The sequence below is a fragment of the Schistocerca americana genome, chromosome 1, assembly GCF_021461395.2.
Source record: "Schistocerca americana isolate TAMUIC-IGC-003095 chromosome 1, iqSchAmer2.1, whole genome shotgun sequence".
Classification (NCBI taxonomy): domain Eukaryota; kingdom Metazoa; phylum Arthropoda; class Insecta; order Orthoptera; family Acrididae; genus Schistocerca; species Schistocerca americana.
Genome location: NC_060119.1, coordinates 190,903,893 through 191,347,974, shown reverse-complemented (window position 1 = coordinate 191,347,974; position 444,082 = coordinate 190,903,893). Strand labels below are relative to the sequence as shown.

Here is a 444,082-nt window from a genome sequence, read left to right as displayed (position 1 = left end):
TAGTGGATGATGCTGGTGCTGACACTTTGGCTGGTTTGCAGGCTTTCAGTGCTTTTGGTTTTTCTATTGTGGATGCAGTGCGCGTCTTTTCTGACCAGGTCCCTTACCAGCAGTTGGCTTATCTGTATCAGCAGCTGCATTATATGTGTTTGGATTTCTCATCTCTTTCTTTAAATGGGTTAAGTTGTGCCACTAACTTCATGGCCCACATTACTCTGAAATCTATGATGTGGCCACGTTTCTTCTATGCTTGCCCCACGTTTCTTCTGTGAGTGCCCTATTCCAGTGGCCTTGTATGATCAAGTGAAATCTTTGTTGGACAGACAGACGTCGTTGGGGGTCAGCCAGTCAGCCTATTACATCAAATGAGTGGTCTACCGCCCTTGTGATTGTGTCAGTAAACAAGTGTAACAATGTACAATATTATATTATGTTTGTCCCATGTATGCGCAGAAGTAAGACATATTCCTGTCTGCATTACCAGTGATGTACTACAATGTAAAATGAAGCTGGAAGCTTAAGGTACATGCTTGAAAATGAGCCAAGGTTGAAATTGTCTGGTTGCACAGATAGCAAAAAGAAGACAGCCTACATGGGCCATGTTTTAATTCTCAAAACACATCAAAGCTGTGGACCATCCCAAAAATAAAAATTTTAGTCTGTTAAAAAACTGACTGGTCAGATTTGCCTCTACGGAGATTGTCAAATTTCAATTAACATTCAGTCTATCATTGACACTTACCCTTAGCCATGTCAGGACGAGTTATTGGGGGCCAGTTTTTTTTTCTAAAATTGATTTATCTGAAGCCTATTTACAGGCTGTGGATGCAGATTTAAAACAGCTCCTTATGATTAACACACCCTTCTGGTTGTACCAGTATCAGTGCCTCCCATATCAGTACCACCCCAGCAATTTTTCAGCACTTTTTATTGGAACAATTGACGATGTCCATTCCAGGGTGCATCAACTAACTATCTTGATGACATTGCTGTGATAGGTGCATACACAGACAAGCACTTACACAACTTATACTCATTGTTCATGGTCTTACATTCTGCTGGGTTGAAGTGCAACTTGGCAGAGCCCCACATTATTCAGCCATCCATTATGTATTTGCAGTCTGAGGGTTCTTGAGATGCTGTAAAGTCTTTGCATCATCATGTTGTAGCTGTCATGACTCTGCTTGGCCCTACTAATGTCAAAGAACTCTAAGCATTTTTTGTTATTGCCTAATATCATAAATTCATTCCACCCTGTCCACAAATTGCTCCACAAGGACGTTCCTGTTCAATGGAAGCCAGACTGCAAACCTGTGTTTACACTTTAAAAATCTAAATTGGAACTTACTTCTTGTTTGGCTACCTTCCCTCCTGTCCACCACCTGGTCTTGGCTACAGACTGCCTCCCAGTAGGGCCAAAGGGTCATTCTTGCATATTGCTGTGAGGATGGTTCTGAACATCCTATTGCTTATGCATCAAAAATGCTCAGCTCTTCTTAGCAACACTACTCCCAAATTAAAAAGGAAGCACTTGCTATTGTCTGTGGCCTCAAAAAGTTTCATGCATTCTTGTAGTGGTCTCAGTTCCACTTCGGTACAGACCATAAGCACTTGGTTTCATTGTTTAATTCTTTTGATTCGTTGCAAAATAAAGGAACACATTGCCTCCAGCATTCAACCTTGTTTCTGTAGCGTTACAGCTAAGAAATAAGTTTTGCTGCTGGTCCAGTTTTATGTCAAGTTGTTCACTTCATTCAGCATGGTTGGCCGAACAGACCTCTGGGCAGGTCTTCTGATCCTTTGCGTACTTATTTTGCCCGCCATCACCACCTTTTGATGTTTTATGGCCATGACTGCCTTTATATATTTGATGGTGGTGTTCTCTTGGCTATTGATGGGCTGTCGCCCAGATTTTCTGCCCTCTGGTGGCATGTTTTTCAGCTCGTACGTCAGGGACATTGGAGGGGTCCTTGTGTACCAAGTCACTGGTCTGTTGGCACGCGTTTCTTCCCAGCATTGACGGTGACATTATGTGTCTTCTTGTGGCTTGCTCTCTGTGTGCTACACAGCAGATGACACCATGGGTGTTGCTCTCTCCCTGGCCTGCACAGTAGCGTCTGTGTGAGCGTGTCCATGTTGAATATGCGGGACCCCTTCCTCACTTTTTATTGGTTGTTGATGCCTTCTCTGAATTTTCATACATTGTCCATTGTTTTTCAAGGTAAGCCATGGCTACGGTTCAGGCCATTCCCATAATTATTTTTACTGGAGGATTGCTGTATACACTTATGGATAACAGTCCACAGTTTGCGTCTCAGACCTTCCATGAGATCTGCATCCATCACAGCATTCACCATGTGACTGTTTCTCCTCTCCACCCCCAATATAGTGGCAAGACAGAACATGTCATCTTCACATTCAAGGTTCAAGTGAAGAAGTGTGTCACGGGCTATTCCACGGATGATGCTTGACTCGCTTCTTGAGTTCCTGCAGATTTATACTGGTGGGGGATCGGAGTTCGATTGAAATGCTCTGTGGTCACCAAATACGCACCCTCATCTGCCTCCTTGTGCTGCCCCTCCAATGTCTGTTGATGAAGCCTTCATCATGGTTCCCTCCTGGCTCTGCACTGTAGGCACAGCAGTGTGGCCACCAATCAAAATGGATTCTGGCCACGCACCAAGGATGCTGTGGCTACTGCCTCTGTATGCTGTGCACCAGTGATGGGCTGGTGACACGCCATCACGATCAGCTGCATCTTCACACCACAGTGGGAGCCATGCATCTGCTGCCACTGCTTCCGCTTCCTCTCTCAGGCCCTGTCCAGGTCTTGCAGTGGAATATGCCACCTTCTGCCTCTCCTCTCAGTTGTGGAGCCCCAATACCTATTGCTAACCCTTCCTGCGAGGCTGCACTGCTGTCTACGCCAGCACTGTTAAGTCCCTTGACACAGGCATCCCTGTAGCCCCCCCCCCCCCCCCCTCTGTAAGCACAGTTCTGCTACACTGAGGTTACAGACGTTGAGGCTTCTTGCATCTGCATCCTCATCACCTGACCTCTCTTCTGGTACTTCGCAGGGGGAGTCTGCCGCCCTTGTCCACGGCTGCACCATTTCTGCCCTTACTTACCAGTTCTGGCCCAGAGTCTCCTTCTGAGGCTGCTGTCATCACCTGTGGCACCTACCAAAGATGCCATAGATGTGTCAATGGTTGTCCTGACATCCTTTTTGGAGGATTGCCCTTTCCCCAAGGAGAGAGGGGTGCTTTAGCCTTGTACATCATACTTGGATCTGTGCCATAGGCATGACCACCTGCGCAATACATTTGAAACTCTGCCATTGTCATCTGTGATGCCCTGCCACCAGAAGCCACCCCTAACTTCTGCACACAGCTCAGCACAGCACCCACTGTGTCATCTACCATAGCTCTTCTGTATATCAGGACAGCACAGCAGGCGCGCTTCTTCAGATGTGTTCTACTGCTCATTGTATTGTTTTTGTGCTTGTGTATACTTGAATGTGGATCAATAAACTCGTGTTCCTTGTGGGTGCACTATTACTGGTTTCTCACATTATGACAACTATAAGTTTAAAACTTTTTGTCGATTTGAAACATCATATGAAAAATATTTATGCTGTAAGTACTATGTAAGTGAAGAAACGATTTTTGATTTCTCGACATGTCAAGGAAGTAGGCTTACTAGTAAAGATATTAGTAGCTATACTAAATTTAAATTTTATGGTAATGAATGTGGAATACAGGCAAATATTTGAAAGAAGCTTTCAGCTATAATAAGCTTTATAAATAAAATGTCAGCTTTGACAGTAGTATAGCTTTGGAAAGTAAAACTACAAGTGGAGATACTTGAGCATGTAGTAGTTTTAAGTTTTATGACACCAAGTATAAGATAATGAATGATTGTATAGATGGATTGATTTAGGGTATAATACATGTTGCATAAAGTAATAGGCCACTTACTCTTTATTGAGAGAGTAAGGTTTATTGATGGACAACTAAGTGTTATATCACATATCCTATGTTATGTAGCCATACTGCATCCAGCAGTGAGAATTTATTGTTTGACACAGCACAAGGAGGTTAAGATTTAAGATACATTTGCTGTCCACACACTGGTCGTGGGTATGCGACTTTCTATTGAGTGCACATAGACTTATTGCAGATGCAGTGTTACTCGCATAATCCGTGTTAGAATGGAAACGAATTTTCTTAAGGCAAATACCAGAAATAGTCCCTTTGAAAGGGCATCGCCGCTTTCCTTCTCCATCCTTCCTTAATCTTAGCTTGTGCTCGTTCTCAATGGGATGTTAAACACTAATCTTCTCTTCTCCCCCAAAAAGAATTTTGTTAATTGATTTAAGAAATCTATGCATTTTTGTTACTATAATTAATTACTAAACATGGTTTGACCTTAAATTTTAATTCTTTGTTTATTGATCACAATTGAGAAGAATTTTAGCTGAAAAAATGTTATATATTTTCTTAACTTAAAGACTGTCAGTGGGTTTTCATTTATTTGTGTCTGCTGTAGCATAAAGTTTAGTGTTAAATTTTATCACCAGTTCAGCAATGAAGCATGAGCTGGATGTTGCAGAAATTTTATCACAGACGTTAAGGTGTCGCTGCGCATTAAATTGATATTCACTATAATGCCGTTAAATATTAAATGAATACTAGAAGTGCTAAAAATTTATTTTTGTTAGGTATGAGGTGCTCTTTACATGGGTTTTCAGCATCACTAGAAATAGAAATGTTAAAGAGATTTGACACTGAACGACATTTATTTCAGTAAAGGGAGGCAAAAGGACCTCATGTAAGCATTTAATTTTTGTTTGGTCAAGTGAATAAACCCTCAGCAGAATCTGCTACCTAACAGATTAGTTGGAGCGACAACTACGAAATTCCTACCTAGTTAATTGCCTTATTACTTTACATTTAGCTTTTCATGGAGCAATTTCTTCCTCCTCAACTATTCTATTGTCTGCAATTTATATCAATCTCTCAATGTCCTATCTTACATCATAAAAGTAACAGGGAAAAACCTGTTATTTGGACATGAAGATTATACATTATTAAATAGCAATTGTAAGGTCTATTTGAGTTTATGAAAAAGTAATGTTCCATGTTTTCTGTGAGGGATTTTCTCTCTTTTCTGTTACTTTTATGAACAGTGGTTCGGTTTTACATATATTTTATAAGGGAGGTTAGGTACCGTAAGATCTTAAATATATACTGTCATGAAATAAAGATGTACTTTGATGCATCAAATATATAAATACATTTCATAGTGAAGTTAAACAATTATTGATGATGTAATGATCTCGAGTTGATATTAGTGTTGTCACAAAAAGAGGAAGGAGTTAAGGAAGGTGGCTAATAAGTGTCCTGGAAGGAGGTAGTGAAATGGTAACAATAATTTAATGAGCCATTAAATAAAGATTATATATATATATATATATATATATATATATATATATATATATATATATATATATATAGTAACTATAAAAAGAATATAAAACAGAGATTAACAGCAAATGTAGAAGTTTTCTCAGTGGAAACTGAGAAGCTACCTGATTTTATGTATGGTGGTGGTCTAAAGAAGTGAAGAAGAGATTACATTCCAAGGCCACTACGTTTTTTTAGCTATTGTTTTCTACTTAGGTTCCATCAGAGCATAATATGAGCACTTCGATGATACAAGAATATAAACATAAGGATCTACGAAAAATAAATAAACCAGGGGTGAATAGCCTTTGATAATGTGTTTAATAATATTATGAGGGTATAACATGAACATCAACAAAAGCAAAACGAGGGTAATGGAATGTAGTCGAATTAAGTTGGGTGATGCTGAGGGAATTAGATTAGGAAATGAGCCACTTAAAGTAGTAAAGGAATTTTGCTATTTGGGGAGCAAAATAACTGATGATGGTCAAAGTAGAGAGGATATAAAATGTAGGCTGGCAATGGCAAGGAAAGCATTTCTGAAGAAGAGAAATTTGTTAACATCGATTATAGATTTAAGTGTCAGGAAGTCATTTCTGAAAGCATTTGTATGGAGTGTAGCCATGTATGGAAGTGAAACATGGACGATAAATAGTTTGGACAAGAAGAGAATAGAAGCTTTTGAAATGTGGTGCTACAGAAGAATGCTGAAGATTAGATGGGTAGATCACATAACTAACGAGGAAGTATTGAATAGGATTGGGGAGAAGAGAAGTTTGTGGCACAACTTGACTAGAAGAAGGGATTGGTTGGTAGGACATGTGATGAGGCATCAAGGGATCACCAATTTAGTACTGGAGGGCAGCATGGAGGGTAAAAATTGCAGAGGGAGACCAAGAGATGAATACACTAAGCAGATTCAGAAGGATATAGGTTGCAGTAGGTACTGGGAGATGAAGAAGTTTGCACAGGATAGAGTAGCATGGAGAGCTGCATCAAACCAGTCTCAGGACTGAAGACCACAACAACAACATTATGAAGGAACTAGGAAATGTCATTTGAAATAGCTGGGTGAAAGACACTAGGCTACAGAGAAACTTCTATGTTGGAAGTTGTAGAAGTAAGTGTCATAAGCTGTGCATACAGTTTCAGATTTTAAGATGGAGTGCGCATAATTTTAGTTATAGGACAGAGGGATGGTCTAGCCCTTGGTCAGGTGAATCCATGGAAGGAATGACCTGTACCATATTATGGATTTATTGGAGAGTGAAGGGTAGGCAGAACCTTAGGAGAAATGGCCACACCTAGGTTATGTGGGTCCATAGAAGGAATGACCTGCACCACTTTTTCATGTGATGTAGTAAGGAGAGGAGAGCAACATCACAAAAACGACAATGTATGTTCACAAGATCTGTCTAAAGAATAAGGTGTAAGCATAGTTCTTACAAAGTTTGGAAACTGTAATATGATTGTTTACCACACGCAAATAGATTTACATGGGTAATGACTGATTTTTTGATTCTTCATTTCCACACATGCTGACTCAACACAAATCTGTGATTTGGATTCGTGTAAGGTAGTGTAGTGTAGAATGTCATAGCTTCTTATAGTAAATAAAGACAAAACCTTGTCTATCTCAAAAAATTTGAGAATTGGCTATATAATATACGATTATTGAAAAACAACCTAAAGTTAATTGCCTTTGAGCAAAAGTAATGATCTAACTTGGTCAAACAGTATGAATCTCGTATGGGTTTGCCTTCTGCTATAAAAAGCTAACAGTGTAATTGCAAAGTAGTTGATTGGCAATAGCAGCTTAAGAAGTGAGAGAGAGGATAGAGAAACGAACTTGGAAAAAAGACATTTTATCCTTTAAGTAAGCAAGTATAAGTACATTATCCAAAAATGAAAAAAATAAGCAATGATACTTACTCTTGGTAAATCAAGTAATTAAGATGTATGATAATACATGATCTGCTGTATGTATAAAGAACACCAAATTTGGTCTGACAAGACATTAATTTTAGTTACAATAATAATTTATTAAAAGATGAAAATTAATAAAGAGATCAGAATTAGTTAAATACTTTATTTTACGTGACATGATTCATCTTAGTGGAAGGATCTGTGACATAACAGGTTGTTCCACCTCTTCTGCCCAATCATATGCAAGATGTTCATCTAAAAATATTGTTTAGCTAGTTAGCATGTAGAGAATCTCTGGTGTGAGCACTTCAATTTTGGTTTGTGCTTAGGTGATGTGAGAAGCTTGAGCAGCGGACATTGGCAAGGCATGATGCTGTCAAGACTGTCTATCTGCTCTAGGGATGATATTTATACTTTGCCATCATGGCTTGGCAGTGATTTGGAAGACACAAATGAAGCACCTCTGCTGACAATGTAAATACCTGCAACAGTTGATAGAAACTGTGGAGAAATGTTGTGCTCTCAGGTGCTGTTCTGAGATTCACTTCAGCTATGTTATGAGTAATGGGAGATTTGTGACCACACACAGTAAATATTGAATACGAGAATAACCAAATGCAGAAGAGTTTTCATTTATGTCGTTTTGTAGTGAGTTGGTGTAGATGTGAGCTATCTTATGATTCTTGATGCCTCTGCAGATGGAAACAAAGCTCACAGTACAATTAGTGGCAGTGCATAGCAGGTCTACTGCATCAAGAAAAAACATGACAAGGCGACTGTAAATCTTCAGTAAGACAATAGTGCTCATGAACAACATAAAGTGAGAACTTATGCACGTGCTGATGGATTTTCTGTGTGAAACCCATTTATTGAATACTTCAAAAGCTGTGCAAGTGTGGGGGTAACATTTTGGGAAAGTAATCACATTAACAGTACTAAATAGGCTTCAGACTTGCTAATGTTACTGTTTTCTTAAACATTCATATAAGTTCAGATTTTGACATTCGTTCTTTGTAATTATTATTATTACTATTATTGTAAACAAACAATAAATGCTAAAAATAAACTTATATTTGTTTATTGTAATATGCATTATTTGCCTTAAAATAAACAATATGAACAAACTGAAAATATATAGCACATACCTCTTCTCTCCACAAATTCTGCTGTTTTTTCCCCACGCATTATCCTTCAGTTTGGCCCTAGTGTTGGGAGGATACATCATAAATGCATGGAAATTTTGAAATCATTTCCACCAGTTTCTCATCTTCTACTGCTACAAATAGTACTTTTTGCTCAGATATGTTCACTTGATCTCCTTTATGGTAGTGTCTATACTGCCCTCCAACCAGCTGCTGCAGCCACTCAATGCCCTAGCATCAGAGCACGTAGCAGAACTGCAAACAGTTTTGTGTGTGGGTTTGTGGTTATATGTATTCTTTTGTCTATTATTGCTATTGTTGTTGGACCTGCAGTGACTCCATACATGTTATATTTTAGGTCCTGCTCACTCATGACCATTCATGCATAAAACCATGCATGGCATGTTTCTGGTAAAGTGCAGTAGTAGATGCTTTATATTTTGACTTCCATTTAATTCCTGTGAGTTATGTTTGTAGGTGCACATGCTCAAAACTTGTTTTTAGTGTTAAATAAAACGTTTGTATCAAATTACACCACTGCAGATGCTAAACCACGACATCTAGACCAGGGCTGAATACATAAAATTTAGACAATAATTCCAGTATTTTCAAAAATTCTTCAATTGAAAGAGAAGAAATATGTGCTATAAACCCAGGACCAGGATAGCACAAAACCAGTATAGCACACTGGGTTTAACAGTGGACAAACAATAGAGAATCCAGTATATGAACTGTGTTAGCATTCTATGCTTATTCAAAAAGGATATCATTATTGAATTTTACTTTCATCCCAATTGGTATACTTTTTATCTTTCTCTCACAATTTAGATCTCATACTTGATGTATCATCTCATTAATACATAAAAGCCAACTTAGGAATTTTCCCTTGTGTGGGGGCACTTGTGCAAGATTGTGTGTCGATTTATAGTTCTAGATTCACATACCTTACTGTTCACGTCACTTCTTCTGCATAATCTTTCATTGACTGTATCAATATCTGTTTGCATTGTGATATATCATGAAATTTCCAACATTCATAAATGCCGTAAAAAACTAGTACCATTATGTGAATTGTAAGTGTAAACTAAATTGTGCCCAATTAAACTTTTTGAGGGAAGTAGGACTAATGTTGTTCAAATAATCTTTTTCTAATTTCATTGTACAATTACATGAGAAATAGGTTAGTTTCAGAATTTTCAGGTGTTTGTAAAACTATATTTTCGTAAGTTTGCGGTACGAGTGTTTTCGATACATAATTTTATTCATAGTAAGTCAGGATTTGTGGTTCACAGTTCAGCCAAAGCATACATTGTCCTTGAATTTCACTGTATATCAATGCAAATAAATGTGCATTTTTGAGAATTTTTGGAAGCTACCACTCACCTTTGCATAATCTGTGAGCAATTTGTAACAAACCGGCATCTGTGTTCTAGTTACTGTAGCAGATTTTCTAATTGACATATTTTGTTACACCTAGTTTTCCCTTAAAGAGTAGTGCCTCTGTATGTTATCTGCATTTATTGTAAATTTAACTCTGTTTTCCAATTTGCTAACAACTAAAATTGACATCAAAACGTTTTAGGGAAATAGTAATTTTTACAACAGGTTTTTATGTTGCTTTAATGGAAATCTCGTCTTGTGTACCTGCTTCAATTATTATAGTGAATTAGCAACTTTTTAGCTCAGCAGATTAAAAGATAACCAGCAGGTTTAATTTAAAGCTATTTGTTCACTTCCTTGCGATACATTGCACCAGCTGAAATGCAGCCCCACTGTGAATGCTGTTCTCAAATATGCAATGAATTGTTTGATGTTCCTAAGCAGCTGGAAATGGCCCTGACTATTGTCAAATGATTGGCAGCTGCTGCAAACCAATGTTTGGGAAGAGTTCCTGAGAGTCGTGTACCTGTGATGCCTGTACCAGAGGTATCTCAAGTACTATATCCTGTTGTGGATCCTGCCTCTTCTGCAGAAAGTACAGGATCTGTCATTACTCATCCACGTGACTGAAAATCGCATGTCAATGGTAGATCTAAGCATCCTGCACAGGGTGAACAGGGGTGAGGGAGGACTCAGGGTGTTGTACCACTCCCCCTAACCAACAACTTTGAGGTGCTATCTTTCACCGAAACTGAGCCAGTGAAACACACTTCACCTGTTTTGGGGAAACATGTTTTGTCTGGTGCCAAGAGGAGGCAAAAACAAAAGGGTAAGGGTCTATTAATTACAAGCAGTCAAACTTATCGTGAATGGTGGTACTCCTTAGGGGAATGGCAGCAAGGAACAGGAAATGACTACAGGTGTCCTCAGTGTGTATGCCTCGGGGCCTCATTCAATGTGTTGAAGAGGCTATTCTGGCAGCCACTGAGGAAACAAGAGTGCAACCAACTGTAGATTGTGGCACACATTGGAACAAACGATACCCGTCGTCTAGGCTCTGAGGTCATCCTTGGATCATTTGAGCAAGTGGCAGAGAAGGTTGAGAAGACCGAGCTCACAATTTGCAGCATTATCGCCAGAACTGATTGTGAACCTCTGGTCATGAGTCGAGTGGAAGGACTGAACCAGAGACTTTGAAGGTTCTGTGACAAGCTGGGCTACGATTTCCTGGACTTATGCCATAGGATTGATAACAGTAGGGTCCTCCTAAACACCCCGGTGCCCACTATACATCACAGGCTGCTATTCAGGTAGCTGACTGTGTGTGGGGTGTACAAAAGCGTTTTTTAGATCAGGTGACTCTCCATCCAGTCCAGATAACGATAGCTGTAGGAAACACAGAAGGGTCAGTGTAAGATCGAAAGAAATGCTGCCCACAGGTGAGAGTATTAAAATCCTAGTGGTAAACTGTCAAAGCATTCGCAACAAAGTGCCAGAGTTTGAAGGACTCATTAAAAGCAGTGAAGCTCTCATAATACTAGGTACAGAAAGCTGATTGAAACCTAAAATTGATAGCAGTGAGGTTTTTGGGCAAAATTTAAGTGTATATCAAAAGGATAGGCAAATGGGAAATGGTGGTGGTGTATTTGTCACAGTAGACAAGAAACTCAAATCCACCAATACATAGACTGAAGCTGCATGAGAGATTGTTTGGGCAAGACTTCGTATTAGGGGTGGGCTTAAATTGATAATTGGATCCTTCTATTGCCCACCAGACTCATCTCCCAATATAAGAGAAAATTTCAGAGGAAACCTCAGTTCAATTGTACACATGTTCCACAATCATACTGTAATCATTGGTGGAGACTTTAACCATCCAGCAATTAATGGGGAAAATTAAAGTTTTGTTAGTGGTGCATGTGATATTACACCCAGTGAAACTTTGCTAAATGCCTTCTCTGAAAACTGTCTATAACAGATAATTAGGAACCCCACTCATGATGGAAATGTATTGGATCTAATGAAAAAAAATAGACCTGGCCTCTTTGACAATGTGCACATTGAAACTGGTATAAGTCATCATGGCACGATTATGGCAACATTGATTACCAAAGTATGAAGACAACTAAAGCTAGCAGAAAGATATATATATGTTCAATAAAGTCAGTTGCGTCGTATCTCAATGAGGAACTAGAAACTTACAGAACAGGTCAGAAGCATGTAGAGGAACTGTGGCTAAAATGTAAAAAATAGTTGACCATGCACTGGATAGATATGTACCCAGTAGAAAAGTTCATAATGGTAGGGAAACTCCATGGTATACAGTCACTGTAAAGAAACTTCTAAAGAAACAGAGATTACTGCATAATAGGTGTAAAGCAAAATATAGGGCTATCTCTAGAGAGATGCTGAATGAAATGCATTTGGCTGTGAAGAGAATAATGTGCTATGCCTTAAATGACTACCCTTGCAGAATATTGTCAAATGACATTTCACAAAATTCAAAGAAATTCTGGTTATATGTAAAGGCTGTTCTTGGCACCAAAGTTAGTGCCCAGTTGCTAGCTAATGAGAGAGGAACTGAAATTGAGGATAGCAGAGCAAATGCTGAAAAGCTCAACTCCATTTTCAAATGTTCCTTTACAAAAGAAAACCCAGAAGAATTGCCCCAATTTAATCCTCATACCACTGAAAAGATTAATAAAATCAGTATTAGTGTGAGTGGTGTTGAGAAACAGCTGAAATCATTAAAATTGAACAAAGCTCCAGACCCTGGTGGAATCCCTGTCAGATTCTGTACTGAATTTGTGGCTGAGTTAGCCCCTCTTCTAACGATAATCTATCATAGATCCCTCGAACAAAAAACCGTGCTCAATTCCAGCAAAAAGGCACAGGTCACATGTGTCTACAAGAAGGGTAGTAGAAGTGATCCACAAAACTACCGTCCAATATCCTTGACATAGATTTGTTGTAGAATCTTAGAACATATTCTGAGCTCAAATATAATCAGGTATCTTGAACAGAATGACATTCTCAATACCAACCAGCATGGGTTCTGAAAACATCAATCATGTGAAACCCAACTTGTACTTTTCTCACATGACGTATTGGAGGGTTTGAATCAAGGCAACCCAGTAGATGCATTATTTATTGATTTCCGAAAAGCATTTTATTCAATACTGCACCTACACTTGTATAATCATATGGGGTATCACGTGAAATTTGTGAGTGCACTGAGAACTTTTTGGTAGGGAGGACATAGCATGTTATCTTAGATGGAGAGTCATTGTCCGATGTAGAAGTAACTTCAGGTGTACCCCAGGGAAGTGTGTTGGGATCATTTCTGTTCATGTTGTACATTAATGACCTTGCAGATAGTATTAACAATAAAATCAAGCTTTCTGCAGGTGATGAAGCTATCTATAATGAACTACTATCTGAGAGAAGCTGTGTAATATTCAGTCAGATCTTGATAAGATTTCAATATGGCGCAGAGATTGGCAACATTCTCTAAATGTTCAGAAATGTAAGATTTTGCACTTCACAAAATGAAGAAATGTAGTATCCTATGAATATGATATCAATAAGTGACTGTTGGAATTGCCCAACTCATACAAATACCTGGGTGTAACATTTTGTGGGGATATGAAATGGAATGATCACATAGGTTCAGTCTTGGATAAAGCAGGTGGTAGACTTCAGTTTATTGGTAGAATACTGGGGAAGTGCAATCAGTCACAAATTGCTTACAAATCACTCTTGTGACTGGTTCTAGAATATTGCTCAAGTGTGTAGGATCCTTACCAGATATGACTAACAGGGGATGTTGAACATATACAGAGAAGGGCAGCATGAATGGTCACAGGTTTGGTTAATACTTAGGAGAGTGCCACAGGGATACTGAAGGAACTAATTAGTAGACTCCCTGAAGACAGACATAAACTATTTTGAGTAAGTCTATTAACAAAGTTTCAAGTACAGGCTTTAAATGATTACTCTAGGAATATACTACAACCCCGTATGTATTGCTCCCATAGGAATCCTGAGGATGAGGTTAGAATAATTACTGCATGCACAGAGGCAATCAGACTATGATTTCTCCTGTGGTCCATACGTGAATGGAAAAGGAAGAAGCCCTAATAGGTGGTACCCTCTGCCATGCACCTCATGGTGGTTTGCAGAGTATTAATGTACATGTAGACAAGTGTACTGCTGAGCTGGATGGTAGATAGGTTAGGGGCACCAGGACTGTACCAACGGTCTGGTGAGATAGACCCCTGTTAATGTCTCAGACACACAGAGGATGCAAGGACTGACTGGAGGAAGAAGAAGAAGAAGAAGACGAAGAAGAAGAAGCCAGAGGAAGAGGAGGAGGAGGAGGAGGAAAGGCTTACACTAAGGATTAACCAGGAGAAGTACAAGAGTTTTCATGCCTCTTATATTCCAATTTTCAGCCAAAGAGACAAATGCATGCAACTGTCCCAGTGTCATTTCATTCTAGTAGCATCATAAAGAAGTGACTGTTACTGAACAGACATCTATTGCTAATGCGTTTTATGTGGCAACAGCACTTGGTTCACACAGATCCATTTACACAACTTGTACATGTGCAGAAATACTTTTTTGCTACGGTATTGTAGGACATCAAAGATAAATGAGTAGGTGCTGAAGCAGCTATGCTGTTTGACCTAAGGCTTCAGATTTTAGGAGATTTCTACTGACTGAGGACTGGAATGAGATACAATGGTGGAGGAAGCAAGTAAAAAAGGTGGGGCGATATTTGATTTACTTGCCAGTCCAGCCAATACTTTTGTTGTTCCTGGTTTAAGTTGGTATGACTTGTAATGTAAATAAAAAAGAATTCAAGACTAAGCCTTTTGTGGCTGATTAATTATATTATGAAGTTGTTAGTGACTGTGCCTATAGATAGGCATACTCTGGTAGTCTGAACTGAACCCTCATATACACACACATTGTCTTCCACTGGTTGTCAGCTGCTTTGCTCGAGGGTCTGTTAACTTAAAACCATTGGAAATAGGCTTTACATATGTATTAGGCATTTTGTTCTTGCTCCAGCTCATATGAAATTCTGACGAACACTAAAGCATCAAAAGTGTTAAGTTGCTTTGCTAATCACTGAGCTAAACATTTAACCCATTTTGTTGACTTCATCATAATTCATCAGGTAAATGGAAAAAAATACTGCAAAAGTTAAGCAGTGGTGGGTTTGACATTCAGAAATGCCATGGTCAGGGCTTCAATAACCACACAAACACTGACAGGAAAATACGAAGAGGTCCAAGTATGTATGTGCAAAATAATGACCTTATTAAATTTGTGCTTTGTTCAGCGCACAGTCTAACTCTTGTTGGTGCACATGTTGCAGAACTGTCTGATATAATGATCACTTTTTTGGAAAAGTGAAGCAGTTCTTCAACAACTTCAGCAGCTCTTCTTTGAGATAGGAGACTTTACATGATTTTCTTAAAACAACTCTGAAGAGACATTGTGATACAGGATGGTTTTCTAGGAATGAAACTGTGAAAGCTCTTCAGAGGAACTTAGAACCTCTACAGAAAGTGTTACAGGATATGACCAATAGATAGATACATGGACTATTAAAAGAGTGACAGGTGCTATGACCCTTTTCAAGGAAATCAATTGCAAATTTGTGTCCCTTTTAGAGATGTGGTCTAATGTATTAATAAAACTGGACTGTGCTAACAAATTGCTGCAAGAAAGATAAAGTATCAGATTTGGCAAAAAAATATTTTGATAAGCTGTGCTGCATGAAGTGGGGGATAGCAGTTAGTGTCACTGGCTGGCGGGCTGTGGGTCACTCGTTCAAACCTGCCCAACCACATTGTCATTTAGTTTTTATCATTTCTGGAAGTTTCTTGAATTTTCATATTTTTGTATATTCTGAAATATTTGATGTTGTATGACTAGCCGCATTCTCCTTGAAATGTCCAGTTCTGTTCTGACTGTACACTGGTGTTAATAATAAATGTGCTTTCAGTGCTAATTGTTGTACTTCACTGATGACCCTGCTTTTGGATGTGTAGTTTCTTCTGCTTATGACATGACATTGTTTGGTGGAGACACCAGGTACTTCACATTGTCTACATCACCGTGGCTCCAATTAGACAACATAAGAGCTGTCACCTACATTGACAAGTACAAGCAGTACATCACTCACATGGTCTGTATATTCAGGAGACCAAAGGATTCCAACAGAACAGTAAGTCAGCTGCACATTAGGCATCTGCCAGTGTTTTCCAGGGACGCTAGTCAGGGCCTGACTAGATGGCTGAAAGGACTCAATCGAGTCATCAAGTACAAGAGACGGGATGACATGATGTATTTAACAAATGTGAACTTGGTCAGTGCGGCTCAGCAGTGATTCAAGAGCAATGAAAATAAGCTCATTAGCTGTGATAAATTCCACTCCGAACTGAAGAAAACATGTGGTGACAATCAGCAATAAGTCTTCTTTTTGAAGAACAGGGCCCAATGTTATGGAGAAATGATGTAGTCCTGTGGCTCTATGCCACATTGTGAATTTGAATATGACAGAAGCTGATAAAATGTCATACTTCATGAAAGATGTTGCTGAAGACAAAGTACCAAGCTGTTCTGGTAAATGATGCCACAACAGCCGAGGAATTCATCGATTGGTGCAAGCTAGCAATAAGAAAGGGTCAGATGATACAGGTATGACTGACTCCTGAATATGGTCTCTATCACAATTGTGGGAGACCATCACGACCTCAACTATCTTGTATGCCAGCTTTTTATGGTAGCCAGAACAGTTGGACCGAGTAAGCAAGAGAGAACAGCCATGAATGGTGACTTCATACACCAGCAGATAATAAAGAATGTTGAAGAAAGAGTGTATCGATCTTGAGCACCAACCTCCACTACCAGTTGAATGCGTCAGGAAGAATGGACATGGCCGCTGATATATGCCACAGCTGTCAAACAACAACCCAGCATCCGACCAATGCAGGTACGGCCAACTCGTCCACCAAGTATAATGCCATGCAGAAAAACAGATATTTGGAGGACATAGGCCAACACACCAGTATATTTCCACTGCGGATGTCCTGGGCATGATGTATGCTACTACAGCGAAATAAGAAGAGTTTTCAATGACTACTACACAGCCAGATGTCAACTTTCAAACCAATCTTCTTCACAACAGTCAACTGCAGATGATTATAGTTGACCTGTGGGATGAAGCCTATTGACTAACTCTGGATGAAATCACTCCCAAAGATCCTGTAGCCTTTCCCCCTCACCTTACAAAGGTACCAGCCACTCACCTAGTTGCTGAATTCAATCATCTATGGAGGTGATACTGCCACAGATGAAAATCCTCAGTGGACCAGTTACCAAGAAGTCATGAAATCATTGCTGGCCAACCTGTCCAGACAGTAGTGGTCTCAGGGACCCCCTTTTCTGTAATGTTGAATGCTTATCATAGCAAGCTAAAGAAGGCTGAGGTGTGATACAAGTGAGGTGGTGCAGTTGTCTGTGACTGTCGAAGATCAGAGCTCTAGGCTGTCATCAGCTATTTCAGGAAACAAAAATAAAAGAGATTTTTCTGGGGTGGGGAGAGTTGTTTGCTGTAGAAGATATCAGTCTGCCATTATCAACGAGATGAGTTCCAGCCACCAATGTAGACGTTCAGTTAAGCTGTGAAGCTTTTGTCTATTGCAAAAAGGCACACAAGTTCACAAAAGAAATGCACATGGTAGTACAATTAAAACCATTGTGGGTAGTCAAGGAGAACTTTGAATCACCAACTGTCACATGCATGCACATGGTAGTACAATTAAAGCCATTGTGGGTAGTCAAGGAGAACTTTGAATCACCAACTGTCACATGCAATCATGACTCACCCCTAAAGGAATGTGTGTAGGGACACCCATACAGTCCAGAAAGAGCACCTTTATACCATCAACAAAAACTCATGCTCTGCTACCACTCTGCATGGGAGAAAGCTACTACTGAACTGCCAATAGGATCTGGCATGACTGAGAAACAATGTCGATGAGTCTCAGTCGTTGTACCCAATTTGCAAATGCTTTCAGGTCGGGAGTGGACAAATGATGGACTAAGTGATCCATGGTAAAATACCATATCAACACTGGGGATCATCCAACAATTATCCTCATATAGTGTGTCACCAGGTTAATGATTGATAAACTGGGAGGAAGTGGAGAAGACACTGCAAAATGACATCATAGAACCTTCAGAGAGTCCTTAGTCCTCTCCTGTGGTCCATGTGAAGGAGGAAGCTAGCACATGACTATGTAATGCACCGGCAACCTTCAAACGTATGATGGATAACTTACTTTGACAGCTCAAATGGACAATGTGTCTTTTTCTGTTTAGACAACATTGAGTTAATCTGGACACATTTACAATGTATCGTGCACTATTTCATAGCCCTATAAATTATAGCCTATTGTTATGGTGACACACTGCAGATTGCAAGAATGTATTAACGCTACAAAAGAAATCAATCAGAATCACATGACCAAGCACAAGACAGGAGCACTGCAAGACTATATTCACCTGGTTAGGAATCATGACAATCTTAAGCCAGCATGTGTTTTCATGTCTCATCAGTGTAAAAGAAAATGAAGGGGTTTTCATCATGAGGCAAGACATACCTTATTATGACAACCACAACAATAGGAACACTGATATACAAAGATGTTGACTCTCTGGAACCCAAGATAGTTTTCCAATGCTTGCTTTGAAAATGTTCAATTCATTGCCTCGAGAAGTACAGTCCCTGCTACAAGGACCATTCAGAAGGAAACACTGAACAAAGTGAATGGACGAAATAATACTGTTAATGAATGTTTTTTCTTTATATATACATGAAAAATTGTAAATAACTCATATGTATATAATCTTGACAAAGTCTGATGCAGATCTAGTAATATAGCCCGATTAAAATTACTTTGTAACTGACAATTGAGTGAGTCTAGTGGTAGGGATTACCTACCACCCAACTGCAGTTCTTTCTTGCGTGCCATGTGCTCACTGTGTTGTCTGTTTTGTAGGTAGGTGCCATACTTTATGAAGCATGGCTTGCTGCAAACTAGCAACACTGCACGCCATAACTGCAATCTGTCAATCATAAAGTAATTGTAATTTATGCATTTATACCACTGTATGATGAAAACGCTGAGACTTCACACAGATATTGGTAATTATGGGTAGATGCACTTCTAATGCAAATCCAAAAAAATGCTGAAAAGGTGATGGGGTATGCTTCTCAAGTACTCTCCAAGTCCAAGAGGAATATGATGAAGAAAGCATGGCTTGCTTAAAGCAAGGATATGCAAATTAAAATCATAATAAAGAAACGGCTTATTTTTCTCAACTTTAATTCTAACACTTATTTCTTAATAACAACTTGCGCACTATTAATAATTTGAGGGACTGGTAAAATTTATTCTTTATTATCTATACCTTTATATATTGGGCAGAAGAAGCTGAATAGCACAGTCACCGTGGTGTGGTGGTTATGATACTAGATTGTTGCATGGAGGGTTGTGAGTTCAAAACTCACCTGCACTGTAAAATTTTAATTTCAATCCACAGTTCAAGTACATTCTAGAAATATCCAACAAATATCAAGAATCATTGTACTGGAATGTTCTGTAACTGTATATATATCGTATGTGTTCTGGCCAGAGGCAGTTCGCTCTGCGCTCTTGTATGTGCAAGTGCTGAATAAACCTATGTTAAGTGAAGTTAGTGTTCGTCATTCATCTAATTACACCTTCTTCTATGTGACATTATTCTGGTGGGGGTGCTGGGTATTGGAACATGTGATAGCACACATTATCAACAGCACAGTGGCTCCTATCAGGCCATGACAGAGCCACCATTCAGGTGGCGAGAAACCAGAGTTCGAGATATATTCAACGGATCGCAATCTATCGGAGGCAGAAGAAGAAGAGGACTATACAATGACAGCAATTGTGTGCCACCACATGAGACATCCTTCTGGGTTCTTTGGTAATGATGGCCAAGATCCAAATAAGTGGCTGAAGGTATATGAGAATATAGCGAAATTTAGCAAATGGGATGACACCGTGTGTTTGGCTAACATATTTTTCTACTTGGAGGACACTGCCAAGCAATGGTATGAGAACAACGAGAAGAAATTCACAGGGTGGGAAGTATTTCAGGCAGAACTGCGCAAGTATTTCAGCGACACACGACGACAGAAGTGCAAGGCTGAAGATAAATTAAAGTGCAGTACACAGCGTCCAGGCGAAACTACAGCATCCTACATTCAAGATGTCGTGGAGCTGTGTAAAATAGTGGATCCTAGAATGAAGGAGGAAGATAAGGTTGCACATCTCATGAACGGTGTTGTTGAGGACATGTATCAAGCCCTACTCCTGAAGGAGATTTCGACAGCAGACGACTTCATAAAATAGTGCCAGTATATTGAGACAATGCATCAAAAAAGAATCACTTGCAAGAAGTTTGAATGGCTTCCAAACGTTGTATCAATGTCTGTGATGGAAGAAGAAAGTGATTTTACAAGTGTTCTTCGTCAGATAATGAGAGAGGAATTTCAGAAGGCACTTGGATTGCACAGTGAGCAGAAAACTGAGACACTTCAAGAGGTCATAAGCGAGGAAGTAGAACAGACATTGAACATAATCTCTCGTCCTTCATTTCCCTTTAAAATGGTGAAAAAGTAAAGACCCAGGTAAAGATACGTTCCTACAATGCCGCAAGAAGATCCCGTTTGGGCACCAAGGAAGACTGACATCTGGAGGACCCAGGATAACCAACCAGTATGTTTCCACTGCGGATGTCCGGGACATGTAGTGCACTGTTGTCGAGAAAGGCGGTGGATATTTGATGATACCTGCACCAGAAGACAGCAGACTGATCTTAGCCGACGTCAACTCCGGGACGACGAAGATGTGCATGCAGGATGACGTAGGTCACCATTGCTGCAACCGAGCTGCTGGAGAGGACACTTCCCAACACGCCGATCAAGGTCTCCATCGCCGTTTAGAAGCTCCAGCCGATCACCTAGCTGCTGCAACCTGGTAAACTAAAAGGTGCGACCTTCCTTGGAGGTGCGGCCACCGAAGAGAAAAATTCTCCGCCGTCGATCACTACAAAAATTGATAGGAAACTATGTCGATATCCTCATGGATGGTCTACCAGCCCAAGCTGTTGTGGACTCTGGAGCATCAAATTCAGTCATTTCGGAGGACCATCACCAGTTGCAGAAACTGTATTCGTCAACAACAAAACATCTCTGCTGAAGGTTGCTAATGGGAAATACGTAAAACCTACAGGACGATGCACCATTCGTGTGGGTATAAGTGGCCATACACAGCCCTTAGAATTCATTGTCTTACAAGAGTATAGTTATGATGTCATTCTCGGATGGGACTCTTTGAAAGCTTCTCAGGCAATTACAGATTGTGGCTGTTCAAAGATTATGCTAGATGAAATGAGCTACTGTGGACAGGAAGATGCACATCCGAGTGTGTGGAGACTGTGTGCTGGATGAAGTGATCATTCTTGCAGTCAGCGCTAGGAAGGTAACTGTCATGTGTCATGCCATGCATCAACCCATGGCTCTTATAGTGGAATGTAAGAGAAGCATACAACTGAAGAATTACTTGGTCATCCCAGCCTCTGTTGTCTCATTTAAGAATGGATTCGGTGAATTGTGGATAGTTAACCGCAGATCCTTCCAAGATGCATGTGCATAGCAAATGATGAGCTGTTAATTGTAGAACAGCTGAGCATAATAGAAACCTCCCATGCCGAGACTGTGGCCAAAATTAGTGCTACCACCATGAGACAAGATCTTATAACTCAACTATCACCAGATCTCACTAAGCAACAACAGAAAAAGCTACTTGCCATTCTTCAAGAGTTCTCTGAATGCTTCAATCCACAGGTTAAGAGCAAATTAGACGAATCGATGGTAAAGCACCGGATTAGCACTGGAGACCATCAACCAATAAGCCAGAAAGCATACTGTGTGTCAGCAACATAACGTCAAATAATTCACGAAAAGGTAGAGAAAATGATGAAGAATGACATCATTCAGCCTTCGCAGAGCCCATGATCGTCACCACTGGTTCTCGTCAAGAAGAGGGATGGCAGTTGGCACTTTTGTGTTGATTACAGGAAGCTTAAGAAGGTAACTAAAAAGGACATTTATCCTCTTCCATGAATTGACGAAACACTACAGTCTTTGAAGGGGGCTAAGTTTTTCTCAACCATGGGCATGTACTCAGGATACTGGAAAATCGAAGTAGATGAAGCTGACCGTGGGAAAACTGTGTTCATCGCCCCTGAGGGCCTTTATAACTTTAAGGTAACACTGGTTTGTGTAATGCACCAGCAACTTTTGAACGGTTGATAAATAATCTTCTAAGTCACCTGAAGTGGACGATGTGTGTGTGTTATGTAGATGACATTATAGTGTTCTCAGAGACATTTGATGAACATATAAAAAGACTGAGGGCAGTTCTTAACTCTCTCCAACAAAGCAGACTGTAACTTAATCCAAGAAAGTGTCTCTTTGGAGCAAAATAAATCAAAATACTTGAACACCTTGTGTCAAACGAAGGTGTGTGGCCAGACCCAGAGAAGGTGAGGCCTATAACAGAATTTCCTGTTCCTAAAAGTATTACAGATGTGAGAAGATTCCTCGGATTATGTTCTTATTACAATTGTTTTATCAAAGACAGGTCACTCCAAGAGTTGTTAAAAGCCGATGCTAAATTTATCTGGGACAGTGCTCAACAAGATTCTTTCGATGTGCAGCGAAAAGCTCTGACAACTTTCCCTGTACTTAGTCTGTATGATGAGAGACCACGTACAGAACTACACACAGGTGCCAGTGGGTATGGGATCGGTGCTGTTCTGGTGCAAACTACAGATGGAAAAGAGAAGGTTATAGCCTGTCTTCTACGACACTTACATGGAAAAGAGAAGGTTATAGCCTGTCTTCTATGACACTTACAAAAGCTGAGAGAAACTACTCAACTACAGAAAGAGAATGTCTTGCAGTGATCTGGGCCATGTGCAAATTTTGACAGTATCTCTATGGAAGGCCATTCACAGTTGTTACAGTCCATCATTCACTTTGTTGCCTGACAGGTCTTAAGGATGCAACAGGACGACTCGTAAGGTGGGCACTACATCTTCAAGAGTATGACATTACCATAGTGTACAAAAGTGGAAGAAAACACCAAGATGCCGACTGTCTCTCTAGAAACCCTGTGCAAAACCATCAAGACTTTGATGAAGATCGTGACTGTCTCACTGCACTCCAGGATCTCTCTTCTGAGCAGGAGGAGGACGCCAAGATATCTCCCATTATGCTTGCCTTAAATTGGCCAGAGGATGTGAAAGGACAATTTAAGGTAGTTAATGGATCACTTTGCAAGAAAAACTTTGATCACTTTGGAAAGAGGTGGCTACCAGTGATTCCTAAAAACATGTGCTTAGATGTTGTACAGAAATTCCATTACGCACCTGAGGCCGCATGTTTAGGATCTATTAAGACATACGATAGGATCTGCAAGAGTATTTTCTGGCCCATTTTATTTAAGAGTGTTCGTCACTATGTGTAGCACTGTCAAGAGTGCCAGAGGAGAAAGGCAGCTCCTCAGAAATCACCTGGCAGATTCATACCAATTCCACCAGCTGAAACGTCTTTCCAGCGTGTTGGGATTGATCTCCTCACACGATTTCTAACATCTGCTAGCGGCAATAGATGGATTATTGTTTGCACTGATTATCTGACACGCTATGCCATTACAAAAGCTGTGAAAACAGACGAAGCATTCGAGGTAGCCACATTCATCGTGGTAGGCATTTTATTAATACACCATGCCCCAATGTCATTAATTACAAATCGAGGGAAAGTTTTTCAATCAAATCTTGTGACAGAGATAAACCATCAGTCCAACATTACTCATCATAGGACGACTGCCTACCATCTGCAAACTAACAGGCTTACTGAATGCCTTAATAAGACCTTGGCCTACATGCTATCAATGTTCGTCAGTGTTGGGCAGACAAACTGGGATGAGGTGCTACCTCTTGTGACATTTGCCTACAACACTGCCAAACAAGACACCACAGGATTTACGCCATTTATCCTGGTGCATGGGCGTGAGGCGACTATGACAATGGACACTGTTTTTCTGTTACATCCTGATGATGTGGACGATGACATCGGCCAGGTGTTAACCAGAGCAGAGGAAGCTCAGCAGTTAGCTCAACTCAGCACACTGCAGGCTCAAGAAAACGATCGCTGAAGGTACGACGCGAGCTACTGCCCTGCTGTCTACCAGCCCGGTGACCTCGTCTGCATCTTCACTCCTGTTTGGAAGGTTGGTATCTCTGAGAAGCTCTTCAGACGCTACTTTGTACCCTATAAGATTGTAAGATAGTTGTCTGATGTTACGGATGAAGTTGAAGATTTCAACCTGACACAAGACCACGAAAGATCAGAGATACGGTCCACGTTCTTCGAATGAAGCCCTATAAGGATCCTGCAACCCAAGGTAAATTCGAAGCATCAGCAACAGGCAACAAGTGGAAAGGTGACGAAGAGCGTAGCGGCAAAGGAAGTTCTAAGAAGATCACTGCTGGGGTGAACATCAGGCATTGGGAGTATGAAGGACCGATGACTTGTTCCCGGACTAGTAGGACGTAACACTGAGACGCTGTTCTCTTCAGGAGGGAGCAATGTCGCAGATGAAGGTGAGTACAGTCATCATGGTGTAGTGGTTATGATACTAGACTGTTGCATGGAGGGTTGTGAGTTCAAAACGCACCTGAACTGAATTTTAATTTCTATACATGGTTCGATACATTCTAGAAGTATCCACAAGTGTCAAGAATCATTGTACTGGAATATCCTGTAACTGCATATAGACACTGTATGTGTTCTGGCTGGAGGCAGTTCGCTCTGCGCTCTTGTATGTGCAAGTGCTGAATAAACCTTCATTAAGTGAAGTTAGTGTTCGTCATTCATATAATTACACCTTCTTCTATGTGACAATATCGAAGTACAGTAGTTTCATTAAATATTGAGATATACAGTTTGTTTTACTTTCAAGCTTTTATCAATTTTATATGATTTGTTATTTATTTACCACAATGTTTCATTTGTTGTGTACACTATTTTTCATCTATACAGCTTAGGTAATATTTTCAATAATGCTTAATTTTTATTACACCCTGACACAAAATTATAAAATTTACTAACTCTGTGCAGAAAATGCAGGAAGGTAGTTTTGGGAAAATGGAGGGGGAAGGGGAAGCAGGATAATCTCATTACGGTTGTGTAAGGCACTGACATACCCATATACCCCCTGACGGCTTTCTGTAGTCTGTGGCACTGCTCATATGTGGTTTAAATTGTACTTATCTGGTAGATACCAGAAAGTGGAAATAGTCCATGATGGTAAATCCTTCTTTTCTGGAGTACCCCAAGGATCAATGTTGGGATCCCTGTTGTTCTTGATATTCATAAATGACTACAGAAGTTATTTAACACAAGCTGATGCTGTACTGTTTACTGACGATTCTAGTCTTTTTGTTAAAGCTCAGAATATGGGTGACTGACTGACTGACTTACACAAAAAATAGAAATAGCAAATGAAGAAGTAGTTAAATGATTTAGAGAAAACAGTCAGTTTGTTAATGAGAAGAAAACATTATGGATGAATTACAGGCATACTTCAAATAAAGTAATCCCCAACATAATTGTGAAGTTAGGCAAGCAGGAAAGACTAAAATCTTCAAATATTAAATTTTTAGGAATTTGGTTAGATGAGCATCTTGAATGGGATAAATATATAGAATGGCTCAATAAAAAACTAAGTAAATATTGTTACGTATTAAGAATGCTCAAAATTCCTGCAGTGAAGAAACACTGATGAGTGCCTATTATGCATTCATACATAGTCTACTGCAATATGGTGTCATATTTTGGGGTTTTTCAAGTCTAGCGAAACACTCCTTTATTATTCAGAAATGAGCAATAAGAATTATAAAAGGGATTGCACCCAGGGACTCCTGTAGGGAAATATTCAAAGAACTGAAAGTTATGACTCTTCTATCTATTTATCCCTACAAAAGTATATACTTTTTTAAATCCCATCCCCAGCTCTTTTTATTGAACAGTGACTACTACGATTATGAAACTAGACACACAACTGACTTCCACAGAGAAGCACATAAGAAAGCCTGTATCAAAAAAGTGTAATGTGGTGGTGGTGTGGTCTTCAGTCCAGAAGCTACCCATTCTTCTTCTACTGTATTTCTTTCCCCCGTTTGTGTCAGTTGCTCCCTAATCCTCTCTCTGAAACACTCTACAACCTCTACACACATACACACACGCACACACAGACACTCACACAAACACAACTTGCATGCACGTCTGCAGTCTCAGCGAGCTGAAACTGCACTGCTAGTTTCAGCTCTCTGAGACTGCAGACGTGCATGCAAGTTGTGTTTGTGTGAGTGTGTCTACTTCTGACAAAGGCCTTAATGGCCGAAAGCTAAGAGTGTGTGAATCTTTTTATTGCACCTATCGCGACTCAGCATCTCCACTATATTGTGAGTAGCAACTTTCCTTCTCTGGTATTGTTATATGCAATATCATTCATTACAGGATGTTTTTCATTAAGACAAAATACTACTGTTTGGAACAATTTGAAAAAATCAATTGTGCCATTATTTCTCTGCTTTGTAGACTTGTCAACTTGCTGTATACATTATTTGGCAACTTGGGTTTCAAACATATAACACAATATCCAAGAATAACACAGTATAACTATGAAGAGAAATGATAAAAAAAGACAGGAATGTTGTTGCAAGTATAAGGATGGGGTGAGAAGTGAGAACAATAAGCAATTTGTCACAAGACCACACGGGAGTTTGAGACATAGACCTGAAAATTTAGTATTAAGTAGCACTTTCATATGTTATAATATTCACGTAACATGGAGAGGAAGACATACTGTTCTTGAAAGTAGGGTAACAAGAAAATGTTATAACTACCCACAGTTTATTTTTTATTGTGTTTTCTGTTAGGACTGGGTTCATTTTCACAGGAAGTGTGCTGGCTTTAAGGTTGATGTGCGTGGATTTAACAATAACTCATTATATCTGGTGACAGGGTGTGCATTTCACAAAAGAACATGTTGAACAGATTTATATTTCAGACGATAATAATTTGTGAACTAATACATGATGAAGATTGACTACATCTGTAAAATATAATCAAGTATTAAAGACCATATGAAAGACTTACAAGCTCTTCTTGACTAGACAATGGAAACAAGATTGTGGTGCCATAACTGACGACACATTTCTACATTTACATTTTGTAAGCTAACAAACAGTGAGCAGTTGCAAGTATGATGGGTACCACTACCATTTTTCCATTTCTTGTTCCATAAATCAATGAAGTGTGAGAAGAATAACTGTAAGTAATCCATGAATTCTTCGAAAGTACACATACTGAATTTTAACAATAAACCTTTCTGTGATGCTCAACGCCTCTTTTGTTGTGCCTGCTGCTGAAATTTGATGAGCATCTCCACAATGCTCTTGCAATAATCCCATCTGATAAGTGTTCCGCACTGAATCAAAAATCAACTGAATGAGAGTTATGTAAGCCTTCAATTTCTTGGGTGAAGTACATTTGTCTAGGATTCTTCCAAAAGTAATTCACTATATGAAATCTGCTTTTCCTACAATGAGTTTTATATGGTCATTCCACTTTAAGTTGTTCTGAATGAATACCCATCCCAGCAATTATGTAATTAAACAATAACAGTTCTTCCTGCATTTTGTTACAGTTTTTTGGTGCTGTGGCTTCCCTGACTTTCTCGACTATGTTTATTTATTTCTGCAGAGGAGATTTTTCATTTCCAAAATGAGCCAACTGAACTGTATGGGAAGCAAGGACATTGTCAGGAAACTCTACATATTGTTGTATAGTCACCAGAATCATGTGTTGTTGTGGTCTTCAGTCCGAAGACTGGTTTGATGTATCTTTCCATGCTACTCTATTCTGTGGAAGCCTCTTCATCTGCAAATAACTACCACAACCTTCATCCTTCTGCATCTGCTTAATGTATTCATCTCTTGGTCTCCCTCTACGACTTTTACTCCACACACTTCCCTACAATAGTAAATTGGTGATCCCTTGATGATGTCTCAGAATGTGTCCTATCAATAGATCACTTCTTATAATCAGATTGTGCCACAAATTTCTTTTCTCCTATTTTTAGAAAACTTAAATCTATATACAATGTTAACAAATTTCTTTCCTTCAGAAATGCTTTACTTGCCACTGCCAGTCTACATTGTAAATCCTCTCCACTTCGGCCACCATCAGTTATTTTACTGCCCAAATAGCAGAACTCATCTATGCTTTTAAGTGTCTCATTTCCCAATCTAATTCCCTCAGCATCACCTGATCTGATTTGACAACATTCCATCATTCTTGTTTTGCTTCTGTTGATGACCATCTTATACTCACTTTCCAAGACACTGTGAATTCCATTCAACTGCTCTTTCAAGCCATAGGCAGACCTCAAAATTTTTATATCCTCTCTTTCAACTTTAATTCCTTCTCTAAATTTTTCTTTGGTTTCCTTTACTGACTGCTCAGTGTTCCAATTGAATAATGTCAGGGATAGGCTACAACCCTATGTCACTCCCTTCTCAATCACTGCTTGCTTTTCATGCCCCTCGACTTTTAAAACTGCCATCTGATTTCTGCACAAGTTGTAAGTAGCCTTTTGCTCCCTGCATTTTACCCCTGCTAGCTTCAGAATTTCAAAGAGAGTATACCAGTCAAAAACTTTCTTTAAGTCTACAAACACTATAAAAGTAGGTTTGCCTTTCCTTAACCTATCTTCTAAGACAAGTTGAATGGTTAGTATTGCTTCACTTGTGCCCATATTTCTCCAGAATCCAAACTGATCTTCTCCGAGGTCAGCTTCTACCAATTTTTTATTCTTCTGTAAAGAACTCAATGTTAGTATTTCGCAACCATGAATTATTAAACTAATAGTTCGATAATATTCACACTGGTCATTACCTGCTTTCTTTGGAATTGGAATTACTACTTTCTTCTTGAAGTCTGAGAGTATTTAGTCTTTTTCATATATCTTGCACACCAGATGGAAGATTTTTGACATTGTTGGTTATTCCAAGGCTATCAGTAGGTCTGCGGAATTTCATCTATTCCCAGGGCCTTCTTTTGACTTAGACCCTTCCTTGCTCTGTCAAATGCTTCTCACAGTATCATGTCTCCCATCTCACCTTCATCTACGTCCCCTCCCATTGCTCCCACTGTCTGTGCATTCATCTCACTTGTATAAACTCTCTACATACTCCTTCAACACTTCCTTCTTTGCTTAGGACTCGTTTTCCATCCGACCTCTTGATATTCATATTGCTGCTTCTCTTTTCTCCACAGGCCTCTTTAATTTTCCTGCAGGTGGTTTCTATCTTTCCTCTAGTGATATATGCTTCTACAACCTTGCATTTGTCCTACAGCCATTCTTGTTTTAGACATTTTGCACTTACTGTCAATATCATTTTTTATACGTCTGTATTCTCTTTTGCCTACTTCATTCGCTACATTTTTATATTTTCTCCTTTCATCAATTAAATTCAATATCTCCTATGTTATCCAAGGATTCCTCATAGCCCTTGTCTTTTCACCTATTTGATTCTCTGCTGCCTTCACTATTTCATTTTTTTAAACTACCCGTTCATTTTCTACTGTATTCTTTTCCCTCTGCTAGGCAGTCATTGCCCAATGCTCCCTCTGAAACTCTCAACAACTTCTGGTTCTTTTGACTTATCCAAGCCCCATCTCCTTAATTTCCTACCTCTTTTGCAATTTCTTCAGTTTTAATCTACACTTCATAACCAATAAATTGTGGTCAAAGTGTACATCTGCCCCTGGAAGTATCTCACAGTTTAAAATCTGGTTCTGAAATCTCTGTCTTACCATGACATAATCAACCTGAAGCCTTAGGTGTCTCCAGGTCTCTTTCATGTATATAACCTTCTTTCATTATTCTTAAACCACATGTCGGCAATGATTAAATTATTCTATCAGGTGGTTTCCTCTTTCATTCCTTTCTCCCAGTCCATATTCAGAATGACATACCAAATATTAAAGTAGTGTAACAGACAAAAACAAGCTTATAATAATGAAATGAGATTTATTATGCCAAAACAACATCAGTGTATGTGGAGCTGAACTGCCACCTGTATGGATATTAATATCCAAAGCTGAATTTCCTTGCATCATCAAAACACTGAGTTGAAAATAAATTTGTAAAACTTCCATAACTGTAAAACATATAGGAAAATACTGTCAAGAGGTCAGAGCTGATCCTGGGACCCATGTGTTTAATCTGTACAATTTTACTAGTGGTAATATTTGGGAATGCTCATTTCCAAATTGCTAGTTGTTGGAAGCAAATAAAGAAATAATGTTGCGCATGCAAACATGAACATTATTTTTGAGGGTCTATTATTAGCTCACTCCATAATCAGTAAGAAATAATGATAATGACCTAGACTTGGTACAGCAGTGAGATAATGACAGTTCTCATCTTGGAGAAATATGAAAATATATACCATTACTGATACATGAACAGAATACATAATGTGCTTCTCTTAGGACTATATTTTCATTTATCCTTACTGATTGCAAATGAGATCAAATTGAAAACCACATATCATTTATTTTCTTCATCGCCACTGCTTCCACTTTCAGCACTGTATTCACTTGCAGAATTGCTGTTCTCAGACTTGCTTAAGTTTTCACTCTTTGGACGTTTTTGGGCCTTCTGTTTTTTCTTCAGTCTTTTTGCTCTTTTCTTTGCAGTCCTTTCTTCAGCAGCACGACGATGCTCTTCTAATTTCTGATGATAGGCTGCATCCATCAGATCCTGTATGAGCAGTAAGCCAAATTAGATACACTGAAATACAAACCAAATAGTAAGAAACAGAAAAGTAAGAATAAAAAAGTGGGAAATAGTGAACAACCACCAGAAGAAAAATACAGGAACCACACACACTATATGGCGTCCCAAAAGGAATGGTTAATATCCAGGGAGATGGGCTCTGAAATACATACCTTAAGAGTCGTGAGCATTTCTTCATTTTTGATACTGTCAAACAAATCTTTTCTACAGCAAGCTCTTCGCTTTCCATATTTTGAGAAGTAGCAGTATGGACTAAGTGCCCACAGCTCTTAAGGTATGCATTTCGGAGCCCATGTTTACTGGACAATTTTTTCTTGTTTGAGTCCATACTACCTCCTTCTAAAATATGGAAAGCTAAGAGTTTGCAGTAGGAGAGATTTGGTTCACAGTATTGGAGATGAAGAAATGCTCGCAGCACTTAAGATACGCATTTCAAAGCTCATGTTTACTATACTTTTTTGCTTCAAATGATCGTTCCTATCATATTCTTCAATACTGAATATTTGTGTGAATGGAGGGTTGTCCCTTACTTTGAAACATTATCAGTTTCATGTTTGGTACAGATCACTGCCTACCCCTTGAGGTACTGCCTCTGTTAAAAGTAATGAGTCACGAGTTCTCGAGGCGGACAGATGTGTTGTTGAGTAAAGGATCTATGTGTATTGTGAGGTCATGTAGGGACTGCATGGCTGAAATGGTGCACTATGAAGTGTTCCTCGAGTAATGTGTCATTTATTTCAGAAAATATGTCTTTAAAACTTCATACAGTGTCAGTCCTTTGTCCACTGACTAAAAAAGAGGGGTGAATTATAACTGCATGAATGGTGTGAATTTATGAACAGTAATCATGTAAATGACAAGTGAGAAAACTGAGGTTAGACAATTGCTGTTAGCAAGTGAATGAGGGAATGGTAATTAGTCCACAGCAGAGATCCACACAATGTCACAACCTGTGTGCATTCATTAAGAAATATCACAATGAACAGGTCCATGGAGGGTTGGCCACATTAATTCATCCTTATATTATACATGATACAAGTTCTTAACAGCATAAACGCTACCATCAAGAAATAGAACATCCTGCAGAAACATCTTTGTGGAAAGCTTCATATTTTGATTACTGTTTTACAATTTAAATACACAATGTCCTTCACAAATTAAAATATCTCAGAGAATAACATGATTATTGCTGTATCTGGCAATACCGTCTACCAGCAACATGAAACATGAGAATGACTGGTAGGTTGCTGATGGTCTGGCTCTGCTGGTGACGCAACCTTAGCAGGACTGTACGTCAACATTACAGCTGATCACAACAGGCAGATTTGTTTTCAAGTGGAACCCCAGGAGATGCCACAGAAACAGGTGGCACATTACTACTTGCCTCTGTTGATCACCTGCCCACACATATACCAAGCAAATATCATTCGGCCAAAACTGTCCTTGAGTGGCTGTCCAGTCACAGAGTAGCAGTTCTAAACTCAGCACCAGCCACAGAGATTCACTGTAGCATACTGCTGCAAGCAGACAGCAGTTGCAACTGGACCCCTTGCCTCTACTGATCTCAGTCTCACTTGTACTCAGTGTTCCTGGGACATTGTGCCCCTCGGATGGCAGCCACCAGTTGACTTAGGTATTCTGATCTTGCTGTGTTACTGACCTCTGCCAACAAACTGATTAAGTCAGAGAGTATCATTCCATATCTAAAATTAAATCACGATGATTATTACATGTATCAATGAAAATAACCAGTTATTGAAAACATAATGTATCTCATTCCCATCCAGTAAGTCTCCCCTGACCCAGGGTTCTAGGTGACTTTTCCAAACTCTATACCTTTTCCTAAACCTCACCAGACCTTTCCCTTCCAACCTTCTGCCAGAAGAAGGAGCAACTGGCTCCAAAAGCTTGTATATGTAATACCTTTTTTTAAATGTGTGTTCCCCTGCCACCAGTTAGTGAGTACATTTTTTATCTATCCAATTACATTACGACAATATTGTGAAAAGGGTGGCTGCTGAGTCCGGATGTATACGCGGACAAGGAAAAAAATTCCCGGATTTTTCCCAGATCTCCCAGTTAAAAATACATTTTCTCTCAGGTGAAAATACACTTTTTCCGTAGTAAGTGACAGTATACTTTCCGTCGGAACTGTAAAACTTATCAATCCTTTGATTGGATATGGTTTTACACAGCTGCATAGAATTTCTCAGTACTTTAGAAAAACAAAACTTGGGGGGAAAAAACACGTTTTGGAAAGATCTTTGATGTGCAGCAGCATGTATGCTCTTTATTTTCGTATTACAAAAGTATAAATTCGAATTCCACCAACTGGAAAAGTTAATGGTTTAAGTTAATATATATAGTGATGCTACAAGAAAAGCAAAGCTTTTGCATATAATATTTGTCTTGAAGATTAATAAGCTACAAGAGAAGCTAAGCTTTCACACATAATGTTGATCTGTTTAGCACATGTTACACTTTAAGATATATCACACAAATACACCAGTAAAATTTTTAATGCCGACATAAATCTCTGATCTTCTGGGCTCGAAATTCTTCTAAATGGCTCGTCATTAAAGAGTTGATTTTTAAATGAGATCAAACGCTCTACGATTTAAGAAATTCTTTGCACATTCTCGCACATAGTTCATCTTGCGTAAAAGGAAATTTACTTTGAAAGTAACGCTTTTCGAACCACAATTCGCAATATTTTCCTGTGACCTGTTAGAAGAAAAAGACTCATTTCAGCAGTTGCCAGAGAGAGCCAGATAAGAGGCGTCACCGCGCTTGCGCAGCTACGGTGACGTAGGAAGCCAGTATGTTCGTACATGTAAAACATTAAAAGATCTTACTTACATTATGTCATTAAAAAAAAACAAGACATCAGAGGATACTCCAAAAGCATTGGAATTTCGTGAACCATACTAAAATGCATAATTCGCCTTAAAGCGCAGGTTCATATGTCCAGATTCCCAATGAAGTAGGCCTCGACCTGATATTAAGCTTTTCGGTGTAGTTTTCGGGACATAAATTTTCTTGGAGCACCAGTTCTGTATTACCTCATGTTTGGTCCTTTTTATGGCATAACGCCATATTGCTATAAGATGAAAACATGCACCTGAAATGCAGTGAACAGATGAAACTAGACAATAGTGTGGAATTAAACACTTTGTTTCAAATAAATTAACTGCTTCAGCAGGAAAGCTTAATAAAGGCCAAATTTATTTAGCAAACCGACAAAAAACACTTCATTATTCTGCAAGGTGATTAATGCTTGACTGTCAGAAAGATGGAAATAAAATAAAATCTGAAAACTAGTAACATATTTAAGCCTTCCTTAATTATGTGAATGTATTTTAATTCACTTGATAGCTCCCTGCCACAGACATCTGTCTTGTTTTCATTTGACGTGAGAGCAGTAACCAAAGAGGAAACAGAAAAATCACGAAATGTAAACACATGTCATGTGGAGACTAACCCCCGCTCCACTATAACTCAGACTGCTCTGCGCAAAAAAAAAAAAGGGGGGGGGGGGGGACTTTTCAAAAATAAGCTCATTTTGTAGTGCACATCTTTCTGAAGAGTCTGATACACAAAACACAAATCTTCGAGGAAATGTAAGACATGTTATTTGGTCTTAAGTGTGCTGAAGTGCAGTGCTACGCCTCTTCAAACAACATTCTTACACCACATGTCACTGTATTTTGCTCTGTGGAACTCAAATGTGTATATTTTGTAACGGATGCCATCAAACTATTTCAGGGCAGTGAAAATTAAAATGTCATGTAGCATGTAGTGCCTCTCTTGCTCCCAGTCGGCCAGTTTGACATCCTCCCCCCCCCCCCCCCCTCCCCCCTTTAAAAAAAATAAATAAAAGATTGCAATTAATACTGGATGGGATTATTTGTAACCGGGAGAACAAGAATGCTTCAGAAAAACTGAACTCTTTATTGCCTATTAGCTAATAACCGGCTTTCTGTGTGACACAAAATTAAATATAGGATACCAAAAACTAGTAAAGCCAAGAGACATGCAAGACAGTACACATTTCTTGAATCCTTAGGTCCTAGCGATTTCTCTCTCTAATCTTGCTATAGCTTTACATGGCGCACTTTCCTTTCTGTGAAAGAACTATCACTTCATCAAAGTTTGTCAAACGTTTTGCTACATGAAAAATCGAAATGTCGTTGTCTAATATTGAAAAAGCTGTTAACACAAATAGTACCCAGACTGGTGTGGTTTCTCGATCTGATTATGTCAATTTTGTCACTGTGTGCTGGGTAAAAGAAAATAGGCCTTTCTAATATTGCAACAATTGCAAAAGTGTTACACACACCAAATAAGCGAGACTGTTTTGGCAATAATGATCACTTTTATAGTACGACAATATAATTCATAAAGTACCAATACGAAATACCTATCTGCCTACAACAATCAATAAGCTTTATGTTAGGAAATAATTTCACATTTCATTCATACACTTCAGTTTCTCATGCATGAGACGGAAAAGTGGTAGAATGAAATTTTTGTATAAATTTGGAATAGTCATATTCATCTATAATTTGTGCGATGTCCCCGTTTCTTCTCCTTCCTCGTTCTAACACACAATCTTGTCATCACTAATTTTGTAACTATTCCTATCACTGTCAAAACTCATTCTACAATTACCTTTACTAACCCTGCCACAACCACCGGTTTAGTTATGCAGGATTATTCTCTGGTTAGATGTTATTATGTGTTCGTACAATGGGTTTTCTGCGTTACTCACAGAATGGAACTTACGGGGCTGCTAGCCAGGGACTACAAGTGGCCCTGTCTAGTGTAGCGATCTGGCCAAAAATTTTCTGTTAAAATTTCACTTTCTTGGATACACCAAGAAGATCATACATAATCTTTCTTACCTGTTATTCCTGTCAGTAATTTATTTCCACTTTGGTAGTCTGAATCTATGGATTTCACTAGTAATTATGACAACACTGTACATTTGCAAACCAAATCAACCACATGAACAAGTAGCCGTTGACATTCACCGGTTTGGCTTTATTCCGCTCAGTTCGTATAACCCCGTCCCGTTTTGTCTGCAGGAAAGTTCACTTCTAGATGTGACGAGGATTCCCCTGGCAGTGACATCACATACACTATGCACACATTCAAAAATTAACTTATAATTCATTCAGAAATAAACTTAGAATGTGTTAAAAAATGTCCAAAAACCGGCAGGGGTGCGTTTCAAAATCATATGAATAATCGATAGACCGACATGTGCTGGATGCTAGGTGCTTTGTGAATCAAGGTTTTTTTCCCTCAAGAATATGAATTTTCCCCCTCCCCCCAAAATTGCCGCCCGGCTCAGATACCATGGTTTGCCGCCCGCCCCTCTAGATCTTATTAAATGCATGCACGTACAGCCTTGGGGTGTGTTTTACAACTAAGTTCAGGATCAAAAGGTTGATTTATCTTTCACAAATGTCCCATGAGACCACTATTGACTGTATAACAAACTTATATGAAACTACTGTCCCTGCTGTTGCTATGCAGCATTGCATCCAAAACTAATTTAAGGGGAGGCACGTAAATGGAGTTTCTCACAAATGCCAGCAAAAACAAATTACATGCCATGAGATCAGGTGTGCCAATGTGAGATCTGTTCACCCCTTATGGTTTACCCATTGTTGAGACAGCTCATAGTTATCGAAATGCTGTTACAAGCAGGTATCAATGTGGGGGTGCTACATCTTCACGAAAAATGAAATTTCAGAATCTTATCACAATTGTGGGAAAGCCAGATCTGCAACATATACCTGGATATGATTACCGTAACTGTCTGTGAACGAGCTAGTTAGCTGCACCAGGGAGACCACTACCAGCAGGCACACGAACCAGCAACTTGCAACTAGCAGCAAGGTAAACTTCTAGTCCTGATATAAAAGTTTAAATTCACCCCAAGTTTCTATTTTCATTCATGTACAAGATACAGTCTTATGAAACCAGATGAGTCATTCTAAACATAATATATATTGTTTCATATCTGTAAGACATTCTATTGTACCGCATTTAAATAAAATGTACACCTTTGACTTCTTTTCACATTAAAGAGACTCAGCGACATGTGCATCACAACAATTCACGTAATGTAATTATTGCACTGTGTGTTAAAACACTTCGTTGGCTTTTTCTACACAATAAGATTCCAAGTAAAGAGAGTAGGATGCAGTATAACAGTTACTGCCAAAGTATTTAGTGATTAAGATTTAAAGAAAATAACAATAATAAATGGCTTGTTATGATTACAGCCCACAACTAATAATGATGAAATATCGCTTTCGGAGACCTAGCAGAAAATACTCATCACTTATGATTGTTTTAAGTCATACATCAAAACATTTCTGGACTTTGCAAGAAGAAGTAGATGAACCAAATGGTGCGGACAAGCTTTACCACAAAATGAGGAAGATTAACACGAGGGATAAAAATGTTATAAACAAGGAAAAGAGAAAACTATTCAATGCAAAGGAGTAAAACTGCACTATTATAATGCATTGGCAACATACAAGGGGTTCAAGAAAAAACATCTAATGAAAAGTGTTTCTACAATGTAAGTGACTATGTTAACTTACAGAAATACTTGAACCTTGTTTATTGTATAAAATAATACACCTGTATTTATAACATGTACATTATTTTTGCTGTGTATGTCTTCACAAGAATGTTTCTGCTGTTTCTTTCCTGTTTTCTCTGTTTCAGATGCAGTTGCAATGCATCACTTCATGGGCGGAAATCAGTTACATGAATAGTTTTCAAGGAAGGAGTGTTAGCAGTTGTTTATGTATTCTCATAGTATAGATGGCAGTGCACTGCACTGGTCCGCCTTTAGCTTGGTTCGGTTCTTACTACCATCACATGTCAAATTTTTGTATCACTCTCTCTTTTGTTTTTAGGAAATGAAACAAAGCACACATTTGGAGACACCACCTCTGGCGGGCATCTTGAATTTGGACACGCAATGGCTTGAATGGCAACTCCGATGCTGATTATCTTGGAAACAATGCAACATATAGAATTTTTTTCTTAACAATTATTTCTCAGCACAGCCTACCTTGTAATGCTCTTATAGGATTTGCAGACTGTTTCTGACCAACCTGCATAGCTAAGTTTCATGATTTAGCAATGTTACTGTCCATACTTCTTGTGCACAATTTAAGCTAATTGTAGACTACAGATACGTTTGCTTTCATTGATAGTTTTTTTTATATACACTCCTGGAAATGGAAAAAAGAACACATTGACACCGGTGTGTCAGACCCACCATACTTGCTCCGGACACTGCGAGAGGGCTGTACAAGCAATGATCACACGCACGGCACAGCGAACACACCAGGAACCGCGGTGTTGGCCGTCGAATGGCGCTAGCTGCGCAGCATTTGTGCACCGCCGCCGTCAGTGTCAGCCAGTTTGCCGTGGCATACGGAGCTCCATCGCAGTCTTTAACACTGGTCGCATGCCGCGACAGCGTGGACGTGAACCGTATGTGCAGTTGACGGACTTTGAGCGAGGGCGTATAGTGGGCACGCGGGAGGCCGGGTGGACGTACCGCCGAATTGCTCAACACGTGGGGCGTGAGGTCTCCACAGTACATCGATGTTGTCGCCAGTGGTCGGCGGAAGGTGCACGTGCCCGTCGACCTGGGACCGGACCGCAGCGACGCACGGATGCACGCCAAGACCGTAGGATCCTACGCAGTGCCGTAGGGGACCGCACCGCCACTTCCCAGCAAATTAGGGACACTGTTGCTCCTGGGGTATCGGCGAGGACCATTCGCAACTGTCTCCATGAAGCTGGGCTACGGTCCCGCACACCGTTAGGCCATTTTCCGCTCACGCCCCAACATCGTGCAGCCCGCCTCCAGTGGTGTCGCGACAGGCATGAATGGAGGAACGAATGGAGACGTGTCGTCTTCAGCTTCTGCCTTGGTGCCAATGATGGTCGTATGCGTGTTTGGCGCTGTGCAGGTGAGCGCCACAATCAGGACTGCATACGACCGAGGCACACAGGGCCAACACCCGGCATCATGGTGTGGGGAGCGATCTCCTACACTGGCCGTACACCACTGGTGATCGTCAAGGGGACACTGAATAGTGCACGGTACATCCAAACCGTCATCGAACCCATCGTTCTACCATTCCTAGACCGGCAAGGGAACTTGCTGTTCCAACAGGACAATGCACGTCCGCATGTATCCCGTGCCACCCAACGTGCTCTAGAAGGTGTAAGTCAACTACCCTGGCCAGCAAGATCTCCGGATCTGTCCCCCATTGAGCATGTTTGGGACTGGATGAAGCGTCGTCTCACGCGGTCTGCACGTCCAGCACGAACGCTGGTCCAACTGAGGCGCCAGGTGGAAATGGCATGGCAAGCCGTTCCACAGGACTACATCCAGCATCTCTACGATCGTCTCCATGGGAGAATAGCAGCCTGCATTGCTGCGAAAGGTGGATATACACTGTACTAGTGCCGACATTGTGCATGCTCTGTTGCCTGTGTCTATGTGCCTCTGGTTCTGTCAGTGTGATCATGTGATGTATCTGACTCCAGGAATGTGTCAATAAAGTTTCCCCTTCCTGGGACAATGAATTCACGGTGTTCTTATTTCAATTTCCAGGAGTGTATATATATAATTAGTATACCAAGCAAGGCAGCATAGTATTAAGGTAATGGATTTGCACTTGATAAGAGAGGGATTTGAACCTGTACCTGGCCATCCTGACTTGGGCTTTCCATAGTTTCTCCAAGTTGCTGGGGTGAATGCAGGGTTTGTTCCACTGTAAAGGCCATGGCTGACTTCTGCCTCATCCTTGCCTAATCTGATTCAAGTCTGTATATGTGTAAGTTATATCTGTAATATATCTGATTTGTCCGGTACAGTTGCATAGAATGGTCAAAGAGTGAATAAATAAATAGATCTGCCCTATTCAGGAAGCAATAAGCTAAAAGTAATTGCTCATGGCAATTTTGGGAAATACTGGTAATTTTTGCAATGAGTGTTGCAGTAAGTAGGCAGGCAGCTGTAGGCAGGGGAGTGGAAATTTTGACTGTCCTTTGTCTTATGGGGCACAACCAAATGTCAAGTTTTCTTCTAAATTTTAATACTGTATAAGCAAAAACACTTAGCAGGTAAAAACACACACACACACACACAGGACAGTATGGATAACTTGCTAAAGTACACCTAACAATTGCTGAAGGACATTAGAGATTCATCTGATTATAAGGAACAGCATACATCAGATTACCAAAGTTTCTCTGCCACTGAACACATTAAAACATCTGATATTATAAATCTGAAACAGACTGTATATACAAAAGTACCGGGTGATCAAAACGTCAGTATAAATTTGAAAAGTGAATAAATCACGGAATAATGTAGATAGAGAGGTACGAATTGACACACATGCTTGGAATGACATGGGTTTTTATTAGAACAAAAAAAATACAAAAGTTCAAAAAATGTCCGACAGATGGCGCTTCATCTGATCAGAATAGCAATAATTAGCATAACAAAGTAAGACAAAGTAAAGATGATGTTCTTTACAGGAAATGCTCAATATGTCCACCATCATTCCTCGACAATAGCTGTAGTCGAGGAATAATGTTGTGAACAGCACTGTAAAGCATGTCCGGAGTTATGGTGAGGCATTGGCGTCTGATGATGTCTTTCAGCATCCCTAGAGATGTCGGTCGATCACGATACACTTGCAACTTCAGGTAACCCCAAAGCCAATAATCACACGGACTGAGGTCTGGGAGGCCAAGCATGACAAAAGTGGTGGCTGAGCACACCATCATCACCAAACGACACGCGCAGGAGATCTTTCATGCGTCTAGCGATATGGGGTGGAGCGCCATCCTGCATAAATATTGTATGTTCCAGCAGGTGTTTTATCAGCCGGGATTGGGATGATGCGATTCTGTAACATATCGGCGTACCTCTCACCCGTCACGGTAGCAGTTACAAAACCAGAATCACGCATTTCCTCGAAGAAAAAAGGCCAGACAACGGTAGATGTGGTAAATCCAACCCATACCGTGACTTTCTCGTCATGTAAATGGAGTTTTCACGACAGTTCTAGGATTTTCGGTAGCCCAAATTCTGCAGTTGTGGGTGTTGACAGACCCTCGGAGCGTAAAATGAGCTTTGTCGGTCCACAACACGTTACTCAACCAATCGTCATCTTCCACCATCTTTTGAAATGCTCACAGTGCAAATGCCCTCCGCTTCACTAAATCGCCAGGTAACAGTTCATGATACCGATGGATTTTGTATGGATAGCATCGGAGGGTACGCCTAAGTGCCAACCAAACAGTAGTGTATGGAATGCCGGTGCGACTGCACGAGCGCTGACTTCCCCGTGCATGGACGAACCCGCTACAGTCTCCATTTCTTCCTGAACTGTCTCAGCAGCATTACGCCTTGTGCTTGGTCGGCCACTATGGGGTCTATCGTCTAAACAACCCGTGGCTTCGAACTTCGAAATCATTCTCGCCACAGCTGCATTTGTCAACGGACCTTTACCCGTTCGAATCCCCTTCCTATGGCGATAGGATCGTAACGCTGAACTAGCACATTCCCCATTCTGATAATACAGCTTCACTAAAAGTGCCATTTCAGGTAACGTCAACATGCTGCGACTGCTGGTGCATCTGATTCTCTCTCATTTTACAGCTCCTTTTATACACGATTGTCATGTGCAGTCACTGACGTTTTGCTGTCCAGCGCCATCTGTCGGACATTTTGTGAACTTTGTTTTTTTTTTTTTTTTTTTTTGTTGTTCTAATAAAACCCCCATGTCATTCAAAGCATGTGTGTCAATTTTTACCTCTCTATCTACATTATTCCGTGGTTTATTAAGTTTTCAAATTTATACTGACTTTTTGATCACCCAGTATATTCTTTAATACACTACAGTAAACACTCAGTGGGTTGGGGGTTGGGTTGTTTGGGGAAGGAGACCAGACAGCGAGGTCATCGGTCACATCGAATCAGGGAAGGAAGTCGGCCGTGCCCTTTCAAAGGAACCATCCCGACATTTGCCTGGAGCGATTTAGGGAAATCATGGAAAACCTAAATCAGGATGGCCGGACGCGGGATTGAACCGTCACCCACCTGAATGCGAAGCACTCAGTGATCAAAAACAAATACAGAACGTAAGTGCCCATGTGAAAGACAAGAAGCCATCTTCCACTTGAAACACACACTATGAGAAATGACATTAAAATATTTTAAGTGTGTATTTGTGTGCCACAGTGACGGTAAATATGACTACCGTCATAATGCGACAATAAAAATAATCAATTTTTGATAATACAATATAATTGGATAGATAAAAAAATTTAATCATCAGGCAGTGGCAGAACAGGCACATAAAAGAATGTTATACTTAAGCAAGCTTTCAGAACCAGTGGCTCCTCCTTCCGGCATCAGGTGGGGGAAGAGGGGTGAAGGAAAAGGACTGGAGAGGTTTAGGAAAAGGGGTAGATTTTGGAAAAGTCACCCAGAACTGTGGGTCAGGGGGGACTTACTGGATGGGATGAGAAGGAAAGACACTCCTCATCCCGTCAGGTAAATCTCCCTTGTCCCAAGATTCTGAGTGACTTTTCCAAAATCTACTCCTCTCCCTAAACCTCACTAGTCCTTTTTCTTCACCCCTCTTTCTTCCGCTTATGTCTGAAGAAGGAGCCACTGGCTCTGAAAGCTTGTGTTAAGTATAACCCCCTTTACGTGTGTGTTCTGCCGCCGCTTAGTGAGCAGATTTTTTCTCTCTCCAATTACATTATACTTTAATAAGGTGTAAGAGAAATACCTTCTCAGCTCTTTCTTGGATGAATTTCTGCCTAGCATACTCCTTCCTGCGTAGATGTCTGTAGACATGAAACTCTCCACTCCCTGCACCTGCACTGGAGCCCATAACATTCCGCACAAAATCGGGCACATGGGGCATGCTCTTGTCCTTTGGCCTTTCAGGAATTGTGACAGGCTTGTCCTGCAATTTAAGAGACATCAGTATAAATGTGGCTAACAATGAGAAGTACACAACCTAAATTCTGCAGAAAATACTCTGGAAATAATATGTTTGTATTATTATTAATTTGTCTGCAAGGATAGAGAAGGGGCAGTGGGGAGGGAGGGAGGGAGGGAGGGAGGGAGGGAGGGAGGGAGGGAGGGAGGAAGGAAGGGGGGGTTTATCAAATAGACATGAAACTATGGCAGCATTAAAAGAGAATACCATTGCATCACCAAAACATGCCGATGAAATAGACTGCAATTGCATGTCAAGAACAATTTCCAAAGTGGCACAAGAAGTGGATTAACTGAAGCATTCAGTATCCCTTAATTTACTTAAAGCTAAACTGTAAACTTTCAACATTAACTGGTCCTTGGACTACAATATAGATTAACATGTTACTCCATGGGTCAACCGAAACATGTATTGTTGAATATAGGCTTTGACCAGTAATGTGACAGTGTTGTGTCATATGGGTGGTGGAGCATTTTGAAATGGATTGTGTTTGATGAGGGCTTGTTGGAGTATGTGGTGGTGCTCTGTAGCATTGAAAGTAGTTGTTTTGATATTATTTTAGAGTTATGTTAGTGAGTCACTGGACTGCTTGACTGACGTTTGCTAGGAATTGTATTGCAAGTGTGTGGGGTAGTGTCTTTTGTTTGTGCACTATTTTAAAGTCAGCTGGCTATAGATTTGTTTTTAGCTTTGGATTTATTGTTTCAGTGCATTATTTAGGCTTGGAGATTTAATTTAATTTTTTTTATTTGTTATTAGTTATGGAAATGACTATGAAGTTTACCAACATGTCATTCTACACTGCAAAGTGTGCTCATACAAAGACTACTGTTAAATTCAAGACACAAAGGAATTTACACTTAGCAGCTATTGGGCATTGATTTACATCAACTTATCTGCATACTAATGATGTGCTACCCCTGCCATTATTCTTTTTACTTGTGGCATTTTGCTGTTTCCTGTAAGAGTTTGAGCATGGTGTGCATCTGCACTGAAAGCGTCATTGGCTAGCCTCGCCATAAGTATATACAAGGTCCGGCAGAAAAACCTCCCCTTTAAGGAAAGCTAATAAAAACAAAACCAAATAAGGTATAACAATTTTATTTATACTAAATAAAAGTACATATTATGCCATTTTAGAAAATACTCTTACGGTCTTACTTTTTAAATAAAACATCCCTTAAATGGCTTCCTGCACTGTCGACACACTGTTTGAGTCTTTCCCTGAAGTTATTCATTACTCTTTGAGTCATTTCAGGTGGAATAGCTTCAACCTCTTGTGTAATTGCTTCTTTCAGGGCTCGTAAAGATTGTGGACGTTGTTCATAAACTTTTGCTTTTAAATAGCCCTAAAGAAAGAAATCACAGGGCGTTAAGTCCGGCGATCGTGGGGGCCAGCCAATGTCTCCACGCAACGAGATCACATGTCCAGGAAACATTTCCTTCACCAATGCCAGTGACTGTCGCGCTGTGTGGGCTGTAGCACCATCTTGCTTGAACCACACGTTCTCTATTTCACCAAAAAGCTCCCTTAGTTGCGGTTGGAGAAAGTCGCGGAGCATGGCACAATAGCGTTCACTGTTGACGGTTAAATTCCTGTCATTTTCTTCTAAAAAGTAAGGACCGATCACTCCGGAATTGTAAACAGCACACCATACTGTTACTTTAGGGCTATGAAGTGGTCGTTGATGAAGTTCTTGGGGATTGTGTTCACACCAGTACCTGCAATTTTGGCTGTTCACTGTTCCGGCAAGGTGAAAGTGTGCTTCATCAGAAAAAATCACAATATCGTTGGGACGAATGTTCCGAAGAAGGTCTTGGCACAAACTTACACGGACACCACAGTCTCGTTCACTCAGTTCCTGCGTAGTTACAATTTTGTAAGGATGCATTTTAAGATCTTGATGCAAGATTCTTCTCACACTTCGATCAGATATCCGTAATGCTGCCGCGGATCGTCGAGGAGATTGTTGAACTGAAGCTCTAACTGCAACAACATTTCCGGGGCCTGTTGCAGTCCGTGGTCGTCCAGGTTGTTTCCTTTCTAATGCGGAACCTGTCTCACGAAAGTTAGCAACCCAAGAATAAATTGTTTTCTTATCGGGAACAGGGTCCCGTCGTCCGAGCGCAAAGCGAACGCGAAAAGCACGTTGAGTATTAATAGGCGATTCGCCATTTTGAATAAAATCTTCCACTACGAAGGCACGATGTTCACCAGACCACGCCCTGGCGTACACTGAAAACGGCACGTAGGCAGCTACTTAACGACGCGCCCCCCACCACTCTGCTCCTTCTACTGTCCGCTGCACGTTACTTTGTAATCGGGGAGTTTTTTATGCCGGACCCTCTATGTGGTGTCTTTCCTTTTGGACATGTCTGAAAGAACAGACACCACCTACATAAATTTTTGCAGTTGTTTGGTTTCACTGTCAAATATGCAGTGCATCACATTTGTAATGATTTTAACGAATTCGGTATCAAAGCAAGTTTAGATTTACAGCAGGAGGAGGTTGAGTGGGTAGTACAACACACACAATGTATTAGTTCATTTTATATTATTCTTTAATACAGAATACTTAACTTAGATGCATTCCATGTCAACTTCAATGACAATCTATATTCATTACTGTCTTTGAGTACAAGAAGAACTGTACATTTGATTAGTATTGAAGGACAGTCACAGACCAATCTACATTTAACTTAAAAGCTTTGGTACACAGTTCTGAGTAATAACACTATTGGTGCCATATCTGAATTATGTTGATGCTGCTGTCTTGTAAGCAGACATCCAGAAGGAGCAGCGTATGGAATTTCTTGAGGGAATGTCTTCGTAGATGCCTCTCATTCGTGGCAACGATTGTCTCTAGCTTGTGATGCCGTCGTGAGGTAGCAACTGTAACCTGGGTGCTCATTCTTTGGATGAAACCAGAACCAAAGTTCCAGAGTCTCAGACAAGGGACAAGTATTGTTGGCGGGAAAATGTTCGGCATTCGTTTAGAGAGGGCTGCATGGTTTCAGGAGTCTAGGCTGGCCATGCAAGATAGAGTTGCTAACATATTATTTTTGCTATTGCTCGTCAATTCAGTTTTGTGCTCATGAGATGGGTTTTTGTGATTGTCTTATGTTAGATTGGCTTTCTTTTTGTACAGATGTTTATTCAGAGTTTATTAAGGAGGGGGGAGGGGGAGAGGTTGAGAAGGGTGGAAATTGATGAGCCTGCTTGTGAGAAGGTGAAGTGAGGGGCAGGTAGTGGTTTTGTGGGAACATTGGTGTGAGAGGGTTGTTGTTTCAGTGGCTCAGTGTTCTGAGTTAGTTTTTAGGGCGATGGTTTGACGGACAAAACTGATATTAGTTCTATTAATTGAGGAATACATTGAGGAGGGGTCCATATTGTTTCTGGTTTCAAGACTTAGTTTAGTGTGGAGTTTCTGAAGACTGTATGTTGAACGTATGGCAGGGAGGCGGGCAGTATTTAATTTAGGATTGGTATATTGATAAAGTTAATTTTGAGTTTGAGTGTAGTGGATCTATGATCATACCATCTCTGTGAGGAAAGTTGGTAGGGAGGTGTGGGTTTATGATTGTGTAAGGTATGAATGACTATGTAATTTTTGTTAACAATATTTTTATTTGGGTATTGTATTTAGGTAGGGCGGGGAGGGGGGGGGGTTTGGATGGAGTGTGCACCAGGTTAGACTTATCTACCAGCTGACTTGTTGGTAAGCATGTTTTATGGTTTTATTTGCTCTTTATCACAGTATGTATGGTATTTACATTCATCTGCATAGTTGTGAAATTGATGAAAATGTAATTTTTATCAGTTTTTGGGTTTGTTAGTTGAAGGTAATTTTGTTTGATTGTGATTGTTGGGTTTTGTCCCTCCTGCATTTGAAAGGTTTGGTTTTCGATAATAGCTACATGAGCGAGTTTTGGTTTCTTACTATTGGAGACTTCATGTAGTTAAATTGGACAAGTGAAGGTTTTGATACGGGACTGGGGGAGCAGTGGGTAGTTTTGCGAACTTAGTTCTAGCTACACAGGTTAAGTGAAATTTATGATACCAGTTTTTGGAGATTCATTTGTGGTTGCTGTAATATGAATTAATTTTCTCTTTTTGCACTTATTGAGGTACTGTTTGTTGCTTAGGATTTTGAGTGCTTGATTTTTGCTAAAGTTTTTGTTTTGGTATGTCTTAATTAGAAATCAGATATATTTTGTTAGTCCTCTGCCGAACCCCCTGATTTCCGGAGCTGTCCCTTTAGTTTAATTTTACTTTTCCAATTAAATATATTTGATATTATTTTGTTTGTACATGTCTTTAATGTGTGATTTTATGCTGCTATATAGTATAGGGCCAAAATGTGGTGGTGCTCACCTTCTTGATGATGACAGGGGCCAAAGCATTACAGTACATCCTACCATCTGAGATTTCATAGATGCATTTGTTGACATTGACAACTGGAAGGCCACATTCCAATCTACCTACACTTTGGGCTATGCTGTTTGTACTTTCACTGCAAAATATAGACATGAAAACAGATATAGACAGTGTTCTCTCCCCTCTTTCTGTTTGCTTACATATGAATGACACAATCATCACATTACTTGACGAAGCTAGCATCATCTATCTGTAGATTCAGCTGGTCTATAACTTTTAAGATGATTTTGATCTTAATGGATATATCTTAGTTCAAGTCTACGAATATAGTTGACACGAACGAAGCTGGTAAATTACAAGAATGCAAGAGAAAAATCAGCTGAATTTGCATCAAACTATGAATGAAATTTCAAGTTCACAAGGAATTTGAACAGTGGGCCACACAACTGCTTACATAACGATGTGTGACTTTCACACACAATAAATATTGTTTTTGACTCGCACTCTATGTGAGGGCGAAGGTATTGTCTTACATGAATTTTTGTTGTGAAGCTGCTCAAGTATGATGCAGAGGATGTCTTTCATGGATACGAGAAGCTACAACAGGTTGATGTTTTTCTTGGTTCAATTGGAAAAGTAGTGTATATGAAAGCAAGGATTCTGTTTCGAGTCACAGCTCTGCACCACGATTATTCATATATTTATATCTGCACTCTGAGGAAGTGTCGGCGCATTAAATAGGGTGGGGTGGGGCGGGGGAGTGTGCGCGTACATAAAAATGAGACATCCATGAAATTCAGAACTAAGTACTAAACAAAAAGTAATGTTTCATTCCACTTGCACTGCACTAAGCCGTCTTCACTAGAATATCTTATGTATCATTTTTCCCACGGTATGACTATCATAATCAATACAAGACAAAAATGAATGTCATAATCGGTAAGCTTTAAGCTTTTGTACAATATTAGAATATTCAGTTCTCTAAGAAGTAACCTCTTTACATACCGGATTTTTCATCAATTTTTCTAACTTCAATCTTTGAATTTCTAAGGGTGTCTTAGCTATGAAAATTTTATCGTCTTCATCCTTTTGTTTGTTATCGCTCTCCATGTCTTCTGTTCGCTATAAGTCAAAACTAAAACACAATGTTCTGTGCTCACTCTCCCCAATCCCCACGTATAGACTAGTACTATAAAGTATAAACAACACAGTAAACTTCTCCAAAGCTGTTACAAACAAAGATGGAACTAAAGGTAGGATTTGCGTTACGAGACAGCGCATCCCGTGCTATTTGGCTCCACGCTTTACTAAATCTTTGACACTATAAGGAAACCAAGGAGGTTTACTGCATGTCTGAACCTTTGTTTTTCAAAGATATTTGTGTGTCATGGAGGCGCTGAAATTTGAACAAACAATGCCGTTGGCATGTCATCGCGATGACAGTTACGTGTTTTAGCTCTTAATATTTTGCGAGTTTGTAGAACATTTTTACAGAAATCTTTTATGAGATATTGATCGTGATTTTTATCTAGTGGTTTTTTGTGTAAATGGAGAGTCCATGTGCCATAAACGGTTTGGAAAGTGCTTCGTTTGGAAATGACACCTTAGCGGCATTATGTCAACTTGAAAGCGACTTGCAACCATGTAGCAGCAAAGGCGTGAATAATAATGCCAGTGACCAGTCGTCGCAAACATTGACGAATGTTTCAGAACATCAAGATGTAAATGCGTCGAAGTATACATCCCCTCACAATAAGACTACCCAGAGCAACATAACATTTCTCAGTACCCAAGAAAAACAGGATCTGAAGTCTTGGGGCCTCCCGGAAGCTGTATTGAAGGTGGATAGTAATTACAGTACTTTAATACTATTTCTGTGGGAAAATATGGGGCGTTCATATGACATATGCTATTTCACTTAATCCTCTGTTATGCTCCCATATTCAAAACGAGTGTTGTTACGTTTTCTGTAGCCCGAGGATTACAGCGATATTGGATTCCTCCCGAATGTGAGGTCAACGTCTTAACGACTGCAATGTCACAGACGGCTGGTCCCATGTGTACACTGCCCAGTAACCACCGTTTTACTCTTCTCGGGGTACACATCAAGGACACCCAGTTGTGACCCAGGAACCAAGAACTTGCTATTACGCACCTTTTCCCTGCGGAAAACTGACGCTAGTCCCTGAACATGTTGACTGCCAAGGGACGGGTGGCGGCGCAGCAGAGCTAACTTGTTAAACACGTCACCATTCCCCACCCACGTCTTCCCCTCAGACTGTCTAAAAAACTGAGTCAGCGCTCCCACCTGATAACAGAGATGTTGAACTCAGGAGAATGACAAGATATTAGTATCATGTACTGTAAATATCAGCACTATTTTCTTATAAAAACATTGCAGTATTGTAAAGTGACAAGGCGTTGTAGTTATCTCCTTTCATTGTTAACAACTTCCGTGAGCCCTCTAAGTAATCTTTAGTTGTATAGATACATTACTCACGAAGGATGTTTTTGATGCCTTTTTAGACATGTATTTTAGTAATCCTCATCACCTTGAGCGATTTAATATACAATTCTAATCTCTGATGGAAAATTTTTTGTTTGTTTTCCTTTGATATTTTTTAAGTCAAATCTGGCGCTTGTTCCGTGATTATGTATAGAACTATCATTGAAATACTTAGTAATGATTTTCCTGATATGTGCAGCAGATTGGTAGACGTACTCAGTTGGTGCAGTAGGGATACTCAGGTTTTTAAACAATTCTTTACCTACAGTGTGCCCAACTACTACTTCTAGATATTACCCTTATAGATCTTTTCTACACTTTTTTTATGCATTTGATCCCCAAAAAAGTGGCCCATAGCTAAGAACAGCGTGCACATAGGAATAGTGTATAACCACAAAAGATTGGCTATTATGAACTGATAAATGAACCCTAAGAGAATAACGTATCAATGGCTTACTTCCTGCAGTATCTGTGTGTGTTCATTCAGTGTTAATCGTTACACAATTCTATAGCGAGGTCATCAGTGTTTAATGCAACAGAGTTGTAGTCCCTCTGTATGCTGAAGTGCATACTGTTTGTTTTCTTTCTGTTCTGTATGTAGTACATATTGCCCCCTTTGTAAATGTCCTTGAGAGTTTCATATGCCTTCTGTAATAGCAATTCTGGTGTTTTATCAGTAACTATGATGATGCTGTCATCAGCAATGTGAACTTTATCCCATGTCTTATACAATCTGGTTTGTCACTAATACATATAAAGAACAACCAGACCCAATACACTATCCCGAGGAACACCTGTGTTTGTATATTTCTGCACAACTGTTTTACTAAAAACATGTGAACTCTCTCTGCCTTCTGCAACCTGTTTTCCAACTAAAACTGAAACATTTTTTTTACTTTATGTCTTACAGCCAGTGCTTTTAGCTTTTTTAGTAATATTTTGTGGTCAGCTGTGTCAAAAGCTTTGGCAAGTATAAGAATGTCTTTAACACACTCATCCTTGTCAGGAGCTTCTAGCACCACTTTTGTGTGGTCTGTAAATGCCAATATTGTATTTCTTACACTTTAAAAACAGAACTTTTGTTAAACATTTGTGTTTATTCATGTAACACAGTAGTGTATCTTTTATGATTTTTTGAGAATGTTGGCAGTGGTGAAATTGTCTTGTAGTTTTACTTTTCTTTAATAAGGGCATAAACTTGTGGGTGCTGTAGTTGCTATGGAAAAATACTTCAATTAAAGGATGCATTTGTTGTGTGTTGTATGTGCTCTGTTCACGCATTGAAAAAAAGAGAGAGGAACCTCATCTACACCAACTGACCCTGATTTCAAACTCTGTTGTGATAAGCATCATTGTTGTGCTTGCTGTGAAAGTCATTCTGGGTGCTAGATGTGTTTTAGGAACATTTTGCTCCATCTTATGTGCAGTACCAGCGAAACTTGCCAATTCTTGAGGATTTTCTGTTTTTCTATCCCCATCTTTAATTTATATGTTATTAAACTTGTGTCTGCTTTTCCAGTTTCTTGTTTTAGGACATTCCACATTAGTTTGCTCCATTATATAGGTTGTTAGTGATGTAAGTGCAGATATTTTTATTGATGACAGGAAAATGTCACATAAGTATTTACTTACTTTACCAAGTAATAATTATATCTATTATGAGTAACATTTTTTATGTTGGTTATGATCTCCAAGTACACATGGCATAAACAAGCCATTAATGTTTATTTTTCCCTGGGCGGTGGATCAAGTTTTGAAGTGTGGACATGTGGCCACAAAATGATAGTCCATTCCGACAGGTGCAGTCTACTTTGTGGTGCATTTAGGACTGCAGAAATCATTAGCTAGTAAATTATATAATGTGTTTGTTGAGAGATTTAGACAGAGAAAAACATCTAAAACACTGAAGTGATTACATAGTAATTTACCAATTATCACAATTTCTGCACCTATACCCCTAATATTGTGTATGTTATTTTGTCATTGAATGATTTTTTTTTTTTTTTGCAATAAGCAGAACACTCCTGTACTGATTTATATTTTTTTGTACCTCTGATAGTAATGTAGGAACTGTCTTCTAGTGTAGTGCTTTTGTAAAGAAGTGAGAAATTTAAGTGCCAAGGACCACATCACAATACACACTTCATCCTTCCACTATCCTTGGTTACTGCTGTGGAAGTGCCTACTTTGGGAAATGTATCCTCAAAAATTAATTTAAACAGTGTGGAGAATTTAGAGAAATTAATAGGTACATTATTGTCCATATGAACTTCATTCCAGCTTTGATTTGTCAATGTTGCAGGAAAAGAATGTATTTTACTTTCCAAGGAAATCCTTTCGTAAGTTTGCAGTTGTGTAGGTCTTACCAGTTCTGTCCTTAGCTTTATTATCTGACAGTAATGATCAAAAAGGCCAAGATCTCATCTAAATATTTTACAAATTTCCCTGTCGAAAATTATAAGTACTTGGTCTAAGATAATTTTGAAGTTTTTGATACCTGAGTACCAGTGTGTACCATTTATGTCACACCAAAAGTGCTCAACATGTTGAAGTTGTTACTGATTTCACCCTAAACTTCTATTGTGCTAGTTTTGGGGGCTGAAACTCTTTCCACGATTTCATTTAATTTGTGTTGAAGACAGTGGCAGGGATGCTCATGAGGGTGATTGTCCTCCTCCATCCCCTCATTGCACCAACTGTATGGGCAACCACATTGCTTCCACTAGAGATTGCCCTATTTTTAAAGATGAACAAGTTATTCAGGAAATCTGAGAGAAGGAAAAGGCGTCTATCTTTGATGCTTGTAAGTTATTTGCCAGTAGGAAGCCCACTGTGCTCCTAGCGGGCAAATGTAGCACTGTCCTCGCCTCTCCTTGACCAGCTGAGGAGGTGGCCATGTAGGCTTGTGATCTCACCTTTATTGACACGGTTGTGAGATCGACCATCCCAAAGATTGCCCGTTCAACCTCCCCACTATCACCCACTCACTCTAAGGCTCAACCTTCATTGGCTCCTGCTAAATCACAGGCCCCAAAATCGGAAGCCCAGACTTCCAAAAAAGAGCCTAGTCATGAAGATTTTTTATGTACCCAGACCTCATAACTATCAACACCTCCTTCATCTCAACACCCTGCATCGAAGAAGGCTCTTAAGAAACAAAGTTCTTCTTCATCTCCGCCACGGCATGTCTGTTCTACAGCACCACCCAGCAGTAACTACCCTTGGCCGTCTTCCGTGTCGCATGATAAATCCCTGGTGGCTAATCAACCAGCCAATCACTGGTGCCAGGAGCGCCCCCTCCCCCATCTTCCCCAAACAACCTTTGGATCAGGATCTTCTGCCTCTGACTGAATGCCATTCCACGCCATTGGCCACCAGCTTCCAGCAGTCACTGAGTTGATGGCAACCGTGGTGAGTTTTTTTCCATTTTTCGGCCACCCTATGTCAATTATCCATTGTAATATCCATGGAATCTGCTCCAATCGGGATGAACTGTAGATCGTCTTACGATCCTACTCCCTGGTCCTTAGGAAACAAAACTACATGCCCATAATTGCTTTGTCTTCCCCCATTTCCAATCAGTCTGGTTTGATCTCCCGTCTGCTGCTGGCGTTCTGGTGCACGGGGGACTTATGATTCTTTTCCATGATACTATCCATTATCACCCAATCCACTTACACATTTCCTTCCAAGCTGTCACTGTACACCTTTCCCTTTCTGGATTCACAATCTCTCTTTGTACCATATACTTTCCATCATCCACACCAATGGCAAGAGCCAATCCCCTTCATCTCCTTGGATAGCTCTCATCCCCCTATTTGCCACTTGGGGACTTCAACGCCCACCACCTGCTTTAGGGACCTCCGCATCCTTGTCTGAGAGGCTCCCTGTTGATTGACCTCTTCCATCACGTGAATCTTGTTTGCCTCAACACTGGGGAATATACAATTTTGTTTGCCTCCACGTCAACCTATTCTCATTTGGACCTTCCGTTAACTATACGTGGTTAACATTATGATGACAATTAATAACATTAGTGAAATACAACTTTGTTTGCGGAAAACATAATTATGTCCGAAGTCGCCAGTTTTTCCACGACAAACGACTTTCAACAGCTTATTATATGCATAATTGTTGCAACTGATTGCCGGGAATTTTATATATATATATATGTGTTTGAATTACAAAAAACAAATACAAAAAAAAAATAAAAGGTCGCATGGCGCTAGATTCTATCCGGCGACCTTCGGATTACGAACCCGAGCGCTTACCGCTGCGCCACGACGCTGTAGAAAATTATTAATGGTAGAGAGTATTTCACGTCAACGGTTTCTTTCAACTGTCGATTTTCTCGACAACGACTGAGAAGTGCATCTTGGTGCTTTGCCACATTACACCTCTGGCCATGAGCTTTCATTATGCGCAGTATGAATCGAATCTGAATTTCACAATTGGCGGCCTCCCCTTGTAAGTGTTGCACTGTTTGCTACCATCATAAATCCAGTTATGGATTGTCCCCTTCCTGATGTCTCGGGCTCCCTCTTTATCAACGATTTTACAATCTACACACATCAAAAAAAGTTTTGCATCATCCCGGTTCCCAGAACTCCTGGAGCTAGACGTTGACTGTGGATATTGTATCACAGACACAGTCCCTTTGACTATTCAGAGATGTCACTAAACCGGTCGAAAGATGTAAACAACCATGCAGGAGCAGCACCTATTAGACGGAGGGGGTTGGACAGCCGATCAGTTCGAGTCATTCCACCAGGAAGGATGTACGTGGCTCATGTTATCTGTAGTTCAACCATGCCTAGACGATCAATACCACGGTTCGATCATGTCTGCATTGTTACTTTGTGCCAGGAAGAGCCCTCAACAACTGAAGTTTCCAGACATCTCGGAGTGAACCTAAGCGATGTTCGGACACAGAGGAGGTACAGAGAGACAAGAACTGTCATTGACATGCCTCGCTCCGCCCAACGGTTACTACTGCAGTGGATGACCGCTACCTATGGATTATGGCTCGAAGAAACCCTGGCAGCAACGCCACCATGTTGAATAATGCTTTTTGTACAGCCACAGGACATCGTACTATGACTCAAGCTGTGCACAATAGGCTGCATGATGCACGACTTCACTTCCGACATCCATGGTGAGGTCCTTCTTTGCAACCATGACACCATGCAGCACAGTACAGATGGGCCCAAGAACATGCTGAATGGGCCGCTCAGGATTGGCATCACGTTCTCTTCACCGATGAGTGTCACATATGCCTCCAACCAGACAATTGTCGGAGGCATGTTTGTAGGCAACCCGGTCAGGCTGAACGCCTTAGACACACTGTCCAACAATTGCAGCAAGGTGGATATTCCCTGCTGTTTTGGGGTGGCATTATATGGGGCTGTCGTACGCTGCTGCTGTTCATGGAAGACTCCGTAATGGCAGTACGATACGTGAATGCCATCCTCCAGCTGATACTGCAGTCATATCGGCAGCATATTGGCATGACATTTGTCTTCGTGGACGACAATTCACGGCCCCATCGTGCACATCTTGTGAATGACTTCCTTCAGGATAACGGCATCGCCCAACTAGAGTGGCCAGCATGTTCTACAGACATGAACCGTATTGAACATGCCTGGGATGTATTGAGAAGGGCTGTTTATGGATGATGTGACCCACCAACCATTCTGAGGGATCTATGCCGAATCACTGTTGAGGAGTGGGACAATCTGGACCAACAATGCCTTGATGAACTTGTGGAAGGTGTGCCACGACAAATACAGGCATGAATCAGTGCAAGAGGTACTAGTGTGTACAGCAATCTGGACCACCACCTCTGAAGGTCTTGCTGTATGGTGGTACAATATGCAATGTGTGGTTTTCATGGGCAATGAAAAGGACACAAATGATATTTGTGTTGATCTCTATTCCAATTTTCTGTACAGGTTCCGGAACTCTCGGAACCGAGGTGATGCAAACTTTTTTTATGTGTGTACTACAGCTGTCAACGTACCAGCCTTCTTGAGCGGCGTCTTCAAGGATGTCTCAATCGCCTCCACTCATCGAGCATCGAACCCAGCTTCCGATTTTCTCCCAGTAAGACAGTCTGTGTAAATTTTGGCATCATACGGAGTTTTATCCACCTTCTATACATCTAGGCCCTATTGACCTTCCCTTTGCTGACATTGCCAAATTCTTGGGACTTACGTTTGACAGAAAACTGTGCTGGTTTTCCCATGCTTCATATCTCTCGGCTCGCTGTCTGTGATTCCACAACACCCTCCGTGTTCTGAGCGTTACCTCCTGGGGAATGGACTGAGTGGTCCTCCTCCATCTATATTGTGCGTTAGTGCACTCAAAATTGGACTATGGAAGTATAGTTTACTCCTCTGCATACCATCTATTCTTTGGTGTCTAGATTCTGACCACCGCCATGGATTGCATTTAGCGTCTGGAGCTTTTTACACTAGCCCCGTGGAGAGCCTTTACCTCGAGACTGCTGAAGTCCGCTATCCATTTGGCGAACTGTTCTTCTGAGTCGTCGTGCTAGTCATCTGTCTTCCATGCCTGCTCATCTGACCTATGCCCTTTCTTTTGATACCTCCTTGGATTTAGGATATGCAGGCAGCCCTTCCTCTCTACTACCACCGGGGGTCCGCTTCTGTCAACTGCTACATTCATTTTCTTCCAATTTCCTAATACTTCCTTAACAAATGGGGGTACGATGCCACCTTGGCTTTGCCCCCGGACCTGCCTTCTCCATGACCTTTGTCAGCTTCCCAAGGATAGTATGCCCCACTATGGTTTATCATCATGCATTTGCTGCTCTCTGTGCACAAATGAAGGATGTCACGTTTATCTACACTGACGGTTCCGAGACCATCTTTGATGTCGGCAGTCCCTGTATTATTGACAACACCCCTATTACGTTTCGGCTTCCCTGCCAGATTTTGCTTTTTACTGCAGAGCTTTACGCTGTTCTCCAGACTGTCCAATACATCCGTCACTCAGCTCTCTTCGCAAAACCTCCAAACTCTTTATCCCGTCTACCCTCTGATCTACCAGATTCGGAACTGATTCCACATGCTCCACTTCGGAGAATCTCTGGCATTCCCCTGGATCCCAAGGCATGTTGGTATACACAGAAATGAGGCAGCCGATATAGCGCCAAAGGCTGCTGTCTCTCTTCCTCGGCCTGCTGTTCACATGGTTCGCTTTGCCGATCTACAGAGTGTTTTATGTCGACGTGTTGCTCCTTTAGGATGCACACACACTGGTCTGCACTTCAGGATAATAAATTGCGGGACATAAAACCTCTTCCCTGTATTTGGACCTCTTCCTCCCGGCCTCATCGTCGGGAGGAGGTAATTTTAGCTAGGCTCCGGTTGGGCACTGTCTTTTTAGCCATCAACATCTTTTAAGTGCCGATCCTCCCCCGCTTTCTCCCTACTGCTTCCAGTCATTTGAGATGCCTTTTTCTTCAGTGCCCCTATTTTAATCTTCTATGCGCTCGTTTACATCCGTCGCCTGATATATCTTCACTTTTAGCTGATGACGCGTGCTCAGTCGATCACGTCCTTGAGTTTATAAGTGCTAATGAGACGATATTGGTCATTTGAAGCTCATTTCAGGGAAAACATTCCTCCTTCAATAGCACTTTTCTAAGATATCCCTCTGTTTTTAGTTTCCCTCTTTCTTGAATTTAACTCCCATTGCTGCTGATTTAAATTCCTATTTTTACCCTTCAGTAAACTACAGAATGTGCGCTTTTGACTGTAGCAGTTTTGTGCCCTAAAACCTCAATAATAATAAAAAAAATTAAGAAATAGGTCGAATGGCATAGAGTCATGTCAAATGGTCTAAATCGGCCTTGATAGAGTCGCACAACGCGACATGCACCTATTGTGCCAAAAGAAAAAGAAGAAGAAGAAGAAGAAGAACAATAGAGAAAAAGAGGGTGGGTGGACTCTTTCATAGTAATATGGGGCCTGAAAACATGTAGCACAACCTAGCCCAGGGGAAAACAGAGATGAAAACTCTGAGCAGGACGACACCAGTTGCTGATACGGAACTTGAGTGACACTGATTGTACCTAATTGGCAGTGTAGATACTGAAAGCATTAAATCCATCTAACCTGGAAATGATTGACAACAAGGAAGGTGAAAGGGTGAATAACATATTTGTAGGAGGGAGAAGCGGAAAAGTGACGTAGGATAAGACTGTGCTGTTTATTGCAACTAACCAACTTCCGTGAAATCCACGTGAGGAGAGGGGAGCCCAAGGCCATGTACGTTTGCAAGTTTACTAAAGCCACTGCTGCTCCTGTTTACAATTGCATTTTTATCAGTTTATTAAACAGACATAAGTCAATAAATAATTTGTTCAGGGAGACAGTAATTGTAGAGATAGAGTTTATGTCCACTGGTTCTACTATGTCTGCCACGTTTGAAGAGGAGTTACACACTGAAGCAATGTGGCCTTTCTTTTGACACTTGTTGCAAACCACCCAACACTTAAGGCACACAGAACACTCGTGTTGGACGAAGCAGTACGGGCAAGACGGAATGAGGAGTGGGGCTTTCAGTTACTGCTGTGACATGGCCTGTTGCTGCTGTGGCCGTAATTGATGCTGCCCCATGTGACACTCAGTTCGAGGTTGTACTGCTGCAACAGTTTGCCTATCATCCTGAACACTTGCGGTGTGCTTAAGAGGGGTTGACTGGACAATTTCCTATCCCTCCCCCCATGCAGCAGTCTGATTGCCTGCGGCCAGTGACACTTCAAAGGACTGTGCTATATTGAGCACATCCATATGCATCAGATTTTCACACTGAAGTGCTTTTTCGGAGACTTCTCTACCTGCGGCTGGACGAATAATATCATCACACACCACATGATCAGTGTACAATTCATAATGGGTACTAGTGACAGTAGCTCAACCCATGTAATTTTGCAGCCCAGAATTTGTCAGGTAATTCTGGGCAGTTCTGACAACAGTAAAATTCTACATGCACCACAATGGCATGTGTTCTGTCACAGGAATAGATTGTCACAATCTTGCACATTTCATCAAATGATGAGCTGGCTGGTTCTTGCGAAGGCGCAAATTGGCACAACAACTGATACATGCGCAGCAAAAGCCAGGAAAGAAAGAAAGCCCTACACAGGTTTGCATCGCCCACGGAAATGTTGGTGCAACTGTGTCTCATAGGAGTCTAATCTTCAGCTGATTCATCATATGCAGGAAAGGGCGACAGTTGCACTGATGGGGGAGTAACATGCTGCGAACACTCGGACACCATTTGATTGAGAGCGATTATGGGAGCCTGACGTTGTTCCGTGAAAGCTTGCTGCTGGGCTATGAGACATTGGAGTATTTTTTGATTGAGACATTTGTCAGGGGACTTACATCTGACACTGACATGGTGAAGGAAATGTAACCATCACTCGTTGCCAAATTTGTTGTAACAAGAGCAAGCATGATTTATGGAACATAGTACTTTGTAGAGCAACACGTAAGATACAGGTTGTGCATAGCATTGAACACATTGACTGGACAACAGTAACACGCGTAAAGAAAAGGCTGAGCGCTAGTTTGTGATTGCTTAAATATTTCTGTTTCTTTGGTGGCTCACCAGAGCATGCCAGGGGGCCGACACAAGTGCCTCTATAAGCGGACCTGGGAACTGTATCAACGCATGTTCTCTGAAATAACGTGCGTCATTAGTGAAGGTACATCAAACATAGTGACTGGAATCATTGCAGTTTGAACCTTATTTTTGTTCTATAACAATTTGAGTAGTTGCATACATAAATTAGAAATAGCCACATGACTGAAAATGGTAAAGGTAGAGATGCTTGTGGCCCTTGGGTTGTGGAAAATTGAGCCATAGCTCAATTGTCCCTAAGCTAAAATTACATTTGTGGGTAAGTTTTGTAGACAAGACATTTTTTTCATAAACAGTTTTATAATACTTTTATTACAAAAGCATGTTTGTAAAATAATTTAGGCAATTACAAAATAATTTAATAACATAATTTGTTGGTAGGTGAGGCTTTTCCATCAGCTTTCACAAACATGAATATTTGAAAAGGCTTTCAAGTTAGTGGTCTTCCTGTACTAAATGAAAATATTTTCACTGATGATGAATTTCTGAGTTCATATGCCACTGACAGGACACTGACAAGCACATGTCCCTGTGGAAAGTAGTGGGGCTTCTTCAAATAATCATAAAGATCCTGAGAAATTGAAACTGGTGTGGATGGGCTGACACCAACTGTCACCTTAGGTCCTACACTGATCGTCTGGCCAGAGTTCTCAACAAGTGGAAGCCATTGTTTTGCCAAAAACTTAGACCGTACTCTAAAGCCTTGCCTCGTTTGTTGAAAGGCAGTAGGAAAAGAGCTAAATCATGTATAACTTCTGCTTCATAAAAGCTACAAATTCAGAAGTCTCTTTCGGTAAGAGCAGAAAAAAACTTTGGTCTATATAGAAAAAAGTCAAAGCACAGCGTCTCCAAAATGAAGAGTTCATCAGAATCATCTGCTATAGAATCTGAAAAAAAAGCACAAGTACATCCGTTGCACAGAGTAATCAGAGTGACAGCGAAGATGTAATTCTAGACAGGAACTAGAAAGCGAAGCATCAATGACCGATTAGTGGCAATATTAGGGACGAAATATGTGTTAGGTGATTTGCTGGAAAAGGTATTAATATAGGAGAGGAAGGACTGAAATTCAAATTTGCAGAAAGAAGTGCAGACTAAGTTTAAATGGCCTCCAATTGAAAATACAACTGTTACTGATGAAGATCAAATAGAAATGATTCATCAACCTTTCATCATCAATATAGTAAATGGTGTGTGACTAGTTTCACTTTTGTAACTCTTTTTGTAGGACTTTGTGCTTCCTAGAGTTTTAACATTATCATGTTATTGATATGGGATTTTAAGCGCGAAACAAAAATGTTTTGATTACCAAATGTTGGCTTAAGTGTGTTGTTTTCCTGCTCAAGTATCCCCACTACCTGGATCAAGTATCCCCACCATGGGGATCATTGAGCCATAGTGTAAAGCATTTTTGTAACAATTGCTTTGTGGTTACATGTTTCCCAATTCATGTTTTTAAACTCATAATTTAATGGCAAAAATTTGAGGTTTCTCATGACAGTTTGCTTTGTTTAAGCAAGTAGCAGGAAAATGAAAACAATTAAAAACAAAATTTAGGCTCAATTAGCCTCATTCTCTGATGTATATATGGAGAGTGAAGCAACAAATGAGAAACTTGTACCAAAGCTGGAATTTGAATCTAGGTCTCCTGTTCACTAGGCAGATCTGCCAACTCTTACTTCACCATGGTACACTGGCTTTAAACAATTGCACAGGCTACACTATTACACCTCCCTCCACAATCCAAATTCCCATTCATGCCTCAGCCCCTAACTGATAGCATTGCAGAGGATCTCCAGCTGTATTGGAATACCACCTTAGCATCAAATGAAACCCAGGCATAGGTGCTTTAATCAAATGAATACCCAGTGGGCTGAGGTTCGAATGGGAATTTGGATTGGGGAGGGAGGTGTTTTACGGTAATCAGTGCAATTGTGCAAAGTCTTTGTGCCGATGTGGTGTAGTCGTTCATGCCTCTGCCTAGTGCCTAGTGAGTAGGAGACTCAGGTTCGAATGCTGGCCTCTGTATAGATTTTCATTCATCACTTAAGTATGCAAATATACATCATAGATGTCTGAGGTGTGTGTGTGTGTGTGTGTGTGTGTGTGTGTGTGTGTGTGTGTGTGTGTGTGTGTTTGGATATGATATTTCAGTAGTAATCAGAATGAGAAAATGACTATATGTTGCTAACCTTATGGCATGTAGTGGCAAAAGCATTTCTCACTTGCTTCCAGTATCTAGTTCATTTCCCTGATAAACTTTTATGGAAGTCTAGTGCACCCACACCAAACATTTTCAGAATCGCATAAAACTCCATGCACTGGTGCAAGGTGTACATGGATGCACAGCTGGTTCCAGTTGGCAGGAACATATGGTCAAAGACGGAGCAAACCAAGCTGGTGAATGTAGCATTTACTATGCTGCACTATCATGTACTATCCTCCATGATTGATAGGCCTTGCCATTGATGACATGCCTTGCGGAACTCGGCAATACATATAGCCTCACCACATGGGTGACCACAGCCGAGGGATATCTATTGAGGGTCCAGACGAATGTGTGGTTCCTGAAGAGGGCCAGCAGCCTTTGCAGTAGTTGCAGGAGCAGTGATCCGGGCTATTCTGACTAAACTGACCTTGTAACATCAACCAAAACAGCCTTGCTGTGCTGGTACTGTGAACAGCTGAAAGCAAGGGAAAATTACAGTTGTAAGTTTTCCCAAGTGTATGCAGCTCTACTACATGATTAAATGATGATAGCATCCACTTGGGTAAAATATTCTGGAGGTAAAATAGTCCCCATTCGGATCTCTGGCTGGAGACTATTCAGAAGAATGTCATCATCAGGAGAAACAAAACTGGCGTTCTACAGACCGTTGCATTTGAATGGTGGATCCCTTAATTGCGCAGGTTGGTTAGTAAATTTAAAAAGGGAAAGGGATAGATTGAAGTTAGATATAGTGGGAATTAATGGAGTTTGGTGGCAGGAGAACAGGACTTCTGGTCAGGTGAATACTGTTTTATAAATACAAAATCAAATAGGGGTAATGCAGGAGTAGGTTTAATAATGAATAAGAAAATAGGAATGTAAGGAACTTACTATGGATAGCGTAGTGAATGCATTACTGCAGCCAAGATAAACAATGAGTCAACACCCCCTACAGTAGTACAAGTTTATATGCCAACTAGCTCCGCAGATGATGAAGAGATTGAAGAAATGTGTGATGAGATAAAATGAATTATTCATGTAGTCAAAGAAAATGAAAGTTTAATTTTGTACATTCTGGAGTTTGATAGCAGGTAAAGGAAGAGGAGGAAAAATAATAGGTGGATATGGACTGGGGGAAAGGAAGAAAGAGGAAGCCGTGTGTTAGAATTTTGCACAGAGAAGAATTTAATCATCGCAAGCATTTGGTTTAAGAATCATGAAAGAAGGTTGTGCATGTGGAAGAGACCTGGAGACACTGGAAGGTTTCAGATTGATTATATTATGGTAAGACAGAGGTCTTTCAGATTTTAAATTGTAAGGCATTTCCAGGGGCAGACGTAGACTCTGACCACAATTCATTAATTATGAGCTGTAGATTAAAACTGAAGAAATTGCAGAAAGATAGGAAAATAAGGAGATGGGACCTAGATGCATTGAAAGAACCAGGGGTTGTTGAGAGTTTCGAGCATTGAGCAACAATTGATTAGAACAGGGCAAAGATATATGGAAGATGACTATGGTTAGCTTTGAGAGATGAGATAGTGAAGGCAGCAGAGGATCAAATAGGTAAAACGACAAGGCCTAGCAGAAATCCTTGGATAACACAGGAGGTATTGAATTTGACTGATGAAAAGAGAACACATAAAAATGCTACAAATGGGGCAGGTGAAAGGGAATACAAACATCTAAAAAATGAAACTGACATGAAGTGCAAAATGACCAAGCAGGGAGTGGACAAATGTAAGGATTTAGAAGCATAATTCACTAGGAGAAAGGTAGATAAGACCATCAGGAAAATTAAAGAGCCTTTGGAGAAAAGGGAAGCAGTTGTATGGATATTAAAAGCTCAAGTAGAAAACCAAGTGCAAGCAAAGAAGGGAGAGGTGGAAGGATTATATAGAGGGTCTATACAAGATGAACTTGCATGCAGGTTTATACAAATGAGAGAGGATGTAGATGAAGAGGAGATGGGAGACATGATGTTCAAGATGTATGAGAGAGGTGAAATACCCTCAAATTTAGAAGAGAACAGGTGCAAATATTACCAAACTATTAGGGTAATAAGTCGTGGTTGCAAAATACGAACAGAAATTCCTTACAGAAGAATGAAAAAACTAGTAGAAGGCAACCTCAGGAAAGATCAGAGAAACGGGAATGTGAGGCAATACTGACCTTACGACTTAACGTAGAAGATAGGTTAAAGAAAGCCAAACATACATTTACAGCTTTTGTAGGCATAGAGAAAGCTTATGACAGTGTTGACAGGAATACTCTCTCTGAAATTCTGAAGGTAGCATGGGTAAAATACAGGGAGCGAAAGGTTATTTACAGCTTGTACAGAGTGTACGAGTTGAGGGGCATGAAAGTGATGGAGAGGGGAGTGAGACATGTTATGCAAGCAGTAAAGGAAACAAAAGAAATATTGGGAATAGGAATTATAGTTCAGTGAATAAAAACTTTGGGGTTTGCCAATGATATTGTAATTCTGTCAGACACACCAGAGGACATGGAGAGCAGTTGAGCAGGCTCCTGAAAGGAGGATATAAGATGAACTTCAACAAAAGCAAAACGGAAAGGGTCATTCAAAGTAGTTGATAAGTTTTGTTGTTTGGGCAGCAAAATAACAGATGATGGCTGAACTAGAAATGATATAAAATGTAGCTTGGCAATGGCAAGAAAAGTGATTCTGAAGAAATGAAATTTGTTAACATCAAATACAGAGTTAGGTGTTAGGAAGTCTGTTCTGAAAATATTTGCATGGAGCTGTAGTCACATACGGAAGTGAAACATGGACAATAAACAATTTAGACAAGAAGAGAATATAAGCTTTTGAAATGTGGTGCTATAGAAGGAAGCTGGAGGTTAGGTGGGTACATCACATACCTAATGAGGTGGTGCTGAATATAATTGGGGAGAAAAGAAATTTGTGGCACAAGCTAACTACCAGAAGAGATCAATTAATAGGACATATTTTGAGACATCAAGGAATAACCAGTTTAGTAAGGAGGGAAGTGTGTGGGCTAAAATTGTAGAGGGAGACTGAGATGAATATAGTAAGCAGATTCCATAGAATGTAAGTTGCAGCAGTTATTTGGAAATGAAAAGGCTTGTATAGAGTGATTTGGGATGGAGATATGCACCAAACCGATCTTCAGACTGAAGACCAAAATAACTACTGCTATCGTGTAAAACAGAAAAGGAGAAATTGTTGATAATGGGTAAACACAGTATTAAGAAGTAGGGAAATGCAAGGAAAAATTGATACCTCACCTATAACCAGTGCAACTCTTCTTGTTGGTTTCTAACACCCTGTAATGTTATTTTTCAACTCAAACCTGATTGACATGTTTTTGTCAATGATTGAGTCAAAAGCTGCATTCTTGTTTCCATTTATGTAATATGTACGGTGTTTTTGTTTGAGATCCATACCAGATGATGGTTTGTAACTGAAACTGGTAGCGTAATAAAATAACTAAATGCAGTTTTGTGTTATGAATTTTGTGAAACATATTTGCTCTGTTGACAACTGCTGAAGAAAATGTTTGCAAAATTAAGCTTTTCAGTTAATATCTTGAGGACAATAATGGATAGTTCGAAAAATTTTTATGTGATGTCATTTGAGGACATTGGACACCTTTTGACAATGATTGAATCTGCATTATGGAGGGACAAAAATATAGGAATGCTGTATCTTGCAAGCAGAGGTTCTGAACATCCAAGTAGAGTATATTGGTGAGTTTGCATGGTTCTCACAGATGTGCCCAAATATTTTGTGAAAGTATTACTCTTCATGTTCTTGTATAAAAGTATTCTGTGCAAGAATTGCAATTGTTTTAAATTGTTGAGGTTAGTGGATAAAGATATTATTATTGGTTATGTTCCATCATGAATTCGAAAAGACATAAGGGGCAATCGAAAAGTTTCCATTTGAAGGCCTTACAGTCCAGAATTGGTATGCCAATCAGGCAAAATCACTATGAGCATTGGGGCAATCATCCCATTGACATGCCAGGTTGAAGATACCCATTTTGCAAAACACTGTGTCCTGCTGCATGAAGTAGTCCATAACTGCCTGCTGCACATCCTCATTAAACAGGAATCACTGACCCTTCAAGACATTGTTTAAGGGACCAAAGACATGATAATTGCATGAGGAGAGATCAGGACTGTAGGGAGAGTGCTGAAGTGTCTTCCACTTGAGTTGGTGTCCTCCCAGATCGCCCAGCCATTTTTTATACAGTCTCAAGCAGCTCGGACCTTGGCACACCATTCCAAAACAGTGTTTTTCGACAGAAGGGCTGCCCCATAACATTCTTGTTTCCCCATTGGATATTTACTGGTATTTGTCCTTTGGCAGCCAAGGAGGGGGGGGGGGGGGGGGGAGGGGGGAAACAGCATTTTGGTCCTGTTTGAATGCATTTGGTAATGAAGTCGTCATAGTTCATGTTTCTGCATTTACTGGACAAATGTCAGAAAGACATGAATGCTACAATAATGCCTTGTCTACATGTTGGTGCTTATTTACCCACATCGGAGTCTTGTTACACTGCATATACACTGCAGCAATACACTCAAATGGGAACTTCTTGATCGTCCATTATATAAAATATCCACCAAGCAGTGGTAGGAGAACACACATATGAAAAAAGGTTCTATGCTGGCCTCCGTGGCCGAGTGGCTCTAGGCGCTTTAGTCCGGAACTGCGCGACTGCTGCAGTTGCAGGTTCGAATCCTGCCTTGGGCATGGATGTGTGTGATGTCCTTAGATTAGTTAGGTTTAAGTAGTTCTAAGTTCTAGGGGACTGATGACCTCAGCTGTTAAGTCCCATAGTGCTCAGAGCCATTTGAACCAAAGGTTTTATGTATGCAAGCTTTCAGAGTCAGTGGCTGCTCCTTCTGGCAGAGGGGTTGAAGGGGAAGGAGGAACAGTGGAGGAAAAGGACCAGAGTGGTTTAGGAAAAGGGGCAGAGTTTGGAAAGGTCATGCAGAACACCAAGTCATGGGAGAGCTACCAGACGGAATGAGAATAATGAGAATGAAAGACTGATTGTTAGGGACTGCACTGGACAAGATTTGAAAACATGAGAGCATAAAGTGGAAGAAAGGGTGATATGCAAGACAAATTGCTCCTAAAACATCGTGCACAGATTAATAAAAGTGAAAAGCTTAGTAAACAAGTAAAGTACAGCTAAGTAAAAGAAGTGAAAAGCTATGCCATAGATGTGGGAGGGGCACGGCGAAAAATAGGTAGGTCAAAAAATGAAAGATGTAGAACACTGAAACAGAGTGAAGAAAGGAGGCTGGCTTATTAAAATTCCTGGAATATCTATTTACATTCTCCCAATTAAATCTCACATGGTCGTATTCCAAATCCCATCCACTTTCCTTGATGTTGATCTTATCCTCACCACTTCTGTCCACATTAAACTCACTAATAAACAACCATACTTATATTGTGACAGTTGTCATTCTGTCCATGTCAAATGTTTCCTCCCTTACGGTCTTGGCATTTGAGGTAAACATATTTGTTCGGAAGCAGACTCTTTACGGCAGTATACTACCAGTCTCACCTCTACCCTGACTGGATGTAACTACCCCACCAGCCTAGTTCAAAAGCATATTTACTGGGCCATCACATCCAATCTTGGTATTGCTGATCCCTCCAAAAAACAGCTATGGAGTACATCATATGTCACTCAGTGTTATCCTGGTCTTGAATGTATTAATCAGCTACTTTGACAAGGCTATGACTTCCTAAAATCATGCCCTGAAATGAGGTCCATTCTATCTGAGACTTTGCCCACCACACCTAGAATAGTGTTTCTGTGCCCCCCCCCCCCCCCTCCAATCTCCACAATATATTGGTCAGATCCTATGCTCCTTCTGCACCCATCTCCCTACCCTATGGCTACAAGCCCTGTGACTGCCTGTGCTGCAAGACTTGCCCTGTGCACCCTCCTACCACCACCGACACCAGGCCTGTTACTGGTAAAACATATACTGTCCAAGGGAGAGCCACCTGTGAAACAACACGTCATATACCAGCTGTTATGAAAACCTTGTTTGGCCTTTTACATCAGCATGACTTCCACCAAGTTATCAATTAGGATGAATGGGCATAGGCAGAGGATATATACCAGCAACACACAATATGCTGTTGCATAGCAAGCTCTACAAGAAGCCACTTATGACCTCGGTGCCTGCTTCACCACAAGTGCCATCTAAATTCTTCCCCCGACACCAATTTTTCACAACTCTGCAGGTGGGAACTACTGCAACAACATGTCCTCGATTCTCGCTACCCACGTGGCTGTAATTTACATAAATTTGTTCTGTCTCAGTCCGCAGCTAGTGGTCGTGCAGTAGCGTTCTCGCTTCCCGCGCCCGGGTTCCCGGGTTCGATTCCCGGTGGGGTCAGGGGTTTTCTCTGCCTTGTGATGACTGGGTGTTGCGTGATGTCCTTAGGTTAGTTAGGTTTAAGTAGTTCTAAATTCTAGGGGACTGATGACCATAGACGTTAAGTCCCATAGTGCTCAGAGCCATTTGAACCATTTTTGTTCTGTCTCAGCATTTCTTCACAGTAACTACTTCTTTCATCACTTTGTTTTAGTTTTGTACATCTTTAATTTTCTGACGTGTCTATTTTTTGCCGTCCCCTATTACATACAATTCACGTAGCTTTTCACTCTTATTAACTGATGCATGATGCTTTACCAGTAATCACTGTCTTACATATTACACTGTCTTCCACCTTTAAACTCTCAGATTTTCAAATCTCATCCTCTGCAGTCCCCAACAATCAATCTTTTCTTCTCATCCCATCTGATAAGTCTCCCTTGACCCGGGTTTCCGGATGACATTTCCAAACTCTACCCATTTTCCTAAACCTCATCAGTCCTTTTCTTTTACCCCTCTTCCTTCCCTTTCAATACTTCTGCCTGAAGAAGGCACCTCTGTCTTCGAAAGCTTGCATATGTAAAATCTTTTTTATGTGTGTTCTCCTGCTGCCACTTGCTGAGTAGATTTTTATCTATCCTATTACATTATATTGTCAAAAATTCATTATTTTTGTTGTTGTGTATCAATATAGTGTAATTGCTAGGTTAATTCTTGCTTTACAGGATATTTTTCTGTTGCAGGAGTACCATTCAGCTGGAGTAAAATCAATGTTCTCCTGGCAAGTAGAGTGCTTATGCAGTCCAAATGTTCTGGATGGAGGGAATCTTGTCTATTCAGCTCCAACATCAGCTGGTGAGAGATTGACAGTTAAATAACAAATTATTATAAATTAGCTGTATATCACAAGCTGTTTATATTCAAACTTATGTGTTGAATCGAATAGGATTTAAATAGTATCAGTTAATCACTACAATGAACAGCACACATATAAGATTCTGAGAGACACCTTCATGCAACAAGTTTAAATTTGGCCAGCATTAAAAGTCAAACATTAGGTGAAGCAGTAAAAGAAAACATGGTACAAGAATGTTGTGGTGGTTGTTATTTGAATATGATAATATATGAGTACTCTTTTTATAACCACAGTATGCTAAGGTCGGTGGAAATCTGTAAGAGGATGGCTACTGTTTTCCCAATGAATTACAATATGCTGTTTAGCTTGGCCAGTTGTGTGTCCCCTTCAGAGCTGAAAAGACCAATAAGTGGATGCTGTATGTATGATGATCTATAATGAAAATAAAATCACTATAAATTGTATTCATACATTTGTTCTGGCAGAGAAAAGTCATAGAGTAGGAAGAAACTATAATGCTCAGTTTTGCCTTTGAGCCAGAAATTATTTTATCACTTAAAACTGAACTGAATTTAATTTATACATTTCTTGTAGAATTACATCAGATAAAATGGAATAAAACATTTCTTATGATTTTAATGTGTCATTAGGGCATCAGCTGGTGGTCTTGGTGTGAAACCACTACAGAAGTACCAGCTTCACTACCCTGCATGTAAAAACTGCCACTCTCTTATTTATCATGAATGAACATTTTTCGTTTAGTCCTCACAAGCAAAAGCACTGCTTATGCTCATCATACATAATCCAACTTTGCATATGGAACCCATCCATCTTGTTTGTTTGGGATTTTGCTTGCTGCTGCAGCAGGCACAATGTACTGCCTTATCAGTATGTAATGCCTTTGAGACATAGGCACTGAAATGATTTTTGGGACTATCTGGCTTCATCCTTGCGGCGGTGTGCCTGCGCAGTCCGCCACCACAGCATTTGTATGTGGCACCAGTGGTGACTGGGGGAAATAAGTGCGCTACCATTGCCTGCAGTCAGCACCCAGGCTGGCAAATATGAAAATGATGGGCCAGTGCCTGTGGGGCCTTGTCCACGTCCATCTTTGCAGCAGTACGCAAATGTTCTCTAGTCAGACCAGCTCTGTGCCATTGTGCATTGAGTTATCAGTAATATGACTCAGTACTTACACATTTAATAGTTTTGTTAATATGCTTTTAGATTTTTATCTATCCTATTACATTATATTGTCAAAAATTCATTATTTTTGTTGTTGTGTATCAATATAGTGTAATTGCTAGGTTAATTCTTGCTTTACAGGATATTTTTCTGTTGCAGGAGTATCATTATATTATTATTATTATTTTCGATTATTCCCATTTAAGAGAGCGTTTGAACTTGAATTCCTTTATGATGATTGTTTGTGTTTTTTCTGAGCCCAAATTTTCTTCATGTGTTCACTGTGTTGTTTCTTTCGCTCCGCTGTCCATTTGCATCCTGGTCTCTTCTGTGTTGTGGTGTCAAATTTATGTTTTTTGATGATGTTCCTGAATTCAGTTCTGTTTTCTGCATCGTTTACTGTTATTTGTGCTTGTCTGAGGTCCTCTTCAACTTCTTTTATCCATTTTGTTTTTCCCCTGCCTGAGTTGATGACTTTAAGAATTCGCTTTGAAATTCTGTTTTCATTCATCCTGTGGATGTGTCCGTAGAACTGCATTCTTCTTTTCCTTACTGTATCTGTAATCTTGTCTGTGTATTTATATAATTCTGATGTTGGTCTCTTCTTCCAGATTCCTTGCTCTTGTATCGGGCCAAAAATTTTCCTGAGAATTTTCCTTTCTTGTTTCTCTATTTCTTTGATTTTAGTTTGCCCACCTATTTGTGTTGTTTCAGATGCATACAGTGCCTCCGGAAGTACGACAGTGTTGTAGTGCCTCAATTTTGCGTTAGTGGATATGGACTTTTTGTTATAATAGTTCCACGTGAGTTTATATGCTTTCTGTAATTTTTTTATTCTTTCCTCATTGGCCTTTAGGTTGATCCCTGATGGCTGAATGATTTCTCCCAGGTATTTAAAATGTGGTACTTGTATGATTTTCCCATGGGTTGTCACAATAGGCAATTTGTCTTGTGGCACTCTTTCTATGTACTGGGTTTTCTCATATGAGATTTGCAGGCCAGTTCTTTGTGCAATTTCGTGTAACTTCTCTATGGCGTTAGTGGCTTCTTTTCTATTATTTGTGAGGATTGCAAGGTCATCTGCAAAAGCTAAACACTTCACATTGAATCTATTATCTTTTCTAATGCCAATTTGGATTCCTTTGACTTCTTTTTCCCATGTCCTGATGATTTTTTCAAGAATGATATTAAAGAGTAATGGTGAAAGTCCGTCACCCTGTCGCACTCCAGTTTGGATTACAAATGGTTCCGAGATATCCCCCATAAATTTAACCTTGGAGACTGTGTCAGTTAATGTTTCCTGAATGATTGCTCTTGTCTTTCTGTCAATGCTGAATTCTTCCAGCGTCTTGCAGAGCACTACTCTGTCTATTGAGTCGTAGGCCTTTTTAAAATCTACAAAAGTAACCACTGTGTTTCGGGTGTTTCTCATCTGGAGAATCATTTTCAGATTCCAGATCTGCTCTATGCATGATCGTCCCTTGCGAAAACCAGCCTGGTATTCTCCTATTTGTGGGTCAGCTTGTTCTTCTAATCTATTCATGAGAACTTTTGATAGGATTTTATATGTGACCGGTACGAGTGAGATACCCCTGTAATTATTTGGTTCAGTTTTGTCCCCTTTTTTGTGGAGTGGATGGATGAGTGCGCATTTCCATTCAGAAGGGATCTGTTCTGTTTCCCAAATGTTTAATATGATTTTGTGAATTTTTCCTGTTAATCTTTCATCATTTAGTTTCCATAGTTCTGCAATAATTCCATCTTCTCCTGGGGCTCTATTGTTTTTCAGTTTCTTGATAATTTCTACAATTTCGTTGATGGTTGGCAGTTTAGCGTCAGGATTTGGTGTAGACGTCTCGTAGTGAATGTCCTCTGTAGGTCTTTCACAGTTGAGAAGTTTGTTGAAATAGTCTGCGAGGATTTGGCAGTTATTCTTCGTGTTAGTTTCTAGTGAACCATCCAGTTTCTTGAAGCAAAGATTGGGTGGCTGGTATCCTGCAATATGTTCTTTAAACGTCTTATAACAATTCCTGGTGTTGTTCTTCTTAAAGTCTTGTTCTATCTCATCTAGTCGCCGTTTGTCATAATTTCTTTTTTCCCTCCGAATAGTTTTCGATGTTTGTTTTCGGATTACTAGAAATTGTTGCCATTTTTCTGATGTTTTGTGACTATTGAAGTTTTTCCAGGCATTGGTCCTTTCTTCTATTGCTTGGTCACATATTATATTCCACCACCTGTGTTTTCTCCTTCTCGGGGGTTGACCCAATTTCATTGTGGATTTGAGGACGTCCACAAGTTCTGTCCAGTTTGTGGTGTTTGTCTGACTAATTTCCTGTAAGATGTTTTCCTTGTTGAGTTTTATGTATTCGGGGTCTGGTCTCAGCACTTTGTTTAGTTTTGGTATTTTTCTATTGGGTTGTAATCTGGTCTTTATCTGTAGAAGATGGTGGTCTGAGTCAAAAAATCCTCTTCTCGTTTTCACATTCAGAATTTCTGCTGTGTTACTCTTGGAGATGGCCACATGGTCTATCTGGAATTCACCCAACATTGTGTTGGGCGACTTCCAAGTATACAGTTTCTTGTTGGGTTTTTTGAATTGTGTTGACATAATTACGAGGCCGAAATTTTCGCAAAAGCTTATCAATCTTTCCCCATTCTTGTTAGTTCTCTTGTGAGCTGTATGGATTCCGGTGATTTTCCTGTATTTTTTCTCTTTACCTAATTGTGCGTTAAAGTCGCCTAACAAGATTATTACATGGTGTTTGGCAATTTTGTTTGTCGTCTCTTCAAGGTCATTCCAGAAGTCATCCACTTTCTGGCAGTTCTTCTTGTTATAGTTATTTGTGGGTGCGTGTGCGTTGATCAAGGTATATGCTTTGTTGGCCGATTTGACGGAGAGCGTTGATATACGTTCTGAGGCAGACTGGAAGTCAATGACAGAGTCACTGATAGATTTGTGGACTGCAAATGCTGTGCCAAACTGTTTGAGTCCTTTCTCATTAGTTTTAACTGCTGGTTTTCCTTTGTAGATCCTGTAGTTGTCTGTATCAAAATGGGTTTCGTCCGTAAATCGTGTTTCCTGGATTGCAAGGATTTTGATCTGGAATTTTTGCAGCACGTCTGTAAGTTGTTTGATCTTGCCCAGTTTGAAAAGAGTATTAGTATTTAGTGTACCGATGAAGTGTCTTTGTTTTGTGTGTAATAATTTGGACGTCGTCTGGTTCTCAACCTTAGGCGTAACATGATGCTCCTGGTCCCCCGGAATCCGATGACCAGGTAAAGCCAGCCTTGCGACTGGTGCCCGGGGTAGTGGATTCATTCCTTGTGTTATCATCATGTTTGGTTTTCAAGTTGAAAACTAACTTGGTGGTGGTCCTTCCGAGGAAAGATCACGAGGAATACGACTTGATTGTTGAGATCAAGAAGGTTGCTGCAGCCGCACCATCTAGGCGAACAGACGCTGACCCCTAACCGCTGGATACCAGGCAGACGTTAGTGGATTTCGGTTGATAGTTTTGGTCCACCCCGGGTATTTTATTTCCCCGGTACCCTCCATACCTGGAGAGCATTCCCCTATCCGCCACCTGGGGAGGCGCCCGATGGGAGACTATCAACTCCACTCATTATATTATTATTTATTATTATATTATTTATTATTATATTATTTATTATTACTTGGCTTGCAGTTATCATCTGAAGTAAGTTTTGTGTATGTAGTAGTTGTCAATAAAAAGTGTAGATACAGCAGTTTGACAAGGAGATAGTTTGTTCTGCACATCTTTTGCGAGTGAATGGATCTGCTATGTGGTGCTATAAATGCCAGCATTTTGGCCATGCTACCATGAGTTGTGGAGGTAAAGTGACCTGTGGGAAATGTGGATAAGCAGCTCTTGACACTAGGCCTGACTGCCTGTCTACAGTGACCTGCATCAAATGTTGTGGAACCACTCAGTCTGGAGCTGAGAGTGACCTTTTTTTTTTTTTTTTTTTTTTTTTTTTTTCGAGGAATGTAAAATACAGGAAACAGAAATGATGAAGTGGATCCTCTATACCAAATCCAAAAAAGAATATAAGGTGACGAAACCCACTGTGTTTGCCACTGTACATTTGGACATTTTGATGCAGACGATGTGCCACTATTCACCACAAGAGCCTGTACTTGCACATGTACATGCCAAGGTAAAACGATTAAGGACAAAACTATTGAAGCAGTTGCAACAGGAAAGACCGATAACAGTTCCGCAATGAGCATCTAGAAGGCACACGAAAGGCAGAGTGCGTCTCAGCTCCTCAACGGGACAGAGTGCAGGGAAAGGATCCCAGTGTTCAGGTCAAAAGCTGTCCTGGGCACCGTCAGAAGTCATTCTAGTGTGTCTGACTGATGAGGAGGACATCATGGAGTTAGAGGCCTCGGATACAGACAGATCCTCCACTCCCCCTTGTTCTACAAGTACTTCACCTCCCTGGTGCAAAGATAGGGGTAAATTAAAACCACACCAGTGACATGGCTCCTATACTAGAGTGGAACTTGACTGGATTCAGGACTCATGTGAAGAAACTCAAACTCCTAGCACCTTGTACTTGTACTTTATGAGAAACATATTTTAAAGGTACAAACGTCCCTGTACACTATACCACAAGGTTGACCAATCAGCGAAAGAGACAAGGGAGGGCTTTTATTTGTCACCAACGCACACCACTCTTCTGCTCTTGCTCTGGGTACTGACCTGCAAGCAGCTGCAGTTGAAATTCACGTGTGTCAGAGGTTCACTGTTTGCTCACTGCATTTACCTCCGCGAGATGCAATAGACTCGGAGGCTCTTGCAGATCTTGCAGAACAACTCCCACGACCATTCCTCCTGGGGGACTTCAGTGCCTATTATGTCTTGTGGGGCTTAACTTCTACTTGCCCTCGGGGTAGAGGTTTGGAGAGCCTCATGATGTCTCATGAGCTGTCACCCTCATTTCTGTGCTACTGGGGCATTCTCAGCTGTCGACCTCTCATTCTGCTCTCCCACCCTCACAGACTCTATTCAATGGGAGGTCATTGACAGTCTTCATTACAGTGGCCACTTCCCACTCTGTATTCATGTACCATGTGGAGCAATACCTGAAGAGAAGCCACCAAAATGGATGTTCACCAGGGCTATTGGGATGCTCTTCACCCAACTGGCTGCGTTCAGACACTGCGACAGCATTCAAGGATAGGTGGACCACATCACACGAGTGGTCTGCCATGCTGCTGACTTATCCATCCGAAAGTCCTCAGGTTGTCTTAGGAGTCAACTTGTACATAGGTGGACAGATGAGTGCTGATCAGCAATCCAGGACAGGTGTGTGACTCTTTGACATTTTAAATGTCGACTGACAGCAGACAAGTTCAGGGCCGTTTGAGTTGCAAGGGCCAAGGCTCAGTGCATCATTAGGGAGCATAAGAAAAGGTCATGGCAAGCGTTCCTGGACTCCATCGATCGTTCCACCTCTTCTACAAAAATATGGGAAGCCATCTGGAGGATTTCCGTTAAACCACTTGTTTACCGATAGCAGCGGTGCTGAAACAGGTGTGTCTCCAAACAACACCCAGAGACATTGCTCAGACACTAGCAAAGCACTTTCCAAAAACTACTGCCAAAGCAAGCCAGGATCCGATGTTTCATTAGTACCATGCAACTGTAGAAAGGTGGACTTCAGATTCAACAGTTTTGAGGTCTACAACTCACTTTTCTTCATGTGGGAGCTCAAATCGGCATTGACTGAGGCTCGTGACATTGCACTAGGTCACAACCAAATCCGATAGTTTATGTTTCGACATTTTCCAGCAGAATCAAAGAACATCTTCCTCAAATGTTTTAATCTTGTATGCAGACAGGCAAATTCTGCATCTCATGGAAGGAAGCAATTCTGATACCTCTCCTCAAACCAGGAAATGACCACACATGTCCCAGTAGTTATTGGAGTATCACCTTAACAAGCTGTTTAGGAAAGACTGTGGAGCGAATGTTTAACTGTTGTCTGGTCTGGTTGTTAGAGACCAGGCAACTTCTTAGCCACTTTCAGTGCTGTCAACAACAGCAGGCTTTCCTATGTAAGCATCACTCTATCAATATATTCTTCGATATCAGTAAGGTGTACAATACTATTTTCAGACATTATATGTTCACACAACCACATCAATGAGGTTATTATGGCCAGATTTCCATCTTCGTATTATCTTTCCTGTCTCAGCAGCTTTTAGGACCTGACTTGGTGACAAGCTGTCAGATCAATTTGAGCAGAAGAATGGTGTCCCTTAGGGCAATGTTTTAAGTGTTACCCTCTTTACCATAGCCATAAATAGTATTACGTGGTAAGGAGTTCTGTACAGTGCTCCTTTTTTGTGGACGATTTTGCTGTTTTCTGTTCCTCCTCTAGTGTTGCAAGAGTGATCCATCAGTTGCATCTTACATTGCACAAGTTAGAGGAGGGTGCCGTAAAGACAAGGTTAAGTTTGTTGCAGATAAGTTTGTGTGTGTGTGTGTGTGTGTGTGTGTGTGTGTGTGGGCGCGCACACTTTAACCACTCTCGTCATCAGATTTTTAATTTACCCGTCGTGCATAAGAGGGACATTGTCCTACATTCTAGGGACTTAGTGAGGTTTGTGGACTTCATTTTGACTCCAGATTGTCATGGTTGCCACACCTGAGATACCTAAAAGCCAGAACCCTGAAGTCATTGAACAACATCAAGTGCCATAGCCACAGGTCTTCGGGAGCAGAGCGGGTGCATCTGCTCCAGTTTTATAGGGCTTTTGTGCATTCATGGCTGGACTATGGGTGCATGGTGTATGGAAGATCATAGACACTGTCCACCCTGAGGGGATTCAGCTGGCTACAGGTGCTTATAGGACCAGTCTCATACCCAGCCTCTGTGCTGAGGCCAGGGAACTGCCTCTCACCATCTGGGAGCAGCTTCTCATGGTGCATTAGACATTTAAGTTCCTTGCACCTCTGACTTCACCGTCATACCATACTGTTGCTCATCTGCCTTCAGAATGCACTTTCTCCAACCATCCATGAGCCACAATGCCATTTAGGATTCGTGTGCAGTGTGTGCTGGAGTCAGTCCAAGCACAAGAAGTGGAAACCCAGTCCAGGGTTTTAACCATCTGCCGCCCTGGGTTCTGCGTCTGTTTTTAAGACGATATTTTCTAACATATTATATGAACACCACAACTATGTAGTTGTCTTTATGAACGGGTCTAAGTGGGGGTTCTGTGTTGGTTGCTCTGTTGATTTCCCAGATCATGTCTGCAAGATCTGACTGCCCGAAGAATTTTCTGTGTTCGAGGGAGAATTATATGTGATCTTGCAGGCACTGGAGCAGGTGAGACATTCTTTCAGTGCTAAATATTTTGCTGGTTCAGATTCTCTAAGCGTCCTTTACTCTCTCCAGTATTTGTGCCCAGCAGATAAATTCATCCAGAATATCCAGAATGCCCTCCTCCAACTACGACGACTGGGGAAGGAGGTGACTTTCTGCTGGGTGCCATGGCACATGGGTATTGCGGGGAACAAAAGGGCAGTTCTAGCAGCCAAGGAGGCATGTCGCAATCCTCAGCGCTTTCAGTGTGCCATCCCCCTGCGCACTATGTATGACCTCACTGTTGAGATACAAAGTCATGCATCAGTGGGAAGATGAGTGGCTGGAAGTGACTGACAATAAGCTCCGTGTAGTAAAGCCTACAACTTGGCCATGTCGTACTTCTTTCCAGCCACATAGGAAGTACAAAGTCCTTCTTACCTATCTTCACATAGGCCACAGCCTTATGATACAAGACTTCTTACCCCGGCGAGAGGACCATCCAATGTGTGGTGCTTCTGGCGTACAGATAACTGTGTGCCACATTTTTTGGACTGTGCATTATTTTCTGACCTGTGGGCCACGGCAGATTTGTTGAAGGACCTGCCCACTATTTTAAGCGATGTTCAAACAAATGTGGTTTGATTTTTAAAGTTTTGTAAATTGTCCAAGATTTTTGGGAGATATTTTTAATGTATTAAAAGGGTGCCTGGCTCACCCATTTTTTTTATAAGTGGTCAGCCAGTCACATTTCCTTGTGCTTTTCTTTTAGTTCTTCTGTCTTTTTATTCTTTGTGTTTTAATTTCGTGTATAGCTACTTTCCCTCTTTCTGATTTGCTTTAGCGGATGTGAGACTGAGTGGCCATGTGGTCATTTCGAGTGCATGAATGTGCAAAAATTTTTGTGTTTAATTCCACATTTGTTTGTTTTGATAAGTGTAAGGGTGTTGATGACCTCGTTGTTGAGGGCACAGAAGACCCAAATCCACACATATAACTCATCATGAGAATGATCGTGTTTTTGTCAGTAGACAGTGCAATGTTGGAGAACATTTTTGGTCTTGATGCGTTCATGGTCTTTGGGTTTCAAATTCAAGGAGTTTGGTCCCCTGTTTTTGCCAGGTTTTGGATGACCATTCCTAAATTGTGTCATACTTGGTCCCTCTCATTCACCCTCATGTCAGAGTCAAGGAGGAACTTGATAGGTAGCAGGGCCTGTGTGTCATCGAACCAGACACCTATATCCCATGGACTATGCCATTGGTTGTCATTCGCAAAGTTTCAGGGGCATTTCATTTGTGTGGAGATTTAAAATCCACTATATATTCTTGATCGGTAGTGGATTCTTATCTGATTCAGCAGACTGATGAAATCCTTGTGTAACTGGCTGGTGGTAAATGTTTTTCAAAAATTGATTTGGTGGAGACATGTCTACAGATTCATCTGGATTCTGTTTCCCAACAGACTATGGTTATCAACACCCTTTTCGGATTATACTGTTACATGCGCTTTGGTGTGGCACTGCGAGTGACTCCACTGTTTTTTGGCAGTCCATTGAACGGTTAATACACGACATCCCCTGTTGTGCAAACTATCTGTATAACATTATCATCACATGGTCCTCATGACAGGAACATCTTGACAACCTTTGGACTATTTCCACTAGACTGCAAGAGGCAGGCCTTAAGTGCAACTTGCAGAAGTCAAAGTTTTTCAGGCAGAAGTCGAATACGTGGGCCATCTTCTTTCGAAGGATGGCACCCATTCTACGAAGCATCACTTAGTGGCTATTGCCAACCTTCCTAAACTGCGAAACCTGAAAGAACTCTAAGCATTTTTGGGAAAGCCAGTTACTATACAAAATTTATCCTCAATGTGGCAGATGTCATTCATGTCCTAAACAACTTTCAGAAGAAAGGTGTTCCTTTCCTTTTGTCAGTGGACTGCAACAAGGCTTTCATCCCCATCAAGTCGTTGCTAATGTCTTTCCAATGTCTTGGTACTTTGACGTGGGTAAACAGCTGGTTCTTGCTGTAGATGGATCCCAGTACGCACGTGGGGTGATTTTGTCTCACAGGAAAGCTGATGGATCTGAATAACTTCTGGCATATGCCTCAAGGACATTGACATCTGCTCAAGGCAATTATTTGCAAATAGAAAAGGAAGAATTGGAAATCATCTATGTGGGCTGTAAGTTCTGCATTTTCCTTTATGGAAACAAATTCCATCTCATCACCGACCATAATCTAATTGTGGTGCTTTTCGGTATCCATTCACAGCTTTGTGTCAGAACCACAAAAGACTTCAGCGGTGGACCTCACTTTTGAGGGCATATCAGTATGAGATTCATTATCATCCCACTGTTCATCTTGCCAGTGCAGACATGTTGTTGTGCTTGCTTACCCATTGGTACTGACCCCGAACTTGACAAAACGGAAGTTGTGTGTTTCCAAGTCAATGATTGTGTACAGCAGGTGTTGGATAGTTTCCCAATCACAGAAAAGTACATAAAGAAAGCCACTTGGCAGGATCCAGTATTCTGTCAGGGGTCTCATTTTGTGTCATAAGGTTGGCCCACATAGCTGCCCACTAAGGAGTCGGGCCTGCTCTGCAAGTTTTTCTTTCTGGCAATGGCAGTAGGAATATTCCTCCTCAGTACGAATTCAGACAAAGTCCGCATTGTCATCCTGCCAGTCCTGTGATCCTGGATTCTTGTGCTTCTCCACTATGGCCACTGGGGCTAAACCCACTTGAAAATGGTAGCGAGGCATTCTGTCTACTAGAGATGGGCAAAACTGTTCTTTTCAGAGATCGGATCAGAACTGTTCACTCCCTGAAATGAATTAGCTCTTTTTCATGACTCACCACTCATTTACAATAGAAAATAAATGGAAGGCACATTGCCCTTTAAACTTGGTTTATTCCACTACTATACCTGTATTTTGATCTTATTTGATCCTATTTTGAAGTAACACAGATAATGAGTAAGAATTTTGTATTGTTTATTGAAATTTCCATGATATGACAAAGTTTTTGATTATTGATTTATTTTGCACTATCGTGGTTTTTTGGGTGATCGGAAAATGTTGTAACTTCAGATTTACATTAACAATATATTTGGCTACAATGTATTAAAATTTCATTAACCTCATACAAATACATCGCAAACCATATATTTTTAAAGTGAACGTTTCCTTCCGAAGACGCCTAAAATCGCAAAATCCGTACCAGAATAAGAAAAAAACTATAAATTTGACTGTAAAACGAAAGTGCTGCATATAGCCTTACGCAGAATAAAACAAGGAAAATATTGGTGTATCACATTTTGCGATATGTTTATCGGTTCGCTCGTAATTAAAGCGTAAATTCGAGTGTCCATAATAAAAATCCTATAGTAAGAGGAGTCGTCAGGAACCTAATCTAATCAGTTTAAACAAATAAAAATAAAATAAAAACAAATGATGTATACATAACATAATAATGTAATATGCGTAGCGGTATTACTACGAAGAACAATATCCAGTAGAGACGAACTCCGATGCAGAGCCGCTGAGTCGAGCAGGTCGAGCCGCGAGCTGTATTACTGCGTGAGCCGAGACCGCAGAGAGCAGAGTGACACCTGAGTCGCTTTGCTCAATGCTCTGGCTAGAGTCGAGACGGTGGGGTGAGCGTTGAGCGGGCGAGTTCCGAGGGTGGGGGGAGCGGTGAACTCACCCGCTCCGAGACAAATCGTCTGTTCTCTTGCGAGCAGGTTGTTACAAGTAGTTCCTATGTTATCCGCTAGGTGGCTCTCTGTCCTGTTGCTCGCATCAACTGCCCAGAGGGCAGGACGTGCGACTGAAACGATCGCCGACAGAGTGCGATGCGAAGTCAAGCTGCGCCAGACACTGCGCGCGGCCGACGACGCACAGAGACGGCATGGCATATGTGAAACACAAAATCCAATGGGGCACTGCACAATGCAGGCAGCCAAGGTAGAAGCAGGGCAGAGGCCGGCGCTGGCTGTGTTGTGTGGCGTGCACTGTGCTGTGACCAGCAGAGGCGCCGCTGATATGCTCCGTCTCTCTCTCTCTCTCTCTCTCTCTCTTTCTCTCTCTCTCTGCCGTCGGAAACGTTTGGAGCTACCGTTCTTTTTTTCTGAATCACTGATTGTTCACTCCTTTGAAAGATTCAACTCTATGAATTAGTTCAAGAGTGCATCCCCCGTCTCTACTGTCTACTGGCCTGGCACTGGATCAGCAATTGAGAAGCTTTTCCGCAGGTGCACACAGTGTCCCAAGCACCAGGTACTCTCCTGTGCTCTTTTTGCCCCATGGCCGACTCCTGATCATCTGGGGACCACATCTACTTTGATTTTGTGCATCCTTTCTGTCATTCCATGTAGTTAGTAGTGGTGGATGCACTGTCAAATTACCCATCTCTCATGTGAATGTGTTCCACATCAGTAGAAGCTGGCTCTAACACTGACTTTTGTGATCAAACGATTGCCACATACGATCTTCTCCAATAATGATCCACATTTGCCTCAGTGGTGTTTCCATGATTTTTGCATCTGAAATGGTAGTATTAATCTCAGGTTCACACCATTTCAACCACAATTGAATGAAACATATGGTGTGTACATTTAAGACACAACTGGCAAAGTGTGCTTACGACCTTAGATGTTTTGCGCCCTAAAATCCCACACGACAATTAGCAAAGTTCCTGGTGGACTTGCCTGCTGATATGGTGTTTCCTCTGGTCCTCGGCACCTACAGGATCAGCTCACTGAGCAGCCTCAGCCTAGTGGAGGCTCTACACGGCTGACAATCCCAGCCCCTGCTACACTTGCTCTGTCCTGTACCACAGCCTGTGGTATGGCCATGCCCTTCGTGAAAAGCTAAGGGTGATCCATTCTGGGCACGCAGCTTTGGTCGGCGGCCGTGATGGGTGCTGGCGATGTTTGGGAGATGCACAACTGGTTAACGTTCACCGTAGACACCTGTGGGATGTCACTCTCCCACCATCAGAATAAACTATGCCTTAGGTGGGGCAACGACCTGCTACAGCTACAGTGAACACAGTCAGAGGGCTCTCCTGGCAGCCACCCCTCACTTTTCACAAGGGCCGAGTGGCATGAAGGCTCCTTCCCTGGATGTGCCAGTTGGCAGTGATGATGTCGAGATAAAGCCACTGCCCGCCCTGGACCTTCGATCAGTGTCTGACAGCAACTACCCGGGCACCACCTGGTCGTCAGAGCAATGGGCAGACATTCCCGCTTGTCGCTGCCTCTGTCCCTTGCCACTGCTTGGTCTACAGAGGACCCCCCCCCCTCCCCCCCCCCCCCCCCCCCCCCCCTACCATGCAGAGTCATCAAAGCAGCCAGCCCACTGACAGGGCTATTTCTGCCCTTAAAACCCACCAGGTTGGAACAGCTGACGGCCAATCCCTGGGTGGGCGACACCTCTTCGGATGCTGATGAGCCAATGGAAACCTATGCCATTGGCATTCAGATGCCTTTCTGCATTGCCACCACTGCTGCCATCATTGTTGGGTCACCTGGGCAATCTGGCTGACGTGGTCGTCTTTTTTTTTACCAAAGCCTGTGCTGCCGGCTATGCAAAAGAAGGGAAGGATGTCATGATGCGCCCATGTAATCTGCCACTGCTGCATTTGTATCCAATGCTAGCAGTCGCCTGGCGAAGCAAGCGCATCATTGGCAACTTTTTAGGAAGTTTATATAAAATGTAACTGTCCACAACATTGACCTCAATGAGGTGCCAGAATATTCTGTGCCAACATTTTGTACCTTTACTGTCTATGGCATACGTTGCCTTCAACCTGCCTGCTTTGTCAACGGATCCCATGTTTTTATTATAGTGCTTGACAATTTTTGGACAGCTGATTCTAGTTATGCTCCCATCTTTTTCTTTTCAGCACACTGCCGCTTTTATCTGTATTTATTGATTTCATGGATTAAACATCACAGTAATTTAAAAAAAAAGCAAATTGTGTCTAAGAATATTTCCCAGTAACATCAACAATTTATAAAATTATTCAATAATGTGCTCTGCTTGCAAAGATACTATGTTCACCTTAGGAAACCTTATGTGTACTGAATATTATCTCCTTCGTTAAGAATAAAAACATGATTCTTGCAGAAAACAAACAAATTGGAACACTATAAACTTTTCCTTAATTTCCATTTGTTTCAAGTAGCACTGCATCTGTCTAGAGCATGTTATTCCTGTTTTGCCCCAAAATGCTGCTCAGATCAATGACACCATTGTGGATCCAGTGAGAGACCACCTTTTCAGCAGGCAGAAAGTGAAAATATTACTGTGGATTCTCTAGGAATCCACTTACGATGAAAGGGTGACAGGCTTTCTTGTTCTTTGATGAAATGGTGTTGGGGAAAAAAATATGATAAGATTCATTCTTGTTTGGCCACAGTATATTTGTAATTGAGCAGTATATAAAACTGTTTCAACAAATACTGTAGATGTCATTTTTTATGTTAAACTGCTTTTTTCACATTTTGAGTATGCTATGTTCTTATAGGTTTACGTAGCTATCTGTTTTAAGAAGTTCGAAACTATTTTAAGGCTAAAACAGATTTAGCTCAGGAGGAACTTAAATGAGATGTAGTCTCATTAGTTGCTGTTTTTTATAAGTGGCAAATTATTTGAATTTAGTTACAGTTGTTCCTGGATTTTCAATTGGGAGGATTAATCACAGGTCTGAATTTTTGATTAAGAGGAGTGGAGCCACAGATTGGGAGGGGGGGAGGGGGATGAGGGACTGAGTCGAGACAGGAAATGAACCAAGGAGGGGAGAGACAGTAACAGTAAATTCGTTTTGTGGGGAGGTCCAGTTTGATGTAAGCTTCTCAAGTGGGGTAATCTAGCTAAAGTACGGAACATGCTTTGTAATATTTTTTACAAACAGTGGGTAAATAGTATTTTTTATTATTTCAGGTAAAACATTAGTTGCTGAAATTTTAGCAATAAAAACTGTGCTAGAGAGAAAGAAGAAAGTCATCATCATTCTCCCATTTGTTTCTGTCGTCAGAGAGAAAATGTTTTACTTTCAGGTAAATTTTCACAAATTTGTTGTCATACTTTAAATAAATTAACTAAATTTGTGTGCTGTGCCTAGTTTTTTTTTAAGTAACATTCTAGAATTAAAACTAACTTTAGCAGTTTTTAATGCGCAACTTAAAATGTGTTGTTATTGTATTCACTCACTAGGTGCTCAAAATTACAAGTGGTGATAAGTGACTATGTATAAGTGAAAAGCTCATATTGCATATTTAAATCATCACTGGATGTAACTTCTATTTGGATTTCTTTTCTTTACTGAAAGATATCAATGAAATTTCCTTATTAATATATCGTTTTTCCAAGTTTTATTGTCATAGTAATTTCAGACCTATAGTTATACTGTACTATTTTGGTTATGTGGAGATGGACATTTGTCACAAAGTAAAAAATTATAAGCAACAGGGAATCAACCAGGCAGTGCATTAGCATCTGTATAAGTACATGTTTCCTGTCTAGATCATATGGATGGTATTAATTGATAATATATGAGGGTCATCTACAAAGTAAGTTCTGTTTCTATTTCTATCTGTGGTAGTGCTACAATTGCAGTTCCGAGCATACATGGCAGTTACTCTGACTCAAGGAGAAGACATGTACGCCATTTTCAGATTGCTGGTGCCAACGTGTGCTTTGTAGTGCTTCTTTATAATGTCACCCGTAATTGAAAATGCTGCCACGTGTGAAATCAGATCTGTGATTCATTTTCTAAATGCAAAGAAAGTTAAACCAAAGGAAATTCATTGGAAAATCTGCTAGGTTTATGGACAAAATGCTATGAGTGATTCAGTGGTTAGAAGATGGGTCAGACTGTTCAATAAAGGACGTGCTCAAGGGCGTAATGAAGAACGAAGTGGACGCCCATCTGTGGTTACTGATGAACTGGTTCACACAGTTGAAGAGAAGATCAATCACAACAGTAGGTTTACACTTAGTGCCCTTGCTAGGGAGGTTCCGCAAATCTCATGATCACTAATTCATCAAATTATTACTGAAAACCTGAAATTTTGAAAACTTTGCTCACATTGCGTACCTAAAATTCTTACTGAACAACACAAAAAACAATGGGTGGGCAGTGCACTTCAGTTTCTGACACGCTACAGTGAAGAAGGCGATGGTTTTCTTACACCTAAAATTTGTCCTTGGTGGTCAAAACTTTGACGATGATGACGAACTGAAAGAACATGTTACCACATGGTTGAATACACAAGTGGCAACCTTCTATGAAGAAGGCATACAAAAACTTGTGCCATGCTATGACAAGTGCCTACAAAATTTCGGAAGCTATGTAGAAAAGTAGTTTAACAGTTGTAGATTTTTGTACAATAAATATTTTTTCTTTATCTGTACACATTTGTTTTATATAGCCAAATGGAACTTAATTCGTGGAAATACCTTATATTTTAGCACAGCTGCATTCAAATACTCATTTTCCATCTTACTTGACATTATTGTGCTAATAAAGGAAGCCATTTCCAAGTAAGAGTCTGACCATACTGCATCTAATGTGCTCTAGAAGAAAAACTTTAAGTGCAGTAAGGGAGCAAGTTTATAGCTAATATCTGTTTCCTTAATTAACATAATTTGTTCTACTGCACATGCCTTGTAGTCCTAGTTGAAGGTTCAACTGTGACTAGTTTCTCTCCATGCCTTCCTAATGTTAATCTCAGCACATATTAGGGTGAAGAGTAAAACTGTCATCTCACATAGGTCTTTGTGTAGTGTTGGCAGAAGAGCCAACACTGTTTTTCTAGAGGAGGCCGAAATGCACGCGTTTAATTACACGCTGACTGGCGTGAGGTCTGGAATAGGTCAGAGAAATAAGACTAGCAAAACAGGAGGTAACTGGTAGAATACTTAACTTTAATCCACAATTGTAGAACATCTCTCGTTACGGTACATGCTTCATAATATTAATTATCAATTGAATACGGCGCCTTGCTAGGTCGTAGCAAATGTAGCTGAAGGCTATGCTAACTATCGTCTCGGCAAATGAGAGCGTATTTGTCAGTGAACCATTGCTATGAACGTCGGCTGTACAACTGGGGCGAGTGCCAGTATGTCTCTCTAGACCTGCCGTGTGGTGGCGCTCGGTCTGCGATCACTGACAGTGGCGACACGCGGGTCCGAAGTATACTAATGGACCGCAGCCGATTTAAAGGCTACCACCTAGCAAGTGTGGTGTCTGGGAGTGACACCACATTCCTCCCCTGCAAATCGGTTGTGTTATAATGCTTCCGCCCGCTGTGGGGAGGACCCCATGTTGACGTATGCGACGAGGTGGGGAGCCTAACAACAGGCTGTGCCACCCGCACCCGCCCATTCGGTCCGAGTGGAGCTAGGAAACGCCTGAAAACCTAGTCCAGGGTGCACGTCAACATGCGGTGTATGCGCCCGTAGAGAGACAGGAGGGGCCGAAGGGTCGACCTTCATTGCGTCGGGGTACCCGACGGGCGAAGACGACATCTGGTCCGGAGCGGGCAAGAGTTCCATGTCGGAGGACAGCTGGTCACGGGAAGCGATCGGCAGCGCGTGACCCAGGGAGGCGCCTGGCGGTTGCAGCGAAGCATCCACTGCGGGCGTCGCCGGCGGGAGAACAGGCGGCAGAGGCGGCGGCGGCAGCGGCGGCGGGGGTGCGTCGCCATGGGGCAAAATGGAAGGCAGCGTCGGTAACACCTGGGGATGAGGCGAGCCAGTAGATGGGTCCCCAGGGCGCTGTCCGGACGGCACCGTCGCTGAAAGCAGACGGGGAGCGGCAGAACCCGTGCGACGACAGAGGCGCAGCTGATTGAGATGCCGATGCACCTCACCAGTGGCCCCCAAAACCAGATACATAGCGCGGCAGAGACAGCGAAGAATGCGCCCTGCGAGCCAACGCCGTGAACCTCGATAGTTGCGATAGTATACAACGTCGCCAGGAGCAAAAGCAGGTGGCGGCCGCTGCACAGGAACCTGATGCGGCGGATGTAGCAAAGACATCAAGGTTCGATGAGGACGACCATGGAGCAACTCAGCCGGCGAGTGACCATCTCGGGGCTGAGAGCGATACGAAGACAGGAAGAGCAATAACGCGTCCTCCCGAGAATGCAACTCTTTCAACTTCAACATCCGTAACTTGAAAGTCCGGACCAATCGTTCAGCGGCACCGTTTGACTGAGGCGAAAACGGCGCGGATGTCAGATGTTGAATACCATTGGCCTTGCAGAATGACTGAAATTCTGCGGACATGAATTGTGGGCCATTGTCGGAAACAATAGTCTGTGGGAGACCATCAATGCAAAAGATAGTGGATAACACTTGGATGGTGGCTGAAGACGTTGTGGAAGACATGCTGACAACAAAAGGAAAATTGCTGAAGGAATCGACAACAACCAACCATCGAGCATTCCAGAATGAACCAGCAAAATCGATGTGTAAGTGTTGCCAAGGGGAAGTGGCTTTCGGCCATGCAAAGAATTTCCGCGGCGGTGCGGATTGTTGTTCGGCACACGCCATGCAAGAAGAGCACATATTCGTAATCGCAGCATCGATTCCGAACCAAGTACAGTGCTGACGAGCAAGTTGTTTCGTTCGCACTATACCCCAATGTCCTTGCTGGAGAAGCCGTAAAACAGAGGACTGTAACGAACGTGGGACCACGACCCGGGACTAATCATTATCAGAACGCAACAGCAAAACACCACGGCGAACAAAAAGTCTCTCCTTGTGAGCAAAAAATCGGCGAACCAACGGATCCTCGATCCGTGTTTTCGACAAGGGCCATTGCGTAGCAACAAAACACAAAACGGTAGCAAGGACAGGGTCAGCAGCTGTGGCTGTAGCTACACAACGAAAATCAATCGGAAACGATTCGACCACGTCATCGGTTTCCTCATCAATGAACATGCAAGCAAGTTCGGAAGAATCGAATGCTCTATCCTCAGCAACAGGCAAACGGGACAACGCATCGGCGTTTCCGTGCTTAGCAGTGGACCGATACAAGATATCGTAGCGGTACTGCGAGAGGAAAATAGACCAGCGAATGAATTTATGCGCTGTACGTGGAGGTACAGGCTTGTTCGGATGAAAAAGCGATGTCAAAGGTTTGTGGTCTGTCATGGTGATAAAGTGACGACCATACAAGAAATCGTGAAACTTAGTAACACCAAATACGAGAGCCAAGGCTTCTTTCTCGATCTGTGAATAATTTCTTTACGCAGATGAGAGCAATTTGGACGCAAAGGCAATAGGGCGATCATGCGAGCCATCTTCGTGCGCAAGCACAGCACCGATCCCGAAATCCGATGCATCTACCATCAACAAAAGGGGTTTCCGGGGATCGAATGGCGTAAGGCAAGTATTTGAAAGCAACTGGCGAAAGGCGCGTTCGCATTCCGTCGTCCAGACGAACGGAACACCTTTACGGCGTAAGCGATGAAGCGGAGCTGAAATGGAAGAGGCTTTGCGCACATATGGATTATAGTAATTTATTTTACCCAGCACACTCCGTAGCTGCTTCAAATTCTGCGGCGAAGGCAAGTCTTGTATGGCACGGAGGTACTCGGGACTGGGATGTATGCCTTGGGCATTTATTACATGTCCCAGATATGGTAAATCATGAGCAAAAAACACACATTTGTCCTTCCGCAAGTGAAGACCATTTTGTCGCAACACCTGGAATAGTGTTCTGAGATTGGCTAAATGTTCTTCTTCCGTCTTTCCAGAGATCACAATATCGTCCAGATAGTTTGCTGCAGTAGGGACCGACGCACAAACAGTTTGCAGATATTGCAGAAACAAGGCAGGGGCGGATGCACACCCGAATGGCAGTCTTTTGAATCGATACAAACGAAGATGCGTGTTAACCACCAAGACGCGCTGGGATTCGTCGTTCACTGGTATTTGCAAGTACGCATCTGCGAGGTCCAATTTCGAAAAATATTTACCCGGGCACAGTTTGTCAAAAAGATCTTCCAACCGGGGTAAAGGAAAAGTTGCAATCACTAGTTGTGGATTCACCGTTGCCTTGAAGTCCACACAAAGTCTCAATTTTCCGGAAAGTGTTGGCAAAATTACTAAGGGTGATGCCCAGAGAGAAGCCTGCACACGTTCAATCACACCTTGTGATTCCAAATCGTGTAAGGTTCTTGCGACCTCATCACGCAATGCGTGAGGAACATTGCGCACTCTGAAAAATTTCGGTTGCGGGTTTACTTTCAGTTCCAACTGTGCTTTATAGTTCTTAGCGCAACCTAGGCCCGGTGCAAAAATGTCTGCAAATTCTTCACATAGACGAGAAACACTGGCTGAAGGCACAGTCTGGTTCACTATAGGACCTGATTGACTATAGACAAGTTAAACAACTGAAATAAATCTAAACCAAACAAGTTCACTGCAGAAGAAGAACGAAGGACGTAAAATGACTTAAGTTTTGTTTGTCCCTTGTGTGTGGCAAGAAGGCTGCACTGTCCTAACACAGGGATATTCTGACCTGAATAACTATTTAACGTAACATTTGTGGCACGCAACGGAGGTGGGCCCAGTTGTTTGCACGTGTCGTGATTGATTAGTGAAACTGCAGCTCCGGTATTGAGCTGGAATGGGATCACGTTGCCATGAATGTCCAAATCTACAAAAAGTTTGTTGTCCTGCTGACGACAAGAGCGACTGTCTCGTGCAACGTGAACAGACACTGGTACAGAAGCACTTGCGACGTGACGCGATTTCCGGCGACGTCGACGCACACAATTTGTGGGACAAACACAGTCACTGTTAAAGAGAGCGGCACTGGGTGGAGTGGAATTAGCTACATGAATTTCCATGGGCGAATGTTCGTGAGCCTGAGTATGCTTGGTTCGATTCCGGTGCGAAGCAAAGGGCCTGGAATGGTTGTTAGTGTCCGATCTGATCTTTTTCTGGCAAACACTCTGAACATGTCCTTTTTTATTACAGAAGAAGCAAATAGCTTGGCGTGACGGGCAATGTTCACGCGAATGTTGAGTAGCACACCGCGGGCATGATTTTAGCACTGCATTTGCCTGCTGCCGCGAGACACGTGGTTGAGATCGTGGCGGCAGCTGAGCAGACGGGCGCGAGGGCTGTTTACAGTTCCGTGCAGCTCGCCCGGCGGGCCGGTCAATGTGACACACGGCTGGCGAAGGTGCAAATGATTCCTGAGCAAAGGCAAGTGTGTCTTGCCTATCCATTATTTCTTTCACTTGTTGAAGGGAGGGATTGACTAGTTTCAAAATCTGCTCCCGGATACGAACATCAGAAACGTTCTGTGCAATTGCATCACGTACCATAGTATCTGAATAAGGGAGGCCACATTCACACGCAAAAGCACAATCCCTAGTAAGGCCTTGCAAAGTTGCAACCCACTCCCGATTAGTTTGACCGGCCGTACGTTTTGTACGAAAGAACGTATACCGTTTTGCAACTACATTGACTGATTTTTTGAAATATGCATCTAATGCAGACAAAATTATTTCGTAGGACAGAGTTGCTACGTCGTGTCGGGGAAACAATTTCACTATCACACGGTACGTCTGGACGCCGACACATGATAATAAGTGAGGCTGCCGCTCATTACTTTGAATTCTGTAGGCGGCGAGATGGAATCCAAATTGGCGTGACCACTCCGTCCAGCTTTCCAGTGCCGCATCGAAATGACGAAAAGGTGGTGCAACTGCGTGTTGTGGCTGCGGTAGCGGTGGAGCGGTGGCTGCCGCATCGTTTTGCATTGCACGTTGACCCTGGACAAGCTGTCCAAGGGCATCCAATAACGCCTGCATCTGCTGATTCTGCAAGCGATAAAATTCGGACAGTACATCTGGAGATTGTGGCGAAGCCATGACACAAGTAAATTAGTTATATATAAAGGAGACCGTTTGTATCCGAGTCGCCAAATTTGTAGTGTTGGCAAAAGAGCCAACACTGTTTTTCTAGAGGAGGCCGAAATGCACGCGTTTAATTACACGCTGACTGGCGTGAGGTCTGGAACAGGTCAGAGAAATAAGACTAGCAAAACAGGAGGTAACTGGTAGAATACTTAACTTTAATCCACAATTGTAGAACATCTCTCGTTACGGTACATGCTTCATAATATTAATTATCAATTGAATACGGCGCCTTGCTAGGTCGTAGCAAATGTAGCTGAAGGCTATGCTAACTATCGACTCGGCAAATGAGAGCGTATTTGTCAGTGAACCATTGCTATGAACATCGGCTGTACAGCTGGAGCGAGTGCCAGTACGTCTCTCTAGACCTGCCGTGTGGTGGCGCTCGGTCTGCGATCACTGACAGTGGCGACACGCGGGTCCGACGTATACTAATGGACCGCGGCCGATTTAAAGGCTACGACCTAGCAAGTGTGGTGTCTGGCGGTGACACCACACTTTGAAGCAGTAACTATGTAATTTGGTAACTGGGTTGACGTATAATTATGTGGAAATGTACTGAATGTAGTATTAGTGTTTGATGCACAGGGTGTCCCGTTCAAACATCCCTGATTTCAAAGACATAGGGAAAAAAACAACACAGTGGTTACGACAATGAAAAATGTGCCACATTGTAGAGCATCTCAAAGAATTTATTTATTTATCATCAATACACCTCTACATGTGAACCATTTGTAGCACAAAGAATATCGAGTCTTTATTCAATTTCCTGCCAAGTTCTTTGTAACATTTCCTCTGTTATTGTTGCAATCGCATTAGTGCTACGATGTCGCAATGTAGGAATATCGTCCATTTTGGTCGCATACACGCGGTCCTTCATGAATCCCCACATGAAGAAATCGAACAGCATAATGTAGGGTGAACGTGGGGGCCAGGTAATGGGTCCTCCACGTCCTATCCAATGACTGGGAAATTTCCTATCCAGGAACTTGCGAACAGCTGTGACCAATGCAGGTGGAGCTCCATCTTGTTGAAAAATAATGTTGGGTTGCAAGTCTTATATCTGAGGGTACACAAACTGCTCCAACATGTCCAGATACACTGACCCATTCACTGTTTGTTCCACAATGAAGAACGGTCCTACAATTCTGTCGTGCATTAGCCTGCACCAGACGTTTAGTTTAGCGCTGTCATGAACATGTTCAATGACAGTGTGTGGATTTTGCGAACCCCAAATCCGAACATTATGCCTATGAACCCTTCCTGACATGTGAAAGGTTGCCTCATCTGAAAATAAACATCTTTTCAGGAAGCTGGCATCCATATCAATACACTGCAGCATATCAGCAGCAAATTGTTGTTGGCATGGTTTGTTGTTCGGCGTCAGATGTTGAAGAATTTGCACTTTATAAGCACAAATTTGGAGATGCTGGTAAAGTACACGATGCAATGTTGATCGAGGTACGTCAAGTTACGTAGATGCTTAGCGAATTCACTTATGTGGGACTCAGAAACGTTTGTCCAATGTCCTCCACTGTCTTTTCTGAAACTCCGTAACGTGCATGACCAGAATGTTTCAGAACACTTCCTATTGCCAGAAACTACCTGTACCATTCCTTAACTGTTTTCACATCAAGTGGATCACATTCATACACACGGCAATAATTTATTTGCACAGTAATCGGTGATTTTGTTTCTGCAAACCACACCACTGCTTGCATGTGCTGCTGTGGAGTCGCTATTTTCACTTCATGCGACCATGCTCCACTCTGGCGACCACACTTGGCACTCCTGACATGTTTGTTTAAATGGCTTTGCCATCATCTCAAAACCCAAACCTGGGTGGAAACTGACAGTCCAAAATGATCAGTCTCAAAGCTATCAGACTGTGTGACCATGGTTGTCTGATGGATGTGTAGTGACTGAGGTTGAGTGGGGCCAGTATGGTGTAAAGGTGGTGGAGTGGCAGGTTGTGGAGGCGATGGTGCTGGATGAGGATTGCAAGGAAAACTTCACTGCAATGTAAACCATATTTTATTTAGTCTCAGGCTACAATGTTGAAGTGCTATGATGCTCTGGATATGCCCTCTGTAGGCATATGGTCTACCAGCAGTGTGATTGACATTAGAAGGTCACAGTTGCAGGATGGCGTTTGATGTCCACATCCTGCTTTGCCAACACCCCACTCAGCAGCGTGTTCCTGAGTGAGCACTATGTGGCCCTGAGTGAGCAGTGCCAGCATCGCAAACTTCCACTGAACTCTCGTAGGATTCGACCCTTGCTGGGTTAGAAGTTCACCCTTGAGTGGATGGATGACAGCACTATAACCCTGGCTGCGAGCCACTGCCCTCCGAGCCAGGAGTTCAGTTTCTACTGTGGAGCCCGGAGGTGGTACATTTATTATGTTGATTTAAATCCACAGGCATGGACTTATAACAGTGAGCTAGTTTGGTAGAGATGGCTGCCCAGACCGGCATTGGGTGCTGTCTGACCCATAATTTGATGGAGACTTGCATGAACTCGACATTGCAGGTGCTGCCAGACTGTGCGCAACTGTGCTAGAATCAGAGGGTATTTATAGTGATTAATAACACACTTGTTGGGCTGATACATTGATTTCAGATGCATACAGATCAATACCTGTGTGTCTCAGTGGTGTGGAAATACTCTGCAGGCCAGAATATAGTTGCGTGGCCTTTCTGCAGTGTTATGACAATTGTGCAGCTCAGCCTGTGCACCCTGTAGTGCACAAACAGACTCATTTGTGAAATTACATATCAGTCCCTCCTTGCCTGCCTGCTTGCCTCATATATGGGTGCAATGGATCTGCTTCCATTCCTGTGATAACCAAAATTAATGACGACATAAGATACCTCCCCTCTTTGGGAAGACCCGAACTCTGGGTCTAAATCCGTGACCAGTCTTGAACAGAAGACTTAACTTACATGCAGTGATTGGTGGAAATGAGTATAAAAGCAGGTCTCGTACAAAAGTGATGATACAATGTCTGAAGCCTACCATATCGTATTTATCATGAAAGTAGAAGGTACATATAAGATGTAAACAGTCATAAAGAAATAACATGGTTTCTTTCATAACAGAAGTAACGAAGTAAGGTATCTGCATTTCCTGGGTGGAAATGGGTATAGAGGCACCCATTGTCCTTTTGTATTATTGCATTTTTAGTATGTTGTCCAACCTCCATTCTTCTCAATTACCCCAAAAATTCTCTTAGGCATTCATTCTCTTTGGGCTTCTAGTTCTTGCAGTGAAATTGTCACCTGCTCTTCTTGTCTCACTCTTTTCAGTTCACATACGGCCTGAAGCTGCCTTCCATTCTGATAAACGTGCCTTGCAAGTATTTTCCAAAGGTTTTCTATGGGATTCACTTTTGTTTGTAACGGAAACATGCACAGATGCATTTTCTTGTGAACATTGGACTTTCATCCCTTTGATCCCCACACATTCTAATCAATACTGTCTCTTGCATCTCAGTGTACATGTGAGAGTTTATTCTAGTGTTCAGCCAAGCAATGTGTGATTTAGCTTTAGAACAGAAGGCTGCCAAAATCATAACTCTTCCACCATCAAAATTTCTACTCATTCTTACCTGCTGCTCTGTTCTCAGATCATGTCAATATACTGAAATCCATTTGGCCCATTTAAATTAAACTTCTTCTAAACACTGAAGACTACTTTATCCCATTCTGAAGTCCAAGACATATGTTCTTCAGCAAATCCAGCCTGTTTATGTTTGGGTGTTAGAGCAGCTTTCTGCAGTCTCATATCTTTAATTCTACATTTTTTCCTGCCCCAAAATTTGTCATACATGTCTGACAGTTACTGGCAACTGCAAATCGACAACAAATTGAGAATAATAGTGGTTTCTGGCCCTTTCTTTAGCAAAAGTAGCTGTTTCAATAAGTTCAGATAATTTTATATGTTGCCCATATTTGCCAGCCCTGTAAAATCCTGCTCTTTTTTTTTACGCAATGGCACTTTGCTTTTGGAGACTACTTCTGATTCTCACAACAACAACTGTTTGCTGCTTCACTCTTCATGGCTATCCTGTTCGTGTTGAGGCCCATAGAACTCTGAATTATTCCCATGGTGTTATTTACACTAAGCTGCTCAATGTTCTGACCGAGGCAGAAATCCAAATGTACCTCTCTACTCAGGGTGTCATTGTCGTCCATTGGGCGATGAAAAAGATAGATTCATTCTTAGGACTGGTTTTCGACATCTGATTGATGTGGCTTCCTCATCTTTGTCAGCTGAAGCAGAAGTGTTGGCAGCACTTCAATGCCCTCCGCTGCCAGAGCAACACCAACTGGGGTCCAGATCGCTCTACGCTGCTGCAGCTCTTCAGAGCCCTTGTTCAATCCCACCTTGACTAGGGGAGTCTGGTTTATGGTTCGTCGGTGCCCTCAGCGTAGAATTTACTCGACCAAGTGCACCACTGTTGCATTTGACTGGAAACTGGAGCTTTTAGGATCAGTCTGGTGATCAGTGTCCTGGTGGAGGCCTGAGTCCCTCCATTGAAGGTTAGGCATGCACAACTGCTCGCCAGTCACGTCGCGCACATTCGTAGTTCTCCTGAGCGTTCAAATTACCGTCTCCTTTTCCCATCCATGGCAGTTCATCTCCCACATTGGAGTCAGAGATAAGGGCTTACGATTGCGGTTCACGTCCCATCTCTTCTGTCTGAAGTGGAGTCCTTGCCTTTACCACATTTACTGGAGGTCCATTCATGTGCACATCCATGGTGTACACCTTGGCCGAAGCTTTGTCTGGACCTTTGACATGGTCCTAAGGACTCAGTTAACGCCGTGACTCTCTGCTGTTAACTCCTCTCGATTCTTGACATGTATGAGGACCATGAAGTGGTTTACACTGACTGCTCGATGGCTGATGGTCACGTTGGCTTTGCATATGTTCATGGAGGACATTTTGATCAGCACTCCTTGCCAGATGGCTGCAGTATTTTCACTGCCGAGCTGGCAGCCATTTCTCATGCTCTTGAGTGCATCCGCTCATGCCCTGGCGAGTCGTTCCTTCTCTGTACTGACTCCTTGAGCATACTACAGGTTGTCGACCAGTGCTACCCCTGCCATCCTTTGGTAGCGACCATCCAGGAGTCCATCTATGGCCTGGAATGGTCTAGTCATTCTGTGGTGTTTGTGTGGACCCCCAGGCCGCATTGGAATCCCAGGAAATGAACTTGCTGACAGACTGGCCAAACGGGCTATGCGGAAACCACTTCTGTGGAGATCGGCATCCCTGTAACTGACCTGTGACCATTATTGTGCCACTAGGTTTTTCAGCTTTGGGAGACGAAATGGCATAATCTGAGTACGCACAACACTCTGTGTACCATTAAGGAGACTATGAATGTGTGGAAGACCTCCATACAGGCCTCTTGCAGGGACTCTGTGGTTCTTTGCCGGCTCTGCATTGGCCTTACGTGGCTAACACATGGCTACCTTCTCCATTGCGAGGACCCACCTCAGCGGCACTGTGGCTCCCATATGCCTGTCGTCCACATCTTGCTGCACTGCCCACTTTTAGCTGCCCTGCGGTGGACTTTTAATCTTCCCAGCGCCCTCCTTTCAGTGTTGGGCGACATTGCCTCAACAGCTTAGTTTTACATTTTATTCGCGAGTTTTTTTTTTATCATACCATCTAAGGGCGGGTCTTTAGCCTTCTCTCAGAGGCTACCACCTTCCCTCCATTTTATCTCTGTCACACTTTCTTGGCATTTGTTTGTCTTGGTGGTCATCTTTTCTCTACATGTGTTCATCTTGCCTTGTCTCTTTGGGGTGGACATTTTAATGTGTTGCAGAGTGGCTGGCTCATCCCAGCCCAGACCATCTGCTCTATGATTTTAATACCTTCTACATTTCCTTGTGATGTGTGTTTTCCTGGTTTTTTTGTTCGTTCCATTCATTTTTTTTTTTAGATGTGGTTCCTCATTCCTTTTTGCTCTTCTACTTTCTCAAACATACTTTGGGTTTAAACATACTTTGGGTTTAAACATACATTGGGTTTAAACATACTTTGGGTTTAAACATACGTTGGGTTTTTTGTATCTTGAGCCTAGCTTGCGTCAGGAAAAAAGAGACTGATGACACTATAGTTTGGTCCCTTTATACCCCAAACCAACCACAAAAACTAATAGACTGCTCACTCACCCCACTGTTTGATGGAACCGTGTGCTGTGGTTGCAAAGCTGTGGTTGTAAAGCTGTACTGTGTGGTGGTGGACTGCGCTGGCACCACTGCCAGCCGTGTCCACTGATACCAAAATACTTCTGACACCACTCTATAGTGACCCTGGATGAGTGAGGCTGACGTGGTGTGTAGGTGATGGAATGAAAGGTGGTGGAGGCAATGATGTTGGCCAGGGGTAATGAGGAAAACTCGGCTGCAAGATATAACATCTTTTATTTAGTCTCGAGCTACAATGTTGGAGCGTTGTAACACTCTGGACACGCACTTTGCAGGTGTGTGGTCTACTGGTGGCAATGTTGTTGGAAGGACTGTGGCAGCAGTATAACCGTTTGACATCCCCATCCTGCTTTGCTGGCACTGTTCGCGCTACTCAGCAGGGTGTGCCTGAGTTAGCACTATGTGGCTCTGAGTGAGCAGTGCCAGTGATATGATTGTCCACTGAACTATCTAAGGTGTCCATCACTACTGAGTTACAAGCTCACCCTGGTGTGGAAGAATGGTGGCAGTACCACCCTGGTTTTATACCACTGCCCTCTGAGGTAGGAGTTCGGCTGTTACCATGGAGCTTGGGGACGGCTCTTTGGTTGTGTCATTCTAAGTCTACAGGTAGAGTCTCAGAACCATGAACTGGTCAGGTGGTGAGGTCTGTGCAGGCTGTCATTGGCTGCTGGCCGAGCCCGATGTTGCACAGGGTCCTGGCAGACTGTGAATAACTGTGCTAAACTCGGAGGATATTTATAGTGGTCAATAGCACACTTTTTGTGCTTAGATACCAGATGAAGAGGCTGCCTGTGATCTGTTTACTCACTTCACCAACACCTTCGCATCTTGTGGTTATTTTAACCCGCAAAAAGTGCATGGGCCTATTCAACCACCTTTCCCAAGGGTAGAGCGGTTCAGAGCCCTCTCAAATTCTCATGTGTGAGTTTGTTGAACACGGGGTGGAGCATGCACGTCTGCTCTGCAATGGGGTCATTCACTGCTATCAATGTCTCGGTATCATCTCCAGTTCTTGCACAGACTGCTCGACGGGAAGTGATCGATGGCTTAAGTGATCATTTTCCTATCTGGATTCACCTGCCAGTCGGAATGGTGCCCAAAAGAAATTTGTCACAATGAGTGCTCATTATTGCAGACTGGACATTTTACAGCCAACTTGCTATTTTTGAACACCATGATAACATTCAGGAATGGGTGGATCTTATTATCAAAGCGAATGGAAGCATCCATTCCACAATCTTTAGACCAGCTGAAAAGGCACCCTGTTCCTTGGTGGAATGACGAATGCTGTCCTGTAATCATGACAAGGTGGGCTTGGCTCTGCAAAGGTTCAAGTGCCGGCCAGCGACAGGGAACCTCACAATCTTTAATCTTTTTGCGACTAGGGCAAAATGTTGCTGAACTATCAGAGAAAGCATGTAGAGATTGGGGCAACAGTTCCTGACCACCATAAATCACTCCACAAAGTGGAGAGTCATTTGGGAAATCATCGGGGGAGATTTTGAGGAAAGAAGGAAGGCACCCCGTGGAAGTCTCTAGACCAACACGTGATGTTTCTCTGACTATGGTGGCATATATTGCCACAGTTACCATCACTGCCAGCTAGAATTCATCTTCCCAGCATTACAGAGAACATGCTGAGATGGCTGTTCAGGACTTCAGTTCCATCACTGATGAAGAATACAACTGCTGCTTCTCCGTGTGGGAGCTGGATCTGCATTATCTTTGCCATTGTTGTTAATAGTATCACATTGTTAGTTAAATGTCATGTCCAGTGTTCTTCGTTTGTTAATGACTTCTTTTATTTTGTTTCTCCTCACATCTTGCACAATAACTCATGAGTTGCAACTACTCTACTGTGTCCCAAGGCTACCACCCTGTGAGACAGCCACAAACCATACAGTTGTGCTGTGGTCATAGAAGCTCCTGCCCACTAGTGACGCTACTTTTGGAGACAGCAATGAAACAGTACGACAACCACACAAACATGCCAGGTTTTTTTCAGCTGAATATCCAGCAGCCTTCATAGTAACATGTGGCAACAGCCTCGTGGCCAGAGGTGTACGCATTACTACAAACAGTGCTGCCACCACAGCACTACCTCGCTTCTGTGAGTAAAGTGGTCTCAGAATGTCTAATGTTACCTAGTTCACACTTGGAGCTAATGTTGACCACGTCTAGCAGCTCGTAAGTTGGAGTTCACATCATCGAGCATGAGGAGCATTTCACTGTAGCGTCAAGCCTTGAGTACCCTACCATCCATCGCCACCCACAGCCTCATGGACTTCGTCCATCCTCGAACTCCCTATTGCTCACCACTAACCACGGCCCATGGACTTTGTTCATCCTCAAGGACATCATCATTGTAAGAACATTCCAGTGCGATCATCAGTGACTGTCTTTTCAGCCTGAAACAAGTAGTGCGACTTACATCCCAAGAAGCTGTGTTAGTGAATAGGGGTTTTAAATACTCAATTGAGAAGTCTGTGTATGCTCTTTTTAACTTTTCATGTTCTGTTTTGAACTTTCAGGAGTTGGGAGTAGAGGACACTGTTCTTAACTTTTAAGATGCTGTGAAATTACTAGGTCTCACATTTCTCTGTGAACTTATGTGGTTGCCACACCTTGAATGTATTTGTTCCTGATTTGCAGGGCTTTGTGATCTTGGCTTGATTATGCGTGCTGTATGGGTTTACCTGACCCTTTTATTGAAAAATATTGGATGTGGTGCATCAAGAAGGAATTCAATCAGTCCCTGAAGCCTTTTGAACCAGTTCCATCCAAAGTCTTTGTGCTGAGGCTAATGAGCCACCTCTTCACACCAGTCGACGTTTCCTTATGGTGCAACAGGGCTTATGAAACACTGTCCGTGTCTTACACTCCTGCATACCACATTTTTGCTCAGTCACCATGGAAAGACTCTTTCACACTCAACACCAACTGACTAAGACCTGTGGGATTCGTGTGAATGACTGTGACTGCTTTTTAACAGTTTACACCAAGGTTGGAGCAGATCTCCACTTTGGCTCCTGCAGATGCCCTGTATTATTTTAGACTTGATGAATTTTAAGAAATATTGTGATCTAAATTTTACATTTATGTCTCAGTTTTTTTGTAACATTTTAGACTCACATCGCAGGTTTAAAGTTGTGTACACTGATGGCTCCAAACAAGGGGACTCTCTTGGCTACTAAGTAATATTCCCTGACTGTGTCTTCAGAATTTGTGTTCCCCATGTCTATACTGCATTTTCTGCAGAGCCCCACATAATCCTGAAGGCACTGGGGCAAATGAGGCATCTTCAGGACAAACAGTTTCTCACTTTCTCCAGTTCCTTCTTAGCACTCTAAAATTGTTGCAGCACATGTACCCACAATAGAAAATGGTCCAGTTAAAATACGATCAGCTGTAGATTCTGCAGTGGCAAGGGGAAACAGGTGTTATTCTGTTGGGTACCAGAACACGTTGCAATCTGGAGAAATGAACATGCAGACAAGTCTGGCCTACAAGGAACATAATGTTACACAATGTGTCATTCTGGCATTTCAGTCGTGAGTGAGAGGTCCATGCAATTGTGGGAGGTGGAGTGATTGATAGTGATTTATAATAGGTTGCAGTTGGTGACACCAATTATCCAGCTGTGATGTTCCTTGGACTGGTTACATGTATGGTATGATGTGGTCTTGACCCACTTACAAATTGTGCACTGCCGCTTACACATGGCTTTTTACTCCAGGAAGAGGACACTCCAGACTGATGCGTATGGCATGCAAATTGCTAAATGCCACATTTACTTGAGTGCCTTTTATATTTTGATCAGGGGGCAGAAGCAAGTTTTGGTGAGGATGTGCTCTCTGATGACAAGGGCGAGTGCAGTGAAGTTTCCAGAGTTTTGTGAACTGTCTGGAATCCAGCCTAAGCATTTAGGCTGAAAGTTTTAATGTTTCGCAGAGTGGATGGCTCATCCTTTTTGTTACAGAAATCGACCAGCCACAGTTTTTAGCTATGCTGTTTTAATTCTTTCCACCACTATTTTTTTATATGGTTGGAGATATGACACATTAATAATTTTTGTATTTTTCTGTATGTGTATTAATGTTTTGCTGTGTTTTTATTACTTTTCAATTGCATTTGAAGATTTGTAATTTTGTGAGTTCTATTTTATCACCACTCATCTCATAACATTTTTGTCTGGGTTGTAAAGAGTTTGCTGTTGTGTGCCCACATTACCGTACCATATCACATAATCATCATCATTGCTGGATGTCAAACAACAGTCATAATTCATTCCAGTGTGCATCACAATCTACTCCTGGTTGCACCTTATGATGGAACATCCTCCTCAGCACACTGAACAAGGCCTCCAGGCATTCACTGTGTGTCGTAGTGATAAGCATTGACTCATAGAAAGTTGTGATACTTTGCCATACGCATTCCCACACTGAGGAGCATACCATCTGTTGTTCTGTGCTTCCTGTTTCAGGTCTAGGCTGTTGCGTATGATTTGCATATCGTCTAAATTAATCATCAATCTGGGAATTACTACAAACATTTCCTGTACTCCAAACAACATGAAATTTTACAGAGCCTTCAAAATAAAAGTACTTAACTACTTTACAGGTTTATAATTTCCTCTTACATCCAGTATTCAGACACTTTAATATGTTTCTGTAAGTACATCAGATGATGACATGAACTCAGTACTTAGTCATGAAAATAGTTACTTAAACAATATTTTGTTTAACAGTAAAAATTTGTGTAATGTTATCAGCTTACAAAAAGTACTTATTTTTTCGATGTGTATGGTATTATTATTTTCTTACAGAAGGTAATTATTTTTTCAGTGTGTCTGATATTATTTTCGTCCATTATGCTGCCTGCCTGAAAGAAAGTGATTGAAAGAGGTAATGAGTAATGAATCCTCAAAAGTGCCTCTGTGTGTGCTGTAACTAATCTAATCTAATCTTGTCCTCCCAATCCCCATATGAACGATAAGTAGCGGGTTACAGATTATTCATAGATTAATCATTTAAAACTGATTCTTAACACTTTGTAAGTAGGCTTACTCAAGATAGTTTGCATCAGTCTTAAAGCATCTGCAAGTTCAGTTTCTTCATCATCTCTGTGACAGTCGTTCACAAGTCAAAGAAACCTGTGACCTTCTGTGTATACGTTCAGGATCCTTGTTAATCATATACGATACGGCCCTCACACACTTGAGCAATATTGTAGGATAGGTCATATGAGTGACTTGGAAACAATTTCCATTGCAGACTGGTTGCAGTTCCTGTGTATTCTTCCTTTAAACTTAAGTCTGCCACCTGCTTTAAGATCGTACTATGTCATATACGTACTAAGTGTTACACCCAGTTATATCTATGAGGACTTGAATTTTAATAGTGGCAACTATTTATTTACAGCTTATACAAAATAGATACATGTTTCAAAGTTTTACTGTTCTTCACAGTAGTCACCAGCATTATGTATAATCCATTACCAGCAATATGGAAATCATAGGGAGTCCTGAGCAGTGCCAGTGGTTTTGCTAGTTCCAGTGGAGTGGTCTATTGCTCAACAATTCTCTGTAGCAGTACTAAGGCGAATGCTGTGAAGTGCTTCCTTCAATTTAGGACTGAATTTGAAGTCACAAGAACTTAAGTCCTCGGAGTATGGTGGGTGGTACAGCACTTCCAAGGCCCATCAGAACTTACATGGTATGTGTCTGAGGATTGTCCTGCAAAATAATGGGTGGGCTCCCAAGCTGATTGCGTGCTGTGTTTTAAAAATGAACAGCTCAGAGAAAGAAGTGGCAACACTTTTTCAGGAGCCCCTATCATTTTGCACAGCAATGCTTGAGCACTTGGGGCACAAATTGTGACTGATTTGTTTAATCGATAAGGTTGTGAAGTGCTGTACCACCTGCCGTACTCCTGGATGTAAGCTCTTGTGGCTTCAACTTAATTCCTTAACTGAACAAAGAATTTCATGCCATTTGCTTCAGAACTGTTAGAAATTTGTTGGACTCTAAATTACTTCACTTGAACTGTCTACACAACTGTCGATGCTACTTTTTCTGCTGGCAACAAGTTATACACAATGTCGGAGACTGCTCTGAAGTACAGTAAAATTGCATATTGTTTGGCATGGAGGAAGTAACTCTGTTCGACTTACCTCATTACATTTGAGTTCCTTAGCACTATTGTCTTTAATATCTGTCATTCATCTTTGCAGTAGTGTGAGAATTAAATTAGGGCAATACTCGGGGATTTTCTTGTGGGAGTCACATACATGGAGAAAAATCATTACTGTAAAACAACCAGTTTTTGGTATTGCAGAAATAGGAAACTTACTTCTGTCCTTGACATGGTTAAAATGGGATTAATTTGTTTTTATTTGATTTTTGGGTATGTGTTATTATGGAAATTCATCTTAACTGATTTTGGGACGGCATTGGTACAAAGGGGGAGAGCACTAGGTTAGGTGACCTGACATATGAAGCTGATTGGCTGTTGAATTTTTCAGCCAATGAGAGAAGTGATCTTTTGCATGCTTTGGTACTGAGAGAAGAATTTCCTGCATGTGTTGAGAGGAGTTTGTCACCACCTCACTTGATGAGAGGACATATGGCCTGGACCTATGTATTTTAATTGAAACTGAGTAATTGTGATTCTTTGGAGAAATATGATTTTTGATGAAAATTGATGTTCTTCCAGAAGGTATGGTGTGCTGTATAGAGGGCATGGTGTGCTGTACAGAGATAACCATGAACTTTCAGAGTCCAGTGGTGATGACCTGCATAGTATTTGAGCTAGCATTCAAAACTATTAAGCACAGTGTATTTTTGACAAACTCTTTGATCGTGTGGACTTGGTAACAGTTGTGTGTATACAAAGTGACAATACAGGACACACGTTTTAATGGTAATATTTTTCTTCGTTTAGAAGCTGTAACCAGGCCTGATACAATTAACTAACTTTCACAGTATAACACAGTTAAATATATCTATGCACTCTGTTGACGTGTGTTGTCCAGCTTATTTTTTTTTACACTGAGGAACACTATATGTTGCTTCAGTGCAGGCCATGTTTCTGCTGTACCCACTAAGTCGAGCACTTTTTATGTTAGTAGGAAGGTATAAAAATAAACTACACTGCCACATCACTGGGTGCACGAGGTGATTTTTCCCCTCTCTTGCTGCCATTTTCCTAAGGGATACCACTGTTCACCATATGTTTTAACTACCAATGATTAATAGATCCCTACACTGTTTCAGCGGAAGAGAGCAGTTGACATTTGGTTGTTAAAGAGCTGGGTGCATATTCTCCCTGGTCCCTGCCTCCCCTCTCCGGGGTCCTTAGGCTTACAATTGATATGCCATTCTCATTCAAGTGGATAATTGGTAATAGATCCTCAAGTTCTTGCAGGGGAAATAGTATCCATTGAAGATAATATACTTTGAGGTACATTTGATATCTGTGTCACATGGCTATTGATGTTTCATTTGTAGCGGCTTCCAATCACTTGACAGCACTCAGTGGTTTCCAACTGCTCACAACAGCAACAGCAACTAAATCATCTCATATCGTAGAAAAGCATTCACAGTGGGTCCATGTTATAACTGCTGCACTGTTTATCAGAACACTAAACAATTAATTTTAAATAAGCCTTGGTGATATAGTTTTATTTCAATATCTGTAACCAATACACTACAGGAATTGCAAATTTCCATTAAGATATGAAGTAAAATACCCCAGAAAGTGGGTGTTTTAAATAATGAAAGAAAAAAAAACAGGTAAAAGGTACAGATTGGTTGAAAATAACTTTGTCTCTTGAACTTTTGTTGAGTTTATGCTTGTTAACAGACTCGTGTAATAATATCAAAGTAAAAACTGAATGTATGACAAATCTGGGCAGTATACACTGTTATTGAAGGGTGATCACAAATGGAACATGAAATGACAGCTATAATACATACAAAACACAATTTACAGCATTGCAGTTTAATTCACAAGTGCTAATTATACATCATGATCATATGATTATAAGCTCTGCCTTCAAACAAACAGATCAGTGAGCAAAAAAATCATAAATTATATACTAATCATGTAAGTACCTACACTGCAATGATAGGGAAACATTTTTCAGAATAGACATAGCTGTCAAAGTTTACAGAATACACGACTATAGTGGACAGTTTTCTATAAAATGAGTTACATGTAATATGTGTAAGTCCCTAAAAGTCAAAAAAATGTACCTTATATTACATAAACACACAATGAAATTAGTGAATGATTGGTTTTGAATGACAATACCATTACTAAAAATTTATGAGAACTAAAAGTTGGTTTTTCTATTGATGATGTAGTACACTTAAAATCCTGGTCCACGTTGGAATACCCATGCCACAGTACTGTAGTGCGCCAATAGTGGAGCTACAACAAAATGGGTCAGTTCATCAATAAAATGGAGATGGGTTGCATATTTTTTGTGGCTTCTCTAGTGCACACTATAACACTGTAAAACAGGAATTTTAGTCTATACCATGACTGATAGATATGTACTTGCAAACAAACAACAACATTAATTACATAAGTTTTTTTTTTAGGTGGTGATTAAAACTTTATATCTATCTCTTGTAAGCTCAGTCGTAATAGAAGAAAGTGGCAGACTTTGGCTTATTGACAGAATACTGTAAAAATGCAGTCATTGTACAAAGGAGATGCTTACAATACACTTGTGCAATCCATCCTAGAATATTTCTCAAGTATTTGGGACCTGTATCAGATACGACCAACAGTGGTTATTGAACCTAAATAAAGAAGGACAGCACTAATGATCACGGATTTGTTTGCCACATGGGATAGTGTCACAGAAGTGTTGAAAAAATATAGATTTTGAAAAGGAAAGTTGGCTATTCACTATATACTGGAGATGCTGAGTCGCAAGTAGGCACAACAAAAAACTGTCACAATATAAGCTTTCGGCCAACAAGGCCTTTTTCACACACACACACACACACACACACACACACACATACATGCAAATGCACCTCATACACACGACTGCAGCTTCTAGCAGCTGAAGCCACACTGCAATCAATAGCAGCATTGCATGATGGGAACGGCAACTGGGTGGGGGTGAGGAGGAGGCTGGGGTGGGGAGGAAGAGGGATAGCAGGGTAGGTGTGGGGAGACAGCAAAGTGCTGCTGGGAAGCGCGCAAGGACGAGGTGGATAGGGGGTAGGGCAGCTAGATGCAGTCTGGAGGTTAGGACAGTGGGCAGGGGAGAGGGGTGTGTGTGGTTGGGGGGAGGGGGGATAGCAGAAAAGGGGAGAAGTAAAAAGACGGGGTGTGTTGGTGGAATGAGGGCTGTGTAGTGCTGAGATGATAACAGGGAAGGGGTTGAGGGGTTGGACGGGTGGGGAAAATTAGGCCAAGAGGGTTATGGAAACCCAGAACATATTGCAGGGAGAGTTCCCACACCCGCTCAGTTCATAAAAGCTGGTGTTGGTGGGAAGGATCCATATGGCACAGGCTGTGAAGCAGTCATTGAAATGAAGGATGTCGTGTTGGGCAGCATGTCCATCCTTCTTTTCAGTGACATGCTTCAAGCATGTGTCATATGGATCCTTCCCACCATCACCAGCTTTTCTGAATTGCGCAGGTGGGAACTCTCCCTGCAGCATATCCTACATTTCCATAACCCTCCTGGCCTCAACCTTCGTTAGTCATTTTTCTCATCCATCCAACCCCTTCCCAGTTCCCATTCCAGCACTACACAGCCAACATTCCACCATCACACTCAGTCTCTTTACTTATCTACTTTGCTATCCCACCCACCTCTCCCCTGACCTCCATCTAACATCCTGACTGCACATAGCTGCCCTACCCTCTCTTCACCTTGTCCCTGCGCACTCTCCAGCAGCACTTCGCCGTCTCCTAGCCCTACCCTGCTATCCCTCCCTCACCGCGCCCCAGCCTCCTTGTCCCCACCCAGTTGCCTCTCCCATCACTCACTGCTGCTGTTGCTCGCAGTGTGGCTTCAGCTGCCAGAGGCCGCAAGCTTATATTGTAATAGTCTTTTTATTGTGCCTATCTGCGACTCAGCATCTCTGCTATATGGTGACTAGCAACTTTCCTTTTCATAATATTGTTACATTCCATCCTGGATTTTCCATTATTTGAAAAATATAGATTAGTGACAGATGAAGATAGATGTTAACTATCTCGCAAAAGTCTGCTTACAAAGTTCCAAGAACCATTATTAAGTGAGGAGTCTAGAAATGTACAGCACCTCTCTATGTATTGCTCCTGTAGGAACCCCAAAAACAGGATTAAAGTAATTATAGTACACATAGTGAAATTTAAGCAGTCATTCTTGCACACTTCTTAAGTTACTGTAACAGGAAGAAACTCTAATATGTAGTTCAGTGGGGAATACCTTGCACAATGCACTTCACTGCATTCTACTGAGTATTTATGTAGTTGTAGATGTGATCATTCTTGTGACAGTTTATAAATTTCTGAGTTTAGAATTAAAATCTTGTACAGTGTTAACAGAAATCAGTTTTTATTTCTGTACTCTATAGTGAACAGAATTTGATTCAAGAACATGCAGCCACATAAAAATATGCACTATTTTGTCATATAATTAGCTTACTGTCTACACAACTACTTCTTAATATACTCTTGGTCATATTTTTTAGTTAAATATGACATCAACTATGTAGGCCTATTCATTCCATAATTTTATGGAAGGCTTAAGTAATGCCTGACAGGACAATAAATCTGAAGGATTGCCGAAGCTGCTGTTTCAGCCAAAAGTACACTGACTTATGTGTTGTAAAACATTACTAGCAGACAATTTATGTGGTGCGTAAGAGTGTAATAAATGTCAAATATGTAGGGCACATACAATGTTGACTCCTACAGCTGTGACGGAGGTATTCCATAGAGCAATGAAGATTTGGATTTTCATTTTCATAGATCAATAGGGTTAATAATGCCTCCAAGATGTAACTTGGAGACAAACATATTGTGAAACAATGTCAATCCCATATACAATCTGTGTAACAATGAAATCTCAGCAGTGTTTGAAAGTGCCTCCCCAAAAAGAGTTTGCAGGAACTCAATGAAACCAAAAAAGCCTTGGGTCACAAAGTAGATAAGTATATCCTTCTAACAAAAATGTGAATTCTGTGTTGCATAAAAGTTCATGTAGCCCTGCTCAAATAAACCATTATAAAAGTACTACATAATATTAAGCAAAGTAATCAAACTATGAAAAGTTCATATTTTATCTCCAAAATTGACCAATAAAATCAAAATAGTCTGGAACATATTGAGAAATGAGACAGGTACAAACAATACCAGTAAAACCAAAACATTGTTTTAATCATTGATGATAAACATATAAGAAACCAAGAGATAATTGCAAAAATCCTCAGTGACCATTTTTAAAGAGCTTCTGAGAAAATAGGCTGCAGTGGATCCATGGAAATTGCCATGGAAATATTAAAACACAATTTCCCTAACCCTGTAAGTGCCATAAGTGAATCCTCCATAACTAGAAATGAAGTAAAGGAAACCTTTACCTCTTTAAAAATCAAAAGATCATCAGGTGCAGGTAATATTCCATGTAAACTTCTAGGAGCCTGCTCAGATCAATAATGCAAAGTTGTGGCTCACATATTTAATTCTTCTGTGAATGTGGGTGTTTTCCAGACACAATTAACTGTGCTACAGTGAAGTCTCTTTACAAAAAGGGATACACAGCACAAATCACAAATTATTGTGCCACTTTCTATTGATCAGATTTGCGAAAGTCCTTGAGAAAATACTTTATGGCATTATTGTGAGGCACCTTGAAAACTTTGTTATCATCAGTGAAACAAAGTTTGATGTTCGAAATGGCATGTTCACAACTAAAGCTGTATTCCAAATTCTTGGGCCTTCACTTAGATAGCATGGTTAACTGGGAACACCACGTCCTCCAGACCATAAAAAGGCTGCCCACAGCTAATTTTGCCATGAGTGTCACGAAATGCACTTACTTTGGGTTTTTTCACACTCTTATGTTCCATGGATTTGTTTTTTGAAGGAAAATCAACCAACATTAAGGAAAATTCTGTTTCTACAGGAAGAGGTTGTCCAAATTATGTGCAGAGATTATGTTTGGATGTGGAATATAGTATTGTGTATGTGGCTGTTTGTTTTCTGAAAATGTTAAATGTATGTTTGCCATTTACTTTTATTATTGTTATGGCAAGATAATACAATTAAACATTCCGCATCTAATCATCCCCACAACCAGAAGCTTGCAGTACTAAGACATATGTTATATAGAGTAAACAGGATCCCACACAACAAGAGAAACTGTGAAGCAGAAATGAGTACAATCATACAAATAGCTAGAAACATTGGGTATGGCACACATGTACTACACAGACTCAGTCAAAAAATAAAAACACAGACACAACACTTCCAGAATTCAAGATAAGTCACAGGCTGCAAACTCACAAACACACTCAACAAACACACACAATGACATCATCACACAGAAAAGAAGTAGATGGTACACTATGACTTACACACACAAATTAAATCACAGAGTGGCAAACATACTGAAGAGACAGGGCTTCTAAATAGCATATAAGACTGGACAAACCCTCCAATTGCACCTAAGCCAACGAGCTACCAAGATAGATAAAGTCCAGGCATCGGGATTATATAAACTTGAATGTCAAAGTTGTGATGCGATATATATAGGCATGATGTGCAGGAATTTTAAAACATCGTTCGAAGAACATATCAGGTACTGGAAGTATGAAACAAACCATTCCACATTTGCAGAACATTTAAAACACCGTAACCACCATCCTACAAACATGGAACAAGAAATCGAAATAATGAGAATAAACAACCATGACGCCTTATACAAGTGCAAGAAAACTTCCACAGCCAGAAAGCCATTGCTGAAAACGAACATGATAAATGAGCAAACACACATCAGAACAGACTTCCTACTACACTTAATGAAAGAAATGGTAAGCTAAAAACAATCCCTTTTGCTCAAGCAGGAATAGCCCCCCTCTCCCCCTCTCCCCCTCTCCCCCTCTCCCCCTCTCCCCCACTCCCCTCTCCCCCTCTCCCCCCTCTCCCCCCTCTCCCCCCTCTCCCCCCTCTCCCCCCTCTCCCCCCTCTCCCCCCTCTCCCCCCTCTCCCCCCTCTCCCCCCTCTCCCCCTCTCCCCCCTCTCCCCCCTCTCCCCCCTCTCCCCCCTCTCCCCCTCTCCCCCCTCTCCCCCCTCTCCCCCCTCTCCCCCCCTCTCGCCCCCTCTCGCCCCCTCTCGCCCCCTCTCGCCCCCTCTCCCCTCTCGCCCCCTCTCCCCCCCCCAACTTTCGTTGGGCCTCCATATTTACTTTACATACACAACCTATTTCAAATTTGTGGAGTTGATGTACTTGTTGGAATGAGAGCACAGAGTTCAATAGCGACTGTATTATATACTTCTTCATTGTTAGATTCCAAACCAAATCTCACATTCTTTACATACAAGCATTTATTGTATTTTGGGACTGTTGAAGTTGATTGTAAAACCTCATATAAATTATACATGATGTATTTGCTAGTAGACACATTTCTTCTAACAGTAGGAGCTTTCAAAAATATAATGTAATTGGATAGATAAAAAAATCTACTCACAAAGCAGCAGCTGGAGAACACACTTATAAAGGTATACAAATTTGCAAGAAGTCCCCAGAATTGAATATTGAACTTGTGATGGTTCTGTAACCAAAGATTGTGGGATTTCTATGCCTTAATAGATGTAGCTGGCTTTTGGTTGGAGGTATACAGTATAGACAAATGTAATTACAGTATCACTAACAGCTTTTATTTTGTAAAAGTAGTATCTTTCTTGTATGGCAGAAACCTTTATGACATTAGACTGTCAAATTATACACACTGCTTGTAATTATGCCACAAATTGATACCAGCTCTTGTGAATGGGTATCAGTATAACATATCTCAAGAAACCTAATATAGAATTGAATGCTCTATGCCACATTAGCTTCCTTAGGTTCTTGAAGAATTTTTATCTTATGTGTAAACACATTTGTGTGTGTTTGTAAACATATTTAAGTCCTCTTTCAACATTCTGGCCATTAATGAAAGGCTCAGATATTTCAAATGAAAAGCTGTGAGAAGATTATTTTGATTTCTGTGGATTGTCACACTAGTTGTTACCATGACCTCCTATTTCATGACAAGTAATTAGTCATGTGGATGGTCTATTAACATTCTTTTACCACAATACAACAGCTTTTCACTGGATGGCCCTGTATTGAAGTGTATGCTGTCTCTAGTAATCATGGTATACCAATTGTGTTCTCTTTTGTCCACTATAGATTATGAATGGTGGGCTTCTCTCTCATGATTTTTTTCTGATTCGTCCAGGATTTTCCATTCTTGCATTAATTTGGTTAAATTATTTATTGTGTTCTGCTACCAGTGTTGGTGTATATTTTTAATTCATTCATAAGTAAAATGTGTATAAATTTCTAAGGGACCAAACTGCTGAGGTCATTGGTCCCTAGACTTACACACTACTTAAACTAACTTATCCTAACAACAGCACACACCCATGTCCGAGGGAGGACTCAAACCTCTGGCAGGAGGGGCCGCGCAATCTGTGATAGGGTGCCTCAGACCGCGCAGCCACTCCGCGCAGTCATAAGTAAAACCTTTGATTTGTAGAGAGTAGATTAAATAATTACCACAACATACTAACTGATCCCAAAATGTCATGTGCTCAACACAGCCTATCAGCAAGCTGTAGCTCAACACCACAACAACAACAACAACAGACATAACTTTCTCGCCCTTTTCCCCACAAGAAGTGATTGTGTCAAGATTATGTTAGACATAGGTTGCAAGTTGTTTTAGAGTTAGATTATTTCAGTAACGTTTGGTTTCATGTGCACACAATAAAAACACCTGATAATGAGGAAAAATGCTGAAAATGGCTAGTAATATATTAAATTAAGAAAAAAATGAATAATGTGACTTTTAATATTAGTCCAGTCAAATAGTAGATATACCTTGCAAAAGGTGGGGTAGAAGAGTTTATTTTTTCAACTCGTTCATATGGTTGGAAAGATTAGAAAACCGTGTTTTGCCAATAAAATTTCACTTGGGAAAACTTTCTGCAGTCAAAAAACTTCGAAAATTTCAGACTTTTTTCAGTTTTTTCAAAATATCTCAGTTTCATTTGCTCTTATCGCTTTAACGTCTATTTTCTTTTTTAAAGAGCACAAAATTCTCTACAAATTTGATTCTTTCCATTTTTTTCTACTCCCAATATCTAAGGCGCTACAGTGCCTCAAAAAATAACAAGTTTTCAAATTTTGAGCATAGTGGCAAGATACCAAATTTTTGAACACTATTTTTTCAGTTTCTGTTTGTGTAGTATAAATACATTATACATCATGTTATACGTTGGAATTTACCACCTCACTTTCAGGTTTCTCTGTATGCAACATGAGGATTGCTGGGCACCCAACTATTGTGATTCTTGAATCACTACCTGAACACACACACACACACACACACACACACACACACACACACACACACACAAAATAAATTGTCTCAGGAAACTGAACTATTATTAGCTGCAGTAGGCAACCTGATTAGGTAGGTAATTATTCTTGTGTATAAAAGCCACACAGTTGACATTAAAAATAAGTAGCTTTATTACAATTAAAATGCATTGTCAGTTACTAAAAAATGTTGACAGTTCTGGGTGTGTAATACTTGTAATATTGCACTTAAGCGCACTTGAGACAGATATGAGCATCACTTCCAACGTTTTGATTGGCCAGGTTCCTCAGTGTCACCAGAAATACCTTGAGTTACGGATTCAGGGTCTGTACATAGAGTTGATCCCAGATTGACCTCTTCTTTAAACAGCGAGTCAGCCTCAGCAAGTTTGTTGATTTCGTCAGCGGTTTCCTCAACATCCTCCATAACATCGTCTTCACTGTCTTCATACAAAAATTTTGGCACGTTTTCACAGTTGACCCCAATACATTTCTTGCAAATTGAAGAACATTTCAAACCCACTTTTCTGCAGGAGCACGCTCCGCCACAGTTCAGCTTGCATGAGCATGAAACAATGTGAAGAAGTGCTTCAGGTGCTGGATTCTGGCTCATTATAACGGGTATTGGACCGTGGTCACTGTGATTCCAGCCCCATTTCTCAGAAGGTTCCCAGTTTCCCATCCAACTTTGGACTTGTTGGTGAGTCCGCAACGAATGATGTTGTGCAGCATCTTGTGTAGGTGCCAACCGTGCAAGATTCAGTTTGCTTTTTGTGGCAGACTTGGCGAATGGCTGGTACCGCAAATGGTCTAGTGTGTGGGAACTGCTGACACCTCCACTTTACAATGTGATAGTAACCTGTTCTCCTGCAGTTATTATTTCTTCACGGGTAGCATGTGGTTTATTGAACGTGCGAAGCGCTGAGGTTAGGTGTCTGTTTTTCGCAACAATATTGCAGCACTTAATTTTTCCTTGACCAAAAAAAGCCGATGTTGTATCACATCCGCTAAAGCGTGAGTGAACAGAATATATTCACTGTCAAAATTGTAAGATGCAGTGGAAAACCACTTGTCTTCTGCATTTCCTCTCCCTGGCTTTAAGAAAAATAAGTTTTCAGTGCCTTGCCCCAAAACCGGTCATGAGCACAAGCAGGTCAACATCTTCTCTTACAATGACAACACTTCCAAAATCTTTGGTTCTTGAAATGGCAGATGTTACAATTATAACGTTAGCATCTTCTTGCGCCTGGTGCACTTCAATGCTACACTCCAGAAATTCCATTTTAAGAAGTGTGATCAAACGAATCTTGTTTCGTTGATTGTACAAGAACTTGTCCTGAGGGACTTGGTTCACCATCTCTGATTCAACCACAACGTCAACTGAAGAATGTTGTTTGGACCTACGAATCCTCTCAGCACTCTTTGTGCTACATTTGTCTCCCTCACATGGATACCCATCAAATATAATAGCAAATTGAGATCCAAAATGACGCTGCAGGTAAGGAACATAGCTTTGGGCTATTGACTTGAAGCAAACATTTCGAGTCCAAGTCACTTTGTGGATAAGGTACCCTCCATCAATGACAAAAAATTTACTCGATCCACCTGACCTCACATCTTCCACTGGAACGAAGGCATTGTAGAATGAAGATTTTGTTCCTTTTTGCATGCCTTTTTCTGAGAATAGAGACATTGGGTAAGGAACAAGTTCATATTTCAGAAAGGCTTTTAGCTCTTCTTCACTTTGTTTCATTAAACAAATCCTTTGGAAAAGAGTTAAAGGATCAACAAGAGTAATTTTAGTGATCCCAGCTTTCACAGAATTGAACGCAGAAAGGAGAGTCACAACTTTATCTTTTCTACGGAACTTTACATCGTGGAAATTGTCACCAACTATTCTTTGCTCGAAATTTGAAAAATTAGTATTTTTTGACGCGCTGTAGCGCCTTAGATACTGGGAGTAGAAAAAAATGGTAAGAATCAAATTTGTAGAGAATTTTGTGCTCTTTAAAAAAGAAAATAGATGTCAAAGCGATAGGAGCAAATGAAACTGAGATATTTTGAAAAAAAACTGAAAAAAGTCCGAAATTTTCGAAGTTTTTTGACTGCAGAAAGTTTTCCCAAGGGAAATTTTGTTGGCAAAACTTGGTTTTCTAACCTTTCCAACAATATGAACGAGTTAAAAAAAATAAAATCTTCTACCCCACCTTTTGCAAGGTACAGGCTTTTTTTCTGACAGTTTCACTGGACTATATAACAAAAGAAATAATTTATTCGTAAGAGTCATGGTACCAACAGTTACCCACTATGGCACAGTCAATTAATCTTGGTTACTTTACAACATACGGATTGTTTGAATTAGTTGATTTTTTGGTAGCTGTTCATTCCACTATGTCCACATCTTGAGCAGATATGGATGTACTATTATATACTGACACATAAATTCTTAATGTATTAATGTAAGAGTCAAAAATCATTTATTAATACTTTATTGAATACACTAAAACACAAAATAAATGACACTTGGTTCATAATCACTACTAATTCTGTCAGTTGTACAGTACTACAAATAAAAAGAATTGGCAGTAGCTCAACTTGAAGTAAAATGGGAGGAACAGCTCTTAGGTGAGCCAGAAATTAATCACTTAGCCAAATGGTATTAGAATCCACTAAAGTAGAAGTTGATAGTGGTAGATAGACATCACTATACTAATTCCACCAGCTGACTAAGAAGTATGTTGTTGTTCATTTTAACGTTAAGAATATGTTTAGCCTCTATAGTTAACTTCGAAACTGGCTATTTTTTAATAGCACTGAAGCATTTGTCTCTAAGGAGCATTTTCTGTCACTACAGATCAGATGTGAAGTTGAAAGTATACATGATCAGGCAATGCAATTACTTAGTGGAGAGGACATAATTTTGTCTCCTATTTTTTCAAAGAACGAGGCTAAAATTTACCAACTTATAAATTTTATAGTGAGTGCACAGATGTTTTATACTCTTTGTTGAGCTATCCAGTTTTTCACTGAGTCCAAGGCACCCTAATAGTCAATGTACACGCCCAGCTGATATGTATGTTACTTCAGCTGTTATATCTAAACAAACATTGGTTTTATGCACGTAGTGTATTGTGTAAGACTTTCATTATTTTGCAGGACTTACTGGGCAGCTCTGGTGTGAGAGTGGAAGGACTCATGGGCTCACATCGAATTTTTGGAGGCTTTAAAAAAATACAGATTGCCATCTGCACCATAGAAAAGGCAAATAGCTTGATTAACAGGTCAGTACTTTTTTAATATCTTGTGAAAAGTTTACAGATAGTTATTTTTTTCATTAGTTGATCTAAATCTTAAAAAATACATAAATTAATTTTATCAAGAACAACTCATTCATCCTATGACTGGTTGTGTCAGTAATTAAAATTCTGGTAATTGTTTGGAGAAAGGAGTTATTTGTTTATTTATTAATTTACTTGTGTATTCATCCATGGATCATCTCATGATGATACAGAATCTGGCATGTAATACAAAGAAAATAAACAACTCAAAACATGTGATTTAGGTATTTAACAAGGAAGAAAACGTTGAAGGTGTAGCTGTTAAGTTGGGAACACATGGTTCAGGTAATGTCTAACACTTGCACTCACAGTTTGCTAAGGCAACAGCAGGAGATTGCACTGTAGGAATATGGAATGTTTGCAGTGTGACTATGTGGTTACATTCATGAAAGATTTACATCTCACTAATCTCACTTGACTTGTAGATCTGCTGTTTCTTTATTTTTTCTGAAATATCATCAATTACTAATTTCAAGTTTTAGTTTTTGTTGTTATCTATATATCCAAATTCGTAATGTATTAAATATTATGTTTTTGTAGTCCCCAATGTATGATTCAAAAATCATTTATTAATACACTAAAACACAAAATAAATGACACTTGGTTCATAAGCACTACTAATCCTGTCAGTTATGCAGTACTGCAAATGAAAAGAATTGGCAGTAGCTCAACTTGAAGTAAAATAGGAGGAATAACTCTTAGGTGATGCAGAAATTAATCATTTAGCCAAATGGTATGAGAATCCACTAAAGTAGAAGTTGATAGCGGTAGGTAGACATCACTGTACTAATTGTTACATGAAACAGGCCAGAGAATAACCATAGTAGTGCTGGGTGTTAATACCTCAGTCAGCTATTGAATAAAGGGAGAGTAGTCTTGGGCTGCTTGGCCTTAAATTGGCTGGCTGACTGGCCCACATGATGTTCTGTTCTGAGATTCTGTGCTGATTGCTATTTGCTGTGACACATGTGTCACGAGGAGTATCAATACTGTGGGCTTCGTCCATCAATACGTCTGACAGGATTGCATGAACCCTCCCCCCTTGAATTAGCATGTAGCACGAAAACGGCTTGGGTGATTCAGAGGAGGATTATGTGAGAGCAGTCTGATGATGCCAGGTGAGGTTCTAACTTTCGCCTCCGGAGCACAATGCTCTGGTGTGTGTGTGTGTGTGTGTGTGTGTGTGTGTGTGTGTGTGTGTGTGTGTGATCATCAGATGAGGTTCTAACTTTCGCCTCCGGAGCACAATGCTCTGGTGTGTGTGTGTGTGTGTGTGTGTGTGTGTGTGTGTGTGTGTGTGTGTGTGTGTGTGTGTGTGTGTAGTGGCAGGAGAGCGAGATTGAACTCAATGGGGACCTGCAATGGCGGCCACAAAAGAGATGGAAGACCAAATGCCCACTGTCCCTGATGAGATGCTGGTAATACTGGCATGAAGGTGGCTGCTGTTACACTAGCCTCTTAGATGGCAGAGACATCTATCTGGGATATCACAACCAGAGCTAATTTCAATATGTCTCTGCACTCTCCACTAGAACTAATTGATGGCCTTGTTGTGCCGAAATTGAGTCCAAAGGTATGCATCCAGATAGGAGCACTTGCACAAGAAAATATTGCTTCTTCTATGACCCAAGCAGGCACTGGTAGCAAAAGGCAGTGCGATGTTTGGTGGCGATGCACATGCAGCAAATCCGACAGATTGTGCCCATTGACTGGTGTCATTCTGAAAGAGGCTAGGAAGGCATTGAGAGTTGATTCAGTTATGGATGACCTGGTAGCCTTTGAAATTTTGGTCTTAAAAGTGCAGACAAAACATTCTGTCAAACTGTTGGAAGTTTGACAGAAGGCACCACTCACTTTCCTGGAAAATGTGTTGCCCAAATAGATGATTTAAATCTATGGGATGGCTCTATTACATTTTTTTTTCATTTAGTGCATCTGGGAGGGGACTTACATGTAGTTACATTTCTCATATTTATCAGTGAAGTATATAACAGAAAATAAAAAATGGCCAGTTTTTGCACAAAGTACAATGTTTTTAGTCAACCAGATTTTTCAGCAGAAGAGTGATGTTGACTCTCATATAACAGAATCAATGAACTTCCAGGCAAAATCGTACAATAATTTTGGAGTCTTAATCCTATCCTTTTGGTATATGTTATGTTATAATACCATAAATTGGTAAAACGCAATACCATTGTAAGTATCCCCATTTATTAAAAACCTTTGTTAACAGAATTTGTATTATATTTTCAAAAGCTATACAAATCAAATTTGTGTACTTGGTATGATATGACATGTTTCTTCTAGGGAGGTATTTGTCAATGGTCAAGTCATTTAAAAAAAAAAAAAAAAAAAAAAAAAAAAAAAAAAAAAAAAAAAAAAAAAAAAAAAAAAAAAACACTTCGAATAATATAAATCAGAGAAACAAAACAATTTGATTCTGTAATTACTTTTAAGCTTATGATAAGTACTCTGTAAGTATATAGATTGTATTGTTTCAGTGCAACAACAGTAAGATGGCAACCTCTAAATAAAGTAAAAAGGTTCTATCTTAAAGAAATTTGTCGCTGTGGAGTTAAATATCTCCAGATTCTAAGTAACAAACTAATTAAGGCTACAGAATAGATATTGCTTATGCACAACAGAAAAGCTCACTCGCAACAGGAAGACAACAAGGGAGGAGTGCCAGTCGGAAACAGTAAGGAGGAGGGAAGCACAATGTTTCAATAATTTTGGCTGGGAAAGACAGTAAATTGGCACTGCCAGGCAGGTTCAGCATAAACTCCTTCGGCAAAAGAAGGAAGAAAGAAAGAAAGAAAGAAAGAAAGAAAGAAAGAAAGGATAGTGTCAATGACACAGCAAGAATCAGACATCGATGGGCAAAATGAACTGGATGGCCACCGACAGCGATCACCTACTGATATAAATTCACAATGCAGATTGGCAGAACAGATGACTGCAGTCTGGCCCTCTCAACAGGAAGAAGACAGTGCCACTGAAAAATTGTCTGGCTCGTCTCGCTTGCCATAAGAGAGGCAAAAACAGCAGTTGACATTTAGTTTAATGGATTTAGGTAAAGTTGATCAAAAGGTCTGAGAAATGAGAGAACATAGAGCAGGCTCCAGTGTAAACATCAGTGCATCTGGCATAAACAAATATGAAATCATGATGTGGTTAAACTGAGGTGAATTTTAAATGTTAATAATCTAATACTAAATTCTTAATAAAATGGAGATTCTCAGTAAAAATGCACTAGCATTGTAGATAAGTTGTGTACATTGTTAACATTCCAGTTCACATAGCATTAACATTAAATAAACAGTTCCATAAAAATGTGAAAAAGAAATAGATAATTAATCCATCCTCTCATAGTACTCACCTAACGGAATTAAGGTCCTTTGTGGTCAGCTCTTACGAAAACCATTACATTAACATCAGTAAAAATGAGGATGATAGAAAATAATAAAATTATTGTAGAAAGACATCACCATTTGATAAAGTAAATAGGAGGAAACATGTAGCTTAAGTGTCCTCAAAGAACCGTGAGCATACATCTTTAAAGTAAATGCAGTAAACATTATCATACGAAGACTCGTATACGAAATCTTAAGTCACATGATAAGATTCTACTAAAAAAAGACACTGAATTTCCTCCTGGGGTAGCTACATACTCAAATTAATAGCCTTTATTGAGAGTTCAGGGGTTGCACAAATACTAGTGGGTAATCACAAAAATTTATTATAACTTATCTGGCACCTTGCCTTACCTGATTTCATCGTTAGAAGAAAGCCAAAATAGGCAAATATTAAAGAAAATTTCAGGGCCTCAAGTTGTAATGCTGATTATAAATCAGCCCATCAAGAAACTGGGGATGACAAGTTTAGCAAAAGTTTGTTGCCCATTTTAAGAGATAACCTCAACTGGCAATTCGATATATGAAGAGATAAAAAATGAAGTAGTAAATCATTAATCTAAAAAGTATCACAGGCATTATGGCAGAGGTAATTGCCATGTAGGATGTTTTTCGTCTCAAAAAATTCTTTTTTAATGTGGATTGCTCTAGACAAATAGGAGAATATAAGACACGTATCCAAAAACAAAGATGATGTGACTTACCAAACAAAAGCGCTGGCAGGTCGATAGACACACAAACAAACACAAACATACACACAAAATTCAAGCTTTCGCAACAAACTGTTGCCTCATCAGGAAAGAGGGAAGGAGAGGGATAGACGAAAGGATGTGGGTTTTAAGGGAGAGGGTAAGGAGTCATTCCAATCCCGGGAGCGGAAAGACTTACCTTAGGGGGAAAAAAGGACGGGTATACACTCGCACACACACACATATCCATCCACACATATACAGACACAAGCAGACATATTTAATTATATACATATATCTCCTTCCCTCTTTCCTGATGAGGCAACAGTTTGTTGCGAAAGCTTGAATTTTGTGTGTATGTTTGAGTGTCTATCGACCTTCCAGCGCTTTTGTTTGGTAAGTCACATCATCTTTGTTTTTGGATATATTTTTCCCACGTGGAATGTTTCCCTCTATTATAAGAATATAAGAAACCTTAGCTTGAATTCTTGGAATCCTTAGCCTGCGTCTTACCATCCCTTAGTTTAATGAAAGTTTAAGACAGTGCAGTCCCATCTCCAAATAATTCTACAACTAACACCAAAACAGTAAAAGTATATGTAAATGACTCTGAGATCATAAAAGCAACACAAAATGTTAATTGTAAAAGGCCCTCAATAGGGCACAATCAAAGTGAAGCAGTTACATGTTCATTGCTCTTGCGATCTTCGTCTTCGTGCTGGTGCTTGTTGATAGGCGGGAACATACCCAAATGAAATTCAAGTTTATTGTTCAAAATACTCACTAGGAAAATTTGGAAATGCAAGTCAACTACCACAAATATTTCCTAAAATTCTAACTGGAGCTGAAGGAAAAGAAAGAATGCACTGAGCATAAGAACAAAATGTCCTGAATATGGCTTGGCATGGTGCGGGCACACGTGTGTCTTGAAAACAAACGTCAAATTGACAAGTGCGGTAGGGAAGGAGAGATAAACGAAAGAATAATGGTCGCTACTAGAGACTATACGGATGTGAAACTTGGACAATTGGAAGAGAAGACGGCTAGAAGCCCTAGAGATGCGGTGCTATAGAAGGATGATGAAGATCAGCTGGAGAGACAAAGTAACAAATGAAGAGGTGCTTAGAAGAGTACAGGAAACCAGATCTCTTTGGAGGCACATCCAAACAAGAAGAGAGAAACTTGTAGGGCACATCCTACGACACAACAACATCATAGGAACAATAGGGAAGGAGCTATTGAGGGAAGGAATCGGTGGGGGCGACCAAGGATATCATAGATGCAACAGATCATGAATGACGTTGGATGTAACACATATGTGGAAGGCAGACAGAAGAGAGGAATGGTGCTCTGCTGCAAACCAACCTCAGGGTTGAACACTAAAAGAAGACTAGAGAAGTGGTGTGTGTGTGTGTGTGTGTGTGTGTGTGTGTGTGTGTGTGTGTGTGTGTGTGTGTGTGTGTGTGTGTGTGTGGGGTGGGGGGGGGGGGGGTGCTACTTCATCATCTTTTAACAGTTCCAGTTTCCTGGATACTGGTAATAAGCCTCTTCCACTTCATCTTGTCCAAATACACCTGTTCACGGAGAACATCATCCACTGTCCATCCTCTGGTCGCTAGATCACCCTTAACCAAGTCCATCCATCGGGTTCAAGGACTTCCTTGAGGCCTTTTCCCATCCACCTTTCTTTCCAAATTTATTTTGGCTGTTCTAGTTGGCTCCATTCTCATCACATGCTCGTACCATCGAAGTCTAGATGCACCAATTCAGTCTAATAGGGATGTCTTTATTCCTCATTCCTTAACTTGTCCATCTTGGTCTGCTGTATAGTGGATCTAAGAAATTTCATCTCTGATACTTGCAGCTTTGATGATTCTCTTTTTGTGAGGGTACATGTTTCATTACCATAGGTCAATATTGGTATGAAATAGCTATTAAACATAATCAGTTTGGCCTGTTTTGGAATCAAGTTATCCCATAACAGTGATCTTACTTGTTGATAGAATTCAGATACTTTTTGCACTCTGTTGGTGATTTCACTGGAGATTACACTTCCAAGGTAAGGAAAACTGTCCACTCACTCTAGTCAGTGGTCTCCTAGTTTAACACTTGCTGGTTGTCCATCCATGTTGACTGCCATCACCATTGGCTTCATCTTGCTGATGTTGAGGTTATATTTCTGGAACTGAGATTTCCATTCATCGAATCTGATCTGTACTTCCTCTTCAGTTTCACCTCATATCATGATGTCATCAGTAAAGGCAAATGCATTCAGTTCACCTGACTTTTCCTTGGCGCTCTTCATTATAGTATCCATAACAGTGATGAATAGTAGTGGGGACAGTGCACTTCCTTGTTGAGCCTCACTCTTGGTCTCAAACCATAATGATCATTCCTCCCCAATTTATACACAGCTAGTACAGTCTTTGTACATTATCTGAATTTTTCTTATTAGTCCTTCAGACACATTCTTTTTCCTCAGGCATTCCCAGATCTTATCTCTTATATAACTATCATAAGGTATTTTCTAGATCTGGGAATACAGTGACCAGGTTCTTGCCTTTCTCCCAATACTTTTCCATCAACATGTGGGTGCTAAAAATTAGACCTATTGTTGATCTGTTACTTGTGAAGCCAGTTGTTCCTCCTCCAGCTGTGGCTGTATGATAGTTCTCTGTCTCTTTTCTATGATCTTCTCAAGTATATTCAGCCCATGAGACAATAGGGTTATTCCTCTATAGTTGGTGGGTTTCCGCCTGCTACCTTTCTTAAACAGGGGAATTATTACACCATTGCTCCAACCCGCAGGTATTTTGTTATCTGCCCATATGGCACTTAGTACTCAGTGCAACCATTTAATGCCTTGGATAGCTGCTGCCTTTATCATGTCTGCGTTCACTTCATCTGCACCTGAAGATTTTCCTTTAGGTATAGATTTTAAGGCTGCCTCTGTTTCTGTCCAGGTGATGGGAGTTTCCTCATTGTAAGTGTGGATTTCCTGTTCTGTATTTGGTTCATCAATTGATCTATTTAATAGGTTGTCAAAATGGTTTTTTAGAACTTCTCTCATATCACTTTCTGTCCTAACCAGATTTCCATTTTCATCTTCAAGTGCTTTTATGGTATTCATTGGTTTGCTTTTACCTCTGATAACCCTATACAACAGTTTCTTATTGCCTCTACTGTCCTCCTCCAATTTCTGAGTGAGTATCTTCCATGCCTTGGTCTTTTCTTCTGCAACTGTTCTTTTAACTTCCATTTTCTTGATTCGGTATATTTGTTCGAGGTTTCTGATCTTTGCCTCATCTCCAATAAGTTCCGGTTTATTTTTCTCCTGATCCCTCTCTTTCTTGAATAGATTTCTTTCCCTGACAACTGATCTTGCATTTTAATTCCACCAAGGTGGAATTAAAGGTGGAATTGTCTTTCCACAAACTTTGGTGGCTTCCTTTACCAATGTGTACCTTAGTCTGGTCTGTTCTGCCTCTCCATTTTTCCTTTCATCTCTTGGTAACAGGGATTTTATCCAGTTCTGATATTGAGCTCTCTTCTCTGTTTTCTGGAGTTCCCACACTTCGATTTTTTGCATTTTCTTGTTCTGTTCTTATGGTACATGGAAGTTTCTCAGGTCCACTACTAGTAGACGGTGACCACTGTCAAGGCTTTCGCTAGGGATTACTCTGACATCAATTACCATTCTACTCCTCTCTTCATCTGTGATGACATAATCAATTACAGTCTTTGGAAGGAAGAAGGAAGAGATTAGTGTTTAACGTCCCATCGACAACGAGGTCATTAGAGACGGAGCGCAAGCTCGGGTGAGGGAAGGATGGGGAAGGAAATCGGCCGTGCCCTTTCAAAGGAACCATCCCGGCATTTGCCTGAAGCGATTTAGGGAAATCACTACAGTCTTTGGTAATCCATCCCAAGTGTATCATGTTGTCTTAGGGCCCTGTCTCTTCTCAAACCAACTGTTTTCCACCACCAACCCATTCCTCATACAGGAGTCAAGGAGATGCTCACCTTCTATATTTCTTCCACCATATCCATGGGGTCCCATTACATTCTCATATCCTGGTCTATCTGTCCCAGTCTGTGCATTTAGCTCTCCTATAATGATCGCTCTCTCTTTGCTAATGACTTTTTTCCAAATCTTCAGGAAACTGTTTCTTATCCTCTTGACAACATCCAGTTTGAGATGCATACACCTGTACTAAAGTTAGTTTTCCTTTCCCTAAATGTACAGTCATCTTATTATTCTCTCACTAATGTACTGAATGTCAGTGACTCCTTCTAGATCTTTATTCAGGATGAAACCGATGCTGTTCTTCATCTCTTTGTTATTTTCTTGCCAATACAGTGTGTACTGTTTCCCTAATTTCTTCATGCCTTTCCATTTCCATTTTGTTTCACTCATACCCTGTATCATTAATTTTCTCCTTTCCATAAGGTGCACCGGTTCTTCAAATTTTCCTGTGAGGCTAAGTAAGTTGATGGTCCCAATACGTGTAAGTCTTCTCTGGGATTTTTGCAAGACCCTGTCTATCATCATGCCGTAAAACATCATCCCTGACATGAGTGTGCTCATGCTGGTATCTTAATCGAGTTTCAAGGCTCTTATGTGTCTTGAAAGCAACTACAAATAAGCTCTTTTACTGCCTTGCTAGGCCTAACATAATTGAGGATTTTCTTTCAGAGTTAACTCCCTCAGCCTTTGATAAGCGAGTATCATACTACAAGGCAGTAGCTGCTGGTTTTGGTCCACCCCGGGTATTTTATTTCCCTGGTACCCACCATATCTGGTGAGCATTGCTCTATCCACCATCTGGGGAGGCACTTGATGGGAGACCAGCAAATTCCACACGGAGCTACTTGGTTTGATGTAAAACACAGGTCCTGCTTGAAGGGAACACGGAATTGAAGGGTATGAGGAGTAGGCATTGCTAAGTGCAAGGTTGGGGGAGAAAGTGGGAAGACATGATAATACAGGGCAAAATGGGGAGGAGAGAGGAATGGTGTGCTGTTACTAGAGGTGTTAAAAAGGCAGAAAGGGAGGTGCGAGAGTGCAAGGTGGAGAGAGAGGAACAGGTGACATGTCCAGTACTAATAACACAACTGCTTTTGCTAAAGCAAGCTTGAAGAAAGCATATGTTTTTAAATGCACTGCTAGTAGCAAGTACTAGCGGCATGATGCTAAATATGTGTAAAGCAGAGTAAGAAAATGTTATTTAACAGAAGGTCGTACATGAGCTATAATCAGCAGTAAAGATACCTTCAAACAAAAATACAATAACTGATTAACATGCAAATTTAACTCTGTACAGTGTAATTGTTTATTTATAATTTCCTGCTGTGAGTGTCCCTGCTCATTGTAGATATTCTCCACTGAACAATTGACTACAGTGCTTTAGTACATAGCAACACTTAAAGCAAGAGGAAGAGACAGCCAGGCATTGACGCCAGGACCCTCAGTAGAGCAGGTGAGATGCTGCGATAAATGGGTGGCAGGTGGGCTGCTTTCATAAATGGGTGGAAGATGAGCTGCTTCGATAAATTGGTTGCAGGTGGGCCATATGGCCACAGATGGAAGTGAAACAGTACTGTCCAGGAAAGGACGGCACAACACAAGTCATCAAGGGGGACGCGGCGTGACCAGAGGCTAATAGCATGGCCCCATAGCATGCACAGCGGCCAGCAGGCCTGGATAAGGCACAATGTAGCCCCGGCAATGCTCTCAGACAGATCCTGCATGCATTGTAGTGGCAAGGCAGTGTGGCCAACCATGGGGCATTCATTGGATGGTTGACAAGGCAGGCAGGTTTGCACATAGGCACTGTTTAAAGCCATACTCAGAGTGTGTTTGTAAAGACTCAGCTGGAGTCTACAAAAGAAAAGAAAATCAAACTAAACCCCAAAAAATTTCCAAACTACCAAGGGCACCTTGCACATTGATGTAAAATAAAATATGGAATTTATGCACTCCCAAAATGACAATCACCCTACCTTCTCTGTTGATGAATAATATTTTTGAGCCTTATTTAAGATTTTGGAAACAAATGCTGCAGGCTTTTTGGTACTATCCATGAACTTCTGAGCAAGATGGTCCTTATGCCATGAGAAAAGGCACCCATTGCCATAATCATGGATAATTTACGGAGATACTTCATTGAACAAAGGACTGACAGTAGGCAAGTTTTGAAAGTTTGAAATGACTGGTTGCAAGATTTGGACCATTGAAGAGGAGTACCCATCTGCACAACTGATTCAAATGGTTAAACAGTGGAAGTTGCCTGAGGAAAAAACTGGACATTGACAAGTGATCTTGCCGAGAAACACCTGGAGGTGTGCTGCCGGTTTTTAACTGGAATATTTTTGATGACCTTACCATTGTCCTGTGTCACTTGTTACTCGTCTTCACTAAGGACATGTCATAGGTAAGTGACGGAGAGTTAAAAAAATTTCCTCTTAAGATCTATTTCAATCAGAGCCACAAAAACATAACGCAGATTGTTCCTCACTTGTACAACACATAACCAGGATGTCATCAAGATAGTTGATGAATTGGAGAATAGATGCTATCAACTATGCTAAAAACATTTGGAAAACAGCAGATGCACTTGTGACCTCAAACTGACTCGCAACTTATATTTGTAAAGGCAAAAAGGCATATTCAAAGAGGGAACAACTGCAGAACACTTCCGTCCAATATCTCTACTTAGCTGTCCTTACAAGCTATTGGAAAAGGATGATTCTAAACCGAATCCAAGATCAAATTAATGCTATGATACCACCTGAACAAGCTGTATTCAGACCTTATAGAAGCTGCTGTGAACAAGTGTTCTCCTTGACTACTCACATAGACTCTGGATACCAAAAGAAACTTAAAACTAGAGTAGTGTTCATTGACCTGTCAGCAGCTTATGACACAGTGTGGCGTGAGGGCCTATTATTGAAATTTTGGAGAGCAATACCTTGCAAAACTCTAGACAATCTCTTGAGTAACATGTTAAGCAATAGGTGGTTTAAAGTACATCAAGGGGAAGAGAAAAGCAGGTGGCATGTACTCATTGACGGATTACCTCAGGGTTCTGTTCTTGCTCCAGTGTTATTCAACCTCTACACGGCTGACCTACCGAATTTGACCTGCCAAATATTTCAATATGTAGATGACCTGGCAATTTCATACCAGAGTGAAGACCTTTCTGAATGTGAAGAGCACCTAACGGACAGCCTTACTAAATTTTATGAGTATTTTGAGACATGGTGACTGAGACCAAATGTTTCTAAAACCGAAGTAAGCCTGTTCCACCTTTCTAATTGTCTTTCATCAGCAAAGATCAGTCCACAGTTCAGCCCTCTTGGCACAGTCAGATACAATGAAAGCCCAAAATACCTGGGAGTCACTGTGGACAGAACTTTAACATACAGAAAACACCTTTCCAACTTGGCCAAGAAGATACAAACATGAGTGAATCTTGTGAGGAAGCTGGCAGGCAGTACACGGCGAGCAACCACATCAGTCCTCCGAGGAGCATCCCTTGCACTGATATACTCTGCAGCAGAATACTGTGCACCAGTTTGGCTCCGAAGCCCCCACATAGTGAAAGTAGACATCCAACTGAACTCAGTTATGAGAGTAATTAGTGGTACAGTCCGGTCTACACCTACTTGCTGGCTTCCAGTGCTTTCAAACATCTGTCCACAAGACCTCTGTCGAAAGGCTGCTCTTTACAACCTCTGTCAGCAAGTTTCTGAAAACAACTCAATCCTTCTTCATGACTACTTGCTATCACTGCCCAGGAAACGCCTCAAATCTAGAAGACCAGCATATGAAATGGGAGTCCAAATGTTATCTACAGGATTCAACCAGGACACAGAGTGGAAACGTGAGTGGCAAGCTTCAAGAACCGGAAACCACAAACTTGTGGACAGTCCAACAGTTCCAGTTCCAGTTCCAGGCTTCCACCAACCAAGGGAGGCGTGGGTACAGTTAAACAGATATCGGACTGAAGAGGGTAGGTGCAAATACAACATGCACAAGTGGGGCTTTTCAAGTGACAGTGTGTGTGACTGTGGTGACACCCAAACAAGGAGCCACATTGTGAATGTATGTCCAATCACACGCTTCCCTGGTGGCATTGAGAAGTTCCATCAAGCATCCCACAAGGCACTCAGCTGGATTGAGTCCATCAACATCCGAGTGTAGTCTGAGCCATTTTAAAACTTGTGTACTGTATATAATTTCACATAGTCATTTTTATATATATTTCTTTGCTTTGCTAAATGTGTATTACTGTAATTGATGCATACGATAATAAATAAATAATGCCATGTTTTTCTCAACTCATCAACCAATGGGAGCTGCAAATAAGCTTCTGTGAGATAAATTTTTGAAAAGAACTGACCACCAGCTAATTTTGAAAGAGACTTTGTCAGGCTGGGTTAAGGGGTAGAAATCGATTACCATTATGGAATTGACAGTCAGTTTGAAATTGTTGCGCTGCATTGGGTAGCACCACCAGAAGGGAGAGGTTCATTGGCTAAAAGAAATAGACAAAAGCACTTGGTGTTGTTCCAACCAGATTAATTCCAATTTCATTTATTCCTGCAGGGCCAACAGAATTTGCCTGGCTTTAAAAAAATCTATGAGTGCCAAAGGTTTTAAAACAATGGGTGCCTGAATATTCTTTGCTGTTCCTAGTCCACTTTCAAGTAAAAGCACAAACTGGGAATATAATGTGTCACTTTCTTCATGCAGCACTGAAATCAGTGAATTGTATTAATAGATTACTGAATAGAAAAAACAAAAACTGATTAGGCATCAAGTCCAAAAATATTTTTCACAGACTTTTTGGCAACCACAAGTAAAGGCAGTGTTCTGGTCCTTGTTTATGTTTCACCGACAGCTTTGTTTACTCTAACAACAGAAATTCATAATGTCTGTAAGCCCACAATTTGGAATGCCCACAGTCCAAGGGCTGGCTGAGTGCCAGTACTATTCAGTATATCGATTGATTTATTGTAGACACAGGTGCAAATGTATCAAATAAGAATGCTGATGAAAGGCATTTTTATTTGTGTATATAATGATGAGGCTGCTTGGTTTTTATACTTTTTAATTTACTGGACTGGTATTGTGCACATGCTCATCATCTGTGGTCCTAAAGAAATACATAGAATTAATACATAATAAATGCTATGCTTCATTTGTAATCATATGAGAGAGTGGTATAAAGTACAAAAATTAGTAGAACATCTGAAAAATTCTATGAAGACTTAAAAGTGAAATATAAATAAGTACTAAATAGTTCAACACAAAGTACACATAATTGTAAACACACTCAACTCCCATAACATACAACCCATAGTATTTATTATGACTTATTTTTATATATCTTCTGTAGGATCACTGATGATGAACATGAGCTCGATACCAGTAAGTAAATATAAATATAAAAACTCAGCAGCAGTGTCATTATTTATGTACATAATTTCATCAGCTTAATGTTATTTTTCATGAAGCTACTGTATGATCACATCCTATAATGTTGTTAATCCATATTGTAAAAATACATAGCTGGACACCCGTTCTACACTGATGTACTTTAGCTATGTGTCCCTTATGAAGTGAAGTGCTGTTGGCACTCGGCAATATAATGAGGTCACTCAAGAAGTGGATGTAATGTGTAACAGTCAGGACAGCCAGGCAATAATCAAAAATGTCACATCCAATGCAACTGAACCACACTAGGTGGAGTAGAACAGCACTGACAAGTTGCCAATGGGTAACAGTGTAACAATGGGCAACACATGTTTATCATTTAAGGATCAGCAGGAAAGTTCCATTGCACTTTGTCGGTCTTTACTGAGGCCATTGTGGATACAAATGAATTTACATTTCCTACTTGATCCTTGAATACCCGTGATCCACGAAACATAGCATTCCCAGTCTGCTTTACTGTGTTGCAAAAATTCTGGTCAAGCTGCTACCACATGAATTTTAGTAAAAAAATGTTTTTCAATAATGCATAAATTTCCCGATGAGGTAACTATGAGGATTATGACAAAAGGGACCAATTTCTGCATGAGGTAATGCAATTGGGGGCTGGTGGATAGCAAAAAAGCACGCTATCATTGCTGAATGTCATTTGCTTGGAAATGTAGTGGTGACCAGATCTCGTAAACATCCCAGTCCTCCTGGGCATCATTAAGTGTCTGGAAAGCCAGAATAGCTGACAGTGCTTGTGGCTGCTATCGAGACCAGCTGGTTAAATGTTCCACTAACTCCTGATGTTGACTAAGCTGCCATTGGCATAATTCCAAAAGTTTTGCATCCATGATAGCCTGTTCTAGCATCACCATCAGATTGTTATAAGAAACGATAACTATTACCTGAAATTATAAAAAATTAAGCTCATGAGTTTTAGGTGGTTTTATCTGAACAAACAGCATGCAAATTAATAACCTGACAACTATACAGTTCACTCCCATTAATGTGACCATTGACACTGTTTGACGTCAATGTGCAATAACCGCTCACAGACAAGAAGTGGCAGCACTAGCAGTGTCGGATATATAAAGTGTGTCAGAGGGCGGCAGACACAGTGCAGTCATCATTGTAATATGGAAATGGAGTGATTTATCTGATGTCCAACAGGGCCTGATCATTGCACTTCAGGCCAAGTGTGGAAGAATTTCCAGAATGCCTTCATAGTTAAAGTATACTGTGCATGGCAAAATGGCAGTATCCAAAACTGGCACTGAGGCAACTGTGGTGCTCCACAGGCTGTATGTGACAGGGGTGAACGATAACTTCGGAGATGTGAATGGGCAAATAGATGTGCAACTGCTGAGCAACTGATCACACAGATGAACCAAGGGCTATCGACACTGTCTCCTCAATGACTGTTCATTGAGCATTGCTGCCTATTGGCCTTCACAAATGGCACCTGGTTCGTGCAACCCTGCCGACTGCTGGTCATCGACAACGGAGGCTGTAATTTACACACCGTACCACAGCTGGAGGTCCACTGAGTGGTGACAGGTAACCTTTTCAGGTGATCCATGTTTTATGCTCCATCAGACACATGGCTGTTGCCGTGTATAGCATGAAACTTCTGAAAACAAACACCGTGCAACAATCAATGGAAGGGTCCAGGCCAGAGGGCATACCCTGGGTAATCTCGTTATTCTGGAAGGTACAATGGATCAGCACAGGTACACATCTATTCTTGGAGCCCATGTCCACCCCTACATGCTGTTTATTTTTCTTCAGCATGATAGCATCTTCCAGCATTATAGTGCAACATGTCGCACAGCTCACAGTGTGTGTGCACGTGGTTCGGAGAGCACCAGGATGAGTTGACTGTACTCCCATGGTCACCAAACTCCTCAAATTAAAACCAAATCAAGAATCTGTGGGACCACCTTGATCGAGCTGTTTACACTGTTTACATCTACGTGGACATCTACATACATATACTTATATGGATATGGAGTCTGTTCTTTCGGACATGTTGGGGTGGGACACTACGAATGTAGTGTGTGGACATACAAGGTGAGAATGTGGGTCTTGTGAGAGGCATGTACGAGATATTCTCTGCAGTCGCACTATCCTCTGTGCCCTCGGTGGCTCAGAGGGATAGAGCGTCTGCTATGTAAACAGGAGATGCTGGTTTCGAGTCCCAGTCGGGGCTCACCTTTTCACCTGTTCTCGTTGATGTATATCAACGCCCGTCAGCAGCTAAAGATAATAAAAATTAATTCTATTTTCAATCTACATATGTAGTCTGCAAGCCACCATATGGTGCGTGGCAGAGAGTACTCTGTACCAGTACTAGTCATTTTCTTTGCTGTTCCACTCACAAATAGAGCGAGGGAAAAGTGATTGTCTATATGCCTCCATATAAGCCCAAATTTCTCATATCTCATCTTTGTATGCTGTATGCAAAAGGTATGTTGGCAGCAGTAGAATAGTTCTGCAGTCGGCTACAATTGCTGGTTTTGTAAATTTTCTCAGTATTGTTTCTGGAAAAGAATGTCACATTTCCTGCAGGGATTCCCATTTGAGTTCCTGAAACATCTCTGTGATAGTTGCATGTTGTTCAGACCTACTGTAACAAATCTAGTAGGTCGCTTTTGAATTACTTCAGTGCCTTCCTTTTATCCGACCTGGTATGGATCCGAACTACTCAAGCAATATTCAAGAATAGGTTGCACTAGTGTACTGTATGCGGTCTCCTTTACAGATGAATCATATGTTTCCAAAATTCTCCCAGTAAACTGAAATTGGCCATTCACCTTCCCTACCAGAATCCTCACATGCTCGTTCCATTTCATATCAGTTTGCAATGTTACGCCCAGATATTTAAAGAACATGACTGTGTCAAGCATGACACTACTAATGCCGTATTTTAACATTACAGATTTGTTTTCCTACTCACCTGCCTCAACTTACATTTTCCTGCACTTAGAGTTAGTTGCCATTCATCACACCTACCAGAAGTTTTGTCTGAGGTATCATGTGTTATCCTACATTCACTGTGTGACAACACCATCCCATATGCCACAGCATCATCACCAAACTACTGCAGATTTGTACTCATCCGGTCCGCCAGATCATTTATGTATACATAAAATAATAGTGGTCCTATCACACTTTTGGGGCACATGTGATGATACCCTTGTATCTAATGACCACTCTCCATCAACAACAACATACTGGGTTCTATTACTTAAGAAGTCTTCAAGCCATTTACATATCTGAGAACCTGTTCCAAATGCTTGTGGCTTTGTTAAGAGTCTGCACTGTGTCAAATGCTTTCCGAAAATCTGGAAATATGGTATCTGCCTGTTGCCCTCCATCTATAGCTGGCAGTATATTGTTGGAAAAGGGCAAGCTGAGTCTTGCATGAATGATGCTTTCTAAAACCATGCTGATTCGTGGATGTAAGCTTCTCGGTTTCAAGAAAATTTATTGTATTTGAACTGAGAATATGTTTAAGGATTCAACAGCAAACTAATATTAGTGATATTTATCTGCAGTTTTGCGGGTCCATTCTTTAGAATTTTGCTTTGGGTGAGAGATTCTTGAAAAATGTAAACTCAAATTAAGTAAGGGGTCAATGCTGTAGAGTACTCTTTGTAAAACCGAACTGGGATTCCATTTGGACCTGGTGATTTATTTGTTTTCATCTCATTCAATTGTTTCTATACACCAGGGATGCTTATTACTGTGTCGTCTATACGGGGTCAGTTCAGTAGTCGAACAATGATATGTTTCTATGATTCTCCTGTGCGAATGATTTATTAAATATGGAATTTAAAATATTGGCTTGTGTATTGCTATCTTCAACTGTCACACCAGACTGGTCAACAAGTGCTTGACTGGTAGCCTTATACCCGCGTAGCAATTTTACATTGGACAAGATGTTTTGCTAAGGTAAGATGGTGCTGGTTGTTGTATGCTTCACTCATAGATCTTTCCACAGATATGCGTAACGCTACTAACCTTTGCCTGGTGTCATTTGTGCATACTCTTTTGAACCAAGAATGCAACAGCCTGTGCTTCCTCAGCATTTTCCAAATTTCATTGTTAAGCCAAGTGGGTCTTTTCCATTCTTAATCCTACTTGGCACCTAGTTCTACACCCTGTGCTTCATAATCTGTTAAAACTTTGATCATAATTTCTGTACATTCATCTTATTGGAACTAAGCGATGTCAAATCACTGTCTGTGTAAGGTGCTAACAACTGCTTATCTGCTCCTTCTAGCAGAAACACTCTCCTAGTTTTCTTGAATGATTTATTTACTTTTGTAACAATAGTTGCTACAGTGACATCATGATCACTGCTCCCTGTCCCCATAGTGATGCTATTGATAAGGTCCAGTCTGTCTGAAGCTACGAGATCTAAGGTATTTCCATTGTGTGTGGTCTGTCGAAGTAGGTGCTCAAGGCATTTTTCAGATAACATGTACTTTACAAGACTGTCTCTCTGTAACCCCACAATGAATCTATTAGACATCCCAGTCTATACTCTGTAGGTTGAAGTTGTTTCCAATTAGTATTGCATGAACTGGGTATTTGTGTGCTGGTGAATGTAGACGTTCTTTGAATGACTCTAGAAGTGTCACAGCAGAATCATCTGGCCAATAAAAATCCAGCAATTAACTTGGTTTCACCTAGACGTGTTACGTGCGACCAGATAACTTCAGTGTCGCCCTCAACTTTGACCTCAATAGAGACAATAATTTTGTCAACTGCAATGAACTCTCCCTCTGGTAGGCATGTAATCTGTCTTGACAATATACATTCATGACTCGCTAAATATCTGAGAGTTTTCTACTTTGGGTTTCAGCCAGCTCTTGCTCCCAAGAATAACTTGAGCATGAGAACTTACCTGGAGGGCAGTAAATTCAAAAACTTTGTTACGAATACTCGACAATTTAGTGTTAAAATTCTGATAGTTTAAGTGTCTTTACTCTGAACACAGTCTGACTTGCTTTTCTGTGTATCAGCTGGCCAGTACCTCAAATTACTGCACAGTACCTCAAACTACGGCGTAGCCCAAAAAAACCTCTTGTAGAATCCCCAAGTACTCTGCTACCAGAGTAGCTGTTTTCTTTGTATCATGAATCCCTGACCTCTCAAGGGCAGTCCTACAAATCTGTACCTGATAACGCGAGTCTGGATATCCACAGCCTAGACTCTCACAGATTTGACGAAGCCTTTAGTTGAGACTCCACTCGGCTCCAACCCAAGGGAACCTGATCAAGTCTCAGAACAAAGCTCTGCTTACACCTGACACAAGGTCAGCAGCCTTCACCACCTCCTCGAGCTGTCTGTATGAACTGAGGGTGGCCTCAGAACCCATGTGATAGGCATTGTAGGTGCTGAGAAGTGAGCCACAACTGTCAGATGACTTCACCCTGCACACTTGATAGCCACAGGCAAGGCCACCTCCACATCTTGGATGAGGCCTTGTGGCAGACATACCTAGTGCACACTGGGTTTCTTTCCAGCCCTTAACTCTGTCTTACTAAGGAGCTCCATTACGTGCCTAAAATTGGAGCTTCCAATAACTAGCAGACCCCCGTCCTCGTGTGCCTGCTTGGATGCTACTGAATGAGTGGCCACCTGTTCTCTCACAGAGGGAATAGGCGAGGCCATTTGGCCAGCCTCCACATTGGTCCTCCACCTCAAGCAATGCAAACGGATTACCATCAGTCACTCATCCCGCTGTGAGGTGGATCCACTGCATTGGGTATACTAGAAAATACCTCAGCATCTGATCCTGTAGGTGAAACATACGACACATGGAGTGGTCCATGTGATGCACCAGATTCTCCGCCACCGCTACACCCTGAGGCAGCACCCCGAGGCAACTAAGAGTAGCCAAAACCACATTCATCTGTTCACGAACTGCGGCCAGCTCCACCTGTGTCTGCACACATGGACGCATCCTTCCCATGATAGCAAGACTAACTGAAGAAGTACACTATAAAAGCAGACAGAAACCTAGACACACAACTTTCTACTTTTCTGATGTGTCACTGATGGATGCTGATACCTTAATGAGCTGTGTAGTTGGCCGTTCAGAAGAAATGAAAACTGCACAAAAGACTGCCTGAATTTACATTTACAAATTGCAAGATTAAATGTCTTAAATAGAAAAACATGCACAAAATTTAAGAAATATTCTGCTTCTAAACATCGGATTCCCTACCAAGAAATCTCATACAACTGGTCTAAGCACTGGACTCTGTATGGCTCCACATTCCTGTCTGTACCTTCCAGAACTTCATTGACACACTTCCGATATGTCTTGCATAGGTTCATACTGAAAAAGTCGGTTATTCAGGCTTTTGAATTCAGAGCATACTTGAATTTTCTTTTCTTTTCATTTTTTCCATTTGCAACTATTAAAATTACACTTTTGTATAGATCTTGTTTCACTATCAAATTCTTTCTGATTAACAAGTTCTGTGTGCCAAGTATTAAAAAGTGTAGACCTGCCACAACTCAGAGCTGAATTACTGGGTGGGCACAGTCAGCATTGTATAAGTAGAGACATGACAATGCAAATTTACAAATCAGTTACTGAAATGTTTACATAGTTAAAACTTATAATTAGAAGTTGCAGGTTTACAGATATTGGGGTGCAACATTATGTCTCGTAAATAGAAATAAAATGTTTGACATAAATCCAGTGGTGACAAAAGTTGGTTTTCTTTATAAAGTTTTACATGACATAATGTGTAAACAGTTATTTCCATAAATCCTTAATTTTTGTTATAATTACTTAATTATTTTAATAACTAACATTTGTACAATGTCTTGTACAGAAGTTGGTATGGTTTAGTTCAGTTGACTGTGCAATACATTATTGAACACAACTAAAATTACTATATCATATTGCAAGAATTTACAAGAGATTAATTTTCCATAAAAATAGCTGCATTGTAAAAATCCAAATAATAAACTTTTAATTAATTATGAACTCATATTAAATAAAGCAATATGTAAAATGAGGGAAAGGCAAACACTGACCTATAGCAGAGTACAGGAACAGGTAAAAGAAAGTAGCATTTACGCTAACTGTATTTCTAGCAAAAGTACACACATTCACACAGTTCTTGAAAGCTGATGTGAATGCTTTTTTACGTTAACACATTTCTGTGTTCCACACATCAATATTCTATGGGTAAGTGGTCGCCTTTATCTTATTTTACATGTTGCTCCATCCAGGTATTCCCATTGTTGTTAAAAATGAAATAAAGAATTGTAAACTGTAGATGTAATTCATTGCAGTTCTCACAGTTTTTGGTTAGCTCCTCTTTTAAACATGAGAATTGACTGCTACACTAGTGTTTCATTACACTGTGCTATCTGATTCGACTGTAACCTCCTCATTGCCAGTTTTGTAATCCACAGTTTTGATCACTTTGTTGAATACATTGAAACACAAAATAAATGGTGTGTAATTCATAAGAATTCTGATCGTGTGACTCTGTCATGACAACAGATGAATCAGTTGCCAGTAGCACAACTTGAATTACAGTTGTGGAAAACACTCGTAGGCGTGGCTTAAATTAGTCACTTGCTGAATGGTATCTTTGTTCGCTGAAGTAGAAGTAGATAGACAGTGCTGCACTTAGATCCCAAAGAGTCTCAGTCGTAACACTGACAGTCCTATGAATAATCTGCGTAGCCTTGAGTCATCATCAGTACTTCAGTTAATTGTGGTGATGGGTGCATGTATTTGCTGACAGAACTGGGACTGCACATGTGGCCACTTGGCTGTAAATCAGCCAGTGGATGGGCTCACTCGACCTGCCACTTGGAGATTCTGTGTTATTCCCCGCTGACAGTGACCTCGCTGGACACAGTTGTAGAACAGAGTATTGATAATAGGGCATTATCCATCGATACATCCAGTGGGATTAGAAGAATGTTATCGATTGCAATTGCTTGAATGATAAACTCATTGAAAGGTACAGTAGAGTCCCGTTAATCTGATCTAATTGGAACAGGACCTTGTTCAGATTACCGATTTGTTTGGATTAACTGGATTTATGGTGACGAGTTTCTAGAATGAAGTATACCAAGCAGATAAGGAGGTACACCATGGTAACAGATGGGAACAAGTGTGGGAACAGTGGCTCACCCTCACTCCCTACCCATGTTGTTGTGCATTGTTGAGACCTTTGTAGCATCTGAGGTAAGTGCACTGCCAGTTGGCTTGCAAAGCACTTGGTTATGTTAGTTATCGATCGCTGGCACATGTAACAGTTGTATCATATTCATTCAGGTGTAGTGGTGTACATATTTTCGTCATGAGTAAACAGAAACATACAACATTAACTGTCAAAGAAAAACTGAAAGCTTTGAAGCACACAGACAATGGTGAGAATGTATCTAAACTGGCAACTGAACTGGGTATTGGTAAAGCAACCATTTGTGATTGGAAGAAGAACCGAGTGCAGCTTGAACAGTCCTGTGCAACTTCTTCAGGAAAAACACTTGAAATTCTGCAGACTTTGAAACAGTCCCAGTAGGATAAAGTGGATGAAACTCTTTTCCTTTGGTTTAGGCAGGAAAGAGAAAGGGGAACTCCTTTGAGTGAAGCACTGGTTCAGGAGAAGACTATTTACCTGAACAAGTTAATGAATTTTGGTGAGTCTTTTAGTGCAAGCACGGGTTGGTTGGACAGATTCAGAAAATGTCATGGAATCTGTCAGCTAAAAATTACTGGAGAGAAGCTTTCTTCTGGCCGTGATGCAGTGAAAGAATACTTGAGTGAGTTTGAAAAAATGATAAGAGAGGGAAAGTATTCTCCCCAACAAATTTATAATGCTGACGAGACTGGCCTTAATTTGAGGGCATTGCCAACAAAAAGCCTGGCATCAAAAGCAGAAGACCATGCTCCTGCTTTTAAAATGTGCAAAGATCATGTGACTTTATTAGTGTGCAGCAACACTGCTGGTAATCATAAGGCGCCTTTAATGCTGATCGGCAAATCTGCTAGGCCCAGAGCTTTTAAAAACTGCAACATGAAGTCCCTGCCCATATATCATCGCAACCAGAAAAAAGCATGGATGCATGGTAAGCTGTTCAAAGAATGCTTTCACGACCGGTTTTCCCCTCTGTTTGATGGTTTTCTAAGCAAAATCACTTGTCTCCCCGTGCAATCCTTTTGATTGATAACATGCCATCTCATCCCAGCACTGAGGAATTATGTGATGGAGAAACTGTGGTGAAGTTTTTGCCTCTGAATGTTACACCACTTCTACAGCTGATGGACCAGGGCATACTGCAAACATTAAAACTGATTTACAGAAAACAATTTTTAAGAATGCTGATACAAGATGATAGCATTCCTTTAGTGGACAAAATAAAAAAAGACCAATGTGAAGGATGTTGCTTATTGGGCCACTGAGACATGGCAGAATATTTCAGAAAATATTCTGAGAAAATCGTCGAGAAAACTGTGGCCATCTGCTACAAATGATACAGGCAATCCCTGGATGTGAAGAAGCTACTGAAGGAGACGTAGGTGAGTGGATAGCAGCGGATGGGGCATGTGTGGAGAAATTTGCTGATTTAGATGCTGCTGTGACTCAAGACCAGGAAGAAGTGGACTGCTGTGACGGAAGTGACAATGAGCCTGAAAGCGACAACGGAGAGCTGGTGACAAACAGTGACGCAGCAGAAGCCCTTGACCTCGCACTACATTATTTGGAGCAACAGCCCACTGCTACACCTGCTGATTTGATGTTTATGAGATAATGGCACAACTATGCGTCATATAACAGACTGTTTTTGTTACGCCAAAAAACAATGACTGTGTTTTTGTCATTCAAAAAGTAGGGATAAAATGTCCTCTGTATTTTAGTAAGGTTGACAGCTTTTCTTTCATTGTTATGCATTGTTTAAACCTAATATTTTCTTGCAAATTTTTCTAATACATGTTTACTGTACTGTGTAAATTAAAATAGTGTGGATGTACAGCAGTTTACCGCACAGTTTTCCATACTTAGGCTAACATTTTTCATGTTTGGATTAACTGAATTTTCGGATTACCGGGGTTTGGATTAGCGAGACTCTGCTGTACTTTGTAAGTACGGGAATCACATTTTTAGTGTATGAATTTCCCTATATTCTTTGACTGCCATTCAGGATTATCTGATTTCGCATGTAAATGTAATGTAAGCAAAAAGAGGTTAGCGAGACAGAAAGAAAATTGACAAGAATGAGCAAAGTATAACTTGAGAATGATAGTGTGAAAATTGGACACTGAAGCTAAACTATGGCTATCAAAGCACATGAGGAAAGAATAAAATGTATAACAGAAATTCTTATGTGAAAGAAACTATGATTCAAGAGTGACTGATATATCCCTTTAATTTTTCAACCTTGTTTGATACATATATGCATGATTTGTGGGCTGCTATTTCTCTATCTGAATCATCTTTCATCTTGACTGAACAGGTACTGCTGTTTCATAGTGTGCAACGGGCACAATATCTGGTGATTACACATGTTACCATTGTTAGATGTGTTGACAAACTGAGTTCCAGGAGCGCTTGGGCGAGTCATACACATTCCCTGCCCCCCATCTCCCCGCAAGCCCATCCCTCTGTGGTCTGCTCCCAAGACTGCTTTGCCTTGGTACAAGGGAGGTGAGAGGGTACACTTGAGCTGCTGGAATCTTGAGAACAATTCCCAGGAATTTTTTAAAGTACATTTGCAACTGGCCAGTCATTTTAACTTCAGGACCTGTGATTGTATTGGTGGTGTTACCTGGGTAGCAGCCAATTTCACCCCTAGGAAGGCTACATGTTGTCAAACATTAAAATTTTTGTGTCTCATTGACAAACCATCACTGGAGGCTTCTTGCAATACTGTCTCAAGGATGATGACACTTACAGGAAGATCAATGCTGACCCCACTAAGAATGTGGAGAAGATGATGATCACACTTCTCAAGGACTTGGGGTTACCAGAAGGGGTCATCAAGAAATTGTTACCAAAAGAGACTGTACTGCCAAGACCTTACAGGCCACCCAAGGTCCACAAAGATGGGGTGCTGTTATGCCACATTGTCAGCAACATTAGGACTCCAACATATTTGCTGGCAAAATACGTGACAGAAATACTAAGCCCTTATGTGGGTAAATCACATACACAATTCTGTGGATTTAGTGAAACACTGCAACAACTTCAGACTGAAGGACTTGGATATCGTGGCAAGCTTTGATGGTTTTTCATTCACCAGAGTGCCTTTGTGAGAATTACTAGAACTTATTGGTCAGAAATTTAATGTGAAGACTACTAACCTTTTGAGGCATGTCCTAAACTCCAAATATTTTCTGTTTAGTGGAAAGTACTATGAACAAACTGAGGGAGTCACAATGGGCAACTCGCTGTATGTGGACCACTTCGGCGCAGAAGCCCTGACATCATCCAAACAGAAAGCAACTTGCTTTTTCTATTACTTGGATGACATGGTCATCATCTGGCCCCATGGAAGGGACAAACTTCTTGACTTGCTTGTACATATGAACCAGATACATCCCAACATCAAATTTACTATGGAGACTGAAGAAGAATGAAGACTGCCAGTCCTGTTCTGAACTTCATGATCAACAGAAGAGCTGATTGCAGCAAGTGTGTATCAGAAGAAAATACACACTGACCTAAATTTGCACGCAGACAGCTGCCACCACCCTATCCAGAGGGATGCAAAACACTAATACCCAGATGCAGACTGTCTGTACAAGGAACGGGAACACATCAGAATGGTTTTCTAAAAATTGGTTATTCAGAATGGCAGATTAAGTGTGCTCTTCATCCCACCACTACGCTACAACCTGTGGAGATGGGAGAAATTATGGATGAACAGGTAGCTACAGACTTTATCGCTCTTTGGAAATGCCGGACATATATTGAAAAAAGTAAGAACTGTCTTTTGCCCACCCGGTAAAACATATGCATTATGGAGGAGCAACAAAGATAAACTCAGTTTACAGGAGGCTCAGGTATATCAGATCCCATCCCAATGTGGAATGACATATGTCGGACAACCACTGCATACTATTGAATATCAATTCAGAGAACACCAGCAGTGCTTTCGACTAATGGATCTCAAGTCAGCGGTCCAAGACCACTGTTTGTCAAAGAATCATGCAATGGAATATGAATTTACCAGGATTTTACCACAGACTTGAGATTAATGGGACAGTCTCGTTAGAGAAGCCATTGTGATTCACACCAAGGACAATCGCATCAACTGAGACTGTGACTATAATCTGAGCAAGGCTTGGGAACCAGCGCAGGGTTTAATTAAGATGACACTTAGCAAATACAGTGATCTGGCAGTCAGGGCAGACAAAGTAACTATGACGACACTACCTCAGATGCTGACACAACGCCTCCACTGCTGTTGATGTGCGCCCTTGAGTGCGTACTGCAGAGGGAGCAGCTCACAAGGGGAGGGTTCCTAAGTTGGCTGTTTGCCCCCAGAATCTCAGTTCGTCAGCGCACCTGCTGATGGCATCATGTCTGATCACCGATATATTGTGCCTGCTGGACACTGTGAACCAGCAGGGCACACACGGTCTGTTCGGTCAATAAACACAATTGGAGAAACTGAAGCATAATGTCTTTCATCTTTTTATAATCTTTCCTCTTCCATTATTCTTTGTTCCTGTACTAACTGAAAAACATATAAAAAGGCTCAAGATTCAACTGTGAGTCTATCAGTGTTTCAGTTTGGAAACAGTTCTATCCTAGTTTCTTGTTCGTGCAAAATTATTATTCTTTTGTGTCTGATTGTTTTCAGTTGCACTCACTTGCAAATTTTAAGTGCCAATTCAGTATTAATGTTAACTCTTCAGTATTTTGTCATTAAATAATACACTATGGTGAAAGTAGTTAATTTTTGTCTATAATGTTATAGGCTTCTGGAGGATGGTCAGATCAAAGACCTAGGTGCAGTTGTGGTAGATGAGCTGCATTTAGTAGGGGATCCTTTTCGTGGTTATTTACTAGAATTGCTGCTCACAAAAATCCAGTATATGAATACTCGGTATGTATTTCTGCTTGCACTTGTGGTTTCATTTGTTAATGACATTGTCAAAGCATTTTTAATTAGAAAATATTATGCAGTTTTTGAGGTTATTTGTGTTCCTTGTGAAACTATGGTAATGTATCAACAATTCATGGACTACAGCAAAGTGACAAAGGCCTTGTCTACATTGGATCATAAACATGTATAGAATTAGGGACTTGTTTGTTGTCTACTATCTAATCAAATAACTTTATAACAAACTTTTGTTGTTGAAATAACAACTAGAATGAGTTATGGATTATATTAAAGTATTCTATTATTTGATCAACATGTTGAAACTCAAAAAATAATTAAGAAACAAAAATTTTTTAAATTAGGAGGCAAAATTGCTGGGCTGTACTTACATGGACACATTAAAAGTAAAAAGAAAACAAAAGCCATACTGAGATTTAGAAACTGTTAGTTCTTTCCTCTGGGAGAAAAGAGTGATATTTTAAGAAATGTGGGAAAGACAATGCAAGTCATCTATTTTTTTAAATGTGAATTTTGGCAGTACTTGGAATTTAATCATCTGCGCAGTCATTCTGTCTGTTTGTTATTTTAGAGTTTTCTCAACTGAATTTTTTGTTTAAAGCACCGAAATTTGTACAGGTATACAGAAGGTGCAGTTGTTAAACTACTGTTTGTGGTGGTATTAATGGTGGTTATTTACCCTACTGATCATTTTATGCTTTACTTGTATTATCAGAGCACTGAATACAGTTTTGTCAGTATGGAACAGTTTTTATACCACAACAATGCAATTTCAAATAAATAGCTAATTTTTTATTTATTTTTTTAATTCTACTTCTGCCAAACAGTGAAAAGGGTGTATCTATTCAGATTGTTGGAATGTCAGCTACCTTGCCAAACCTTGACCTCTTAGCTAAATGGCTTAAAGCAGGTCTGTACAGAACAGATTTTCGACCTGTCCCTTTGCAGGAGTTTCTCAAAGTGGAATCACTTATATATGATAAAACTCTGAAGGTTCATAGAGTGCTGCAGCCTGAAGTGATAATACAGGTAAATAACATATGAAATACAATATCGGTCTCCTAAAAGTTTTTCACATTTTTACATTTGTATTTTATTTTTTGAATAGGATGACAGTGATCATGTCATCTACCTCTGCCTAGAAACTTTATTTGCAGGGCATTCTGTCCTAATATTTTGCCCAACTAAAAACTGGTGTGAAAGTCTGGCTCAACATATCGCAAAGGAATTCCAGACTCTTGGTATGTAAGCCTATGTTACACATTATTTACTATTTAATAACTTGAGCTAGGCTAGTAATCATTATTCACTATGTTTTCTGTGAAACATTCTATTGGAAAGCTATGTTTACACTGTAACCTTTGGCCATCTTCACCCTATGAGTTGTTTGATTGAGGTTTGTTTGTAATTAGGAAACTATAGAGCAAAGTGCAGAATTGATGTTACGGGTTTGAAAGTTACATCTCTTCTAAATCAGTACTGCATATAATTTGTAAATGTGTTCTTGTTAAAAAGGCTATTATGAACACTGTAACTTTCATTGTTTTGTCATCATAATTATCCTAATATTGTCATTAATTATCAGATCATCATTTTAATAACAACAACAGTTATTATTATTATTATTATTATTATTATTATTATTATTATTAACTTTATTTGTAATGAAACTCTAATTTTGACCACAAAATATTTATTTTATTTCTTTCTTTTGCATTTCACCATTGTCAAAGGAAGTGAATGTAAAAGTAGAAGCACACAATGAGACATTTATCTGCACCACAAACTGAGTACGGCAGAACCTGCACTTACCAGAGCACTGTGAATACAAAGTATCATGTCCAGTTTACGATTACTAAGCTTAAGTACAAACTGGTTCATATGGGGCCATATAATGATAAAGAAAACAGGCACCGCCAGAGGGCACTGAGAGATATATGATATTGTTGTGAAAGGAATACATGTTTTTCATATTTACAAAAAATTACAAGTGTATATTTTACAATCATATGTAAGCACACTTATGTATATCCCATTCACTTTATTGGCCCCATTGGACCACGAGTCATTACATGTTCAGTTTTACTTTGAATGTTGTACTGTTCAGTTCTTGTGATCCACCCAATGCTGTTTCATTCTTTCCGATCATAATTCTCTTAACTTCTCTGAGATCTCCATAGTCCTTCTATGTGTCATTTCAGCTGAAAATTTGTGGTTCATAAGAAGAGATTAACTTCAACTTTCTTCTGTGCATCTGTTATCTGGACTCTGACTGCTTTACGATATTTCTGAATTTCTTGGATCCATTGTCATCCTATCTTCTTTCTAAGAACTACAGCCTGCGAGAGAGAGACTGGAATCCTATTTACAGTGAAACAGACTTAAATAAAAATAAAAAAGTGTAATACATTTTTAAATGAATTAAAGCTTTTCCGAAAAATAATTAGAAACAGCCATGTAACAACTGTCAAGAAGACATGGCTCATTGCATGAATAGAAACATCCTGCAGAACAAAGAGGATGCTATCTAATTCCCTCAAAACTTGTAATGATCCAAAGAAACAGCAGCACTACAAACTTTATTGTAGCATTCTAAAGAACGTAATATATCAATCTAAGAGCTTGTGCATAAAAACTGAAATTGATAGATCAGAAAACAAAATAAAAACAATTTGCAATGTGATAAAGTGGGAAACTGGCAGAAAAATAGGAAATATGACACAGTATTGTAGAATTTTAGAACATGTTTTTTGCTCGCGTATCATGTCATTTCTGGAAACCCAGAATCTACTATGTAGGAATCAACATGGATTCCGGAAACAGCGATCGTGTGAGACCCAGCTCGCCTTATTTGTTCATGAGACCCAGAAAATATTAGATACAGGCTCCCAGGTAGATGCTATCTTTCTTGACTTCCGGAAGGCGTTCGATACAGTTCCGCACTGTTGCCTGATAAACAAAGTAAGAGCCTACGGAATATCAGACCAGCTGTGTGGCTGGATTGAAGAGTTTTTAGCAAACAGAACACAGCATGTTGTTATCAATGGAGAGACGTCTACAGACGTTAAAGTAACCTCTGGTGTTCCACAGGGGAGTGTTATGGGACCATTGCTTTTCACAATATATATAAATGACTTAGTAGATAGTGTCGGAAGTTTCATGCGGCTTTTCGCGGATGATGCTGTAGTATACAGAGAAGTTGCAGCATTAGAAAATTGTAGCGAAATGCAGGAAGATCTGCAGCGGATAGGCACTTGGTGCAGGGAGTGGCAACTGACCCTTAACATAGACAAATGTAATGTATTGCGAATACATAGGAAGAAGGATCCTTTATTGTATGATTATATGATTGCGGAACAAACACTGGTAGCAGTTACTTCTGTAAAATATCTGGGAGTATGCGTGCGGAACGATTTGAAGTGGAATGATCATATAAAATTAATTGTTGGTAAGGCGGGTACCAGATTGAGATTCATTGGGAGAGTCCTTAGAAAATGTAGTCCATCAACAAAGGAGGTGGCTTACAAAGCACTAGTTCGGCCTATACTTGAGTATTGCTCATCAGTGTGGGATCCGTACCAGATCGGGTTGACGGAGGAGATGGAAAAGATCCAAAGAAGAGCGGCGTGTTTCGTCACAGGGTTATTTGGTAACTGTGATAGCGTTACGGAGATGTTTAACAAACTCAAGTGGCAGACTCTGCAAGAGAGGCGCTCTGCATCGCGGTGTAGCTTGCTCGCCAGGTTTCGAGAGGGTGCGTTTCTGGCTGAGGTATCGAATATATTGCTTCCCCCTACTTATACCTCCCGAGGAGATCACGAATGTAAAATTAGAGAGATTAGAGCGCGCACAGAGGCTTTCAGACAGTCGTTCTTCCCGCAAACCATACGCGACTGGAACAGGAAAGGGAGGTAACGACAGTGGCACGTAAAGTGCCCTCCGCCACACACCGTTGGGTGGCTTGCGGAGTATCAATGTAGATGTAGATGTAGATAGAAATTGAACAAGGTGACAACATTATAAAGAAACCTGAAATAGTTGCAGAAATATTGAACAAACATTTTTTGATAGCATTAGAGAAGGCTGGCAGTAGGCAGTAAAGGATATATGTACAAGTTACAGAAATATTGGACAAACATTTTTGATGGGATTAGAGAAGGCTGGCAGTAAAGGATCTGTGGACAAAGCAATGGCTCTTTGACAGCAAGCTATCAGCAACAGAACCCCAGAGATATCCTTACGTAAATGACTGACTAAGTCATTAAAAGTAAAAAGTCTGTTGACATGGTCAGTATTTCTAGCAAAATATTGAAGTATTGTTATTAGTGTATAAGTCCCTTCTTATGCAACATTGTCAATACATATCTGCAAGAAGGAATTGACCCTGACAGAATAAAACTTGCTGAAGTGATACCTGTCTTTAAAAAAAGGTGGTAAAAATAATGTCACAAACTGCTGCTCAATCTCCATTTTAACTATTTTTTCAAAAATTCTATGTCATGCACAGATTGATTGTTGATTGTCTCACCTGCCAGAATATCCTCAACTGTAGTCAATTTGGATTTTGTGATGGTTTTTGTACTGAACTAGCAATATCCTCTTTTAACAATCAATTTCAGAAGCCATTAAAAAAAAAAAAAGACGCACTCTCCACTAGGTATTTCTTTTGTTCTCTTGAAAGCATATGATTGTGTAAACCATCAAATTCAGTTGCTAAAGACCGAATTTTGTGGTTTAGGTGGTACTGTTGGTTTGTGGCCTCAGTCATATCTGAAGGATGGAAAGCAGCAGACTGTAATGCTAAATGGCTCATCCAGAGAATCTACTTCATCTGAGTGGGGCATCCTAAATTGCAGTGTGCCACAAGGCTCTGTTTTGGGTCCACTATTATTTCTTATTTTCATTAATGACCCCACTGTCTATTCTGATACAAAGAGTAAATTTATCCTGTTTTGCATACCATACCACAGCTCTCATTTATGAACTGCCCGGAAACAATCTTGAACAAACTTCGAACTAAGAAAATTTTAAACTCATTTTCTTCAAATGCAGATAAAACCCATTATATGACATTCCATACACCTTAAAGAAATATTGAAGAAATTAACATAAAGTGTAGAGATCAACTAGTAGAAAAAAGTTGCGGATTCAAAACTCCTGGGTGCATATATACACAGCAGATGTTATTGGTCAGCCTACAGTCTTCATCTTTTGAAAAGACTTAGCTCAGCAAAATTAGCACTGCAGATTATTACTTCTATGGCTGAAATAGATACCACTACGGATTACTGCTTTCATTCATTAATGCTGTGTGTTGTTATATTCTGGAGGAATCAACATCTTGGGGAGGGGGGGGGGGGGGGGAGAGAGAATCACTGTTGATCTTTGTCTGTAATAATTTTTCTCTGTACAAAGACAACAACAGATATCATGACTACAACACAATCATCAAAAACAGTTTGCATATTGAATTGAAAAGTTTAAATCTAGTCCAAAAAGGAGTTTATTACTCCAGCATTAACCTGATTAATGCACTCCCATTGCATATCAAATGCTTTCATAAGCAACTGCCAAAATTAAAACAAATTCTGAAAGAGTACCTAACAGAGAAATCTTTTTATACGGTCAATGAATTTTTGAGAGAAGATGACCACCACCACTAAACTTACGATTGTTATACAAATAATTATTTTGAGCACTATCATAGACATTCAAAAACCTGGCTTTTTGCATTCATGTATTTATTTATTTATTTATTTATTGTAATACTTAGCTTAACTTTGATTCCTGTATATATTACTGATTGTTTCTTAGTGTAACACAATTTACTCTTAATTGGGTGTATGTTTTAACTTGATATTTTATTTACATTGTATCTCTTATTGTATGTATGTAAGTTGCACATAAACTATGTACAATTTGACTCATTCCATATCCTTGTGATTTGTTTGCTACTTGGGTGTGCAGAACATGAAATAAATAAAAATAAAATAAATAAGATTTCTCATTACAAGTTATTGTAAATTTCTGTTTCCTTGCAGTCACAAGATGTGAAAGAAACAAGAGATTATGTTCTCCTTTACTGTGCTGGTGATTGGGTCAGTGTCTCAATACACAGTTTCGTTGGACAGGTTTCTCCAGGCTCCTGCAAAATGGATTTTTTTGTTTATGCAGGTCTTAATGATTATTTTCCAGTTTTCAGGAGCTTTCATTTTTATTTGGAAACAAGATTTTGCAAGAATAAGTGGCTTCCAGGAGAGTTAAAGTTTTTATATTGTTGGATTGTAGCAGTAATAATAAACAAATACAACAGCATCAACGTCCATCAATTTTCCAAATATTTTTAGGGGCTAGTAAAGCAGGAACTGTTATTTTCTCGAATGAGATTTTCACTCTGCAGCGAAGTGTGCACTGATATGAAACTTCCTGGCAGATTAAAACTGTGTGCCGGACGGAGACTCGAACTCGGGACCTTTGCCTTTCGTGGGCAAGTGCTCTACCAACTGAGCTACCCAAGCACGACTCACGCCCCGTCCTCACAGCTTTACTTCTGCCAGTACCTCGTCTCCTACGTTCCAAACTCCCATTATTTTATGTTTCCCATGTGGAGTTCTGGTTTCTGAATAATTTCAAGTGTTACCAACACTATTACACATAGCCTTCATCCTCCTCAAACATTTTTGTGCATTTATTTTGTAAGTCTTCACTCCTCCAGCTTCTTTGTAGAGGTCAATCATGTTTTGCATCCATGTGTGTGTGTGTGTGTGTGTGTGTGTGTGTGTGTGTGTGTGTGTGTGTGTGTGTGTGTGTGTGTGTTGTCATATGTCTCCTGTGGTATTAAGTATAACTTTCCTTAATATCTTCATTCTTTCCCATATTATTTCAGTCAAAGATTGGTTTTATGTATCCCATTTCTACTCTAAAATTTGTTCTGATTACTCACTACTATTGCAGCACTTAATTTTGACTGGCATCTCATTTTAAAATGTGTCCTGCTTCGTGGATATAGAGTGAGCTTTCTTTCTGACAAGAAGAGTAATGAATTTTTACATGTTCACCGTAATAATAGAGCCCAGCTCATAAGCCTCACATATGCTTGCTCACTGAATATGGCAGTCTTGGTATTAGCTCTCTGTGTTGAATTTTTTCATGTTAGATTTGTGCATAATTTGGAAAATTTATGTTGTGGAACGATGTAGGAGTTTAGTTTGATTGACCGCTGCAATTGAAGATATTTTGCGAGTGTACAAACTGTCAGCAACCCATGTAAGTAGGTTTACAATCAATCGAGACATAATGTTATGAAAAGGATAGATTGCTGTTCACTACATAGAGGAGGCATTGTGTCACAGACAGGCACAATGAAAAGGTTACTAAACATTTAAGCTTTTGGGAAAAAGCCCATCTTTGGAAATAGAAAGTACACAAGCATTCTCACAAGCACAACTCACACATGAATGACCACTGTGTCCAGCTGTTGTGGCCTTACTGCAGACAGGAACTGTGTCTGATGGGGGCAACAGTCCAGGGTGCGTCCTAGTCTTCTACCTACCTTCCATCTTTATTGCTCCCACTCCAGCAATATACATGTCTTCCTTCCACCAACACACCCAAGACACTTTGCTCCTTCCCCCTCCCTCCTGCTCCTGTACTCGTGTACCCCCCCCCCCCCCCCCACCCCCCTCACAGCACAGCATCTTGACTTTGCACTTAGGAGCCCTAACCTGTCCCAAACATGTCTGTGCATGCTTTCACAGGCAGCACAACAACTTCCCCCACTCCTACCCCACTATTCCTTCTCTGCCCTGCTCCTTAACTCCCTCCACACACCACTGAATGATGATCACATCAGTTGGTGTTCCAGTCAGCAGTCAGGCCACAGTGGTCGGAGACAGTGACTCTCTCTGTGTGTGTGTGTGTGTGTGTGTGTGTGTGTGTGTGTGTGTGTGTTTTTCTATTTTCATAGGAGGCCCATTGGCCGACAAAAGATTGAATGTTTTGTAGTCTTTCCATTGTGTGTATGCTACTCATTGTCTCCTCTATGTGGTAAGTAGCAGTCTATCCTTTTCACAATATCGTTGTTATTCCATCCTGGACTTTCAAATGTTCATATGTGTGTGAATTTCTAAGGGACCAAACTGCTGAGTTCATCGGTCCCTAGGCTTAACACACTATTTAAATTAACTTATGCAGAGAGCAAAAAAGCAAAAAAAAAAAAAAAAAAAAAAAAAAAACACACGCACACACACACACACACACACACACACACACACACACACACACACACACATATACACACACCGAACCTCTGGCGGAAGGGGCCGCGCAGTCTGTGATATTGCGCCTCAAACCGCTCGGCCACTCCGTGCAGCCCTGGACTTTCCACAGTTAAATCTAGATATAATTTATACTGACATGTGTCCATCAAGAAATACAAAGTATAACTGATGTTTATTTACTCTACTCCATATTCTGGACATTATATGAAAACAAACTACCATTGAATCTTTCATCAGTTCAGATATGTGGCATTTCTTAGTAACATTAATAATTTTACTCTTCATGGAGTTTATATTGAGCCAGATCTATACATGAAACACAAAGCCACTTATGTTTAGTCACAAAATGGAAGTTAATGGTTTTACAAACGTGTCATCTTAAAATAGATATTCATGTTCTTTCATTCCTTATATATGTGTTAAGTGCCTGGCCTTATCTTACCAAGCAAAGTGGTCTCATAGTTGAAAGTGGGCTTGCATTCCAGAGGACAGTGATTTAAATCCTCTTCCAACCAAACATTTTCTGTGGCTCTCTATATTTCTTAAGATAAATACCGAGATGGTCGATCCTAATTTGAGACCTCTTCAACGCAATGCAAATAATTAATTCCCACAGTATAAGGGTCATTTCAAAACTCCTGAACATTGTGCATGTGTGGCCATTATGGTGGCATGATAAAAGTTGAAATACATGTCAGCAAGACTCTAGGCAGGTTAGTCATTTATATGTTTGCTGGTTTGCGTGGCTGTCATGAGTAATTCACTTTTAAAATGGAAGGCGACCAACATCCCTTCATCAAAATCGAATCCCTACTTGGAAAGAACCTGTCATAAATTTACAACCATTTGAAACAGGTGGGTCAGAATAGTATAGTGGATCACAGCACAAAATAATGGCGGCTTGCTCATTTCCTTGAACGCCGGGTAATTGTGGAGGATAACCCAAGAAGTGGAAGGCTGTCAACAGCAGGTTATTGTTAATGACATTTTGAGAGAGGATTGAAAAAAAAAGTTTCTTTTGAGACCACAATGTCCATCAATTCAGTTTTCAGAATTATAAGTGCAAAGCTAAAGATGAAAAAATTCGCTACACGATGGGTTCCACATGATCTGACTGAAAAGCAGAAAACAGATCGCAAAAGAATCACAGGAGAATTGCTTCAGCATTATCAAATAGAAAGAGAACATATCCTGAAAAGTATTATTGCACTTGTTGAAACCTGGATATGAGATTTTGAGCCAGAAATGAAGTCTCAGTCATCACAATGGAAAAGTTCTCTGTCTCCATGCCCAAATAAATTCTGTCGCCAACAGTCAAAGGTGAAACTGTTCGTGATCTTTGCGTATGACATGTGTGCAATCATAGCGACAGATAGAGCCACAGGGGACATCTGTAACTGGTGTGTAATACAAGCTGTTTCTGTGAAGTGTTTTGCACCCGAAAATTTGTCAAAGAAGGTGTAGCACGGTAGCAGCTGGTGTCCTTATTCTGCCCTGTCAGTGAGAGAAATGCTAGACAGATATAGATGAGAAATACTTCCCCATCCACCATACAGTCCTAATATGAGGTCACCAGAATTTCTTTTGTTTCCCAAATTGAAGGAACAACTACATGGAAAATGTTTCAATACAATTGATGACCTGAGTAATCGGACAGCTCAACAATGAAGGTGTCCTGTATGGAATACAGAAGTTGTCAAAACAATGGGAAGCTGTCATAAGCAAAAACAGTGTGCAGAACCTCTGAAATGACCCTCATATGAAACTACCAAAATATTATCTTTATTAATCTACGAAAATGTTTGTATTAATGAGCTCTCCATTGTGGTGATGAACTTTAATCAATTCTTGAATATTATTGCCTCAGACAGACTTTTTGTCATTTTGAGTTCATCTTTTAATCTCTGGAGTAGTACATATTTCTCATGTTTAGTTTTGAATGTCACTAAATTTACAAGCCTTTCTCTGATAAACATTCTGCTTCTATTGAACAATAAATTTCTCTGTGTGTCATTTTTAAAGCTTGGGTGGTGTGTCCCATTTTAAGTATTTAATTTAATTTTATCCATTGCTATCAGTGTGCTTCCATGACTGTATTACTTTCATAAAATAAAAAGCAATCTGCCTTCAGTCACAAACCGTGATTGTGAAATAAAATCACGATTTATGACTGAATGTCTTTTTTTTTTTTATTTTGAATTTTTAAGCCTTCGGAAAGGTAAACTGTACCTCAAAAACAAACAGCAAAGCCTCTGGCCAACTACAATTTTTGTACTACATAGTATCACATAACTACTGTACAGTTCCAAGATATGAAAATTCTCAGTTTCACATCAACAGCTATCTCAATGCTAAACATACTACCTTTCAATCTTTCAAATGCAAAAGTTTCTTGAGTAACATACAACATCTTTACTGTTTGAATCTCTCTCTATGCCTATCTCCGCAGAGATTACATAGCTCCGGCTCCCTTGAGAATTCACCTCTGTGATGTGGGGAAGTTGGGAGAGCAAGTGCATGTATCAGATGCACTTATGTATTACAATGGATCCCTGGCTGAATGCACATTTCTCTGCCTGAAGTCTGTGCTCCTGAAATGCTCACTCTCACATAACTTTTTTTATTCTAGGTGATCCTTCGATACTTCTTTTCTAAAGTAAAAATTTTGTTCACTTGTGTTCCACTTAGAATTTTTGGCACCTGTGTAGTAGCCGTCCTATCAAAAACGTGGAAAATAAAATATTCCAAGGTATACTCTATATTTTTACTGCATTTTTCATATGATTTATAATGCTCATATGCCAATAGAAAATTCTTATTATATTTTTTTTATTTATTGTCTACTCATTTGGTCATGTACATTTCAGTGTACTTTATGTATCGGGCATCTTGAACCTAAGAGTATACTATGTTTGTTTACGTGTGAACATTCTGTTTCATTGGTTTAAAGAAATTCATTTATGCAGTTATATAAAATGCTAGTTTCAGATTTAAGTTACAAATTATAATGTATTGTGACTAATCAATATTACAAAATGTTTTACAGATCTAGGATCTACCTAAGGAAGTTAATATTAGACCCCCTCTGAACATTGTATACGTTTTGGTACTAAGCATCATAATCATCATCGTCGTCATTATCATTTTGAGCAATTTCCAGCCCTAGGCTGGGTCTGTCTGTTTAGAACATAAGCCTATCCATCTGATCCTGTTTGCCCACCATCTTTCTGTGTTCATTCTTGTCCAGTTATCACAACTTTTTTTTCAATACTCCCTTCCATGCCTTTTAGCCTTCTATTCCGTGGTCTTCGTCTTGGTCATTAGCTTCACATCTGCATTTCATATATCTACTTGGGACTCCTCTTGCTTTCATTCTCTGTAAGTGCACATACCATCTTAGCTGTAATGTTTCTATCCTGCTCTGCAAGGGTTCCTCTTTTGCTGTTTCCCTTATCCTTATCATCCTTTCTCCACTTGTTACTCCTATTCTACATTTGAGGAATTTAATTTCACATACATGTAATCTGTTTACATCTCTTTTCTTCATTTCCCATGTTTCAGATTCATAGGTCAATATTGGGATGTAATAACTTCTGTATATTACTTCTTTGCTTTTTTTTTAATGTATTGTTTTCGAAACCAGGCTCTTAACACTTCATGGGAATGTTTCTGTCTGTCTGCCATGTTCACTGATCTCTTTCTCATTTCTTCCATTACTTGACACTTTCCAGCTTCCTCAATTGTTCACCTCCAATCCTTATTCTTTCTGGTTATACAAGGAGAAATAAACTCCACAAAAAGAAATGATTTACATTAATTTTTATCTTCACTTCCTTTTTGCTTAATTACCTGAAGTTGCAAGGTCATGCCACTAGGAATTCTTACTAGGTCTGTGTTGTTCTTTGATATCAGATCCTTAACTACAGAGGGCTGTGTCTCCTAAAAGAATCCTTCTTGGTACTATGTTCCAAATGATCTTTAACTAATCTATCAGTGGGTTAGTTGCCGCTCCATTTGTAGTGCACCCAGCATTGCTGTTATTCTGGCCTTTTCATTGGTAGAACTTCTTATAGGAACATTGTTAATGCCCTTCATGGGTCAGCAGTAACATTTGATTACATATCAAAATAACCAAGCATCTAATCAGTGTTGCCCATATGGCCTAGCAAATAGTCATGCTGTTGTCTTAGACTAACTATATGACTCTGTTACGTAACTGATTTTTTTGCCAAACATTATGGGAAGTTGCTAAGCTAGTGTTATTCTACACTGTAATATAAGCCCCACCCTCTTCATCGTCCTCATGCACCAGCCACCAGATGCTTTGAATTCCATGATGCAAGCAGTTAGAAAATTCTTCATCACCTTCAATGCCCTCCGTCAGTCAATTTCTTGAGTAACTGGAAAGCTTTCATTGTGTTTCTCTCATTCATACCGAACAACCTGCTTCTCCAGTCCATGGAACCTTCTCCACTTTCTGTGCCCTGAAAGTTTTTTTTAATGTAGTACTGGTGTTCTTTAATTTATTCATCTGATGCACATGCAAACATTCACTTCTTTGACATCAAATTTTCATCTTGTTCCACAGGTGTTTCTACCTTCTGCTTCATGAATCATCGATAACTTAAAATTAGCACTGTATTGACTGTGTGAACCAATTGTGAACCATGAACTCTTGATCCACATTTCTCAACATAGTCATAGCTGTCATTTGCATCCATTATAGATTTATACAATTTACAGTACTTACAGCAATGGCAATATAACCAAATTCAATGACAACATTATGTTGTCATCTCTGGCTTCTTACAGCTAAATCGACAGAAATCATACTTTGCATTAACACCGTTGTGAACCTTGAAAATCAACAGTGCTGTAGAACAGTAGCAGCTTAGCACCATTGTTGGAGTTCATGTTTCAGTAGTGTCAAGTTTTAAGCGCTCTATGTGAACATATTTTTGTTAGCATTAACTTGTCTCCTGTAAAAACATACATTATTCTTGAGTATTTGTCCAATTTTAAAGTCACTTCAATTCTGGTTACAGTTGGATGTAGGTGAAATGCAGTTTAAGCACAGTAGATGTTCATTAAAAGCCAAGGTATACAGTATACATTCCCGGGGTTGTCAGCAAAGTGAAATTTGATGCCCACTTGCCACTCCCCTCATCACATTTGTCTTAGTACTCAGCCAACTGGAGCACTGTTTCCCCTCCTACCTTTCCAAAGTCTGTGCACTACCTCAATTGCGAAAGCTTGATCTGTAAATGTAACATGATCTCTATATTTAGCTACTATACAACATAAAATTGTTGCCCTCAGGAACAGTAGTTTAATCTATGAATGTAAGATGACCTTGTATTTTTTGAATGAGAAATTTGGGAGAAACTCACCTTATAGTCGAGAAAGTATGGTATATTACTCTTACATGTTATCAAAATATTCTCTTACTGTATAGATGTGGTGGTCCTGTAGATGTGTTAATACTTGTGTTTCAAACTTCTTTGCATCTGTAGTAGATTGTATAGTATTAGGTTTGTTGACAGATTTACCCTGATACAATATGTTCCTTTTTGACACTTATTGATTATTCTGCTGTATTGTGCAGGTGACTGTCAATATCTAAAATTTGTTCATACTTTCCTTATTACTTTTACATCTATTGATGAACAGTGATGTTCCCATGATGTAATTATTGTCTGTTTCTTTACTCATTTTTGCCAATCTGCAGTACTGGGACAACGTACTTTTTGTGTGTGTGTGTGTGTGTGTGTGTGTGTGTGTGTGTGTGTGTAAGACTCGGCTCTGTGATGAAGAATTTACTCCCCCACTTTTCATAAATAATCAAAGATATTCCAAACTGTCTAATTTCAGTGCTTTGTGTAAGTAAATAATTCTTCTTTAATGATGACAGGTAATTCAAAACATGACATGGGATGCAAGCTCCGTAGCCAGCTTAATACGTCTGCTATAGTAGAAGCACTGGAGCAGCTGAAGAGGTGTCCTGTTGGCTTAGATACTGTGTTGCGGAAGACTGTATCGTTTGGTGTGGCTTTCCATCATGCAGGTTTGCTTCATACATGTATTGTGTCACTGAGAATTTATTGTAAATATGACTTAGTTACTGTTTCTAATTAATGTCCTGATTTTCAGGTTTGACCTTAGATGAAAGGGATATAATTGAAGGTTTATTTCGTGGAGGAGTTATACGTGTTCTTGTTGCTACGTCTACTCTCTCATCAGGTGTCAACTTACCTGCCAGGCGAGTTATCATTAGGTCTCCATTATTTTGTGGTGAAGCCATAGGAATTCAAACATATCGTCAAATGATTGGAAGAGCTGGGAGACTGGGAAAGGACACGGAAGGTAGTAATTATAGAGCACTCTTACCGTTTAGGAACTGCATGTTACTGCATGTATTTTCACTACCTTTTGCTAATGCTGTTCTAATGGTAACTAGTTTTAATGAATTTTTCTGAGCATCTTTGTCTTCATTATTGAAAATTTTTGCCTGCTAATTTATTCAGTGATTGCTTTTAATAATTTTATGGCTCCAAGCATTAACATCATAAATCCAAAAATGGGCAAATTGATCTACGGTGTTTGCCAGAATTGTTACTTCACTATTTTTCTCCTGTATAAAATTGTCTCTGTAACACTGATACTTAAGCAGCAATAGCAATCTTCAGAATATCATAGGTCATCTGAGGAACTCAATTACTGATGAAAAGAGTTACAAGTTATGTTATGCTTTTTGTCCTGGAATAATGGTACCACAATTACATCCATAATTGTTGTTACTATGTTTGTACAGTTATCATCCTCACTATTAAGTTGGGAGCCTTGTCATCTAAGTCACTTGTAGCTGATAATAGTACTGCTCATTGTAGACATGGTCATCAGTCTGAATGTAACCAATTATTTTGCATAGAATAATAGTTGATAAAGAGCTGTATGAACAGGTTTTTTGAGTTCTCTACTTTTATAATTGGTATAAGCAATTGAGTTCTTGACCGATTATATACTCAAGTCGAAAATTAAAGGTAATGATCATGGTTAATGTTCAAGTAATAAAAGAACAACATGCAAAAGGAGTAGGAACCCATTATTGTGGCTAAAAAATAGTACAAAGGAATCTCCAAACAGAGGTTTGGCACATAAAGGCTGAAAGAGTGCTGAGATCCAAACTAGATTAATGAAGCCTGAATGCAATCCCTAGTTATTATGACTTTAATGTCATCATAAGTTAACCCAACGAAACAGGCAGTCTAATTTTTAGCCGTTTTGGCAGATGGGAGATCACACGAGGGTCACTCCAAAAGAAATGCACACTATTTTTGTAAAAATATAGTTTTCTCTCTGCATGTGTGAAAGTTTTACAGTGTGTAGATACATCCTTCCCGCTTGTTTTCAAACTTAGTTCAACCTGTTCCCGTGAGTGACGCCATCACAGCATGTCTTCAAGATGGCTGCTACACTTGACATTCGTCAGAAGCAACGTGCTGTCATAGAATTCCTGTGCTATGGAAACGAGACAGTGGGAAACATCCACAAGAGGTTGAAAAAGGTGTATGGAGATGCTGCTGTTGATCGCAGTACAGTTACTTGGTGGGCAAGCAGGTTACATGATGAAAGTGGGCACGGTAATATTGAGGATTGTCCTCGCAGTGGCAGGCCTCGTACTGCACACACACCAGAAATGTGCAGAGTGTTAACGAATTGGTGACTGCTGACAGACGCATCACAGTGAACGAATTTTCACGCTACGTTGGGATAGGGGAAGGAAGTGTTTGCAGAATACTGAAAGTGTTGGCATTAAAAAAGGTTTGTGCCTGGTGGGTTCTCAGAGAGAACTTTTGGAACAGTATGAGAATGGTGGAGATGAATTTCTTGGAAGAATTGTGACAGGTGATGAAACATGGCTCCATCATTTTTCACCAGACGAAGAGGCAATCAATGGAGTGGCATCATGCAAATTCACCCAAGGAAAAAAAATTTCACAACCACACCTTCTGCTGGAAAAGTTATGGCTACGGTGTTTTTTGATTCCGAAGGACTCTTGCTTGTGAACATCATGCCAAGTGGAACCACCATAAATTCTGATGCATATGTGATGACACTGAAGAAACTTCAAGCTCGACTGAGTTGTGTTCGACCACATCGGCAAAAGCAGGATGTTTTGCTGTTGCACGACAATGCACGGCCACATGTCAGTCAAAAAACCATGGAAGCGATCACAAAACTCGGATAGACAACACTGAAACACCTGCCTTACAGTCCTGACCTGGCTCCATGTGACTATCATCTCTTTGTGAAGCTGAAAGACTCTCTTCGTGGAACAAGGTTTGAAGATGATGACTCCCTTGTCCGCGCTGCCAAACAGTGGCTCCAACAAGTTGGTCCAGAATTTTACCATGCGGATACACAGGCGCTGGTTCGAAGGTGGTGTAAGACAGTTGAGAGGGATGGAAATTATGTGGAGAAATGAAAATATTGTTCCTAAAGGATGTGTCTACACACTGTAAAACTTTCAAACATGTAGAATAAAAGATCGATTTAAAAAAAAAAAATAATGTGCATTTCTTTCAGAGTGACCCTCGTAGCAGACAGGGAGAATTCATCTGTTGATATATGGAAAATTTTAGCAGAAAACAGATCTGAAATTTTCTGTAACATTTAATGGGAATAACATTAAGATGTGTCAGAAAGTGTTTCTTCATGCCACCTCTATTAAAGATGTATGGGTGGGGACCACCACGAAAAAACTGAGATCAGATGGAATTTTGTCACCTGACTTTCAAAAGGAGGAATATGATACAACCTGCAGGGTGTATACGACCTGGGACAACTTGGATGTCTGGGAAAAACTCGGGAATTTTTGTATCTGGGAGAAAATCAGGAAAAACCTGGGAATTTTTTAGAATTCCGAAAATTTTTCATTGTTTTAGTTTTCAGTTAAATTTTTGTAATTTTGACTGGCAAGAACCAATACTCTAACAAAAGATATTACTGTATCCTGCTATTGTAGAATAGTATTGCAGCAATAAAATGTGAACCAGAGAAAAAAATGAAAATAAAACTTACGTTGCAAAGGAAATGTGCCATATACAGCAACAAATCACAGCGCACGTACAGGTGTCTGCCAACAGCAAAATGCTTCAAAGGCCTTAAGAAGACTATGCAATGCTTCATAACAACAAATTGCTTTCGATGAACGTGACGTCACAACTGTTTACATTAGATTTGTTTGAGCAGTTGCGAGGGGGCTTTGCGCATGTGCAGTTGAGTCACATGTGAGTAGTATCTTCTCCAGCTTCTGGCTACAGAAGTGCAGCTGTTAGCTGTATAAGCAGTGGCAGCAAACAGCCAAATGCTACCCGGAAAAATTTTACTGGTGCACACAAGCTGCCAGATTCATGCATGCATGACAGGCCTGGATCTAGGTGGCAGGGGGCAAACCGTGGTATCTGCCCTGGGTGGCAACTTCAGGGGGGAGGGGCAAATACATATTCTTGACAAAAAAAACCTTGTTTCACAAAGCGCCTAGCATCCAGCACACGTTGGTCTATCAGTTATTCATATGATTTTTTTAAATGCATCCCTGTTGGTTTTTGAACATTTTTGAACACATTGTAAGTTGATTTCTGAATGAATCATAAGTTGATTTTTGAATGTGTGCATATTGTACATGATGTCTCTGCCAAGGGAATCCCCCTCACATCTAGAAATAAACTTTCCTGCAGATAAAAGGGGACGGGGATATACGACTGAGCGGAATAAATGGTGAATGCCAATTGCTGTTTGTTTATGTGATTGACAGGGTTTGCGAATGTTCAGCGTTCTTATAATTACTAGCGAAATCCATAGATTCAAACTACCAGAGTGGAAATAAATGGCTAACAGGAATAACAGCTAAGGAAGATTATGTATTATCTTCTCAGTGTATCCAAGAAAATGAAATTTTGACAGAAAATTCTTGGCCAGACTTCTACACTAGTAAGGACCAGTTGTACACTCTGCAGCTAGCTGTCACCTAAGTTCTATTCTGGGAGTAGCACAGAAAATGTGTTGTACAAACACGTAATAACACTTAACTGGAGAATAAATGTAGGATTACTAAACCAGTGACTGTGGCAGGGTTAGTGAAGTTAAGCAGAGAATAAGTTTTGACACTGGCAAGAGTAGTTACAGAATTAGTGATGACAAGATTGATTGTTAGAATGAGGAAGGAGAAGAAATGGGGACATCACACAAATTTGACAATTCCAAATTTATATAAAAATTTCGTAGTACTACTTTTCAATCTCATGCTTGAGAAGCTGAAGCGTATGAATGAAATGTGAAACTACCTCCTAACGTAAAGCTTTTTGCTTGTAGTAGGCCTAATAGGCATTTGATACTGATACTTCTTGAATTATATTCTGTCTTATTATAAAAATGACCATTTGTGGGACAACAGTGTAATTTATTTGGTGTGTTTTATGCTTGCTGCATTATTAGACAGGCCTATTTCATTTAATTTAGCGGACAGCGATAAAATACATGTAATCAGATAAAAAAACCACCCCTACCAGCTTATTCAATATTAGACAACGGCATTCTGTTTTTTCATGTAACAAAACGTTTGACGAACTGTGGTGAGGTAATAGATTCTTTCACAGAAAGGAAAGCACGCCACATAAAGCTGTTGCAAGGTTAGAGAGAAAAAAATGCTACAACTTAAGGATTGAAGAAATCTGTACTGTCTTGCTTGTCTGCCGTCTTTACTGGTTTTAGTATATCTTTAATTTTATGTCACACAAAACAGCAAGTTATTAGCTAATAGGCAATAAAGAGTGCAAATTTTATGAAGATTTCTTGTTCTCTCAGTTACAACTGATCCCATCGAGTATTAATTGCAAGGTGTGTGTGTGTGTGTGTTTTTAAATAGGGGCAGGAAGTCAAACCGGACATCTTAATTTCCGCTGTCCTGAATATAGTTTGATGGCAGCCATTATAAAATATTACATGTTTGTATCCCACAGAACGAAATACAGTGACGTGCGACAGAAGAATGCTGTGTGAAGAGGCATGTCACTGCACTTTGGCACACTTAAGACCAAATAACATATCTTACATTTCCTTGAACACATATGTTTTGTGTATCAGACTCTTCCGAAAGATATATGCTACAAAATTAACATATTTTTGAAAAATCGATTTTTAAAATTTTTTGCATCCTACCTCAAATGCTTGAGGGGTGGGGGGGGCACTATATAGTATTGCCCCATTTCGGAAATATTGTTGATCCGGGGCTGATGCACAGACCTGTTCTGAGATGAAGTGGGGAGGTGGGTAGTCTCCACCTGTCCCGTGTTTACGTTTTAGTGATTTTGCTGTTTCCTCTTCGTTTATTGTTCTCACATCAAATGAAAACGAAACATGTTTTTGCAGCCGGTAGCTATCAAGTGAATTAAAATACATTCACATAATTACGGAAGGCTAAAATATGTTATTAGTTTCAGGTTTTATTTTATTTCCGCTTCTCTAACAGTCAAGTACTAATCGTCTTGCAGAACAGTGAAGTTTTTTTTGTCGGTTTGCGAAAGAAATTTGGATTTTATTAATCTTTTACACTGAGGTAGTCAATTTATTTGAAACGAATTGTTTAATTCCACAATATTGGCTAGTTTCAACTGTTCACTGCATTTCAAGTGCACATTTTCATCTTTTAGCTCGTATAACATAATGCCATAACAAAAAACCAAACATGAGATAATACAGTACTGGTATTTCAAGAAAATTTACAACCAAGTCTGGGTATACTGTAAGTCAAATTATGCATTTTAGTATGGTTCACGAAGTTTTGATTCTCTTGGAGTATCCTCTGATATTTTGTTTCTTTTCTGACATAATGTAAGATCTTTTAATGCTTTACAAGTACAAACATATGGGCTTCGTGCACCATTGTAGCTGCGCAAGCATGGTGACGCCTGTTATCTGGCGTTCTCAGGCAACTGCTGAAACAAACCCATTTCAAAGGTCGCAGGAAAATATACTGAATGGTTGTTTGAAAAGTGTTACTTTCAAAGTAAATTTCCATTTACACAAGATGAACTATGTGCGAGAATGTACAATGAACTTTTTAAATTGCAGAGCGTTTGACTCTCATTTAAAAATAAACTCTTTGAGGATGACCATTTAGAGGAATTTTGAGTCCAGAAGACCAGACATTGATGTCGTCATTAAAAATTTTACTGGCACATTTGTGTGATGTATCCCCCCTGTGGGTCCGGGGATTAGAATAGGCCCGATGTGTTGCTGCCTGTCGTCAGAGGCGACTAAAAGGAGTCTCACACGTTTCGGCATTTATGTGATGGTCTCCTGTTGGGTTTGGACTCAATTTTTCAAAATTTTCCCGAAGGGTTAGCCAGTTGGGGAAGTTCGCCCTACATGGTGCATTGTGTCCATCATGCCTTGAGATCTTTAGCCCAGTTTCTTGTTGTCGCACTGCAGTCCAGCTCATTCTCCATCTCTTGGGCGAGGATGCCTTCCTGGGTGCATTTTCCACCATGCACTATGCACTGTTGCTTTTTGTGCCGACGGTGACCATGGACTTCTTTGCACCTCATATCCAGCACAGTAGCCAATCCGTTGTGGTGGGGCCACCATGTACCCTGTTGGTTGTAGCCTCCTGACAACACAGGGATCGCTCTGCTGATGCCTGCTCTATTAACTCCCCACGTATGCCAAGGTGTAGATGCCCATCCCCCTGGGGCTTCGGGACTCCTGACAATGGCCCTCCTGTCAAGTGGCCTTTGCTCTGGCTGGGTGGCGCCCGTGGGAAGGGCCCCTGGTCGGAGTGGGCGGCATCAGGGCAGATGACTTGCAATGAAGTGTACCACGTCATCACTTGCTGGTGATCAAACAACAGCAGTCTCTAAGCTTTCCAAGTCTCAGTACAATGCAAGAAAGTACGACCCTAAATCATTACCCTCCCTGGCCACACCATGGGAGGAACGCCAGGCTAAGGGTGGCAGCAAACCTTATTCACCCCGGAACCTCGCATGTACGAGAACTGATGGGGACTCCTTTTTTTTCCGATGGAGCCACAGTTTTCTGTAGAGCATTTAGAGGACAAGTTTGGGGAGGTGAGGGCTTGTCCAAAATGTGATCTGAATCAGTCTTGATAAAAACAGCATCCTCTGCCCAGTCATGGACTTTACTCGCTTGTAACAAGTTGGGGGATGTTTCTGTTACCATAATGCCACATAAGAGCTTAAATATGGTCCAGGGTATCATCTTCCACAGGGACCTTCTTTTGCAGTCTGACAATGAGCTGTGCACCAATTTAGAGCGGCGAAGTGTTCATTTCGGCGGCGCATATATTGGGGACCAAGGGATAAACAGGTTGCCACTGGTGCCTTCATCTTGACTGCCGAGGGTGACACCTTACCCGAAAAGGACAAAGTGACGGTCTACCACTGTGATGTCAAGCCACATATCAGTCCCCCAATGCAGTGCTTCAAGTGCTGGAAGTTCAGCCATATGTATTCCCACTGTACTTTCTGCCTCACATGTCAAGATTGTGGACGTCCATCGCATCCCAATTATGCATGTGCCCCACCTACCATCTTTGTCAACCTCCGGAGAGCATCATTCACCTTGCTCGCCAGTCTGCAGGAATTTACAGAAAGATAGGAAAATCACGGAATACAAGACCGTGGACCGACTCACCTACACTGAGGCTAAGAGAAAATATGAGCACCTACATACTTTGGCTATGACCACCTCATACGCCGCCTCAATGAGAACAGTTGTAACCCATCAGTTCCGCAAATTCCAGTCGGCTCTCAGAGCCAGAAGGCTACACCCACCCCCTTGATGGTGGGGGCACTTCCTCCCCCCCTCCCCCTCCCCCTCCCCTGTTGCTCCCACATCACCTACCTTGGGAGCACTGCCCCCAACCATCGGGGACACCAGTTACCACTTCTCAGCTGGAGAAGCGTAAGTCTCCTTCGGCTTCTCTCGCCAGGAAGGGGTCCCGTGGGTCACTCCCTTCCCAGGTTTCTACTAATGAGAAAGATGACACCCACCAGTGGCTGAAATGCCCAAAAGCAGCTGATTGTAGGGCGTCACAATCATCCTCAGTCCCGGAGATTGAATCAGTGAATCTCTCCCAGTCAGAGAAACCCAAGGCAGCGAGAATAAACCAAAAAGAAGACCCCTAAGGCCAAGGAAATTGTGGTGGCACCCACACCGCTGCCACCTACAAGCTCTGCGTCTGAGGATAAGGTAAACATTCTGGCATCCAATGAGGACCTAGATCTCGCCTGACCCTCAGAGACAATGGATATAGATTGCTGTGGCAATAAGCCAGTGGCAGCAGGTGACCCTGATGCGTAAACTGCTTCACTGAATGTTCCATGCCTTCCCAGTCTCATGATGACGTCATTCTCCAGTGGAACTGCGACAGTTTTTTCCACTGCCAGGCTGAGCTACAGCAACTGTTAAGCTTTATACCTGCTTTCTGCATTGTCCTCCACGAAACCTGGTTCCCGTCAATGTGGACCCCTGCCCTCCATGGCTATAAGGGATATTACAGGAACCATGGCGACTATAGTCGAGTGTAAGGTGGAGTTTGCGTCTGTGTGTTAAATTCAGTCTGTAGTGAAATTGTGCCCCTTCAAATCCCTCTTGAAGCTACTTCTGTCAGAATAAGGACGACGCAGGAAATAACTGTCTGCAATGTATATCTTCCTGCAGATGGTGCAGTACCCCGGACTATGATAGCTGCAGTGACTGATCAACTCCCCAAACCTTTCCTACTTTTGGGAGATTTTAATGCCCGTAACGCCTTGTGGGGAGACACCGTGCTTACTGGCTGAGGCAGAGATGTCAAAACTGTACTGTCTCAGTTTGACCTCTGCCTCTTAAATACTGGGGCCGCCACACATTTCAGTGTCGCTCGTGGTAGTTACTCAGCCAATGATTTATCCATTTGCAGCCCAGGACTTCTCCCATCTATCCACTGGAGAGCACATGACGACCTGTGTGGTAGTGACCACTTCCCCATCTTCCTGTCACTGCCGCAGCATCAGGCCCACGGACGCCTATTCAGATGGGCTTTAAACAAGGCAGACTTGGAAACTTTCACCTCCGCTTTCACCGTTGACTCTCCCCCACACAGTAACATCGATGTGATGGTTGAGCAGGTGATTACAACAATCGTTACTGAGGCAGAAAACACGAACCCTCAATCTTTGGGGTGCCCCAGCGAAAGCCAGTCCCTTGGTGATTACCGGAAGTCACTGAAGCAGTTAAGGAGCCTCGACAAGCTCTGCAGCAGCAAAAGCGGCACCCTTTCCCTGGAGCACCTCATAGCCTTTAAGCGGCTCTGTGCTCACATTCGCCAGCGTATCAAAAGGCGGAAGCAGGAGTGTTGGAAGAGATACGTCTCAACTGTTGGCTCCCATACGTCACCTTCCCAAGTCTCGGGGCGAAGATTTTTGGGTACCAGACCCCAACAGATATCCCTGGCATTAACATCAATGGCGTGTTATCTACTGACGCAAATGTGATTGCTGAGCACTTTGCTCGAGCCTCTGTGTCGGAGAACTCCCCTCCCGCCTTTCACACCCTCAAGCAGTGGATGGAAAGGAAAGTCCTCTCGTTCACTACATGCCACAGTGAACCCTATAATGCCTCATTCACAGAGTGGGAGCTCCTCAGTGCCCTTGCACATTGCCCCAACACAGCTCCTCGGCCAGATCGGATCCACGGTCAGATGATTAAACATCTCTCACCTGACTACAAGTGACATCTCCTCATCATCTTCAACCGGGTCTGGTGGGATGGTGTGTTTCCTTCACAATGGCGGGAGAGCACCATCATTCTGGTGCTTAAACCCGGTAAAAACCCACTTGATGTGGATAGCTATCGGCCCATCAGCCTTACCTTTGTAAGCTGCTGGAATGTATGGTGTGTCGGCGGTTGAGTTGGGTCCTGGAGTCACATGGCCTACTGGCTCCTCGTCAGGGCGGCTTCCGCCAGGGTCGCTGTACCACTGATAATGTTGTGTTCCTTGAGTCTGCCATCTGAACGGCCTTTTCCAGATGCCAACACCTGGTTGCCGTCGGTTTGATTTACGAAAAGCGTATGACACGACCTGACGACAACATATCCTTGCCACATCATATGAGTGGGGTCTCCGAGGCTCGCTCCCGATTTTTATCCACAATTTCCTGTCACTTCTTACTTTCCGAGTCCAAGTTGGTGCCTCCCTTAGTTCCCACCATATCCAGGAGAATGGGGTCCCGCAGGGCTCCATATTGAGTGTATCTCTACAGGGTTATTACAAATGATTGAAGCGATTTCACAGCTCTACAATAACTTTATTATTTGAGATATTTTCACAATGCTTTGCACACACATACAAAAACCCAAAAAGTTTTTTATGCATTCACAAATGTTCGAAATGTGCCCCTTTAGTGATTCGGCAGACATCAAGCCGATTATCAAGTTCCTCCCACACTTGGCGCAGCATGTCTCCATCAATGAGTTCGAAAGCATCGTTGATGCGAGCTCGCAGTTCTGGCACGTTTCGTGGTAGAGGAGGTTTAAACACTGAATCTTTCACATAACCCCACAGAAAGAAATCGCATGGGGTTAAGTCGGGAGAGCGTGGAGGCCATGACATGAATTGCTGATCATGATCTCCACCATGACCGATCCATCGGTTTTCCAATCTCCTGTTTAAGAAATGCCAAACATCACGATGGAAGTGCGGTGGAGCACCATCCTGTTGAAAGATGAAGTCGGCGCTGTCGGTCTCCAGTTGTGGCATGAGCCAATTTTCCAGCATGTCCAGATACACGTCTCCTGTAACGTTTTTTTCGCAGAAGAAAAATGGGCTGTAAACTTTAAACCGTGAGATTGCACAAAACACGTTAACTTTTGGTGAATTGCGAATTTGCTGCACGAATGCATGAGGATTCTGTACCACCCAGATTCGCACATTGTGTCTGTTCACTTCACCATTAAGAAAAAATGTTGCTTCATCACTGAAAACAAGTTTTGCACTGAACGCATCCTCTTCCATGAGCTGTTGCAACCGCGCCGAAAATTCAAAGCGTTTGACTTTGTCATCGGGTGTCAGGGCTTGTAGCAATTGTAAATGGTAAGGCTTCTGCTTTAGCCTTTTCCGTAAGATTTTCCAAACCATCGGCTGTGGTACGTTTAGCTCCCTGCTTGCTTTATTCGTCGACTTCCGCGGGCTATGCGTGAAACTTGCCCGCACACGTTCAACCGTTTCTTCGCTAACTGCTGGCCGACCCGTTGATTTCCCCTTACAGAGGCATCCAGGCGCTTTAAACTGCGCATACCATCGCCGAATGGAGTTAGATGTTGGTGGATCTTTGTTGAACTTCGTTCTGAAGTGTCGTTGTACTGTTACGACTGACTGATGTGAGTGCATTTCAAGCACGACATACGCTTTCTCGGCTCCTGTCGCCATTTTGTCTCACTGTGCTCTCGAGCGCTCTGGCGGCAGAAACCTGAAGTGCGGCTTCAGCCGAACAAAATTTTGAGTCTTTCTACGTATCTGTAGTGTGTCATGACCATATGTCAGTGAATGGAGCTACAGTGAATTTATGAAATCGCTTCAATCATTTGTAATAGCCCTGTATTTTTAGTGGCCATTAATGGTCTAGCAGCAGTGATAGGGCTGTCCATCTCACCTTCTCTGTATGCAGACAACTTCTGCATTTTGTACTGTTTCACCAGTACCGTTGTTGCTGAGCGTCACCTACCGGGAGCCATCCACAATGTGCATTCATGGGCTCTAGCCCACGGTTTCCAGTTTTCGGCCACGAAGTCGTGTGCTACGCACTTCTGTCAGCGTCGTACCATTCATCTGGAACAAGAACTTTACCTTGATGACGATCCACTCACTGTAGTGGAGACATGTTGATTCTTAGGACTGGTTTTCGAATCCCGATTGACTTGGCTTCCTCACCTCCGTCAGCTTAAGCAGAAGTTCTGGCAGCACCTCAATGCCCTCCGCTGCCTGAGCAACGCCAACTGGGGTGCAGATCGCTCTATGCTGCTGCAGCTCTACAGAGCTCTTGTTCAATCCTGCATTGACTATGGGAGTGTAGTTTATAGTTCAGCGGCACCCTCAGCATTGCATTTATTCAACCCAGTGCACCACTGTGGCGTTTGCCTAATGACAGGAGCTTTTAGGACGAGTCCTGTGTCCAACATCCTGGTGTGGCGTTCGCTGTGTTATTCAGTGGTTTGGTATTTAATTAATTTTTAAATGGAAATGATAATATTATTTTATTACATTGAGTAATTACTTAATAATTTTTCTCCCGGCTAAATATTTGATCAAGTTGCTAAAGAACTCAAAGTTAACGTCGTGTTAAAGTGTTGTCTGTAAGTTGTGTAAGTGTCACTAAATCACAGTTCATACAACGGATTCTATACAACTATGGATTATGATGGAAACAGTTATCTTCAGCAAAATGATCATTAAAACCACCGAATATCAGCCACGCACAACACTGACGTATGTTACCTGAAACAATATTCTTCGCAACTCGTGCATAATAAATTTCGGCTCCATACATCAGCTAGAAAAGTTTTGTTATAACGATCGCGCTATGAGCACTGTTTTTAAAGAACGAATCTGATTCGAATTATTTTCATTCAAATGTGTTCGGGACCACCGGTGCACATTTATTTTTACACATTTGTATTACGTTCGGCATTTATGTCTGCAGAGTTGCGTAATTTGAATTTGCCGCTGAGACAATTGTTAAGATGGCGACAGACAATTGATAGAGACTTTCTATTGTTAGAACAAATAAGTATTCTAAATGTTTATTAAACTTTACAGAAACTCTACTTTCGTATTGTGCACTATTTAGACTTCATCAAGCAAACATTTGATTTGTTTCTAAGGAAAACACAGACAAACACGCGATACAAATCGCTATCATCAATGGCTGCGCTCGTTGCAGTGGAAAGAAATAATTAACACAGATAATGCTTACTGAGAGAGGAATTAGAGTTACAAATAATTAATCACTCATATTTATAATAATAATGAACTCTATTTTCAAGTAATAATTAACAAATAATTACAATTTCTTAACAGACCTCAGTTTGATATGCGTCTTGCGTGCTGAACCTACAAAAGCCATCCAACAAAAGGTAAAAACAAAGGAAGACAAACGCAGATCATAAAAGCACTTTACAGTTATCATTGTCTTTGTATGACACACATCGATATGTCCAATTATATCATAGAATATTATATAAATAATTAATTCACTATTTTTTCATATGTCGAATAGATAATGTTTATAACTGCCAGAGGCACAATTTCCTCTCGTCGCACTGTAGCCAAAAATTTATCTCGTGGATGTTACAATGCCCCTTGGGCTGAGAAAAAAATTAGTTTATCTATTATCAGTCCACGTAATCCACGTAGATTTGCTACTCTCAAGATGCAAATGTTTAGTTTCAATGTCGTTTTAGACATGATAAAATTATAGTTGAATCGAGTACTTTAAATGACTTCAGTGACTGTATTATCTCAGAAATTGCTGCGGATACTTCCCGGATTAACTTATCCCCACCCATCTGGGTTCACTGGACTCAGAAAACCGGGAATAAAACTGTCCAAGGGGCTTCAAGAAAATACAGACACCTACTTTTAACAGTCAGGCTTGACATGAATGTAATAAAATATGCTGGAAAATGCAAATTTATGACTCTGTTGTAAGCATCTGGGATAATGAATGTTTTCTCATGGTGGGGTATCATAAAATCTCCGAAGTCACTCATTTATTGAATGTCATAACAATTTGCTGCTGACATAAGACCGTCCTTGTGTCGAGCCGTTGGACCGCAGACAGGTAGTGGCTGCTGCTGGACTGACCCCGGCCGAGTCGGTGGGGCGTCGGCTGCCGTCAGCTGCATCATGGTTTGGATCTGCTGCTGGTTAGAAGTCGCGCTGCAGCAGGTCTTGTTTCTCCTTTCCCACGTCACTCAGTTTAAGACGGGTACACGAAATGCGAAAATATAAGCATCAGTGGCAAGATAATTACTATTCTCATCCTGTGGAAAAGTTTATTAATGTCCATTTCACTCGCATTCACACGGATGGAATTAGACTGTTTTTGGAGTATGTTCTGTATTTTGACACTGTTCAACACAATGTAGTGATTCACACTTAAGTTTATCACAATATGCACATTTTGAACACTGCACCGTTAATCATACAAGTGTCCGTAGTGTGCTTTGTTTACTTAAGCAGAATGTAAATATTTTCGCGACGCGCTGCGTAGCCAACGTTGCATTATTGTTTTGCCGCGCGGCTGGCTGTACAGTCTGTCACATTAAATTTGGCACGCGGAGACGCTTCATATCAAACTACTACAGGTCATCAGTTCAAGTTAATTATTAATTCAGTCAATAGTACTCAACATTCATAGCACTGCTGCTAACTTTGACACTCAAAGAGCGTTCATAAGGGTGCGTGATCACAGTTTTTATCACTGTTCATCATTATTCACAATATAAATCACAGTTCTTCACGCGTCCACAAGTTCCTGCGAAACACGTTTCACTGTTCTGATTGCTGTCAGTAGTTTTCCACAGTACTTAACAGACAATCTATATGCAAATGACACTTTTCAAGTAATGAGGTCTGGTACACTTGCACATAAGTTCATATTACCATGACTGAATAACAAAATTTAAAATTTTACACTGTCACATAAACATGAGACAATATAAAACTTTCAGAATCTGCTACGTTATCTTGACCATGAGATCATTACTGAACTGTCCAGGTAACAGTACATTTTCATTTTTATTACAGATACATATATTTATATTTTTTTGTTGGGATTGTTATTTACCATGTTTTTGGGACAGTTCATAAGAGCATTTTAAGTGACTTTGTAATGAAACCATGTACGTAAATCAGTACAAATTCAGATTTCGCTTCACTAGTGAAAGCAGTTTATTTTATTTTTTATTTATTTATTTATTTTTTATTTTCAGTCACACAGCTCACTCACCACCAACACTCAGTACGTGTGTGGGACTACATGACTCAATCTTATGAAAATATTTTTGTTATATCCATTCTTACACACAAACAAACATATTATTTAAGCATTTTAAGCATTTCTATGCTACGTATAGATAGGTAAAATTCTTCACATTTAATGTAATATTATTCAAGTGTTTATCAAGTTATTTATCCCTTTTAAAGTAAAAATACATTTATTATGGGGATTCTCTACTCCTTGTTCAAATAATTCAAGAACATTACAGTGTAATACTTGACATAAAAGCTTATAAACTAATACCTACATAATATTATAAAATTATTACTGCTAATTATTTTACCATAAACATTATATTTACAGTTATGGCGTGGTGCACTTGCGCTTCTGATTGGTCCTTTGTGTATTCACTTCGTTTTTCTTAGTCCAGGGGACCGAGTAAGATGCTCTGCAATAGGTCTTGTGCGGATATACTTTCATATTATACTGGTAATCTTTTATGATTCCAGAGCGTTCAGTGAATACTTCGAGGTATCCGGATAATAATTCTGTTATTTGTCTAGCCTCTGAAGCATTAATGCAAGTTGCCTCCTGTACTTTCTCTTCTATTGTTGTGACGATGTCACTCACGCTGCTGGGTGCATCGTTATTTCGATTTTTGTGACACATCTGTGGGTGCTTATGATCCAACACTAACATCTTCTGTTTGCTGACAGAAAGATTCATTTTTCTCATCAGCGGAAGGTTCGCACCGAACTCCCGATTCAATATTAATGTTGTGGGTCGCTGTTGGTACTTAAGTGCACATGTCCCACGGGCGAGATCAATTACCGCTTCCCTTTCCCGAAGGTACTCAAGACCCAGAAGCACCGGTACTGACAAGTTACCCATTGGTAGGAACGTGCATAACAAGCAATCATTTCCCAAGGAAACTTCCACCTGTGTTCGGTATTTTATACTCTGTGCCTTTTTTCCCAATGCCCCTATAACCTTACAATTTGCAACCGGCAAAATCGGCAATCTCCTTATCTCCGATACCTCCTTGAAAAACTGCGTGTTCATAACTGATACGTTTGCACCTGCGTCAAGCAGAATAGTAGTTGTTACACCATTTACAGCTCCGGTGACACTTGCTTGGATATTTTCCTTTTGTGGCTTATCAGAGACAGCAGGTTCCTGATATAGCTCATCTTCGATCCTTTTGCCATCCTGATACCGTATCATGTTTATTTTTTGTTCCGTCGACCTATTGCCTTCATTGTTGGCCTCGGTCACCTGGCGAAGGCCTACAGGAACTGAAATTAGTTTGTTGGCTTCTGAGTGTTTTGTTTTGTTTCCGAAGGTACCTCCACTATTCTAACATTTTGTGAGTTTTCAGTCGGAGGAGGCCTGCTTGGATCCCACCACGGTGGATATTGATTGCTTGGTATAGGTATAGCCTGTACATAATTTATTGGCTGACCTGAATTGATAGAATTTTGCTGCGGCTGCCAATGACTTGGCCTTGGCTGTCGCCAATATTCACTGTCACCCCGCATATTTTTAGGCTTGTCTTTATATGAACTGTCTGACCTGTTGTCATTTCATCTCTTTCGGTTGCTATTGTTATTGTTTGGGTTTTCATTGTGGTACGGCCTCTGATTACCATTCGGTTTTTGGTGTTCTTCGCCCTTTTGATAATTACTGTTATTATTATTAGGATAACCAAAATTTTGGTTGTAGGGATTCTTACTACTATTATTATTATTGTATTTTCCATTACTATAAGCTTTACTTTTATTTTTCTTTGGACTACCTTCGCCCCTATTTCATTATTTCCATTCCATGAATTTTTTCTATTAGGACTATTATTATTGCTGATCACGTCAGAATTTTTTCTGGCGTCTTCTTGCACTAGATCCAGAGAATCAATTGCAGACAGAAATTCTTTCAGATCGGTGTCTGTAACATTAAATAATTTTTCTCTAATATGTATGGGTAATCTAGCTTTTAACACTCGCAATAAGTCTCTGGTGGTTACTGGCTCATCCCAGTACCGGGTCAAGTTAATATATTTTTCAAAGTACTTTCTTAAGGAACCTGACTTCGGATTGTACATTTCTGCATTGTAAACAATTTTACGGAGTCGCTCTTGAGTAGACGCTGACCAGAATTGATCAAGGAACGCCTTCTCAAAGTCGTGGAAAGTCTTGCAAGTTTCTGCTGCATTTAATGCCCAGAGCGACGCATCACCAGAAATATGTGAAACCACAAACTGTATTTTCTGTTCTTCCAACCATGATTTTGGAAGAACACTTTTGAAGTTTCGAATGAAAACTACTGGATGTATGTTTTTCTTGCTTTCTTCGTTAAATATTTGAAACTGTCTATGCTTAATTAGGCTTTCTTCATGCATCAAAGTAGTTAAGTGCATGGAATTGCTATCATTCGCAGGTGGTGTGGTTACTTTATAACAAGTACACTCTATTCCACTATTATTGTTCCTTGGTGTCACATATTGATCTGGTAATATCGGTTGATTACCAAAATTTGGTCTTCCTTGTGGTGCATTAATATTCGCCGTCAGATTATCTGCGATCTTTTGCCTGTCAGTACCAGTGTTGTTATTACTGCATACTGTCGGATTTTCAAAGTTTTGATTTTCAGAGCTCAGTGCCCTGGCTACTTCTGTATGGGCTTGCTTTCGGATTTCCAAGGGAAAATTCCTCCTGCATAGTTTCCACAGCGGTAGCCAAGGCTTTGAATTGGTTCTCTAGTCCATCTACTTCAGTTTGAAGACTATTGACCTGAACTGGAATGTTTGTTAAGGGTTCGATAGTGGTTTTTACTGCATCGATCTCCTTCTTAAAATGGGTAGTAATAACATTGTCATGCTCGACCAACACTTGATTTATCCTACGGACAATTTCTTTATCTCTTTTCAGAAAAATATTGTTTATATTTCCCATAAATTTCTTTTCCTTTTCCTGGTCCCTGAGCTCCAGTTGCTGTTTTTCTATAAGTTTTTCCTGTCTACGTTTTTCCTTTTCCTGCTGACGTTGTCTTTCACGCTCCTGCTCTTTAAGCTCACGTTGTTTTTCACGCTCCTGCTCTTTAAGCTCGCGTTGTTTTTCACGCTCCTGTTCTTTAAGCTCGCGTTGTTTTTCATGCTCCTGTTCTTTAATAGTAAACTTTTCAAATAATGCTGTTAGCATATCCTGTATGGACATAGCTTGAGGATTGCTAACTGCTGCCCCTTGCCCAGAAGAAATATTGTCATTAATTCCTAACTGGTTGAATGCAGGAGTGTCAGTTTGTTTTGGCAACTCCTCGGTTTTACTATCACTCGGGACATCAGTTTCTAAATTATTATTCATAATTAAATTTTCTAATAATTCGACAGAAATACGGGTAGATTGTTCTACCTGAGACTCTGATGTCATCTCTGCATCAGTATGCTCATTCGGTTTATTTTTCTTTTGTTTAACCATTCTATCACCAATATAGCACAACAAATATATAAATCACTGACAAGCACCAGTTGACACAAAATGATTTATAACTCACACATATACACAAATAACACTCAAAAATATTATTCTCGCAGCCAGAATATTCAATTATTACTACTTATGGCTGCAGGTACTGATTTTAATTTAAAAATTGCACGCGCAGTAAATGTTGTTAGTGTGCTGCTGTGTAATTACAGAACATGAACATCTGTTCCTACCTGAATTGATTGACAGTCGTGGACTGCACTGCTTAAGTGAAGTTACTCGTGTGTCTGGCACCAGTGCAGATACAGATTCGTACAGCAGTTCGGTAGGAAGATGTCAATGCTCATGAAACAAATAAATAAACAATGATTAATAGTTTGTTTTGGTACTTCGTACCTGTAATAGATCACAATTTCAATTATTAAAATGAATAAATGTGCATTGGTGGCCCCACGTTGGGCGCCAGTGTGGCGTTCACTGTGTTATTCAATGGTTTGGTATTTAACTAATTTGTAAATGGAAATGATAATCTTGTTTTATTACATTGAGTAATTACTAAATAATTTTTCTCCCGGCTAAAGATTTGATCAAGTTGCTAAAGAACTCCAAGTTAACATCGTGTTAAAGTGTTGTCTGTAAGTTGTGTAAGTGTCACTAAATCACAGTTCATACAACGGATTCTATACAACTAAGGATTATGATGGAAACAGTTATCTTCAGCAAAATGATCATTAAAACCACCGAATATCAGCCGCGCACAACACTGACGTATGTTACCTGAAACAATATTCTTCGCAACTCGTGCATAATAAATTTCGGCTCCATACATCAGCTAGAAAAGTTTTGTTATAACGATCGTGCTATGAGCACTGTTTTTAAAGAACCAATCTGATTCGAATTATTTTCATTCAAATAAGTTCGGAAACCACCGGTGCACATTTATTTTTACACATTTGTATTACGTTCGGCATTTATGTCTGCAGAGTTGCGTAATTTGAATTTGCCGCTGAGACAATTGTTAAGATGGCGACAGACAATTGATAGAGACTTTCTATTGTTAGAACAAATAAGTATTCTAAATGCTTATTAAACTTTACAGAAACTCTACTTTCGTATTGTGCACTATTTAGACTTCATCAAGCAAACATTTGATTTGTTTCTAAGGAAAACACAGACAAACACGCGATACAAATCGCTATCATCAATGGCTGCGCTCGTTGCAGTGGAAAGAAATAATTAACACAGATAATGCTTACTGAGAGAGGAATTAGAGTTACAAATAATTAATCACTCATATTTATAATAATAATGAACTCTATTTTCAAGTAATAATTAACAAATAATTACAATTTCTTAACAGACCTCAGTTTGATATGCGTCTTGCGTGCTGAACCTACAAAAGCCATCCAACAAAAGGTAAAAACAAAGGAAGACAAACGCAGATCATAAAAGCACTTTACAATTATCATTGTCTTTGTATGACACACATCGATATGTCCAATTATATCATAGAATATTATATAAATAATTAATTTTTTCATATGTCGAATAGATAATGTTTATAACTGCCAGAGGCGCAATTTCCTCTTGTCGCACTGTAGCCAAAAATTTATCTCGTGGATGTTACACTGGTGGAGGCCGGAGTCCCTCCATTGGTGGTTAGGCATACGCAGTTGCTCTCCAGTTACGTTGCACATTTTTGTAGTTCTCCTGCGCATTCAAATTACCATCTCCTTTTCCTGCCACTGCGGTTCATCTCCCTCATTGGTGGCCCAGGTCAGGGCTTGCAATTGCAGTTCATGTGCGATCCCTTCTCTCCGAACTGGAACCCTTGCGTTAACCACCTATACTTGAGGTTCATTCACAAACACCTCCATGGTGTACACCTAGGCCGCGGCTTCGCCTGGACCATTCTCATGGCCCTAAGGTCTCAGTTAACCCTGCTATTCTCCACTGTCACTTCGTCTCATTTCTTGACATGTACCGGGACCCTGAAGTGGTTTACACCGATGGCTCGATGGCTGATGGTCACGTTGGCTTTGCCTATTTTCATGGAGGACATATAGAGCAGCACTCCTTACCAGACGGCTGCAGTGTTTTCACCGCAGAGCTGGCGGCCATATCTCATGCTCTTGAGCACATCCTCTCGTGCCCACGCGAGTCATTTCTCATGTGTACTGACTCCTTGAGCAGCCTCCAAGCTATCGACCAGTGCTACCCTCGTCATCCTTTGGTAGTGACAATCCAGGAGTCCATCTATGCCCTGGACTGGTCCAATTGTTCAGTGGTGTTTGTCTGGACCCCATGTCATGTCGGAATCCCAGGCAACGAACTTGCTGACAGGCTGGCCAAACAAGCTTTGCGGAAACTGCTTATTGAGATCAGCTTCTCTGAAACTGACCTGTATTCAGTATTTTGCTGCAAGATTTTGCAGCTTTAGGAGATGGAATGGCATAACCTCAGTACGCACAATAAGCTGCTTGCCATTAAGGAAACTGCGAATGTGTGGAAGACCTCTGTTCGCGCCTCTTGCAGGGACTTTGTGGTTCTTTGTCAGCTCCGCATTGGCCATACGTGGCTGACGCATGGTTACCTCCTCCATCACGAGCACCCATCTCGGTGTCGCTGTGGCTCACGAAAGAAAGTCGCCCATCTCTTGCTGGACTGCCCACTTTTAGCTGCTCTGCGACGGATTTTTAACTTTCCCAGCACCCTACCTTTGGTGTTGGGTGACAATGCCTCAACAGCAGCTAAGTTTTACGTTTTATTCTTGAGGGTGAGTTTTATCATTTGCTCTAAGTTTTAGCACATGTCCTTTGTCCTTGGTTGTCTTCCACCCTAGTGCTTTCAGGGTGGAGGTTTTAATGTGTTGGAGAGTGGCTGGCTTTTCCTTTTTATCCTCATGGTCAGCCAGCCATGATAACCTGCATTCTTGTTTTAACCTCTTCTACCTCTTTCTTGCGTCTTTGCGGTTTTCTTTTCCCCTTTTGTCCATTTCATGTTTATTGCCCTTTAGTCGTTGTTGTGGTTTATCCTTTCATTCTGTTTTGTGTTGTAAGTCTCATTGTCTTATTCTTACCCTTGTGGCATTGTTTCTTTCGGAACAAGGGACCGATGACCTCGTAGTTTGGTGCCTTCCCCCCTCTTTTAAACCAACCAACCAATCAACTTTGTGTGATGTATCTTAAAGTGTAACAAGCGCAAAAAGGTCAACATTATACGTGAAAGCTTAGCTTCTCTTGCAGCTTATTCATCATCAATACCAATATTATATGTCAAAGCTTTGCTTTTCTTGTATCAACACCATGTATACTAATTTAAACCATAAACGTTTCCTATTTGTGAGTTCGCACTACTTAACAGTAATATTGCTATTGTCTGACTACACCATGTGTCCTATGCTCTGAATATTCGCTGTCATGGGCTGGCGAGATCACGTTACATGAGCTGTGACTGGATTACAAAAGCGCATCACAATCTCGATTTCAATGCTTCGGAAAGTAACATACAGTGTTTGGTGGAATTTGAATTGCTTTCATAATACAAAAATATGCAGCGTACATGTTGCTGCACATCAAAGATCTTTCTAAAACGTGGTTTTTTTCCCCTGAGTTAGTTTTCTGAAGTGCCGGGGTATTCTATGGTGGTGTATAAAACCGTAACCATTCAAACGGTTGATAAGTTTTACAGTTCCGAGAAAATGTGTACTGTCACTTAACGTGAAAAAAGTGTGTTTTCACCTGGGAGAAAGTGTGTTTTTAACCCGGGAAAATCCGGGAATTTTTTTTTTTCCTTTTCTGCGTGTACACCCTGACCTGGAATAAAGAAGTTGGTCTGAGAGCATATAAACAGCTTTTCTTGCATAGTCATCTTACACAAGGAAAGAAACAAGCAGAAAATACCTTGATGCTAAACTGAGCATTGTAATGTTGGAAAGATTGTGCCAGGAATGGATCAAGGGAAGTAAATATGTCTGATTGAACCCTTTCACATAAAGACAATATGCCAATATATTTAACCATTGTTATGCTGTTGGCCTGAAAAGGATAATTGTGAACTATGCTAACTTTAATCCGTGTCTCCCGTAGGGGAGAAAGCAAAGTTGTCAGACAAATACAGTTCTCACTTAGCAAATAAAGCTATTGTCAACTCAAAGAAAAATACAGAATCACTTGAATCTAAGAGAAGATTATCATCACTGCATGTTTTGATGTGCAGAAAGTGTGGTCTACTTTTCAGTCTGATATGAGCCTTTATTACTACAAACAGAATATCAGTCACATACCACTTTCTAGAATGGAGGCACTCCCAGAATGAATGTGACTCATTGCAAACTGATTGAAAGAAGAACTAGTCTGAGTATGTAGCAGATCAGTCAGTCACCTTAAGTAGAATGAGTAACGTCACTGAAAATTCTACACAGTTAAGTAAATGAACCAGGATTTAATATACAACTTCAAGTAAGTGGTGCAGATGCAACAGTGGATGTATGACACTAATAAATATAAGGTGATATGAAGTAAAGTACAGGAAATTGCTATCTTAGAAGAACGTACCAGGAAGAAGCAAAGTGTATCCGGAAGTGATCCAGAGTGGGGGCAGCTATCATCCTGTGACATCTTCAGGCATATCACAGATTCCTGCTGATCAGTAAACACAAGATGGAGGACCTCTTGTCCTTACACAACAGCAAGTGCATCCCAAGTGCTTATCAACAGTTTTATCAAAGCCTGGTTTTAACACAAAATGGTACACCATGACATTCTAATGGTGACATATCAAGTGCTGATGAGTGAGGATCTCCCCTGAAAAGTGCCGAGAACATCATAATACTTTACTTTGTCAGTTTTCTTCATCATAAATCTGTTGTAATGCAAGTTATGAAAGAAATATGCCCCAGATTTTTACAAAGAAAAACATCATAAGTCTATTTTTGAAAAGAGGTAGAGCATATTAGTACAGAATGTTTAAATCCCTTCATTTGTAACTGTTTTATCTGTGAAGCTTCAATAAAATTGAAATAAATTAAAATTCTGTGATTATGCCTTTTCTGCTTTTTTATTGTGTGGTAATAAGGAGAAAATGAGATTTGAAAAGTTAGGTCAGTAAAATTTAATACTGCAGGTGTGTTATAAAGATTCTAATACTATATAAACAATATTATGAAAAGGATAGATTACTACTCATCATAAAGATGACATGCAGAGTTGCAGACAAGCATGACAAAAAGACTGTTACCCAATTAAGTTTTTGGCCAACACCTTCTCAGAAACTAAAACACACACACATTCACACAAGCAAGCACACCTCACGCACTCATGCCCGGTATCTCTAACAACTCAGGCCAGAGTGCAACTGTATTGTGTCGCAACGAACCACCAGTCCGAGTGGGTGGGAAGGAGGAGGGAATCAGGGTATGGGTGGAGAGAGAGAAGTCAGCTCTACCTGGTAGGGCGTGCAGGTACTAGATGATGGTAGGACAAGGCTTCCAGGCACAGTGCGGAGAGCAGAAAAGTAGAAGAGTGGGAAAGGTAAAAAGACCGGTGATTGTGTTGGCAGATAGTGATGCACAGTGAGGGTGAGGGGATGTGAATTGGTAGGAGGTGATAGGACAGAGGTGGCGAAAACTGTACGTGGATGGGGTGTGGGGGGGGCAGACAATAGATTACCATAGGTTGAGGCCAGAGTGATTTTGGGAGCAGAGAATTTGTTGTAAGAACTTTCTATTCCAGTCCTGCCACAGGCTTAGCCTACTCCATCAGAGCCTGTCCACCTTTGAAAGCAGCCATGTCATTTACCAGCTCTGCTGCAGTCATTGCACAGCTTTTTATATTGGTATGACTATCAACCAGCTTCGCACCAGGATGACTGGCCACTGCCAAAGTGTGGCCAAGAGCCACCCTGTGGCACAACATGGAGCTGAACATAACATTCTTCATCTTAATGGCTACTCCACAACCTGGGTCATCTGAATTGTTCTCTCCAATCCTGCTTTTGTGAACTGTGCAGATGGGAGTTGTCCTTACAACACATTCTCTACTCCCGAAATCACTCTTGCCTCAACTTAGGGAAGACTGCTGCCGCCACACCCTTCACCCAACAGTTGCTGGCCCCTCTGTCCTATCACAACTTCTCAGTGCATATCCCCTCACCATAATTATGACCTGCTCTCTGCCAATGCACCCACAAGTTCCCCTTCTCAGCTCTTCTATTGACCCCCACCCCTTACCTGCCTCACAGCCCCCCCCCCCCCCAATACTTCTCCTGAAAGCCTGGTCCTGCCACCATCTAGTCTCTGCACATTGTGTGAAGTGTGCTGGCTTGTGTGAAATGTGTGTGTTTCCCTTTCTGAAAAAGGCTTTTTGTTGTGCCTGTTTGCAGCTCAACATGTCATCTTTAAGGTGCAGTAAAAGCTGTGGAGAGATACCAAGGCTTGATTGTAGGGAACAGGTTCAAGGAGATGTGATTTGAATAGTTATGTGGAGGTAAAGAGACTTACATTTTTTAGGATAGCATGGATAATTGCATGAAGATTGGTACATTTCAGTGACGTGAAAGAAGATGAACAGAAGTAAGCAGCAGCTATTAACTCTAAGTATTTTGTAGATCATGTTTGGGGTTCTAAACTTTGACAGGCAGAAACAGTGTATATACCATGTTTGGCCTTTTGATGAGTGACAAAGCGCCATTTAATCTGTGATTTCAGTTTGTCAGCAGCAGGAAGTTATATACACACACCAAAAAAAGTTTTCCATCACCTCGGTTCTGAGAGTTTTGGAACCCGTCCAGAAAATTGAAATAGAGATCAACATAAACATCATTTCCGCCCTTTTTATTGCTCATGTAAACCACACATTGCATGTTGCACCACCATGCAGCGAGACCTTCAGAGGTGGTGGTTCAAATTGCCGTACACACGGGTACCTCTAATACCCAGTAGCACGTCCTCTTGCATTGATGCATGCCTGTATTTGTCGTGGCATACTATCCACAAGTTCATCAAGGCACTATTGGTCCAGACTGTCCCACTCCTCAATGGTGATTCGTCGTAGATCCCTCAGAATGGTTGGTGGGTCACTTTGTCCATAAAAAGCCCTTTTCAATCTATCCCAGGTGTGTTCGATAGGGTTCATGTCTGGAGAACATGTTGTCCACTCTAGTTGAGCGATGTCATTATCCTGAAGGCAGTCATTGACAAACTGTGCAAGATGGGGCATCAATTGTGGTCCATGAAGGCAAATGCCTCGCAAATATGCTGCCACTGTGGTTGCACTATCGGTCGGAGGATGGCATTCACATACCGTAGAGCCGTTACGGCACCTTCCCTGACCACCAGCGGTGTAAGTCTGCCCCACATAATGCCACCCCAAAACAACAGGGAATATCCTCCTTCCTGCCCTCATTGGACTGTGTGTCTAAGGCTTTCAGCCTGACCGGGTTGCCTCCATACACGTCTCAGAAAATTGTCTGGTTGAAGGCATATGCGACACTCATCGGTGAAGAGAACATGATGCCAGTCTTGAGTGGTGCATTAGGCATGTTGTTCAGCCCATCTGTACCACACGGCATGGTATCGTGGTTGCAAAGATGGAACTCGCCATCAATGTCGGGAGTGAAGTTGCGCATCATGCAGCCTGTTGTGCACAGTTTGAGTTGTAACATGACATCCTGTAGCTTCAAGAAAAGCATTACTCACCATGGTGGCGTTGCTGTCAGGTTCCTCCGAGCCATTATCCCTAGGTAGCGGTAATTCACTGCAGTAGTAGCCCTTGGGCAGGCTGAGCGACGCATGTCATCGACAATTCCTGTCTCTTTGTATTTTCTCCATGTCCAAACAACATTGATTTGGTTCACTCTTAGATGCCTGGACACTTCCCTTGTTGAGAGTGCTTCCTGGTACAAAGTAACAATGCAGACGTGATGGAACTATGGTATTGGGACATGGTTGAACTACAGACAACACAAGTCGCGTACCTCCTTCCTGGTGGAATGACTGGAACTGATCGACTGTTAGACCCCATCCGTCTAATAGGCACTGCTCATGCATGGTTGTTTACATCTTGGGGTGGGTTTAGTGACTTCTCTGAGCAGTCAAAGGAACTGTGTGTGTGATACAATATCCACAGTCAACGTCTGTATTCAGGAATTCATGGAACCATGGTGATGCGAAACTTTTTTTGTGTGTGTAATACAAAATGATTAGCATCCATTGAAAAGTTAAAGTATATGGAGATGTAGCTCAGCAATGTATAAATGTTCAAGGCTCTCTAGAAAATTATGTGAATGATAGTATTATATTAACTGATTTAGACTTACTACAATCACATGGAAGGATGTATTGTTGCTCACCACATAGATGAGGCATTGAGTTGAAACAGACACAGTGAAAAAGAATGCTAGAAATGTTTAAGGTTTCAGACAAAATCCTTCCTCACAAGTAGCTCTCTCTCACATTCACAACAACAACTTGCACACTTCCTGATGCCCGGACCTTAGAACATGGGGGCAGTAATGATGTATGTGTTAGTTGTTTATTGGGTGAATGTGTAAGGGTTTTACTTCTGAGGAAGTATAAGGGTGGTTCAATTAAAAACCTTAAAAGTTCCAGAAAATTTCGAAAAGCCGTGTTATGGAGTTGGTAAGTGGCAGTAGTGTTCCTTGAGGTTCAGAAAGTGACCAAAAGGTGCCAGAGTGATGCTACAATGCAGGAAAGGTAGGCAGCAGTGGCCACAACAAGGTGGCCGTCCCAATCTAAATATAAACTGCAGCTGAGCAGTGATCTGTAATGGGTTTTTTGTGTAGTGAAGATGTCAAACCGATCGAAATTCATCGCAGAATGGCTGTGCAGTAGGTGTTTTGTGTTTGTCATTATAGCATGTGTACGAGTGGTGTACGAAGTTCAAAAGCAATGTAACTTCTATGGAGGATGTCCCAAGACGAGGGCAGGCTCACCAAGTAGTGACGGACGAGAACATCGCATTAGTGGAGGAACTTGTAAAGGAGAACAGATGTGTAATGCTGAACAAAATTGCCACAAGTTTAGAGATTTGCACCGGTTCAGTGCATAATATTGTTGATAATGTGCTGCACTGGAATAAGGCATCTGCAAGATGGGTGCTATATCAGTTGACTGCTGATTTGAAAGAACGTCATGTCAGTGCCTGTTAAGAACTTTTGCACCATTTCCACATTGAAGGGCATGCATTTCTGGGAAAAATTATTACAGATGATTGGACATGGGTCCACTATCACCAACCAGAAATAAAAAGTTCAAGCAAAGAATGGTGTCACAACTCATCACCGAAACCAAAAAAATTTCGCACTCAACTGTCTACTGGAAAAGTCATACTCATTCACTTCTGGAATGCAAATGGACTAATTTTGGAGCTTTACATGGATAGAGGAGTGACAATAACCGGCACTTCTTATTCAAACATGCTGAAAAATCAACTTCTCATTGCAGTCAGAAGTAAATGACGAGGACTTCTGATTTAAGGAGCATTACAATGCCTGGCTGCATACAGGTCATAAGATATTTGAGACTACTCAGGGGTATATCCTCTTTATTCATCAGACCATGCTTCTGAAAACTTCTGTCTGTTTGGTGCACTCAGAAAACCATCAGGAGTCAGGCATTTCAGAAGTGATGAAGAGGTGAAATCTGTGGTGTGAAAATGGCAATGTTCACAACCAAAAGTATTCTTTCATCGTGGTATCTTTGCACTTCTGAAGTAATGAAATATGTTAATTCAATGTCAGGGACACTACAGCGAAACATGACATGTCAATTCTTTGTTCATCATTACAATTTTAAAATATTATAGCAGTTTCATTAATCACTCTCATACTTTGTCTGAAAACTAAAATAATTCTAGTACTTTTTTTCATTGTGCCTGTCTGTGACTCAATGTCTTGTCTATGTTATGACTAGATATCTGTTTTCCCCATATTATTGTTATTACCTGCTGGATTTCCCCATTGCTTTATGGTACTTACAATACATTGGACTTACATTCAGGAAGACTGGAATTAAAATCACCATCTGGCAGTCCAGTGTGAGATCATCCTCGACTGTCGTAAATCACTTAAGGGGAGTATGAATGGCCTATCTTGCTAATGTTAAATTTGCTAACTCCATGACCCATTTTCTCAGGAACTACTTCATGCTACATTATGAAACTTTTGTGGGTTGCTTATACGTGTTTTGAGTACTTACTCCTCTAGTTTGATTGAAATATATATTACATAAGTTAAGATAGAAATTTTTCTCTGTTGTATATTTTTATATTACAATTTTCTATACGTTTTTGTGCATTTTGTCAGTAATGTGCAAGTTATCTCTAACATTCCAGAGGTATAGCACAATAAGGGTATTACAAATTAACTGTAAAATACGAAGAGTCTATCTTTTACAGTTACTGAGAAAACAGGTCATTTGTCTTAGAAAAATTTATTTTTCAGAAATTGCAATTGAAAATTATTTTTAAAAGAAACACACTTTTAAATAGAATCAACAGCTAAAATGCACCACCACTGTAGTCTTTATCTTAATCTACATTGGCAGAATGCATCCTCTTCCTTCTGTTCAAAGATCTTGCCCCCCTTGGACACTTTGTGGACTAGTAGCTCAGCATTCTTGACTCGCTGCTTGTCCAGTTCCTCTAGTATGTCTTGCGTATTCCAACCAGTCTTCACTCCCAATTCCTCTAAAACTTTTAGTCTACCAGCATTACCATCACTAAATGTGATAACAGCATCATACACACCAAGCTCCAATGTGTGGTACTCCACAAGTACATTTTTAGGTACTCTTGTCCACACTACATTGTTGAATGACTCATTCACATTTCATGTTTGCCCTATTAGACATTTCTTCAATAGATCTGGATTTGCCAAATCTCTATAAACTGGCTTTATAGCCAACATGATAGCCTCATGTAAAGAGTTCTTGTGGGTAAACTTATCTAAAGTACCAGCTGCTTCAGCTTTTTTATATTTACACCACTCGCCTGAACAAAGGTTGTGGATCAGATTGTCATCCTTTGATATTTGATAGAAAAAGGTTACCCACACAGCCTTTTTTATACCATCTAGGTTATTTTAGTTGCTTCTTATGGCTTGACCATAGTACTCCGATAGCTGATTGATGGTTTTGCCTAGTAGACGACCCTGAATAGTCTTGCCATCAGCAACTCCTGTTACCTCCATGAAGTCGTGTGCCCATTCTTTTCTGTATGTGGTTGACACATTCCAACTTTTCTGGTATCTTGTTACCATAAGATCTGCTATCAACAGCAGATTTGAATAAGCTACACTCACAACTCCAATGAACTGCACATAGCGAACCCCCTCGATTTTGTTCAGAGTGATGAAAAATGTTTACAGCTGAGGTACTCTCCATTCCTCCACCAGAGCCTGAATAATTCTTGATGCACTTTCCTTTGTGCTGCCTGTTTTTGTCTACATTTGACTTAGCAATATTGCATCCATGGCAATGTTTGCATAAAATTTCTACATCTAGGACCTTACCTGTGTCAATACTTGTGACAGCTGCACACGAGTTTAGAGACTGGTGGCCGCATCAAATGTAATTGTTATGTCTGTAGATGCCTCACTGTCTCTATTTTCCTCATCTGCCTTCTGTGTTGCGGTTTTCATTGATTCCTCTGCTACTTTTTCCACTTTGTCTAGTAAAATGTTTTTGTGTTTTGATATGCTTGTAGTGGGGCGTGGCAGATTCATTAGACCGCATAATACTTTCCCAGCAATAGGCCCATTTCCATTGCACCTCAGTCCGTAAAAATTCCTTATGTTTGTCTCAAATAATTTGTTATATTTGCACTTTTCTGAAGTAAAAAAGTGCTTCTGAAATTTACAATTTTCAGATGAATCTGTCAAACTACAAACTATCCCATATTGCTTTGAGGCATCTTCAGAGACGTTTATTTTTCCTCCACATAAACTACAACTTGTAAATTCACTGAACTGAGAATACTGAAATCTATAATGATGTTGATGTCTTTATCATTCACATTTCTCTTATTTAAATACATTCCACAAGTTTATTTTTGGAAGAGGAACTTGAGGGTGTAGAAGTGGGTGGAGCTGTACCTGTATTGACTGAACTGACATTCCTAACCTCACTTGTAACCTCTGGTACACGAGAATAAGTTCTGTAGTACCAATTTCCTCGGTTTTCTACTTTCTTGAAAGCTCCTTTTGCTCTTGTCATTGTCAGATGTTCTCGTAATAATTAGCTCACAGCATCAAGAGTACACTAGCACAACAGTAAAAAGAATGAAGCACTCACAAACGTTACACCAGCAATATTGCATGCACAATGCAAACAAGACTCACAACTGTCATGCAAGTCCTACCAACTTGTGGAGCTAAGTTTCAACTACAAATTAAACCAAACCACAGTCTTCTAGACCTTATGGTTCTTGAGACATAAGGTTATAGCTGACCAGTTGTTTACGAAATCCTAAAAACGTCCTCTGCAACCAATTAGATTAAATTCTATTAAAAATACTTCTAGTCAAACAAATTTAATAAATTGCACACCAAATTAATCAGCCAATTCCAAATAATATTTCTGCGTAAAAAACAAAAAATTGAAAATTTTCGACGAGATGGCCTTTTACACTCCCCTTAAGACAAATGCCGGGACAGATCCTTTGAAAAGAACGTGGCCAATTTTCTTGGCAGTCACTCCCTAATCCAAGCCTATGCCATGTCTCTAATGACTTAGTCATTGATAAGCTTTTAAAATGAGTCTACCTTTTGTTATTGTTTTGTGACAACTTTTTAACATCTAAAATTTTGTAACAGGTGAAAGTTTTCTTGTTTGCACAAAATCTGAGAAAAGAATTGGCGAAAAATTGATTCGATCAGATTTACAGCCAATAGAAAGTTGCCTAGGATTTGGAGAACTTTCAGCTAGTTTGAAGAGAGCAGTTTTGGAGGTATGATGATAATTGTTTGTCATCTTTGAGGTACTGTTTAATGAAAATGTCTTGATGATGCATATTCTAGTTAGTTATAATGTCATAAAACTTAGTAACTTTAATATTTTTTTTAGATAATAGCAAGTGGTGTAGCTACAACACCAGAACAGATAGATATTTATATGAACTGCACATTACTGGCTGCATCCAACTCGGTGTCGGAAAATCCCATTAAAGCATGCATAAAATTTTTGAAAGAAAATGAGTTGATCAGACTTCAGAACAAGGATGATAAAACACAATATGTGCCCACACCACTTGGTGCAGCCTGTTTGGCTGCATCCATTCCTCCTGATGATGGCCTAGAACTCTTCAGAGAGCTTCAGCGGGCAAGACAATGTTTTGTTTTGGAGAATGATTTACATCTAGTGTACCAGGTATGTAATCTCTGCAGTATGCCTAAATCTCTCTAGTACAATAATTTCAGTTACAGTGAGCAGTAATATCCTCATCTCCTCAGACAGGCAATGAATGTTTTGACATTTTCATCAAATTTGCATTTGAAGTCTTTGCTTGGTATTTTCAGTGTAAATGAGCAGAAAGCCAGCTGAAAGCGACTGTCTGAAAACTTGTATCACTGTGATTAGTCATCAATTTATCTTTTTCGTTAACACCTTTCTTCTTTTACTGAATATCTACACAAAATTTTGTAGCCACCTAGAACTGATTAAATGAACTCACTATAAAATTCTTAACATTTATACAGAACTGATTTCTCTCCAAAATTTATCTTTTTAGTTTCAAAGAACTCATTGCAAATTTATTTGTTTAATAAAGGAAAGGCAAGTGCCCATCTATAACTGACTGCTGTGTGATGCATAGAAACACTCAAAATAAAACAGTAATTACACTATCTTTAGACCTCTTGCTCTTTCTATGTTCTCTGGAAAAAGCATGCGGATGTGCGCACCTCCCTCCCTAACCCCCCCCCCCCCCCCCCCCCCGCCCGCCCACACACACACAAAAGAAACCACACACATACACAACACAACACAATACTGATGTCTTTTGTGTGTTTTTGTGCACCACACATCAGTCAGCTACAGGTGACTGGTTGCCTTTCCTTTATCTTACATATTATTCCATCCAGGAATTTCTATTGTTGATACGACTGAAAACTTATTTGCTTTCATTTAGTCACTGATTGTGATTGACACATTGTTATAGAAATACATCAACCAAACCTTAGCATGAATTTACTAGCATTCAGAATGTGACAGTTTTTTGCCTACACTTTTCCTTCATTTTTTTTTTTTTCTATTTAGACATTTAGGTAATTTTCATCGTTGAAATGATACTGTTTGCATCAAAAGGAGATTTTACTTGTGAAAACTATAAAATTACAAGGCAGATTGACTGGCCGCATTTAACTTCAGAAAGCAAAATACCATGAAGTACAGACAGACACAGCTTCTTAATTATCAATCTTCAAATTGATTGCCAACAATTCTTCTTGTCCATTCCTTTCTCTTCCCAATTAGTCTTTTCATTTACTCAAATGAACCTGCTGCTACATCTTGCACGTCTGCGTGTTCCTCTCTTGCCTTGAAGCATTTCTTCCGATGCATCAACTAGAAAACTGCAGTATTGGCATAAATGGCCAGTTAATCATTCTCTTCTTTCCCACACTGTTGGTGGTAGAAATTTTACTCTCTTATTCTTCTGATAGACTTTTCCCTTGTGCGCTTTCCTGTTCTATTCCACCTCCTCCTGAATTACATTTCAAACAGCTTCAAATGTCTCTTGTTGCATACAAAAATTCTCAATATTTATGTTCCTTGTTGTTAGCTGCTCATTTTCTTTGTAATAGGCTATCTTTCTGTGTGCAGTCTTGCTCTTTGTGTCAGACAAACTTTTGCCATCTGAGGTGATTTTACGTATCGTTTTTAGAATTTCTCTTCATTCTTCTCAGTGACAGTTACATTTCAGCAACTCTCATTTTTATTTCTATGCCATTAAACAGTATCACTTACATATACTCTGTACATTCTTCAATGTCTTTCTAAATATAAGTGTTGAACAACATTGGTGACAATTTACACTCTTGATGATTCCTTTCTGCACTTGCCTGTATGATGTGTATTTTGTTTTTATACTGTTCATACACAGTTTTTGCACCTCTGAAATCTAGTCTAGTAGTCGTTAACATTGCTCTGTTCACATTATCATAGGCTTTTTGTAGATCTATAAATGCAATAAATAATGATTCTTTTATGTCCAGCATTTTGTATATAACCTTTTGTAACATTAAGATAGCTTGCCATGTACCTCTATTAACTCTAAATCCAAGCTAGTCTTTAGCTTAATTCGGTTAATATTTTACTGCTTATTCGATTACGTAGCATTCTTGTCACTATTTTTGACATTTGTGACAATATACTTTGAGGGCATTGTTGTTCCAATTTAAATACAGGGTGCATACCTGGACAAGAAAAAAAAAATTCCCGGATTTTTCCCAGCTCTCCCGGTTAAAAATACATTTTCTCCCGGGTGAAAATTCACTTTTTCCATGTTAAGTGTCGGTATACTTTCCGTCGGAACTGTAAAACTTATCAATCCTTTGAATAGATATGGTTTTATACAGCAGCGTAGAATTTCTCGGCACTTTAGAAAATAAAACACAGGGGGGGAAAAAAAACACGTTTTGGAAAGATCTTTGATAAGCAGCAACATGTACGCTGCAAAGTTTTGTATTACGGAAGTATGAATTCGAATTCCACCAACAGGAAAAGTTAATGGTTTAAGTTACTATACATAGTGTTGCTACAAGAAAAGCAAAGCTTTCGCATATAATATTTGTCTCTAAGATTAATAAGCTACAAGAGAAGCTAAGCTTTCACATATAATGTTGATCTGTTTAGCGCATGTTATACTTTAAGGTACATCATACAAATATGCCAGCAAAATTTTTAATACCGACATAAATCTCTGATCTTCTGGGCTCAAAAATCTTCTACATGGCTCGTCAACAAAGAGTTGATTTTTAAATGAGAGCACGCGCTCAGTGATCTAAGATTCATCGTACATCCTCGCACATCTTGCGTAAAAGAAAATCTACTTTGAAAGTAACGCTTTTCAAACCACAATTCGCAATATTTTCCCGCGACCTGTTAGAAATAGATTCATTTCAGCAGTTGCCAGAGAGCGCCAGATAAGAGGCGTCACCGCGCTTGCGCAGCTACGGTGACGTAGGAAGCCAGTATGTTCGTACATGTAAAACATTAAAAGATCTTACTTACATTATGTCATTTAAAAAATACAAGACATCAGAGGATACTCCAAGAGTGTTGGAATTTCGTGAACCATACTAAAATGCATAGTTCGCCTTAAAGTGCACATTCGTATGTCCAGATTCCCAATGACGTAGGCCTCGACCTGATATTAAGCTTTTCGGTATGGTTTTCGGGATGTAAATTTTCTTGGAGTACCAGTACTGTATTATCTCATGTTTGGTTCTTTATTATGGCATAATGTCATGTGTGCTAGAAGATGAAAACGTGTACTTGAAATGCAGCGAACAGTTAAAACTAGCCAATAGTGAGGAATTAAACACTTCGTTTCAAATAAATTTACTGCCTCAGAGGAAATCTTAGTAAAGGCCAAATTTCTTTAGCAAACCGGCAAAAATAACTTTATTTTTCTGCAAGGCGACTAATGCTTGACTGTCAGAAAGGTGGAAATAAAATAAAATCTGAAACTAGTAACATATTTAAGCCTTCCGTAATTATGTGAATGTATTTTAATTCACTTAATAGCTCCCAGCCACATAGATCCGTCTTGTTTTCATTTGACGTGAGAGCAGTAAACAAAGAGGAAACAGAAAAATCACTAAATGTAAACACAGGTTTTTCCCGGTTTTTTCTCGGATGAAAAAATTCCCGGGTTTTTCCCGGATCTCCCGGTTGTCCTGGGTCGTATACACCCTGTAATGGTTCCAGATTTTTTACATGTTGGGATTATGAGATACTTTTTAAAAGCTTCTAAAATTTCATATATTCCTATGATCAGTCTAAAAATAGTCACGTGTTTCAGCGTACAATCCCTGTATCATTACTCCAGGCAGTTCATTACACCCCGATGTTTCATTAGTTTCCAATTCTTTTACTGCTTTAAGATACTCTTCCTTCATATTGCATATAGATCTTAACTCATATACCTAATCTTTTACTTGGAACTATCTCTACACCTGCATAAATTCCTTTTGCTCTAGTGCAAGGCTTCACAGCCAACATACTTCGTGACTAGATACACTATGTGATAAAAAGTATCTAGACACCCCCAAAAACATACATTTTTCATATTAGGTGCATTGTGGTGCCACCTACTGCCAGGTACTCCATATTAGCGACCTCAGTAGTCATTAGACATCGCGGGAAAGTAGAATGTGGTGCTCCACAGAACTCACGGACTTCAAATGTGGTGAAGTGATTGGGTGTCATTTGTATCATATGTCTGTACGCAAGACTTCCACACACCTAAACATCTATAGGTCCACTGTTTCCGATGTGATAGTGAAGTGGAAATGTGAAGGGACACGTGCAATACAGAAGTGTACAGGCCGACCTCGTCTATTGACTGACAGAGACCACCGACACTAGAAGAGGGTCGTAATGTGTAATAGGCAGGCATCTATCCAGACCATCCACTACATCACGATCCACTGCAAATACTGTGACAGTTAGGTGGGAGGTGAGAAAACTTGAATTTCATTGTCAAGCGTCTGCTCGTAAGCCACACATCACGCTGGTAAATGCCAAATGGCGCCTCGCTTCGTGTAAGGAGCGTAAACATTAGATGATTGAACAGTGGAAAGACACTGTGTGGAGTGACGAATCATGATGTGGTGGTCCAGTGGCAGGGTGTGGGTATGGCGAATGCCCGGTAAACTTCATCTACCAGCATGTGTAGTGCCAACAGTAAAATTTGGAGGCGGTGGTGCTATGGTGTGGTTGTGTTTTTCATGGAGGGGGCCTGCACCCCTTGTTTTTTTGTGTGGCACTATCACAGCACAGGCCTACATTGATGTTTTAAGCAACTTCTTCCTTCCCACTGTTGAAGAGCAATTCAGGGATGGCGATTGCATCTTTTAAAACCATCAACACCTGTTCATAATGCACGGCTGTGTAATGGACTGGCCTGCACAGAGTCCTGACCTGAACCCTATAGAACACCTTTGGGATGTTTTGGAATGCTGAATTCATGCCACGGCTCACCGACTGACATCAGTAGCTCTCCTCAGTGCAGCACTCCATGAAGAATGGGCTGCTATTCCCCAAGAAACCTACCAGCACCTGATTGAACGTATGCCTGTGAGAGTGGACGCTGTCATCAAGGCTAAGGGTGGGCGAACACAGTATAGAATTCCAGCATTTCTGATGGAGGGCGCCACGAACTTGTAAGTCATTTTTAGCCATGTGCATGAATACTTTTGATCACATAGTGTAACTACAGAAGGCTTGAGAGCAGTGGTGCCATTGTCATAGCACTGAGCAAGGAGGTAAGGAGCCATGTGGGGACTTGATATGGGATGATGCAGATGTAATGTATTAATTAATAGGTTAATTAATTTTGCAGTGATAAGTTTGTAACCCACAATAAACGAGGTTATATTGCTAAACATTAAGATAATAAACTATGGGAAAATGTGATATTACCATATAATTTTATTTTTAAATAGGTAGATATTTATCATGCTTGCTGATCACATATAACATGTGTAATAATTTGTAATCAGCTCTCATTCTCCTTCCAATTCTTCTGTTCCACAAGAACATTAGTGTGCATTGCAGATGTAGCTGCAGCGCTGGTGGATAGTGTTCAAAATCCATGTTAATACCACAGTCCTTCAGTGAAGATAATTTGGAAAATGAACTACGTTTGCTTTTATCAAACTGATTCTCAGGCATCAGTAGTTAGCTGAGTCACAAGCAGCAGCAGGGAAGTAACCGATTTTGGGACTTCTTTGGGACTGGGAGTTCCTAACTAAGAGCAAATTTTATAATATCATCTATGGGCTTTAATACTTTAGTTTCTTGAGTTTCTGCATGTTTATTTAGTATCTAATATCCACAGTTCTCGTGTTTTTGTTTGCGTTGGAAAGTAAACTGATTTTGTGACATATTACAAGTTCCTAACCAGGGGCTAATTATTTAGTTTCACCTGAGTGTTTCGGTAGCTAGGTTTTTGGATCTCAGCGTATTAATCTAATTTATTAGACACAGCTCCTGTGTTTTCATCAGTGTCTACAGTAGAGTTACGCAGAACATGCCGATAGTCCGTTTGTCTGCATAGTTTAGTTTTCCACGGTTTTTAGTATGGACAGGGACTGCGTTTGTTGTGTGTGGATGCAAGCCGAGTTGTTGACACTTCGCTCTCAGCTCGAGGTTGTGACGGCTTGGGTTACACAGCTTGGGGCTGCAGTGGAAAGGCACCACTGTTGTGGGCCAGCCGTGGGGATCCATTGGACATCCAGCACATCTGAGTCCTCCGATTGGTCCTCACCGGTGGCCAGACCATTTACTACTGGCACCGCAGTTGACCCATCACCTGTGGTCAAATGGGGGGTCGCCCCGGGGTGTAGCAGGTGGCGAAAGACTTCCCAGGCAGCCACACATAAGACCTCCTTGGTTTGTCTGACAAAGAGGTTCCAGGTGCTGTCTGTGGCTGACACTCTTGCTGAGCCAGATACTGTCACCTGTCCTGTTTCATAGGAAACCTCCCAGACTGCAAGATCTGGACAATCATAGAGGGTGGGATTATTGATAGATGGGAGCTCCACTGTTAGGTGCATTCTGGGGTTGCTTAGGGACATGGCTGCCAAGAAGGGAAAGAAAACCAATCTGCAATCTGTGTGCATACCAGATGGACTCATTCCAGATGTGGAATGGGTCTTCCCGGATGCCATGAAGAGCACAGGGTGCAACGAACTGCAGGTGGTGGCTCACGTCAGTACCAATGATGTGTGTCACTTTAGATCAGAAGAGATATCTCTGGTTTCGAGTGGCTAACAGAAGTGGTAAAGGCTGCCAGTCTTGCTTGCAAGATGAAAGGAGAGCTGACCATTTGCAGCATAATTGACAGGAGCGACTGTGGACCTCTTGTACAGAGTCGAGTGGAGGGTCTGAATCAGAGGCTAAGATAGTTCTGTGCCGTGTAGGCTGCAGATTCCTTGACTTGTGTCAAAGAGTGGTTGGATTTCGGGTTCCGCTGAATAGATCTGGTGTCCACTATACACAGGAGACAGCTACCCGGGTAGCAGGGGCTGTGAGGCGTGGACTGGGTGGCATTTTTAGGTTAGAGGGTCTCAGGAAAACACAAGAAGGGGCTTCAATCACAAAGGATGCAGGCCGAACACATGAAGAATGTACATACAGGAAGCATCGGTATAACAGCTGTAAATTGTCGTAGCTGTGTTGGGGAAGTACCAGAGCTCCAAGTGCTCAAGCGCTAATAGAAAGCACTGATGCTCAAATCGTTATAGGCACTGAAAGCTGGCTAAGCCAGAGAAAAGCGCAGCGGAAATTTTTGTGAAGAAGCTAACAGTTTGAATGTTGGGCTCCATAAGGTTCCATTTTGAAACGGTGTTCAGAAAGGATAGGCTAAACACGGTTGGCAGTGGCGTGTTTGTTGCTGTCAGGAGTAGTTTATTGTGTCGCAAAATTGAAGTAGAAGGTTCCTGTGAGTTAGTATGGGCAGAGGTCATTGTTGGAAACCGGAATAAAATAATAACTGGGCCCTTTTACCGAACTCCCAATTCAGATGATACAGTTGCTGAAAAGTTCCAAGGAAACTTGGGTTTGATTTCAAACATGTACCCAACTCATACGATTATAGTTGGTGGTGACTTTAATTTCCCCTTGGTATGTTGGCAAAAACACAGGTTTAATTCCAGAGGTACACTTAAAACATCATCCAAAATTGTGCTAAAGTCATTCTCTGAAAATTATTTTGAGCAGTTAGTTTACGAGCCCATGTAAATAGTAAATGGTTGTGAAAACACACTTGACTCCTTAGTAACAAATATTCCTGAGTTAATAGCGAGCATCAAAATGGATGGGGGACTGATGACCTTCGCTGTTTAGTCCCCCTTAAACATCCCAACAACCACCACCATCAAAATGGATACAGGGAGTAGTGAACACAGGGTTGTCAGAGCGAGATTGAATATTGTAACCCTCAAATCCTCCAAAAATAAACGAAAAATGTACCTATTCAAAAGAGCTGATAAAAACTCACCTGACTCCTTGCTGAGAGACAAATTAATAAGTGTAGACCAGATGTGGCTTGAATTCAAAGAAATGGTATCAGCAGCAATTGAGAGATTTATACCAAATAAATTGACAAACGATGAAACTGATCCTCCATGGTACACAGAATGGGTCAGAACACTGTTGCAGAAACAACGAAACAAACATGCTAAATTTAAACAGACGCAAAATCCCCAAGACTGGCCATCTTTTACAGAAACTCAAAATTTAGCGCGGTCTTCAATGCGAGATGCTTATAATCATTTCCACAACGAAACTTTGTCTCGAAAGCTGGCAGAAAATACAAAGAGATTCTGGTCTTATGTGGAGTGTGTTAGCAGCAAGAAACAATCAATGCCTTCTCTGTGTAATTGCAATGGAGATACTATCGAAGACAGTACTGCCAAAGCAGAGTTACGAAACACAGCTTTCCGAAATGCCTGCACAAAAGAAGACAAAGCAAATATTCCAGAATTTGAATCAAGAACAGCTGCAAACATGAGTAACGTAGAAGTAAATATCCTCAAAGTAGTGAAGCAACTTAAATCTCTTAATAAAAGTGACTTGTCTGGTCCAGATTGTATACCAATTAGATTCCTTTCAGAGTATGCTGATGCATTTACTCCATACTTAACAAACATGTACAACCGTTCGGTCAACGAAAGATCCGTACCCAAAGACTGGAAAGATGCACAGGTCACATCAATATTCAAGAAAGGTAGGAGTAATTCACTAAATTACAAGCCCATATCATTAACATCGACCTGCAGCAGGGTTTTGGAACATATATTGTGTTCAAACGTTATGAATCACCCCCAAGAAAACGTTGCATTGACACACAGTCAACATGGATTTAGAAAACATCATCCTTGTGAAACACAACTAGCTCTTTATTCGCATGAAGTGTTGAGTGCTATTGACAAGGAATTTCTGATCGATTCCGTACTTTTGTATTTACGGAAGGCTTTTGACACTGTACCACACAAGCGGCTTGTAGTGAAACTGCATGCATATGGAATATCTCCACAGTTACGTGACTGGATTTGTGATTTACCGTTAGAGAGGTCACACAGTTCGTAGTAATTGACGGAAAGTCATAGAGTAAAACAAAAGTGATTTCTGACATTCCCTAAGGTAGTGTTATAGGCCCTTTGCTGTTCCTTATCTATATAAACGATCTGGGAGACAATCTGAGCAGCCATCTAGGGTTGTTTGCAGATGACACTGTCATTTATCGACTAATAAAGTCATCAGAAGATCAAAACAAATTGCAAAACGATTCAGAAATGGATGGTGCGAGAATTGGCAGTTGACGCTAAATAACAAAAAGTTTGAGGTTGTCCACATGAGTGCTTAAAGGAATTTGTTAAACTTCGGCTTACATGATAAATGAGTCAAATCTAAAGGCTGTAAATTCAGCTAAATACCTAGGAATTACAATTATGAACAACACATAGAAAATGTTGTGGGGAAGACTAACCAAAGACTTCGTATTATTGGCATGACATATAGAAGATGTAACAGATCTATTAAGGAGACTGCCTACACTACACTCGTCTGCCCACTTCTGGAATACTGTTGCGCACGGTGTGGGATCCGTACCAGATAGGACTGACGAAGTACATCAAAGAAGTTCAAAGAAGGGCAGCACGTTTTGTATTATCGCGAAATATGGGAGGGAGTGTCACTGAAATGATACAGGATTTGGGCTGGACATCATTAAAAGAAAGGCGTTTTTCATTGCAATAGAATCTTCTCACGAAATTCAAATCACCAATTTTCTCTTCCGAATGCGAAAATATTTTGTTGACACTGACCTACATAGGGAAAACGATCACTACAATAAGAGAAGGGAACTCAGAGCTTGTACGGAGAGATATAGCTGTTTGTTCTTTCCGAGCACTATATGTGATTGGAATAACAGAGAATTATGAAGGTGGTTCGATGAACCCTCTGCCAGGCACTTAAATGTGATTTGCAGAGTATTCATGTAGATGTTGGTGTTGAAGCACAGTTTCATTCACAATGGTTGTATGTGGCCAATGAAAATTGTTATCAGTTGGTAAGTGTTCAAGTTGTTCAGATGGCCGGTTGTATCGGTAGGGAATGCTAGATCACTTTTCCATAAAGGCTGTTTCAGTTCAGCAACCATAGCACATCACTGTATTACTTTGCTACCTTTCAGTATCTTCAGGGAAGTTATTAAATGGACAGTTCTGAAGTTCTTGCTCTCACACATTATAAATTATATGAAGGCTTAGCACTCATTAAATTTTTCAGATTGATATTCCTTGCACTTGGTGAGTCACGCAGTGAGGATCTCTGATTTTGATGAATTACTAGAAGTTTTTTCATTTTCTCATTGAGTTGTGCTGTGAATCATGATTTATTTCCAGCATGGCTGGCACTCTTAACTGTGGACACAGAAACCAATAAATTCCATGATAAACTTATATTTTTTACATTTTCTTCTATGCTACTAAGAATGTCCTTGCTACTCAGTCCGAGTATGTATGTGTTAAGGCTTGGCCATCTCCTCTTTTACATTCTCCAGCTTTCCTCTGGTGTTGAGGGATCTTACATTCCAAGTTCCTATCATAACATAAAATTTACTATTTGTGTACTTTGTCCCTGACCCTGCCTGGAAAACCAAATTGATCTCTCTTTTAATTCTGGACTGCTTTGTTACTAAGCTTTGCTGTGAGCAAGGGATACCCAGTGGATCTGTGATGGGGTGGTTTCCCTTTGACCTCCACCATTCTGTGGTGTTGAGAATGCCGGTTCATCTGCCTGTAGGATCAGTTTCCTACTGTAAGGACAAAATGGTGCCCTGCCTTGTACCACTTCTTTTGCCCTCCTAGAACATCTTTGGCACTTGGTAAGGTGTGTCCTCTTACATTTGGCATCATTCACTTCTGACATTCATTTGCATTTGCTGTATAAAAGTTTGCCCCCACCCCCTTCCCCATAGAGAGGTGGATATTAGGATTTTCTTTCTGTTGACTTTTACACCGTAATGGGACTTCCTAGCATTGACAGTACTTTTAGATTGTTCTGAAACTGAGGACAGTTTTTATACCTTTATATGTTCTTAAAACAATACTGTTTCAGTGGTATAGTGAAACAACCACATTTTCTGTTCTTCTGCCAGTACATTGTTGTGATGAGTAGATTCTACTGGCCAATTTCTTCTCAAGTTATATCTTTCCTTGGGTCAACAAAACATTCATTACATTGCTTTTAATTCATTGTATTGTTAAAGAATGAATGGTCTGTTAGTCTTATCCGAAACCACTGCCCTGATACACCCACACAAATTATGTTTAATTTACCTGTTTAACAACACTATGAAAATAATAGATTTCTACTCATCTCATAGAGTTGGTGCTGACTTCGTAGATTTAGCTTTAGTTTGCTTTCATAAAGAAATGTTTCATAAAACATTTCATCCCCTATTTTACCTCTTTAGTGGTTAACTGCCCAAAAAACAATTAAACACATGTTTTTTTATTTGTAACCAAGAAGTCATATATCAGTTTTCATAGATGTAGCTTTAAAAATATGTAAGTAGCTCTTTAATAATTATATATGTTGAAGAAATTGCCGTCTTCTATTTCGCCCCATAGGGGTTTCATTTCCAAAACTGCTAAAACACGGATTTCTTTATTTCTGACAGAGAAATCAAATACCAATTTTTTGTAGGTCTACCTTCAAAATTTCTTTAGTAGCAATATATTTTCAAGAAACCTCTCATCCGTTATTTGACCTCCTTATGTGTGGAATGTTAAAAAATTCAGTCTTAAACGATGCCTGCAGAGTAAGATCAATACCCTCTTCCAATTTCAATTTTCTTTACTCAGCGGTTTGTACTCGGCGATGGTGAGTGAGTGAGTGAGTGAGTGAGTGAGTCAGTCAGTCAGTCAGTCAGTCAGTCAGTCAGTCAGTTCGGACAATGTCTTTTATATGTAGAGACATAGACAGACGATATAGATGCCTGTAGCTTTGTCCATGTATGCATTTAACGCATGTATTGAACACACCTTCTCCCTCCCCTCGCCCTGCCATCTCTTACTCCCTCTGTCTGTCCACCTCATCTCCTCCCACATCTATCCACCTACCTCCACCTTCCCATTCTGTGTCTTTGTCACATCCTCCCTCTCTCTTAGTCCACCTCCTTTCTCAGAGTATCTTTCTCTCCCTCCCTCTGACCACATCCTTTGTTTCTCTCTCTTTCCATTCTGCCTCCCCATCTTCCATTTCCACCTGCCCATTATCCCTCTCGACATACCTTCTGCCTCATGCATCTTCTTGACCTCTTCTCTTTCTATCCATTTCCATCCCCACTTCACTCTGTCCATCCCCTTCTATCCATCTCAACCTGCCCTATTCATTGTCACATGTAGCTCCTGAAATACAGTTCAATAAAGCAGTCCAATACTATTCCTTCAACACACTTGTCATGCAGGGCAGCCTACACACCAGGGTCAAGGAAAACCATTTCTTTCCCCTGATTTGTTGGCTGCTTTGCAATGCATGTTCATTTGTTAGGCCTGCTCCCACACAACCTGCATGTCGGGAAGCACAGCCTATATGGTAGGGACTGGGAAAACCACATTTTTGTGAGCATCTCCACTCATATCAGAGCTATGAGACTATGAACACTGCAGTGCTGCTATTTGTAAGGCCTGTGTTTTTCTGTGCCAAAGTTAGCTGTAATTGATCTAGGACTTTCGAAGGAGATCCTGAAAAAATGCTCACACATTCTGCTTTATATGAATTACTAGAATCCCCCCCCCCTCCCCCAATTGGCATTCTCCACACAAATGTTAATCAAATATATTGCACATACCTCCAACCAATCTCTTGTTCAATCTTCTGCCCCCCCCCCTCCCCCTCCTCCCCACCATTACCTCCTCATCTTTCTGTTCCACCTCTCTGTCTAAACCCTTCTTCTGTTCCTGCCATCAGTAGCATGCCCCCTTGGTTTTTTCATCTTCTTCTTCCCCCTCTCTGCCCAACTCCTCCTCCTTGTCCCTCTCTGCTTGTCTCCTCCTTGGCCCTCTCTGCGTGTCTCTCCTCCTTGGCCCTCTCTGCCCATCTCTCCTCCTTGGCCCTCTCTGCCCACCTCCTCCTCCTCCTCCTCGCCCCTCTCTACCCATCTCCTCCTCCTCCGACAACAGTGGAAAGTCTTGGTTGTAATAATACTTAAAATAAAGCTGTAGCTGACTGACATGTGGTGCATAAAATCATGCAATAGAAAACTGTTTATGCTAGCTTCTGAGCTCATTCTCTAGTAGAAACGCACCCATTCATGCACACAACCCCTCTTACACCCAAATGCACACTTGCACAGCCACACATCATCCAGATATAAGTGAGTGGTTGCCCTTCCTTTACATTATGTAGGAAACACACAAATTGTTCTGTGATATCTGACTCATTCCTGAAAACAGTTTTCCATTAATTAATGTGCCTCATCTGATTCAATCACTTACTTTTTCAAGTACTTACTTTTCTGTAGATGATCTACGTAGTTTGTGTCATGCATTCATTACTCTCACTTTCTTTTCAATTTCTGTTCTAGGTAACTCCGCTGAACATAGCCGCACAATGGGGGAATTTAGACTGGTTTCAGGTACTGCACAGGTTTTTCATTGGTTGTGTTTTGTCTTGTAATGTGATAAATGCTTTATAAATATGATTGTACAGGTAATGACACTCTGGGAGCAGCTCCCAACGAGCATGCGGCGTGTAGGGGAACTAGTAGGCATTGAAGAAGTTTTCATGGTTAAAGCACTCAGAGGGACTGTAAACCTCCAGAGCAAGAAAGAGATTGGCAGAATAAATGTATGTATAATAATTTTCTGGAAAAGATTGATATTTGATATGAGATTTAATATGTTATATGGCTCTAAGTGTCATTGCACATAGATTAAAATTTTTGTAAATATTGGTCTGGGTTACAGAGATCACTGTTGCATTACATAGGCTACACTGCAGTTTGATATTGGGTATCATAGGAATGTAATGTGTGACTATGTTGTTTATTCTTACCGATATTTATGAAATATCAGAATAAATCTTTCACTTTGCAGCATAAAGTTTGCTATTGAGAAACGTCTTAGCAAATTAAAACAATGTGCTGACAGGACTTGAATTTGACCTGTTTTCATTTTCTGAGCGGTGCTCTTTGCACTGGTATATGAGATGCTCTTTTGTATTATAGTTGCTATGCTTGGTGTTTAGTGGTACGTTATTGGCCATGCTTGTCAGGAGCACTCAACTATGCTCTCCAGTCTTTTCGTCCTAATGGAGATTTTTCGTGATCTACTTGTATAATTCTATGTGCAAATGCTATGATGGGTGATTCTTTTTCTAACCATTACCAAAATGAGCCTATACTCCACTTCTAATGATCCTCTTATCAGTGGGCATTAAACTCCAAACCAGCTCTGTCTCTGTTAAGATTGACTTCATCAAAAACCTTAGTAACAAGGTTATTTGTAAATGTGACTCATTTTTCAGTATTACTTGAAGGGGAAAAAAAACATAAACAGACAAACAAAAAATTGTCTTCAAAAAGGGATATATCGAAACAGAATATATTTACTTGATACTTCATCGAGTTTGTAAATAGTGTATAGTTGACTCTTGCTATTTCAAACTTCGATAAATCAATCAGCTGCCCAGCCCATCGTAATCTCATTTCACCTTTACATTACCAAAAATTAAGTATTTTCACAGAATTAATTTTACAGGTGATTTTTCTTGGCAAGATAACCCAATACAAATCACCATGCGCCAGCAATGATGGACTTTATTAGAACAATAATGAAAATATGCACATATTGTGCTTCAATGTACGGTTAACTGGGTCAGGGTTTTTATCACGTAGTGAAAACCTGATACTCCTTTCTCATAGTTTCTCTTTTTTTTTCCAGGCACAAGACAGCCACAAATATCTTTAGTCACTGACACTGTCTCACATATCAGCTTGAGCAAATTCCAGTCTTAAATGTGTCATGTTAATACAATATTAAGTTTATCTGTGGTCCAGGGGTAGCATCTTTGATTAGTAATCAAAATGTCCTCGGTCCTGGGTTGGAATCCAGCCACTGCTTAAATTTTGATTAATAATCAGCATTGGCGACTGAAGACTTCTGGCATAAGAAGTCACCCTCATTCTGCCAACGGCCTTGTCAAAAAGGGCAGAGGAGTGGACAGAGGTTCAGGGCACTCTCTTGTCCTAGGGGTGGGAAACTGTCCTTAAAGGCGGAAGAATCAGCAGTGATCAACGGCATGCGGATGCAGAAGGCAGTGGAAACAACTCCATTAAAGACACGTAACGTGTATCCACAGGACATGGGGCCTCTAATTGAAAAGTGTCATGATGATCTCTCCATTGGCAAAATATTACAGAATAGTCCCCCATTCGGATCTCCGGTAGGGGAATGCCAAGGGGGAGGTGACCATGAGAAAAAGATTGAATAAGCTACTAAAGGATAACGTTCTACGAATCGGGGTGTGGAATGTGAAAAGCTTGAACATAGTAGGGAAACTAGAAAATCTGAAAAGGGAATTGCAGAGGCTCAATCTAGATCTAGTAGGGGTCAGTGAAATGGAAAGATGATGAGGATTTCTGACCAGTTTAGTATAGGGTAATATCAACAGCAGCAGAAAAAGGAAAAACGGGAGTAGGATTCTTTATGAATAGGAAGGTAGGGCAGAGAGTGTGTTGCTGTGAACAGTTCAGCAATAGGGTTGTTCTTATGAGAATCGACAGCAAACCAACACTGACAACAATAGTTCAGGTATATATGCTGACGTCGCAAGCTGAAGACGAAGAGATAAAGTATATGAGAATATTGAAGCAGTGATACAGTTCATAAAGGGAGGTGAAAATCTAATAGTCTTGCGAGACTGGAGTGCAGTTGTAGGTGAAGGAGTAGAAGAAAAGGTTACAGGAGAAAATGGACTTGGGGCAAGGAATGAGAGATGAGAAAGACTCAAGCACAGGAAGTATACTTGGAAAAGGCTGGGTGATATGGGAAGTTTTCAGTTAGATTACATCATGGTCAGACAGATACTCTGAAATCAGATACTGGATTGTAAGGTGTACCCAGCACCAGATATAGACTCGGATCACAATGTAGTGGTGATGAAGAGTAGGCTGAAGTTTAAGACATTAGTCAGGAAGAATCAGTATGCAACGAAGTGGGATACGGAAGTACTAAGGAATGACAAGATATGTTTGAAGTTCTCTAAGGCTATAGCAATAAGGAATAGCTCAGTATGCAGTACAGTTGACTCTTCAACATCTCTAAAAATGGCCATCACAGAAGCTGGAAAGAAAAACATAGGTACAAAGAAGGTAACTGTGAAGAAACCATGGGTAACAGAAGATATACTTCATTTGATCGATGAAAGGAGGAAGTACATAAATGTTCCGGGAAACTCAGGAATACAGAAATACAAGTCGCTAAAGGAATGAAATAAATAGGAAATGCTGGGAAGCTAAGATGAAATGGCTGCATGAAAAATGTGAAGAAATAAAAAAAAATGCTTGTCAAAAGGATAGACTCAGGATACAGGAAAGTCAAAACAACCTTTGGTGGCATTAAAAGCAAGTGTGGTAACATTAAGAGTGCAACAGGAATTCCACTGCTAAATGCAGAGGAGAGAATGGATAGGTGGAAACAATACATTGAAAGCCTCTATGAGGGGGAAGATTTGTATAATGTGATAGAATAGTAAACAGGAGTCGATTTAGAAGAGATTTGGGACCCAGTATTAGGATCAGACTTTAAAAGAGCTTTGGAGGACTTAAAATCAAATAAGGCAGAAGGGACAGATAATATTCCATCAGAATTTCTAAAATCATTGGGGGAAGTGGCAACAAAACGACTATTCATGTTGGTGTGTAGAATGTACGAGTCTGGTGACATACCATCTGACTTTCGAAAAATTATCATCCATACAATTCCAAAGACTGCAGGAGCTGAGAAGTGTGAGAATTATCGCACAATCAGCTTAAAAAGTTGCTGACAAGAATAATATACAGAAGAATGGAACAGAAAATTGAGGATGTGCTTGATGATGATCAGTGTGGGTTTAGAAAAGGTAAAGGCATGAGAGAGCCAATTCTGACATTGGGGTTGCTAATGGAAGTAAGACTAAAGAAAAATCAAGACATGTTCATAGAATTTGTCGACCTGGAAAAAGCATTCAACAATGTAAAATGGTGCAAGATGTTCGAAATTCTGAGAAAGAAAGGGGGTAAGCTATATGGACAGACAGATAATAAACAAGATGTACAAGAGCCAAGAGGGAATAATAATAGTGGACGATCAAGGACATAGTGCTCAGATTAAAAGGGTTAAGACAGGGATGTAGTCTTTCCCCCCTACTGTTCCAACTGTACATTGAAGAAGAAACAATGGCAATGAAAGGTTCAGGAGTGGAATTAAAATTCAAGGTGAAAGGATATTAATGATACAATTTGATGCAGCAGAAATGAGAATAGCAAGAAATTTAACATCAGGATTGATGGTCTTGCAGTAGATGAAGGTAAGGGATTCTGATACCCAGGCAGTAAAACAACCAGTGATGGACGGAGGAAGGAGAGAACATCAAAACCAGCCTAGCAGTGGCAAAAAGGGCATTCCTGGCCAAGAGAAGTCTACTAGTATCAAACATAGGCCTTAATTTGAGGAAGAAATTTCTAAGAACATATGTCTGGAGTACAGCATTGTATGGCAGTGAAACATGAACTGTGAGAAAACTGGAACAGAAGAGAATCGAAGCATTTGAAATGTGATGCTACAGATGAATGTTGAAAATTAGGTGGACTGATAAGGTGAGGAATGAGGAGGTTCTGCGCAGAATCAAAGTGGAAAGGCATATGTGGAAAACACTGATAAGGAGAAGGGACAGGATGATAGGATATCTGTTAAGACATGAGGGAATGAATTCCATGGTACTAGAAGAAACTGTAGGGGGCAAAAAATGTAGAAGAAGACAGAGATTGGAATACAAACACCAAATAATTGAAGATGTAGGTTACCAGTGCTACTCTGGAGAGGAATTTGTGGTGGGCCGCACCAAACCAGTCAGAAGACTGATGACAAAAAAAAGTAGTTCATCAAATACTGGCTCTCAAATGCTACCCTCACAGTTACATGTAGATTAACTATTTATAAAATTTTTAATAACACAGAGGTATATGTTACTGTTAACAAGTTCAAATGCAGTTGAAACTATTAATTTACAAAGAATTATTAACTTTACATAGTGTTTTTGAGTGTCTGAATCTTAATCTTAATGTTTGAAAGTACATTAGTTTGTAAATATAAAAAAATAATCAATATATAAACAAAAATAATCCATTTTTGAAAACATAATATAATTGGATATGTAAAAATCTAAAACCAAGTGGCAGCAGGAGATATGTTAAAGAAATGTGCAAGCTTTCAGAGCCATTGGCTCCATCTTCTGACAGAAAGGTTGAAGGGAAAGGAAGAGCGGCTAAAGAAAAGGACTGGTAAGTTTTAGGAAATAGGGAGAGTTAGGCAAAGTAACCCAAAACCCCAGATCATTGGAGACTTACTGGATGAGATGATAAGGGAAAGGGGATTGCATGGGATGAGATTTGAAAACCTAAGGGCCTAAAGGTGGAAGATAGGGTAATAAACAAGACTAAAAGAAATAAAAGGGCATAAAGAAAGGATCAGTCACTGAGAAAAAATGATGAGACCGAGGAGATACTGGCACTGTAACATGTCCTTGGTTATTGTCACTCACCTGGCCTTATTTTATGTTTATTATTGTCTTTAACTTCCTCAGTCTCAATATTTCTTCTCAGTAGCTAATCCTATCTTCATTGCCTTTTAGTTTTCTATATCTTTTATTTTCTGACCTGTACATTCCTCTTCATCTCCCCCCCCCCCCCCCCCCTTTTCAACCCTCCAACTTCCACCCACCTCTGCTACACACTATGCAAGTAGCTTTTTGCTTTTTTAAACTCTTGCACAATGTCTTGTCAGTAATTTCTGTCTTATTTATTACCCTATCATCCACCTTTAAGCTCTCAGATTTTCAAATCCATCTGGTGCAGTCCTCAACAATCAGTCTTAAGTCCTACCCAGTAAGTCTCTCCTGAGACTGTGTTCCTGATGGTTTTTCTTGATTTTCCCCATATCCTAAACCTCACTAGTCCTTTTGCTTCATCCCTCTTCCTTTCCCTTCAACCCTTCTGGCAGAAGAAGGAAACAATGGCTCCAGAAGCATACACATTTATTTAACTTTTAAATGTGCTTTTTCCTGCCACCACTAGGTGAGTAGATGTTTTACATATACAAAAAATAACTAATGAAATACACATTGATTTGTTGCTTGTAAAATCATTGCTGATTATTAATAATTTGTCATGTCAGTTCATTACAAAATTATTATTAATATTGACAGAAGGATTTTATGTTATTCTTTATACTTCCGTGTAAATAATTTCTTAAATAACCTCTTTATTATTCCTAACAATATTGTGAGAAGGAAAGTTGCTACTCACCGTATAGGGAAGATGCTGAGTCGCAGATAGGCACAACAAAAAGACTTTCGCAGTTATGGTTTTTGGCCATTAAGGCCTTCATCAACCATAAACAAACATATGCTCTCTCTCTCTCTCTCTCTCTCTCTCTCTCTCTCTCTCTCACACACACACACACACACACACACACACACACACACACACACACACACACACACACACACACCCCTCACTCACACTATTGCAGTCTCAGGCAACTGAAACCAAATTTGCAGCTTAGCTTGTAGACCACATGACTGGTTTCACAGGTAGCACTGCCTTTGAAGGGATAGGTGACGTTAGTGACCAAACTGGAGTAGGTGTTGGTGGGAGAATCATGGGACAGGTGTTGCATCTAGGCCTATTACAGGGTATGAGCCATGAGGTAAGGGATTGGGAGCAGGGTTTGTGTAAGGATGGGTGAGGATATTATGTAGGTTTGGTAGGCGGCGGAATACCACTGTGGGAAGGGTGGCAAGGATATTGTGCAGGACATTTCTCATTTCAGGCCATGACGAGAGGTAATTAAAACTCTGGTGGAGAATGTAATTCAGTTGTTCCTGTCCTGGGTGGTACTGAGTTATGATGGAAATGCTCATCTGTGCCCATCCGGGGGGACTTTGGGAGGTGGTGGGAGACTGGAAAGATAAGGCACGGGAGATTTGTTTTTGTACAAGGTTGTGAGGATAATTATGGTCAGTGAAGGTTTAAGTGAGACCACTGGTATATTTCACGAGGGACTACTTGTCACTGCAGATGTGACAACCGTGGGTGGTTAGGCTATATGGAAGGGACTTCTTGGTAGGAAATGGGTGGCAGCTGTCGAAGTGCTGTCTGGATCAAAGGTAAGGACACCCTATCCACATTCCTCCAGAATCTCAACAATTCCCCCCCCCCCTCCCCCCCATCCCCACTTGGTTCACCTTGTCCTACTCAACCCAACAAGCAACCTTCCTAGACATTGACCTCCACCTCAAAGATGGCTACATCAGTACCTCCGTCCGTATCAAACCTACTAACCACCAGCAATACCTCCACTTAAAGGCTGCCGCCCATTCCATACCAAGATGTGTAGCCTAGCCACCTGTGGTCATCACTTGTTAAATGGGTAATTAAATGTGGAGAACAAAATATATCTGTCTGAGCTTATATGCTTAAGTAAAAGGCTAAGTCATACATGGTTATTCTGGAATTGTAGGCTTTACTGTTAGTGAGGGATGGCTCACTAATTTTTAAAGAAGACGTAACACTATTTTAATAAAGTGTGAGTATTGATGATGAAGTTTCTTTGGCTTGGAGTAGGAAGACTGGTGGCAAATTAAGATCCATGAGACATGTTCAACAATTTTAAAGTGAGATCATTTTTCCAAGTGATTTCCCTACTGAACATTGACTTTTAAAAGTAAGAAAACTCTTGCGTGGGGGGTGGGGATGTAGCAAAGGAAGATTATCACAGTTTTTGGGCTTGAACATGGACAGGCCTCAGAAAAGAAAACCCTTTTGATAGCATAAAGGGTAAACTGTGGATATTTTAAGGTTCTCAGAGCATTTCCCATGCCTTACTACTTCAACAAAAAGACATTGTGTGTAACTGTTGAGTGTGGACAGAAACATGAAGGAACAAAATTTTAAAAAAAATTGCTCTCTCTGGATGTTGCACAGTTTATAACATTCATTAATACTGGATAATGTAAGGCTTCATTTTCCCCTGCCAATGTCACTTCAAAATTACAACTGTTTCACCCCATGAGTAGTTCAGAATCTTAAAACTTTCTTTGCCAAAGATGATGTGACAATTATGCTGGAAAATCTGAAGATACTGAGAGACCCAACCTAACATTTTTGGCAGCAATGACTTTGGCTAATAAAACATGGAAGAATACCTCAATTGAGGTATTGCCTCAAGAAATGTGGGTTCATGAAAGAGGCACAGAATCGCCTGCAACGGTAGGAGGGTGGAGAAATGGACTCAGATTTTCATGATACATGGGACCTTCTTCATTTTCGAGGAAGTGTGACATTTTATGATTTTGCACATTTTGACAATCAAGGAGTCTGCAGTGTTCTGACTAACATTAAAATTTTGACTTTTCTGGGAAATTTGTATTTGCCTTAAAATTGAATGATGAGGTGACTTACCGAACAAAAGCGCTGGCAGGTCGATAGATACACAAACAAACATAAACATACACACAAAATTCAAGCTTTCGCAACAAACTGTTGCCTCATCAGGAAAGAGGGAAGGAGAGGGGAAGACGAAAGGAAGTGGGTTTTAAGGGAGAGGGTAAGGAGTCACTCCAATCCCGGGAGCGGAAAGACTTACCTTAGGGGGAAAAAAGGACAGGTATACACTAGCACATACGCACATATCCATCCACACATACAGACACAAGCAGACATATTTAAAGACCACGTGGAATGTTTCCTTCCATTATATATATATATATATATATATATATATATATATATATATATATATATATATATATAAAAAGAAAGATGATGAAACTTACCAAACAAAAGCGCTGGCAGGTCGATAGACACACAAACAAACACCAACATACACACAAAATTCTAGCTTTCGCAACCAATGGTTGCCTCGTCAGGAAAGAGGGAAGGAGAAGGAAAGACAAAAGGATATGGGTTTTAAGGGAGAGGGTAAGGAGTCATTCCAATTCCGGGAGCGGAAAGACTTACCTTAGGGGGAGAAAAGGACAGGTATACACTCGCACACACACACATATCCATCCACACATACACAGACACAAGCAGACATGGCCTTTACAAATGTCTGCTTGTGTCTGTGTATGTGTGGATGGATATGTGTGTGTGTGCGAGTGTATACCTGTCCTTTTTTCCCCCTAAGGTAAGTCTTTCCGCTCCCGGGATTGGAATGACTCCTTACCCTCTCCCTTAAAACCCATATCCTTTTGTCTTTCCTTCTCCTTCCCTCTTTCCTGACGAGGCAACCATTGGTTGTGAAAGCTAGAATTTTGTGTGTATGTTGGTGTTTGTTTGTGTGTCTATCGACCTGCCAGCGCTTTTGTTTGGTAAGTTTCATCATCTTTCTTTTTAGATATATTTTTCCCACGTGGAATGTTTCCCTCTATATATATATATATATATAAAAAAACTGTAGTTGTTTTGACTTTTTCTTGATTCAGTCAGACATGCATTAAAGCAGTTGTTCTGAATTTCTCTGAAGAGCCTTGAACTTTCAATTATTGACAGTCAACTGTAATACAGATGAAGGTGCCTTGTGGCTGCTTACTGTCTAATGTGAATTATTTGACTTCTACTGTCAGGAACAATATTGAAAAAAACTTTCCAGCAAGGAACTTACTGTCCAGTTTTTGTTTAGTGTCTGCTGTACACAACTTTGCCTAAGGAATCCATTGTCCCAAATTATTGATTCATATGTGTGGTTAATGATCTTTTCCCGTCTTTTATGTCCATAAATAACTTTGGGAGTTTGTAGTAGGTGAATTAGAATTTTAACACAAAATTAAATTCTTGGAGTTCTTGTTACATTAAGCTGCATAATTAAATTATAACAACAACTCACTTAAGATTTGTGCTGAGAATAGGGTTGTTCCTTTTTTAAAATTATGTATTTCATCCTTAAGTCACACCAGGGATATTGTCACCAGTTTCAACTTAAAAAATGGTTCAAATGGCTCTGAGCACTATGGGACTTAACATCTATGGTCATCAGTCCCCTAGAACTCATAACTACTTAAACCGAACTAACCTAAGGACATCACACACATCCATTCCCGAGGCAGGATTCGAACCTGCGGCCGTAGCGGTCACGCGGGTCCAGACTGAAGTGCCTAGAACCGCACGGCCACACCGGCCGGCCAGTTTCAACTTATTATCAAGCCATTGTTACATGATTTGTTTAAAAGGAAAGGAACAGGTGTTGTTCACAGCAAACTAAGTTGCAGGTCAGCTTCTTCACACAGCCATACATACTGGTACTCGTCAGTTGGAGAGTCCCAGTGAGGCACTCACAATATACGCACATCTGCAGTCTGATTGTTGGAACTGAAAGCTTCAGCTGACTATGTTTATTTGTTTATCATATGACCCTACAGAGATAATCAGTTTCTTACATTGAGATATAAATCATTTATTTACTGCAAATATACAGCATTGACAAAAAAAACCATATATTATAAATTATTATGAATCTGATTCAGTGTTTAACAATTAATTATAATCTAGTTTTTGTAGCACTTCATTTTTCTGTGTGTCTCCTACAGTGTGGTTTCCAATGAGTTCAGCCATTCAGTTGTCTCACTTGTTGCTAGGAGACTGCTCCAAGTCACTTGGAATTTCCTTTGTGGGCACTGTGTCACTATGTGCTATACTGTTCTGGAGCATCATAGTCATACTGAGAATTTTCAGCCATTTTACTCTTAAAAACCATAGCTTTCATTGTAGCATGCACTATTCTGATTTTGCTCAGGTGGCTGCATTTTGTCTCAGGCAAATTCATTCCTAGAAAACGTTTCTTTGGATCTGTGTAGGATGTGTCATTGTGGTTCTGAAAGGATGCTCATTAGGATCTCCATTGTTCTTTCAAGTCATAGTTGAATGGAATGTGGTTCCAGGTAGGTTTCCTAGATTTGAACCTGTTGTGGGGTAAGGAGCTCAATGTATTATTTATGGGCACATCCACTCTCCTCAGTAGTTGTTGCTTAAAGAGCAGAGGGACAATATTAAAGAAAACGGATAGCTGTGGAAGAGGGTTGGTTTTCTACATCTACATGTACATTGATACTCTGCAATCTGCCTCACAGCACGTGGCAGATAGTATGCTGTACCACTGCTGGTCATTTCCTCTCCTGTTCCACTCACAAATAGAGGAGTATACACAGACTTGTCTGTATGCCTCTGTATGAGCCCTAATTTCCCATATCTTATATTCGTCATCCTTGCGTGCAAATTATGTTGGAGGCAACAGAATTTGTCCTGCAGTCAGCTTCAAATGATGGGTTGCTAAACTTTCTCAGTAGTGTTCCTCGAAAAGAATGCCAGCTTCCCTCCAGGGATTCACGTTTGAGTTCTTGAAGCACGTCCATAACACTTACATGTTGATCGAACCTACTAGCAACAAGTCTAGCAGCCCACTTCAGAATTGCTTTGATGTATTCCTTCAATCAAACCTGGTATGGATCTCAAACATTCAAGCAGTACTCAAGAGTATGTCGCACTAGCATCCGTTATGTTGTATCGTTTACAGATGAACCACACTATTGTAGAATTCTCTCAATATATCGAAGTCGATCATTCACCTTTCCTATTACAATCGCCACATGCTTGTTCCATTTCATATCACTTTGTAATATGATACCCATATATTTAAATAATGTGACTGTGTCAAGCAGGACACTACTAATGCTGTATCTGAACATCATGGGTTTGTTTTACCTACTTATCTGCATTAACTTACATTTGAGTGTCCAGACATTAGCCTCATTGTTTAAGTAAGGTGTGCATCTATCTTTTCAACATAATAGCTTCTACTTCATGCAGGAAAGAAATAATCAGCAACAGAGTAAACCAGTACTCGTGCTGCTATGCACTTTGTCTTTGCATATGCTCCCCAGTTTGTTCCAGCAATTTTTCCAATGAAGATGTATCGGGTTTTCAGTTTTCGTTGTGCGGTTTCGAAGTGCTTTTTAAAGGTGTGGGAGTGATCTGTGTATACTCAAAGATATTTTGTGAAGTGATTGTGTTTTACCTTTTACCACATAAGAGTACATTTAGTTTTCTACTTACTGTTTGGTTGCTCAGATGGAAACAGGCATACTTCAGTTTTATAACATTGTCAACCTTTTCTATCTAAAAAGGTGGCAGTAAATAATGATTATAAAATAACGGTGCTACATCATCTTATCGATACATTCAAGAAGAAATGCGAAGAAGATATAATGAGTGATAAGATTGTCACTATACCATATTTTGGCAAAATTTCACAGAAACTGGTGAACATTTTTCAGTCATACAGTATTCGGATGGTGTTCGCAGCAAAAAACTTAATGAGATATAGTTTGAAGTAGGGAGTTGGCTACAGGATAGGTAAATTTGAAGAGACAGTTGTTTATAAAATACAATGTGCACTGTGTGAAGTGAAACATCTAGCGCAAAGTGTGCATTGTGTGAAGTGAAATATGTAGGGCAAACAGGTAGGAAATTTTCGACAAGATACAGGGTCTATGTAGGTGCTTCTAGACTGGGCAACTACAGCAGACTGGCTTCCAAATATAAATATGAGACCAGTCATCCACTGAAAGGCATAGAAGAAGATTTAGAGGTGATAAATATAGATAAGAAAAGAAAGAAAATCGACCTTTCTGAGGAACCTGAAATAGCAATCCATCGAGTTGGTTTATTTTAAAAAATTGATGATTTTGTTAATTTATTAATCCACTGGGTTAAGTTTAATAAAGTCCTAGTATACAAACTGACAATAATAGTAATTTCTTCTTCAATAATTTTTTGGATCTTTTTAAGTTTGGTGCTAGTACAATAATGTGAACAATTTTGCACAGGTAATTGTTGGTATGGTGTCTCTCTCCATGACCTTTGTAACATCTTTAGAATGTTATGGAGCGGCTGATGGTCCAGTGCAGTCTGTCAGAGCCATACATATGTTTATGAACTAGCGGTGCATGTAGAGGCAGCTGATATGATCAGTGTTTAGTGCTTTGCAGATGGAATGCTTTGGTGGATGGGTAATAACATGGATAAGCAGAGCAGAGAATACGGTGTTACCATTTTTTATATTTTGAATGTGTGTTCTTTTGAAGTCCTTTACTATGCAGGATTAGCTTAACCAGATGATGAAAGCTTGACATCCAAAATACATCATTGAGGATTATGTTCATAACATTAGTGATTGTATGCTAAAATATTTATAACAATACTTAAGTTTTCTGAGGATTCGTGCATAACCTCCACACCTCATGATATTTACACATGGTATCTAGATCCTTATTAAGGATTCACTTGCCCCACTCATAGTTGTATTGTGTCAGTGTGGTTGTTGTTATGTTATTAATGTGACAGAATTTTTGCAATTTGTATCTGGGACTTTAGTTGTATGGGAGTGGGACCAGTACTGATTGCAGCAGTAATCCATTCTTGATGTTGAAGGATTAACTCGTGACATCTTTGACTGTGATTTTAAAGTAGCAGTTTTCGGTATATTCTCCACCAAATTTGTCATTTTGAGACTTGGTACAAATTCCTTCAGTTTGAAAATTAGACCATCTAGCCAGTGTCATAGATTTCTGAGGATTCATGCGTAACCTCCACTCCTCATGATATCTACATATGGTATCTAGATCCTTATTAAGGGTTCACTCACCTTCTGGAAGCTGGCTTCAGTACGTAAGATTAGGGCCAGAATTTGTTCACAGCTACGAGAATTTGCTCACAGCTACACCTTATATGGAAACCGGCTGGAAGGAAAGGACAGCCCCATCAGTATGTTGGTTTTGTAGGGTCACTATCTATCTTTTAGAGATATTAATAAGAAGTTACAAAAAAGCCATCATCAAGTATAGCAGTAGCAACTGGGGACAAGAGAAGCTGTGCAAAACCAGATTGCAAACTTCACACATCTCTTACTACAGTTGACATACTTGAAACGTTTAGCCAATTCTCTTCTCTGGATATGCGGCTGTGTCAATCTCCATAACTTCTTCTCCGAAGAAATAATGCTGGTTAGAGGAACCAAAAAAATTACTATCTCTCTCACTTGAAATAACTCGGTACTCTCGTTCTTTCATTTCCACAAGTTTCATATAATCATACAAACTCTTGCAAGTCAAATACACTGATACACATTAGATGCAATTAAACATAACCACAATGCCTGGTTTTAACAGCCAAATAATTTATAGACATCCCATGCATCTCGCTTTGTTCAGAGCTAAGACATGAAGTAAGTTAAAAGTCTGTAGTCAATTTGTTTTTCAAAAATCACATTCACTAACACAGTGAAGAATAGCATTTAATTACTCCATGTCCTTTCACACAGTGTCTGTGGCTCTTGCGGCAAACACTTGTCGGAGTCGTTCGACTGGCCCGCTTATTGTCTTCTCATTACAAACTTCCAACCTGCACTTGGAAATCGGTGGCGCAGTAGATACATTTACGCTCTCTTCCTTACTTTTAAAATATTGTGTGTTCGAGACGGTGGAAGGCCAAGTGTCCCTAGAATTTACACCGAAATTCTCGAGGCACTACACAGTATGTGCAGCATAGTGAAATGTGGGCTAGAATAACACATATGCTAAAGGACTGCGGTAAAGGCTACCTGTACACAGCGAAAACTTGTGTTGCGTGGCCTCTCCCACCAGAGGTTCGCGTTGTCCCTTGGGCATGGGTGTACGTGTTGTTCTTAGCATCAGTTAATTTAAGCAGGGGCCGATGACCTCAGCAGTTTGGTCCCTTAGGAATTCACACACATCTAAACATTTGAAAACTTGCACCGCATATTGGTGATAACTGAAGCGGGCAAGGCAATGTTGCCAGTTGTTGTGAGCTATGTGATCAGAGCCTGGATAGTAATGCAACAGAGTGCCTCTGAGCCTATAAATAGGTATGAATTTTGAGGCAGATTTATTCAGAGTCCAGCACCACCACCACGGGGTCCGTGCCAGACGATGAGAGCACTGAGTATCACCGTCTTGAGCCATGGGTTTGAGACTGGGCCGGACCAGCTGCTGCTTGCTTGCACTGAGTCTCCTCACATGACTTGAAGCCACAGTGCTGGTGACGTGCCATTTTTGCCAGATTCCTGCCAGATGGCAGTGGGTCTTGTCCTATGCACAATCTCCACTGCCTCCGCTTTGAACATGTAGGGGTCTGTTTGCCAAGTGCGGCCATTCAGCAAAGAAATGCAGTCACAGCAGAAGAAGGAAATCACTGCTGACTTCCAAACTGACAAACTGCCAGCCACTGCCCAGCTTGATGTCAACATTGCAGGGTGCCTAAACTTACAACTCTTTACCAGGGAGGAAGCAGCCACTGTGAACTGATGTCGGCCAGCATCACTGGAGTGAGGCGTGTTAGCCTCACATTACTAACGAAGTGATATGCACTTGAAGTTGAATGAAGGATTTCTCTCTGTCAGCAATGTGTCTCTAGGTTGTCTGGCCTGACACCAACACAACACCACACCACACCACACCACCACTCACCTTGCCGAATAATATCTGCACCCCAAAGAGTGGTGTTAGGCGTGGGACTTTCGAGCCCATCACCGTACTCTCTGTTGACAGTCAAAATGCCTACAACTAGCATCTAAAGATGAAGAAAATGTCTTGATTTCTGAAGGCATACAGTTCTGTTGACACATTGTGCAGTGAGTCCAGTCTTTTTGTTATGTTTTTGTTTAACTGTGAGATCATGGCAAGTCTGTCGGTTTTGGCAGGGATTGGGTTGTGCAAGTAAGTTCAGTATGTGACAGCTGAATGCAGAGGGTATTTTGAGGTGACGTAGATATAAATGTTAGTTCCCACTTGGTTGATGTGGGCAATATGGGTGTCATGAGCGAAGGGTATGACTCATTGTCTAGTAGTATGTAAGCTATTAACCATGAGTAGTGGTTCTGGAGATGAAACTAAGTTTAGTTGTTTCTGTGTGCATTTATTGTGAGCAGCCACTCAGACAAGAGTTATTAAGTTATAGTAATAAGTAATAAGACAGGATTACGGTTGAGTGTTCTCATAATTTAAGTTTGTTTCGTGCAGAGCAAGGAATATGGGTTGGTATTTAGGCATGTAATGTAGTGAGAAGTGTTACAATAGTGGTATGTTCGAGATTTGTTTGCTCTTTCATGTTTGTTTTTGTAGGTAATCATATCATGGTCAGAACCACAGGGAGCAGGGTTTTTAATACTCCAAGAGGCTACCACAGATGTGGTATTGACAATTTTAAGAGACGAAATAGATAAGGTGGGAGCAGACAATGCAAAGCAGACAGAGAGTAGAAGCACTCGATGCTGAGAAGATGGAAACACCTTATCACAAATATCCAGACTATAGGAGAAGTTGCTGATAGAGTGCAATGAATGGATGACTGAAAACAATTGGGAGTGCAGGAATGTGTGGCTTATGGAAAGAAGTGAAAGAGAGAAAGCAGAGAGGAGGGGAGATGAGGAAGCTGAAAGGGGAAGGAGCAAACTTTGGGGTATTTACCTGTTCCTGCAGGTCATCTGACTACAGTTGATGTAGTTGAAATTGTCAGTCCAGTGAAAAATAGGAAGAATATCATGGCGGGGTGGTCACCTTACGCCTACTTGTGGAAGTACAAGCCCCTTACAGTCGTTCACAGACAATGTGGGGGTGATGCAGCCTAAGCTGTACTTGCAGAAAGCAAGGTTACATTGGGTATACTAGGTGTACGATGAAATAATAATGGTTGAGAGTTGTTGTAAACCAGAGAAACTTTAGGGAACAACACACTTGGATTCAAGAGGCATTGGGTTGTTAATTAATGGAACCATGTGTGATATTATGGAACCCACATTTCATTTACCTGCTACAATGATGACTGGTTACTCTTGCACACTGAGGTGACAAAAGTTGTGCGTGGCAATATATACATAAACAGATGGCGGTGATATCGCGTACACAAGGTGTAAAAGAGCACTGCATTGACAGAGTCGTCATTTGTACTCAGGTGATTCATGTGAAAAGTTTCCAACCTGATTATGCCTGCACGATGGGAATTGACAGGCTTTGATTGCGGAATGGTAGGTGGAACTAGATTCGTGGTATATTTTATTTCAGAAATCATTAGGGAATTCAATATTCTGAGATCCACAGTATCGAGAGTGCACCAAGAATGCCAAATTTCAGGCATTACCTGTCACTGAGGTCAACGCAGAGGTTGATGACCTTCACTTAACGACCGTAAGCAGCTGCGTTTGCATAGCATTTTCAGTGCTAACAGACAAGCAACACTGCATGAAACAATCCCAGAAATCAATGTGGAAAATGTGAGGAATGTATCCGTTAGGACAGTGCAGCAAAATTTGGCATTAATGAGCTATGGCAGCAGATGATTGACATGAGTGCCTTTGCTAACAGCAAGACATTGCCTGCAGTGCCCCTCTCCTAGGCTCGTGACCATATCAGTTGTTGGACCTTGGATGGCAGAAAAACCATGGCCTGGTCAGATAAGTCCTGATTTCAGTTGGTAAGAGCTGATGGTAGGTCATGAGTATGGTGCAGACCCCACGAATCCATGAACCATAGTTGTCAACAATGCAGTGTGCAAGGTTGTGGTGGCTCCATAATGTAGTTGTCTGTGCTTACGTGGAATGGATTTGGTCCTCTGGTCCAACTGGTCCTTTCGTTGACTGGAAATAGTTATGTTTGGTTACTTGCAGATCTCTTACTGCCAAGCAGCAGTGGAATTTTTCATGTTACAGGGCCACAATTGTTTGCGATGCGATTGGTTTTAAGAGCATTCTGGACAATTCGAGTGAATGACATGGCCACCAACATTGCCTGAAATGAATCCCATTCAACATTTGTGGGACATAGTCAATATGTCAGCTTGTGCACAAAAGCCTGCACTGGAAACACTCTCTCGCAATTATGGATAGCTGTAGAGGCAGCATGGCTAAGTATTTCTGCACAGGTCTTTCAACAACTTGTTAAGTCCATGCTACATTAAGTTTGCTGCACTGCACTGGGCAAAGGAAGGTCCAACGTGATATTAGGAGGTATCCCATGACTTTCATCACCTCAGTGTAAATATAACACAACCACAACTATATTGGCAGGATAAGCCCATAGAGATGTTGCCTAAACAAAACCCTACCTTCTGAAACGGTACCAGGGAACCAAGCTTAGCCCATTCACCAAATCAGATGATAGCCGCACAGGAGAGCAGATCACTGCAGAGCAACTGATACAGCACTTGGAACTGAATCGGGATGGTAGACCACTGGTAACTGACCTAGAGTGTTGCAAGTCTTAGTGCCATAGTGAGTCTGATTTTGCTGTGTATAGCTTTTATTTACAGTGTGTACATAAAGTCCACGAACACTTTCAATTATTTATTGCACAAGAACTAAACATTGTACAGATGTCATACATATTACATTTTCAAGAGAAACTCTGAAAGTTTTATTATTTTTTTTTATTTTTACAAACATTTGATATGCAAACCATGAGCGACCCGGCAGATGTCAATACAGTAAGCGAATTCTTGCCATATCCGTCCCAGCATGGTATCGTCGACTGTGGCAGTTGCTTCCCGCATTCTTTTCCGGAGCTCTCGCTACATCACTTGGTAGAGGCGCTACACACACCATATCTTTAATGTGTCCCCACAGAAAAAAGTCACATGGAGTGAGATCTGGTGATCGGGGAGGCCATTTCATGAAACAGCTGTCCCCTTCTGTAGCACGGCCGATCCATCGATGCAGCACCTCTGTGTTCAGGTACCCACGAACTTGATGATGAAAATGGGGTGGAACCCCATCGTGCTGAAAGATGAACGGAGAGTCTGACTGCATTTGAGACATCAGCCATTGCTGCAACATGTCCAAGTAGGAATGTCCAGTGACAGTGCTCTTGGCGAAGAAGAATGACCCGTACAGTTTGGGACATCCGCTTCTCTTTGCCGGACACAAGCAACCCATCATAATGAATTTGTTGTGCCAGTGTTAAATGGCCTTCCTTGTTGGTGGCTTCTTACCATACTTGGTTCTAAACATCTGCTGAACAGCTGTAGCATACTTGTTTTTGTTGAACTCCAACTCACAGAAAGCTCGCTCTGCACCTAAAGTCACCATGTTTGTGACTAGCCCTGATTATCGGCAAATTACCAAACTATGCTGTGGCGGTATACATGGAAAAAAAAAAAATTATATCTGTACAATGTTCTCTTCTTGTGCAATAAATGATTAAAAGTGTTCCTGGACTTTATGTACACCCTGTATTTAAGATGATGAGCCATTCAGAAATCTCTAATGTGCATAGTCCATGTTCCAGTGGACTGGATTCTCTGAACGAGAGATGGACACTGAATTTGTGGAGTTTGAGAAAGATAGAAAGCAGCCCTGAAGTATAGTGTAGTAAATGTATAGTGTTTAAGAATTGGCAGTCTAGTGGTGTGTACTTGTTTTATGGTCAAAGATGGAAATAGTCATGGTGGAGGAACTGGATCTTCCCAGTGCAAGCAGGCAGTGTAGTGTCACTACCCAGTTTTTAGTGAGATTAGTAAGAATTTATACAAAAGTCACTGTGAAATTTTGCAGTGCAAAACTGGGCCAATAGGTATTGTTCACCAATATGTGGGTTAGAATAACGCATTCACAAGAAGATTGCGAGATGGGCTAGTTGTACTCAGTGGAAACATGCACCGCACAGCAGCAATAGCTGAAGTGGGCAGTGCAGTGTCACCATATGAGGGCAAGACCCTAGTGGTGAGCTAGGCACTCTGCATTAGATGAGTGGGCAGTATATTACATGTAGTAACTACCTCTGTCAGCATATATTAGTTGTGCTGTGCAGTTGCTGCAGAGTATAGAGTTTTGGGTTAGCAATGAGGAGATTGATGGTTTGATCCTGGGTTGAGGCATATGTTTTTTATTTGGTAAATGTACTTCAGGTGGTATGGAATCTGGCATCTTAATCAACAGCGATTGCAGCGGGTCCTCTAGAAAACATTTGCACTTACATACTACAATCTTAGAAATGGAAGATTGGTCAGCTTTGAAAGAAGACCTTTCTATGTCATGGGTGTGAATTTATTCGCACCACTTCATCTATGAAATGCAAAACCTGTTTTCTTTGCACCCACGTCCAATGGTCCCATGGATTAGTATCAACTATTATTCTTGCCTCATTCAGGTCCATTACATTTCGTTAGGGCCTTACGTTACCGATAGGACTAGCAATGTGCAATGCGAATAATGTCCAAACTCATTTACTATTTGTGTTATCATCATGGTCCCACTATTTATGCCTTTTGACATTGAGTCTGGTAACTGCATGCTGTTTAGTACGTATTTCAATGCATTGTTATTATTATTATTATTATTATTATTATTATTATTATTCTATCGATGGGATTGTGGAAACATCAAGTCTATTTTCGTTAGGGGAAACACTTTAATTCAAAACTGAAGATTTCATAATTAGCGGTGTCGGGATGAATCATGCAGAACCATATCTGTCTGAGGGGTAATGCGGATTACATGGATCAGCACACAGGACTGATGGTGTGTTTATACTGTATGCACTGTCCGCCAGACAGGGACTAGTTACAAGTGGAGTAATGTGCCCGTAAGAGACTCCAATCTACATGCGTACAAATATCGAATTTTCTCATTGTAAACCTCTAAACCAGTGTGGCAGAAATATGGTATACACAAATGATGAATATGTGGATATGCTTCTGGTCCTTGGTGCATCTGATAACCAGGCTGGTTACCACTCGTGAATACGCTGCTAGAAATCCTCGTTGACGCCATCCAGATAAAAATGTGTTTCGTAGTCTGGAGCTATGCCTTCGGGAGTCAGATTCTCTCCTTCCACCGTCGCGTGATAGGTGTCATCTATGGACTCGCCATACTCCAGCTACTGAGGAGTCTGTTCTGGAGTACATACACCAAGAATCTCAACGAAGTACACGTAGTGTAGCAAGGCAGCTGTGTGTCTCACAATGCACAGTCATTAATGTGCTGCACAAGCATCGGCTGCACCCCTATCATTATGCTTTCATGCAACATCTGCATCCTGCAGATCGCCATCAGCAGGTGCAATTCTGTGAATGGTTCTAATGACAACAGGAAGCCAATGGTGACTTCATGAACACCATAATATGGTCAGATGAAGCAGCATTCACTCGTGAGGGTCTCTACAAAATATGCACGATGCCCACCATTGGTGTGAGGTTAACCCACATGTCACCCGAAACCGTGGATATGAAGTTCGCTTTGGTATCAACGTCTGGACCGGAGTATTAGGTGACAGGTGTTTGGACCCCTACATGTTGCCTGACCAGTTGACTGCATGAAGATATCATGCATTCCTCTCAAAGTATCTGCCTGATGCACTGGAAGATGTTCCACTACATGGTCAGCAGAGGATATGGTTCCAATATGATGGTGTACCTCCACACTCTGGAAGTAATGTGCAACAGTATTTGTACAGAACATTTCCAGGGAAATGGCTCGGGCATGGAGGTCCAGTTTTATTGCCACCGCATTCACCTGACCTAAATCCCCTGGATTTCTTCCTTTTGGAACACCTGAAGGAGCATGTATAGTCTACTCTGCTCATGAATGTGGAAGAATTTTTACGCAGCTTTGCTGTGAAGGGTCCAGAGCTGTATGATCTGGAGTGTTGTGCAATGTTTGGACATGCATGGAGGTTGCTTTGAGCATCTGTGTTTCTGAGGACCCGTATTTTGTTGTGAATATCATGCAGTCATTAATGTGTACTTTATTATTGTCACTGGTTGCTAATGTGCGACAGCTGAGCAAATGTTGTACAAATAAGAAGTAGATATTGTGTTACTGTACTGTGCTGTCATCTTTAGCATCTCAAAATTGATATTGTTTTTGTAGTTATTCTGTCGAATGGCAGGTCACTTGTTTCAACTGTCTATTTCTTATTTGTCCAACCCTGTATTTGTTATGTTCAGTGTTACAAAATGTTGTAAATTTAGGATCTGTGTGAGCTAAGAAACGTTGTATATTACAGTACAAAATGTAAGAATGAAATTAGCAAATAAAAAGAATGCGCCCCATCACAGGATCGAACAATTGACCTCTTGCTTGCTAACCCAAAACTCTATCCACTGCACCACCTGTATAGCACGACTAATATGTGCTGACAGAGGTAGTTACCATACATTGGTTACAGTGTTGCCAAATCGCCACTCTTTAACGTCCTTTTTTTTGCTCGATGTACTCGCTGGACAAAATTTTGTGAGAGAAATTTTTTTATCACCGGCATGTAAAGATTCAAACTGCAAAGCCTGAGTGTGTGAAATTCATTACGCGCGCACGTCGCGCACGCACACACACACACACACACACACACACACACACACACACACACACCTCTTAAAAAATGTAGCCTATGTCTGTCCAGACGTTCATTAGAGTTTCGTACAAAAATTTCCAGTAAATCAGTTAAGACCTTTTCAAGATTCACGGTAACAGTGTTGCACCTTTATATATTAGATAAATATTTATATATTTCTTATAAAAATATATAGCATATGTCCATCAGAATGTTCTATAGTGTACCAAGATGACTGGGCCGCTATGGTGTAGAGATTGTGGAGTGATGGACGTGGAGACGGCGGTGGCGGTCAGAGATGGCTAAGAAAGCTGCGTGATAGAATGTATTTTATTTTGTCTTTAGTTACTACATAAGACTGCTGTGGTGCCCCTGAGTATGCCCCCTGCAGACATGTAATCCATCAGTGGTGCCGTTGACGTCAGAAGGTCGCAGCGATGGGACGACTGTTTGACATTTGCATTCTGCTTTGCTTACACTGTTTGCCCCACTCAGCAGTGTGTGTGCCTGTGTTAGCAGTATGTGGTCCTGAGTGAACAGTACCAGCGACACATTTGACCACTGAATTCTTGTAGGCGTCCGCTGTTACTGAGTTAGAAGCTCGCCTGATACAGAAGGTTGGCAGCAGTATTGCTGTGGCTGTGATGTGCTGCCCTCCGAGGCAGAAGTTCGGTGCTGCCGTGGAGGCTGGGGTGGCTGATCCTTTGTGTCGTTCTAAGCTCATGAGTGCTAACTTAGAAACATGAGGTTGTCTGGTGCAACTGCTGCCCTGAATTGAGTCAGCTGCTGCCCTGAATTGAGTCAGCTGCTGCCTAGCCCATGGCATGATAGAGACTTGCTCGGACCAATTGTCGTGGAAGGTACTGCCAGGCTGTACTTAACTGTGTAAGAATCCAAGGGTACTTACAGTGGTTAATAGCACACTTTTTATGCCAGTACATTGCTTGCAGGCACTTTCAAATCGACAGCGCTGTGTCAATGTGATGTGGAAATAGTTTGTAGACCAGCTTGTAGTTGCACAGACTTTCTACACTCTCACCACAATTGCACGGCTTGGCCCAGTCACCCTGCGGTGTAGAAACAGGCTCGCTTTTAAAATTACGGCCCCTCTCTATCTGCTTAGAGCCACAATGAAGCTACTTTCAATCCAGGAACACCAAAAATTTTGTGGCAGCATTACATACCTCCCCTCTTTGGGAAGGATATGTAGCCATAACCAGTCTGCAACAGAAGACTTTACCTACAAAATTATGGCATAGATTATGTACAACTTCCCTCTCACATAAGGCAACAAAAACTCAGAAGATGGAGAACATTCTCTGTACAATTCTTAGCTCTCAGCTCATCCATCCATCCTTACGCAACTACATAAAACCTCCATTCTCATTTGGGCTACCTTTTGATCAGCAACTCTTCCTAAACATTAAACACTATTTACGTCCCCTCATCGTACCCTTACGGCGTCTCGTACTGTAAAAAACAATGCTCATTTCAACAACACTCAAGGTTCCTTGTCTTGCAAATCACAATTAATTATATTCTACAATCTAACTCACTTATTACTTCTTGCAACACTCATACCTTCTCTTATATGAACAGTTCACCAGTCTAACAGTATCCCATGCACTGGAAGATAACATTGATGAATGGCCCTCTGCCTAAGGTAGATGAAGGCTGCCCAAATCAGAGTCAATACTAACGTGGTGCCTGTGGCTGCGATGCTTATGGTCTTCTTCACGTGGTGGTGAGCCTCCCAGTATTGCTCTATATGTAAAAACATATGCTCTACTGAAACATGCCCCTCTTACATGCCTGTTAGCCAATTTAAGGATAGGATTAGGTTAGGATCCAACATTCCATTCAGGTATACCAGATATCTAACTGGAGGGACTGCCGGTGGATTTTGCAGCCAGTACATCTGCAGTTGTGTAATGCTCAAGTTGGTTTCCCCTGCAATAGAGACTAACAGTTGAGGATCTGCCCTGTTATGTTCCAGTCCATCTCATTATAATTATTCCACCCCCAAGCAATTCCAAACGTTTTGCTCACTACTTAATTTCTTCAGCACATGTTTTCCTTCCATCTCCCTCTGTAAATACATTTTCCAGATGTCTCACCCATTACACATTTTCCAAGCTTTCAGAATCTGCTTCAGTACCCAGTGATGGCTTGTGAGTACTATGTCCTCTTACCTCACAAAAAGTACCTTGGTCTCCAACGGTAGTATCTGCAGTGCCTCCATTCTATTCCTGATTAAGAGGTGCATTTCACACTAATGTAGAATATTGAAATTTTGGGAATACATATTCTAGATCATACATTTAAGTGATTAACACTGGAAGATCACAGTTAATGTAAGTACAAGATAAGCTGTTGCAAATATGAAATGCTGATACCATGCATTGTGTTGTTCAGGTGCCGGATCTCAGTTTGTGTGGTGGAATTCCATGCATGTTGCACTTGGTTGGTCAATACAGGGATGGTTAATGCTGTCTGTGGATGGCACTGGAGTTGTCGTCTGATGATGTCCCCATATGTGCTCAATTGGAGACAAATCTGGTGATCGAGCAGGTCAGGGCAACATGTCGACACTCTGTAGTGCGTGTTGGGTTACAACAGTGGTAAGTGGGCAAGTGTTATCCTTTTGGAAAACCTCCCTGGACTGCTGTTCATGAATAGCAGCATAACAGGTCGAATCACCAGATCGATATATAAATTTGCAGTCAGGGTGCACGGAGTGTCCAAGAAAGTGCTCCTCCTGTTATATGAAATCGCACTTCAGACCACAACTCCAGGTTAGATTCATTGTGTCTCGCATGCAGACAGGTTGGTTGCAGGCCCTCAACTGGTCTCCTTCTAACCAACATAAGGCCCTCAGTGTCACCGAGGCAGAAGCAGCTTTCATCAGAAAACGCAACAGACCTCCACCCTGCCCTCCATGCTTTTCATTGATACCACTGAAGATGCAAATGGTAGTGGTCTAAGGCCAGTGGGATGTGTGGTCTGGGATGTCTGGCTCAGGGCTGTTCTTGATTTGTAACAGTTCATTGTGTCACTGTGGTGCCAACTGCTGCTCAAACTGCTGTTATAGATGCAGTGCAATGCACCAGAACCATACACCGAACACAACAGTCTTCCCTCTCAGTAGTATCATGTGGCTGTCAGCACAGTGTTCTTGCATCTGTATGTTCTCGCGACCACCATTGCCAACAGTCGTGTACATAGGCTACATTCCTGCCAGGTCTTTCTGCAGTGTCACAGAACAGACATTCAAATTCTCATAGCCCTGTTACATGACCTTGTTCAAACTCACTGAGGTGTTGATAATGGTGTCTTTGTTGCCTTAAAGGCATTCTTGACTAGTGTCAACTCACCACATCCCATCTCAAAGGTAGCTAATGCTTACAACCATTAGAGTATGTGGTTAAAACAAACCTGATTTGCATCCTCTTAGTGGCACCACTAATATGTGACTGTTGCAAAATTTGAGTAGACATCATCTTTCAGCTGTAGAAACGCACTTACTAACTTTTGTTTATCTCACACAACTCCTTCTTGGTATTGCAAATCCCCCCCCCCCCCCCCCCCCCAATCAGTTTATAACACGACATATAACATCAACACACCTTCCTTCTATCCTCATCTTCAGCTGATGCAGTAATCAAATGTACATTCAAATAAAAACTACTCTCTTTTACTTCCTTGGTCTTAAGTACAGGTCATGCTAGGTTTCTGCACTTCCTGTTCTTCCAACTACCCGCAGCTTTACCCTCAACAGTTAACACTTCTGTAACTGCATTTGGATCCCCTTGGAATGGCTTCAGATGCCCAACATGAACAATAGTTGCAAGAGCCTTTAACTAAAGCTAGATGTTTACCGACAAAGTTGTTTCAACTACCTGATATGGCCCCTGATAACGAGTTATGGACTTCTTGGTCTTATCTTTTGGAATGCACGGTTTTGAGAAGATTACCCATTGACTGATTTGATCTAACATTACCACTTGACTGACTGTATACTGTGGTAATCTGCCCACACAATTTCCCAGTGGTCTTGGCATGCAAGGGCTCTGGAATTTCCTCCCTGAACGCACTTCTGAATTTTTCATACTGTTTTAGCAAAATCCATGATGGACTCCTCATCCTTGCCAACTCTTGGTGATGGCATGAGCCTCCTGTAAACTACCTCATATGATGATAATCCTGTCTCAGCATAGCCTTTTGAATTATATGTGCTTATGGCTTGCGTGCTTCATCAATACTTATAGCCGTATTGTAGGTGCAACCACAACGGACGGTTATCTTTCGAGAGACCAGACAAACATGTGGTTCCTGAAGAGCGGCAGCAGCCTTTTTGGTAGTTGCGGAAGCAACAGCCTGGATGATTAACTAATCTGGCCTTGTAATATCAACTAAAATGGTCTGTCTGTGCTGGTACTGCAAATGGCAGAAAGCAAGGGGAAACTACAACTGTAAATTGGTGGCATTCTCTTAGGTAAAATATTCCAAAGGTAAAATAGTCCCTCATTTGGATCTCTTGGTGGGGACTACTCAGGAGGACGTCATTATCAGGAGAAACAAAACTGGTGTTCTATGAATCGGAGCATGGAATGTCAAATCCCATTATTGGTCAGGTAGGTTAGAAAATTTAAAAAGGCAAATGGATAGGTTAAAGATATAGTGGGAATTAGTGAAGTTTGGTGGCAGGAGGAACAAGACTTGTGGTCAGGTGAATAGAGTGTTATAAATACAAAGTCAAATAGGGTAATGTAGGAGAAGATTTAATACACATGTGGCCTGTAATTGAAGTGTCATGATGATCTCTCCATTGGCAAAAGATTCCGGAATAGTCCCCCATTCGGATCTCTGGGAGGGGACTGCCAAGGGGGAGGTTACCATGAGAAAAAGATTGAATAATCAACGAAAGGATAACGTTCTACGAGTCGGGGCGTGGAATGTCAGAAGCTTGAACGTGGTAGGGAAACTAGAAAATCTGAAAAGGGAAATGCAAAGGCTCAATCTAGATATAGTAGGTGTCAGTGAAGTGAAGTGGAAGGAAGACAAGGATTTCTGGTCAGATGAGTATCGGGTAATATCAACAGCAGCAGAAAATGGTATAACAGGTGTAGGATTCGTTATGAATAGAAAGGTAGGGCAGAGGTGTGTTACTGTGAACAGTTCAGTGACCGGGTTATTCTAATCAGAATCGACAGCAGACCATCACCGACAACGATAGTTCAGGTATACATGCCGACGTCGCAAGCTGAAGATGAACAGATAGAGAAAGTGTATGAGGATATTGAAAGGGTAATGCAGTATGTAAAGGGGGACGAAAATCTAATAGTCATTGGCGACTGGAATGCAGTTGTAGGGGAAGGAGTAGAAGAAAAGATTACAGGAGAATATGGGCTTGGGACAAGGAATGAAAGAGGAGAAAGACTAATTGAGTTCTGTAACAAGTTTCAGCTAGTAATAGCGAATACCCTGTTCAAGAATCACAAGAGGAGGAGGTATACTTGGAAAAGGCCGGGAGATACGGGAAGATTTCAATTAGATTACATCATGGTCAGACAGAGATTCCGAAATCAGATACTGGATTGTAAGGCATACCCAGGAGCGGATATAGACTCAGATCACAATATAGTAGTGATGAAGAGTAGGCTGAAGTTCAAGACATTAGTCAGGAAGAATCAATACGCAAAGAAGTGGGATACGGAAGTACTAAGGAATGACGAGATACGTTTGAAGTTCTCTAACGCTATAGATACAGCAATAAGGAATAGCGCAGTAGGCAGTACAGTTGAAGAGGAATGGACATCTCTAAGAAGGGCCATCACAGAAGTTGGGAAGGAAAACATAGGTACAAAGAAGGTAGCTGCGAAGAAACCCTGGGTAACAGAAGAAATACTTCAGTTGATTGATGAAAGGAGGAGGTACAAACATGTTCCGGGAAAATCAGAAATACAAAAATACAAGTCGCTGAGGAATGAAATAAATAGGAAGTGCAGGGAAGCTAAGACGCAATGGCTGCAGGAAAAATGTGAAGACATCGAAAAAGATATGATTGTCGGAAGGACAGACTCAGCATACAGGAAAGTCAAAACACCCTTTGGTGACATTAAAAGCAATGGTGGTAAAATTAAGAGTGCAATGGGAATTCCACTGTTAAATGCAGAGGAGAGAGCAGATAGGTTGAAAAAATACATTGAAAGCCTCTATGAGGGTGAAGATTTGTCTGATGTGATAGAAGAAGAAACAGGAGTCGATTTAGAAGAGATAGGGGATCCAGTATTAGAATCGGAACTTCAAAGAGCTTTGGAGGACTTACGGTCAAATAAGGCAGATGGGATTGATAACATTCCATCAGAATTGCTAAAATCATTGGGGGAAGTGGCAGCAAAACGACTATTATGTTGGTGTGTAGAATATATGAGTCTGGCGATATACCATCTGACTTTCGGAAAAGCATCATCCACACAATTCCGAAGACGGCAAGAGCTGACAAGTGCGAGAATTATCGCACAATCAGCTTAACAGCTCATGCATCGAAGCTGCTTACAAGAGTAATATACAGATGAATGGAAAAGAAAATTGAGAATGCGCTAGGTGACGATCAGTTTGGCTTTAGGAAAAGTAAAGGGACGAGAGAGGCAATTCTGACGTTACGGCTAATAATGGAAGCAAGGCTAAAGAAAAATCAAGACACTTTCATAGGATTTGTCGACCTGGAAAAAGTGTTCGACAATATAAAATGGTGCAAGCTGTTCGAGATTCTGAAAAAAGTAGGGGTAAGCTATAGGGAGAGACGGGTCATATACAATATGTACAACAACCATGAGGGAATAATAAGAGTGGACGATCAAGAACGAAGTGCTCGTATTAAGAAGGGTGTAAGACAAGGCTGTAGCCTTTCGCCCCTACTCTTCAATCTGTACATCGAGGAAGCAATGATGGAAATAAAAGAAAGGTTCAGGAGTGGAATTAAAATACAAGGTGAAAAGATATCAATGATATGATTCGCTGATGACATTGCTATCCTGAGTGAAAGTGAAGAAGAATTAAATGATCTGCTGAACGGAATGAACAGTCTAATGAGTACACAGTATGGTTTGAGAGTAAATCGGAGAAAGACGAAGGTAATGATAAGTAGTAGAAATGAGAACAGCGAGAAACTTAACATCAGGATTGATGGTCACGAAGTCCATGAAGTTAAGGGATTCTGCTACCTAGGCAGTAAAATAACCAATGACGGGCAGAGCAAGGAGGACATCAAAAGCAGACTCGCTATGGCAAAAAAGGCATTTCTGGCCAAGAGAAGTCTACTAAAATCAAATACCAGCCTTAATTTGAGGAAGAAATTTCTGAGGATGTACGTCTGGAGTACAGCATTGTATGGTAGTGAAACATGGACTGTGGGAAAACCGGAACAGAAGAGAATCGAAGCATTTGAGATGTGGTGCTATAGACAAATGTTGAAAATTAGGTGGACTGATAAGGTAAGGAATGAGGAGGTTCTACGCAGAATCGGAGAGGAAAGGAACATGTGGAAAACACTGATAAGGAGAAGGGACAGGATGATAGGACATCTGCTAAGACATGAGGGAATGACTTCCATGGTACTAGAGGGAGCTGTAGAGGGCAAAAACTGTAGAGGAAGACAGAGATTGGAATACGTCAAGCAAATAATTGTGGACATAGGTTGCAAGTGCTACTCTGAGATGAAGAGGTTAGCACAGGAAAGGAATTCGTGGCGGGCCGCATCAAACCAGTCAGTAGACTGATCTTTTAAAAAAAAAAAAAAAAAAAAAATAGGAACGCAGATTAGCTACTATGAACAGCATAGGAATGCATGATTGTAGCCAAGATACACACAAAGCCCACTCCCACCACAACAGTACAAATTCATATGTCAGCTGCCTCCTCAGAAGAGGAGGAGATTGAGGAAATGTATGATGAGATAAAAGATGTTCAGATAGTTGAGAGAGATGAAAATTTGTCATGGGGGACTGGAATTTTATAGTAGGAAAAGGAAGAGGGGGAAAGGTAATAGGTGAATATTGACTGGGGGAAAAAATGAAAGAGGAAGCTGTCTCGTAGAATTTTGAACAGAGTATAATTTAATCATAGCTAACACTTCGTTTAAGAATCATGAGAGAAGGTTGTATACATGGAAGAGTCCTAGACACACAAGGAGGTTTCAGATTGATCATTATACAGAGATTTAGGAACCAGATTTTAAATTGTAAGACATTTCCAGGGGCAGATGTGTGCTCTGACCACAATATATTGGTTGTTGTTGTTGTGGTCTTCAGTCCTGAGACTGGTTTGATTCAGCTCTCCATGTTACTCTATCCTGTGCAAGCTTCTTCATCTCCCAGTATCTACTGCAGCCTACATCCTTCTGAATCTGCTTAGTGTATTCATCTCTTGGTCTCCCTCTACGGTTTATACCCTACACGCTGCCCTCCAATACTAAATTGGTGCTCCCTCGATGTCTCAGAACATGTCCTACCAACCGATCCCTTCTTCTAGTCAACTTGTGCCACAAGCTCCTCTTCTCCCCAATTCTATTCAGTACCTACTCAATAGTTATGTGATCTACCCATCTAATCTTCAGCATTCTTCTGTAGCACCACATTTCGAAAGCTTCTATTCTCTTCTTGTCTAAATTATTTATCTTCCGCGTTTCACTTCCATACATGGCTACACTCCATACAAATACTTTCAGAAACGACTTCCTGACATTTAAATCTATACTCGATGTTAACAAATTTTTCTCCTTCAGAAACGCTTTCCTTGCCATTGCCAGCCTACATTTTATATCCTCTCTACTTCGACCATCGTCAGTTATTTTGCTCCCCAAATAGCAAAACTCTTTTACTACTTTAAGTGTCTCATTCCCTCAGCATCAGCCGACTTAATTCGACTACATTCCATTATCCTCGTTTTGCTTTTGCCTTTATGAACTGCAAATTAAAACTGAAGAAGCTGCAAAAAGATAGGAATTTAAGGAAATGGGACCTGGATAAACTGAAAGAACCGGAAGTTGTAGCAAGTTTCGGAGAGCATTAGGGAACAATTGATAGATTAGATTAGTTTTTCGTTCCATAGATCCGTGCTGAGGAGATTCTCGTGGATGTGGAACATGTCAATTTTTTTTTTTTTTTTTTTTTTTTAAGCTAAAATAACAATACTAATAGTATGAATATATACAATACATCATATGTTTCTATTAAAAAATTCGTCAATGGAGTAGAAGGAGTTGGCCACTGGTAAGTCTTTCAGGCTCCTTTTAAACTGATCTTTATTTGTAACTAAATTTTTTATGTTTACTGGCAAATTATTGAAGATGTGTGTTCCTGAGTAGTGGACCCCTTTTTGAACTAAAGTAAGTGCTTTTAAGTCCTTGTGCAGATCATTTTTGTCCCTAGTATTGTATGTATGAACTGAGCTGTTTGTTGGAAAAAGAGATATATTATTTAGGACAAATTTCGTTAATGAGTAAATATACTGAGAGGCAGTAGTTAGTATATCCAGTTCTTTGAAGAGGTTTCTACAGGACATCCGTGAATTTACTCCACAAATAATACATATTACACGCTTTTGGACTTTGAAAACTTTTGTTTGATTTGAAGAGTTACCCCAAAATATTATACCATATGACATTATGGAATGAAAGCAGGCAAAGTATGCAAGCTTTTTCATTTTTATGTCGCCTATGTCTGCTAATGCTCGAATTGCAGATACAGATTTGTTAAGGCGTTTCTGCAGTTCTGTGGTGTGCTCTTCCCAATTGAATTTATTATCAAGTTGTAATCCCAGGAATTTAAGACTGTCAACCTCTTCTATCTGCTCTTCTTCGTATTTTATGCATATGCTGGGTGGAAACCTCTTGCAGGTTCTGAATTGCATATAGTGAGTCTTTTCAAAGTTTAATGTCAATGAGTTGGCCTTAAACCATTTATTAATATCCATGAAAATATCATTAGCAGATCTTTCTAGAACTACACTTGACATACTATTTATTGCAATACTTGTGTCATCTGCAAACAAAACGAACTCTGCTTCTGGCAGTGTAACTGATGAGAGATCATTAATGTACACAAGAAAAAGCAATGGCCCTAAGATGGATCCTTGTGGGACACCACATGTAATTTCTTTCCATTCTGGTGATGACTGATGACTTAATTCACTAGTCCCTTGCACTGACACCTTTGGTTTCCTGTTAGTGAGGTATGACTTGAACCATTTTGCAGCACTGCCTGTGACACCATAGAATTCTAATTTACTTAAAAGGATGTTGTGGTTCACATAATCAAATGCCTTTGACAAATCACAGAAAATACCCGCTGCTTGTAATTTGTTATTTAATGAATTAAGTACATTTTCACTGTAGGTGTAAATAGCCTTCTTGATATCAGAACCCTTCAGAAATCCAAACTGTGTTCTTGATAATATGTTATTTGTGGTCGGGTGGTTGAGCAGCTGTCTGTACATTACTTTTTCTAAGATTTTTGAGAATACTGGCAAAAGTGAAATCGGTCTGTAGTTTGATGGTATCTCTTTATCCCCTTTCTTGAATAGAGGCTTAATATCTGCATATTTTAGCCAGTCAGGAAATGTCCCAGTTATAATTGACTGGTTACACAAGTAACTTAGAATTGTACTAAACTCACAAGAACATGCCTTAATTAACTTTGTTGATGTTTCATTGTACCCACTAGAATTCTTTGTTTTTAAAGATTTTATTATGGAAGTTATTTCTTTTGGTGAAGTGAGTGATATATTCATGTACTTGAAGCTATTTGTGAAGGCTAGTTTCAGATATTCAAGGGCATTATTTACTGATCCTGAAAGTCCCATTCTATCAGTAACGGATATAAAGTACTTGTTAAATAGATTTGGCACGCTATGCCCATCAATTACTAATGTGTCATCTACCCTCAGTGCTATTTGCTCCTGTTCCTTTCTGGTTCTACCAGCCTGCTCTTTCACTATATCCCGTATTATTTTTATTTTTTTCCCTGACATTGCTATCTTCTTCTCGTAGTGCATTTGTTTAGACGTCTGAATTACTTTTTTTAATGTTTTACAGTATTCCTTGTATTTAGCTAAATCATCAGCATTGGAGCTGTTCTTGGTCGACAGATGCATTTTCTTTTTTGTCTTACAGGAAATCTTTATTCCTTGTGTAATCCATGGTTTTATTATAGACTTCTGTTTAATTTGAGTAACTTTTAGAGGAAAACAGTTTTCAAACATGGTACTGACATTGTTCATGAATGTGTTATATTTTTCATTCATGTCATGAGCACTATAAAAATCTTTCCAGTTCATATCTTTGAGCAGTTTTCTAAAACACTCAATTTTTGGTTGATTGACTACTCTCCTGTATTCAGATTTAGCAGTCTTGATAATCTGCTTAGAATTTACATCTAAAACAAGGAGCTGCATGTCATGATCTGATAGTCCATTTATAACAGGTTTTATGATAAGCACAGGGCAAAGGAATACAAAGGAAGAAGAATGGTTAGTTTTGAGAGATGAAATAGTGAATGCAACAGAGGGTGAAATGGGTAAAATGATGAGGGCTAGTAGAAATCCTTGAGTAACACAAGAGATATTGAGTTTAATTGAGGAAAGGAGATAATATAAAAGTGCAATAAATGAACCAATCGAATGGGAACACAAACATCTAAAAAATGACTTTGACAGGAAGTGTAAAATGGCTAAGCAGGAATGGCTAGAGGACAAATGTGAGAATGCAGAAGCATATATCACTAGGAGTAAGATAGATACTGCCTATGGGAAAATTAAAGAGACATTTGGAGGAAAGAGAACCACTGTACGAATATCAAGGGCTCTGATGGAAAACCAGTCCTAAGCAAAGAATAAAATTTTGAGTAGGAATTAAAGTCCAGGGAGAAGAAATAAAAATCTTGAGGTTTGCCGAAGACATTGTAATTATGACAGAGACAGCAAAGGATTTGGAAGAGCAGTTGAATGAAATGGACAGTACCTTGAAAGTTGGATGTAAGGCGAACATCAACAAAAGCAAAACGAGGGTCATGGAATGTAGTGGAATTAAATCAGGTGATGCTGAAAGGACTGGATCGTTAAATAAGACACTTAAAGTAGTAAATCAGTTTTGCTGTTTGGGAAGCAAAAAACTGATGATGGTCAAAGTAGAGAGAGTATTAAATGTAGACTGACAATGGCAAGAAAGGCATTTCTGAAGAAGAGAAAGTTGTTAACATTGAGTATAGATTTAAGTATTTGGAAGTCCTTTATGGAAGCATTTGTATGGAGTGTAGCCCTGTGTGGAAGTGAAACATGGACAATAAAGAGTTTAGACAAGAAGAGAATAGAAAGTTTTTGAATGTGCAAGAGAAGAATACTGAAGATTAGATGGGTATATCACACAACTAATGAGGAGGTACTGAATAAAATTGGGGAGAAGAGAATTTTGTGGTACAATCTGACTAAAAGAAGGGATCAGTTGGTAGGACAGATTCTGAGGCATCAGGGAATCGTGAATTTAGTACTGGAGGGAAGAGTGGGGGAGGGGGATAATAATTGTAGAGGGAGACCAAGAGATGAATACAGTAAGCATATTCAGAGGGATGGAGGGTGCAGTAGTTACTCGGAGATGAAGAGACTTCCACAGGATAGAGTTGCGTGGAGAAGTGCATCAAACCTGTCTTTGGACTGAAGACAACAACAACAACAACACAGGATAAATATATGTCCCGTTGATTATGATGTGCATTCATATAATGATCAAATCTCTACTGACTGCATGATGTACCCTCATGCTTTTACTATTAATGTGAGGGTGCAGTGCTCTTGACCTTAACTTTCTAATTGTTAGCAAACCACACAGCTACTTTAACAAAGCCAAGATAAAGATTTGCCCTGGACCTGTAATTATAGTTTCTGGCACTCCAAATTTGAGCACTCAGCTACTGACCAATGCTTGAGCTTCTGTTCTTGCTTGTTAGTTAGGTATCACAATCATCTCCATGTATAAAGAGAAATGATCAGTAATAGCTAACACAAAACAATTCCCAACTGGAGTCCTGCTTAATGGCCCGGAGGCATCCATACCAATCATTTTAAAATATCATGTTGCTTCTGGTAAATTTTACAAAGGTATTAACTTACAACTCACTTTTGCCCGTACACAACCCCGTATATTATGATCCACATCTTCTTTCCTAGATTCCTACCAGTAGTGTTCTGATGCTTTAGATTAGATTAGATTAGATTGATACTTGTTCCATAGATCATGAATACGACAATTCGTAATGATGTGTAACATGTCAGGTTAATAAAAGATGTCTGTACAAGATATTACATTACACAAAATATTGCATGACACTAATGTTTAAGTTTTTTTTCCCTTAATTTATATCTAAAAATTCAGCCAATGAGTAGAAGGAGTTGTCATCTAGAAATTCTTTTAATTTATTTTTAAATGTTAGTTGGTTATCTGTCAGGCTTTTGATGCTGTTTGGTAGGTGACCAAAGACTTTTGTGGCAGCTTAATTTACCCCTTTCTGTGCCAAGGTCAGATTTAACCCTGCATAGTGAAGATCATCCTTTCTCCTGGTGTTATAGCTATGTACACTGCTATTACTTTTGAACTGGGTTGGATTATTAACAACAAATTTCATCTGTGAATATATATACTGTGAGGTTACTGTGAGGATCCCTAGATCCTTAAATAGATGTCTGCAGGATGACCGTGGGTGGAAAACAGCAATTATTCTGATTACACGTTTTTGAGCAATGAATACTTTTCTACTCAATGATGAATTACCCCAGAATATGATGCCATACGAAAGCAGTGAATGAAAGTAGGCATAGTAAGCTAATTTACTGAGATTCTTATCACCAAATTTTGCAATAACCCTAATAGCATACGTAGCTGAACTCAGACGTTTCAGCAGACCATCAATGTGTTGTTTCCAGTTTAACCTCTCATCAATGGACACACCTAAAAATTTTGAAAATTCTACCCTAGCTACAGACTTCTGTTCAAAGTCTATATTTATTACTGAAGGTGTGCCATTTACTGTACGGAACTGTATATACTGTGTTTTATCAAAATTTAAAGAGAGTCCTTTTGCTGAGAACCACTTAATAATTTTGTGAAAAACATCATTTACAATTACATCACTTAGTTTTTGGTTTTTGGATGTTATTAATATACTTGTATCAGCAGCAAAAAGAACTAACTTTGCATCTTCATCAATGTGGAATGGTAAGTCATTAATGTATATCAAGAACAGTAAAGGACCTAAGACCGAACCCTGTGGGACCCTGTACTTGATAGCCCCCCAGTTTGAGGAATCAGCTGTTGTTTTAACATTACATGAACCATTTATTTCAACTTTCTACATTCTTCCAGTTAAGTATGAATTAAACCATTTGTGCACAGCCCCATTCAAACCATAATGATTTAGCTTATCTAAAAGAACTCCATGATTTACACAATCAAAGGTCTTTGAGAGATCACAAAAAATACCAATGGGTGATGTCCGGTTATTCAGAGCATTTAATATTTGATCAGTGAAAGCGTATATAGCATTTTCTGTTGAAAAGCCTTTCTGAAAACCAAACTGACATTTTGTTAGTACTTTATTGTTACAAATATGGGAGGCTACTCTTGAATACATTACTTTCTCAAAAATTTTTAATAGAGCTGTCAGAAGAGAGATTGGGCGGTAGTTGTTGACATCCGACGTATCCTCCTTTTTATGCAATGGTTTTACAGTGGCATATTTCAGTCTATCGGGGAAAACACCCTGCTCCAAAGAGCTATTACATACGTGGCTGAGAATCCTACTTATCTGTGGGGAACAAGCTTAAAGTACCTTGCTGGAAATGCCATCAATTTCGTAAGAGCTTTTACTTTTCAGTGAGTTTATTATTTTACTGATTTCAGAGGGAGAGGTTGGTGGAATTACAGTTGTTTCAAACTGCACAGGTATGGGCTCTTCTATTAGTAGCCTTGCCTCTTCTAGTGAAGATCTAGATGCTATTTTCTCTACAACATTTATAAAATGATTATTGAAAATTGATTGTTTGTTAGTACACTTGTCATTCAGTTTTATGGCACTAAAGTCTTCCTGTGCTCTTGGTTGCCCTGTTTCCCTTTCAATAATATTCCAAATTGCTTTAATTTTATTATCAGAGTTACTGATCTCGGACATGATACACATGCTTCTGGACTTTTTAATAACTTTTCTTAGTACCGCACAATAGTTTTTATAATATTGAACAATTTCAGGGTCAGTACCCCCTCTTGCTGTTAGATACAGTTCCCTTTTACGGTTGCAAGATATTCTTATTCCTTTAGTTAGCCAAGGTTTTTTTATGTGTTTTTTTGGAATTATGTTTAACTATTTTCTTGGGAAAACAATTTTCAAATACCCTTAAAAATGTATCATGAAATATGTTATATTTCAAGTTTGTATCGGATTCCTTATACACTTCATCCCAGTCTAGCTGCTGTAGGCTTTCCCTAAAGTTTATATTGTTAATTGAACGCATTGCTTTGAAAGTCTGGTTTGATATACTGCATGGAGCTATGTCATGTACTGTAACTAGCTGTGCACCATGATCTGAAAGACCATTTTCAACAGGATAAGCATTTATGTCCTTAAACTTATCTTGGTCTATAAAAAAGTTATCTATCAATGTACTGCTGTTCTTTGTTATCCAAGTAGGAAAAAAATGACGGAGCTCAAATTGAAAGAACTGAGTAATACTACAAGGTCATTCTTCCTATTACACTCTTTCAGGGAATCAACATTGAAATCCCCACAAATGATAATTTGCTTCCCCCTGTCTGACAGATAGCACAACAAAGCATCCAAGTTTTCTAGAAATAGCTGGAAATTCCCTGAGGGGGACATATACACTGTTACAATTATGAAAGTGCCACCATTGTTCTACTAGCCCATCTCGTGACAATATGTGGTCATGCACTTCTTACAGTGCTTCCTCTTTTAGATTCGCAGGAACTACAACCTCCACATCAGTTTAACGTGCTGCTTTCCATTGTTCAAGGTCATGACCCAATGTCTGTATCTCTACTACTTTTTGACTTAAACTATCCATGATTGTATGTTTCTTTCCAGCCTCGTGGATGACTTTATACTCTATCTCACTCAGTCTCAATGCCCAGCTTGTCAGACTACTGGAAGTGTCCTTAAGCCCCAAAAGCCATGTATGAGCTCATGGTCAGTGACCACTATAAATTTCTTCCCATATAAACATCAAAAATATGTGGCACTATATAGCATACAAATCATTTTCTTTCTGTTATGGAGTAGTTGTTCTCTGCTCTTTTCAACTGCCCAGAGGCATACACTGCAAGGTGCTTCTGTAACTTGATTAGAGGCATCAGTTGACAAGATAAACTCTTTCTCATAGTCCAGAAAAATTATTACTGGACTCAATGTCAACACACTTTTCAACTCTTTGAACACATCTAGGCATTTCTTTGTCCATTTCAACTTTACCCCCTTTTCATGTAAGTGGTCCTGCTGCATCTGCAAACCTTGCTATGAATTTTCTGTAACAATTCCCTAACCCTAAGAAAGATTTAAACTCCTCAGTATTATCAGAAACTGAAAATTCCCCCACTGCTTTTATCAAACTCATATTCACCTCGACCTCGTCACTACTAATAATGAGCCATCAGTAAATAACTTCTTCCATTGCAAAGTGACATTTTTCCATGCTTAATGTTAATTTCACTGCTCATAATCTTCTAAAAACGTCTCACAAATGTTGTGTATGCTTGCTGTATGTTTTGTGAAAATAGTTATATAATTGGGTTGGCACCCACTCCTCATATCTAAGAGAGAGAAGTACTTGCACTGCCACAAATTTTCATTAGTTTCAGTGCTATTTGGGGCTGGATATGCATCGATCACAGTTATGCTGTTAAGATGTCTTTAGTCACAACATAATCTACTGTATATCTTTTGGTCCCACAGGGTGGCTTTTGGTGCGACTGCCACTGCTGCACTTTGTGGACGAATGCTGTTTTCTGTTACCCCATCCGATAGTTGCTAATACTGATTGCAAATATTGCAGTATGTGATAAGATCTACAATATGCTGATAACTCTGTCTTTAGGGGTATGATGCTGTGTTATAGGTGTTGCTGATAAAGGACCTCCAAGAAAAAACAAATCCTCAAATTCAAGCAATAATTTCACCATCTCCAATCTGTTCCTATCTCAAAGAGGCTCCAACTTCCTATGCAGTTCAGTTTTATTGGCAGTTTACACATTATCCTGGGTGCACACTGATTGAGTCACTACCCACATCATTCAGGACTTCTGAATTAGCTAACAACATTCCTTTGGTGACCTATATTCCGCCTGTGCCAAAGTCATCTAAATTCACAGGCGCTTTTTTCCTGCTCAGTTCCTCCTGTATTTGTACTATGCTTCTCCTCACAAAGCTATGTCATATGTGTAATACATCATTTATTGCCATTGGTTCTACCAAGCACAATGCGCTAACAATCCATTCCAGTCCCACATTTACACAGACCGACTTCCTGGTACCTCGCAGCACAGTAACATGTGAATTAATCCTTAGTGGTGTTGACTGCAGTTCAAACAGTTCACCACTTAAGATAGATACACCTTGCATCCCTACTTCCCTGGAAACTCTCTCTCCTGCCTGGAATGTCATCCATCAACTATACATCACCTAAGATCAGTTTTGGCACACTGCATTATCAGAAAGTCTAATACTAAGATTGTGCAGTATCCATTATTTATTCGGAACACAATTACTAATCATTGCTTAAAATGGTGCATCTCCACCTTAAAATCTGTCATTGCTGGACCCAAAGACCCCACATCAGTTTCTCCAACTCCATCACAAGGTCCATACTTGCCACCGATACGCGCTCCTGTGTCCAGTAAAAACTTGGCCTTTTTACACTTCACTGTTTCCACTATACTACATTCTGTCTCTTCTTCTGTATTGCTTGCATCAAAATTTATTAGGAACTCCATGCGGTGGAGTTTGCTTTCGTTTTTGCGTTTAACACCTTGTCCCCTGTTTCCCATTACTGTTTCTACAGTCATATTGATGGTGTCCACCACTCCACATCTACTACGCTGAGGTTGACGACATTGCCTCTGCACATGTCTCATTTCCCTATATGTATAACAACTCAAGTAAATGAAGAATACTCCTCCCTTATCCCCCATTCCTGTTACTGCATCAATTTCTTAATTCTGTGACTAATCTGAATGCACTACATGAATTCTTCTTGGTACTCATTGTCACTCTTCTTGACATATTGGACAGCCCATTAAAAATGCATCTAATGCCCTCTGTTTCATATCATTGAGTATGACTTTATTGGTCTTGTTATTTTCTCCTAATTCATATGTCAGCACATTCACTTTCCATATTCTATCCACAAAATTTCTACCAGCTCATTATGCTTCTTTGACAGACATTTCACTATGTTCCTTCTTGTGCTGTGTAGCAGGGCTTTACTCAGTTTATCAGATGTCTGTGCCTCATAGTATCTCTGTAAATCCGACATAAGTTTTGGCTTCCCCTATTAACCGTAAGCTTGTCACCTGCAGTAACTGACCCCTTGACAGTCATCCCCAGTACTAGCTGATAACTGCATGTCATCCAGAAAAGCCATTACATTGTGAATTGACTTTACAGAGAGAGGGATGATACAAATGACTGCTTTTGGATCTAATAAAGGAGTTAGTTGCTCGGCTAATTCTAGCTCTTTCTCCCTAACTGAAAACCTATTATGTAAGTCTGCATTATCTGATTTCAATTGTGACATTTCATTAAACAATGCTATAACTGTCTCCCAACTAGTGACACCCTGCGTTTGAGAAATTGCCAGTGGTGAACCTTTATCTCTAATACACTCTTAAGGAATGCAAAATACACTCACAATATGCCTTATGACACAACACACACTTACATGTTATGTTGTATCATTGTCTGTGCTGACTCTGTGCACAGATTAGCCATATGCCCGTACTGATGACTGTTAACATAAATTACTGGTACTGACTCTGTACAGGAAGCAGAATGCACTGTCAAGTTCCACTAACCACATCTCATAGGTCATAAATGATGCTCCTTTGTATTACCATGGAACTGTGAAAGATCAGCTAGTTCCCCTGCCTACACAAATGTAACCCTCAAATCCCTGTGCGTCAATCACTTAAACTCCATGCTGTTTACACATAAAACAGGAAAAACAATCAAAAATCAATAGTCTGCTCGCTCACCCCACTGTTTGATGAAACTGTGCTGTGATTGTATAGCTGTCCTAAGTGGATGTCAAAGGTGGTGGCACAAGCTGCCGGATGAAGTCCCCAAGTACTTCTGACACCACTCTGTAGCAAAACAGTGTGAGTGCGGCCACTATGGTGTAGAGCTGGTAGAGTGGCAGGTTGTGAAGGCAGTAGTGTTGCCATGGGTGGCTAGGAAAACTCCACTGCAAGATACAACATATTTTTATTTCGTCTTGATTTGCAGCTTTGAAGTGCTGCCGTGCTCCTGGATAAGCCTTCTGCAGGCATGTAGTCCACCGGCAGTGCCAATGGCATCTGAAGGTCCCAGCGGAGGGATGGCCGTTAATGTCTTCATCCCACTTTGCTGACACTGTTTACCACACTCAAAGCCATGTGCCAGAGTTAGCACTGTAGCAATGTATATGTCTGCAGAATTCTTGTAAGTGTCCACTGCTACCAAATTAGAAGTTCACCCTGATGCAGAAGGATGACAGCAGTATTGCCCTGTCTGCAAACCATTGCTCTCCATGGGAAAAGTTCATTGCTACCATAGAGGCTGGGGGTGGCTTATCTGTTGTCATTCTAACTGCATGGATATGGACTTTGGACCGTGAACTGGGCTGCTAGAGCTGGCTGTCCATACTGGCATCAACTGCTGGCTGGCTCAGAGCGTGATAGAGACTAGCCTGGAACTGATGTCGTGGAAGGTGCTGCCATACTGTGCATAACTTTGCTAGAATCAGATAGTATTTTTAGCAATTAGTAGCACACTTCTTGTGCAAATACATTCTTTCCAGGCATGTTTAAAGCAACACCCCTAGTTCACCATCGTGTGGAAATACTCCGCCGGCTGAGTTGTAGTTGTATGGCCTTTCTGCAATGTCATTACAATTGGCCAGCTTGCCAGGCTGCCTTGTAGTATAGAAACATGTTTGCTTATGAAATTACATATCGACACTTCTGTGCTTGCCTGCTTGCTTCACACATGGCTGCAATGGAGCTGATTTTAATTCAGTAACACCCAAAATTTAGTGACTGTGTTGTAGTTCATTACAGAATTGTGGAAAAATTTGAAGTTATTACCTCAACTACTTTTCAAGGTTTTTGGTAGTGACGACTTGTGTTTATATAGTAGCATGGACGGTCAACTGCAGCCTACAGTACCAACTATCAGAGTGCAGATGTGTGTACATTGTGAGTGACGGTGGAATTCTAGTTGGTGAGCTACCTTAAAAGTATTTGCAATTGTCCATAGAATATAATTTGAGTTGTTATTTGGTTTCTTACTATTTTACCATCCACCTTTTATTTCTCTTTAAATAGAACATCTGATGATGAACAGGTAACAAATTAAAACCAGTAATGGTACCACCTGCATGACCTGAGGCTGACATATACAGTGAAAAAATACAAGATTATCACTTTGTTTTCCATCATTAGATCAGATCTCCCATTACTGTATGCCCTGAATGTAGAATGTTAACTTTTGTGAGCTTATGTTTTGATAAATATTTCATAGTTAATCTGATTTTAAATAATGATCTCTGATCTCTTTGCCAGCTGTTGTCTGACGTCTTCTGTTGTACTAGATATTGTGGCTCACAGATCATAAATGTAAATGCAGATGTGGAACCTAAGAAGATTAGATTTCATACATTATATGTTCCCCCAAACCTTTATCTGTATGTACGACCTATGAGAAAGAGACTAGTCATAGGTGATGATGATTCCTTAACCCGCAAGTCACATCCATCTCATCTATGATAGTGGCTGTACTATACAATAGTGAACCTAGGATTTGGTGACACTGTAGGATATAATCCAAATTTTCCAGCTCAACTTTGTAATTTAAAAAATTATTAAAAAATCACACTTTAAATTTAAATTCATAAGTTGTTAAACTGAATAAAACTACTAAGCGAAAGGATTGTTTGTTTGTAGATTCTGATCAGTACAAACACAATGACATCTTTAACTTGTAAGTACAGCTGCAGAGATGCGTATGCATGCAAGCCTCTGACCTTCTCAACTTTTGCATAACACATTTATGAGGAGAAATAGTAGATAAGCAAATAACTTCTGAAACTACTGGGATTGTGCATCCATAGTTAGCATGGGCATTTGAAGTGAACAAATATCAGAAATGATTTTTGCAGTTGTCTTTAGCTGACGGTTAGGTTGTCCGTAGAAGCAACTGAATAACAATATTGTCAATTACATTGTGTCTAAAATGGCACTATTCCAGACCGAGCGAGGTGGCGCAGTGGTTAGCACACTGGACTCGCATTTGGGAGGACGACGGTTCAATCCCGTCTCCGGCCATCCTGATTTAGGTTTTCCGTTATTTCCCTAAATCGTTTCAGGCGAATGCCGAGATGGTTCCTTTGAAAGGGCACGGCCGATTTCCTTCCCAATCCTTCCCTAACCCGAGCTTGCACTCCGTCTCCAATGACCTCGTTGTCGATGGGACGTTAAACACTAACCACCACCACCACCACCACCACTACTATTCCAGATCGAATAGTTCAGCAGTCACGTAACTGAAATTTTGTCAGAGCTGCAGAGGTAGTATTGGTCATTGTTGAGGACACTCAGTGTCGGCACATTTCCGAGGGTGTGCTGACAAGTAATGCCTCTGAATTTTTTTATGTAAAATCTCTTAGAGCTTTTTAAATAAAACAAACATTATCAATATTCTAAAGCGTTATTCCTTACGTCTACATATTTGCAGCCAGTGTCTGCTAGAAGGCTCTGAATTGTGGCATGTAACATGGTGGTGTGTAACAAAACTATGTCAGTGCCTGAGAAACAGCATACAGTAAACAAATTTCAGATTTGAAGAGTTTGTCTACACAGCAATGTCAGACCATAAACAAATGCTGCGACATCTGCAACAATCTGACGCCTTTGGTTCAGTGTTGTCAATCATCCTCCATACAGTCCTAACTTGACCCCATCTGATATTCATCTGTTTCCAAAACTTAAAGAACACCTTCAAGGACTTCTGTGTGAGAGGGATGAAGCAGTGCAAGAAGAGGTAAGGTTGTGGCTATGTCAACAAAGTCAAAAATTCTTCAGTAATGATATCAACAAACTGGTCTCCTGTCGGCAGAAATGTGTTTGTTGTCAGGCTGATTAAGGCTCGTTTTATTAAAAGAGCTTGTAGTTTTCGTGGAAGTTTTGTCGTTCACTGAGGGAAGTGCATGGTGTGGTATAAAGAGCATAGTAATGAAGGGTAAGGAAAGATGCAGGGAGAGACAGCATTGTTGGCACCTTCACCCATCATACTGATCTAGTCCTATAATATACCCAGGCTGCTCAAAGCTCGTGCTTAACAGATGATGATAGATAGCATTTCGTCGACTAGAGTTGTGATAAAACAGCTTAAAGTAGGAATAAATGGTTGTAGCTCTGTCATAAGTTGCTTTGAGAAACGTATCTTTTTTATTTCTTGATAAAAAGTCAGGTTGTGGCCCTATTTTTCAACTGTGGCATGCTGCAAGTTCATAACAACAGCTTAAATTACACGATACGTGAGAGCTTTCCATTACCATTGAAAAATTACAGTTTGGTTAATATGACCTATATTTACAACTTGCTATAGTTAGCCATTTTTGGCAGAAGATATGCACTAATATTGATGCCATTTTATAAGCACCAGAAGTTTTAGTTCTGTTTTTATTCGTTAATGCAATGCAAGCACTTCTGTACAAACCACAGACCAAAGCATGTTGTTTATTTACTCAGAAGACAGCAACACAGTAATAATAATGCTATGAGCAGCTGATTTTGCGATGCTGTATTAATTTTGGTTCAGGCGGTGATGGGGTTCGCACTCGCTTCTCACTTGTTACTCTGTTATACAAACTTGAAATGCACCTCTCAAGTGTAAACCTTGTGCGGCCCATTATAAAGGTGCGCGACAGTAACAATAGTTCGAGAAAGCTCATTACAGAGGCATTTACATTCAAATGTGTTGCTTACTTGTAGTAATGAATAAGAAAATAAGTCTAGCCCGTTGAAATATCGTGTGGCTAGGGCCTCCCGTCGGGTGGACCGGTCGCCTGGTGCAAGTCTTTTGAGTTGATGCCACTTCGGTGACTTGCCTGTCAAAGGGGATGAAATGATGATGATGACGACGATGATGATGATGATGATGATGACAATGACGACGACAGCAACACAACACCCAGTCCCTGAGTGGAGAAAATCTCCGACCCAGCCAAGAATCAAACCAGGGCCACTTTTCATGGCATTCCGTCGCACTGACCACTCAGCTGTTGGGGTGGACGGAAACTCAATTATTCAATGATTTGTCAAGGTTGGTAGTGTCTGTAAATAGCACACAAATGACATGACATTGTATAGTATTTCTGCTGTTTAAAAGAAAAAGAAAATAATAGTATAAAACTTTTCAATCAATTCTGCTGGTGGCAAAGTTTCTGAAATGGTAAAATGGTGCATTGAAAATTCATTATTGCGCAAGTAAAAATGTTCTTTCTGCCATCCAGCATCCGATTCACATCAGACCGATGAGATCGTTGACCGACTGCATTATTTAGAGGTCACTGACTGATCTCAAAATTATGCATTTTGCGTAATTATCTTTCCCTGATACTGATAGAATTGATCAATAGATGAAATCTCCGGGATACTTAAATAAAAGTTTGATAAAGTAAATGCCGATTGAACACCAGTAGCATACGACTGTGGCCACCAATCAATTCGTCGGTAACTGTCCTTTGCTGCGGCCCGAAAAAGATTCTAAAACCCAACATAATAAGTTGAGATGTGGCATTAATGGAAAAGGAAAATAGGTTCTTAATTCAAATGTGGCTTTTATAACAATATTAATGTAATTATAAAGTTACCGATATGAGAGTGACACTTACATTTTATGAAACAGCCATCGAAAATAAACGAGAAAGAGAGAGAGAGAGAGAGAGTGAGTTCACAGCTCTCACTGTTATATAGTCCAAAACAAATTATGGCGACTGCCTTTCAACTTTTTTACAGAGCAATATATAGACATTTTTCTGGAACATTCTTTAACGGAACAGCACAAAAATACATTCCCTACATTAAATCATGACCTTTTCTCCTTACTTTATGCACTTACTTACACAGAGAAAATTTATTCTTAATGTATTTTAGGCTTAATTAAACATTTGGGTCATATCCCGTTCAGAAAGCAACATTTCAGACCCCCCCCCACCTCTTACAACTAGCTCACTAGTTGATCCCTCACACTTCAGTTCTATCCATGGTTTTCTCTCTCTCTCTCTCTCTCTCTCTCTCTCTCTCTCTCTCTCTCTCCTTTTTTTTTTTAAGTGGTCTCTTAAATTAGTTGTAATCGATAAATGTTTATCATCTTACTGCTGATGGTACACTTCACAAACTATTATGTCCCACATTCTTGAAAAAATTCCAGGCAGATGATTGATTTTTACAATTCATTTTCAAAACAATAACGAAAAACTCTCTTTATGCACTTCTCACACAAACAAAGCAGTCTTGGAAGTGCGGGATTTCTGCAGCCAACAGAGACTATTGGTGCCACATGATATTGATCATTTCATGTCGGCTCCATTCGGAACACTTTGTGGTGACTGTGCTCTTTGTCTCACGGCTGCCAATGACAATGATTCAACCATTGTGGCACAATAGTTCTGTGACGAAGAATAATCCTGTAGTTGTGTGGCCTTTAAATAATGAAATGAATGACAAAGAAACGATTTTCAATACATTGAAGTCACCTCCTACAATACCTCGAAGAGCTAGAAGCTTTAGGGGTAGCATTCTTCCTCTTGACTCTCAAAAAATTATTAATCAGTTCTTAGAATGCTGTAAACTCAAAAAATAAGAAAAATAAAAATAATGGTGAGCTAATTCACCTTCTTCACAAGTTCCAAATAAGGGGTTTAACCATTAATGGGTAAGAGCGTAAGAAATATATACAGGATTAGGAGTTTTGTGTTTTCGAATCACCTTATACATGTACAACTGAAAGCACTTGTCGGTACAATGTGGACTAAGAAACAGAAGAGGACAGTTGCAGGTGTGTTTAATTAATAATGATAATAATCATATTTATTTTGAAATGCATTATGCAGTACAATCACAAACACTTAACAAATCTTTAAAATGTCATTTTTTCCCTCTAATAACTGTGATGTATTACAGGAGTCTTATTTACATTTGTATTCCTTGCTAAAAGCAAGTATGCTCACACATTTGAAGATGACCATCTGTATAATGTGCATTCATGAATCCATGTTATTTACATGTATAATTTCTAAAATAAGCGCCTGATCGGTACGAAAGCACATGACTGGGAGTTGTCGTCACTGGAGGACAAACTAGAAAATTCCCTCTCACATGTTCCCTCCCCCACAGTGACCAGTCTATTAACAACAAACGTTTATAAACAGCATAGACTGGCTAAGGTGCCAGAATATTTGATGTTGACTAAATACCACCATGCAGTCTACTTTCCCTCTGCACTCCACACACCACAGAGGTGATAGGATAGAATCCAACAATTTTTGCGCATCTATTAAAGAAAAATTACATTATAAATGGTATAACTATCAATTGTTAAACTAGACTCCTGATAGTGATGATAGTGCTTACACTATCGATTAATCAGTGGTTTATTGTTGTTTAAGTAACACTATGCCACACACTCCTGATACAGTGGCCTTGCCCATTAGCCTCATTACTTGTGGCATCTTGCCAATTCCCCTAAGAGTTTGAACTTGGTGTGCATCTACTCTAAAGGAACCGTTAGCCATCATCTGTTCTTGCAGATATGTCCCAACATAACACTGTGTCCAGATGGTGTAGTGGGCAGAACACCTGCCTAGTAAGCAACATATCCAGATTTGAATCTGCCCCAGCACAAACTTTCAACTTGACCCATTCATATAAATCGATATCCACTGGCAGCTAATGTGTTTGTCTTGATTAATAGGAGCTGAAAGATTAGTATGGTGTCTGCTTTTTCAAACATGTCTGAAAGGATAGACACCACCATTTTACACGGTACAATTCGGAGCCCTCTTTCAGCCATTGGCTGCAAATATGTAGACATGAAGAATAAAGCTTTAGAATATTTATAATGTTTCCTTTATTGAAAAAGCTTTAATAGTTGTCACATAAAGAATTCAGACGCATTCCTTTTCAGCACGCCTTTGTAAATGCGCTGACACTGAGTGTCCTGCCCACTCTGTAGATCTGGCAAAATTTCATTTACACGACTGCTGCAGGGACAAATGCCAAACATTCTCTCTCTCTCTCTCTCTCTCTCTCTCTCTCTCTCTCTCTCTCTCTCTCTCTTTTTCTGACAAAAGAATCTGGTCCAGCACAAACTTTCAGCTTTCCCCATTGATGTAAATCAATGCCCACTGACAGCTAATATCTTTAATTGCTTTGTGTCTTTATTCATAGTGGCCGCAGGATCAAAATGGTTGGCGAGATGACGCGAGTAATGAGGCTAATGGGCATGGCCACTACATCAGTAGTGTGTGGTATAAGTTGATAATTTGAGCCTGACGGGAGGCGTGCTAGGGTAGCCTATGCAGTTGCGGTGACTGCTGCATCTGGGATGAGGTAGTGGTAAGTTCATCTGCTTAGTAAGCAGGTGACTTGGTTCGGATCCTGCTCTGGCACAAATTTTTAGCTTGTCCCATTGAAATAAATTGATGCTCACTGGCAAATATTGTCTTCAATTCCTTTGTGTCTTGAACTTTGAGAGTTTTCACATAAAAAATTCAGAGGCATTACTTTTCAGCACGTCCTCGTAACTATGGCTGGTTTCTGGTTGTCCAAAGTGTGAAGTGTACCATCTCCCAGGTTGTTCAGTCATTGGGCTTTCCATGTAGCACCATGTCAAGTGTGTACATAGAATAGCATATTGTTTGCCATTTCAGTTAGTAGCCACACTATGTACAACTGCCTCCTTGCTGTGAAGTACAGTAAGCACTGCCCCAATATTTACTTGTAATCACTGTATATCAAAGGGTAAAGAGCTAAGCAGGGATATAGGAATACCACCATTGAGTGCTCGAACTATAGCAAAAGGTCAGTTGGTCTGATGACTGATGGTACAGGTTAGTACACACATGGTACAATGCATACGCGTTCCCAAAAGGTTTCTTTTAAAGCTTTATGTAAAAATTGTTTAAGTGAACAATACTTACTTTTGTGTTTCAAGTTGATACATATATGAAAGTTACTGAAATCACCTTTGAAACATAAATAATATTGGGCACTTCCAAATGACTGTACTTAAAGAGCCTAGGCTTAATTCACTAATATTTATAGAATAGTGTACTCATTGTTTGAATGGTAATCTATGCATCTTTTCCATCGCCAACCTTTGCGAAATTCATCCTTGCATCATCTATGTTGAGATCAAGTTTTTCAAACTATTTTTCCTGTGTTTCTTATTTTGACGGCCATCTCTTCTGTGGTACACTCGTAGTGATTCAGATGAAGCCACTAAGTTCACTTGATTTGTCTTTTCTGGTCTGACAAATTGCAGTTCAACACACAAAGACCACAGTTGACAGTATTCATACATATTACAGTCTTCAGAATGAGATTTTCACTCTGCAGCGGAGTGTGCGCTGATATAAAACTTCCTGGCAGATTAAAACTGTGTGCCCGACCGAGACCCGAACTCGGGACCTTTGCCTTTCGCGGGCAAGTGCTCTACCATCTGAGCTACCGAAGCATGACTCACGCCCGGTCCTCACAGCTTTACTTCTGCCAGTACCTCGTCTCCTACCTCCCAAACTTTACAGAAGCTCTCCTGCGAACCTTGCAGAACTAGCACTCCTGAAAGAAAGGATACTGCGGAGACATGGCTTAGCCACAGCCTGGGGGATGTTTCCATAATTTTTACCCTCCACGCTGCCCTCCAATGCTAAATTTGTGATCCCTTGATGCCTCAGAACATGTCCTACTAACCGGTCCCTCCTTTTTGTCAAGTTGTGCCACATACTCCTCTTCTCCCCAATTCTATTCAATACTTCATCATTAGTTATGTGATCTACCCATCTAATCTTCAGCATTCTTCTGTAGCATCACATTTCGAAAGCTTCTATTCTCTTCTTGTCCAAACTATTTATCGTCCATGTTTCACTTCCATACATGGCTACACTCCATACAAATACTTTCAGAAACGACTTCTTGACACTTAAATCTATACTCGATGTTAACAAATTTCTCTTCTTCAGAAACGCTTTCCTTGCCAGTGCCAGTGTACATTTTATATCCTCTCTACTTCGACCATCATCAGTTATTTTGCTCCCCAAATAGCAAAACTCCTTTACTACTTTAAGTGTCTCATTTCCTAATCTAATTCCCTCAGCATTGCCTGACTTAATTTGACCACATTCCATTATCCTCGTTTTGCTTTTGTTGATGTTCACCTTATATCCTCCTTTCAAGACACTGTCCATTCCGTTCAACTGCTCTTCCAAGTCCTTTGCTGTCTCTGACAGAATTACAATGTCATTGGCGAACCTCAAAGTTTTTATTTCTTCTCCATGGATTTTAATACCTACTCCGAATTTTTCTTTTGTTTCCTTTACTGCTTGCTCAATATACAGATTGAATAACATCGGGGAGAGGCTACAACCCTGTCTCACTCCCTTCCCAACCACTTCTTCCCTTTCATGCCCCTCGACTCTTATAACTGCCATCTGGTTTCTGTACAAATTGTAAATAGCCTTTCGCTCCCTGTATTTTACTCCTGCCACCTTTAGAATTTGACTTCCTACTCATCTGCATTAACTTACGGTTTTCCACATTTAGGGCTAGCTGCCATTCATCATAGCAACTGGCTATTTTGTCTAAGTCGTCTCGTATCTTCCTACAGTCACTCAACTTTGACACCTTACTTTACACCACAGCATTATCAATCATTGTAGTTCTTTACACAGAAGGTTTTATTTTTCATCATTCTTTTGACAGCTTTTCTCAATTGTTATTTAGTTCCCTTTGAGATATGTGATAAATATATTCAAACTCTGATTTCCCATGGTGTTGTGTCCCAGAGATCTTTAAAATTCTTATATTTCTTTTTCAGTGTAAGTAAAATTCAGCAATTTAATTTTCTTTGACTATGAATTTTAATCATGGTTAGGTAGTTCACCGTGTAGATATACAGATAACTTTAAAGATTAGTCACATGTATATTAACATATTGGGTTACATCATGCTTAAGGTGAACAAATGTTTCAATTAACTTTATATGCAACACATATTTCTTTAGCGTTATTGTATGTCAACACAAGTGTGCTCCCTGCCGCCGTTGGATAAGAAGCTGCAGCACCAAGTCGTATACTCCTAGCTCACTCATTTGTTACATAGTTTAATTCTTAATTTCTTTGCGTGTTTTTGGTACTTGCATTGTTTAATTCATAAATTTCGGGCGTAGCATCGCGTTTTAGTACCTGAATAGTGTAATTTCGCTTAGTCTCCTTCCGCCGCCGAGCAGTGTCAGCAGTTCCCAAGTAGCAGCATTACTGCATTTACTAGGCAATCTTGCATTTTAATAACCGTTTAAATTTTGTCGATTTGTTTGCGCTCTCTGTAGATTAGTTCAGACGTTCTTTGCAAAACAGTTTTTGGCATGGATAGGGACTGCAACTGCTGTGTTCGGATGCAGGCTGAGTTGGCATCCCTTCACTCCCAGCTTCAGGCAGTGTTGGCTTCGGTCACACAGCTTGGGGCTGTTGCCAATGGGCATCACTGTGGGGGTCCGGATGGGGGTTTGTTGGGGACGGCCAGCTCGTCCCACGCATCCCCTGATCGGACTACGACTGTGGTTGCCCGGGATACTGCCCGCATTGAGGCTGATCCCTCACCTGTGGTAGAGTGGGGGGTCGTCTCAAGGTGTGGCAGGGGGCGAAAGACATTCCGGAGGGCTGAACGGAAGGCCTCTCCAGTTTGTCTGACGAACCGGTTTCAGGCTCTGTCTCAGGCTGATACTGATCTTCGGCCTGACATGGCTGCTTGTCCTGTTCCAGAGGTTGCCCCTCAGTCTGCAAGATCCGGGCAGTTGCAGAGGGTGGGCTTACTGGTAGTTGGGAGCTCCAACGTCAGGCGCGTAATGGGGCCCCTTAGGGAAATGGCAGCAAGAGAGGGGAAGAAAACCAATGTGCACTCCGTGTGCATACCGGGGGGAGTCATTCCAGATGTGGAAAGGGTCCTTCCGGATGCCATGAAGGGTACAAGGTGCACACATCTGCAGGTGGTCGCTCATGTCGGCACCAATGATGTGTGTCGCTATGGATCGGAGGAAATCCTCTCTGGCTTCCGGCGGCTATCTGATTTGGTGAAGACTGCCAGTCTCGCTAGCGGGATGAAAGCAGAGCTCACCATCTGCAGCATCGTTGACAGGACTGACTGCGGACCTTTGGTACAGAGCCGAGTGGAGGGTCTGAATCAGAGGCTGAGACGGTTCTGCGACCGTGTGGGCTGCAGATTCCTCGACTTGCGCCATAGGGTGGTTCGGTTTCGGGTTCCGCTGGATAGGTCAGGAGTCCACTACACGCAACAAGCGGCTACACGGGTAGCAGGGGTTGTGTGGCGTGGGCTGGGCGGTTTTTTAGGTTACATGGCCTTGGGCAAGTACAGAAAGGGCAACAGCCTCAACGGGTGCGGGGCAAAGTCAGGACATGCGGGGACCAAGCAGCAATCGGTATTGTAATTGTCAACTGTCGAAGCTGCGTTGGTAAAGTACCGGAACTTCAAGCGCTGATAGAAAGCACCGAAGCTGAAATCGTTATAGGTACAGAAAGCTGGCTTAAGCCAGAGATAAATTCTGCCGAAATTTTTACAAAGGTACAGACGGTGTTTAGAAAGGATAGATTGCATGCAACCAGTGGTGGAGTGTTCGTCACTGTTAGTAGTAGTTTATCCTGTAGTGAAGTAGAAGTGGATAGTTCCTGTGAATTATTATGGGTGGAGGTTACAGTAAACAACCGAACTAGGTTAATAATTGGCTCCTTTTACCGACCTCCCGACTCAGCAGCATTAGTGGCAGAACAACTGAGAGAAAATTTGGAATACATTTCACATAAATTTTCTCAGCATGTTATAGTCTTAGGTGGAGATTTCAATTTACCAGATATAGACTGGGACACTCAGATGTTTAGGACGGGTGGTAGGGACAGAGCATCGAGTGACATTATACTGAGTGCACTATCCAAAAATTACCTCGAGCAATTAAACAGAGAACTGACTCGTGGAGATAACATCTTGTACCTGCTGATAACAAACAGACCTGAACTTTTTGACTCTGTATGTACAGAACAGGGAATCAGTGATCATAAGGCCGTTGCAGCATCCCTGAATATGGAAGTTAGTAGGAATATAAAAAAAGGGAGGAAGGTTTATCTGTTTAGCAAGAGTAATAGAAGGCAGATTTCAGACTACCTAACAGATCAAAACGAAAATTTCTGTTCCGACACTTACAATGTTGAGTGTTTATGGAAAAAGTTCAAGGCAATCGTAAAATGCGTTTTAGACAGGTACGTGCCGAGTAAAACTGTGAGGGACAGGAAAAACCCACCGTGGTACAACAGCAATGTTAGGAAACTACTGCGAAAGCAAAGAGAGCTTCACTGCAAGTTTAAACGCAGCCAAAACCCCTCAGACAAACAGAAGCTAAACGATGTCAAAGTTAGCGTAAGGAGGGCTATGCGTGAAGCGTTCAGTGAATTCGAAAGTAAAATTCTATGTACCGACTTGACAGAAAATCCTAGGAAGTTCTGGTCTTACGTTAAATCAGTAAGTGGCTCGAAACAGCATATCCAGACACTACGGGATGATGATGGCATTGAAACAGAGGATGACACGCGTAAAGCTGAAATACTAAACACCTTTTTCCAAAGCTGTTTCACAGAGGAAGACCGCACTGCAGTTCCTTCTCTAAATCCTCGCACAAACGAAAAAATGGCTGACATCGAAATAAGTGTCCAAGGAATAGAAAAGCAACTGGAATCACTCAATAGAGGAAAGTCCACTGGACCTGATGGGATACCAATTCGATTCTACACAGAGTACGCGAAAGAACTGGCCCCCCTTCTAACAGCCGTGTATCGCAAGTCTCTAGAGGAACGGAGGGTTCCAAATGATTGGAAAAGAGCACAGATAGTCCCAGTCTTCAAGAAGGGTCGTCGAGCAGATGCACAAAACTATAGACCTATATCTCTGACGTCGATCTGTTGTAGAATTTTAGAACATGTTTTTTGCTCGCGTATCATGTCATTTCTGGAAACCCAGAATCTACTATGTAGGAATCAACATGGATTCCGGAAACAGCGATCGTGTGAGACCCAACTCGCTTTATTTGTTCATGAGACCCAGAAAATATTAGATACAGGCTCCCAGGTAGATGCTATTTTTCTTGACTTCCGGAAGGCGTTCGATACAGTTCCGCACTGTCGCCTGATAAACAAAGTAAGAGCCTACGGAATATCAGACCAGCTGTGTGGCTGGATTGAAAAGTTTCTAGCAAACAGAACACAGCATGTTGTTATCACTGGAGAGACGTCTACAGACGTTAAAGTAACCTCTGGCGTGCCACAGGGGAGTGTTATGGGACCATTGCTTTTCACAATATATATAAATGACCTAGTAGATAGTGTCGGAAGTTCCATGCGGCTTTTCGCGGATGATGCTGTAGTATACAGAGAAGTTGCAGCATTAGAAAATTGTAGCGAAATGCAGGGAGATCTGCAGCGGATAGGCACTTGGTGCAGGGAGTGGCAACTGACCCTTAACATAGACAAATGTAATGTATTGCGAATACATAGAAAGAAGGATCCTTTATTGTATGATTATATGATAGCGGAACAAACACTGGTAGCAGTTACTTCTGTAAAATATCTGGGAATATGCGTGTGGAACGATTTGAAGTGGAATGATCATATAAAATTAATTGTTGGTAAGGCGGGTACCAGGTTGAGATTCATTGGGAGAGTGCTTAGAAAATGTAGTCCATCAACAAAGGAGGTGGCTTACAAAACACTCGTTCGACCTATACTTGAGTATTGCTCATCAGTGTGGGATCCGTACCAGATCGGTCTGACGGAGGAGATAGAGAAGATCCAAAGAAGAGCAGCGCGTTTCGTCACAGGGTTATTTGGTAACCGTGATAGCGTTACGGAGATGTTTAATAAACTCAAGTGGCAGACTCTGCAAGAGAGGTGCTCTGCATCGCGGTGTAGCTTGCTCGCCAAGTTTCGAGAGGGTGCGTTTCTGGATGAGGTATCGAATATATTGCTTCCCCCTACTTATACCTCCCGAGGAGATCACGAATGTAAAATTAGAGAGATTAGAGCGCGCACGGAGGCTTTCAGACAGTCGTTCTTCCCGCGAACCATACGCGACTGGAACAGGAAAGGGAGGTAATGACAGTGGCACGTAAAGTGCCCTCCGCCACACACCGTTGGGTGGCTTGCGGAGTATCAATGTAGATGTAGATGAAGTTCAATTGCTGGTTTACACAGAAAATCCCTTGCATGTTCAAAATGGTTATTCTGAGGAATGCAGATGGTGTGGCCATTAATGGCAAGCACTGTCTGACATTGATGTCATTGTGCATTGCTGTGAAAACATTAGACATGTGAACTAAGTAAATAAATTATTCTTATATGTGATGTTGCAATGCTTCAAATCTTTTGACCCCCCACACCACCACCACCACCACCACCACCACCACCACCACCACCACCTCCAGCACCTTCTGCCTCTCTGTTGATCATTTTCTCAATTTCTCCACCCAGAAACACTTCTCTCATACCATTATCATTTATTCAGCATGATGAAGGAAAACTTGAATGGCTCATCATTTGCCAATAATGACCTATTGAAAGCAGCAGTTTTCCAAAGGACCCTTGCTGCCTGTTGCCATACTTGTGAAAATTTATTCATATATTTACAAAGAATGATGAGTGTTTCAGAAAATGTATTTTATAGGAGTGTTTCTCACGCTAACACGACAGTGATTTTTTTCTTGAATTTGGCATATATGTATATTTTTTTATGCATTAAAACTACTAGGGGCAATGAAAAAGTTTCTGTTCAAATGCCATACAGTCCAGAATCGGTATGCCAATCATGCAAAATTGCCGTGAGCATTGAGGCAATCATACAACCAATGCACCAGGTTGAAGGTACCGATTTGCTAAAATACCACATCCTACTATGTGAAGAAGCCCGTAACTGTGTGTTGTGCATCCTCATACAGCATGATTCGTCTATCCTTCAAGACCTTTTTTAAGGGACTGAAGGTGTGATAATCAGATTTGGACAGAGCAGGACTGCAGGGCAAGTGCTGGAGTGTCTCCTACTCCAATTGGTGTAACTTCTGCGTTATGACACTTGTGATATGGGAACATGCATTGTCTTGAAGCAGCAGTAGCTTTTGTATTTTTCTTGAACCATTACACAGTGGTGGTTTTCAGCAGAAGTGCTGCCCCCTACACATTCTTCATTTTATGATGGATGTCTGTTGTTATTTGTTCTTCAGGAGCCAAGAAAAGAATAGCAATATCTTGGTCCTGTTTGGATGCGTTTGGTAATAATGTCGTCATAGTTCACATTTCTGCACTTAACTTATGCACGTTGGAAAGACACGAATGCAACTCTAATCCCTTGCTTTCATGTCGGTACTTACATACCCACATCAGAGACACGCTATTTTGCATATATAGTGCAGGAACGCCCTCAAATGGAACCTTTTTGATTGCCCCTTGTATTTAGACAGTATTTTTTCTTATGTATAGTGATCATCTTGGGTCTGTCTTCATTAATGCAAAATTATGATTTTATGAAAAATGCAGCTGAGAAAAATGGCCATACACCGTCGGTTTTATACAGCATTGGCTCTTCAGGACCTTATTAATGAAGTTCCTCTCACAGAAGTGGCCAACAAATTTAAATGTAGCAAAGGAATGTTGCAGTCCCTTCAGCAGTCTGCCTCTACTTATGCAGGTACTGTCTATTCTAATTCTGATAAGTGCATATTAATCATACTCTTTAGTATAATGTCTGAAAGACATAGGACACAAATCAAAGGCTTTGCTTTACTACACAATTCTATGTGCTTATTAGTAGTTGCATTCAGGAGCTTGTAACACTGTGGTAAGTGTTTATAAAGTCAAAATAAGAGAAGCTACAAACTAAATTAAAAGGAAAGCGTTTTTGTTGTCTTTGGACTTGGTGGTAGTGATATTATTATTTGAGTGCTCTTGCTTACGGTGTAGAAGGTGGGGGGGGGGGGGGGATGTTGGGCAAACCCCCCCCCACTTAGAGACAGTTAACAATTAAACTGTAAACTTTGATCCTGTTTGCCTTCAAAGAAGGAATTGTACTAATGTACATTAGAGATATATGCTGAAGTCATAAAACCATATTCAGTGTTGAAGACAACATATATTCCCACAAACTCAATTATAACAATATTGTGAGAAGGAAAGTTGCTACTCACCATATAGCGGAGATGCTGAGTCGCAGATAGGCACAACAAAAAGATTTTCACACTTAAAGCTTTTGGCCAATGACCTTTGTCAACAATAGACAAACATACGTACACACACAAACTCACGCAAAAACAACTCACACACACAACTCAATTACCTTGATTTGGTGCCTTTATTGAATGTCAGTGACATTAAAAAATAACAAGAGAGGAAAAGTTGTAGATACTGGGTACATAAGTATTTCATTTGCCAACCTCATATCACAGGCCCCCTTCAACTCTTCTGCGAGAAGAAAGAGCTACTGGCTCCGAAAGCTCGCAAAAGTTAAATTCTTTTGTGTGTTTGTGTGTGTGTGTGTGTGTGTGTGTGTGTGTGTGTGTGTGTGTGTGTGTAATAATTGATTATTTTTGTTGTTATAAAGTACTATATTGTAGTATGTTATTGTATTTTAATTCAAAATGAACAATAAGGTGGATTTATTTGTAATAAATGTTAAAGGTTAGCAAGAAATGGGAAAAAATGAATTGGAACAAATTTACTAACAAAACTTTTAACTTTCATCATTGCATGTATCGACTTTAGAAATAGCTTGGAAACTCAGTCATACCATTCTGAAATTAACAATGAAAATTTTAGAAAGTCAAACACACAATCGGAATTGTACCTACAGAGGCTGTGTAAATGTTAAATTATCACATTTTTGTGATTATGTTTAATTATCTCATTTACGTAATTAGTATTTCAGTATAATATCTAAAAAGTGTTTCCTTAAAAATTTCCTTTTTTAGCGTTTATCAATTTTTGAAAAAACACTCCTCAACTGTTCTTGTAAATTATAATTCGGTGTTACAATAGGGCTGTCTCGGCCTCTCTTAATAATCTGTCCTCTCTTTAAGAGTGAAAAGACCAGAGTGAACTATAAATTCATCATTTTGAAGTAGAAGCCATGTGGTAACTGAAGGGTGATAGTGGTTCAGAGTCATACATTTAGCGCCGGCCCGAGTGGCCGTGCGGTTCTAGGCGCTACAGTCTGGAGCCAAGCGACCGCTACAGTCGCAGGTTCAAATCCTGCCTCAGGCATGGATGTGTGTGATGTCCTTAGGTTAGTTAGGTTTAATTAGTTCTAAGTTCTAGGCAACTGATGACCTCAGAGGTTAAGTCGTATAGTGCTCGGAGTCATTATACATTTAGCACCTCTCACCAATACTGTCTACGCAGTAGCTACACTGACATGCGCATGGGGGTTGAGATATTACAATAGATATCTAGGTTCAGGTCCAGTCATACAGACAGCTTTAATTTGTGTCAAATGTTCATTTCTACCTGGAGTTTGTAAATTTGTGTGTCTGTCAATGATTTTATTTACTGCAAAATTCAGCAACTTTACAAGAAATTCCAAATTGCTAACCAGCAAAAAGGAGGAAGAGTATGTATTAATGAAATACACAGAACAACATTTGTTTTGCTGATGACATTTTACTGATTATGCACTAGAGGCAAATGTGAGCAACCAGTGAAAAAATGTAGTAGAGCAAATTTGAAAGTAGGGCTGGAAATGAACTACACCAGACTCCTGATTATCCTGGTTAATGTGGACCCGAGACTGCATGGATAACTGAAAACCATGGATAATCCAAACTTCATACATTATTACCAGAAACAACTATTTATTGCCTTGTAAATAATGGATTTCAGCTATCAGTCGTCCTTTTGAAATTCTATTGGCAGATCTAGATTTCAGTTACAAACTAGCCATTCTCAATGCGCTATCATTTTTGATCAACGCATGTAATGCCTGTTGGTCGGGCTTCATCTGACCAACAGGTGTTACATGCATTGATCAAAAATGATAGTGCATTGAGAATGGCTAGTTTCTAGCAGAAATCTATTATTTACAAGTCGATATAACAGTCGCTGCGTGCAACAGCCTTTGGAATGGAAGGTACCCTGAACTATTTACTGTGTTTACAAAACATGTTACTGAGTTACGTACTTTTCACTCACCAGAAACTGACAGCTAGTTTAAAAATTACAATGAAAACACAATGTATTTTATTTTAGTTCATCTTCGGGAAAAAATCATCCAGTTTTTCCTGTTCCTGTTTTTCATTCACCCTTTCCTGATGATAGTTTTGCACTGGTCAAAACATAGTTATAGTCAAACAAATTTAGTCTGGCATACTGTAATGACAGATCAGCACTTCCTTTTGTGCCTTCACAAGCACAACAACAGGTTCCTTGATCGCTTCTTTTTAGCAACCTCTTCCTCTACTGAAAAAACTTTGTTCATTATATCTGCATAACACAGCTGCTCAAATCCTATTTCACAGCCATCACTGTTTAATTATTCACAGATGTTTTTAACACGTAAACACAATCGTAAATTTGTTGTACAAGATTGGTCAGATGAGTATCACATTCCTCCTGACCTCAACTTTCAAAGTTCTCCGTAGAGGTTTCTAATGCAACAGAATAGGGCAAAATTTAATGGAACATATGATTCTAAACATATCGAGGAATATGATACCACCGAGCAAAGTTTATGCGAAGTTATGTAAATGCAAGAGCTTGAATTGTAACTTTGTTGGATTACTTTATTGATGAGAATAGATCAACTTAAGATTAACTGTGATCGTTTAATATGTATTGTAATTAATTTATAAGAATAAATTGAAACTAAGTCGAAAATGGTGTAAACAAGAGCCCAATTTATGATTCATGGAATTCATACATAGAAAAGTGATAGTAATTACATTGGAGGCAACTGCAAACACACAGGAGTTATGTTACGACTAAAATCACATGGTATTTGTAAAGCATTTAACAAAAATAATTAAGAGATCATCATAGATGCAAATTTTACATAATTGTGATATGAGTATTGTAATGTTTCAACACAATAACTGTTTCCGAAATATTGTAAAACCAGTTTTCATGACCAGTTTCGTAAAAGCATTCAAATCTTAACTGTAATTTCAATCAAGTTTGATCAAAACAGTGTCTACTGTAATTTGCTATTGTTGGTATTTGCATTAGAAGCAGTGGCAGTGGCCACAGTCAGTCAGCAGTACATCATGTTTTAGACGCAAAACCTGTGTCAGTTTTATCTGTGTTGTGATGCAGTAAAACATATTTAAGAAATATTTTATCTGTTTTGGCTATGTTATTCTTTTGTTTGCGCAGTCAGAATTACAATGTTACTTGTAATCCGTCTTGATTGCAAAATGTTTATTCGTATGACCGGTTTCGATTTATCTAGAACCATCTTCAGATCTGATATTTCGTTTACAGGAGTAACCCTTCCAAATCCAGCAACTTTCACATGCTGCATCACATAAAAGAATTGTCCATTGTCAACAAGTTAAGTAATTGAAATGTAGCCGTGAAAGCTGGTTATGTTTTAGGCTGTTGCAATCTTTTTCCATGAGCAAGCATTTGTTGTTCTCTTCACATTGTCCCAAAACTTATTAACGCCATGCACTGCATTGTACACATTTGCAAATTTACAGAAAATGAGGTTTTTTATCCAAGTTGTTTCATGAAATTTGACTAGCGATGATGTTTCTCAGCTGCGATTGTGCCTTGGTCCATTGCCTGTTTGAGTACTGTAACAAAAGACAGAAGGTGACTCATAAGTCATTCTGCCATCCAAAACAAGCATATACGAGGTGCGGCTAGAAAAAAACCGGACTATTACTGGTGAAACAATAAAACGAATGCAATAAGGCTGAAAGTCGCGTGGCCTGTCACGTGACTCTCGCTCCGCCTACTGCTCGAGTTTCATCTGCCTCCTGCACTCAGTCTGCCCGTGCCGTCTGTTTTAAGTAGTTGACGTTTTGTCTGTGCGTCGGAAAATGTTGAGTGTACAGAAAGAACAGCGTGTTAACATCAAATTTTGTTTCAAACTAGGAAAATCTGCAAGTGAAATGTTTGTAATGTTACAACAAGTGTACGGCGATGATTGTTTATCGCGAACACAAGTGTTTGAGTGGTTTAAACGATTTAAAGATGGCCGCGAAGACACCAGTGATGACACTCGCACTGGCAGACCATTGTCAGCAAAAACTGATGCAAACATTGAAAAAATCGGTAAACTTGTTCGACAAGATTGCCGTTTAACAATCAGAGCAGTGTCTGAGTTAACAGGAGTTGACAAGGAAAGTGTTAGGCAGATTCTTCATGAAAGTTTCAACATGAACAAAGTGTGTTCAAAAATGGTTCCAAAGTGTCTCACAATTGAACAGAAGGAACGCCGAAGAATGATTTGTTCTGACATCCTGGAAAACATTGAAAGTGATCCCACCTTCTTACAAAATGTTATTACTTGCGATGAATAGTGGTTTTTTACTTACGATCCCGAAACTAAACGCCAATCGATGCATTGGAAAACTCCTGGTTCTCCACGACAAAAAAATGCACGAATGTCAAAATCGAAATTCAAGGCAATGATGATTGTTTTTTTTGACATCAAAGGGATTGTGCACATTGATTGGGTACCAGAGGGACAAACAGTGAATCAGCATTACTACATTAGCATCCTGGCTACCCTATGTGAGCGAGTACGGAGAAAACGGAACGATTTGTGGAGAAAAAAGTCATGGATCCTTCACCAAGACAATGCCCCAGCCCACAGTGCGTTGTCAGTGAAGACGTTTTTGGCAAAACACAACATTCCCATCTTAGATCATCCACCCTACTCACCTGATTTGGCCCCCTGTGACTTTTTTCTTTTCCCTAAAGTCAATTCAGCTTTGAAAGGAACTAGATTTGAGACTGTTGAAGCAGTAAAAGAAAAAGCGACGGAAGTAATGTATGGACTTACCGAAAATGATCTGCAGCATTGCTATGAACAGTGGAAAATTCGTATGGAGCGGTGTAGAGACCGAGGAGGAGAGTACATTACACCGCACCTCGTATTATACAGGACGACAAGGTGTGCTGTCTAGTAAAAGAACATCTCTTTCAGATAAATCTCTCCCATCCATGTACACACTCTCAGCAGGAACAAAGACAGAATTGAACCATTCTCTGAAGATATTACTGTCCATCCAGGCTCCCTTCTGATGTCTGCAGCAAAGTATTGATGTATGTAATAAAGTGATAAGTTCAATATTTCCTCATATGTGTGCAGTTTGTTGATTTGCAAATAATGAGTGACTTCAGTTGTGTTCATATATTGAATTTGTGCAGAAGAAAAACAGTTAACCTTTATTTATTAGGCTTTCTTCTGGTGCCGTAAGTTCCACTCCAAGAGGCTAAAGTTCCTGTGGGAATGCCCTCCCAGTACAGTCTAGTTTAATCAGTGTTGTACATCTGTCCAGGGAGAAAACTGTTCTGTTTGATGTAACTGAAAAATTCACTGCAAAATTCATCTGTTGCGACTTTGTCACACAAGTTTCTCGCCCTGAACAGCAGTTTCTTGAATCACAAACCAGTGTTTAAACTGAATCAGTCACATTAAATTTTCCTTCACTCTTTGGAACTTCATGGAAGGCTACTGACATCAGACCTGGTATGGGAATTACAACTGCTTCCTTTATGCTGGAACCACAATACCAGTGACTCATTTAGTTTTGTGCAAGTTGAACTTTTCACACACTTACGCTGTGGTTATTAACTTTGATTAAAAAAAATTAACAGTTGGTCTTCATTTTTCTATCCCGTAATGCACATCAGATCAGATACATCCAACATCTTGGCTGTACCTTTGAATCACACTACATCTTTCTCCATCTTCTTTCCACTTCAGCCATACAACTGTGAAACAGACTACCCAGTAATCTGCATCTCATTCAAAACCATTCTTCCTTCGAGACGAGATTAAAGCATTACCTGTTATCATTGGCATAGCTTCCCTCTTGGCATAAACCAGCTGTTTTCCTTCTGTCCATCTTTAGAACCATTATCTATGCCACATTGTAAACTACTCAAGCTTTTCTCATCCCTTTCTTTCTCTCTCTGTCTTTTTTTCCCTCATATCATTTGCAACTGTTACCCTCCTATTTCTTGCTCTTCCTTTGGACAGTCCGTTTCTTTTCCACATTGATTCCTTCTGTCCTGCTGCCATATTTATCCTATTTGACATGACCACAATGAGGAAGTTGCGTAACCAATGCTAGTATGACACCCATTTCTTAAATTCCATATACCCATACAAATTACAAAAATGTATCTTTGTAAGTATTTATGTCTGTGTAAATGTACATTCCACACCTCCTCCTAAAACACTGGACCGATTTACATATCATTTACTGTCTGGATAGAATCATTGCAGGGGTAAGAACCACCCATCTGTCAATGGGGTGGGGTGAGAATGAAGAGCAGTGTAGCCTACGACATGAGAGTACTCGTAGTTTAGTTATCCAGTATTTGTGAATGAGAATACTTAGAGACTTGCAACAAACTTTAGACATAATTTAAAACTTTACAAAACTTTTTCTCACTGATGGCGCCCACAGGATTATGAAAAATGTTTATCACTTACTACATTTTCACAGTTCATGCAGTAAAACTGCCATGTGAAGCATGATGTTTTAATCTATTATTTCTTTACTACTAACTACGTTTGTTACACACTTTGAATGTACCAGAAAAATTGTGTCTGTGTACGATATTAAGTTCAGGAGATACTATGTTATGAACAATGAATACATGAAAAATTACAGTGTCTTTCAAGACATTTAAATTTATTACTTCATTGCTTCTTACTCTATTCACAACATTTTGTACAGACTTTATCCACATTTGCCACTGAATGTACCTGCAAAAATATATCATTGTACGACACATAGTTCAGTACATATAACGTCATAGACACTGACTGTGTGAGAAATTGTTGCATCATCCATGACGTTTTAATTTATTATTCCTTTACTACTAACTCTGCTCTCAATACATTTCACAAGCAGTAGGCGTATATACCACCATATTTACCTGTGACATTATATGCTTCTACAGCGCATAGTTCAGGAGATAGAATGTCATAAACATTAAGCTGAGTGAAAGTGAAACTTTAGGACAAAATTCGCTACACACACAGATGAAATAAGTGTATAAGTACACATGAAATACATTAAATATGCATGAAATATATTTGACATGTGCATATGTGAGCAAAGCAATGGGTAAGAAACTCGTCCTAACTAAAAACAACCATGCTCCTATTGGGGTGTGTGTGATAATGGGGAGAGAGAAGGGAGGATGAGTTGATGGACAGACATGAGGGGGAAGGAGGAGACAGGCACAGATAGTAGGAGGAGGTGTACAGAGATAGGGGAGGGGGAGATAGATGGAGAAAGGCAAGAGGCGGAGTGAAACACAGAAAGGAAAAGGTGGAGAAAAACAGGGAGAGGGGGAGGAGGAAATTAAGAAAGAGAGGGGGAGGTACAGATGGAGAGAGAGAGCGAGGGGTGGAGGTAATGGATAGGGACGGGGGGAGGGATAGAGAGAGGTGGGAGGAGAGTTGGACAAGGAGAGATGGGATGGGCAGAGAGAGAGAAGGCAGGAGGAGCTAAATAGAGAGAAGAGAAAGGAGGAGATGGGCAGAGAGAGGAAGCAGGAGATGGGCAGAGTGAGGGGAAAGGAGGAGAGGGACTAAAGAAGACTGGAATAAATAAATACCCGAGCAGCACTAGGTTTCTCATATAGTTCACCACTACATGTTATTATTATGGTATTGGCTCACCCTTCTTAACATGACTCTGATATAAAAATGGTGCAGGTCTTCTGAAGGAAATTGTCCCAGAAGAACCTTGAATCATTTTCTTTTACTTTCAGCTTTAATTGAATTGGAAATTATTGACCTATAGCTTGTAGGGAAACATATAGAAAAGAAATCAGCCACAGACAACTTACAAGGATAGAGTCTTTGTTTTTACCTGAAGATAAAATTGGAAACAATGGAAAAATATTTCAGGGATGTCCGATAGTTAACTAAATTGGTAAACACCGCATATCAATGAAGTGCCCTCCTCATTTTACGTTCCGTGTATCTTCACTTTGTTTGTGGGTGAGAGCGGATTTCTTTCTAAATCATATTTCCCTTTAGAGCAAGCAAATTTCGTATGGTTAGCAAACAGTATTAATAGGCTGACATGATCTGATGGGAAAATATGAGTTGTATGCATAATAGAGTATTCTAAATGAGAATATCTAATTTAATTGTAAGGAATGGCTCAGGCTTCTGTTTTCAATTTTTTTCCTTATTTGTTAAACTATGAACTGCTAATCTTCAAACATAATACATTACATCCTGATAACTGAAAGCGTCATCACCATACTGAAAAATAATATTAACAATGAAGTTTCTGTGAAGTGAGTGACATCATCAGTGATGATAGCACATAATGTGTGTGTTTTAGGTGGACTTTCTAGTTGTATTATGTGGGAAATTCATTAAGTTTTGCACACCATTGCAGACAAGTCGAGTTACAACTTCTACCACTGCTCCTTCTGTCATTAATTTTAGAGAACTTTTCTGTGTGTATTGCTAAAAACCTTAGGGCTCCACAGCAGACTAAGACTCAGCATCACCAGTTACAGTGACTCTGTGTTACCTGAATTTTGGTCATTCATATTTATAGACTGTACTGCTACTTACGTCAGTAGATAACAGTTGGTGCAGTCATTTCTAATAGATTCAGTTGGTAGATTTTTGTGTTAAGAGCAGCCAAAAGCAGTGATTGCATTGGTTGGAAAAGAGATGAATGGAAGATAAAAATGTCCTCAACTGCTTTTGGTTGATTGAATAGAGTTTTTAAAACTAAGCTTCCTATTCATCTGAAAGAAAAAGTTGCTCACTGTGTTTTTTATGAGCTAAGACTCATAGGTGTGAAAAATGAACTGTTAATACCTGAAGCACTCTGATACTGAGGATTGTTCAGAGAGCATTAGAGAGATACATGGCGGCAATAAAAAACTAATAAATTGGGGAACAAACTAGTGTGGGAGATGTAATGATTACTGTAGTGAAAGTGAAATTTAATTTAGTGAGTCATGTAGCCAGATTAATAGCAGCTAGATTGACAAAACAAGTTCTAAAATGGATTCTAGTAGACAAGGAAACTGAGATGTTGACCTAAAGGAAATAGAGTAGATGAAATAAGCCATCACGTAGTAACAGCATGGGTACAGCAATATAGACTAGTGTGTAGAGGGAATAACAGAGAGAGACAAGTACTTTTGAGACACTTTAACCAGGATCTATGCAGTGTAACAGTGGAAAATAATTCAGTATGTTTCATGACCTCAGTAACAAATATTGAGAAGAGAATCATAATTTGTTAAGAAACATTTTGTTTGTGAGGCATACACTTGAGATATCCTCTAAAAGCTCCAGTGCTATTTAAGATTTAGTGATCCTTTTCAGTATAATCACAATCTGAGATTAGATTCCTCACTCATTTCTAACTAGACAATGTAACATATGTTTGTTTGAGTATTATATGGTCAGAACTTCAGTGACTTTCATTCAAGATAGTTAATATGTTAGAATTCTTTTGATGATTTATGAGAAAGGCTTATTAGTAGACCTTTTAGAAATACACAAATGTCATTTAAGAGCATTTGTACCTACAATTAGATTATGTCAACTGTTCAATAAACAACAAATATCAACATTTTGATAACAGTGTTTTTATTTTCCAGTCATGTATATTTCATAAACTGGTGATACCAACAGTTTCATGTTCCAGGTATGGTAACAGCATTTTGCAAGAGATTGGGATGGGACAATATGGAATTATTATTTTCTCAGTTTCAAGACAGATTACAATTTGGCATTCATCGGGAGTTGTGTGATCTAATGAGACTTGATCTGCTTAATGGGCTACGAGCGAGAGCTTTGTTTAATGCTGGTATCACGTCACTTGCTTCTCTTGCTGCAGCTGATGTATGTGAAGTGGAAAATGCTCTACATGCTGCAATCCCATTTCAGAGGTTTGTGTTGTATTGAGATCTGTCTAAAAATGTAATATGAGAACAAAAGCTCTGAAATATTCAAAGTGTTTTGAATAAGCATGTTTTAAATTTAATCTAAAATCATTTCTACTGGATAACTCCTCCTATTCTGTAGATAACTTTCTTTTTAAAAACTGTTAGCCTGTAAAAAAAAAAAAAAGAAATTTAAGAGTAGTTGCATAATTAGGACTAAAAAATAGTGAGTTCCTATCCTGTAACTGACTTGTTCCAAATTTTGATAGAAGAATTCAGATGATTTGTGGAACATGTAACTAACTAAGCCATCTATCTTTGTCAGTAAGTGTATTTTGTTTTTGTTATTTGTATTAATTCTTTATTTTACAGTGGAAGATGAACTGTAAACTTTGTTCATGATTCTATAATATTGTGAAAAGGATAGATTGCTATTCGCTGTAAAGATGACTCACTGAGTTGCAGACAGAAACAATGAAATGAATGTTACGTATTGAGCTTTCAGCCAAAGTCTTCTTCAGGAATGAAAACACAAACACGTTCACACAAGCAAGCACACCTCACACACACGGTTTCTATCTCACGCCTCTCTGTGTGGGAATATGGCACAGTAAATCTGTTGGTGGACTAGGTCTGGGAGACAGTGACAGTGACAGTCTGTAAAGTCCTTTAAGAGATCTTCAGCATACTGGGCAAGGAAGTTCACACATAAGAGAGTTAGCTTCATCAAGGGTTGGGGAGGTGAAATTGTGCTTAGCATATCTACCACCATGTGAATCTGTGCATAACTAGACTCTCAAGACATTGAACAAGTCTCACAACTATTTCTGTTCTTGGACTGGTTGGTTTACATCACATGTGTGATCCCACCAGGCCACTGGTGCATTCACGTCACAGTCTTCTCAGCAGCTCAAAGGGGTGGAATGATAGTTGTCATTAAGCAATCATAAACAGGTGGGTGACACAAGGAAGATTTGAGAACAGATCAGTTAGGTTGTGATGGCAAAAGCATGAGGAGTTGTTGAGAGGAGGTGGCAAATGTCATTTCCAGAGATCTTGAACTTAAAAGAGTGTATGACAAGTTTTATTAAACTTGAGAAACTATCAAGATAATTTCCAAGGTACCAATATCTGCCTGGAGACATTTTCACGACAGAGACAGAACATTACACCACCATTACTGCTACAACTGGCATGAATGACACAAGAGGCTTGCAGAGCTATGGTTATTATCTAAGTCATAGAAATTAAGATAATGCAACTACAATTTCTTTGTGTTGGCGCTGAATGCATCTTTATGCAGGGCTAATGTAAGACACTGCTCCTCTAATGACAAGATTCAGTCCAGCATATTGCAGCACTTTAATAACCAGCACAGAAAATTCTCCTAACTCAGTTTAATTAAATTTGGCAAACAGGACAATTTTCTCTTTGTTGGAGAAAGACAGTTCTAATTCTTTACCCAAAACTGTGAAAGAGTGATGTTTGCTCAAATAGTTACCCAAGTGTCATGTTTTTTACTGTACAGGTAGGGCACAGTGACTAATGTAGAATGTGGTTTATTCGTCTCATAACATACAATTACAAATCAAAGATTTTTGTACTGGAGACAGGTCAAATTACTTTAAAAAATGAGGTTATAATAATTAACATATTTAAGTATGTACTTCAGAACTCTTAGATATGAACAATTTAACAAGAATGTATATAACACTTATGGTCATTTTGCAGCGTGCAATGCAATTTATACAATATATTAACATTTATTATACAATATATAATCTGTATAGCTTCTTTTCTTTTCAAATTGCCGAACTGTCCTGCATGAATTCTTTAATTGAATAATGACATTTTCCCACTAATGTATTAAATAACAATCTTTTCAGTGGGTCAAACTCCATATTTAATAGATTAGTGTTTTTAAATTATTGTAAATTTTGAATCCCTTGTACAATGGTGTTTGAGTGTAAAGTATTAAATTATGAGAAGTATTGTGTCTGTAATTGTGGTTGAAATGAAAATTGTCAAGTGAGTTTTAATTTTCGTATATAAAAATAAAAATTTCATAGATGTACAGAGAAGGAATGGTTAGTATTTTTAATTTTTTAAATAATGGGTGACATGATGATCTTTTTTGGACTAAACATGTGTTTCTTATGATTCTCTTTTGAAGTGTAAGTAATCTCAGGCTGTTCATAGAGTTTCCCCTGAAAATTATTCTGCATCGAATTATAGTTTCAAAGTAGGTGTGATAGATTATCTTCCTCATGTCCTGAAGGGTGGAACCAGATAAGACATTTATCACATAAACTAGGCTGTTCAGTTTGTTTGCCAAGAAGTCTACACGTGCCTCCAAATATAAATTTTTGGCAAGATTTAGACCTAGAAATTTTACATAACTTGCTTCAGTCGTTTCCTGATTGCCGTGTACTATTTTTGTGGGAGATGTTGATGATGATTGAGCACTGAACTTCACTAGTTGCGTTTTTGTGACATTGAGTTTTAATACATTTTGCCGAAACCGTAATTCTAGGTTTCCCATTATATTTTCCACAGTCTAGAGAATTTGTTCTAAATTGTTATTTTCAATTAAAACTGAGGTGTCATCTGCAAATAAATTGGAGTGAACATCAATGCTTAAAGGTAAATCGTTTATGTACAGCAAAAAAAGAAAAAAAAAAGAAAAAAAGGCCCTAAAATTGAGCCCTGAGGGACCTCTGTGCAAATCTTTTTCCAGTACGAGAATGATTTCTTTCCATTTGAATCTAGACGAACTCTCTGTATTCTTTCAGACAAATGAGATTTGAACCACTGTTATGCCCTGTCCACGATCCCATATGTCTCTACCTTGTGTAGAAGTAGTAAGTGATTGACCGAGTCAAAAGATTTTGTCAAACCTTTTTACTCTTGTCTAAAGCAGTGCTTATCTTTTCAGTGAATTCTCTGGTAGCATTTATTGTATTTTTCCCATTTTGAAATCCAAATTGATTTTCAACTATAATATCATTTTCTATAAGAAAGTTTGCAAAATGTTTTGCAACAATCCTTTCTATTACCTTAGCAAAAACTGACAGCAGGGAAGTAGGGCGGTAATTTCTCATGTCATCTGGTGAGCCTTTCTTTAACAATGGTCTGTTTCCGCATATTTTAACACATCTGGGAAGTATGCCTCCTCAAATGACTGATTAATAATTTTAGCCAGTGGATGAGAAATGATGTTATAAAATGCCTTGACTGCAGTGGTTGCAATTTCATCCCACCCAGCTGTTTTTAAAAAAAGACACTATAGCATCTTCCACATCTTTTGGGGTAATTCTTTTGGATGTTTTAAAGCTTGCATTTGGTTTTGTGTTTACAAAATTGACATCTGCCTTGCCTTGGTGGGCTGTGATATGTACGTCTGATTTTGCCACATTTATGAAAAAAGCATTGAAACAGTTTGACATTTGAAAAGGATCTATAATTATATGAATTTTTATTTGGACAGGTTCTTGGCACTGGTTCTTTACTCCCAATTCAAATTTGACGACACCCCAAACTACCCTTGATTTACTTTCATTTTTACTGTTATACGAGTATATGTTATTAGCCAATTTCTTTGCTTCACCCACAAAGTCAGCAATTTTGTTGTTTTAACTCATTGTGAAGCAGTCTTTTCCTGGCATGAGAAATTTTTATTCCTGCTGTAATCCAATTTGTTTTATTGGCCACACTCTGTTGCCAGGCTTGAAGGGGAAGTGTTTCGTTGAAAGCATGTAGGAAACAGTTTAGGAATGTTTTGAAATTATTTCAGTTGACACACTGTTATCTAGATGCCAATTTATACTTCTTAGTTTGTTAGAAAATATATTTACATTCTCTTTGCTAAAGTTCCTTTTAAAACATGTTTTTATAATTTTTGGATTCCATATTTTTGGAAGCTCTATGAGAAGTTTTGAATGATTTGACATCCCTACATCTAAACAGAATTTACTTCCATCCTCAAACTGATAATTTGTCAGAATATTGTCAATACATGTTTCAGAATAGCTATTTCTTCTAGTACATTTAGTGAAATTTAAATTAAAAGCATATTTCAGAATTAAGCCACAAAGATTTACTTGAGCTTCAGAAACCAAGAAACTCCTCTTGCATCCTATGTGGATGTAAAAGATGTAAGTTCGCTCTTAATAACCCAGTATTACGGCTGCTATATGGGCAACATTTCATAGACATTTTCTTTGACAGAGATAGGGCCTGCAATATAATGTGGTATTGCCATATCTTGGAAAAACTTTCCATATTCATACAGTCATTCCTGTTTTAATGGTTATTCAGACACTGCTTGACAATAACATTTATGTTCTTTATTAGTAGCAGAATGACACCCTTCAAGGGATCAATTTTTTAAATGTTTCTCTGCTTGCAGTAACACTTAATGGAATATTGTCTAAGTGAGGAACATTATGCTATCTATTCATAAATAATTTTAATGTTGTGTGCTCTACCTCCAATCTAGTTGCAGATCTGAGACTTTAACTGTAGCTTGAGTGTGATATAAAAGTTATTGAAAGGAGGTGTTGGATGGGGGTGGAGGCAGAAGCAGTGTTACTATCTGGGATACAACGTGCCACATGCTTACGTGTTTGAAAGTTGTGCCAAGACCGTAGAGAAAACAAACGACTGTTGTCATTGTCTTGTTAGTGGTGGTATGACTCCCTTGCACACAGTCATGTCATAAGTGATTGTCTGAATATGATTACCAGTCACTTGGCGAGTTTTCATGCATATCCTGTAAATGTCACCAAGTAGCAAATTAATACAAGACAACTTTATCAGATAAATAAATGTTAAGAGGTTCCTAGCCTAGTGCAGACTTTTCGATTTGATATTGGCTTTCCTGTTAGATTTTATGCTTGTTTTCTTACATTGATTCTCCACACCTTCCCAGCACCAAAAAATCTGTGGTGAGATGTGCACTGCATTGGTGATCAGAGTTGTTTACCCATTAGTCAAAAGTCAGCCACAGGGTGCCGAAGTACATACGAGCACAATGTGTGGGCCATATGTGGGCTGAGGCTATGCATGTCTCGGCTTTGCTTGGTACTTCTCGTAGGTACTCGGTAAAGTGTGACATTTTTTTTAGCAGGATGTTGTGGAAATTTATAGTAGGCTTGATTTTCTTCAGTTTGGTAGAATCATGGTGTTGGCCTCATTTGTTCGTGGTACAATAACTGGCAGGTTCAATAGTAATTTGCACAAAAAGGGCCAGTCTAGTGATACATTGTCACAAATCTTTAAAAATGAATGGTAATGTCAGAAGAGGATAATTCTTATTAGTATTTATTATGCAAAATACAGTTGCATGATCAGTAGGTACCGAAAATTTGCTATGGAACCACATTACAACACCATTCAGAAAAAATTTAAAGTTTTAATTGATTAATGAATTATAATGATCGACTGGTGGGTCATTGTTCTGCAGATAAAGAAGCACTTTATGCTCAATTTGCATACAAGTAGCACACAATGAAATTGATGGTACGAATAGTAGATTTTCTGAAGTTGCAGTTACAACAGTTTTTGATAGAATGGAGCAAAAAATATGGAGACTTTATATATTACTGCAAAGTTCATTGGTTTAGTCAAGGGGCACACCTGTCACAGTTTTCTGATTTAAAACCCACTGTGGATGAATTTATAGAGAAAAAAGAAGAGCAAGAACGAAAATTGGAACATTCAGAACTGACTGCAGACCATGCATTTTAAGTGGACTAGACTGCACATTGCCCACAATAAGACATAATTTGAGAAACCGCAAATTTCTGATTTATGTGTATGAATGTAAAAAGAAAATTGCACTGTGGAAGGGACAAATTCTGGCAAAAAATATGCTTCTCTAAGCCCATTGGCTTTAAAGAAAACGTGAAGTTTGAAGACTTTATTGTATCCTTGAGATAATTGCAAGGATGGTTTTCTAATCATTTTGAGGCCATTGCCAAACTTACATCTGTTTTCAAGACTGTTTGCCATTTCAGTTGAAAGTGCTCCTGTGCATGTACAGATAGGACTGATGGACTTGCAGTGTAATTCCCATCTAAAAAATAAATTCTTCTTGTGAAAACTGTCTATGTTGTTTTCCTGGGGAAGAGTTTCCACATCTCCATAATGAGGTTGCAAATGTGATAAAATAATCGATCAACATATGTGTGTGAAAGGCCTTTTCTGATTATGAAACTATGTGGCAACATGAGTGAAAAATCTGTGAAATTGTCTGTCTCTGTCCTTATGCTGACAGGTACATCAAATAAAAATTATGTCTTCAGTCAACCAAAAATAATTTAACAATACTAAAAATTAGTTTTGCTTGCGATCTGTGTTGTTGAGAAATGTAAAATCAAGTGGTGTGAAGTGCCAACTGCATTGCCATTTAAATGTGGTGCTTTTGCAATTTCCCCCTCCTTGTGCTCAGACAGTGTGACCCGTGAGAGGGGGGGGGGGGGGGAGTGTGTAGCCAGGCAAGGGAGCAATGGCATGCAAGCACAAGCGCTGTTCATGTGTCGAATTTTTTCTGTCCGTGCAGTAGTCCATGAGTTAGCCTAAGACTTAAACACAACAGATTTTGATTAAAATCAGGTTAAACTGCTATTGCAAGCATGCCATCTGTTTCAAACTATAAATAACTTATCTGCAGGATAATTAGAATTATTACAGAATTGAATGAAATATGTAGTTGATGTTGTTTTAAACTAATCATTGATTTGGACATACTTTCATTATGACTCCGCTGAAGTGTTTCACAATATTACACCTTTCTCTTGATAAAATTTTATTTATTGTGTCTTTTGTTAGACATTAAACTTTGGGTAATATATGTTTTTAACTTTTCTCACAACACACTAACTCATATAAGCTCTACAATAATATGGAAAATGATAATGAGATGGCGACAGCCTCAGAGTCTATACTTTGTAGCCAGTTTGTCAACACCATATTAGGGCAAATTATCCCAAAAATTTGTCCTCTTTTATCATCTGACATTGAAATATTTTTCCAATTCAGATGTGTGATAGTTTTCTGTGTGATTTTTTTTTTTAAAAAAAGAAACTCCTTCCATTTTACTTCCACCCCACTAAATTTTTGTACTTGAGAACTGAACTTTACATTATATTCCTCAGTGATAGTTGGCTCCCCATTTCTTTTAATGAAGCATTTGGTTTGCTTGTACTGACTGCTTCTTTCTGGAGGTATGTAGGTAATTTTTGTCTTAAGTATATCTTCCTGAAAAATACCAACATTTGTGAAATGCTTCCCCTAGCATCTCCTCTTCTTTGGTTAAGTTTTTCCTGTTCTATTTCGTACCCTTCATATATTTTCTTTATTATTCTCTCACTTTTCTTTTGCAAAAAATTAACATGTCAACAGTTCTGGTTATCACCTTCCTGAAAGGCAGCGGTAATCCATTGTTTTGATTATTACTTGTCGAAAAATTGTTGTAGTGTTCCTGAGTCTTCCTACACAGCATAAGCCCTGTTCCCATATGTACATACGAGATTAGTTGATAAGTCTGGAAAGTTTTCACGGAAGGGTGGAAGTGTGCAGTTCATTGTTGACTGCCATCTGAATTGATCAGTGTGTCAACTGCAATTGGTGTTTCATGGTGGTGTTATACATTGTCATTTGAAGGGTCATACTGCCACACAAATCAAAACAGAATTGGATGAAATTCACGTAGATTCTGCACTGCTATTGAAGGCCATTTACTTTTGGATTAATGAATTTAAATGTGGTCAGACAAGCACTTAAGACGAAGCGCACTCTGGCTGTCCAGATGAGGTCATCAGAAAGGAAACCATTGACAAAATCAATGATACAATAAGGCAAGACTGCCGAATAACAATTTGTGAGATTGTTGAGATTGTAGGCATCTCAATTGAGCGAGTGCATAATATTCTGCATGGCAAATTGGCTATGAAGAATCTGTGTGCAAGGTGCATGCCACAGTTGGTCACAGTCGACTAAAAGCACATCTGGCCCAACATTTCCATACAATGTCTGGCGATGTTTATTTGCAGTCTGTAAGATGTGTTGCACCAATTTTTTGCTGTTGATGAAACCTGTATCTGTCACTAACCACCAGACTCAAAATGGCAGTCAAAACAATGGACAAAGAATGCTGAAAGTACAGCGAACAAGACAAAGACCATTTTGTTAATTCGCAAGGTGATGGCCACTATTTTGTGGGATTCCCTGGGAGAAATCCTTGTAGATTACTGCTGAAAAGGCAGAACTATAAATGGGCTGGTTTATGTTGGATTGTTTGAAACTTGTGTTGGCTGAAATAAGACCAATAGTGGCACGCAAAAATGTGCTCTTTCACCAGGATAATCAACCATCCCACACATCAGTGATAACAATGATGAGAGTGCATGAATTGGGCTTCGAATTGATCCCTCATCCACCCTTTCCACCAATATTAGCCTCAAGTGGCTTCTTCCTATTCTCTAACTTGAAACTTTGGCTTGCTAGAAGAAATTTTCATTAAATAAGAAAGTGATAGTTGCAGACAATGAGTATTTTGCAGAGTTTATTTATTTATTTATTTATTTACATGTCAAGTTCCATAGGACCAAATTGAGGAGCAAATCTCCAAGGTCATGGGACGTGTCAATACATGAAATTACAACATAAAAGTAATAACAGATAAAAATAAATATTCATGAACCTGAAAAAAGTCAGTCCATAAGTTTAAGTAAACGTTATCAGCAATACCATAAGAATCAGCTTAATTTTTCAAGGAACTCCTCGACAGAATAGAAGGAGTGACCCATGAGGAAACTCTTCAGTTTCGATTTGAAAGTGCATGGATTACTGCTAAGATTTTAGAATTCGAGTGGCAGCTTATTGAAAATGGATGCAGCAGTATACTGCACACCTTTTTGCACTAGAGTTAAGGAAGTCCGATCCAAATGCAGGTTTGATTTCTGCCAAGTATTAACCGAGTGACAGCTGCTTATTCTTGGGAATAAACTAATATTGGTAACAAGAAACGACAATAAGGAATATTCATATTGAGAGGCCAATGTCAAAATTCCCAGACTCGTGAACAGAGGTCGACAAGAGGTTTGTGAACTCACACCACTTATTGCCCGAACCGCCCGTTTCTGAGCCAAAAATATCTTTGTAGAATGGGAAGAGTTATCCCGAAATATAATACCGTACGACATAAGCAAATGAAAATAAGCAAAGTAGACTAATTTTCGTGTTGAAGTATCACTCACTTCTGATACTGTTCGAATAGTAAAAATGGCAGTATTAAGTCTTTGAACAAGATCCTGAACGTGGGCTTTCCACGACAGCTTACTATCTATTAGAACACCTAGAAATTTTAACTCTTCAGTTTCACTAATCATATGCCCATTCTGTGAAATTAAATTGTCAGGTTTTGTTGAATTGTGCGTTAGAAACTGTAAAAACTTAGTCTTACTGTGATTTAACGTTAGTTTATTTTCTGCAAGCCATGAACTGAGGTCATGTACTGCACTATTTGAAACCGAGCCAATGTTGCACACAACATCCTTTACTACCAAGCTAGGGTCATCAGTAAACAGAAATATTTTAGAGTTACACGTAATACTAGAGGGTATATCATTTATATAAATAAGGAACAGTAGTGGCCCCAACACTGATCCCTGGGGGCAACCTCCCACTTGACAGTACCCCACTCAGATCCCACATTGCAGCTGCTATCAACATTGTGAATAATGACCTTTAGCTGCCTGTTGCTAAAGTAATAGGTGACCAATTGTGAGCTACTCCCAGTATTCCATAATGGTCCAACTTCTGGGGCAATATTTTGTGATCAACACAATCAAATGCCTTAGTTAAATCAAAAATTACGCCAAGCGCTTGAAAATTTTTGTTTAGCCCATCCAGTACCTCACCGAGAAAAGAGAATATAGCATTTTCAGTTGTTAAATGACTTCTAAGGCCGAACTGTACATTTGATAGCAAATTGTATGATTTAAAATGATCAATTATCCTTACATACACAGCCTTTTCAATAACTTTTGCAAACATTGATGGCATATAAATAGGTCAAAAATTAACTACATTATCCCTTTCTCCCTTTTTATAAAGCGGCTTTACTACTGAGGACTTCAATCGCTCAGGAATCTGACCATTCCTATAGGAAAAATTACAATTATGGCTAAATACAGGGCTAACATGTGCAGCACAGTACTTTAATATTCTGCTAGACACTCCATCATAACCATGAGAGTCCTTAGTTTTCAGTGATTTAATTATTGACTCAATCTCCCTCTTGTATGTATCACAGAGGGGTATTTCAGACATCAATCTTGGAAAGGCTTTTGTCAAGAATGTTGTATGATTTCCTGTAGAAACTAAATTTTTATTTAATTCGCCAGCAATGTTCAGAAAATGATTGTTAAATACTGTACATATATCTGATTTATCAGTAACGGAAATATTTTTACTGCAAACTGACTTTATATCGTCGGCCTTGTGCTGCTGACTAGACACTTGCTTCACAACTAACCATATGGTTTTAATTTTTTCCTGTGAATTAGCTATTCTATTTGCATACCACTTACTCTTTCCCTTCCTATTAACATTTTTAAGCACCTTACAATACTGTTTGTAATGGGCTACTGTAGCTTGATTGTGACTACTTCTAACATTTTGATATAATTTCCACTTTGTTCTACATTATATCCTTATCCCACTAGTCAGCCACCCGGGCTGCCCATTACTGCTAGTACCCCATTTAGAATGTTCTAATGGAAAGCAACTATCAAAGAGCATGAGAAATGTGTTGAGGAAACCATTGTATTTATCATCTATGTTATCAGCACTATAAACATCCTGCCACTCTTGTTCCATGACAAGTTTTAAAAAACTCTCTTTTGCTGTTGGATTAACTTTCCTACATAGTCTGTAGTTAAATATGACATTGGTTTGAGTACAAAAGCCTTTTAGTGTTAAAATTTGTGCATCATGGTCTGAAAGGCCATTCATGCATTTACTAACAGAATGCCCATCTAGTAATGAAGAATGAATAAAAATATTTGTCTATGGCTGTGCTACTGTTCCCCTGCACCCTAGTTGTAAAAAACAGTTTTCATCAGTTCATATGAATTTAGGAGATCTACCAACATCCTTTTTCTTGCACAATCATATACAAAATTAATATTGAAGTCACCACATATAACTAATTTCTGGTACTTCCTTGAAAGTGAATTAAGAACCCTCTCTAGCTTGAGCATAAATGCTCTGAAGTCGGAGTTAGGGGACCTATAAACAACAACAATTAGAAGTTTAGTTTCACTAAATTCAACTAACGCTACACAACATTCAAATATCTGTTCAGTGCAGTGTCGTGATATGTCTATGGACTCAAATGGAATACTGTTTTTTATGTACAGAGCCACTCCTCCACCCCACAAGGAACTCCTTGAGAAACAGCCAGCTAATCTGTAGCCTGGTAAAGCTAATCTGTAGCCTGGTAAAGGAAACCTCTGATTTGTCAAATTATTTAAGTGGTGCTCTGATATACCAATAATTTCAGAGTCGACATCTATAAGCAGTCCACTAACTTTAATGCCTCTTATATTTTGATTAAATATGCTAATTCCTTCTCTACTTGGAAACATTACATCCTCTGAAAGTGAGCCCTTAGTTAGAGGGACTTCCTTTAAGCAGGTATACCTATCAGCTGACTTCAATCTAAAAAAGGTGCAGCTCTAACACCAACTACTACAGGAATTTTTCCATGAGTGACACCACCACCACCACCACCACCACCCACCACCCACTGCACTGTCACCTATAACCTTAGCCAGCCTCCTCTTCCCATACCTATTGAGGTGCAGGCCATGCCTAGTGAAACCTGATATACTGATAGACCCAGCTGGCACCACTGAGATGTGACCCATGCCCTCTGCCATCAGTGCCCTCCCCAGCCCCACGTTAATGCGCCTATCAGCCGCATTAAGGTGAGGCCGATCATGACACTGAAACACTTGCACAAAATGCACATTAGTGCCACCAGTTTGAGTAGCTATCTTAACCAAGTCACCACCTACATCATACTCCCTGTCCTTATCGAGACTGTGACCTGCTCCACCCACTGTCACTATCTGATCCTCCTTCGTAAAATTCTTACATAACTCCCCTATGCTTTCAGTCACCTGAGCCAACCCTGCATCAAGCTTCACAATGCGGGTGACCTAGTACTCGCTCCCCAACACTTCCTGCACCTGCTGGCCCACACCTCTACCATGGGAACTACCTAACAGCAGAACCTTCTTTCTGCTAGACTTTGCAACTAACCTAGGCCTCCTAATTGCTGAGGACTGCTGCAAGTTCCCTACATCTACAGCTACACGAGGCTCTCTCCACTGAACTCTGACAGTTGGTCAGATCTATTGCATGTATGCAAAGTAAAACTGTCTGAATACCTCCTCCTTCCTATCTGCCTTCTTGCCAACTGCCAGTTCCCATTCCCCACCACCCTTCACCCTCCTCAACCTACCTAGTTCCTCCTTTATGCATTGTAACTGCACCTGAAGGGCACAAATCTCATGCTCCTGCTCCTCTATCAACTTATTTCTACTACAGATTCTGCATTCCCAGGAGAAGACTCACTAAAATGACCACTGCATTCCCCCCCAATGAAAATACTTTGAACAAATCCAACACTGTAACCCACTACTCACAGACCTACAACAGAGCCCACACTTCTCACTCATGTTAAAATTTTACAGTTACTGAAAAAAACTATACGTCTATGTTACCAAAGATCAGTTACACCAGAAGAAATATTTAAGAACTAACAATAATGGTCTCGAAATTCTCTGCCTACTAAGAAAGCAACTACTTGTATTAATACTACTACACCGCAGGTAATATCAATACCAACAAAACTTCACAGAATTATTAGCCAAAACCAAAACATTCAAATGGCCACAGTAACACTAAGCGAGGTTAAAAACTGAATGAAAATTTTACTGAAATATTTCACTAGAAACAGTAATAAACGCCAGTTGGAAACTATAGCATGAAATTTATTAAACGACTTCAGCGCACAGAAACTCTAAAAAACACAGAGAGCGAATGATTACAAAAGTTATTATTTCACCACAGATGGCACGCAACACCGCTGAAATCTATTAAATTTAATAATTGTATTACAGAGCACAAATAAGTTTGTCAGTACTTATCTTTATAACCGCTACAGCTGCAGTGCAAGCTGCAAAATGTCTGTCTGATGCATGATGCTTGCTTTCCGCAAAGCCTTGACAGGCATCCTTAACTTGAATATGGCACCTATATCTCTTATGAAGGACACCTACGACCATTTGCATGAGCAAATATCACTACAAAATTTCTGTTTATTGGTTAACTTTAAGTTGAAAGTTTGAATAACCTAACTAGAATGGTAATGGAAAGAAGACGTTGCTGTGAGAAAAAAATTTTATATAACAACAACATGTTATTTAATAAAATAATGAAAATAACTCCTTGATCGTTCACTTTACTTAATGGTATTGTTATATGAAATGCTGGCCCGTCATCAGTGATACCAGAAAAATAGCAATTTTATGCAATCTGACTATATGTCCTAACTTAGGTGACTATAGGAGCCATCACGCAGAGTGTCTATGCTCACCAGAGTCTCAGCAGGGAGTGCCTAACCGTCTCCCCCAGTCCGGGGTCCACACACGGTGGCTGGAAGGGCTCAGAGAGTCTGCACAGCGGCTATTTGCCAAACTGATGGGGCGTGCTAAAGCGCGGGGAACCTATGTCTCTCTGGTCAAGTGCAGTCGCACTCTACTTGATACAATGGTTGGCTAAACTGCATCTCCACATTCAGAGAACCCACAGCAGACAGCCCACTCATACACTAGCAGAGGACCTGCATTCACATTTGCACACTATACTAAGAGTGATAATATAACATAATTCTGGATTAAAATTCCCTGAATTCGGAAGGGCAGCCAGGATTGTTTTGAGCATGTGACTCTTGTAACAAGCCGTGTAGCGGCTCACATGGAGCCGTTACATAACCTTCCCCTTCTGTGAAAAAAAGAGCAGTAAGTGTCCTTGCTTTGGAAGGGCATTTTTTTAATCACAGTGGCAAGAGCTGCATCATGTAAATATATGGTTGACCACTAATTTTAAGTACACATAGTTCTAATCATCTAATATATACAACATAATCTATGGAAATTATTAACTATTAACAAATTATTCTCCTTCAGTGAATATCGACACAACCCTGACGCATTAACATATAGGCCCATGCCCTTCTGAAACATCATTGCGCAAAACATACATGATTTGACTTAGCATTTAAGCTGAATGCACATCATGTCATCTGTTCCCTAGGCCAAGCATTCCGTTTTAACGGTTATGTAAGTGAGTGCAGTTTTGAAATTGTTAACAAAGACATGATCATTTTCTACATTTTAAACATTCGAAATCTCAAGAATCTTTCACATGTTCATGTACAAATACATACTTCTAATAACACATGTATAGAAATCAATAATCATCTTTTGGGCACTAAAATTATTAGTATCTTTTTGTAAGTGTGTCCTCCTTTGAAATAATCTGAAAAACAGAGGAAAACACACAAAATCTTTAAACTTGAAAAATTTAAGCAAATTAGTGGAGAAACTTAAGCAAGTTCAGTTAATACAACATTCCCCCACTTATTTTCGCACTTCATAAATATTTTCCCTTTTTTTCAGATTGTCAAACAAATATGATTGAAATTTCTGATATTATCATATAAAGTCGTTAAAATACTTTTAAGGTTCATTACTGAACTTCGGATTAGTGTGGTAAAGTCCTTTCTTTAATAATGGTCCATATTTTCTTTAGTTAGAAAACAAAAGATCAGTTTGAAAGTAGAATTTCCTTCTCGCTACAACAATCACGGATTTTAACAAATCAGTCTCTATCATTAACATATGAACATTTTTGAAAAATTGCTTAAGGGTAATAAGAGTATAAAATCAGGTCCGCTTTAAAAAACACACGCTCTAGCTTTGTTAAATATGTGGCACTTTTGAGCACTTGTATTCACTTCACTATTGGGCATGGGGCATTTGGAGGACATCCTTGTTGGGCTACTTGGTGGGTGGAGGGAGGAAACTTGTTTTGCAGGTAAGGACTGTAGACTGTCCCTCTGTCACGCAGATCTACTCCTTGCCTCTGGCCTCTTCCTCACAATTTAGCAGCAGCTCAACAGGACCTGAGGTGCCCCATGTTTAAGCTGCAACAGGACACAGCTGCACGTGTTTCCATGTCAGGTGAGTGTTGACCTCCAGGGCAGGATGAACTCTCACCAGCTGTCAACGCCTCTTGCTGTGTCGCGAGTGCCTGGACCCGCCTGGCTGACATCTTATAGTAGTGTGGCCTTATCAGCAAGTGGTGTGCTGACAGCAACAACTCATGACATCACCCCTCGGTAGCGTCATTCCCCTTTCTTCCTTCTGCAGTCCTGCCATGCCCGACTCTGGTGGTGAGTCTGGCATGTCTCTTAATTCGGTACTGCAGACAGTGTGTGTGGTGGTGTTGCTAACACGTCACCACTGGTGCCACTCCCCTTGCCTGCACCCGTCCCTCTTCGCTCATCCATCCTGCCGCATCGCAACGCCTGACCTAGAGTAGCCAAGCTCACCTCTTCCGGTTGCTGCAGTCTTCAATTTTGCATTTGCCAATGGTAATTTACTTCTCTGGCTTCCTTATTTTTGTTTTTCATTTCCGTGCCCCTGGCACGCTTCATGTGTGTCTTGCTTCCTTCCTCTTCGCACTGTTGAAGACTTATTTACTGCAACATAAATTCTCCCCACAAAATGTATTATCTTTCCTTCTACAATTAAGTCTTCCTGGTAAATCTTGTTACTGCCATTTTGACTCTAGTGTAGACGACTTGCATTGCCTTGTTGACATTATAAAATATAATACTAGGGACACAACATCTATGAGTGATATTTAATATACAAAATAACACTCTTGACCTGTATTACATAAATTGTATATTGATACCCTTTTTGCTATTCTATGAGGGGCTTTATGTTGGATATGTGATGCAGCCCTCTCGATTTCTTTGTCCGTAGGGTCTGGACTTCGATAGCATTGGGGTGAGGGATACGGCACACTTGGTAAGGTCCACTGTAAAGGCTAAGGGATTTTTTGCAGATCCTTTGCCCCTTGTTTGATAGCTTGTGTAAACAAACCCACACCTTTTGTCCAATATAGAAGTAGATTTTCCATACTTTGTTTTGGTATGTTTTCTGCCTTATTTCGGCAGCACGCTTTATGTTCTTCAAAGCTATGTCTGTGATGTGATCTCCTTGTGTCGGAGTTGTCTTTCCTTCGGCCATGCTACCAGTTCTTTGATTTGGTTCGGAGGCTCCATATTTCTCAGTTCTAATACCGGTGGCAACATCGTTGTCGCATTCAGCAACTCGTTCAGAATTTCTTGGAATGCCTTTATATGCACATCCCACGTATTGTGCTTGCAATAACAGTATAGCCTACACAGCTGCCGTAACTCTTTCATGACGTGCGCTGCAGGGTTAGACGATGGGTGGAACAACGAGATAAAGTTCACCTTCATTTTTCTCCCCTTTAACATCTGCAGCCAGTGTTGAGACCGGAATTGCAGCCCGTTGTCCGAGATTACCAGTCTGACCTCTTACAAATGCCGCTGCTACCGTTTTTGTCATGGCTTTCCTCAGTGAAATAAAGCAGACAAATTTTGATGTTAGTTCCACAGCTACAAGAACATACGCGTAGCCAGAATTCGTCCGAGTTATTGGCCCAAACAGGTCCACCACAGCAACATCTCGCAACCTGTTTAGAATTATCAGGTACATTGGAGCAGCGAAAGATGTGGTGGGTGGCTTGGTCCTTTGTCACGGATTACAAACTCTGATCACCTGCTGTATTCGTTTTAGCATATTATTAAAATATCACGCCTCGTGTAGCTTCTGAAAGCTCTTCCATGCTCCAAAGTGTCCATAGCTTAGGTGGGTGTACCACACTAGTTTATTGATCACTTCCTCAGGTATTACCACTAGCCATCGCGGGCCTTCTATGCTCCATTTCCGGAAAAGAATCCCGTTTTCTACCCTATAATATCGCTGAATTGCAGCTTGATTTCTGTCCCTCCACTTTTCCTTCCCTTCTTTGAGTATGGGATCCTTGTCTTGTTAGCGGCCGACATTCTTTAGTGACATTGTTTTTTAAGGTGACTTTTTTCAGGTACAAAATGTTGAAATTGTTTTTGCCTGGTTCACCGTCTACTCCATTTCTTAGGCCTACCGGAGCCCGAGAGAGAGCGTCTGCAATCAGGTTCTTTTCCCCTGGTATATACTCGATTGTAAAGTTGTATTCTTGTAGGTAAAGCGCTCAGTGGGATATCCTGCGGTAAGCCAACTTTGCCGACATCAGAAATTGTAGTGTCCGACGGTCAGTAAATACCTTCGTGTTCCTTCCATATAAGAAGTATCCAAATTTACTGAACGCCCAGACAACTGCCAGCCCCTCGAGTTATGTGACCGAGTAGTTTCTTTCTGCTTGCGAAAGAAACGGTATTCCAGGTCGACGAATGATCAGCGTCTTCTCCTTGAAACAGAACCGCACCAGTGCCGTTCGCCGAACTGTCCGTCATGAGGTAGAAATCGCGACTCAAGTCTGGGTGTGCGAGAATAGGTGCATTTACTAATGCCTCCTTCAATCTTTCGAATTTGTCCTGTACTTGGGTGTCCCAATACCAAATCGTATGCTTTCCTGTTAGCGCGCAGAGACTCCTAAGAATTCTCTTAGTTGCCTCTTCATTGTTGGCCTTGGAAATTCAGCAGTTGCTTTAATTCTCTCGGGATCGGGTTGTATCTTGTCCACCGAAACTATGTGACCTAGAAACTTTATTCTCTTACGCCCAAACTGAGATTTATCTAGGTTCACTGTTATACCAGCTCGTTCAAAAGCGTCTAATAAACGGTTCAACACCTCATTGTGTTCTTCCCAGGCTTTTTTTTGCTATCAGAACATCATCAATGTGTAATGTAATTCTCTCACTTAGGACCTCAGGAAGGATGCTGTTCAGGCCTCATATGAACGCTGCCGCAGAAACGTGGTCCAAATGGAAGCCGTTTAAATTGGTAACAGTTCCCATAACACAAAAATGCGGTATACTGCCTATACTCTGGATGCAACACGATTTGCCAGTAACTGGCTCTCTTATCAATGGAGGTTAATACCTTCGCTCCATGGAAATGTTGCAATAATTCTTCTATGTCCTCTGATTCTGCTTTAATAACGATGTTGATTTGCTGAGAATCCAGCACCAATCTCACCTATTCATCCTTTTTCGGTACCACTGAAAGCGGTGAGTTGTACGACCTCATGGCGCGTTCAGTTACATCCTGATTGAGCATCTTCACGACCTCTGCCTTCACTTTTTCTTTATGTGCTAACGGAATGGGGTATGGCCTCATGGAAAAACTTTTTGTGTTCCCATACTTGGAACTTGTATTCAAAGCCTTTTATCGCACCTGGTGCATCCGAAAATATTCTCTCGTGATTCCTTAAAAACTCTAGCAATCTTAAATGGGCGTCCTCTGGCATGTCTCCTACACTGTGCATGCTTTCTTCAATTATTTTTCTGAAAACCCCATCCCATCGGTGTGCGGATAGCGGTAGGCTTACTCCGCTAATACAGTTTACGAGAATCTTGGGTTCCTGGTACACTCCCGGGTAAATGAGAATTTGTAGGCAGCTGGCTTCAGACTCATCCCTTATGACCCAATTATTGAACTTCAATTCAACGGGGTTACCCTCTCTGTTTAGACACACGATACCTCCACCCAAGTCTACAATAGCCTGGTGAGCGTTCATGAAGTCCACCCCTAAAATTACTTCAGTGTTCATTAAGGGCACATTGAAGAAGTTTTCTTCGAACTCCTTGCCCTGGCATTTGAACATGATCCTAGTCTGCCACTTGACTTCTACACTTCTACTGTAGATTGCCCCTTTCACCTTCGTCCTTCGCAACGGCAATGTCGGCCGAGCTTCCACCTCCCCACATTTTCGGAATGCAGCCTCACTGACAATCGAGATCAGACTTCCCGTGTTGATTACGCAGTTCAGTGATACCACTTTCACTGAGATGGCAATCACCGGACTAACAGCTGAAATCCTGTTATCCATTTTTTCCTAAAGTAATGTTTCCCTAATATCTTCATGACCTATGCAACGTACTTTGCAACTTTCCATCATCGGGTGTGGGCTCTGATTTCCACATCATCGGGAATAGTGTCCCTTTTCTTATCCACCGGGGCCTGCCCGTATTTTTCACTGCCATTTCGTGATGAGCTCGGCCAGTTACTGTTATTGTATTTTCCTCTGTTGTGGTAATTGCGTGCGTCATGATTGCCATTACGCCATTTGTTAGTATATTTGTCATACTTGTTTTTGTTCATTTATGATACTTGTTTTTGTTCACCCAGTTACCTTTGTACCCAGTCTTGTGCTGCCTCGAACCAATAGGTCGGGAGGAACTCGCACTGAAACTTGCTACCATCGTGCACGTGTGCGCTACAGCTCTGATTCGCACAGAGGGTTCGGCTTTGAGATGCCCACACATAAATTCTATTTTATATTCATCCAGCAAGTTGGGTGGTAGACAAACTGGTATTGTTCAAGCCAAGCACGTGGGTGTATCCCTTCGCCGAGTTGTGGAAGACTTCGAATTTTCGCACAGAGAGAAAGTGTATGTAGTCAAACCCTTTTGCTTCCCTCCTGTACGAACCTGTGCATGGATTTTTGTGTGCTTCCCGACATTTCCCTATATCCCTACGCTTTCTAGTTTCTTCGTAGCCCTCCTCATGTCTGCAATCGCGTCCCTCGCTACTGTCTTGTGTGCCTTTGCGCAAGTGGTTCCCTTTTTCGGTTCCGCACGCGAGAAGGTTCTCCATGTAAGCCACGCGTTCGCATACCTCGTTTGTAGCATCGTGTTGTTGGCTGTTGACCTCACAGTGACCTGCCTGAAACCTCCTTAATAATAATTTGATTTCTTCATTATCTATTGCATTCAGCAACGAAGCGTTCTCACTACTTTCTGATACTTTAATATCTGCAACCTTTTCCGTGAGTTTTTCTAACTCTTCTCTCACCTTCTTTATTTCCTCCCTCTTTTGCACTTTTACAGCTTCTACTTTTCCCACAAGTTCCACGATTGCCCTAGTGTTTGTATCTAGCTTTTCTTGAGTTGCTTTGGCTGCTTTTATCCATTTTATCACCTTTTTACTTTTGCTATTACACCTTTCTGTTAATGTTTGGAGTCCCTTTTCTAATTTTTCCCCCCGTTTTCTCATTTCGACCTGAACTCTTTTTCTGTTCTGTTTCGACAGCACTTAATCTACTACCTTCTACTTCAAATTTTTCATTGACATTGTTTACAACGTCCTTTCGAACCTCTTGAAGTAGCGCCTTATTCTCTTCAAATTTCACATTTACTCCTGTCATGATGCCCTCAAGTTTTGAGTTTAATTCTGTATCTACTTCATGCATAAAGCCCTCCAGTTTTGAGTTTAATTTCGTATTATTTTCATCCTGTTTCGCCATACTTCCTTTCATCATCCTACCCAACTCTGCCACCCATATGTTATTCGGGTTTGTGTTAGCCGACGTACTTTGTCTACTCGCTATTGTCTCGGTTTCATCAGCGCTCGCGCTTGGATCCGAAGTCACGCTACCAGTCGGGCAGATAACCTGCACATTTTCTAAGTTCAGCATTGCCGCAGTGCAATTGAAATTGAGGATAATCCCGTTGCTTGTCTCACCCGCGCCTGTCTCCTCTCTCTCCACGGCTACCTGATTAGTGACAACTTCCTCTGCGCCTGACCTATTTATCCTCGCACTGCTCCTTGATTGACCACGTGTTTCCATTTCAGATACTGGGATCATACTTTCGCCTAAAGTACATAGTTAATAGAGCTTCACTCATGGAAAACAAATTCCCTATCTTGACAATGCGAATCACGATGAATTATTTTTCATAGCCTAGCGCAAGTTATAATTATATGCAACCTAGCACAGTCATCACACGCAGCCTAACACTTTTATTGTCACACACAATGTAATTTAAAATTCCCCAAAATATATGAATATAAGACACAAAGACAATTGCCCCCAAAATCACACAAATAAAATCACAAAGCAACGCGGTATATGCAACGCAGTATTTGCAACACTGATTATTCAAAAATTGGAATTGTGACACCTGTGAATATTTAATCATTTATTAGTACATCCTAGCAACCTCACAGCATCACAAAAGAGTTCGTAATTTGAACGAGATCCTAGGCTAAAAGGTCACCATTATGAATGATAACTTGCTTTCCACAAAGCCTTGACAGGCATGCTCAACTTAAAAATGGCACCTGTATCTTTTATGAAAGATGCCTACAACCATTTGCATGAGCAAATATCACTACAAAATTTCTGATTATTGGTTAAATTTAAGTTGAAAATTTGAATAATTTAACTGGAATGGTAACGGAAATAAGATGTTGCTGTGAGACAAAGAATTTTCTTCTTCTTCTTCTTCTTCTTCTTCGTTTCACCCAACTTTGGGGTACGTTGAATCAATCACTTCTGTGTGTTCTGTGCCTTTCTTTTCGCCCAGTACTGCTTCATTCTTTCTGATCTTGCTTTTCTTTCCTCATCAGAGATGACAATCGTTCTTTTCTTTCTATTTTGGAGCTGGAATCCCTCTTTTCTGTCTTTGCTTATCATTTTTGCGGTCCTGTCTGTGAGAATTTTATATAACAACATTTTATTTAATAAAATCATGAAAATAACTCCATGATCATTCACTTTACTTAATGGTACGGTTTCATAAAATGCTGGCCCATCATCAGTGATACCAGAAAAATAGCAATTTTATGCAACCTGACACTATGTCCTAAGTAAGATGACTATAGGAGCCATCACACAGAGCGTCTGTACTCACCAGTCTCACCAGGGAATGCCTAACCATCTCCCCTAGTAGGGGGTCCACACACGGTGGCTGGAAGGGCTCAGAGAGTCTGCACAGCGGCTATTTGCCAACCTGACAGGGTCTGCTAATGCGCGGGGGAACCTATGTCTCTCTGGTCCAGTGCAGTTGCACTCTACTTGATATAATGGTTGGCTAAACTGCACCTCCACATTCAGAGAACCCACAGCAGACAGCCCATGCATACGTCAGCAGAGGACCCGCATTCACATTTGCAGACTATACTAAGAGTGATAATATAACATAATTCTGGATTAAAATTCCTTGAGTGTCGGAACGGCACCCAGGTGTGTTTTGAGCATGTGACTCTTGAAACAAGCCATGTAGCAGCTCACATGGAGCCGTTACACTGACAATGTATTTTTCCAAAGGGATGAAAAAGTGGGGAATTGCTGGACCAATTTTATATTCCTCAAAGGAGACTATGTCAAGAAATAAGGTGAGTCGTTCACAAACCAACATTTTTTCCTGCTTTTTATGAGACTTACCAAACCACCCTCATACATACATACACACATACATACCGCAAACAATATCAATATGTTTCTTGGATAGCCTTTTCTTTGATAGCTTTTTCCTCTTGTTTCTGATGTACTGAAGACACAAAACAAATAAATATAGAATCCTCACACAAGTTAAAGTACAGGACTGCACCATCTATCAAATTGTAAACCTGGTTACAACAACCAGTGCCCCCCCCCCCCCTCTCTCTTCTCTCTCTCTCTCTCTCTCTCTCTCTCTCTCTCTCTCTCTCTCTCTCTCTGTGCCTCTGCATTTAATGTGTCACAGGACAACTGCCTTTCCCCCAAGTTCTTGGCTCTGTCTGTCCAACATCCAACACCTCTAGCATGCACACACCCCTACAAAAATGGCAACACACTGAGTATGTGAAGTCCAAGAAAGCACTGTGACTTCCACTATGCATATATCACTGAAATGTCAATCATAAAGTTATTTTATTCACAATGTAAGAAGCTGCAGTTTTAAGATCTCATTTTAGAACACAGTTTGTAGTTCATTGATCATGCTCTTCACATTTTTAATCTACTTGAATTCCAAATGAGTGACACCATTGTGAATTTTATAAATGTGTTGACCTCAAGTTATATCATAGAGTAACATTGTTGACTCCATACGTAGAATATGAAAGCAATAAGCAATCTGTGTGTTCCTTATTTTATCAGTGCCCACTTTACTGTTCAGCAAGTCCCCATACTTTAAAATCGTAGGTGCTGTTAACCATGAAACACTCAGTCTGGTGACAGCTGGCTTTAAGACGAACTTTATATCTAGCCTTTATTCATAGGATTGGAATCCTACTGCTTGTCATAGACAGCTTTTTATCATATGCCGAGTATACAAATTTAATGCCATGCTTTTGAGTAATCAGCCAAAGAAAATGGAATAAACACCTTGGCTGAACACCTGAAAGCACACCATTTATCAGAGAGGCTGATAAAACCTGGAAAATCACAAATATATAATCTATTGGCTATCCGACAGTCACTGGTATATCATAGTAGCACTGCTATTTGCTCTAACTTGCTATAGAATTTGGTAATTTGAAATCATTTGCCTGTGAGTCAGTTTGCAGCCCAAACAGCTTTTCTTATAATTTACGCAGAAAATATTTTCTATCTCATACAAAGTAAGTACTGATTATGTATTCTTTTAAAGTTACATCACTACAGTATTTAATTAATTATTTTACAGTTCAAAAGAATTGGATGGGGAATCATCTTTTGAGACTGCTAAAAGAAATGAAATGAAAAGTGTGTGGATAACTGGTAGACGTGGTCTGACAGAGAGAGAAGCTGCAACATTGCTCATTAAAGAAGCAAGGTTTATGCTCCAGGTAACACAAATAGATAATGGTTAAAAATTAAATATGTGCTGTATTTAATGTACTGATGTGTGTGTTTCCTTTTTGCAGAAAGAACTTGGACTGACTGATGCAAAATGGGAGATGGTCGGAGAAGCCTCGGATTCTTCGGGTTACACTAGCTCTTCTAGTACAAGTTCACATGAATCCTCTGCTGAACATAGCCATATTTTGGACGAAATTGTGGAATGCCATGCAACGACGCAAATGACATCTGATGAGAGTGTAAAGATATGTGCAAATGAAAAAAACAAAAACTCTAGTCATCTTTGTGATCCTGCCTCTTTGAGCTCAAATGAAACCAAAAAACAAATTATAAACATCTCAGGGAACTCTTTACTAACAGAGAGAAAAGAAATTAGTGATTCGCCTTGTGTTTCCAAATGTGATACTTCAGCTCCTGGACCATTTGAAATACATTATAAAACACATCAAGATGATCTGAATGACAGCTTACATCAGGGTACTCCAGATAAATGCGTTATAAAAGAGACAGAAAATGCTTCAGAACTTTGTGACATGGCTCAGCCCATACCTAAAATGGCTCATGGTTTAGATCTTTCTACGTCTGAAAGGTCCGCATTCGAACAAGTTGATGATGCCATTGTTAAAGACCACTCGAAAACTGTAATAGATTCTTCAATTGAAGATCTGTCGCATGAGAGACCAACTTCAAGTAGAAACAGCTCTGATTTCTTTGCATCACCTTCTTCTGAAAATAATTACAGGAGTCCCAGCCTGTTTGGGGACAGCTTTTCCATAAATACACAGCTTGAAGATGTTCTAGATTGTAACATCTCACCTGTGAATACCACAAAGGTAGCTGCACATGTCTATAACCTACGGAAAAGAGAATCTGAGAAAACAAATATACCTTTCTCACCTAAACAAGATTCTGCTGACAACTTTTCAATAAATACACAACTTGCAGATGTCCTAGATTGCAAGATCTCACCCTTGAATGGTGCAAAGACACCACTACCCCTCTTTAACTTGAAAGAAAGAGGAGACTGCATGAAGACAAATATGCATTCGTCTCCTAAACAAGATTGTACAAGCAGCCTTATAGTAAACACGCCTCTCGGAAATGTCCTGGATTGTAACATTTCATCTGCTACAGAGACACCTCGGCAAGTATGTAACAGTCAGAGAAGTGGAGAACGTGGGAAAACAACTTTACTTTTGTCTCCAAAACAAAATTTTCCATTGTCAGTGGAACAACATGATGATAAACAGGCTGCTCTATTAACAGAACACACAAACACAAAATCAAAAACCATAGGATTTGCTGATGATTCAGTTATAACAGATTCTTTTCTTGAAAATGCTTTCAGGACATATCTCCCATTGAATTCAGAAGTAGTGTCACCATCAGATTCTGAAAAAAGTGAAAGCACCTCTAGAAAGAAATCAAAGTTCTCTACAGTGGGATTGAAGACACCAAATGCAAAACCAACCAAAGATGGAAAGTTAACACTCTCCAAGAAGAAGCGAAAGAATCATGAGAATGCAACTGATGTGGAGTTGATGAAAAGCTTGGTGAGCCCATCAAAAAAAATAAGACTTTGCACAGGTATAAACAGTGAAAAATCACCTCAGGTATTGCTCGCAACTCACAATAAGATTCCAGCAAGATTGAGTAATGTATCTTTTGACACTCCAGCTGACCATGTCTCTAAAAACCTCAAGGCGAGAAAACTAAGGTTTAGCAAAGTTACAGTGTTTCACAGCAGCTCAGAAGAGGAAGGAGAAGAAGACGAAGAAAATAATGAGACTAACGTCCTTGCAAGATCATCACAAAAGAGCACAGTACAGTCCTTCTCTTTGCGTAGCAAAATGGCACCAGTTAGTATGAAATTTAATACACCACGCAAAAGCAGTGCCCAGAATGCTGGTGAGATCAGTGAACCGGGAAGGAAACTGGATGTTGAAAGTGGGAGTGAGAAGCAACTCACCTCTGCTATCAGTGAGGAGAAAGATGGAAAGCAACGGATGGTACAACTTACTCCACCTGTGAACTGTAATTTATCAGGGTGAGGAAGCTTGTTTGTTAGTTTGTATGTATGTCATATGATCAGTAAGTTTCTTTATACTTTGTATAATTTTCTTTTTAATAGATAAAAATGTACCAAGTACAGATCACATTACAGTTGAGACCTTTATGATCAAATTAAATGGCTAAATGTTGAAATTGTATGTGTATGCAGACTTACGTGAAAATAATGTGATTCAGTTAATTCTGTGAGATCTGCTACTGCAGAATGGAAAAGCCTGTTGACATTGTATGTATGGATCAAGTTAATTGGTGTACTTTGGAATCCTCACAAATAAATTAATTAATGACATCAACTGCAGCTACACCAGGACTACTTTGGTTACACTATGTTAAAGTCAACAAAGTTTTTGGCATGACTCTGTTATAGACAACTGTTGTCCTAGAATTCATAAAAATGCAGGTTGCTCTAGTGTTACATATGGATCTTGGTGGATGGGGCCTCTCTATCTTATATACATATAGTCTTAAAGAGTCAAAATACCATTTTCAGTGCTCATGACCTTTTAAGTAGAATATTGCTTGCTCAACTGCACATTTAACTCTATTTGGTGCCATAGCCAATTAGTGAGTAAGTAGTGCTGGCACATAACCAATGGATTTGTATTATCAGTCCATTTTGTGAACACTCACAGCTTGTTAGCCTTAGTGTATTCAGCTTCATGGCATGCTTCTCCACAGAGGAGGGAGGAGGGGAGAGGAGGATTCTCCAAAGATGTTCGAATATACACTGAAGCTGCAAAGAAACTGCTATAGGCATGTGTTTTCAAATAAAGAGATATGTAAACAGGTGGAATATGGCACTGTGGTCGGCAATGCCTATATAAGACAACAAGTGTCTGGTGCAGTTGGTAGATTGGCTACTGTTGCTACAATGGCAGGCTATCAAGATTTAAGTGAATTTGGACATGATGTTATATTCGGCACATGAGAGCAATGGGACACAGCATCTCCGAGGTAGCAATGAAATGGGAATTTTCACTTACAATCATTTCACCAGTGTACCGTGAATATCAGGAATCCAGTGACATATCAAATCTCCGAAATTACTGTGGTCAGAAAAAGATCGTGCAAGAATGGGACCAGCAATGACTGAAGAGAATCATTCAATGTGACAGAAGTGCAACCTTTCGACTAATTGCTGCAGATTTCAATACTGGGCTATTGACAAGTGTCAGCATGCAAACATTCAATGTAACATCATCAGTATGGGTTTTCAGAGCCGAAGGCCCACTCGTGTACCCTTGATGTTTGCTCGACTCAAAGCTTTACACTTCGCCTGTGCCCATCAACACCGACATTGGATGGAGAAAACCTCATGAATCCATGGACGCTGCATGTTAGCAGGGGACTGTTCAAGCTGGTGGAGGCCCTGTAAGGGTATGGGGCATGTGCAGTTAGAGTGATATTGGACCCCTGATAATCTAGATATGACTCTGACAGGTGACACGTACGTAAGCAATCATCCTGTCTGATCACATGCATCTATTCATGTCCATTGTTCATGCTACACCCCACACGTTCAGAATTGCTAAAGAGTGGCTCCAGGAACACTTTTCTGAATTTAACACTTTCTCTGGCCACCAAACTCCCCAGACTTGAACATTACTGAGCATATGTGGGATGCCTTGCAACATGCTGTTCAGAAAGATCTCCACCCCTCATACTTTTATGGGTTTATGGACATCCCTGCAGGATTCATGGTGACACTACTTCAGACACTAGTCGAGTCCATGCCATGTCATGTTGCAGCGTTTCTGTGCTTGCAGAGGGCCCTACACAAAATTAGGCAGATGTACCAGTTTGTTTGGCTCCTCAGTACACTGACTGTAATTAACTTTGGCAGATTAATGATTTGTAAATATACACCAGGTTTCAGTAGAGTCAAGTTTTGTTTTATGCTCACATACATAGTGTTCATAAGACCCAAGTCATGTGTGGGTATCTCAGTTAGTAGAGCACTTATCTATGAAATGCAAAGGTCCTGAGTTCATGTCCAAGTCCAGCAAACAATTTTAATCTGCGTGGAAGCTTCATATCAGCACATCCTCCCCTGCAGAGTGAAACATTCATTCTGGATAATGTGTATCATTTCTTGTTGTTATCTATTGGACGTGTGAGGTAAATTCACAGAAGTGAAAAATGTAGGTTATTTCACATATCTGTAATAATCTTGAACAATATTGGGAAAAGGATAAATCACCACAAAGCTGACCCGTTGAGCTGAAGACAGGCACAGCAAAATGACTGATACACAGTATAGCTTTCAGCCAAAGCCTTCTTTAGTGAAAACACAAACACACACACACACGCACACGCACGCACGTGCGCGCACCATGCAGACATACATGAGTGCTACCACCAGCAGCTCCAACCAGAATTGGAGCTGCTGGTTGTGGTGGTTATGTTCTCATGGAGTGTGCTTGCTTGTGTTAATATATCCGTGTGTGTGTGTGTGTGTGTGTGTGTGTGTGTGTGTGTGTGTGTGTGTTTTCTCTGCTAAAGAAGACTTTGGCCAAAAGATATAATGTGCAAGAGGTTTTCTTTGTGCCTGTCTCCAAATCAGTGGGTCCTCTTTACATTGAGTAATGATATATCCTTTTTCCAAATATTGTTGATATTCCAACTTGGAGTTCCCATTGGATAATAATTTTTAGGTTACTTATATTAAGGAATATTGCAGTGCCCTGTCAGGATGTGATCATAGTAATAATCATATGGGTAATACTTTCTCCAGAGGCTTTAGGTGTAAACTGTTGTTATTAGAAATTCTGCTACTGCTCAAGTGTGTATCAGAGCTAGATTTATTCAGAAGCAATATGTGAGAACAGTTTGATGTACTTATAATATTTTAATAATTGAAAGAGTAAAGTTGACTACACATCATGCAGTTGAGGTACTGAGCACACAAGCTCTTATTCATTTGTCTATCAAACACTCAACATTTCAACTACGTGGTGAGCGTTTACCCACACTCAAATTATTTCTAACTGTTTAGCACTTTTCAGGATTCTATGATCTATTAGTATTGTTTGGTCCTAATGCATTTGCCAGTGGTCAATTTGTGGTACAATATCATTTTTGTTATTTATTGATTCACTATTTTAGGTATGGTTTTGATAATGATAATAGTTTAAAGAACAAATTATGAATATGTTAATAATTTTCTCCAAGAACTCTATGAACTGTTCTTCAGGAGTTCAGCACAACTGCCTTCTGTAATTGGTGACAGAGCAATGACTGCAGTTCTAGGTACTGTGAACACTTTCACAGTTTGTTTTGGGATAACACTAGTGTCCAATATTACTGTTGGTATAATGTGCACTGATTTCGGTTTTCTCATGGCCTCTACCACATTTGACAAATCGCTGTACTGTATTTAGACACTTCTCATTGCAGGAGGCTTGTGAATTATGGGGGCTGAGTATAGTGATGTCCTTGAGGAAGGTGACTTGCTTTGTATTGTTAGTGAGACATTTTATCTTTCATGGTGTATAACCTGAATGAATATGCTGTTCATGTTAAGGCATTATCTTCCCACAAACTGATTTCACTGCTGCTGTAGCTGCTATGTAGATGACTATCTATACTTGGTACAGAATTTCACAGGTTTTGCACCATCTACTGTGCCTAAGCTGTGGTATTTCTAATATTCTTTGGTAGTTATTGTTTGTTATTCATAATGGACTTTTATGTTATTCAAAGTGCAGCAGCCTTCCTGGTATTATTAGTGATGTGACTGTTTTGTATAATTTGAGCAATGTCTTCTCGGATTTTATTCAGTGTCGGTTTTGGTGTAAGGGTGCTTATTACAGTAATGTGTCACTTGTAACTCTCCTGTTGTTCTATTTGGTACCATAGCTGATTAGTGACTAAGTAGTGCTGGCACATAATGAATGCATTTGTGTTATCAGTCCATTTTGTGAACACTTACAGCTTTTCAGCTTTTAGTGTATGCCACTGAATTACAATTGACTGTGATTCAGCCAAACAGTTGCAGTTTGTGACTGAGGATGAATTGGAGATGCTGAGGACACTTCCCTTGTGATGGTAGTGGATTAATGTGATCAAATGGGAGGCCATCAGGAATCCTTTCCATCAGTGCCACCTCATCTGCTGTCATCCTCAGTGGCAGTTCCAGAGTTGCCCTGACAATCCACAGCAGTATTCTTTTTGGTCTTTTTATACTTTCTCCAATTTAGTAGTTATTTATTTTATGCACTCTACCTGCTGCAATGTCTTCATTGTTCATCCATTACCCTAGGACCCATTGTTTTGCAGAAGATCATGCACTCAAGCTTCTTGGCTTCTCTGCCATCATTTCCTGTCATTCTCAGACATTCATTTGTATACAGACATTTGGGTTTGAGCACTGTGTTACAGTGCTTGAATTCAATTTTTCTTGAGATTCCATTTTCTTGTATAGGACATGTGTCCCACAAAAAATGTTGCCACCTTCTCCAACCTGCTGCCACTAGCTTCTTTTTTGCAAGTTCTTGTCTGCACTATCTCACCAAGGTATCTGAAATTTTCCACTTTTTCTATTTTACAGATTGTGTCATTAGGTGACAAGGTGCTGTTTACATGTTGGTTATGTACTCTGTTTTCTCAACAGAAGTTTGAAGGTCAGCTTTTTCTGCCTGTTCCTTCAGCATGTTTAACTGTTTCACATCTGTAGACTCTAATAACATTCTTTGATTTTCCGATGTGAACTTTGTTCACTTGCCCTTTCTTAGCTAACTCCTTTTCCCCTTCTCTAACATGCAGCTGAAGAGAACTTGGGTCAGTGCATCACCCTGTTGGACTTAAGTTATGATTAAAAACTTTTTGGAAAATTCTCCCTTAGATTTTATTTTTGAACATGTCTGTGTTAGAGTTTGCTTGATAATTTCCACTGTTGTAGAGTCAACTCCAAACACTATCAACCTGTCAAACTATATTTTCTCATTGACTGAATCATAATCTTTCTTAAAGTTGGCAAAAACCACTATCAGATCGTTAGAGACATAGTTTTCTAATACTCTTTTCAGGCTCAAATCTGCGGAATTATGATGCCCCTTTCCCAAATCCATTTTCATATTTGCCAAGTTAATGATCTACTCATTGAACCAGTCTAGCCTGCAGTGCTTTGGAGAGTACCTTGTATGTTTGTGGTACAATAGAAATGTCCTGATATCTGATGTCAGTTCTTTCACCCTTTTTATATAGAGAGTGAATCAGTGCTGTGTTTTGTGTTCTCCAGTTATTATTCCAGTTTTCTAGATCATTTCTGTCTCTTGATTTAGAATGTTAATGGTGATTTCTCCTCCACTTTTTAACATTTCTGCTGTGATTGAGTCTTCCCCAGAGGCTTTGTTGTTGATCTGTTCTGTGACAACCTTCTAAAATTTGAAAGGAATAGGATGTGTTGAATTGTTGTTTCTTTGCACTGGAGATATTCTCAGCCACCTGTCTCTGGGCTCTTCACCATTAATCAGTGTCATGAAGTACTTGGCTTGGATCTCACAGTTTTCTTTATTGTACAGTTCCAGATTACCATTGTTTCTGTCGAAGTTCAAATTAGGTGGCTGATAGCCACTTGCATTCTGCTTTAAGGCCCTTTAAAAATCCCTGCTGTTGTTTCTTTTAAATTCTGACTCAATGGTCTCTGTTTCTTATATGAATTAGGCTATTTTTGCTTTACAGAGACTTTTGCAGCCTACTTTCATAATTTTTATGCTCTGAGTGTTTATCTTTTGTTTTGTCAGTGTATCATGATTCATAGGTTATTGCTCTTTGGTTGAATGCCTTGTCACAGTCTTCAGTCCACCTCAAATGTTTATGCCCACTTTGTAAGGATGCCACATCTTTTTGCAGTATGTGCCATATTTTTACAGATATCCTGCTAGTTTTCTATTTTTCCTTCCTGTAACAGCTCTTGAAAATTGATTTGTTTTGCTTTAGCTTTTCAGGATCAGTACTTATGATTTTACCCTGATGAAGTTTTTTCTTATTTCATGCAAGAAATCTGATCTTTACTTGCGTCTGAGTCAAAATTGGCTATTTTCCTTACTTCTACATGTATATCTTTTGTAATAATTACATTCTTCTTCCTATTATTATTATTATTATTATTTTTATTTATATTCCATGAGTGATTTTCTAGATATTTTGCTCCTGAATATAATTAAGCTACTGAAGATGTCGCTTTGATACTGCAGTTCTCAACAATAATGACTTATGTTGTAAGTAAATTAGCATTCTGAACTGATAGAACGAATACAATACAGATAATCATTTCAAGTATAATAATTATTCCTGTCACGTGATATGAAGATCTAAGGAAACTGGGCATGTGAGTAAAACTTTGGAGCTGGTTGCAGAAAGCTGTGGTCCTTCCAACAGCAATAGCAGTGATGAAGTCAGTGCAGCCCATGGATCAGAAGTGAAAATATTGTGTCCCTGTTCCCAGTATATTGTCCATTACTTTATGTTATCATTTGCTATGTGAAGTAATAATAATAATAATAATAAAGAATAAAATAAAAGTCAATATTATTATTATTATTAATAGTAATAATAATAATAGCATGCTGTTGCTTTGTTGTCATTGTTGATGTGGCCTTCAGTTTGAAGACGGATTTGTTGCAGCTCTCCACACTAGTATATCCTTTACAAATCCCTCCATCTCTTTATAAGTGCTGTGACATACATTCATTGCTTACTGTAGTCAAGTGTTGGTCCCCCTCTACAGATTTTATGCCCCCCCCCTCTCTCTCTCTCTCTCTCTCTCTCTCTCTCTCTCTCTCTCTCTCTCGCTCTCTCTCACACACACACACACACACACACACACACACACACACACACACACACACACACACACACGGACTTCCCACCTTTACCAAATTAACTTTTCCTTGAAACTTCCTGGCAGATTAAAATTGTGTGCCAGACCTGGAACATTTGCCTTTCATGGGAAAGTTCTCTACTGACTTAGTTACCTAATGTGATTTGTGACCTATCCTCAAAGCTATATTTCCAATAGAATCTCTCTGCTACCTTCTAAACTTAACAGAAATTTTTACCTAACAGCTTTCATAGCCAATTGTTTCCAGAATGAATTTTCTTTCTGCAGTGGAGTGTGTGCTGATCTGAAACTTCCTCAGAGATTTGAATGATGTGCCGGACTGGGAATATAACCTGGGAGCTTTTCATGTTCCTAGCAAAAGTTCTATTGACTGAGGTAGCCATACATCATCCTCACAGTTCTACTTCTGCAGGTACATCGTGCATATGTTCCAAACTTTACAGAAGTTCTACTGTGTATCTTGCAGGACTAACACACATGGAAGAAAGAATACAGCAAGAAATTGTGTAGCTGTAGAAGACTAGGGAATTTTTTCCAGAACGGATGGGAGAAGTAGAGCTGTGAGACCAGGTTGTGAGAGCTGTTTGGATAACTCAGCTGTAGAGCACTTTCCTGCAAAAGGCAAAGGCCTCATGTTTGAGTCTCGGTGTGGCACACAATTTTATTCAGATTTCAAATCTGGTCACACTCTGCTGCAGAGTGAAAATTCAATCTGCAAACTTTCCTTGATGTTTCAGAATGTGTCCAATCAACCTGTCCCTTCTTTTAGTCAAATTGTGCAATAAATTTCTTTACTTCCCACTTTGATTCATACCTCTTCATTATGTATCCAATCTATGTATCTAATCTTCAGCAGTCTTCCGTAGAAGCACATATCCAAAAATTCTGTTCTCTTCTTATCCAATGATGATGATGTATAAAAAAAATGAGAAACATGGAAATATCCTGGAAATAATTAACACTATGAATTATTCAAGCTACAAAGAAAAGAAAAACAACAAGCATAATAAGGAATGTTAAAAGTTGTTTTTTTGTAAAAATGCTAAAAATGGATATTCAAGATGATGTCATTAAAAAAAACATGAAATTCCTAACAGGCCTTCAAGAACTGCATTAAGGGCTATCACAAGCCCAGTGTTGACTTCAAAGATGTAAAATTGGACTTAACAATACACAGAAGTGTGAAATACCTAAGTCAGTGGGGAAGACTCCAGAACCGGTGAACTTTAAAATGTTCTAAATCAAAAACCAATCAATATTTGCAAGTAATCTTTAAAGAAATCTGAAAAGCAGAAAAGATCCCAGGAGGATGTAGTATGACCCAAATGCACCCTTTGTGCAGGAAGGTTCACAAGCAAGATGTTGACATCTACAGAGCTATATCTCTCTTATCAGAGGCTTCTAAAATATTCTCAACAATATCCATAACAGGATGTGATCTATATGTGTCAATCAACTGGGTGTATATCGAGGTTGGTCCAGAGACAGAAAAGCCTGCTGTAACAGACTTTCAGTCTGAAGCTTATAATTAATAACAGATTAATGAACTCTAGTGACATAGTCTTAATATTTTTTTTTTTTTTTTTTTTTTTTTTTTTTTTTTTTTTTTTTTTTTTTTTTTTTAATTGACTCTGTTAGCGGAGAAACCTTAGATAAAGTCATCCATGTATTTGGAGTTAAATCTAAACTGACAAACTTAGTCCATGAAACCATCAAAGAGACAATCTCTAACGTAAAATCCTGACCTTTTAAAATAAATGCAAGCATGCAGAAAAGTTGATGGTTTACTTCCATGCCTTTTCAGCTGTATCTTGGGAATAAATCTCTGAATTTGGAAATAAAAGGAAGACAAAATATTGCCACTCGTGTAGACAAGAAAGAATAAAACAATTGCAGTAAATAGCTTGTCTTTTGCAGATGATTTGGCATATTTTCTGAAAGCCTCAGAAATACAGCAATGCTAGTCAGTCTCATGGAGAAGATGGCCGACATGTCAGGATTAAGAATCTTCCTTAAATAAAACAACATGTAACAAATAAACTACTGGAAAAAAATGCGACATCCTCACGACTGTGTTCAGTGGCACTAGCGTAAAATATGTGCAAACTGATCGGTCATAGTGTTAGTGATTCCATTTGTCACAGTTATTGGCTATCAGATGTTACTCACAAGGCCTTTTTGTGCACATTCTGTTTCAATTTTGCAAGCAGTAACTCTGCTGAGTTTAGAGGTGAACAGTGTTTGAAACATTATTCTATGGTACAAGTGTGCCCCACCATTGAGTATGTACTCCTGTTGAACACCTTCAGGCTTTTCAATGGGGCTCACATTGTGGGCCTGCAGGAAACTGAATGGTCTGAACATCCGCATGGTACTGATGCATGCCAAGACTGAAGTATTGTGCAAACAGCGGTGCCCGACTGAGCATTAACCAGGAAGGAAATCTGAGCACTTGTTGCACCTGCTGTATCATGAGAGACCACTGGGAATTGTCTGCTTGCGGCAGGCATAAGATCACGCATGCCTCTGGCTAGGCTACCACTGACATCACAACACTGCCTAGCATGGCTACTCTGATGTCGTGAAACAGTTGACTGGGGATTGGAATGGCATTCTGTTGTCTTCAGTGATAGAGCAGGTTTTCTCTGTATGGGAGTGATGGACATACGTACACATGTATGGCATATATATGGTGAGTGTCACTTCCAGAGTGCATTCATCTGTAACATATATGTCCCATCCCATGATTCATAATGTTGGTGCCCTCATTTACAATTCAGTCACATTCGTTCTTTCTACATGATAAAGTAACCAGTGTATGCTGTATTACAAAGACTGTTACTCCCATACTTTTTCAGCATGACAATGCATGTCCACATATGGCTGCTGTGATGCAATATGCCCTTCATGGTGCACAACATGTGCCGTGCCCAGCAGGAGCACCCGATCTCTCATCAATGAACACATACGGGAGATGATGAAATAAGAACTTACTTATTCTCCAGGACTAGCAAGCACCATTGCCGAAATGCAATGAAAGGCCCAGGTTGCTTAGGACAGTCTATTGCAGGATGCCTTTCGGCACCTTTTCGATGATTTGCATGAAAGGATACACACCTTTGTTGCTGCCAGAGGCGACTATTTAGGCACCTTTTACTATGATAGGAGTGTTTTATTTGGTCTGAATTTGTTACAATATAATCCTACAACAGTGAACTACCTCTCGCCTCACTTGTCAGTAAAAAGACCTTGTCCTTGAGGGAGATGCATTTGTTTTCTGACGATATATAGAAAGGGGCACCAAACTCTTTTAAGAAAATATGTTAGTTCATTGGAAAAAGTAAAGAAATAAATATTTGATGAAAACAAATACAATCAAGGAAAATGGTTTAGAATAAACTTCTGTAGAGGATAAGATGCTTGAAATATAAGCAACTTACAGTGTAATTAGGAATACCTTCAACTGCAGAATTTTTGGAACTTAAGGACCAACAACGAAATACATCAGAATGTAGGAAACAAATCAGAAACAACAATAGATTTTTATTCTTTGGATATATTTACAGAATCGATGACAATAGATTGACCAAAAGGATCTTCAAATATGAGTTAAAACAGCCATCAAAATTCAAGAGTTCAAGTAAGACTTGTAAAGAAATAGCATAAGGAAAGAAATAATGTAAAGCAAAACATTTAGAAGGAAACTTTTAAAAATAGAAGATTTGCAGGGGTAAAAGGAAAAGGAAATAAGGCACAAAGTGGTAAGAAGAAAGGAAGAAAGAAGCGCATTGGAACAGTGTAAGAATTCTGGAAGAAATAATGAAAGATGGACAGACTGGAACATGGTTGCAAGAAGACCTTAGTGCAGAAAACAGAATGATAGCATACAAGAGATTAATATCCAGTTTAAAATTAATGTATAAACCAAACTAACAAAAATATTTGTACTATAAGTATAATAAAACCATTGTGATCACTGAAAAAATGATTCTGCCATTAAAAATGAAAAACACATGACTCTCTCCTTAAGAATCTGGAATAATGTTTCATCCATCAAATTTCTCTTCATTTTTCATGCTTGATCTTCTTTCCTATTTTGTTCAAGTTTACTATCTTTAATAAAACAATTCTGACTGGCTCTTCATTGAATGTTATTCATAGTTTGTTAACTGATGTTTCACTGATTATGTAACTGCCATACATTTCACTTATTTATCCATGATTTTCAGTCAGTTGAAGTTTAGGGATGTTGATTTTGTTGCTCATATGAAAGGCATGGAAATACTCATCTCTACGTGCACTGTCATATAAGAGGGATCAAGTTGAGCTAATAAGGTGGGCAGTTGAATAATGTGGAGATGGGAAGGTGGGCATGTGGGGGGGGCAATAAGTACAAGAATTTCTCTCATATTCAAGCACATTTTATTTTTTGGATTGCCTTTACATCTGATGTAAATAAAAATTAATTTCTTTCCTTCCAGAGATACAACTGATTGCATTGATATCATAAATGTATCTGGACATGCAGATATCTTTTCCACTTTCAAGAGTGAACTTCAGCATGTGAAACATTTTTCCATCTCATTAGCCTGTGATAAATATGAAACCGAAAAGCAAACTGCAATAGGCAACAAAATATTGGGTAGGAAAAGAAAGAAGGTAGAAGGGGACAAAAGTTCACAGTTTGTGCATGGTGAGCGACGTGCTGTTGGCATTGCCATATGCTGTGGTGGTTATAATGTTTATTACATCTCTCTGCTGGATGAAGGTAAGTTCATATTGAAATAATATTACAAAACAGTTTTTTGATGGCTGAAATTTTGTCAGTGTTAATATGATTTTAGGTACATTAGTAACTCATGTTTCATTTAGAAAGACAGACTGATTATCACTCCTTTATCAACTATAATTCTATGGAGTTCTTAGTCACCTATTGTCAAGCTTTACATCATCTTGTGTTATAGCTCTACAGTTACATTACTGTGTTCATGTTTTCACACTACTATAAGATTTGCTTGTAATCTTGAGCAGGTTCTTGTCTCTCTCTCTCTCTCTCTCTCTCTCTCTCTCTCTCTCTCTCTCTCTCTCACTTCAGAAGCATGTCTTTACCAAGCCACCAGACAGTTTTTTTTATATAAAGGATGGGGCCCCTCCACGCCCACACCAACGTGGTGACCAAACCAAAAGTTCTACTGTCACCTCCGTAAACATGTTAGTTTTTGAATCAGGCGTCACAGGATGCGGGCTGTGATGTTATCCATGCGTCTGGGTAAGGCTACTCATTAACATGGTCCATCAGGAGATAGAAGTGGTCAAAAATGATGGAAGGGTAGCGGTTTTAAGGGCAGAGGAAAAAAAGTACCAAGGCCAGCGCCAAGCGAAAAAAACCTCTGCGACAGTAGGACGGTTAGTAAGGGCAGTAGCGGCTTGCTAGCTGCGACAGAGCATGCAAGGTGAGGTAAGGTTAGCGTGAGGTATTGTGCATCGTTACCTATGTGCGGCATGTTCGTTAGCTGGGTCAGTCCGGGTGCTGCAGCTGGGCTTGCTTGTAGTCTCCCGGGCCGGCCGCAGTGGCTTCCTCCCTGTAACATAAGAGCTCGGCGCAGCAACTCATGCATTGCTTGTAGGCCCTCTGCTGCGCCTTGTCGTCGGTGACTTGGTGCAGCTTCATCAGGCTGGTGCAGAACGGCAGCGATCGGCTACCATTCAGCGTCCACCTCTACTGCACGCCGCAGCCCTTCCGTAATGTAGCTTCCATGTTCGGAGAACTGCGCCATTTCAGCATCGGAGGAAGTGTTACCGTTCGCTCGTGCTTGTGCGATGAAGGCTGCCCTTTTGGCTTCTCGATCCCTTGCGGGGCCCGGTCCCGCAGCAGTCAGCGTTGCCACCGGTTCAGCTGGGGCGGCGGTTTTCTTCTTTGCACCTGTCACCTGCGGTGCTGCTGGGGAAACCGCTGGGACAGGCGCGCGAACGTCCTTCTGCGAGGTCGCAGGAGTGTTCGCAGGCACTACTGCGCTGGGGCCTTGGGCGAAGACTGCACGCAGTTGCCTCAAGGCCTCTTCCTTCTCTGCAGCCATGGCGGCTGCGAAGGCAGCCCTCTCTGCCGCAATGACGGCTTTGAGGGCTGCAGTGGCCTGCTTCACGGCGGTGCCGAGTTCGAGGTCGCGTATCTTCTTGGGAGCGCGGGCTGCGTCCTGGCTGCCCATTTCTGAGCGGTCGTCCCTGCCCCTGGCAGGTGGAGCTGCTGCTGCGCTGTCCCTCTGCTGCGCCGGGCTGTTCTGCACCCTACGCCGTTTCCTACGTCGTCTTCACTTCTGCCGCTGCGTCGGTGCGGGCGCGGCCACCTCACCGCCCCTGGCACGGCTGCGGCTTGAGAAAGGTGCACAACCACGCCAACTGGCGACGTGCGGGCCGCCACACCGGACACAGGTCGGCAGAATGTTGCTGCCGCGGTCGCACGCGCGGCTGTCGTGCTCCCCTGAGCACTTGACGCACCGCGCCGCGTTGCGGCAATACTTCGCAACATGGCCCTCGCCCTGGCACCTAAAGCACTGGGGCAAGGGGTCCATGGCGGTCGGGAGAGCCTCTGTCGTCACCGGGAAGCCCAGCAGCTTCCGCAAGTCGAAGATGTCGCTCCCGCCGTCGACCGTTTGCACGGTCACGGCATAGAGCGGCGCCCTCTTCCTGTTGGTCCGGTTGTGCAACCTTGCGGTTGCATTACCAAACCCGGCTTGCAGCAGCCCTTCCCGGACCGCTGCCTCATCACAGCACCAAGGTAGCCCCCTGAGGAGTGCCTTGGTCGTCTTCATCCTTCCAACGGAAGGTGCCTTATCACGCGCTGACGGTGCGTCGACGATGTGATCGGCTACTGCGACCTTGATCGCCCTGTGGTCGGCCACGTTTGCAGGCCGAACGCAGATCAGCGAGTCTGTATCGACAGACTCGTAGACCACCTCGTTCCGAGCGCAATTGGTCATGGTGTCGAACAGCGCCGCCCACCTGCCTTTGCACTTGATGTACAAAGGGGGGACAGGCCGCGACTCGTCTTCTCGGGAGTTCCTTGCATGGTCGGCAGACTCAGTGAGTTGCACAACCGAAGGACCCTTCGTAGCGGCAGGTTTCCTCTGCGCACCCTTCTTTCCCAGGCTGCGGGGCGCGGAACATGACAATCTGCACGCATTGTGAGAACAACGCACGACAATTTGCTCTCCGCGGCGCCCTCAGCACAGAAACCTCTTCACGAGCTCTCAACGGCCGAGTTAGCGTAGCGCGCAACGGCAGCGATGCGCTCGCCTCGCCAGCTCAGGCCGCTCTGGTGCGCAGGTGCCACCAGACAGTGTGATAAATTCCACATAACTTAAAAATTGTTTGCAACATCCTGTGATAAATTCCACATCACTTAAAAATTGTTTGCAACATCCACCTGCTCTTCTTTTAGAGTTCATTTGGAAGCTGAAAGTAAATAAAAAAGAACCCCAGATGACTTTTGACAATATAATAATCTGCAAATGCCACACACACACACACACACACACACACACACACACACACACACACACACACACACACACACACACACACAAAATCAGTGCTCTTGACATTTGATAGATTTATATATAAATGTAACTGTGTTTGTATTCTACTTGCAGCATTTCCATTCCAAATACCACTACAGTGTTACAAGTTCAGAAATAAACCCCCCGTTTTTTGTTTTTTAATTATTCACTCTAAATGTGCCACATCAATCATGTGGTTTGTTTTTCAGAGAAAAAATGTCAAGTGGTCAACAATTTACCTTCTTGTAGTTTTTCGTTGATTTCAGAAGAGCCTGGTAAATTTCTGGAATTATGATAGAAATTGACACAGTACATACCTTGGACTAGAAAATCAAACTGGAGTGATTATTCTCAGTAGCATTAAATCAGAATGTCTGAGCTAAACTTGTTACCAATAAGTCTTTCTTGTTTTTCAATTTTTTTTTCTGTCTAGCCACACAGTCTTGAGGTGTCTTGCCAAGGTGTGTGCGACTCCCCCCTCCCCCGTCAGAGGTTTGAGTCCTCCCTCAGGCACAGGTGTGTGTGTTGTCCTTAGCATAAGATAGTTTAAGTTAGATTAAATAGTGTGTAAGCTTAGGGATGATGACCTCAGCAGTTTGGTCCCATAAGACCTTACCACAAACTTCCAATTTCTTTGCTATCAAAGTGGTCCACCAAGAAGTGGTATTACTTCAAAATCAGTCATTGACGTACAAGTAAAGTTTTTGGACAGCTTACTACTTTCCATCTTTACCTCTTCCATCGCGCGCTTGTACACACACACACACACACACAACACACACACACACACACACACACACACACACAAAATTGTTATGACTCAAAAGATAATCATTAATCCAGTACTTGAACTTCTTTTTACAATTTCGTCTTTTTTCTAAAAATAATAAGAGCTGCTGCTAGCAAAACGGCCATTTTGATGACTCGAATAGTGTGTGCTCCTATCTAGATGTGTATGGAATTATGTGTGTCCTCTTGTTGAGGAAAAAAGCATACAACTACACAAATGCCTTTTTTGTCATGTGAAGTAAGTGCAGGCATACAGCAACTATGTTCGAAGCACACAGGTCTTAGTGCACCTTTAAGATCCCATAAAACACTGGATCCATTGGGGAACCATCATTATCTGTGAATAAAGTACTATGTTTTGGAGCAGCATCAGTGGTTTAAAATACTCACGCTTTTGATAACATTCACCATCATCATGTTTAGGAGTGAAAACTGTTGACTACTAGTAATGTAAAGTTGTTCTAGTAATAAACATGAAACAGCAGAGCCTAGGATCTTTAGAGTCGGACTGAATCTACACATGCATAGGAAGGCTACACAAGCAGTGGCCGGCATGGCAGGCCTGCATTAGTGATGGGGGCCTGCACTACCATCAAAACTGCCACCTCCATGTTCCTATTATCATCAACCATTATTTTTTATTTTTCTTCAGTGTCCAAAGACTGCCCTAAAGCCCTTATAGTGCTTACCCTTGATCTCTATTGAATGTTTAGTGCCCTTGTCAAATATTGACTGTCTTTCTTATAACTGACTCCCAGTACATTGTTGCATAGATCAAGCTACTTGTTCTTACAACAGTGATGTGTTATTTCTCAGGACAGTGTTCTGCTGCAGTCAACTTGTCTAGCTCTGTTCATTTTTATGGATTGCCTTTTTAGCACAGCACTCTGCAGTACTGAATGAATGGTTTGCTCCATGGAAATAATACCAAATTTACACTGAATACACATATCATACATGCAGTTAAGGCCTAAATAACATATCTCAAGTCTTCAGAGTGAGATAGAAAACTGATCTCAATCGATACTTCTGGAGGAAATGGTCTACCTTTCTAGTTGTGCCACAGAATGGAAAGAATACTGCCACTGTGATGTCTTCCACATAGGTCCCAAAGTAATTTTCACCAATTGCACTTGAAAGTATAATTGGTATCATTCTTCGATAGTTATTGTACTTGAACGTATGTCTTATATGCTTCATTTCAGATTGGAGATATATCATGTCACTTTCTATAGAAAGAGAATTGCGAATTATTTAGGAAAAAAGTAAACAACTTACTGAAAAGCACAAGTGCTGTGTTATCGATTGTTATGCAGACAAAAGGTACAAAGCTTTGGTACCTTTCGGAATGAACTTTCTTTTTCAAGCTTGTAGTAAAAACAAACAAACACACACACACACACACACACACACACACACACACACACACACACACACTCTCTCTCTCTCTCTCTCTCTCTCTCTCTCTCTCTCTCTCTCTCTCTCTTAGCCATATACACACATACACTTGTCTCCCTATGTTATGCTCAGTCAACCACCAGCTCTATTCCTGGCCCATGTTGGGTGTACTGGGGTGAGGTGGGTGTGTGCAGTGGAATGGAGAGAGGCGGAAGACAGGGAGCGAGTTGGTTGGTAGATGGCTGGGCACATGATTCACAGACTGGGGCATGAGATAGCAGCACACAACTAGCTGACACAAATGGGAGGTGATACTGTCCCATACAGACACATCGGCAGTTATGAGAACTCCCCCGCTCAATATGCTGAAGGTCTTACTCACAAACAGATCTCCTGTCCCATATCCCCCCACACACACCTAATCCTCACATCCATCCCAAGGACCAACCACAAAGAATCACCCCTTGTCACCAAAGACCAACCAGGACTGGAACGACTGAACCATATCCTTCGTCAGGGCTTTGATTATCTATCATCATGTCCCAAAATGAGGGACATCCTACCCAAGGTACTTCCATCCTCTCTCAAAGTGATGTTCCTGTACACACCCAATCTCCACAATGTCCTAGTGCATCCCTATGCCACTCCCACCCCCAATTCCTTGCTACAGGGATCATACCCTTGTGGAAGATCCAGATGCAAGACCTGCCTGATCCACCAACCCAGCACCACATACTCCAGTCCAGTCACAAGCTTATCCTATCCCATCAGAGGCCAGACCACCTGTTAAAGCAGCCACGTTATATACCAGATCTGCTGCTCAGTGGTTTACATTGGCATGACAACCAACCAGCTGTCAACTAGAATGAATGGCCACTGCCAAACTGCTGAAGAACAAGGGAAAAAAAAGGTGGCAGTATTACTTCCATTGAATGATTATATGTCTAACAGCAAAATAGTAACCTTCATTCAGAATTATGGGTTGGCTAGTTTTCTGTCCCAGTCCAAACACCCTATCATTAATTTCAGAGTGCTAGATGTGCTGGTATTCCCTAAGAATTGGGCCATATTTATGTTGCACAATCCATTCACACAGTGGTTGAATATGTGCTCCATATAAAATAGAGGGAGTTACGCAAGTCAGCTGTGGCACAACATCACTGAGAGAATGGCCTCAAAACACTGTTGTAAAAGATGAAAATCATAACCCATGCAAAAACTTTTTGGGATTCAGTTATAAAGGAGTCAGCCAAGGTTTAATTACAGCTTATTAATTTCACTAGAGATAAGTGGTACACACTTGGTATGATATGAACACTCTGGACACCAAGCTAAAACAAAGGACAATCCTTGAAGGCTGTAGAGAGAAGATAATGGCTGTTCCAAGATTTGTACTGACCCCTCACACTTCATATTGTCATGTGGCCTCATGGTGTGGTGGATCTGCCACATGCAGCTTGGAACTTAGCAGGCACTGTGGTGAATTGTGCATGGTATTAATCAGTCTCACCTGATTATCTTAGTAACTGGAAGAATGCTATTTAATTTTCAAAATCTAAACATAAATATGTTTTAATCTTAATAGTTTGATGCCAGTGACCAGTTTATTGATTGCATAGGTAACACATTCTTCATTAACCAGGGTGGACCAGATGCCAATGGCCATCTCACATTTGTAAGATGCCGCAAGTGCCACAAACAATGATGTTTCACAGTCTCGTTGAAAAGTCCTCATGGATATCTCTGATTATCCACTCTCGTTGGTACACACTGTAATTATTTGTATCATAGTTAAACTGAGATGGCCTGGGAAGTAGCATTGGTTAGCCATGAACAGAACTGCGACAAGCCTTCAGATTTAACTAAGAGGCCCATTATCCTATTATAAACAGTAGTTACACAGGTACCTATTGTTTTAGACGACAGCACATGAAAGACAACAGTATCAGGCGAGCGTCTTCACCTACATGCATTTTAGAATACCTCCATCAGCCATGTTAAATATAATTCTTCTCATGAATCAAGTGCTCAATATGAAGATAAACTTTACTCACATTAGCCATTTCTAGAACTCCACAAATCTACCTCAAGCATTTTGTAATTTATAAAAAGCACAACATGGAAAAATAATATTTAATTAGTTTTGCATGTCTTTTGCTTATGATTCTAAAACACACTATCACTCGTCTGTGCATAATAAACTGAATAAAGGATCAGGATACAGCACTTCCATCACGCAAACAGTCGGCTGACTTCATAGTTAAACTTTGAAGACACAATATCAGAAATCTTGCAGGCACAAAGCCACACACTGACATCATTTACCCGTCATGTTGAGAATGCATAATGACTCAAGAATGCAGTCCTATTGTCATTCTAATAATTGTCACAGTTGAAAATTATTCTTGTACTCTCATTCAAAATCACTTCTTACTTTTAGACAATACTGTATGTACTATTTGCGAAATAACCTGTTCCTACTGAGATGGTATTGCGGACACTCGGAGCAGCATTTGAAAAGTGATAGTACACAAAAAGTACTATATTAAATCAGAGATGAATATTTTTGTGGAGCTGTGTGAACTGCCTCTGTGGCAACTCTCTAGCAACTTATTGTTCAAGTGTGCCAACACCTTAACTGGTGCCCCTCTTCCACTGAAAATTGCTTCCATGCTCATGAGTCACATTATTGGTACTCACTTATTACTATCAAAATAATTAGTTCTTAACCAGAAGGTTCAGATCTCGTGAGACTATTTAATATCTTTTGTGATGTCTAGATCTATAGAGTAGCAGACTATTTCTTCTTTGACACAGTCATTCGATGCTCTTTTAAGCTCCCGAAGAGGTCTACCTATGCAATGGTTGTTCTAGAATATTTAAGATGTTTTCTGTATTCCTGTGCAAATGCCACGCCCAAATAACTTCCAGTAGCACTACTCTCACACCTTTCTACTCTTGGCAACTAACCACCTTCCCTATGTAATGTTCAAGCATCCACCTGCCTAGTGTCATTTCAAGTTCTCCCTGTTATGTTCATTGGAGTACAAAATAAATAGCTTCTTCATATTGCTGAATGGATGCATGTAATTCTCTTCAAATTTAGGTGAAGCTTTTAAGTTATTACTATTATTATCAAATGCAAGTAAAAAGAAAAATAGCAGAGGACACATTTATACATTACCGTGTAACTAGTTGCTACATTAGAAACTTCCAATGTTTTTGTAAATTGTACCACCTCTAGAAGATTCTACACGTAACTACTTTGGCATTTCTAGCAGTTAGTTCTAGGTACTGAAAATGATGTCTACAGCTGTTTAAAGCTTCAGAATTATAATTCAGTTGATGTGACTTCAAAGTCGAGAGGATAATATTCTGCCAAGCCATGACTGCTTGCCCACCATCCATAATTCATGTAGACAGATCAGAACTGAGTCCATAGTGCGCACATCACAGCACTGATATCTTAGATGAACTCAATAGATTTTAGGTTAGCTAACTTAAGGGTGGCATGTAAACATCCTCATGTGTGTGGAGTGTTCCTCAAACTATTCTGACACAATTTGCAAGCTAATTGGTACTTCTGAAGGTAGAGATTACCTTCAGCTTATGGCGCACATGAAGTGCTTGCCATGGCAAATGAGGGACCAATGCCGATTAATTGTAAATAATGCCATAGATGATCATATATGGCCAATTTTTGACCACTTTTTCAGAATATGGGGACCCTTTAGCTCACCAGTAACTGGTATCACGGGAACGTTCTATATTATTTTATGCTGTTTTACAACTGACATCCGCTACATAGCAAAAACTTGCTGACTATGAACACCAGGTCAGCCTATTCTCTTTTGATCAGAACATGGCTTGTAAATAGTTTTCAAGGGTTTGCCAATGGGTGACATGCAAATTCCACAATATTTCCTCAGAGCAACTGTCTGACATCTTTAGGTGGTTGAACCTTGCTGGCGCTCAGTCGTACCTAGCCACCAGCAAGGTTCAACCACCTGAAATGTCGGACAGTTGCTCCCAGGAAATAATGTGGAATTTACACCATGCCATCTGGTGGAAAACCCATGAAGACTATTTACAATACATCTGCCAGGAAAGCTTGAAGAGTTACAGAACATGACTTGATTTTGTTGCACCTGATAATGCAGCTATAATGCTGCAAAACTGGTTCTTGCTTGTAAATAAAGTTCTTACAGCTGAAGCAGTTTTATCTTCAAAATGCTATCACCAGTAATTCCTACAGGTAGCGATTATGGTCCTTACATGCTGTTGAACAAATACCTACATTTATTGCATTGAAAGAAGAGGTGTTATAAAACGTCAGAATTGATGGGATGCTCTACATGTAGTCATTTGTGTGCAGCAGAAGCTTATTGGAAAGTGAAGGGATAACTGAAGTGTTACACAAAGCAGCTAGAAAATACTTGCTAATAAAATCATACCGAACTTTTTAGCTTGTTGAAAATGGGATTTCAATGCTTACATTTTCACCTATGAATTAATTATATTTGATCAGTGTTTACAGAACTACAGTTGCTGGAATCTCTGTTGAATTAGCTCCACATGTAATTTGTTGTACAACTGCTGACAAGGAGTTATTGAGAACCCGTGAATAAATATATTTTGGTTATATTTTAGTCCAAATCATCTGATTAAGCTACAAAAGATGTACTTACCACTTAATTTCATTTTATCTGACAAGGTTTTTGAGAAATGATTGGGATTCATTTCACTGTATCTACCAAGTTTGTGTAAAATCTGATATTTGAGCTCCTGATATTCATGTGGTTGCTTCTCTTCAAAAGTTTCCCTGATTTTCCTACAGGTGTTATCTATCTTTTCCCTAGTCGTGCATCTGTCCTCTAGCCATTTTGCACTTTCCATCAGTCAAATCCTTAGATGTTTTATATTTGCTTCTTTCAGGGATTATATTAAAGTATTATCCAAAGATTTCTACTAGACCTTTTGTTTTTACCTTCTGCTGCCTTCTCTATTTAATCTCTGAAAGCTACCCATTCACTTCTGTTTTATTCCTTTCTCCTGTTTCAGTCAGTTCGTACCTAATGCTCACTCTGAAACTCTCGATAAACTATGATTCCTTCAATTTATCCAGGTACTATCTTGGCTAGGACAGAGTATTTGCTATGCTGTTCACAGTAACTTACTCACATTCCTATTTTCTTATTTGTTGCCATGCCTATACCTGCATTACTCCTATTTGATTTTGTATTTATAACCATTTAATCAGAAATCCTGTTCTTCCTGTCCTTCATACTTTACTAATTCCCACTATAGCTAACTTCACTTTATAAATTCTGTAACCTTCCTACCTGTTTAAGGGAACTACCATTCTCTCCTCTGACCCATAGACTGTCAGTTTTGTTTTTCCTTAGTAGTCTCTGCTTGGAGATCCAAATGGGGAACTATTTAACCTCTGGAATACCTTACCTGGGAGGATTCCATCATCATTAAGACACGTAGTAGCACTGCATTCTCTTGGAGAAGAGAACAGCTGTAGTTACACGTTGTTTTTGTTTTTTTCCCCAGACGTTCACATCAGTCAGTCATCCATGCTGGGGGTCCTCCTAGATTTGTCTCACCTGTCCACATGTACCCGTCTATTGTGGTCGCACCTACTATACAAGTATTAGCATCACTGAGTCTCACAATTCATCAAACTCGGCAAGGTTAATAGGGGACCAGGGTGGGGTAGTACTATTAATTTCAGAAGTGTCTCTTTGCCGTTATTCATCTTTTATGCCTTTATTTGATAGTATGTTTCTCTTTATAGGTTTTGAAGTTAATTCACTTCCACTGGCAGATTTTTGTTTTCATCATCTGCTGAAAGATGAAAACAAAAGTAATCAGTGGCAATTTTCACACTTGTCCTTTTTGCTACAGGTATTTGTTTAAAGATATTTTCCAAATATAAGATAATAACTAAGGGACCTGTAAATTTGATTTTTCGATAAAATAATTTACAAATGAGAATTAGCCTGTGGTATTTGCGGTGTACGGAGGTGACGCAAGCCAACAATGGGATTTGTCATCACATCCTGTAGTGTCTCAACAGAAATGGATTCTGATGCCACAGATAGCCGATTCGAGCTTGTCCAGTGTAGTGGGATGTTTCTGTTAGACAGTGTCGATCTTTCTGGAAGACTGTGTATTTCGAGACGCCCCACAAAAAGTATAGTCACAAGCAGTCAGATTAGGAGAGTATAGAGGACAGTCTATCTCTGCAGCTGTAAATTTGTAATAATCCAGTGCAGTGACTCTATTCCTGAATTATTCATCAAGAAAGCAAAACACCTGTTCAGTGCAATGTGGTTGGCCCCATCGTGCATGAACCATTTGGTGCCTGGTTGATCCTCCAAAACTAGCTGTGTGGCAAGAAATTATTCCAAAATTACAACATAATGTTCACTAGTGAAAAAGGGCCAATAATGCCTCTGCTGCATGCTGCAGCCCAAACACCTACTTTGGAATGATACAATTATTTTGCTTCACACAAATAGGGATTTTTGAGAACCCCAAAATTGTTAATTTTTCAATTCATAACTCCATTCATGTCGAAGTCAGCTTCATCTGTGAACCAGATCCAGCCAGCATCAACTTCTCCATTATCAATCATTTTGAGCATCTGATTCACAAAGTCAGCCTTCCGTCACATAACTTGCACAGGTATGACGTGGTGACTTTAAATTTTGAATGGAAACGTGTAGGCTCTGTCTCAATATTTCTGCACGATAGAAAGCTTCAGAACAGTCTCTGTTGCAATCCTTCATATAGAATTCTGTGGATTTTGCTGTGATGACGTTATCAGGTGTAGCTACATTTTGTCTGAGGCTATCATTGCCTGCTAGATCATCAGCCACATTGGCTATCCACTGGAATTTAGTGAAGAGCTTGTGAATGGTTTCTGCATTGGGTCCTTCCAGGACATTAAACCATGTTTGAATAGTGTGCCTTGTTGTTGTGTGAATGTGTTTAAATTGGTGGTATTCCAGCACCAGAAAAACACTTCGTACAATGGGATACATGATTTCAACACTTTCCTTCAGTACACTGACCGCCTTTAATGTTTCAGTGGTGGAACTGATTACTCTCAGCTGCAGTGCACTATTTGTGATTACAGTGCCATCTGTTAGCAGATTTTTGAACTATTTCATAACTTTTGTGCAACTCCTGTTTAAAATTCTTACAGCTTTCACAGTAAACAATCTGTTTGTTGCACCTGTCTATCAATCTTAGCTTTTGAGATAATTAATTTTGAAGTCAGGAACAACTTTTCAGGACACCCTGAAGGAGGACTGTTTATAGTGTAGCCAGGTTGTGTTTACAAGCTAACTATTGTCTGCACCTGAACACTCTTGTAAAATTTGTTGAGGTACCCAGATAAACCTATTATTTTGAGTGGGAGACATGAGTAATTCATGAACGAACTGTACAGGTGCAAAAGGGGCCCTGGTGAGAATAGGCATAGTGTGGGCATCCTTTGTAGGCCATTTAATTATAAGGCGTAGATTTTCATGAGCAAAAAGGAAGTTTATTTGTTCTTGTTCAAAGTATAAATGGTCTCACTCACGTCAGTTTGTGAAATCACAGTGCTCATAAGATGATGATGAAAACAACCTAGAAAAAAGAAGCAGGAAAAGAATCATGTCATTGTTAGCTGAAAGTGGAGGCAGAGAGTGCTTGTACCCAGAGCTGACATGTTTCGGCATTGGCCAGCAGTCAACACATTATTTCTCTTGCACTCTTCCTTCTGGCTATTCAAAACAGGTCCATAGTGGGCATGTTGTCAGAAGACCATGTACCACAGGAACAAACTAATTCTTTGTAAGTGACAATCCTGCTGAACTTTCCAGGAGCATAGTAAAATGAAAAATTATAAGTGAAATGAAAAGTTTTTAATACCAATCAGACTAGCTATTTGATGTGCACAGGAGCAGTTCATACAGGTTGGATTGAAAGATGAATAGACTCGGATAGAAAATGAGGACGTTGTGTTATCTACTTATGGGCTGTCTCTGCAGAATGTAAATACACCATTAAAAATATAACGCAAATGGACAGATAAGATATCCACGCACCATCAGCAGCAGGAGTATAGACATATAAAAGATATTAAGGTTTGAAAGCTTTCAGACCCAGCGGCTCTTCCTTCTGGCAGAAGGCTTGAAAAAAAAGGAGGAGGGGTGAAGAAAAAGAATTGGTGAGGTTTAGGAAAGGGGGTAGAATTTGGAAAAGTCATCCAGAGACTACTGCCAAAATATGATGCTTGAGTTAATAAGAACAAAAAGCTAAGTGCATTATAGGTGATGGTTGGGAGGGAGCAGCATAAAATAGTCAGGTCAGAAAATGAAAGATGCAGAGAACTAAAAGGGAGTGAAGAAAGGAATAGTTACTGTAAACAAATGCTAAGAACAAAGAAATTGTCTCAAATTAAGGCCAGGTGGGTGGCAAAACAAAGGACATGTTGCAGCACCATTTCTCACCTGTAGTGCTCTGAGTATCTGGTGCCTGGGGGAAAAATCCAGGTAGCAAGTGTTGTGAGACAGGCACCAATGTCATAACTGTCATGTTTTAGAGAATGCTCAGCAACAAAATATTGACAGAATGGACCTCATTTTAGGATATCATAGCCTTGTTGATGCAGCTGATTAATACACTAAAGACCAGAATAATACTGAGTGACAAGTGGCGTACTCGTAAGTTGTTTTTTGGAGGGATTAGCAGTATCAGGATTGGATGTGATATCCTGGGAAATATGCCTTTGACCTAGGCTGGTGGGGTAATTATGCATAGTGAGGGTTGGCTTGAGAATGGTGGTGTATTGCTGTTAGAAAATGCGTCTGAACAAGTATATTTGCCTCAAATGCCAAGGCTGTATGAGAGGGAAAGTTTGACATGGGAAGGATGGCAACTGTCAAAATGTAAGTACTGTTGTTTGTTAGTAAGTTTAATGTGAACAGAAGTGTGTAATAGAACATTGGTGAAGATGAGATTAATGTCAAGGAAAGTGGCAGAACCACAGACCTTCACTTATATGTACTCCCTTTGTACAAATTACACAGCGTCTGCTGGGAGGATAATGATGGAGTCATCAGCCTTTAGGGAATGATGAGCCTGAAGTTGAGCAGAGGACAGGTTAGGGTCATGTTGTTTGTGACATGATGAAAGGTTGTGAAGCAATGCTGGATGCGAGGAATTCTTGGAAGGTTTTTAAGGGCTGTTTTTGAGGCAGTGGTAATGAGTCAAATTGAGATTGTGGTTGGAACTATTCAAGGCAGTGTCCAATGTTAAGTCTTCTGATGGAATGGTTTTGAGATTGGGCTGTGAAGTGATATTCCCAGTTGACGTTACATGTGAAGGAAAGTAAACCCTTGACCAAAGGTGCATGATTAAATACAGTTGTCATGTCCGAAAGAATAGACACCATATCCATATAAGTATGTAGTTCTGGCAACACTGGCCATGACCATCTTCTGTGCGGATGCACACATATTGCCCAAACTCTTACAGGACTTGGTAAGAATGTCTTCCTTGAGCAATGAGTGTGTTGGGATGGGACACTACAAATGTAGTGTGTGGACATACAAGGTGAGAATGTGGGTCTCGCGGGAGGCATGCACGAGATAGTCCCTGCAGTCGTGCTATCATCTGTGCCCTTGGTGGCTCAGATGGATAGAGCATCTGCCATGTAAGCAGGAAATCCAGGGTTCGAGTCCCAGTCAGGGCACACATTTTCATCTGTCCCCATTGATATATATCAACTCTCATTAGCAGCTGAAGGTATTAATATAATTCTAATTTCGTTCTAGACTGCTGCAGGTCATCAATGGTGTCTGTTCTTTTGGACATGTCGAAAAGAACAGACGCCATTTCCATATAAGTGTATACTCTCCAAACCAATCCGTGAGACATTGCCCAGACAATGGTGGCCTATTTTGTCACAATTACTGCAACCGCCAGTCAGTGTCTGTGTTTCCAGCAACTTAGAGCGGTTGCTCAGAGGAGCTGTTTGGACTTCTGGTCCACCTCTGATGCAGATTACAAATGCCCGTTTTCCATGTGGGAGCTGGATTCTGCATTTTCTGAAGCTCATGACACATCCCCTAGTCACAAGAGAATCCATTACAGTACGCTGCAGCACCTCACAAGACGAAACAAAGATATCCTTCTCACACTTTTTAATCCCAATTGGGCATCAGGTCACTTTCCCGACTCATGGCGTGAGGCCATTTTGATTCCTCTTTTAAAACCTGGGAAAGGCCAGACGTGAGTTATCATTATGTTGCCCTCACTAGCTGCATGGGAAAGACCTTGGAGTGGATGGTCAACCGTCGCCTTGTCTGGATCTTAGATCCAGGCAACTCCTTAGTCACTTTCAGTTTAGGTTCAGGAGGTATCGCTCCACCTTCGACAACCTGGCCCTCCTGGAGGCAGCTATACCACAGGGTTTCCCGCACTGGCATCACCTTTAGGTATACTTTTCGACATCGAGAAAGCCTATGATACTACTTGGAGGCATGGTTTTCGTCCTGTCTGATTGGTTTGAGAAGGAGAATAATGTCCCTCAAGGTAGTGTCTTAAGCGTGACTGTCTTTGATATAGCTATTAATAGCATTACGCTAGTAGTGCAAAGCCCTGTCCAGTGTACTTTGTTTGTGGGTGACTTCTCTGTGTTTTGCTCTTCTTCCAGCCTTGCAATGACAACACGTCAGTTGCAACTAACTCTTTAATGTTGGGATGGATGGATGGATGGATGGAGAACAGTTGTTTTAAGTTTTCAACCAATAAGTCTGTGTGTGTTCTTCTTAACTGTTCTTGTTCCATTCTAAACTGCCCCGAGTGGGGATGAGAGACTCTGTTCTTAATTTTAAAGACACAATGAGGTTTCTGGCCCTCATAACTACCTGTAAATTTACATGGTTGCCACATCTTAAGTACCTGGAGAAACGATCACTTAAGGCTCTCAGTATTTCAAAATGTCGTAAGCACAGTACATGGGGAGCCAGCAGGACTTGTCTGCTCTGGTTTTACAGGGTATTTGTGCAATCTTGGCTCGATTATGAGTGCATGGTGTATGGGTCTGCAAGACCTTTCCTATTTAAAGATGTTGGACGTGGTGCACCATGAAGGGATTTGGTTGCCACTGGGGCATTCAGAACAAGCCCTGTACCAAGTCGTCACACAGAAGCTGGTGATTCATGTCAGGTGATGGCTACTTAAGGCGTACAAGGTATATAAAACACTGTCCACACCATACACACCTGCATACCATAATGTTGCTCAGCTACCACTGGCATGACTTTTTTTGTAACTGGAAAAGAACAATGAGGCCCTACAGAATTCGCGCACAGGGTTACCTTTTAGAGATGGGTGTGGTTGGTCTTAATGTTTTACGTCACGGTTGGAGCAGATTTCCACCTTGGCTCCTCCAGAGACCCAAACTTACTTTAGATTTGACTAATTTTAAGAAAGGTAGTACACTGGATTTTACATTCCAATCTCTGTTTTTTAACATTTTAGATATGCATCACAGTTTCACAGTAGTTTATACTGATGGCTCGAAACAAGGGAATTCCCTTGGCTACTCAGTACTGTTCCCTGACCATGTCGTCAAGATTCACCTTCCTGAGGAGTATAAGTTTCCGCTGCGGAGCTTCATGCAATCCTGAAGGCATTGGAGCAGAAGCGTCGTATTCGGGGCAACCAGTTTCTCATCTGCTCCAATTCCCATAGTGCATTACAATCGTTCTACAACCTGCATCCCACTGAGGAGTTGGCCCAGCTGACATGTGACCAACTGTACTTGCTCCAACGGCGGGGTAAGCAGGCATCGTTGTGCTGGGTGCCAGGTTATGTAGGGATGCAGGGAAATGAACAGGCTAGTTGGGCTGCCAAGGAGACCTGCAAAGGATAGGGTGTAGCAGTGTGTCCTATTCCCTTTGCAGGCTGTCACTTCTGCACTACATAGGAAGTATATGCAGTTGTCGGATGAGATATGGCTGGTGGTGATGGCCAATAAGCTGTGGTTGTTGAAGTCAAGAACCCAGCTGTGACATTCCTCCTGTCAGTTGCTCAGGAGGGATGAAATGACCCTCCCGTCTTAGAAATGGGCACTGCCCACTCACACATAGCTTTTCAGTCTGGTGAGAGGATCCCCCATTTTGTGATGCTTTTGGTTTGCCATCTCTATCCCCCTTATTTTAACAGAGTGCATTTTATACTGTGATGCAAGGGCAGAAGCAAATATTGGTGGGGATCTACCCTCTATTTTAGCTGATGATGAGACAAGTGTGACAAAACTTTTAAAGTTTTGTGATGTGTCTGGACACTGGCCTAAACTTTTAGGCTGGGGGTTTTAGTGTGTTGCAGTGTGGCTGGCTCCTACTTTTTTTATCTTGTAGTCAGCCAGCCACATCCATCTGCCATATTGTTTTAGCTCCTTATACCACTTTCTTTCTGTGTATTTAATGTTTTACTAGTGACACAATACTTCATTCCGTGCTTCTGTGTAGATACGCTCATAGTTTTCTAACTTTCGTTACCTGTGTTGTATGTGCTGTTTTGTCTTCCTGTTTTTTGTATTTTTTGACACTCATCTAAAACCTCCATCCATCCACCCATTCAACTCATCCCTCATTGGGCATAATTACCTCACCAGCCTAGTTCAAAAGCAAATTTCCCAGGCAATCATATCCAATCCTGATACTGCCAATCCCTAGAAAAAACAACTTAGGAGTAAAACACTTGTAACTCAGTATTATTCTGGCCTTGAGCTACTTCAATACAGCTATGATATCCTAAAATGAGATCCATTCTGTCCAAAATTTTCTCCACCACATATAGAATAACTTTTTGTCACCTTCCCAATCTCCACAATGTCCTTGTCATACCCTATGCTCCTTCTGCACCCATTTCCGTACCCTATTTATGGTTCTTACCGTGATGGTCCCCACTGTAAGACTTGCCCTATGCACCCTCCTACCACCACCTATATCAGCTCTGTAACTGACAAAACGTGTACTAGCAAAGGCAGACCCAACTGCAAAATGAAACTTGTTGTATACCAACTGTTATGTAAACACTGTTTGGCTTTCTGCATGGGCATGATTACTAACAAAGTATTAGTTAGGATGCATGAGCATAGGGAGAAGGTGTATACTGGCAACACACTTTATACTGTTGCTGAGCATTCTCTAAAACATGACAGTTGTGACCTTAGTGTCTGTTTCACCACGCATGCTACCTGGATTTTTCTCCTGGGCACCATTTAAAATGAGCACCATAGGGGGGAATCGATGCTGCAACATATCCTTTGTTTTGCCACCCACCTGGCCTTAATTTACGTTAATTTCTTTGTTCTCAGCATTTGTCCACAGTCACTATTCCTTTCTTCACTCCCTTTCAGTTCTCTGCATCTTTCATTTCCTGACCTGTCATTTTTTTTTGCCACTCCCTCCCACCCATCACATAAAATGCATTAGCTTTTCGCTCTTATTAACTAGTGCACAATATTTCGGCAGTAACTCCTGTCTTGCATGTTACCCTATCTTCCACCTTTAAGCTCTCAGGTTGCCAAATCTTGTCTGGTGCAGTCTCCAACAATCAGTCTTTCCTTCTCATCCCATCATGTTAGTCTCCCGTCTCCCAGGGTTCTGCACAACTTTTCTGAGTTCTACTCCCTTTCCTAAACCTCACCAGTTCTTGTCATTCACCCCTTTTAATTCTCTTCAACCCTTCTGCACTGAGCAAGGTGGCACAGTGGTTAGCACACTGGAGTCGCATTCGGGAGGACGATGGTTCAATCTTGCTTCCGGCCATCCTAATTTAGGTTTTCCGTGATTTCCCTAAATCGCTCCAGGCAAATGCCGAGATGGTTCCTTTGACAAGACCTGACCGACTTCCTTCCCCGTCCTTCCCTAATCCGATGAGACCAGTGACCTCCTAAATCAACCCAACTCAACCCTTCTGCCAGGAGGAGGAGCCACTGGCTCTGAAAGCTTGCAGACTTTAATATCTTTTATATGTGTGAGTAGATTTCTTATCCATCCAATTACATTATGTTTTCACAAATTGATTATTTTTGTTTATAAATACACAGTACAGTTCAATATTGTGAATAAGTTTTTTGTATTATAGGAATGAACCTGCACTTAGTAAGGCATGATACTCCTCTTAAAATGTCACATGAATGTATTTTGTATTGAGTGTGCTATCATAAATGTGATAGCTGCCATAGAGAAACAGGAAAATTTGTAATTGATATTGTTAACCATATAGCAGTAGGAGAAGTGGTAGAAAGGCATAAAACTGTGTAATAGGAACAGATATTTAGTCAACATGGGAGTGCAGAGCTTGCAGTTGCCGTAAATATGTTTTATTGATACTTTTACACTTTGATAGCAGCACAAAGAGACAGGTTCAGCTTTGATTAAAAAGCCTTGTATGCTGTCATGAAAGTATCCTTGACATTCACTGCCTTTTATTTCGGCTCAAATGTTGAAGCATTCAAAATATATTTCATCAGCTTGACTTTCATCTGAACAAACCCCAGACTTAATGACTATGTTCTGCACCTGCAAATTTGTGAACAGTTGTTCACTGCAGTCAGTAAAGGTACAAACTTCTTTCAAAAACAATCAATGTCGTCTGATGAACCCCATTGTCATTGAGGTGGTTCTGTGAATAAGTGGAACTTTCATTTCTGGGCTCAAGGTAACCCTGCTCAGTTTCACAAGCATTTATTACAAAGTATTTCTATGGATTGCACTGGCATATTGTGGGATGATGGGCTCTTACTTCTTTGGTGATGACTGAGGTGCCACTGTCGTTGTGACATCTAAACATTATCTGAACATGTCAGAGATGTTTTCAGCTTGAAGATCCCTACATTTCTAAATACTGACATTCAAGATGAATGGTTTCAATGGGATCAAGGCACCTTTCACATCACCAGTCTACGCCAATAGTACAGTGTTTGTTTGGGGTTGCTAACACTGTTGCCTTGGTCTTTAGGCCTCTTTGTCTGTGCCTTCCTTTTATGAAGGTATCTGAAGGGCGCAGTGGACTGGACTAAGCCAAGGGCCCTAGCTCAGATCAAGACAAATACTGAAGAAGAAATACCAACATTCCACGTGAAACTTTTCTCCCACTGTTTGAAACCTACAGTAATGACACACTGAATGCATGCAGCAAAATTCACAGCATTTGACCATTATGATTTTTTAAAAGTGATGTTTAGTGCCTTTGCAATCCTGCTCAAAACATTTTAAACTTGAAATAAAGTTTTAAATGTTGCTTTATTTTTTCTAACTATTCCCTTTTATCAACAACACCATGTACTTGTAGATAGTATGAAATGTTAGGTACACAATACAGTCTCCATGTAATGAAAATAAGTCAAATGAAACAATATAATTGAACACAAAAGACATTTATCTCCTTTATATCCTTTCTCCAGTAATATCATGACCCTGCAATTACAAATTAATCTTAGTACTTTTTAGTTGTGGTTAATCACCAATCCTCTTGAAATATATTCCACCTCTTAGGTAACAGCTCTGATGCCATTCCTGTACAAGAAAGAATTCTGCTGCTTAAAGAAATGCTCACAAATTCCACTTGCCAGAAATCAGTAAGTGTGTTTGATGGAAAAGAAATGTACAAAGCTTTGTATAACTGCCTTGGTATGCGGCTTCGTGGTCTGACTTGTGATCCAAAGATTGCTGACTGGCTGCTTAATCCAGAAGGAAGAGAAAAAAATTTGCAAGCAATGGTAAGATTTGAGTGGCATTTCAGAACACCCTGTTAATTTTATTTCTTACTCATTTTCTAAGATACTTTAATTAAACTGACACAGATATTTGACCTGCAGTTATGTTCTACTGTCATATACACACATCGAAAAACGTTTTGCGTCACCCCAGTTCCAAGTTCATCAAGGAAGTGTTGGTCCAGATTGTCCCACTCCTCAATGGCGATACAACATAGATCTCTCAGAGTGGAGGGTGGGTCATGTTGTCTGTAAACAATCCTTTTCAATCCATCCCAGGCATGTTTGATAGGGTTCATGTCTGGAGAACATTCTGGAAACTCTAGTCGAACAATGTCATTATCCTCAAGGACATCATTCACAAGATGTGCACAAGGGGAAGGGGAGTGCGAATTGTTGTCCATGAAGACAAATGCCTCGCCAATATGCTGCCGAATTAGTTGCACTACCGATCCGCTGTTACGGCGCCTTCCATGACCACCAGTGGCATACGTCTGCCTCACAAAATGCCACCCCAAAACAGCAGGGAACCTCCACCTAGCTGCACTTGCTGGACAGTGTGTCTAAGGCATTCAGCCTGACTGGGTTGCTTCCAAATACGTTTCCAACAATTGTCTGGTTGAAGGCATATGCGACACTCATCGGTAAAGAGAACGTGATGCCAATCCTGAGCAGTCCATTTGGCATGTTGTTTGGCCCATCTGTACCACGCTCCATGGTGTCGTGGATGCAAAGGTGGGCCTTGCCATAGACGTCGGGAGTGAAGTTGCGCATCACGCAACCTATTGCGCACAGTTTGAGTTGTAACACGACGTCCTGTGGCTGCACGAAAAGCATTATTCAACATGGTGGTGTTGCTGTCAGGGTTCCTCTGAGCCGTAATCCGTAGGTAGCAGTCATCCACTGCAGTAGTAGCCTTTGGGTGGTCTGAGCAAGGGGTGTCATCAACAGTTCCTGTCTCTCTGTATCTCCTCCATGTCCGAACAACATCACTTTGGTTCACTCCGAGATGCCTGGACACTTCCCTTGTTGAGAGCCCTTCCTGGATGCGATTGAATCACAGTATTGACTGCCTAGACTTGGTTAAACTACAGACAACATGAGCCGTGTATTTCCTTCTTGGTGGAATGACTGGAACTGATCAGCTGTTGGACCCTCTCTGTCTAATAGGCACTGCCCGTGTATGGTTGTTTACAGCTTTGGATGGGTTTAGTGACATCTCTGAACAGTCAAAGGGACTGTGTCTGTGATACAATATCCACAGTCAATGCCTATCTTCAGGATTTCTGGGAACGGGGGTAATGCAAAACTTTTTTGAAGTTTGTAGAATAGTGTATTTGTACTATATTTTCTTGTCCATGTTGTTGGTTAGAAGCTGTTTACTGCATCAATTTTATGAGATGTTTAATTGTAGGTATGATTTATTTGTGAAAATAGTGCAATGATGGAGAACCAATTAGGCATAATCTTCCCTGGCTTTTTGCCTGTTGTAGATAGTGACAAAGACATAGATTATCAAATTATGTACGCGGATAGTAAGAACTTTTTAAGGAGTGTATTTTGACTGCTTTTAATTGTCATTTATTCATCTTCTTGTGTTGTGGAGTTAAGTTTGAATGGACTCATGTGAAAACCTTGATTACTGTATTTTTTGGTGTTACATCTTTCCTCTTTTCCTTCATATTCTGAAAAACTAACAATGTACTTTAAGCAGCTGTCAGATGTAAGAGATAAAAATAAACTGCAGGGTGCAGAGAGATGATTAAGCTAAAGAACGGCAGCACAATGAAAAATAAAATGTGGGCAAGAGGTAAGGAAAATGAACACGAAGTAAAAGGAACAATGATTATTCAATATAAACAATAACTAAAAGAACCAACTGATCCATTCTCTTCATTAGAGCAAAGTGGTGAGTGAAATATAGTAGCTTCTCCTCATCATCCTACTTTTTCTGAGCAGAAAATTAATGAATACAAATGCACTGAGTTGGGAAAGAAAGGCAGAGCAGGATAACAATGAGGAATACAGGGGCAGACAATTAGCTAACTAGGTGACTGAAGACAGGTACAGTCTTACATACAGTAAAATCAAGAGGACAGACTGAAGCAACCAGTTAAAAAAAAATGAGTGCATGAGAGGTAGAGGGAAACACATGAAGAAAATGAAACTAATGAACATAAAATAATAATGAAAGATAACTATATCTAATTAATAAAGTGAGTGCATAGAAGATCAGAAAGCTATGAATCCAAGAGGGAGGAATGGAAATACACTGACAAGAAATGGAATTGTTCTTTTGCAGGCTATAGAGAAAAAAGGGGGTGGAATTATGACTAAGGTAGGATCTAGTGAAGAATCGGGGAAAGAGAGTTTTGGGATGTGCTGGAAGTGCAACTGCATCAGCTCAGTTTATAGGACCTGTTTTTGAGGGGGACGGAGTAGATGATCTATAATACAGAGCAACACATGAGGCATTGATATCAGCTGCGTTCTGCTGAACAGCATGCACTGCAGCTAAGTAGCTGAGCTTACCTTACAGTAACAAGCTAAAAGTTACATTTGGAATACCACAAGGTTGGTGTCAAACATGAACTGCACAGAGGGTTAAACCAGAATTAGCTATTCACAGGTTTAGTTTGCCTTTTTTTCCTCAGCTATGGTCTGGTGAATACTGTCAGTGCCATGACAACAGGACAGGATGTTTCTACTGAAAGTTCCTTGGCTTCACCATTTTGGGGTTTAGCAAATTAAAGCTTTTGTAAGAAATCCTTCTGTCTTAAAGAGAGTGACATGCTGAATATATTAATAACAGTTGATGTGAACCACTGATTTAGCACCTGTCACTTGTCCTGCATTAAAAACCCAAAAGTCTTCATTATAATAAGAGTGGTGCTACATGCCAAGGTATTATTGATATTAATCTTTAGAAACTACAGGTGTGTGGGGAATATGTGGTGATACTGAAGTGAAGAGCATCATGACAGAAAATAATGTATTATAGGAGAACATAGCTGCCTTTTGCTAGTGTTAAAAGATTTATTGAGTAGCCTAAAACCAGATTTATTTGTTTAAAAGTAGTAACGTGTATACTATATGCAATCAGGTATTTCAGTTGTTAAAGGTATTGCTATGTTAAAGCTGTGTGCTGGGACCGATATAACTATAACTGGCATTGTAGGGCTGAATAAGACCAGAAAAATGTGTCCATAATAGCTTGATTGATGACTTTATCCAATCCGGATTGGGAGAATCACAGATTAACTTATAAGGTGAATCTTGCACACACATCCAAGTAAAAATTCAAAATAGAATGAAAGAAGTTGCTACAAGAGAAGGGGAACAATAGTGAAAAAATAATTCAATTGTTTGTAGAAGAGAAAGGATGACATTATGTGGAGTTACGTTATTGAAATGCTCATATCTTATAATTTCTTTGTAATTTATCGTGGGTAATAGTGTCTTTAACAAAGCTATTAATTTCTCTCTAGAGAATGGTTATTCATTAGTTGTTAAATAGAAATAACTTTTTTTTTTTTCATTGCAAGTGTAAAAGAAGAATTTTGTCCGTAAGTTTTGCCAGTTCTTATTGCTGCCCTGTTTTATCATGTAACGTTCTATCCTTTTTATTTCTAAGGCAATACAGTATTGCCCAGAGGTGAGCCAGGTTGCAGTCCTAGTTGGTCCCATCCGTGGTGTTGGCAGCCCAGCCCTAAATGTCAGTAGCTCCGTTTCAGCACAGCTGCGTTCTTCTGCTGAGGCCTTAGTTACATGGCACACTGTGAACGCTCAGTTCAAACTGTTGTCTGAAAACAAGTTGCTTCAAGTATTTGAAGGTGAGTTGCTAAAACTAAGGAGAACAGCTAGTTTTTAATATAATTATGAACCTATTGCAACACTCTGTAAGAAGACAGACTGAAGATGAACTGTAAAAATATTATCTTGATATTTATAAAGTAACCTATCAGACTTGTACAAAAGCAAAAGCATGTAGGTAGAGGCTTGGGAGAATGATAGGCGATATTACCAGCATTGTTAGTGCACTTTTAAATGATAAACATTGGCAGCACTAAAATGGATCATGTGTGAATTGACACTGTAAAAGAAAATATGATATCAGAGGGGCAATAATAGAGGAAATTGAAACAAAGTGTCTGCTTTTGTACAGGGCCCTTTGAGAGGATGAATAAAACTATGAGGGTGTGCTGAAAAGTAATGCCTCACAAATATTTTATGTGAGAACTCTTAAAACTTTTCAAATAAAACAAATGTTATTAACATTCTACATCTTAATTCTTCATGTCTACATATTTTCAGTCCTCTGCCACTAGAAGGCTCCAAATTGTTATGTGTGACATGGTGGTCTGTAAATGGAACTATGTCAGTGCATGAGAAACAGTGTGCTGTGATAGAGTTTCGAATTCAAAGGGTTCGTCCACACTAGGGAGGACTCCCTGTTCTGCGCTCGTAGGTAGCACACCGCGCCTAGTACACGTCCACTGTGGCACTCGGGGGCCACAGCACCAAGTTATGACATCTGAAGTATGACATATAAGAGCCTGAAACCAATCATTAAACAATAAAAGAATTTTACAAGTGAAGCAATATTTTCAACCTCTGGTATAATGCTCAGTTGTGAATGTTCTTCCAGCAGGATAGTTTGTAGATACAATCATAACATATTAAAATTTATTTTCAGTTTTAATTTTTATTGTATCTTTAGCCAATCTTATTTTAATGTTTTCATTAGACATGTCAAAACTCTTATTTTACATTTTTGTTTACGTATTCTGAAAGTTTAATTTTTGAAGCCCATGCTGCAACAGAGGGCGTGTTCAGAGTTAGTCCATTGCTCCATTATTGCGGAGTAACTACTATATGCCTCTTGCAAGGCCACACTCACACATTCTGAGCATACCTTGTTAACCCTCTCATTACCAAGCGGGGTATTCTGACTACCCCAGGTTGATTTTTTTCCCTATAATAATGTTGTCTGAAGGGCCACATGCCTGTGGTTTCATGGCTTTGTACTAAAATGATTGACGTTGAATACACACTCACAACTGTCTAATTTTTGTGGCTTTATCATTGTTATTCAAGTCATTTATTGGTGGGATTGTGAGACTACCCCACTTAGTATGAAACGTCTTATTTGTAGAAAAAGAAGATTTTGGGAAATATATCTGTCATTCATCTTCTTTGTTGAGTTTTGCCATAGACCCAATGTTTGTTATTGTTGATGGTTACTATTGTTGATTTGAATTTGACGTTCACTGTTGAGCTGACATTACACGAGTCAGTATTTCATTTGCAAGTAAGGATGTCCAAAGGACTTTCTAGCGAAGAGATCATGGAAATTCTATACAATTCTGATGTCAGTGATGATGAAAATGAATGGGACATTGACAATAAACTGAATGAATATATGGAAACTCTTGACATAGCATCAGATGAAGCTGATGATGAAATATCAGAAGACACTACACATTCACGTGAACAAGAAGAAGAAGAAGAAGAAGAAGAAGAAGAGAATGATGAAGAAGAAGAAGAAAAAGACAAAGACACTGGAGATTTGTTTGTTCCTAGAAGTGGACTACAATTTTCTAGTGAACCACCAAAAGGCAGGCGGCGTCGACGTCGCAACATTTTGAATGTAACACCTGGCACAGTGAATGATGGAAAAACAATCAAAACAATAACAGAGACATTTTTATTATTTATCTCACCAGAAATCGTGAGCATCATTGTAGAAGAAACGAACTGGGAAGCCAAACGAGTAATTTCTTTGTGGAATGCAGCTCATTCTTTGAACAAAACGACATGGAGAGAGATAGCCGGCCGGAGTGGCCGAGCGGTTCTAGGTGCTGTAGTCTGGAACTGCACGATTGCTACGGTCGCAGGTTCGAATCCTGCCTCGGGCATGGATGTGTGTGATGTCCTTAGGTTAGTTAGGTTTAACTAGTTCTACGGTCTAGGGGACTGATGACCTTAGACGTTAAGTCCCATAGTGCTCAGAGCCATTTGAGAGAGATAAATGCAACTTAAGTGTACGCTGTATTAGCAATTCTAATAGGAGCTGCTTGAACTCGTGGACATCACGCAAGTGCTTCCAATCTGTGGGGAGGTAATGTTCCCTTTTGGCAACCATTCTTTTCTGCTGCCATGTCAAGAGACCGATTTTTGTCTATACTGAAATTCTTGCAATTTGACAACAGAGACACAAGAGCATAGAGAATTTATGAAACCAAGGACATCAGAGTAGTGTTCAACAAATTTCAATCTAACTTGTGCAAGAACTTCTATCCTCATGAATATGTGACTATTGATGAACGATTAGCAACATACCGAGGAAACTGCCCTTTTAGGGTTTATATGAAGAGCAAGTCTGGCAAGTATGGCATTAAAATTTGGGTTTGTGCTGATGTGAAGACATCTTACTTATTACGGATCCAAATTTACACAGGAATGGTGGACAATACTCAGGAAGTGAATCAAGGACAGAGAGTTGTTTTGAATCTGATGGAACCACTTCCGAATAACGGTCATGGTGTAACAACTGATAATTTTTTCACCAGTTTTCCATTGGCTGCTGAACTACTAAAACAAAACACGACATTGGTTGGTACCTTGTGTTTCAATAAGAAAGAGATTCCGAAGGAATTCTTGCCAGACAGAAAGAGAAAAGTTCACTCTTCAATGTTTGGTTTCACAAATGACTTGACACTGATTGGGAAAGGCAGTAATGCTACTCTCTACTCAGGGTAATGAGAGACAAGTGAGTGGGGAAGAAAGTGAACACAAACTTGAAATCATACTGCACTACAACAAAACCAAAGGTGCTGTGGATAATGGGGACAAAATTACAAGAGAATACAGTTGTGTTAGAGGAACGAGGCGGTGGCCACTAAGAATCTTCATGAAAATGATAGATATTGCAGCACTGAATGCATATATTCTCTACACTCAAAGATATCCTGAATGGCAGAAGAATAACCAAAGCCGATGTAAACTCTTCACGACTGAATTGGCATTTGGACTCAGCAAAGGCAACATGGAAGAAAGAGCCAAAAATATCAATGGTTTTCATAAACATGTACAAGATGCACTGGAAACTTGTGGTATTGCAATTCCTACAGTATTGATCCAGACCCAGTGTTCCAACTTACCAACACCACAACGAAAACAAGATTCTGTTGTGTAACGAGCAAGAAACTTGTTTGTAATATACACAGAGAAGAAACTGTTACTGTGAAGTGCATGCAGTGCAAAAATGTACTTGTCTGAAAAGTTGAAAAAAGTCTTGTGTTATTTTACTGCAGTGACTGTTGAGATACATGGGATACATAGATTATTAATTATCTGTTCATTGAGTACTGAATTTAGTGAATGATATTAAAATTTTTTTGTAATTTGCATCTGTGATCTGATTAAATACTTCTAATAACCTGAAAATCTGTTTTTCAATACTAAATAAACTCATTCAATGGAAATAATGAAATCTGAGAACAAATATTACAATAAAATACAAAACTCTTTTGGGGTAGTCCAAATACACCGCTTGGTAAAATAGAGGTGTGAAAAAGCTTGGTAACGGGAGGGTTAAGTCCGTTGGTGCAACATGGCTGGGCAGTACAGTCTGTTTTCACAGAACGATAAATTTCATATTATCAAAATGTTCATAGGATAGTGTGAACGGGCGAGTGCGTGATTGAGAGTTTCCGATGCTGCAAGGAAAAGGCCTGTCATTTCTGACCTGTGATACTGGAACCGTGACGTACGTCACATATTTCAGTGACCAAGGACAGCCTGTACATTCAGCATCACTATAAGATCTCACAAAATTTCAGATAAATCCATAAATGTTTTCACCTTATGTGGTTCCTTGTAGCAAAGTCTAGCATTCCTCGCTGCTACAAATGAACCAAAAATGTTTGACTCATTGTAAGCACCCACACCTTCATTCGCTATAACACATGTAAATGTAATCTTTTTACAGAACACGCCAAGAGTTTGATAGTTGAGTAGTTCCTCTTGATGTCCGTTTCGTCAAAACATATATAGTTTTACATAACTTATACAAAATAAGCACTACAGTTCACCATCATTTGATTTAATGTAAGCATACATAATCTTATATGTATGTGTAGCTGATATGTTGGGTTCATATACGGTACAATTTATGTATATTCACATCAAGATTCATTATAACATTTATAACTTGTGCACATGTACCACTGTAAATTCTTTAAGATTTTACTTTTGCCGTTAGGATGGGTCTAACATCATCTTGTGATGTTTTCAGTACACAGTACTTGATATTTTCTCTGATCGTTCAAACGCTGCTTATCTCTTACAGGTAACTCTCTTAGTCAGGTTGGAGACCCGAGGAACCTTCATCATCAGTTACTCATATTTGCCTGCATTTTAGATGATGACAACATGTATGGATGTTATTAAAACAATAACAGAATTGTTTCAGAAACTTAACATCATGTGGGGAAAGTTCATTAGTTTCCATACATATGACACCTCAGCTGTGTTAGGATAGTGACGTTAATAGAACATTAGAATCATTCAGCATTAACAACACATTGTATTATGTTGGTGCAAAAGTTTGTAGTGTTTTTGTTTAGCGTGTTGGTATTCCAGTTGCTATGGGTTTATTTAGTGACTGTCATTTTTTATTTATTGCTGTTTGAGTTTACATATTATCATTTGGAGATAGTGAGTGCACCTGTGGATGCTAAAAAATGGATTGCCAAGTGGAGAAATGGGAACTCTTCTGAAACATTCTTTTGTCTGAATTCACTAGAGAGGTAACAGCAGTGGAATCAGACAGAAGCATTTGCACAATGTATGAGGATAGTGTCATTGCACAGACCATGGAAGCAAAGTGGTTTTATCATTTTAAGGAAGATAATTTTGATATTAGTGATTCCACATTCAGGAAGACCTTTGAGGTTTGATGAAGATCATTTAAATGTATTAACCCACAGTGATCCACATCACTGTACTCAAGAACTGGCAGATGTAATAAACTGTGGTCATTCCACCACTGTGTGACATTTGCATGCAATGGGGAAGGTTCAAGAGTCGGGTGTACTAGTGCCATATGCTCTAAGCCAAAATAATGAAAATCAGCAGGTGGCCATATCCACAAAAGATAATATTCTGCATCTGGTGGAATGGTGAGATGTACTACAAATTGCACCTCCGATGTTTAACCATCACTGCTGACATTTGCGGTCAACAGCTGAGGGGTCTTGGAGATTCAATCCAAGTACAGCATCCAGGAAGACTGTGTGAAGTGATGTTACTCCACTGTAATGCCTGCCCTCATTCTGCTAGACTGACTAAAAAAAATTATATACAGGAGTTGAGTTGGGAAGTCATTCTACACCCATCTTATTCACCCAATCTTGCCCTCTCAGATTTTCACCTTTCCATCTTCTATCTAACAATATTCAAGGAACTTCCTTTCCAGGTGAAAATGCACTCCAAACATGGCTCAATGTGTTCTTCACCTCAAAAGCAAGTGATCTGTACAGTTTCATAATTGGAAAGTTACCGCAGCATTGACAGTTGTTGTTGTTGTGGTCTTCACTCCTGAGACTGGTATGATGCAGCTCTCCATGCTACCCTATCCTATGCAAGCTTCTTCATCTCCCAGTACCTACTGCAGCTTACATCCTTCTTAATCTGCTTAGTGTATTCATCTCTTGGTCTCCCTCTACGATTTTTACCCTCCACGCTGCCCTCCAATACTAAATTAGTGATCCCTCGATGTCTCAGAACATGTCCTACCAACCGATCCCTTCTTCTAGTCAAGTTGTGCCACAAACTCCTCTTCTCCCCAATTCTATTCAATACCTCCGCATTAGTTATGTGATCTACCCATGTAATCTTCAGCATTCTTCTGTAGCACCACATTTCGAAAGCTTCTATTCTCTTCTTGTCTAAACTATTTATCGTCCACGTTTCACTTCCACACTCCATACAAATACTTTCACAAACGACTTCCTGACATTTAAATCTATACTCGATGTTAACAAAATTTTCTTCTTCAGAAGCACTTTCCGTGCCATTGCCAGTCTACATTTTATATCCTCTCTACTTCAACCATCATTAGTTATTTTGCTCTCCAAATAGCAAAACTCCTTTACTACTTTAAGTGTCTCATTTCCTAATCTAATTCCCTCAGCATCACCCGATTTAATTCGACTACATTCAATTATCCTCGTTTTCCTTTTGTTGATGTTCATCTTATACCCTCCTTTCAAGACACTGTCCATTCCGTTCAACTGGTCTTCCAAGTCCTTTGCTGTCTCTGACAGAATTACAATGTCATCGGCAAACCTCAAAGTTTTTATTCCTTCTCCATGGATTTTAATACCTACTCCGAACTTTTCTTTTGTTTCCTGTATTGCTTGCTCAATATACAGATTGAAGAGCATCGGGGATAGGCTACAACCCTGTCTCACTCCCTTCCCAACCACTGCTTCCCTTTCATACCCCTCGACTCTTATAACTGCCATCTGGTTTCTGTACAAATTGTAAATAGCCTTTCGCTCCCTGTATTTTACCCCTGCCACCTTCAGAATTTGAAAGAGAGTATTCCAATCAACATTATCAAAAGCTTTCTCTAAGTTTGCAAGTGCTAGAAATGTAGGTTTGCCTTTCCTTAATCTTTCTTCTAAGATAAGTCGTAGGGTCAGTAATGCCTCACGTGTTCCAACATTTCTACGGAATCCAAACTGATCTTCCCCGAGGTCGGCTTCTATCAGTTTTTCCATTCGTCTGTAAAGAATTCGCATTAGTATTTTGCATCCGTGACTTATTAAACTGATTGTTCGGTAATTTTCACATCTGTCAACACCTGCTTTCTTTGGGATTGGAATTATTATATTTTTCTTGAAGTCTGAGGCTATTTCGCCTGTCTCATACATCTAGCTCACCAGATGGCAGAGTTTTGTCAGGACTGGCTCTCCCAAGGCCGTCAGTAGTTCTAATTGAATGTTGTCTACTCCCGGGGCCTTGTTTCGACTCAGGTCTTTCATTGCTCTGTCATACTCTTCACATAGTATCATATCTCCCATTTCATCTTCATCTACATCCTCTTCCATTTCCGTAATATTGTCCTCAAGTACATCGCCCTTGTATAGAACCTCTATATACTCCTTCCACCTTTCTGCTTCCCTTCTTTGCTTAAAACTGGGTTTCCATCATAGCTCTTGATATTCATGCAAGTGGTTCTCCTTTCTCCAAAGGTTTCTTTAATTTTCCTATAGGCAGTATCTATCTTACCTCTCATGAGATAAGCCTCTACATCCTTACATTTGTCCTCTAGCCACCCCTGCTTAGCCATTTTGTACTTCCTGTCAATCTCATTTTTGAGACGTTTGTATTCCTTTTTGCCTGCTTCATTTACTGCATTTTTATATTTTCTCCTTTCATCAATTAAATTCAATATTTCTTCTGTTACCCAAGGGTTTTTACTAGCCCTCATCTTTTTACCTATTTGATCCTCTGCTGCCTTCACTATTTCATCTCTCAAAGCTACCCATTCTTCTTCTGCTGTATTTCTTTCCCCCATTCCTGTCAATTGTTCCCGTATGCTCTCCCTGAAACTCTGTACAACCTCTGGTTCTTTCAGCTTATCCAGGTCCCCACCTTTTTGCAGTTTCTTCAGTTTTAATCTACAGTTCATAACCAATAGATTGTGGTCAGAGTCCACATCTGCCCCTGGAAATGTCTTACAATTTAAAACCTGGTTCCTAAATCTCTGTCTTACCATTATATAATCTATCTGATACCTTTTAGTATCTCCAGGGTTCTTCCATGTATACAACCTTCTTTCATGATTCTTGAACCAAGTGTTAGCTATGATTAAGTTATGCTCTGTGCAAAATTCTACCAGACAGCTTCCTCTTTCATTTCTTAGCCCCAATCCATATTCACCTACTATGTTTCCTTCTCTCCCTTTTCCTACTGTCGAATTCCAGTCACCCATGACTATTAAATTTTCGTCTCCCTTCACTACCTGAATAATTTCTTTTATCTCATCATACATTTCATCAATCTCTTCGTCATCTGAAGAGCTAGTTGGCATATAAACTTGTACTACTGTAGTAGGCGTCGGCTTCGTGTCTATCTTGGCCACAATAATGCATTCACTATGCTGTTTGTAGTAGCTTACCCGTACTACTATTTTTTTTATTCATTATTAAACCTACTCCTGCATTACCCCTATTTGATTTTGTATTTATAACCCTGTATTCACCTGACCAATAGTCTTGTTCCTCCTGCCACCGAACTTCACTAATTCCCACTATATCTAACTTTAACCTATCCATTTCCCTTTTTAAATTTTCTAACCTACCTGCCCGATTAAGGGATCTGACATTCCATGCTCCGATCCGTAGAACACCAGTTTTCTTTCTCCTGATAACGATGTCCTCTTGAGTAATCCCCGCCCGGAGATCCGAATGGGGGACTATTTTACCTCCGGAATATTTTACCCAAGAGGACGCCATCATCATTTAATCATACAGTAAGGCCTGCGGAAAAGTTACGGCTGTAGTTTCCCCTTGCTTTCAGCCGTTCGCAGTACCAGAACAGCAAGGCCATTTTGGTTAGTGTTACAAGGTCAGAACAGTCAATCATCCAGACTGTTGCCCCTGCCTACTGAAAAGGCTGCTGCTCCTCTTCAGGAACCACACGTTTGTCTGGCCTCTCAACAGATACCCCTCCGTTGTGGTTGCACCTACGGCACGGCTATCTGTATCGTTGAGGCACGCAAGGCTCCCCACCAATGGCAAGGTCCATGGTTGACATAACCACTGGGATGAAAATGTACGTCATGCAACCACAGAAATTTTAAGAAGTCTTCATTGTCTCTAATTTCAGTCCACAGTTCAACAGATGGAGTCATTTGCTTTTCATAATCTTTTTCGTTTAACTGTTGCACAACCTTTATCTTGTATAATTGCAACTTTAAATCATTTTATAAAATTCTGTGCACACTACAACTGGACATTCCCACTACTACTGCAGCTTATCTCACAGAACGCTTTGGAATGTTGATTATGTTTTGAACCTTCTCTATTTGTTCCTGTGATTGACAATTTCTGAGCCTTACTGGCAATTTCATCGTAAGTACACTTCTTGTTGGTTCTAAGTTTGTCATCCGTAACTGACTGCATGTGCTCATGGTACAGGATCATTCCATCTAAGACTGAAATGTTAATGGTATTCCCATCTAGCAGCAACAACACAGTCACAATTTTTGTAAAAGGCATTCACAGCCACAGTGCATTCATGTCCACTGCAGCGCTCCATCTCAGCAAACGGCGTACCCACCTGAAACATATTACAAACATTTCAGTGTTACCAATATACCATTCTACTTCCAGAGGCTAATTAAAATAGCCCATTTCTCTCCCACACTGTGTTTTTATCTTTGAAGATAAACTTCGTGCTTTTATTTGCAAATTTCAATTATCCATAGGTAAAACTGGAAAAAACAATTATTCTGCATTTGTGATGTTAAAAGCACTTGTTCATGAGAAAAACTGTGACGCAATTAGGGCAAACATATAAGAAAATGTAAAGGGTCGTCTTCAAATGTTTGCTGATGAATTAAATCGTTACTTCCCAGAACATAATATAACAGAAGCAAAAGTTTGCCAAAAACTGATTCGCACCCCTTTTAGCCCTAATACTGGAAAAGTTGCAAAAGAAATCCAGAATGACAGGAGCTGTAAGAACATGTTTGAATCTGATTTTCATGAGCAGTTTTGGTGTAAAAAAAAATTGCAAAAACTAAAATTTGAGATATCACTTTATGGTATCTTGTGCTTTTCTCCACAACTTATTTATGTGAACAAGGGTTTTCTGCTTTGCTGGTAATTAAGAAAACAAGCCCAGGAATCATTTGAAAGTAAGTGCTGATATGCATGTACCTTTGAGCAATAATATTAGCCCCAGGATTACCGAACTTGTACACAAGATGCAAGCTCAAAAATGACATTGAAACAAATAGAATTATATTTTCTCAGGTTACCTTCCATTCAGAAGGCTGTTGCACGCAGCGACTGTTATATTGACTTGTAAATAATAGAATTCAACTATCAGTCATCCTTTTTAAATTTTATTGGCAGATATAGTTTCTAGCTGAAATCTAGATCTGTCAATAAAATTTAAAAAGGACGACTGATAGCTGAAATCTATTATTTACAAATTAAATTTTCTATTAAAAATTCAGTGTTTTCTATTATAACACTACTTTTGTTTTACTAAGATGTTAAAAGTTTTGATTAAAGTTTATCTTTAGATTGACACAGTTTGTTTTTCTTGTACATTGTGGTCCCTTCTAAGAATGAAGAAATCAAAGTGATCCCTGGTCAAAACAGTTGGGGACAGTTGGTCTAGCGAAAGGACAGTCAGAGAGATGGTATCACACCCATGACAGAGAGAACTAGTTTTGATGTATTCTGGGCACCTAGCTCATTTCTTTCTGCTAACAAAGAGGTATGACCCCAGTTGTCCATTCTGCCAATCTGCATCATGAATTAATAATGGGTCGCTGCTGTCAGTTGTTACTTGGTTTATTTATGTCTGCCCCTATCTATTTCTTATTGTACTGCTAAGCTACCTATGCTATCCTTTGTTTCTTCTTCTTCTTCTTCTGATGGAGAGTAGTCCGTGGTTAAATATTCCCAGCAATACCAGTTCACTATCTTGCTTTTTCCAGCCAAGATCACTGATAATGAGACATTGTGTCTCCCTTCCTGCTGTGTTGACTGCCCTCTCCCTTCAAAATTCTATTGTGAGGATGAACCTTTTCCAAATGTGCCTGTCCAATATACAGCTGATGCTTAAATCACTTCTCTCCCAGCACTGTATAACTGTGGCTGCCTCATTTCAAATGCCTGTATACCTCCACAACAGTGTCCATGAAAAATGAATATCCTGGCACTTGTTTCACCACACACATTTGTGTCATCATTATGAATTTATGTACTATCAGTCTCTGCACTTGATCCTAGAAAAAGTATTTAAGACGTCTGCTGTTGTTTCTGATTTTCAGTGCAAAATCTTTAATACTTTACCAAGTATTCACCTATAGAATATCAGAACCAAATTAAAGAAGCGGCCAGTCTCATAATCTTATCTTACCCTTTCCCTGTAACCTATGTTTCCAGACCAGTACCATTATAGGAACCTAATGAAGAGCACAAGACAAAGATTGACTGATGCTGTGGTTTGGATAGAAAATCACCAATCCTCAACCTGTTCGAAACTCATTCCTTCCAAATACGATCGTAATCCTCCACAAATCATCTCTTAACCTGACCCTGCCCTGTGCTTAGTGACAAATTGGTTGTTGTAATTTTCAGTCAGATATATGGTAGATGTGATTTTGTATTTCACTTCATTCTACACCAGCTAGTAATATGGGAAATTGAATCCTACCTTGTAAGAATCCTGGTTTATAAATGCCAATGACCCTAGTCTAAAATAGCCATACCCTGGTATCTTTGGCCAGTAGTGGTTCTGTTTTCTAGCTCCCAATGTGATATTACCACTTCCACCTACAATGTATCTGTTAATCTGGAATACCATTTTAACATTATATGCTTGTCTGCATGGCCATCTTTTGCAGCAGCTATTTAAATCAGTTACTATTGGTTATCCATGGTTTGTAGTCTATTTTTATGCCTAGTTTTTTTTAAATACACAAAATAAAAGGTGGTACATAATGACATACAACCACAAATACACACACAGCATATCCAATATTTTAAAAAGAAAAAGAAGAAGAAGAAACATAAGGCATAAAAGTAGTCCACCAAGCCAAAAACTCAATTCAGAATTACTTCCCAAGAACAATAGAAAAAACTTATCTATATCAGAAGTTGGGAGTATACCACTGAAAAGCAATACATGTGATGGAATACATAGGTCAAACCAGGAGGATATTTGACACCAGATACAAAGAACAAATAAGAGCACAGAAGTTCTGTTTTTGCAGAACAGTTCCACCAACACCAACATAAAGTTACCTACAGACACACAGACATGGAAATCTTAACAACAAAAAGCATCTACTCACCTTACAAGGAAACTACTCAGAAAACCATAATTGGAAAGAAGCAACTAATTAATGATCAGATCAACTTGGTAAACCAGACCCTCTTTCACTTGATTGACCACTTAATATACCATTAAATGTACATACATATCCACAGGCTCCATTTATCACTACCATCTACTCCCAAATTCTGTCCTATAATCACCATCCAGGCCTATCCCCCCCCCCCCCCCAAGAGAAATTGCTTGCAATCAACCTCACCTCCCCACCCCCATCTCCACTCACACCTGAACCTAACACACAAGACAATTTCACAAATTTACTCTCTCTCTCTCTCTCTCTCTCTCTCTCTCTCTCTCTCTCTCTCTCTCTCTCTCTCTCTCTCTCTTTCACTCACACACACACACACACACACACACACACACACACACACACACACACACAGTCTCACAAGTTGGCAACACACTCGAACGTGAACAAAACCAACGAACATACATAAACACTGTTACTGTGCAGAATGAGAAGCACACACAACTCCAGTTCAGTTTACAAAAGTGAAGTATAATAATTCAGCACAAGAAATACTGCAGAATGGCAAAAACTGCCAAGTGCATATGTGAATTGAAGTCTTTCAATGTCAGCAGCTGCTAGTAAGGAGGAAATAAGCAGAATACGTAAAGAAACACCATAAGTAACTCGCACACCAACTTTATGAACAAAACCTGTTTTTAACCTTAAACAACCAAAAATGTACAAACGTAGGTATCCAATTTACAGAATAACCACCTAATATGCTTTATAAATAAAAGCAAAACACACATGGTGTAATTCTCTTTAATTAAACTGGAATAAGTTCAAGATGGATAACCACTTTAACATTAGTTTGAAACCGTTTCTGTTGTATCTATCCAACTTACTTCTGAAGGTGCAATCCTGCAACAGTTGGTCCCAGGAGCTTAACTTTAATTAAGATTATTTATGACAATCCTTGGATAAACTCATAACCCGGGAAAAAGGGGAAATTGGTGTGAATTGTGCTATCATGCACATTAAGGATTGGCACCAGCAGAAATTTATGAAGCATCTCCAGAAGGTAGGTACCGTTTTGGAGTAAAAACTGCTGAACACCATTATTTGTATCATATTCTGTTTATTGATTCCCTCCACAGAAGTAAAACAGTCAGTGCAGTACAGTACTGTGAAACAATGAGAAAACTACAGTGCACAGTTCAAAACAAAGGGTGTGGAATATTCAGTCAAGGCTTTGTGTTGCTTCATGACAATGCATGATCCTATTCTACTGGTGCCACTCAAAAACTTATTCATCAGTTCGGTTGGAAGCAGTTTGATCACCCACTCTAAAGTCCCTATCTTGCACCTTCTGACGACGACTTGTTCTTGAACTTGAAACGTAATTTTGTAGGAAGGTGCTTTGACAGCACTGTCAAGGCAAAAAACAGTGTTCAGCAGTGGCTGTCTATGAAGAGGGCATTAAAAGTTGGTTTCCTGCTATGGCAGCTGTCTGAACAATGGTGGCAACTATGTATAAAAATAGTTTAAAAACTGCTCCTTCTTGCAAAAAGGAATTTTGGTTCGTGAAAAAGAATGTTTTATGAGGTTTTTTTTCCAGAACAGTACTTACTTTCCAAATATGCCTCATATGTTAACTGTGACATGGTGTAGCAACATTTCCACTCCTCTCACATCAGTTCTGCTTGGCATTATTATATGGTTCTTGTACAGAAGAGAGTATTAGAAATGCTTACACAAACCATGTCATACAGTTGTACCTGAGTGCTAGCCACCAGGCAACTATAATAACTGGTGAAGCATGCCCCACACCCTGTAGATAACTATAAGATTCTAGACCAAAATTAGTTTCAACTATCAATAGCAAGGAAAAAGTCTGGTTTAGAGCCTACTTATTACTAGCACTGTTCCATCGCTTGTGGAAGTGATGTAATCTAAAGGAAAGAACCCCTATTGCATGTAACCCTTTTCATTGTGTAAATGCTCCTCCTGGGCCTCCCGCTAATACCTGCCGGGCAGAATGATACAGTTTTAGGGGCCTATCATGAGATGACATCATCCTTGCACACACGATTGGCCACCAGGCCTCCATATCCTGGCTAAGCCCTGCAGCCAAGTGCAGAGGCTTACCTCGTACTACTGACTGCTAAAGCTGTGCAGCCTTCATCTCCCACACAATGCCCTCCCCATTGCCACTGTGCACTTCTCCTTTTGCCGTCGACCAGATCACTCATCTGTACCTGTAATGCAAGACTCAGTGAGGCCATAATTTTTTCATCATCAATACTTTGTACAGAAAAAAAGAAGAGAGACTCAAAAGAAAAACTTTTTAACCACATTGTAAAAAATTGTAAGTAACACTCTGTCAAATTTTGCAATGAAATACATTAAGTAGGGTCCGAGAAGGCGGAAGGGGAAGGGGATTACTAGTTATCAGGAGCTCCAGTGTTACGTGCATTATGGAGCCCCCCAGGCAAACACCATTCAGGGCTGGTCAGAAAGTCAATGTGCATACAGCCGAGAGGCCTCATCAGAAATGTGGAGGCGACCATGCATGCAACTATCAGATGTGCAGGGTGCAGCCATCCGCATGTTGTGGCCCACTTAGGCACCAATGACACCTGTCGCATGGGTTCTGAGGCCATCCTCAGTTCATACAGGTGGCTGGCAGAATTGGTGAAGGCTGCTGGCCTCGTGTGGCGTGCAAGCAGAGCTCACAATTTGCAGCATTATTGTTCCCAGAGTTGATTGGGGTCCTTTGGAGCCAAGTGGAGGGTTTCAATCAAGTGATTTGTCAACTTTGTGACAGTCTTGGCTGCAGATTTCTAGACCTACATTATCAGTTGGGAATTTTTAGGAGTCCCCTTGAATCACTGAATTGTCAAATTATTTGTTACAAAGTTCCTGAATTTACTACCCTCCAGGAAAGTTTTTGCGCTCAAATTCTTCTCAGGACTGAGAGCTGGCTGAAAAGTGAAAAACTCAGATATTTAGCAAGTTATGGAATGTATATCAGAAAGGCAGATTAGAGGCCACGGGAGGGCGAGCGTCGATCGCAGTTGACAAAAATATTGTATCTATTGAGATCGATGTTGAGCGTGACAGTGAAGTTATCTGCTCACATGTAACAGGTCTAGGTGAAACCAAGCTGATAGTTAGATTTTTTTTATCAGCCACATGATTCTACTGTGACAGTTCCAGTGTCAGTCAAAGAATATCTATGGTCATTAGTGGATAAATAGCCAGATCGTGCATTACTAATTGGAGGTGACTTTAACCTACCGAGTATACTAGGTCTACAACTTTGCTTCCGCCATTTTTTCTCGAAGTATGTGGCTTTATTGTGAAAAACTTATAAAAAAATTGTGATTCATAGTGTTGCTCATTACTCTCCACTACATTCTCCCATCTTTCGGATAGCATGGTGGAAGAACTGGGCGTCTTTTGTGGGGATCCATGAATCGATTCAATTTTGCACTTGTTCATATGATCGGAAGTGCTGGTCAGCCAGCTGGTAGTCAGTGAGAGCAACGTATGGAGAATATGACGGGAGGGATAGGACTTCTCATTTCGATGTTTCCATGTATATTTTGACGGGTTTTGCGACATGGGATCAAGCACTGACCTGCTGCAAAATTACGTTCATGTGTCTATCGATGTATTGTGGCCGTTTGTGTTTCAGTGCTGGGCTCGAATGCATCAATTGCTTTAGATAATGATGTTCTGTGACTGTGAAAACATTCTGTCTTCCACCGTCATGCCGGTCTTCGACATCAAAATCACCATTCTTAAGGCGTTGAAAACAATCTCTGCACATTCTTCCACTAATAGTTACCTCACGGTTGATCTTACCCAGCATTTTAAGAGGCACAGCTGCAGATTTCTTCATGTTAAAGCAGAAAATTATAACTTCCTACAAATTGTGAGAAATGAGTACATAACTTGACGTACTTAATTGAGAATGACCTTACGATGCAATCACAAATCGACTAATATTTTTATGGCATTAAGTTTACAGAGGCCTAAGCTTATTGTATTACACCTATGACCAACTACCCGAACCCAACTTGCCGCTACTGTCGTCTATTGTAAAACAGCTAAAGCAAAGTTGTAGACCTAACAGATTGGGATGTCTATGGATTCACTGCAGGGGATACAGACAGACAGACATGCGATGTATTTTTCAACACATTTGCTGAAAACTGTCTTGAGCATCTAGTTCGGCAGCCCATACGCAATGGGCCTTAGACCTTATGGCTACAAATAGGCTGGACGTTATTGACAATGTCAGTATAGAAACAGAGATCAGCGATCACAATGTCATTATAGCAACTATGGTTACGAAAGTTAATAAATCAGTTAAGAAGGTTAGGAGAGTGTTTCTGCTAGAAAGAGCAGATAAACAGTTGTTAGCATCTTACTTAGACAGTGAATTGACATCTTTTAGTTCCAGTAAGATGGGCACAGAATGATGCGCCTAGTAAGCGGATTAAGGATGGAAATGACCCATCATGGTTTAATAACAAGATTTGAAAAATGCTGAGGAAGAAGAGGTTGTTGCACTCTCTGTTCAAAAGAGAACACACAAAAGACGACAAGCAAAGGCTAGTAGAGATTTGTGCATGTGCGAAAAGATCAATGAGTGAAGCATACAGGTGCTATGATCTGTAAAGGAGACAGCGTACAGGATGCTAGTGCGTCGTATTCTTGAGCACTGTTCGAGTATTTGGGATCCATTCCAGGTTGAATTAAAGGAAGACTCTGAAACAATTCAGAGGCGGGCTGCTAGATTTGTTATTGGTGGATTTGAACAACATACAAGTGCTAAGCAGATGCTTTGGGAAATCATATGTGAATCCCTGGAGGAAAGAATACATTCTTTTTGAGTAACACTATTGGGAAAATTTAGGCTGCAGAATGATTCTGTTGCCTACCAACATAAATTGAGCATAAGGACCACAAAGATAAGATACAAGAAATTAGGGTTCACATGGTAGCATATAGACACTCATTTTTCCCTCATTCTGTTTGCGAGTGGAACAGGTTAGGAAATGACTAGTAGTGATACAGGGTACCCTTCGCCACACACTGTAAGGTGGATTGTAGAATATTGATGCAGATATAAGATATAAAGTGTTCCCCTATGTGACTGAAATGAGATAATAATCACCCCCCCTCAAAATAAATTTTATATGGAAATGCTTCAGTGCTTCCTTATTACATGTAAAACAAACTGCCTTACTATCAGGTTGGCAACGAAACCGTGCCACCCTGGTGGTTGCCCAATCACTGTAAGAATGCTGGATATTGTGTACCATGTCATCTTAAAAAAATGACCTCAATCTGATGAGAAGGCCATTCAAAGTCGTACAGGCCCTATTCCATTACAGATCACACCCCGTCCATTACCTCCTCTAATAATGCTAGAAGTCAATCATTCACTTCCTTTATTAATCAAAAAGCCTGTAAATATATGTCACTTTTCGTTCTCATACAAGTGTTTCAGCTGCTTTTACTCATTAAAACTGTCTCTGAAATCAGCTTTGGCTAACTTTGTAATGCCACTGCCATCAGTCTCGTGTCACCAACTGTTGTTGCTGCACCGTTATTTAACAATTACACTCACAGTCGAGGACTTGAATTGTTAATTGAAATAAAAATATTGTTACCACTAGACTTAGGGCATCATTGAGATGGTCCAATTCACCCTTGGTAAATTCTTTTGGGGAAAGCGGAGTAGATGTACAAGTTGCACCCAGGCCATGAATGTGAGTAATTTTTGTTATTTAAATTTTACATAGTGGCCACCTTTTCATCTGTCACCTTTCCACTGATACGGCAACAGTCATCTGGATCATGCCAATCACATCATGCCACAGGACCACCTGGCTTGTGAGACTGATGGAGCCACTGACGAAAAACCTCTCTCTCTTCTGTTCTGAGCCACTGCCTAGAACAGATGCTAAATGGCTTAACCTTGGCATTTGCCTTCACCTTTGAGATGATTGGGGGCTACTAGAGTTATCTTCTCTTAGCCCCCTGGGAATCCTCACCATGTAATCCCCTTGAGCAGGTAAACAAATATGGTTTCTTTCTTCTATACTGTAATAATGTATATTTTAGTTACAAGCCCACACCAGATTCCAATTCTGCCTACATCATTAAGTGGGTGTACGATTTTGACGAAGTTTTCTGCTATCTTACTACTTGGTTTTCTATTCGACTCAGCAAGTTTATTATTTAATTTTGATACCTGTTAGTCTGCTCCATTTAGCTCACTGTTTACCTGTGAAATTTTGTTATTTGTTCTGTTTTTTGATTGGATTATCAAGTTTTTCCCTTCCCTCAGCAATTTCTCTGACACTGAAATCTCTCCTAAGAGTGAACTTCCTCTGATAGGGATTCCATCAGGGCCTGGAGCTTTGTTCAATTTTAACGATTTCAGCTGTTTGTCAATGCCACTGACACTAATACTTATTTCTTTCATCTTTTCATTAAAATGAGGATTAAATTGGGGCAATTTTCCTCGGTTTTCCTTTCCAAAGGAACATTTGAAAATGGAGTTAAGGATTTCAGCTTTTGCTTTGCTACCCTCAATTTTGGTTCCTGTCTCATTCTCTAGGGTCTGGACACTAACTTTGGGTCACTAACAGCTTTTACTTACGTCCAGAATTTCTTTGGGTTCTGCAAAAGGTCACTTGATATTATTCTATTATGGTAGTCATTGAAGACTTCATACATTGATGTCTTGACAGCCAAATGCGTTTCATTCAGTATATCTATATCTGTAGACCTACGTTTTATTTTCCACTTATTGTGCAGCAATCACTGTTTCCTTAGAAGATTCATTACAGTGACTGTATAGCATGGAAGGTCTTCTACCATTGTGAACTGATAAAGAAAATATTAGTTTTGAAATCTATGTTCTGCATCCCTGTTAGCCCCTACTGTTATATGTGTCTGTCGGCAGTAATACACACTTCGTCTCCTGAAGGAAAGTATTGGACTGTCGTTCTGTCCCATGATTTATCAGTTTGATATGTACAAAATAAATGTTTTAAATATCTGATCCCATTGTCAAGCTTCCCTACAATTCAGCTCAGAATTAATTAATAAAATTAATATAATTTTTTTAATTACAGAAGTAGAAATGCCAACACTTTTATGCCTTGCTCGGATGGAACTAAGTGGAATTGGTTTTAGTATTAAGGAAGCTGAAAGACTAAGAAATGTTCTTCTCAGTCAGATGTCGTCATTTGAAAATAAAGCCTATAAGCTTGCTGGCCACACATTTTCTCTGACATCCCCAGCTGATGTTTCAAAGGTATTTGGTAGTATATTAATCTAGATATTTTTTCCATTATCATTTTGCCATTAATTGTAAGATATTGCCCCTGTGGCAGCTTTCTGTGTGGTTACAAGACAATAGCAATTGCTCTGTGAATATCTATAATTTTGCATTGCCACCACCACCACCACCACCACCACCACAATGCCTGTCATAAATTAACTAACCATTCAAAATATTATTATGCAATAAGATAATAAAATCTCTTGTGTATGGATTACATTTAACTGAATAAACAATATTGATTCACAATTTAATGATTAGAATAATATAACTATGTAACATTTTGTTGGATTTTTTTATGAATCCAGTTGCCATACACACAGCTAACGGGGAAAGCTGTACAATGTCCCTGCATACTACTTATACTGTCTTGAACCTGCCTGACTGTAAGCTATATCCTTTGGGTTTGATAGCACTTTATAACACTTATGGTATTTGTGGTGAGGTGGAAAATGCAGTTAGGTATGATTTACTTCTAAATATTTTCTCATATATCAATTTTTGTGTTAATATCCTATCTACTTCTGCTCTATGTTACTGGCAGCTAAGAGGAATAACAACAATACGGAAATGATAGGTTATGCTACTAAACACATAGAGGTGGTGCTCAGTCGCAGACAGGCACAACAAAAAAGAATATTACAAATATTTAAGCTTTCGATCAAAAGAAGTAGAACTCTCTCACATTTACACACCAACAATTCACACATACATGACCACTGCCTCTGGACACTAATACCCATATGCCAGGCTGTCCAAAAGGTTAAATATTTCTAGTATTCTTTATCGTCGTGCCTGTGTGTTACTCAGTGATATGAACATCTATCCTTTCCATATTGTTGTTATTCTATCTTGAAGTTTAGACTGTTTTTTTCCAAGCATATATGGTATAAATTACAGAGTGTTCTCAGGTCATCATGGCAGATATGTGCAGTATTTTGAAAACTCTTGTTAGTTGTTGAAATATTCTTCTCATCTGCCACAAAACATCAAGCTGTACATATGTGGACTCTTCATAATTCTTCCTTCAGTTAGAAAAATGAAAGTGTTAGTACACCATCACTACAGCGGTTATATAAATGTACACACAATTTAAGCTACTGTACAGGAGATAAGGTTGTTACCCTTGATATTTATTTCCTTTATATATGCAGGAAGCATACTTTCAACTGCAGATCACAGATAGTGTCAAAGAAATTTTCTTTTATCCATCAAAGTTTTGGTATTTAGATAATTTCATTTCACTTGTTGCATAACTGCATCATTGCATTTACAACTTTTTGCTATTTCAGGTATTGTTCAAAGAGTTAGGACTGAATCCTGGTAAGACTCCATATGGTCAAAAGCCAAGCACCAACAAAGATGCACTCCTTCCTCTGAAGCAATACCACCCATTACCTGAAGTTATTTTGCAATGGAGGAAAATTAATACCATATTAACAAAGGTTAACATTTTAAATAAGTTTACAAAATGATGATCTATAATGTCTGATTAAAAGCTGAGGTATTTATTAATTTTTGTTTTCTTGACTGGCTAATTAAGCTGTTCCTTGCTATAATGCTGTGGTTCTTTTCTTCTTGTTAGTTCTATGTCTGCACAGAAACTTCGTTTAGTTATTTGTTTTGGTACTTTTGTATTTTGTAATTTATCAGTACCAACTCCTAGTTATGTCCTCGGGTACATATGATTAGAGATGCTTATTACTGGTGGGAACTCAAAGAAGTACATGCAAAAATCAATAATTACCATTCAAGTGTTGCTTGAGTATCTAAAAAATTGTAATACAATATTGTCTTTTACTCTCACAACTTAAGTTATTCATTGTGAGTAAATTGAAAGTTGAACAAACAGTATGTATTATTATTTCAGAACAAATTCCAGATTCATTGTATCATAATTTAGTACAGAATCTTTCCTGAGTACAGTTCTCTGTAACAGCCAGAAAGAGGCTATGAAGTCCTTTGCAATGGTGTGAGGGTTCCGCAGGATAAAATTAGATGTCTTCTGGTCTTGCAGAAGTCTCGTCCACCTTTTTCTTCGGAACATAAATGAACTTGTATTACTCAAGCCTACGTCAATGATTAGTCAAGCATTTGAGTGTAACAAATTGATATTTAAATATAATAGCCCTTTTCAATGCATGGATCTCAAACAACTGAATCTATCTAATATCCAGTTGACATTCCTTTTTACACAACAGTGTTAACATTTTTCCAAGGAAGACCTCTGCTTGAAATACTCTGTGGAGCAACATACGGTGTTGAGGTCTCTCTGACACACCAGTGCTTTGTCAGCGAGTAGAAGTTTTGAAAATGTTTAAAATTAAGTGTAAAGTATATTGGAAGTTGCTAAGAGCTCTCATTCTCAAATACTGGATGATTGTAGTCTGAGTAATTTGCGGGTCATAGGTTCCACTGGCATACGACCCATACACAGTTTCTAACTTTACTAACGGACTTACTGTTATTAAACCTTTAATGTAAAACTATAGTTCTTAATATGCAAATTATGACAGCATTTTAATTGTTTTAAATTTGATCCGTAATTATACGAAATATTGAAAATCTTATTTTTGTTACCCCTAGAAGGTCGAAGATAGGCAACCTGCAACGGGAATTATATGGATAAGGGATTTTGTTCAGGATGAATAGCGCTGAGGTGGGAGGTCATGAAGAATAAGTAGGTGATAAGTATTAATTGTCATCATGCAGTTAATTGTGCATGTCTTTATTCTTAACACAGTACATAAATACACACATGCAGTCAATCTATGGACTTAAGCCCACCATGTAAATCACTGGGAGTAATGATAGCAAAACCAACAGCTTTTATTCCTCGTAGACAGCTTTCATTCACTACCAGCATGTCACGTGGAGTCAGCTGACGCAGCAATCTACATACTGAGCACTGCAAGGTGAATGCTCACGTACCCTTCTTCCACTGCTCTTACTCCACCTTTTGTAATTAAAATTAACTATCAGAGTGGCTCATTTAAAAACAAGAACTCTATTTTACTTATTCTAATAACATAGCAAAGGAATGGTGCACTCACACATGACTTTTTACGCTTTATTCGCAACAGATGACAAATCGACGACGACATCACCAGCAGCAATTGATTTAAGTCTTGCTAATACTGTTCAATACTTTTAAAATCATGAACTAAATTCAGATTGTTAGCACTAGTGCTTTTCATTTGTACTATATGTTCCACTTAAGCTGAAAATGGTTTAACTCATTGGCTGCTTAATAGGTATTTTTGTAGAATATGTTACAGATGGGAGTCAAGAATAATTTGCTTTCTGCATAAAAAGCGCCTAGCGATATTTGAGGTATGTGGGAAAGGTAACTTGACAGTTCCCATACATCTGTGACTGTGTACAGAATACTATAATAATGGATAGTTCAGAATGGGCACAGCTAATAAAAATGAAGAAGATAACCACTCACCTGTGGCAGATTGATGTGAAGTGTTTAAGCACATATAGCAGCACAGAGATTTAACTCACTTTCAAGCTAATTCACTATTTATTAATGTCAGCACATGCAGTATGTTCAAGATACAAACAGCCCAACAGCACTAATATACATATTCAGTCACAGAAAAACATCTTCCATTTAAAATTATAAAAAATTTTCAAAATGACAACACACTGTTAATGTTTCTTATTAATGCCCAGGGAAACAACACTAGAAGTACAATGTGGGTCATTTTTTACCCATAAAGGTTTTTCAAGGCAACCCCCCCCCCCCCCCCCCAAGTCCACAATCATCACAGAACCAAATGCTCCTGTGACTTTTCATCATTTGCAGGGTTTTGCAACACATGAGAATTTCACCTCCCTAGCCCACCTAGAATTATGAAAAATGTACCTGTTATACCAGTAGTACCATGTGGGTAATTTTTGACCGATATCCATTTTAACACAATTTGATATAAGTAACTGCAGTTTTCAAACACTAAACAGTTGCTGGGCATGCCTTGATGTTATTCACAGATATTGGAGTATACTATGACACTTTGGGCCAAAAAGAACGTGAAATGCGACGAATTCGGAGGTCAGGCAATACTTCATATCAGCGTGGCTTTCCATTTTCTACAGACCGGTGACATGCAGACCTACGAAGTGATGCTTGGAAGCCACAGGGTAACACATTGTACAATGGGGAAGCACCCCGTCCCCCGTCCTACATCGCTGTCTGGGGCACTGCTAATAGTTCTCTTATACAACAGCAGAAATCAGATGCATGAACCTTACAGAAGTTTCTTGTCAGTACATCTTTGTCTGTTCAAGCAGAGTGGGCTGAGGCAGTCCTGAAACCAGCAATATGAGCTTGCTGTTTATTTTCGTGAGTTTGCGTTGTTGAAGATACGATTTCAAAATGACATGGTTTTACAGAGGCCAAGATTCTCTACTATCTGGAGAATGTTTCATGAATGAGTGGACACAGATTGAGCCAGGTGACATAGCAGATAGACGCAGTGTCCAGAAGGTGGTGTGGTAGATACCCAGGCTGACAGGACATGCCAATTGACATGTTGTAGATGACTAGCCACTCTCTGCATTGTGGCTATATGTCATCGACCCATTCCCAAAACTGGTGAAAAAGTACATTGAATCAAAGGCTCACAGCACACTTGGTGATAATGAGTGGTCCCAAAACCTGGAAGAACAAGATGCTTTCATTGGATTACTCTATGCTCATTAAGCATATGGTGCTCGGGGTATTTCGTACAAAGCACTATTTAAAGGAACAGATTTGCAGGAATATGCGGTCATCAAGAAGATAACATAAGGAAACTTATAAATTTTGCCTGCTTCAGAAATATGGAATCAGTTTTCTGAAAACTGCATTGCCTGCTAGAAGCCAGACCAGAACATGACAGTCAATGAGCAACTGTATCCTTGCAAGTGCAGCTGTCCATTCATACAGTACACACCGGGTATACCTGGTAAGTACGTGATAAAATACTGGCTTTTGTGTGATGCTGACAAGCACTACATCCTGAATGGAGTCCCTTATGGTGGCAAACATGAAACTTGTAATCCAAGCAAGGGTGTTGGTCACCTCATTATGAAGCTGGCTCAGCCATTCCTCACTGTGGTCATAACACCACAACTGACAACTTCTTCACCTCCATGTAACTGGTGGATGAGATGAAACTAAAAGGAATAGGTTTAGTTGGCAGTCTTCAGAGATCACTCAGAGAGGTCCCTCCTGTGGCACGAAGTGGAGACGACACATCGCATGCAAGACACGTGTACAAGTCAGGCAACAGTCTTCTCACAGTTAGCCAAGGGAAAAAGAAAAAAAAAAAAAAACCTTATTCTGAGTAACATGCATGTTGGATGTGAGGTGAATGAGAATACTGAGAATTTTTATAATGAAACTAAGGATGGTGTCAATATATTTGACCAAATGGCTAGATACTGCAGTGTCCAAGCTGGCACCCACTAATGGCCTTTGCATCTCTTTTACAGTAATCTTGACCTTGCCATGATCAATGCTCACACAATTTTTAAGTTAGATACCTCTAAGAAGATTTCACATCGAGACTTTATCCTCAGAGTAGAAGATGAGCTTGTTGCCCCCTAAAAACTGCAGAGAGAGACAATCTCCTCTTCCAAGCATTTGATACTGGCCCTGGCCAATATTGAAATAGAAAGCTTTCTCAAATTCGGGTTTCCTGCAAAACATCAAATGAATGCTTCAAGTGCAACAAGTATGTCTGCAAAAGCTGCCAAGCAAAAACTCATGTCGGATGTCTGAAGTGTGAGCCCATCCCAGTTTAGACAGTTCTGTCAACTCATTGTTCGCAAATATTTCCAATTATTTATAATTATAGACTTAAGTTGTTTATTCTTATGTTTTAGTTCCTTGATTCCCATAAGAAAGAAAACATGCGGAGCATTTTAGTCACCTGATGCATGTTAGAATCTTTCACATATACTCAATACTTACCTTAGTTGTCTGTAAAAGTAAAAATGCTATTAGTACTTACATAAACAGTATATTTTGACTCTGTTTCAGTCTTTTTATAAAGAAAAACATTGTAATAATGTTTTGCTTATTAGTTTTAACAATGAACCACATGGTACTACTAGTGGCACGGCAGTGTCTGATACTTCTGGTGTTAAGGGTAATCTCAAACTTTTGCAAATGATGAAATAGTGTGTAATGGAATACTATCTTAAAAAATCTGCACAAATATGTAGCCAGTTCATGATAAGATTTTGAAGGAGTGAGAAGGATAGCAACTTTCTGTAAATGTCCAGAAATGTAAATTTGTGTGCACCACAATGTGTCAGAATTGGAATCAGTCAGCTCATACAAATATAGGGACATGCAGTGGAATGATCACATAGCCTCAGTCACAGGTAAAACAGCTGGCAGACCTCTATTCATTACTGGCAAAAATGCTGTCAGTCTGTGAAAGAGACTGCTTATAAAACAAGTGTTTCCCATCCTAGAATATTGCTCAAGTGTGTGGGATTTATATCAAATAACTGAGGGCATTGAAAGTACACAAAGAAGCAAAGAACAAATGGTCACAGGTTTATTAAACTCACAGAATATGTCACAATGATGCTGAAAAATGAGAACTGGCAGACACCTAAAGAATGATGCAAACTCTCCCTTGAAAGCCTACTTACAAAGTTTTAAGAATCAACATTAATTGTAGAATCTAGGAATACACTACAGCTTCTTGTGTATCAGTCCTGTAGGGTCATCAAAGAAAAGCTTAGAATAATTATAGCATACTCAGAGGTGTCTAAGCAATTATTCTTCCTGCACTCCATAATTAAACAGAATGTGATGAAATACCAGTAAGTGTTAAAAGGGAAATACCCTTTACAATGCTTTTCACAGTGGATTGCAGATTATACACGTAGAATACAAGAGATCAATGTAGACACGGGGTATGTAGTTCCAACTTGCTGTGTAAAATAGTACTGTCTTTCGTGTTCCTTTAATTGAGAGTAGAACTTCTTAAAATTTGAACACGAATGGCTCTATTGACGCTAGTTTATAAGAACATGAGGCTGATAATTTGACTGCTATAAACTGCACATCAAACTCTATTTCTCTTTCTTGTGACAAATTTGATACACAGTGTGAAGATTTTTGAGGGAGCAGTAGAGATTCTCAATTCACATGGCCAGAAAGGTAAAACCAAGCTTCATCACTCACAAAATACGGTGTCAGATCATGTTCACCATTCACAATCTTTTTGAGTAAGCAATCGCAAACTCTTAATGCTCTGTTCTTAATTTTGTGTTCAAGAAATCGTTCACCCAGGAGAACCATACGAACATATTGTCATTTGACCATCGGCTAGACACAGTAATAAGCATCCCTGGTGTAGAGAAACAACTGGAAACTTTGAAAGCAAATAAGTCACCAGGTCCAGATTGAATCCCAATTTGGTCTCGCAAAGAGTGCTTTAAGGCATTGGCTCCTTACCTAGCTTGCATTTATCATAAATATCTCAAGCAGCACAAAGTCCCAAGTGATTGGGAAAAGCCCATGTGACTCCTGTATATAAGAAGGGTAGGAGAATGGTTCTGCAAAATTACAGACTAATATCCCGAACTTTGGTTTTCTGCAGAATCCTTGAACATATTCTCAGTTCAAATACAATAAATTTTATTGAGACAGAGAAGCTTATGTCCACGAATCAGCATGGTTTTAGAAAGTGTAGCTCATTCGAAGCTCAGCTTGCCCTTCTCTCACAAGATATAATGTGAATTATGGATGAAGGGCAACAGATAGATTCCATATTTCTAGATTTCTGGAAAGCATTTGACTTGGTGCCCAATTGCAGGCTGTTAAATAATATACAAGCACATGGAATAAGTTCACAGATATGTGTGTGGCTCAAAGACTTCTTAAGCAATAGAAATGACTATGTTGTTCTTGATGGCGAGTTCATCAGAGACAAGGGTATCATCAGTAGTGCACTGGGGAAGTATGAAAGGACCACTGTTGTTTTCTGTGTACATAAATGATTTGACGGACAGAATGGGCAACAATTTGCAGTTGTTTGCTGATGATGCTGTGGTGTATGGTAAGGTGTCGAAGTTGAGTGACTGTGGAGGATACATGATGACTTAGACAAAGTTTCTAGTTGGTGTGATGAATGGCAGCTAAATGTGGGAATATGTAAGTTAATGCAGATGAGTAGGAAAAACAAACCTGAAATGTCCGGATACAGCATTAAAGTGTATTATTTGACACAGTCACATTGTTTAAATATCTATGCGCAACATTGCAAAACGATACGAAATGGAACAAGCATGTGAGGATTGTGGTTCATCTGTAAAGGAGACCACATATAGGACACTGGTGCAACCTATTCTTGAATACTGCTCAAATATTTGATATCCATACCAAGATGAATTGAAGGAGGACATTGAAGCAATTTAGAGGCAGGCTACTAGATTTGTTACTAGTAGGTTGAAACAACACTTAAGTGTTACGGAAATGCTTTGAGAACTCAAATGGGAATCCCTGGAGGGAAGGTGATGTTCTCTTCAAGGAGCACTATTGAGAAAATTTAGAGAATCAGCATTTGAACATGACTGGGGAATGATTCTACTGCTGCCAGCATACAGTTTGCTTAAGGGTGACAAAGACAAGATACAAGAAATTAGGGGTCATATGGAGATAAGGAACCATGTAGAGTTTTGTTTTTCCTTTGCTCTATTTGGGAGTGGAACAGGAAAGTAATTGACTAGTAGTGGTACAGGGTACCCTCCGCCAAGCACTGTACAGTGGCTTTGCAGTGGTGCACACAGATATTTAAACAATGTGACTGTGTGAAGCAGTACACTTCAATGCTGTATCTGGACATTACAGGTTTGTTTTTCCTACTCATCTGCATTAACTTACTAATTCTCACATTTACAGCTAGCTGCCGTTTATCACACCAGGTCACTGTATGGTGTATCATCTAGAAGTAATGCCTGGACACATGATGCACGGTAAGGTCTCAGGTGTAAAGACGTAAGTACAGAATAACTGTTGCAAAAGTCACCTGCCTTCTTTACTTGATTGTAGTAAGTTTCTGCAAATTTAGAATTGGAGGCATCACCACTAGATCGCTGTTTTGTTAAATACTGTAGATTACTTTCTACATGCTAACCGGAGTTCAGGAATTGTACGTTCATAGAATGTACCATAGTGTGTCATACATTACTTAAATAATTCAGAGAATGACAAAAAGAAATAGTCAGCACTTTCAAGCAACAACTGAAGCTATGACACACACGTCAAAGTGCAGAAAGACTGAGCAAGCAGGAAACTGGAAAAATCTCACAATGTTACTTACGGAGTGGAGCCTTTCTTTTTTTTCTGCTCAGAATTTCATGGAACAATCTATATGAGAGTTTTAAACCTATTTTGATGTGTAATTAATCTAAGTGAAGTAGAAGAGCTATTCCAGTTTTTACATGAACTCATTAATGTTACTGAATCAATTCCTGTCAATCTTATGATATGGGACCTAAAATTTCATGGTACTTTAGTGAATTACAGCTAAAACATAACTTGAAATAGTATTTGTGGGCTGTAATGAGGAAATCTGTTGCTTTTTAGATCTTTTACCACATAGCAGTCTTATTAGACATAAACAGGGCTGATTTGATTTTGGTGTTAATATACGAGTACTTAGAACTGTCTTTGGAACCTTAACTAACAAGTACTTACTTCATGTAAGTGACCAAGAAATGTAGTATGCCCTAGTAGTATAAAATCTTTGGAACATTTATTGACATTACACAATGTGCAACAGACAATTACCACAATTATCAATAATTCCACATTCATTAGTAAGTTTGTAAAGCTATTTATCATACATTTCATTGGTAAGTACAACTGGAGAACAATGAACCAGCAGCAATTTCATAAAGAAATCAATATCTAGAATGCACTTGTAGAACTAAATACCCTACTCTTTAGAATTATTGTTAATCATTTGTCAAATGAACAAATGGATGCTTGTAACTTGAGATATGCTGTTGAAACTAGTTCAAGTAATTGTTTCAGTAGTCTTTTGTTACATCCGAAAAGAATTTATAAAATTGCTGTTAGTTCTAGAAAAGAAACTAACCGTTCCCATGACTATGCTCTTAGCTGTTGATATGCAAAATTTGCATGCATACGACAAACTGACTGACTGTTATTGGTATCATGATGAACAATAAAAAATGAATTAACTTCATTACCATTCACTTAGCTGACTCCAATCATCACTTTGAAGTTTACTGGATGTGCGCTTATATACTATTTGCGGTGCCATCCCATGTCTTTATTCAGTGTCATCTAAAACTACAAAAATGTAACTCCTCAACCTTTGCCACTTGTATCAGTCTTCTGATGAATGTAGAATGACAGCAATCGCCTGAAGCAGGGAAGAGTCTCTTCGAGAGACTGGGGACTATTTTTCCTTTTAGCGAAGAAAAAAATTCATATTAAGAATTATAATTTTTTATGACACTTGAAACTGTACAATTTCAAACAGTTTCCTTTGTGTTGTCTCCATTCTAATTGGCAGCAATATTTTACTATGGTAGTCATAACCACTTGGACTTCATAATATGAAAACTTTCAAGAATAACTTTGGACACATTGTACCAGAAATAGACTTTGTATTATCACGATATTTATTGGTATCTGAAGTCACACCATAATTTTATGAACACAAAAAGTTTTTGATGTTACAGTAATAATTTAATTTTTCAGACACTTTATCCACTCCTAAATTCAGACTCAGCCGAACGCATATTTGGTTGTTACATAACTCGCACTGCCACAGGAAGAATCTCTATGCATGAACCAAATATGCAAAATATACCACGAGACTTTGATGTTTCTGGCTGTGGTGGAGAAAATTTGTCAATAAGCATGAGGCTAGCTTTTATTCCAAAGCCTGGTGAGTTGTTGTTGTTATTGTTTCTTTCTTTCTTCTTTTCAGATATTTTAGTGAACAATTATATTTTTATTGACAATTTTAAAATTTTTGTTGTTGTGTAACATCTGTAATTAAAATTGCGTGTTACACTGGTTGCAGCCACCATAGGTTGTCTGAATGACATTTTACCATTCTGACTGTCATTGTATGTAGAAAAAAGTCTTAGTGTAAACTTCCTCCTGTGATGGCATTTTAAAGTGTTTGCCTGGAACATACATCATTCTAAAATATGGGTAGTTAGGTTTATATTGTTGAAGTAAATTTACAAAAGAGTGCTGCACTTTAAGTACATTCCATCAGAATAGCCATACTTGGGTAAGAGTCCAGGAAATAATCAAATCACACATGTGACACTATAACTGTAGGAAGTGGGCTTAATATCCAAATAAGTGATCCCAAGTTAAGTACAAACAAAAATGGCGGGCAAAAAATAAAAGTACTACATCATACAATGAATCCCCTTACGTTGTTATTGTACTTGGCAATGAAAGGCTTGACACCAAGTCTGTCTAGTACAGTAGCTGTGCAGAATACAATTTAGGACAAAATGGATGTGGTTAGACACTGGACTCGCCTTCGGGAGGACGACGGTTCAATCCCACGTCCGGCTATCCTGATTTAGGTTTTCCGTGATTCCCCTAAATCACTCCAGGCAAATGCCGGGATGGTTCCTCTGAAAGGGCACGGCCGGCTTCCTTCCCCATACTTCCCTAATTCGATGAGACCGATGACCACGCTGTCTGGTCTCCTTCGCCAAACCAACCAACCAACCAACCAACCAACAAAATGGATGTTGTATACTACATACGGTGATACTTCATGGCCAACTGGTCAGTGAGAAATCTGAATGATAATACATATTTTATTCAGAAAGTGTTTTTGAGATAATCTTACTGTAAACTTCTATTAATATACAGAAAATAACAGATAGTATTGCAGTTGTGAGTTGTTACAGTAATAATTAAAAAGTGATAAAATTTTATTCTATGTGCATGTATTTGTAGATATATTACTCAAATGTGTTAGAAGTTTTATTAATTTCAGTACATAATAAAATACAAAACATGACCAACGAAAATTTTCCTGTCTTCTTCTCCATCTTCTTCCTCAAAACTGCTAAAAATATGGGAGCCTAAACACTAACACAAATCAGTGACTGCAGTCATAAATACAGTATGCCAAAACTAGATAGGGCAGGGGAATAAGATAACATGAAAACATAGTTTTGTTGGCAAGACTAAGAGTGAATTGTCCAAACTAATTACGTTTTCATGTTTGAGGAATGCAACCAAAATAGCACACAAAATATAAACACTCATGTACCAGGAATAATAATATTTTATTAATGTAAACAGATCTCGCGATGAGATATTCTGTTAACGCTTGAGACTAGGTTTTTGCGATAGATTAGAAGGTAGTTGAGATCTATCTCTATTTCAAGGAAGTAGTAACACATTGTTGCTTTCATGGACTGACACAAGGAACACACAGAAAACATCAACTGCCAATGCTGAACAATAGCATCGCTGTTGGGTGGTGCATGAACTCCGTGACAGCTCTGACAAGCACAGGAGGTGACAATCTCGACCGCTACATCAGTTCCCTTGGTGGAAGCGGGGCATCATCCAAAAATCTTGCAGGAAAGTGCACTGAATGTGCAAGCATGTTCTTCGTTCAGATAGTGAGTCTGCTTTGGATGACAGAACTTGTGCTTGAGGCTGGTTGCACAATGTGAATGTGGGCATCACTTCTGGGAAAATGTATGCATGTTTCATTGTGTCAGCTGACATCATAGTAGTCTTACCATTTAATAATATGTCCAAAATTTGTGCTCCTCTTTTGATAACTTGATATGGGCCTGTGTATAGGAGTTGTAGTGATGCTTCAACACCATCTGTTCATAATATGACATGCATGTATGTCTGCTTATCTTGATCCAGCTATGAAGGTGTCATTCCATGTTTTGATGCCTGAAGCTTGACAATGGCAAATGTGTTTCATGTGTTCCCTTAAGTGACAAATGATGCCTGGTATGGAACTCGGGTCAATGAACTTACCAGACAGTTGAAGTGCTTCACCTTACATATGCTCTGCTGGTGATGAATCGAAGTCTGATTTGTATGTGGTGTGAAGACCAAGCAAAACTGCAGGTTAGGCAATTGAGCTAGTGTCATGAAACATCAGTATGGTCTCTAAAGAATGTTGCCATGTTTGATCAAGTCATTGCTCTGTCGGTGGCAGCTGCCTGTCCTTTGATGAAGAGTGCCGCACAATTTACTAAGTGGAGTACATAACTCCAATTCAAACTGACAGCCACAGTCCGTTATGATGTGCAGTGGACATGTGATATGCAAAAATCAATTTAATGTAAAGGTTATGGTTTCTGCTGATATGCTGTTGACTAGCATAGCTTCTGGCCAATGAGTGAAATGATCAGTTGCAGTTAATACATAGCGCTGACCATTTGCTGCAGGAAGTGTACGATGTGCATGTGTACAAAGTGTGTTTCTTTTACATTGAAAATTAATAACTGGTGCATGCACATGTCAGGATATCTTATTGTGCTGACACTGAAGGAATGCACGGGTCCACTCACAACAATACTTTTTCATACCAGGCCAGAAAAAAGTTTTGAAATCACGTGACTCACTCTAATGCCAGGATGGCACAGGCTGTGAAAGCTGTCAGAAGCATGTCTGCAGAATGCGACCGGCAGGAAAGGACAAGTCCTTTCCACTTGAAGTGACACAATATAGCTTAATGTCTGAAGCAAGAATTTCTACCAGCTGTAACAGAAGGAAGGATAAGGCACCATTCAGTAGTTTCTGGAGTTCTTGAGTAGAGTCTTGTTCCTTGGCAAGTTGGACAAAATCAATAACATCCATTACACTGTTAACTAGAGATGGACAGTTGGCAACTGTGCTTCAGTTTTATTAGGTCTGTCCACATTCGTTCCTTTTAATGTGTGTCAGGGCGCTGATGACCTCAACATTGAGATCCCATAAGCCCCAACACACACACGCGCGCGCGCGCGCACGCACACACACACACACACACACACACACACACACACACACACACACAGAGTTGGCAACCATGTGGTCAGTCCCTGAAATATGGCAGATGTTGGCACTGAACTGGCCAATGAACTCCGGATGATTATACTGTTGTGGTGAACACTATACTATCATGGTGAACACTTACTGGTATTCTGTCTGAAGGTTTAAACAAGCCGCTTGTGATGGTGTAAACTCTCTGGCTTCCAACTGGTGGTGAAAGTTCTTGGTTGATTCATATACAGCAAGAAGCTCATGATTGCAAGTGCTCCAGTTTTGTTGCAAAGATGAGAGCTTGTGTGAGAAGGAGGCCAGTGTTTGCCAAGCACCATCGACTTTCTATCTAAGTGCCGCACTGATAGCAGTCTGGCTGGAATTAACCATCAACGTAAGTGGTGCATCCAACGTGGAGTAGGTCAGGAGTGCAGTATTTGTTATGCTTTGCTTGTCTGCATCAAAAGCAGACTCATTGCATCTGTCCATTGATCAGTGAATTCCCCTTAGTTTTAGGTCAAGAAAGTGTTGCCACCAGCTGTTCTTGCAACTTGGCTGAAGGGGCAGATGACACTGCAAAAAATTTCAACATTCCCAAGAAATGGCGTAATTATTTCTGGCCATGAGATCTTCACAATGGCTTCTACTTTCTTGGGTAGTGGCAGTGACCCTCATAACAAAATTACATGACCTAAGAAGGTAATCTGTGGTTTATAAGAAACACCTTTGGCAGTATTTAACACCATTCCTAGCTGTTCTTAGCATTTTAAAACATCTACCAACGGTTATTGGTGTTGTTCTGCAGCTGCTAAAAGGTTTGGATGTCATATAGTTATGCAAAACAGAATGGAAAATTGTGCAACACAGAGTAAATTAACTTTTTTCAAGACTGAGCAGCACTGCAAGAAACAAAATATCATAAACTGATTCTTGAACAAGCTGAAGAGTGTGATTATAGCTGATTTTGGAATATCTTCATCTACCACACCGCCATAGCTGGTCCCAAGCCCGGTTGAGAAAGGAGGAGTGGGAGGAGTAACATCTCGTTAAAAAACCTTGTTTCACCTGGCCCAGGTGTTAGTACCTTGTAAGGGCCCCTTGCCAGGGATACATTGAAGACCTCAACGGCAGCAGAGGTGGAGAAGATGGACTTCAGTACGGCGGAGCTGGTGGAAGAGGCACCTTTTCTCTTTGGGTTCAAAAAGAGTACAAGTAGTGACTGAACCCCAGAGGGCCGGCTACAGACAGTGTCTGACTCATGGTGAGCGGCAGACTTAAGGCTGGGCATCCTACTGCCTATGTGGAAAGTAACGGGAAACTACCACATTACATTCCCAAGCAGTACATTGTATGTCTCCACGTGAAAGATTCCGGAGTTAAAACTTCCCTCATTCGGATCTCCGGGAGGGGAACACACTGAAAGTAGACACATTTGAAAGGAAGAAAGGGACAGTAAAGGGAGGAAAGATAAGGATTAGAACATGGAATGTGAGGACACTACTGCAAGAAGGAAAGCTAGAGAATGCAAAACAGGAGATGAAAAGGAACACATTAGATGCCCCCAGTTTGTGTGAAATGAGATGGGGTGAGAATGGGGAGATAGAAAGTGGAGATTATAAGCTCTTGAGTGGTGAAAATGGAGTAGGAATATTGATAGGGCATAAGTTGAAAAATAAGGTAATGAAGGTACAATTTATGGATGGAAGATTGATGGTGATATGACTGAAGGGTAGTTCAAAAGATTTGGTATTAATACAGGGATATATGCCAACCAGCCAGCATAGAGATGAGGAAACGAAAGAATATTATGAGAAAATACAAGAACTCATCAAGAAAGAAAATAGAAATGCCTACATTATCATCATGGGGGACTGGAATGCAGCGGTGGATGAAGGAAGAGATGAAGATGCATTACGAAAATTTGGATTAGGAATAAGAAATGAGAGCGGGGAATGACTAATTAGTTTCTGTAAAGAAAGTCATTAGCAGTGGGTAACACATTATTTGAACACCACAAAAGGAGACGTTACACATGGATATCAAATTTGAATAGGGAAAGATATCAGTTGGACTACATCCTGATACAAAAAAGGTTTAGGAACTGTTTGAATAATGCTAAATCTTATCCAGGAGCGGATATAAATTCAGACCACAACCTAGTAATGGGAAAAATACAAGTGAAGTTGAAAAAGTCTGGAGAGGTACAGCAAAGGAAATACTAAACACAGAAAGACTCAAAGGGTTAGGAAAGGCATCACATTTGGAGAACAGATTCATGGAAAAATGGCAAAGAGGTAGTGTTGATGAAAGTGTTAATGACAAATGGATAAAAATGAGGGAAGGACTCATGGACTCTGCCAAAGAAGTACTAGGAATTAGAGTATCCCAAAGCACCAGGAAAGAATGGATAACAGAAAACATGTTGAGAAAGATGGAAGAGTGGAAAAAGTGGAAAAGTGTAGAAACTGAAGAAGGCAAAAAGAGGTACAGGAAACTGAATAATGAATTAAGAAGAGAAGCTGAAGAAGCAAGAGGAAAATGGATGAAACAGAAATGCTACGAAATAGAGAAAATGGAGAAAGAGGGAAAGTATGAAATGGTGTATAGACTGGCTAGTGAGATAGTTTTTGAACATAAAAGAAAGAGGAATAACATGGAAACAGAAAGAGCGGATGGTATTCTAGCAGAAGAACCACAGGAGGTTTTGAACAGATGGCAAGAATATATTGCTCCTGTGTCCACTTGTGTTGTAGTGTTTTATTAAACACACACACACACACACGCATGAATAAACAATTTGTTCAGGGAGAGAGTCATTGCAGTGGTAGAGTTTATGTCCATCGACACCATTGTGTTCGCCATGTTTGAAGAGCAGTTACACACTGATGCAATGTGACCTTTCTTTCAAAACTTGTTGCAAACAGCCCAATGCTTAGGGCATATTGGATGAAGGAGTATGGGCAAGATGGAAGGAGGGCATGCAGCCGCTGTTGTGAAGCGGCCTGTTGCTGCTGTGGCTGTAACCAATGCTGCCCCATGCGATGCTGAGACAAAGGTTGTACTGCTGCAACAACTACTCCATCATCCTGAATACTTGCAGCATGCCTATCAGAGGCTGACTGAGCAACTTCTGATACCTCCCCCCATGCAGCTATCTGATCACCAGCACACCTCAATGGACTATGCTATATTGAGCACATCCTTAAGCATCCGATTCTCATATTGAAGTGCTCTCTCTCTCTGTTTTCTCTATCTGGGGCCAGACAAATAACATCATGCACCATATGATCAGTGTAGGATTCATGATGGGTACTAGTGTAAAATTAGAATGATGGCTCAACCTGTATAATTCTGCAGCCCAGCCTTTGTAATACTGGTAGGGGTGTTTCTTACAATGGTAAAATTGTACACGCTTCGCAATAAAATGCATCTCTCACAGAAATAGGTTGAGAGAAGTTTGCACATTTCATCAGATGGTAAGCTGGCAGGGTCGTGCAAAGGTGCAAGTTGGCACAATTGATAAATGTGCAGCAGAAGCTACACTGGTTGGCATCGACCAAGCAAAAAACCTGGAAATGTTCACATAGAAGTCCCAATCTTCAGCTGTTTCACCATACACTGGAGAGAGAGAGTAACCTGTCATGAACATGCAGATGCCACTTGATTGAAGGTGGTGGGGAGAGCCCTCTGTTGATCTGCAAAAGCTTGCTGCTGAGCAATGATATGATGGCGTATTTCTTCCATCTAGATGTTTGTTGTGTGACTGAGCTCTGACACTAACTTGCAGAGAAAACATAACCCTCACTTGTCGCCAAGTGTACTATAGCAAAAACAAGAACGATTTATGGAACATAGTATTTTATAGAGCAACGTGTAAGATACAATGAAGCACAGGTTGTGCATAGCACTGAATACAGTGGCTGGACAACAGTGATACAGGTTGCAGAATAGGTTCAGCACTCGTTTGTGATCACTAAATAATACTTTTTCTTCGGCGGCTCACCAGTGTGTGTCAGAGGACTAACCCAGGTGGCCTCTGTAAGTGTGACTGTGAACTGTATGGACACATGACCTGTGTAACTCCATGCGTCATGAGTGAAGTACATCACATATATTCATGAATAACTTCACATAGTGTCATAATAATGCAATAGTGGCCCTTTAAATGAGAAATAAATCTTGGTACTTGACCCAGCATCATACATACAAACTGATGAGGCATAGCATAATGACCACCTGCTTAAAATTGTGTCAGTCCACCTTTGGAATGCAGTACAACAGCAATTCTGTATGGCATGAATTTGATGAGTTCTTAGTATGTTTTCTGAAGTATGTGGTAGGTACTCGTTGTCTATGGATAGACACACATTTCTGTAAATAATGGGCCATTGGTTTGTGGGGGCATCTGGTGTCCCTTCGTATTCTAGATGTATCCCATCAGGTTCAGTTCAGGCGACTTTACAGTGGTCAAGATACAACATGAGTTCACACTCATGCTCTTCAAAATACTGTAGCATAATTTTGATCTTGTGACATGGACAGTTATCCTGCTGGAAAATGTTATCACCTTTGACGAAGCCCTCAAGTATGGTTATGGAAACTCGTTCTTATTACTAATTTACTATTATTTATGGCATACCTTTATATCAGAAGCCTTCTTGACTATTAGAGTTTATAGAAATACTGCCACCCTTAGCTGAGAGAAGTATGGAAACAAAAAATTCTGGACTTTTTTTATTATGTTATAATTTTTGAATGGTAGAACTATAAATGTGTTATTAATATTCCCAAATTTGTGATACAGGGGCACCCTAATATTTGTAACTGGACATTTTAAATCTAAAAACTGCATTTCTCAACAGGCAATGTATTCTTATCAGCAGACTACTCTCAGCTTGAGCTCCGTATTTTGGCACACTTATCAGGTGATCATATACTCCTAGATATACTCAATTCAGACAAGGACGTATTCCGTGGGATTGCTTCTATATGGAACAAAATTCCAGAATCTGAGGTAAGCCATATGTCAGTGGAATGAAACTTGTGGCCCCTCTGTGATGGAAGTTGTCACATTTTATTTTTGTGCCAGGTAACTGACAAACTTCGTCAACATGCCAAACAAGTATGCTATGGTATGATATATGGCATAGGATCAAAGGCCCTGGGAGAACAACTTGAAGTCAATGAAACTCAAGCAGCAGAATTCATGGAAACATTCAAAAGAGCTTATCCTGGTAATACTTATTTGTTTAATGAAATATTTGTTGACTGTAATTCTGAACCAATACATATCAGTGTACTGTTTCATTGATGATAGAATGTAGTTGACAACATTTTTAGGTGTCAGAAAATATGTCGAAGACACTATTAAGAAGTGCAGAGCAAAAGGCTATATTGAAACACTGCATGGGAGAAAACGTTTCTTGCCAGCAATAAACAGCCCAAACCAAATTATAAGAGGTAAACACCTACAAATCATTTAAATATCTTGTTGATAATTTTCCATAATATTTAATATAAGTAATAATGATATATAAATGTAATAATTACCTTTATTTGTATTACTTTGTTAAGAAATAAAATTTTGCTTCATAGGCAGGTTATTATTTCTGTAACTAATGCACTCCCCCACATACTTTATTTAGGAACCATCTGCCATTTACACTGCAATACTTAGGTGCACATCCATGTCATGATAGTTTGTGATACATCATGTTGCTATTATCGGATACTTGAAAAAACGATATTGTATGGCAGTACCAATTACTTTGCCCTGAAATGCTTCCACAACTGCTCTGAAGGCCACAACTTGTCTGTCTGGTTATGATATGAAACCAAGAGGTCATGAAGATGTTTAGACAGTTATCTTATATTTGTTTAGACGAGGGCTCAAATCCCTATACAGTTGATTCAGATGTTCTGTGGTTCCCAGTTTCACTGAAGGAAGATGTGAGAATCCTTCTTTAAAAAGACTGTGGCTGCTTCTTTCTCTCACCGTCTTCCAACTGAGCAAGTGCTCCATCTCTAATGATTTTCATCTTAACAGAAGAAATTATATCAATCTTAGTAAAGGCCAGTTCCCTGTTATTGATTGGTCTATTGGTGAAGAATGCTGCTGAACTACTTCACACCCCTCTTTCAATTCCTAATAGCTCCAAGAATTTTTTTTTTCTCTATGCAGATGTGCCTTGTTATACTGTGTCCCTGCAGCTATAAGTTTCTGCCCTCCAGAGTCTCTTTAAAGCCAGAAAATAAATAATATGCAGTGATGCTAGATCTGATAGTATTTCCGTTCTTGGCGTACACCCATGTCCTAAGATTGTAGCAGAGTCTTCCCAGTGCTCCAGCTTTCCACACCACTGTGCTATTCTGAGCAGGTGTGCAAGTGAGATGGCTGTATGCTGAAGGCTGTACCCTTCGTAAACTTAGGAAGGCACTTTTGCAACACAGTGGGATTACATCTGACGGGTGAATACTGCAGCATACTTTTATAAGCAAGGTTCTATCATAAGCATTTATTTTCAACTTTTTATTTTTCTGCCACCACAGTTACTTTATTACTTAAGTAAATAAGTACTTTAAGTAGTACTAATACAGTGAACAGAACTCCACACTCTTTTTATTAAACAAAATGTGTACACACAAGCATTTAATATTAACTTGTGATGTTCATAAACTTATACACATTTCAGATTTAGATTATGTACTTTCTCTGGAACTATGGTTCATGATACAATTAAACACATGGAGTTACACAGGTTAAAATCAAGTACTTATAAACATCGTTAGGGCTTGACCACTTTCATAACATAAAAAAATATATTTGTGTGTGTGTGTGTGTGTGTGTGTGTGTGTGTGTGTGTGTGTGTGTGCAAACACACCACGTACAATTGCTACTGTTAACCAGCCATTACCATGTGCAAATGTGTCATTCAAATCAATGCTGAAATTTAGTCTGCAACCACAAAAGACAGACGGTCCATCCAGCAATGAGTGTGCTGCGACAGATTTAATTGTATTCTTCTTCTTGTCGGCGGCGGCTGTTGACATTTCGACATCTTCTATAGTCTTATATACTGTCTATTGTCTTATATACAATCAAATCTGTTGCCGCACACGCATTGCTAGATGGACCATCTGTGTTTTGTGGTTGCAGACTGAATTTCAGCATTGATTTGAATGACACGTTTTCACATGGTAATGGCTGGTTAACAGTAGCAATTGTACGTGGTGGTACAGGTGTGTCAAACGTGTCTGGACTGGAAAGCTTTGTCGACAGAGACATCATAGCCTACAAAACATATCATGTTACTGAAAATGCTAATAAAGACTTCGGTAAATCAGCATATATGTCCCCATCACCCTTTGTCCTGTATACTCGTAAGAGGTGTAAAATTAATGTAAATGAAAGTGTATTTATTTGGTGTAAAGGAAAAGGAGTTTGTGAATACATTAAATTTGTTGGTGCAAACACACACACACACACCATGATCAACTAAATATTGAAATAATTCAGCTTGCGAAGTCAAGGATATTCGTATTGGGTAACCATTTTATAAAAGTTTTGTAGTGTTGGATTGAGCAGACAGGTCACTGAGCCAGGTGCTGCACTTTACATTTATCAGATTAAGTCGGTAGGAATGAGATATGAGGGCATGCTCTAAAAGTAGTGCCTCCAAGTTTGTTATTCTGTTCTCAATATTGGTCGTGGAGATATTTCATGTCATGCATATTACTCAGTTGACTTTCCCATTTCACTGATGCAAGTTGCAACCCTGTGCTGCTAGAGAACTCAAAATTGTAGCACGAACATGATGGTGTGTAATGTAACTATGTTGATGCGTGCAGAACAATGTGCTGTAATCGAACTTCTAACCTTTTAAAACTTGCCTCCAATTGAAAAGCTGTGTATGGTGATGATTGTAATGACATTTTAACGTGTGATAGTGGGTTGTTCATGCTTGTAATGAAGGAAATTGTGATGCTAGTGACCAAATATGGCAACCAACAAGACTCATTAGACTCTGTTTGATGCACTCATCAGAGAAAATCATCAGATAACACACTCCTCTCTGGAAAGAGTGGCATATCACGTGAGCATGTACAGACCATCATTGAAGAACTACAGTAGAGAAAACTGGTGACTGCCTCAAATGCTAACTCCTGGCTTTAAACAGAGGAGATTGGACATCTGTCAATAATTTCTTTTGTGCTCTGAGTGTCATCAACATTGTGATAGATGATGGAAGCTGGGTTCACAATTTTGACACCAAAACGTAGTTCCGCCACAAGGGATCACTGACACCAAAACAGTTCAAGACTCTGTCCTCAGCAGGCAAAGTCATGCTCACAGTGTTCTGGGATGTTCAAGGTGTGGTGCATTTTTTGTGGAATGTCGAAAGACCCATGCCATCTGGCCATCGTGATTTAGGTTTTCTGTGATTTCCCTAAATCACTTCAGGCAACTGCCGGGATGGTTCCTTTGAAAGGGCTGACTTCCTTCACCATCCTTCCCTTGATCCGAGAGACCGATGACCTTGCTGTTTGGTCTCTTCACCAAAATCAACCAACCAACAAAGAGTACCTGCAGAGAACTGACCGTTGGTGCTGGGACTGGCAGGTGACGTTCAACATAAACATATGTAACATGTTGCAAAATAGACATAAATAGCCATTACTGAACAATTATATGATTGTTAAACAATCAGTGTAAATATCTACATCCATTACATGCCTAGGAGCATGCATATGGAATGATTTAAAATGTAACAACTACATACAGTTAATTGTAGATACAAAACTGATATTCACCGACAGAATCTTCAGGACATGTGATCCACAATGTAGAAGGTAGCTCACAAATCACTCATTTGACCTATACTTTAGAACTGCTGGTCAGTCTGGGTACCTTACCAGATAGGATTAATTGAAGAAATGGAGAACATTCAAAGAAGAGCAGCAGGTTTTGTCGCAGATTTGTTTAGTAAGATTGAAAGTGTCATATAGATGCTTATCTAGCTTCAGTGACAGACACTAGAAGAGACACATGCATCATGCTGTGGTTTATTGCTAAAATTCAAAAAGTATATGTTGTTAGACCCTTACTGCTAGGTACATCTCATGAAAAAACTGGAGATGACACAGAGATTTACAAACAGTTGTTCTTCCTGTGCACCATTTGTGTCTGGAGCAGTAAAGGTGGGAAGTGACAGTTGACAGTTGTAAGCAAAGTGTGGATATAGATACATATAATGCTCATAAGTACCCAAAATTTCTCCCATTGTCTTTTGTGCAATAGTAGCGAGTGGTTTGATAGTTGAGAAGAGTGGACTCCAAACCAGCTATCTACCAGCATCTTATGGATTTTTTTTTATGATTCCCAAAGTACCTGGGAGTAAATATGAGGGTGCTTCAATCAGGAAAATTATCGCTTGTTCTTTGGGTGTCTTTGTCAGCTAAACAACCAAACTTCAGAGATGTCAATGATGACCAAAACTAACTTGTAAGCTCCAACTGCTAACCCTTCGTCCTACCCTCCACCCACTCCCATTACCCCTCACTCCTACTCTCACTCCCTCCATTCCTCTCTCTCTCTCTCCCTCCCTCCCTCCCCCCCCCCCCCACTCTCCCCCTCTCCCCCTGTCCCCCTGTCCCTCTCCCCTACCCCTCAGCAGCTGACGGCCAGAGTGGCCAAGCAGTTCTAGGCGCTGCAATCTGGAACCGCCCAACAGGTTCAAATCCTGCCTTGAGCATGGATGTGTGTGATGTCCTTAGTTCAGTCAGGTTTAAGTAGTTCTAACTTCTAGGGAACTGATGACCTCAGAAGTTAAGTCCCGTAGTGCTCGGAGCCATTTGAACCTCAGCAGCTTAAGAACAAAACTCCCAACCATGTTGTATCAAACATTTTAAACAATGAATGTATTACTCTTGTGTCATTTTCTCATGGTCACCTGTTATATTGGAATATTAATGAACAGTCATATCACTACAAAATTATTTGTATAGTAAAGATAATTTAAATTTTTCTTCAGTTTTGAAGTGATAAATTAATTGCTACACAAGAGATGAATGAGTAACAATTTTTAAATATATTGAATTTTGCTTTCAGCTCATGCAGAACGACAAGCTGTTAATTCTACCATTCAAGGATCAGCTGCTGATGTTGCAAAGAAAGGGATGGTGCTTGTGGAGTCAAGATTAGCTGCATCACTTTCACATAATCCATCTGTGGTGACTAGGGCACAAGATCAGAGAACCAATAAACTAAGTGTTACAGCACCTAAAGCAGAGTTAATTTTGCACTTGCATGATGAACTCTTATATGAGGTAATAAACACTCAATTAAAAGTGGATCTCATTAACTGTTTAAGTGTTCTTAGTACTCCAAGAAAGGGAGACAGAAAGAATGGAGAAAAAGATGAAAAGCAACAATTAAATCTATTTTTAACTTTTAACTGCTGTATTTACTAGTGCAGTACAATAGCATATATGCAGATTCTGAAAGATATTTCCATATATCTTCATATTTTCTCAAAATTTTGAGTTTCTCTCTTTCATTGTTAACCTATTTTTATTTCCTGATATTCCTTCAAGAACACACACATCACAATTGTTGATCCTTACATGGTATGTAGAAAAAACACCAACATTGCCCAATTTATGTGGAAGACTAAATTGCTTATTTTTCAAGAGGGAACACATGCGCCGAAATGTGTAGTTAAAGCCCATTGGGTCACCCAAGTTTCTTCACATTGTATTAGGTATCCTAATTGATTGTGGAAATGATTAGCTGTCAGTGTGAGATGTATGCATGAACTGTATATGTTTAAGAATTATTGTACTGAACTGAATGGTAAACTTAATTTTTTCAAGAAGAAATCAATGTATATGAATTCATAGTTTGAGCACTGTGTGATGTCAAAGTTTGAAAAACACTCAGATATGATGATGAGTGTGTATTTCGTGTCTAATTTAAAAACCTAATAACAGCATCACATCGTGCTGAGACTGATGCACATGAAGAAATAAGTGCAACTTTGAACTAGGTATTTCAGTCACAGTATGGATTCATGCCACAAGGCTCCCTTCCAATGTTTCAGTAGCAGCTCACATCATAGTAGCCTACAAATAATAGTCAAGAGTGGTAAGATCTAGCGACCACAAGGGCCAAGAAACAGGTCTCCCTGTACTCTGAATGTGTTATCCTGAAGGTGCGGCACATTTGTATCGAAGTGGAGTGCCATCACTGTCCAGCCATATTACGTGATGAACCTGTAGTGGCACATCTTTGAATAGGATAGGAAGAACATCTCCCAGTTAAATGAGGTACATTGGCCCTGTTAATCTGGTTGAGATTATATACGGCCAAATTATCTGTACACGCAGTCTCTCTGAATCCTATGTTGGTTTTTTCTAACTACTTATTGCACAGAATTTTGTCCACCCAAATATGAGTGTTGTGTGAGTTCATGCCATCCTGAATCAGCATACCTTCATTGGTGAATAGCACCAAAGTTGGATAGTGACATTACAATATGCAATGCTGTAAATACCATTGCACAGACTGTAAATTTCATTGGTAGTTCCCCACTACTATTGCCTAGACTTTCTACAGATGGTGTGGATGTGGTAGTAGTTTGCAGACAACACTCCAAGTCTTGGCATGACATATCCCAACAGTTCAGCCATTCAGTGAGTGATGGTGGATGGTTCCTTTTCAAAGTACCTAAAAATGACCACCTCAGTGGCAGTTACCAAGCATGATGGAAGGTCCACTTCAGCCTTTTACCTCTAATACTAGACAGGACTTCAGAATAATTGACACAGTATACAGAAGGTCTTCCATGCACACACTATTCTTGATGGAAAACTTTTTCACATACATCCTCACAACAGCTCTACTATTGCCATTGACATTCATAAGTCTGCCTCCAGTCACCTGCCCAATGCAGAAAGAAAAGTGATATTCATAACACCTTCAGAATAGTGGGAAATTGACAGTGCTTCACAGGCATGTTTTTACCATTACCAGTATTTCTTCTTTCTTGTAAAGTAGTTCAAAGCATGAATCTAATACTAGGCCAAAGAAAGACTCTAAAGGTTTAACATTAGTGCAGTGGGGTGTTAAGTGCATGACTACGCATGTATTCAGCAGCCTGCCAGAGTATATTAATTGTCTTTTGGGTAATGTAATAGGGTCAATGATTGATTTTGTGAACTTTTTATTGGGCAGCTACTTCAACTCCATTGAAGGATATCTTCACAGAAACTGTTAAAATTAATGAAGTAGGTAATGATATAATTAATATTAGCACTGTAACATGACAATCTTTTATAAAGTTAAGTCATTTGATTGCATTGCACTCAAAAACAAAATGTACAGTTGACAAAACAAAACTTTTCACATGTCTTCATACGTTAAGGTACCTTCAGTTGTATACAGCTTGAACCAGTGGGAACATAACTCATATTGGCAACAGCAGTGGCACCATGTGTAGTGCACTGTTAGCAATGTGTTTTTTCCCTTTTTATCATAATGATTTTACTTATAGAACTTTTTTATTTTCGGTAATTGCAAATAATTACCACATGTTGTTTTATGTATACACTGTAACACTTACTTTTATCTGTTTGAAACACAAAGATCTTTCTGGCCCGACTATACAAATAAGATCACCACTATGTAGTTACTTGATATCCATGTGACTGCATTCGAGGATCTGGATTTCCACAGAAGAAAGGTTCATGTTCCCTTGATACCATATTTTTTACATTTATTGGTGTACTGCAAGTGTAACATGAATATATTCAACGTATGCTGAACATGATAACTCACTGTGTTACAGGTGAGTATATAACAGACATCATTTACTGCCAGGATGTCTCGGGATATGCAGGCCATGAGAGATAGCTTCCTGACACTCGTCCAGTATAATGTTTTCAGTACGGCTTCCCAATGAAGTGATCCAGTTGCAGCAGGACCATTCACCAGTTTACATGAGTTGAATTATTCAGCCATGGTTTTCACAACAAGCTGATGTCAACCTGATTAATTGGCATGTTTGAGCGCCAGATGTGAACCCCATTGAAAATTCGTGGGCTAAAATGATGCCTCACATGAACCTGATGTTAGCCAACACCAGTCCCCAGACCTGGTGTCGTACACATGGGAGAGTCTCGCAGACAATGGAATGTATTTCCAGAGACAGTTCAAACAAGTTAATTTGTATAGAACTAGAAATGACATTCTAATATGAGACAGTCAGAAAAAACACTTAATGTTGACCAATATCAGAACAGGTAAACCCTAAAAAAATAATCTCCTCTTCCTTACTGCCTCTCCAACATTTTCTGCATTTACTGTGCCAAAGAAGTGCAGTCAGGACATACAAAAGCTCTTTTCCATTTAGGATTATTACATGTTATTGACTTCTTCAGACTGCACATACAACGCATTGTCCTGAATTAAATTTGTGTCAGACTGAATTTTTTTGTCTTTTTATTTTTCAAGAACAGATTTTGTCTCTTTTGACTCTGCTACAACTTTCATATCTTTGAATTGTTTCAAACATTCCCTATATGATGACAATGTTATCCACTTAACAGATTCAGAACATGCTAATTTTATTAGATCAGGTTGCCTTTGATGTGGCTTCCTGATTAGGACACCAGTTTCATCTTGGAAATACAACACCAGGTGTACTGCAAAGTCATCGTCTCTAAGTATATGCTGTCCCATCTTCCAGAGGTCATTCATAGAATTTTCCATTGTTAGTGCTGTCAAATTGGCTGCTCCAAATAACCTCATAATCAAAAAAGAGGGTGCTACTTGGTCTGGGTTACTTGCCCACCAGGTTTCTATTTCTCAGGGATAATGTGTTTTAAATGGCCCCATGAATTCTGGACAAGAAGTGTGTATCATATGGGGAATACGGTGATATAGAGATGATGTGTTCACTGTCTTCTTTAGCTTTGTCTATCACACAAATGTAATATAATATCCATCAAGTATTAGCACAACAGAATCCTCACCAGGTGGCTTCACAGTGTTCACAAAATTGTCAGACAAATTAGCAAACATATGAGTCTAAATCCAGCTACTATGGTGCAAGATGAAGTTACCCTAATATGAGATACTTTGTCTTAATGTGTGGTATAACTCCACAATGGGATAGCCATCGTAGTACATATTAGGAATAATCCATCTTACATTAGAAACCTAGACTCATACTGCTCGATTTGAAGGCCAGTTCATTACAGACTCGGTGAAGAATATAGTTATATGAATATTGTTGCAATAGCTACTCAAAAGCTCCTGCAAGCACATACACCCAAAAAGCTTGAAAGTGAACTCTTCTAGAATCAAGGATTCTTGACAGTATCCAGCTCTGTAACAGTCTGCTCTCCACCTCAGGTGCAATGAGACCTAAGTTCTGATACCTCCCAACAGAGCTGAGCACTTTCTTCAGTTAGTATCTAACTTCTCCCGTTAGTGAACTGTCGTGTAATAATCACCTTTCCTTTATGTTCAAAATCATTTTCAGTAATAATAGTATCTTTTGGGTAAATTATAAACAATGTCAAATCAAAACATAAATAGTCATTTTCTCAAAGTAAATTCTAATAGCAGTAAGGCAAATAGTGGTGCATTCCATCATCTGGCTTCAGAAGTTTCATACCTGAAGACCAATAACATCATTGAGTTCTATTTCCCTTGAAAATTATGGAGAAACAAACTGTACTTTTCCATTGGAAAACCATGTTCTAAGCTTACACTGTCAGTCAGCAGGGTGTACAATTTCGTAGCTGCATATCTCTTTCGGATCATTGTATACATTTAACCAAATTTTAATAAATATTGTCTGACAGAATTTAAACATCTTCTCTGTTTCTCAATTTCATCTTAATAATTTTCTCTGCTGTATCTACTGTCCCCTTCTGTCTGATACTTCTGTGAATAGTTTTATGCATACAGACAAAGCTTTCTCTTTGGCAAAGTAATATGGACCTGATTGTTTTCAAAATGAAAAGTCATAGTGAATTTTGGAATTCCCAAATGAAAGGACAAAAAGATTGTTGTTCAGCCTGACACATTTGAGTGTGTAAGATGATAATAAGTATGTAATTTCCAGTTTCATTCATGCCATAGAGTTGAGTAATTATTCAATTAATTGCTCTCTGCTACATTTGAAATACAAGTTTCGTAAAAGATAAAACCAGAAGTATAACCCATCTAAAGTCACGTACTGCTCAACACAACAATATTCTCTCATCCCTATAAAACAAAGGCCCTCAAAATAATTTGGATAAATTTGATTTAAAATTTTATGAGTTTTTTGATAAAGTTTTTTAGCTCATTTAAAGACTAAAAATAATATGCACCATCATTGTACTCATCAAGACAAAGAAGCTACCACAGAAAGGCCATTGGCACCTACCTTAGTGGGGACATAAAAAAATATTGGTCGGATGGTGAAACACAAACTGTGGCTCAACAAGTAATAAAAAAGCAATTTGATCATGACCTACTTGCACAGTGATGTAATACCTCCTTCGGACCGCATCTGGTACTGCTGGTCAAATCACAACATATTTCATTATCACTGTTGATATCCTATGCATCCGTGTATAATATTTAATTTGTATTAATTTCAAATGTTGTATATAGCACATCTCACCGGTATAATAATATGTTGTCACAATAACGTAACAGGGGCATTAAAGTTTTGCCAAAAACTGTGTGTAGCTGTACTCACGGAGATTGCCCAATGTGGGACTTCGCCATTCTCCATGCAAACAGTTTTCTTTTGTTGACTATACTTCAAGGACTTCATTCAAAATTCCAGATTTTATATAGAATCTGTAGAATACAGTTCATGTACTCTAAAAAGAAAATATAATTACATATTATATTCTACCCTAGTCATTTTAAGAGTTCTTAAGTTTCGTAGACATGAATGTGCCTACTGCAAAATTTGTGTTTTGTGGGCAGGTTCCAGGTTTTGACTCAAATTTAGTTTTATTACTGTCAACAAACATGGTCCCTCAATTGGCAGTCATACAGAAATTAATATTCAAAATAATTAAAGCCAGTTTTAGCATAGCAGTGTAAGCAAACAATTAATTCCTACACAGATAATGTTTTATTTGAACAGTGGCATGGTCCAGTACTCTAACTTGCTAATGTTGATTAATTCCCCACATTTATCTAGTTTACACAGTCTGTTGAATAACAGTCTCTCTTATAAAGAAAAGTACAACTGTTCATGCTAACTCTCAATGAATAAAATGCATCTCCACAACTGCAAACTATTTTTACTGAAAATGAATAAGTACAAACTGCCTACCACATTATCACAAGTTCACCAGTGACTCTTAGCTGCACAGTTCTTACCCCAACTAAGGACACCAACAAGAGACTGTTCAATCTGCCCTGCTCTCTTCCTCCTCATCTTGACCATGTGACCAACCAAGGACACCAACAAGAGACTGTTCAACCTGCCCTGCTCTCTTCCTCCTCAACTTGATCATATGACCACTATTTGAGTCAAGTTAGCTCCTAGACCACCAATCGAAATTATTTACAGTTTTTGAACATATGTCACATCAAACAAAAAGAAGATATATTTTGCAGTACATCTGCATTCCAATATTATACAGATTTTCTATATAGCTGAAATTATGTCTTTTGGATAAGTATTTTACACTATGAACAGAAACTGCTGGACCTTAGTCAAGTTCACACCTTATTTCTCCATGCCCTGTGTGACTGATTTAGTGAAATGACACACTCACAACATTTCTTATTAATACATATAAGTAAAAGACAATAATATGAACTATTTATGCAGAGGCTAATCTTTTTATGTAATTGTAGTGAATTGTTTTGGTATGCAACCATTGTAGTATGATGTTTTTGTTTATAACAAATTTCTCTTTTGGTTTAACAGTATGTCACATAGACCCATTGTACGGCTGTCTTTATTCTCTGTATATGGCCCGTCATGTGTATAATCATAAAATTTTCTTTTGATAAGCAATATGCAAACTTTAATAACATTATTCATATTAGTATTAATTGTTTGGTAAATACTTTATTGGACTTGTCATTTTATTGTGATTTTTTATAGTATTCTTTCATCAGTATATAATTTACTGTTGGATGCACTCAGAACTTTGCCATGTGAGCTGCTGCCTTTTAGCACTTGGCCAAGAAGTGTACTTAATGATGCAAGATTTCTTGAAAGTGGTTGCACAACCATCTGTGGCTCAGTTGTTCCAACCTTCCTACCAGCATACATCTTACTTAGTTTATACAGCCACCTCATTCATCAGTTATGTGTAGCTCAATCCAGCCTTCATTCTCCCTGTTCAATTTATACATATAAAACCTTTGGCCTGTAGCGTCACAAGCTCTGGCTAAAGGATAGCAGCAATAGCATTTTCAGTTTCCTTCTGTAGCTCTTCCAGAGTGTGAGGATTATTTGAGCACACCTGAGGCTTCAATTTTCTCCATAGGTAAAAATAACAGGGAGAGTGAGTAAGTGATCAATGTGGCCAGGAGACTGAACTTCCTATGCTGATTGTCCTCTCATCACGCAACACGTCATATGCTTGTGACAGGTTTGTCAGGGTGATGTGTGTGTGATTTCTCCATCTTCCTGAAAATACCATACTGTCATTTGTTTACTGTGAGTTGATCCACATATGGATTAAGCACCATACTGTCATTTGTTTACTGTGAGTTGATCCGCATATGGATTAAGCAGATTCCAGACATAGCAGTTAGTGTTAACACTCACTTTTATGGCTCAGGTATCGTTTTGTTGATATGTCTCTCTTCACTTGTGTCTGGCTTCCAACTCCGTCCATCAACACCTTGCTGCCACTTCAAGAAACAACTTAATGCTGCTATTGCATTTGAGGGCAAGGTAAAAAGGAGGAAGAGGGATACTGGAGGAGAGGGTGTGAGTACACAGGGATGAGTGAAGTTAGGATCATGAGGCAGAGGTGGAGGTTGGTGTGGGGCAGATGCTAGCTGTGATTTGGGCAAGGAGGATTATAGTATCAAAGCATATGTTGCAAGGTTAACTGTAATTCAGAGAAGCTTTTGTTTGGCAGAAGGACCCAAGTGGCACAGGCTGTGAAGCAGCTATGGAAATCAAGCATGTTGCACTCAGTGTAGTGTCCTTTCATTGGGTAGTCAGCTCTGCTATTGGCCACAGTTTAGAAGTGGCCACTCATTCAGCTGGACATAAGATGCTATACAGAAAATACAACAGAGCTGGTATATGAAATGACTGCCTTGAAGGTGATGCTACTGCTGATAGGATAGTATAGTATAGGATAGAATAGGAGAGGATAAGATAATCCTGTGTTGAGACTGGAATAGGATGTACTTTGGATGGAAGGGCTGGGGTAGTATCAGACAATTCTAGATTGTTGGTCTTCTGCAGGGGTAAGTGTAATGATGGATTAGGATACTACATAGATTTAGTGGATGACAAAATACCACTTTTGGATGACTGGGGAGGATGTTGGGTGGGATGTTCCTCATTTACACACACAGTGGTAAGTAGTCAAAGTCCTGGTCATGGATGTGGTTCAGTTGTTCCAGTCTCCGATGATACTGAATGATGAGGGGAGTGCTAATTTGCATCTTGGTTCCTGGGGATGACCACAGGCTTAGGGCATTTGTGCATATGTCTCTTGAAATTATCTATGGACTCTGTGTGGTGGCGCCTGTCTGTGGAGTCTTCGTAGACCTTAGGATCATGTGCAATAGATTGCGCGTCACTGCAAATGTGCCATCCAAGGCTGGTCATACTGTATGGGACTGACTTATTTGATGGCTTGACATGGACTGAGGTGTGGATGGAACAATTAGAGGGATGGAGTCACTGCTCAGAAATGTGGCACATACGAGCTGAGGCTCTCTTGGTATTCTGGCATGTCTAGTACAAAATTTTATTGAGCATAGAGTCTTATTAATATGTCACTGTTCTTGCTGAAGTCATATCGTAAAGTCACTGTTCTTGCTGAAGTCATATCGTAAAATGTGACTTGTAATTATTCTATGCCCAAGCTTTTAGTTGCACTAATAAAATACGTTTTAGTCCTTCAAATGAAAATAAGCTGTCAAACACATAATATGTGGATCAGCTGCAGACCATAATTGGTTTTCTTTAGTCCATACAGCTATCTCATAGTGCTCAGTAAACCAGATTGTTTCTGATATTAATTTGAGTGAATCTGTTAATTCTTAAATTTTTAATTTTTGTAATTGTTATCAACATTCTTAGTTACTGTGAATCCTTTCTTGCAGGTATCAAAAGGGGAACTACAGAAGGTAGCTCAGATTGTTAAATCTGGAATGGAATCAGCAGCAATCCTTTCAGTGAAGTTGCCAGTAAAGATAAAAACAGGCAATTCTTGGGGATCCCTGAAGGATATGGAAATATAGATATCTTCTGTTCAAAATGTTGAATTAAAGCAAATAATAATATTTCTGCAGTCACTAACTGATATGACCCCACCTTAAAAAAAAAGAAACTATCATTTATTGTATACAAAATCATGAAAACATTCAATTATTTTATTATTAGAGTTAAAAATAACGTGTAAAAGATTGTTGCAAGCATGTTGTTCCGAGAATTTTTTTTTCCATTTATGCCATGTTCATATTTTGTAAGTTTTTTGAACATACTGTTTTATTCTTTAACTGCACTTTTTTATATCCTTGAAAATAAGGAAAAACCGTTTTCTGTTATTTAATGAAAGATTTTTTTCAAATTATATTGGATGACTATGGTTTTGGTAACTGTATAGTTATTTTAAGTGTCTACAGATGTACAGTTTAACTTTGTAAGTTTGCAGTTACACTTTTAAATTTAAAAAAAATCTAGTCATCTGTACTTCTCTTGACTGTTTCTTGAATATGTGTATGTAGCTTACTTTAATTTATTGGAATGAAAATAAACACATTTCCGTAATTTTTTAGATAAAACATCTAAATCTCTAGTGATCGAATAGAAATATATACATGCACTATGCTTTAATTTTTTTTTCATTGGAACACCTGATTATTAGTATCACCTGATTGTTGTTTTCCTTCATATGTGCTTATATTTTTTTAAATACTGTTTGACATGTAGTAGCTTTTTGTTTTGTGTGAGTAGCAGCCTGATAATAGCAGCTGAAATCTGTAGTAAACATATTTTTATTTGTTTCTCCCTCATAACTGTTTTCTTTATCTCCCCTTGGTTAACAGTTTATCATCCTGCTGTTCAAGAATGAACGTAGAGCCTATGCAATCTACTTGAGTTGCAGACTTAGTAGCTGTGACTGTAAATATTATTCAGAAACAGGATGCTGAAATACATCAGCATGAAGCTGAAAAATAATGAAATTAGATTATGTATATTAACTTTTTTCTTAAATTGTCAGCACAATTATGATGGGATCTAATGGACCATTAGAAGAGTAGATAACAAATGTTTGTATTTATGATTCATGAAACCTAACAGAGTTGATAAAATGTTGAGAACAATGAGCAGTGTTGCAAAGCAGAAACATGCTCAGGTCTGTTGCGGTAACACTCACATTTATCACATGCACTTTGTAGGCATGTGAGGCTCTCATTCAATATTTTTGTTGCAACATAAGTAATTTCTTTGTTATCCAAAATATATATTGGTAAAGAGTAATGAAGGTGACAGTTGAACCTGATATTAAAGTGAAAGTGGTCACCATTCCAAATTCACATTAGACCTAGTTGTATTGGAAGTATTATGCCATTATCTTTCTGGGATATGCGAAACCAGATCACCTAGCCCGTTTTAAAAGGACCTGCAGTTTGATGTATCTTCCAGGCAATGCAATAATTAAGAGTTTTTCTCATACCCACTGTATTTACATAAGTTTGAGTAATATTTCATTCCAGGAAAAGACCTAGAAAATAAGCAAAATGGTTTCACTTAAGATATGAAATAAAAGTGAAAAATCCTGAGTGGAACATGGACACTCACATTAAACCAGAGCAGTTAGGCTGTGATTTTTCAGGAGACTACAATGGATAAATAAATGAAATCCGAGAGGAATACAAGTGATTTAATTGATTTGGTGCATTTAGAAAAATTGTTGTAAAAATGATAACATGGTCTGTGGAGTTCAAAGGCATGTCAAGAAAAGGCAGCAATATTGAAAAAGGTAGGCACAAGTTTGAATTGGGCAGACTGTAATTATTCAAATATTTATAAATGGGTGAATACTTGCACATTATGTACTTACCCAGGAATAATATTGTGTAAAATACAGTTACAATGGTACAAATGTAACAAAAATATTAAACAAACAGTGCTACAGTTGAGTGTTAATACAGTTTCTTTTTACTAATATTATTAACAAAATTTATAACACATTTTTCTTGTTCTGACATAGCATTTGGTCGCCAAGCTTATTGTTCTTGTTCTCACATAGCATTTGGTTGCCAAGCTTTTCCTGTTATTCTAATGTTTTGTACCTCAGTGCCTTGAAGGAAAGCAATGTAGACAACATATGCTTTGGCAACAAGACAGGCAGTTCTACATTGCAAATCTATAGGTCATCATGCCCTGCACAAATCAGGTGTTGAAATTTATTGCAGTCTTCTTCATTGGTACCAACTTTCCTTGATTCCTAGAAGCAAGTGTAAACAGAATCAGTAGTTTGTACTCTTTAGAATTACTGCTCACATCTACTGCATGGCAATTGACATTTTCTGAAGAAGCATTAGGGAACATGTTGAACACTGAACTCTGCCTATCTGTGTCTCATTATGTCTGTCTCAACACCCTGTTGATACAGGAACAAATATAACATTGAGGACTATAAAATAGCAGCCCATTTCTCTGTGGAAAATCCATAGAAATGAAATGATGTCATGTGTGTAGAACATAAAATCAAGATTGAATCTATTGATGGCAGTCGTTCCTGCCTAGATGAAGAACTGCAGAAGCCCATGCTTGTGTACTCCTGCTGCTGGAAAAGTCATTTATAATTCTCACAGTACTTAGATCCTAACTGGGAAACTTTCACACATTCTCACAAATATTTGAATCATCATGGCCCCATGTAGCAGAAAAAGAAAGCAAATGTTAGTCTCATGACATTTTAATATTCTGAATGAATCAGATAAAAGGAACAATAGGTACTGAAATTGAGAGAATCTATTGGTGGCAAAACTCTAAAATTTCATGATATAGGCTTCTTAAAATTTCACTGACTAATCAGTCTTTTTATGTTAACATTTTTTAAATGATTTTCAACGATTTCATATGACCACGAGAATTTATTACAGATCCAACTACAGGCATCAGTTTTTGAGTGGATATAAAATTCACACTTAGTCCAGAATATATCAACATTATTCATTATCATGAATTTTTATTGGTAACTTATGGTATAATATTCTGAGGTACTCCTACGCAGTCTGTGCAGTGTCGGTAGCTCCATGCAGCATCTGCTGTGACGTAGGGCATCTGTTGACGAACTCCAAATATGACACATAGTTCAATAGTTTTACATAACATTTTCGTTCAAATAATTCCCCTCATTTTAACCCTAAACCACACATTAACAATTGTCATCACTGGAAACCAACTGAGTTTGTAATGCGCTAGTTTAATATCTTCTATCTTACAAAATTTCACAGCCACTCATATTTGTCTCTGTACCTAATGACGGCACAACAGCTGAAACTCAGTTTGCAAAATAATAAATATTGTAGAATATTACACCAGCATTGTGTGTTTTCATTCATAATTATACAAATCCATTCACAATGCCATTCACAGGGTGTATACGGGGACAAGAGAAAAAAATCTCGGTTTCTTCCCGGTTGAAAGTACACTTTCTCCCGGATGGATCAATATACACATTTTCCCCGTTTAAGTGACAGTTTTTATTCTTTCTTCTATGTTCCTTGGTGACAGTAAACTTTCTCTCGGAACCGTAAAACTTATCAGTCTTTGAAGGTTTAGGTTTTACAGACCGGCGAGGAACTTCCGGGCACTTTAGAAAACGAACACACACCACAAAAAAAAAACACCTGTGCGTGTTGTAAAAGCTTCCATGTGCAGCAAAATGTATGCTGCCTATTTTCGTATTACGAAAGCAAATATTCAAGTTCCACCAATCACAGCACTGTAGTGTAATCGAGATTGCAATCATTTTGTAAGCCCGTCATAGTTCGTATCACGTGATCTCGCCAGCCGATGTCAGCAGATCAGAGGACAGGGTACGTGATGTAGTCAGCCACTAGCAGGATCACTGTTATGAAGCGTTAACACACAAATAGGAAAAATTAATGGTTTAAATTAATGTACATAGTGTAGCTACAAGAAAAGCTAAACTTTCACGTATAGTATTTGTCTTCTTTGCGTGTTTTACACTTTAAGATGCATCACGCAAATGTGCCAGTAAAATTTTAAATGATGACGTAAATGTCTGGTCTTCAAAGTGTCAGGCTTTAAACGAGAGTCAAACGCTCTGTGGTTTAAGAAATTCAAATGACATTTCTCGTACGTAACATAATTCACCTTGCATAAAATTAAATTTACTTTGAAAGTAATACTTTAGAATGTTTCAAGAAATTATCAGACAACACTAGAAAACAGGTGTTACTGCCCATGCGCAACTACGATGACGTAGGAAGCCCGTATGTTCGTATGTATATAGCATTTACAGATCTTGAATAGCATTAGCAGATCTTACATTAAGTCATAAACGAAACAGGACATCACATGATACATTGGAATTTCGTAAATAAATACATAATTCGGCTTAAAGTGTGTCCAGATTCACAAAGATGTAGGCCCCGACCTGACATAAAGTTTTCGGGATGAAAATTTTCTTGTAGTACCGTTACTGTATTATCCCATGTTTGTTTCTTCATTATGGCGAAATTGCTTACGTGCTGGCATATGGAAACGTGCATTTGAAATTTCGCAAATAGTTGAAACTAGCCAATGGTGTGGAATGAAACACTTCGTTTCAAATAAATTTACTGCCTCTGAGAAAAAGACTAATAAAGGGCAAATTTCTTTAGCAGATGGACAAAAATAACTTCTTTGTTCTGCAAGGCGATTAATGCTTGACTGCCAAAAACATGGAAGTAAAATCAAATCAGAAAACTGAAACTAATAACATATTTTAGCCTTCCGTTATTATGTTAATTATTTTAATTGACTTGATAGCTCCCGGCCACAGAATTATATTTTGTTTTCATTTAACATGAGAGCTGTAAATAAAGAGTAAATAGCAAAGTCACTAACAGTGGAGACTATTCCCCCTCCCCACTACAACTCAGGCTCTTCTGCCCATATGCGAATCTAAATTATAGCAGCTTGGGTTCGCCAGAAAAATTTTCCCGGGTAGCATCTGGCTGCTTGTTGGTACCGCTGATGTAGCTAACAGTTAGAGGTCGGGACACACATGTCCGGACCGTGTCCGTGCCGAGACACGTCCGAGTATCGGCCGTCACCCGGACAACGAAATACATCATTAAAACAAATGTAGCGGGCCCCACTTGACCGGGCCGTGCACGGGGAACGTCAGCGGGCCGGGGCCGGTCCAGGCCGGATTCGCCTTGTTAAATTTTTCACGCGACGGTCACGGCCTGACGGTAGAATTGTCTTATGAGCAACTCTACAAGACTAATAGAAGAAGTTCGTAAGTTTCCTGTTCTTTACGATCAGGGAAGTGAAAACTATAGGAATATCGAGTACAATGACAGAGTTTGGAAGACAATTGCAACAGATCTACAAGCCAAAGGTCAGATAAAAACTATACAAGTTTTAATACCTGAAAGATATTTATTTACTTTTTATTTTACAAACAGATATTTGGTTTATGTCATCGTTATGTCGGCAAGGCGACATGTTCTTGCCATTCCACAGTCCCTTGTGGAGAATTCAGGAATTTTTTGAGTTGTTCTTGTGCAGCAAATACAGCATCTGTTGATCTCCCACGAATTCGAGGTAGGTTTCGAAGATTTGATGGTCTTCCGGATCCCTCAGCAGTTTCCTTTTGATCCATCCTCTGTTCGGGCACCCTATAACCTTCCATTTTTCTAATAAAGTTGTACACTACACACGCAGCCGACACAATCATTGTAAGGTTATTAGGATCTCCCTGAAGGATTCTTCTAAATATTCGAAATTTCTGTTGCAATATACCGAATGCATTTTCGGATATTCTTCTTGCCCGACTCAAACGATAATTAAATATAGCCTTGTCATTTGTTAAGTTCCTGCCAGGATATGGTCGCATCAAGTATGTTTTGAGAGGAAAAGCTTCATCGCCTACAATTACCATTGGAAGTTCAACATCAGTTCCGCATAAAGTTTTACTCTTTGGGTCACTAAGCGTATTGTTTTCCAATGACTTTTCAAGGTTTGAATTTACTAGAATGCCTCCATCAAATTTTTTTCTGTATGATCCCACGTCTATTGCAATAAAATTATAACATGGGTCAACCAGAGCAAGAAGCACAATGGAATATGTTTTTTTGTAATTCATATAGAGACTTCCTGAGTTGTTTGGAGCCTGTATTGTTACGTGCTTTCGATCTAAAGATCCAATACAGTTTGGAAACTGCCATTTTGTCCAAAACTCCTCAGCTATAGCATTCTATTTTTCATCATTCGGCACAGGCATCACCTCTTCTAACAATAAATCGATAACAGCTCTGGATGTGTCATGGGCGATAGCTCCAACTGTGGATTTTCCCAACCTGTAGCTGAAGGAAATAGTTTTAAAGGAATCTCCTGTAGCAAAGAACCTGAAAAAAATTGAACTGTACAAGATGAGAAATACTGTATAATCTATAAAATATTTGCAGCATTTTAAACCTTGTAATATAAATACGCAATTTCAATTATTTTTGCTACAGGTGGAATAGAGGAATGCAAAAAAAATGGGCATCTGTTCGTGACCAACTAACGAAGACCCTGCAGAAAAGGAAAACTGTTTCAGGACAAGCTGCTGTTCATCAACATAAATATAAGTATGAAGATCTCTTAAAGTTCCTGCTACCTTACATGGTAGAACGAAAAACATTTTCCAATGTTCCTTACACGCAATACAATAATGAGCATAAACAAGAATCAAATACAGATTGCCAAGAGGAGCACTCTATTGTTGAAAACGAAAAAGAGTCTACACAAGAAGACTTTGCAGATGAAGAATGGATCATTAAAACCCAGGGTAGTGAAACAGAGAATTTGATGGAGCGCACTTGGCATTCCCAGACGTCCTCAGTTCATTCGTCCGTCACTTCAAATAAGAACACGTTTATGAAACCACAACTGAAACCAAAATTTCAGCATGAGGTTAAACCACAAGAATCTGCATCAAGCCAGCTCATGGCTTACATTTTGGCGGAAAAAACCTGAAAAACAAAGAGAAATACAGAACTCAGTTGATGCTTTTTTGGCTGGTATAGCACCAGCCCTAAAATCTTTGCATCCACTACTTTTTCATCAAGCTAGAAGTAGGATTTTTTCAATTGTACAAGACTTTGAACTGAAGCAACTCATGAATGACGTATCAGTCCATCAATTCACTCCATCATCCTCCAATTCCTATCTGTTTCAACACCATATCCTTCACCTGTGGAAAACGAGTGAATAGAACCTACACAGCAGCTTTTGGATCTGTAAAGGGATTCCTACAATTTTTATACAAATAACCAAAGCCATCATCCTCCTCCAAGTTCCCCTGCATCCTCATCAGTTTCAGAAATTAATTCACTGAATAGTCCTCATTTGTTTTTGTTATGGTAGTAGAAATTTAGCTGTATTATTTACTAACTTATGTATTTATCTTTCAATTACTAAAGTAATAAAATAAAAATGCTGTCCTTAAAACGTCTTATTTATTTGCGTTCTGTATACTTTGCTTTAACCTACCTTAAAAAAACAGCCACTCGTTCTTTGGGTGAAACTGATACTCTCCAGAAAGTGTCGTATTTTCTCAGTCTTGGTTCTAGTTTCTTTAAAAGTTCACAGAAGGTGTACAGCGTCATCCTAAAATATTCATAAAACTTAGTCTCATCATCTATGAGGTGAGAAAATAATGTTCGAAACTCTCCCTGTACTGGTCTTGTTTTCCAGGCACTGTGGATCCATAATTTTCTTCTCCTTGTTTGCCTTCATTCTTTTTCCTCTTCGACTAAAGCAAGTGCTATAAGTTCTAATTCACTATTACGAAAATTAGTGAACTTGTTTTACAGCTTTCACAAACAGAAACACAGATCACCGCGTTCGAGTCACTACAAGGAACAACAAATCACGGACGTGCCCCAATCATGTGTGGCCGCTGCAGGAATGGTCCGGAGCACGGCCGTCACTCGTCCGACGCTCGGCCCTGACACGGCCCAGACGTGTGTGCCGCCTTAACAGTCACACTTCAAGTAGACAGTAGCGGTAGAAGGTACTGCTCATACTCGAGTCAACAGCGCTCTCGCAAGAGCCCGCTAGCAATTCTTCAAACGAATCTGATGTGAACAGTTGTGACATCACGGTCATCGGAAGCAGTTTATTGTTATGAAGAATTGCAGTCTTCGTCCTATAGCCTTTGACACATTTCGCTGTTGGCAGTCGCTTGTGTGTGCACTGTGTTTCGTTGCTGTAAATGGCGTATTTCTTTGCAAGTTGAGTTTTATTTTAATTTTTTTGTCTCGTTCATGTTTTATGGCAGTAGTATCGTTCTGCATTGGCGAGATACAGCAAAATTCTTTGTCAGAGAATCAGTTCTTACCAGTCAAAATTACGAAAATTTAACTGAAAACTAAAACAATGAAAAATTCCCAGAATCCTAACAAATTCCCAGGTTTTCTCCGGTTTTCTCCCGGATGAAAAAATTCCCGTGTTTTTCCCAGTTGTCCCGTGGCGTATACACCCTGATTCAATAAATTCAAAATAGTACAAATTTGCCTTACACAAAACCATACCAATTAATATTACATGATTCCCTTAGGAAAAACATACAAAACCACATTATCATTTAATAGATTAAACCTGCAAAATCACTTAAAGAAAAGGAACATTAAATTTCGGTAATTTTAATGAAAAACTTGTTATTGTATTGTCACAATCGTTGGTTTAGAACAGTAATATTGTTGGAGCAGGGACACCCTCATTTAATTAGGGAACCTTTCTCATAGCAGAAGATTCATCGAGGATGCTATTCTTCCTGTAGCATTACAAATACTAATATTACCATTTCTGATGGACTCTGATATTTGGGAAAATTTCCAACCAGATTTTGATACTTCCCAGTAGCAAGAAAAACATATTGCTTTCCTGCACAGAGAACATATGCTTTTGACATCACAGTAATTATTACCAATATGCAGATACATCCCTGTAATTACGCAAGAAAAGTTATTCCCTAGCACAGATGATGAAGGGTATGAAAACCACTATAAATACTGGTAGTCTCTCCATGAGTACCCACCTCTTCACATTATTTCACTATGCCCCACAAAGATGCCCATCTCTTAAAGGGTAAAAGAAAATGGTTCAACAGCTACCATATTAATTAATGTTACAACTCTTCATGAGTCTTTGCATTATATAATCTATTATAATACATTAGGATTGGTTCCATCCCCTAGCAACAACACAAAGGATCCTTAGACCAGAACATACTTATATTCATACATAGCAGTATACATATATAAAAAGAAGAGAAAACAAGCGAACTTCCATTTCCATTTCTGCTCATGATTAGAAATTTTGTGATGCCTTTCTTTCCCCTAGCAGTCCCCTCTGTTAATGGATAAAATAAATGTTATCCTCGAAACTTTCTTATATCTTTTTAACCATAACTTCGCCAAATGTTTATTCTCCCCAAATGATCAACCTTAGTTTGACCATTGAAATACTTCAATACCTAAAATTTTAAAATTGAGCACATAGTTCACTTGGAAAACATTTCTTAATAATCGTCACATTCTGTAAAATGAGGGTGTATACGGGGACAAGGAAAAAAAATTCCCGGATTTCTCCTGGATATCCCGTTTCAAAAATATGCTTTTTCCAGGGCGAAAATACACTTTTTCTGTGCTAAGTGACAGTAGGTTTTCCGTAGATTTTCCCTCAGAACTTATCAATCCTTTGAATGGTTAACGTTTTATACAATCGCATAGAACTTCCCAGAAAAAAATGAAAAGACAGGGCAAAGAAGTTTTGGAGAGACTTTTAACAAAAAAAAGAGAAGTTTTGGAAAGACCTTTGATTTGCAGCAATATATACGCTACATATTTTCGTATTACGAAAGTATAAATTCGAATTGCACCAAACACAGCACGTTAGTTTACGGAGCGTTGAAACCGAGGTTGCGATGTTCTTTTGCAAGCAAGTGATATCTCAAGCCACAAGATCTCGTCAGCCGATGACAGCAGCTATTCAGAGCATAGGACACGTGTTATAGTCAGCCAATAGCAAGATCACTGGTTACATAGCACGAACAGCAAGAGCAAAAGTTAACATTTTAAATTAATGTATACAGTATCGTACATCTACAAGAAAGGCTAAGCTTTCACATATAATGTTAGTCGCTAAGATTGACACGCTACAACAGAAGCTAAGCTTTCACATGTAATATTGATCTTTTCTGCGTGTGTTATACTTTAAGACACATCACACAAATGTGGCAGTAAATTTAAAATTATGACATAAATGTCTCTGCTCGAAATTCTTGTAAGTAGCTGGTCCTCAAACTGTTCAGTTTCGAACGCTCTGTGATTTAGATATCCACCCCACTTTCTCACACATAACATAATTCATCTTGCGTAAAAAGAAATTTACTTTGAAAGTACCGCTTTTCTAACTACCGTTCGCAATACTATCCGGAGACTATTACAAATAGGTTCGATTTACCATTTGCCAGAGAGCGCCAGAAAACAGGCATTATTGTGCGTGTGCAACTGCAGTGGTGTAGGAAGCCCATATGATCGTGTGTATAAAGCACTAAGAGAGCTTACATTACACCATAAAAGAAACAGTGCATCAGAGGATACTCCAAAGAGCACCGGAATTTCGTAAACCATACTAAAATGGCTGCAGAATGAGATTTTCACTCTGCAGCGGAGTGTGCGCTGATATGAAACTTCCTGGCAGGTTAAAACTGTGTGCCCGACCGAGACTCGAACTCGGGACCATTGCCTTTCGTGGGCAAGTGCTCTACCAGCTGAGCTACCGAAGCACGACTCACGCCTGCTCCTCACAGCTTTACTTCTGCCAGGATCTCGTCTCCTACCTTCCAAACTTTACAGAAGCTCTCCTGCGAACCTTGCAGAGCTAGCACTCCTGAAAGAAAGGATACTGCAGAGACATGGCTTAGCCACATCCCCAAGGCTGCTGAAACGAAACTATTTTGCGAATGGTGATATGAAAATCGTTGCTTTCAAAGTACATTTCCTCTTACGCGAGATGAATTATGTTACATGCGATAGATTTCTTAAATCACAGAGATTTACTCTCATTTAAAAATTAATAATTTGAGAACGAACCATTTAGAAGAATTTCGACCCCATAAGATCATACATTTATGTCATCATTTAAAATTTTATTGGCACTGATGTGTGCTGTATCTTAAAATGTAACAAACTCAAAAAAAGACCAATATTGTATGCTAAAGCTTAGCTTCTCTTGCAGTTTATTAATCTTCGAGACCAATATTATAGGCGAAAGTTTTGCTTTTCTTGTAAGTACACTATGTATACTAAATTTAAACGAGTAACTTATCTTACTTGTGTGTTCGAGCTACTTAACAGTGATGCTATTGGCTGACCTGGGGCGCCGAAAAATATTGGGGAGGCATCATACTGAGAGTCTTGCCCCGGGAAATTTTCTAAATTTTAAATGAAAAATAGTGAGTTTTATAGTTTTTAAAGCAGTTTAGAGTCATATGATCAACATTAGAACCCCAAAAACTGGACTCTCGATAACTCAACACTCGGGGAAACTTGACAAGCCTCACACATTTTTTGGCTTTGAAAAGAGAAACGAAACATAAACATGCATGGTGTTTTCGTAAAAAGCTAATTTAATTTACAGTAATAATCATGCTTACAGACTATTACATAGCAGTGAATACATAGCTCTAAAAAGACTGAAATTATATTTAAATAAATCCTAAACTATCACTAAAAGAATAAAACACAAAATATTGCTGTTGCATAGTAATGGCGCCTTAATTAATAAGTGAAGTAGCTAATTTAAGGTTACTTTGAATAAGGCTCAGGGTGAATCAAATAAAAACAATATCTCAAAGCTAATGCTTTAATACAGTTAATAAAGTTAATGCAAATGCATAATACTTTCAGTCAAAAAGTACGCAAATAGCGGGTTGCAATTGGGTCTTACACCCTAAAAATATTTAAGTATTTGAAAATAACTAATACAATACTATAGTAATACATTACTAAAGTAGTACTGATATTTCGAAGCAAAATTTAGCATTATATATGTATTTAATTCTCTATTTTACATATGTTTTTAATATTGCTCTAAATGCTACTATTAGGTCTAGAATGTCCTTAGAAAGGTGCAAATGTCGACCGTCTGACAGGATTACTGTATATGAAGTCGTTGATGACTGGTTGGATATCCAATTCATCCAAATCATCTTGGTGGGCATGAAAAAAAGCTGTTCAATCGCATCTGTCCCATTGTAGACTGGAGATATGACTTCAGATGTCTAAGGGCGCTAAACGACCGTTCTGCTGTTGCTGTTGTGACTGGAACTACCTGGAGAAACTTAATGCACTTCACTACTACACATAGCATTTCTCCAACTGCAGTCTCTTGTGTAATGTAGTTTCTTACACAACGCATGTTTTTTAAGGCCAGTTGTTTTTTTATTAGTGATTTCGGCTAACATATTCAAGTGTAAGTGCAGTCTCTCAATGTCTAGGTCATTACTAAAAAACTCAGTTGATTTTTCCAAATTTGTTTACCTTCTGTTTACTAATAGCAAGCACTCTTGTTCAACTGCAATGACCTGTGTGAATCCAGTTGAAGCAAACCGCTCAGTAATGCAAGACTGCACCATTTCACAAACTTCAATGTAAACAGCTTTGTAGTATTCCTTTGGGGTTTTGAAAGTGTGCAGTGAGCTGGCTTCGGTATACTTCAGTTCTGAGGAAGTGAAGGATCATCAGCTTGTGAAGGTTTTTCTTTTAAACACAATTCCCAAAAGTGTTCAAAGCTATCACGCCTCCCATTCAATATACAAATTTTTTCCAGGTCAGCAACACTTAAATGAGGGCATTGAATTTTTTCATTGACATCATCTATGGGTTCATTGCACGGCAATAAAGACATAAAAAGAAATAAGTCTTGAATTGTAACATTGACTCAAGGTAGCCTGCACTTTTGTAACCTGCCTCTGTTTTGTCCTCTGCAGGAAATGTTTAAAAAACTCTAGAAGTTCTTCAAAGTTTTCAATATTCACAAGATACTAGAAGCTCGCATAGTCCATCGACTTGGGCGAAGGGGTCGTAGAGCAGCTTGATCGTTGGCACTCTCACAGTGTATGCTTCTGAAAAGTCCCATCCTTTTGTTGGATTCCCTTCCAGTGTTTATTAAGTCCTTGGCTAAAACCATAATATCCCTCATAGACGTAAGATGGTGGAGACTGTCTACAACTGCCAAGTCTAAACTGTGAGTGGTGCAGTGCACATAACATGCTTTTGGTTGTATATACAAAACTAACTTTTTTAATCCTTTGAACTTACCTCTAATATTCGAGACACCATCATACCACTGTCCTCTTAAGTTATCCATTAACAAATCAAGACAAGCAAAAACATCTTTTAAAATACTAAACAGAGTTTGTGATTCAGTATTGGGGGTCTCAGATAAGCTAATAAAGTCTTCGTTGATGATTAAGGAATCATTGACAGTACAAATACAAAATGACACTTGTTCTTGAATCGAAGAATCACTTGTTTCGTCAACTGAAGCCAACACAGACTTTACCAGTAGATCAATGATCTCGTTTTGAATAACGTTGGATATCCACTTATACCCCAAACGCCATAACCAAGTTTTAAACTCAGGTATGTCATTCTTGTGGAGTACCAACAATTGAAGAAAAATTGAGTTTACATCTTCGTGCCCTCTAATTGCTAGTCCTAGTTGGCATAGAAATTGCACAGTAGTAAAAATTGTCTCAAGAGCTAAACGTACTTTCTTAATATCACTATCTAACTGTTCATTCAATTGGGAGGCCATACTTCGGGTAGTGATAGAATTTAGTTTCAGAACACCTTCTGTATGCGTAAACGTATTTTCATGGAGACAGAATTTTTCCAAAGCCATTTTCCAGATAGAAAACCCTGTGGAAGTAAATGCATCATCTTTTGTTGAAGAAAATTGTAATAGATTTGTAGGATGTGCCTCTTTACAGGTTTTGCAAAAACCTTTTTTGGTAGATGATTCATATTCTAGCCTTGTATATTTGATCAACCAAGACTTCTAAAATGATCTTCCCATACTGGATTGTTCAAGTTTCAGCTGTGAACAGTTCCCACCTGAAGACAACAAAGCAATTGACAACACAATAATTGTTGGAGATTGACTTTCAGTATTATCAGCTTACAAGTGCGCCTTTTGGTAACAAATTTATTCATTGCAAACTTAATTCACAATACCGATCGAGGTGGCGCAGTGGTTAGCACACTGGACTCGCATTCGGGAGGACGACGGTTCAATCCCGCATCCGGCCATCCTGATTTAGGTTCTCCGTGATTTCCCTAGATCATTTCAGACAATTTCCGGGATGGTTCCTTTAAAAGGGCACGGCCGATTTCCTTCCCCATCCTTTCCTAATCCGAGCTTGTGCTCCATCTCTAATGACCCCGTTGTGGATGGGACGTTAAACACTAATCTCCTCCTCCTATTCACAATACACTAAGAGACTAAAGTAAACAAATAAAATACAGTGACATAAAATAGTCTACTAGACACTGAAATTGGAAGACTAAACACGTCTGCAGCATGCACTGAACGAAACTATCCGCACTGAATGACTGTGACAGCAGGGTGGGCTTTATATAGCCGCAGCATCGTAATATCTCGAAGCATCTAGGCGACGGGAGGTGCAGTGTTCCAGGCACTTCTGCTCCAGTCCTTTTGATGTCGCCACGCCCACAGCACTGACACGCCGGCGCCAGTCTTTACCCGAAGGTTCGTGCACCGGGACAAATTCTAAGTGTGCCCGCAGCACCGTAACACTATCATGATTTACACCACTCGTTTTCAGTTAACCTGCTTACTGCCGTAATAATTATTTGTTTTAACTCATTACTGAATATGTTTTAAAAGAAAACTGTCATCAAACAAGAATATAAAAAATTCTAACATAATTTTATGATTTTACAAAGAGTAATATAACTAATAATTTTCTTAAATCATTGGACCCCATGGAGTCGGCGCCTGTGTGTCTGACTACATCACGTGTCTTATGCCCTGAATACCTGCTATCATTGGTTGGCGAGATCATGTGACATGAGCTATGGCTGGCCTACAAAAGCGCATCGCATTCTCAATTTCAATGTTTCAGAAACTATTAGAATTTACACTTTCGTAATATGAAAATATGCAGTGTGCATGTTGCTGCTCATCAAAGATCTTTGAAAAACGTGTTTTTCTTTTTTTTGCTGAGTTTCGTTTTCTTTCCGGGAAGTTCTATGCCAGCGGTGTGTAGAACCATAACCATTCATAGGATTGATGAATTTTACAGTTCCAAGATAAAGTCAGCTCTGGCTCTACAATATTTCCGAACCGGGTCAAATACTTGGTAGTGGCGCCTCTCCTTCCACCCCCCCCCCCCCAGTCGTTTGATATAGGACGTTAAAAATTTAAACAACAAATTTCAAAATTATGTCCATTTTGTAGAGCACATCTTTATGAAGAGTTTGATATACAAAACAAATATGTTCAAGGAATGTAAGGCACGTCATCTGGTATTAAGTGTGCCAAAGTGCAGCACCACACTTCACACAGCATTCTTCTAGTGCACGTCACTGAATTTCACTCTGTGGAATGACATGTATATTTTGTAATGGAAGCCATCAAATCTGTATTCGGGGCAGTAGAAATTAAAATATCCTATGGCACCTCCCCTGCTCCCAGTCGGCCCGTTTGACGTCCTACCACACCACCCCCACCTTAAAAAAGCTCATGATTAATATTGGGTGCGATTAGTTGTGACCCGGAGAATAAGAACTCTTCAAAAAAAATTGCACTCTTTATTGCGTATCAGCTAATAACTTCCTCCTTTGAGTAATCAAATATAGGAAACATAAAAACAATAAAGACACAATATAAGCAAGACAGTATACATTTCTTCAATCCTTAGATATCACCATTATTTTTCTCTCTAATCTTATTACAGCTTCACATGGTGTGCATTCCTTTCTGCGAAAAAATCTATTACCTCATACCTTACGACATAAGCAAGACAGTACATATTTTTTCAGTCCTTAGGTACCAGCATTTTTTCTCTCTAATCTTGCTACAGCTCTACATGACATTCTTTCCCTGCTGCAAAAGAATCTATTAACTCATCAAAGTTCGTCAAATGTTTTGCTACATGAAAAATCGAATGTCTTTGTCTAATGCTGAAAAAGCTGTTAATACGAATAGTACCCAAGACTGGTGTGGTTCCTCAATTTGATTACATCTATTTTGGCACTGTCTGTTAGATAAAATGAAATAGTGCCGTCTAATATTGCAGTAGTTGTAACATACACCAAATAAGCAAGACTGGTTTGCCACAAATGGTCATTTTTATCTACCTCATTTACATAAATAACATGACAAAATATAATTCACAAGAGTACCAGTATCAAATGCCTATTAGGCCTACTAAAGCAAAACGTTTTATGTTGGGAAATAGAGTTGCATGTCATTCATGTGCTCCAATTTCTTAGGCATGAGATCGAAAAATAGTAGTAGTACGCAATCAGCCAATGACTTCAGCAGTTTGGTCCCATAAGATCTTACCACAATTTGTTTTCTTACAATCTTGTCATTACTATTTCTGTAACTTTTCCTGCCATTGACAAAATTTATTCTCTGGTTAACTTCGCTAACCCCATCGGAATCACCGGTTCAGTTATTCCGCCTGTACTGTCCAGTTAGGCGTTATTACGCTTTCGTACAATGCGTTTTCCGCGCTATTCCGAGAATAGAACTTACGTGGCTGCTAACCAGGGACTGTACAACTGGCCATCAGTAGTTTAGTGATCTGGCAGATGATCAGCAGAGCCAACTGGACACTGTTCAGCCAACTGGCCATGTTCGAACACCATGACAGCACCCAGGAGTGGGTGGACCACATCACAAAAGTGACCCACCATGCCACTGTTGTCTCCGTCCATTCCAAAGTCCTCTGGCCATCTTCAGAGTGCTATTCTGTGATCCAGGTCAGGCGTGCAGTTCTGCTCTAGTTTAAGTGCCAACCTGTGGTGGCAAACGACGCAGCCTTTCGATTGGAGAGGGCCAAGGCTCAACACATCATCAAGGAAAGCAATAATAGGTCATGGCAAGCGTTCATGGACTCTGTCAACCATTCCACTTGTTCTACAATAGTATGGGAAGTCAACAGGAGGAATTTTGGTAAAGGCAGTTGGTTAGCTATAGTGATGTCACAGAAACAGGAAGTATCCATACAATCCCTGGAGACAATACACAGGCAATGGAAGAGCATTTTACACTGACTACTGCCATTGGCATCCACGATTCAGTGTTCCATCATTACCATCCGACCATGGAGAAGGTCAAGATAGATTTCTGATCCATCATTTCGGAGTCCTACAACTGTCCATCTCCACGAGGGAGCTGGATATGGTACTGTATGTCGCTCGTGATGCACCTGGTTATGACTAAATCCAGTACATTATGCTGCAGCACTTGCAGACGGTGTCAAAGGAAATTGTGTTACAATGTTTAAATTCGATATGGCTAACAGGGTCCTCGTGGTCTCACGGTAGCGTTCTCGCTTCCCGAGAAAAGGTATCCTGGGTTCTATTCCTGGTGGGTCAGGGATTTTCTCCTGCCCCGAGATGACTCTGTGTTGTTGTGTCGTCTTTATCATCATCATTCATCCCCAATACAGTCAGAGGAAGGCAACAGCAAACCACCTCAATCAGGAGTTTGACTAGTTCGTCGGTGCGAGTCTCCCGCATTGTTCCCCTTTGCTCTGTGAAGAAGCATGGGATTTCATTTCCATTCCATTCCATGGCTAACAGGCCTGAGGTAATTTTGATACCTCTCAAAATGTGAAAGGACTGAATGTGTCCCAGCAGTTATCAGAGTGTCGCCTTAACGAACTGTGTAGGGTAGACCCTAGTGCACGTGGTCAACTGTTGTCTTGTCTCGATATTAGAGACCAGGCAGTTACTTACCTGATCTCATTGTGGATCCAGGAGATGTCAGTCAACTGTCAACAACCTGATTCTGCTAGAGGCGGAAATCCAGCTGGCTTTCCTACGTAAAAAGTATTGTCTAGGGGTATTTTTTGACTTCAGTAAGGCATATAATTCTACTCTTCCTCCAATATTACAACAGCGAGTCATTAATTGCAACTTACAGTGAAGAAGTTGGGAGTGGGGGCTGCAAAGACAGATTTTATATTTTCTGCAAAGAAGTATGTGTGTGTTCATTTTAATAGCACTCACTGCATTTTTAATTTATCTCATTAGCGTGTGTGGACACCATTCTCCATTTTAAAGACTCAAGGACCTGAAGGCAAGGGCCCAGAAGGTGCTTAACATCTTGGAGTGTATTAGCCACAAGATCTGTGGATTGGACAGGGCTTTTCTGCTCCAGTTGTATAGGGCCTTCGTGCGATGACTGCTGGATTATGAGTGCTCAGTGTGTGGATCAATGAGGTATTCTTACTTGAAGATCACTGACACTATACACCATGAGGGGATCAGGCTGGCCACAGTTGCTTACAGGACCAGTCCGATACCCAGTCTCTGTGCCAAGGTTGGTGCACCGCCACTTACTATCCAGTGGCAACTCCTCATTATGCATCAGGTGTTTAAGTTCCTCACTACTCCCACATCCCCAGCATACCATACCATTGCTCATTCAGCTATGGAATGCCCCTGTGCCAATTGTCTACAGGCAACAAGACCATTTAGGATCCATGAGAAGTGTGTCGGGCATCACTTAGTGAGGTGCATGTATATGCCAAATCTGGAATTTTAACCAACATTCAACCTTGTTACAGCAGAGGTCCAGTGTGGTTTCAAAATTAGTGCAATACAGGAGAGATTGCACATCTGTTTCTGCTTTTAAAAAAGAAGCTGCTCAAACATGCAGCTGCATTCACTGATGGGTCTAAACAGGGAGATTTCGTTGGCTGGTCTCTTGTTTTCTCTGATCATGTCCTCGAGATCTGGTTGCCACCAGACTTCATTGTCTTCAATACTGAGTTATCCATGACTCGGAGGGCGCTGAAGCAGATGATGTACCATTCCTGCTCATCTGTTCTGACTCCATGAGGCCCTCCAGTCTCCACAATTCTTAAATCCAGCCAGTAAAGTGCTCCAGGATATCCAAGATGCCTTTCTCCATGTACAATGGCTAGGGAAAGAGGTATCTTTCTGCTGTGTACTAGGACGTGTAGGAATTCCATAGAACAAAAGGACAGATGTAGCACCCACAGAGGCATATCATAATCCTCAGTCAGTTCAGTGTGCCGCCACCCTGCACGCTCTCATCTCAATGTTGAGGTAGTCTTATACTGATGGGACGAAGAGTGGCTGGAAACGACAGACAATAAGCTGCATCTAGTGGACATTGTGGCTGTGGCGTACCTCCTTCCAGCACACAGGCCAGATGAGGTCCTCCTTACTCATCTTTGCATAGGCCACAGCTCTATGAGACATGATTTCTTGCTCCAGTGAGAGAACTGTCCAATGTTCTGTGCTTGTGGCATACAGATCACTTTGCACAACATTTTACTAGACCGTATTTTAATTTCAGACCAGAGAGCAGCAGCAAATTTCTTGACAGATCTGCCTTCTATTGTAAGTGACATTCAAATGAATGTGGTTAGAGCCTTAAGGTTTTGTGATACATCCACCACGTTTGCTAATAATTTAGGGAGGTGTTCTTAATGTCATAATGGGGTTGCCAGTTCTCCCATGTTTTTTTGTTGTTGGTCAGCCAGCCACATTTCCTTCTGTTATTTTGCTCCTCTGTAATTTTCTTTACGCTTTAATCCCACGTACAGCACCTTTCACCCTTTGTTCATTGTCTTATGGCATGTGAGGTAGAGCCAATGCGAGTGAAGTGGGAATGAGTCAGTGAGTGCCATTTTTTAGGTTTACTCCTCATGGTGTTAAAACATTTTTAGCCATTTTAACAACATTTATTGAAAGGTGGCTACACTGTACCACTGCGCCAGAGATTGCGCCAAAGAGTACTATTAAGCCGCCTCCACAGTGCTTGTTGAGAGTTCGTAGCAGTCAGTGCTTGTTGAGAGTTCGTGAAAGTCAGTGCTAGTAGAGAGCTCGTAGAGGACAGTGTGTGTTAAGAGTTCGTGCCGAGATGTGCTAGTGGGCACTGCTTGTCGTGAAGTCGGAGTAAGATGTTGTAGTAAAGGGTGTTGTTCCATGTTTTATGCAGTTATTTGATGGGAGAGATAGCAGATGTTATTGTAATGAGTGCCTTTCGTCAATATATATGAAGGTAAAAACTACAATGTTCTTTTATTAATTGTGTGTCTGAAATAATGCGTCACTACAGGTTCAGTCAACAAAGCATCTGGCTTGTGTTCGTGGATTAGAGTGTAATTGTGATTCTCTTGAGTAATTACGGTATTTTTACTTTCTTTAATTAATTCAGTATAAATGTTAATTAAAAATTCTTGTGTTATTGAAGAAGAACCGTGCCAGATGCGTACGTTGAGTCACACTCCCACATACAGAACAGTTACATTTGTGCTTGGATTTTGTAGGTTTTATAGTTGCTGGGGACTTAATTAATTAATTGTGTTTACGAAAATCTACTTACATTGTTTGTTGCAGTCAGATAGCGTAATAATACTAGTCAGGGCCAACCGTTTACGAGACACAGCGTAATCGGACAAACAGCTACAAAAATTAAAAAATATTTTCAATCAAATATTTAATTAAGCCCCCATGCACGTGGCGACCGCTGCTTCGGATCGTCCCTTGGAATTTTTCTGATTGTGAAAATTGTAGACTGTAGTATTGTTGTAGTAATTTGTAGTTTAGTAATTGTAGGTTATATTGCATGTGTAGATTTGGTAATTGGCATTCTTCTAATGATATTTTTTTTTCAAAATTTATTTTTTATTGCCTTGTATACGCGTTTGACGATTTAGTGCAATTATTTCAAGTGTTCGATTGATCGTGTTTGAGGGAGTCATTGCATTTGAATAGTATTGTTGGAGATAAGGAGTCATTGTGTGTGATTTTCGAACAGTGACGAATTTTTTTTTATGTTGTGTAAATGATTACGCGGTCAATGAAACAGGCAAAAATGATGAATAGTCAGAATAACGAAATTGTTAACATGGCGAACTCGCCAACAGAGGTAAACAGTGTCATGAATAATGTAGTGGAAAACAATTTAATAAGCAAGGAAAATAGTCCGGTAACAGTTCAAAATGTTTCTCAATCAGAAAATTCACAGAATACGAGATTAACGACAGAAGAGATAGAGCAGTTGATGGGTGCTATATTAAATTTGGGATCACGAATGGAAAAACAGTTTGAATCACTACTAGGAACAATTAAAACAGAGATAAAAACATTTAGAACTGAGATGAAAGCAATGACAACACGTTCATGCTCAAAAATAGGAACAATTGAAACAGAAATAGGAACAACTAAAACCGAGATGAAAGCAGTGGGATCACAGTTACGATCTGAATTAGAAACTGATAGGGGAACAATGGAAACTCAGTTAGGCTCACGAACAGGGACATTTTTTAAATACATGAATGACGAATCAAATAAAGAAATTAGAGAAGAAGTACAACCTATTTTGAAGGCTCACAATAATAGTTTAATTTCAACAGAAATCAGACAAGAGGAACAGGACAGAGAACGGGAAGAGAAAGATCGCGTGATAGTACAGAAATTTTCAGAGTTAAATTTACAATGTGCACAAGACAAGGAAGAAATAATTGAAAGAATCGAGGAATCCGTACCAAATGACAGAATAAATAACTTAACGCAACAGTGTGAACACTTAACTATTAAAAGTGACAACACCGAAACCCGAGTCGCGACATTTACAGAAGACGTAAATAAAGTGAAAGAACAATTAAGTGACTCATCGGAAAGAGTCGAGGAGATCTCAGATAAATTGACAAGTGTTAGTTTAGCAGAAGGGTATGAAGAAAGTAATTTATTTCATTTACGAGAAGCAACAAGAGAGCGCCAGGCGCGTGAGTTTAACAATAGTCGTCATTGTGACTGGGACAGACGCGGTAGGTCTTTGTCGCCACGAGGCGAAAATATTGACTGTAAACACTTCTTAACTGTTCGGACATTTAAGATCTTTCGTAATTCTAAGGATGACATACATCCATGTGCATGGTTAGATCAATTTACGTACGCACTTCCGCCAGATGTGCCACTAAGTCACAAACTAGAAATTATGTGCAGCTATTAGTGTCCTCAGGGGATTCACTACTCTAAGTGAATATGTGCCGTAGCGAGCATAGGGCCCCGAGCTGTAGTGGTGCTGTTTCTCTTTTAGTTTTCTGTACCGCTGCCTACTCTTCTACTATTCTTTACATCTGTCAAACCAACTCTTCGACTATCAATCTATCTAGTGAGTAAGAACAATAACCGGATATGACTGTTTTACCCAAAAGTGACTTTGGAAATTACCGATTGGACTTACTGGACCTACTGCAGCATTCATTCGTAGTTTAAATGAAATTTTACCTGTTTATCTTCGTGACAACATTACTTCTTATGTTGACGACATTCTTATTGTTAAACGTTCTTGGAGTGAGCACAACAAAATTTTGGATTCATTATTACGTATTTTTGCACGAGTTGGCATGACAGTGAACTTGGAAAAATCAGAATTTGGTCGTTCTCAGGTGAAATTTCTCGGTCACATTATTTCTACAGAAGGTATTCTTCCTGATCCAGAGAAATTAGACGCTATTCGTAATTATGCTGTTCCCACCACAAAACGTGATGTTCGTAGTTTTCTTGGTGTCTGTAATTTTCTTCGACGCTTTGTTAGATTGGACGATTTGGCCACACCTCGTTTTTGCGATCTATCTGGAAAGTTCTTTTTAAACGAAAATCGGTCGACAACTCCGTTTGGTTAGTTTGTATTCCTGATGAGTGGGTCAATAAATTGATTTGGTATACGCATTTCAGTTATGCACACTTTGGTCCCAGAAAATGCTTTCATAAATTGCGAGAAAATTGCTACTTCAGTAATATGGAAAAACGTATTCGATCTGTTCTTGCCAAATGCAAATTATGTCAAATGGCTAAGCCTCCAACGATTTCTCACAGAGCACCGTTGTTTCCCATCATTCCAGCGAAATTAAAGGAGATGGCTGCAGTCGATTTGTTCGGTCCAGTGGTTCGTTCTACTAATGGTTTTGCGTACATTTTCGTAGCAGTGGAACTGACATCAAAATATGTGTGTTTTACACCTTTACGCAAAGCAACAGCTCGTTCAGTATCTAACGCTTTTATCAAACATTTTCTTAAAGAAGTTGGTCACGTTGATAAGGTTATATCAGATAATGGATCACAGTTTCGTTCTAAAATTTGGCTTCGTACTCTACAGCGTCGTAAAATTAAACCAATTTTCATTTCACTTTTTCACCCTCAATCTAACGCTTCAGAGAGATGGATGAAGGAAATCAATAAATTGTGCCGTCTTTATTGTCATCAGAATCACAGAACTTGGGATCAGTATCTTCATATTTTTCAAAACATTCTGAACGAACTCCCTAATGATTCAACTTCTTTACCGCCTCTAATGATATTAAAAAACAAAGCACCGACAAATCGCATATCTGAAATCGTTCCTTTTCCGCCTTCACGGAAACTGCGGCAATCTGAAGTTGTCAACCTGGCTTTACAAAATATTGCATCTGCGGCTGCTAGAAGAGAGAAATCAGCTAAACGTCCTGGTCGTTTAAAAACTTTTTCAGTTGGTCAAAAGGTATTAATTAAGTCCCACCGTTTGTCTCATAAAGGAAAAGGCTTGTGTCGCAAATTTTTTCTGCTTTATAACGGTCCATATAGAATTCGCAAAATTATTCATGATAACACTGTTGAAGTAGAAACTCTTAAATCTCGACGCTCTAAAGGAATACATCATATATCTAACGTAAAAATTTTTGTGGAATGACATACTTTGGAGAACTAACAGCTACATGTAAACATGCAGAGAGTACAAGGATACCGCGCTGTGTTTTGGCGGCGGCACATACTCAAAGCAACAGTCAAGTCTGCGCGCCGCACAAGGCAGTCGTTGACCGCGAACAATAGCTTCCTACGTCACGCGCCTACACCTGATCGAGCGCTCAGTGCGAATGCACTGACAGACATAAACAAATACACAGTCTAATTTCTCCGACTAAATTCTGTATAAAGCTATAAGGATTTGTTGAATTGTGTTATTAACATTCAGTATTTTGCAGGATACGGTGTATAAAGTATTTAAGACCTTCAGGTAAATTCTGTGCGTGTCCGACGTTAAGATGACCTGCTATCGAGAAATTTTCAGGAAGAATGTAATTTCGAAGAAGAAACTAATTAAATATAAAAAAAAGGTAACTATTAATTGAGTTTATTTTCAGGTAACAAATTTCCACTTAGGTACGTACTTTAGACGTAATTTGCTGCTCGCGATTACGTGATTCATACTTTGTGCTAAATTTCATGTTCTATGAAATTACTTGTGAAGCGACGTGCTTGCGTACGTTAACTGATTTTGACAATGATTATTAATTAACTGGGTTGTAACTTGTGTATATTATGCATCGCTTGGCTGTACTGCTTTTTCACTAATGTCATTTTTTTATTATGTGCCTGCTGTGCTTATTTATTTAAATTATAATTGTAACCTGATTTATTGTGCTGATGTGGTTAGGTACGTAAGTTATACTTTGTGATTTATCTGCTTGCGCCTTCATGTTTACTTATTAAGATGACATATGAACATTTATTTGCTTAGGATGATATGATGCTAATGACTTGTTTATTACGTAAGATATATGTTTACTGCTATGCGTATGGATTACATATTTACACATTTCTGTTTTGTTGCCATAACTGCTCTTTAATTTGGTGTATAGAAATGCTGATATACTGTGTATAAACATAGAGTTTAGGTCACACTATTGGATTAATTATAGATTGTTCGCTTGGGAGAGCCTCGTTGTAGGAATTGTGCTGCATCCACTTGTTGACATTCTGTTCTCTACTGGTATATTTACGCACTATTGCATGTTTTGCTTACGCTCAGTGCCTTACATTTTTAAGATAAGAAAATTAACTGCTATAATTCGACGAACGATATTGGTACAAAGAACTTCATAGAAGTCACATGAGCTGAGGTTTTATGGAAGCTGTATAAATTTATGCTAATAGGAAGGAAGCTAACGACATGACAGACCAACACTAGGTTTAGACCATTGACAATTATTACACTGCATTTTTCGTGAGCAATTGAAATAGGAAGTGACACTTGACACAAAAATACTCCACATGTTTGCTTCTGTCTGCCATAATTCTTGAAGTAGTGTACACACTGTGAAACATTATGATTATTCACACTCCATAATCTTACTTAATTACTGAGAGTTATTCGAACTAAGTCTGTTAGAGGTCAGGTATGCATTTCTTTTATTTAATGATGGACAAGGAACCAAAATGTATCTTATAATTTATAATGAGTAGAAAATTTGGGTCAGATGGATTACACAGAGGTTGTGTGTGGACACTGTGTCTTCGGATTGTATGGGATGCTGAATTGAAGTTGCATTAGGATTTTATCTGTACTTGTTCGAGGAGACTGACTAGAGGAAAGAGTTGTTATGGAAGTGAAATGATATTGGTGCTGAGGTTTATATTTATCGACGTATTATTGAGGTATAGAGAGTATATGAAGTTGATGATTATTGGAGTTTTTGTGGACAAGAGGTAAGGTAAATGATATTGATGATAAGACGTATTGAAGAGGTATTATTGAGGTATTATTGAGATTGTGTGAAGCTGATGATTATTGGAGTTTTGGTGTATAAGAGGTAAAGTAAGTGAGGAGCATATTTTTTTTTTTGTTGGTCTTATGGAACAAGGAGGATGAAGATGGCAGTCTAGAACACTCAAATAGAAGGAAGATTGTCTATACACACTTTGTTAAATCACTAAGCAGTATATACTTTTTTTTTGAAGAGAGGAAGTAATTGCATATCGTGGCTCACTGACAGATGTTCAACAACAGTACATTTGATCTGGCTTGGCAAACATTGGTCTTGACATGATGACTATGACGTTGACTTAACTATTATTGACTGTTATACATTGCTGCCAGTACTACTTGATACACATGATGAACATCAGATTTTGACAGAATTACATTTACACAATTAACACTATTCAGTTACACAGTAGCACTAATGTGGATGAAAGATGAGTGAGTGTGTTTTGTGTGTTTTCCTTTACTAATCCTACCCACCTATCTCTTAAATATTATTTTATTTGTTGGTAGTGGCTTGCACTGACACCCATGAATATCATAGGTCTACTGGTATTTGTGTATTGTAATAGTTAATAGGACAATTATCTGATATCATTTATGTGTTTGTTATGATTTGTATGTTTAGTGTAAAAGCACTGTATGTGCATTCAAACTATTGTTCATGCCTGAACTGTCTGATTAGAGAAGATAAATATTCTGAACTGTTACCTGCACTTTTCAATATGATGTGTGACATTTGGTCGTGTTTAATTTCTGCTGATGAACAGTGTGATCAGTGCTAGTGAATTTTATCGAACTGCTTCTGCTGAGAGATGTGACTTGTTGGTGTCTGCACCTGCTCTCAACATTGCTGGGTGCAACTGATGGACTGCTTCTACTGAAAAGATGTCCCCTGTTGCTGTGTGCACCTGATCAACATTGCTGATGCCACTAATGGACTGCTTCTACTGAAATGATGTCACTTGTTGCTGTCTGCACCTGCTCTCAACATTGCTAGGTGCAACTGATGAACTGTTTCTACAGAAATGAAGTCACTTGTTGCTGTCTGCACCAACTCAACATTGCTGGGTGCCACTGATGAACTGCTTCTACTGAACTAATGTGACTTGTTGCTGTGTGTACCTCTGCAACTTTACTGGGTGCCACAGGTGGACTGCTTCTACTGAAATGATGTCACTTGTTGGTGTCTGCACCTGCTCAACATTGCTGGGTGCAACTGATGGACTGCTTCTACTGAAATAATGTCACTTGTTGCTGTCTGCACCTGCTCTCAACATTGCTGGGTGCAACTGATGGACTGTTTCTACTGAAATGAAGTCACTTGTTGCTGTCTGCACCTACTCAACATTGCTGGGTACCTCTGATGGACTGGTTCTACTGAACTAATGTGACTTGTTGCTGGGTGTACCTGCTAAACTTTACTGGGTGCAACTGATGGACTGCTTCTACTGAAAAGATGTCACCTGTTAGTATCTTTTTTTGTATAAACTAATCATTGAAAGCATTTTATGTGAACATTTGTATAAACTGATTTTTTGTATATTGTGTAAACTATTATGTAAAGTCACATGTATGAAAAGAAGTTGTATTGCTTACTGTATTTCATATATTAGGTTAGTAAAAGGTCAGTGCAAAGCCAAAATTTTTAACTAATTATGTGATATTTAGGTATTAATATTATCTTTTATTTTTGTCTGTATTTTTGTGGACGAATTTGGTGGTATTTTCACCACCAATGCTGGCAAAAATACCATCAAATTCTGGCCTGTGGAGGAGGGGCATATGAAAGGTGGCTACACTGTACCACTGCGCCAGAGATTGCGCCAAAGAGTACTATTAAGCCGCCTCCACAGTGCTTGTTGAGAGTTCGTAGCAGTCAGTGCTTGTTGAGAGTTCGTGAAAGTCAGTGCTAGTAGAGAGCTCGTAGAGGACAGTGTGTGTTAAGAGTTCGTGCCGAGATGTGCTAGTGGGCACTGCTTGTCGTGAAGTCGGAGTAAGATGTTGTAGTAAAGGGTGTTGTTCCATATTTTATGCAGTTATTTGATGGGAGAGATAGCAGATGTTATTGTAATGAGTGCCTTTCGTCAATATATATGAAGGTAAAAACTACAATGTTCTTTTATTAATTGTGTGTCTGAAATAATGCGTCACTACAGGTTCAGTCAACAAAGCATCTGGCTTGTGTTCGTGGATTAGAGTGTAATTGTGATTCTCTTGAGTAATTACGGTATTTTTACTTTCTTTAATTAATTCAGTATAAATGTTAATTAAAAATTCTTGTGTTATTGAAGAAGAACCGTGCCAGATGCGTACGTTGAGTCACACTCCCACATACAGATCAGTTACATTTGTGCTTGGATTTTGTAGGTTTTATAGTTGCTGGGGACTTAATTAATTAATTGTGTTTACGAAAATCTACTTACATTGTTTGTTGCAGTCAGATAGCGTAATAATACTAGTCAGGGCCAACCGTTTACGAGACACAGCGTAATCGGACAAACAGCTACAAAAATTAAAAAATATTTTCAATCATATATTTAATTAAGCCCCCATGCATTATTTCTTATAATATTTGGATGGGCAGTACAGTTGTGTAAAACTAGAAAATGAAAATATAGTCGTAGTTAGTCTGTATAGATCTCCAGATGGAGATGTAAACTTGTTTATTTAAAAATGTGCGTTAATAGTTTAAAAAATCTTGATGAATAAGTCAAGAATTGCTATATGTGGTGATTTTAATGCAGAAATGGCAAAGATTTTTCTGAATATGCTAAGATCATTGAAGCTATATTGTACAAAAAGCTGTACTATGCCTAAGAATGCCTGCATACACAATATTATAGTGAATCTCCATAGGGAAGACTTCACAGTCATACCTACTTGCAGGAGATCCTTTACTCCTGACACTATATGAGAGGCAACCAACTAAAACTGAAGAACCTAAAGTGGTACTATTAACAGGGCAAAAGGAAAAGCCATATTTTTATTGAGATAACAGAGACTGCAAACTGGGACTTTGTACATAATTGTCAATCGGGAAATACGGAGCTGAAATGGCCTTTGATAACTGTTTTAAGAGATATGTAGATTTATGCTATTCTTGTCCTCCAGATCTTCAATTGCACCTAAAAACAAAAGGCTTGGCTGGTTTTCTGTTGAACTTGCAGAAATCAGAGAAAACATGCTCATACTGTACCAGGTGCAAAAAAGCATGCCTGTACCCAAAGGACAGAACAGAGAGAGAGAGCATTTAAATTTTAAAAACAAAGAAAGTCTACAAAGCTAAACTGCTAGGAGCGAAAATACAGGCAGTGGAAAACTACAAAGAAAATTCCAGGCAGCTTGGCAAACACTAGAACATGGTGGCACACCAAAATGCACACAAACAGATTGGCTAGATCTGGAGGAATTAAATCACTGCTTTTTAAACTCGGTTAAAGAGATAGGAAACAATACGAAAAAGACAACTTCATCAGCAATGGACCTGATTGGTGTCATACTACCAGGTGACCATGTATTTTAACAGAGTGTTATCATATCTGCTGAAATAAAATCTGTTTCCAAATTTTTAAATTCTAAAAATATGGGCTGCAATTGGTTGTTGAATTACGTCATTAAAAAGATAATACACCCAGTCTCTACAACATTAAGTTGTATTTTTAATAAATGTGTAGAATTTGGAGTATTTATGGAATCACTCAAGGTATCAAAAGTTATCCCATTGTAAGATAATACTAATAGTGGGGTGCAAACCGATGTCCGACCTACGCATGAGCTCATGTCATGGTGCTACGTCCATCTACGTCATACTGACACTTGTTTGCAAGTAGCTGCGTTTCCAATACCTTTAATCTCAAAACTTTTATTCACATTTATTTATGTAACAAATCCTAATACGAACAACACGGTTTCATTAACCTTAAACGGATCGGTGCCTTAAAGGGCTTGCTCTCATTGCACACAAGCTGTAACACGGAAATAACTAAATACATAAATTCTTTAACCACCAATATGACGATTCCCATCATTTTATCACAACAAATCATACTAATAACGATTCGTTCTCGAGACATTCAACGTGTTAGTGCTCACCATATATTCATGAGGTGTAATGTATAACAAAACCTATCGGATATACTGAGCACGTCGTCTTGCTTAGCAGAAAATGACGGCACAAAATTCGTAGAGCGCCGCATCAACGTTAGCTAACTCGTCTCGTGTGCCAACGGCTTTACGCTGTACGGTTTGAAGTCAGAGTGGGCAGGGCCCGTTGCCATCTTAAGTAGCCCAGAAGATTGGCAGACAACTGTTTAAGATTGCTTTTGTTCATTATTTCGTCATATGCATGCAACAGCTATTTTAAATACTGTAAGTTACATGCTTACATGAATATCATAGTGTCCGGAAGCCAATTTCGAATGTTTTTCTGTTCGTGAATGTGTATTTGCTCTGGCAATAGGCAAACTTGGCCTAATTAATGTAACTTGTTTTCTGCTGCTATATATCAGATAGCCAGAGATGGAAGGAAGTGATGTGAAAACTTGCCTTCGTAATCCATTTAATTACACTTTTACCGTATTTGTATCGATAGCAGATGAAGCTGGAACTTCTAAACCAATGCCTGTTTGCTTACTGGTGTTGGTCTGCTTCTTGCTCATTACATGTTCAGCTTTTAACTGGCATGCACAACATTTTTACTGTTCACGTTTGCAAAAAAAAAACCTATGTGTTCTTTGCCAGCCCATACACGTGTGCACCAAAGGAAGCAAGGCATGCTATCGATTTTTTTGCATGCCAACAAAATGACTGATTATTGAAATGTGAAAGAAACAGAATTGCACAGAGGTATATCTCCATGCAGAATATAGTTCTTGTTTTAATAGATTGTCAGTGCAGTATTCTCACTGTAGTTTACCAATCTTCTCCCTCTGAAATCTTACCTATGTTGCGTCATTCAGTGTGTGGACAATAATAGCAACTTATAGGGTGAAAAAAACGATATAATTTTTTAAACCTCTTCCAGAACTGTGGAATGCTATAAATGTGATTAAGAGAATGGTCTCAAACGCATAAGGCCCCTTGAAATGGATATTTTGCTTTAACATGTATGTGAGTAAATTTTTAGTAATGATAGGCAAACCTGCGTAAGCTGTAGGCCTACCTCTTCAACAGTATCCTATTTGCTTCTTCTCCCGGAATAATCCTCGCCAGTAACTCTGTTAGTTCTTTAGGAATAACCAAACATAGCACAGTTGTAAGGTACATCTCCTTTGACCATTTTCTTGATTTTACTTTTTGATTTCATTTTGAGGTTTTCAAACTATCTAAGTCTGTACCATGCTTTATGATATACCAATAGTTATTTTCATGTTCTATGTATCATTTGTATGATAAATCGTAAGTATATAGAATGGGTCATTATATGTTAACACAAACTTTTTTGTAAATATTCCTCTATGCTGGTCATTTATTAGTTTTTACATTTTTAATTACAGATAGACAGATGTTAGATTTTAGACTTCATACTAATACATAATATTCAGTGGAATAGTATGAGGTTTAGCCGCCTATGGCTGTATGGATCACATCTGCAACCCTACAGCCACAGCCAACAGTGCATTCAGCAGAGGATGTGCCAACAATGCCACATCTGCTATCGCTTGGTTTGTTCCCAAAAAGGCCGCGATCATGTCGTCCGTCCAGGTAATTGTCGAATTGCCTTTAGCATTTGGGCGTGCCAGAGCGGCTGTCAGCGGCTTTTGAACTTCAGCTGCATGCGGCAGATGCCACCAATAAAATTTCAGCATACGTTGGTAGCGCTTTAATGCTTGCATTTTGCTGGCAGGGGCAGCTCACAGATAGCCTCCATTTTGTCCAGCAATGTTAGTGAGCCTGAAGGAGTAATGCAGTGTCCTAAGAAGTAAACTTGTGACTTTCCGAAGATACACTTCGCCACGTTAAGCTCAATTCCGTACTCACTTAGTCGTTGAAAAACCTCGATGAGATGCCGGCGCATTCTGAGGTTAAAATCATAAATTTGCTTTCAAATAAGCCAAATGGCGTAATAATGGCTGTCTTTGGTATGTCTTCGTCGGCCACTGGAATCTGTGTGTAGGCCTTGGCGCAATGTAGTACAATATACACACAAGCGACGCTCAACGCGTAGTTGAAGTCGTGGAACAGAGGTATCGGATATCTGACAGGTATAGTGCGAGCGTTCAGTGCTCTGTAATCCCCACAAGGCCGCCGGGCACCACCCTTTTTGGGGACGAGGTGTAACAGTGAAGGCCAGGGCTATCAGATGGATGCACGGTGCCCTCTATGATCATGTTATCAAACTCGGCCTTGGCTATCTTCAAATGGTCTAGCGCCAGTCGTCGTGATCGGGAGGATATAGGTGGGCCTTCAGTTGTATTGATATAATGCACAGTGTTGGGCCTGACTTCCTTTGGTATGCAAAGTGGCTTTGTTAACGCTGGAAAGCCCTTCGATGGAGCAGTGTACTCTTCGTCTGTGGCGGTAATCAGCCGGGCACATAGGGTGCATGTCTGGCGTCAGAAATCCGTGACCGTCAGCCCATTGGTCTGGTCTACAAGGCGTCTGTTGGTCATACCTGGCAAAAGGTTACAGTGCGCCAAGAAATCCGCTCTTATTATTGGCTCTGTCACATTAGCCACTGTGAAACTCCAAAGAAATGGGCGCAGAGGCCAAGAACATTTGAAACGCGTCTTGGAGATAAACAAAATGTTGACTGGTAACAGTAAACTTGTTGTTTCATTTAGTCCAGCTCTATTCTGTGCAAGCTGTATGTTGCAATAGGCGAGTTATTAAAGGCCGCTAGGCAGAACAATGTACACAGTCGGCGCTGATATACCATCGTACATAGGTAATACATAAGTTGGACTCAGTATCAAACAAGTACTTACAGCCAGTGTGTTGATTGCTGATGAATAGGCACTGTGATGTCTGGCAATCGGACGAAGTGCCTAGGTTCAATTGCCACTGGCGTTTGGGGGCATGCATACCTGACACATAGACCAATGTGCACTGGTACTACCGGCGTTTTGGGGAATGTGTACAACGCTGCACCAAACCGTGCACTGTGCTGATGGTCACGGGTTCCTGGGGCCAGACATCCACCCAATCCGCCCAGCTGATTACCGCCGCTGTCAACGAGTACACTGCTCTATTGACGGACTTTCCAGCGTTAATGAAGCCACTGGGCACACCAAAAGGCATCGGGCACAACACTGTGCACTATATCAATACAACCGAGGAGCCATCTATCTCCTGCCGATGACGACGACTGACGCCAGACCGTTTGATGACAGCCAAGGCCGAGTTCGATAACATGATCATAGAGGGCATCGTGCATCTGCCTGACAGCCCCTGGTCTTCATCGTTACATCTCGTCCTCAAAATGGGTGGTGCATGGCAGCCTTGTGGGGATTACAGAGTAGTGAACACCTGCACTATAGCTGACAGATACCCTATACCTCTGTTCCATGACTTCAGCTACAGCTACACGTTAAGTGTCGCTTGCGTGTAAAGTGTACTAGCTTGCGTCGAGGCCTACACGCAGATTCCGGTGGCCGACGAAGATATACCAAAGACAGCCATTATTACGCCATTTGGCTTATTTGGAAGCAAATTTATGACTTTAAGCTCAGAATGCGGCGCAAACGTGGCGAACGTTCGTCGCTTTGATGCTGCGAGGCCTATCATTCTGTTTTGCTTACCTCGACGACGTTTGGGTCTTCTCAGCTTCGCCAGAAGAACATCGCCGGCATCTCGTCGAGGTTTTTCAACGACTAAGTGAATACGGAATTGTGCTGAACGTGGCAAGTGCATCTTCAGACAGTCGCAAGTTTACTTCCCAGGCCACTGCATCACTTCTTCAGTCTCACTACCATTACCGGACAAAATGAAGGCTATCTGCCAGCTGCCCTGGCCGGCCACATGTGTGGATTAAGATGGTATCTAGGTATGCTGAAATTATATTGGTGGCATCTGCTGCATGCTCCTGAAGTTCAAAAGCCGCTGAAAGCCGCGTTGACGGGGCTGAAGGCTAAAGGCAATCGTCAATTCACAGAAACAGACGATATGATCGCGGCATTTGAGAAAACAAAACAAGCGATAGCGGACGCGGTATTGTTGGCACATCCCCTGCTGAATGCACTGTTGGCTGTTGTAGATGCGAGCCGGACTGCGAGAGGCGGCTAAAGATTTTTTTTTACGTTAAACTAAACAATGGAACATTAATTTTTTGTGTGCGGTGTTAAAATGCAGAGCTCTAGTAATGTGCAATAGTCTAGTCGAGGTCAGTAAACTCATCGTTGCTAGCGTTACTAAACACATATGAAAGGAACAGACACTAGAGAAAGAGAGATAAAAAAGCATAGAATAACTAAGATACAAAATGTAAGAAAAGCAAAGAATAAATGATCTGAGCTTCGCGCGAATAAACCGAGCGCACGTAGCGGCGCGCACGGAACTGCTGATGCAGGCGCGAAAATTTGACACTCGCGCACTAAAACACACACACTCAAACACACACACGGTAGGTGGCTGCGGGTCGCTACAGAGTTATCAAAGAGAAGCGTTTTCAACTTAGTCTCAAATTTTAGTTTGGTGTGTGTCAGGCATTTTTTATCAATGGATAAGTGATCAAAACTTCTGGTTGCAGCAGTCTGAACCGCTATTTCTATTACAGACAACCTTAATGTGGCGTAATGAATGTCATTTTTTCCTTTGCTATTGTAATGATGTACATCATTGTTCCTTTTGAAGCGCACTACACTATATTCACAGCAAACTTCATGGAAGAGTAATGGATAGATTGCTACTCACTCGCCGAACACAAGGCAGGCACGACAAAAAGAATGTGCACATAAATTTTCAGAGAAAGCCTTCTTCGGAAGGGAAGCACAGCAGACATAAACATTCATACAATCGTACACACAAAACTCTCGCTCACATGACTGCTGTCTCTTACTGTTCTAGTCATAATCTTTTTTAATGGGTGATGAAATGTGATCAATGAACAATAATTATTGGTGATAGGAATTTTGGGCATCAAATGCTGCCCAAACAGTCAGTGCCGTTATGTAGCCATTTGTTGTGTGGGAACGAGTGCGTTGATACACTGTGGCTCGGATTTCGAAGCGTTTGTGACTTGTAAGGCAGAGAAAAACACAGGAAAGTAGGGAAAGATCAGATACTGAGTAAAGTGAGGCAAATCGAAAGCCAAATGGCAGAAGTGAAACCATCACAATAAAAGCAAACAGTGCAACAATCATTCATGTATACAAAATAAATTATTGCTTAGGTTCCTCCACTTACGAATGAAATGTGATATCTTTAAACTTCAAACTACGATCGGATCGATTAGTACAGCTGTAAAAAATGGAGGCTGCCATTTTTGGTGAAATTTGATGAAACAAATACGTCTCCATCCAATCATAGCACCCAACAGTGTCGAACCGGAGCACACATGTGCCAGAGTGACGTCACGGGGAAATATCACCATAGTGAATCTGCCATAGTAGCAGACGAATTAAAGCAGAAGCACTTTATATATTTAGCTAGCTCACTCACTGCAAATTTGGAATCTACTGCCGTCATTTCTTTCTTTGAAGGTGACAACTTGCCTATTTCACATTCGTTATTTATGTAGCTGTATATATTACGAGAAGTACTAAAGAAGTCTAGATCTATACCCACACTCTGCAAACCACTGTGACGTACATGGCAGAGGGTATGTCCCATTGTACCAGTTATTAGGCTTTCTTCCTGTTCCATTCCTGTATGGAGCGTGGGAGGAATAATTGTTTGAATGCCTTTGTACGAGCAGTAATTATTCTAATCTTATCCTCACGATCCCCACGTGAGCTTGTAGTACATCCCTAGAATAATCATTTAAATCAATTTCTTGAAACTTTGTCAATATACTTTCTCAGGACAGTTTATGTCTGTATTCAACAGTCTGCAGTTCAGTTCCTTTAGTATCTCTGTGACACCCTGCCACAGATTAAACAAATCTGTGACCATTTGTGCTGCCCGTCTCTGTATACATTTACTGTCCACTGTTAGTCCTATCGGATACATGTCCCATACACTTGAACAATATTCTAGGCTGGGTCGCAAGAGTGATTTTTAAGCAATCTCTTTTGTAGACTGATGGCACTTTCCCAATATTCTACCAATAAACCGAATTCTACCACACACATTACCCACAGTTAAACCTATATGATTATTTGATGGCCGGCCGAAGTGGCCATGAAGTTCTATGCGCTACAGTCTGGAGCCGAGCGACCGCTACGGTCGCAGGTTCGAAACCTGCCTCGGGCATGGGTGTGTGTGATGTCCTTAGGTTAATCAGGTTTAATTAGTTCTGAGTTCTAGGCGACTGATGATCCCAGAAGTTAAGTCGCATAGTGCTCAGAGCCATTTGAACCATCTGATTATTTCATTTCTTACCCCTGAAAAGTGTTACACCTGGTATTTGTATTAGTTGGCCGACTCATTGATGTTGTAGTCATAGGATACTCAATTATTCCGTTTTGTGAAGTGCAAAATTTTACATTTCTGAACATTTGGAGCAAGTTGCCAATCTCTACACCACTTTGAAACCTTATCAAGTTCTGATAGAGAGATAAGTGCATCATCTGCAAAAAGCCTGATTTTACAATCAATATTGTCTGCAATGTCATTTATATACAACACAAACGGAAAGGGTCCCAATACACTTCCCTGGAGCACACCTGAAGTTAATTCTGCATCTGACGATGACTCTACATCAAAGATAACATGCTGTATCTTTCCTACCAAAAAATGTGCCAAGCCTCTGGTTACTTCCCCTTCTCCCCCACAAGATTACATACAGGTGCTAGAGATAATTGCACAATCCAAAATTATGTATAGAACAGTTTCTCAACCATTTATAGTAAGACACAATATCAGCAGCCTCCAGTTTGATATGTGCCTCAGGCCATTTCCTCCCGAAGATTATAGAAAAGATAATGGAAGTGCATTGTAAATGGTGGCATCTCATTCTATATACATACACCATCACTATAGTTAATAATCATCACATTACAGAAACATGATTTATATATGCCCAAGAATTGCAAAAGTGGATGCACAAATTTTCTGTGCAACGCCCATTGCTGTTGTAATGAATGAATCATTCTAAGACGTAAGTACAACAGCAAGCTAGCCAGCAACACCTTTCTGAATTTTCAGTCAAATTAACCTCCATTATGTCTATGTTGTCACAGTTTGTTCGAGGAACTATAAAGATCAACTATTTCACAAAGCAGACCGCATTTCACAGTTGCTTCTATTTATGTGCCTGCTTATAATTGAATTTTTTAATTCACTGTCTGCCCTACAGCTGTATTTGATGGATGGTATAGAAATGTTGCATCTTAATCTAACTGACTGTGGCATCCTTCTATGACAACTTTATCAAATTGTGTGTTTTTGGAACTTATGTTACACATATGGGGGGCCACCAGTCTACAACCTCTGCTACCTTTTCTGTGCATATATTTCTGTGTTTCTTTCTTTAAATAATAATAGTGATAATAATAATTATACATCAATTTTTGCTGCTCAGTCGATCTATGTGAATTTGTTTGTGAATGGAAACTGTTGCATATTTTTTTCGAATACTTTATGTGGGAATCTAGAAAGATCTCTTACTGTTCATATGACAAATACCTGATCATTTAACTAAATTCAAGATAGGAAGTTATACATATATGCACCCTACCAATTTTGGGAGTGCAGCCGCATGACTATAGGTTCTTCTTCTAGTATTTCGGCTGAATACCGTCCAGGAATCTTCAGAGTGTGCCACGGTGACTAACACTCCAGCACTAGCTCTGTCCTTTTAAACTCGAGGACCAAACCACTGCGTATGCGCCCAAAGATACATCGGTCAAACTACACGTTCAGTCCAGAAGAGATGCACAGAGCACCGCAGGTACATCCATCTCTTACAACCTAATATATCTGTGGTAGTGGAGCACTCTATTAACACTGCCCACTCTATGGTGTACGATAATATCGAAATTTTAGCCTCGACTTCATCTTTCTGGGACTCAGTCGTGAAAGAAGCAACTGAAATTCGGTTGGCGGCGAATTTAATTAATTGAGATAGTGACTTCGTCTTGGACAAATCATGGAATCTGGCAATTTCTGTAGATTAGATTAGATTAGATTAGATTAGATTTACTTTCATTCCAATTGATCCGTAGTGAGGAGGTCCTCCAGGATGTGGAACATGTCAGAAAAACAACAATACATGACAAATATTTAAACTAAAACAAATAAGCTAATGTACCATTCCACAGGTCCCAAGTGGAATGATCGTCATTTTTTAATGAACACTAAGAGTCATTTTACAAATACTATTGCACTGAATTTAAAATAAAAAAGTTTTATATTTATTTATAAGGTAAGAAACATGTAATACAACTACTGTAATACTTATTTACAATGAACACATTACTGCACTGAAATGGTGCAGAAGTTAGATTATACTTACACACACACACACACACACACACACACACAAATTTTCAGTGAACACATTACTGCACTGAAATTGTGCAGAAGTTATGTTGTACTTATATACAAATCAGTTGGTTTTCCTCAGAAATTCATCAATGGAGTAGAAGGAGTTGGCCACCAATAAATCCTTTAGGCTTCTCTTAAACTGAATTTCATTGGTTGTTAAGCTTTTTATGGCTGCTGGCAAGTTATTGAAAATGTGTGTTCCTGAATAATGCACACCTTTTTGTACAAGACTAAGTGACTTTAAATCCTTGTGAAGATTATTCTTATTTCTAGTATTGATTCCATGAATTGAGCTGTTGGTTTGAAAAAGTGATATATTTTTAATGACAAATTTCATTAAGGAATAAATATATTGGGAAGCTGTAGTTAGTATCCCTAGTTCCCTAAACAGGCTTCTGCAGGATGTTCTTGAGTTCACACCACATATAATTCTTACTGCACGTTTTTGTGCCCGGAAAACTTTAGCTTGGCTTGATGAATTACCCCAGAAAATAATCCCATATGACATTATGGAATGAAAGTAAGCATAGTATGCCAGCTTTTTCATTTTTATATCCCCTATGTCTGACAAAATTCGCATTGCAAACAGAGATTTGTTAAGACGCTTCAGCAGTTCTGTGGTGTGCTCCTCCCAGTTGAATTTATTATCAAGCTGTAATCCCAAGAATTTAACACCGTCCACTTCTTCTATCTTCTTGTCATCATATGTTAGACATATACTCTTGGGACACCCCTTACAAGTTCTGAACTGCATGTAGTGTGTTTTTTCAAAGTTTAGTGACAAAGAATTGGCTAGGAACCAGTGATTAATGTCTACAAATATTTTATTGGCTGATCTTTCTAAGACTACACTTGATTTGCTATTTATTGCAATGTTTGTATCATCAGCAAACAAAACAAACTTGGCATCTGGTAATGTTACTGATGAAAGGTCATTGATATACACAAGAAAAAGTAAGGGCCCCAAAATGGAACCTTGTGGGACCCCACATGTAATTAGTTCCCAGTTGGATGATGCCTGATAGCTTGATACATGTCTCTTTCCTAATAACACCCTTTGTTTCCTGCCAGAGAGATAAGATTTGAACCATTTTGCAGCATTTCCTGTTACACTATAATATTCTAGTTTACTTAAAAGGATATTGTGATTTACACAGTCAAATGCCTTTGACAGATCACAAAATATACCAGTTGCCTGCAATTTTTTGTCTAATGAATTAAGTACATTTTCACTGTAAGTGTAGATAGCCTTCTCAATATCAGAACCTTTTAGAAATCCAAACTGTGACTTTGACAGTATGTTATCTGAGATAAGATGGTTATAAAGACGACTGTACATTACTTTTTCGAAAATTTTTGAGAATGCTGGCAACAGTGAAATTGGACGGAAATTTGATGCTATTTCTTTATCTCCCTTCTTAAACAGTGGCTTAACTTCAGCATATTTCAGCCATTCGGGAAATATTCCACTGATAAACGACTGGTTACACAGATAGCTTAATATGTTACTTAGCTCAGAATCACATTCTTTAATTAACTTTGTTGATATTTCATCATACCCACTAGATGTTTTTGATTTTAAAGATTTTATGATGGACATTATTTCTGTTGGGGTAGTGAGGGTCAAATTCATATTATGGAAGTTACTTGAAATGTCTGGTCTAAGGTAATCCATAGCAGCATCTACCGAACCTGACAACCCCATCTTTTCAGTAACAGTTATAAAATGTTTGTTAAAAAGTTCTGCAACACTATACACATCTGTCACCAATGCATCATTTACTCTTAATGCTATTTGTTCCTCTTCATGTCTGGTTCTACCGGTCTCCTCCTTCACTATATCCCATATTGTCTTTATTTTGTTATCTGATATGACTATCTTTTCCTTGTAATATATTTGCTTTGACATCGTATTACAGTCTTTAATATTTTGCAGTATTTCTTATAATGTGCTATAGCATCAACATTGGAAATGTTTCGGATTGACAGATACAGTTTTCTTTTTGTTTTACAAGATACCCCTATTCCTCGAGTAATCCATGGCTTCTTTGTAGACTTTGCTCTAACCTTGGTAAGTTTTGGGGGAAAGCAGTGTTCAAATAAGGTAAGCACTTTATTAGCAAAAATGTTATATTTTTCGTTCATGCCATGAGCACTGTAAACATCAGTCCAGTGAATGTCTCTGAGGAGTGTCCTAAAATAATCAATTTTTGGCTTACTGATTACCCTCTTGAGCTCAGATTTAACAGATTTTATATCCTGTTCAGTATTAACATTTAACAGAAGGAACTGCATGTCATGGTCTGAGAGGCCATTGGCTATTGGTTTTGTAATATAATTTTGTTCATTTGACTTTTCTATAAAGATATTATCAATGGCTGTTTGTGAGCAAGTGGTTATCCTAGTGGGGAACTTTACTGTGGGAATTAAGTTGAATGATAGTGTTACTAACTCAAATAGGTTCTTATTGGGAGAGTCTTTAAGGAAATCTACATTGAAATCACCAGCAACCACTATTTCTTTGTTTTTGGTTGTTAAATGGGCCAGTACAGCTTCAAGGTGGTTTACAAACAGATTAAAGTTACCTGCAGGTGCTCGATATACACTTAATATTATGAAAGATTTTTTGTGAAAATCTAATTCTGTTGCACATGCTTCCATATGCTGTTCTAGGCAAAATTTATGAATGTCTATGTTCTTAAATTTATGACAGTTCCTGATGAATGTGGCAACTCCTCCTTTCTCCATTTCTGATCTACAATAGTGAGATGCTAACCTAAACCCTGTAACACTTAAAAGTTCTATACCAGTGGTCACATGATGTTCAGAGAGGCAGATTATGTCAGCTGGGTTTGAAGACTCTAATTCATCTATGCAGATAGTTAATTCATTAATTTTATTTCTCAGTCCTCGAATATTTTGATGCAATAAAGATAGCTGACATTTCACATTGACTGACTTAAAATTGGATGGAGTTAAAATATCTGCTGACAGTTGAAAATTCTTAACCAATGGCTGTTTATGTTGATGTAATAAGCTGGAATTATGTTTTTTGATTTCTTTCTCAAACTGAAGGTTTGTCTCAGTTCTAACCTCTCTTAAAATTTGTTTTCTTTCTGTCCTCCCTACCCTAAAAAAGGGTCTTTTCTGAATCCTATAACCACTGGTATTTTACCACTCATGACAGTGCCTCCCCCCTTTAACTTTCCTGCTATTTCCCCAGCCAATTTACCCTTCCCCTTCCTGTTGAGGTGAAGGCCATGCCTAGTATAATCCCACCTACTGACAGAATCAACATGAACCACACCAATGTGTGACCCCGCACCCGACATGAGCAGCCGTTCCAGCTCCAAATTAACTCTCTTGACAGTAATCACAAAGACACCACGATGGTGCAGCTCTCCGTGGCACATCAATATCACCATGTGGATTGACTCTGCAGCCATAGATATAATTTCGATGCATATATTACACCTCTTTGCCACCTATCAACATTTCTGGTGCCTTGCGTATCTTTGGCCACATACGCAGTGATTTGGTCCTCGAGTTTAAAAGGACAGAGCAAGTGCTGGAGCGTTAGCCATCACGGCTCACTCTGAAGATGGCTGGATAGTATTCAGCCGAAATATTAGAAGAAGATGCTTAATTTATGCGGCTGCACGCCTGAAATATTATGGAACAGTCTTTACGCCACGTAAACATGAAAATGCACAAACATGCCTTTATTTGCATCACAGGCATACATTACTAGACTGTCAAAGATGCATATCTTACTGAAGTCTGACGTTTGGTGAGGTAAGATGGCGGCGTCAGCAAGTTTGTGCACAGTCACTACTACGATTTTTCTGAAACCAAATGCCATTGTGACCTTTATTAGGTGGTCTAATCAAGTTCTGCAGTTGAGCAAAAATTTGGGCACTAGTTGACGTTAACATCAATTTGCATATACACACATTTAAAGCAGAGCACAGTTTGCATAAGAACACTCAAGTGAATAAAGACATTTGTTAGAAACGACAAGTAGCATATTTTACTTTTAGGAGGACTTTCATAACAAGTGTACTATTCAAAGAAAAGCCAAAATTGATCAAAACTGGTTAAATCACATTAAGCTACATCTTTCAATACTATATTTATGAAACCCACTAACATGTACCTAAACTATTTAATGATGACTAGTATTTCAGATAAGAGAAACTGTAATGCAATTTTAGACGATTACATTCAGCACAAAAGGACAACTGCCTAACATGTTTCTAGTTATTCTTGCAATGTGACATGTTCGGTTCTTTGTACCTTCCATCTGCTGTGCAAGAAACTGCAACCAAGCATGACGCATATTTTAACCATTTTGTCAAAACTCTAAAGGTAATGTAGTTATATCTGTTTATCCTCATTTCTTACGACTGTTTTATCAGTAAATAAACAGCTGTTTGCACGTCCTTTGCGCTTGCTGCCATATTGTTGTACTAATGTGCTGGCTTCAGTGACACCAGTGACACTTTATACAGTATTGCCAGTCTAGTAACATATGTCTGTGATTTGCATAAACGTTACAAGGGGTACCGTGGCTGCCCTCCTTTCAAAGATATACTTTGGTTGAAGCACCTGTGTGAGGCCATATTGTATTATGTCAAGCTCATATGTGGTGTGTTTTGTATTATAACCATATTATAACTTATGTCCTATAAATAAACGCTGTTCCAGTAACTTATATATTCAGAATCTCTCCAAAAGGTACAATTTAACGTTATGAAAAGTCAGATATAGAATTTTTGGGGTTGTAAACTTTTCAGTACACATATGACACAGGACAAATTTCAATAATGATGTTGGACATTGTGGTGTAGTGCGAATCGTGTGCAGCAGTGGAAGAAAAGCCGCCTTCCAACTAAGCAAGTTTTGGTATGAGTCCTGCCATATGTAAAAAATTTATTATTCACCTTCACAATTCTGAGGCCGCCTTCCAACTAAGCAAGTTTTGGTATGAGTCCTGCCATATGTAAAAAATTTATTATTCACCTTCACAATTCTGAGGGCTGGCACCTGTCATTGTCAATAATTTACAAATTAAGCTTGAAACACGAAATGCGAGTAAATAATCAAAATTCGTCGATTATCTGGTGAAAACAACGACTCTTCGTCAGAACAAAAACCATGAAAAAGACTGACATATGAGAAAGAATTAAAAGGTGACTTAGTCTCACTGTCAGCCTCCTTTAAAATTTACAAGCTAATTATTTTACGAGACTTCTTTTTTCAACTACAACACCATCAAATTAAGCACATATGCAAACAAAAACATATTCTGGTACTGCTACAGGCATACTTCTTCTCGTATTTCAGTTATTTCAAGATCAAAGGGAGAAGTTTCTTACCTGCCAGTGAACTGTAATTTTTGTTTAATTTATAACATACAGCTAGCACATTTATTTAGCTGTGGCGGAGTTTCTCCTTAAGTCCTTTTTGTAATACATACAATTATGTAAATAACTAATATGTAGGTTCTCATTTTCAAAGAAAGAAAATACAGCAATAGTTGTAATTTTTCGCACAAATTAGAACATACTTCAAACAATCAGCACACTTATTCTGCATTGGGGGAGCTTCTTTAATACTTTTTGTACTCTATACCGCTATGTAAATAACGAGTATAAAGTGGGCAGGTTGTTACTTTCAAATAAAGAAAAGGCTGTAGTACTTTTAAAAATTTGCAGTGAATGAACCAGCCAAACATATGAATAGTTTCTGCTTTAATTTGTCTACTAGAATGTCTGTCGCAGTCAGGACGATACATTGAAAACAAAGGCATCTACCAATGCCTTCAAGAAAGCAAGAGGATAACTTTGAAATGAGTTCAAATGGCTCTGAGATTTATGGAACTGAACATCTGAGGTCATTAGTCCCTAGACTTAGAACTACTTAAACCTAACTAACCTAAGGACATCACACACTTCCACGCCCAAGGCAGGATTCGAACCTGAACAATAGCAGCAGTGCGGATCCAGCCTGATGCGCCTAGAATCACTCGGCCACTGCGGCCGGCTTTAAAGGTGTGGAGCATCAGTGATGCGGCTAGCGGACCCTGAGGAATCATGACGTCATATCACGACATCATCTCTCACACCAGCCAATACTGCTGTCATTTTTCGAACTGCAGCTATTATTTTAAGCAATTATTTCTTTGCTAATACCTTCTGTGTTGAGTGTGTATGTATATGTAATGATGTACTCACATTCGAACGTTGTTTCTCCATTTAATTAACGTACTGGGAAATTGACTCAAGCAATCTATATTGACTTGGCGACAGCTGTGGGCAGGTCTGTATCAAGACTTCGGTCAACAGGTGACTGACTCACTTCACTTGTGAATGTCAATAGAGCTGCTTACAGGTCTAGTCAGCAGGCAGCATTGTCACACTTTCGGTCTTTCTGATGACGTCATGAAGCAATTCCTCGGGGCCCACGAGTGGCACATCAGCCACCTTTTGGGTGTGCTGTATACACAAATAATGGCACATGGCAAATAACAGCATGTATCTTTGATGTATAGTCCTATGTCGATGTTCATAGGTTAATATCTTTTTTTCTTTGTACTCAGTTTTAAGGTTTATATTATGGTTTCATAAAGCTTATTTATGTTTTCGATATACGTACAATCTGAGAGTAAATACTATACACAACCAGTTGTATTTAGAATTTATTTAACTCACCATGTTCTTGGTTGTACTGCTGGATGCAATCGTTGAATGTCCACGGTATTTTGGAGAACAACAGTTCTGCCATTATCAAGTGGTACTGGTCCATCATCATCTGTTGATGGACAGATCGATTGTTTACCGAAATAGTATGATGTTTTTTAATGTTCTGGGCCAGTAGATCAATCTTATAGAAAATAAAAAATTACTCGTTAACACTCACATTTTTTATTTTTCATAAGAATGATCTAATGTTCCAGAATATACAAAAACACCCTACTTTCCCTTTTACCTAATAATAATATAATATAATAATAGCTATAATAAAAAATTGTTTTTTATACATCTCCCATAGGTGAATGTAATAAAATAAATAAAATGAATTAGTTAAAAAAGGTAAATTATTTTTAAAATTTTAATTGTGCACATTAGTAAATGTATTAGTAACAAAAGTAAATTTTACATTGTGAACTCTATATGATGAAATTCATTATTTCTATTTTTAAGTTTCTTCATTCCTTTATATTTCAGTTTCATTTGCCCCTTTCTAATTATTTCAAGCTCCCAATGATCGATTAACTTGTAGTACTTATTCGGTAAGAAAACCGTAAAATTATTATTAAGCGCCATACAATTTTTTTCTCCTTATCCAGTATTTAAATATTCACAGTCAGTAATATTATATAAAACATTTATCTCTAGTTCAGTTATTTTTTAATCCTTTTCGAGACAATAACATCATTGAGCTTTTTGATTAGAGTCTCCATTTACATAGAAAATTTTTTATTAGATTTATATATAATAATTATTAATTAGATTTTCAATAATGAGTAATAACCATATGGTAATGTATCTATTCTATTTTCTAAAACATATCTTTTATTGTCATGAGGACTTAGTGTTTTTTTGTTTACTTGAATTGTATATATTCTATATTTTCCACTTTTCATTAAATTAAATTTTCTGTATTGTTCGATATTGTTAAACAAACAATCCTTATAATCTAATAAATTAATTTTGTTTTTAATGACACATATTTTTACTTCCTTTAGATTTTTTCTCTATTTTATCGTCAGTTTTATAAGCATACGTCTTTGCTCTTAAACCACAACATTCTATCGTTATTTTATCATTACATGTATCTTTCATGTTACCAACAACTTTCTTGTTTACTTGTGGAATAACATATATATTAACTGTTGGATGATTACTTGTTTCAAAGTAATCAATCACTGATTTCATATCTTCATAGAAATCGTCAGTTTTAATATTGTAAATATAACTAACTGTATCTTGATAACACAATTCAATATTTTCTCCATATTTAGGTTTCATAACTCTATAGTGAAAATCATATATTAATTACTTAGATATATAAAGTATACTTAATCCAATATAAATTTGTTTATTAAATATTATTTTAGGTTTACTCATATGGATAGCAGGAAGATTTTCATGAAATATAGTTCTTTGTTTAAAGTTTGGTTTAGCTACAAGTTTATCACGTATTTTACTACTTGAAATTAATTTTATATCTTCTCTATTTATTATATTATCCATTGTTTTACCAAAAACAGAATTATTCATTAATTTATAGAAATATTTTTCAATATTATTTGTAGCTTCAGTTCTTAACTGCGTGTTTAGGTCTATATACTTATTTAACCAATCAGATTGTTTAAATGTTAAAACTTTATGTATTTTCGCAAGTTGAATTCCTAAAGATAAACATTGTTTAAGATTTCTATAATGTACTACACAATTATACTTATTATCTAAAGTTGTTATTAATTTACATTCATTTGTACCTGGCACAAATATTGATTCTGGACCTAATGGTAAACGTATTTGTAAATCAAGCAATTCTTTTGGGTATTCTAGATCTACTTCAAATATATATCCATCCTGACTATTGTTCATAATTTCATTTACTTTTGTACAATTGAAATTATGTGTTTCTTCTCATTTAAATCCACCATATGGTAAATATTGGTTCATAGCATAACCATATAAACTATTTGCATCTAGATACATTATATCGTTTGATAGTTCTTAATTATTAAAATCTTTCAAATGTTTATTATTTGCTTTTCCATATCTTTCGCAACATTGTGAAATTCAACCTCTTGTTCCATTTTCAACCATTAGAAGCATATCATAAACATATAATATTCAAATTTTTGAATGGTAATTTTTAACATTGCATCCCAAAATAAACCTGGTGCTTGTTCTAAAATTTTCAAAAACATCACTTAGCAATAATACATCAGTGTTAAGATATAAATCATGATATTAACTAAGATTATTTATATTGAATTTTTCCCAAACTAATTTTGCATGTACATAATCTTCATCAATTATGTAAATTCACTATAAAATTTATGTTTTGTTGGTAATTGTGTTTCTAAAAATTTTTTCCGAGAATCTATGTAATCACATGATTTTCTTATTTATAGATATGACAATTCTGGAGAAAAATACTTTTTTATATTTTTTAATCGATTTTTCATTAAATTTGATGAAAGTATATCAAGTGAAGAAGCCACAAATTAAATGTTTACCATAACTAATACATTTACTTCCATTTTACAAAAATATGTGAATCATATCCAGATAAATTATGTAAATAAATAGGTACAAAATCAGGATGTTTTGGTCTTAAATTACAAGTATTGCATAATGGAGCAATATATTTTCCAGTTAAATGATCATGATGACGAATTTTTTTATTAATTTTTGTATAATGACATTTTCATAATGTACAATATTTAGAATTAACTACGTATTTTATTTTCTTCATATGTAAGTGGTTTCATTTCTTCAATAAATGAATATATTATTTCATTTTTTTCAACTTCTTGTTTTATACATTCTATATATTTTTTATGACAGTTTTGTCCTCTATAAACAACAGGGTCTTTATAATTTCCATATATATATTTAAAATAATCTATTTGGTTCATGTTTTTGATATTGCCTTGTATATGGTGTATCTGGATTTGGTTCACAATTATCCACTTTTAAAAAGAAACTTTCAAAATCAGCATGAGTAACAATTGGAACTTTTTGTGTAAATTGTTAATTTTTCAAATAAACAGATTCTGCTTCACCTGGCATTTCAACTTTTAATGATTTGTTAGGCAACAGTTTCATGTATAATTATCTAATTTTTCTTTACTACTAAAATGTAGTAAACGTAAATGACAAGTAAATTTTACATCAGTATGTTTAGTCATTTGACTTGATACAAGTCTAGATAAATTTTTTATATAAAAATAATGAGAAATACCATCTTTCTTAAAATAAACTAGATTTACATGTTTTTCTTTTTTACATGTTGTAATTTTTAATGGATACAATCGATATTTTTTATCTTCATCATAAAATGAATAATTATTAAAACATACATCTATTATATTTTCCATTTTTGGAATATGGTGAACTAATACAGGAAATTAAAATGTTTTTTACCAAGATCAAGACATACATTTTTAAAATTTGTTATTCTAGCAGAATGATCATCTACAGGAAACAAAGCTAATTTTATAGCCCACAGAAAACACTTGTGGTCATAATTTTTTTACATGAACACATGCTTTCTTATTTTTACTTTTATCTGTTAATTCAATGTAAGATGAACCTTTTAGGGGAACATATTTATTAATTGCTATCTGTAAACCAATAATTCTTTTTAATGTCCATCCTGATCCTTGTGCTTGAAATATGTCTTTTGAGGTATTTGAATTTTTTATTAAAATCTTTATCTGTTAAAATAGAATAGTTTAGTGTTTGTTGTAAAAAATTCTTGAACTTCTTTATTTATTTCATCTGTTTGTTGTTTAAATTCACAATATAACATAAAATTTATCTTTAAACTATGATGTACTTTCAAATGGAAATGTTTAGTCTCAAGTGTAACTATAATATTGTCCAAATTCGTAGTCCATAATCTGTTTTCTAATGCTTTTGCAACTACGTAACCTTTAATTGTTTCTCTTTCTCTTGATTTTACAAATATGTTTGTAGAAAATGGAAATATTCGTTTTAATATTTTATCTTATATAGTTAAAAAAACATCATAAATATCATAAAATCTTTCGCAAAAATTTTCACTTTGTTCAGCATTATTATTTTTAACAATATTTATTTGATTTTCACATTTACTTACTCCAGTTATATAAATTTCACTTGCTTCAGCCTCATTATTTTTATTATTTGCACTTACTTTAGATGTATAATTTCCAGAACTATTTAGATGATTGCAAATAGTAATTGGATGTTACTAAAAATAAATGTAAATAAATCAACTTAAAATAATTTTGAATAACCTTGTAAATTGTTTTTTCTATAGAATGGATGAAGCCTTACGGCAGGAAATTGTTGTAGTTGATTAGCAAGTTTTCTAGTTGAGCCACAACTGAATTACTATAAAATTACTTTATCTTTATCTACCCAACTATTGTATTAACTATCAAAACGTAACCACTTTACATAAACATTATTTTCTTTCTTTTTTAAAACTTTTTCAACTAAGTATACATTTGGACATTTTGTTGTCTGTAGTTCTTGTTCATAAAAATTTCCTTTTATATCTTACAGTTTATATGTTATTGGATAAGAATAAATAACACCTTCAATTTGAAATATTTCTGTTGACCAATTACCTCTTCTATATTGCCCTTTTCGAAAAGACATTTGAGTTTACTAATTCTAACTTTATCAACTTTTTTAAATTTATGTACAATGTAACTTATTTTTAATGTTTTTGATTTACTTCCATTGGTTTCATTTTTATTGTAGAATGTTTTTGTACTGTTATATTCATGAATTAGATCTTTAACTAAATTTAAACATTTATAATTTATTCCACATCTTTTCTTTAATTGTTCTGTTAAATCGTTTAACAACAGATGCTGTCAATTCTGAAAAAGTTGAATAATGGTTAATGTTATATTCTTTCAATAATTATTTAAATTCTTTGTTATAAAATTCTATACCATTATCTGTTTGTAAAAATTGGGTTTTCCATGTATAAAAATTTTCTCGAATTCATCAGCTACATTCTTAATTGTTTTTCATTAATAGGAGCAACATACGCATATTTTGAAAAATATCAATTATTGTTAATAAATATTTATAACTTTTATTTATTTTTGATATTCCTTTTAAATAACCTGAATCCATCTTTGCAAGATCAGCTTGCCATAAATCGTCTATTGTGAAAGAATCAACATTTACTCCTTTAAAATTCATTCTAATTGGATTCTGTAATTCATTAATTATATCATCACGAATATTATTATTATTTAGGCCTTCACGATTTACATAACTTTTTTAGCCAATTTACTCTTTTTACTTTTACATATTGTACAAAGACTTGGATTATGACTACCAGTAAACTTTTTACACTTTAAACAATAAATGTGATAGTCTTGTGAACTATGATTTTCCATTGATATAGATAATAAATTTATTAAATTTTTAATTATTTCACCAAATACAATTATCTTTACATCTACAGGAGTAGTTTTAACAGCATCTTTCGATATTACATTTATAAAATTTGATTTGGAAGCTTTATTGATTGAAGATTATTAGTTTTTTGATATAGCTTATCAGCTACACTTACTGTTATATCAAAATCATTAAAGTTTAAATTTCTATTTATATTTTTACCAGTAACAATTATCCTTTTAAGTATGAAACCATATTCAAAATTGTACCTTCTTTGTTCTCCACCTGCCATAAAAGTAAATTCCAAAAACTTTTTCTTTGAGGTTACTTAACATTTCTAACTGCTTTTGAGAAATAATCTGAAAATCTGGTTTTCTAATTTATTCTTTTTCTAAGTATTGTTTGTTAAAAACATGTTTAAAATCAATTGGATCATTTACATTAGAAAGTCTTCTACCTTTAAAACCAATATACCCCTTAGTTACTTTGAAAATAGCATTAAATTCTTTTTGAAATTGTTTAGTTGCATTAGTTATCGTTGGATCAAATTATTTAATGTATTTTCAATTTTTCTAGATCAAATGTAGACGTATTATGTACTTGCTCGTTTTGTTTAATTAGATAAATCTTATTTCCAAAAAGCCCATTTTTAAATATAAAGTGTCATTAAAATTATAGTTCTCACAAAGCAATTTTAAAACAAACATAAATAAATATATTACTTCATCAAAATTTTGTATTCTTTCTGTATCATAGTATAGTACATTTTTTCCTGACCAGTCAACTAACGGTTTTGGTATATTACCACCAAACGAATCATTTACAACAGTTTTGATATTATTTTTATAGCAAAAAATCCAATGTCTACAATGATTATTTACTGTATCTAAATTTACTATTCCACAGTCGATTTTGAATGGTTTATTTGGTAATTCATCAATCATGTATACATCACAAAAGTGTTTAATTTACATTTGTTTAGCAAGTTCTTCTATATCAAAATTACTTAATGCACTAGGATATTTATCAAGCACTTTTTAGAAATTTTATTTCCGCTCTTTATTCCAGCTCCTGCTTTCTTTTCCATTTCTAAGTAACGTCTTTTTTGTTCCTCTAATTCTTTATCACCTTACTTTTTGTTTATAACTGCATCTTCAATTGCTGCAGATCCTCTGGCTAATGAACCAATTGTTGCTACATATGGTAGTGCAGCTAATAATAATGGTTAGAATTCTTCTTCATGTTGTGTCAGTCCTTTACCATCTTTCTTTTTTGTTGGATATTCAATATTCTTCATCACAATAAGAATACCTAACGAAATAAGTATATTTTCACCAACTGATTTTCTTTTCACTTTTTTGAACATGTGTTAAAAATGGTCCAGTTGCATTTAATTGTTCATTATTTAACATAAATTTAATTAATTTTGGTTTTGTTTTACCAATAGGTAGCCAAGTATAATCAATTGTAAAGTTATAAATTTATATAGTTATAAATTTTATAAATTTTTTTTAATATAGTATAAAGATTTTTATAATGCCCAACCATTATCATCAACATCAATTCTTATTTCTAATTTTCCTTTCCTATACGTTATTTCTCTAATAGTTGTTGCTGCAACGTTTTCACCAAATGTACCTACACTTGCAAGCATTCTTTCTTTTGTAACTAACTTTAGTATCTCTATGAGTTATAACATGTTTTTTACAAGCTTCATCTAATGCTTTAATTCCTGGATCACCTCGTTTTCGTCTTTCTTCATGTTTAGTGAACGGTTCGAAGTAATTAAATCCTGGTAGATGCATCTCAGGCATTGGAACATTACTTAAAACCCAATTTCCTTATCTCTTTCCATATTTATCACTTTTCCAAAACGTATGTGGAAGATTATTTAAAAATCTATTTAAATGTGGAACTCCTTTTGGATTACCAATAATAAAATCGCTAAATTTATTTGTTAACATTTTTGCAATACTAACTTTTTTGTTATGATAATTTTTATTTCCAGCTTATTCTACACCATTAATTACTGCTAATCTATCAATTAATTGTCTAATAACATTTAACTAAATATATTCAATTGATTTATCTATATATTTTAACTAAACTTTAGCCTATTTTTTATGTTTCAGGAGAACTGAAGTTTGAGGAATCTATGTTGATTTTCTTCTTAAGTTTGAAAATAATCTTTAACAATTGGATTTATTGAATATAAATATTTATTGCCTTTACTTGACCTTATTTTATTTGGATAATTTTGGGAATATAATGTTCCTGAACTTAATAATATATCTGCATATGTTGATAAAACTTCATCATTAATGTTTTCATTTAAATCGTCCACAGTAATTTGTTTTTCAGTAAAAGTCTCATTAATCTATCTGTACCTTCATTCGTTTTTTCACCAATTTTTGATTTATCACCATTAAATTCTACAGGTAAATCACCAACATATTTAAGCATACCAACAGGTTTTAAACCACATACTGCATCCTCACTATGATTAATATATTTTAACACTCTTCCACTAACATTTAATTTTTAGTTTCATTTATCTTTTTACATTCTTTTTCTTCTTGATATTTATTAAATGCCTCTTTAATATCTGAATCACCTAATGTATAATCATATTTTCCAATAATATAATCAGACCAATCTGCTAATTTTTTAATTGGTGATAAATCTCAAAATCTTCTATATGATGATATGGAATCATTTATTTTCAACTTCTCTATTTTCTTCAATTCCTTTCAAAACATTATCACCTAAATCTTCAATACCTTGTTTTACTTTTTCAATAGCATCAGTAACACGTTGATCATACTTTTTATATTTTTCATATTCTGTTCTTGGTTGCTTTTGCCAAAGTGTAAATTGTTCATTTAATTCATCAGCCCTCTTTATATTTTGTTTAGCTTTTTAATAATTTCTTCAACATACATTGCAAACATTTATTAAGGAAGAAAAAACATTAGTTTTGTTTAATGTTCTATTATCCTCATTTTGCTTTTGTTGATGTTCATCTTATATCCTCCCTTCAAGACATCGTCCATTCCGTTCAACAGCTCTTCCAAGTCCTTTGCTGTCTCTGACAGAAATACAATGTCATCGGCGAACTTCAACGTTTGGCCGACCGGAGTGGCCGAGCGGTTCTAGGCGCTACAGTCTGGAGCAGCGCAACCGCTATGGTCGCAGGTTCGAATCCTGCCTCGGGCATGGATGTGTGTGATGTCCTTAGGTTAGTTAGGTTTAAGTAGTTCTAAGTTCTAGGGGACTGATGACCACAGCAGGTAAGTGCCATAGTGCTCAGAGCCATTTGAACCATTTTTAACTTCAACGTTTTTATTTCGTCTCCTTAGATTTCAATACCTACTCCGAATTTTTCTTTTGTTTCCTTCACTGCTTGCTCAATATACAGATTGAATAACATCGGGGAGAGGCTACAACCCTGTCTCACTCCCTTCTCAACCACTGCTTCCCGTTCATGCCCCTCAACTCTTAAACTGCCATTTGGTTTCTATACAAATTGTAAATAGCCTTTCACTCCCCATATTTTACCCCTGCCACCTTCAGAATTTGAAAGAGAGTATTACAGTCAACATTGTCAAACGCTTTCTCTAAGTTTTTCTTTAAGTGTTTACTCACAACATACTTTTTAAAGACATATTGATGTGTAAATAAGAACCTGAACCTCAAAATGCTGAATATGATATTCATCACGGAAAGTGACATATACGACTAAGACATAAATTTTGCGTTAAGTTTAACTGAAAATTTAATGTATTTGTGGAATCTGGGAGAAGCATTCACTAAAGACAAGAAGTTTGTATTTTTTTTCAATGTTAATAGAAGGTGTAGACTTAGAGATTTACTACATATTTCTTTAAAATAATCAAACTTTAAATTGCCACCAACAAACTCATAATAAATATGATTTAAATTTGTATCATCTTGTCTAAAGATATTTAAAAAATTTAAAATATCTCTAACTGCTTTGTTATTTTTGAATAAGTTTGAGCAAAGTAAAAACAATCTATATGTCTGTGCCTACCTCTAGTAAAATATTCTCTTACAATACCTTGAGTTTCTAGAATAAAATCATCAAACACAACAATTGAATTTTCTTCACATTAACCTAAATGAATAATTTCTTCATTATTTTCAATAAAACTAACAGTTTGTTTATTAATTTTATCTTCAATTTCTTTACATTGTTTTATAAATTCTTTATACTTTTATGGGTCTAAACTTTTTGAATAAATATATAATTCGTTAATTGTATTCCAATTTGACCTACCTTGAGCTAAAATATAATTATCAAACATTAACATTGTTTTACCACAACCACTTGGTCCAATTATTAAACATCCAACGGAATTTGGTAAAATTTACCATATCTGCTTTTTAACTTATTTCTAATTCTTACTATCGGTTCCCAATCTGTTTTGTTCATTTATTTAATAATATTTTGCAGTTGTAAATGAGTAGATTATTTCAACTTGGTGATAAATCTGCAATACTTAGAAAAAGGTACACTGTTCCAACACATGATAGTTATTCTAATGCTTCATTAGTTGCTTTTTATTCAACTTTTTTAACTCCAAATATTACAACAAAAAATAACAAATTTTCTTGTGTTGGAGAAACGATAGAAATTTCTGTAGGTCAATATAGTTTTGAAAAATTTAAAAATTTATACATTTGAAAAAACCTAATGTGCATATAGAAACAGATGAAAATTTAAAAAGAATTATTATGGAAAGTGCTGTAAAATTGTATATTGATATAGATGATAGTATTGGAAGTTTACTTGGTTTTAGTAATCAAGTTGTTAAAGCTAATGAAAAAGCCATAGGTAAAGATGTTCCTAAAATAATTCCTTATGAGTTAATAAATATAAATTTTAATTTTGCAGATGTATCATTTTCATATATAAAGTAATATTATTGCTTCATTTAAACATAATTTAGAGTTTGGTGGTCCAATAATTTATGAACCAAAATATCCTGTGAATGTTCCTATCTTTGATACAAAACAAAATTTTAGAAGTTACTATAACTGATGAAAATGATAATTTAATTGACTTTAATGGTGCTACTGTAAGAGTTATTTTAGAAATATCTTAATATCTTAATAAAGTTGTTCCTTAATGTATAAGTAATTGTCAAGAGAATCATGTTTAAAATTGAAAGTTATCAGTTTTACACATTCCCTGTGAATGAGAAAACTAAAAATAATTTAAATAATCCTAGCAAAGATTCAGACATTGAAATAAATATTGGTGATCGCTGTATTCATCCAAATCATGCGCAATTGTGCATGAATTCTAGTATTATTGGAAATGATGGAACAAATTATCCAACTTAAGATGAAAAATCAAATAAAAATTAATTGATAATTATATAGCTAAATTGTTTGACTTTGTAACAATAAAGAAAGGAAATAATATTGTATCTAGAATTGAACATCCTTTTATTTCATCAACAGTTTTATTACATTTAACTTCATCTGTTACTGACAAGATATATTTAGAGGGACATATAACTAATACAGGAAAAATAAATAATAAAAGAAATGAAGTACTTTATGCAGTATCATTACTTGGTGGATTTCTTAAAGATTATAAAGCAATTATATGTGAAGGAGATATAACTGTAATTTTTACAAATAGTTCATCTTCTGGAGACGTAATTCTTTGTTGGGGTGATAAAGATGATGCTGGAATTGAAATAATAGATAATCTTCCTAAAGAAGGTAAAATTGTTATAGAATATATGGAAATTCGAGTACCTGTTGTTAAAAATGAATAGTTTTGAACTAGATATTACAAATTACTATAACTCTACAGAATTTGATATGCCATATTTTGTTTTTGTTGTATTTCAGACATATCGTAAAAATAATCAATTGGTTGATTCATCACTATTTGAACATATTAAACTACAGAATATTTATTTATGAAATGGTAGAAATGAAGTTTTTCCTCAAGAAATGTGGAATATTAATCCACCAAATAATTTTCTAAAAGCATATGATGCATTTTTATATTTTAAACGAATTACTTTACTGAAATCAGATATTGATATTAGTCCTATTAGTTTTATAACTAATTATCCAATTTATGTAATCGATATGACACAGAGAAAGAATGTTGTAACTACACAGAAAGCAACTATGAAACTTAGTGCAACTTTTAATGATAAAATTCCCAATGATACAATTGCTTATGTAGTTTTCTATGGCAAAAAGAATTTTACATATGATGAACGTGATAGATTATTTACTGAAAATTTTTAATTATTCTTATTTGCTTTTATGTAATTGAATGAAAAACTAAAAAAAAATTTATAAAAGTGTTAACTTCATGCTTATACACATTTCTGAAACATTTTAAGAGAGATACAAAAATAAAAACTGAAAATTTTAGTATTTTACTTGATAAAGGATTTCTGGAAATCGCCTTTTTTGTTTATTAGTTTATTTTGATGAAATTCAGTATATGGCCTACTGTAGTTTCTGTACAATTGTAATTGAGGAAAAAATTCGCTTTTTTGCATTTTGCACAAAATTGGGTTTGTTGCATTTTATATGTTCCAAGCTATCCACTTCTTACATTTTATATGTTTCAAGCTGTACTTTCAGAACAGTATAGACATCTATGAGTGCTAGTGTGAACTAACTACACTCCTGGAAATGGAAAAAAGAACACATTGACACCGGTGTGTCAGACCCACCATACTTGCTCCGGACACTGCGAGAGGGCTGTACAAGCAATGATCACACGCACGGCACAGCGGACACACCAGGAACCGCGGTGTTGGCCGTCGAATGGCGCTAGCTGCGCAGCATTTGTGCACCGCCGCCGTCAGTGTCAGTCAGTTTGCCGTGGCATACGGAGCTCCATCGCAGTCTTTAACACTGGTAGCATGCCGCGACAGCGTGGACGTGAACCATATGTGCAGTTGACGGACTTTGAGCGAGGGCGTATAGTGGGCATGCGGGAGGCCGGGTGGACGTACCGCCGAATTGCTCAACACGTGGGGCGTGAGGTCTCCACAGTACATCGATGTTGTCGCCAGTGGTCGGCGGAAGGTGCACATGCCCGTCGACCTGGGGCCGGACCGCAGCGACGCACGGATGCACGCCAAGACCGTAGGATCCAACGCAGTGCCGTAGGGGACCGCACCGCCACTTCCCAGCAAGTAGGGACACTGTTGCTCCTGGGGTATCGGCGAGGACCATTCGCAGCCGTCTCCATGAAGC

At 39.5% G+C, this 444,082-nt stretch overlaps 3 protein-coding genes across 5 annotated transcripts; 1 reads left to right on the top strand and 2 right to left on the bottom strand.

The window, feature by feature from the left end:
* Nucleotides 1–30,184: 30,184 nt before the first annotated feature.
* On the bottom strand, nucleotides 30,185–48,739 carry LOC124621315 (PRKR-interacting protein 1 homolog). Of its 2 annotated transcripts, XM_047147132.1 has the most exons (4): nucleotides 48,436–48,739; nucleotides 47,428–47,566; nucleotides 42,837–43,016; nucleotides 30,185–30,939 (listed from the first exon to the last, which is right to left on the bottom strand). In XM_047147132.1, exons 2-4 carry the CDS (start codon nucleotides 47,464–47,466, stop codon nucleotides 30,727–30,729), a joined length of 432 nt encoding a protein of 143 aa, XP_047003088.1. In that variant the 5' UTR covers nucleotides 47,467–47,566; nucleotides 48,436–48,739; the 3' UTR covers nucleotides 30,185–30,726. The 2 variants fall into 2 exon arrangements, with proteins under 2 accessions (XP_047003088.1, XP_047003087.1); XM_047147131.1 differs by lacking the exon at nucleotides 47,428–47,566.
* A 125-nt stretch (nucleotides 48,740–48,864) lies between these two features.
* Nucleotides 48,865–386,937, top strand: LOC124593590 (DNA polymerase theta). Of its 2 annotated transcripts, XM_047131990.1 has the most exons (28): nucleotides 48,865–49,271; nucleotides 68,960–69,071; nucleotides 84,552–84,667; nucleotides 116,539–116,663; nucleotides 143,282–143,410; nucleotides 144,253–144,454; nucleotides 144,534–144,666; nucleotides 157,616–157,768; nucleotides 157,855–158,067; nucleotides 189,074–189,207; nucleotides 189,324–189,626; nucleotides 203,080–203,130; nucleotides 203,205–203,342; nucleotides 260,325–260,475; nucleotides 270,656–270,899; nucleotides 294,685–294,826; nucleotides 294,905–296,886; nucleotides 308,235–308,521; nucleotides 329,075–329,298; nucleotides 332,930–333,128; nucleotides 352,558–352,739; nucleotides 354,059–354,211; nucleotides 363,514–363,703; nucleotides 371,655–371,806; nucleotides 371,882–372,026; nucleotides 372,133–372,252; nucleotides 376,901–377,118; nucleotides 386,117–386,937. In XM_047131990.1, exons 1-28 carry the CDS (start codon nucleotides 48,978–48,980, stop codon nucleotides 386,252–386,254), a joined length of 6,630 nt encoding a protein of 2,209 aa, XP_046987946.1. In that variant the 5' UTR covers nucleotides 48,865–48,977; the 3' UTR covers nucleotides 386,255–386,937. The 2 variants fall into 2 exon arrangements, with proteins under 2 accessions (XP_046987946.1, XP_046988025.1); XM_047132069.1 differs by lacking the exons at nucleotides 48,865–49,271; nucleotides 84,552–84,667 and having other exon boundaries at nucleotides 69,032–69,071; nucleotides 386,117–386,936.
* Nucleotides 386,938–391,689: 4,752 nt separating this feature from the next.
* Nucleotides 391,690–392,349, bottom strand: LOC124616378 (protein ALP1-like). Its single transcript, XM_047144716.1, has one exon. It carries the CDS (start codon nucleotides 392,347–392,349, stop codon nucleotides 391,690–391,692), a length of 660 nt encoding a protein of 219 aa, XP_047000672.1.
* Between the last annotated feature and the right edge of the window lie 51,733 nt (nucleotides 392,350–444,082).

Coding starts and splice junctions, on each gene's coding strand:
- LOC124616378 (XM_047144716.1), bottom strand. CDS start 392,349: ATGAATTACAAAAAAACATATTCCATTGTGCTTCTTGCTCTGGTTGAC.
- LOC124593590 (XM_047131990.1), top strand. CDS start 48,978: ATGGAGAGTCCATGTGCCATAAACGGTTTGGAAAGTGCTTCGTTTGGA. Junction 157,769..157,854: donor TGTGGCTTTCCATCATGCAG/GTTTGCTTCATA, acceptor CCTGATTTTCAG/GTTTGACCTTAGATGAAAGG. Junction 189,208..189,323: donor TGAAGAGAGCAGTTTTGGAG/GTATGATGATAA, acceptor TATTTTTTTTAG/ATAATAGCAAGTGGTGTAGC.
- LOC124621315 (XM_047147131.1), bottom strand. CDS start 48,540: ATGGAGAGCGATAACAAACAAAAGGATGAAGACGATAAAATTTTCATA. Junction 43,017..48,435: donor AAAAATTGATGAAAAATCCG/GTATGTAAAGAG, acceptor CTTAAATTGCAG/GACAAGCCTGTCACAATTCC. Junction 30,940..42,836: donor TCCAAGAAAGAGCTGAGAAG/GTATTTCTCTTA, acceptor CTGCTCATACAG/GATCTGATGGATGCAGCCTA.